Source organism: Bufo gargarizans, chromosome 2, assembly GCF_014858855.1.
Source record: "Bufo gargarizans isolate SCDJY-AF-19 chromosome 2, ASM1485885v1, whole genome shotgun sequence".
NCBI lineage: Eukaryota > Metazoa > Chordata > Amphibia > Anura > Bufonidae > Bufo > Bufo gargarizans.
The window spans coordinates 88,855,110-89,390,140 of NC_058081.1; the positions used below are offsets into that span (position 1 = coordinate 88,855,110).

Genomic DNA, 535,031 nt, shown 5'->3' on the forward strand with positions numbered 1-535,031 from the left:
CCTTTTGCTTTGATTATTGCTTTGCACACTCTTGGCATTCTCTTGATGAGCTTCAAGAGGTAGTCACCTGAAATGGTTTTCACTTCTCAGGTGTGCTCTGTCAGGTTTAATTTGTGGGATTTCTTGTCTTATAAATGGGGTTGGGACCATCAGTTGCATTGTGGAGAAGTCAGGTGGATACACAGCTGATAGTCCTACTGAATAGACTGTTAGAATTTGTATTATGGCAAGAAAAAAGTAGCTAAGTAAAGAAAAACCAGTGGCCATCATTACTTTAAGAAATGAAGGTCAGTCAGTCTGAAAAATTGGGAAAATTTTGAAAGTGTCCCCAAGTGCAGTCCCAAAAACCATCAAGCGCTACAAAGAAACTGGCTCACATGCGGACCGCCCCTGGAAAGGAAGACCAAGAGTCACCTCTGCTGCAGAGGATAAGGTTATCCGAGTCACCAGCCTCAGAAATCGCAGGTTAACAGCAGCTCAGATTAGAGACCAGGTCAATGCCACACAGAGTTCTAGCAGCAGACACATCTCTAGAACAACTGTTAAGAGGAGACTGTGTGAATCTGGCCTTCATGGTAGAATATCTGCTAGGAAACCACTGCTAAGGACAGGCAACAAGCAGAAGAGACTTGTTTGGGCTAAAGAACACAAGGAATGGACATTAGACCAGTGGAAATCTGTGCTTTGGTCTGATGAGTCCAAATTTGAGATCTTTGTTTCCAACCACAGTGTCTTTGTGCGACGCAGAAAAGGTGAACGGATGGACTCTACATGCCTGGTTCCCACTGTGAAGCATGGAGGAGGAGGTGTGATGGTGTGGGGGTGCTTTGCTGGTGACACTGTTGGGGATTTATTCAGAATTGAAGGCAGCGGCATGCTATTCCATCCGGTTTGCGTTTAGTTGGACCATCATTTATTTTTCAACAGGACAATGACCCCAAACACACCTCCAGGCTGTGTAAGGGCTATTTGACCATGAAGGAGAGTGATGGGGTGCTGCGCCAGATGACCTGGCCTCCACAGTCACCGGACCTGAACCCAATCGAGATGGTTTGGGGTGAGCTGGACCGCAGAGTGAAGGCAAAAGGGCCAACAAGTGCTAAGCATCTCTGGGAACTCCTTCAAGACTGTTGGAAGACCATTTCAGGTGACTACCTCTTGAAGCTCATCAAGAGAATGCCAAGAGTAATCAAAGCAAAAGGTGGCTACTTTTGCCAAGAGTGATCAAAGCAAAAGGTGGCTACTTTAAAGAACCTAGAATATGGCATATTTTCAGATCTTTCACACTTTTTTGTTATGTATATAATTCCACATGTGTTAATTCATAGTTTTGATGCCTTAAGTGTGAATCTACAATTTTCATAGTCATGAAAATAAAGAAAACTCTTTGAATGAGAAGGTGTGTCCAAATGGTCTGTACTGTAGATTAATTATACCCGTGCAAAGCCAGGTTCTCTAGCTAATATATATATCTCACCTAAAGAATTATTAGGAACACCTGTTCTATTTCTCATTAATGCGATTTATCTAGTCAACCAATCACATGGCAGTTGCTTCAATGCATGTAGGGTTGTGGTCCTGGTCAAGACAATCTCCTCAACTCCAAACTGAAGAAAGGTGATTTAAGCAATTTTGAGCGTGACATGGTTGTTGGTGCCAGACGGGCCGCTCTGAGTATTTCACAATCTGCTCAGTTACTGGGATTTTCACGTACAACCATTTCTAGGGTTTACAAAGAATGGTGTGAAAAGGGAAAAACATCCAGTATGCGGCAGTCCTGTGGGCGAAAATGCCTTGTTGATGCTAGAGGTCAGAGGAGAATGGGCCGACTGATTCAAGCTGATAGAAGAGCAACGTTGACTGAAATAACCACTCGTTACAACCGAGGTATGCAGCAAAGCATTTGTGAAGTCACAACACGCACAACCTTAAGGCGGATGGGCTACAACAGCAGAAGACCCCACTGGGTACCACTCATCTCCACTATAAATAGGAAAAAGAGGCCACAATTTGCACGAGCTCACCAAAATTGGACTGTTAAAGACTGGAAAAATGGTTTCTTGAACATGACAATGAGTTCACTGTACTAAAATGGCCCCCACAGTCACAGATCTCAACCCAATAGAGCATCTTTGGGATGTGGTGGAACGGGAGCTTCGTGCCCTGGATGTGCATCCCTCAAATCTCCATCAACTGCAAGATGCTATCCTATCAATATGGGCCAACATTTCTAAAGAATGCTATCAGCACCTTGTTGAATCAATGCCACGTAGAATTAAGGCAGTTCTGAAGGCAAAAGGGGGTCCAACACCGAATTAGTATGGTGTTCCTAATAATTCTTTAGGTGAGTGCATATACATATGTATGCATGGCATTTAGTACCTAAAAACGACATGATGATAAAAGGTGGTCAGAAAAAAACAAAACAAATAGTATCAGCCCCCAAATGGCTCAGAGAGAACATTCCCCAGCTAAAACATGCAAGCTAACTTTTCTCATCATCGTTATTCTTTGTTTACTTATATACAATTTTTGCATCGAGAAAATTCCTTACATTACATTTCTTCTTTCTTTCCTGTTTACATAGCTGCTGTTCCTGGGCTTTTTGGCCTTCTTCATAAACCCACTACAGGGAGATGAGGTAAGAGAATAGTAATCCTTAAATTATGAACCTTTTGTGGCAAATCACGTACAGTATTGGATAACAACATGGTGAATGCATGGACATCAACAGACTACCATCTAAACAAATTGTCCATACATTCCATTATAGAGGTCCATTCTCTATAGCATTTAACCTAACCCTTCTTAGTTTTGAGGGCCCTCCAATTTCTGTCACAGCCAGATAATATAGGTATGGTATGGCCAGCCATATGTATTGGGACAGGTTCACAGTTGTCCTTGTCGGCATGACATATGACATAACATGCATGTTTATCCTAGATCCTCACGGTCCCTTAAAGCCCAGTGGGTGCTAGCATCTGCCCAGGTTTGCTGTCGACATCTCTGAAAGAAGGCCTTAGTAGTCAATGTTGGAGTAAGGAGATCTACTGATAGGGAAGAGAGAGGAACAAAAGGGAGGGACAAGGGAGAATAATATATAATTGGAGACCTCAGAAAGTCCTTAGAGTCCTAGGAGACCTCATACATAAATTGGCCTTCTATTCAGATAGAATCTATTCGGACCCTATCAAATCGATTGACAGATTCAGCTGAATCAAACCCAAGTCAAATTATGAGTGAATTGCTCATCTACCCATAATTAACACTTATCATTAGGGATGAGCGAATCGACTTCGGATGCTTCATACGACGTCGATTCGTATAAAAATTTGTTAGAATACTGTATGGAGCAAGCTCTCCGAACAGTATTTGAATGTATTGGCTACGATGAGCCGAAGTTATTACTTTGCAAAGTCTTTAGAAACTTTGGGTAATAACTTCGTAAATTAATTTCTACTGTACAAAACTTTTGTACCAAACTCAGGTTCGGTTCCAGGTGGTTGAATTTGGTTACATTTTAGAATCATAATTGTGAAGGAGCAGGTCTTTTTTGGGCTTTCCTAATGTCTTCCTCAGTTATATTATTCCCTGTTTCACTTGCACAGCTAGATGCATTTCTCTCCCAAACAGGGGACATCTCCCTTCTGTTGAATCTACCAGTACTGTGTGTAGTGACCTCACTTCTCTTACTTTCCACTATATTTTGTTCTAGGAAGCTCAGAAAGCTGAAAAGGGGTGGGTGGGGGGTAGCAGATCTACAGACACATAGGAGCTTCTCTGCTCTTTATAAAAAGGCTAGAGACAGTTTGGGTCATTTATTAAGACCCCTTGTCCTGGAGCATGATGCCCCCAAGTTATGTAGAGGTGCCTATATATGGTCGAGTAGCCTCAGTTATTGTTTTTGACTTGGACTACAAAGTGACAGAACAATTATGTGAATTGTGTGTAAAAAAATTAAGGCCACAACAGTTCTTAACCAAGCAGGATAATATTGTGTCCTCTAATATCTGTCACCCCGCCATACATACATATGCCATACATAACTTCATGTTATAAATATGTCCTTCAGTCATTCCAATTCGAAAGCACAGGATACAATGGAGAAAACGAATACCACACTGTGAATGTCAATGAGCAAGTCAAGATTGCTGTGTTTAATGTCTACTCTGGAAGACAGTCAGCCAATGCCGTCTTTGATTACAGACAGGTAAGTGGTTGGGGTGCCTTTAGGGTTCATTTCTTAATAGTATTAAAAGTGTCTCTCATGGCTTTAAGGGGAAGGTGAATGAGCCAGTGGTCAATTCCTTAAAGGGGTTTACAGAAACAATGTAATGCAGAACTCACATGAGTGATGCAGCCATTTCAAACAGCTGAAGGAGTGGTGAGAGTATTTCTCCACCACTCTGATATTTATGGCGTATCCTAAAGATACTTTGTCTTCTTTGCTTCCAGAACATTGTTGCCTACCAAATGCCCTACAAAGGAATCTGTGTCTTGGCTCACATGGATATTGCGACCTTCCCAGGCCTTGGGCGAATAAATGAGTGGATTCACACCAAAAGGGTAAATATTCCTCCTTAAAAAAAAAAGGGATACTTTGAAGGACATTGGGACCTACTTGACCTCATTCCTAAATTTGCATGGCCTGTGAAAGTTGGACTTAAATCCCCTAAATACTTCTAGAATAAATGTTGAGGACGACTGCAGGTGATTTTTGCCGTGAGACCTTTAATCACTTGAAATGATCCTATGGTCCCATGGTTAACAGTAGAATAGCAATAACATTGACACTGAAAGGACTTTTGTCAGTTATATTAAAGGGGTGGTCTAGTTCATAAACATGAATGCCTAAAGGCTAGAAACTCTTTAAGCCACCACCGGTCCAGCAGTGCTGCTACTCCATTCCTTTCTGCTCTCTGTTTATGTCTGGGTTCTGCCTAAGCATATGACTGCTGCAGCCAGTGAATGGTCTCAGTGGTGTCATTGTAATTGGCTGCAGTGGTCAGATGCTTTGATGGTACATCACTACTACCCAGAAGTAAATGGAGAGTGGTGGGGAAAAGAACAGCATCACCGCTGGACCAGCTGTGGTCTGGTGAGTATATGTTATTTTATTATTTGTAAAGTGCTCCTAGTTTTGAAAAAACTTTTCTAAGTTTTTGATGCACCAGATCAACCCTTTAAGGAGGTAGAATTATAACTCAATAATACCTGCATGTAATAATAGACAACAAGGTTCCCAACATTAGAACAGCTCATGCAATGCTATTTTTTTTTTGCTGCTTCAGGAGCAGAGGAAAGACCTGGAAGAGCTGCGCAAACATTACTTTGTGACCAACCAGCAAGTGAACAATCTTGCCCAGTTTGGTAATGCCGTGGAAAGCCTTTGCTGGGGAATTCCAACCTACTGGGCTCGGGAATATTCCAGTAAGTATATACAGGGTTGTCTTGTGACCAAGTATAGTATGTCTTACTTCCATGTACCATAGTCAATTAAACAGTGCTGTTTCAGTATCCATTGTCATTATACACAAATGTTCACATAAAGGGTTGTCTATTTGGAAGAAACTCTTTTTGGTAAAAGGTTCCCTAGTAATAAGCTGATAACATGATGTCTATCTGCTTAGATACCAAGCCATCAGTTGTAGTCTCTGGTGGAACCCAGCAGGAAGAGTCTATTTGTCCTGCAGTGCCTGAAGGTGACAATAGGCATTGCATGGCGCCTATTTAAATCATCAAATGTCTGATATGCCGTCTCCTCTGAATTATTATTTTTGTGCAGTAGTTCTTTTCCAACATAGCTTATAGATGGAGGTCCAAAATGGAGTATCCACCTTTATTTGCTTGGATACACTATTTTCAGACCAGACAAAGCCAAGATGGTTTATATCTTTATCTTCAAAAAACATTGATGTGAAAGTATTGCTTCCGCTCATAATCTAAACTGTACTTTGAAATGAACCATGTGAACCAACTACATGACACAATGTTCTTTTCGACAGGTCCAAGACAAGGTTTGGGTGCTGATGGATGTGCCGGAATTCATTTATTCTGCCTCCGTATTGGTCTCTGTGGAGGAATTAATCTGTAATCTCATTGTGACCAATGTCTACAAACATGTTGGTGGTGTCCACATTAAAACCTCATCACCAACTGCAATTACATCGATAAACCAGTAGACTATGTGTAACTTGCTATGGTTGTAGACCACTAATAAAAATAAGAAAAATATCAGTGTTTTATTTTGTGTCATAAATAGCTATTAAGCAACTGCATAAAAAAGAAGTCCATTTTATTTGTCTTTGAATGTGGCATAATACCATCACTAAAGGTGTGACCCAACAATATACACTCACCTAAATAATTATTAGGAACACCATACTAATACGGTGTTGGACCCCCTTTTGCCTTCAGAACTGCCTTAATTCTACGTGGCATTGATTCAACAAGGTGCTGATAGCATTCCTTAGAAATGTTGGCCCATATTGATAGGATAGCATCTTGCAGTTGATGGAGATTTGAGGGATGTACATCCAGGGCACGAAGCTCCCGTTCCACCACATCCCAAAGATGCTCTATTAGGTTGAGATCTGGTGGCTGTGGGGGTCATTTTAGTACAGTTAACTCCTTGTCATGTTCAAGAAACCAATTTGAAATGATTCGAGCTTTGTGACATGGTGCATTATCCTGCTGGAAGTAGCCATCAGAGGATGGGTACATGGTGGTCATGAAGGGATGGACATGGTCAGAAACAATGCTCAGGTAGCCCGTGGCATTTAAGCGATGGCAAATTGGCACTAAGGGGCCAAAAGTGTGCCCAGAAAACATCCCCCACACCATTACACTACCACCACCAGCCTGCACAGTGGTAACAAGGCATGATGGATACATGTTCTCATTCTGTTTACGTCAAATTCGGACTATACCATTTGAATGTCTCAACAGAAATCGAGACTCATCAGACCAGGCAACATTTTTCCAGTTTTCAACAGTCCAATTTTGGTGAGCTTGTGCAAATTGTAGCCTCTTTTTCCTATTTGTAGTGGAGATGAGTGGTACCCGGTGGGGTCTTCTGCTGTTGTAGCCCATCCGCCTTTAAGGTTGTGCGTGTTGTGACTTCACAAATGCTTCGCTGCATACCTTGGTTGTAACGAGTGGTTATTTCAGACAACGTTGCTCTTCTATCAGCTTGAATCAGTCGGCCCATTCTCCTCTGACCTCTAGCATCAACCAGGCATTTTCGCCCACAGGACTGCCGCATACTGGATGTTTTTCCCTTTTCACACCATTCTTTGTAAACCCTAGAAATGGTTGTGCGTGAAGATCCCAGTAACTGAGCAGATTGTAAAATACTCAGACCGGCCCGTCTGTCACCAACAACCATGCCACGCCCAAAATTGCTTAAATCGCCTTTCTTTCCCATTCTGACATTCAGTTTGAAGTTCAGGAGATTGTCTTGACCAGGACCACAACCCTACATGCATTGAAGCAACTGCCATGTGACTGGTTGACTAGATAATCGCATTAATGATAAATAGAACAGGTGTTCCTAATAATTCTTTAGGTGAGCGTAAGTGTATTAGTCATCAGGACTCATTTGATGTTGGATGTGTCATTAAATCTAGAAAACAGCAGTGGACAGAAACAAAAAAATACTGTACTATCATATCTAATCCCCCCAAAAAATCAGTTTGTAATTCATAGAGTGTCCACCAGATGGTGCAATATCCCTCCTAGAAGAGTGTGGGGACTGGTGAATATTTAAAAATGTTAAGATGGATATTAGCCTCTAAATCTCAAATACATTCTACAACTGTGTATTTAGCCCTGAAATATCCACTTCTAATTACTTTCATCAACCTTCAGCTATTAACCCATTTTAGATTTTTCTAAATCAACTATTTGTCATCTGATGCTATTTCTATGATTCTGTTCAAAGTTACATAGCTGGACTGGAAACAGGCTTTTGACAACTGATACATTATTTGCACCAGACCTCAATGAGACATTTTCTTGCATGCATACTAACATTTCGGATGGCCATATATCTGGCTTTATTATGTGATATAGATCCAACTTCCCTCAAAAAAACAAATAGACTCAGTATTGCAATTACTTGTCAGTAATAGGGTTAAGCTAACCCGAACTGTAAAGTTCGGGTTCATACCGAACTTTAGGGTTTTTGGACCCGAACCCAAGCATTTCAGTAAAAGTTTGGGTTCGGGTTTGGTGTTCGGCGATGCATTAGCACAGGAGTAGGAGGAGGAAGAGGGATCATTTTGTAGGATTTCCGGCCAGTCATTCAGAAGTGGCTCCGAGGGTGGGTTCCTGCACCCACAAACGCCAGGTACACAATTGTCCAGCCAGGGCACAGTTCTGGAGGATGAGGAGGAGGAGGAGGAACCATGTTCACAGCAGGATGGCACCTAGACTAGCTCATGGCCATCACTGGTGCGTGGCTGGGGGGATACAGAGGACACAGACGATACACCTCCCACAGAGGACAGCTTTTCGTTGCCTCTGGCAAGCACAAGGCACAGTGGAAGCACAAGGCAAAGGCAGAGGAGGAGGAAGAGGTCGCCAACGCAGCTGGGGCACTGCCAGCACCTCTGAAGGCAGGGTTAGCATGGCCGAAATGTGAAAAAGCTTTGTCAGCACGCCACAACAACAAGCACCACCAGCTGATATGGAAAGTCTTAGCAGGAGGCAGCATTTCACAAACATGGTGGAGCAGTATGTGTGCACACGCCTACACGTACTTAATGACGGGTCTGCCCCCTTCAAATTCTGGGTTTCCAAATTGGGCATATGGCTTAAGCTTGGCCTTTACGCCTTGGAGGTGTTGGCCTGCCCTGCAGCCAGTGTATTATTTGAACGTGTGTTTAGCACGGCAGGGGGCGTTATCACAGACAAGCGGAGCCGCCTGTCCACAGCCAATGTGGACAAGCGCACTTTCATTAAAATGAACCAGGCATGGATTCCACAGGACTTTTCCGTACCTTGTGTAGAATCGACATGTATACCAGCCTTAACCAGCCATTGTTATGCTACAGCGCAATTGCTCATTCTTGTATTTTGTATATTTCACACTCTTTTGGAGTGCACCTTAATAAAAAAAAAATCTAATTAAAACCAAAATCCAGTGTTGGCTACCACGTCCTCCTCCACCGCTGCTTCCACCTACACCGCTTTGTCCATCGCCTCCTCAAACGCCTACTCCATATGGACCTCCACCTCATAAATCAATATATTTTTTTTTTATTTGTACTTCTTATTTTTTATTTTATATAATTTTACTAATTTGTCTGTTACATTTTCGGGTGAAATTCACCAATTTTTGGGTGTGATATACCACTGCTATACCTAGTAGACAGGTAAAAAAAAATCACCAATTTGTCTGTTAAATTTTCGTCTGACATTCAACAATTTTTGGCTGTGATAGACCTCTACTCTACCTATCAGACAGGTTAATAAATTTCACAAATTTTTCTGCTACATTCTTGCGTGACATTTTACAATTTTTGCATTTTTGCTGTGAATAAACCCCTGCTCTGCATAGGTGACAGGGACCGACATTTTTTTAAATAATCTGTTCCATTTGTGGGTGACCGTAACCCATTTCTGGAGATGAAAAACCCCTGCTCTGCATAGGTGACAGGGACTTAAATTTCTAAAATTCGTTTTAATTGGCCCTTTCATTTGATCCTTCTGCTTTAATAACTTGTCCCACATTTCTGCTTTATCCCATTGCAGCCATTGACCTCCCTTGGATGAGGTCTCCCTTTCTCACGCTCCCTCTCCGGTGTGGAACCCTGATTCTCCGATAACTGTGATCATCATGGTAGGCTCAGAAAAGAACATCGAAAGTTGATAGAGAAGATATCTAAATGGATGGTGGACGTCACAGGGACGTGCAATCAGGCTGAAGTTATCTAGAGTCAACAAAGCGGCAGCAGGGCCTCTCCTGGCTAACGTTTCCAAATCCTAAATATCCCAGTGATATTCCCTATAATTTTTTATTAATCATTCCAATAACAGGGCATCTTAAGAGTCCTGTATTGTTATTTATCGTCACTACCTCCCCGAGTCGGGAGTGGGTAATTGCCACGCGCACCCTCCTTTCCTTCGATTCTTCAGTTTTAATAACTTTTCCCATATTTCCACTCGATCACAATTAAATTTCATCCATTGATCTACCTTGGATGTGGTCTCTCTTTCTCAGGCTCCCTCTCCGGCATGGAACCCTGATTCGCCGATAACCGTGATCAACATGGTAGGCGCAGAAAAGAACATCGAACGTTGATAGAGAAGATATCCAAATGGATCGTGGACGTCACAGTGACGAGCGACATGGTGGGGCACTATGTGTGCACACGTCTACACAAAGTGACTGATGGGTCTTCAAATTGGGCACATGGCCTGATCTTGCCCTTTACGCCTTGGAGGTGCTGGCCTGCCCTGCAGCCAGTGTATTGCCTGAACATGTGTTTAGCACGACTGGAGGGGGTTATCACAGGTTATATTTCCCAATGTTTTGGGGTGTACCCTAATTTAAAAAAATATAAATAAATTTAAAACCAAAAAGCAGTGTAGGCTACCTCCTCCTCCTCCACCGCCGCTTCCACCTACACCAGCACATCCACTGCCTCCTTAACCTCCTACTCCATATGGACCTCGTCGTCCTAGATCAAGATAATTATTTTTTATTTTTAGGTATTTTATGTTATTTAAAGTCATTTCCCTATTAACATTTGTTTGCAGAGCACTTGCCATACTCTTAACCACATTTTGCTGCCATTTTTAGCCCTCTAGCCCTTTCCATTACATTTTTAGAGACATTTTAGTGTTTAAAAGTTTGGGTCCCATTGACTTCTATGGGGTTCGGGGTCAAGTTCGGGTTCCGAACTCAAACTTTTTTGTGAAGTTCGGCCGAACCCATCGAACCCGAACATCCAGGTGTCCGCTCTACTCTAGTCAGTAGCCTATAGGCAAAAAGTGCTTAGGGCCCCATGGCACACCTCTAATTACAAACAGCAGTGCGCTTATCAGTCCCTTTTATTGCAGTAGTTACTTCCCAGTAGTTACTTTAGTATACAAACTAACAGCTGCCAGTTTCCTTAGTAGTCACAAAAGATGCCCCCCCCCCATTCCCAGTGTTCACAGCAGTGCCTCCCCTTCACATAGCAGTCATTGTAATTTCCTTTTGCAGTGTCCCACTAGCTTATGTGGGAACTGCAAAAGCTTTTTGTCATCTTCTGTAATATCATGTTGCATTGTACTACTGTGTGAAATCCCTTTGTACCAGGCTGTCAGGTGCACTACATACATTCACCACTAGATGGGGGTAGCACCACAGTATATATAAAGTGGTTCAGGCCTAGTTAGGGAGTTCTCTCATTTCTGAGTTGGAAGTGTGAAGGAGAAGAAGATGGAGTGAGGAGCTAAGGGGGAAGGAGAGGTCCCCTCTCCTCTCAGTTCTGGAGCTGGAGCTACATGGCCCAGAGGAGCAAGCTTAGGAGATATTAAACATAAAAGGGACACACCGGTGGCCAACCATGTTCAGGAATTCAATCTATTGAGGTTATCCCCCCTCACCACGAAAGGGTGACTGGGATAGGAGGATATTACAGAATGCCAATGTATTTACAGACTAAGGACATCTAATCCTGAGGGTTTGAATGAACAACTATCATTTGGATGTTTTCTCTAGTCAGTGTCACATGATCAGTGTCTATGATACTCTGTCTTCCCTACTCTATTGTACATAACTGCTCCTTTTTACCTTAATTTTACCTCCATGCACCTGTCAATATAGTTCTAGGTATTTGAAATAGGTGTCATATTTGTGTTTATCAGATCAGAATAGATCCAGTGTTATTTATTACCAGGCTGTCAGGTGCACTACATACATCCACCACTAGATGGGGGTAGCACCACAGTATATATAGGGCAGTTCAGGCCTAGTTAGGGAGTTCTCTCAGTTCAGAGTTGGAAGTGTGAAGGAGAAGAAGATGGAGTGAGGAGCTAAGGGGAATGGAGAGGTCCCCTCTCCTCTCAGCTCTCTCTCTCTCTGAAGCTGCATGGCCCAGAGGAGCAAGCTTACATTTCAGTAACAAAGCCAGGAAGACAGGCAAGGGAAAGTCTACATTCTACTATTCACTCTTCAGGGGTAACAAGTGAATTTCTGATCAAGTTTATTATTGGATTAAGACAAAGTAAGGACAAGGCCATTATTATAGACTCTAGGCACCTTTTTATCTAGGACTTATTAGCTTCTGACAGCCTCACCGTTATTCTAAGGACAGATAAGGGTTCTGTTGTATCACTTGTGTAGAATATCAAGACTGGTGCTACCTCAACTAAGACTGAAGCAAGGCAAGGAGCTGAATATCAGTTAGTACCTAACTACCCTAGCCTGAAACATTACTACCAGCACAGCCTGCTAATGGGATTCCTCACATTCAACTTGCACGTATACCAAAGACTGTATTACTACTGGATATAAACTGTTATCAAGAACCTGGTTATAGTAAACTTTACAGTTGGATTTAAACCTGCCTCATTACTCTAACTCCATACTACTACAACTCTTAACATTTTGCACCTTCAAGGTGCTGGCGTCACAACAATACCTAAACCAGGGGCCCAGCCGCACAAGCACTCAGCACCCATTCATCATCAAGGGGCACCTCAATCACCATCTGGCCGGTGTCCTCTGTAACCGAGTGTGCCCCGGACAATCCAGTGCTGTTCTCCCCTTCACTGCACTGCTGGCCCAGGGAGGCGTCTGCTAAACCACGAGTAACCGATGAACTGTTTGTACATTCCGGCCCATCGTGAACCTCACGTGTTCTACCCCTGCGGACTGGCACGCTGCAACTTAAAATTGGCATCACAAACAGGATTAATATACTCTGTGCCTTATGTGAATGAGCCCCATTTGTTTGACTGTTTATATTGGGCTAAAGAACTGTTTAATCTTCTTAAAACGGCAAGGATAAGGATATACTGTGCAAATTGATTGCCTTGAAATCACACTGCTAAAAGTGAGAAAATCGCAGATTTTTGTGTCACTAGAACTGCATGCTGCGATTGAATTGACTTTGACTTTGAACTTAAAATGGCCGCTGGAGGCCTTCTTGTCTGATTTTTGGCGCCATCAGTCTGCAAAACACCCTGTACAGTGGGAATAGAGAACTGCCCCTTGAAAAGTGCGGGAAAGCAATTTCTACTGTGCCACTACTGCTTCACTACCATGGATTATAATGTGAGCTCCGCCTCCCCTATGCTGCAGAACCTAGGGGGCGTGCCAAAAGAGAGGTGGAGTCTAGGCGATCAGTGGATGATTCTGCTAGATGTGCTTTTGCCTGCAGACACGCAGAGAGACAGACTCGCGAGCATGGTAGCAAATATGCCCGCCTGGTCCGACAAAGAGCTGGAATCGCTTACCACGTCTGAAGAGGTGAAGTCGGGACCACCTAACACTGCCCTGAAGATGGAAGACCCTCTGCAGGCTCATCGGGAGGTCTTTACTTTTAACTCTGCCGAAGGAGGAAACCGGACGTCAGCGGTATTCACTCTTCAGGGGTAACAAGTGAATTTCTGATCAAGTTTATTATCGGATTAAGACAAAGGAAGGACAAAGCCATTATTATAGGCTCTAGGCACCTTTGTAATTAGGTGAAGGAATTATTAGCTTCTGGCAGTCTCACCGTTATTCTTAAGACAGATAAGGATTCTGTCACCTCACTTGTGTAGAAGATCAAGACTGGCGCTACCTCAACTAAGACTTAAGCAAGGCAAAGAGCTGAATATCAGTGAGTACCTAACTAACTAACCTAGCCTGACACAATTCGATCAACACAGCGTGTTAATGGGATTCCTCACATCCAACTTGCCCATGTACCAGAGACTGTATTACTACTGGATATAAACTGTTATCAAGAACCCGGTCATAGTAAAGTTTCAGTTGGATTTAAACCTGCCTCATTCTTCTAACTCCATACTACTACAACTCTTAACATTTTGCACCGTCAAGGTGCTGAGTTCACGACAATACCTAAGTCAGGGGCCCAGCTGCACAAGCACTCAGCACCCATTCACCATCAAGGGCACCTCAATCACCACCTGGCACCGGAGAATCCAGTGCTGTTCTTCCCTTCACTGCACTGCTGGCCCAGGGAGGCGTCTGCTAAACAGTGAGTAACTGATGAACTGTATGTACATTCCGTACCACCGTGAACCTCACGTGTTCTATCCCTGCCGACTGGTTCGCTGCACTTCTTCCCCAGAAGTACTACCAACAGCCCCTGCCTCTTCCCTCCAGAATGTCCTACTGACCCCCAGTAACCACAGCAGGACTCCCCATTCCCCCAGTAGTCACAGAAGTGCACTACCCTTCCTACAACACTGCTTCTGCTTTTCCAGTGGTTACAAGTCTTCCTCTCTTTCCACAAATGGTCACAATAGGCCCGTCATTACCCCAGTGGTCAAAGCTGACACTTATATCTGGCATAGCACTGTTACAGAATTTAATCATGGACTATCAGAGTTCCCAACCGTCCAGAAATGTCTGGACAGTTTTTAAAAATAGGTGACTTTTTTCCTGTGTCCGTGAAGAAAAGTAGACCTGTCCATGATTTTTTTTAAGGGTGGTGGTACTTGACTACATTATTTTGGTGGTAGTTATCGTAATTTTACAGCTCGCAGTAAATGTTGGTAATAAGTTCTTATCGGTATATTGAGTTATAGACATGTATAACATCCATTATGGTTTCCCAATTTGTCTGTAAAAAAAATGCTGATATGTTGTCCAGAAAATAGAAAATTCTGGTTGGCAACACAGTGGACTATGATCCTGGAGATTCTCTACTCTTACAAGTACAGTCGTTTCTATCAGGGCTGGACTGGCCCACCAGAATACTAAAGGTTCCTCCGGTGAGCTCCAAAAGTTTAGAACAAAAAAATCCATGAACACTTTGGACATGGTCATTTTCCACTATGGACTATTTACCGGTATTTGATTCAAACCCTATTATAATGAATTGATTATATAGGGGTTGGGCCTCAAGAGTAATTTATTTTGGTGGACCCAAGGGAACCCTGTCTGACACTGGTTTCTATGATGTCTACTCTATGATACTCCAGGACATTTGATAATCCATCTGGATTAAAGGAGTTTTACTAGACATGATATGACCTCATATAAACTCATCCTTCTGAATGAGCTACAAAGGCAGAACGTCGAGCCGCACATTTGTATACCATTCAAACAGTAAAACAGTCACAGATGCAAGAGAATTAAACACTGCACATTTATATAAGTAGCGCAGGGATTAACACCATGTACAGGATGTCAAGCAACCATTTGTTCTGGATTTTCCTTAAAGATGTAACTGTCGTATGGATCACACTCATCGCAGCCAAGTACAGTCACATTTGGCATGGCTTAAGTGAGAAGTCTGTTCATTCATTGCCAGACGCTATAGAGTTATTTGGTCTTCTCACGTCCTACAGTATGTTGATGGAGTCGGTCCCACTGAGTCTTTGTTGCATTACGCAGGATATAAATCTATTGTCACTGCAATGATCCTCACAATCTGTTCACAAAAATTCAGTAACAAAAGCTATACATTTTTAATTAAGTAAAAGAAATGTAAATAAAACAAAAAAAAAAAAAATTTTCCAGACATAGCCGTGTTCGTTTAAAGGGGGCCCAAATGCGTGTCCAATAAAGAGAATTCTGGTCTGCTACATCCTACCATGACATTCCACATCATTTTACTGCATTGGGCAGCATCACCTTTCTACTATGAGAGCATCTCTACATCAAGGCCTGCCTTGGGACTGGAGCAATTGTGAGCTGCAGCTCTTTAGGGGCATCTGTCTATCTATATATGCCTATAAGAATGTTGTGCCTCCAGCAAGCCTCCATTTTGCATGTACAATACTCTAATTATCGCAGCCCTACCCATTGAACTCTTCTTGTCCTCCTTACATCTCAAAATATGTTCATCGTTTCCAATACTGTAGTCCTGAGGTCCGAATGTAGGATCTTGGCCTTAGGGTGGCATATTTCATTAATACAAACCGGATTCCAAAAAAGTTGGGACACCATACAAATCGTGAATAAAAACTGAATGCAATGATGTGGAGGTACCAACTTCTAATATTTTATTCAGAATAGAACATAAATCACGAAACAAAAGTTTAAACTGAGAAAATGTACCATTTTAAGGGAAAAATATGTTGAATCAGAATTTCATGGTGTCAACAAATCCCCAAAAAGTTGGGACAAGGTCATTTTCACCACTGTGTGGCATCTCCCCTTCTTTTTACAACACTCAACAGACGTCTGGGGACCGAGGAGACCAGTTTCTTAAGTTTAGAAATAGGAATGCTCTCCCATTCTTGTCTAATACAGGCCTCTAACTGTTCAATCGTCTTGGGCCTTCTTTGTTGCACCTTCCTCTTTATGATGCTCCAAATGTTCTCTATAGGTGAAAGATCTGGACTGCAGACTGGCCATTTCAGTACCCGGATCCTTCTCCTACGCAGCCATGATGTTGTGATTGATGCAGAATGTGGTCTGGCATTATCTTGTTGAAAAATGCAGGGTCTTCCCTGAAAGAGATGACGTCTGGATGGGAGCATATGTTGTTCTAGAACCTGAATATATTTTTCTGCATTGATGGTGCCTTTCCAGACATGCAAGCTGCCCATGCCACACGCACTCATGCAACCCCATACCATCAGAGATGCAGGCTTCTGAACTGAGCGTTGATAACAACTTGGGTTGTCCTTGTCCTCTTTGGTCCGGATGACATGGCGTCCCAGATTTCCAAAAAGAACTTCGAATCGTGACTCGTCTGACCACAGAACAGTCTTCCATTTTGCCACACTCCATTTAAATGATCCCTGGCCCAGTGAAAACGCCTGAGCTTGCTTAGAAATGGCTTCTTCTTTGCACTGTAGAGTTTCAGCTGGCAACGGCGGATGGCACGGTGGATTGTGTTCACTGACAATGGTTTCTGGAAGTATTCCTGAGCCCATTCTGTGATTTCCTTTACAGTAGCATTCCTGTTTGTGGTGCAGTGTCGTTTAAGGGCCCGGAGATCACGGGCATCCAGTATGGTTTCACGGCCTTGACCCTTACGCACAGAGATTGTTCCAGATTCTCTGAATCTTCGGATGATGTTATGCACAGTTGATGGTGATAGATGCAAAGTCTTTGCAATTTTTCGCTGGGTAACACCTTTCTGATATTGCTCCACTATCTTTCTGCGCAACATTGTGGGAATTGGTGATCCTCTACCCATCTTGGCTTCTGAGAGACACTGCCACTCTGAGAAGCTCTTTTTATACCCAATCATGTTGCCAATTGACCTAATTAGTGTTAATTGTTCTTCCAGCTCTTCGTTATGCTCAAATTTACTTTTTCCAGACTCTTATTGCTACTTGTCCCAACTTTTTGGGGATTTGTTGACACCGTGAAAATTTTAATCAACATATTTTTTCTTTAAAATGATACATTTACTCGGATTAAACGTTTGATCTGTCATCTACGTTCTATTACAAATAAAATATTGACATTTGCCATCTCCACATCATTGCATTCAGTTTTTATTCACAATTTGTTTAGTGTCCCAACTTTTTGGGAATCCGGTTTGTTAATCAAGTCTCAAGTTCTTTCTAAATTATCATGTTTGGTGCTTAAATGGGGAAGGGGCAGCTGTGTATTTGTTGGAGGGGCGGCAGCAACCTTCATTAACCACACAGGTGTTCCCCTCCGGGCTCAGCGTCAGTGCTGTATAGTAGTGTGCTGCCAGAGCCTCGGTGCAGCACGTGTGCAGGACCAGCTACATCAGTATCTACTCAGCATCAAGGAATCAGACGATTTCCTCCCGGTTGGGTGAGTCCGCTGCGACTTCGCGCAGCACTGTCTTCTTGCAGTCCAGTCGGCGGTGTGTCGGCTACTTAGGTGAGGAGGAGCAGCATTGCAACAGAACGGTCTGCTTGGCAGCCCGCTATTGGCTCCCACACGGCATGACCATTTAATGTCTTGCACGGGCCGCCGTGCTATGAGAGAGGCAGGGTAGGGAGGGGGGAAGAGGGTGAGACAGGGAAGGTTTTCAGCCCATGTTGCAGTGGTTCCTTTTTTGTGTCACATAGTGGCACCAGCTGTTTTAGGTTATGGCGGTATGGTCCATGCTTATGCACGGGCACGCCGCTGTGGCCCATGCCGCCCTACCCCCCCCCCCCATTTGCTGGGGGATATGAACTGATAACTTACCCAACTACAGCAGCATTGGTCCATGTTATATGTAAGCTTTGTGGTCACATACGGTTTCTGTCGAGGTCTGCATGCTCCAGAGCTAAGGTGATAATAGTACATCGTCTTTATTTTTAGGTCAGCTATGCCTTTGGATCAGGTAGAAGAGGAAATAAACAAAAGTGGGGGGAGGTGGGGGATATTTCATGTTTTTAGGTTACACGTTTTCTTCTTATGGGTGGGTTGTCTCATTAGGTTACTGGCGTACTTACTGTTTTCTTCAGGTTGATTTAAGCTATGTTCCTGGTAAGTCTCATTTAGTTTCACTTACGGTGTCACGAGTTCGACCTGTCACCGCGGATTCGCCATTTGCATGTTTCTCTGCAGCTCCACTGCGCTCTCCAATGGCCGTTGCTAATTCACTTATGGTGGGTCACAGGTTAGACAAAAAAAAATATAATATATATATAAAAGCATATGCTCAGTGGTAGACAAGGGGTCAGTCTGGTTCGTCACTACCCCCCACCATATTCAGTGCCTATGCATGTCTCACTTCCGCGGTTTAACCCGAGCCAGTAAGTAACGGTCATGAGGGCCCGCTGTAGTCGGGGTTGTGTTATTTCAGGGATTTCCTCCGCTTCCGTCGGTCAGCTTTCTTGGTGGCAAGTGGCACTTGTCGGTTTTCGTGAGTCACGCATACTCGAGTTGTCCAAAAGTCTGTTTATTATCAGCAGTTTCAACATGTCGCATGCGTCTGACATAGTGGAAGCTTCCGTGGATGAGAACGTCGCCAGGATGTCAGAGGGTGGGAGTGTTCCGTCGCTCTGAAGCTGGACCATTCCCAAGCTCACGTCGGAGTTGTTGAAAAGGGTTATCCCTTTCTCGGCCACTGCTAGGAAGGCGGAGCTGTACTGCTTACTTGTGGTGGGCACAGCTGGCCCTAGCCAAGAGGAGGTGTCTATGGCCACAGTACAGACTTCTCTTTTACAGTTGCATGTCATGATCAATAACTTTACGTCCTCAATCACCAATATTCAGGCGAGGTTGGAGACAGTGGAGTCTCGGGGTGCAGTTGTCGCTCATCCTCCACCAGAAGTACCTGTTGCCTCCACATCCGCCACAGGTTGCTCAGGTACAATGTCCCCTGTGCCCAACGTCACACCTGCTCATTTCATTCCTGCAAGTATCAAGAAGGACATACTTCACAGTTTTTTTTTTTGCCTTCCTCTGGAACTTGCAGTCTAACAGGCCAAACTGGATGGACTGATGTCTTTTTTTGGCCTTATAAACTACTGTATGTTATTATGTTCAGGTTCATCACAGATTTCAAGCCAAGGATATTGTAGTCAGATCCACCCAAAGAATTTCCCCTTCTGTAGTTAGGAGCAAATGTCTAAATTTCACCTATGGGCACATATGCAGAGAGGAGAACACATATCACTAGTGTTGAGTGAGCATACTTGGCGAACATCAGTTCGGCTCAAGCATTGCTATACTCAGCACATCGCAGAGTTCGGCCGAATAATGTGCATGCTCGAGCACAATTGATCACAATAGGAAACCCAAGCATTAAACCAGGCCCCCTTGCTCTGAAGAAGAGAGGGTGTCTGGTTACAGAAAAAGGTTAGAAATTGATGGAAACACCACCAAAATGGTTTGAAAACAGCATGGGAAGGATGTCTGGATGCATCTTGAATACCCATTACCTATGACATACCATAGACAACCACACAAAGGATATATGCCAAAAGCCGGGTAAGTGCAAGCCAACAATCTATCCATGAGACAAATACAGTCAGCATACCTTACAATGGCAGCCTTGTGTACCATGAGACATTCAAAACTAGCTCTTATCTGACTGACAGCCAGTAAGCCTCAAAGTTGCTTCATAACTGTTGGATGGCTTGGGTGGACCTGTGCACCTAGATTATTATCATTAGGGTGACAAAAAGTTTTCTGATTGTCCTAACATGATATTCACCCATGATATGTTTGTATCTGGATGCTCTTAATATTTGATACTCAATAAAGTGCTTTGGATTACCACGAAGACAGGCTGGACAAACCTTCCTTTTTCAACATAATATTCAATAACCTTTCTATAAGTTTTGTCATGTAAACTAATTTGCATAATCGTGGGCATATGCAAGTTAGCTGAATCTGCTTGTTTTTCAGCTGAAACACCATTTGCAGGGAAAATTTGCATTAAAAATTCACAATTAGAATATTCGCGATCAACACTACTCATGAACAGCACCATTTATTGGATTCTTAGTCTTATGAAAAGATTATGAATCCAATAGATGACGCTGTTCATGACTCATGAAAGGTCCCATCTATTGGTTTCATAGTATTATGACAAGACTATGAATCCAATAGATGTCGCTGTTCATGATTCATTTTTTGATACATATTGGATCAAATTACAGGTCATATTCCTTTTTTACAGATATGTGCACTGAAAACATAGATAAAACACATATAAACAGTGCAATAATCCTTTCCCTAACCATTTCCCTCCCCCCCATAACCCTCTCCCCTTCTATACAGGTGATGTGGCTTAAAGTTTTATTTTTATTATAGGTATTCCTGGAGGTGTACAGTGTCTCATTTCAGAGTTCATGTGGATTTATTGTCGTGTAGTCTCATGGAAGTGTGTCTTTATGTAAGGATTGATGATGCTTTATATGTTATTGGTTTTTATAGTCTTATGACAAGACTATGAATCCAATAGATGGCGCTTTTTATATGGCGTGACTATTTATATGGATTTCTATGTTATGACTCTATCTATGGATCTCCATATTATGCTAATTAAAGAGGACCTGTCACCTCTCCTGACATGCCTGTTTTAATAGCTTTATGCATTCCCCGTGTAATAACAATTCCAGATCATCTATTCTTATGGCTCTATGTTGTGCCATTCCTTTATTATTTCTACTAGAAGTTGTGAATGAATTACCAGCAGTCTGCAGTAAGGGTACAGAGGGGAGGTAACCAGTTGGGGGTGTGAACCTGCACAGTCTGAAAATGGCAGTACTGATTGGATAGAGTGATTCTGTGCAGGTACACACCGCCAACTTGTTACCTCCCCTCTGTACCCTTACTGCAAACTGCTATCAATTCATTCATAACTTCTAATAGACAAACAAAGGGGGATAGTGAGGGCAGAGTGAGGGCATTGAGAGGGTAGGGTCTTTGGCCCTGGATAATTCATCATTATTTACTCCAGAAGCTGGTGTAAAATAATGACTGAAATCTATAGCAGCTCCGACATGCCGTAGCTTTCATCCCAGAGCACAGCCAGCTGGTGGAGTTAAGTCATTTTTTTCACAAGAACTGTGCCTTGTCATGAATGTGCAGTGTACCACTTATGTGTGTACAAGTGGCCCCTATAATTATTCATATTTAATGTATTGTATTTCCCTAATATCAGGCTGGCATTGTCACTACATTTATTAGCCCCTAGGTCGTGCTGGCGGCCGGCCAAATGTGACTTCCATGGAATTCGGGAACCCCTGCTCGGATCTGGGTGATTTTTGGATATCGCCTACCAGGGGGATATAGAGCATAGGGGAGACTCCACCATTGTGTGTTCTGTCAAGTAATCATGGCAGGGGAATAACAGAGAATTAACTAACTGTGGTCCACTCTATCTACTGAATCGATGTGGATAACATTATCTGTACTGGATGGAGTCCGAAGCAGGCATAAGTATCATTGATATAAACATATCCCCCTGTTTCAATTTTTAACCATATGTAGAGCGTTTATCTCACTTGTGCGATCTGGCTTTTCAGCCGGCACATATCTTTGAGCACCTTTCCTATGTGACCCGGTCTTGAACCGGCACCTATTTAGTCACATATAAAGTATTGTATAGATTAACTGTATAACTACACCTCCTGATGATCCCACAGTATTTACATGGGTGAAACGCGTCGAGGTAACTGAGGCGTATGACTATAATGTCAACCCTGACTAAGTGTATTTTTGTGTTTGTCTGTACTATGTTCTGTGTTTCTTTTCCTTTTCTTTTCCCATCCAGTTTACTCATATAGTTGGTAATTTATTATCCATATCTCACACCTGGGATAACTGTCTACCAATTCTGCTACACCCCCATAGGGAACAGGAAGGGCTAGCAGTATAGGTACGCGGACAGGGGGCCTCCACCATCAGGAGCCCTCCCTGGGCTGAGGTTTTAGGATAGGGGTAGATTTAGGGACAAACTCTCCCATACCCCAGGTTAATTTTTATTCTGGATGTGGTTATCGGTCACTTAATTAATTTTTGTTTGTACACCAAATAGTTTGGATCTAGCGGACCCTTTTGGGATCCTTTTAACGCATACCAATAAAGTAATTTTTAGGGGTTTAATTGTTCAATGCTGGAAATTATGTAATATATTTACCCCCACTATATCAATGTTTATTGATTCTGCTGGAAAAAGATGATTTTTGGATATGTTGTTCACCCAGATCAGAGCTATCCATGAATGCATACATTATGGGGATGTTTGGTGTTTTGAGGTGTTTTCTGTGTGTTGGGAAAAATGTGTGTTCTGTCTGTGAGTGATTAAGTTAGCCCATTATGCTTGGTAATTCTATTTTGTTGATTGCGTCCCAGACAATGCCAGTGTGTTAGTTAATTGCGTCTCAGACAATGCCAGTGTGTTAGTTAATTGCGTCAAAGACAATGCTCATTGTATTTTGTTGATTGCGTTACAGACAGGGCGAAAGGGGTTTTGTGTACAATTGCTGGGAAGGTTTCAATACTGTAAATGCATGTGATTGGCTAAAATATAAACTGTCACAGTCTTCTACAAGGGCCCCAGGGGGAGTGTCCCTTGCTAGGAGACCTGCATAAAAGGCTGAAAAATAACCCATTAAAGAGTTCCTGTTTTTACCCTTCATCATGTTGAGGCTGGTGTTTGGGTAACTGATCAACACTGGGGGATTGCTATACACTGAAGATTTGCTATACTCCCCTGGCTATAACTACTAGCTCTTGTAAGAGCTGTTCCTGCTCTTTGTATTTAGGCGAGGTTCACCCACTGGAGCCTAGAGCCTTGTCGTAGGTCCAGGGTGGGTAGGAGACGGTGAGACCTCAACCAAGCTTCGGCGGTTCGTGGGGTCTGCAGCGCTTACGGTGTCAAGTGGAGTTCTTGGAGTCCTCGGGAAGCGCTGGGAGCATCTATCGACGGAGGTACCCGGTCGGGGTGCCCTATTATGTAAGCCTCACAAAGTGACTTCAGACCTTAACTAGTGGGTTTTAGACATTTTCTGAAAAATTTCAAGATTTGCTTCTAAACATCTAAGCCTTCTAATGTCCCCAAAAAATAAAAAGTTATTTTCAAAATAATCCAAACATGAAGTAGACATATTGGGAATGTAAAGTAATTTATATTTTTGGAGGTATTACTATCTTACTATCTATTATAAAAGTAGAGAAATTGAAATTTGGAAATTTGCTAATTTTTCCAAATTTTTGGTAAATTTTGTATTTTTTTATGAATAAAAATTATTATTCTTTTACTCATTTTTACCACTGTCATGAAGTATGATATGTGACGAGAAAATAATCTCAGTATAAGTAAAAGCGTTTTAAAGTTATTACCACATAAAGTGACACATGTCAGATTTGCAAAAAATGACCTGGGCAGGAAGGTGAAAACAGGCCCGGGGTTGAAGGGGTTAAGCAGCGGGATATGCAGCATCCAACTTACAAGTGGTCCCCTTAAATTTCTGTATAATTATTCATATTTAATGTATTGTATTTCCCCAATATCAGGCTGGCATTGTCACTACATTTATTCACCCCTAGGTCGTGCTGGCGCCACATACTATATATTGCTTGGGGTTTGGTGACTTAGGAGGGAGAGTAGAAGGAAGTAGTTGAGAAGAAAGTAGAGTGTTGAGAAAGGAGAAGGAAGTTAATGGAGGAAGAAAGCAGGCTCAGTCAAAAATGTAGCTGCCTTTCTTTCACTGGGCCCTGATCAAGCCTGGAGAGGACCAACCAAAAGTTAACTGCAGCCCAGCACAAGACAGTAAGTCTAAGTATGAATATAAAGCAAGTCTAGTGAAGATTAGAGCTGAGTCTAGCCAAGGGACTTCACCAGCACCAGTGACCGGGAGGAACTTAAAGGTACCTGGACACAACTGGATAATTAGTGCGCAGAATTACCCTTTTACGCTAAACGCCTTCTGGGACATGTATCAAATAATGTAGCAGAGAGTATGCCTGCCACAAGGGAAAACACCCTTATTGGATTGCTCAATATAAAAGTAAGGAACCATTATATTCAGTACCTGGGTGCTAAAAAGTGGACTTAGAGCAAATTTACCCATTCTTTGCCTGTAAAGTAACAGCATTAAGAGAACTCCTCAACTGACAATTGCCAGACCTGTTATAAGGAATTCCAGTTATACCAACATCTAGATTATTGCTTTTGCTGTATTGATGAACTGTACCAACTGCCCTGAGATGATTGATTCAGTAAATGTTCAACTGTTTCTACTAAAACTGACTCCTCATCCTTTCTACTTCTCTCAACATTTGCACCTTACAGTGCTGGTGTCACGATTCCGAACACAGGGGCCCAGCCACCAAAGCACCCTAAACATACCCACTACCATCAAGGGCACCTCAACTTCCATCTGGTTGGTGTTCCCTGCAATAGAGAGTGCCCCGGAGGATTTAGTGCTATCTTCCCCTCCACTGCGCACCGGCCCAGGGAGCTACAGAAAAGTGAGTACAACTACTGCCCGAGACATAGAGGAGAATTTATCATTCCCCTTATGCCTCTTTTTGGTGCAGAAAATTCGCAAATCAACTGGATTTGCAGCTTTTCAATGCTTTTGAGACTTTTCTAGTCACAGTATGCATTTTACGCTGCCTTCCCCAAGTCTACAAAAAGGGGAAGTCTACAGAAACTGGCGTAAACAATGACTGAAATCTGCAGCATCTCCGAAGTGCAATAGATTTCATTCCTACTCATGGAGAGCCAGAGGAAGCCTGCACCTCGTCAAATTACATGGCTTCTCGGCAGTGCAGGTTCCATCAAGACCGATGATAAATCAGGGCCATAATGACCGTTGTCAGGTGCCTTTTTGCTCACCCTTGCTGGCAGCTGTACAGGGCAGGACAGGATAACAGGACATCTAAAATCACTTGAACCACTGTCTCTACATCGCTGCTGAAAGTGGAATGCTATGTACAGATCAGATGGAATTGTATAGCTGCTAACATCTGCTGAAATCACGACTGGAAAAGACAAAATCATAATAATTCCTCAGCTGAAAAATACAACTGTATTTAACCCACCAGCGCTTGTTTAGTAGAAGATTTATTTAGCTAAAGCAAACATTTATATTCATGTATTGTCAGTGCCAGAAGAGGCTAATCCTGCTGAACTGCAACAGACGGTAGATGACCCTAGCCACTGTATGTCTCATGTGATATATGTTCTAATCTAAGAAAGGAATGACACAGTGTATACAATATACACAGTACAATTTCATTTCATAGCAGTCTGTGAAAAATTCCCCAAAGCACATTTTCCTGGAGGAACTTTAATCTGTAAAAATCATGTTTTTACTTGAAATGCAGTCTGATATGTCACCAATTACAGTTTTTAATATTCTTTTAAATTAAATGGAATGCCTTAGATCAGATACAGTAACATGGTGCAAAATAGTGAGATCAGAAGTTTGGGAAAAAATAGGCTTAAAACAACTTCGGTGCATAAAGAGTTTACTAAACTATAATTAAAAAAAAAAAATATATATATATATATATACTGTATATATGTACATACACTGAGATATACAAAGATAAAGATAAATAAAGTAACAGACCTAAGTGTTGTCAACAAATCAGTGAGCTCTCATTGACCAACACCCAACATGGCACTCAGCTGACGCCCATATGATACAAAGAGAGGCGATGGCAGCAGGACATATTACCCTGATGATATCTTCAATGGAGCTGAACTCTCTGTTTCAAAACTAAGTGTTTTCTACTCTCCTGGCCACTCGTAACCCCACCTAAAGGTAAGTATGCATGTACAGTTACCTCATACTGCAGAAATGTGGCCAGGTATAGACATCACTAAGTAGTTACATGAAGTTAAAGGAGAAGAACCAATTAAAAACCTTGCTTTACATTCCACCCCTGGTTCTTCCACTTTAATTAATTTCAATCCATCTCGAATTTAAAAACAAATCAAAATTTGTATAAATGCATGCAATGGCTATTAAACCTTAGTACACCTTAGTTTCGAAGCAAATAAGGCTATCTATAGAATAAGTTACCTATTCTATATGATCTATCAACTCTATTCATTAAAGAATACTGGCCCTAATTGTTTAATAGGAATTCCCATGGCACCACTAGGCTTCTCAAAATAAAAATGTCTATGTTTGTTGGACTAACAAGAGTTTCTTTAGTTTGGATCTTCTTTACTTCTGATCTTCTTAAATGCTCAGTCTCTGGTGCCACTTCTTGATCTTGACTTTAGAAGACGTTGTCTTTTTAATAAAGGCAGTGGCATCAGCCTATCACAATTAAAGGGTTTTACCAACACTCACAAGTATCAAAGTCAATTCTCCTTTTTTTGGTGCTCTGTACACCGGACTGTGTGACGTTTCACCAGGATATAGAAGTGAACTTTCCTGGCTTTCAGGCGCTCTTACTAAAAGTCCAGTCTTTGTGACTTTGCTTAGCGCCGTCTCTTCACCGCCTCCATGTTGATGTATGAGGGGATTGCAGAATCCTAAATGCAGGTTTCAGTGCCTCATTTCAGTGGTTGTAGGACAGTCCATAACCTTGTCTGTGGCAGGAGCTTTGACTCTGGGAGCTCCTCCCTTCACTGATCTGCAGGTTGTTGTAAGATCATCATCCCTGTTGGTTGGTTAGTGTACTGCCAGAAGTCTTGGTCAGACAATTACCTTTGTGCTCACCCCCTGAAAACAGTAATTTGATCAGCAAGGCCTTCAACAGGCCATGAAAAGCTGTGTTTTACCAAACCTGGTGGTGTTAACGTTAGGCAGCACCTGGGCAACGATGAAGTTGTCAGTCCTGGCTCTTCAAAACAGCTGATACCTGCACTTAGGGAAGAATTTAAGACAAACTTCAAACAGTTCCACATATTCTAACTGGAATAACGTTTAATAATAAATTAAGCTCAGGATTAACTCAGTCTATAGGTTTCAACTCAGTCCAAAATAACTCAGTCTATGGCAATTTCAGCCATCAATGGGGTGACGTATGTTTAAACACTTCCTTATATAATTTACTCCCACCACCCCCGCATCAGATGGATTAAATCAAGGATTCTCAACCTGCAGCTCCTCCAGCTGTTGCAAAACTACAACTCCCAGCATGCCTGGACAGCCTACTGCTATTAGGGCATGCTGGGAATTGTAGTTTTGCAATAGCTGGAGGGCCGCAGGTTGAGCATCTCTGGATTAAACAAAACAAACAAATGTCCCTTTTTGTCGGTCCAACACTGCTTTTAAATAACATTGTCTAATAGAACTAAGAGGTCCTCTGCCAATGCAAAAACTGTGCCAAACCCTATACCTAAGTCTCACTGTACACTTAGCCATACATGTGCTATTCTCCATTATTTGTTCAGTATTTGACCCAATGTGTGATAAGTAGAGATGAGCTAATTGAAGTTGACAAAGTGGAATTTGATCTGAATATTAAGAAAAATTTGATTCGTCCAAAACCGAATATCCTTGCGCTTCGTGGTAACAAATTTTATTTTTTCTAAAATGGCTGCTGCACAGGAGGAAATAAGAAGTCCGGGAACGAGGGATCACCCATACTGCCATGCAGCCAGCCAATAAGCAGCTGGCCAGCCCCTACGATATCACAGCCCTATAAAAAGCCTAATCCTGCTCGGTTTCTCCATTTTACTGTGAACTTAGTGCAGGCAGAGACGTTGCAGGCACTAGGGACAGTGACTAGGAAAGACTTTATTTACAAAAAATAACTATTGAGCAGTTCAGGGAAATATTATTGATAATGTAGGGATAGAATAGGAAGGCATTATCCACACTGTAGGCGAGAGAGCAGGGACCACTAGGAGAGTGTAAAGCCTGGGTAATAGGAGCGCTTCTATTACACATTGCTACACTAATTGGGGATCCAAATTGCTCTAATACTACTGGTTTTCGGTTGTTTGTATTCTATAATACATCAGTAATTCCAGTAATCTTGGATTCTGTTATTGGGGTGAAACTGTGGTCTGATCCTACAGATGTTAGGGTCTTTGCGTTCTTTTATATATATAATTCAATCCGTTAATCCTTGATTGTCTAATAAGGGTGAAATTGCAGCCTGATACTACACATTTTAGGGTGCTCAAGTTTTATATAATCCCTAATTGTGGAATTGGTGTGAAATTGCGGTCTGATGCTGAAAGTATGTTTTTTTTATTTTTATCTATAAGTACATCCATTCATCCTTGATTGTGAGGTGAAATTGTGGTCTGATACTACTGATTTTTTACACTTACAGTTTTAGTCTGACAGACAGAGGAGAGGCCCTAAGGGAAGGGGCAGTGGCCAAAATGTTTCTGGAACTGACAGAAGTAGCAGCGGAAGAATGAGGGGTTGTAGCAACAGTTGCGGCAACAGGCCAGAGCTGGCAGTGTCATCCAGTGGTCGTGTTTTGACCAGCAACCCAGCTATTCTTGAATGGTTGACTAGGTCTTCAACTGGACAGCCCCAGCCAGTAAACGGTGGTTTCTTCTGACACCACGCTTAGTTGGCATGGCTCAGATACAAGCTCTGTGCCCCCACCTGTCCTTAACCTGCCTTTTTCATTTTCTGTTCCTTCTGCTCAATAAGTATTGTATGCTGTTGGCTCAGTTCCACTTTTTAGTGAGGACGAGCTTCTAGAGCAGGGGTCGGCAACCTGCGACACTCCAGCTGAAACTATAACTCCCAGCATGCATACTTTCTCTGCTCTTCTCAGAACTTATCAGAAATAAATGGAGCATGCTAGGAATTATAGTTTTGCAACAGCTGGAGTGTCGCATGTTGCCCACCCCTGTTCTAGAGGACAGTCAGCAGCTACTGCAAGTATCGATGATGAGAGTCACGTAGGAGCTGGTGTTGCAAGTGGTCAGGCACGTGGTCCTGAGACTGGTGAGGGTGACATCAGTGACGTGCAGACAGTAGTGGATGATGAAGTAGCCGATCGCACGTGGGAGCTAAATGAAGAGGGGTCTTCATCATCATCAGGAGAAGAGGGTTGCAGTTTGCGCGTGAGGTAGCGGCTGAGGCAGCGGGGTGGTAGCATGGCCGTGAATCAGCAGGGTGTCAGCAGTGTAAGGTCTGGAGCTAAATGTGCTTGAGGTAGACCATCTGCTACGCAGGAGCATACCTGACCGGAAAGAAGTAGTGGTGCACGGGTTCACCGAGGCGGCGGTAGCAGGCAATGAGCACAGAGTGGTGGGGGGAAAATGCCATACTCAGCAGTGTGGGAATTTTTCGTCAAGCCGCCAGAGGACGTTAGCATGGCCATTTGTAGAATCTGTGGGCAGAAGGTGAAGCATGGCCAGGGTGCCAATGTTGGCACCACAGTGCTGTGTCAACACATGCAGCATCACCATAAAGTGGCCTGGGAAAACCGTAGAGCTAATGTAGTGGTACAGCCTGACGCAGCAACCGCTTCATCACCCAGTGGCCCGTACCCATTCTCCAGAAGTCAAGGCTCCACCACCTCAGCAGAAGGGAGCTGTGTTTTTCTTCCCATCATCTACTGGTCCTTATACTCCTGCTCCTTCTCCTACTCCTTGTCACTCGTTTCATCAGCAATTGATCACCGAGGTGATTGCAAAAAGACAACAGTATGCATGCACCAGTGGCGTGCCTGGTGTACAGATGTGTGCCGACTCACAGTAGTTATGCCCATATTGTTCCCTCTCAGAGTAGTTATGCCCTCTCTGTGCCCCTTTTACAGTTGTAATGCCTTTGTTGTGCCCCCTTCACAGTAATAATCCCCACTGAGCCCCTTCACAGTAATAATGCCCATTGTGTCCCCTTCATAGTAATAATCCCCAGTGTGCACCCTTTATAGTAATAATGCCAACTGTGCCACTTCACAGTAATAATGCCCACTGTTCCCCTTCACAGTAATAATGCCCATTGTTCCCCATTTAGAGTAATAATGCCCATTGTGCCTCCTTCACAGTAATAATGCCCACTGTGCTAGTAATGCCTTCTGTGCCCCCTTCATAGTAGAAATCCCCATTGTGCCCCCTTCACAGTAATAATGCCCATTGTTCCCCCTTCACAGTAATAATGCCTATTATGCCCCCTTCACAGTAATAATGCCCATTGTGCCCTTTCACAGTAATAATGACCATTGTGCCCCTTCACAGTAATAATGCCCATTGTGCCCCCTTCACACTAATAATTCCCACTGTGCTAGTAATGCCCTCTGTGCCCCCTTCATAGTAGAAATCCCCATTGTGCCCCCTTCACAGTAATAATGCCCACTGTGCCCCCTTCACAGTAATAATGACCACTGTGCCCCCTTCATCACTACCCCTCTTCCTGCAGAATAGTAAGTGCTTCCATTACGGAAGCCCTCACTAGTATTCCCTTTATAATATGCACTGCATCTTATAAAGGGAAAAGCAATGAGTGCTTCGATCTGTATTGATGGAAGCGCTCATTACTTCTGTTCTGGCAGCACCCGGGGAGTACCCCTCCCCCCAAACATGCCACTGGTGTGCACTCATCCAACGGCGCAGAAGCTGAACGTGCTCCTGTCCAAGTTGCTGGTACTACAGTCCCTCCCTTTCCATTCGGCGGGCTCTACACTTTTCAGAGAACTGATGTCTTGTGCAGAGCCAAGGTGGAGAGTCCCAAGCCGTCATTACTTCCCCAAAAAGGCTGTACCAGCCATGCACACGTATGTTGAACAGAAGGTGGGCCAGTCCTTGAGCCTGTCTACTAAAGTTCATGGCAGCACCGACGTGTGGAGCTGTAACTACAGTCAAGAACAATATATGTCCTTTACGGACCATTCAGTGGGTAAATCTGTTTCCTGCCCAGCCACACCAGTAACTTGACCAGGTGACAGCACTGCCGCCTCCACATTCTCAAGCTGTGAGTCCTGCACCAATGTCCTCAGCTGCCTTCTCATCCTCAACCTTGCACTCAGCCTCCACTGCAGGCACAATTCAGATTGCTCCTCCAGCATACCACCTGTGCAGAGCATGGCAGTGTCACCCTGTCCTGCACCTGAGGAGGCCACTTTATTTGTCAGTCGCCAGGACTACGGGATGATCAACGTCCACCCCTCCATGTCCTGGAGCAGATGCTGATAAATCTAGCTGGCCAGGGGGCAGGAGACATGATGTCTACATCTCATGGCCACCTGAGCCCTGAGGGGGCTGAAGTGGAGGAGAAGGAGGACATACATGCACAAGCAATGTATACAGAAATGGGTGGTTTTTCTGCACAAGTGACAGGAGAGGAGGAGGAGCTAAAGGAGCTAAAGGGCTATGAGGAAGACAAGGCAGATGACCCCGAGACACTGTGGCAGTATGCAGTGGAGATGAAGGCAGGGAGTCCCTCTGAGTCCCTTGCACAAATGGCCAGATGCATGCTGAGTTGCTTGTGTAGTGACAGCCATATTATCACTATTCAGCAGAGGGATTACTACTGGCTTTCCACTATGTTAGACCCTCGCTACCACTCCAGAATGGGGGCCTTTTTTCCAACCGCTGAGAGGGAGGATAAACTCAAGTACTATCGAGACATCCTATGCAGTCAGTTGGCTGCTGCCTGTGTGCGCAATCGTCCATGCTCACAAAGGTCTGACTGGGGGGGCCCTCTGCACTCACGTTCCATTTCCATGGCTGCTGGAGGGTGGTGGGGGAGGGGCAGGAGCAGCACCAGCTCCATCAGCAGCAACTTAAGTCTGGAGTCTCTGATGAGCACTTTTCTTCACCTGCCTAGTGAAGAAACTACCCACCAGCAGCAGCAGCAGAGCCTGAACCAGCGGTCCTCTGCCTCAGGGGTTGCCCGTTTAACTGCCAGCACATTGATTCAGTATGTCCATATTTCTTACAATAGTGGCAGACAGGCTGCTTTCTACTTCTAGACCGGTAACTCGGTCGCCCATCAGGTTCTTTTGGATACACATCTCTATATGCAGGTGGGAGTCTTGGAGGAAAAGGGCCTTCATCTTCCAGTAAATATGGTCTCTCCCACTCCTCTATTTTCTTGCATACTTTCTCTAAGCTTAGAGTTAGATGGTTCACTTGCTCCATTAGTGCTGCCACTACATCTGTGACTGGAGCCTGGGTGGCCTGACTGACTGGCCCCACATTGACAGTCTTTGGCTGACAAGCCTGAGGTCCAGGAGAGGCTGCTGGCCCTGCAGCAGGGTTCTGGCCTAGTATACTGATGGCCAATTCTTTAAAGTCCAAAAATGTACAGTGGGGGTGTTGAGCTGACAACATCCGTAGCTGGCCCTTTAAATGCTCAGTACTTATACCCGCAATGAACTGTTCTCTAAGAGTCCTGTCCTGGTCCTCAGCCTCTTTGGGATCCACCTGGACCACAGCCCTCAGGGTCTCTTGCAAGGACAGAGCAAAATCACGGAGCGACTCCCCAGGCTGCTGCTTTCTGCTGAAGAATCACATTTTAACTTCGGACACCGTTCTGGCCTCAAATGTGGTGCAGAGGCGATCAAAAATCTGCCCCAGGCTACTCTTTTCAGAACGGGGCCATGACATGACTTCCCTGCGGGCGGCCCCGTCTAACTGAGCTAGGAGGATCTCCATTTGTTGTTCAGCAGATATAGGGTAAAGCCGGAACAAGGCCAGTATCTGGTCCCTAAAGTCCTTTAATTTATGGGCTTCCCCTGAATATCGTGGGAACCAGGGGGCCCCAAAATAATACGGCATGGTTAGCGGCATCAGGCTTGACGGTGCCGTGACGGCAGGTGCCCTATGGTCGGTTGTGGGCACTTTAGAAGGCACGGCTGGGGTCACCTGCCCTGTTTCTTCAGGTGCGGAAATGGTGTCACTAGGTGGGTATGGCCCTTTAACCTGCTCAGGACCGCCGTACGCAGGATTGCGTCTTTGCGGCGGTCCTGTTACTCTGGGTGGACGCGCTGGTGCGTCCTCTCGCGAGACGCGAGATTTCGGGCAAAGCCGGCCCGCGCATGCCCATCGCGGGACGGCAAAATTTAAAAGACAAGTTCGTCATCAACCTGCCAGCCAAGGATCGTGGCTCGCAGGTTGATGATTTTCAAAAAAACAAATCAGAAGCCAGCTAACACATCATATTTAGTAAATATGATGTGTTATATGGCTGCTGTGCTCCTCTGCTCGTTCTTTTGGTCGGTTGGTTCCAGCAGAGGAGCAGAGGAGCACACATCACTGTGAGTACCCACCAACACCACACTTAGCCCCCAGATCACCCTCCATCACCCCAATTAACCCCTTGATCACCCCTTCTTGCCCCTGTCAATCATTAGTGAAAGGGAAAAAAGTCATCAGTGCAAACTGTCACATTTTTTTTTTTTCACTGGTATTGACTGTTAGGTTTTAGGATAGTTTAGGTCCCTTGGTTAGGTAGTTTAACGATCGGTTAGCGCCCAGCCCACCGCACCGCAGTCACTTATTCGCTGATTAGCGTATCGCTAATCAGCATTTGTACTTTTATAGTATCTGTAAGTGATCAAAACTGATCACGGTCAGATCTATAATAGTATTAGTGTCACCTTAGCTCGCCCTCCACCCAAAACGCAGTGTTGGCCCGATCAGGCCTGATCGGTCGCCCACACGTGCGTTCACCCACGCCCGCCCCACCGCAGTGACAAAAATTATTTTTATTTTTTGATCACTGCACATACACTTTACAAGCGCTGCGGCGATAAAAAAAATCAGTTTTCATATTTTTTATCAACCGCAGCGGCCTCCGGTACTTCGCTAGCCTCCCCTTTGTAAGACAGGCTTGCTTTTTTTCTTGGGTAGTCTCAGGGAATACCCCTAAATTTAGTTGCCCAAATGTCAAACAGGGGGTATTCTTCTGAAGAGGCCTACAGGCTTCTGACCCAGTCGGATGAGGAATGGGAACCCTCATCTGATGAATCTAGCGGGTCAGAATATGAACCTGTAGAAAGCAGTGGCAGTCTGACCCAAAGTTCGGACGAGGAGGTTGAGGTCCCTGATAGCACCAGGCGTACCCGGCCACATGTTGCTAGACCACATGTTGCACAGGATCCGTTTCAAGGGCAGCAGAGTGGTGCTGGCGCCGTCGGATTACGTGGTGAGGCATACACCAGCAGCGCAGCCCATCCTGGACCTAGTACCAGCACTGCCGTACAACATGGTGAAGTGGCGAGCACCAGAAGGGCAGTTGAAGCTGGTACGGTGGCACGTGCAAGAGTTACCCCGTCGCAGCCACTGCAAAGACGGGCCTGTAGACCCCATAGAATCCCTGAGGTACTGGCAAACCCTGATTGGCAGTCCCCAACTTCAGCCGCACCTGTAGTTCCCCCTTTCACCGCCCAGTCTGGAGTTCGGGTTGAGACAGCTGAGATCGGTTCGGCCCTGGGATTTTTTGAGCTGTTCTTGACTGCGGAGCTCTTGGACTTAGTCGTGGCAGAAACAAATCGGTATGCCACTCAATTTATATCCGCCAACCCGGGAAGCTCTTATGCCCAGTCTTTCCGGTGGAAACCAGTCCAAGTTTCCGAATTTAACATTTTTCTGGGCCTTCTCCTGAACATGGGTCTAACCAAAAAGCATGAATTGCGGTCATATTGGTCCACGAACCCAATTCATCACATGCCCATGTTCTCTGCTGCTATGTCCAGGACACGATTTGAGACCATCCTGCGTTTCCTGCACTTTAGTGATAACACCACCTCCCGTCCCAGAGGCCACCCAGCTTTTGACCGGCTCCACAAAATTCGGCCCCTCATAGACCACTTCAACCAGAAATTTGCAGATTTGTATACCCCTGAGCAAAACATCTGCGTAGACGAGTCCCTTATACATTTTACCGGGCGCCTTGGCTTCAAACAATACATCCCAAGCAAGCGCGCCCGGTATGGGGTCAAATTGTATAAGCTCTGTGAAAGGGCCACAGGATCTATGAGGGAAAAGATCAGACCCTGGAGCCGGTCGGTTGCCCTGACTACCTGGGGAGCAGTGGGAAGACAGTCTGGGACTTGGTGTCACCCTTATTTGGCAAGGGGTACCATCTTTATGTGGACAATTTCTACACAAGTGTGGCCCTCTTCAGGCATTTGTTTCTAAAACAGATTGGCTGCTGTGGCACCGCGCGAACTAGTCGCGCGGGCTTCCCCCAGCGGCTCGTTACCACCCGTCTTGCAAGGGGGGAGAGGGCTGCCTTGTGTAACGAAGAACTGCTCGCGGTGAAATGGAGAGACAAGCGTGACGTTTACATGCTCTCCTCCATTCACGCAGACACGACAATCCAAATTGAACAGGCAACCCTGTCATTGAAAAGCCCTTCTCAGTCCACGACTATAACCTTCACATGGGAGGGGTGGACTTCAATGACCAGATGTTGGCTCCGTATTTAGTGTCCCGCCGCACCAGACGCCGGTATAAGAAGGTGTCTGTATACCTAATTCAATTGGCTCTGTATAATAGTTTTGTTCTCTACAGTAAGGCTGGGAGAACTGGATCCTTCCTCAAATGTCAGGAAGAGATTATCGCGAACCTCCTGTATCCAGGAGGTTCCGTGGCCCCATCCACCAGTGTAGTTAGCCATCTACACGAGCGACATTTCCCCAGTGTCGTTGCTGGTACCTCAAACCGACCGCCACCCCGAATTTTTTTTTGTGTCTGTAGCAGGAGTGGAATAAGGCGTGACACCCGCTATTTCTGTCCTGACTGCCCTGACAACCCTGCCCTATGCTTTGGAGAGTGTTTCCGGAAGTACCACACACAGGTACACTTAGCATAGGGATTGCATCTCACAGGACAGGCACACAGGGCTATTAGGGCCCTTTCACTCACAGCTGCTGCAAACCTCTCCTTTCACCTGGGACAAAGTGCATAATGTACTTCGCCACATCTTTGGGCGATTTGCGCTTTGCACATTGTCCCATGGGGAAGGAGAGGTTTGTCCTATAAAGGTAAAGTTTATATGTTCTGTTCTAAAGTTATTATAAAGTTAATAAAATTAATTGCGTTGCGGCCTGGTTTTTTCTTTTTTTTTTTTTTTCTTTACCTTCCAGGTGGACCAACCGATCGACTAGCTGCAGCACTGATGTGCATTCTGACAGAAGCATTGCGCTGCTGTCAGATTATGCAGTGTATGCAGCGCTGCAAGACGAAATTTCTCCTCTGCAGTAAAAGATACGTTTGCCGAGGCATATGAGCTGAGGAGGTGGCGGTGTTTATATGCTTTGGCAAACACTTTGTATATAAAAAAAAATAATAATCCCGGCAATGATTTATTCATCCACATCGATTGATGTGAATAGAGAAATCGGGTTTGCCAGGAAATACGAGCTAAGTGGGTATGGATGTTGGGCGGAGCTCCTATGTCCTGGCAGATGCCTTTCCCCTCCTTTTTTTTTTTTGGCATGAGATTTTTTTCATCCACATTGATCGATGCGAATGAAGAAATCTGTGCCGTTCATTTTTTCTTTCAGCCCAGAGGCTGAACGGAAAAAAAAAATCTCATTACCTGTATGCTCAATATAAGGAGAATAGCAGAAACTCCTAATGCTGGCCATACATGTAATGATTGCGGAGACCCTCAGTTGCCAGGGTAGTACAAACACCCCACAAATAACACCATTTTGGAAAGAAGACACCCCAAGGTATTCGCCGAGGGGCATATTGAGTCCATGAAAGATTGACATTTTGGTCTCAAGTTAGCGGAAAGGGAGAATTTGGGAGAAAAAATAAATAAATTCCGCTAACTTGTGCCAATTTTTTTTTTTTCTATGAACTCGGCATGCCCCTCATTGAATACCTTGGGGTGTCTTCTTTCCAAAATGGGGTCACATGTGGGGTATTTATACTGCCCTGGCTTTTTAGGGGCCCTAAAGCGTGAGAAGAAGTCTGGGATCCAAATGTCTAAAAATGCCCTCCTAAAAGGAATTTGGGCCCCTTTGCGCCCCTAGGCTACAAAAAAGTGTCACACATGTGGTATCGCCGTACTCAGGAGAAGTTGGGGAATGTGTTTAGGGGTGTCATTTTACATATACCCATGCTGGGTGAGATAAATATCTTGGTCAAATGCCAACTTTGTATAAAAAAAAGGGAAAAGTTGACTTTTGCCGAGATATTTATCTCACCCAGCATGGGTATATGTAAAATGACACCCCAAAACACATTCCCCAACTTCTCCTGATTACGGCGATACCACATGTGTGACACTTTCCGAAGAGCACCTTTCGGATTTCACTGGTAATTTTTTACAGATTTTGATTGCAAACTACTTCTCACACATATGGGGCCCTAAAATGCCAGGGCAGTATAACTACCCCACAAGTGACCCCATTTTGGAAAGAAGACACCCCAAGGTATTCCGTGAGGGGCATGGCGAGTTCCTCGAATTTTTTTTTTTTTTGTCACAAGTTAGCGGAAAATGATGATTTTCTTTTTTTTTTTTTTTTTCCTTACGAAGTCTCATATTCCACTAACTAAAAAAAAATCATCATTTTCCGCTAACTTGTGACAAAAAATAAAAAGTTCTATGAACTCACTATTCCTATCAGCGAATATCTTAGGGTGTCTACTTTCTGAAATGGTGTCATTTGTGGGGGTTTTCTACTGTCTGGGCATTGTAGAACCTCAGGAAACATTACAGGTGCTCAGAAAGTCAGAGGTGCTTCGAAAAGCGGAAATTCACATTTTTGTACCATAGTTTGTAAACGCTATAACTTTTACCCAAACCATTTATTTTTTGCCCAAACATTTTTTATTTATCAAAGACACGTAGAACAATAAATTTAGCGAAAAATTTATATATGGATGTCGTTTTTTTTGCAAAATTTTACAACTGAAAGGGAAAAATTTTTGTTTTTTGCAAAAAAACTTAAAATTTTGATTAATAACAAAAAAAGTAAAAATTTCAGCAGCAATGAAATACCACCAAATGAAAGCTCTATTAGTGAGAAGAAAAGGAGGTAAAATTCATTTGGGTGGTAAGTTGCATGACCGAGCAATAAATGGTGAAAGTAGTGTAGTGCAGAAGTGTAAAAAGTGGCCTGGTCATTAAGGGTGTTTCAGCTAGGGGGTTTGAAGTGGTTAAATGTCTGCAGAGCGGACCGGAGCGACAATGTCAGTTTTTTTCAGGTCAAGTCTTTTGTCGCTAGTAGGGGACCCTCTCCGGTACCCTGGCAGGGGTCGGGAACGTTCCGGTATAGTAATCGGAAGGGGGCCAGTAAAGGGTAAAGTTAGTACTTACTCCGGTGGTGCTCGCTCCAAGTCTCGCGAGATGCGTGGCTACGTCTGCTGGGAGTCCTACGCACAGCGTCAGCAGATAGGAGCGGTCTCTCGCAGCTCCAGGATTCAGGTAGGCGGTACCTTTTTCCAGACAGGGTGGCGTTTTTCCTCCTTGTTGGCTGGGCGGTAACTTCACCTTGTCCTTTTTCGCGCCAAACGGTTCCATGAGGCGCACTTGTAATCCAGTCAGGTTAAGCGGCCATCTTTGAGCAAAATCGCTGTCTATTCACTGACAGCAAGCGGTGGCTTACGCAAACGGCAAACAGTCCATACCATATAATCTTCACACCGCAAATTATTACAGTTCTCTTTGGCCCAGCAATTTTCAATAAAACAATTAGGGATTAGTCACTTTAATGGCAAATAACGGCACACAGTTTTTGTATCCGCCATGGCGCAGGAATGATCGTATCCTGTTCATGACGCCAATTTATGCAGCACGGCAGACCTGCAGGGTATAGCGATAGTGAGGTTACGGTATGGGCAATCGAGGGTTACTCACTTTTCTGAGGAGAACCCTGGGCAGGCATGCGACAGTGAAGGAGAGGTAGACACTAGTTCCTCTGGGGCACACTCTGTAGATAGGGACCAGGCCTGATGGTGTGTGAGGTGCCCTGGATGTTGCAGGTATTTTGAGTGCCTGAGGTAAGGTCCCTTTAAGGATCGTGACGCCAGTGCCTGTAACGGTGGCACACCGATTTGCAGGAGGATTAATAGAGTACACAGATGGTAAACCAAACGTTGCTTTACTTTGGAAAACAGTCCAACTTTGTACAGGCAGTTACAGTAGATGATGATGCAGTCCTTTACAGCACAAACGCACAGCAGGTTCACTTTACAGCACGGCAGGCATACATCTTGCAAGATACTTGGAGGGTAAACAGTTAATGCTTTGCAGTACAATGCTGCTCTATCCCCACAGCTATTCTAGCTGGCTGGATCCCAAGGCCCGGATGCCTAATTGCTGGCTTGAATCCTTGGTATATAAAATCTTCCTCCGGTATTGACACTTGCTCTATATATCACAGTACCTCTGCCTCTCAGCTTACTTCTCTGCTGGGTTGGAAGGTAGCTGCAGGTTTCTCCCAGGAGGTCCGTTCCTACTACTGGGGTGTCTCTACTGAGCTAAGCTTAGCCTCAGGAGCTTCAGGCTGACTAGGTCGCACTTCTAGTCCCCTGGCATGCACACTGACTCTTCGCTGTCTGGGCCTACAGATATATATATATATATATCTAGGGCTCTCTAGCTCCCTCTAACGTCTGGGAGGCTAAACTACACCCTGACAGGCCTGACACCCAGATATTACAGGGAAATACACATTAAACATCACATTAATGTAATAGACATATTAACCCTTGTGTAGTGCCCACCTTTACCTAGTGGGACACTACACATTGATCGTGCGCACAGGAGCACACAGCATCATAGATTACAATATGATCATATGAGTGTGGGACAATAGCCCCGCGGGCGGCCCAATGTCCACAGCATTATTGTAATCTATGATGCTGTGCACTCCCGTGTGCACAATCAATGCCGCTCCGGGACATATGCCCCGCTCATGGACCGTATATCTCAGAGGGCATACGGTCGTGGGAAAGATGCCTTAGGTTGGGTTCACACCTGAGCGTTTTACAGCGCATACGAACGCGCTGTAAATCGCCCTACGCCCCAAGAAGTACAGGAGGTTTTTTGGGGCGTATTGTCGCGTGTCACACCTCTGTTTTTCATTGTACTCCTCTGTGTTCAATAGCAAGAACGCACGTACGACGCGCGTTTCCAAAATACAAAAACGCCCCAAAATACGCCCGATAAAAAAGCCTGTACACAGCGCTTATCGAATACGCTCAGGTGTGAACCCAGCCTTACAGAGAGAGAGCTGCAGCAGAAAGAACACATCCGTACAAGCTTGAAATAAATTGCAATTAGAGCAATTGGGTGGGATCCATGTGAGGTACAGGGCTGGTTCTAGCCTTGTTAGAAGGAGATTATCATGTACTATATGATGCAGAATATTGATTCTTTTATATTAATCATGGGAAAACATCTCTAATAATGGGTCAGGCATTGACTTACAGGATAGTTAGGGTACATGTACACAAATCTGCATTCTGCAGAGGAAAATCATGTGGAGCTTGCTACAATTTATCTTTTGCAGTAAAAAGAAAGCAGTATATGCACCTACAACCCTGCCTGGTGCTCTCATGTGATGGTCCCCTGTCTGCTTCCCGGGCTTCAGCAATGGTGTGTCCACCCACGTGACCACTACTTAACATGTTATCGCTGGAGGCCGGAAGACAAAAAACAATATGAGCCATGGAAACATCATCATGTAAGCACCAGGGAGGTTCTAGGTGAGTATACTGCTATTTTTATTTTAAAAGATTTTAAAAGTATATTGTCATCATGTCACGTATGTATTCACTGTGTTTTCCTATAAGCACATGATAATTATAGGCCATATCTCACAGTCACCACTAGATGGGGCTGATGTCACCCTCTAAATAAGGAGAGGAGTGAGTCAGAATAGTGTAGTCTAGAGGTGGGACGTATCCAATCACGAATCCGAAAAGGTCGCGTGCATGAGGCCTAAGTCAAGTGTTGGAGTAATGTTTATTATAAGAGATGAGCAAATCGAAGTTGACGAAGTGGAATTCGATCCGAATTTCAATTTTTACTTGATTTGCACTGAATATGAATTTCCTCACGCTTTGTGGTAACGAATCAAATTTTTTCCTAAAATGGCTGCTGCACGTGTGAGGACATGGAGCAAGGAACTTTGAGAAGGCGGGATCACCCATAATGCCATTCATGCAGCCAATCAGCAGCCAGCCAGCACTGTGATGTCACAGCCCTATAAATAGCCTCAGCCATCTTGGATTCTGCCATATTCCAGTGTGCTTAGTGCAGAGAGAGACGTTAGGGCGCTAGGGACAAGGCTAGAAAAAAATTAATTGTGCTAAAAAAAACGATTTACAAGTTCAGGGAAAGATTATTCAAGGTGTAGGGAAAGCATAGGGAGGAATCATTCCACAGCATTTATGTTGAACGGGGTTCAGTAGCGGAGGTTACAGCCTGGGTAATGGGAACAATCCTATTACACCTCGCTGCACTGACTGGAGACCCGAATTGCCATTATACAGCTCTGTAATTCTAGCAAACTGTTCTTGTTATTGGGGTGCAAGTGCTGTTTGATACAGGCATTAGCAGGGTTTATTACAAGGAAATATTTCAATGTCTTATTTGCCCTTGTGCGGTGCAGTTATATGTTCTAAGTAGTGTTGAGCGGCATGTACCATATTCGAATTAGCGAAATTTCGCGAATATTCGAAAGAATATTCGTAAAATATTCGCGAATATTCGAATTCGTTATTATTTCGCATATGCGATAATTCGAATTTTCGCATCGCATAATACATATTATGAGATGCAAAATTCGCATGTGCGCTAATGAAATCGCCTTACGAAGATTCGCAACTCAATTCAATCACTAATGTAAGAATGCAAAGCCCTTTGCCTCTGTTCTGGGACAAGTGTAGATATTCGCATGTGCGCTAATAAAATCGCCTTACGAATATTCGCGCCTCAATCACTTTCTAGGCAATGTGAGTAAGATCTGAGCTTTTGGACTTTTGGGAATCAATCGAGAAACAGTGGGGGGTGATGACAGTAGTTGACAGAGTACAGATCAATGTCATCTGTAAGGTGGAAAGTAAAATAAAAAATACGAATATTCGTAAATCGAATTTTACGAAGTTCTACGTATTCGCGAATATGGTGCTATACTATATGAATGCACAGGCCTTTGCCTCTCTGTTCTGGGGACAAGTGTAGATTTTCGCATTTGCATTAATAAAATCGCCTCACGAAGATTCGCAGCTCAATTCAATTACTAATGTAATGCAAAGCCCTGTGCCTCTGTTCTGGGACAAGTGTAGATATTCGCCTGTGCGCTAATAAAATCGCCTTACGAAGATTCGCAACTCAATTCACTAATGTATGAATGCAAAGCCCTTTGCCTCTGTTCTGGGACGTGCCGATATTCGCATGTGCGCTAATAAAATCGCCTTACGAAGATTCGCGCCTCAATCACTTTTTAGGCAATGTGAGTAAGATCTGAGCTGTTGGACCTTTGGGAAACAATCAATTATATGTGTACTGTAATTTTGTGGAAAAAAAAAACAAAAAAAAAACGAATATTCGTTTTTACGAATATATAGCACTATATTCGAAATATTCGCGAAATCGCGAAGTTGCGATATTCGCGAAAAAAAATTCGCTTTTCGAATATTCGCGCTCAACACTAGTTCTAAGTATTTGTTGGCTTGTATTAGTGGATAAAAAGGGCTTATTAGCCGTTGTGTGGTGAAGTGAGAAAATGACTGCCGTTTTTGTATTAGTTGGAAAAGTAAAATATATTTGCCGTTCAGTGGAGCAGTTATATGTTCTAAAGCCCTTTTTGTCAGTGTATTAGTGGCAAAAGTAAAATATATTTGCAGTTCAACAGTGCAGTTATATGTTCTGAAGCCCTTTTTGTCATGTATTTGGGGCAAAAGTAAAATATATTTGCCATTCAGCGGTGCAGTTATACAGGTCCTTTCCAAAAAATTAGCATATTGTGATAAAGTTCATTATTTTCTGTAATGTACTGATAAACATTAGACTTTCATATATTTTAGATTCATTACACACAACTGAATTAGTTCAAGCCTTTTATTGTTTTAATATTGATGATTTTGCCATACAGCTCATGAAAACCCCAAATTCCTATCTCAAAAAATTAGCATATTTCATCCGACCAATAAAAGAAAAGTGTTTTTAATACAAAAATAGTCAACCTTCAAATAATTATGTTCAGTTATGCACTCAATACTTGGTCGGGAATCCTTTTGCAGAAATGACTGCTTCAATGCGGCGTGGCATGGAGGCAATCAGCCTGTGGCACTGCTGAGGCGTTATGGAGGCCCAGGATGCTTCGATAGCGGCCTTAAGCTCATCCAGAGTGTTGGGTCTTGCGTCTCTCAACTTTCTCTTCCCAATATCCCACAGATTCTCTATGGGGTTCAGGTCAGGAGAGTTGGCAGGCCAATTGAGCACAGTAATACCATGGTCAGTAAACCATTTACCAGTGGTTTTGGCACTGTGAGCAGGTGCCAGGTCGTGCTGAAAAATGAAATCTTCATCTCCATAAAGCTTTTCAGCAGATGGAAGCATGAAGTGCTCCAAAATCTCCTGATAGCTAGCTGCATTGACCCTGCCCTTGATAAAACACAGTGGACCAACACCAGCAGCTGACATGGCACCCCAGACCATCACTGACTGTGGGTACTTGACACTGGACTTCAGGCATTTTGGCATTTCCCTCTCCCCAGTCTTCCTCCAGACTCTGGCACCTTGATTTCCGAATGACATGCAACAGTCCAGTGCTGCTTCTCTGTAGCCCAGGTCAGGCGCTTCTGCCGCTGTTTCTGGTTCAAAAGTGGCTTGACCTGGGGAATGCGGCACCTGTAGCCCATTTCCTGCACACGCCTGTACACGGTGGCTCTGGATGTTTCTACTCCAGACTCAGTCCACTGCTTCCGCAGGTCCCCCAAGGTCTGGAATCGGTCCTTCTCCACAATCTTCCTCAGGGTCCGGTCACCTCTTCTCGTCCTGCAGCGTTTTCTGCCACACTTTTTCCTTCCCACAGACTTCCCACTGAGGTGCCTTGATACAGCACTCTGGGAACAGCCTATTCGTTCAGAAATTTCTTTCTGTGTCTTACCCTCTTGCTTGAGGGTGTCAATGATGGCCTTCTGGACAGCAGTCAGGTCGGCAGTCTTACCCATGATTGCGGTTTTGAGTAATGAACCAGGCTGGGAGTTTTTAAAAGCCTCAGGAATCTTTTGCAGGTGTTTAGAGTTAATTAGTTGATTCAGATGATTAGGTTAATAGCTAGTTTAGAGAACCTTTTCATGATATGCTAATTTTTTGAGATAGGAATTTGGGGTTTTCATGAGCTGTATGCCAAAATCATCAATATTAAAACAATAAAAGGCTTGAACTACTTTAGTTGGTGTGTAATGAATCTAAAATATATGAAAGTCTAATGTTTATCAGTACATTACAGAAAATAATGAACTTTATCACAATATGCTAATTTTTTGAGAAGGACCTGTATGTTCTAAATCCCTTTTTGGCATGTAATAGTGGCAAAATAAAAATATATTTGATGTTCAGCGGTGCAGTTAATCAGTAACGTAAACACAAACTTACTGCTGACACCCTCTCCACTCTGTTGGGGGGCTCTACTTGTATAAGCATTTAATAGAACGCCTGATTATTCCACTGCCAACACCAAGTCAGTCAGAGGGAGACAGCGTAGTGTTAGAACAAGCACAAAGATGATCTGACACCTTAGCCACCCCTGGACCCAGGTACAAGCCAGGGGGAGGCCTTATGGAGAAAGGAACAACTACCAAAAGCAGGCCAGATGTAACAGAGAGGTGTAGTACAAGACTGGTAGAGGTAATATGTCTGAAAGCACTTATGGACTCTATAGCACCCATGTTCATTAGTTGCTTCCTGTGCCTGAGCATACCAAATTACAGTTTGTATCACTGTGAGAATCTCCACATCTCAAGGTGGATCCTGTGGAAGTGTACTGTAAGTATAGCAACCTTTTCAAAGAATTGAGCAGAGGAGTTTGCCTGCCATTAGGGAGAACGCCTTGTGGTCACCAGAAGTAAAGTATACACCCTGGATGCTTGTGTGTACAAGTCAGTTACTAAAGTGCAGTATAAGGAAGATTGCTTAAAACATCTAAAGAGACACTAATTTGGCCTATGGTTATCTGTGCATCTGTGAGACATGTACCATCTGAGGAGACTGCATTTCTGTGTAGCATCATCCGGTCCATAACAAGTAAGACTCTCCTGAATTATCTGCATCTGAAGCTTCAGTAAAGAATTGTTTGCTGCTAACCTGGGCTCATTATTTCCATCCTACATTTGCACCTCAAGGTGCTGGCGTCACAACAATACTGTACCCAAAAAAGAGGCCCATACCTACTGCCTACAGGTCTCTGAATGGGACCTTAAAAGGTTCACCAATATACAATGGATGGGCCACTATAAGTAGGAAGTAACATGACTAGTGATGAGCAGCATAGGCAATCTTCATTTTCGCTATATTTCACAAATTTTTTACCTAATATTCGCCATAAATTAGCAAATTCTAGAATTCGTGATCCCCAGTCATTATTTTCTTAATGCGCGTATTGAGTGAGTAATACAGGCATGGATCACTTTTGCTACATATTTCAAGCTGCTAGAAGTTTCCTGAGACTGGAGAAAATGGTTGGCAGCAACTTTTGTGACTGTGAGAAAGAACTCCTGATAACTGTAAGTAATTTTACATTACAGTTTTTTATAACATTTTGCATGAATGACAAAAACACGAATCCCTATCACAGCACAGTAATTCCTATCACACTACCTAACACCCTAGCTACACTATATCAGGATATAACCTACACTGACTATTTCCCACTAACTATCTGTATTATATATATGAGCTAACTGACTATCTAATGTAATTGAATAAGGATCCATATGACTCAGCAAAGCACAGAGCACAGAACACATCAATGTCACTGCTCTCTCTCTCAGAACTGCAAAAAACAGCAAACATGGCTGCTGGGGAGGTTCTTATATAGTAAGGGGTCGGCAACTTTCCTATTGGTTGCTAGGGATGTTGCTAAGCTCATACAAAGATATTGCAGCCTTCTCATTGTCCGACAAGCAAGAAGCAGTGAGGATACTGATGAAAAAAATCTAGACTATTTGCGATTACGAAGATATAGCACTATATTCTAGATCTTCGCAAATTATCGAAGTGCCGATATTTGCAATAAAAATTTGTGATTAGAATATTCATGAAAACATGGTAAGAAATGAATCTGAGGGCCTACCCTTAATGTACAGTGAAACCTTTTATATGCATTGTGATATTTGTTGACATTGGTGACATATGATCCATAAGGAGTAATCAATAATTTGAAATAGACCCTAGTGAGAAGTGGTTTGCTTCAAGTCAGCTCAAAATAAGTTTGTCTTCTGCCATTTCATAAGATGGCCGCTGATGGAGGATCATGTGACCAGCCTCCTTAATTCTAACACACTGCACTAAACGCAACAGTGCAACTGCAGATAGCAGATATACTGTATTTGAATGGAGAAGGCTGAATAATGTATATGGTCACATGACCCTCCATTGGCAGCCATTTTATGGACCGGACCTCCGTGTAGACAGCACAAAAGTCTTGGCCAACAAGGGGGCACACCTTATGAAATATAGTAAATGGTACACAATATCTACAAACCCCAACATAAGAAAAAGTAGAGCTCCCAATTTGATAACACAATTGTGTGTACTTTAGAAATCTATCACTCCAATATAGAATCACACACAGTACATCCTTAGAAAATATAATCAAGACTTTATTAGTACATAATATACAATAAAAAGATCAAATATTAAAAGAAATAGCGACGGCATACAAAAACAAACCAGAAGCACACTGGGGCTGTATTAGCACCATATGATACCATAAGTGGGCACTATTTTGGGTCACATTATAAAGAGTATCAGGAATTGTAGTGGTTCCTGGTGGGGGGCTGGCTTTCCGCGATGGAGCGCACGTCTGTATAGTTTGTGCAGTGTGCGTTCCACCACGGGACGCAGTCACCATCTTTTTTCGGCACATTTGGACTCATGCATGTGCGTTCCACGGTGGTGTTCACACCGGACTTCCGGTTTATGATCTGCATCCCACTGTGGAGCGCTTAGAATGTGGGCTCTTCTATGGTTACATTTATAATGTTATTTGTCCATATGTGTTACGATCCATCAATTAGCTAAGTTATCTAAGGGGCAATTATTTATTATTATTTATTTATTAGTTTTTTACGCTATGCACTTGGGACAAGATATGACGTCATGCGCTCCAGTATGGAACGCACGCCACCTTGCACATGATGGACCTTTGAGTATGTACAGCAATTAAGTGGGGCCCTATATGTTTCACCTGGTCATTAGTTTTAATTACTGATAGGGTATAAATAGGCATCTAGCACAGTACCATATTATCCCCCGAGGAAGCAAGAGCGAAATGCGCGTCGGGGCTGAAGTTACACTGGTCGGTATATGATTGATTTACTACCTTTTGTAGATCCATGGTATTCTCTATTTCCTTATTAGTTTTCTAACAGTTCAGGTATCTTTTTATGTTGAGGCCGTAGCTCCAAACCTTATTGGTTAGCACTTGCACTTTATATTAGTTGGGATGGTCAGACATACACCATTTGGCGTATTGATTTATATAACTGGGGATATTGAGTCCACTTATGGTATCATATGGTGCTAATACAGCCCCAGTGTGCTTCTGGTTTGTTTTTGTATGCCGCCGCTATTGATTTTAATATTTGATCTTTTGTATTGTATATTACAGTGAGGAACATAAGTATTTGAACACCCTGCGATTTTGCAAGTTCTCCCACTTAGAAATCATGGAGGGGTCTGAAATTCACATTGTAGATGCAGTCCCACTCTAAGAGACATAATTTAAAAAACAAAATTCAGGAAATCACATTGTATAATTTTTAAAGAATGTATTTGTCTTGCACTGCTGAACATAAGTATTTGAACACCTAAGAAAATCAGTGTTAAAAAGCCTTTGTTTGCAATTACAGAGGTCAAACGTTTCCTGTAGTTCTTGACCAGGTTTGCACACACTGCAACAGGGATTTTGGCCCACTCCTCCACACAGATCTCCTCTAGTCAGTCAGGTTTCAAGGCTGTCGCTGAGCAACACAGAGTTTCAGTTCCCTCCAAAGATGTTCTATTGGATTTAGGTCTGGAGACTGGCTAGGCCACTGCAGAACCTTGATATGCCTCTTATGGAGCCACTCCTTGGTTATCCTGGCTGTGTGCTTCGGGTCGTTGTCATGTTGGAAGACCCAGCCACGACCCATCTTTAATGCTCTGATTGAGGGAAGGAGGGTGTTGCTCAAAATCTCACAATAAATGGCCCCATTCATCCTCTCCTTAATACAGTGCAGTCGTCCTGTCCCCTTTGCAGAATAGCACCCCCAAAGCATGATGTTACCACCCCCATGCTTCACAGTAGGGATGGTGTTCTTGGGATGCAACTCATCCATCTTTTTCCTTCAAACACGACGAGTGAAGTTTAGACCAAAAAGTTCTACTTTAGTCTCATCTGACCACATGACTTTCTCCAATGCCGCATCTGGATCATCCAGATGGTCATTGGCAAACTTCAGACGGGCCTGGACATGTGATGACTTGATCAGGGGCACCTTCCGTGACCTTTGAAACTGTGGTCCCACCTCTCTTCATGTCATTGACCAGCTCGTCCCTTGTAGTTCTGGGCTGATTCCTCACCTTTCTTATTATCAGTGATACTCCACGAGATGAGATCTTGCATGGAGCCCCAGTCAGAGGGAGACTCCAACAGTTGATCTATTTTCACCAAACTGCTTGGCAATTGCCCCGTAGCCCTTTCCAGCCTTGTGGAGGTCTACAATATTGTTTCTGGTGTCTATTGACAGCTCTTTGGTCTTGCCCATGGTAGTAGTCTTTAAAGAGCTCAGACAGGTGCTACTAAGTTAGATTATTAAGTGTAGTAGAGGTGGACTTTTTAAAGGCACTGTCATGGTCACTTACTCACACACACAGGGGGAAGGATAGTCACCACGGCACTCCACTCTCACCCCTGGCCCTGCCTACTACTGCCTCCTGATGACAGGGGACAACTGGACGGCAGTCCCTAGCTTAGAATATGTGCTGGGAGGACAGACAAGACAAACAACGGATAGTGAACGGACCAAGTCAAAACCGGCCAAGAGGTCACGTCAGGAACAAAGGAGCAAGCAGTAACGGGTCAAAAACAGGCACGGGTCAAAATCCAAATAGCACAGGGTTCACAGTAACAAATAGCCATGGACAATTAAACACAGGCAACCTGTAGCTAGCAGGTTGCCTGTTTATATAGTGAAGAGCAGAGGTCATGTGACGTGGCCAGCGCCACATGACCTCCCTCCTGTCTGTAGCCGGGCGCCGAGTGCCCAGCTCGGCACTCAGCCTCCTTGAGGGTAACTATTGGAATGGGGGACGCCGGCCGAACAGAGAGGAAGCGTGCGGCCGGGCATGCTCCACCCCCCTTTACTCCGGTAACCAAGAAGCTGAGCGGCTCCCTGCTCAGTGCTACAGAAAGACACGGCGAGCGTGTCTGCCGCCTTGTCATCCCAGGGCCCCGGCGGTGCAGGAGAGGAGAAGCACGCCACCGGTGCCCTGTGACATGCACAGTAACAGGTCTTTGAGAGCCAGAATTCTTGCTGTTTCTCAGGTGTTCAAATACTTATGTTCAGCAGTGCAAGACAAATAAATTATTAAAAAATCATAAAATGTGATTTTTTAATTTTTTTTAAATTCTGTCTCTCAGCGTGGGAATCCACCTATAATGTGAATTTCAGACCCCTCCATGATTTCTAAGTGGGAGAAATCGCAGGGTTTTCAAATACTTCTGTTCCTCACTGTATGTACTAATAAGGTCTTGATTATATTTACTAAGGATGTACTGTGTGTTTGATTCTATATTGGAGTGGTACAATATCTATAAAGACTATATTAGTAAATGCCAAATCATCATCTTACAAACACATTGGTTAACAATAGTCAAAAAGTGGACGGACAACCCCTTTAACCATTTTTGGCATTGTTAAAATGCAGCATGCTCTGTGTATGGGTACTGCCACACATTTGGGTTTTTTAATACAGTTTTTGAAGCCAAAAACTAGAGTGGATTGACAAAAGTAGATACGTTGTATCTGCCATTTGTACTTTCTGTCCTGTTATGATCCACTCCTGATTTTGGCTTCAAAAACTGCATCAAAAAGCCTGAACGTGTGGCAGTAGACTATGGCTTTTTTTTTTCTTTGGGAAGAAAAACATGCAAAAATATGTGAAGAAAGTCTTATGAATAACTTTATGCTGGGTGCACAATCAGTACTGTCAGTGTCAGGCTGTCTAGGGACACACATCTTTGACAACCTCAATGGTAACACCCAGTTGTCAATGTATTCATACATTTTCTAGATGTAGATATAAAGGAGGAACAGATTAATGCAGATTTGTAAGAAAGGTGCTCCAGAATTGTCATTCATAGGGAATTTACTAAAAAAACACATGTGAGGATTAGTGACAGGTCCTCTTTAAACCAGTTTATAAAAGAGTCAATAAGGAATACAAAAGAAGCCATAAAGCACATGTAAGTTTCCTAACCCATCTCAGATGTTGCATTCTCCTTCATCATCACAAGATGTCAGGATTTGTACTATTCCTGCTCTGTGAACCCAAGCAGAAAAAAAGTCTGCAGGTTTAGACAAAGCAAGTTTGTTAAGAAAAAGTTTTCATCCCATTAAACAGTGCAGTGCCTCCTCTGAGCTGCATACAAATATCATGCAAATTCCTCACAGCAACAAAGATATGAAGACCCTGCTGGACTAGCCCTGAAACCCAAGACAGAAGGTATAAAGAAAGGAAGAAGTTAAAGAATCAAAGGCAGATCCTCAAGTGGAGAGCATTTGGGATTCTTTTGTGCGGATTGAGCATCCATAAGAAGAACATTTTCTTCAGGTTTCTGGAAGTTCAGAATAACTATGGCTGCATTGTGCACCTTCCATTTGGGTTTAAAGCCTCTTCTCCTTGTTACATTTCTTTTGGTTTGTGATGGACAAAGTAGTACTAAAGAAGGTGGTGAACCTTCCTGCTATGGAGGTTTTGACCTGTACTTCGTGTTGGACAAGTAAGTGATGGTGAAGCATTATGGCACTGACTAATTCCTTTTTAAGCAATGTATAGAATGCCTTGGTCTACCTCTTGCATCAAAAGACAGGTTGTGTGTCAAGTCAACAAGTTATTTGAGGTGTCTCGCCAGATTATTAGTGGAAATGCTGTGAATTGACCCTCGGCTGCATGCATAGATCTTTTTTAGATTGCTTATGCAGTTGGGTTATTGACCTGAAGTAAAAAAGTAGACTTAAGTGTACTGCTGTGGTTATGGGTCAGCTCATGACCTACTCCAAGATGATGACCCATATTAGATTTCAGGTAACTAACTTCTAAGTTCTTCAGGATAGTTTTAAGTTTCAGTGAGGGTCAACTCATAATATCAGAGGATAGCTACTGGACAGACTGATGACACTGTATGACATTAATCAACCAACAACACAGGGATGTTCAGTAAATCGTCTGTCTCTTCTGTTCTATGCAACTGGACACAACAAACATGGCATCTACACGAAGGTGGCAGAGTGGCAAAAAAAAAGCCAGCTGATTGCGATGCTTTATTGCATGCAGATTTAGGAGTGCTGAGATTGTCATGTGGCACAACTTATTGTTATGTGGTGGCCTAAAAGAATAAAGGCAAATGTGTTGCAGTCTTAAAGATTTGTAATTATGCATAAATTATGCAAATGTACAATTGGCTAGTTAAATATGCAAAGTAGAGTGGCTGATCTTGAAGATATGGTATAGGAAGGCACAGTTTTGACTGAACTCGTAGATTTTTTTATTTATTTTTTTAATAGTAAGAAACTAGAAAGCTGTTTGCAGACCCACATATGCGGGGCAAATGGTGTGCAGATGTGAACCTGGAAAAACAATGTGTATAATACTTCGGCAGGATCTATCACATTCACCTCCTCCATATTTTCTCACGTTATGTAATATGAAAGCAGCTCCAACATACTTACGATATAATGCCGTGGGTAGATGGAAGGATACAATAGAGGGTAGATATATGGTTATTGAAGTGTGTAGCCAGCACAGCATGACCTCACAAGTTCTAAGTTGGGGTTTCAGCTCTGCTTCATCTTCACGTTCATGGACAACTTGCCCAACCATGGACTTTTTAGCGCAATTATACTAGTCTCTTGCTGAATAGTGGTGCCATGGGAATAAATACCAGGGTAGTATGTATGCCAGCCTCTATATGGGTCAGCCCCATAGGTTGTGCTAACTTTAGGGTGATGGAAGGTAAAGGTGTATTTAAATGAATGTAGGTTCCTAGGAGACCAACGAAAGGAAGACACATGGGACAGAATGAAGAAAATATGACGGAGTGGTGCTCCATTCCAAGTTGTGCTATAGGGCCCCATAGATTCTTACTACACCCCTTAGTGGTACGGTACTTTTAGTCAGGTATTATATGGGTATTTAAGTAGACATTAAAAAAATTCCATAACAGTTTCTAACTTTCTTCTTCTAAGACTCCCCTTGAAATGAAGAGATTACTATGGATCAGTGCTGAATGAGTGCACATATCTGGAGGCTTGAAAAATAGCTGAGCCAGCTGTTTCCTGTCTTCAGCTGAGTCTTTGCCTGCGTCCCTGCTGCAGATCTGCCAGCTGTGCTCATGGAAGCAGGCTTAGAGTTTCAAGCTCAAGGCAGAGATGCCTTGAGAGGCTATATATCTGCATGGGCTTCATACTATTTAATGTGTCTCTGTATTTTAGGTCAAAAGGAATATATACATCTGACGAATCGGTCTGCCGTTGATCAGACCTCTAATACATTCAATATTGATTGTACTGGCTGATTTCCTCATGATCTAGACAACAAAAGACATTAATGACATCATTACATGCACTGAGCTTCCCAAATTATTCTTCCCAGGGCAGGACACCAGTCAAAATGTCACAAGTTCTGCAGATAAATGTGTCTCATGAACATTGCAGAAGCCAGTTATTCCTAGAATACAGGAATTCCGGAGTTGCCATACAGATGGCCAATCCCATACAGATGGCCAATCCGTTATAGAAGTGCTGTGCGCACTGAAGCAATATACCCTCTCCACAAGCAGCAAAGTCCATAACCCTAAGCGAGCATTATATTTGCTAACATGCACAGTTCCTGTGATCCTAGACAGTCTATAGCTTTTCTTTTTCTTCTCCCAGAATAATGGCACTTGTCCTGAATATGTAGGGATGGAAAACCTTTTGTAGAAGGCCTCACACTAACATATGCAGCTCCTCACACTTCAGCTGCTTAGGCAAGGCTCTCTAGCTGATGCAATCAGACAATTCTAGAAAGCACCTGACTCAGAGAGGGAGTCTGAGCATGGCATAATAACTAAGCTGCACCACCTATATACAGCTCTTGGGATCACAGTCTAAGCAGGAAAAGTACATTAACCCTTAATGGTAGATATTAACCCATTTAGCATTGAATTAACCCTTTGCAGTAGCCCTCTGGGACACTGCATTTGTACTAACCATTCTGTGTCTATATTTGTTTTATACCGAAGATAAATTTGTAAGTAATATTTAAGGAGAACCTGTCAGCAGGATTAATCCTATTAAACCAGGCTTCCTGTATTGTGAAAATCAGTTCCTGAGAAAAATAATTTCATACTTTATGGAAATCAAGGCTTTAAAGCACTGAGAGGCGGTGCCTGCACTGGAGAGCTCGAGGAGCTGAGCTGCACTGAGCAACTAGGCCTTCCCCTCATTTGCAGTACCACAACCGAATTTCAAAGGAAATATATCATTTTAATCACGAGGATCAACCCTACTAGGCAGTATGATCCAGCTGACAAGTGCTCTTTAAAGTCTAACATTCAGATTTAGCTATAACTGCAGGCAAAGGGGTTGCATGAAGAAAATCCCCTTCCATATACCATGCCTGTTATGAGCCACTCTGTAAATCAGCTCCTTCTCTAGGAAACCAAAACCATCTGTGCATGACATGTTTAGCCATTCATCTGCATGGCCAGCACGTGATGCTACAATACAACTAGTGCTGATAGCCAGAGATTAGAGAAGTCATCTTCTAGAAAAAAGGGTAATGTTAAATAAAAAAAAGTTTAATTTAAAATCACCCCTTCTTCCGATGTTCCACTCCACGCAATTTTAACCATGCAAAGACACTAGAAAATCAGCTCTCTAGTTTGATGACCCTCTGACACAAATGCCCATAAGCCACCTTCTTGGACCCTTGTTAATTGGATCATGGGGATAAGTGGCTGTTGAGATTATTTACTGGGACAGCATAAGGGCTTGTTCATACAAACATGCCGTATTTTGCGGTCTGCAAATTGTGGGTCCGCAAAACACGGATGCCGCCTGTGTGCCTTCCGCAATTTGCAGAACGAAACGGACGCCCCTTTATAGAAATGCCTATTCTTGTCTGCAAAATGGACAAGAATAGGACATGACTCAGAATTTTTGCGGGGCTACGGAACAGAGCAGCGGATGCTGACAGCACGCGGAGTGCTGTCTGCATCTTTTACGGCCCCATTGAAGTGAATGCGGCTCGGATGTGGAACCAAACCACGGTCGTGTGAGTGAGCCCTAAGTTTTAGGTCTTGAGTGAAGTACACCATTGAACTTAGACAACCCCTGAAACCTGGGGTGGACCTTGACTTTTTTTGTAAAGAAGAAAACGTTTGATTATTATATGGCGAGTGAAGTTACTAATATTCAGGTTCGAATGAGTTCATGGTTGGTGATTTTTTTATATTTAATTGGCTATAATGCACAAGAGAGAAATAATAATTGACCCAACCCAACCATGGAAGGAACAACTGGCTGAGCATTGTGGAAGACTAAGTTCAGCAATAACGTAGCTGCCAAGAGTTTCCCATTCCTGACCTAAAATGTGGTTGTAATGAATATTCCACCGACTTGGCTTCCAAAAAGTTGTTCAGCGCTGTCGGCTTTAACTGGCAATGCCACCTAGTGGAATAAAATACGCTATAAGCATTGACCACTTCAAGTCACTTTAAAGAAATAGCATTACATTTCATTACAGTCCAGGGTTCGGTTGTATATATTTTCCTGGGAAGGTATGATGTTAATCCAAAGAACCTTCCCAGAATATGAGAGGCTGTGGATATCCCTTGGATTAAAAGCTAATACTTCTCAGTTGTTCACAAATTAGATGCAGAGGTTGTGAAAAAAAAGTAAACCCTATCTTGACGTTTAAACTATTCTGATGATTTAAAGAGAATGGGTCCAAGATGTGAAATGTAATCTTCCCCCAGTCCCACACTTACGTAGGTCCCTATGCATTCAATTACTGAGCTCAAGACCCACTTAAAGACATACAGTCATTTTACAGTGTTTGGAATGCTGTGAGAGGACCTCAGAGGAAACTGCAAAAATATATAGGGAAACACTCAAGTGACAATTTTTTTACTGCAATACTTTAGAATATGAAATTCTCTATGACCATTTATGTTAATATTGAAGCATTCCCACAGCAAGAGAGAGCAATACTAACAATAAATAAAAGGGGTATTCCAGTTACAGAAAGTTATCCACAGGATAAGGGATAACGATTAGATCAGTGGGGGCCCTACCGCTGAGACACCCAAAAGAATAGGGGACTCAAACCCCATGAAGCCCCCCAGAAATGTATGGAGTGGCTGGTTCAAAATGCCCACCGCCACTCCATTCATTTCTATGGGAATTCTGGAGATGGCCAATCTAAAAGTTATACCCTCTCCTGTGGATAGGGGATAACTTTCTGTAACCAGAATACCTCTTTAAGAATTTGGTATATAAAGGGGCAATACAGGCCTGCAAAATTGGTGATTTATCCAGTGTTGGACTGGGGATCCTTGGGCCCACCAGAGGAAATGATTCATCAATTGAATCAAAGAAATAGACCCTAGTGGCAACTGACTGGTTCCAAAGGCAGTCAAATTTTTTTTTTTCTACTGGATCTTTGTGGCCCATTTTGGAATCAGAGCCTGGGCACAGCGGAGGATCCTCTGGTATTCTAGTGGGCCAGCCAACCCTGGTCACATCCCCTCCTACTTTGTTTACCAGTCACAGCTCCATATTTTGGTATTATAGCTCACTGCAACTACCCATTCAAGTAAATGGGAGTGGACTGTAAAACCAGGCACAGCGAACACAAAAGTATAGCACTGTGTCTGGTTAATAAGGATGGGGACACAGCATTGCAATGCAATCAGCTGATTAAAAGAGGTGCTGTAATATTCATGGCCTACCCTTTGGCCATAAATGTTGTAGTTTCAGAGAGGCCGTATATGAACAAATAATTGAAATAATAGTTGAGTGGATACATTTAACAACTTATTTGTGCTGATTCTGACTTACAGTACGTATTGAAGTCCAGAGCTGAAATCACAAGTCTCTATAGGGCTGAGGTAGACAGTGCTATGTCTATGTGAAGTGAATGCAGCAGTGGATTTACCCCTTTAATGCAAATCCCAAAAGCAAGTTCTGCATAGGATCTGGGCCAGTAACAGAATGCTTCAAGGTTCTGGTTTGAAATTGTAAATCCAACTCTGGCTCCAGGATCGCAGCTCACACAACCTTTTTGATTAGATTGAGTACACAGAAAAACTGTGGAGTAGTGTGTAAGCCATCTCGGTGTGTACTTTTGTAAGATGTTATGGTACCCCATTGGAGACACAAATTGTATAGTATAGTTGCAGTACCTCACCTAAATTGTTATTGTTGCTTAAATGCTATTAGATGTATTGTATAACCCATATAACTTTGTATTGATCAGTCAGGGTTAAGCTTTGTAATAAACTTAGGTCTGCCTCTAGTTCTGAGTGTGACTCTAGTGTTAACTGAGGAACTGAGAGGAGCTTCATATGGTCACTTCTTGGAGCTTTGCATCAAAAAGGCCATCTCTGCTTCACAGTACCGCAGAAAGAGAGAAAGAACTAGAAGGCTCAGAATCTGCATGGCTAAGCATTGGAGCTAGTCAGTAAGGTATTACTGCCATGACAGGGACAATGCTAATACAGCCTTCCATACTTGGACACAGTGCTGAGCACCCATATTTTAATCCTTTAGTACCCCTCAGTCTGGGAATTACAGACATGTTTGTGAGAGCCTTATTGCCAGCCTTATATTATGCAGAGAAAGAGAGACTTTGGAGAGATAGAGTGAAGGAGTACTACAAACCCCATCCTGGCCTACACCCATACATCACTATCTGGGAAGATTTGCACTGAGAATAAGTGACATGTTGGCTGGATCTAGTGACTGACTGGGGGTGAGAGAAGCCTCAGTCAGTCAGTCTGTAGCTGTAGCTCACGCTCAGACAGTACAATACTGCAGTCTGAGCAAGGAGCCACAGAAAAGGAGGACACCCAAGCATTCATCCTGGCCTTGCACCGGACAGAGGACAGGGAGCCGGGAAACCAGATTGTCTGGTCTAAACCCAAGCATCTGGCCACCCTACCCCAGCGTCATTTGCCAACGTCATTGTGACGAATACCAGGCCTCGTGCCCTCTTGACGTCACCTACGTCGAGCTAACGAGACGCAGTATGGTCACTTGTTACCAAAGCGTGACATTACGCCCTCCAGAGGAGCAGGTAAAGTCAGCTTGGTACATTACACAGACACAAGCTGAGAGAGACTTTTCACGGCCGCAGTAAAAACAGCGCTGTCTCAACCCGAGAAATCTGCCACCAGTTTCTTGTATATATAAGCCCGGTCTGCTAACGGGATTATATAGGGTGTGAAACCAACCCGGGGTAGCTTATAACTAGGCCGAAACACAGACGTGGGGATTCGTGATTGAGATACAAGATAGAACAAGATTAAATTATATATGTAATCACCTTAAGGGCACACTAGATATAACACTATACACACAGAGAATATATACAGTGGTCTGAGGTTACAGATACAAGTGATATAGGTACAACAGGGTTAAGCAGAACAATAAGTCAGTTTACCGGATATATGAGTCTTTTGGGTAGTGATGAGGTCTTAGCTGTATTCACGTCGGAGGCAGTGATGTCAGCTGGTTACAGGTCCCTCCAAACACATTGCACGATGTGACCCCCTTTCAGTGAAAGACCCGCCTGCTGGCTGGCACAAGCCTTTTAGCCTGTAGCTGGCCCCTCCCCTCACGGCCTTTGGAAGGGGTCCACCCCCCCTCTGCTGGACTGGCTGCAAATGACCCACAAAACCTTAAGGGTTTATAGCTCCAGTTCAGAAGGTTACAGGGAGATGGTTCTGGGACCAACGGATACACCTGGGTTCCAGCTATAACTAAAGTCCAAACATGGTGCTGCTATTGGGTTTCTGTGGGGAGATGGATATCTCCCTTCCCTGGCATCCCACCCTCAAACAAAGACCATGGGCATGTTCATCGTTGCCACCAGGACACAAACATGTATCCAGTTTGTGCCAGCGATGGCCGGGCAATTCATAATTCCTTATGAAATGTAGGTGCCAACATGTCTGGGAGGTATCATTGATCCTGGCAAGGGCTGATACCTCCTGCTGGGTGTTTTCCTGCAGGATCTGTGCTGTCTGACTGGAGGTGTGAAATGTAACCAAATGTGGCCTGCTAGGAGTTTTCTGCTATCTGGCTGCGGCTTTGAAGCAGGGCCCCCCTGTGAAGCTTGATTTCCTCTGCCATCTTTCAGCAAATGGTGGGTGTGAAGACATGGCTGACAGTAAATATTAATCCATATTCCTCACAGTCATTATCTACATACATCTCCTGCCTTGTACTCATACAAAACTCATAATACAGAGGACACCCCAACTACCATCAGGCAGGAGCCCCAACATCAGGCCCAACATCAGGGTGTGCCCCAAGGCAAGAAAATGTGCAGCCTACTGTCACTGCTCGGCCCTAGGATGCCTCAGTGTAAGGATTGCCACTGTGAATAACTGTTGCAGCCAGAGCCACTACCACTCCCATCCTCGACTCTGCTTCTCTGGGGCTTGAGGCATAGTGTCTACATGGTATTGACTTTGGATGGTTTGAAACTTTCATGACTCTTGAGAGGAGCAGCTGGATGAAAGCGGATGGATCAGGACATTCCTATCTAAAATAAACCATGGTGTTTTGCATTGCACTCACAAAAGGGTTTATTTTCTGAGACAACATATTTAAATAAGCTTTAAACAGTGGAAGTGGAGCACCCATTATTTTTAGTAGAAGCTATATTCTCTTGTGAGATTAGAAAAACATGGCTGCTCTCTTTCAGAAATATCACCACTCAGCTGGTTGTGCCTAGTGTTACAAATCAGCCCTGTTCAAGTGAATGGATCTTAGCTGCAATACCAGACATAACCCAAAAACAAGAGTGGTATTGTTTCCGGCAGAAAGCAGCCATGTTTTTCTAATCTTAAAGAACCCGGTTAAAGAAAATTTTCAGGACTGAGACATTGATGACCTGGGGCCTGATATTTTTCACATTTTGTTTTGTTGAGGCTTTGTGCTAAAATAAAAAAAATAACGTTTTTTTTCCCCTATCATTTTGCAGTCAATTCCCCCCAACATCATTCTGTGAAAATATAATGATAGAAATCTTTGCTAATTAATTGAAAAGGAAAAACTAGAATCTTGAATTGACATAAGTATTCAGACCCTTTACTCAGGACTTAATTGAAGCACCTTTCGCAGTGATTCCAGCCTCCAGTCTTCTTGAGTATAATGTCACAAGGTTTGCACACCTGAATTGGTGGATTTTCTGCTATTCTTCTCTGCAGATTCTATCAAGCTCTGTCAGGTTGAATGAAGACTGTCGTGGACAGCCATTTTCAGGTCTCTCCAGACATGTTTGATTGGGTTCAAGTCAGGGCTCTGGTTGGGTCACTCAAGGACATTCACAGAGTTGTCCCTAAGCTACTTCCGTGTTGTCATGGCTGTATGCTGGTCACTGTCATGTTGGAAGCCCAGTCTGAGGTACAGAGCACTCTGGATCAGGTTTTCATTAAGAATATCTCTGTACTTTGTTCCATTCAGCTTTACCTTAACTCTGACCAATCTCCCTGTCCCAGATGCTAAAAAACAACCGCAGAACATGATGCTGCCACCACCATGCTTCACTGTATGGGTGGTATTAGGCAAGTGATAAGCAGTGCCTTGTTTCTCCAAAAATGTGCAGTATTCGAGAACCAGGTACTTGCAAATTGTTTTGTTCTGTAATGCTATTTAATGTTATTTTATGTGTTCATATATTGTAATGTACCCAGCATAGCTTTGGTATGGATGAGACAGAGTTAGCCACCCTACCTCAGCCCCTAGCTCAGTCTAGCTAGTGTAGTAGTGGGTTAGCAGAGGAAGAGAGAGGAAGCTGCTACATGTTCTTCACTCCTCACAAGACTGGACCAAAGATCCTGAGAATCACCGTCTTTGAGCGAAGTTATGGAAAACTTAATTTGGATGCTTTAACGAATTTCACAAAGAATTACTTGATCACAAATCGCATTCCATTGTATGTAGTGGGCATTCATTACAGATTGCGGCATCTGACTTTACAATTGAGGCCTTTCAGGGGTTAATGAGGGTTAGAAAAATACATTACTCATTTTATCCATTTGCTCGCAGAGAGCCATTGTGGCCATCTTGATTGAAGAAACCACACGAAATCTCAACCATAGATTCTGCAGAAAGAGAATTTGGGAAGATAGAGAGAAAAGAGTACTATGTTTGCCATCCTTGCTCAAATCCATACTAAAAATCCATACCAAAATCTATACTAAAAATCCATGGCTATCTGCTTGGTTTTTGCTTTAATATGCATTGTCAGCTGCGAGACCTTATATAGACAGGGGTGTACCTTTCCAAATCATGTCCAATCAACTAACTTTACCACAGGTAGACTCTAATCAATGTGTAGAAACATCTCAAAGATGACAGAAATGGGAGGCCCCCAGAGCTTAATTTCAAATGTCATAGCAAAGGGTCTAAATACTTATGTCCATGCAAAATGTTAGTTTTTCTTTTTAAATAAATTTGCAAGGGGGATTGAGTGCAGAATGATCGGGGACAACTTGAATTTTTTTTATTTTAACACATGGCTGAAACAGAACAAAATGTAAAAAGTGAAAGGGTTTGAAGACTTTCCAAATACACTGTATATTAAATGTTTGCCCATAAAGCTACATACCAATCTTCTCAGTTGCTCCTGTTGTATAAAATGGTGCCTGCAGATCGCACTATATGTTCGATGCAACAGGGTCCCTTTAAAGGTGTTTTCTCATAACATTTATCGCATGTCGCTGGGATATGCCACAAATGTCACGTAGGTGTGGGTCCCACTCCTGGGACCTGCTCATATCTTGAAAATGGTGCCCCTTATTTGAAGGAGAGCACAACGTGCAAATGCAGGCACAATTCACCACTATGGGGCTGCTCCCAATTTAACGTCAGAGGTCCCATTCCCGAGATATGATCCGTTCCTAGAGGTGGAACCTACACCCATCTGAAAGTTGTGGTATATGCTATCGTAGCAATATGCCACAAATGTTTAGATTGTAATACCCCTTTAAGGAGTAGTGTTCCCCCTCAAAATTTCTTGAATTGTAAAAGTATGTTCACTCGGAAGCTTTATTATACTATTATATGGTCAAATAAGTCCTTGATGATTCTTATAACTCACAGCAGAAAAAAAAAAGAGAGGAAGACCCTAGGGTCCATGCACACGTCCGTAGTGTATTGCGGATCTGCAATACACCTGGCCGGCAGCCACCATAGAACTGCCTATTCTTGTCCGCAATTGCGGACAAGAATAGGACATGTTCTATTTTTTTGCTGAGCCGTGGCCTGGAAGTTCGGGGCCAAAGCCCGGAAGTTCGGGGCCGCGCTCTGGAAATGCGGATGCGGAGAGCACATAATGTGCTCTCCACATCTCTTCCGGACCCATAAAGAATGAATGGGTCCGCACCCATTCCCGATATTGTGGAACGGATGCGGACCCATTTGCGGACGTGTGAATGGACCCTTAAGGTGAGCTGTGCATGGGCCCTTACTGCTTTTCTCAACCTCAGACATGTCGGCCGGCTCTAGTGACTGAAGTGTTGTGTCACGGAGAACTCCCTCAGGCTGCTGCTCCCTGGGAATCAGTGCAGTGGAATTATAGTACTGAAGAATGAGGCCAGAGATAAACAAATCAACATCTTTTTTGCTAATTACAACAAAGAACTTTAAATACATACAGTAGCAGCAGGTTTTAGTGCAATTCTTCTCTGGCACCGGCAAGGATATTGAGGCAGGTTGATTGATGGTAATTCAGCACTTAGGTGATACTGACCTAGCGATCGTTTGGTGATGGGTGGCTTAGCTCTATTCCCTCACTTCACAGAAGTGTCTGTAGAAGCTGAATATAGCAGTTCACTTTGCTGAGTGATGGTCCTCTCCACTCTAGACAGGAACCCTTCCCTATCTTGGCAGGAAGCAGGACCAGCCCACTTCTACCACGAGGGGGGAAACAGGGTGTTTAACCCTGTTCCTGCCCACCTTTGCCATTCCTTCCTTGCTGGTAGTAACAGCCAGGAAACAAACAGTGAAATACATAAGATAACAACATACAATTTGTAGGACCCCCAGGTCTCGGTTACTACACTTTCGCTGTATGGAGGACAGGGTGCCAGAAAACCGGACTTTCTGAACTAAAGTCGAAGGTCTGGCCACCCTAGTAGGAGGTTTCTCAAAGACAGTATTATACAATGCAGTCCACCTCTCTGTGTTGGTCATAGACAGATGTATGCGGCAGAAGACCTTTGTACACAACTGTATGTGGCCCCTTGGTGTCCAGCAACAGATTGGTAAAGAGTTAGGTGCTTGCTGTTAATCATCACCCTGTTTCAAAACCCTTCTCTATTACAATACCTTCACCAATGTTGATGGTGGACTGCAAACCATAAGTAATTAATAGAGCTTTACATGCAAACCAGTAGAAAGTATATATATATATATATATATATATATATATATATATTTAGTAAGAGAGAGGACCTCTTGGATTACAGGGCCCATGTGCCGCTGCACACATGATATGTCCACCACTGCTATGGGTCATATAGGCACTGCATCCAGTGGTTACGTAACTTTATTTTCTTCATTTGTAATATATTTCTATATTGATTTAACATGACTTTAGAATAAGCCAACCTGAGGTCAAGATCATTCTTCCGTTTGAGAATATTATTTTTGCAGAGGAGTTCTGCTACAGTCGCACTAGTTTGTATGCTATTTGTCAGATGTATTAGTGCGGATGTACTGCAAAAATGTGCCCAGAAACGTTTCTGTACAATTGAGCGGTGAGGTCATTACTTGAGAAGATGCCAAAAAAAATATATAATTATGCCCAAGCTAATCATTGACATAAACCATCCAAAGCAGACTCCGTCCCATTGACGTTCAGCGCATATGGTCTGCTTCCCACTGGGCTTTATAAAAGTCTGGCCCACTCAACATCTCTTAACTCTTCTTCTGCTGGTCTAGACAGCAACTGGTATGTTAGGTGTAAAAGAAAAAAACACCACGACTATAAGAACTTGTCTGATTGTGGTTGAAATATCATGGTGTATGTGATTGCTTACTATATGGCATTTTAGGAACTGGCATAAATCCCGCCTATAATGTTGGGCCTCAATTTTGGTTAAAATCTTGAGAATCGATGATGGAAAGAATTAAAGTACTGTATATCAGAACAGAACACAGAGGGTGGAGTGACGGCTAGTGCTATCTAGAGACTAGTGTACGATATTTCCTGTGTGTGTGCGCTGTCTGTGGGGGTCATTATTAGAATTCATGGAATTTGTCAGCTACAGTATATAAATTATGGAGAAGTAGACTGGATGTATTGGATTGAAACCAGTGGCTCACAGCACAGACTATACTGCCACCAGCAGCATCTGCAGTCAGATGAAGAAAAAGTTTTTCTGTGTAGATGTGAAGTTGATTGTCACTGCTGAAGAAGGCATTCAGGCATGTTCACAAACAGCAGATTTGTTCCAGAAATTCCTGCAACTGTCCCATTTACCTGAATGGGATTTGCAAGAATCCACGTGTATGCAAGAGATGAATTACCATTAAGGGCGGGTTCGCATGGGCGTTATTGAATTCCGTTTTAGGTTCTGGCGACAGGACTATTTTTCCGTCATGTATAAAGGAACCAGACGGAACCGTTATTTGTCCCCTTTGTCATGTATAAGGACGGAGCAAAACATACTGGGCCAGATTTATCATTAGTCTGACAGCTCACTCCACTTTCACATATGGCTAAAGTCAGTTTTAGCCAAGTCAGATTTATGATTGGCCCTTTAAGACTGTAATAAATGTGGTTTGACGGTAGCAGTTTATCTGTCAGTAAGCAGCTTTACAAAAGTCACACGTCCTTACGAAAAAGTCGCATGTTCTATTAAAAAGTCTCATAAGATAAGCATGGTCCTTACTGGAGTGAAATTGCGCATTTTTTTAGCGACTTTTTAAATAGTCCCAATAGTAAATCTGTCTAGAGATTAATATAAGAAAACAGGCCACTTTCAGAAAACTGGCGAGCATAGTGCAGAGCAGATTTGTGCGCAGTTTTAGCGATTGCGCATTTTTTTGCGACTTTTTCACTCCATTATTCTATCTTGAGCTAATGATAAATCTGGCCAAATGCCTCTTAAAGGTTTCTATTTTGCATTCCGTCCTAGAATTCCGTTATGTTCCGTTATAAGTCTGTTATAACAGAACCTATAATGGAATTCCCTAATGGCAATGCAACATGTCAGGAACAGATTTTCGATCACAGAAATATTTTCCATAAATGTAGAAACACTCTTAAAGGGGTTTTATTTTTCAAATACACATCGTGGACGCAGACAGGACACAGGTGAATGAACAGGCCTGTTCATTCACCTGTGTCCTGTCTGCGTCCACAATGTGTATTTGAAAAATAAAACTGCAAACAGCAACTTTGTGACCAGTGGTGAGTGCCGCAGTGCTTTTTTCTTCTGCTATCATCATAATTACTATATCACCGACAGAGCACCACCGTGAAGGTTCGGGATCCAAGTGTTTTATATGCTCCAGTGACTGCATGGGTGCATGTAGCAGTGCCGGTTGCGTTCTTTTCTCTCATTCCCTGTGACTCTTAAAGGGGTATTCCCATCTGGGACATTTTTGGCATATCGCTAGGATATGCCATAAATATCTGACAGGTGTGGGTCCCACTTCTGGGACCCAGTGTTTTCTCTAAAACAGGGTCCTGAAGAGCACACAGCCCACGGCACGTATGTGGCCACCCTCCATTCACCACTATGGGACACAGGAAAATAGTCTCAGCTATTATTGTAAGTCTCATAGTGGTAAATGAAGAGCTGGCTGCACTTGCGGGACTTACTCTCCGTTCACTGATATGGGACTTCCAAAAATATCTGAGCACACTTGCATATAGCAGTGTATTAAGAGGACATGGCACATGCACATGCACAGATCTCCACTCATTGCTGGGTTCCATTCTTGAAATAGGAGCGATTCCCATGTCTTAGATGTACCAGACGTGGAAATACCTTTAACAAATTTAATTTAAAAGGCAAACTGACTCTGAAATATTGAAGTGGGAAGATGTTCCATACTTTGCATCTCAATGTAGCATCTATTCTTACCAGTGATCCACAGGCTATTAGTATTGGGTGGGTCTAGACCCAGGATCATAAGCATCTGGTGAATGCTGAGGGTTTAATGGTAACAGACTTTAATCCCAGCAGATGACAGGGAATAGATGGGCCTCGGTGAGTTTTGGTGAGGGGACGCAACTATTTCTTGATCCAAATGAAGCCTCCTGTTTTGGAAACCTGTCTAAGGCTACTTTCACACTTGCGGCAGGACCGATCCGACAGGCTGGTAACCCTGTCGGATCCGTCCTGCGGCTATTTCACCGTGCTGCCGCTTCGTCCCCATTGACTATAATGGGGATGGGGCGGAGCTCCAGTGCAGACGGGGCAGAGCTCCATTTAAAGTGCCCTGTCTGACCTAGGAAGATTAAAATATTAAAGTAGACAAACCACCAGGTCCAGATGGCATACACCCCCGTATCCTAAGAGAATTATGTAATGTAATAGACAGACCCATATTTCTGATATTTAAGGACTCTTTATTGACAGAGAGTGTTCCACAGGATTGGTGCTTAGCAAATGTGGTGCCAGTGTTAAAAAAAGGGTCAAAAACAGAGACTGGAAACTATAGGCCTGTAAGTCAAACATCTGTCGTTGGTAAACTGCTTGAAGGTTTTCCAAGAGATTCTATTCTGGAGTCTCTCGGTGATGATAAGCGTAAAACATCAGCATAGTTTCATGAGGTATTGGTTCTATCAAACTAATTTAATCAGTTTCTATGACGAGGTAAGTTCTAGACTTCACCGCAGCCATTCAATGGATGTCATTTATCTTGACTTCTCACAACGATTTGACACTGTACCACATAAAAGGTTAGTATATAAAATGAGAATACTTGGACTGAGAGAAAATGTCTGTATGTGGGTAAGTAACTGGCTCAGTGATAGAAAAAAGAGGGTGGTTATTAATGGTACACACTCAGATTGGGTCACTGTCACTAGTGGAGTACCTCAGGGGTCAGTATTGGTGCGGTCACCGTCACTAGTGGAGTACCTCAGGGGTCAGTATTGGGCCCTATTTTCTTTAATATATCTATTAATGATCTTGTAAAAGGCTTGCACAGTAAAATATCAATTTTTGCAGATGACACTAAACTGTGTAAAGTAATTAACAAGGAAGAGGACAGTATACTGCTACAGATGGATCTGGATAGATTGGACGCTTGGGCAGAGAAGTGACAGATGAGGTTTAACACTGACAAATGTAAGGTTATGCACATGGGAAGCAACAATGCAAGTCACCAGTACATACTAAATGCATCTTATTTATGAGGTTATGTTTCAAACCCTCTGAGCATTAGGTAGTTTTTTGCTTTAAAGGGCCTTTCCAGGCTCCAGATATTTGCAATATATCATTAGGAGGGGTCATTAATATCCAATGAATGAGGGTTTGACACCCTGCAACCCCACCGATCAGCTGTCCCCTGCAGCCTTGAATGCCTGAAATTCCACTGGTAATGGAGCCGGAAGCAGAGCTCTTTTCATGGTGCAGTGACTGTGCTGGGTTACTGCAGCTCAGCCTCCATTCACTTGAATGGTGCAGTAACCCAGTGCGGCCAATGCACTTTAAATGTATCTGTTTTTCTGGCTCCATTCAAAGTGGTAGATCTGCAGAGAACAGTTGATCAGTGGGGGTGCCAGCTGTGGACCCCCATAAATTGGTCATATCAATACATCATCAACATGTGGAGCCTGGAAAACCCCTTTAATACCATACAGCTTTTTCTTTTTGATAAGCTTTTGGTTGTTTAAAAAAACAGTGAGTTTTGCTTTTCAGGGAAAAATATTGTGAAATGATGCAATAATCATGAGACATGGAATAAAGTTCTTATGTCTAGAACCAAGGCAAGCCATGAATAATTATTAACAAAACATGTTGGAAAAACATTCCATATCATGTTTGCACTTTGACGAGGTCTCGTTTAGAAAACCAATTTGTTAATTACTCTGGTAGGAATTCTGAGTTGTAGAGGAATAAGGGTGGGGCGTGGATATGCCTGTGCAGTCCATGGTCAGTCTATTGATGTTATCGGGCTCGATGTAATGCTTTATGTCGCCTGTGACGTCACTTTGCACTTGTGGCCATGTTCCCAGATTACAGCGATCGATTTATGCACTACTTCACTCTGTTCTGAGTATCTGCAGTGGCATCTACAGACTGTACATGTAATTTATATAAGCTACATATAGTAACAGTTTATACGGTTGAAAAAAGAAAAACGTCCATCAAGTTCAACCAAGGCAAAACAGAGGGTGATTATTAACGGTACACACTCAGATTGGGTCACTGTCACTAGTGGAGTACCTCAGGGGTCAGTACTGGGCCCTATCCTCTTCAATATATTTATTAATAATCTTGTAGAAGGCTTGCACAGTAAAATATAAATTTTTGCAAATTACACTAAATTGTGTAAAGTAATTAACATGGAGGAGGACAGTATACTGCTACAGAGGGATCTGGATATATTGGAGGCTTGGGCAGAGAAGTGGCAGATGAGGTTTAACACTGACAAATGTAAGGTCATGCACATGGGAAGGAATAATGCAAGTCACCCGTACATACTAAATGGTAAAACACTGGGTAACACTGACATGGAAAAGGACTTAGGAATTTTAGTGGATAGAAAACTAAACTGTAGAAACCAGTGTCAGGCAGCTGCTGCTAAGGCCAATAAGATAATGGGTTGCATCAGAAGGGCATGGCTGCCTGTGATGAGAACATAGTCCTACCACTTTACAAATCGCTAGTCAGACCACACATGGAGTACTGTGTACAGTTCTGGGCTCCTGTGAACAAGGCAAGCATAGGAATGGTGACTGAGGGGAGATCTAATAACTATGTATAAATATATCAGGGGTCAGTACAGAGATCTCTCCCATCAGCTATTTATCCCCAGGACTGTGACTGTGACGAGGGGACATCCTCTGCGTCTGGAGGAAAGAAAGTTTGTACACAAACATAGAAAAGGATTATTTACAGTAAGAGCAGTGAGACTATGGAACTCTCTGCCTGAGGAGGTGGTGATGGTGAGTACAATAAAAGAGTCCAAGATGGGCCTGGATGTATTTCTGGAGTGTAATAATTAGTGTTGAGCAAATAGAAGTTAATGAAGTAGAATTCGATCCAAATTTCAGGAAAAATTAAATTTGCCAGATATTTGAATTTCTTGACCCTTCGTGGTAATGAATCAATTCTTCCCGAAATGGTGGTAAAGAAAAAACCTACTCATCTGATCCATTTGATCGCGGAGAGGCCGCCGCACCCATCTTGATTGAAGAAAACACTCCAATTCTCACGCGCGCTGATCAGATCATCACACTTTTTACAAAACTGAAGCGACTGGTGTAAAAATGCAAAAAGTCGCAAAATTTTGCACAAGTAAGTATAAAAAGTCGCAAAAACGTTATTTCAAGATTTTTTGATGCCAGAATTCAGAAGAGAAGGTGTGATAAATCAGGGCTTGTGTTCTATGTAACATTTTGTGTAATTGTTTGTGTAATTCTCAATATGCCAATTGGCATATTAATAAATACAGTATATGAATAATTTGGTCTATACGAGAATGTGGACTGAGTAAATATCCGGTCTAGCACAACATTCAAACCTCAACAACCTAAAAGAGAGTTTACCAGTAATATGTTCCTGACAGAGTACTACAAGACCTTTCAGATGTAAGGTTCCATATGGTTGTAGGAGCAGACATATGGACCGTAATACAAAAAATGTCCTCTTGAACAGAAACAAGATGTTGCATCCCTTGTTTCTTGACTTTGATCAACAAATTCTCTCTCTATTACACATTGCTTATTATGACCATAGCATCTTGGTGACAACCGGTCTACAAGTTGATTATTTTTTACAGTCGTCTGATAATGGATGCTCGTAGAGCTATAGTTCATAAACCAAAATAACCATGTACTTCCGTTGGAGTTTGAAGTAACTTTTGGGCCTGAAAGAATTAACTCTTTCTGAAAGCCTTTTGACGCTTGAACCTGAACATGCTTGAAGAAAACCATCCTAAATTCTCTGAGCATTAGGTCGGTTATTGCTTTAAAGGGCCTTTCCAGGCTCCAGAAATGTGCAATATATGATTAGGAGGGGTCATTATTATATCCAATCAGTGAGGGTCTGACACCCTGCAACCCCACCGATCAGCTGTCCCCTGCAGCCTTGAATGCCTGAAATTCCACTGGGAAGTGAGCCAGAAGCAGAGCTCCTTTCATAGTGCAGTGACTGTGCTGGGTTACTGCAGCTCAGCCCCCATTCACTTGAATGGTGCAGGAACCGAGTGCAGCCTATGCACTTTACATGTATCTGTTTTTCTGGCTCCATTCAAAGTGGTAGATCTGCAGAGAACAGTTGATCAGTGGGGGTGCCAGGTGTGGACCCCCACAAATTGGCCACATCAATAGGTCATCAACATGTGGAGCCTGGAAAACCCATTTAATACCATACAGTTTTTTCTTTTTGATAAGCTTTTGGTTGTTTAAAAAAACAGTGAGTTTTGCTTTTCAGGGAAAAATATTGTGAAATGATGCAATAATCACGAGACATGGAATAGAGTACTTATGTCTAGAAACCAAGGCAAGCCATGAATAATTATTAGCAAAACCTGTTAGAAAAACATTCCATATCATGTTTGCACTTTGAAGGCGAGGTCTCGTTTAGAAAACCCATTTTTTAAATACTCTGGTAGGAATTCTGAGTTGTAGAGGAATAAGGGTGGGAGTGGATATGCCTGTGCAGTCCATGGTCAGTCTATTGATGGTATTGGGCTCGATGTAATGCTTTATGTCGCCTGTGACGTCACTGCGAGCAAAGAGAGCACTTGAGGCCATGTTCCCAGATTACAGCGATCGATTTATGCACTACTTTATCTCAAATATCTTCTGTTCTAAGTATCTGCAGTGGCATCTACAGACTGTACATGTAATTTATATTAGCTATAAATAGTTACATAGTTTATACGATAAAAAAAAAAGAAAAACGGTCATCAAGTTCAACCAAGGGATAGCTGGGGACTTGAATCCCAGAAGGAATTGAGACTCAGATTTCTACACATTTTCATAAGCAGTAATGTAATTTATAGTGTAGGGCGAGCATGGTCGGTCAAACACCATTTTGCTCTGAAGTACTGGCACTCACTGTAATGCTGTAGCCATGTTGGTTCCTGGCATTACAGTGACTGGCTGGCCGGAATGCGGAATCGGGTGCTATATAGCACCTGATGACACGTGGTTAGGCTCAGTCTTAGTCAGGGCGAGCTGCAGCAGAAGGGACAGATAGTGTAGGGACAGGAATAGTTTGTTTTTTGTTTTTTAGGCAGGGTTTAGTGTTGAAAGGTGTTAGAGACCCAAAAGTCCTTTTAAGGACTATTGTTTTTTCTGGCTGCAATATATATTATTAGAGCGACCTGCACTAAATTGCGTGCAATTATTTGGCCGCTGCTGACAGTGACACAACCTCTGCTACATCTGTTGTGTTACATTTGCGCATTCTAAATATCTGCAACATTCAGCGCAATTGTTTGGCCGCTGCTGACAGCGACATTACCTGCGCTACATCTCCTGTATAACATTTGCGCATCCTAAATATCTGTGATATTCAGTGTAATTTTTTTTGCCGCTGGTGACAGCGACATTACCTGCGCTACATCTCCTGTATAATGTTTGTGCATCCTAAATATCTGTGACATTCAGTGTAATTTTTTCGCAACTGGTGACAGCGACATTACCTGCACAACATCTCCTGCATAGCGTTTGCGCATCCTAAATATCTGTGACATTCAATGTAATTGTTGGACGCTGGTGACAGCAACATTACCTACGCTACAACTCCTGTATAACGTTTGCACATCCTAAATATCTGTGACATTCAGTGTAATTTATTTGCGCATACACTTACACAACCTGCTCTACTGTAGGTTTGACATACTTGCAAGCATATATACCATTTAATATGCAGTAAGGGACGGGGAAGTGGCCGTGCTGCTGATGGTTCACGCAGAGGGCATGGCCCTGGGCGCGGTGAAACTGTGCCTGCTGCCAGAGCACAAGAAACACACTCATCCACAATACCTAGCTTCATGTCCCAGTTTGCAGGGCGGCGCATGACACTACTCTCGAAGTCACACTAGTGCGACCAGGTGGTCGGTTGGAGTGCAGCAGATAATGCTTCCAGTCGGTTAAGCACCACCCTGTCTTCCACAAAGTCCAGTCTCAGTAGTCAAGAGTCTGGTCAACAGAATCCTCACCCCGATCCTCCTTCCTCCCACCATGGAGAGTCTTGCCAAACAAGTGATCCCACACTCAGATCTTCCGAGGAGCTCTTTTCCTCACCATTCCTTGATTTGGGCCTCTCGCCAAACCCGCTTGAAGATGGACATGAGGAGATCTTGTGCACTGATTCCCAAACTCTTGATCATTCACAGTCAGAAGAAGATGACGTGGGGAACGGCAATTTGTGTTTCACGAGGTGGATGATGATGATAAGACACAGTTGCCAATAAGTCAATGGCAATTAGTGTCTCAAGAGGTTGATGATGAGGATGAGACACAGTTGTCAATAAGTGAGGTTCTTGTTAGGTCAACAAGTCAGGAGGATGACCAGAGTGAGGAAGTGGAAGAGGAGGTGGTGGACGATGAAATCACTGACCCAACCTGGGAAGGTGGCAAGTCGAGCGAGAACAGCAGTACAGAGAGGGAGGGATCCGCAGCACCACAATAGGCTGGAAAAGGCAGTGGGGTGGCAAAAGGGAGAAGGTGGGCCTCACCAAACAGGCCCGCAACTGTTCCCCGGAGCACCCCCTTGCAGCAATCTCCCTTGCTAAGGGGTAGGTGTTCCGCAGTCTGGCGCTTTTTTTATGAAAGTGCAGACGATAAAAGAATTGTCATTTTCAACCTGTGCCGTACCAAAATGAGCAGGTGCATGAACACTAGCAACCTCACCACCACCAGCATGATCCACCACATGGCATCAAAGCAACCTAATAGGTGGGCCGAACGCCTGGGTCCACAATCAGTGTCTGCGGGTCACACCACTGCCTCCTCTTACTCTGTGTTACGTGCTGGCCAATCCCCTGTCCAAGACGCAGGCACCGATGCCTCCCGCCCTGCACCAGGACCTTCGCAAGCACCATCAGCTAGCACATCCACTTCTGTGTCCCAGCGCAGCGTACAGATGTCCATACCCCAGGCCTTTGAACGAAAGGGAAAATACCTAGCCACCCACCCACAGGCCATAGCACTAAATGCGCACCTTTCCAAATTGCTAGCCCTGGAAATGTTGCCATTTAGGCTTGTGGACACTGAGGCCTTCCGCAACCTGATGGCGGTGGCCGTCCCTGGTTACTCAGTCCCAAGCAGCCACTATTTTTCATGGTGTGCCGTCCCTGCCTCACACCAGCATGTGTCCCGTAACATCACCCGTGCCTTGACCAATGCAGTTATTGGGAAGGTCCACTTAACAACTGACACATGGACAAATGCTTTTGGCCAGGGGCGCTACATTTCCCTGACGGCACACTGGGTGAACGTTGTGGAGGCCGGGAGCGAGTCGTACCCTGGGATGGCACAGGTGCTACCGACACCAAGGATTGCGGGCCCTACTCCGATCAGGATTTCCGCCACCACCTACATTAGTGGCTGCAACCCCCCTTCTTCTCCTTCAACATAGGATAACTTTAACTTTAATTACCGTTCCTTTCTACTTAAGTCTGATGATCCTATATTTTCTCATTTAGGGGTTGTGTGGTCACATTTGCAGCTCTCTCCATTCACTTTTGCAACTATCCAACTTGACTATTTTAATAACTCCCATAGGAATGAATGAAGAGAGCTGTGCCCTACATTCACAGCAGGTACAGGATTGGGGGTACTGGGTCTGGTGAAAGGTACGTTAGCACACGTATAGAGACATTCCTGTGGATATGACACAAATGGGCAGTGGTTTTTGCATATAATTTGGATTAACCTGGTATGATGTTCTTACTGACTTCCCCAGAGGCTTCTTGATATTTGAGATGGTAAGGGGCCATTTACACGTCCGCAATTTCGTTTCGCATATTGCGGACCCATTCATTTCTATGGGGCAGCATGATGTGGTCCGCAATTCCGTTCCCGAAAAGAATAGAACATGTCCTATTCTTGTCCGCAATTGTGGACAAGAATAGGCATATTCTATTAGTGCCGGCAATGTGCGGTCCGCAAATGCGGAACACACATTGCCGCTGTCCGTGTTTTGCGGATCCGTGGATACAGAAAACACGTTGCGGACGTGTGAATGAACCCTAACCGAGCTTATCCTTAAATGTGGTTCCCTGATTTCCACAGCACATGAAAACGGCAAAATGAAAAAATAGGTTGTTACATAATATATTGACGGTTTTGATGTGCTCCCCAAACACTGATATGAGGGACAAAATTGCACCTTTGGTGCCCATAAATACAGTAGGTCAAGATGAGTTTATGAAGTGCAGGCTCGGACTAGCCCACAGGGCAACAGGTGAATCCCCAAGTGGGCCCCTAAGTACGGGTGGGCTCCCAGTCCTCCACCCATTGCACTAGTTGCACATGGCCAGTAGTTTGACCCCACTACATATGAATAGGCAGCTTACAGAATCTCAAGCAGCAGTTTATTATTATAGGTGCATTGGGTGGCAGAGAAGACTTCTAGGCAAAAAGGCACTCCAGCCGGTATCCTTTTCCCCCCCAGATACCCACCTTCTGAAAGTTGCTGTAAGGACCCCATAATCAATCATCTGGAGCATCTTGCTATCATGTGAGAATGTAGTATTTGCATGTAGCGGTACATTGGGCCCCCAAAATGAATTTTATTGCTGGGCCCCAGGCACCCCAGGTTTCCAACACAACTACACAGTCAGGTTTCTACATGCAGCTCTGGAAGCCAAAATCAGAAGTGGATCATAAAAGGATCGAAAGTATAAGGCCTCTTTTACATGGGCATCACGTGTGAGGGCCGGATAGGATGCGGGTGCATCGCGGGAAAACCGTGCGATTTTGCCTGCGAGTGGGGTGAGTTTTGTATGCGATTGCGTTTGTTGCGTTCTTCAGTTTTTCCCGCACGAGTGCAATGCGTTTTCCACGCGCGTGAGAAAAAACTGAATGTGGTACCCAAACCCGGACTTCTTCACTGAAGTTCGGGTTTGGGTTAGGTGTTCTGTAGATTTTAATATTTTCGCTTATAAGATGGTTATAAGGGAAAATAAAGGCATTCTTAATGCAAGAGGGATGGAGGGGAGTTTTATTAAACTCACCTATTTCACTTGTTCTAGCTGCCCAGCTCATCTTCTTTCTTCTTCTTTGAGGACCTGGGAGGAAAAGGACCTTTGGTGACGTCACTGCGCTCATCACCTGGTCCATCACCATGGTGATGGTCCCCATCCCTATCGTCTTCTAGCAACCATGCGTGAAAATCGCACCGCATCCGCACTTGCTTGCGGATGCTTGCGATTTTCACTCAGCCCCATTCACTTCTAGGGGCCTGCGTTGCATGAAAAACGCACAATATAGAGCTTGCTGTGATTTTCACAAGTGATGCGTGAAAATTACAGCTCATGTACACAGCCCCATTGAAGAGAATGGGTCCGGATTCAGTGCGGGTGCAATGGCTTCCAAAACTGCATCAGGAAACCTGACCGTGTGACCATATCCTCTGGTGTTTTCAACTTTCACTAGACTTTTGTCTAGAATTTCCCTTTAAATAACTATTCCCACAAAAATGTTATTCTGTTGCCCATTAGAAAGGCACATGATTTAAACTGTAGTGAAGCTATAGCTGTGAGTTATCTGATCCTCTCTGATCCTCAGTTGTGGCATGTGACCAACACTCTGACTCTCCAACTAACACAGTGTCTAATGTGTGGACAGGAAGTCAGTTCATCTATTCATTCCTGTGAGAGTGACAATGAGGCTTCCATACGAATGCATGGAGAAACTGACTTCCTGTCCACACATAAGACGCTGTGTCAGTTGGAGAGTGTTGGTCACATGACACAGCTAAGGAGCAGAAGGGAGGATATAACTCACAAATACATTCATTGGTAAGAAGATTGTATCTTCAGGACAATTAACATCACGTATCATGTTAATGAGAAAGAGAATAAACATTTTTGTGGGAGTGCTCCTTCAACTACGAGATCAGCTTCTTTCATTAATGTTTTCATATTATCTTCACATTCCCCTCCCCCATGCTTATTTCACCTATCCGGAATTATACAGTATGCGGAAATGAAAATACAGTAATACAGTACACATCACCAAGTAGATGGAAATATTTATGGACACTTTTTCACACCATATTGAAGTAATTACAATACCATGGTAACTTACCAGTAAGTCTTACCAGTAAGAGAAATCTCTAAAGGTTTCTTTTTTTTTTTTTTTTTTCAATTCCTGCTGAGTTTTTTTTATGCCTCTGGGAATCTGAGGGACTGAAACCTTGTAGGTGTGTGTTAAGAATAATTCTAGGATCCAAGCCAGCTGGTCTGGATGGGATCCAAAGCATTACAACACATTGTTCCTGAGGGCACTGCGAGGTCTGTTAAGCTCCATACATGCTCTATTAAAACAGATGCTTAGGAGAATTTCATTGGGGGCGAACGTCTGCTTGACTTCCTGATATCAAAAATGGAGCACAGATAGCTCCAAACTACTACTGTATACTATGCTATACAATACTGTAACAGCAGCTAGATCAAATTATGAGCAATACACCTTAAAATCACATGAAAATATACAACAAAAAATAAAGTTATTTTCCGCATCAAGAAATCATTTAATTTCCAGATTCTCCAGACCACAAGAATTATTTCTTCTGAAGATACAAAAAAAGTCAACCTCTGATCCTCTTCCGGTTCATCTCTGGGTTCACACCACTTTTAAGGTGTCCATACAATAGCTGGTTCAGATAATGTAGGCCACTTTTAGTTGGTAAAGTTGGGATTAGAGAAGAGCGAATTATTGAAAAGTTTCGATTCGGCTGATTCGCTGAATAAAAAAATAATAAGAATTGCTTCATGACGAATTACTTCATCACGAAGCACATTTTTTGGTAAGTAGGGGGTGCAATGACAGGGAGCTGCGATAATGCCGACCCCCGTCATTGTACCCCTCAGATGCCGCATTCATACATGAGTGTAAAAACTGTGTAAAATTAACATTAAAAAAATGTAAATCAAACTTACCGCCTCCATTTGCTCGCGATGGGCCGGCCGCCGCCGCCATCTTGCTTGAAGATCTGGCACGAAATCTCGCGAGGTGACATCATTACGCCGGCCAGCGTGGTGACATCATAGGCATGGGATTTTCGATCTTGCCAGCCCATCGTGAGCGAATGGAGGAAGTAAGTATGATTTTTTTGTTTTTTTACACTATTTCAGATTAAATCGATTCGCTAACATGAAGCATGAGGGAATTCAGCTTCGAGGCGAATTAAATTTATTCTGAAATTCGGATCGAATTCCACTTTGTGGGATTCGATTCACTCATCTCTAGTTGGGATATTTAAGCCCCACCATGGGAACTCCCACCCCCCACCCCTTTCAGCCCAAGGACAGCCCAGATTTGACAGTTTAGTGTCCTGGGTACTTTGTAGTCTGGACGTTCGTGGACATTTGCACCCGTTAACCCGATGCCTGCGATTATGTCCCCACACACAGGCACGGTCCTGGGCTTCTTCATTCCCCCTGCCAAAAACTTTGCAGCAGTTTTTGCCACAGTTCCACAGCAAAAACTACAGGCATTACGCATGGATTTGTCCTATGGAAAAGTCTGCAGACTTCACTCTCTCCATTGAAATTCGCAGGCAGGGGGAGAGCAATGGCATAAATTGACATGCAGCAGATTTCAAATCTACACCACAGGTTAATTTATTTTACGTTTTTTGTACACAGCGTGTGGATGAGGTTTCCTAAAATTGCACCCACTTTTCAGGTACTGTACAATGCTGCAGATCTACTGCATGGAAATCTATGACAGCAAATCCACAGCCATTCAGTCACGTGCGGGCATACCATCAGGGTATGACTTTTTTTTCTGGTAGTTTTCCCACAGGCTTCTCTATAGGACTTCAAAGACTGTAGAAAAATTGCTGCTACAAGTGTGACAAAAAAAAAAATGCCAGCAAAAATATCTTCCAGAAAACCTATATAAAACTACTTAAAACATCCAATTGTTTAAAAAGCTTAAAAACATGGGGGGGGGGGGGTTATCAAACTGGTGTAAAGTAGAACTGGATTGGTTGCCCATAGCAACCAATCAGTTTCCGCCTTTCATTTTTCACACCCCATTGCAAAATTAAAGGTGGAATCTGATTGGTTGCTATGGGCAACTAAGCCTTTTCTACTTTACACCAGTTTGATAAATCTCCCCCAGTGTGTGTGAAGGAGACCTGAAACCTTCTGCACATGGTCATGATCTATGGATCTATATTACAGCATCCATAGAAATCAATGGGCCATAGTGTTCATTTTCATTAAGAATCAGCAAAATAAATAAACAAACAAACAAATAAATAAATAAATTATCCATCATATGTTGCCGTACAGAGGAGATATCTTCTAGATGGCTGCTTCAAAGGAGAGGACAATACTGTTCATAAGCACCATACTATTACTATGGTTCATGTAGTTCATCATGGAAGGTAGAAGAGAAGGTAGGGTGGAAAGTAGGAGAGAAGGATGAAAAGAAGAAAGGAAGGATGGATAGATGGATGGATGGAGGAAGGAAGGAAGGTTGGAAAGAAAGAAGGAAGTGAGGAAAAAAGGATGGAAGGAAGGGAGGGATGAGTTAGAGAGAGAAATAAAAAGAAGGAAGACAGTGATGAAGACAGTGATGAATTACAGGTACAGCATTCACTGAAGTCAGTTCTGCTATTTCTGCTCCTGATTAGGTTTCTGGTGGTGAATCAGGACCCAGTCTCTATCTTTCGGATTATTGATCCTGTGCCTACATGTTACGAAGATGAACATCTGCAAAGATTTTTATATTCTTGCTTCCATGTGTTTCCTCCAGGTTTTTGACAGTTTCCTCCCACAGTCCAATTTGGTTTCATTTCAACTTTAGGCTGTCATAATGCTTTGCATCCCATTTATTATGTGCCTGGTGATAAGCTGTCTAAACTCAAGAAAGAACTGTTTATTCCTGATAATTGCCTACTGCTAAGCTGAAGGCAAATCCGAATATACAGATGTAGCAGGGTTAACACACAAACGCTTATCTCAAATTTCCTAACTCATCGCGTTATCTTGAAACAAAAGCCATTGAAAAGCAATTGAAGGTGTTTGCTTAACGCATTTACTTTAGATAACACCGGTACATGGAGCAATCATCTCCTCTGTATGGGCATGAGCGGTTACCTACTGTAGTTGCTCATCTCCATTGAGAATCATTGCTTGCTGGCAGGAAATGGGGATTTAATGTGCCATTTGTAAATTCATCGAGTGATCGATGGTACATTTACCCCGGGCAATTAACAGGAATGAGCACTTTTAAAAACACCGGTTTCCAATAATTGTTCTATTTCTCAGTCAATGTATCAGGGCCTTATGTTAATCTGGCTCACCTAATTGGTGTCTATGAAATTGGCCCTTCTTTGTGTGTTTGAGCTTAACATAGAGAGATTAGATTGTGAGCCCCACTGGGCACAGGCATTGATGTAAGTAATGGCTATGGGCATAACTATAGCTATAGCAGCCATAGCACTTGATATGGGTCACAGAGGTTGGGGGAGCCCAATCCAGTGCCACATTGTACCTTTTTGTGGGGAATAACAATATAGTGGCTTTTTGCTATGAAGTGTTTTTTTTTATATATATAGTGCTATTATACATGCCTTTAATTATTGCTACTTATGCTGCTGCTTTAATTTTATTACATCACAACATGGCGGGGGTCCATCTTATTTTGCTATGAGGCCCTATGATTATCTCTAAACTGTTGGATATATTTTTGCTATATAAGCAGTAAGCTGATAAATCCTCATTTATTATAGAGATTTCCGGCTGTTGGGACTTTTTGGGGTAACTTGTGAATTTAAAAAATAAAATAAAAATAAATCTGACACTGAAAGTAAAGCCCTGGCCACAAAACATCTGGCCACTGCTTAGTAGATGCTATTTACCGGGAATTGCACAAACTCCCTTAAAATAGCTAAAAAATGCATAAAAATGTTGGCCCATTTTTGGGGGCACCTTGACACATCATAAGGCACACCCTTTCCCAGTATATCTGTAAAGAATAAATCAAGGCAACTGGACCCACTGTACACTTCTTGAAAACGTTTCACTCGTTCTTCCAACAAGCTTTCTCAATTCTGAATTGAGAAAGCTTGTTGGAAGAACGAGTGAAACGTTTTCAAGAAGTCTAGAGTGAGTCCAGTTGCCTTGATTTATTCTTTACAGATATATATAAATAGAACCTTCACAGACCTTTTCCAGTAGTTCATCTCTTTCAACAAGTCACTTAAAGGGGTTATCCGGTTTTCTCATATGGATGACAATAGCCTAAGGATGGGTCATCAAGATCAGATCGGCGGGGGTCCGTCTCCTGGCAGATCAGCTGTTTGAAGACCCTGCAGGGCTCACCCGACTACTGAGTTCTCTTCACTATTTACCTGCTCGGCATCGACATTACTGCAGCAGAGTAGTGTAATTACGGCTGCTCCGTACCATTCACTTGAATGGGACAGAGCGTACCTACAACTACTCCATCCCATTCAAGTGTAGGGTGACCTGAGGATAAGTCGGACAACGCCTTTAATAAATGTGGTTCAAAAAATGTACGCTATTTCTTTGGGTTCAAATCACACCAGAATTCTGGTGTATTCTCTTTAAGGCTACTTTCAAATCTGCGTTTTCCTTTTCGGTTTTGAGATCCGGCAGAGGATCTTAAAACTGGAGGAATTGCTTCAGTTTCGTCCCCATTTATTGTCAATGGGGATGAAACTGAACAAACCGGCACGGAGTACACCAGAATACATTCTGTTCTGTTTTGTTGCGTTCCCATCCTGGACACAAAACCGCTGCAAGCAGCGTTTTTCTGTGCGTCATGGGACACTGATCAAGACGAATCCGATGAGAAACACAATGTAAGTCAATGGTGCCGAATCCATTTTTTCGGACACGAAAAAAAAAAGGATCTGGCGCCTATTGACAGTGGTTTTAGTGACCGATCCGTCTTGTTCGTTTTCATTTCGGCGATAATACACCCTAGATCCGTTCTGAATGGATGCAGACAGTTGTATTATTGACCGGATGATCCCCTGATGGATCCAGCAAAAATGCAGATGTGAAAGTAGCCTAAATCATAATTGTGTTCCACAATCATTATAGCTAAGCATGGCAGGACACTACTCACTGTTATGGCTTCCTTTAGAAGATTTGCGTCATTGATGAAGCGGTTACCATTGTAATTATCAGGGCTGACGTCATGGTTATGTCTGTCTCCAGTCCAGAGTGTATGATACTGCATGTGTGTTTCACTGGAATTGTCTATAGATTCTGTAGAAGAGCCTGTCTATCATTATGGAGTTTAGGAAGTTACCCAATGTAGGACGTGATGTCATTGAAACAATTATCACCGAACCCTGGTGCTAACAAACTGCAGATGCGCCTCTTCTGCCCACGTCCAAATACTGAATTGGTATACCGAGGGCTTAACGTTAAAGGGGATGTCCCATTAGAAAATACATTTACATTTTTCAAACCAGCTCCTGGATCTGAATACTTTTGCAACTGCATGGAATTAAAAGTTTATTACAGCCACTGAGCCATTCCCTGAAATCTATCTGTATAGCGTCACCAAGCTGCCAGCTTGAAATAAATCTAAGGCTGAGCTCACATCATGTTTTATGCCTCCGTTTGACGTATACGTTGCAAAAAAAGGATACAAAAACTCAGCACACCACGTTCCTGCATCCTGCACAGTCCAGTAAAAAAAAATATATATTTTTTTTACAATGTTAAAAAAAAGTATACTTATTTTTTTACAATGGAACTCCATGGTGAACGGATGCCTCTGTATGGCATCAGTTTGAGGCGTCCGTTTTGGTGTATACGTTTTTTGTATACATTGAAAGGATGGAAAAAACATGATGTGAACCCAGCCTAATAAATCTAGCAGAGGAATTGCAGCAAAGAAGGGAGATCTCTTGTGAGGCACAGGGATGGTTCTATCTTTGTTAGAAAGAGCTTATCGTGTACTATATGATGTCTGATTTTTATTTTATTACATTACCCATCGGTTAACCCCTTCAACTGTTCAATTACTGGCAGTGCTATGAGCGGTAGAACTACACACGACGCCATAGACGCTAGCACTTGTAGTTTCATGACAGCTATGGATACATTCACGCGGTGTACGGGGTTATTCTTTATTCTGGCAGCAGGTTATATCCTCCACTTGGTTACACCCGAAGCATTGGATAAATATAAAAATATTGCATTTGACTTTCATTACCTTAGAATTAAGTTAACGTGTCACCGCCCATATGATTTTAATAAGATCTTTCTTGGTGAGATCATATCATCAGACCAATGAATTAAGATAAATATAGGCCATCTATTATGAAGGGAACATATGGAATAACTGGAGATCGCACCAGCAATCCATGTAATTGGGTGACTCAAATTGCTCAGCCACAGTTAATACTTTAATGGTCCTGTTCTGTAGCACATTGCGTCTTATATGAATCCCGTCCAACGCAGTCTCCAGGGGTTATATTATATGTACCGCCTCACATAAGTGAGAACTCAAGCAAATTATTTCCAAGATACATCAAGCAATTTTCACACTTTTACAAAAGACACCCTGTCACCCCATATTTTAGGCTAAAGTGTAATTCTCGGACACACCTACATTTTGTTAGCATCTACCTCAAAAACTAGCGATGAGCGAATCGAAGTCAAATGAATTGACTCCGATCCGAATTTCAGGAAAAATTTGATTCGCCCCAAAGCCGAATTTCCTCTCACTTAGGGGTAACAGATCAATTTTCCCTGAAATGGCAGGGAAAAAAAACTCTTAATCGAAGATACCGGGCGGAATCTCGTGCGCGTTGACGTCTGACATCACCAAAGCGGGGGGTGTGATGACATCTTCACCTCACAGTGCAAGATTTTGTGCGTTGTCTACGCAATCAAATGGATAAGGTTAGTATTTTTTTATTTTCTACCCGGTTAACCCCTGAAAGCCCTGAATGTTAATCTCACATGCCACGATCAGAAATAAACGCATCTGATGGGTTCAATGATGGGGGTGGTGCGATCTCCATTCCCCGTCATTGGGTGCACTACATAGAAAGAAATGTGCTCAATGACAAAATAATTCATCATGAAGCAAATTTTTTTGTGATGACCACACAATTGTATTACCTGCAAGACCACCAAGAAGACATTAAGAACTATCTTCTAGGGACATAGTAGTCTCAAAGAAATATATGCACACATGATGGAACTAAAAATATGTCACAGGAAATATGGTCTGAAAAAGGGGTGGTCTTCTAAAAGAGGTAAGTGGAGAGCTTCCACTGTATATTGATATTTAACATACTATATGTTATGCAAGCGGGTGTGGACCCACAGCACCACTGACCAGCTATACCCTGGAGAGGCGTGAGTAAGTAACCACCTGGTCTTAACTAGAGCCCCTGATGGTCAGGATTGGCTTGGGCTGTTAGGGTAGTCACCAGGTGCCACTCCAGAGCAGTCCCATGGTCAGTGGCAGCTGACCTGGGGGTCAGAGATACTGGTGCAAAGCACAGAAGGGAGAGACGTAGTCAGAAAGTCAAGAGTCAGAGCAGGCAGTAATCAAGCAAAGCCCATAATCGAAGTCTAAGGTCAGAGGCACAGTCCATTTATTTGAGAAGCGGGGTCCAGTTAACAGTAAAACAGAAACTTCTAGTGACCAAGATTGCTCAGGCGACTTCCTGAGACAGGAAGCGCCTTTAAATACATTCTGCAATCCAATCATTGGCTGGGGAGATAGAGGGCGTGTACGTGCTGCCTCACAAAGTAGGAGAGACATGCCTGTGCATGCCCTAACGAGCAGTACAGGACTCTAAGCAGGAAGAAAGCTCCGGCACGGAGCGCAGATACAACAGTTTAGGCTACCTGCTGCCCGTGCTTGTCAGCATGGTGCACGGAAGCAGGAGGGAATGAGGCAGCCTGGCACCCGTGTCCGCATTTAGGGGCAGCAGCGCAGGCACAGACCACTGGGCTAACACTATAGTATTGGTGCGGTGTCATAGTCCCATGTCAAAGTGTCGGACTATGCGTCAGCCATTAAGGAGATGGCTGTTAGTGACAATGATCAGTTTCTCAAAGCAAATCCACATGTAGATGCCTAAACCAGGGTTACACAATAAAATTGTTGGACATCGGTCTTACACTGGATGTAGGTCTTGTCATTAGCTAGTTGAGAAAATACAGATGAAAATCTTTTAGGCAAATATGTCCCAAGAGGGCAATAAAGAAGTAAAAAACATCCTTTATAGAAGCTACCAATAGCCGCAGAGAGGTTTAAGGTGGGAATGACCCTGTTTTATAACATTCATGCGGTCACCATTACACCCAAAATAATTTGACTCATGCTTTTTAATTCAACACAAATCTTCAGTACATCAAATGTTACAAATCTAAGAAATTGTAAAGAAACTAAAATGGAAGCTATTAGGAAAAAATGCCAGCAAACTCAAAAACTGCTACCAGTTATCCTTCACCATTATAGGTATTAGCAGGATGTCCGTGACTGGTAGGGACCCAGGTTACGTCTGCAGAGTAAGAATGCAGAAAATGGATGCTCACTAGTAGCAGACCTATAAGAATGACCAAGTGATACAGAAGAGTAATCAGCAAGCAGAGTCAGAACCAGCAAAGTTGGTGCAAACCAAATCAGTAGACAAGGGGTTAATCCAGAGACAAGCAAATCAGTTCACCCGGAGGGTCAATAATAACCAAATCAGCTTAGAGTAGTACAATGTACAAATGAAGTAGCAGGAGCAAGGATACATATGAAATCACAGGCTCTGACTTAGAGTCATTTCCCAATTTAAATCCCTGGATGATTGGCTGCTGTGTCAGAACCCTGATTGACTCAGTGCACCCTCTCTCTTATAGGGCAACCATTCAGGGCTTGGCCACTCAGCAGGGCAACCCTCCAAAAACAGCCATATGACTGGCACATACACTACTCCTGTTCTCCCCCAGCACCGCTGTGGACTGGTGGCTGCTGGGCTGAGATGATGAAGACAGAAATAATGTCAATAGTAAAAAATGCACCATGTACACACATCTATTTTGCAATTATTCAACCCTGAACCAAAGCGACTATAAAGAATTGTATGGTTTGAAATACCCATTTCGAACATCATACTTGCAAATTCCAAATCAATCAAGGGAGGCCCCATTCATGACCCCCATCTACAGTATTAGCGATAGAAGAAAGTTGCAGAGCAGCACAAATGGACCTCTTGAGTCTTGACCAATCCGGAATGCACCATCCGCGATAGGACCACAGATCCACAGCAGTCCCAGTAACAGTAGTAGATAGCAAAAAGGTTCACAGCAGCATGTCCGGTGTGACTATTTATTAGGAACCCAGAGTGCACACACAAAGAGATACGATGCAGTAGCCTTTATCAAGTATACAGATACAAAAAAGTGGGCAATCATATATACACTCCTGTGACATAGTAAAGCCAATCAGCTGAGGGCTCAATCAAATCAACACATAGTCAAAAAAAATGGAGGGTCACTCAAATATCTGAGTAAGATGGACAACAATAGGGTTTATTATATAATAAAATGTCAAATAATAAAATGTCATAAAATGAGCATATAAATAAACATCATACAATACAATGTGTAAACGAAAACATAAACATAAAATGACCGTCTCAATGGATGGACTGGCAGATAACCACTGTAAGGTGACCTGATGAAATTGCGTTGGTACCATGCCAACAAAGTCAATGTACAGATAGCAAAATCAATGATGAAATATTCAAGTGGTTCATTCCATATAAATTGAATAGGTGGTAGTTAGTACGTTAACGCTCCCTGGACGGTGTTCAGCTTCTTAATCTGCCGCCCGGACCTAACACGGCGTCCCGTGCGGTCTTGTGGTCAAACAGCGGCGTCCTACGTGACTCAGCGGCGTCTCACGTGATCAAGTAGTAACCATGTGACCGGTGTATAGGATAATGCGTTCCACAATGCGCTTTAATGGAAAACTTCCGTAGTAGTGGTTAAGTGGTGAATGATGCGTTCCACTATGCGCTTCAATGAGGAACTTCCGCGGTATGTTTCACTTGAAGTTAGAAGGGAAGACACTTCCGCCATGAAAAGAAAATTTGAAAATGAGTCGAAGAGACTCACTACCATCGAATTGCACGCTGAGAGAATACTATAAAGCACAATACTATAATACTATAATGCTATAAAGAATACTATAAAGCACAACAAGTGCCCAGGGGTTTAAGATCACATCTCCGCCCTAACCTCTTTCCCAACAATGAGGAATTTTGTAAAAAGTTTGAGTCTGTTAACAATAAACATTCCTTTGAATTGATATTCGGTCATCGAATATTTGCAGAAAGAGGCTAAGAGCATCAAGAAAATCCTTGCCACTCTGGAGGTGCAGATCCAGAGTCTGTTGTCTGCAGACAATTTTGTGGCTCACAAAGAGAAGACCACTCAACATGTCCAACGACACAAAATTGAGATTGAAAAAACCAAAAGAGATAAGTGGCACTGTGATCTGGAGGACTACCAGTCTGGACGGATATATAATTGGCAAAACCAACAATCTCGCAATAGACCCCCAAGAAGGCGGGGTAGAAAGAAGATATTTGATCAAGGTCACTTTGGCTTTACAACAGGTGATTCAGAGTCAACTGATGAATCCACCAAGTCTGTTTTTTTAGGAAGATCTCACGCAGCAGGAGGAAACTACGACGTGGCAGCAGAAAACATCACAGAGTCCAGAAAAGACCAGCCTCCACTCATATACTCGGGTTACAATCAGGGAGCACGGGAGAGAGTGACGAGACGTATGCACAAGAAGTAAATATTCTGGTGGTGAATATATAATCTATTGAATTGAACAGCGACGAGATCAATGTCTTGGGACATGGACTGTCTTTTTGCCTCATGGCAAATACTGATTTGTTCGAGATGGAACTTGATTTACAATGTTTTTTCAGGCGGCTTAGATTAAAAGCATTTTTTGATAATAATGTCAGCAACAGGGGTACACCCAGCAAAGAAGTTAAGTAACAAGAGCAACTTCATGCCTCCACATAAAAATCATATTGTGGAATCTTATATCCAAATAGTCACCAAAGAGATCAGAAGTTTGCAAAAACATAGCAGGCAGCTACATTAAAATTCCTAACATGTCATATAAAGAAAGGGAAGCCCTCAAGGCACAGACACAAAACAGAGACATCACTATCAAACCAGCCGACAAGGGGGGAGCTGTGGTTGTTATGGACACGGACAGATACATAAGGGAGATACATAGGCAGTTGGGTGATGTTGAGGTTTATGAAATACTGAAACAGAACCCTAAATGGGAGATTGCCAGGGTGGTGACGAATATTGTTGACACAGCACGTGCACAAGGCATTATTGATTCAGACTTATGTCAGTTTCTTAAAGTACCGTTTCCCATCACCCCGCTGATTTATGTCCTCCCTAAGATACACAAGCGATTGGTTGACCCTCGGGCAGACCCATTGTGTCTGGCAGGGGATCTATCTTCAGCAATATTGCCATATTTTTGGATAGACTGCTCCGTGTCCACGCAACCTCAGCTCCCTCCTATGTCGGAGACACGGGACATTTTCTAACGAAATTAAGTGAGATCACTTTACCAGCCCACTTTTATCTGGTAAGCTTTGATGTGGTGTCTCTGTATACGTCCATTATGCATGATTATGGATTAAATGTCGTCGATGTGGCTCTGGCCGGCACGGGACTCACTCTTGATGCGTGCCATTTTGCCCTCGACCTCCTAGAGTTGGTCCTCAAGAGGAATTATTTTCTCTTTGGCAACACCTTTTACCAACAGATACGCGGTGTGGCCATGAGGTCCAACGTGGCACCAACTTATGCCAATATTTTCAATTTCATCAGTGGATCCTGTGCTTGTGGCGCTATATCGACGACATTTTTATGATTTGGAGTGGCTCGATAGACTCCTTGAATGAGTTCCACCAACATCTCAACAATGGGGTACCCGGACTTTAATTCACTGTGACGGCCTCTTCGGAGGAGTTGCAGTTTCTTGATGTCTGGGTATACCTGGAGGGAGGTGAGTTAAAAACTGATCTGTACAAGAAGCCCACATATAGGAACAATCTTTTAAGATATGACAGTAGTCATCCACACCGCATGCTTGACTCCTTACCTTGGAGCCAGATGCTGCGTGCAGGACGAGTGGTATCTGATGACGATATGTTCATGAACCGCATTGATGAGATGTGTAATAAATTCTCCAACAGAAGATATCCAGGCAGGTTGCTACACAGGTCGAGGATCAGGGTCTCCTTGGTTGACGGAGTGTCCACCTTTCAAGCTTCTCCTAGGAGAATGAATGTACAAACCGTTGGGACACTATACAAATCGTGAATAAATACTGAATGCAATGATGTGGAGGTGCCAACTTCTAATATTTTATTCAGAATAGAACATAAATCACGGTAAAAAAGTTTAAACTGAGAAAATGTACCATTTTAAGGGAAAAATATGTTGAATCAGAATTTCATGGTGTCAATAAATCCCCAAAAAGTTGGGACAAGGCCATTTTCACCACTGTGTGGCATCTCCCCTTCTTCTTACAACACTCAACAGACGTCTGGGGACCGAGGAGACCAGTTTCTCAAGTTTAGAAATAGGAATGCTCTCCCATTCTTGTTTAATACAGGCCTCTAACTGTTCAATCGTCTTGGGCCTTCTTTGTTGCACCTTCCTCTTTATGATGCGCCAAATGTTCTCTATAGGTGAAAGATCTGGACTGCAGACTGGCCATTTCAGTACCCGGTTCCTTCTCCTACGCAGCCATGATGTTGTGATTGATGCAGAATGCGGTCTGGCATTATCTTGTTGAAAAATGCAGGGTCTTCCCTGAAAGAGATGACATCTGGATGGGAGCATATGTTGTTCTAGAACCTGAATATATTTTTCTGCATTGATGGTGCCTTTCCAGACATGCAAGCTGCCCATGCCACATGCACTCATGCAACCCCATACCATCAGAGATGCAGGCTTCTGAACTGAGCGTTGATAACAACTTGGGTTGTCCTTGTCCTCTTTAGTCCTGATGACATGGCGTCCCAGATTTCCGAAAAGAACTTCGAATCGTGACTCATCTGACCACAGAACAGTCTTCCATTCTGCCACACTCCATTTTATATGATCCCTGGCCCAGTGAAAACGCCTGAGCTTGTGGATCTTGCTTAGAAATGGCTTCTTCTTTGCACTGTAGAGTTTCAGCTGGCAACGGCGGATGGCACGGTGGATTGTGTTCACTGACAATGGTTTCTGGAAGTATTTCTGAGCCCATTCTGTGATTTCCTTTACAGTAGCATTCCTGTTTGTGGTGCAGTGTCGTTTAAGGGCCCGGAGATCACGGGCATCCAGTATGGTTTTATGGCCTTGACCCTTACGCACAGAGATTGTTCCAGATTCTCTGAATCTTCGGATGATGCTGTGCACAGTTGATGATGAATGATGCAAAGTCTTTGCAATTTTTCGCTGGGTAACACCTTTCTGATATTGCTCCACTATCTTTCTGCGCAACATTGTGGGAATTGGTGATCCTCTACCCATCTTGGCTTCTGAGAGACACTGCCACTCTGAGAAGCTCTTTTTATACCCAATCATGTTGCCAATTGACCTAATTAGTGCTAATTGGTCTTCCAGCTCTTCGTTATGCTCAAATTTACTTTTTCCAGCCTCTTATTGCTACTTGTCCCAACTTTTTGGGGATTTGTTGACACCGTGAAATTTTGAATCAACGTATTTTTCCTTTAAAATGATACATTTACTCGGATTAAACGTTTGATCTGTCATCTACGTTCTATTACAAATAAAATATTGACATTTGCCATCTCCACATCATTGCATTCAGTTTTTATTCACGATTTGTATAGTGTCCCAACTTTTTTGGAATCCGGTTTGTAGGACGTATCCCGTTTGTATCCACCTATGGCACTCACAGAGCTGACATAGCACAGATTTTGAGAAGGGAGTGGCACATTTTACATTGGGGCCTACCTACAGTAAGCGAATTTGACAATCCGCCATTGATGGCATACAAACGGGGCACTAATTTGCATGACAAGCTTATTAAGACCGACATAGGTGATGTTAGGAGAGGGGGCCGGACCTATCTGAAGCCCAGATAGACAGGAAATTTCCCATGTTTGGGTTGCTGTAATTGTGGGAACATGCTAAAAGGGAACACTTTTGTTCACCCATACAGTGACAAGAAATGTAACATTCCATGTGGAATTGTGTTAATAACAAAAAAGTGTGAAACAACTGAAAATATGTCATATTCTAGGTTCTTCAAAGTAGCCACCTTTTGCTTTGATTACTGCTTTGCACACTCTTGGCATTCTCTTGATGAGCTTCAAGAGGTAGTCAACTGAAATGGTTTTCACTTCACACGTGTGCTCTGTCAGGTTTAATAAGTGGGATTTCTTGCCGTATAAATAGGGGTTGGGACCATCAGTTGCGTTGTGGAGAAGTCAGGTGGATACACAGCTGATAGTCCTACTGAACAGACTGTTAAAACTTGTATTATGGCAAGAAAAAAGCAGCTAAGTAAAGAAAAACGAGTGGCCATCATTACTTTAAGAAATGAAGGTCAGTCAGTCTGAAAAATTGGGAAAACTTTGAAACTGTCCCCAAGTGCAGTCACAAAAACCATCAAGCGCTACAAAGAAACTGGCTCACATGCGGACCGCCCCAGGAAAGGAAGACCAAGAGTCACCTCTGCTGCGGCGGATAAGTTCATCCGAGTCACCAGCCTCAGAAATCGCAGGTTAACAGCAGCTCAGATTAGAGACCAGGTCAATGCCACACAGAGTTCTAGCAGCAGACACATCTCTAGAACAACTGTTAAGAGGAGACTGTGTGAATCAGGCCTTCATGGTAGAATATCTGCTAGGAAACCACTGCTAAGGACAGGCAACAAGCAGAAGAGACTTGTTTGGGCTAAAGAACACAAGGAATGGACATTAGACCAGTGGAGATCTGTGCTTTGGTCTGATGAGTCAAAATTTGAGATCTTTGGTTCCAACCACCGTGTCTTTGTGCGATGCAGAAAAGGTGAACGGATGGACTCTACATGCCTGCTTCCCACAGTGAAGCATGGAGGTGGTGTGATGGTGTGGGGGTGCTTTGTTGGTGACACTGTTGGGGATTTATTCAAAATTGAAGGCATACTGAACCAGCATGGCTACCACAGCATCTTGCAGCGGCATGCTATGCCATCCGGTTTGCGTTTAGTTGGACCATCATTTATTTTTCAACAGGACAATGACCCCAAACACACCTCCAGGCTGTGTAAGGGCTATTTGACCATGAAGGAGAGTGATGGGGTGCTGCGCCAGATGACATGGCCTCCACAGTCACCGGACCTGAACCCAATCGAGATGGTTTGGGGGTGAGCTGGACCGCAGAGTGAAGGCAAAAGGGCCAACAAGTGCTAAGCATCTCTAGGAACTCCTTCAAGACTGTTGGAAGACCATTTCAGGTGAAGCTCATCAAGAGTATGCCAAGAGTGTGCAAAGGAGTAATCAAAGCAAAAGGTGGCTACTTTGAAGAAATATGACATATTTTCAGTTGTTTCACACTTTTTTGTTATGTATAGAATTCCACATGTGTTAATTCATAGTTTTGATGCCTCCAGTGTGAATCTACAATTTTCATAGTCATGAAAATAAAGAAAACTCTTTGAATGAGAAGGTGTGTCCAAACTTTTGGTCTGTACTGTATATAAGGTTTATATGCTTTCTTTATGTTAAGGTGGATCTAGGATCTTTCAATGGTCATGTGACGGTCACGTGTGCCGATGACGCGCTACGCATGTGACTTGATATGCGAGCGTTAATTGGCTGTATGTGATGTAGCTACGGAATTAGGTGCGGCTGCATCTTTGATTTCTTTGACGGCGGCACGCCCACATCAAAACGTGATGTCGTCACTGACATGCGCAATAGGTTTGTTGAGACGCCGACTTGGGATATTAACATAGCTGAGGCAATTGGATGGTATTCAATGAGATATCTGTTACATATTGCTTTTATCATTAACTATAGACAGCCTGATTGGAGCTCAGGCCATTTTAATTGTTACACATGTGTTGATTTGATTGAGCCCTCAGCTGATTGGCTTTACTATGTCACAGGAGTGGCCACTCTGGTGTATATATGATTGCCCACTTTTTTGTATCTGTATACTTGATAAAGGCTACTGCGTAGCCGAAATGTCGTATCTCTTTGTGTGTGCACTCTGGGTTCCTAATAAATAGTCACACCGGACATGCTGCTGTGAACCTTTTTGCTATCATCTACAGTATTAGTCAGAGTGGACAGCACAACAGCTACAGAGGACATCTCAGGCTCTGGAGGAACAGACATGTCCATGTGTGAGCTGCGCAGGAGCAAATACATTTCAAAGGATAATATTTAATGTTTGACTGCTCCCATAATGGCTCTGTAGGTTCCACGTCAGATTAGCGATAGTCTCTGGTGTCCTGGCAGCAGAACACTCTGTGATGTCTGAAGGCGTTTGGCGAATGTGCAGATACTGGCAGCGGTTATTGTTGAGTGCAGAAGAGGAAGCAGCCCTCAAGAACATTGAGCCCTCCTTGGATTCACTGCATGCCCATTAATACTATATTGTGCTCTGCAAAATAATATGTTCATGTTGCCTTAAATTCATTGATTGCACCATTCCATAATAAGTAACACAGATAGTCATAAACATGGGAAAAGTTGTCCTGCAGTTCACATTTACAACTGGGCAAAGTTATTTTTAAACAATGTCTATGGTCATCTCTACACTGACCAAATATTACATGAGTAACCCATCCCTCCCTCCTTTCCAGAATCTGAAGGTTGAGTCAACGCCATAATACAGACCCAAACAATCTTAACACTGAAATCTGCAGCCAAAATGATTGTTCAATAGCATTTAGCATATTATACACCAAGCGATGATCTAATGTTATGATCATCTTTTGTTCTATGAAGGACATTACTTCATCGTATTCTGTCCAGGAAATTGGTTAATGATTGCTGGGATGTGAAGGATCAACAAAGCCAGTAGTATTTGTAAGTGCAGAGACCTCTTAGCTCTACCTGTAGGTCAGTGTAGTATTCATGTACCTAAGGGCTCTAGATTTTAGAACAACACCATTATTAGTCATCTTCCTGGCTGATTAAATTTAGGATATGCCAAAAATGTCTGGTAGATGTTGATCGGTGGGCATGCTTGGTTGTTTCTGTAACCCCCATAGATCTCTTTTACTTCTCTATTATTAGAATGTTACACTTTGCATGCAGCATGGTCTAGGTACACTGAGACTATATAGTAGAATAGTTTTCCCAGGTTTGAGATTTGCAGTGAATTCACATTTTAGGCCTTATTCACATCAACGATCACACAATTTGGTCTAGCAAATCTCTGACTGAGGTCCCTAAGGGAGCCTGTGACACAGATGTGAACCATGCCTTAGAAAAGATCATTTTTGTCACAGGGAATGACTCATCATGAACAGCTTTTGGTCAAATTTTCAGCTTTTTTTACAGTTTGTAAAGACATTGGGAAGGGGGGAAGATTTACTAAGAAAATGCGGCACAAAAGTGGAGTTCATGCCGTGCGCCAAATACAAGTGATTCAAGATATCTCAAGAGGAATGGAAAATAAAAAAATGTCATTACTGTGTAAGGCCTCATGCACACGACCGTTGTTTGGGTCCGCATCTGAGCCGCCGTTTTGGCTTCAATGGGGCCACAAAGGATGCGGACAGCACTCCGTGTGCTGTCCGCATCCGTTGCTACGTTCTGTGGTTCGCAAAAAAAATATAACATGTCCTATTCTTGTCCGCAAAACGGACAAAAATATGCAGTTATATCAATGGCTGTCCGTGCCGTTCCACAAATTGCGGAACGCACATGGATGCCATCCGTGTTTTTTGGATCCTCAGTGTGCATGTAGCTTAATGCATTTTTATTTTTTTATTATTGGTCATCTCATCCCTGGATATCTTGAGCAAAGAAGAAAGATGAGGAAGAACACTTGTGTACACTTTGTTTTAAGTTTTCATTTTCCGCCTAGTTTTGAAAAGTGTGAAGGAAAAAGGAACCTGGGTAAGATAAGTCATAAACCATGCCACATTTACATTTGCTGTGATCCAAAGGTTTCCACAAAACAATAGGGTGTATTTTGCCAGCTATGAGATGGTATAACAAAAGGTGTCTAACATGTTTAGCTAGTTAATATTTGCTGTCATATTTTGATGAATTAAGTGCAGTATGTGCCACATTCTTACCGGCTCCTAAATGTATGCATCCTGCAATACTGCTGAAAAACGGGAAGTCTTTATCATTCTGTGCGCCCTTTACAGAATACAGTGTCATGGGAATAGAGAGGAACAAATTTATTCTAAACTCAAATTCAAGAAAGAAAAATTAAAATTGGAACCCAAATTTTGGGTGATTTGATTTGGGCAAATATCTCAAAATGGCCATTTTTCAGATTAGAAAAATGCCAAAAAGTGAAGCTTCTTTTGAACCATTTAAGAAAAAAAACATAAAAAACACCACAGTGCAGCATGCTTTTAAAGAGGCAGTTTGTTACCACCAGCAGCCATCTGCTTACCCATAGCCCTATATATCGCTGTCAGTTTAAGTTAACTAATACTGGCTTGGCGTTAAAGAGCTTTAAATGAGTTGCATACAGTCCTCGGAGACCCTAGAATGTCATCCACAACTTTTCAGGGTAATTGGAACACTTTCAATTTGGGTTGAATTTATTTGTGCCCGAATTGAATTGCCTGACCAATTCAGCCAAATCGAATTTCTAAAAGTTCACCCAATACTAGATGGGACTGTTAACTAGTCTGATACAAATGCACTGGTCTAGTGTTTACTATATTGGGATTCCTAGCATAAATTGTGTACTAGGCCCCATTTCAGATTGATGCATCCTATAATTGTACCATTCTGGTCAAATATAGGAATGAGTTTAGGATTGTTTCTTCTGGTGTCCAAAAACTTTTCTTCTTTGCTAGCCTCAGCAGGAAGGATGAGCTGTATACAATCAGTGTGTGAAGTGGTTTAGCTGAAAACATTACTAGGCCAAGGCAGAAGGTCTTTGGACCATCTCAGGCACAGGACCAAGGCGTGACTGCTATCTCTCCATATTTTATGTCTATATTCCTGGCTCATCTTAATCCTCTCATCTAGAAAATGTTCTCCTGTGTGTAAAATTACATCTTATCGATTCCAAATTGAATTCTATGACATGTTCTCTTACATCTTGATCACTTCCATTTGCAAGTTCTACAATCAGACAGGCAGAATAGGGAGACAGGGCGAATTACAAAAATTTGCACCCTGTTGCTATTTATGAAAATGGTTGTCTGGTTGACTCCTTAAAGTTAAAACTGAAAATAACTGTACTTGCTATGCAGCCTAATTACGCCTCCATATAATTATTTTACTTTGGCAGCCTTAGGCTCTCCAGCTGTTTGGGGGCAAGTCTCAGAGGTTATTGTAACTTCAGTTTTAAACATGCAGTTGTACAATTTCTAGGTGTTTAATAGATATTAATATAGGCTGGTATAACTATATTGGCTGTCCCTACATCAGACTGGCACTGTGGCAATAAGTTTAATATCTGCCTATGTTTAAGCCTTCCATTTTTTTGCCACCTGGAGCGCTTGGCTTCTTAAAGTGTCCTTAGAAAGTAACGCAAGGACCCCAAGGGGAACACAGTGTGTCCGCACAGTATCACTGCTGCTATCACTTTACTTATGGAGTGGAATTTACCGTCTCCTATTCTTACTCTGCATGCTTTGGCAGCAATGTTTGAAGGATCTGCTCAGTCAGCAGCTCAGAGCTCGCAATATTTATGGTAACTCATTAAATCCACATGATGTATTTCAGCTATAAAGTTGGCCAGCATGACTGGAATAAACAGTGTACTGTAGGGGATATGGAGGCCTGGGATTCATTGTCCTTCTGACACTCTGTGTCCTTAAAGGTCCAAACATCTGAGGTCATGATAAGTAGAACTTTCCAGGGGAGATAACACTTCAGAATGTTTTTAATTCTGCTGATTGAAACTGTGATAATCTTCCTACATCGTGATCAAATAACATATTTTTAGTATTACTTGACTTTTCTTGGTTGCTGTATAAGGACATGCTAACAATATGGTACTAACAGCAAAATACAGTCTTAAAATACAGATTCCGGGGATTCCAGCAGTTAGCATTGTACTGTTGCCAAGAATGCATCTTTCCTGTCCCTCAATGGAATGGTCGTCCATGACTTGTCACCAGGGACATAACAGATTCTTAGCTTGTTCTTAGATTGTCAGAGTGGTGGCCATTCCTTCCTCAGTGTGTCAGCAGATTTATAGCTACCTAATGACTCCCAGCACCTGAGAGAAATCATAGTAACATAGATTGCATGGCAGAAAAAAGGCATGTGTCCATCCAGTTCAGCCTATTATCCTGCAAAATTGAAAGAGGAAGGCAAAAAAAACTGTTGTGAGGTAGAAGCCAATTTCCCCCATTTTAGCAGGATAAAATATTTCCAGACTCCAAATCTTAGAATAACTCCCTGATCAACGACCCCTCTCTAGTGGCTATAACCTGTAATATTATTACGCTCCAGAAATACATCCAGGCCCCTCTTGAATTCCGTTATTGTACTCACCATCACCACCTCCTCAGGCAGAGAGTTCCATAGTCTCACTGCTCTTACCGTAAAGAATCCTCTTCTATGTTTGTGTACAAACCTTCTTTCCTCCAGACGCAGAGGATGTCCCCTCGTCACAGTCACCGTCCTGGGGATAAATAGCTGATGGGATAGATCTCTGTACTGACCCCTGATATATTTATACATAGTAATTAGATCTCCCCTCAGTCTTCTTTTTTCTAAAGTGAATAATCCTAATGCTGATAATCTTTCAGGGTACTGTAGTTGCCCCATTCCAGTTATTACTTTAGTTGCCCTCCTCTGAACCCTCTCCAGCTCTGCTATGTCTGCTTTGTTCACAGGAGCCCAGAACTGTACACAGTACTCCATGTGTGGTCTGACTAGTGTAAAGTGGTAGGACTATGTTCTCATCATGGGCAGCTATGCCCCTCTTGACACACACGATTATCTTCTCAGCCATATATCACCTAATTTGCATATTAAAAAAAAATATAGCATTTCCTAGAGATGAAAAAAAGGCCACAAAGGGACAAAAGGGTATAAGTGCCTTACCGAGTGTTGGCAGTCAATTAGTAGCCATAAACCTGCTGACAAACTCCCTTCAATAGAGATGAAAGGGAGTTACAAAGAACTTCAATGGCGGGAAATAAATCACTGGTTTGCATAGCATGACATGAGCAAACCATGACTGAGGTAGACTAAGGCTGACTTGTTCTAGATATTTGGGGGTCTTTCCAATATGGCATTTATGATGGCAGTGTATCTTATGTGTAAAACTGTGAAAAGCAACATAGAATGCCTTTTTTCCATTACTAATACAGTATTCCACTATAACAGTAGTGAAAAGGTCTGACCTAGGTGCGGTCACAAATGGACTTGGTCGGACTTCTTGCTGTTGTACTGACTACACTGATATTCATTTAGTACATTAAATATGCATTATTAATAAGGGCTGACAGCTAAGTTTGCCAAAGTATCATCTAAGGTTAGGTTGTAAAAACATAAGACTTTGAAATATTCACCAAAAATGTAGACTATTCTGTGTATAACATAACAGACATACTTGATATGGTTAGTATATGGCATACTTTATGATGACTACTTTCATACTGCATTTTGCACTGTCCATCAAAGGTATACAGCAGAAGGATTTTCCAATGTTTATATATAATGGTTACTGTCTTATGTAACCTGATGAAGGGGTATTTTAGGCCCCAAAATATGTTTTATCAAGACCAAAATAAACGATTTGGAACAGAATATCCATCTTTACGTTGGTCTGCTTTTGTACCCTAGAGTTGTCCTTTGGTGTGATTAGGTGTTAAGCCAGTCACCTGAATCTTCTGTGTGAAGCATTGCATTTCTTCCCCATGAGGCGGGCAGCTGGTGGCATTTGAACCACTGATTTTGATCTGACGCTGTACAATAGAATTGTGCCTATACTTGCACAACTCTCTAAGGTGAGCTTTGGGACACTTCCTTGAATATACTGAACATACTCACCCTATAGTATACTTCACCCTATAGTATACTGTTATCATCTCCTAATAGCCAGATTTGCACTCTGCATGGAATAGTGTAGTCTTCTGTGCTATACCTTGCAGCAAAACAATGTATACTGATGTACCACACTGACAGAGGGTGAAAATACACTCTTTTGGCCTTCATCAGGTAAATAGCGGTGTGTAGATTGTGGCCAAAAGCTTTGAAACTGACACATTTTGGTTTTCATAAAATTTGCTGCTCCAGTGTTTTTAGATCTTTTTGTCGGATGTTTCTATTTACAATTATAAGCATTTCATATGTTTTTTTAACTTTTATTGACAAATACATCAAGTTTAAGCAAAGACAATATTTCCAGTGTTTCCAGACCCAAAATTTCAAAGTTTTGTTCACAGAGATACTTAGTTATCAGTTTTGCCTTGTGACTTTATGGTTCATTATGCAGGAAAAAGCATTGTTCATCACAAAATTGTTCCTGGATCATTAGGAGAAGTTGCTGTTAGAGGATGTCTTGATACAGTTCTTTATTCATGGCAGCATTCTTGGCAAAATTGTGAGTGAGCCTACTCCCTTGGATGAAAGGCAACCCCAGACATGATTGGTCTTAGGATGCTTTCCTGTTGGCATGACACAGGACTCCTAGCAGAGTTCACCTTTTCTCCTCTAGACAATCATTTTTCCAGATGCCCCAAACAGTCTGAAGGGGGCTTCCTCAGGGAAAATAACTTTACCCCAGTCCTTTGCAGTCCAATCCCTGTACTTCCTGCAGAATGTCAATCTGACTTTTTTAAATTTAGACAAAAAAGGCTTCTTTGATGCCCTTCTTGACACCAGGGCATCCTCCAAACACCTTCGCCTCACCTTGCATGCTGATGCATTCACACCTGCCCCCTGCCATTCCTGAGCAAACTCTGCACTGGTGAAGATCTTATTCCAAAGGTGAATCATCAATAGGAGATGGTCCTGGCATATGCTGATCTTTCTTGGGTACCCTGTAGCCTTCTTCACAGCAATTGAACCTCTGACCTTGAATTTTTTGGTGTTCCGATAAATGGTTGCTTTAGGTGCAATCTCACAAGCAGCAATGTCCTTGCCTGTGAAGCCCTTTTAATGCAAAGCAATGATTACTGCATGTGTTCTCTTGGAGGTAACTATGGTTAACAGAAGAAGACAGTGATTTCAAGTACCCCTCCCCTTTAAAGCAACCAATCTGCTCTTCTAATTCAATCATCATGACAGAGTAATATCAGCTGCCTTGTCCTCGTTAACACTTTCTCCTGAGCTAACGAGAAGATCACTGACATGGTGTTAACATTTTGTGGAAGGGCTGAAATGCAGTGGCATGTTTTTTTTTGTGAGTAAGTTAATTTTCATGGAAAATCTTATCACTCTTTGTAACAATCGAGAGTTAATGCAAATTGCCACCAAAAAAACGGAAGCATTAAACTTTGTGAAAACCAAAATTTGTGTCAGTCTCAAAACGTCTGACGTGACTGTAGATACATGTGATATACATCATACATGCACAGTAAGATTTCTTAGTGTGTATGGCAAATGTACACTGCAGTGTGAAAGTAGTCTTACTGTGGTATCCTATCAGATTTCATTTTATTTTCCATAACTTAAGATCATAAAAACTAACTAGATATCAGCAAATATGTGTAGAGACCTATAGCTCAGTTTCCTAGTGGATCCTGTATTCTGTACATGACTGAAGTTTGGATTGGTAGCAAAACTTTTGAAGTATCTCCAATGATAATGCTCTTCATAAATCTTGTGTTTTCCCATAGGTCTGGAAGTGTCCTAGACCACTGGAGTGAAATATACAACTTTGTGGAACATTTGGCTGAGAGATTTATCAGGTCAGTACACAAGCAATACTCCTTTGTAGTTTGCAAGCTGCAAAATTAGAAAAAACAAGTGTCAAAAGGGTAATTAAAAAGGATCCAGCAATGCCTACTCTAAGCAAGTGGCACATTTAGGTCTTATGCATATGGTGGCATTACAGCTCCATGCAACCTCTGAGTTGTATAGGGATATGGTACAACACTAATAGACTTTTATGGGGCCACCCTATAGCCCTGCATACCTCCAGAGAGGCCAGATTCGGTATGACATTCTCAATCAGGTATTGTATAGAAGTATTGCAGCATGCGGTGGTACACAGGATGGAGCCACAGGGACTCTCTGTGCCTCCTAAAACCCTCCGTGTACACAGTTCTGTCCAAAATCCCTGGACAGCTGTAGGTCGGTATTAGTGGCCTTGTGCTTGATAGACTCTGTGAAAAAATACAGTATGTGAATTTCATCTGATGCAATAGTAACTCCTCAGCTTCATATTTAGTTCTATATGTTGTCCCAATGCTGATTGCTTGCCAAGAGGACCAAAAGAAGGTAAGGAGACTGATTAAGGGTCTTACATGTGCTCTTCATTACATCAACTATGCTACTGCTTGAAGGTTTGGGGGGATTAGACTAAGGCTTGTACATTTAGCCATAAAAGAAATGTCATGAAGCAATTTCCTTTGTCCTTCTCCATAGCCCACAGCTCCGAATGTCTTTCATTGTGTTCTCCACAAGAGGAACAACATTAATGAGACTGACAGATGACAGGTGAGCATTGAAACACCAGGCTTGATATTTGACGAGAAGTTGTAAAATCTTTATTCATCTAAAAATTTGTTAAATAAAACGATTTGTGCCACAATGTTTTGGACCCTCTCCTAGTTTTGCCTACAAATACTGATGCAAAATGCTCACCAACAAACTATCATGTGAAATTAGCCTTAAAGGGCTTGTCCGGCCTTTCCCCCCACCAAAACCGTCATCAAGCGTGAAGAGATGTTGCAGCATACCGGACAAGACATTTGCTAAGGAATGTCCATGCATGCTAGAAGTCAAATCAGACAACCACTTTTAGTTGTGTGATTAGGACATGGTCGCATGATGACAGTATGCAGGGATGTTGAAACTGTTGAGAAAATGAAACACAAAGTATAGTTGAAACGAGCAGCGCAATTTATTATACAACGATTAAAGGGGTTTTCTGGGTAATAAAACTTATTTAGAAAAGTCTCTGCCCTTATGATGCTTCTTGGTTCCCTGCCAGTCTCGCAATGACCACTTAGCCAATCATTCGGTTGATGTACCTCAGCCATCGTAGATCTTCCTGGGACCAGGAAGCATCGCAAAAGGAGGGGCAGGGAATTGGTAAACTATGATTTTTTTTTTTCCCCCTGCATTCTAAGGCTTTTCTAAAGAATTTTTGTTGCTCTGACAACCCCATTAAGCTTAATTTACATAAATGATGCAATACTATTGTAGACACTATTTCAGAACCATACATGGTGACATCATTGTAGACATTGGGGGCTTCATTTGCACCATAATATTCTAGAGTGATCTAAGTTTGGTTCAATAGAGCGGAGAAGGTCCAGGTTTTGCAAATGTCACACAGACTCCACATTATGGCCATCTGTACACATTACATGCATGATAAATATCAACTCAGTATGTTTTTCCTTTGCAATTTTTAACACAGAGATCAGATCAACCTGGGGCTGGAGGAGCTACAGAAAGTTATCCCTGGTGGAGACACTTATATGCATGAAGGACTTCAAAGGGTAAGAAAAATAAATTTAACTATTTCCTTGGAACATTTTCATATCCTACTTTATAAAGGTGGCGTAGTATGAGCCATGTTAGGACTTTATGGCTTTATAGTTGTATATTTCCATGTAGATTATCACTGTAGCACTTGTAGGATATGCTCAAGGCCCACTCTCCTGCCGGCTCAGATGCACCCTAGGTCAGGCCCAATCATTAATGATTTCCCAAATCCCCATCTAGCTCTATCTCAGGCTAAAGAGCAGCTACAGATTTGAACTGGTATAAATTATAGCTCAAATTTAGCTGAGATCTATACCCTATGTCTGTGGTGTAGATTTCAGTTTCAGGCACATGGCAGGCAAAAATATTCTCCAAATGTATCAAGAAGCCTGTCTCTCTTTATACATTTGGCATAGCTTACTCAAATTCACTTTTTATGATGCCAAGCATATGAAAGACCAGTTTCTTGTCTTGGACTGACTCATTAAGGTCATTGGGAATAACAAAAAACAGATACAGAATGATGACTGATCATAATTCTGTCTGGGATCCTGTAAAAACAAAAGTCAAGACACCAGTGTGAACAGAATCTTATGTATTCTATGCACAAAACAAATATTTGGTTTCTCAATGATTTTCATCCCTGACACACACCCAAGCTACTTTTTAAAGGTCTAAAAACTTAATTGCTCCATTATCTAAAAACAAAACAAACAGTCCTCCCACAAAGCATACAACACACACACACACACACACACACACACACATAGAACTGCACATGTAATAACAGGTAATAAAACATTGTGTATGTTAGTAGAAATACCTTAGAAAAACTATATGAAGATGACGAAAGTTCTGACCTTAGCATTAGCATAGAAACCAAGATCACTTTGATGGAAAATGTACATGTAACAATAGTCACAGCACAATACAAAAACACAGCAATGGGCAAAGCTTAGGGGCCGGCAATGGAAGTACAAGGAGGCAGGGACGTAAGGCTGGGCCCCTCTCCACCAAGCAACATCCCCATCACCCTGTCCCATCTCATCGCAGCTAGTCAAGACTGCCCATGCTTACCATAGAACCCCCACACCCACACCTACTCCTTAGTTTCCCCGCACAGTAGTTATGCCCTCTTAGTGCCCCCACACAGTAAAACACAAATACTCTGAGGGCTTGTTCACATCTGTGTTGGAAGCTCTGTATGGAGCCTCTGGTGCAGATTCCTTCAAAAAGGCTGGACAAAAAAGTCCTGCATGCAGAGCTTTACTGTCCAGTAAAAAAACAGGGCCCAAACAAAAACTAAATTAACTCTATTGTAGTTAGTGGAGTCTTTTTAGCTCCATTTATTTCAATTATGTGCCAAATCCGTCACTTCTGTGATTTTCATTGTTCCGTTCCTCTAATGGAGCTGAATAAAGTAGTGATGTGAACTCCCCCTACTGGGGTCTCATTGAGGCTAACAACCTACTAATAACTCTTCCGCTAACTCTATCCTGCTGTATTCCTACTGTATTTCATGTCTGTAGCAGCACACAGTGGCCTGTGCTACCAAATGGCTGCCTGTCATAGGCTACAGACGCTTTCCAGCGGTAGTTCCAACTACCATCAGATAGAGTATGATTTGTCATGAAAAAGTGGTAATATCATGCCATTTTTGCCATGCTTTTTGCAAATTTTTGAGTTTTGTTGTTCATCTGATGGGTGTGGGAGATACTACTGGGAAGCTGTTATAGCCCACAAAAGGGTGACTGCTTGTTAGTGAAATAGATTTTCTGCTTCTTGAACTAATAATAAATACTTTACAGCAGCCTATCAGCAGTGCCCTTATCTCACTGTCTGTGTCCCGTAGCCTGGTGAGAGGAACTTCCTTTTCTGGCACCGGACATTGGTTCCAGTGGCCTTCTGCCTCTGTGGACCACCAATGGTCATGCAGTCTCTCCTACCGAGACCAGGATAGCCAGCCAGGGTCACTCATATCTCCAATATTGTTACTGTGTATGTTTACTGGCAGGAGAGGCCAGGGTCTTACAGTGTATCTGAGTTTCAGTGTAGAATCATAACTGTGAAAGAACAGGTTTTTTTTTGGGGGGGGGGGCTTTCCTAAAGTCTTCGTCAGCTATATTATTCCCTGTTTCAGCTGCACAGCTAGATGCATTTCACCCAGAAGCAGAGGGCGTACTGTACTGCTGTGATGACCTTTCCCTTACTTCGCACTATGTTTGTTTTCAGCTCTGGAGCTCACAGAACAGATAAGAAGGGGTAAATCCCACAGCAGTTTAGAAGCTGTTGTTTTATCAGGCTCAGGATCTCAGCTAGCTTCCTCTCTGCCGTCTTCTGTGTCTCTGTTACCAGGGATAGATCTTGCCTGAGAACAGACAGTGGACTTTAAATTAGGTGGCAGCATTTTTCAGGTAGATGCAGGCATATTTCTTAAATGAAGTGATTTTGAAATTTTCTAGTTACACCATTCTCTATTAGGGTACTTTCACACTAGCGTTTTTCTTTTCCAGCCCTGAGTTCCGTCCTAAGGGCTCAATTCCAGGAAAAAAAAAGATCAGTTTCATCCCCATGCATTCTGAATAGAGAGAAATCAGTTCAGGATGCATCAGGATGTCTTCAGTTCAGTCTTTTTGACTTTTCAGGACGGAGATAATACCGCAGCATGCTGCGGTTTTATCTCCGTCCAAAATTCCGGAACACTTGCCAGAATGCCAAATTAATTTACATTGAAATGTATTAGTGCCGGATCCTGCATTAAAAATGCCGCAATGCCGGATCTGTCCTTCCGGTCTGCGGATCCGTTCTTGCAATGCATTTGTGAGACGGATCCTAAAAATTCTGTCCAGCGACAGAACTGCTTGCCGGATCCATCTGCCGCAAGTGTGAAAGTAGCCTTAAATAAAATATATGTAAAATATATACAATTATGTGAAAGTACAGTAAGGGTGCATTCACATCACCGTTTAGCTTTCCGTTTTTCTGTTCCATCAGAAGAAGAGAGAGATAAAAAAAAACAGGATCCTGTAAAAAAAAAATGATCATGTTGCATCAGTTATGCATATAATTGCATAGGGTCAATTTTTTTTACAGGATCCAGTAAAAAAACTGATCCAGTTGCATCAGTTGTCATCAGTTTGAGCCATTTCCGTCTGAGATACGTTTTTTTTTAAATGGAAACAAAAGTACTGCATGCAGGACTTTTTTTCCTGTCTAAAAAACGGATCTCAGGGTACTTTCACACTAGCGTTATTCTTTTCCAGCATTGAGTTCCGTACTAGGGGCTCTATACCGGAAAAGAACTGATCAGTTTTATCCCAATGCATTCTGAATGAAGAGTAATCCGTTCAGGATGCATCAGGATGTCAGTTCAGTCTTTTTGACTTTTTAGGACGGAGATAATGCCTAAGCATGCTGCAGTTTTATCTCTGTCCAAAATTCCGGAACACTTTTTTTCCCCATTGACATGCATTAATGCCGGATCCGGCCCCGAGTTTTCCGGTAAAAAGGAATCCGGCATTGCGGTTTGCGGATCCGTTTTTCCAGATGACACCGGAGAGACGGATCCGGCATTTCAAAGCATTTGTCATACGGATCGGGATCCTGGTCAGTCTGACAAATGCCATCAGTTTCCATGCTTTTTGATGGATCCGGCAGGCAGTTCCGGCGACGGAACTGCCTGCCAGAATCCTCTGCTGCAAGTGTGAAAGTACCCTCAGACGGAAATGGTTCAAACGGATGACAACTGATGCAACAGGATCCGTTTTTTTTTTTACAGAATCCTTTTTTTTTTCCTCTCTCTCTTCTTCTGACGGAAAGAAGAACGGAAAGCTAAACGGTGATGTGAATGCACCCTAACTCTTTCAGACCGCCACAGTGGCTATTCTGCCCCTGCAAGGAGGCTATGCAACAAGCCATTAGCCAGGGTATTAAGATACAGGGCAAGGACCTCAAGCTGATGATTTTTCCCAGGTAAAGGAAAGCATGACTACAATGAAAATCCCCCAAAATTTTACAGACAAATTGAATACAGCTCCATCTGTATCTACCCATTACAGTGATGATCCTCTATAATTGCTCCCAGTTAATTATACATCGTAAAATCTTCACCCCTCCCTCTAATTTTGTAATAGAAAGGCAATGATGCTGCGGTTACATGAGTCTTAAAATAAAGCATCATTTTAGGGCCAAAATCTGACAATCCTCTCATTCCCTGCAGTAATCTAGTCCATTCACAAGTGACACGTGAATAGAATTAGAGAAAATTGCCTGACTGAGACAATTCTTTGGAAATGTGATGATCTACAAAACGTGAAGAAAATGTTACTGACCCATCATCATGACTCAGTGAGCAACTAGATCATCTCAGGTCACAGTCTGAGACATGAAGACAACATACATATCAACATATAATATGCACTAACCATCAATATAAACGCAACACTTTCGGTTTTGCTCCCATTTTGCATGAGCTGAACTCAAAGATCTGAAACATTTTCTACATACACAAAAGACCCATTACTCTCAAATATTGTTTACAAATATGTGTTAGATTTTGCCGAGATAATCCATCCCACCTCACAGGTGTGGCATATCAAGGTGCTGATTAGACAGCATGAATATTGCACAGGTGTGCCTTTTGACTGTCCACAATACAAGACCACTCTGAAATGTGCAGTTTGATCACTCAGCACAATGCCACAGATGTCGCAACGTTTGAGGGAGTGTGCAATTGGCAGGCTGACTGCAGGAATGTCTACCAGAGCTGTTGCCCGTGCAATGAATGTTCATTTCTCTACCATAAGCCGTCTCCAAAGGCGTTTCAGAGAATTTGGCAGTACATCCAACCGGCCTCACAACCGCAGACCACGTGTAACCACACCAGCCCAGGACCTCCACATCCAGCATGTTCATGATCGTCTGAGACCAGCCATCCGGACAGCTGCAGCAACAATCGGTTTGCATAACCAAAGAATTTCTGCACAAACTGTCAGAAACCGTCTCAGGGAAGCTCATCTGCATGCTCGTCATCCTCATCGGGTTCTGGACCTGACTTCAGTTTGTCATTGTAACCGACTTGAGTGGGCAAATGTTCACATTCGATGGTGTCTGGCACGTTGGAGAGGCGTTATGTTCACGGATGAGTCCCGGTTTTCACTGTTCAGGGCAGATGGCAGACAGCGTGTGTGGCGTTATGTGGGCAAGCGGTTTGCTGACATCAACATTGTGGATCGAGTGGCCCATGGTGGCGGTGGGGTTATGGTATGGGCAGGCGTATGTTATGGACAACGAACACAGGTGCATTTTATTGATGGCATTGTGAATGCACAGAGATACCGTGATGAGACCCTGAGGCCCATTGTTGTGCCATTTATCCACGACCATCACCTCATGTTGCAGCATGGTAATGCATGGCCCCATATTGCAAGGATCTGTACACAATTCCTGGAAGCTGAAAACATCCCAGTTCTTGCATGGCCGCATACTCACCGGACATGTCACCCATTGAGCATGTTTGGGATCCTCTGGATCGGCGTATACGACAGAGTTCCTGCTAATATTCTGCAACTTCGCACAGCTACTGAAGAGGAGCGGACCAACATTCCACAGGCCACAATCAACAACCTGATCAACTCTATGTAATGGAGATATGTTGCACTGCATGAGGCAAATGGTGGCCACACCAGATACTGACTGGTTTTCTGACCTTCCCCCAGTAAGGCAAAACTGTGCACATTTCAGAGTGGTCTTGTATTGTGGGCAGTCTAAGGCACACCTGTGCAATATTCATGCTGTCTAATCAGCACCTTGATATGCCACACCTGTGAGGTGGGATGGATTATCTCGGTAAAGGAGAAGTGCTCACTAACGCAGATTTAGACAGATTTGTGAACAATATTTGAGAGTAATGGGTCTTTTGTGTATGTAGAAAATGTTTCAGATCTTTGAGTTCAGCTCATGCAAAATGGGAGCAAAACCGAAAGTGTTGTGTTTTTTATTTTTGGTCAGTGTAGATATATATATATATATATATATATATATATATCAACCTAAAATATTAAAACAGTAATCTTTTCCATATGCTTACCTTTAGGATTCCTTACTGTCCGTTAGATTTTACTGTTTGGGTCCCCGACCACATCTGCATACATGCCTGCGCATTGACTTGTCCTCAGGGATGATGCATCACATCAGTGGGCTGGCTAGTCACGGGCAGCTGTAGTGACGTCACTATGGTCAACATGTCTCTGCAGTGACCAGTGATCAGTCAGCACTCTTACATGGGGATAAACATGCAAGCATGTAAACACATGAGATAACCAGTTTATTTTTGCTCCTTTGTTTTGCCAGTTAAAGGGCATGTGTCAGCAGATTTGTCCCTATGACGCTGGCTGACCTGTTACATGTGCGCTTGGCAGCTGAAGACATCTGTGTTGGTCCCATGTTCATATGTGCCCACAGTGCTGAGGAAAATGATGTTTTAATATATGCAAATGAGCCTCTAGGAGCAACAGGGCTCTGCTCTCTCTGCAACTGCCGTGCCCTCTGCAGGGCTAGGTGTGATGATGTTTTCACTGGCTGGTCCTGTCAATGAAAGCGGAGGGGTGCAGCAGTTTCAGAGAGAGCAGAGCCTCTAGGTGTAATGGTAACGCCCCCGTTGCTCCTAGAGGCTCATTTGCATATATTAAAACATAATGTTCCTCAGCAATGTGAGCACATATGAACACGGGACCAACACAGATGCCTTCAGCTACCAAGCGCACTTGTAACAGGTCAGCCGGTGTCATGGGGACAAAACTGCTGACAGATGCCTTTTAAGATGCTGAAACAGAAAATATTTTTCTGTTTTATACAGGCTAGTGAACAGATTTATCACGAGAGCGACAAAGGTAGGTGATTATTTTCTTATGTATGTAATATCTCCTATATTTTTGGGGAATGATTTATGCTTCAGACTTACGTCCATATTGTCTACCTTTGGTTTACCTTTAGCAGATGTTATGCAATCCTATATATATTTGTGTACATTGAAACCAGTAACTAAAAATGGTTAGGCAGGCAGGCAGTTGCCTAGAGCACAACACAAATGAGTGGGAAGTGGGGGTGCAATTTTGAAATAACTTCTGTTGTTAGACACTCGAGCTCCTACTATAGAAAAATGTGTTTAGAATCCACTTCTCACTAGTGTTACTTCCTGCGGATCTGAAACTGCGCTCCAGTGCCGATACGCTCTGCTAAAGCCCATGGGGAGGCAGCACATTTAGCAATTTCCGCCTTTGGTGCCCAAAAGCCTTATACTACTGCTGTTCTGTGCATCACTTTTGGCATCCACTATTCCTGTGCTATGACATCACTGTGTTTGCATTGGGAGGAGAACACCCCTTTACCACAATTTCAGATATTCAATTATTGGACATTTTGATTAAATCTTTGTCTAATTGGTCCCAAAAAATTGACTTAGATTTTAAATCTGATCTTTAAAGGGAACCTGTCACCGGGATTCTGGGTATAGAGCTGAGGACATAGGTTGCTAGATGGCCGCTAGCACATCCACAATACCCAGTCCCCATAGCTCTGTGTGCTTTTATTGTGTAAAAAAAACGATTTGATACATATGCAAATTAACCTGAGATGAGTCCTGTATGTGAGATGAGTCAGGGACCGGACTCATCTCAGGTTAATTTGCATATGTATCAAATCGTTTTTTTTACACAATAAAAGCACACAGAGCTATGGGGACTGGGTATTGCGGATGTGCTAGCGGCCATCTAGCAACCCATGTCCTCAGTTCTATACCCAAAATCCAGATGACAGGTTCCCTTTAAATCATATACTTACCTTATAACACACTGTACTGTAGGACTTTTTACGTTTAAAAAAATGTTTAATTTTTTTTTTTGCTTGCCAGTCTGTATACACGTACACCGCCTGGGGGTCATGTGATCCTCCTTCTTCATCTTTCCTGTTTTTTTATCTGAAAAATGGCTGCCGTTTTGAGAAATTCGCCCACCGTAAATTGCCAAACACGTGGCTTCGGATAAATTCTAAATGAATTAGATTTGTATAGAATCTGTTCGCTCAAGCTTTAGATAACAAAGGACGTTGCCTGAAATTGTGAAAACTAGGAAATACATTGTTACCGCCTTTATGTTATTTACCCTTCAAGGAGGTTGATTCTGCTACAGTAGACGTATACTGAATTTGGTCATTTAGGTCTTTTAGGTCTCAAGTCTATTTACAAGATTTTGTCCAAAATCACATTTCATGTTTTTATCTGTGCAGGTGACAGGACAGCAAGTGTTATCATCGCGCTGACAGATGGCGAGCTGCACGAGGACCTCTTTTATCGTGCAGAACAAGAGGTACAAATCAGTCTGCAAAACTTCTTCTTATTTATTAAAAATACAATGCCAAAGATGTGAGATGCAAGGGTTTGTTCCAACTTTACATGTTATCCCCTATGCACAGGGTAGGGAATAAACTGATCAGGGGTCAGAGGTAGAGATGAGCAAATCGAAGCTGACGAAGTGGAATTCGATCCGAATTTCAGGAAAAATTCGATTTGCAACTAATGCGAATTTTCTCGCGCTTCGTGGTAACAAATCGCAATTTTCCTAAAATGGCGGCTACACGTGTGAGGACTGAGGACATGGGGCAAGAAACTCTGGGAAGGCGGGATCACCCAGATTGACATGCCAATCAGCAGCCAGCCAGCTCTGTGATGTCACAGTCCTATAAATACGGCAGCCATTTTAGATTCCGACATTTTCCAGTGTTCAGAGTGCAGGGACAGACATGTGAAGGCGCTAGGGACAGCAATTGGAAAAATCTCATTGTGGAAAAAAAAAGACAGAAAAAAGGATTTATAAGTGCAGGGAAAGGATAAGGAAGAAATCATTTCATAGTGCAGGGAGAGACGTCAGAAGACGCTAGGGACATTGATAGGAAAGTGATTTACAAGTGCAGGGAATGATTATTTGGGGATCCAAATAGCTATTAGACAGCTCTGTCATTCCAGCCTTTTGTTATTAGGCTGCAAGTGTTATGTTGAAAAGGCTTTAGTAGCTTATATCTTAGTATCTTTAGTATCTTATATCAGTACTACAAGAAAAATATATACACATTTCACTTCTGAAGTTATTTTTGGTGAAAGCGTATTTCAGTAAAAAAAATAGATACACACTGTTGCAGTTATTACTGGTCAAAGCATATAGGGTCGCATTCAAGTACAACAAGAAAAATATATTCTCAGTGCATTTCTGCAGTTAAGGCCTCTTTCACACGACCGTTTTTTTTTTCCGTTTTGCGGGCCGTTTTTTGCGATCCGTATACGGTCCGTATACGGAACCATTCATTTCAATGGTTCCGCAAAAAAAACGGAATGTACTCCGTGTGCATTCCGTTTCCGTTTTTCCGTTTTTCCGTTCCGTTTAAAGATAGAACATGTCCTATATTTGGCCGCAAATCACGTTCCGTGGCTCCATTAAAGTCTATGGGTCCGCAAAAAAACGGAATGCATACGGAAATGCATCCGTATGTCTTCCGTATCCGTTCCGTTTTTTGCGGAACCATCTATTGAAAATGTTATGCCCAGCCCAATTTTTAATATGAAATTACTGTATACTGTATTTGCCATACGGAAAAACGGAACGGAACAATGGAACGGAAACGGAACCACAACGGAAGCAAAAAACGGAACAACGGATCCGTGAAAAACGGACCGCAAAACACTGAAATGGACATACTGTCGTGTGAAAGAGGCCTAATTCTGGTGAAAGCGTATAGTGGCCTATTTCAGTGCACTTTACTGGTGCACTTATTTGTGGCAAAAGCGTTCAGTGGCCTTTTTCAGTACAGAAAGAAAACTATATACGCACTTTACTGGTGCATTTATTTCTGCTGAAAGCGTTTAGTGGCATATTTCAGTACAAAAACAAAAATATATTCTCAGTTCACGTCTGCGGTAATATGTGTTGAAAGCATGGCTGGGAGTCAGCAGGTTGGCAGCAGTGGGAGGTCGGGAGCCATACGTGCCCAGGGTAGAGCACCTGCTTCGCAGCAGCCTTTGGCTGTCCGGGCATGCTGGAAGTTGTAGTTTTGCAACAGCTAGAGGCACACTGGTTGGGAAACACTGGCATATAAGGAGGGTAATGGGCATATGAAGGGAGAGAATGGGCATATAACTGTGTTTCCCAACCAGCGTGCCTCCAGCTGTTGCAAAACTACAACTCCCAGCATGCCAGGACAGCTGGAGGCACACTGGTTGGGAGTCACTATTATATGCCCATTCCCCCCCCCCCCCCCCCCACACCTTATTTTATATTCACTGTTTGAACATAAAATGGAGAGAAATTAATTGAATTTCTCCTCCATATTATGCACCATACCCACCTGGCCTGCTGTAATCCTTCCCATGCGGATGCACCAGAGTACTGAGAGGAAGTGGCTTTAAAGGGAACCTGTCACCTGGAAAACACATATTAAACCAACCACAGTACCTTAAAGTATCCCCCAGTGTGTTGCTAATCATGATTTTCTTTCCTCATTCTGTCTCCTCATATTTGTTAAAATCGCAGTTTTAATGTCTGTTGGCACCTTCTCCAAGTCAGGCTTGAAGTCAAGGGGGCAGCGGCCTCCTTACTTCAAGGCACGATAAGCCCGCCCCTTACTCCTCCTCTCTACATTGTGATGGACATCTTGCCGTGATGCCGGGACCGCTCTCTTATCGAACATGCGCCGTGCGCTGCCTGTTACAGCGCAATCAAGGCTCCCTTTACTTACCACCTTCATTTTGCAGACTGCGCATGCGCCGTTCAGTTCCATCGCGCTCGTGCCCGGCTGTCCCTTGTCATCTTTATCGTGAGTGTGATCACTCGCTTGCGTTCTCCAGCGCCTGAAGCCAGTGATCACGCTAAAGACGAGAAGCGACGGCTACGCACAAGTACTCGTGCAAATGTCCAGTATCGGTCCCGATACCGATACTGGTATCAGTATCGGGACATCCCAAGTTATGTGTCTTGAAAGTGTTTAGTGGCCGATTTTCACTACAAAAAGAAAAATACATTCTCAGTTCACATCGGCAGCAGTTATATGTGTTGAAAGCGTTTAGTGGCCTAATAAGTGTGGAGTGATTCTAAGAGCGACGCCTGTCATCTGCATGTCATACGTACTCACAGCCGAAAAATTCGGCAAACTAGCCTTATCAAATTTTTGAAAAATTCGCTCATCTCTAGTCAGAAGTCCACCAATCCCAAGAACGGGGTTCCAGTTCCCCCAATCTGATGGAGTTGGGTCGGGCATGCTCCCTGCCACTCCATTTATTCTTCATGGGACTGCTGTAAATAGCCAAACACAGTACTTGGCTTTCTCCAGCAGCCCCATAGCGAATGAATTAGCATCAGGCAGGGGTGCACCTAGCCTTTCTGCTGCCCGAGGCTAAAACTGAAACGGCGCAGACTCCCCAATGCCAATTTCTTAACCTAACCCCTTACCTCCAGACCGACTGTTAAAGAAATACTTGGAAAACATTACATACAGAGCTACAAAACATACAGGGTAATACGGCGCCACATACTGTGCCCACTGTGCTTCCCAATACTATACTGCAGAAACAGATAATCCCCCTTCTGCTTCCCCCCTCTTGCCCCTACCTCATGCTGCCCGAGGCAATCGCCTCACCCCGCCTCATTGGTGGCGCCCCCTGGCAGCAGGCTGCATGTCTGACCCAACTCCATCAGATCAGCCTCCATTCTCAGGATTGATGGGGGTCCCAGGAGTTGGATTCCCAGTGATCAGTAACTTGCAAACTTGGTACAACCCCTTTAGGCAAGATTTACCAAGCAAAGTATGAACTATCACCATGAAATCCTTTACCTTACCTGCCTGCTGATGGGTTCCTTGTAGTAAAAGACTGAAAAAGACTGAAAAAGAAAAAAGCAAAACCATTATTAGGCATACAGTAGCTGAAGCTTCACTTTTATCCTTTGTTTATTACCACTTTATGATGTTTTTTTGTTTGTTTTTTATCTTTCAGGCAAACAGATCCCGTGATTTGGGAGCCCAGGTGTATTGTGTGGGGGTGAAAGACTTCAATGAGACGCAGGTATTCTGTCTGTACGGTATAATCTGCTCTGAATCCTCTGTGATTTTAATTGAGTTCATGCCTTGCAGATATTTCTGTCCTGACGCCACCTATGCCTGGCTGCAGCCCAGCAGTATGACACACTGATATAAGCACACAAAATACTACACCTGTATATTGAGATACATTATATTATATTGAAGCTCTGCTGACAGGTACTCAGTGGCCACTTAACTTCTATGGCTTTTTAATAAAGTAAACCCCAAGTGGTGGGGCTGGATTCAGGACTCTGATGTGGCAAGAATCCGAAGATCTTAGTTTTATGCAATTCAAAATAAAGTCAAGCTATTGTGACCGTAATACCAACTTATTGTGACTGCGATAAACTGGTAAATATGTCTGTGCTGCTACCCTGGTAGTGACACCCATGCTGCAGGACCACTATGGTGTCAGAGGAATAAGACCACAGATAACCAAAAGTCCTCCAGTTTGAGGACAGCGCCATGTGTCCCAGCTTTTCGGACTCACATCAAGAATTTGGTTTGTACGGTACTTGGATGGTGAATATTATAGTTAATTTCTACAATTTTATGGTAAAGATTAAGACTTAGGCCTCATGCACACGTCCTTTGTGTGTTTTGCGATCCGCAAATTGCGGATCTGCAAAACATGGGTGGCGTCTATGTGCGTTCCGCAATTTGCAGAGCGGCGCGTAAGGCCATTAATATAACTGCCTATTCTTGTCCAGCAAAACGGACAAGAATATAACAGGTTATATTTTTTTTGCGGACCACAGAACGGAGCAACGGATGCGGACAGCACACGGCGGGCCAAAACAGCGCTTGCGTGCATGAGGCCTAACTATGCAGAATATTCTCTTGATCTATACAGCCATAATCCTAGTCCACAATGTGACTAGAAGCTCTGCATCATTCCTTTCTTTTCTCCTTCTGTGTACGTAGCTGGCTCGGATAGCTGACAGCAAGGACCATGTCTTCCCTGTAAACGGAGGCTTCGAGGCTCTTCATAATATCATAGGCTCGGTGAGTAACACCAACTTATAAGTTCCACGTTAGAAAACTGTTGGAATAACTTTCCCCTCACGTGAGGACAGACTGATCTCAGGTCTTATTTCATTGCATATTTTGCAGAATTACAAACATTACAAAGTTTCAGAGAAATGTGAAAACAGTCAGTGCTGTTATGTATAATGGAGGAGTAGAAATTACTTTTCTTTAAATATTACGTCCACTTTTGCAGCCTTTTTTAAGTCTTCTAGTGCATCTAAAACTAAACGGGAAAAAACGTTTGCATATAGCCTTCATTAAAAATATCCTACCATTTTGTGTTTCCAGCCCCAATGCAGACCTATGTGTCTCCAAGGTTGCAGACTACAAAAAACGTGTAGTTTTATCCTGCAGCTCTACTCCCTTCTAACTGCCCCCTATTTGCTCCTAATATAAAGTAGATTATAAAACGGGACAGATGGGAAGAAGTAGGACTGCGCAATCTGACCACACTGGGCTTGTTGGCAGTCAGTTGAATGAATGAATGAATAAGGCTACTTTCACACTAGCGCTTGATCGGATCCGTTCTGAACGGATCCGATCATATTAATGCAGACGGAGGCTCCGTTCAGTACGGATCCGTCTGCATTAATAACTTAGAAAATTTTCTAAGTGCGCAAGATGCCTGAGCGGATCCGTTCAGACTTTCAATGTAAAGTCAATGGGGGACGGATCCGCTTGAAGATTGAGCCATATGGTGTCATCTTCAAGCGGATCCGTTCCCATTGACTTACATTGTAAGTCTGAACGGATCCGCTCGCCTCCGCACGGCCAGGCGGACAGCTGAACGCTGCAAGCAGCGTTCAGCTGTCCGCCTGTCCGTGCGGGGGCGAGCGGAGCGGAGGCTGAACGCCGCCAGACTGATGCAGTCTGAGCGGATCCGCTCCATTCAGACTGCATCAGGGCTGGACGGAGGCGTTCGGGTCCGCTCGTGAGCTCCTTCAAACGCAGCTCACGAGCGGACCGACGAACGCTAGTGTGAAACTAGCCTAACTTGTATAGCGCTACAATTGTGAACTAAATCGCCTCAAGTTACCATGAGACGCATAAATCTGCATAGGGAATGCATACACAAAACTGTAGGATTTTTTTCCAGAAAATTATTCCCAAAGTCGCTTTAATTAAATTTTTTGAGAAGAACAAAAATTATTGCAAAGGTGGATACAGACTTTAAATTTAGCACAGAAGTTTAGAACAGAAATTTGACGTAAAGGGTGCTATAACCTGACAACTATAGGACTGTGACGAGATGATGCTTCAATATAACTTTTGTCATTATTCGTCACTGCCATGTAAATTAAAGTGATTTTCCTGAAATTTTAGCCTCAGGATAGATCGTTAATATCTGATCAGTGAGAGTCTGACTCCCCCCTTCCCCCCGATCAGCTGTGTGAAAGGGATGAGCCTCTTTTCAGACACAGTGCCATGCATTGTATAGTGGCTGAGCTTGATTTCACTGACCTCTTCAAACAGTAGTATGCCAACTGATCAGATAGAGGACTAATGAGTATGGAAAGGGTTAACATCGATAATGGTGAGAACGATGATGGAGTGTTAAAAAAAAAAAAGGATATATTAACTAGCAATGATGAGGTCATGTAATCAGATGTATAGGGGTCCATGGGATATCAGACATATCTGTGCCCTGGTACCTGTGGGAGCTCTAAAGGTACCCTGTGCCACATAAGAGGACACTGGTATTATGAAAGGCACATGGTAGGCGGAGGGAGCTGGTGCAAAGTTTTGAATGGAGTCAAGGAGCTTTAAATTACGTCTCTTGTACAAATTTTGAGGGTAGTAGTGTATTTTTTTTAAATGGAAATGACAAATTATTTGGCGGTGGAATGATAATGATAGTGGTGAGTGATGATAATAATGTGGATACTGGTGGTGATGTTTGTGGTGGCCATGGTTTGTTTGCAGTCATAACTGTGGCATGAAAATAAGTATCATTCTGTTTAAAAGGACTTGTTAATTGTCAGGAAAAAGCATTCAGCCAATGAAAATTTTGTGAGGGCCAAGATTATTTAGGGATGGAGTTGAGCTTTTAGTGTTAAACTGGAATACCCCTTTAAGGAGTAGAAAAGTCACACTAAAAATGAAAGAACATGACTACTGCATAAAGTATACAGATAAAAAACAGCCTATAAAGTATATGTAGTGACATATAAATAGATATGAGATAGATAGATAAATAGATAGATCAGACCATTTGACTTTTTTTCTGGGAGGCCTCTCATTTCTCTTGATCTTTGAGATGTTTCTACACCTTAATTGGAGTTGATTGGACATGGTTTGGAAAGACACAGACCTATCACAGCTTCCATAATTCTTAAATTGAGGAAGTTTGGAACAACCAAGACTCTTCCTAGAGCTAGCCACTACTGTAAACTAAGTAAGCGGGGGAAAAGGGCCTTGGTAAGAGAGCTGACCAACAACCCAATGGTCACTCTAGCTGAGCTCCAAAGATCCTGTATGCAGATGGGAGATGCTTCCAGAAAGTCAACCATCACTGCTGCAATCCACCAATCTGGGTTTATGGCAGAGCATCCAGAAATAAGGTTATGTGAAAGATATGTGAAAGCCCACCTGGAATTTACAAAAAAAAGCACCTAAAAAACTTTTAGACTGTGAGTAACAGGATTCTCTGGTCTGATGAAACCAAGATTGAACTTTTTGGCCTTAATTCTAAGCATCATATTCGGAGGGGACCAGGCACTGCCCAATACCATCCCTACAGTAAAGCATGGTGGTGGCAGCATCATGCTGTGGTGGTGTTTTTCAGCGGATGGGACAGGGAGACTGGTCAGAATCAAAAGAAAGCTAAATAGAGCAACATACAGAGATATTCTTAATGAAAACCTGATCCAGAGTGCTCTGGACCTCAGACTGGCCGAAAAGTTTACCTTCCAACAAGACAATGACCCTAAGCACACAGACCAGACAACACAGGTGTGGATTTAGGTACAACAACTCTGTGAATGTCCTAGAGTGGCCTAACCAAAGCCTTAACTCAAGCCCAAGCGAACATCTCTGGACAGAAAATGGCTGTCGGGGTCTCCATCCAACCTGACGGGTTGAGAGGATCTGCAGAAAGGAATGGCAGACAATCCCTAAATCTAGGTGTGCAAACCTAATGGCATCATATAAATTTTACTTGTCAATGGGTAACATACAGTATATCAAAAAATTACTCAAATAAAGCAGCCTTTTTGGCCACCAAAGGTATGATTTTCTAAACTGCACTGAAAAAAACATGGCCTCTGATTGGCTACCATGCCCAACAAGGCCACTTTTTCTGCTAGAGAGTTTTTATAAATGAGGTCTATTGTGTGGATCTGTTCTATTCACTCTATTCAAAGAGGTGGTAGTCAATAAATACATCATGTATTTCTACTTCACATTCTAAAATCCAGGTAAAAGATATTTTAACATTTTAATGTTCATCTTGTGCACTACCTTGCTTTTAAACTTATTTTAAAGGGAAAATTCATATGTAAATTAATTTCTGGATATATCATAGATAAAGGTCAGAGAGTAACAGCTGAGGACGTTGTGAGCTGAGACCAACAGTTTTTTTTTCAAGAATAAAGATTCTACATAGTGCATAAACCATTTGGTCCTGCTCTGAGATCTCAAAGCCAATTTCTAAGCAAAGGTCCACTGAGTTAAAGGGATTTTCCAGGTGTTTAATATTGATGACCTATCTTCAATGTCAGAATGGCTTATTCTAGGATCCAACACCTGACACCCCTCGGCTGCTTGAGGAGGCCGCAGGCTCCTCGCAGAATACCACACACAGCTTCGTCAATTGAACCTGGGATTGCAGCTCGGCCACATTCATTCGTATAAGACTGAGTAGCGTCTAGGGTATGTGATCGATGACCGTGATGTCACTGGCCTAGAAAGAAGATGCAGCACTCACTGGAGTCTCTTCAAATGGGTGCCGCCAATCTGATATTAAAATCTCAGACAACCCCTTTACCTAGTCATGCTTTAGAATATTTATAAGCTTGTACTGAATGGTGTTAGTGCACTATAAGTTTGGAACTGGTGGAAACCCAAGTTCACAGGCTCCATGGATGTAACCTCTTGACAAATACACTCATTAGGCTGCAAAACTCGACATGCAGTTATGTCTCAGACAGATATGTAAATTATTACAGGTGTGGTCTGATGAGACACTGGGTCTTGCCAAAAGAGGGCAAAAAAGTTTTTCCCTCTGTACTCTATAAAAAAGGCTCTCAGAGGCTACTTTTGGGTAATGTATGTCTGGGTGAGATGTTGTCTGCTAGACATGTCTCTATAATGCATTTTGCCCAGTTGGCAGACTTTGAGAGGGTACAGCAGTGGACTGAGGGAAGCACGAATGAAACGGCTCAGTCAGATCAGCATAGAGGCAGCAGCAGCCAGTGAAATAGGAGCCGGCAGTGGACGCTAGCCCCGCCCCTCCCCGCCCTCCAACCAATCAGAGGCAGCCAGCACTGCCTACCAGCACAGGGGGAGTCGCAGGGACTCAGAGAATCGGCTGAGTCTATTAGTTAAAAGAATCGAATGAGTCAGAGACTCATTTGATTCTTTTGAGTTAAAAGAACCGTGAGTCACCAAGTCCCTGCCAGGCTCCCTGCTCTGCGGCTCTCTGTAAGTCCGTCGGGGGGGGGAAGGGGGGGCATTAATCTAGCATGTAGCAGAGCTGTGTGTGTACAGGGTGCATGCAGCAGTGTAGCATCATGCTACACTGCTACATGCACCCTGTACACACACAGCTCTGCTACATGCTGTAGCAGAGCAGGAAGTCTGGTAGGGACTCGGTGATATGATTCCTTTAACTAAAACTCTCAGACAATTATCACAGTCTGCTCCACTGCAGCAGAGCTGTGTTTGCCAGGAGCCAGTCCCTCCTGACCTTCGGTTCACTTGAGAGCCGACTCAGCAAGTGAACCGAAGATTCGATGAGCTGAGCATGCGCATTGATCTTCAGTTCACTTGCTTCTGCCGGCTCATGAAGTGAACCGAAGATCTGATTCATGAATCGGTTCATTTGAATGAGCTGATTCAAATGAACCGATTCATTTGAAAGATCCGAACTTCCCATCACTAATATAAATAGTTCAAAAACGTGAACCCGTTATGACTAATTGAGTATCAAACAATACTGTATTATTATAAGGCACATAAAATACACTTGCCTTTCAAGCTGTAGGGCGAGTTTTTTTTTCTTCTTTGATCTCCTCCAAAGAGATATATAGGAACTGATTCCAAAGTTTCGGCTTCTTCTAACCTCAACGTGCGGCTCCGGCCGGTAGCACGCACGTGCAGGGAGAAGAAGACGGGTATTCAGTGTGACGTCACACACTCTACGGGTGCTTCCTGAGTTCACACTTCCTCCAACATGTTTTCGAATACTAGGATTCCTTCATCAGGGATATGTGCAGTTGACGGTGTTTAGGATTTTGTAGACGTCTGTTTCCCTAGCAATCAGCTTAATTGAGGAGATAAATAAAATTTTTGCTTCACATGGACCTTTTATCCCTATCTCTCTATATAGCGATATATCTAGTCCCTCCCTCTATAAAGCATGCATTTTCTTTCTAAAAAACAGTAACAATCCTGAATAAACAAATTTCTAGCGAAAAAGAAAAAGACGTTCTTCCTCATTTACATATATCACCATAGTTCCACCCATGCACGTATTTACTGGAAAGCAAACAGCTCTATTTCCTGGTTAAGTCCCGAAGGTGCGAGGCTATCCAGGTTGTAGGTCCACCTGCTTTCATTTCTGGACCTAAGTTTAATATAATCTCCCCCCCTCCAATCTGGTTTTATTTGTTTGATTGCTCAAAACTAGATCCCTTAAAGGTCCCTCCATGTTTTCCACTATAATTGCTTGAGAGTGGGTGGCCAACAAACTTTTTATTCATATTTCTTATATGTTCAATAATTCTTGTTTTCAATGGTCATTTTGTCCTCCCCTTATATACCTTTTTACAGGGGCATCTGATATAATAGATGACTCCACTTGTGTGACAGTTGAGGTAATTCTTAATTTTGTAGCTTTTTGGTTCATTTTTTATTTCAAAGTTGGGATTTTTGTGTTCCAAAAGATGGCATGCTTTGCAAGTTTTGACGATTTTTTTATATTTTTTTGTTATTCTGGTGATAGTGATTACTCGTCATTATGTTTCGAAGAATTGCCCACTACCTAGGCTGTTCTAACCTAGCTGTTAGGAGGTGTTGGAAGCAGTCGTGGACACGTGCATACGGAGAACAGACTGACCCAGACACATCACCAGTAGGGAGGATGATTTGATCTGCTAACAAGCAGGAGCCGCTCCCACAGTTTTGCTGTCCACTATCCAGACACAGGTGGCACCTTCATTACACACCCATTTTTCTGCCTGGTGGTTAGCAGAAGGAAATGTGGTATCATTGCTTACATTACATGTGCTGCCATTGACAAACAGCCACCATTGCCTTGGTTTGCAGTGGTGTCTTGAATGAGAAAACTACAGACTAGAACCATATAGTCTTTAGCAACAAATCAAGTTCCCATTTGTGATCCAACTACAGTCGAGTTCAAGTATGGAAGCCTCGTGCTGAGTGCTTCAATCCTGCCTTTGCTATCAAGCAAAACACTGCCCCAACTGCTGATGTACTGTTCTGGGGAGCCACCGCATGAAAGTTGTTCACCCATAGCAGTGGGAAGAGTACGTGGGGACACTAACAGCTCAGCTATATGTGCAGGACAGTGACTGAGTGCCGCACTTTTCTGTTTATTCTGTTTGGATATGTGCATGACATCCTGCCCCCACTTGTTTTACCTCTGGCATTTTTCATGTCCTTGGCGGCCCGGTTACCAGATTTATCACCAATTTATGGGACCAGATGGGACGCCAGCTTCTACAACCTATGAGTGTGCAGGATCTACAGGCCCAGCTGTAACATCTGTGGGCAAATGTGCCACAGGATACCATACACAAACTGCATGCCTCCATGCCCAACCGTATCTCATCTTGTATCCAGTATAGAGGCCGTATCTCATCTTGTATCCTGACTAGAGGCCGTATCTCATCTTGTATCCTGACTAGAGGCCGTATCTCATCTTATATCCAGGATGGCGGCTGTATCTCATCTTGTATCCAGGCTGGAGGCCATATCTCATTTTGTGTCCAGGCTACAGGCCGTATCTCATATTGTATGCAGGCTACAGGCCGTATCTCATATTGTATCCAGGCTAGAGGCCATATCTCATCTTGTATCCAGGCTGAACACTGTATCTCATATTGTATCCAAGCTATAGGCCGTATCTCATCTTGTATCCCGGCTAAAGGCCGTATCTCATCCTGTATCCAGGCTAGAGGCCGTATCCCATCTTGTATCCAGGCTAGAAGCCGTATCCCATCTTGTATCCAGGCTAGAGGCTGTATCCCATCTTGTATCCAGGCTAGAGGCCGTATCTCATCTTGTATCCAGGCTAGAGGCCGTATCTCATCTTGTATCCAGGCTAGAGGAGGCCCAACAGGGTCCTAAAGCCTCCTTTCTATAGTACAGTTTCCCCCAATACACGCATCCTTTCCCTCTAATATTGTGATCACTTACATTTATCATCATTACAGTCATTCAGATAAAGTTTAATTCAATTCCAACAACTCTTTCTTGGTGCGTTTTTTTTTGGTCAGATTGTAATATTCAGTCCTCTGTTTCTGTACTTGGAATGAATGTGAAGAGTTATTTCAAGCCATAACTGAACCTACAACACATATTCAAGGGGATGACCTTTGAAGAACTACCTAGATTAGACATTGTCGATATTCTTGGCTTAATGCTCAGGTTTGCCATAAATAGCAAATAGTAAAAGATACATAATTGACTGTAAAATAATATCATACAAGCAAGTTCCAGCAGAACACAAGCTCATCATAGCCTAGGACTGTGATCTCTATCTGTAGAGCCTTGAAGGCAAGTTTGGTAGCTCCATGCAGATCCAGACATGCAGGCTAAATTCATAAGAAAAACAAATCTCAACACATAGCATCTTCAGTGTCAAAAGTTGGTTTGTGTGCTAAATGCTGTTAACTATAGAGAAGGACAATAATTGGAGCTTCTCTTGCAGAAGTATAAAGTCAGGGGCTCATTGAGAAAGCAGGAAAAAAATGGCTATGGACCAAGATTCTGCCAAAAATGTCTCAGTGAAAAACGGCAACTCTGGATAATTATTTTTCCAGAAGCTACAAGTAGTCTCATATGACTGTTTCATTACTGCAAGCGGCACGCAATAAACTAAAAGGGGTGTTTCCTTTTTTGCAAACAGCAGACTTCATGTCCCGCTGTAGTCAAAGTCACCAATATTATGGGTCTACAATTCTTGACCCAACGATCTTTGAGCTTCAATTTAACCAGTTATTTATTCCGTTTTTGCCTCTGCATATTTAAGTAACCATTATGTTTTTATTGACATGGCTGTATAAGGTCTAGTTTTATGCAGGAGAAATAGCATTTTCTGGTGCTGTTTGAGAGATTATATAAATGTCTTTGTAATCCTCATACGTGTTTTGCTTTGCAAATAAAAAAAAAATTTTTTGACATTGTTTTGTTTTACTTTTTGTTTACACTGTACCCAGTTCACACTGAATGACCTCTTAAATGTGTTGTTGAGGATATTTCAGTTGTGTGGATACCCAATTAGTGTGGTTTTGTTTTTGTTTTTTTACTTTTATGCAAAGTATGCGCAAAAAATGCATTTTATGAAAAAAATCACTTTTTGTGACCTTTTTTAATTAAAAATGTTTAAATCGCATTTTGTATTACACTTTTTTTATAATCCTATTAAAGGGAGTCTGTCACCTAAACTGAGCCTTTTAGGCCGCATGCACAGGGCCGTGTTCCGCTGCCGAGAGCGGTCCGTGGTAAGCCGGGCTGGATTCCTGTTCAGAGCAGGAGTGCGCGGTGTCATTGGTTGCTATGACGCCATGCGCTTCATGCCGCCGCTGCACTACAGTAATAGTGTATTACTGTAGTGCAGCGGCGGCATGAAGTGCACGGCGTCATAGCAACCAATGACACCGTGCGCTCCTGCTCTGAACAGGAATCCAGCCCGGCTTACCACGAACCGCTCTCAGCCGCGGAACACGGCCGTGTGCATTCGGCCTTAGACTGAGATCATAAAAAAAATACTTTTTAAACTTATGCTAATTAGGTTCGGCAAGTCCCCAGGGGCGGTGTTACTGCAGCAAGTGCCCTGACCCCTCAGCGAAGTGCCCAGAAAACCACACCTCTTTCACCCCTCTTGCCCGCCCTTGTTTCCTATTATTACCTCCTCCTCTCCCTCCTAGATCTCGCGCCTGTGCTGCTCCACACTTGTCCCGCACCTGCACACTGCTGTGCCCATTATGGGCAGAGGAACAGGTAGCTGGACTGCGCATGCGCCGTCGGCGCAGGCGTGAGATATGGGAGGGAGAGGATCCACAAAAAATACGTATGACGTCTGTGTGACAATCGTATTGCATCCATTTTATTTTGTTTTGTTTTTTGCGGATCCATTGTAACAATGCCTGTCCTTATCTGCAACATGGACAAGAATAGCTACGCTAAAGCTGCGTTACTGGCCAAAGGTTGCTGAGCGCTATTGTAGGCTATCAATACTGATCATGGGGGTCTGAACTCTCCAAGGTTATGCCAAGGATGATCCGTGTTTCTGCAAGTCATGCACCCTGATTTTTGGTCACACAGACACAATGGAGGACATTTACTAATCGTTTTATGCCACTATACTGATGTAAAAAAGTCACAGATTATGGCGCATGACATATGTGTACTTTTCTGGAGCAACGTCCACCATGTCCTCACTCAAGTATGGCGGAGTGGATTAACCCCATAGATGCGGCCGATTAGGCACCATGGCATCTAAGGGGTTACAAGGGCAGCAGAGTTGTTGATATATTTCACTGTCACAGCGCCATCTATTGGAATGATAAACTTGATCCTGTCTTAGCTGTTAGAAATGTGGAGAAGCACAGGGCCCTCTAGTGGACATAGAGAGTCACTGTCTGTTCAGTCAGGAATGAAATTTTGCATGCTGCACCACGCACCCTGCTGCTCATTTAAATGAATCTGAATGTACAACGTTCAAATGAAAATTCAAATGGAATTTCTTTTTCATTTGACTTTTTGGCAGGGAAAATTCCTGCAAGAGATGAAATTGAAATCTACCATTTTCAGCTTCTACTTGGTGTTTTCATTTGATTTATGATTGTGACATGAAAAATCCACATTAGGAAGAGGAGAATTAATTGACAAAGTGGAAATTTAAAATGAAAAAGGCTATTTATTTTTACGTGTATTTTTGGCACATATGACCCACACTGGAGTTGGAAAAGAAAATTTAAATGGAGAAATTGAATTTTCTTTTTAATTTTGGCATGCATTTTGCAGACACTAGATGAAATTAAAATGTTAAACTGTTATTTTAATTATAATTTTAGGTTTTTCAATTTCATTTTAATTTTGGCAGGTTTTACCTCCCATATGGCATTTGGCTCTGAAGATTTTCTTTCTGAATGTTCTGAGATATAATCAAAAATATGTACTTCTGTTCAGGGCAATACTGAGAAGTGACTATTGTTATTTATACTACATAAAGTCTTTAATAGTGTGAATATGTTCTTGTTAAATGGGTTTTCAAGTTTGCATTAACATCCTCTAAAATAATAATTTATGGAGATAGCTGTAATTTTGTAATGTATTTCCTTTACCTTTATTGCTCCTATCTCCTGTTCTGGGCAGTGGTCACATGACCATGACACGTTATGTCCGTGGGCGTGTCAGTGATAGGGGAGTGTCTATGTAACTAGCTGGTGGGAGGAGCTATAATTTAGCTGGGTGTTGTTAGGGGCAGTGATAGAGGAGTGTCTATGTAACTAGCTGAGTGGGAGGAGCTATAAAGTAGCTGGGTGTTAGGGGCAGTGATAAGGGAGTGTCTATATGACTAACTGGTGGGAGGAGCTATAAACTAGCTGGGTGTTAGGGGCAGTGATAAGGGAGTGTCTATATGACTAACTGGTGGGAGGAGCTATAAACTGGCTGGGTGTCGTTAGTTGCTGGAGCTTTGACAGAGAAGGGAAAAGTGCATAATGGGTTTGGTTGCATACAGCAACAGAAAGCGCTATATAATGGATGGAAACAAACCAGAGGAATTTGTTTACAGGGTAAAATGGGTCAGGGGAGTCCCAATTGGAAAAAACATGGAGAAATGTACATGTGTTAAGAAACTACAGGAGCATACCTGTTTAAAAAAACATAGTAATTGTGGAAAAACCCTTTAAAAGGGGCTAATAATTTGCATTGTAGATTATATGCTTGGAAAAGTCCCTTTGATGCAAAACATGTGCAAGTATTTGCAGTGTAAGTGAAAGCATTCAGAATCTAAACCCATGACTAATCTTCCAATAGTCTTTGTATATTCATACATATTTTCACAGGGACATCTTTTGCATGGTATAATTACAGAATTAGCAGCACATGTGAGACTTTACGACAGTATAGAACCAGCGTGTGCTGTCTACAGCATAGCTGTTGGTACCTAGGGGCTTATTGCACATTTTGATCTGGGGCGCATTGGTTCATATCTAATATTCTTCTTCCTACCGACTAATAGACATTGCCTTAGATAGATGCAGGTCCCACCTCTGGCACCCGCTCCTATCTCCAGAATAAGGCCCTTGAAGTGAATGCAGAACAGCTGCACATGCGTACTGTGCTCTCTAGTCATCACTATGTGAATTCCGAAAGTAGCAAAGCAAGCTCGCTCGACTGTTTTCAGAAGTCCCATGGCTGTGAACAGAGACTCGCTGTGCATGCCTGCGCATTTTGGGGACCCCGTTATAGCAATATGCCTTCAATGTCCAAGCTGGGCCAACCTCTTTAAATTTGAGATAGAGGTGTATGGTTCAAATTGTATTCTGACTGTATTATTGGAACTAATAGTCTACCTAGTAGGCCGTGCCACTGAGTCCTTTCAACCATTTTTTATTTTTTTTTGCAATAAACGGAGGACCAGCATATTCTGTAGTGTTTTGCTGTAGTGGAATTTTCACACAGGCAAAATAAAGGATCAGACAGTATTTTATTTATGGCACTGCATATACTTTCATAAAAGGAGCGGATTATTCCAATATACTTGGTTCTAGAATTTCTATGGCCAATTCAGGAAACAGACGTCCAATCCACCAACTGGCAGCAAGTCAAAAACTCTTGCCAATTTTTTTACACTGTTGCTAAACTTCCTGTATAGAGAAACGTCATCTTACTCCAACTACAAAAACTCTCAGACGCAGAGATCCGGAAGCAAGCCTGACTTAACAGCACTTGCAGATCTGTGCAGTCGAGATGCCATGTTCTCATTTCACGAAATTAAATCCAAATATAAGATAACGCGCACCTGATTCCAGGTAAAGGGGTTGTGCCACTAATATAAATGTATCCCACCCAACAGATATCGATGTTCCCCAAATACCACCATTTATTAAAACGGCCATATTCTACAGTTTTTAGCCTACCATTGCACCCTGTGGCAAATCTGTTTTGATATTCAGTTGCTGTAGGTTATGTCCTGCATTGGAGCCTTGTAATGTAGGATGCACAATGGTCATTGGTAAGATCAAGGGGTGTGGTTAGGGACATATGACCTGCTGATGTCAGGACACATGGGACAGCAGATACATGACAAACCAGGAAGCGGGATTCAAGCATGGGGGATAAGAGAAAATGGTAAATGATGTAAATAAATAATAATAATAAAAAACAACAATCCAATACAGAATAGGAGGTAGTGTAGTGGATAAAAATAAACTTCAGAATGAAAAGTAGTTTATGGCACAACCCCTTTAAGGCACCATGTAAACCCATCTCAAGCAGTCCATTAACAGTTCTAAGATCACAGTGACCTCATGGCCTTATTTCAGCCTTTGTACCCATTTACTAGATACTAAATTACCGGGTGCCTTAGCTATTGTGGAGAGGATTTGGAGGTCGCTTGACTTAGAGGAGTAACAGGAGGTTACTGAATCTCACCTTCATGTCTCCTTTTCTAAAATGCAGATTCTCAAGATGTCGTGTATAGAAATTCTAGCGGCAGAGCCTTCCAGTATATGCGCTGGAGGTAAGTCTCCTATTTATATACACTCTGTAATTGTGATCGGTAATGAATATAGCAATAAGCATCCATTGAGATGGCAGCAGTATGCGTTCTCTGGGATTCAGATACTTTATTGTAAGGATACTACAGATTTTGCTGTTGCAATAAGGTAAGGATAGAGAAAGTTTAATATTCATATTCTTAATTAGCATTTTACTGCTGTCCTACATGTAACACAACGGGGGAGATTTATCAAAACTGGTGTAAAGTAGAACTGGCTTAGTTGCTTATAGCAACCAATCAGATTCCACCTTTCATTTATCAGAGCTTCTTTAGAAAATGTAAAGTGGAATCTGATTGGTTTCTATGGGCACATTAGTTTTGGTAAATCTCCCCCAATGTCTTTGCAGACTTTGGCCCAGACTTACTAACGTGTCTGCACCAAAAATCTGCCTAAAAGGTGGAGAAAATTGGCACATATAGGACTTCTCCACTTTTCCCAACATGCTTGACAAGGGGTGTGGCTTAGGGGAAAGAGGGATGGAGCTTCGTGGGAAAAGGGCAGGGCCTAAGATGCAATATTTTATATAAATTCGGGGGGAAAATCTGTCTCATAATAAGCCAACCAATAGCTGGTATAGAGTCAGAAAAAAGTGTCTATCCCTACACCAGCCTTATCATCCAGCCTGGGCCCTGTAGTAAATCTAGTGGAGGTCTGGAACGCCTGTGTGAGCTTACTTCATCTTTGCGATTAGTAAGTCTGGGCCTTCGTCTTTTCTAAAGATCAAGTACCTTTAAAAAGACAGGGGGGACACTGATCATATGTTCCCTGCACATAACTCACCGAGAAATTCAAGAACAGAGCAGGGGGCGTGTCTCAGACTACCTCAGACTGCCCGTAGGCACTGTAGCTAAGCTGTAGTCACAGGTCACAGCTGTGCTCTAATGGAGCTGAGCTAAGAAGCAGCCAGGGAGCAAGATGTGAAGAAAATAAATAGCAGGTAATCATCCCTGTTAGACACTGACTTACAGTTAACTTTTGAGCTCCTGAATGGAGGGTGACCCTAAATAATGCACTGAATTTAGAAGGGCATTATATTTATGGACTATGGGGGAGGTCTATGGGATAAATAAATAATAAATTACTGTACGTAGCAACAGAAAAAAGAATGGGACAGAGGCTTGTCTTAAAAATGTATGTTTGGGATGTGTGATTTGTAGCAGAGGGCTCAAAGTGAGAAAAGCAAATGACAGTCCTAAAATATTCCATGTATATGTGTGTGATTGGCATCTGCTTTCAGAGTCCTTTCAAGTGGTTGTCAGAGGGAATGGCTTCCGATACGCCCGGAATGTGGATCGAGTTCTCTGCAGTTTTAGAATGAATGATACAACTTCTCTAAGTAAGTATATTTTCCTTTGTAAGTATATCACCTTCTTCACATGAAGACATGTCTTTTCAAATCTTTTCAAAATTCTTTAAAATACCATAAAGGGGTTATCGGAAGCTTAAAAGATCCTCCCACAATGCCTGGCCCCTTGTATACATTATACTTACCTGTTCCCCGGGACCAGCGTTGCTCCTGAACCCTGTGCAGCCGCTGCTACATCTCCCCGTCATGCAGGTCAAAACATCAGCAGACGGAGGGGAGCAGCCAATAGCAGACCACGACGGGAAGGGGCCTCCCTAGCTGCTATTGGCTGCTCCCCCCTTTCATGGGATGTGTTGATCCGCACGACGGGGAGATGCAGCGGCGGCCGTGCAGGGATCCGGAGCGACGCGAGTGTCGGGGAGCAGGTAAGTATAAGATCCCCCAGGCATTGGGGGGGATCTTTTAGACTTCGGATAACCCCTTTAAGGTGCATTTACATGTGCGTTTCGCTGGTTCATCAGGTGATCAGCTGCACCTTTACACAGGCAGATTGTTGGGAAATAGCGTTCACAGGGACATTCTGCCCGAATCTGCCGTTTAAATCCACCTTTAGAGTTAGAGGAATTTGTGTGAAATTAGAAAACCTTTTAAAAAAAAATAATTGTTTGTTTTTACTGCTATTGCACTTAAAAGGCATTCACTTCAATAGGTGTTGAACTGTAATACGAGGCACAGCCTATTCACATGAGAGGTACTGTAATGTTGACTCTCCTTTCTAATCTTCCACCACTCCTTCTCCTTCCAGAGGTCATTGATAAGGAGAATAGAGGCTCATTGTGACCTATTAAAAGCAAATGGTCGCACATGCCAACTTCTGCTTCATTCCATCTCTTGGGGACTGATGGAGATAGCTAAGTGCAGCCCTCAGAAATCTTCTTTAGTCTCATGGACTTTGAATAAAGCAGCAATGGCCATGTGCAATTGTTACTCCTTTCTCCATTCTCATATAGAGTGGAGGTCCCAGCGGTGAGACCCACCAGCAATCAGAAACCAATTTAGATAATAATTGGTTATTCTGGGACAACCCTTTAAGAATGTAATTAGCACTCGCTGATCCAAGTTAGTAAGGCCAGGTTACATGTTTCTGCAGCATGTGGCCAAAACCCAACCCACAACTACCAATGGTCACACAATTTTGAAGGTAAGATTTATCAAAACTGGTGTAATGGCAAATAGTTTAGTTGACCATAGCAACCAATCAATTTCTGCATTGGGTTTTGATAAATCTTCCCCTTTGTACCTATAAAATCATGCCACCATTGGCCACCACAAGTGGGCAAGACGTCTGCCACATGTAGAAGCTGGAAATGATAAACTCAGCCTACATTTATTTGACTGTAAAGACTTACACTACCCTATGCTGTACAATGGCTGATATACTGTATAGGCTGACTTTGCTCCTCTTATAACCTTGATCTAACACATACATATCTGGTTGCATTTTAGATGAAAAGCCCCTTGTCGTGGAGGACACATACTTGCTGTGCCCCGCACCTGTTCTAGAAGAAGTTGGCATGTAAGACACAAGTACCAGACTGATCCTTATAAAGATATATTTTGTTATGTTAATACCACCCTATAGTATTGGCAGTGCATGCAATTTTGACCACCACTTCTATTGTATTGTCCATACATGTGCATATGGGGAATACAGATAAGCAAGTGAATAGAAACATAGCTATGGGGGAAATTTATCAAAACTGGTGTAAAGGAAAACTAGCTTAGTTGCCCAAATCAACCAATCAGATTCCGCCTTTCATTTTTCAGAGGTCCTTTGGAAAATTAAAGGTGAAATCTGATTGGTTTCTATGGGCGATTAAGTCAGTTTTCCTTTTGACCAGTTTTGATAAATCTCCTCCATCGTTCAGAGACATTGGACAGTAAAACAAAAAGGATTTGATTGTCACTACGTTATGCTGTGTGTCTGCTGCAGGACGGCTACCCTCTACGTCAGCATGAACGATGGCGTCAGCTTCATCTCTAGTTCTGTCATCATTACCAGCTCACATTGTGTAAGTAACAGAACCTCTTTAATTGTTTAGATGAGATCTTGTGGCTAATATGATCAATTGTACCATTTATATAATATATTTATGCTTTATTTATGCTTTGACTTGTTGAATTAGATTTTAAAAAAGCTATCAGACTTACATAAAGGCGGCTTTTCCCACAAATTATAAGTGTCTGATTGGTGGGGTCCCCACCAATCACAAGAATGGCAATCCCATATTCCCCACTTTAAATCAAGTGCCCGCTGCACATTTCCACCACTGCTCTATTCTATCTTCGGCACTCCTATAGAGTTGTTTGGAGCAGTAGAAGACATATGTGACCTCTGCTTCATTTAAACAGGATGATCGGTGGACTCCCAATGGTCTGACTCCAAACTTTCCAACCAGACATATATTCCATATCCTTTGGATAAAGCCTCATGCACACGAATGTTGTTTGTTTCCATGTCTGTTCCATTTTTTTTTGCGGATATGATGCAGACCCATTCATTTCAATGGGTATGCAAAAGATGCGGACAGCACACCGTGTGCTGTCCGTCTCAGTATATCTGTTCCTTAGCCCTGCAAAAAAAAAACAAGAACATGTCCTATTCTTGTCTGTTTTAGGCATTGTTTTGCGAATCCGCAATTTATGTTTATGTTTTGCGAATCCTCAATTTGCGGACCACAAAACACATATGGTCGTATTTTTTGTGGTAAACTACCCATAACCTCCTGAGCCCAAGGGTGTAATTTGGCCTTGGGGCAACTGCAACTTATACGTCCCTTGCTTCATTACTGAAGAGAAAACATAGATCTGTGGGTGTCTACATCGTTTTGAGCATTTGGTGTAGATCATGGATGATTAAAGAAGTAATCATTCTTTGTAGCAATGCTCTTCTCCAGCTACTTGATCCCAACAAAAAACATGAACACCAATTTAGAATTCCCTGCTACGGTAATTGACAATAAGGTGTCCAAACCAACCTGCAGCCCGCCTATATACATAAAGTAACTAGCTATCTTCCATGACTGTCCTTATTATGTTTGTCTTGGCTAATGTTGATGCTATTTCAATGAGGTGGGGGGTGACTGGTAGATATCTCTGATGCAACTTATCTCTGAGGGAATCAAAGGATTGGAGCAACTCTATTCCATGGTCACTGACCTTGTTTCCTTCAACAGGGGACATCTGGACATCTAGAGAAGTTGGGCTGTCCCATGCACAATACATAGTTGTCGGACACGATATAAATCTGCAGGTCCTGATGACATCTATCTACGATCAATATCTGCTATTTTTACATTTTCTAGTATCTAATGGAGGGCTCTGAGCTACTTTTCCCTGTGACAAGGAACTATTTTGCCACTATACCTCCCACCGAGAGCGGCCTTCATGCTGTCTTTTTATTTTGAGACAACATCTGGAACAAAGAAACTGAACTTCAGCTGCAGCAACTTAGCTGTGACTGAAAACTTTATGTAGGAAGCCACTGCCAGTAAATACTTAGAGAACTATCTGCGGTTAACTCTTCCTTGGAGAAAATAACTCTGTAATGCTTTGCCAAAGGGAGTCCCCAATGGTGGCATAGAGTGTCTCCATACAGGTTTCAATCCATACTCTCATGTGTAAAGTTCATCTTTATGTAAAAACCCAAATTGACCCATTCCTCTCCCCAAGGACTGCAATCTTGCTCTGGTCGAGCTTCACATATGCATCCAGTCTCCTCCCTATGCCCATTTATAATGCAATGTTACATTCTCGGTATGGACCTCAAAGTTCAACATTTGACGATCTCTAGATTTTCCGACTGTGAATAAGAAAGTTGGTGAGGAAATTCACCGCTATCAGGCTACATAGTGACATGAAGTCATCAGCACATTGCTGTAAAATCCATGTAGCAATTTTTGGTAAGTTCACTTAACACTTAGCTGCCCACAGTGAACCATTGAATTCCCAATTTTAAAGGGCATCTGTCTGTTGATTTGTGCCTATGAAACTAGCTGACCTGTTGCATGTGTGCTTGGCAGCTGAAGACATCTGTGTTGGTCCCATGATCAATAAAAGTGAAGAGGGCATGGCAGTTGCAGAGAGAGCAGAGCCTCTAGGTGCTCCTAGAGGCTCATTTCCATATATTAAAACATAATTTTTCTCAGCAATGCGGGCACATATGAACATGGTACGAGCACAGATGCCTTCAGCTGCCAAGCGCACATCAAACAGATCAGTTAACTTGAATTAGGCGCAGATTCTAACGATAATTTTTTATTTCTGGTGAAATGTTTTCACTTCTGAACAGATGACATCATCAGATTATAGCAGTCACATCTAATATTATTTCTTCTTTGGTCCTCCGGGGTTTGTCCTGGTAACCTTCTACTGAGCTGCCGCTCCGTCTACCACTGTGGGGATTAAAATCAAATGAACATTAGCTTAGACAGGCACAAGTCACATTAAGTTCTCATTTGTGTACATTTCCCTAATCTTTTTTTATGTGTTTTTTTTTATCCTTGTTTTCATACAAGAACATACTCTGCCATCGTTGGACATTAACATGTAGGAATTCTTTTGTGGGCTTTATTGTAGATGTGTTATAATGAAGTAGTGGCAGTGATCCAAGGCAGTGGCTAGAAGACTTCCAACACATCTTGGAGTAATAAATGGAGAGATGGATGTCTCGATTGTGGAGTCTTGTGCTTTTGACTCTGAAGTATATGCTATCCAAATGGATCTAGGTGTTTCTGTGTTCTGGAGACAATAAATGATTCTATCAATCTCCATTGGATCAGCATAGACCATAGACAGGTTTACCATTTTTACCTAATTCCACTTGTCCTTCCTCCCAATGTTCACACCGGCAATAAACATTAGTTGTCTTGACACCATATAGGCTTTTTTGCAAGATCTATGTATGTATACCAGCAAGCTTTGCCATAGTCAACATATGTGGTCATTCATCATAGAGATATAGCAGTCCTAAATGTCATGCAACTTTTTTAATGCTATCTAATAACTTAAAATGAGGTTCTATAATGAAGAAAATCCCTGTTCATGTGCCCATCATAGCAAGGGTTTCCCATATAAGAGTGGCTCCAATATGGTGGATTCAAGCCAACCTTGTATTACATCGACTGCCATTAATTTGGGAAATGCCCAACCGGTTGCAGGATTCCCTGTTTTTTGCTGCCTATCAGAGACACTGATTATAGGGGTGTGTCACGTACTTGGCAACATACAGTAGTTTTCATAAAATCACAGTTTATCAGGTGCAGAATGAGCTGTGCGCTGTTTGAACCAGGAGTCCTCTCAACCATGCACACTCACTTTGGAGTCATTCATGTTCATGAGATTCTGGAGTAAGCTGTCAATCAGCGGCAGGAAGGGAGAGGGAGCCTGCTGCTTGTGAATACCAGGACTCCTGAACTCATGCATATTATTAAGAGAATCAGGATAGGCGTCCTGCGGCGATCTGTTGTAGATTAAAAGGGTTTTCAGAGATTTAAATACTGATGATCTATACTCAGGATATCTGATTGGTCCGACAAGCGGGACCACCCCCAATCAGCTGTTTGAAAAGCCACTGGTGCTCCTGTGAGTCTTCTACTGCGAGCGCCCCTGCCTTCTCGAACAGCTAGTCTGTGGGAGTCCAGGATGTCGGACCCCCACGATCATATACTGATAACCTATCCAGAGGACAGGTCATCAGTATTAAAGTCTCGGAAAACCCCTTTAACTTGTTGGGTCACTAATCAAGGGACTATGGGAATCATTTATCAAGACAGGCATTTTAGACACCAGTCTTAATAACCCATATATCTGGTGGGGGATCTGCCAAAGTTATGAAGAGGTGCAGAACTTCGGCATATACTGCGGCAGTCTAAATTTAAGCCAGCTTCCTAGCTGTCTTACATTTAGACAATTTTCTACTCCTAAAACAGGCGTAAAAAAAGATGAATGAGGTGGGCCTACCTCCCCGTCCCCTTCCCCACCCACACTTTTAGACTTGGCGTGAACGGGAAAAATTCGCAATCTGCACCAGAAAAACATATAATATGTGTATATTTATGGATAGTAAATGACCCATATATCTTTCTTGCGGTCTCAAACTCTACCTTTTTGGAAAATGCCCAGTTTTAACCTCTCTGACCATATTTGTAGAGCAGAATTGTGCTAAAAGAGGTTGGACCACATTTTTTTTTTTATCTGTCCACAGGATAGGTGATAAATGTATGATCCCTGGCTATCCAACTGCTGGGACCACCACAATCAGTAGAACAAGGGTTCCATGTCTCCCTTCCGAATGGAGCAGTGGTCACTCATTTGCACTGACAATGATAGCCAACTGCTGTACTTGGCTATCTCCATAGTATTGCACAGGAGTGGCCAGTTCTCCTTTCAGATAGAGGACTGGTTCCTCGTTCTTGTGATAACTGGTCTCAGCAGTTGGATGGTGCAATGCGGTACGAAACTATGTTATAACTTATTAAATTATAAATGATGACATCACTAATAAACTAAACATATATTCAGAATTCTCGACAATTCTATGATGGTAATAAAAACATGCTATTATGTCCCACAGGCGGACGGGACCATCTTGGCTATTGCCCTGCTCATCTTATTTCTCCTTTTGGTTCTGGCGCTGCTGTGGTGGTTCTGGCCTCTGTGCTGCACTGTGGTAAGTGTCAGATCTCAACGTCACATTGTATTGCAGGGGCCTGACGTGACCTTACGTGGGTGGAATGTGCTTAACCTCAGTTGTTTCCCTTTGTTTTACTAATGTCGGTCATCTTTGTATAAACTGAAGTGGAGAATCATTGGTTTAACGTCAGGAAAGCCTACTACATATAAAACATGCCCCATAAATCTACTTGTATTAAACAAGATGACTACTTAGATATCGTAGTGCTAAGATTTACTGATGCAGTGCTTGTATGTTTCGTACAGCAAATACAAAGCATGCCAGCATTGTTATTCTTCAGCAGTATGTACATCAATAAATAACACTACACCATAGAGAGTATGCTTTTGGGTCGGCTTAGGTGGATTTCAAACTCTATTTTGCAGTGTCTGCTTGCCCTACAATGTAGTGCATATGTGAAACGCATCTATAGGCCTTCAACCACCAAAAAGGGATGGACATTGTACATGTCAATCTCCAAAACAGGAATTATTTAGTAATGTAAAATTAAATCCTGTTTGCTGTTTGATCCGTGGGGGATAAATAATTTAACCTTGAACATCCAAAAAGCCTGAGGATTAAAAAGTTTCCTCTGTAGATCTCCACCCCTCTCAGGTAATCTTACTTTTTCAATGCCCTGTACCATAATGTGATTCACATCCCCTCCATGATGGTGTAAAACATGATGAGAAACTGCCAAAATATGGCATAATGTGTTTTTGTTTCCGTTATCTTCTTTAATTGCATCTGACACCATTTATCGGAGATATATGTTTGGAACAGAGATGAGCGATTGCAAGTGAATCGAGTGCAACCAGAGTTTTGAAAAATTTTGAGTTGCATCCAAAACTTTTGGTGATCTGATTGAAGGCAAATTTAAGAGAGAGATAGGCAGAGGGGAAAAAACGATTAAAAAAATTGTTAGAGACTAGACAGAAAGTCCTTGGAGACCTCAGGGTGTCATTCACACATTTTCAGCCTGTTGGAGTACTCTAGATGAAATTGGTCGACTGGTTTGGCTAAATTAAAACCGAATGATATTTTAAGCAATTGGCTCATCTGTAGTTGTAAATCATCCAGGTGTATACCTCTGATGGATATGGCAAAACGCCATGTGAGAAGACTCTTCTGAGAAGGGGTCGTCTGGTTCAGACAATCCCTTTACGTTTTTTTATTTTCTATTAAGGGGATTGTCTTAGTTTGTCTATGCAGTAAAAATGATTGGGGAAGGCTTCAGAGTGGCAAAAAGAAGTCGTACTGTAACCCTACCCTAACAGATCCCTCGCCTGACACTTACCTGATATAGCATCTAGTAAAAGCAGTTATTTCAGCTGGGGCATCTCCACAAAGGTATTCACAAGCGCTGTGGCATCATGGCAGCAGTTTAATAATAAAAACCTGGCTGACAGGTTCCCTTTAAGGCTAGACTGATGTAATATAAATTCCTGGAAATCAGCCATACATAGAAAACTTGGACTGACATTCAGAAACCAGTCCAGATGCTGCAGTCCAGAGCACAGCTCAGGGAAGAGTGATGAAACCCAGGTCTGTCCCTGGGGGCAGTTCTGATTGCCTGAGCTTTGTTGGAGGCAACTAGAAGCTGTGCTACATTTCTGTTCTTCTTTATGGATAGTTTTGTATGCACACATGTCAATGTGCATTCTTCTTTGTCAAACCCCCTTTGATTACCCATCCTTATTACAGCAAAAAACTGCATGAAAATGTATACAGTCAGTGTGCAGAGCTCCTCCTGTAAGATTAGTCATCTGCACTGTAGACTGTCAAACACTAAAGGCTCATACACACATATGCAATGCACTGGCCTGCATTGGGGAGGCATGGTAGTCGGAGTTGGAGAGGATGGGGTAGTGACTAGAGATGAGCGAATTTTTCAAAAATTCGATTTGCCGCTTCGCCAAATATATTTTTTTAATTTGGTTAGATCTGAATAAATTTGAGGCAAATTACGTAAAAAAAAGGCTATTTCTTGGCTGCAGAGAGCCTTTATAATGGTGTAGAACACTGTGCCTTGCAGTAACACGCATAGGGAGTCTGCTTTGGTAGTGAAATAATACTGTGAAGGCTCGTTCACACGAACATGTGCTGAACGTTGCCGTATTGTGGACCAATCTTCTGGTTATTCGACGACGTGGTTGCGATGGAGAAAACATTCCAATAAACAATATCTCTCCACCTGGAGACGAATCCTGTCAAGATTGATGCAAGTGCGGTATCGAATGCTCATCAGGCCAGATACTTCTGGAATAACCTGCCTGGCATGAACAGGCCTCTAGTACCTATAGACAATGAGAAGACAAAGCTTCAAGATTGTTTGGATCCCGGAAGAGTAAAGAAGTTCATCAAGATTCAAACCATAACTACCTGGTCTCTTTGTCAGGGAAAACATCACGAGTTTCCAGTCATCGTGGATGGGAAAGAGGACATCCTGTGGTGCACGGATTCCCCCCACACTATACGAACATCTCAGAAATGAACCGCTGCTCCAGACAGAAGCTCCTGGGAAGGTCATGGAGTGTCCCGGTCATCCAGCATCTATTCACCCCACTGAAGGATTATTTTCAAAGTGTATAGAAGCCACACAGGGCCCCCACACTGCAGATTTATCATGGAGACATAATGCAGATTTTATAATATTATTATATAAAGAAAATAAAATAAAATAATGAAGCCCCTTTGTCACCTGGCTCCCAAGTGTGATCAGCTACATCATTGAGTACTGTCTGCACGTCACTGATGTCCTCCTCAACCATCTCTGGGTCAGGAGCCTGACTGCTTGCAACACCAGCCTCCACGCCACTCTCCTCATCACTACTCATCAGGTTGAGGACAGGTGAGGGCACAGGGCATACTCCCGGGCAATGCCAACTAAGGGTTGTGTCTGACAAACCCCCCGACTCTTGGCTGGGGGTGTCTGATGTCACTTGGGATGAAGTGGATGACCGAGTTAACCAATCAAGAACCGCTGGGTTGCTGGTCAACACACAACTGCTAGATGACACCGGGAGCTCAGTCCTGCTGCCATGCCCCCTTACTCTGCTGCGACCTCTGCCTGCACCAGAAATATTTATGCCTCTGCCACTCCTGTGCATGGCCTGGCACTTCTCTGTCTGACATACTTGTAGATGAACTAAATAATTTAAAAGCAACAAATATATTTTTCTTTCTGTACTAAAATAGGCCACTAAACACTTTCAACACAAATAACAGCAACAGTGAAGTGCGTATATATTTTTCTTTTTGTACTAAAATAGGCCACTAATGGCTTTTTAACATAGCACTTGCACCCCAATAACAAGAACAAATAGCTGGAATGACAGAGCTGTCTAATGGCTATTTGGATCGCCAAATAATCTTTCCCTGCACTTGTAAATCGCTTTTCTAGCACTGTCCCTAGTGCCTTCTGACATCTCTCCCTGCTGTGAAATGATTCCTCCCTATCCTTTCCCTGTAGTTATAAATCCTTTTTTTTTCTTGTTGTTTTTTTCGCAATGAGGTTTTTCCAATTGCTGTCCCTAGCGCCTTCTCACGTCTGTCCTCATGTCTGAATCTAAGATGGCCGCGGTATTTATAGGGCTGTGACATCACAGGGCTGGCTGGATGCTGATTGGCTGCATGCATGGCATTATGGGTCATCTCTCCTTCCCACAGTTCCTTGACCCATATCCTCACACTTGTGGCCGCCATTTTAGGAAAAATTGCGGTTCGCTACCATAAAGCGCGAGGAAATTCGCTTTCGTTGAGAATCAAATTTTTCCTTAAATTCAGATCGAATTCCACTTCGTCAGCTTCGATTCGCTCATCTCTAGTGGTGACCATGGCAATAGAAGGTGATAGTAGTCCTCCCATTGGTTAATCACTCTCTCTCTCTAGTGCTCCCAGGAGCACCTTTTCTTCCCTTCGGGCATACTCTGGGCTTTTGGGGGTCTACTGCCTGGCTGGGGTGCCCTTGATGTTAGGTGGATGGCTCGCAGGTTGCAAAGCAGGAGGGCAAGTCGAGGCCCGGCAGATGATGGAGGCAATGACTAGTCCTGTTTGGTTATAATAAACAGAGTCTCTCTTTACTGAATAAATTATGAGAGTTGCAGTACTTTTAGCAGCAACAGACACAGTCCACATTACCACAATAGGCACTAGCAATGATGGTAGTAGTCCTTCCCAAATAGCCACAGGCATGTAGTTCCATTCTCATTAACTCTTTCTGCAATTCTCGGGCTGCGGAGTGCAGATCTTAGATCCGGGTGGCCAGTCCATCTCAGAAGCAGTACACCCTTTCCACTAGCAGTAAAGTCTTTTGCCATAAATATGCGTTTATCTTACTGTCTTTCCAGTATGGCCTTGAAATGGTTCCCAACTTTCTATGAATGTCTGTTCTTTTTCTCTCTGGGACTGCTACTACAGTTGTTTTTCTGGCAAGATTAAACCTCAGGGATAGAGGCTACCTGGACCAGACCTAGCTCTCAGCAGCTCACACAAAAAAGTCCTTCCTCTAGGCCTGCTCAGCAAAGACTCACTAACCAGGGAGCAGGGTGTTATCTGTTATTCACAAATTTGGGGATTTAGAGAACACTTTTACCATTTAAGTTCTTTGGCAGTAAACCACAACATTAACTCTTTAGCAGTTATCCTTCACAAAATTAATCCTTTACCAGTGATCCACTGGGTCACTGCACATATAGATCTGTAAGGAGTTGCCATAATCTGCTATGGGCCTATATTGTACAGTACATCTGTGTGACTCAGTGTATTATGGAGGAACACAATGCCTCAGGGTAGCACCATACGTGGTACAAAAAGCCAGAGATGTAAGTTGAACCTGGGCCCCAGTGCAAAATTTGTGCCAAGATCCCCATATACCATGTGTGATTTATAATACTGGTGTCTATTAGAAAGGCTACCAGATCCTGCATGCAGCTGTTACCTCTGCAACCCCTATAGCTATGCCCCTTCATGGAATATTGACCTATAGGGACTTTGTAGGCTGCCGAACAGTGGTTGTCTAAATGGCTTTGCCATTTGCTCGATCCCCATACATGGCTCTCAGTGGGTGTACAGGTATATCATTTCATGATATTCTCTAACTGCACCACTACTTATTTTAAGTATATAGCTAAAAATGCAAAAAATAATGGTTACAATGCAGTAAAGAAAGTACAGTTTGCAAATTGATTATTAAATTCACTTATTATATTTTTCCGATATTTAGATGATCAAAGCACCTCCCCCACCACCAGAAGAAGACAGTGAGGTAAGAAAAAGTCAATGTACTACACCTCAATGATCTATGTTCTTTGGCTTCTGCATTTTACATCTATTATGGGTCATAACTGGTTAAATATTTGCTTTCCCAGAACAGTCCTACCTCCTATATTTCATACTCTCTAGTGTTGGGTTTGTTATCTGCCTCTATAGATTGTATGAGGGTATAGATGTGGTCTGTGTTCACCTCTCCTGCATCCAGTATCTGACTACAACCAGGCACCTATGACACCACAAGATCTTACATTAATATGCATAGACTATTGTGTTCATACCCGTTGTAACAAAGTATTAGCATGGCAAACCTATGGCCACCATTCATCATACCCATAAATTACAGTTCTCCCACTTAGGGTTAGAGGGGGAATGTCCTTGTCAAGAGTTACAACCTCCTAACCCTTTGCTGAATGGCAACATAAAAATTGTATTTAAAGTCTTTTGAACTTTCTCTTCACGCAGTATTCGCATAGTGATGACAATTACATCCATACATTTATATGGAAATTTCCTTTAAAGAGGTTCTCAAGAACTTACAATTATAGGGGGACATTTATCATTTGAGAGTGTTTTCATGTCACTTTTAAGTCTGATTTTTCATTGTGTGGTTGCACCAACTTTATGAAATGCCGAACAGTATTAGTTGCAACTGCATTGCGTTGTATGACTAGTCTTATAAAATACACCAACATGCCTGGCCCTGGCAGCATTTCTGCAAAATTCCCATGTGTTGTATATAATAAATATGCCATGATCCATGCAACTTTGAGGACGTAGGTATATCGGAAAATTTCTTTTGCAGGTAAGTTAGAATTAATTAAGGTAGGATGGTTCCTGCTGGGTCCCGGAAAGTCTGTTTAAGTAGAAATCAGATGAATATACATATGACAAATAAATATAAATATTCTTATAGACATTCAGACAAAGAATTGTATTATAAAGTAACGTGATCTTGACGTAAAATGGGCTGTCTAGCATCCATATGGGGGAAGCAGCGTAAATTTGCACCGTACAATATCTTAACCCCTTAAGGACGTAGGGTGTACCGGTACGCCCTATTTCCCGAGTCCTTGAGGACTCGGGCGTACCAGTACGTCCTAACTTTAAATAGATATTCCGGCGCCGCAGGGGTTAATCGCAACGGGATGCCGGCTGAAATCATTCAGCCGGCATCCTGTCACAACGCCAGGGGGGGTCATGTGACCCCCCCGTATCGGCGATCGCCGCAAACCGCAGGTCAATTCAGACCTGCGGTTTGCTGCGATTTCTGCAGTTTCTGATCCCCGTGCGGGCATTGCGGGAGGTGGGCGGTGCGGCAGGCGGGATTGCGTTCCCCCGCCCGCCTTCCCTTGAAAATTCGTTGGCGTCTAGTGGTTATACCAGGGTGTCAGCACATTGCTGACACCCTGGTATAAACGGCTGACATCTGTGCAGATGTCAGCCGTTTAACCCTTTCCATACCGCGGTCCGTATGGACCGCTGTATGGAAAAGGTTAACTGTCATCGGTCAGGGAGCTCCCTCCCTCTCCCATCGGGGGGCTGCTGTGCCTTTGCAGCCCCCCAATGGAGAGGGAGAGAGCCCCCCGACAGCCCCCCAACAGCCCCGTGCTCACCCTTCCCCTTCTCAGGCGTCCTGCTGTCCATGGTGCTGAACAGATCTATGCTAAAGGCATAGATCTGTTCAGTGTAAGTAAAATACAGTACAGAACCCTATATGGTGTACTGTACTGTATTATACAGACATCAGACCCACTGGATCTTCAAGAACCAAGTGGGTCTGGGTCAAAAAAATGTAAAAAAAGTGAAAAAAGTTAAGAAAAAAAACCACATTTAGCACAGAATTAAAAAAAATAAACTACACATATTAGGTATTGCCGCGTCCGTAACGACCTGATCTATAAAATGGTCATGTTACCATAAAAATAAAAAAATAAAAACTATGAGAAAATTGAAATTTTGCCCACCTTACTTCCCAAAAAAGGTAATAAAAGTGATCAAAAAAGTCGCATGTACGGCAAAATAGTACCAATAAAACCGTCATCTCATTCCGCAAAAATCAGACCCTACCCAAGATAATCGCCGAAAAACCGAAAAAACTATGGCTCTTAGACTATGGAAACACTAAAACATGATCTTTTTTTGTTTCAAAAATGAAATCATTGTGTAAAACTTACATAAATAAAAATAAAGTATGCATATTAGGTATCGCCGCGTCCGTATCGACCGGCTCTATAAAAATATCACATGACCTAACCCCTCAGGGGACCACCGTAAAAAATAAAAATAAAAACGGTGTAAAAAAAGCCATTTTTTGTCATCTTACGTCACAAAAAGTGTAATAGCAAGTGATCAAAAAATCATATGCACCCTAAAATAGTGCCAATCAAACCGTCATCTCATCCCGCAAAAAATGAGACCCTACTTAAGATAATCGCCCAAAAGCTGAAAAAACGATGGCTCTTAGACTATGGAGACACTAAAACATTTTTTTGGTTTTAAAAATGGAGTCATTGTATAAAACATGCATAAATAAAAAAAATTGTATACATATTAGGTATCACTGCGTCCGTGACAACCTGCTCTATAAAATTACCACATGATCTAACCTGTCAGATGAATGTTGTAAATAAAAAATAAATAAAAAAGCCAAAAAAGCTATTTCTTGTTACCTTGCCGCACTAAAAGTGTAATATAGAGCAACCGAAAATCATATGTACCCTGAACTAGTACCAACAAAACTACCACCCTATCCCGTAGTTTCTAAAATGGGGTCACTTTTTTGGAGTTTCTACTCTAGGGGTGCATCAGGGGGGCTTCAAATGGGACATGGTGTAAAAAAAAAAACAGGCCAGCAAAATCTGCCTTCCAAAAACCGTATGGCATTCCTTTCCTTCTGTGCCCTGCCGTGTGCCCGTACAGCGGTTTACGACCACATATGGGGTGTTTCTGTAAACTACAGAATCAGGGCCATAAATAATGAGTTTTGTTTGGCTGTTAACCCTTGCTTTGTAACTGGAAAAAAAATATTAAAATGGAAAATCTGCCAAAAAAGTGAAATTATAAAATTGTATCTCTATTTTCCATTACATCTTGTGCAACACCTAAAGGGTTAACAAAGTTTGTAAAATCAGTTTTGAATACCTTGAGGGGTGCAGTTTCTTAGATGGGGTCACTTTTATGAAGTTTCTACTCTAGGGGTGCATCAGGGGGGCTTCAAATGGGACATAGTGTCTAAAAACCAGTCCAGCAAAATCTGGCTTCCAAAAACCATACGGCGCACCTTTCACTCTACGCCCCGCTGTGTGGCCGTACAGTAGTTTACGGCCACATATGGGGTGTTTCTGTAAACGGCAGGGCAATAAAGATACAGTCTTGTTTGGCTGTTAACCCTTGGTTTGTTAGTGGAAAAAATGGGTTAAAATGGAAAATTAGGCAAAAAAATGAAATTCTCAATTTTCATCCCCATTTGCCAATAACTCTTATGCAACACCTAAAGGGTTAACAAAGTTTGTAAAATCAGTTTTGAATACCTTGAGGGTGTAGTTTATAGAATGGGGTCATTTTTGGGCGATTTCTATTATGTAAGCCTCGCAAAGTGACTTCAGACCTGTAGTGGTCCCTAAAAATTGGGTTTTTGTAAATTTCTGAAAAATTTCAAGATTTGCTTCTAAACTTCTAAGCCTTTTAACATCCCCAAAAAAAAAAATATCATTCCCAAAATAATTCAAACATGAAGTAGACATATGGGGAATGTAAAGTCATCACAATTTTGGGGGGTATTACTATGTATTACAGAAGTAGAGAAACTGAAACTTTGAAATTTGCAAATTTTTCCAAATTTTGGGTAAATTAGGTAATTTTTTATGCAATGTCATGAAGTACAATATGTGATGAAAAAATAATCTCAGAATGGCCTGGATAAGTCAAAGTGTTTTAAAGTTATGAGCACTTAAAGTGACACTGGTCAGATTTGCAAAAAATGGCCAAGTCCTTAAGGTGAAATAGGGCCGAGTCCTTAAGGGGTTAAAACTCACTGATCTCTTTGAACATTTAATTCTCATTTTGCCTGGCTGCCTTAGCATTTCTCATATAGGGATTCTGGCTGGAAATATTTTAATTGGATTATTTTATAGGACATGGAGCATAAAGAAACCAGATGATATTTTGTAACCTTGTGGAGGGAGTTAAATTCAAAGGGGCATGACGGGGGTATTGGGTATGGACATGACCTGAGATGACAGCATCCTCAGCATCTGGAGGACATGCTTGTTTGTGGTAGGATTTTTATTTTTATCAACCCTGTCCTCACAGCACCTCACACATTCCTGGGATAAAAGGTATCTATTCTAACCATTAGGGGGCATTAGTCATTAATCCTCCCATTATGTTGTGCTTAGATGGGTGTGCCTGCAAAAGGCAAACACAGGGAATGCAGCTCCATATGAAGGAAATAGATGACATATGTATAAAATAGAATATTGGAAGCTTTACTCAAAAATCCCACCTGATGCACATTTTTCAGATGTTTTATACGATGAATTTAAATTTTGACCTTTAGGAAAGTAATATGATTCACCTTATAGTCCCACTAGCTATAGTAATGGGCATAAAAATGCTAAAGCAATACCGAAATTAGCGTCCATTCAAATGCACGAGGTGTGAGTTGCAAAGCATTAATATGCAGTGTATATTTGGTCTAGTTTGTAGACCACAGCCTGATGAAATCAACGTTATTGGTGAAGAACCAGCCCTATGTGTCCACTGTAGACATCCGCAGAAGTGTGTATCAGGTCCTGTACTTGACCTATGTCTGGTGTCGGGGTCTGATCTCCAAAAACATGTGCTGTAGCTGGATTTCTGTTGTTTTCTTGTTTAGCCTTTAGATTCTTTGAAGTTATTTTGGTCTTCCTGTGGAATAAGCACAACTTATCAGCTGTGGTCTTGTAAATGCCCTTACTTAAAGAAAATTGTCTTATTTCATCCCCTAATACAAAGTCTAGTAGTTAGTATTTTATCTGAAAGCAAAGGGAATGGAATGTCTTGATGTTTCTTCTACTGTATCCAATAAGGCCATGTTCACACTACATCACAGAGGATCTGTAAAGGAAGGTTTACACTGCACAATGTTACAGCCGATTGTGGGGAAGGAAGCGTTCCTTCCTGGCAGTCAGCTCCACAGGAAGGAGACTTCTGTATTTACATGCAGCAGTCTCCTCCACAGTATGAGGATGGGGGATCTCTATAGCGATCCCTCGTCCCCCTACAGAATCATTGTTTCTGGGCAGTAGATCACTGTTTAGACCACACGATCTGCTGCCCAGAAAAAATGATTGATGTGCCTGCACTAACGACAGTTTCACCCGATGAACGAGTGTTTTGCCTCGTTCAGCGGGTGATCAGCGGCACATTTACACAGGCAGATTTTGGAGAACAAGTGTTCGCAGGAACAGTCGTTCCCGATAATCTGGCAGATTTTTGGTATGTGTAAATTCACCTTTAGACTCTGTTCGGAGCTGACATATTCTGCAGCGCTTTAGAGACATTAATATCCAGCTTTCCCCAATGGGGCTCACAGCCTAGAGTCCCTATCAGTATGTTATTGGAATGTGTGAGGAAACTAGAGTATTCGGAGGAAGCCTACGCAAACTGAGAACATACAAACTCCATTCAGATGTTGTCCATGGTTGGATTCGAACCTAGGACCTCAATTACAGCTGCAAGTCTTTTGGGGTATGTCTCTACCAGCTTTGCACATCTAGATTCTGAAATGTTTGCCTATTCTTCTTTGCAAAATAGTTCAAGTTCAGTCAGATTGGATAGAGAGCATCTGTGAACAGCAATTTTCAAGTCTTGCCACAGATTCTAAATGGGATTTAGGTCTGGACTTTGACTGGGCCATTCGAACAAATGAATATGCTTTGATCTAAACCATTCCATTGTAGATCTGGCTGGATGTTTAGGGTCGTGGTCCTGCTGCAAGGTAAACCTCTGCCCTAGTCTCAAGTCTTTTGCATCCTCTACCAGATTTTCCTCCAGGTTTGCCCTGTATTTAGCTCCCTCTTCCCATCAACTCTGACCAGCTTCCCCGTCCCTGCTAAAGAAAAGCATCCCCACAGCATGATGCTGCCACCACCAATTTTCGCGGTGGGAATGGTGCCCAGGGTGAAGTGTAATGTTAGTTTTCTGCCACACATAGTGTTTTGCATTTAGGCCAAAAAGTTCAACTTTGGTCTTATCTGACCAGAGCAAATTCTTTCAGAAGTTTGCTGTGTCCTCTACATGGCTTTTGGCAAACTGCAAATGGGACTTTTTATGGCTTTCCTCTTGCCACTCTTCCATAAAGGCCAGATTTGTTGAGTACATGACTAATAGCTGTTCTGTGGACAGATTCTCCCACCTGAGCTGTGGATCTCTGAAGCTCCTTTAGAGTGACCATAGGCCTCTTGGCAGTGTTCTTTTTGCCCAGGCTGTTGGTTTAGGTGGACAGCCATGTCTTGATAGGTTTGCAATTGTGCCATACTCCTTCCATTATCAGATGATGGATTGAACAGTGCTCTGTGAGATGTTCAGAGTTTAGGATATTTTTTTTATAACCTAACCCTGCTTTACACTTCTCCACAACTTTATCCCTCTAATGTTCTCTAACAAACCTCTGAGGCCTTCACAGAACAGCTGTAGGTAGTGGTAGATGAATTCTATTTACAAATTTGTTGACTTATGAAGGCATTTTATTTCGGGGTATTAGAGTACAGGAGCTGAATACAAATTCACACCACACTTTTCAGATTTTTATTTATTAAACATTTTGAAAGCTTCCACCTTTCCACGTCACACATAGTTGCTACTTCGTGTTTGTCTATCACATAAAATCCTAATAAAACACATTTAAGTTTGTGAGTGTAAATTTTGGAAAAGTTCAAGGTGTGAATACTTTTTCAAAACACTTTATGAGGATCGTGTATGAGGTCACCCTTTTTGGGTCAGGTCTGTTAGGGCATCTAGGGTCATATCTACGGATGGCAATCCACTTTCCATAGTTCCCTTACGCCGGTTACATTATATCTATTGATTTTTTTTTACCCCTATGTATTACTGTATGCATTTTGTACATTGCATATGATGTGCTTGGGCCCCTGCTGTTTGATATTTTAGGTTTTGGAATATCCAGACATATTGTTAGACTTGCTAGAACTTTTTTTTTACAGATGTTACTTCAGCTAATGAACATCTTCTAAAAAGCCATTAATACTTGGAGAGCTTCACTATTTTTGACCCCTAAGCCTTATCATTCCAGAAAACAAACATACAAATATTTATGTGCACATGACGTGCAGCCTTTCTTAACTAAAAATATATTTTGTTTCTGTGTAAGCTTGTGGCTGCTTGAACTTATTATACCCTATGGCTGCCGGCAGTTCTTCTCCACTTTATCATTAGCACAGATGTTTTAATTAGAAGCCAGTGCTGAATAAGCAGCGTTTATTCCAGATTCCCTCATGGATTTTCCCCTTCAGCTCAAGTAAGAAGCAAGATCGGACAGGCAGAACTAGGTCAAACAGCATCTGATAGACAACATAAACCATCTATAAAAGATCATTTCTGGAAAGTACTCTTTATGCTTTTACACAGAATGAATAGCGGTAGATGATTATATTCATACACAATCTGCAATGATTAAACATCCAGAAAATCTTGTATATGCATATTCACTGTCTATCCCACATTTTAAACAGGCCTTTTAAACAGGCCCTGAAGCATAATTCGAATAATAGCTAAGCCAGCATCTTATCTTCAGACAGCTATTTTGGGATGATTGCCCCTCATCAGTAAAGAGCATAGAGTGCTAGCTTAGCTAGGTGAGATGCCTTGGTCAGGATGCAGAGGGTAATATTTCTCTCCAGAGGCACGTTGCCTGGCCTATAAGACCCCTCAAGCTGAATAGGCGCTGTCCATAAGGAGAAATAGTACCCTGTGCTCCCTGCTATGCTCTGATGAGGTGCAATAACCCCAAAACAGCTGTCTGCAGATGAGATGCTGGCTTAGCTATTATTCCAGTTATGATTTAAGGTCTGTTTAAATGGTCAATCATTGACTTATGGGAAAACTACCTTATATCTGGTGGCATCAGAGGTTCAGATTATTTATCCATTTGGAAGGAGAGCTCTTTTGCAGAGGAGCGTTGCCTGGCCTATAAGACACCTCAAACCAACAAGATACTAAGACATAGAAATTTTCCAAAAGCCTTTTAAGTTATAGACTGAATACCTGAGTAAGGCTAGTTCCACACTAGCGTTCAAATCATCTGGTAGGCTGTTCTGGCAGAGCATAAGAGCACAAGTTTTTATGATCTAGCACATCTACCCCAAAATGAAATACAGAAAATGTCAAAAGATTGACAATGTTGGTCTTTATATACACACAACTTTCGATTGTCATGTCTCCTTGAATGCTTAGATCTCTTTTCTTTTGGATGGAGTATACACATTAATCTAAATTTGACCAAAACGGACAAATCAACCAAAACCATAATTTATTAGCTTTAATTTTAGCTTACTGATGACAGCCTGTCCGTTAGTCACTAGTACTTGACTGCATATATTGCAGTATGTTTATGACTGTATATAGTATGATCAGTTTGAATGACTGTAATGGTCAGCTATGAACTAAACTATGTACCGCTGTGACGACGTAACCATCCTTCACCAGACAATCAATTGTTCAGCCATAAATCTTTTTCTATCTAATGTGTATAGTCACCCTTATCAGCAAACATTGACCCAGATTTACTAATGTGTAAATCTGTCTAAAAAGAGGCACCAAGCGGCAAAAGGGGTGGAGCTTCTCTGGAAAGGTGGCGGGCTTATGAAGTGTCATTTTGTGACAAAACTGGCCCACAATTCTGGCTTGAAAACCTGCCTCAAAGTAAGCCAACCAATAGTTGGGTCTCTGAATCAGATTTTCATCCTGCCCGAGCCACTGTGATTAATGTGGTGCAGGTCTAGACAGCCTAACACCATCTATAGGATTAGTTAATCTGGGCCCCTTGGGGGGGGGGGGGGGGATTTATATCACTCCCCCAGCCAGTTTTAAGGTTTAAAAAAGTTTCAAAATTCGTGCCATTTCTATATTGCCCTCACCACTTTCCAGAGAAGTGGGTGGGGTGAGGGTGGGGAAGGGGCAGGGCCAATGAGCCTGGTACATTTATCTTCTTTTATACCAGTTTACTGGCTTAAAAGAAGACTGAAATTTATACAAACTCCTGGCTGCTGTAGATTTCAGCTTAGGAACTGGCACTGCCAGAGGATGTGTCTAATTTATGACGAGGCCTGCACCTTGTCATAAATTATCTGCATCCTCCAGGTACTGTAGGAGATATCGTAGACTGGTGAAAGTTAAAATGACATAAAAAAATAAAATTAAAGGAGAGTGTAATGACAACAGATGAAAAAGTTATCCTTAGAGTTAAAAAAAGCAAATTCCCCTAATGCCTTTTGCTTTTTTAACTCTAAGGCTGAGTTCACACGGGCGAGATTTCCGCGCGGGTGCAATGCGGGAGGTGAACGCATTGCACCCGCACTGAATCCGGCACCATTCATTTCAATGGGGCTGTGTACATGAGCGGTTTTTTTCACGCATCACTTCTGCAATGCTTGAAAATCGCAGAATGCTCTATATTCTGCATTTTTAACGCAGGACAGTCCCCATAGAAGTGAATAGGACTGAGTGAAAATCGCAAGCAAGTGCGGATGCGGTGCGATTTTCACGCATGGTTGCTAGGTGACAGTCTATTCACTGTATTATTTTCCCTTATAACATGGTTATAAGGGAAAATAATAGCATTCTGAATACAGAATGCTTAGTAGGTGATCAATTGAGGGTTAAAAAAAAATAAAAATTAACTCACCTTCTCCTCTTGATCGCGTAGTTCCCGGTCTCTTCTTTACTTCTTTAATGATGAACTACCAGCTAGGACCTGTGGTGACGTCAGATCACATGCTCCAATCACATGGTTCATCACCACAGTGATGGACCATGTGATTGGAGCATGTGATCTGACATCACCACAGGTCCTAGCCGGTAATTCATCATTAAGAAGTAAAGAGACCGGGAACTATGCGATCAAGAGGAGAAGGTGAGTTAATTTTTATTTTTATTTTTTAACCCTCAATTGATCACCTACTAAGCATTCTGTATTCAGAATGCTATTATTTCCCCTTATAACCATGTTATAAGGGAAAATAATAACATCTACACAACACCGATCCCAAGGCCGAACTTCTGTGAAGAAGTTCGGGTCTGGGTACCATAGTCGGTTTTTTATCATGTGCGTGCAAAACACATTGCACCCGCGCGATAAAAATTGAACATCGGAATGCAATCGCAGTCAAAACTGACTGCAATTGCATACCTAATCACGCGGGTTTGCCGCAATACATCGGGACGCATCCGGACCTAATCCGGACAAGCCCGTGTGAACTCAGCCTAAGGATAACTTTTTTATCTGTTGTCATTACACTCTCCTTTCATTTTTTTTATGTCACTTTAATTTTAATTTTTTTTTTAAAGAATATTCCCACCATCCGGTCTTCCCCATTGGTGTTAAACAAATCAAAGTTAAACAAAGTTAACTTCAATCTGAATTTCAGGAAAAATGTGATTTGCCACAAATTTGAATTTCCAGGTGCTTCGTGGTAATGAATTTTTTTTTGCTGAAATGGTGGTAAAACAAAAATACATACTCACCTCTTTAATTTTCTCGCAGAGAGGCTGTCAATTGAGGAAAACGAGCCAAATCTCACGTGCACTGCCATGTGACGTCACCACTTCCACCCAGCGTAATGACGTCATCAAGAGAGATTTGGCGCGTTTTCTTCAATCATGATGGCTGAGGTGGCCTCTCCGCGAGTAAATGGATGAGTTGAGCATGTTTTTTTTAACCCCTGATTTACCCCTGAACAGCCTCAATGTGACTGTCAGAAACCGCGATCAGCGTTGAACGTGGCATCTGAGGGGTTCAATGACAGAGGAAGGGGGGGTTCTGCGCGATCGCCTTTCTTTGTTGTCACTACATCCGCTACATACAATGGAATGAGATTTGTGACCAATTAATTTGTAACAAATTGAATTTCTTTGTGGACTGCGGCAAAGCAGCCAATTCAAATTTTTGATAACTTTACTCATCTCTATTACTTATTATACACTGAATGGCCACATTACTAGAGACACTTGCCCTTTCACAATTAGGGCTTTCCTGTAGGGAAATTAGGCAAGTGACCCTGGAGTGCAGCATAAAATCGAGTGAATAAAGTATTTTATGGATTAGATTCAGTATGAATCAACATTAGAATAGAATCAAGCATTTTGGGCAATTTTTTAATGAGGCATGGTCACTGGTCCTAGCCTAGCCAGGGCCAGTTTTTTAAAAACTTTTTTTTTTTTCATGAAGCTGTGTTGAGAGTGTTACGAGAATGGTGTGGTCAAGGAAAAACATTTAGCAAAAGGGGATCCTGTGGATGTAAACAACTCACTGACAAAAGTGCTCACAGAAGGATGCCAAGAATCATTCTAAATAACAGGCAGCTCACAGTCAAGCAAACGGCATCCAGATACAATGTTGGTGCTCTAACTATCACACCCGAATACACAACCTTTTGTTCCCTAACACGGGAGGGCTATAACAGCAGATGACCCGTTCAAGTGCCATTGCTGTCCAAGAGAAACAGAATGGCAAAACTCCAGTGGACAAAAGACTGCAAATATTGGAACGTAGAGCAGTGGAAAAACATTGCCTGGTCAGATGAATCCAGATTTTTGTTACACCATGCTCATAGAGGGGTCAGAATTTGGCACAAGCAGCGTGAATCAATGAATAGAGATGGCCTTGCGGGTCGCCCTGCGGTCTTTTCACGGTGAACTTTGCGCGTTCGCAATTCGCCGAACATGCGAACATATGCTGATGTCCACCAATGTGCATTGCTCCGAACTTTGACCCATGACACATCCATCAGGTGGGACAAGACAGCCAATTGAGAGGTTTCAGCACATGGACACACCCCACCCTATCACAGAACCCGATCTGGCAGCCATTTTACATTTTGTGTTTTGCCAGTGTAGGGAGAGGTTGCTTTGTAAAGCAGGGACAGTCTGTTAGGGACACCAAACGCTAGCTAATAGGGCCACAAAAGTCTTTTTAAGGACTGGTATAGGTGTGTTATCGATAGGTGAGACTTACTGAGGGGTGTGATATACTTATAATATACTTTCTAACATAGAAATTATATTATAGTGCATTTGTATTGTGCAGCAGTTGTGCGCGGTTCTGCTGCGATACCGCAGCTATATAGAGGGACAAATGCTATTGGAACAACTAATTGCAATAGGTGTGATATACCTGTTGCCCCCCAAAAAACTTATTGAGGGATGTGATATACCTATAATATACTTTCTAACATAGAATGCATATAGTGCATTTGTATTGTGCAGCAGTTGTGTGCGGTTCTGCTGCAATACATAATCTATATAGAGGGACAAGCGCTATTGGAACAACTATTTGCAACGGGTGTGATACACCTGTTGCCCCCCAAAAAAACTGATTAAGGGGTGTGATATACCTTCTTCCACAAAATACTGATTGAGGACTGCGATATACATTTTGCCCCAAAATAAACAGGGTGGTATGATATAACTGTTGTGGCAAAAAAATATTTAGGGGTGTGATATACCTACTTCCACAAAATACTGATTAAGGGGGTTTGATATTCCCTGTATCTTCCTCGGTTGACTCCTCCTTTTCCACTGCTACCGCCTCTTCCGCTGCACCCCCCAAGCTACCCAGAACCTATTCGACGTGCCAGGTGAGACATTGCCATGCTGTGCTGCAGATGTTGTGGCTGGAAGCCAAGAGCCACACCGGTCCTGCACTGCTTTTAGCTCTGCGGTAACAGGCCGATGAGTGGCTAACCCCGCTCAATTTGACAGTTGGTAAAGTGGGGTGCGACAACGGTGCCAATCTGCTGAGCGCGCTGAAACAGGGCAAAATGACACACATGCCGTGCAAGGCAGACATTCTGAACTTAGTCGTTAGAAGATCTTACACGGCCATGGCTCGCCTTGCTGAAGTTCAGTGGCGACACCACCTGCCCGTCAGACGTCTGATTTGTGACAGCCTGACACGCTGGAACTCCACCTTGAATATGCTTGATAGGCGGCTCCAGCAGCAACGCGCCGTTAACGACTACCTGTCCGAACTCTGCAGCAGGACAGGTTCTGGGGAGCTTGGTTTCTTTTCACCCCGTCAGTGGCTGCTCTTGCGCGACGCATGCAGACCATTTGATGGTCAGTCGCAGCCAGGGCGCGATCAGTGACATCGTACATTACGCCTTCTTTCTGGAACGTGCATTGTGTCGTGTCATTGATCAAGCCGTCGAGGAGCAGGAGCTAGAAAATGAGGATGTCGCAATGCTGAATGAATTCCCAGGGAGGCTACTCCATCTGAGAAAGTGAACAGGAGTCTGAAGAGGAGTCAGAGGAGGATGGTGGCTGGGGGAGGAGGAGAAGGAGCAAGTAGAGCAGGCTTTGAGGGGGACTTTAAACTTTTCGGTTATGTCTGGTGTTGTCCATGGATGGGGGTTGGAGCCCGAGGACGACATTCTCCTGGGCGATGAGCAGGAGCCAGGGTGCTCCACTGCTCCCAATTTTGTGCAAATGGGGGCCTTCATGCTCCAGTGTTTGAAGAGGGACCTCCGTATAAAAAGCATAAAGGACAAGGACCAGTACTGGGTGGCAACGTACTTAGACCCCCGGTACAAACAAATGGCTGACATGTTACCAGCATGACAAAGAGCTGTCAGAATGCAGCATTTCCAGGCCTTGCTGCGAGAGATGCTGCATTCTGCTGTTGCGGGCACCGGCAGAGGAATTTTTACCCACAGCAAAACAGGTGCGGGTACCAATCCTACCGCGCCTGCAAGAAGAGGGTGGTTTGAAGATGTGTTGGTCACTTCGGATATGAGATCATTCTTGCATCCAACCCATCGACAGCCTCCCTCCGGATCCAGCCTCAGGGAACGCCTAGACCAACTACATCGGGTTAACGGCAGATGTGGATGCTCTGAGAAGTGAGGAACCCCCTAGACTACTGGGTGTGCAAGCTTGACCTGTGGCCAGAGCTGGCACAATTTGCCATGGAACTCTTGGATTTCCCCTCTTCGGGTGTCCTGTCCGAAAGGACGTTTAGCGCAGCAAGGGGGGATCATGACCGATAAGCGCACTTGCCTAGCTCACGACAGTGTGGATTACCTCACATTTCTAAAAATGAATAAGGCATGGATCTCTGAGGAATTCAACACCTGTAACGACCACGTGTAATTGAATTTCCTCATGCCAGCCCACAAATATCCACCACCACCCAGAACAAAGAATGGTCCTTGTCCTATGTATATACAGCAGCATAAAAGGCCTTTTCTGTCAGGTGAATGCTTAATTTTTGGGGCCTCTACTGGCCGACAGTAAAATTTGTATCCAGTGACCGACTAATGTACCTCCAGCCACATCAACACAAGTTATTTTCTGTCAGGTGAATGTCTAATTTTTGGGGCCTGTACTCCTGTGGCCTAAAATAAACATTTTCTAGGCTCCAGCAGGGCACATTTTTGAGAGTTTCCCTTTAAGACGCATAAAAATGGCCCCTGATTAAAATACAGATTTTTTGTGGGAAATTTTGCCAATGATCCCCCTTTGGTATGACACTGTCTATGTTGTAGGACTATCTGTGCACTTCTTGTAAGTATTTGGTGGCTGCAAATATGACCTGAAGGTTTTTCAGGTTCGCCTGCCATTAAAGTCTTGGGGCCCGCCACGAACGCGCGGTTCGCAAATATTTGATTGCGCTGTCCATGTAAGTGAAATGTCCCGGCCGATGTTCGTCCATCACTATCAATGAACCCTTCCTGTCAGGCATCAACAATCAGGCTGGTGGAGGTGGAGTAATAGATTGGTTCCAGGAACATGACAGACATTTTTCTTTGATTCGCTGGTCTTCACAGTCTGAGATCTTAATCCTATGGAGCATCTCTGGAATGAGTTACAATAGGCTGTTCAGATTGGGCCAGCACCTCAACCCATCTAATTTTCAACAACTATGAGAAGCTATCCTGTCTGCTTGGGCCAATATCCCTGTAGAATGATTTCAACACCTAATGGAATCTATGTGAATAATTGCTGCAGTAATGAAGGCCAAAGTACTCCTAATGTGCTACTAAATAGATGTATCTCTTAAAGTGGTCATTCCGTGTCTGTTTCTAATAAAGGTTACAATAGTAATGCAAACAATGTAAGCATTCCTTAAAACATTTCTTAACTTTTTCCCTACTTGTTACAAGGGTTCACTTGACAATAAACTGATCCTAGCAATCAGATCAAATCTGTAGGAAATTGTAGATATAAGTATTCCATTTCCCCGTAGCACCACCACAGGGAAAACTAAGCATTGCACAGCTCACATTTTAACCAGAGGGTTGTTTGTGTAATGCAGTATGGAACAGGTCCACCAGAGTGGGCAATTCTCTTTGTAAATGCTCTTCACTCTTGGCCAGGAGGGCTGAGCGTGGATGTGTCCTAAATATAGAGAGAGGAAAAAGCCACCTCCAGACACTTCTCTGGTAGTGGCTTATCCTCCTGAGAACAAAAATATTGGCCATGTGTCGTAGACCTGCACATCACCATACAGAGGAAGAAGGATGCTGGAGAAAGAAATCTGCATCTGGGAATATTGGTAACTTTTCTAATATTTCAGACAACCAATAATCTGAATAACATAGATGTGGAAAGTCCTACAGAATATTTACTGCTGAAGGAAGGCAAGAAAAAAATATCATAATAATAGTCTTTACAGTGACAGATGTAGAGTCACATTTTACTGTAAAAGAGTTATATTTCCAGTGAACAGTTGTCATCAAGCCAGATCCCACTATCTGAAGTATAATTTTCATAGTGTTGGTTGGCTTGCCGGAGGAGCCGCATAGACACCCAGATCCCACATGTGGACACATTAATTTCTCTACTACATTCCTGTCCAAACCAAGATCTCCACATCTGATGTTTCCATACAGACTATATTGTGTCCAAAGTGTAGTATTTAATGTTTTTCATGAAACTGAATTACGTAACAAGACTTCAGAGCGGGAACTTCTATATAATGCTTTAGATTATTCTTCCATGGTCCAGATGAAGATAAAACACATCTGAACCATAGAAGAAGGGCACAATTTAAAAATAATTTTGTGTATTTTATATTTGTAGACTAATAACTTCCAAAAATATTCCATACTTTAGACATTCCCTTTTTGTTAGAAGAGCCCCCCATATAAGTTGATCATAAGGTGTTGTGGCTGGGACTAACCACAAGTGTTTAATCCCCCTGGAATGCTACCATGGAGTAAAATAAAGCACAAATTAGTGGTCTTCATCTTCATTAGTGTTGAGTGAAGTGAAGTGATCAGTTTTATTTATTTATTCCTACATTTACTTACTCCTACATCAGCCGTTAACTAAGATATGTAATTCAATACCAATTTGATTGAAGCCTTTATTATTCCACTGCCTTCGTGCCAACCAATACCATACAGTCTGCACCTGGGGGGGCCAGGTCTTAAGGATGACAATCCTCATCTTTTGCTGGCTTTACTTCTTCCAAATCATCCTTCAAAGTCTCCATGACCTAGAAAAGTCAGCAAGATGAAGATAGAGGAGGAGCTGGATATTCCTGATTACAAATTCTTATCGATATTAGATGATGTGGAAAAGGAGTAAAGCAGATGGTAGAAGAAGGGCTCCCACCTGTAGGACAGGAGAGCGCTGGGGTTGAGAAGTGGGTATGCCAAAGCTGATTAATATACTGTGTTTACTTTCAAATAACCTGCAGGAGATTGCAGGTCAGAACATCAATAATATGCGTATTGTCCCCTCACCTAACAAGCCAAACCTCATACCAGAAACAGCCCCTGTTTAATGCAGAGCGGCCATTAACAATGAAGATTGACTGGTGCGGTCTTCATTATTAAATGAAAAGCAGCTGTGTGCTAATTGGCTGCGTGGTTCTTCACCACAGCATGGCCGCAACCCGCCCGCAGCACAACTACTCCATGTGCCAAATCAAATTTTTCTAAACTTTCTTCATGTTTAGTCTTCATAGAAATGCCAGATCATCCAGATTGACAAACAGTATTTGCAACTGCTCTCCACTCTGATAGAAAGTAAAATATCTGAACTGAGCAGGTATTAATTCAAAATCCACAAATTGGATATTTAAAAAACAGTTTTCTAAACCAGATAATTGCTCCAAAAAAGTATTAAAGGGGTTTTCTGAGACTTTACAACTGATGACCTATCATCAGGATAGGTCATCAGTATCTGATAGGTGGGGGTCCGACACCTGGGATCCCCACCGATCAACTGTTTGAGAAGGCACCAGTGATCACAGTAGCTCCGCAGCCTTCTTTCAACTTTTCCAAGGCCAGTGACATCACGTTCAAACATGGCCTAGAAACAGCTCAACCCAATAGAAGTGAATGGGGCTGAGCAAGATACCAAGCACAGCCACAATACAATGTACGGCGCAGTAACTGGTAAGCTGAGTGAAGGCCGCGGCGCTCACAGGAATGCTGGTGCCTTTTCAAGCAGCTGATCGGTGGTGGTCCCAGGTGTCGGACCCCCACCAATCAGATATTGATGACCTATCCTGAAGATAGGTCTTCAGTTGTAAAGAGTTGGGAAACCTTTTTAACTTCACCTTTTCTCTAACCAACCAATTTCATATATAAATAGAGCAGTGGTCAGCAACCTCCAGACTTCTAGCTGTTGTGAAACTACAACTCCCAATATGCACACATACTCAGCTGTTTTCAGAACTCCCATAAAAGCTTCCCCTTGAAGGGGCTGTCAGGTTTATACATGTATTCAAACTACAAAGAGTTAGATGATCCCGGCGCTGCCGTCCTTGGAAGCCACAAGATTCAATTTTGTCGCTGCTGGGTACACAAATAACTGGGTAGACTGCCAGTACCCCCTATAATATATATACACTGTAAATAGTTCAAAAACGTGAACCCGCGCTGACTAATTGAGTATCAAACAATACTCTATTATTATAAGGCACACTAAAATACACTTGCCTTTCAAGCTGTAGGGTGAGTCTTTTTTTCTTTGATCTCCTCCAAAGAGATATATAGGAACTGATCCAAAAGTTTCAGCTTCTTCTAACCTCAACGTGCGGCTCCGGCTGGTAGAACGCAGGTGCAGGGAGAAGCTACTCTGTAACCAAGAAGACGGGTATTCAGTGTGACGTTACACACTCTACGGGTGCCTCCTGAGTCCACACTTCCCCTAACGCGTTTCGGAATACTCGGATTCCTTCATCAGGGATACATGCAGTGCACCCGTAGAGCGTGTGACGTCACACTGAATACCCGTCTTCATGGTTACAGAGTAGCTTCTCCCTGCACCTGCGTGCTACCGGCCGGAGCCACACGTTGAGGTTAGAAGAAGCTGAAACTTTTGGATCAGTTCCTATATATCTCTTTGGAGGAGATCAAAGAAAAAATGACTCACCCTACAGCTTGAAAGGCAAGTGTATTTTAGTGTGCCTTATAATAATACAGTATTGTCTGATACTCAATTAGTCAGCGCGGGTTCACGTTTTTTAACTATTTATATAGGTTTAGAAAGGTGTTTTCAATTACATCATTCTTGAGATCTCTTTAAATAAACTGGAGTAGAGAGTGGCTGCAAAGAAGAGTGTCTCTCAGTCCGGAGGATCAAGTCTGTGTATGTATGTAAGGGAAGTTGTCACTATGAAATTCAGCGATAAACCAGGCACAATGCCTTGTAGGACCATCTCAGCTTAATGTAATGATACCTTTCACTTTGCAATTTGTTGCTTCATCCTGGGAAAAAAATACTTTTAATCACTATGCAAATGAGCAGTTAAGTGCACCAAGTGCGGGCCCAAGCCTCTCTGTGCACTCTTGCCCTTCCTGTTTTCTCTGTCAGTCCCTCCTTCTCCTTCTTGATTGTCAGTTCCAGGTACATTCTATGTTTCTATGTTTCTATGTTTCTACCTGTATAGTCAGCTCAGCTTTTTTTAAGCAAAATTGTAAAATCTCGTTTAACCCTGATGCCCATAGAGTAGACACACTAGGTACAGATGTGTCCACTGTTACTATTCGGGAAATTTGGCCAAGGACTCCAAATTAAACAGGACCTGTCACCTCTCCTGACATGTCGTCTTTAGTACCTACCTGCCTTCCCTGTGCATTAACATTTCTGGAGCATCTATTTTTATGACTGTATTATTCCTGCTAGAAGTTTACAAACAATTGCCAGCAGTCTGCAGTAAAGGCACTGCAGGGTGTTTCCTGTACATCAGGGATCAGCAACCTCCGGCACTCCAGGTGTTGTGAAACTACAACTCCTAGCATGCTCTATTCAATTTTGTGGAAGTTCCAAGAACAGACTTGCAAATTTGCATGCTGGGAGTTGTAGTCTCACAACACCTGGAGTGCCGAAAGTTGCTGACCCCTTCAGTAGATGGTGTGTCTGACTATGATTATATGTGTAATGCAAGTAGTTACTACAACTGACATGTCTGGAGAGGTGACAGGTCCTCTTTTAATACAATATTGTGACATGCTAGCAAAACCCTTGAGAGGCTGCATATCACATCACAACCACTGATTGGCCACATATAGACACATATAGCATAAAGAACTCCCAACAGAGTATTGCAAAATCGTATATTTTTTTAGGCTGGTTATCTTGCATCATCTTTGAATATTTCGAGTCCAGGAGGAAAGGTAAGTATGCACACATCCGTAGCAAGGATCCACTGTTTCATACATGTATCCAGTTATTCATCACATTTCAAGGTTTCCTATGAGATGCATCCATTTATTTTACTTTGCATTCTGTCATTACCCAAAACCTTTTACATCTGTATTTGTATATTTCGAATTTGATATTTTAGGTACTTCTTGTGTGCTGTAATACAAAGAAATCTGAAAAGTTTACAATGCATAAAATGAAAAATGAGTTTCTTGGAGTAAACGCTGTGCCAGATATCAACGAGAAAGGAAAAAAAATTAAGAAAGTCAACAGTTTCCACTTCTTGTTACAGAAGGGAAAATAGAGTTAGGTTTACAGATTAGAAACAGATGAGGAGAAGGTTTAATAGAATGGAGAGGGTGTGGAGAAAAACCTCATAACTCATTAGCGTCCTGCTCTGAAGTGTCTGAAAACACCATCAGGAGATCTGCATGTGGCAATTGCTTACACACTGTGCGTCCAGATTTGGTGACAAAGGGTTAAATTAAAAGGTATCTGTCCCCAGATAGTTGTTTTTTTTTTATGTGAAGAATGTGCACAATGGACCTAAAACCCAGCAGGGAAGCAGATCAAACCCTTCCTGTTTTTCTTCTAGATGTCCACATATATGAATTGAGATGCAGAACACACAACAGGTCTTCAAACGTTCTTTTTGGTCCTGGTATATTTTTCTGCATACTTGTATTTTAAATAACTAGGGATTGGCTTTTTGTTCACATCTTGCCAAGACCAAAAAAAATATTAAACTGTAAGTAGAGAACCATTTTTAGGATTTTTGGGTGATTGAACAAGAAAAACAAGTTCTAGTTCAGTTCTGCTGTGACTACAGGATTCCCACAGTATCTGCTTTGTCAGCCAGAAATCAGTCTTTCTATGCCAGCATTATATGTGAGACTTACATTCGGCATCACATTAGCTTGAATGGAGAGAGTGACTTCTGGTCCATACAGCAGACACTGTAGGACAGGGATGGCCAACCTGGGGCTCTCCAGCTGTTGCAAAACTACAACTCCCAGCATGCCCAGACAACCTATAGCTATTAGCCTACAGCAAGGCATGGTGGGAATAGTAGTTTTACAACAGCTGGAGAGCCGCAGGTTGGCCAGCCCTGCTGTAGGACTTCAGTGGTCAGACTGCAAGTCATGTCCTGTAACAGTGGACCTGAAGCTAAGCTCATTATTCTACAATAAAGTGATCGGTAAGGCTTGTTTCTGCCCGGGAACAGCCTGACGGATCCGTCCTTGCGGGGTGCATCTGTGCGCTGCTGGCATTCTGTCTGGCCCTATTCACTATAATGGGGGCCGGCCGAGATCCACCAGCAACCTGGCAAATATGTCAGAAAAGCCTGCCAGATCTGTTTCACGCAAGTGTGAAACAATCCTAAGTTTATTATCTGCAGTAACCTCTGCCTCATATAGTTGAGTAGACCATAAAAATCCCAATGCATCTTTAAAGGGCTATTCCCATTTGGGGCATTTATGGCATATCCACAGGCCATGCCATAAATGTCCGATAGGTGTAGATCCCACCTCGGGAACCCATTCCTATCTCACAAACATATTGGACATCACCGATATCTTCTCAACAAAGGTGAAAATTTTTGGTTCTGGCAAACATACAATCTGGCAGGTTTTGCTTGTGCCAAGCTCTGGTCTACTCGCTTTCTATTTTTATCTCTTGGAGGCATCCATTTTACCTCCCCAACCTTCTCCCCTTTTGAGGTTAGAGTATATGAATATCAGTGTCAATATATTTGAGAACAGGGGTGATACGTGGGCTGCCTGAATTATTTTTGGTAGAAACCCTATCTCAACACCCCATTAGGAAAGCCCTATCCCAAAACACTGAAAAAACCAAGGGGAAGAAAAAACTCCTACTTCTCTTTACAAAGTCTTCATTGCTGTATGTATAAGAAGCCTGTAGAAGATTTTCTTATGGGTTTTAATTAGTGTTGGGCGAGCATTGCGGTGTGCGGGGAAGTACTGGCACTCACTGTAATGCTGTAGCCATGTTGGTTACTGGCATTACAGTGATTTATTGTCCGGAACGCGTCATCGGGTGCTATATAGCACCCGATGACAAGTGGTTCGGCTCAGTCTTAGTCAGGGAGAGCTCCAGCAGAAGGGACAGATATGTGTAGGGACAGGATTTTTATTTTTTTTTTTTCAGGCAGGGTTTTCTGTTGAAAGGTGTTAAAGACCTAAAAGACTATTGTTTTATCTGGCTGCATTATATATTTTTAGCGCAACCTGCGCTAAATTGCGTGCAATTGTTCGGCCGCCGCTGACAGTGACACAACCTCTACTACATCTGTTGTGTTACATTTGCGCATCCTAAATATCTGTGACATTCAGCGCAATTGTTTGGCCGCTGGTGACAGCGACATTACCTGCTCTACATCTCCTGTATAACGTTTGCCCATCCTAAATATCTGTGACATTCAGTGTAATTTTTTCTTAGCCGCTGGTGACAGCGACATTACCTGCGCTACATCTCCTGTATAACGTTTGCCCATCCTAAATATCTGTGACATTCAGTGTAATTTATTTGCGCATACACTTACAAAACCTGCGCTACTGTACGTGAGACATACTTGCAAGCATATATACCATTTAATATGCTCAAGGCGAGCAGTAAGGGATATGGAAGTGGCCGTGATGCTGATGGTGCATGCAAAGGCCGTGGCCCTCGGCGCAGTGAAACTGTGCCTGCTGCCAGAGCACAAGAAACACACTCATCCACAATACCTAGCTTCATGTCCCAGTTTGCAGGGCAGCGCAGGACACCACTCTCGAAGTCACACCAGTGCAACCAGGTGGTCGGTTGGATTGCAGCAGATAATGCTTCCAGTCGGTTAAGCACCACCCTGTCTTCCACAAAGTCCAGTCTCAGTAGCCAAGAGTCTGGTCAACATGCTTATTAGGCTGTCCTCGCTCCTAATGTTTTAGAATGTTAGCTCAGCAGCAGGCCCTCAACCATAATGTTTTAGAGGGTCACCAGCAGACCCTCACCCCTAATGTTTTAGATGGTCAGATCAGCAGCAGACCCTCACCCTTAATGTTTTAGATGGTCAGATCAGCAGCAGGCCATCGCCCCTAATGTTTTAGAGGGTCACCAGCAGACCCTTGCTCCTAATGTGTTTGAGGGTCACCAGCAGGCCATCAATCATAATTTTTCAAGAGTGTGTATGATGCCCTCCTTTATGTGTAACAAAGGGTGTATTGGAGTGCCAGTTCCTTGTAATTTTTGGCAGCCCTTTCACTTAGTGCATAGGCTTTATGAGTGTAGGAGTCCCACTACCTTAAAAATTGTACCACAATGTGAATGAGGCCCTCCTTTATGTGATATACAGGTTGTATCGGAGTGCCTCCTTCTTGTAATGTTTGGCAGCACTTGCACTTTATATACAAGTAAATATACAGGAAAGAATGTTTCCTAACAATTTTTCCTCTAAAATCGATTTTATCTTCGGTTTTGTGCGTATTATTGTCAGTCTGTAAAAGTGACGTACTACTCGGACAACATCGTTCCCAGCAGCGACCTGAGAGTCCAAGATGCATCCAGACATCCTCCCCATGCTGTTCCCGAACCATTTTAGTGGTGTTTCCATCAATTTCTGACCTTTTCCTGTGAACCAGACACCCTCCCCTCTTCCTCTCTTCAGAGCAGGGGGTGCCTGGTTTAATGCTCGGGTTCTCCCATTGACTTCCATTGTGCTCTGGAGCTCTGTAGAGCACCCGAGCATCCCAAAGTGTTCTATTCGAGCACCAGAGCACCCAAGCACTTTAGTGCTCGATGAACACTAGTTTTAATGTTTTTCAATGATTTCAATGTTTTGGGTTCCCTTATTTAAATCATGAGTTCCATCCTTCTTTAGATAACAGAGACACTGGAAAAGAGACATGTAATGTATTGTTTTGTAATACCAAAAGTAATTGTCACCTCCCGTTCCCACACCCCCATAGATATGAGGGTAAAGTCAGGAGAAGGTTTAGTATCACATTATGCAGAAACAGGAATTAGACAAGATGGGTCCCAACAGGGCTGGACTGGGACAAAAAATAGGCCAGGGCATTTTTGACTGAGCAGCCCAATCACATGACCCCCAACAGGCCCCACCCCGTTGCAGTCTAGGGGCGGAGCCAAACCCGGAAGCACAATTAAGGGGCAGAGCCAGCCACCAGTAAGATAGGAAGGCTTCAGCCAACACACAAGCTTTGCAACCACCAACATATAGATCTTGCAACAATATAGGAATCTACAGAAAAGTCTTCTAATATCCTCAGTGGATCTCAACCTCCCCATCCTCCACACCCTGTACAGGTCAGTGCCCCCGAAATTGCACTCACAGTTCTCCAGCATCTCTGGCAAATACCACCTATTCCGTACAGGGTGGGTTTCATCTGTGTTATGCCATTCCGTTATAGGTTCCGTTTCAAACGGAATATAACGGAATGGCCAGATGGAATGCAAAACGGAAACCTTTAAGGGTCCATTCACACGTCCGTTGTTTCTTTCCTGATCTGTTCAGTTTTTTGCAGAACAGATCTGGACCAGTTCTGTGCCCATTCATTTTGAATGGGTCCTGAAAAAAAAAAAATCTGACATTGAGCTGTCCGATTTTTTTCAGGACCCATTGAAAATGAATGGGTCCAGATCTGTTCCGCAAAAAACGGAACAGATCAGGAAAGAAACAACGGACGTGTGAATGGACCCTAAGAGACATTCCGTTTTGCTCTGTCCTAATAGAAGTTTATGAGAAAGCATAACGGATCAGTCTGGGTCCCCTTATGCAAGACGGAAAACAAAGTCCTGTTATGGGGGACCTGTGGATGACACACTGTTATGGGGCATCTGTGGATGACACACTGTTATGGGGCATCTGTGGATGACACACTGTTATGGGGCATCTGTGGATGACACACTGTTATGGGGCATCTGTGAATGACACTATTAATGGGGCATCTGTGAATGACACTATTAATGGGGCATCTGTGAATGACACTATTAATGGGGCATCTGTGAATGACACTATTAATGGGGCATCTGTGAATGACACTATTAATGGGGCATCTGTGAATGACACTATTAATGGGGCATCTGTGAATGACACTATTAATGGGGCATCTGTGAATGACACTATTAATGGGGCATCTGTGAATGACGCACTGTTAAAGGGGCATCTGTGAATGACGCACTGTTATGGGGCATCTGTGGATGACGCACTGTTATGGGCATCAGTGGATGACGCACTGTTATGGGCATCAGTGGATGACGCACTGTTATGGGCATCAGTGGATGACGCACTGTTATGGGCATCAGTGGATGACGCACTGTTATGGGCATCAGTGGATGACGCACTGTTATGGGCATCAGTGGATGACGCACTGTTATGGGCATCAGTGGATGACGCACTGTTATGGGGGCATCTGTGGATGACACACAGTTATGGGGGCATCTGTGGATGATGCACTGTCATAACAGTGTCATCCCCAGATATCCCCTTAATAGACTGTTAAGGGGATATCTGTGGATTGCATGGCACCGTTATGGCGGCATCTGTGGATGACACTGTTATGGGTGGCCGGGGGGGATCTGTGGATGACACACATATATGGCAGCGCAAGCATCTTGTGCTATATATGTGTCATCATCCACATGATCCACAGATATCTCCCCCCCATAACAGTGTCCCTCCCTATTGTAAGACAGACCCCGCCGTTCCTTATGTAAGTGAGCTATTGAGCTTGTAAATAAACTTGTGCAAAGTATATGAGTAGTTAGTAACTACTCATATACTTTGCACAAGTTTATTTACAAGCTCAATAGCTCACTTACATAAGTTACTATCTAATAATCTATCACTAACTTACTGCCTTGGACAGTCAGTGGGCATGGGCATGCGGCAGCCACAGCCAGTTGGGCACTACTGGTGCGGGCAGGCAGAAGCTGGTGGCTCCAGTCCCGCTCTTCAGGTTCAACATTCAAACTAGGCGGCCGGCGGCAGCGTAACGTGACGTGGCGTCACTCACTACGTAACGCCGCACGCACATGCTCCTACCACTTTATTAATGAAGGCGGAGCAGGCGCGTGACGCCGGAGTGAGCGACGTTACGCTGCCGGCCGCCGGAAGATGGGAGGCATAGCACAGAGGCGGAGCACAGGAGGCGGAGCTGTGGGGGTGGACTCACACAGTCAGTATCTATGTGTCTTCTTTGTGTCACTCAAACAGTCATCATATTGATTAAGCTGTGCGGCCGGGGCTGGCAGGATGCGAAGCACAGTGACAGGGGTGTGATTAGGATATACCCGGCACACCCACTCGAGCCCTGAGGCGGCCCGGCCCACCGGGCAAATGCCGGTCTGCCCTATGGCCAGTCCGGCCCTGGGTCCCAAGTGACTTCTCTTATAGATTAACATAATTCTGCAGCACTATACAGAAATTATCATCATTCGCTGTCCCCACTGAGGCTCACAATCTAAATTCTCTATCGGTATATTTTTGGTATGGGAGAAAACAGGAGTACCCGGAGCAAACCCACACAAAGAAAAACTCCATGCAGATATTGTCCTTAGTCTGCTCTGAACCTTGGACCCCTAACGTTTAAGGGCATTTGTGAATATATTAGTTTATTACCCTGATTCCACTAATATGGGAATTTTGTTTGTAAACAAAGTGATTTTTGACACCTTCTCTGGTGTTACTATTTCTTTTCACCTCTGACTAATGTACATAAATCCACCAGTGGACTGTTTAACTCTTGGATGGTCCATTCCTTATAATGCTTCGACAATCCTCAGATAGTAGAGGCTTCCATATTCCTGTGCAGAAACCACTTCAGTTTAGCAACTGAAAGGGAATGAATATCACTGAGGGGAAAGACCGCAGACCCTTCCTTAATGTGTCATTATTTCCGAGCATTTTCTTAAAATTGTTTCCATTACAAAATGACTGTCTTGGCAACATGCTCTGTAAGCATTTCTTCCCCAAGAACTACTGAACATACTATTTCACCATATTTTTCAGGATTCAGCAATAGGTATTGGTAGATAAAGTTAACATGTCACTAAATACAACCAAAGTAACATCAGAATACTGTCTAAATGCCAAGAGTAGTCTCCTGGACCCCATATATCAGCTAGTAAGTGCATTTTAAAGCAGTGGAGAATAAACTGTCTTCTAGGGTCTTCTATGGTCACAAAATCAGCAACGCATCATTTGATTTATCTACCAGGTCTCTTAAGGGAATATCTTTGGTTCCTCACCAGTTCATGACCTTTGATTGAATAATGAGGCATGATAGCTGGGAGCAGTAACGTGTGTATTCTACTGGTAATAGTTGTGATTATGTTTTCTGGCCAGGGACTGTGGTAAAAAAAAATGGAGGATTTTTGACTCAGTTGTGATTGCTTTCGTGGTCTGGCTGGCAGGTAGAGTGCTGCTACATCATGAGATTATGAAGGACATCTCCTTGACCTTGGTATTTCCTGTTATGTGAGATTCTGTCTAGAGAGGTGGGGGAAGAAGAACCCAAGAACAAAAGCACACAAAATAGGATAAAAGATACCACAAAAACAATCATTTTGCACATCATTGCATTTTAATTTCTGTGTCTATATGATGTGTATCTGGTGGCAGTAGATAAGCTGTTTTGGAACTTATCAGAACTACAGCAGGTATGGATGAGCAAATCTTGAGCAATTCACTTCTTCACTCATTTTTCAAGAAGTAAATAAACTTCATTCATTTTAGAATGTCCACTCAGTTAGGTCCCTAAAGTTGCGATAGCTGTGAAATGGATAATTGCTCAGTTGACAGCTATTAGCTTTTTCAGGGCAGTATGGTCATCTATTGACTATATTGTGGCCTCTGATGAAAATCTGGCAGAGCTGAAAACAGTCTACCAACACCACTTCATGCTAGCAACCGTCAGGGATTACAGTGGTTAGAACTCATATCAATCAGACATTGGTGGCAAAGTTATCATTACAAACACCACAGCTATGAATCTTCAAGCGCTATTGATGTTGAGCTCAAAACAGTGATTTTTACCTTTATTCTGACTCCTTTTTCCTCTGCTCTGCGCCCACTAACCAGCTGTGCAATGCATAGAGAGGACTAGTCCTCTCCAATATGTACGCACACTCAGGAGACCTCTGTATGCATTGCATAGCCAATTTGCTGTTAGGAATAATTTGCTCATTACTCATGTAGTTTATGGTGGCGGTCCACTGTGACAGCATCTATTTAAGTTACCCATAAGCTTAATGGTTACAGTCACTTGAAGACGTATAAATAACTTAATGGTTTTTCTTACACTTGGTTGGCAAATACTCCTGAATATGAGAACAATGGAAGTGTTCCCTTGCTGGGGTCTGGAGGACTGTGTTCCCCATCATAAATCCTAGTGGAGTCTGGTCTTACCACTGTGAATCTTATGGAGGCAAACTCACGAGGTTGCACAAGCCACTAGTATATTGATGTCCTGGCTACTCAAATGGGTCTCTACAACCACTAGGTCACTTCCCATTTGTGGAATTACTCCGGACAACACACAGCTGCATGCAATGTGTGTAGACCATTACACTTCAACTATAGAGAGCCCTCTGGCAACACCATTCAAGTCCATGAATAGGGTTACTGTCTGATTAAGAGTACCACTTAGTCTTACTCATAATAACAGCACAGTGCAGACTTTAATATGAACACTTGAAATATGTTTAGCCACTAGGAACTTTGGTTGGCAACCTCCCCTCTTCCATTGACAGCAGCAGGATGTCTACAGACACTGGTTATATTTACAGCATCTCACTAGCAGGCAAAGTATCTCAGACTGCTGTGGGGTAATCAGTGCTCAATACCATACTTAAATTGCTTAGGGCTATAACAATGTTTAAGGAACAATATACAGCCACTGACTCCCATGCAAAAGTCTCTCAAACTCACCAGCCTGTGCAGCTCTGTCACACTCTTGAGATACCCTTTTGAGGGTTTCCAATTGAGCGCCCATCTCACATTCTCTTCTACCATCCTCACACAATGACACTGCCTCTATCTCAGACCTCCATCATGCTTTTTGAAGAGCTGACTAGGCCCAGACCTTCACTTAGTCTCACAGTAGGCCTCACTTTCTCATATGTGCTTACTACGCACATATTCATCAGGCTCTTGAGCCTGGCTCCTAGGGGCTACATTTTCCTGACTGAGCTACACAGACTCCCTAGGCGGTCTTTGTGGTCTCAGCCACACACTGACTCACTTCCTGCATTCTGTTAATAACCTTTCTCCATCTGTTTGGCAGCAATGAACACATTTAGTGCATTGGATTACCGGTACATACAGATAGTGTAGGGCACAATACAATACAGTTTAATTCAGCTCACTCAACATATATACACCTTTTATGTATGGGAGGTATGGATTACCTTGGGTTCCTTCCCTTACAAGCAATCTGCCTCACACATTTACTAAATGTGTTCAGCAATTTCACTCTTCCCAGCAGTTTAAATGCTAAGTCCCTGTTTCCCCAAAAATTATACTTTTAATTGATTGGTATTTTTGACAGTGGGTGCTTTACATGAACTATCACATATAATACATCTGTTCTAATTAACTTTGCTGTAGTCCCTTTAAATGTCAAGCAGATTGTGCAAGACCTGTTAGAATGCATTTTACAAGTGTCCCTTCTTTGCTGAGCTTTAAAGATTATTTATTACAAGAATGGAATGTACCCAGGAGGATATTGAAGAATCTCAGTTGTCTTTTGTCTCCACTCATTTATTTGCCATGCTTCTTAGGAAATCATCCAAATCTACACAATATTGTGAAATTTTCTCTCCAATAGCTATGTCATGTATATATTACTTCAGCATCATACCTGAAAGAGAATGTCCACGTTTTAACACCTAAATTCTCTGCTAATTATTTTTATTTTTTTTCATTTATTTTTATTGCACCGTGAGCTTTAGCTTTCTGATAAGGAGCTCCAAATCCTCAGCACAGATGTAGATTTAAAACATAGTTATCTAGCTACTAGCAGTCGCCACTAGGGGGAGCAAGTTGTAAAGTTGTGTATTGTTTTAATTATTAAAAAGGAATCTGTCACCAGTGACTTCACTATCACACTGTTTGCATACACCCATAGCTGTGGTTCATATGATTAAAATGCTATAAAACTTTTCATAATATGCGAATTGGGCTTTTGGTGCAATGAGGGTGTCACCATTACTCTTGCTGCACCTAAGCTCCACTTCTTTCTGTGGCCAGCCCCTCCCTCACTGTTTCCCACTGCCTGGTCCTGTCATTTAAAGCAGCCATGGAGGGGCTGGACATAGAATTGAGTGGAGCCTGGGTGCCACAAGAGCAATGGTGACGCCCTTGCACTAAAGGCCTAATTTGCATATTAAGTTTGATGATTACCAGTGTGCAGTAGCTCCCTCTAATAATTGCAGGTAGTCAGAATTGTTTTCTTTAAAATATATTAAGAAATGAATGAGCACAGAATTTTGACCACCAAAATGGTGCTCGAGGGTGGACATTGCCTTTAAATAGATGCAAAGACTTTGATCCTGATTAGAGTGGATCCTTAGCATCCCCAGAAGTTGGTGCAATAGTACAAATTGCGATAGTTGATAAAAAATATCGCAAATATATTTCCCTAGATGAAAGAAATGTACAGCGGTGTGAGGGGGGCTGTAGATCGATCACAACAATCATTAAATGATTATTTTTTAGTTTAGACCACAGTCATCCCTGACCTGAATTTGACTCTTCATTGCAGGAGGAAGAGGAGGATGGATTGCCTAAAAAAAAGTGGCCTACGGTGGATGCGTCTTATTATGGAGGACGAGGAGTGGGAGGAATCAAAAGGATGGAGGTATCACAACTTCTGTTCTCTCCTTATATATTTTCCATGGTTATTCCAACACTGTGTATTTGTATATGACTAAAATATTATAATCTAAAGTTATGGCCTGCATTGTGTCACATGGTAATGCATCGGCACTGGACCCATAGTAAAGTGTTTCCTGAACTCTTTGTATTTTATCATTTTACTAGCCTGTAAAAAGGTAATCTCATATATTTAAATGCATAAAAATTGTACTAACATTTTAGCAAAGTCAGTATCACTGAAATATTCCCATGAAGTGAACTCCATAGAATATTCTTCTGGAACCAAAATAAGGGAGGATCCTCCAAATGGGGATTAGGAAGCCCAGGCCATGGTGTCTTAATCCACTTTGATATGTCTTGACTCTTGGCCCATGGGGGAACTGAAAGATGATTTCTAAGAATGCTTCTGTCTTTGAAAAACTTGGGTTCTTTAGTATTCTCTACTTCAAATTATGGAGTACATCCATGCCAATGTAGTGGTCAGAGGAGGGAGAGACCGCAAAGCAGGATTCAAGTACAGTACAGCGGACAAGGAGACTGAAGCAAAAACCGGCTTTATTAAAGAACCAGATGTAACTGCCGGAAAATCGGATTAACAGTATAAAGAGGTTTACACAGATTACATGAACACGAGTTAGAATAAATGTGTTCCACAGTATACACATGAGAGTCCAGGCTACACTCAGCTAATATACTCCTATCTAGCCCTGCTACCCAGGGGATGCGTCTACAGCGCATTGACTAAGTCCCTGACTCTATAACCTATCACAGATAAGCACCGGTGCCACTCACAGTTCTGCAGATTCTCCTTGATCCCATAAGATGCAGTCTGGATCCAGGTCCGGTCGCTTGCTTGTCTGTCTTTCTCTCTCTGGTTACAGCAGATGCAGATCTTCTTCAGCTCTGGCAGGAAGGATCCGGCTTGTACTGGTCTCTGACACACGGTCCCACTCCTCTGTAACACACTGTGCAGTCTCTTTCTCTGGGTCACAGCTGCAGCAGTTCAGTTCAGAATCTATCTTGGCCTGTCTCCAGCACAGCCAGCTTCTTAGGACTCCATCAGTCAGGCTCCATGTCCCATCACTAGCCTTTACTTGGCTCCTAACATGGCAGCCATCCTCTCACAGCTCTCAGGGCACTCCCACCTCTAGCCAGGACTCAAACCCCGGGAACTTCTGGCTCCTCCTACCTCTTGTGCATCTCAGAAACAGTTCAGCTTCCTCTTACTCAGAGCGACAGTGACCTCTAGTAGCTGAAATAAGTCATCACAGTCTATGTGCACCATATTGTAGATATCTGTGCAAAGAACAGCATTCTAGGGGTTGACCCTTACACCAACAAGTGCTTTTTAAAAATCCTGGCTTTTTTTTATTAAATATGCATTTCTTACACCGTTTTCCCTCATCTACTTACAAAGTTACGTTTTGCATTTAGTAGTGGGGATTTTATATGTGTGTTTTCTACCGTATGTTACAGACCTCTACTTACAGAGCTAATGTTTGCCAAAGGCTCGTCTAAATAATAATGTATAAAATGGGCTACTTATACTTTGGGTGATGATCTCATCTTCTTCAATAAACTAGTTATGAGCTGTAAGCATTAATTGAACCTCCACTCCAGCTGTAAAAGGGTTGTCCCAAAGTACAAACTTATACCCCATCCACAAGATAGGTATATTTATCTGACTGGTAGGGTCCAACTGCTAGACCAATCACAAGAACAGGAAGGGTAGGGTCTGACTGCTGCATTGATCACGAGAATAGGAGTCCTGAGTTCCCAAGTCATGGCGGTAGGAATGGCACCAATCAGATACAGTACTTATCCCCCAACCTGTGGAGAATGAATATATTTGTATGCCATAACAACCTCTTTAAATACTTCTCCATTACTCCTGCACTATCTTCTTTCTCTGTTGTTAGGTGTAGACCCTATGTTAGACTCATTATTTATCTCCCATTGCTTAATTATATCAGCCCCTTTCCCCAATGGGGCTTACAATCTAATTTCCCTATCTCAGACACTCTATGGTCAAAGTCATAGCATGGGACTAAACCCATATAAACATGAGGAGAGCCTACAAACTGCATGTAGATGTTGTCCTTGTTTGCCTTCGTACCCAGGACCACAGTTATGCAAGGCAACAGCGCTAACCGGTGAGGCACCATGGTGTCCCCTCTCTAATCTGATATGGCTACATAATAACTATCAAATATTATTCCCAGTTTGTGGATCTAAAGTGTAGTACCTACATTGATTGCTAAAAAGTTTTATTTCAATGTATAGGTGCGTTGGGGGGAAAAAGGTTCCACAGAAGAAGGAGCTAAGTTAGAGAAAGCCAAGAATGCCAAGGTGAAGATGCCAGAACAAGAGTTTGAGTTTCCCTCTCCAAAGATTCTCAACAGCAATTATGGGAAGTCGAATTATTCTAGAAAGTGGTACTCCCCAATTAAGGTAGGATCAGTGTATACTGTTTTCAAATAAACTGTGACTGTAAGGGCTTATGCACTTGACCATATGAAGAATTGGTAGCAATTGGTACACTATGTAGATGTGTGAAGGTTTGTATGGTACTGTATATTTTACTTTATATTTCTGTATGGTGTTTATTACAAAGGTATTTTCAGTTTTATAGTCGGCTCTCCTTCAGAGTATTTTTGGCAGAAAAAATAGTTCTAATATAGTAATCATATGGAGGTTTTCCCATGTCCGGGTACAAGAATAAGATTTTTCAATCTCAATTGAATTCTATTAAATACTCCCCCATGATGCAAGGCACAACCATGCAACTACAATAGCTCCATATAATATCACCTTAGGCCCAGAAGCATTTATAGGGTAACATCATCGGCTCATTGTGGCTCTGTGCCACTTGGGATCGATATGTAATGTGATTGTGGGTATGAGCCATAATGGTAAAGATTCTTTATAGCAGCTAATTATCTAGCCTTGGGCTTAAATACAAATTATATAATATGGTTGTGCCTGCGCTGTCGATGGATAGTTAACTCTATAAACAATTGGTAAACAGAGCCGTTGCTAGGTACCTGAATGGATATCGGCTGCCCCGATCCCAAAAAACATGCAAAAAGTATAAAATAAGTGGCGGTACCAGCGCTGGAATAAAGAGGGGGGCTTTTATATAGCTAAGCTATTAAAAAGTACCTGTTCTGGTGAGGTGATAGCTCGATGTTGGTGATTTGTATGGCGAATATTCAATCCATCGATGTTGCGTGGTAAATCGCAGTGCTTCTTGCTCAACCTCAAAGCGCGTGTGCCACCCTGGCCGGTAGCTGGCGTGCGCACGAAGGAGCCAGTTGGTATGGGATTCCAGAGCGTGGAGTGTGACGTCACGACGGTCCTACGGTAAGTTCCAGAGACCAAAAAACAATCCTACAAGTTTCGAAAACAAGCCTACGCGTTTCGGAACTTACCGTATGACCGTTGTGACGTCACACTCCACGCTCCGGAATCCCATACCAACTGGCTCCTTCGTGCGCATGCCAGCTACCGTCCGGGGCGGCGCACGCGCTTTGAGGTTGAGCAAGAAGCACTGCGATTTACCCCACAACATCGATGGATTGAATATTCGCCATACAAATCACCAACATCGAGCTATCACCTCACCGGAACAGGTACTTTTTAATAGCTTAGCTATATAAAACCACCCCCCCCCCCCCCCCCGCTCTTTATTCCAGCGCTGGTACCGCCACTTATTTTATACTTTTTAAATACAAATTAAAATAATAGAAATGTTAAAATAATGGATCTTTTTACTCCATTAGGTTACATAAAAATACAGAGTAGGATAGCAACTACAAACTCTTTGTAAACCATAGCTGGTCATAGTTCTTCAAAAACACTGGGGCAGGTTTCTGATCCAAATGCGCCAGAACTCTGGTGTAGATGCCATACCCCACAATTGTGTGTTCTAGACACATTTTGTGCCTCGTCCAACAAAGAGATTCGTTTAGCAGGAAATTGTGTGTAAATTTGGGTTGGCACAAAATGCTAAAAGTTGCATCTACTTTTTCCTTAGACTCACTTGACATGGGAGGTGGCTTGGTAAGAAGTGATATGGCTTAGCGGAGAAGTGGTGTGGCCAGATGTCACTTTTTGTACCGAAATGTGCCAAAATGTTTGGTGTAAAAATGTGAAAGTAAGACAACTTAACATTGTCTTAAACTTTTAGACAGTCTATAGATGTGCCACATGTATCATACAACCTGATGCACTGTGATAATTCTGGCACATTTAAAGACTCCATGTCTACAGGTCTAGTCTGTTTAACTTACAGTAAATCCAGGCCAATGTGCTCCAAAATTGCACCAAGTTAAATGAACCAGTAGGTTGTGTACAGTTAGTCTAAGATGTCTAGCACTGTGATATATTAGGCACATCTTTAGACTGACTGCACCGTTATGCCAGTCTTAATAAGAAGCATGCTGGCAGGAGATGCCCCAAGGCCCCTTAGTAAATTCAACACATCTTTAGGCATTTTATGCAGGAGGGATTGTACTTTTTAGGCACCATTTTGGGATATATCTACAATAATGCGTAACTGGTCACTTCTGTTGGATAGGCAGTTCAATCATTGTATGTTTTGCATAACATTCATACTAATCCTGTTGAATAGATTATGATCTGTGTCATTATGACAAGGGCAACAATCTATGTCTAACGGCTTCCCCCTTCACTGCTCTGCTACATTTATATCAAGCTGACAGCTCAAGGGGAGTGTCTTTTCTGCTGCAGCTCAGGGGGCGTGTCTCAGTTCTCCCTATCACAGCTCAGGAGGCAGATGAAGGATGAAGCTGAGCATGTGAGCTGGTCAAAGAAATAAGAAAAAGAACAAACAGCAGGTGGCGCTATACAGATAGATTTCAATGAATAGCTCAGCGGCTATGCAAAATTTTTAATGACATGCAATTACAAAAGTATTCAGATCCCGGTGCTGGTTTGAAAACTGTAGAATATTTTTTATGGGAAAACCCCTTTAACCACTTCAACCCCGCTAGCTAAAACCCCCTTAATGACCAGGCCACTTTTTACACTTCTGCACTACACTACTTTCACCGTTTATCGCTCGGTCATGCAACTTACCACCCAAATAAATTTTACCTCCTTTTCTTCTCACTAATAGAGCTTTCATTTGGTGATATTTCATTTCTGCTGACATTTTTACCTTTTTTGTTATTAATCAAAATGTAACGATTTTTTCGCAAAAAAATGACATTTTTCACTTTCAGCTGTAAAATTTTGCCAAAAATAACGACATCCATATATAAATTTTTCGCTAAAGAAGACACCCCAAGGTATTCCGTGAGGGGCACGGTGAGTTCCTAGAATTTTTTATTTTTTGTCACAAGTTAGTGGAAAATGATGATTTTTTATTTTTTTATTTTTTCCTTACAAAGTCTCATATTCCACTAACTTGCGACAAAAAATAAAAAATTCTAGGAACTCGCCATGCCCCTCACGGAATACCTTGGGGTGTCTTCTTTCCAAAATGGGGTCACTTGTGGCGTAGTTATACTGCCCTGGCAATTTAGGGGCCCATGTGTGTGAGAAGTAGTTTGCAATCAAAATCTGTAAAAAATGACCAGTGAAATCCGAAAGGTGCACTTTGGAATATGTGCCCCTTTGCCCACCTAGGCTGCAAAAAAGTGTCACACATCTGGTATCGCCGTACTCAGGAGAAGTTGGGGAATGTGTTTTGGGGTGTCATTTTACATATACCCATGCTGGGTGAGAGAAATATCTTGGCAAAAGACAACTTTTCCCATTTTTTTATACAAAGTTGGCATTTGACCAAGATATTTTTTTTACCTTTATAGAACAAACCTCTCCTTCCCCATGGGTCAATGTGCAAAGCGCAAATCGCCCAAAGATGTGGCGAAGTGCATTATGCACTTTGTCCCAGGTGAAAGGAGAGGTTTGCAGCAGCTGTGAGTGAATGGGCCCTAATAGCCCTGTGTGCCTGTCCTGGTGAGATGATCCCTATGCTAGGTGTACCTGTGTGTGGTACTTCCGGAAACACTCTCCAAAGCATAGGGCAAGGTGGTCAGGACAGTCAGGACAGAAATAGCGGGTGTCACGCCTTATTCCACTCCTGCTACAGACACAACATCTTTTTCGGGGTGACGGTTGGGTTGAGGTACCAGGAACGACATTGGGGAAATGTCGCTCGTGTAGACGGGTAACTACACTGGTGGATGGGGCCACGGAACCTCCTGGGTACAGGAGGTTCTCGATGATCTCTTCCTGAAATTTGAGGAAGGATCCAGTTCTCCCAGCCTTACTGTAGAGAACAAAACTATTATACAGAGCCAATTGAATTAAATATACAGACACCTTCTTATACCAGCGTCTGGTTCTGCGGGAAACTAAATACGGAGACAACATCTGGTCATTGAAGTCCACCCCTCCCATGTGAAGGTTATAGTCGTGGACTGAGAGGGGCTTTTCAATGACACGGGTTGCTCGCTCAATTTGTATTGTCGTGTCTGCGTGAATGGAGGAGAGCATGTAAACGTCATGCTTGTCTCTCCATTTCACCGCGAGCAGTTCTTCGTTACACAATGCGGCCCTCTGCCCCCTTGCAAGACGGGTGGTAACGAGCCGTTGGGGGAAGCCCGCGCAACTAGTTCGCGCAGTGCCACAGGCGCCAATCCGTTCTAGAAACAAATGCCTAAAGAGGGCCACACTTGTGTAGAAATTGTCCACATAAAGATGGTACCCCTTGCCGAATAAGGGTGACACCAAGTCCCAGACTGTCTTCCCACTGCTCCCCAGGTAGTCAGGGCGACCGACTGGCTCCAGGGTCTGATCTTTTCCCTCATAGATCCGAAATTTGTGGGTATAGCCTGTGGCCCTTTCACAGAGCTTATACAATTTGACCCCATACCGGGCGCGCTTGCTTGGGATGTATTGTTTGAAGCCAAGGCGCCCGGTAAAATGTATCAGGGACTCGTCTACGCAGATGTTTTGCTCTGGGGTATACAAATCTGTAAATTTCAGGTTGAAATGGTCTATGAGGGGCCGAATTTTGTGGAGCCGGTCAAAAGCAGGGTGGCCTCTGGGACGGGAGGCGGTGTTGTCGCTAAAGTGCAGGAAACGCAGGATGGCCTCAAAACGTGCCCTGGACATAGCAGCAGAGAACATGGGCATGTGATGAATTGGGTTCGTGGACCAATATGACCGCAATTCATGCTTTCTAGTTAGACCCATGTTGAGGAGAAGGCCCAGAAAAGTTTTAATTTCGGAAACTTGGACTGGTTTCCACCGGAAAGGCTGGGCATAATAGCTTCCCGGGTTGGCGGTTATAAATTGTGTGGCATACCTGTTTGTTTCGGCCACAACTATGTCTAATAGCTCCGCAGTCAAGAACAGCTCAAAAAATCCCAGGGCCGAACCGATCTGAGCTGTCTCAACCCGAACTCCAGACTGGGCAGTGAAAGGGAAAACTACAGGTGCGGCTGAAGTTGGGGACTGCCAATCAGGGTTTGCCAGCACCTCAGGGATTCTAGGGGCTCTACGGGCACGTCTTTGCGGTGGCTGCGACGGCGTCACTACTGCTCGTGCCACCGTACCAGCTTCAACTGCCCTTCTGGTGCTCGCCACTTCACCAGGTTGTACGGCAGTGCTGGTACTAGGTCCAGGGAGGGCTGCGCTGCTGGTGTATGCCTCACCACGTAATCCGACAGCACCAGCCCCACTCTGCTGCTCTTGAAGCGGATCCTGCGCAACCTGTGGTCTAGCGACACGGGGCCGGGTACGCCTGGTGCTATCAGGGACCTCAGCCTCCTCGTCCGAACTTTGGGTCAGAGAGCCACTGCTTTCTACAGGTTCGTATTCTGACCCGCTGGATTCATCAGATGAGGGTTCCCATTCCTTATCCGACTGGGTCAGAGGCCTGTAGGCCTCTTCAGAAGAATGCCCCCTGTTTGACATTTGGGCAACTAAATTTAGGGGTATTCCCTGAGACTACCCAAGAAAAAAAGCAAGCCTGTCTTACAAAGGGGAGGCTAGCGAAGTACCGGAGGCCGCTGCGGTTCATAAAAAATATCAAAACAGATTTTTTTATCGCCGCAGCGCTTGTAAAGTGAATGTGCAGTGATAAAAAAAAAATTAAATGTTGTCACTGCGGTGGGGCGGGTGTGGGCGAACGCACGTGTGGGCGACCGATCAGGCCTGATCGGGCAAACACTGCGTTTTGGGTGGAGGGCGAACTAAAGTGACACTAATACTATTATAGATCTGACCGTGATCAGTTTTGATCACTTCCAGATACTATAAAAGTACAAATGCTGATTAGCGATACGCTAATCAGCGAATCAGTGACTGCGGTGCGGTGGGCTGGGCGCTAACCGATCCCTACCTACCGATAACTACCTAACCAAGGGACCTAAACTATACTAAAACCTAACGGTCAATACCAGTGAAAGAAAAAAGTGACAGTTTGCACTGATCACGTTTTTCCTTTCACTAGTGATTGACAGGGGCGATCAAAGGGGTGATCAAAGGGTTAATTGGGGTTCAGGGGGGTGATCTGGGGCTAGTATGTGGTGTTGGTGCTACTCACTGTGAAGCCTGCTCCTCTGCTGGATCCAACCGACGAAAAGGACCAGCAGAGGAGCAGGGCAGCCATAAAACAGATAATATTTAATAATATGATCTGTTATCTGGCTTCTCATTGGATTTTTTAAAAATCATCAGCTTGCCAGCCGCGATCATTGGCTGGCAAGCTGATGACGCGACCCCCCTTGACGAAATGCCGGCCCGAACTGCGCATGCGCGGGCCGGCAAAGCGCGTCATCTCGCGTCTCGCGAGATGACGCGTATATGCGTGACTCTGCGCAGCGCTGCCGCCTCCGGAACGCACATCTGCGTTAGGCGGTCCGGAGCCAGTTAAGACCGACCCTGGAGGAGAGACCCAGCACTGAACTGCTTTTCTTGTTTCCAACATAGATTCACTGTACTTTAGGGCAGCCACCAATAGGAGAGCTCAATAAAAATAAATAAGCAAGAAAAGCATGAGATTTCTCGGTATGTGAGTTGCCTGGTATAAATACATTATTCCTGTTAGAAGTTAAGACTGAATTACTAAAAATTTGCAATGAAGTTCCAGCTGGATACTACCACTTGGAGGGGTGTTCCTCAAAGTCTTACACTATCCAGTCAGTGCTGCCAGTGTCAGACTGTGCTGGGACACAGGTAACACCCATTTGGACCTTCATTGCAGACTGCTAGGAACTAATTCATAAACTTCTAGTAGTGGAATTGAACAACATAGAGTCATAATAACAGATAATCCAAAGGGAGTGCAAGTGGTTGCTGAAATAGACTTATCAGGAGAGGTTACGGGTCCTCTTGAAGGGTAATGCTTCCTGGGAAAACATATAGCTCTCCTCCTGATGCACTTATAGGCATCTATCCTGTAAGTCAATGCATGATCCTTCTCAGAACCTTGAAATATGACTGTGGATATCAGGCAAACCAGAGAAATCCATCAGCAAACCAGAATCCTACTCTGATAAGGAGCAACAACCCAGAGAGCTTGCTGGGATTAAAGTTATGGGGACAACAGGGCAAAATAAGTGAATAATTTTTAATTTTACAATTATTATACTGTACTTCAGGAACCAAGGGTGGTGGACAGTGGTATACCTACCTTAGAGGCAGCGCATGCTATGGGGCCTGGTGGGAGGTGAACACGGCTGGCTTTAGAGGTGTGTGACCTGTAGAGCCACACAGGGTCCACTACCCTTCACTCCTGAAGGGGGCACCATACAACCCCCTCTCCCAGGCACCTGGTCACCAGGTGTTCAGGCACCATTGCACTTAATTATGTCTGTCTTCACAGGGCGCAGATATAATTGAGCATTTGCCTCAGCACTGGCAGGACAAGGGAACCATTGGTTCCCTGCCTGGCCATTCTGCACCTTGTGATGTGGGCCTCATCGAACTACCTGCAAAGTTCTATAGAGACCAAGACTAAATTGTGGGAGGAGGTCGTAGGACTGGGAAAAGGTAAGAATTATGCAGTGTGCTCTGCATATATGGGGGCACAGGAGAGACACAGAATGGAAGCACAGAAGAGGTATAGTATGGGGGCACAGAGAGGCTCTTAATGGGGGGGGGGGGCAGAGAGCATGAGGCACTGTAGGGAGGGCACAAAGCATGAGGAGCTATAGAGGTATAGAGCAAGAGGCACAGTATGGGGGCACTGAGTATGAGGCACAGTATGGGGACACAGATCATGAGGAACTATGGGGGCACAGAGCATAAAATAGTAACGGGGCACAGAGCATGAGACGCTATATAAAGGGGCACAGAGCATGAGGCTCTATATAAGGGACACAGAACATGTGGCAATATATACAGGGGACACAGAGCATGAAGTATCTATAAGGGTACTACCATTGGGGTACTGTGTGTGGCATTTTATTTTCAGAGGGTATAGTATGTGGCATGACTGTATTCTGGGGCACAGTGTATATTGCTGCTATATGCATGGCACAGCAGGTGGCACTAAGAGGTGTTTGTGTTAGTATGTAGAAAGCAAATGTGTTTGATAATGCGAGAAGCTGAAGACATATGGCTGGCAGTCTCTGCAGCAAGAAGTCATGGCCTGGAGAAGTCATCATGGGGGTGTGAACCAGTTGGAGGATAACTCTGGAGGAGACATTACCTGACAGTGTCTGATGATGAGTGGTAGCATTCTGCTGATGTCACATAGTTGAAGCGCCGTAATCTCGTGCATGCCAGCTAGCACATGCGCAGTTTATTCCCTGAGGCTGATACCGGCACAGGGAAAGAGCACCATGCCAGCACTCACATGCGGCATACTCACGCTTGCGCGAGATTACAGTGCTTAAACTCTGTGACGTTGGGGGAGCAAGGAGGAGATTCGGAGGATGTGGGTGGTACTGGGCACCTTCACAGTGGGCGTGGATGGGCTCATGAAATGCTGGTAACAGCCCCTTGGGCTCCTTACTAGCCTCATTTGCATATATATAAAATCTTTTTTTATTGAATAAAAGCCATTCATTCCATAGCGCTGTACATATTAGAAGAGGTATACATACATAATGCAGACAATTGTACTAATCATAAACAAGACGAGTTACAAACTGGTACATAAGGAGAGAGGGCCCTGCCCATGAGGGCTTACAATCTACATTGTATGAGAGAAGGACACAGTAGGTGTGGGTGAAATTGGTCATGGCGGTATAGAGCCAGCAGGGTCACTAGTTGTAGGCTTGTCTAAATTTCAGGTTTCTTTTGAAGGATTCCACTGTAGGTGAGAGTCTGATATGTTGGGGTAGCGAGTTCCAGAGTATGGGGGATGCACAGGAGAAATCTTGGAGGCGATTGTGGGAAGAGGTGTTAAGAGGACAGAAGGAGGTCTTGTGAGGATTGGAGAGTGCGTGTGGGGATGTATCAGGAAAGTAGCTCAGAGATGTAGGGAGGGGACAGGTTATGGACGACCTTGTATGTATTTGTGAGTACTTTGAAGTTATTTTGCTGGGCAATGGGGAGCCAGTGAAGGGATTGTCAGAGGGCAGAGGCAGAGGAGTAATAGGGTGAGAGGTGAATTAGTCAGGCAGTAGAGTTGAGGATAGATTGGAGGGGTGCGAGAGTGCTAGATGGAAGGCCACAGAGGAGAGTGTTGCAGTAGTCTAGGCGGGAGATGATGAGGGCGTGTACAAGCATTTTCGCAGATTCAAAGTTAAAGAAAGCGCGAATGCGGGAGATGTTTTTGAGTTGGAGGAGGCAGGTGGTGGAAAGGGCTTAGATGTGCGGTCGGAAGGGAAGACCAGAATCCAAGGTCACTCCAAGGCAGCGGACTTAGTTGACCAGGGAGAGTGTGCAGCCATTGATCGTGATAGATAGGTCTGTTGGGGGCGTTGAGCAAGATGGGGGAATTCTGTTTTATCTATGTTAAGTTTTAGAAAGCGAAAGGTGAAGAAGGATGATATAGAATATAGACATTGTGGGATTCTTGATAGTAAGGTGGTGATGTCTGGACCAAAAAGGTAGATTTGTGTGTCATCAGCATAAGAGTGATACTGAAAGCCTTGGGACTTCATGAGCTGTCCCAGGCCAAAAGTGTAGCTAGAGAAGAACAGGGGTCCTAGGACAAAGCCCTGCAGGACACCAGCAGAGAGGGAATGAGACGAGGAGGTGGTGCGGGAGTGGGAGACGCAAAATGTCCGTTCTGTGAGGTATGATGTGATCCAGGAGAGGACCAGGTCAGTGATGCCAAGAAATGAGGGAGTGGTCAACAGTGTCGAAGGCAGAGGACAGGTCAAAGAGAAGGAGGACAAAGTATTGTTTCTCTCATTTTGGCTGTTAGTAGGTCATTGGTGACTTTGGTAAGGGCAGTCTCAGTCGAGTCGTGGGGTCGGAAGCCAGATTGTAGGCGGTCAAAGAGGGAGCAGGAGGAGAGGTGAGAGGACAGTTCAGAATGGACATGTTATTCAAGTAGCTTTGAGGCATACAGAAGAAGTGATATGGGGCGATAACTGGACAAAGAAGATGGGTCAAGTGAAGGCTTTTTGAGGATGGGTGTAATGGTAGCATGTTTAAAAGCAGAGGTGAAGACACCAGAGGTTAGTGATAGGTTGAAGAGGTGAGTTTGTTTATTTACAGTTTTCATTGATATCAATGGTAGCTGTATACATTCATGTTCAGTTTGAACACCTGGCACATTGCAGGCAGCCAGTTTTATAATATACTGTGTAAAGAGTGTATTTATGTGAGTTGCCTGGTATAAATACATGTTTTCAGAATGAGCAAGATATTAATGAAGCCAGATTTAGTGGATGAGATGGAGGTGACTTTTTAATTATAATATATTTTTTCCAGAGTTTGCATTTCATGTTGCCTGGGAGTGTTTGAGGCAAGGATACTGGGAAACTAGGTGGGCCATGGGGGCCCATACTAAAGGGATCAGACATCATATACATGACAATACCTTTCTAACAAAGCTAGAGCCAGCCCTAAAGCACACATAGGTCCAGAGATTTCCACATTCACTACTCCAATTGCTCTGCTAAATTATCTTTAGCCTGGCCGCTCAGGGGGCATGTCCTTTCTGCTGCAGTCTCTCCCTGTAAATGCCTCAGCTTTTAACAGAACATATGGTTGGTGGCAGTTGAAGATTTTAACTGAGCACGTTCGACTAGCTCAGTTAGACGGACAAAAAGTAAGGAAAAGAACCAACAGAAGGTGGCGCCATACAGATACATTTTATTGAATAGCTCACTGACTATTCTACATTTTAAGATACCTGCAATTACAGAAGTTTACAGATCCAGGTACTGGTTTGAAAAATATAAAATATGTTTTGTGACACAAGCCCCCTACGTACGTGTCTGATAGTGAATATATATTTTGGGCAGCACGAGAACTTTTCCGGGCTCCGGTCGGTACCATAAGTAGATAGATGTGCTGACATAACATTCTAATTGAACATGCAGTCGATATAGGCCTCTATATCACATATATAGAGTGTCGGTAGAGGACCTAGTTATGGTTTTCTATGCTCTAAGCCAGGGATGCTCAACCTGTGGCCCTCCAGCTGTTGTAAAACTACAACTCCCACCATGCCCTGCTGTAGGCTGAGAGCTGTAAGCTGTCCAGGCATGCTGGGAGTTGTACTTTTGCAACAGCTGGAGGGCCGCAGGTTCAGCATCCCTGCACTAAGCTTTAACTGTGGAAAAAAAAAACGTCCATGTAAAGCAAAGATGCCAAATTTTATAAACCTTTCTCCAAATGCTAAGAATGAAATTGGCATCCCTGCACGGGAGAGCGCATCTGTTAAAAATGACAAGCTTTTCCAGGCTTCTATATCCCCTACAAACCATCCCATTATTGCTTAAACACTTAGATGTTGGTAAGCTACAATCAGCCTTCACAACCTTCTTATGGAAAAAGAAAAAACCCTGGATAGCCTTTAAAAAATTAACCATGCTAAAATGGGAGGGAGGCCTACAATTGCCCAACATAAGACACTACAATTTGGCAGTCCTAATCAGACATGCTAAGGACTGGATTTGAGGAACCACATATTTCACAGCTGGTCGTGTAGAACAGGTACTGGCTAGCCCATGGGATCTTTCAGCAATACTACACACAAGGCTCAAGGACATTCTACCCCGAATCAAACAATCAGTAATACTTAAAGACACCATCATGGCATGGAAAGCGGTACGTAAGATCTACAGATTACCGATTTACCTTACGCCTCACATGCCATTATGGACACTACCAACATTTCCCCAAGGGAGAGAAAATAAAATGTATAAAGAATAGAAACAGAAAGGCGTAACAGCATGACGTGACATCTTAGACAAAACAAACCAGAGGTTGCTCACCTGGGAGGAATGTAGGGCCAAATACAGTCTACCCACCCCTCATTTTCTTCCGTTCCAACAGATACGTTCTTACTGTAAAGCCCAGTCCGAGAAGTTGGGAGAGTCGGACAGATTGACTTGGTTTGACGCACTAAAAGGGAAGAATGACGCCATGCTTCCCTTGTCAGAAATGTACCGCAGACTACATAGTACACAAACCACAGGTCTAGTTAAAAGGGCCTTCTCTGCATGGGAAAAGGAGCTAGGTGTCCCGAACCTGTCTAAACAGATCAGGGATGGTTTTGAACTAATAAGAAAGGCAATATACAATGAGCAATGGCGAGAGACCCAACTGAGAATAATGCGCAAAGCTACTTATGCTTTTGACCTATCTTATAGGAAAGCTCCGACCCATTATTTGAGACAGTGTCCCAAATGCTCATTACCAAAAGCAAACCTACTACATGGTCTTTGGAGCTGCCCTAACTTAACCTCCTTATGGACCCAAGCAAGGGACTACATCAAAGCAGTTTGGGGGGTAGATGTCGCTCTCAACCCGCAACAATGTATTTTCCAATTTATCCCGATAGATCAGGCGGGAGGGGAGGGAAATGGGGTATCCGAAAAAGGAGTCCATATATTACTCATGTCAGTCAAGAAAGCAATTTTAAGACACGGGCTCCAAAATGAGACTCCGGTATGGGAGGAGGTGCTGGGTATCCTGAAACATATGCTTCTCATGGAAAGATTGCAGATAGAGAGGTACAAAGAAAAGTCCATAGGCAAATTTGTCAATAAATGGAGAAAGTTTATTGAAGCATCACTAATAGACACAGAAATTCGGGAGCTGATGTCTCCCTTCACACAAACAAAATGGTATCTGGAGGCCCCATTGGGAGGGAAATTGTGTAAACTGGAAATCTGGGATATCAGGGAGATATGGGGAATACAAAGATGCAGGAAGCGAGTCTAGGTCCTTCTGAATTGGAATAAAGTAGGCATATCAGATCAGCAGTCTCAGTTTGGTTGGGATAGGGTAGGTGTTTTGTTAACATGAACAATCGGAAACAAACTGTTTGTACACTGTGTGGATTTAATTTAGCAAAGATTGTAATCAAAAACTATGTATAAACATATTATTAAAATATTTATAGATCTTTCAATAAAAATACATTTGGAAAAAAAAAAAATGAAATTGGCAAAATGGGCTGGCTGCACGTCTCTTGTCTTCTGTTTTGGAGACAATCAGATATCACTATGTGCTTTCATACACAAATCATTCTCCAAGAAGCTGCCTTTCCAACCTATTATCTTCCACCTCATTGCTTCGTAAGAAATTGCTAAAGGAGGAGACAAGACCTTTTTTTTTCTTTTATTGAGTAATTTCTGCTGCCTTTCCTTGAGTACGTCTTGAAGCCAGACGGAAAGGATTTTGATTAGCACAAGAATTTCGTAACATTTTCATGAATTTGTTGCACAATGAATAATGATGTTTAAAAACTAGGAGAGGATGTTCTGTGAAAAATCCATGTGTTTATTATATCTGATGGACAACGAACCCAAATAACACGCACAATGTTAGCTACTAATTGGTAGGTAAAAACTAATATAGCAATCGATTCCAAAGCGAAAAAAAGAGCCCTGAATAGCGTAATGGTGCCAAATCTGCAATATTGGAGCCATCGGTTAAATTCGCAAGCAGCATCTGCGGAGAAGTTACCTGTTCTTGTCATGATTACTAAGATTTCAGACTTCAAAAACATACCGGTCGTAATTTACCTGGCTAATGACTCTGTAAGCCTCACTTAAAGGGCATCTGTCAGCAGATTTGTACCTATGACACCGGCTGACCTGTTACATGTGCGCTTGGCAGCTGAAGGCATCTGTGTTGGTCTCATGTCCATATGTGTCCGCATTACTGACAAAAATGATGTTTTAATATATGCAAATGAGCCTCTAGGTGCAACGGGGGCGTTGTCATTACACCTAGAGGCTCTGCTCTCTCTGCAACTGCTGCGCCTTCTACACATTGACAGGGCAAGATGTGATCACATTTTCACTGCCTGGATCTGTCAATCGAAGTGCAGAGGGCACAGCAGTAGCAGAGAGAGCTGAGCCTCCAGGTGTAACTGTAATGCCCCCGTTGCTCCTAGAGGCTCATTTGCATATAATAAAACATAATTTTTCTCAGCAATGCGGACACATATGAACATGGGACCAACACAGATGCCTTCAGCTGCCAAGTGCACATGTACCAGGTCCGCTAGTTTCGTAGGTACAAATCAGGTGATAAATGCTCTTTAAAGGGTACCACTACCTATAATTATAAAAAACGTTCAATATGCCGTAGTGCCATGATCATGGTGTAAAAACCCACACCCATTGTTAAAACAAAGTGGCAGTAGCATGCCGCTGAGCGCTGTGCCCCTTGGTTTCTGACCTGCTCTGCTCAGCTCTCTCTGATGAGCAGATTGTGTGGTCTACAGGCTCATTGAACTTCTACAAGTCCATACATCACCAGCTTGCCCCGTCCCCAAGGAGAGCCAATCAGAAATGAATGGGTACAGACGTCTGCGCCTTTGATTTAAAAATAGTTGGGGGTTTCAGCTCCTGAAACCCTACCAGTCAAAACTTACATGTCACTATGACATATCAAAAGGTTTTCAAAAGGTGTTTTTTAAATGGAATCTGTCACCACATACTTGTAGATAAAACCATCAGCCTCTGTAGATCTGCGCGTGTCAGCATATTCTAATGATATAGGCCCCATCTGCAATTTGGAAAAAAAAAAAAACTTGTTATGTCATCCAAATTGGCCCCTAGGTGCAACACTTGGAGTGACAGGTCCAGGAAGTCTAGACATACTCATGCCTGGCCCTGAAGATTCATAGAAGATTGTACGGTGCCTGAGTAATACAGGGATGGACGATGTCCATCTGCCTGGCAATCTGCCCAATATTGCAAGGGGCTATAATACGAAAACCCTTAAGGGGAAAATGTCTGATTGATGGGGATCCGAAACCTGAGAACATGATTCTGCTAGAAGTCCAATGAAGCAGCACCAGATATGCAAGACTACTACTCCATTCAAACTGGGAACACGGGACCTCGATGCTCATGATCATCAGGGACACCTGCAGGGGGATAGAAGATAAGTGTCCTTCATGGGACAACTGCTTTCATAACTGGATTTGTTGAGATGAGAAGACACCTTTAATTAAATAGTTCTGTAAGTTTCTATCTAAATCTCAGTATAGGTGTAAACAGCCCAGGTCAGATGAATGGTCTAACACCTATTGAATATTACACAGCTAATAACCCCATATATTAGAGCCGATGTTCCAGCAGGGTATCATGGAGCACACCAAAAGGTTCTTTACAAAAGTAGGCCTAGATAGGAAGATCTCCTCCAGACATCAGACACAAAGATATTGTGCTCCAATCAAATTAATTATTGGAATGGTGAAACCTGCCATTACAATTTTACATAGGTCCACTGGACATTAAGACAGAAGAATACAGCCCCCTAGTCATAAGCGCTTGCAGCTTATAGGAGGCAAGAGGATTGGTACTTTCTAATTACTCTGTCCTTTGGTGCTCTCCATGTATTGACTTTCATGGTGAGCTTCTGCTTACAAACAGCAGCAGAGTATGAACAAGCAGAGCTTCAGTATGGAGCATGTTGTGGGGCTGTGAGAAGACCGACGACATCACCTCTGCCTATAGGTATTATTGCTAAATTACCATCACAGATTAATGTTGTGCCCTAATGTAGCAGGGCTAATAGCGTGCTTGTAACTATCAAGAAGTAAATAAAATAGAAGTAACTTTATTTATGACCTTTTTTTTTAGGTAAAGACTTAAAATGATTCAGTTTGACAAATGGAATGTATATGAACTAGCAGCCAGAACTATCATCAGACGATTTCCCCTATATAACCCTGTACTGAAAAGTCTTTCAGACCGCAAGGTTTCATATGTATGATTCTTCCCATCTGGGGACATTAGACGGCATCTTAAGTAGCTGTAGATATCTTAAATGGAAAGGTCATATTTTCATCGCTTTATCTAGTGTTACAGTACCCTTGTGAGATTATCGCATTTTTATTTTATGCTCTATATTTACGAGAGGAATGAAATGTTAAACAGCTCTGTAGCGTAAAGATTGCGAGTGTTTCATCCCATTCAGGTAAAATCTGTTTACGAATAAGGAAAAGAAGACATTATCCATTTCTAAGGCCTTAAAGGGCGCCTGTCAATGCTGACAATGAGTCTTTGCTCATCTTTCTTTTGGAAATCCTTGACTCAATTATGCAGAAGATCCACTTTTTAGCAGCTCCAGGCACTGAGGGCCTTCCCACTGTCCTTAGTGCAAGCATGTTCCACTCCTCCACCTTCCCAGCCGCTTCCTTATGACCTTTGATTGACCGGCATATCTTGCCTGGCCCTGTACTCTCGCTCAAGTGCTGTTCAATTTATTATGGAGGCATGTGCAGTGCAGCTCCAAGTCTCTGTCAGGACAAAAACAAGTCTACTGTGCATGTGCCAATGATAAATGGCGGTGGGTGCATGAACGGTTCCCCCATGAAGAGATTGCGAGAGTTCTTGAGAAGCTATGGCAGCCAGGAGCCGCCTGAAGGCTCCCAGATCTGCTATAGGTAAACCACTGCAGTCTATGTTAGAAGTGATCTGATCAGGGGCGGATTAAGTGCATGATAGGCCCGGGGCTGTCTACCCAACTTGGCCCCCCCCCCCCCCCCCCCTCCATTTGATTTTAATTTTTTTTTTTTTTATTTGTATGAAGAGGCTGCGGTGCTTTATGAGCGCCACAGTCTCTTCTTAGGCCATATGACATCTTCAGACAAAAAAAAAATACCCCAAATTGGGTCCTAAACTGAAAAATTTGGTCGTCAAATTTAAAATACATATAATTGTAATAAAAAAGACATGGAGGAGAATACAGCACCACATACCTGTTATATCCAGTGACATCTCCTGCCATGTAGACCTTCTATTTCCTCTTCTCCTCCATTTGACCCAGACCACCATGGCAAATTCTTTTAGCCGCATCTCGTTTCTACAGTTTGTTACACAGACACGTTAGATTTCTCAATTTTTCCATCAACCTCTTCATCCTGGTGTCCCCACAGTGTCATCCTGCCACCCCCAATACTGTGCCCGTTGTGCTCCCCAATGCCCCAGGAACTATACTGCTGGAAAAATAGTGACCCTGATAGATATATTTGGGGTAATTTATCAAACTGGTGTAAAGTAGAACTGGATTTCCAAAAGAGCTGTCGAATATGAAAGGTGGAATCTGATTGGCTGCTATGGGCAACTAAGCCAGTTCTGCATTACACCAGTTTGATAAATTACCCCAAATGTCCCTATAGTGTCCACAGCAGCTATCATGTCCCCTAGAGACCCCCAGTAATAATACCACCCTCTATTGTGCTCCAGGCAATAATCCCTGTATAGTGTCCCCAGAAATAATAGAATTGCCCCTATAGTGCCTCCCCAATAGCAACACCCCATATAGTAATTTCCACCACACTGCCCCCACATAGTAATCCCCCATAGTAATTTGCCCCCACACAGTAATTTCCCCCAAACTGCCCCATATAGTAGTTTGTCCCCACACAGTAATTTGCCCCACACTGCCCCCATATAGTAGTTTGCCCCCACACAGTAATTTGCCCCACACAGTAATTTGCCCCCACACAGTAATTTGCCCCACACTGCCCCCACATAGTAATTTGCCCCACACTGCCCCCACATAGTAATTTCCCCCACACTGCCCCATATAGTAATTTCCCCCACACTGCCCCACATAGTAATTTCCTCCACACTGCCCCCACATAGTAATTTCCTCCACACTGCCCCCACATAGTAATTTCCACCACACTGCCCCGACATAGTAATTTCCACCACACTGCCCCACATAGTATTTTGCCCCCACATAGCAATTTTCCCACATAGAAATTACCCCACACTGTCCCCATATAGAAATTACCCCACACAGAAATTACCCCACACTGTCCCCACATTGCAATTTCCCCCACACAATAGTTTCCCCCACATAGTAATTTGCCCCCACACTGCCCCATATAGTAATTTGTCCCCACATAGCAATTTGCCCCCACACTGCCCCATCTAGTAATTTGCCCCCACACTGCCCCATATAGTAATTTGCCCCCACACTGCCCCATCTAGTAATTTGCCCCCACACTGCCCCATCTAGTAATTTGCCCTCACATAGTAGTCCCTCTCATAATAATTTGCCCCCACACAATAGTTTTCCCCACACTGCCCCCACATAGTAATTTGCCCCCACATAGTAATTTGCCCCCACATAGCAATTACCCCACACTGTCCCCACATAGAAATTACCCCACACTGTCACCACATAGAAATTACCCCACACTGTCCCCACATAGCAATTACCCCACACTGTCCCCACATGGCAATTTCCCCCACACTGCCCCCACACAATAGTTTTCCCCACATAGTAATTTGCCCCCACATAGTCCACACATAGCAATTACCCCCACACAATAGTTTTCCCCACACTACCCCAGATAGAAATTTGCCCCCACATAGTAGTCCCTCCCATAATAATTTGCCCCCACACAGCAATTTGCCCCCACACAATAGTTTCCCCCACACTGGCCCATCTAGTAATTTGCCCCCACATAGTAGTCCCTCTCATAATAATTTTCCCCCACATAGTAATTTGCCCCCACATAGTATTCCCTCAGAATAATTTGCCCCCACACTGCCCCATCTAGTAATTTGCCCCCACATAGTATTCCCTCCCATAATAATTTGGCCCCATACAGCCCCCACATTCCCCCCCCATGTAATCGATTTATCTTCCCTAATAGGTCCTCCTGTGTCCCCCCCAAGTAGGCAAATGAAATAAAAAAATGAACAAAAAATGAAAAAATAAATACTCACCTATGTCCAGGGCCAGGCGCTTTCTCGCAGAGGAAGGCGGGCGGGATGAGTCAGGCGCGTCACAGTGCTGCGTCCCGGCACAGGCGCGCGATGACGTCATCACGCACGCCTGCGCCGGGATTTCACTACCGCATAGGCCTCAGGCCTACAAGGCCTGAGGCCTATGCGGTGAATGCCGGTGATCGGCGACGGGACAGGGAGCTATGCGCTCCCGTGCCCCGCCGCAGTATGTGGGCGTTCGGGTCAGCGTTGGGCCCCCCAGCGGTGCTGGGCCCGGGGCTGCCGACCCGAACGTCCCTATTGTAATCCGCCACTGGATCTGATGACTGCATGTTCAAACCCCTAGGGGAACTAAAAATATAGATAAAAAGGAAAAAATAAAAAAGATAAATTTTTTTTAAATAATTCTCTTATCCTATTTCACAAGTTGAAATATGTAAATAATTTGTATTGCCTCTTCCAAAACCATCTGAATTATTAAAAAATAAAAATATTTATCCCTTATGATGAACAATGTAACAAAAAAAAATTATGATCAAATCACCATTTTTTGGTTTGCATTGCCTCTCAAAACCTTGAATAATATGTGATAAAAAAGTCAGAGATATTCTAACATGATATCAATAAGAACTACAGATCAGCCCAAAAATGGAGTTCTCACACAGCTCCGTGAATGGGACTATAAATTTTTTTTTTCAAAGTTATTTACTATTTTTTTAAACTGATATAGATTTGGTATTACTGTAATCACACTGACCCACAGAATATAGTTACCATGTCATATTTACTGCACAGTGAGCGCAGTAAAAAAAACATAATTGCATTTTTTCCAGTTTCACCCTCTAAATTTTTGTTTCTAGCTTCCCACCACATCTTGTGGAATATCAAATGGTGCCAATAGAAAGCACAACTTGTCTGGATGAACAATCCCAATTGGAGAGGGACCTACAGGCCAAGTTTTCATCTTCATACCTTACTATGCTCCCCCATGCTTATGTCTCTCTTTAGCCAGATCTCTCAAGTATGGTTGTGATTAGAGATGAGCGAAATTCTTAAGTGTTCGATTCAGCTGATTCGCCGAATTTCACAAAAATATTAGGTTTTTTTTGTAAGTTGCGGATGCAATGACAGGGAGCTGCGATAGCGCCTCTCCCATCATTGTACCCCTCAGATGCCACGTTAATACATGATTGCGGCATCTGAGTGTAAAATTAACAATAAAAAAAAATGAAATCAAACTACTGCCTCCATTTGCTTGCGCCAGGTCGGCTGCCGCCATCTTGCTTGAAGATCTCGTCCGAAATCCTGTGCGGCGCGAGATTACGTGATCACGCTGGCAGTTTTTTATACATTTTCAGGTTAAATCGATTCTAGGCGAATCGAATTTATCCAGAAATTCGGATCGAATTCCACTTTGTGGGATTCGATTCGCTCATCTGTAGTTGTGATGGTCAATCTGCAGTGGTCACAGAGCGCAGTACTTCCTCTCTACCTTCCCTGGTTCTTAAGTTTGGTAAGAAGGGTTATCTACCCTTTCAGAGGTGATCCACCATTTTGATCATTGTGATATAGAGCGTGTCTGGTTTTTTAAATTTCTGCTCTTCTCCTGCTGGTGGGCACAGCTGCGACCTTGCTCATCTGCTCCATAGTAGCAGTGCTCCAGCAGTTTATTCCAACTACATGTTTTCCCTTTTCTGCCCTGTGGTCTCGACTCCCTAAGTAGCAATGCTCCTTTCACACAGGCTGAGGCCTGCTTACTGCCGGCAATGCCTCTGTTTGCCTATAGGGTGCACACACTTGCTCCAGCACTTAAAGGGCCAGCATGCACACCCTAATCTTACCCAGCCAATGGCTGATTATGCTGGGGTACGTTAGGCACCTTTCCCTGTAGAAAGGTGCCTGAGAAATAGGTTCTAATCCTGGTCTCCTACTAAGGTGTGCCGTGTTCATTTGCCTGATATGTGTACCTGACCTCCGTCTGTTTTCTATTCTGACCCTGAGCTGCCCACCCTGACCGTGGCCTGTTTATCGGTTTTGCAATTATTCTGCCTGTCCCTGACTACGGTTGTTACCTGATCCCTTGGTACTCTGCACCCCATTGGTCAACAGTCACTTGAACAGAGACTACCCCCAGACATAAGGCTTTTTGGTTTCCTGCAGTGAACTCCAGATCCCTGTATAGGGGGTTGAAGGGTGAACACCTGGGGAGTCACTTAGATAACCCCCCTTAGGAGTAGCCATAAGCCAAATCTGTTTGTGTGACGCATTATTATTTGTATGGCTCCTAGAATGCAGGGAGAGAAAAAAAAACTACAGAAAGTGGTAGTGTAAGGAAGGGGTTAATCATCCTTGTATATTTGCTTTGTTTTGCTTTTCGGTAAAATTAGACTACAAATTAAGCTTGGCTGCACAACATACACTGGGAGACAAGCGTAAACAGTTTATAATATACAGAAAACATTACAGGTCTTCTAACTCTTACAACATTGTTATTGTAAATGAGAATTAAACCTAAAACCACAATGCTATTACTAATGGAGCTATTGGGAACACACACAACTTGCAAACATTTCAGTTTTTAAAAGTGTTCAAGAAATAGGGTCTGATGGAGCCAAGCCTTGGAGCATCTTTCCCAGTTACACAATTGTTTTGTTGATACAATGTGACCAATGGACATTTAGATGACATTTGTGTTGTTACCTTTTGTGGAATTACTCTGATTTGTACACATTATCTTACATTTTACGATGATGTACAGAGATGATGTCAAGAGTTACTTGACACAAGGAATGCAACAGTTGTCGCCCATCTTCTGGATACATCTGTGGGTGGTGGATCTTGAAGCACTGACTCCAGCCGCAGTTCACTCCTTGTGAATCTCCCCCAAGTTCTTGAATGGCCTTTTCTTCACAATCCTTTCAAGACTATAGCTATCCCTATTGCTTGTGCACCTTTTTTCTACCACACTTTATCCTTACACTCAACGTTCCATTAATATGTTTGGATACAGCACTCTGTGAAGACCCAGCTTCTTGAGAAATTACCTTCTGTGGCTTGCCCTCCTTGTACAGGGCGTCAATGACTGGCTTCTAGAGTTGAGCGGACACCTGGATGTTCGGGTTCAGCCGAACTTCGCTAAAAGGTTCGAGTTCGGGACCCGAACTTGACCCAAACCCGTACCCCATTGAATTCAATGGGGATTCGAACTTTGGAACACTAAAATGGCTCTAAAAAAGTCATGGAAATGGCTAAAGGGCTGCAAAAGGCAGCAACATGTGGTTAAGAGCATGGCAAGTGCTCTGCAAACAAATGTGGATAGGGAAATGACTTAAAATAACATAAAATACGTAAAAATAAAAAATAATAATCTTGATCTAGGAGGAAGAGGCCAATATGGAGTAGGAGGTTGTGGAGGCGGTGGATGTGGCGGTGTAGGTGGAAGCGGCAGTGAAGGAGGAGGAGGTAGCCAACAGTGTTTTTTTATTTTGTTATTTTATTTTTTTGTTTAAATTTGGGTAGACAAAACACTGGGAAATATAAAAAATAAAGCAAAGCATAAGTGCACTGGAGTACAACAATGGCTTGGTAAGGCCGGTATAAATGTTTTTTTCTGCACAAGGTACGAACAAGTCCTGTGGGATCCCTGCCTGGTTCATTTTAATGAACGTGAGCTTGTCCACATTGGCTGTGGACAGGCGGCTGCACTTCTCTGTGATAACCCCCTCTTGCCGGGCTAAACAAACGTTCAGACAATACACTGGCTGCATCTGCCCAATTTGGAGACCCAAAAGTTGAAGAGGGCAGACCCATCAGTCAGTAATACTGCTCCACCATGTTGCTGAAATGCTGCCTCCTGCTAAGACGTTCCATATCAGCTGGTGGTGCTGGTTGTTTCGACCATGCTAACCCTGCCTTCTGGGGTGCTGGTGGTGCCCCAGCTGCATTGGCGACCTCTTCCTCCTCCTCTGCCTTCGCCTTGTGCTTCCACTGTGCCCCCGCTGTCAGGTGGGAATGCCATCAGCAGCGCATCTACAAGCGTGCATCTTATGATCACGCTCCAATGACGGAATTAATGACGGTACTTTGTCCTTGTAACGGGGATCCAGCAGCGTGGCCACCCAGTAATCAGCACAATTTAGAATGTGGGCAACTCGGCGGTCGTTGCAGAGACACTGCAGCATGTAATCGCTCATATGTGCCAGGCTGCCCAGAGGCAACGAAAAGCTGTCTGTGGGAGGTGTATCGTCTGTGTCCTCTGTATCTCCTCAGCCACACAGTGATGCCCATGAGCTGGTTTGGATGCCACCCTACTGTGAACATGGTTCCTCCTCCTCCATCTCCTCCTCCTCATCCTCCACCTCGTCATCTTCCAGAACTGTGCCCTGGCTGGACAATTGTGTCCTCTTCCATCATTGCCCAAAGCTTTTTTCAAGGAGGTTTAGAAATGGGATAGTAACGCTGAGAACGGCGTCATCGGCACAGGCCATGTTGGTGGAGTACTCAAAACAGCACAAGGCACACAGATCTCGCATGGAGGCCCACTCATTGGTGGTGAAGTGGTGCTGTTCCGCAGAGCGACTCACCCGTGCGTGCTGCAGCTGAAACTCCACTATCGCCTGCTGCGGGTCGCACAGTCTGGCCAGCATGTGCAAGGTGGAGTTCCACCTTGTGGTCACGTCGTATATGAGGCGGTGAGTGGGAAGGCTGAAGTTATGCTGAAGCACTGACAGGCGAGCAGCAGCAGTGTGAGAAAGCCGAAAGCGCGCATAGACGGCCCGCACTTTCTGCAGCGGCTCTGACATATTGGGGTAATTTTTCAGGAACCTCTGCACCACCAAATTCAGCACATGCACAAGGCAAGGGATGTGTGTCAAACCGGCTAGTCCCAGAGCTGCTACGAGATTTCACCCATTATCACACACAACCAGGCCGGGCTTGAGGCTCACAGGCACCAACCACTCATCTGTCTGTTGTTCCATGCCCGTCCACAGCTCCTGTGCGGTGTGGGGTTTGTCCCCAAACATATAGGTTTTAAAACTGCCTGCTGTCGTTTTCCCCTGGCTGTGCTGAAGTTGGTGGTGAAGGTGTTACGCTGACCGGATTAGGAGGCGGTAGAGGATGAAGAAGTGGAGTAGGAGGAGGAAGCAACAGGAGGCAAAGAGAAATGCTCTGCAATCCTCGGTGGGGAAAGGACATGCGCCAAACTGCTATCTGCCTCAGGCCTAGCCGCCACTGCATTTACCCAGTGTGCTGTTAGGGAGATACAATGTCCCTGACCGTGGTTACTGGTCCACGTATCCGTAGTTAGTTGTACCTTGCCACAGATGGTGTTGCGCAGTGCACACCTGATTTTGTCCCCCACTTGGTTGTACAGGGAAGGGATGGCTCGCCTGGAGGGCCAGGGATCGCGGGTGGGTAGGTGGGTACTTCCTCTTTTGCTCCAGTGTTCGGGAAATAGACAGCTGAACGCTTCCATGGGACATTGTGGAGATGCTTGGTGACCAAGGCGTTGGCGTTGCTTGAACATCCTCTGTTTGACTGGTGGCAGGTGCCACTGTCACTCCGGAGGGGGGTGAAGAGGCCGAGACTGCAGCAGAAGAGGAAGCATGAGGAGCCAGAGACCTTTCTTGGCTTTTGAGGTGTCTACTCCACTGCAGCTCGTGCTTTGCACTTAGATGCCTGGTCATGCAGGTTGTGCTCAGGTTGAGAACGTTTATGCATCGCTTCAGGCTCTGATTGCACAACATGCAAACCACTTGTGTCTTGTCGTCAGCACATTGTCTGAAAAACTGCCACACTAGGGAACGCCTTGGAGCTGGCTTTGGTGTGCTCGGTCCCTTGGTGCAGTGGGCAGTAGCAGGCTTACTATCTAGGGGACGGCCGCTCCGCTTTTACACCCTGCTCCCTCTTCTGCTGTGCTGGTGGCTCTGTGCGACCACCGCCTCTTCCTCCGAACTACACAGGTCACTCGCATGACCTTGATTCCATGTGGGGTCGAGGACATTATCGTCCTCCACATCATCTTCTACCCAGTCTTTACACTTACGGCATTTGGGCCTACCAAATAACGCTGAAGGTTCTGTCGCCTACTCGCACCTAAGGAAGGTGTTGCCCGTCCTCTCCCTGCAACAGGAGCTCCACCAACCCCAGCAGCACAACGACCAGGGCCACGTCCCTTATTTGACGCTCTCCTAATTTTTTGCGGTCACCCCCCGAAGTAACAGACGTTTTTACTAAATTTAGTTCCCTGTCAGCAATGCAAAGCAGGGTTTTTTCAACGGCTAAAATGGGTTAATGTCACACACCAATGGAACCGACGAATTTTAGGAATTTAAATCCCTGTTACCTATGCAGAGCAGGGGTTTTTAAATGGCAAAAATTGGTTAATGTCACCCACCAATGGAACAGACGAATTTTAGAAATTTAAGTTCCTGTCACCTATGCAGAGCAGGGGTTGTTAAACAGCAAAAATGGGTTAATGTCACCCACCAATGAAGCAGACAAATTTTTTAAAACTATTCCCTGTCTGCTATGTAGAGCAGGGGTATAAAACAGCAAAAAAAAAAAAAAAGGGTTAATGTCACCCACCAATGTAACAGACAATTTTTTTTAAACTATTTCCCTGTCTGCTATGTAGCGCAGGCAGTAAAACAGCCAACAATGCAAATATGTCAACACCTGAACTCACAGACGGATTAACTATATTATTGTCCCTGGCACATACAGTTTGCAGGTGCAGGTGTACTTCACACAAAAATTGGTTTGTCGCCCACCTAACTAACAGACGGATTAAGTATTAAATTATTAATATTTATATTAGATGTTGCATTGCGCCCACCAAGAAAATTGCTGTAGGAAGGTCAACCACAGAATGAACAGACAGATAAATTATCTTTCTGTGTCCGGGGGGTAAAAATGATCTATTGCACATTTGCACTGGCTGGACAATTGTGTACCTGGCCTACGTTGGTGCAGGAACCCACCCTCCGAGCCACTTGTGAATGACTGGCTTGATAGCCGTGAAAATGTCACCCCACAATACTACAGATGCATTTACTGTATTTATTTGCCTGGCTGTCAGATATGCAGTACAGGCCGCAAAGGTACTTTATGGCCCAAAAAAAGGGTTTTTTTTCACCCACAATGTCCAAGTTGTATTCACTGATTATATTTCACTATCAGATTTGCAGTGCAGGAGGCAAAGGTACTTTATGGCCAAAAAGTGAGTTTTTTTTTCAACCGACAATGTAACAGCAGTATTTAACGGTTGTATTGGACCGTCAGAAATTCAGCGCAGGCAGCAAAGGTACTTTATGGAAAAAAATATATACATTTTTCACCCACAATTAAACAGATGGATTTAACAGATTTTCTTTCACTAACACAAATGCAGTGCAGGGCACAAATGTACTTTTTAGCAAACAAAATTGTCCCCAGTGGCGTTCCTAGGGTGTTTGGCACCCGGGGCAGGTCCTTCTCTGGCTCCCCCCTCCCCCCCCCAATACTTGACAACTTGACCTCTTACATCCAGGGACGTCTCCTGTCATGCAGACCTTCTCTTTCCTCTTCTCCTCCGTTAGACTGCCATGACTAGTTATTTTAGCTGCATCTCGGCTCTACAGAGTTTGAAATACAGACACGTTAGATTTCTCAGTTTTTCCATCAACCTCCCCATCCTGCTGCCACCCTCAAGACTGTGCCCGTTGTCCCCTCCAATGCCCCAGGTACTATACTGCTGAAAAAATAGTGACCCTAATAGACATAATTGGTGTCATTTATCAAACTGGTGTAAAGTAGAACTGGATTTCCAATAGAGCTGTCAAAAATGAAAGGTGGAATCTGATTGGCTGCTATGGGCAACTAAGCCAGTTCTACTTTACACCAGTTTGATAAATTACCCCAAATGTCCCTAAAGTGTCTACAGCAGCTATAATGTCCCCTAGAGTGCCCTCAGTAATAATAACACCCCATAGTGTGCTCCAGGTAATGATCCCTGTATAGTGTCCCCAGAAATAATAGAATTGCCCCTACAGTGCCACCCCAATAACAACGCCCCCACATTGCCCCATATAATGATTTCCACCACACTGCCCCCATATAGTAATTTCCCCCACACTGCCCCATATAGTAATTTCCCCCACACTGTCCCATATAGTAATTTCCCTAACACTGACCCATATAGTAATTTCCCTAACACTGCCCCATATAGTAATTTCCCCCACACTGCCCCCCCACAGTAGTTTCCCCCACACTACCCCATATAGTAATTTGCCCCACACTGCCCCATACAGTAGTTTCCTCCACACTGCCCCCACACAGTAATTTCCCCCCACTGCCCCCCCACATTAGTTTCATCAACACAGTAATTTCCCCCCACACTACCCCCATACAGTAATTTATCCCACACTGCCCCATACAGTAGTGTCCCCTACACAGTAGTTTTCCCCACACTGCACCCCCTGGCAGTAGTTTCCCCCACATTGCCCATATAGTAATTCCCCCCCCCCACATAGTAATCCCTCCCATGATAATTTGCCCCCACACAGTATCCCACTATATTTCCCCCCCCCCACATGTCCTCCTGTGTGCACCCCCTCATGCCCCCCAAAGTTGGCACATAAAAAAAACAACTAAAGGCTAAACACTTTCCTGCGCTTGCTCACAGAGTCCCGGCACTGTGCTGCTGAGTCCCGACACAGGCGCGCGCCTGTGGCGGGATTTCACTACCACATAGGCATCAGGCCTAATAGGCCTGAAGCCTATGGCGGTGATCGGCGGCGGGGCAGCAGGGAACTATGCGCTCCATGCCCCACCGCATTATGTGGATGTCAGCTCTTCAGCAATGAGCGCTTCTGTCATGGTGGGGAGTGGGAGAAACTTCCCACCCTATAGTGGGAACTGACCCTGATCTCCTGACTGCATGAGCGAACCCTGAAGGTGGGAGGGCTCATGCACTGGAATCTGGATCCTGCTGACCCTGATAGTCCCTGGCATAGGGGTGAGGAATAGGAGACAACCGGTTCCTCAGGGAATCAGACAAACCGGAGTCTCCAGCTGCCTAGTAAAAGGTGGAGGGAAAAGACCATATGCAGCAACTGAACGGCAGGTAAGTAAACAGTTTAACAACAGAACACTAGCAACAACCTGCCACAGCAGAGATGGAAAGACGGCACCAAACATCTAACCAGACCTCCATGCGAACACCAGATGCACAGAAGCTTCAGGCAGCCTTGCATACAGGCTTATGGTTCCCCCTCCGGGAAACCAGCCCCCTCTCGGGGGTACAACACACACAGGGAAAACGTCTTGCACACATGCAGGGACAAACACCAACAACAGCTCAGGCATGTAACAACAAACAAGACGTACAACAAGCCCTGAACATAAACCCACACCAAACATACAAGTGAAGTTGGGTACATAGAGGATACAAGGGAGAAACTGGTAAGACCTTGATGACCACAAGGGTGGCCCTGACTGGACAGATTGTAAAGCCAGGAGCAGTGAACCACCAACACACACCAAGCCAGGAGGAACACTGAGCTACAAGCTTCCAGCAGAAGCTAAATAGCCCAAAGCTACCACACCCAATCAGAGGGTTAACCCTTACAGCACCAGACAGAGGAAGGCTACAACTTAAAGTAAAGTGCACACACCAGCAGCAACGTTGCCACCGGCAACAGCATGCGTGGCAACCATGTCAAGGCGCACACAGCCAAAGCCAAGACACTGCCACCACATGCCATAACAGCAACACATTGCCACCAGCAACTGCAAGCATGGCACAAGTGTCACGGCGCACACAGCAAAGGTCATGACAGCTTCCATCTGTATTGATGGAAGCACTCATTGCTTCTGGGCCTGGCAGTGGCACCCACGTTAGAGCCGGCACAGGGGTACTTTACAGAAAAAAAATCGAATATGTCACCCCCAGGGTCCCTGAACTCACAGACGGATTACCTATATTATTTTCCCTTCCCATGGCACATATGCAGTGCAGGTGCACTTAAAAAATGGGTATAGGTGGCCCACTGAACTAAAAGAACAGGATAAAATTATTGTCCCTGGCACATATGCAATGCTGATGCACTGAACTTGCACAAAATGGCCGCCGACACCCACTTAACTAACAAATGGTTAAAACTTATTTTTCTGTGTCAGGGCAGGGTACAAAAATGTTGCATTGCACCCACAAAAAAAAAAAATCGCTGTAGATCGATGAGTTAACAACAATTTCTGATATCAGATTCTTTCCTATTCTCTCCCTCACAGCAGCAGCATCCTCTCCCTACACTAGTAAGAGCAGAGTGACGTGCAGCTCTACGTGCCTCCAGCTTATATAGATGCTGGGTCACATGCTGCACTGGCCAATCACAGCCATCCCATTAGTAGGCATGGCTGTGATGGCTTCTAAGGGTACACGAGTTAAACGCTTGTTGATTGGCTGCCCTGCAGCCTTTCAAAAAGCGCCATTAAATCGCTGAACACCGAACTCGAACCCAAACTTTTACTGAAATGTTCGGGTTCGGGTCTGAGGTAAAAAAAATCGTAAAGTTTAGTACGAACCCCAACTTTACAGTTCGGGTTGGCACAAGCCTACTGTCTTCTGGACAACTGTCAAGTCAGCAGTTTTCCCCATGATTGTGTAGCCTACTGAACCAGCCTAAGGGACCATTTAAAGACTTAAAGGGAATCTGTCAAAAGTTTTCTGATTCTCTCACCTGCTTCCCTAAATCCTAACAGCTCCAGCGCATGCCAATGAGTCCCTATATTCATGAGCTTACCACTCTCTCACCACCCACCTGCTTCTGATTGAGGGCTCATGCCTATGAATGTAAGGGCTCCATGCCCATGCTGCAGACTACAAATTGCGGTCTGAAATGCACAGGCACTGACTGTGGGGAAGCTGCATGCGGATCGCAGACCCATTCACTTGAATGGGGTCCATGATCCCCATCCGATGGTCTGCATGCACTACTTTTTTATGGTGCGGAGGCACAGCCAGAAACACCACGGAAGCACACCGTAGTGCTTCAGTGGGGTTCCGATCTGTGCTTCCGCACCGCATCTCCAGATTTGCGGACCCATTCAAGTGAATGGGTCTGCATCGGTGATGCAAAATGTACACGGCTGGTGACCCATGTATTGTGGAACCGCAGTATGCGGTCCGCAGCACGGGCACGGAGCCCTTACGTTCGTGGGCATGGATATAGGGGCTCGTTCGGCAAGCGCTGGAATTGTTCAATACAAGATTTTGGCCAACGCCTGGCCTTAGATAGGACACCATAAAACTAGCGACAGATTCCCCTTAAAGAATTTTTGCAGGTGTTTTGTGTTGATTATCTGATTAGAGTGTGACACCATGAGTCTACAATATTTAACTTTTTCCCAATTTCCTAGTTTTCTGAGATATTGACTTTTCTTTAGCTGTAAGCCTTAATCATCAACATTAAAATACATAAAAGTTTGAAATAGATCACTCTGTGTGTATGAATCTATAGAATATATGAGTTTCAATTTTTGAATTGAATAATTAAAAAATTTATTAACTTGATGATATTCTAATTTATTGAGATGCACCTGTATATAAATGGAGTGTGGACATTTGATGCATTAGGTTCAGAAGAATGATGATGAAGGGTGTGGGGTGGTGAATGGAGAAGAGTTAGATTAGGGGATTTGAAAGGCCACCCAAAATAAATGTGTTTTTAGGAAGCTCCTAAAACTGTGGATGTTGGGAATTAACCTATTTGTTCAGGGTAGGGCATTCCAGAGAACTGGTGCAGCTCAGGAGAAGTCTTGAAGATGAGATTAAGAGGTTTGGATTATGGTGGCTGTTAGTTGTAAGAAATTTGCAGAGGGTAGACGACAGGTAAGATGGTAGACAGAAATAAGAGGGGAGATGTAGGGGGGTGCAGCACTGTGGTGAGCTTTGTGGGTGTGAATGAGCTGTTTAAATTGAACACTGTACTGTATGTGCAACCAGTGCAATGACTGGAACAGGGCGGAGGCATCGGAGTAGCCGTTAGCTACACGTTAATGATGGAAACTCGTAATTTCTGGTATAGAAATGACCTTGGAAAATAAATTAGAAAGCTGTAAGCTAAAACAATGACTCGACTGCAATATAACAAATATGGAACAGTTCGAAGAAATATCTAAGTAAAAGCTTCATGGAACACTGTGGTTTCATAAAATGAAGACATTATGAGCCTGCAAACTCCCAGAGACATAGCAGACACACAGATCTGTCTAATACCTGCCACAAACAAGTACAGCAAGAACAATAACCCAGAGGAAAAAACCATCTAATTCAAGTCATATAAGGTAAATGAGGGAAAGTATATGTGGCAGCTCTCAAGACCCATCTCAGTTTTGCTTGGTAGTATATCGTTAAAGGGATTATCCCAGGATAGTACTGAAAAACAAAACAAAAGGGTGGTCCCTAGAGGGAGATAGTGTACGAGCACTCTCCCAAGGTATACTGCTCTGTAACAAAGAATGTATAGAACGAGTGAGGGGCAGTAACGTTTTAAAACTTAAGAGTTTATTTGAACTGTTTTAAGAATAAGCCCCTACCAAACAAACAAGACAAACGACAATTAACAGTGTGGGATCCACATTAGTGAATCACCGTTGTACGAATCCGCTGGTAATATTGCAGTACTGCGGGACCGAACAAAAAAGCAGCACCATATGCAGTCTTTTGGTGGGGTACCGCAGACTAATAAAGATGCCAGAGGCAAATAAAAGGGTGGATCTTACCGGTGGTGCCAGTTGGGACCTTATAGTCCAAAATCCTGGAGGATGAGGGGCTTCTCGGGTCCGAAAAACACGTCCTCTTTTTGATTTCACCTGGTGCCAGGGGCTGCAGGGAGAAACTATCCCTGTTTTTGCCCTACTTGGCCTGTAAATCCCTAGGTGCCTCCTAACACGGGGTCCTTTCCCCGCAAGGGGTGGCCTCGTCCGGAACCTAACCCTAATAAGTGAACCCTAATTGGCCCTATAGGGACAGCGTAAATTGGCCCCAAGGGTGATGATGGCTAGTAGGGTAGAAAGATATCTAAATTCTGATAGATTTATTCTGCGTCCCTACGCGTTTCATCTAATAGAGAATAAATCAGAACTACAAAAAAATGTGCCTCCACTTCATAGAGATAGAATGAAGACCCCCCGACTCATCAGGGGACAGGGGTCATGGGTGGAGGATTAGGTCTATACCCTTGTCCTATTGTGATAAATAATGGGAAAGGGTCAGCCAAAAAGAATTGCGCAGACCTGACTAGACCAGTGTGGTCCCAAATCAGTCCGGATACCTGTGGTGTAATAGCAAAACAAAATCCATTCAGATATTGAACCCACCAGAAACAGATGTATTTATAGCATAAAAACAGGGAGGTGTACTTACTATTAAGGTCATGGAAACCGTGTGGCTGGTGCCATGAGAAGCGGGAGTGTGGTCTGACGCCCGCATGTGATGTCAGAGTCTGTCTGCGCTGATAAATGCGCCAGTACGTTTAAATGGAAAAGAGGTATGTGGTGCGCCTGCGCGAGGAGTGCGGCCGTCGTCATGTGACTAAGGCATATGTCAGCTGACGTCGCGGTCCGCCTCCTAGCCAGCGCATGCGCACATATGCGATGTGCTTGGTGTGCAGCTCAGATGCCGCGACTGCTGTGACGTAATGGTTGGCGTCACCATCAGGGAGGTCCTACCAGTTCGGACGCGGCGTCGGCTGTATAATGAGGTGGGAGGAGTGTCCATATGGTACGATCAGCTCCTACTACTGCACCTATAAATATTGGTAGTGATAATACAGGTCACTAGCAACATGGGACCTAATAAAGGGGGAACATTAAATAACAGGCGTACCCACTGGGACCCAGACAAGGTCCAGTGGCCACTTGGAGCCTAAAGACAGTTGGGACAAAATGACCGGCACCTTGACAGGTGTCGTCATCAGAAGGATATAATCAACCGAGATATAATGATCATATTTAAGACGAATGAGCATACACACACTCTATGTAGAGTGATATGCTAATACTGGTAGCACTGTTGAGTGCTTGATGCGTGGTCAGTGCATTTGAAGAGCCGTTAGACATATGTGATTCCAATGATGCAATGAGGGAACCCCTGCTATTTAGCAGATAATGGCGTACACATATTTGTATGTGTAGGAGACTGGGGATGGTTACAAGAAGCACCCAAATTTTAGCTGGTCATTCAATCCATTGGGGTTGGTGGTATTCAACTTGAATATCCACCAACACTCCCTTTGGAGAATCTTCTTGTCCCAGTCTCCTCCACGTGGTGGCTTTCTAATTGCTTCCAACCCTACAAACGTGACACCTGACGACCTTCCATCGTGCACGGATTGAATGTGTCTAGCTATTGGGGTGTCCCTATTGTTGCGTATGTCACCCAGGTGCTCACCTATGCGTACCCGCAGTTCCCTACGGGTTTTGCCGACATATCTAATGCCGCATTCGCAGGTAAGTAGGTAAACAACTCCTGCGGTGCGGCAGTTGATAAAATCTCGTATATGGTGAGCGGGATCCGTAGGACCAACCGCAACCGTTTTTGCCTGGGTGACATACTTGCAAAAGCTGCACCGCCCACATTTGAAACAGCCATTCAAAGGTTTGTCCAGCCACGTCTTCTTTTTAGGGGGGTTATAGTGGCTGTGCACAAATTGATCCCTTAAATTGGTTCCTCTCCTGAAGGTTACTGATGGATAAGGACTCACAACATCCTTCAGGTCCGGATCCATCAGGAGGGTGTCCCAATTGCGTGCCAAGATCTCTTTAACCTGTCTAGCCGCAGAGTCAAATGTTCCAATGATCCGTAACTTTTTTTGTTGTTGTGGATCCATTTTGGGGCCCCCAGTGGGATGTAGAAGTGTGGTCCGTGGCTCCTGTCGTGCCCTTTGATAGGCCTTTCTAAGTGTGTTGTCCGGGTACCCCCGTGCTCGGAAGCGCTCTCTTAGCTCGTGTGCCTGTTTGGTAAATTCGCGTGGTTCCGAGCAATTGCGTCTCAATCTGAGGTATTGGCCCACTGGAATACCACGTTTTAGTGGGACGGGATGGCAGCTGTCCCACCTAAGGAGTGAAATAGTGGATGTCTCCTTACGGAAGATGGTGGTCTGTAGGTTCCCTTGAGTATCTCTTGAGATGCAAATGTCTAAGAACGGTAAATGATTGTGTACAATCTCTGATGTAAATCTAAGATTTATGGTGTTGATATTGAGTTCATTCACCAGTCTCTTAAATTCGTCCTCTGGCCCGCTCCACAAGATGAATATATCATCTATGTAGCGGGCCCAGAGGACGATGTGCTCGGTATACCAGTTGGGTATATCACCAAATACCATGGTCTCCTCCCACCAGCCCAGGAGCAAATTTGCGTAGGACGGTGCGCAGGAACTGCCCATCGCGGTGCCCCTGAGCTGGTGATATATCCGGCCATCAAAAACAAAACAGTTGGTTGTCAGGACAAAATCTAAAAGCTGCAGGACCAGCTCGTTGTGTGTAGCGAACTGGAGACCTCTTGCCTTTAGAAAATGTGCTGCGGCTGCGAGCCCTTTCTCATGCGGAATAGAAGAATAGAGTGCCTCGACATCGATTGACGCCAGAAGCCAAGTCGATTCTAAGTTAGAAAGACAACACACTTAGAAAGGCCTATCAAAGGGCACGACAGGAGCCACGGACCACACTTCTACATCCCACTGGGGGCCCCAAAATGGATCCACAACAACAAAAAGAGTTATGGATCATTGGAACATTTGACTCTGCGGCTAGACAGGTTAAAGAGATCTTGGCACGCAATTGGGACACCCTCCTGATGGATCCGGACCTGAAGGATGTTGTGAGTCCTTATCCATCAGTAACCTTCAGGAGAGGAACCAATTTAAGGGATCAATTTGTGCACAGCCACTATAACCCCCCTAAAAAGAAGACGTGGCTGGACAAACCTTTGAATGGCTGTTTCAAATGTGGGCGGTGCAGCTTTTGCAAGTATGTCACCCAGGCAAAAACGGTTGCGGTTGGTCCTACGGATCCCGCTCACCATATACGAGATTTTATCAACTGCCGCACCGCAGGAGTTGTTTACCTACTTACCTGCGAATGCGGCATTAGATATGTCGGCAAAACCCGTAGGGAACTGCGGGTACGCATAGGTGAGCACCTGGGTGACATACGCAACAATAGGGACACCCCAATAGCTAGACACATTCAATCCGTGCACGATGGAAGGTCGTCAGGTGTCACGTTTGTAGGGTTGGAAGCAATTAGAAAGCCACCACGTGGAGGAGACTGGGACAAGAAGATTCTCCAAAGGGAGTGTTGGTGGATATTCAAGTTGAATACCACCAACCCCAATGGATTGAATGACCAGCTACAATTTGGGTGCTTCTTGTAACCATCCCCAGTCTCCTACACATACAAATATGTGTACGCCATTATCTGCTAAATAGCAGGGGTTCCCTCATTGCATCATTGGAATCACATATGTCTAACGGCTCTTCAAATGCACTGACCACGCATCAAGCACTCAACAGTGCTACCAGTATTAGCATATCACTCTACATAGAGTGTGTGTATGCTCATTCGTCTTAAATATGATCATTATATCTCGGTTGATTATATCCTTCTGATGACGACACCTGTCAAGGTGCCGGTCATTTTGTCCCAACTGTCTTTAGGCTCCAAGTGGCCACTGGACCTTGTCTGGGTCCCAGTGGGTACGCCTGTTATTTAATGTTCCCCCTTTATTAGGTCCCATGTTGCTAGTGACCTGTATTATCACTACCAATATTTATAGGTGCAGTAGTAGGAGCTGATCGTACCATATGGACACTCCTCCCACCTCATTATACAGCCGACGCCGCGTCCGAACTGGTAGGACCTCCCTGATGGTGACGCCAACCATTACGTCACAGCAGTCGCGGCATCTGAGCTGCACACCAAGCACATCGCATATGTGCGCATGCGCTGGCTAGGAGGCGGACCGCGACGTCAGCTGACATATGCCTTAGTCACATGACGACGGCCGCACTCCTCGCGCAGGCGCACCACATACCTCTTTTCCATTTAAACGTACTGGCGCATTTATCAGCGCAGACAGACGCTGACATCACATGCGGGCGTCAGACCACACTCCCGCTTCTCATGGCACCAGCCACACGGTTTCCATGACCTTAATAGTAAGTACACCTCCCTGTTTTTATGCTATAAATACATCTGTTTCTGGTGGGTTCAATATCTGAATGGATTTTGTTTTGCTATTACACCACAGGTATCCGGACTGATTTGGGACCACACTGGTCTAGTCAGGTCTGCGCAATTCTTTTTGGCTGACCCTTTCCCATTATTTATCACAATAGGACAAGGGTATAGACCTAATCCTCCACCCATGACCCCTGTCCCCTGATGAGTCGGGGGGTCTTCATTCTATCTCTATGAAGTGGAGGCACATTTTTTTGTAGTTCTGATTTATTCTCTATTAGATGAAACGCGTAGGGACGCAGAATAAATCTATCAGAATTTAGATATCTTTCTACCCTACTAGCCATCATCACCCTTGGGGCCAATTTACGCTGTCCCTATAGGGCCAATTAGGGTTCACTTATTAGGGTTAGGTTCCGGACGAGGCCACCCCTTGCGGGGAAAGGACCCCGTGTTAGGAGGCACCTAGGGATTTACAGGCCAAGTAGGGCAAAAACAGGGATAGTTTCTCCCTGCAGCCCCTGGCACCAGGTGAAATCAAAAAGAGGACGTGTTTTTCGGACCCGAGAAGCCCCTCATCCTCCAGGATTTTGGACTATAAGGTCCCAACTGGCACCACCGGTAAGATCCACCCTTTTATTTGCCTCTGGCATCTTTATTAGTCTGCGGTACCCCACCAAAAGACTGCATATGGTGCTGCTTTTTTGTTCGGTCCCGCAGTACTGCAATATTACCAGCGGATTCGTACAACGGTGATTCACTAATGTGGATCCCACACTGTTAATTGTCGTTTGTCTTGTTTGTTTGGTAGGGGCTTATTCTTAAAACAGTTCAAATAAACTCTTAAGTTTTAAAACGTTACTGCCCCTCACTCGTTCTATACATTATCCCAGGATAGGTAATACATGTTGGATTGCTGGGGATCATAAGGAATTCCAAGAATGGAGGGTTCCAGTTTGACTATAGCAGTAGTGCACAGCAGTACACCACTCCATTCACTTCTATGAGAATGATGTAGACAGCAATCCATCAGTCCCACAGAATTGGAGTAGGGGATTGATGTGTACAACCATTCTGAGAGAGGTTTCTGTTCTAGAGACCGCAGGGTCCCTCATCAGTCAGACTCTCAGCGATCCAACATTTATTATATATCCTGTAGATACAGTAGGTAATAAATTATTTTTGTGAGATAACCTTCTTTGTGGGAAAACCTGTCACCATGAAATGCATGCAGACTGCAGGCGGCATGTTATAGAGAAGGAGGAGCTGGGCAGATTGAAAGTTTTCGTTTTATAGTTTATAGTTTTACATTTCTGCTCTTTCTGACTTCAGTTGTACATGGGGAAGGTGTTATCAGTGTTTGTTAGCATTCTCTGTGTAAGTAGGTACAGTATGCACGGATACCTATCAGTCACTGATAAAATGGCCCCATCTACAAATGAACTCAGAAAAAGCAGAGATTTAAATGTATAAATTATAAGTTATACTGAATCTTTTTCCATAAAACTATAGGTCAATCTGCTCAGCTCCTCCAGCTCTATAACATGCTGCTTGTAGATTGCACTGCATTTAAAGGTGACAGGTCCTCTTTAATTTATTAGAAGGTGTTGAACTCTATTATGGAGGGTATCTTTGCACTACTTGGAATGAGCTAATGACAAATATGCCACAGACCTCCAACATTTTGCCATTTGATATGAACCATATGTTTCCCATTGTTGACATCAAGCACGGCTCCTTCAGACTGCAGCTTGGCGGCTGACTTTGGATCATGTGAGCTTGAAATGTTCTTTCTCTTCCTTGGAAACGTGAGCAAAACATGTTATGGACACTACAGGATCCAGAGCCCAGAGGAAGTTATGGAACGTACCATAGCTTTCCAGAAACAGGAAATTCTGCAGTTGACAACACAGATTTTCAGAAATGAAAAATGTTTATAGGCTGTTAGGCTGTTTTTCAAATGTATGCGGCATCTTTGTTCTTCAGGAGAAGACATCAACAGGGTAATTTATTAAACTGGTGTAAAGTAAAACTGGCTTAGTTGCCCATAGTAACCAATCAGATTCCTCTGTTCATTTTGGAAAGCTCCTTTGGAAAATAAAAGGAGGATTCTGATTGGTTGCTATAGGGAACTAAGCCAGTTCTAGATTACGCCAGTTTGATAAATGACCCCCAAAATAAAGCAGCACTAAACTAGATTGGGATCTTACTAGTCTGCCCACTCTCCAACTTATGCACAAGGTCTGGTGGTATATTCGAGACGTACTAGACATAATGCCTATTTGTGGGAGTTGTATAAATTAGAGGGATTTGGGGGATGGGAGCAAGGAATCAGATGTGTCTATCAGGTGTTTGATAATACTGTTTTTAAAACCTTTCAGCAACTTCATACGGAGTAGACAACAGAGGTCTGTTTTTATGCTTACCTGCATCTAAGGCATGCTATGCAATGTCAGGGGAGGGTGGTGTCTACTGCTATTGCTCCTACTGCACTGTTTGACCATGTAGTACAAGCGTCTGCCTCGTATAAACTTACCTACTTTACATATGGGTTCCTTCTGGAGAGATGTTTCGGGGACCCTATGGCTGGATTGAAGGAGAAGTGGGAAGCTGATGTGGGCCCTTTGACCTCTACCCAGTGGCAGTCAATCCTAGAGAATACTCCTACTTTATCTTAGTGTGGCTCAACATCGCTCGCAATTGTTTCTGTTGCATAGGGTTTACAAACCTCCCCAATTGCCGTATAGGATGGGGATTTGGTTAGTGTACGGAACCTGAGGGGATTAAGTGCTTTATGGAACTCAGTGTTTGACCTGTTAGATAAATTGCATAACGCTGTGGTTCCCAGAACTCATTTGTTTGGCCTTTCAGGCTGTGTTTAAGATCTACCAGTTGCGTAGGGTCAGAAGCTATCAATAGCTAAAATTCTGTATGCAACCCTCAAACTGATTGCAAAATATTGGATACAGCCAGGCATGGGATTCAGCCAGTTCCCTCCAGTTCTCCAGATCCAGTCCCAATCCGGTGCTCTGGCGGCGGCAGGGCAGCTGGAGGTGTTCAGTGCCATTGCTTTGCGCGCAGCTGATAGTTTAGCTCCTTAGTTGGGTGGTATGTGTGTGTAGTGTATATATGGTGTATTTATGTATGTGTACCATGTATATGGCGTATTTATGTGTGTTGCATAATATGGTGTATGTATATGTAAACATGTGCCGTGACGCCATGTGTCCGCCATTGAGTAGGGAACCTGTTAAAATTTTTAATCCCAACCCTGGATACAGCCCAGCTATGCAGGACCTGATAGGGGTTATAAATCAGATGGTATGGTTGAAAAGAGGGATATGCTTTTAAAGGGGGAGGCCCACAACATTTTCACAGCAATAGGAAACCTGGATTATAAATTCAGGGTTAGAATCCTCAGAACTGATGAGGGCATGGTTGCTGGACGCCTTGCGAGTACCAAACGCCTTACGGAGTGGAAGGAATACTAGCTTCTGGTGCAGGAGGGTGTAGTCTGGGGTCCAATAGAGGATATCTACACTACACGGAGGGAGGGGGGCCTTCAGGGGTGTAATTGTGTTGTATTTGTTGTACTGTTGCTTGTACTGAAAACAATTAAGAAAATTGGCCTGATAAAAAAAAAAAAAATAGATTAGAATTAGTTCCAGCAGTCAAACCTTGATCGATAAGAAAGTGATGGTATATCCTAGCATTATGCTGTAACTTTATGCAGTGAGAAACTTTAATAGGGCATATGATAATAAGGTTCTGTTGTGCAGATGACATTTTTTATCAATAAATATTACTTTTACATCTCAGAATGATTACAAATGTCTCTTAAGTGGCTTTTACTATATTAAAATTTTGCCTTAAGAAGTAGCTTTTTTCCCCTGCTTTGTGACTTTGAGTTCAGAATTGTCATAGGATACTAACTTGGGTTGAGCGAATCGAGCTTCGGATCATAGATCCGAGGTTGATTCGTTAAAAACCTTTGTGTGTAATGCTGTTTCCATACAGCATTAGGCCTCTTGCACATGAACGTGTGCGCCCCGGGCCGCAATGTACAAACACTAACCGTGGGGCAGCCGCAGCGGATCGCGGACCCATTCACTTTAATAAGTCCACAATCCGCCCATTCCGCAAAAAGATATGACATGTTCTATCTTTTTTCAAAATGGAAGTACGGGACGAAACCGCACGGAAGCACTCCGTACTGCTTCCATAGGGTTCCGTTCCGTGCTTCCGTTCCACACCATTCCGCATCTCCGAATTTGTGGACCCATTCAAGTGAATGGGTCCGCATCCATGATGTGGAATGCCCACAGAACGGCGCCCGTATATTGCGGATTCGCAAATGCGGTCTGATAGTAACGGTCTGATAGTAAGACTGTTGTCTACAATAACCCGAGCTCAATCTACTCTGGAAAAATGAAAGTTGATCTCTGATTGGTTGTTATGGCCAACAAACAACCATTAAAGCAGGCCCTGTTTGGTGCGCGCAACTGGCTAACTGTTCAAAGCTAACCGATCTGAATACACAGTTCCCAAGGCTTTCACATGATACTGATGCTGAAATCTAAAGGAACCATGCATTACTATCTTTATGTTAGCTCACAAGACTGGATTCTAAAAGTTGCTGAGAAATCTCAGACAGACGTCCAAGCTTGTTATATCCAGACTGCAACTACAGATAGGAGTTTTCATATATTTAGTGCTTGGATTCTTTACAGCTATAAATCTATAGATTTATTTTTGAAGAAAAGAATACATTTTTTGGCCCTGAAAATAGAACAAATGTTATCCTAAATACAGAGGAAGGAACGCTCATAAAATATTTCCCTGTACATCCATCTGCCAAAGAGAACCTTCTCCGCAGTAGGGAGACGAAATATTAGGCCCTTGTCCAATAAATTTCCATTCCGCTTTGTGAATTTCCAGTGTCTTCTCCTCCGAGCATTTGTAAACCAAATGTACAGGCAGCATGGACTTACACAGGACAACCTGAGTGACATATAATGAGGAAGAACATAGCAATTTATGTTTCGAGGGGCTTAGTGGTTAGGACTGAAGCACTAGGGTCTTCATCAGCATGAAGTCTGCATGATTTTCTCCCAGACTCCATAAATTCCGATAATGAGCCCCATTGGGGACAAGGATTAATGTTGGCGATATATAAGCAACAATGGGGCTCACAATCTAAGTTCCCTATCAGTATGTCTTTGGAGTGTGGGGAGGAAACTGGAGTACCCAGAGGAAATCCACGCAAACACATGGAAACATAAAAACTTCATGCAGATGTTGTCCTTGGTCAGATTTGAACCTAGGACCCCAGTGCTGCAAGGCAGTGTTAAGCACTGAGCCACCATGCTGCTGGTTGCAGGGTCTCCTTTCTGATGGTGGTTGGGGTTGCCTTGGTGTTGGTGGTGCATGGTGGGGTGCAAGGCAGGGATCCTTGACAAATGTAATAGAGAGCTGGTTTCAATGATGAGGCAAAGTGCAAATACAAGTAATTTTAGAAGTAGGCACAATACTTTAACTTTTCTCTCACAGTTCCTGAAGTTGCATATATATATATATATATATATATATATATATATACACAGGCGCTCCCTGAGTCACTTTTCCTAAATATCTGTGCTTTCTCTCTAATCTAGCCAAGCGGTACAATTCTCTCCCTTTCTCTCAAAATATGTGGCACTACAATTCCCAGCTGGAGTGTGTAGTCTTTAAACAGTCTGCCTCCTGGGTATGGCTGGGAGCCAGGAGCTTCTAACCCAACCAACTGCTGTGAAGCCTTAGATGTGCATGTTCTTCTCAGTCTTGTATCCAGCAAACTCCTTGTAATGGCTGCTCTATCATTCAGAAGAAATACTCTGGGGAAGATTTATTAAAACTGATGTGAACTAAAGGAGCTTTGAAAAATGAAAAGTGGAATCTAATTGGTTTCCCTGTTTTCCTTTAAACCAGTTTTGATAAATTCTAACCCCCCGTCTGTTCTTCCTCAGAGGCTGGTGTTTGGCACTGTCTCTACCTACTGCTGGTTTCTCTTTCATGCATCTACTCTCTCCATCTACAAAGTAACTACTACAACAACATCCTCTCCATAGGGCAGAGTGGAGCAGCCCTGCCTGGCAACTCTTACTGTGGGCCACTAGTTAACATCATATTTAGCTTTCTGGAAGAAAAACATGTAAAAACTGAAAACAAATGAATTATAACCCCATTGGAGTGCCTACTGGGTCACTGCATCAGAACTTAAATATTGATGACCTGTCCTCAGTATAGGTAATCAGTATCTGATTGGTGGGGGTCCAACTCCTAGCTCTTCCAGACACAGCGCTATCCATTGTATAGAGGCTGTGACTGGTATTGCAGCTCAGTTCCATTCACTTGAGCTGCATAAAGGCATTGTGACCAATGGAGAAGAACAGGCAAGAGAGTTGCACTTCCACCACTCAGATATTGATGACCTATCCTCAGACTAGGTATATTTAAGTCTTTGACAACCCCTTTAAGCCTCCATTATCTTATATGAATTAAATATGGCCCTGTAATTGGAAAAACACCCAGTGTCCTCACTGTCCTCAGTAACGATTTGCTCATCTCTCATGGAAAATTAAAGCTGTGGTTTATTGTGTAAAAATACGATTTTCTGTTATTTGTACATCTGAACGTATTTTGCCTGCTTGGCACGCGTTTAGGACCTTGAAGCTACTCCAGGAAAATCAACCAGATCCTAGGCTCAATGTCCATGTATTTTGACAGGAAAACTTTATACACAAGGGGGGTCATTTATCAAACTGGTGTAAAGTAGAACTGGCTTAGTTGCTGATAGCAACCAATCAGATTCCTCCTTTCATTTTGGACAGCTACTTTGGAAAATGAAAGGAGGAATCTGATTAGTTGCTATCATCATCTAAGCCAGTTCTACTTTACACAAGTTTACACCAAGATGTTTTTATTTTTTAATTTTGTGCCTAAGTGGTCTGATAGAGTTTGACGTATTTTGGAAATGCTCTACACCACAAAGTTGAGGGCACAGTTTGGTGTGTCTGCTTAGGAGCACCAAGCATAGTTTGAAAAGTTTCATGTGACTCCAACATTTTAACTCAATGTTTAATTGTAAAATTTAAAGTGTAACTGTCATTCTTATTTTTTTTTTAATGTATAGGAGTAGTCATACTGACCATTTTTGTAGTATACTTTATTCACTGAAATTGTACATTTCTATTAGAAAATAGCACTAAAGTGGCCCATTTTGAGCCTTAGCAACGCTCCTCTGCCTTTTGTTTATGTGACACGGTCAGTGTTGAGCAAGTCTCCACAGTTATGTAAACAGAAGACTAAAATGTGCCACTTTAGAGCTATTTTTCTAATAGAAATGTACGATTTCAGTAATTAAAGTATATTACAAAAATGGTCAGTATCACTGCCCCTATACATTACAAAAAATAAATGACAGTTACACTTTAAAGGATTTTCACATTTTCTATTTTTTGTCACAAATTTATGTTTTTGTATAGTTATCATCACTGGTTTAATCTATAGGTACATGCTAACTACATTATATTAAAAGTATAGGGATTATCGATTAAATAATCAGAAAAAATAGCTCACCACATAGTGTATCGTAGCGGTTTCTGGCAGAGCACATTCCAGGATTCCTGGCCCTGACCTAGACGCTCCACAGTATATGAGAAAAAGACTAGCAGAATGGATTCCAACAGAATAAAGATTCCAGATATTATTTGTCCATATAAAAGGCAATAAAAGGTCTCTGCACAGACGTATGTGTTTTGCACTTGTGTTCAGCACTTATACATGGCCACAATGTATGTGGGTAAACAATGAAGGGAATGTGAAGCATTTTATTTTGTGTATTCAATAAAGATGAGCGAATTTTTCAAAAGTTCGATTTGGCCGATTCACTGAATTTTGCAAAAAATGTTGCTTTGTGACTAGGGATGAGCGAACTCGAACTGTATAGTTCGGGTTCGTACCGAATTTTGGGGTGTCCGTGACACGGACCCGAACCCGGACATTTTCGTAAAAGTCCGGGTTCGGGTTCGGTGTTCGTCGCTTTCTTCGCGCTTTTGTGACGCTTTCTTGGCGCTTTTTGAAAGGCTGCAAAGCAGCCAATCAACAAGCGTCATACTACTTGCCCCAAGAGGCCATCACAGCCATGCCTACTATTGGCATGGCTGTGATTGGCCAGAGCACCATGTGACCCAGCCTCTATTTAAGCTGGAGTCACATAGCGCCGCCCGTCACTCTGCTCTGATTAGCGTAGGGAGAGGTTGCGGCTGCGACAGTAGGGCGAGATTAGGCAGATTAACTCCTCCAAAGGACTTGATTAACTGATCGATCTGCAACTGTGGATCATTGAGCTGCTGATCCTCAATTGCTCACTGTTTTTAGGCTGCACAGACCGTTTGTCAGTCTCATTTTTCTGGGGTGATCGGCGGCCATTTTGTGTCTTGTGGTGCGCCAGCACAAGCTGCGACCAAGTGCATTTAACCCTCAATGGTGTGGTTGTTTTTTGGCTAAAGCCTACATCAGGGTGAAGCTGTCACACCAAGTGCATTTAACCAGCAATAGTCTGTTCATTTTTTGGCCATATACAAAATCAGGGGCAAGCTGCGCCTGTCACCAAGTGCATTTAACCCTCAATGGTGTGGTTGTTTTTTGGCTAAAGCCTACATCAGGGTGAAGCTGTCACACCAAGTGCATTTAACCAGCAATAGTCTGTTCATTTTTTGGCCATATACAAAATCAGGGGCAAGCTGCGCCTGTCACCAAGTGCATTTAACCCTCAATGGTGTGGTTGTTTTTTGGCTAAAGCCTACATCAGGGTGAAGCTGTCACACCAAGTGCATTTAACCAGCAATAGTCTGTTCATTTTTTGGCCATATACAAAATCAGGGGCAAGCTGCGCCTGTCACCAAGTGCATTTAACCCTCAATGGTGTGGTTGTTTTTTGGCTAAAGCCTACATCAGGGTGAAGCTGTCACACCAAGTGCATTTAACCAGCAATAGTCTGTTCATTTTTTGGCCATATCCCAGTCTAATTCTGTCACTAAATCCATACCGGTCACCCAGCGCCTAAATACTAGGCCTCAAATTTATATCCAGCTAAATCTGTCCCTAGTGCTGTAGCTGGGCGAGTTATTTAGTGTCCGTTCAAGCACATTTCTTGTTCTGGGTTGAAATACAATTCCCAATTTAGCAATTTCATAATTTAGTGGTTCCTGCTATATCAGAGCTCTTTGAAATCTATCCCAAAAAGGGTATATAATATTGAAGGTGCACATAGGGTCATTCAGAGTAACTTCACACACACCCGCTACTGTGTATTTCCAAGTCTAATTCTGTCACTAAATCCATACCGGTGACCCAGCGCCTAAATACTAGGCCTCAAATTTAATTCCCTCTAAATCTCTCGTTACCCACCGCTGTACTGTTGTTGCTGGGCAAGATATTTAGTGTCCGTCAAAGCACATTTTTTGTTCTGGGTTGAAGTACAATTCCCAATTTAGCAATTTCATAATTTAGTGGTTTCTGCTATATCAGAGCTATTTGAAATCTATCCCAAAAAGGGTATATAATATTGAAGGTGCACATAGGGTCATTCAGAATAACTTCACACACACCCGCTACTGTGTATTTCCAAGTCTAATTCTGTCACTAAACCCATACCTGTCACCCAGCGCCTAAATACTAGGCCTCAAATTTAAATCCCTCTAAATCTCTCGTTACCGTTGTCCTGTTGTAGCTGGGAAAGTTATTTAGTGCCCGTCAAAGCACATTTTTTGTTCTGGGTTGAAGTACAATTCCCAATTTAGCAATTTCATAATTTAGTGGTTCCTGCTATATCAGAGCTATTTGAAATCTATCCCAAAAAGGGTATATAATATTGAAGGTGCACATAGGGTCATTCAGAATAACTTCACACACACCCGCTACTGTGTATTTCCAAGTCTAATTCTGTCACTAAATCCATACCGGTGACCCAGCGCCTAAATACTAGGCCTCAAATTTAATTCCCTCTAAATCTCTCGTTACCCACCGCTGTACTGTTGTTGCTGGGCAAGATATTTAGTGTCCGTCAAAGCACATTTTTTGTTCTGGGTTGAAGTACAATTCCCAATTTAGCAATTTCATAATTTAGTGGTTTCTGCTATATCAGAGCTATTTGAAATCTATCCCTAAAAGGGTATATAATATTGAAGGTGCACATAGGGTCATTCAGAATAACTTCACACACACCCGCTACTGTGTATTTCCAAGTCTAATTCTGTCACTAAACCCATACCTGTCACCCAGCGCCTAAATACTAGGCCTCAAATTTATATCCAGCTAAATCTGTCCCTAGTGCTGTAGCTGGGCGAGTTATTTAGTGTCCGTTCAAGCACATTTCTTGTTCTGGGTTGAAATACAATTCTCAATTTAGCAATTTCATAATTTAGTGGTTCCTGCTATATCAGAGCTCTTTGAAATCTATCCCAAAAAGGGTATATAATATTGAAGGTGCACATAGGGTCATTCAGAGTAACTTCACACACACCCGCTACTGTGTATTTCCAAGTCTAATTCTGTCACTAAATCCATACCGGTGACCCAGCGCCTAAATACTAGGCCTCAAATTTAATTCCCTCTAAATCTCTCGTTACCCACCGCTGTACTGTTGTTGCTGGGCAAGATATTTAGTGTCCGTCAAAGCACATTTTTTGTTCTGGGTTGAAGTACAATTCCCAATTTAGCAATTTCATAATTTAGTGGTTTCTGCTATATCAGAGCTATTTGAAATCTATCCCAAAAAGGGTATATAATATTGAAGGTGCACATAGGGTCATTCAGAATAACTTCACACACACCCGCTACTGTGTATTTCCAAGTCTAATTCTGTCACTAAACCCATACCTGTCACCCAGCGCCTAAATACTAGGCCTCAAATTTAAATCCCTCTAAATCTCTCGTTACCGTTGTCCTGTTGTAGCTGGGAAAGTTATTTAGTGCCCGTCAAAGCACATTTTTTGTTCTGGGTTGAAGTACAATTCCCAATTTAGCAATTTCATAATTTAGTGGTTCCTGCTATATCAGAGCTATTTGAAATCTATCCCAAAAAGGGTATATAATATTGAAGGTGCACATAGGGTCATTCAGAATAACTTCACACACACCCGCTACTGTGTATTTCCAAGTCTAATTCTGTCACTAAATCCATACCGGTGACCCAGCGCCTAAATACTAGGCCTCAAATTTAATTCCCTCTAAATCTCTCGTTACCCACCGCTGTACTGTTGTTGCTGGGCAAGATATTTAGTGTCCGTCAAAGCACATTTTTTGTTCTGGGTTGAAGTACAATTCCCAATTTAGCAATTTCATAATTTAGTGGTTTCTGCTATATCAGAGCTATTTGAAATCTATCCCTAAAAGGGTATATAATATTGAAGGTGCACATAGGGTCATTCAGAATAACTTCACACACACCCGCTACTGTGTATTTCCAAGTCTAATTCTGTCACTAAACCCATACCTGTCACCCAGCGCCTAAATACTAGGCCTCAAATTTAAATCCCTCTAAATCTCTCGTTACCGTTGTCCTGTTGTAGCTGGGAAAGTTATTTAGTGCCCGTCAAAGCACATTTTTTGTTCTGGGTTGAAGTACAATTCCCAATTTAGCAATTTCATAATTTAGTGGTTCCTGCTATATCAGAGCTATTTGAAATCTATCCCAAAAAGGGTATATAATATTGAAGGTGCACATAGGGTCATTCAGAATAACTTCACACACACGCTTCTGTGCATTTCCAAGTCTAATTCTGTCACTAAATCCATACCGGTGACCCAGCGCCTAAATACTAGGCCTCAAATTTAATTCCCTCTAAATCTCTCGTTACCCACCGCTGTACTGTTGTTGCTGGGCAAGATATTTAGTGTCCGTCAAAGCACATTTTTTGTTCTGGGTTGAAGTACAATTCCCAATTTAGCAATTTCATAATTTAGTGGTTTCTGCTATATCAGAGCTATTTGAAATCTATCCCTAAAAGGGTATATAATATTGAAGGTGCACATAGGGTCATTCAGAATAACTTCACACACACCCGCTACTGTGTATTTCCAAGTCTAATTCTGTCACTAAATCCATACCGGTGACCCAGCGCCTAAATACTAGGCCTCAAATTTAATTCCCTCTAAATCTCTCGTTACCCACCGGTGTACTGTTGTTGCTGGGCAAGATATTTAGTGTCCGTCAAAGCACATTTTTTGTTCTGGGTTGAAGTACAATTCCCAATTTAGCAATTTCATAATTTAGTGGTTTCTGCTATATCAGAGCTATTTGAAATCTATCCCTAAAAGGGTATATAATATTGAAGGTGCACATAGGGTCATTCAGAATAACTTCACACACACACGCTTCTGTGCATTTCCAAGTCTAATTCTGTCACTAAATCCATACCGGTCACCCAGCGCCTAAATACTAGGCCTCAAATTTATATCCCGCTGAATTTGAATACAATACATTGGGCCAAATAATATATTTGTTGTTGTGGTGAACCATAACAATGAGAAAAACATCTAGTAAGGGACGCGGACGTGGACATGGTCGTGGTGGTGTTAGTGGACCCTCTGGTGCTGGGAGAGGACGTGGCCGTTCTGCCACATCCACACGTCCTAGTGTACCAACTACCTCAGGTCCCAGTAGCCGCCAGAATTTACAGCGATATATGGTGGGGCCCAATGCCGTTCTAAGGATGGTAAGGCCTGAGCAGGTACAGGCATTAGTCAATTGGGTGGCCGACAGTGGATCCAGCACGTTCACATTATCTCCCACCCAGTCTTCTGCAGAAAGCGCACAGATGGCGCCTGAAAACCAACCCCATCAGTCTGTCACATCACCCCCATGCATACCAGGGAAACTGTCTCAGCCTCAAGTTATGCAGCAGTCTCTTATGCTGTTTGAAGACTCCGCTGGCAGGGTTTCCCAAGGGCATCCACCTAGCCCTTCCCCAGCGGTGAAAGACATAGAATGCACTGACGCACAACCACTTATGTTTCCTGATGATGAGGACATGGGAATACCACCTCAGCATGTCTCTGATGATGACGAAACACAGGTGCCAACTGCTGCGTCTTTCTGCAGTGTGCAGACTGAACAGGAGGTCAGGGATCAAGACTGGGTGGAAGACGATGCAGGGGACGATGAGGTCCTAGACCCCACATGGAATGAAGGTCGTGCCACTGACTTTCACAGTTCGGAGGAAGAGGCAGTGGTGAGACCGAGCCAACAGCGTAGCAAAAGAGGGAGCAGTGGGCAAAAGCAGAACACCCGCCGCCAAGAGACTCCGCCTGCTACTGACCGCCGCCATCTGGGACCGAGCACCCCAAAGGCAGCTTCAAGGAGTTCCCTGGCATGGCACTTCTTCAAACAATGTGCTGACGACAAGACCCGAGTGGTTTGCACGCTGTGCCATCAGAGCCTGAAGCGAGGCATTAACGTTCTGAACCTGAGCACAACCTGCATGACCAGGCACCTGCATGCAAAGCATGAACTGCAGTGGAGTAAACACCTTAAAACCAAGGAAGTCACTCAGGCTCCCCCTGCTACCTCTTCTGCTGCTGCCGCCTCGGCCTATTCTGCTGCTGCCGCCTCGGCCTCTTCCTCCGCCTCTGGAGGAACGTTGGCACCTGCCGCCCAGCAAACAGGGGATGTACCACCAACACCACCACCACCACCTCCGTCACCAAGCGTCTCAACCATGTCACACGCCAGCGTTCAGCTCTCCATCTCACAAACATTTGATAGAAAGCGTAAATTCCCACCTAGCCACCCTCGATCCCTGGCCCTGAATGCCAGCATTTCTAAACTACTGGCCTATGAAATGCTGTCATTTAGGCTGGTGGACACAGACAGCTTCAAACAGCTCATGTCGCTTGCTGTCCCACAGTATGTTGTTCCCAGCCGGCACTACTTCTCCAAGAGAGCCGTGCCTTCCCTGCACAACCAAGTATCCGATAAAATCAAGTGTGCACTGCGCAACGCCATCTGTAGCAAGGTCCACCTAACCACAGATACGTGGACCAGTAAGCACGGCCAGGGACGCTATATCTCCCTAACTGCACACTGGGTAAATGTAGTGGCAGCTGGGCCCCAGGCGGAGAGCTGTTTGGCGCACGTCCTTCCGCCGCCAAGGATCGCAGGGCAACATTCTTTGCCTCCTGTTGCCACCTCCTCCTTCTCGGCTTCCTCCTCCTCTTCTTCCACCTGCTCATCCAGTCAGCCACACACCTTCACCACCAACTTCAGCACAGCCCGGGGTAAACGTCAGCAGGCCATTCTGAAACTCATATGTTTGGGGGACAGGCCCCACACCGCACAGGAGTTGTGGCGGGGTATAGAACAACAGACCGACGAGTGGTTGCTGCCGGTGAGCCTCAAGCCCGGCCTGGTGGTGTGTGATAATGGGCGAAATCTCGTTGCAGCTCTGGGACTAGCCAATTTGACGCACATCCCTTGCTTGGCGCATGTGCTGAATTTGGTGGTGCAGAAGTTCATTCACAACTACCCCGACATGTCAGAGCTGCTGCATAAAGTGCGGGCCGTCTGTTCGCGCTTCCGGCGTTCACATCCTGCTGCTGCTCGCCTGTCTGCGCTACAGCGTAACTTCGGCCTTCCCGCTCACCGCCTCATATGCGACGTGCCCACCAGGTGGAACTCCACCTTGCACATGCTGGACAGACTGTGCGAGCAGCAGCAGGCCATAGTGGAGTTTCAGCTGCAGCACGCACGGGTCAGTCGCACTACAGAACAGCACCACTTCACCACCAATGACTGGGCCTCCATGCGAGACCTGTGTGCCCTGTTGCGCTGTTTCGAGTACTCCACCAACATGGCCAGTGGCGATGACACCGTTATCAGCGTTACAATACCACTTCTATGTCTCCTTGAGAAAACACTTAGGGCGATGATGGAAGAGGAGGTGGCCCAGGAGGAGGAGGAGGAGGAGGAGGAAGAGGGGTCATTTTTAGCACTTTCAGGCCAGTCTCTTCGAAGTGACTCAGAGGGAGGTTTTTGGCAACAGCAGAGGCCAGGTACAAATGTGGCCAGCCAGGGCCCACTACTGGAGGACGAGGAGGACGAGGATGAGGAGGAGGTGGAGGAGGATGAGGATGAAGCATGGTCACAGCGGGGTGGCACCCAACGCAGCTCGGGTCCATCACTGGTGCGTGGCTGGGGGGAAAGGCAGGACGATGACGATACGCCTCCCACAGAGGACAGCTTGTCCTTATCCCTGGGCAGCCTGGCACACATGAGCGACTACATGCTGCAGTGCCTGCGCAACGACAGCAGAGTTGCCCACATTTTAACCTGTGCGGACTACTGGGTTGCCACCCTGCTGGATCCACGCTACAAAGACAATGTGCCCACCTTACTTCCTGCACTGGAGCGTGATAGGAAGATGCGCGAGTACAAGCGCACGTTGGTAGACACGCTACTGAGAGCATTCCCAAATGTCACAGGGGAACAAGTGGAAGCCCAAGGCCAAGGCAGAGGAGGAGCAAGAGGTCGCCAAGGCAGCTGTGTCACGGCCAGCTCCTCTGAGGGCAGGGTTAGCATGGCAGAGATGTGGAAAACTTTTGTCAACACGCCACAGCTAACTGCACCACCACCTGATACGCAACGTGTTAGCAGGAGGCAACATTTCACTAACATGGTGGAACAGTACGTGTGCACACCCCTCCACGTACTGACTGATGGTTCGGCCCCATTCAACTTCTGGGTCTCTAAATTGTCCACGTGGCCAGAGCTAGCCTTTTATGCCTTGGAGGTGCTGGCCTGCCCGGCAGCCAGCGTTTTGTCTGAACGTGTATTCAGCACGGCAGGGGGCGTCATTACAGACAAACGCAGCCGCCTGTCTACAGCCAATGTGGACAAGCTGACGTTCATAAAAATGAACCAGGCATGGATCCCACAGGACCTGTCCGTCCCTTGTCCAGATTAGACATTAACTACCTCCCCATAACCATATATTATTGGACTCCAGGGCACTTCCTCATTCAATCCTATTTTTATTTTCATTTTACCATTATATTGCGAGGCTACCCAAAGTTGAATGAACCTCTCCTCTGCCTGTGTGCTAGGCCTAAATATATGCCAATGGACTGTTGCAGTGGTGGGTGACGTGAAGCCTCATTCTCTGCTATGACATGCAGACTGATTCTCTGCTGACATGAAGCCAGATCCTCTGTTACGGGAGCTCTCTCCTCTGCCTGGGTGCTGGGCCTAAATTTATGACAATTGACTGTTGCAGTGGTGGGTGACGTGAAGCCTGATTCTCTGCTATGATATGAAGACTGATTCTCTGCTGACATGAAGCCAGATTGTCTGTTACGGGACCTTTCTCCTCTGCCTGGGTTCTGGGCCTAAATTTATGAAAATTGACTGTTGCAGTGGTGGGTGACGTGAAGCCTGATTCTCTGCTATGATATGAAGACTGATTCTCTGCTGACATGAAGCCAGATTGTCTGTTACGGGACCTTTCTCCTCTGCCTGGGTTCTGGGCCTAAATTTATGAAAATTGACTCTTACAGTGGTGGGTGACGTGAAGCCTGATTCTCTGCTATGATATGAAGACTGATTCTCTGCTGACATGAAGCCAGATTCTCTGTTACGGGACCTCTCTCCTCTGCCTGGGTGCTGGGCCTAAATTTATGACAATGGACTGTTGCAGTGGTGGCTGACGTGAAGCCTGATTCTCTGCTATGACATGCAGACTGATTCTCTGCTGTCATGAAGCCAGATTGTCTGTTACGGGACCTCTCTGCTCTGCCTGTGTGCTAGGCCTAAATATATGCCAATGGACTGTTGCAGTGGTGGCTGACGTGAAGCCTCATTCTCTGCTATGACATGCAGACTAATTCTCTGCTGACATGAAGCCAGATTGTCTGTTACGGGACCTCTCTCCTCTGCCTGGGTGCTGGGCCTAAATTTATGACAATGGACTGTTGCAGTGGTGGCTGACGTGAAGCCTGATTCTCTGCTATGACATGCAGACTAATTCTCTGCTGACATGAAGCCAGATTGTCTGTTACGGGACCTCTCTCCTCTGCCTGGGTGCTGGGCCTAAATATATGCCAATGGACTGTTGCAGTGGTGGCTGACGTGAAGCCTCATTCTCTGCTATGACATGCAGACTAATTCTCTGCTGTCATGAAGCCAGATTGTCTGTTACGGGACCTCTCTGCTCTGCCTGTGTGCTAGGCCTAAATATATGCCAATGGACTGTTGCAGTGGTGGGTGACGTGAAGCCTCATTCTCTGCTATGACATGCAGACTGATTCTCTGCTGACATGAAGCCAGATTGTCTGTTACGGGACCTCTCTGCTCTGCCTGTGTGCTAGGCCTAAATATATGCCAATGGACTGTTGCAGTGGTGGGTGACGTGAAGCCTCATTCTCTGCTATGACATGCAGACTGATTCTCTGCTGACATGAAGCCAGATTGTCTGTTACGGGACCTCTCTGCTCTGCCTGTGTGCTAGGCCTAAATATATGCCAATGGACTGTTGCAGTGGTGGGTGACGTGAAGCCTCATTCTCTGCTATGACATGCAGACTGATTCTCTGCTGACATGAAGCCAGATCCTCTGTTACGGGAGCTCTCTCCTCTGCCTGGGTGCTGGGCCTAAATTTATGACAATTGACTGTTGCAGTGGTGGGTGACGTGAAGCCTGATTCTCTGCTATGATATGAAGACTGATTCTCTGCTGACATGAAGCCAGATTGTCTGTTACGGGACCTTTCTCCTCTGCCTGGGTTCTGGGCCTAAATTTATGAAAATTGACTCTTACAGTGGTGGGTGACGTGAAGCCTGATTCTCTGCTATGATATGAAGACTGATTCTCTGCTGACATGAAGCCAGATTCTCTGTTACGGGACCTCTCTCCTCTGCCTGGGTGCTGGGTAGTGTTGAGCGCGAATATTCGAAAAGCAAATTTTTTTCGCGAATATCGCAACTTCGCGATTTCGCGAATATTTCGAATATAGTGCTATATATTCGTAAAAACGAATATTCGTTTTTTGTTTCCCCCCCCCCCCCCACAAAATTACAGTACACATATAATTGATTGTTTCCCAAAGGTCCAACAGCTCAGATCTTACTCACATTGCCTAGAAAGTGATTGAGGCGCGAATCTTCGTAAGGCGATTTTATTAGCGCACATGCGAATATCGGCACGTCCCAGAACAGAGGCAAAGGGCTTTGCATTCATACATTAGTGAATTGAGTTGCGAATCTTCGTAAGGCGATTTTATTAGCGCACATGCGAATATCTACACTTGTCCCAGAACAGAGGCAAAGGGCTTTGCATTCATACATTAGTGATTGAATTGAGCTGCGAATCTTCGTAAGGCGATTTTATTAACGCAAATGCAAATATCTACACTTGTCCCCAGAACAGAGAGGCAAAGGCCTGTGCATTCATATAGTATAGCACCATATTCGCGAATACGTAGAACTTCGTAAAATTCGATTTACGAATATTCGTATTTTTTATTTTACTTTCCACCTTACAGATTACATTGATCTGTACTCTGTCAACTACTGTCATCACCCCCCACTGTATCTCGATTGATTCCCAAAAGTCTCACATTCCCTAGAAAGTGATTGAGGTGCGAATCTTCGTAAGGCGATTTTATTAGCGCACATGCGAATATCTACACTTGTCCCAGAACAGAGGCAAAGGGCATTGCATTCATACATTAGTGATTGAATTGAGTTGCGAATCTTCGTAAGGCGATTTCATTAGCGCACATGTGAATTTTGCATAGCATATGTATTATGCGATAATTCGAATTATCGCATATGCGAAATAATAACGAATTTGAATAATCGCGAATATTTTACGAATATTCTTTCGAATATTCACAAAATTTCGCGAATTCGAATATGGGACATGCCGCTCAACACTAGTGCTGGGCCTAAATTTATGACAATGGACTGTTGCAGTGGTGGGTGACGTGAAGCCTGATTCTCTGCTATGACATGCAGACTGATTCTCTGCTGACATGAAGCCAGATTGTCTGTTACGGGACCTCTCTCCTCTGCCTGGGTGCTGGGCCTAAATATATGCCAATGGACTGTTGCAGTGGTGGCTGACGTGAAGCCTCATTCTCTGCTATGACATGCAGACTAATTCTCTGCTGACATGAAGACAGATTCTCTGTTACGGGACCTCTCTCCTCTGCCTGGGTGCCGGGGCCTAAATATCTGAGAATGGACTGTTCCAGTGGTGGCTGACGTGAAGCCTCATTCTCTGCTATGACATGCAGACTAATTCTCTGCTGACATGAAGACAGATTCTCTGTTACGGGACCTCCCTCCTCTGCCTGGGTGCTGGGCCTAAATATATGCCAATGGACTGTTGCAGTGGTGGCTGACGTGAAGCCTCATTCTCTGCTATGACATGCAGACTAATTCTCTGCTGACATGAAGACAGATTCTCTGTTACGGGACCTCCCTCCTCTGCCTGGGTGCTGGGCCTAAATATATGCCAATGGACTGTTGCAGTGGTGGCTGACGTGAAGCCTCATTCTCTGCTATGACATGCAGACTGATTCTCTGCTGACATGAAGCCAGATTCTCTGTTACGGGACCTCTCTCCTCTGCCTGTGTGTGTGCTGGGCCTAAATATATGCCAATGGACTGTTGCAGTGGTGGCTGACGTGAAGCCTCATTCTCTGCTATGACATGCAGACTAATTCTCTGCTGACATGAAGACAGATTCTCTGTTACGGGACCTCCCTCCTCTGCCTGGGTGCTGGGCCTAAATATATGCCAATGGACTGTTGCAGTGGTGGCTGACGTGAAGCCTCATTCTCTGCTATGACATGCAGACTGATTCTCTGCTGACATGAAGCCAGATTCTCTGTTACGGGACCTCTCTCCTCTGCCTGTGTGTGTGCTGGGCCTAAATATATGCCAATGGACTGTTGCAGTGGTGGCTGACGTGAAGCCTCATTCTCTGCTATGACATGCAGACTGATTCTCTGCTGACATGAAGCCAGATTCTCTGTTACGGGACCTCTCTCCTCTGCCTGTGTGTGTGCTGGGCCTAAATATATGCCAATGGACTGTTGCAGTGGTGGCTGACGTGAAGCCTCATTCTCTGCTATGACATGCAGACTAATTCTCTGCTGACATGAAGACAGATTCTCTGTTACGGGACCTCCCTCCTCTGCCTGGGTGCTGGGCCTAAATATATGCCAATGGACTGTTGCAGTGGTGGCTGACGTGAAGCCTCATTCTCTGCTATGACATGCAGACTAATTCTCTGCTGACATGAAGACAGATTCTCTGTTACGGGACCTCTCTCCTCTGCCTGGGTGCCGGGGCCTAAATATCTGAGAATGGACTGTTCCAGTGGTGGGTGACGGGAAGCCAGATTCTCTGCTATGGAACCTCTCTCCAATTGATTTTGGTTAATTTTTATTTATTTAATTTTTATTTTAATTCATTTCCCTATCCACATTTGTTTGCAGGGGATTTACCTACATGTTGCTGCCTTTTGCAGCCCTCTAGCTCTTTCCTGGGCTGTTTTACAGCCTTTTTAGTGCCGAAAAGTTCGGGTCCCCATTGACTTCAATGGGGTTCGGGTTCGGGACGAAGTTCGGATCGGGTTCGGATCCCGAACCCGAACATTTCCGGGATGTTCGGCCGAACTTCTCGAACCCGAACATCCAGGTGTTCGCTCAACTCTATTTGTGACAAGTTACTCACGAAGCGCATTTTTTTGTAAGTAGTAGGTACAATGACAGAGAGCTGCGATAGCGCCACCCCCCGTCATTGTACCCCTCAGATGCCGCGTTCATACATGATCGCGGCATCTAAGTTTAAAAACAGTGTAAAATTAACATAAAAAAAAATTAAATCAAACTTACCTCATACGTTTGATCGTGACGTAGATCTGGCATGAAGATCTGGCGTGAAATCTCGCGCGGCACGAGATTACGTCATCACGCTGGCCTCCGTAGTGGCGTCATACATCACCACGCACAGGATTTTGGCCGAGATCTTTAATCAGGGTGGCGGCTGGTTGCCCATCACGAGCAAATAGAGGCGATAAGAATGAATTTTTTAGTTTTTTATACTATTTCAGGTTAAATCGATTCACTTACATGAAGTACTAGGAAAATCTAATCTAATTTATCCTTAAATTCAGATCAAATTCCACTTCGTGGGATTCGATTCGCTCTTCTCTAGTATTCCATCTGTACAGAAACATATTTTTATATATTTATGTATTTCAGGGCAAACTTGATGCTTTGTGGCTTCTTCTGAGAAAAGGATACAGTCGGGTGTCAGTGATGAGACCACAGCCTGGAGATAAGGTAAAGATGTTGCTGTTATATGTATATTACATTCAGGAATTTTATAAGATACAGTAGGTGTACCAGTAACCAATGAAAAGTGTACTAAAAAGTTACGTACACCTTCGGGGGCAGTTTTTTTTAATAATTGCATTTTACTCATTTTGGGCTAAAAATATATTTTTTCATTTGGTCTTTATTAAAAATGTTGACCCGTTCGGTCACAAATGGTTAAATGTTTGTCTAGCTGTGTGAATGGTACTTTCACTTTGTAACTGTCAGCTAATAAACCTTATCTTTAAATTACTAAAAGCTCATAAACACTTATTAAAGCCACATCCTTTTCAGTAAAATTGAGCTTTATTGAGTGTTTATAAGATAAGAGAGAAGGAGCCATCAGCTGAACTGCTTGATAGAACAGAGTTAAAATTCAGAGCCTGCTACTAGAGAAAATCAAGGATGCACAGAGACAAGGGTTCAACATTTTTAATAAAGATCAATTAAAAAATTAATGAATTTTAGCTCAAAATGAGTACATTGCACAATAAATAAAATTGCATCCAAAGGTGTAGATAGCCTTTAAGTGTTTTTCCGGTTTGCATCAACATCCTTTAATATAATCATTTATTAAGGTAGAAGTCATTTTATAGTGAATTTATTTTACCTTCTCCTATCTTCAGGCCAGCTTTAGACTTATATGTATAATCACTGGATGACATTGTGAGCAAGACTGTGTAAAAATATTGCTGATTCCCATTGTCTTTTGCCAACAACTTCACATAACACTGCACATGAAGGAATGCTGTAAATATTCACTAAATAAATTTTAAAACATAAATGTATCCTCCTTGGATGATTATATTATTGTGCTTCTAAGAGTCAATGCATCACCTGCTTACCTGTGTGACTGAATACACTATGGGATCCAAAGGTGCTAGAGCCCCATTGGTGGTACGTCTGTTATTGTGTAGTGCCTTGGAGCAAGAGTACTTTAGAGTAAGGATGCTTGTGGACATTTTCCTCTATTGCTGCTATGTAAAGCCTTCAACTCCCTCCTCTATTTCACTTTGAAAGGTTAACTTGCACTATGATTAATGCTATTGTGTGCACTTGTACTGTTTTATATTATTAAACTGCATTTTATGTTTCTTATAATATAACCTGTTCATGTGCACTGTCAGTGCCTTATATCTGCATTGCACTGTGGAAAGAGTTAACGCACAGCCAGCTGACACTGAGAGACTTTGGGACTTTCTATCTATGCACTGAGGAGTTAGAAATCTTCCACAGCTACTACCGCATATGTATAGGTTTTCCATGTCTAAATAGTGTAAAAATAAATTTAAACTTTTATCAAAAATTTACATCACCATATTCTGACCCCCATAACTTTTTTATACTTATGTCTACTGAGCTGTTTAGGGGCTCATTTTTTGCGGGACAATCTCTATTCTTTATTGATGCCATTTTGAAGAAGCAATGAAAAAAGGCCAAATCGGCTATTTTGACCCTTTTTTTCCATTACGCCATTCGCCGTATTGGATTTTTTTTCTATTTTAACAGTATGGGCATTTTCAGTCGAGGTAATACCCATGATGTTTATATTTATTGTTATTTAGGTATTTATATTTTAATTGTACGGCAGAAAGGGGGGTGATTTAAACTTTTATATTTTTTTAATCTGCCGGCCATGGCGCCCGCTGCACATGCAGGTTGGCGCCATATTTACACATCGCTCCAGCACCGTACATGTACGGCGCTGGTAGCGAAAGGGTTAATCATTCCCATAGACTTGTATTGATATTCTATAGAAGTCTTTGAGAGGCTGAAATTGTAACATTTTTTTCTATTTAGTCTGTGCTTCTCCACACAAACCCTCTCAGTACAAGGTTCCCCTTCAGGCCCCATTAACAAGAATGGGGACCTTTGGAGATCTAGCTGCAACCCAGCAAATATGCAGAGAATTGTCCATAAGAAAACCATTGCACAGAGTGCAACTAGCCTAAGTGGAACAGTCAGAACCCCTAGTTGTCTGCAGATGGGTCCAATATTTAGTAGGAGAGATGCTGCTAATCTGCAGATAGTGTTCTGTAGGAGAGACTCTTCCAGACTGCATGAGTGACCAGAAGAAGACACTGAGATAGAGATGCTGAGCCACAGACCCTGAGTCACCAGCACTGTGACCAGGGAGCCAGCCAGACAACTGAACCACAGACAATTGGCCAGCAGCTCTTTGGCCATGATACCAGTCATTTGAGATAGAGAGGGACAGCTAGCTCAGGCCTTTCCTCAGCATGAAACATTCTTCTGCCATGGCGGAGATTTGAGAAGCCATTTTAGTGGCGACACCTAGACTGTGTGCTGGGACACTGCAATGCTACACTGCATCCTTACTTTTCTTTGTAACTGTATATATTATAGGATATTGTTTCTACATGGAAAAATGACAACAAATTAACAGATCTAAATTAATCCAAGTAAAACTAAAGTTCATCTAAGTAAGTGTTGTTATCTGCAATGAAGTAATGAAATGGGGTTACGAAACTCTTGGCAATGATCAAGGGTCTAAATTGTTTCTCTTTTGTTTGTGGCTTATAAAGGAATCTAAACATTAGGTCATGGTTACATTTTTGTGGTAGAAAGACTACATTTAACTCTGAACTATTTCAGCACCAGAGTCCTGGAACAGATCAAGTAGCTGGAAGAATTGGAATGCTTTCTTTGGATAGATAAGCTATAAATTGAGAATTTAAAACTATATAAGATATATAGTACACACATATATCCTAAAGAAAAACATTTTGTGGTGATGTTTATTGTGTTTTTTGTGCTTTTTTACATTCATGGGCTTGACTTTTCCCGACTTTCTCCCAGTGTCAATGTAATGCTGGTAACTTACACTAATATTATTCCATTCCCAAAAATTTTTAAAAAATTGGGTGCACAACTTGTAGATGTGTTGTCTGAATCTTGGGGATTGTGAATGTAGGCCACAAGCATTTCAACCCATTTGCCCACAGAGGGTTTTTCTTTCTATGTTTTTAATTTTTAATCCCTGCCTTTCTGGGGCTATAACATTTTTATTTTTCTGTTCACATAGCTGTATTAAGGCTTGTTTTTTGTGGGACAAGTTGCACTTTCTAATGGCAGTATTTAATATTGCTTACAATGTAATGGAGAGAAAGTCCAAATGGGGTGGAATTGGAAAACAATATACAGTTTTGTTTTTACAGCGTTCCCTATGCAATAATATTGACCTGTCACCTTCATTCTCCGGGTCAGTACAATTACAGCATTACCAAATTTATATTGTTTTTCTTGAGCTTTAGTGCGGAAAAAAAAACTTTAAAAAAGTATATTTCTTTTTCATCTCCATATTCTGACCCCTATAACTTTTTTGTAATTAAGTGTACGGAGCTGAGTGACAGCTCAATTTTTGCAGGTCAATCTGTACTTCATTTTGATACAATTTTGGGGTGTGTATGACTTTTTAGTCACTTTTTATAAAAAAAAAATTGGGGGGGAGGTGAAGCGACCAGAAAACGGCAAAATTACCATTTTGATTTATTTTCTGTTTACCATATAAAATTTAATTTTTTTTTTTAATGTGGCTTGAGCTCACGCTTGGTGCACTTTGCATATGGATTGAAAGTACTGTTTCTCCAGAATAAAGCAAAGGATCAATACATTAACTAAACTAGCCTTACAAGGCATTATGCCTGGGTTAGCAGTGAATATCATAGTGAAAGATTCCCTTAACTGCATGCTGGACGTCTGTAATCATCATGCAGTTGGAACCAGAGCATTTTGAACAAAACTGTAAGTAGGAGGATCATAGCTTAGATAAGTAAACACATGGCAAACACAAGGTTGTTAACAAGCAACCTGTGTAAAAACACACTGCTCCATCAGATTTGTTATGCCTTTTAAAATAAAATAAAAATGTTCCAAAAATTGACCCATATTGTGGATAGGTGCCTGTCAATGTTTATACACACATTCTGAACAAGCATCCAAAAATTATCCCGTTTTGTGGGAGCAGCAGCAGTACACCTCACAGACAAGGCAGGAGATGAGTAAGGGTAATAGTAGTGGCAGAAATGCAGTATGCATGATGAACAATACAGGAAATGTGCAGCAGTGTAGAGGTAATAGTAGTGGCAGCAGTGCAGTATAGAATATGATTGGCAATGCAGGAGATATGTGGCTTTGTAGGGGTAGTAGCAATGGCAGTAATAGCCATGGCAGGAGCAGAAGTACAGTTTGAAACCTCATGGACAATGCAGGAGACATGTGGATGTGTGGGGGTAGTAGCAGTGACAGTAACAGCCATTACAGGAGATGTGCAGTTGTGTAGGGGTAGTAGTAAAGGTAGTAGGCAGAGTAACAGTTAGCCATGGCGGCAGCAGCATGGAACCTAACAGGAGATGTGCAGTTGTGTAGGGGTAGTAGCAAAGGTAGTAGGCAGAGTAACAGTTAGCCATGGCGGCAGCAGCATGGAACCTAACAGGAGATGTGCAGTTGTGTAGGGGTAGTAGTAAAGGTAGTAGGCAGAGTAACAGTTGTGGTGGCAGCAGTACAGTATGGAACATGATGGACAGGCAGACAGCGGTTGCCACTGTCAGCGGAAGCCACTAAATAGCCACTGTCAGCAATGACACAATTTTGTCTACTTGAGTATGACAACACCACCTGCCACGCTGAATACCCTCTCTAACAGTACACTGGAGGCTGAAAAAGTTTATCAATAGCAAACTACTCTATGTAGTTCATCAAACTGAATTGGCTGCTGCTGTAGTTCTACTTGTCATAGCAAAGATGCCGGAAGGTCGGTAATGCAACAAGGGACAGAGAGGGACCTCCTGGTCAACCATGTGGGTGGCAGGCTTGTTCTGGACGAAAGCTGCGGCAAGCTGTGTACAGAGAATATTCTGGTAATACAACAATTTTGACCCCCCCTTACAGCATCAAGACAACAATCTAGTAGTGGTAACCTTTTGTGATACTAATGGTACACTTGTCAGCATGTAAGCAACCACTGTTGCATCAGCATGAGCATTTGCTCTAAATATCAGGGGTATGATATTGTTGATGCTGTTGTCCCTACCAGAAAATTGGTGGCCTCTAGGGTCTAAGTACTTGAAATGTCTTCCTGATGAGCAGCCACACTGTCTGAGGTGAAGAAAACACATGCTCCCTGCTGTGGTGGTGTCGTGCATCCGCATGTCTTATTTCCTCCAAATGCAGCGCAACTATGATGTTCCTGCTATTGTCGCTGACTACCATTCCCACTTGAAGTTGTCAGGGAGACATCCAGCTGTAAATTTTTGTTGCTCATTGCAAATTAGCAACTGACCGCCTCTTTCGCCCAGGCTCATCAATTCTAAGATGACATGTCAACACCTCAGTTGCACATATGAAAGAACGGAGAGAGGGAGTGAAAGCCAGTCTATGCCATGTTTCTGTTGGGGATGGAAGAAAGCCCATTAAAACGGACATGGAGGAAGGATGTGGATAAGAGCCTAGTGTGGAAACCAGAGCTCCACAAACATGGAGATGTCAATGGGACCGTTACTATGCAAAACAGTGATCTAGTGGGCCATGAAAGATAAATACTGTCCCTGGGCATAACAGCAGCTTTATATATCTATGGTTTTTGGGCAGATACAATATTTTTTTTACATTTTGGCAAAGATCTGTAACTGCAAGATAATTTTTATCAATTTTGTTGGGAACAAGACAATTTAAACAATTCTTTAGAAAAACAATTTGCAGCTTGCCAGAGGTACTAATACCATACATCAGAATTTAATATTTTTGTGAGGGCATGGAACCGAAAGACAATGTTAATGCCTTTTTAGAACAAGACCACTTAAAAAAAAAAATTTAAATAAAAAATTGCCAACTAGCCAGAGGTAGTATTACCATAAAGCAGAATCAAATTTTGGTGAAGGCATGGAACTGCAAGTCAGTTTTCATAACTTTTCTTTTTTAGAACAGATGATTTTCTAGACTGTGTGCCTAGACCAGTGCCAAATCTATTGCAGTGGCTCAGGCAGGTGCAGGGATAGACACTTCTCTTGACTGTATACCAATTCCTGGTAGGCTTACCTTGAGATGGAGTGCCAGAATTGGGGTGCTATTTTGGAACTAAATGGGTCATCTTAGCATGTTGAAAAAAGTGTAGAAACTAGAAACCCTAAAGCCCCTTGCAGACAAGCGTGTCCAGATTAGGTGCGAGTAGGTATGCAATTGCAGTCAGTTTTGACTGCGATTGCGTTCCAATGTTCAGTTTTTATCGCGCGAGTCAAAAAAAAGACATTTGTCCATCCAGTTCGGCCTGTCATCCTGCAAGTTGATCCAGAGGAAGGCAAAAAAAAACTCACTTTAGGGGAAGCAAATTTTCCTCACTTTAGGGGAAACAAAATTCCTTCCCGACTCCATTCAGGCAATCAGAATAACTCCCTGGATCAACGACCCCTCTCTAGTAGCTATAGCCTGTAATATTATTACACTCCAGAAATACGTCCAGGCCCCTCTTGAATTCCTTTATTGCACTCGCCATCACCACCTCCTCAGGCAGAGAGCTCCATAGTCTCACTGCTCTTACCGTAAGGAATCCTCTTCTATGTTTGTGTACAAACCTTCTTTCCCCCAGACGCAGAGGATGTCCCCTCGTCACAGTCCTGGGGATAAATAGATGATAGGAGTGATCTCTGTTCTGACCCCTGATATATTTATACATATTAATTAGATCTCCTCTCAGTCGTCTTTTTTCTAAAGTGAATAACCCTAATTTTGATCATCTTTCAGGGTACTGTAGTTGCCCCATTCCAGTTATTACTTTAGTTGCCCTCCTCTGGACCCTCTCCAGCTCTGCTATGTCTGCCTTGTTTACAGGAGCCCAGAACTGTACACAGTACTCCATGTGTGGTCTGACTAATGATTTGTAAAGTGGTCGGACTATGTTCTTATCACGGGCATCTATGCCCCTTTTTAATGCAACCCATTATCTTATTGGCCTTGGCAGCAGCTGCCTGACACTGTTTTTTGCAGCTTAGTTTGCTGTTTATTAAAATTCCTAGATCTTTTTCCATGTCAGTGTTACCGAGTGTTTTACCATTTAATAAGTACGGGTGACTTGCATTATTCCTTCCCATGTGCATAACTTTACATTTGTCAGTGTTAAACCTCATCTGCCACTTATCTGCCCAAGCCTCCAATCTATCCAGATCGCTCTGTAGTAGTATACTGTCCTCTTCAGTGTTAATTACTTTACACAGTTTAGTGTCATCTGCGAAAATTGATATTTTACTATGCAAGCCTTCTACAAGATCATTAATAAATATATTGAAGAGAATAGTGCCCAATACTGACCCCTGAGGTACTCCACTAGTGACAGTGACCCAATCTGAGTATTTACCATTAATAACCACCCTCTGTTTTCTATCATTGAGCCAGTTACTTACCCACTTACAGACGTTTTCTCCCAGTCCGAGCATTCTCATTTTATATACTAACCTGTATTGTGGTACAGTGTCAAATGCTTTGGAGAAGTCCAGATATACGACATCCATTGATTTGCCGCTGTCAAGTCTAGAACTTACCTCCTCATAGAAACTGATTAAATTTGTTTGGCATGACCGATCCCTCACGAAGCCATGCTGATATGGCGTTATTTGCTTATTTCCGTTAAGATGCTCTAACATAGCATCTCTCAGAAAACCTTCAAACAGTTTACCCACAACAGATGTTAAACTTACCGGCCTATAGTTTCCAGGCTCTGGAAATAAAAAAAAGAATTAACTCACCTCATCTACTTGTTCACGCAGCCAGCATCTTCTCCTTTCTTCTTATTTCAGGACCTGCCAAAGGACCTTTGATGACATAATCGCGCTCACCACGTGTATTCAGAATGCTATTATTTTCCCTTATAACCATGTTATAAGGGAAAAAAATACAGTAAATGGACTTTTATCAATTTACTTACATCATCTCCTAGCAACCATGCGTGAAAATTGCACCGCATCCGCACTTGCTTGCAGATGCTTGCGATTATCACGCTGACCCATTCATTTCTTTGGGGCCTGCGTTGCGTGAAAAACATAGAATATAAAACATGCTGCGATTTTCACGCAACGCACAAGTGATGCGTGAAAATCACCGCTCATCTGAACAGCCCCATTGAAGTGAATGGGTCCGGATTCAGTGCATGAGGTGAACGCATTGCAACCGCACGGAATTCTCGCCCGTGTGTAAGGGGCCTAACTGTGCCAAATTGCAGCTAATAGTGCCAAATTGCGCCACTTTTTATGCAGATTTTTGGTGCACCACAGAAAACTCTGATACACATAGTGTTTGGGAAACTGTTTTTATAACTTTTTTTAATTGCCAATTGGACGGAGTCTAGTACAATCTATGTTAGGTCAGCTACACAATTTAGATACATGGAGTTTTTTCTAGATAGTTTTGTTAATTGTTTAGAAAAAAAAAGTGCACTTAGACAGAGTCCAACAAATTAATGGACGGCATTCTGGAGACAAATGAACACATGGGACCACATTCCCGCTTCCAACACATGAGCTTGACCTAGGTCTGACTTTTTAGCCTGCACCAACAGACCCAAATGTCAGGTTAGGTACACTAGGCTATGCTAAATAATATTTTTGTAGTAAAATTACGGTTGTTTTGAAAGAAAGCATAATTGGATACAGTCTGTGGCCGAACTATATGTTGTCAGTAATACTGGAAAATATGCTTCTTCGTACACTTATAAACAGAGGAAAAATTGCTAAAGGTTTTTTGGTAATACATACAGGCCCAATTAAACCTCCCCTGCTCTAAACACACTGTACACTGGATACTAGATTATGCACTTATAAATGGTTGAAAAATTACAGTTTTCTTTTTAGTCCCCTGGAACCCACTATATACTGATGCTGAGGCACTAAAATGTGTTAAATTGCACACTTATGAATAGTTACAAAAATTTACATTTTTTTTTTTTTGTAAGAAATAAACATTCCATGCTATGAACAGTAAGATAAGATTACTTGTGCACTATAAACATTAGTTTTTAGAAAGGTGCAGTTGTGTAGCTAATGCAGAGAAATATATGCTGTTGATGATGCTGGGGATATATGCCGATGAAACACTCATGGACTGTAGAAGCTTTGCAACATGTTTTGGCTATCTCATGCACAGAAAAAAAGAGTACTGTCTCTTAATATGATCTTCGTGGAGTCAGTGCAAGATATCAAGTTATGAACAGCTTAAGGAGCTGCCCTAATTGTAAGACATACAGTAGACTACCCCTATTGATAAAACCTGACTTTCTACCTAGAAATTTAATCTAACTAAATATATCTTCTTTACAATCACTACACTATTCCTGCAAGACCCTAAGATGGTTGGATTGTGTCCCTAATTGGTGTCTGTCAGAGACATGGTAGACGTATCTTCTCACATCAGCGGCTGAGCTCAAATGGCGCCTATGCATTACAGCTAGAACAGAACCTGATAGACTAGCCAATATCCTTCCTCCTGATTAGCTGTCAGGCTGTCTGCAAAGCATTGTGGGCAAGTCTGTTGGCGAGGCCATGTTTCCCTCCCCTAGTGTACTGAATTTTAAAAGTAAAATGGCGGGCACCGTTTTGTGCCATTAGTCCGAAGCAAATCGCCAAAACTTCTGATTCATTTGGAAGAAGAATTTTTGTGAAATTCATTTAGAATTGATTTGCTCGCCTCTAATTCTATGGTGTTACATATCAGAACATAATAAAAAGCATCTGGTCTTTTTACATATCAGAACATAATTAAAAAAACATCTGGTCTTGAAAGAGTCTTAAAATTAGGTAATTACATACTCAGATAACTAACATACAACAGATTCCATCATTTCATTATTTATTCTACAAGAAAGCCAACATGGAAAAGCCATATGTGGACAGCTACGTACACCCCATGAATTAATAGCTTGTGGAACCTTTTGCAGGAATAACTTGAAGTAATTGTCTTCTGTATTATTTTATCAGTCTCTTATAGAATTCTTGAGGAATTTTGGCCCACCTTCTTTACAACATTGCTTCACTTCATTGAGGCTAGTGGGTATTTATTTTTTGCACAGCTTTCTTAAGATCCTTCCACAGCAATTCAATTGGGTTGAAGTCTGGACTTTGACCAGGCCACAGGAACACCTTGATCCTTTTCTTTTTCAGCTATTCTGGCTGAATGTGCTGGTGTGGTTGGCATTGTTGTCCTGTCACATGACCTACTTTTAGCCAAGCTTTAGCTGTTGGATAGATTACCTCACATTTAACTCTAAAATACTTTGGTATAAAAAGGAATTCATGGTCAACTCAATGACTACAAGGTACCCAGGTCCTGTGTCTGCAAAACAAGCCCAAATCATCAACCCTCCACCACCCTGCTTAACAGTTGGTATGTGGCACTGTGCATTATGATCAAACATCTCTACTTTGGTCTCATCTGTCCTAATTACATCATTCTGGAAGTTTTCTGGTTTGTTCAGATGCAACTTTGCAAACGTTAGCCATGCTGCCATTTTCTTTTTATAAAAAAGAAGCTTCTCCAGGCAATCCTTCCAAAAAAGCCATACTTGCTCATTTTTTTCTAATTGTACTGCCTGAGGCCCATAGTCTTCTTCCACTACTCAGAAGATTGTCTGTTGTCCACTTGTGAATAATTTTCTTACTATAGAATGATGGGCAGCCAATTGTTTGGAAATGGCCATATATCCCTTCCCAGATTGATGGGCAGCAAACATTGCTTGTCTAAGATCATTGCTGATGTCTTTCCTCCTTGGTGGTGTTGACACACACTTCTGCTTTTTAGAGGTGCTGATGATCAATTAATCAATGGCATTGGATTAGCAGCACTTGGTTGCTACTTACCCTCTTAATTCCTATGTAAGCAGTTAGGGTGTACTTCATTTTGCACATACAGCTTCTGTATTTTGGCCTAGTTTTTTAGAAAATAATGACACAGTGTAACATTGTCTAAAGAGGGCCTGTCACCACAAAATGCAATGCAATCTGATAGCACTATGTTAGAGAGCATGAGACGCTGGTCAGATTACATAGTTACATATTGTTACATAGTTAATATGGTTGAAAAAAGAAATAAGCCAACAAGTTCAACCAAGATTAGTTTTGTGGGAAAACATTAAGTAAAACCTGTAATTTATAGTGATGAGCAGCAGGAGCAATATTCGAATTCGCGATATTTCGCAACTATTTGGGTGAATATTCACCATATATTTGAGAATTCGTGATCTCCAGTCATTATTTTCTTGATTGCGAAAATTCCCATTACGAAAATTTGCAATCAACACTACTCCTAAAATCAAAGATATTTCAGCCTTCTTATTGGCTCAAAAGCTAGAAGCAGGGAGGGATCATGTGTACTGTTTAAAGAAAAAATCTCGAATATTCGAAATTCCGAATATATAGCACTATAGTCTAAATATTCGCGAATTCTCGAAGGGCAAATATTCGCAATAAAATTTGCAATTCGAATATGTGATCAACCCTAGTAATTTATACATTTATTGCTCTGCTTTTTCCACCTCCTGTGAACAGCATTGTTACACGGGGGAGGTGTTATCAGTGACTGATAGCATTGTGTGCATAAGTGTGCATACAGAGATAGCCGTCAGTCACTGATAGCACATCCTCCCTTTACCGATAGCTGTTCACAGGAAGTGGAAAAAGCAAAGATATATATGTATAAATTACACGTTTTACTGAATCTTTCTCACAGAACTATACATCAATTTTCTCAGCTTCTCCTGCTCTATAACATGGTGCTTTCAGATTGCATTGCATTTTGTGGTGACAGGTCCTCTTAAGACCTTCAAAGGAATAGAGTTGTTTTTTTTATTTCAGTTTTTTCTTGTTATGTTTCTTATTATGTCTATCTTGACATGTAATAAGAGTGCCATAGAGATAATCCCCCCCCCCATAGTAATAGTGCTCCCCAGGTCCCACCACCACCATCTTAATTATCAGAGTGCCCTCATTATTAATAGTGCCCTCTACAGTGGACCAAATAGTGCTAATTCTACCCAAGAGTTCCCTCATTAGTATCATTAGCAATGATCAGCATCCCAGCACCACATACAGTTAGTACCCATGGATGGAGAAAGCAGCCCTCCAGAGAATCCACCCAAGGATATTTGCAAGCTTTTCCAGGGAGTCTAGGGAGTCACCTTTTTTTCCGGGAGCCTCTCAGACATTTTTGGAGAGTTGGCAAGTATGGACAATGTGCTATAGTATGCTGCTTCAGTTTGTTTTTTGCTTATCAAAAGAATTACAATAGTAAGCCATGCTGCTCACGTTTCATTCATAAATGCTTTGGAGACTCAATTAGAGGACGAAATAGCCCAGCATGCTATAATGGAGCAAAACAAAAGAAAAAAAATATGAACCCAGCCTACACGATAAACTATTAGTCCTTACAAATGCAGCAAAATATTTTCTTTTTAGATATTTTTTTATGTGTCTTACTGTCTGGAGCCATCTATAACTCAAAACATAAGGTATTGCAAAATGTTTTTGTTCCGTAAAGTGGAATGACAAAACAACATGTGGCCTTTGTACCAGACATAGCACGCTATACTACATGATTGTAGGAATTTTTGTGAATGATGTCCACTTCTGCTCCAGATGACCTCCTTCTTTCTACATCTGTCAATCAAGTGACATCAGCTCCTGACTCTGTGACTAAGAAGTCGATTCTCCTAATAGACTGCAGCGCTTATAGACCTAGGAGACAACAGGGCAAGGGAGCGGACCTCACCCTGGAAACCAGAAGCAGTAATAGGAGATATCCCAATCCTAGTAATGTTCTTTCAACCGCGTGTTTTACAGACAATGTACACTTTAGTGAGTTTGTCTGTGCAGGATGAAATGTGGGAAACTACAGTGTGCCTCTATGACTGGTGGGTGGAAGGGGCAGAGACAGCCCAGTGGGGGTTCAGTGTTTTTGGGAAACAAGCCACTATGGTCCTAAGTTCTAGAGGCAGTATGGAGTCTACTAATCTGCATTCTAGCTGCACCCCTACCTATGGCAGGGTGTTGCCTACTGTGAAGCAGTGGAAATATCACACCATGCTAGGGATTGGCCCATGACCAACATTTATAAGCTATTCAAAGGATAAGTGACAATTGTATGATCTCTGGGATATCAAACACTGGGATCCCTAGCATCCATGAGAATAGGGGTCCCTTTGTGAATGGAGTGGTGGTGTACACACATAGCCACCCCTCTGTTCATTTCTAAGGGACTAACAGAGATAGCCAAACACTACTCAGCAGTCCTACAGACAATGAATAGTGTAGTTGTCACTCATGCACATTAGCTCTCCATTCTCACAGAGGACTCAGGGACCCCTGTCCTTATGATCAGTGGGGATTCTAACAGTTCAGTCCCCCAGGGAACATAAATGTAGCAGCGATCCTGGGTATAGGTGATAAATGTTGTTTGCAGGCCAACCCCTTTAAGGCCTGACAATGGTTTTTGCATCATTTTGGATAATACAAGACCAAATGGTACAAAAGGAGCCAAGACTATGGTGACTCAGTTCTATGTTATTTTTTTAGCTCCCCAAGACCCATTCAAGTTCTAGAGATCCACTTGGACAGTGCCATCATAGGTAAATAAAATGCCCAAGATATGGCTACCAGATGTTGACGCTGGACAGCTGTTTTTGGGTCTAACACATTGCAAAACTGAGCCTTCTCCAGTCGGTACTATATAGTAGAACTAGTAGAAATACGGCAGTATGTATGTTAGTGCATGCAGCATATTTGTTTTGTTTGCTTCTACTAAAGACAGAATCCGATCTTCAGATTATTTCCAAATAACTGCCTAACATTAATGGAAAGTATAGTGACCTTCGGACAAAAAATGCTTTTTAAGACTCATGTTGCCCTCTGTTGGCAAGATATATTAAATACAATTAAAACAAAAGTTCGTCCTGTTATTTTGCTGCTTGCAGCAAGGAGGAGAAGTAGGTTGTTATAGGTCATTATCGGTCCCAGCTGCTTCCAATAACATCTGAGCGCAGGTCACATGGGGATTCCTGCGGTTTTCTCACATGTTCGGAAGCTCAACATTCTCCATATTTATACAACGATTTAACTACAGAAGGTAGGAAACTGGGATGAGCGCTATCTTCAAAGGCTACTTATCAAACAGATAGGAAATCAGCTACAATTCAGTTGCATGAAATAAAAGTTAACCCCATTCTTCCTGATTAGTACAACAAGCCATGTTTAGGCTACTTTCACACTAGCGTTCGATCGGATCCGTTCTGAACGGATCCGATCATATTAATGCAGACGGAGGCTCCGTTCAGTACGGATCCGTCTGCATTAATAACTTAGAAAAAATTCTAAGTGTGAAAGTAGCCTGAGAGGATCCGTTCAGACTTTCAATGTAAAGTCAATGGGGGACGGATCCGCTTGAAGATTGAGCCATATGGTGACATCTTCAAGCGGATCCGTTCCCATTGACTTACATTGTAAGTCTGAACGGATCCGCTCGCCTCCGCACGGCCAGGCGGACAGCTGAACGCTGCAAGCAGCGTTCAGCTGTCCGCCTGTCCGTACGGAGGCGAGCGGAGCGGAGGCTGAACGCCGCCAGACTGATGCAGTCTGAGCGGATCCGCTCCATTCAGACTGCATCAGGGCTGGACGGAGGCGTTCGGGTCCACTCGTGAGCTCCTTCAAACGGAGCTCACGAACGGACCTATGAACGCTAGTGTGAAAGTAGCCTTAGAAAGCATGGCCCATATTTGTTGCTGGTCTACAGTACAGTAATATATTCCCTCAAAAAATTCTATGAGCATCAAAATCTTGGTGCTAAAGGTGGTCCTCCAAAGCTATTCCACTTTGCTGATGCTTCCATAGTATTTTAAACAGTTTGTATCCATTATAACGGAATTGGCGCTGCACTTGGCTTGCCAGTTCCAGCTTAGGTTGGATTCAGTTCCAGGTTGGCCCAGAAACTCTTACATATACCTCTAGACTGTTCCAGATTTGGAGCTGATCCACTCCAGCTCCACTTTAAGGCTACCGCTGCTCTGCTATAGTTTCAACTCCAGAGTTAGCAGTGAAGGAATTTATTTTAAAGAAAACATATTATCTCTGATGAATTAAAGTTAATTCACTATATATATTAATATTAGATTTTACTCTTCATTTCAAGATTTCAAGCTATCTCAAACCATAAAAGCTACAGAAGCCAAGATCTGGATCCAAATACTACACTACTACTGATCCTTTTTTATTCCAGCTTTTCTGCCATTTTATCATGCAACCTCTGGAATACCATAGTGAAAGATTATGTATTCTGTACTTTTGAAACATACAAAAGAAAAAAGTGTGGCACCGTGTTAGCCAGTAGAAACTGGGTTATTGGTCTCATTAAGAGAAACAAAATAAGAGTCTTGCAGGTCTGATACCATCTAATGGCCAACAAAAATAGAAGCAATGATGTTACAAAGTGAGCTATCGAGACAACTTAAGTCTCTACATCAGGCGTAATACCAGGTGTGGACTGACCATAGACCCTACAGGGAAATTTCTTGGTAGACTGATGCACAGGGGCCTGCCCGAGCCCTCCTTACAGGTGGGTAAATAACGATCTGATGCTCTCAGTATCTGGTAAAAATGCACCTGACCTGGTCAGTGGCTGCAGGTGTCCTCCGTCCACAGTAAGGTGAAATAGTTGAATACTCTAGTGAGGGTTGGCAGTATTTTGTGCTGCACTGTGGTATTTGCTTCTGCTGAGGCAGTATTTTCTGCTGCACTGAGGTATTCAAAGTGCAGAGAGAGCGGCAGTTGTAGAGAGAGCTGAGCCTCTATAAGTTATGGCAGCAGCCTGGTTGCTCCTATAGGCTCATTTGAATGTATTAAAGGGAACCTGTCAGCGGCAAATACCACCCCAAACTGCCAACAGTACCTTCAAGTATCCGGCAGTGTGTTTTCTTCCTGCAGTCAGATGTGGTAAAAGCAGGAAAAAACAATCTTTTATCCTCCGTCCGCGCTATTTTCAAGTCACTCTTGAAGTCAAGCGGGCAGCGGCCTCCTTGCATCAAGTCAAGGTAACCGCGCCCCCTTCCCTGCCCCTTCTCCTGTGACTGACAGCCGGCTGTCGGGCATAAGCGCTGTCAGTCACAGGAGAAGGGGCAAAGAAGGGGGCATGGTTACCTTGACTTGATGCAAGGAGGCCGCTGCCCGCTTGACTTCAAGAGTGACTCGAAAATAGCGCGGACGGAGGATAAAAGATCGTTTTTTCCTGCTTTTACCACATCTGACTGCAGGAAGAAAATCATCATTAGAAACATACTGCCAGCAACTTGAAGGTACTGCTGCTGGTTTGGGGTGGTATTTGCCGCTGACAGGTTCCCTTTAATGTATTAATTCACTTTTCTCAGCAGTGCGGGCACATATGAACATGGGACCAACACAGATGCCTTCAGCTGCCAAGTGTACATGTAACAGGTCAGCCAGCGTCATAGGGACAAACCTGCTGACAGATGCCCTTTAAATGTCCATTTATTACAACATGTCTCTGCTCTTTTTGCATATATATCTTGCTATTTCTTCAGACAATTTGTTGAATAATGCTTGATGTCTCGAAAGCTCGCTATGTAATATCATTACTTCTATTTTTGTTGGCCATTAGATGGTATCAGACCTGCAAGACTATTTAGTTTCTCTTAATGAGACCAATAAACCAGTCAACATACAAAATGAATTTGCAAATAGCTTTGATTCAAAGTAAATTACTGTTTTGCATCTACAGCTCCTATGCGGACCTATCTGTTTCTATGGTTGCGAATAGTGTTGAGCGAATCAAAGCATCCGAAGTAAAATTCGATCCAAAGTTTAGGAAAAATTTGATTCGCAACTATTCTGAATTTCCTCACGCTTCGTGGCATGAAATAGTTTTTTTTCCTAAAATGGCGGCTACACATGTTACAAAGTGAAAGTAAGAAGCCCGGGAATGCGAGATTATTTATAATGCTGTGCAGACAGCCAATCATCAGCTAGCCAGCCCCTGTGAGTACACAGCTCTTTAAAAGCCTCACCCCGTGCGGTGTCGGCCAGTTCACTGTGAGCTGAGCATAGGGAGAGATGTGACAAGCGCTAGGGACAGTGTTTAAAAAGCCTTTAATTATGGAATACTGGATAGGGAGAGTGCAGGGAGAGTTTTTACACACTGTAGGGACAGCATAGGGAGACTGTAGGGACAGTGCAGGGACTTTAATCTGAAGCTGACGGGATCCATGGGAGACAGCGCAGTTTGCATTAATCCCTGTGTAGGGCACAGAGCTGTCTAATTCAACAGTGTCCTCCTTGTTTGATAGATAAGCAATTCTATTAGGTCTTGATTTTAAAATTGGGGTGAATAAGCTGTCTAGTTCTACTGCTATTGGGGTGTTCGCTTTGTTTATTAGATAAGCAATTCTATTACTGATGATTCTCAAATTGTGGTAAAAAACCTGTTCTAATTCTACTATTATTGGGGTGTTCACCTGCCTGTCACAGTAACTGTTTCACTACCAAAAAAGAACTAGCTATGTACAGTATGTTACTGCAATGCACAGTGATGTACATCGAGAGACACTCTCCCTGCAGGCCGGGATATAGCTGATTTAACATGCTTTGTGACAAATTAATTTGTAAAAAGTGAATTTTTTTAAACAATGGGGCAAAGTGTCCAAATCGAATTTGTGAAAACTTTGCTCATCTGTAGTTACAGATTACACACAAACTTTGTGCGTAATCTGATCCTGCAGGTGTTACAGCCTTCTTTCTGCAATCTTTTTATTGTCTGTACTGTATGTTAGAAAGAAGAGAGTAGAAGAGAGGGGCGAGTAATACATAACTGCCAGATGAGACCACATGCAGGGTTTGTGTGTAGTCTGTAACCATGGAGACACAAAGGTCTGCAAAGAAGCTGTAAACACAAAATGGAAGGATATTTTAATTAAAGGGGTTGTCCAATTAAATTTTTATGGAAAAACTGCCATGGGCCTGGTAAATTAATAAAAAAAAACTTTCACCAGCCACCTCCTATCCATTGTCGATCCTTCCTCTACTCCAGGTTTCACCCATGACATATTGGTGTGGCTGTAGCTGTGACATCCTGTATACTGCTGCAGCCAATCACTGGCTTCAGCAGTGTACATCATGCTTTAAAAATATATAGATTAGAATAGTTGACTCTTCAACCGGTTTTCATCAGTCCCTGAAGCCCCCCACTCCATAGATCTTAAAAAACTGAGAATCAACAGAGCTATGTAAGCTACTGTCCTACCATTCCAGAGAATTTAGCACAGAGAACCAGATGGGTATAATGCAGTGTGTATAGTTTTAGGGGAAAATAGTTCACTTTATGAGCAGCTGCAGGAAGACCCAGTGCACACGACTGATGCATGCACTGCCAAACTCTGCTCTATTGACAATGAAATAACATTTTCTTGGGTGGAAAAGTAGGATTTATTGTGGCCAGGAACAGAACAAGTGTCTGCCATTACTGACAGAGAAATTGAGAAGAGACATATTTTTCCAGGTCATTAAAACCTTTGACACATCTTTTGTGTCTACAAGCAAATATTTATCCTCACACACAAGGGGTATCGTGAGGACACTATTGGAATATGTAAAGTTTAGCACAGTACTCCATGGTTACTGCATAGTTTAATTACAGTCCTATGTGTTGATGCAAAATTTCAATAATCTGGCATATGCAGAATGATTTAGCATTTAATCCAAAGGCGGGGATTATAATTCCTATGGAGGTGGCTTTTCTGTAGTTCCATCAAAGACATCTTACCTCCCTCCAAAAGAGTCAAAACGAATGTCCACTTTTTAATGTAGTATTTCAGGTTTAAAATACTGTGAAGATTCAATTTCTATTATAACGATTGTGGTCTGAGCTCAGCTTTTCTGATACAGACCTCCAAATACCCTGCAAAGACCTAGTCTCCCGAGTTACCACCCCCACAGCCACTCATACTATAGAGGTGGCTGCACAAGAGGGGTACTCTCCATTTACTTCTACCAAAGTTCTGAAAATAGCTGATTCACGTGACCGCGATCGGCCCGGAAAACTAAGTCCATGTTTTGGTCACATTTGCTAGGCCCGTTTTCCCCTAACCTGGACTGAATGCATCATAGTGTCATCATCATGTGAGTACACTACAATAGTTCCTCGATCACATCTGAACTCACTGGATCATATAACACTATGATGCAATCAGTTCAGGTCAGGGGGGCCACAGGCAGTCCAGGAGATGCAGCTGACATACAGACCATGTTTCCTGGGCCAATCACGGTCGTGTGAATCAGCCCTCACACTACTAATTTGAGAATTCCCATAGAATGAATGGATAGAGCCACACGTGCAGCCACCTTTCCATTTACAGCAGCTAAGTTCTCGAGATAGGTGCAGGACCCTTTGGACAGTTGTGGCATATCATGTAGAGATAGGACTATCCCTTTAAAGGGGTTGTCCCACAAAAAATATTCTACATTTTTCAAATTAGTATAGCTAGAGTTATTCAGTAAAATGTATCTGCATAACACCACCTACAGTTTTTTTCTTGTTTCATCTGATCAAGAAGGCCTCACATGCTTTGTTTCATCCTTTACCTGCCTCCTGAGCGGTGATATGGAGAGAGCTGCAGCAGAACGGCTATGACCCCTGATCTGCAGCGGAAAGGACGCTCCCCTTGAGCAGTCAGCTTGATGTAAATTTAGCAGAGAGAGATCTCTGGAACCATGTGAGGTACAGGGCTGGTTCCAGCTTTGTTAGAAAGAGATTGTCAGGTACTATATGATTTTCATTATTTACATTACTCATGAGATAACCCCTTTAAGTCATTGTGCAGCCCTAAAAGAAATGTTGAGAATTTCAAAGTGAATATTTCATGAGCCCTAAACATGTGTATTGGAGATGCTGGTTGGGTTTGCAGAAATTCAGATCAGTTCAGCACTAATTCAGGGCTGAGTAAGCACTAAGAAGATTAAGGGTTCTTTCCCACACCTCACTTAAGGCCCAGAACAGTATGTAAGAGAACAAGGAATCTACATGTTCTTATGTCTTTGTGAATGTTGTATGTACTGTATATACTGTACTGAAATACTTGACGGAGCTCTGTGCAGACAACTGTGTTTATTAGGCCGCACATTAATCCATTCCTACAAGCATCACTTACATAATATTGTCCAGACCTGCTCTTCATAACCTAAAGGGAACTGTTTAGGCACCTTCACTAGGAGGAACACAATTGTAGCCCATGCCCATGAGATGGGAAATAAATGAATTGGCTCCAAAGGGCTCAAAGTTCTATTCCATTACAAATCCATTCTAGATCAGAAGTTAGAACAGGCCAGCCCAAGCATTCCAGAACTTGCTACAGTGAGTTAATATCCTTACATGACCCTCAGCTGACAGATTTCCACCCTGAGTGCAGCCAAAGAATCTGCCATATAACTTACATATTTTCAAATCTCAGTGCAATTTATTTGGGTCCTATTTAGCTTCTCGGTTCCAGCAGCTGGTTTAAGTGTTTGAGGCAGTTGTGTCATTTTTTGGAGAGTCGTTAAAAAGGCAAGTCCAGCTCGCTGAAATGTCTAACCCTTTCCATGCTATGCATTGTATTAATAGTTTTAGGACTTGATTCATTGCATTACCTGATGTTAGAATGTTACATATTGTATGTCATAGTTCAGGTCTAACATGCTTTACTGGCCAGTTGGAATACAAGTTACTTTGCCATGACATGACAAAATATGTTGATTTCTCTCTACTTTTTTATTATTTCAGGGAAGATGCATCAATTTCCAAAGAGAAAAGAAATCAATGCCACCTAGATACCCACTAAACAATGCCTCTCTTTATACACCTCCGTCCAGTCCAATCTACACACCACCCCATAGCCCAAATTATACCCCTTCTCCTCCAATAACTCCACCACCTCAACCAATGCAATCTCCTCCACCTGTTCCGTCTCCAACCATCTGTCTTCCACCGCCACCCTTGGCTTCACCTTCATTCAGAGCTCCACCACCCAGCAGGCCCCCTCCTCGACCTTCACTATAGATTGCTATGTGCAGCCTTTTATCTCCAGTACTACTGGGGATGCATTTTGAGAAGTTCTTCATCTTGAATGGAAGTGGTACTCATTGGAACACCATTGACCCAAAACCATTATCTAACCACTCATAAACTTTAACTGAATTGCGTTGTGGATTCATCCTCACTTATGAAATCCTGGACGAACTGCCATCTCTACATATATGTGGTCAACTATGGAAACCATTGATGTATTGGGTTGACAAAAGAAGATTGAACTGAATTTCCCCCACTCCATCACCAAATATAAAAAAAAAAAAAAGTTCTTTATCTTACCTCATTGGTAACAAAGAAATAACTTGGCTATGGTCCAAAAGAGACATCTAGATGAGGATCCATTGGAGAACAAGCCTAATTTGACAAGTTTAAGAAAGATTCATTATCCTTATGAAAAGTTACCTCTGAAGGAGCATATTGAGAGGCTCACAGTAATGGGAGTTTCTTTACGTTCATGTCGTCTTATAAACTGCGTCTCATTACCAAAATATGTGGGGTGGTCTTTATAGAAAACAAGATATGAAATAATTTAATTGTGAAAGAAAACTGTATCAACTATTGACCACTATGGAACAGTTTTGAAGATAAATTAAACTAATTTCATAATTTGATACATTGGGCACATTATTTTAATGTATTCAAGATGTTCCTTGTACAAAAATCAAGAAACGACAGCACCTACTGCTAATTTCAAAATATAAACTAGACTGTGGATGGCTTCATTGGTTTCCTGGTGGATCACAATGAGCTATGAAGAAACCAGAGTTTTTTATTCTTCTTTCAGAGTATTGAAATGGCTTTGCCATCTGTAGGTGTGCACACATTTAACCAACAAGGAAGATTTACAGATTGTCATCTTCTTATTGAGGTTTCAATGGAAATATAAAGTGAAAAGTATTAAATCCCATCAGAGAAAGGGATTCTACTCCATAAGAAAATTTATGAGATTGAACAGAAGGCTGGACCTTTGCAATGAAAAGAAAAAACTGCTATAGCAGATTATATGAAAGATTACTTTGGAACTTCGCAATGCGTTGCTGGGTCCTCTGCCATAGAGGAATAATGGGTTAACCAATAACATGTATACACTTGCATTGTCTTTTGAAATAGCTGTAATGTAGAATATTGCTTTTGTAGTATAGGGGGGCACTGGGCATTGCTTATAGGGGTAATTTCTTGTTTATCATCTGCTTTCTTTTTGGAACACAAAATTCACATTACATGTTCACTTTTATTTTACAGTGATGACTGCAAGTTGCAAAAATGTTTATTTATTTTAGCAAAATATGGTGAAATATGAGGAATGTGCATGAAATGGAAGGAATCTGTGAAAGGGGGAGCGTTAAAAAAAGAAAGAAGTAAAATTGATAACGTTATTAAAGGGAATGTGTCATCAGAAAATTACCTATTGTGTAAATCGAGTTTTTTTAATTATTAACTATATTTTTTTTTTATTTAAAGAAAAAATATTTTTTTTCCTATGGCACTACCTATATTATGGAAAAATCCTAAAATCCTGCAGCTTCCACACTGGACACTAAGGAGCACATTTATTAAGACTGGCATTTTAGATGCCAGACTTAATAAGCTCCTGCACTGGCGGTAGATCTGCTGAAGTTATGTAGAGGCGCAGGACTTCATAACTTCAGCGGATCCACCTCCACTTCTAAATGTCTTACATTTGGACCTTTTTCTACGCCTATCCTGTTCCCTGCCCACACCACGCCCACTTTTTTAGACCTGGCGTTAGCGGGGAATTCTTTGTCCTGCAATCTGCGCCAGAAATACGCCTAATTTAGTCGTATTTGGTTGAATAAATGACCCCCTAAGAATCATTATATATATAGATTTTATAACAATACAATAGGTGATATATAATTATATATTTACCCCTCTCTACACAATGACCTCTGTACAGGTCACAGAACTTGTCTAGTAGCTCTCCCATAATATTCAATGAGTTCCTTCCAGCCTATGTGGCTGCTATAAAGCATATCTCAAAATGCTGTTATTTTTTTTTAAATACGAGCAGAAAACTAAACACATTTGTAAAAAAATGATATGTGTCAATATCTGGTTTTAATTGGCCAAAATTTTTTAGGTGATAAATTCCCTTTAATATTTGCTGTTTGGTATGCAAAGTGGAGACTAGTGACAGTGGAAGTTTAAATGGAAAGAAAAGCATAGCATAAAACAGACGGAAACATGGTGACAAGGTGTACTGTAGGAACCTTTGCAAACAGCTTGGTAAACTTATTTATCACAGATAGTAGGACTGTGTAACTGTTGTCTTTTTAAGATATCTATGTTTGTGCCAGTGCATTTAGTATGGACTACTTAACTTTAAAGAAGACTAAACCAATAGTCTGACTATCATTCCCTGTTATTCGCAATTTCAGGCTAAGGAGAGGATGAAAAATGTCCAGTTCTGAGAAAATCCAGAGACATTTACAGATTTTACAGATGTGTCACTGATATCAGAAGCTGCTTCACAAGCTTTACTGTCATAAGATGCCAACATTGGCTTACTGCTCTTTTAAACACAGGATAATCTATGATGTTTGTGTGTAGTGTTAGATACCTTCATTTCAAGTTCTTTGTTGTCTGCGGGTAAGATAGATAGTGCACCTTTTCATATATGAAAACTTATCACATAGCAATCTTTTCCAGACAGTTTTAAATTATATTAGACTCCACCAATCCCATAACAGTAGTCTTGCTGTGTAGTCTGGACATCCCCCTGTAACAGCAGTCCTGCTGTGTAGTCTAGAGAACCCCCTATAACAGTAGTCTTGCTTTGTAGTCTGGACCGCCCCCTATAACAGTAATCTGGCTGTGTATTCTAGAGAACCTCCTAAAACAGTACTCTTGCTTTGTAGTCCGAACCGCCCCCTATAACAGTAGTCCTGCTGTGTAGTCAATACTGCCCCCTATAACAATAATCTGGCTGTGTGGTCTAGAGATCCCCCTATAACAGTAGTGCTGCCGTGTAGTCCAGACTGCCCCCTATAACAGTAATCTGGCTGCGTAGTCTAGAGAACCCCCTATAACAGTAGTCCTGCTGTGTAGTTAAGACTGCCCCCTATAAAAATAATCTGGCTGTGTGGTCTAGAGATCCCCCTATAACAGTAGTCTTGCTTTGTAGTCTGGACCACCCCCTATAACAGTAATCTGGCTGTGTGGTCTAGAGAACCCCCTATAACAGTAGTCTTGCTTTATAGTTCGGACTGCCCCTTATAACAGTAATCTGGCTGTGTAGTCTAGAGAACCTCCTAGAACAGCAGTCCTGCTGTGCAGGGGCGTAACTACCATAGTGGCAGACCATGCAACTGCTATGGGGTCCAGGGCAAGAGGGGGTCCAGTTGGGATCATCTCCTCTTCTACTGGAGGTTAAAACTTGGTCAGGACTCTACCCTCTAAAGCAGGGTTTCTCAACTCCGGTCCTCGGGAACCAGCTACCAGTCAGGATTTGAGAATATCCCACAGAATAAATACCTGTGGTAAGTCCTGATGCATGGACACTAATTATATCGCCTGCTCAATACTGAGGAAATCCTGAAATCATGACTGGTAGGTGGGTCCTGAGGACTGGAGTTGAGAAACCCTGCTCTAAAGGAACATCTTTTAGCAAATGAGGCAGTGAAATAAAAATGGTGCAAGGGTCATTGAAAAAGGTTTAGGCAGAAACTCTTCTGTCCTGTGTGGGGGGCTTGGTTTGATCCTTGCTATGGGGCCCTTACTTCTCTATGTACGCCACTGCTGCTGTGTATTCCAGACTGCCCCCTATAACAATAATCTGTCTGTGTAGTCTAGAAACCCCCTAGAACAGCAGTATTCATTTCCGTGTACCTCAATATAATGTCAGTTTGTGTAGTCTTCTCCACCTTCTTTAAAGGGGTTTTCAGGATTTTCTGTGGATTAATCCTCTTTATTGACTATATGAAGAGGCTCCAGTGCTCCGTGAGCACTTAGGCCTCTGCCTGGGCCATGTGGCATCACATTCATTGGTCACATGGCCTAGGCGCAGCACAGTCCCATTTAATGTAATATAATGTTCCCATCAGCCCTGGCACATTCATCGTTATTTACAACAGAACCTGGAGTAAATCATGACTAAAATATACTCCAAGCTCCCTTAGATTTTATTGTGGCGCACAATCTGCCGGAGAAGTCAGGTCATTTATGATGAGTCTTGCACCTTGTCATAAATTACATGCCTCCTCCAGCAGCACAGGCCCCATCAAGACCGGCATAGCACATTCCAGTCTTATTAAATCAGGGCCTATGTCTTCATTATAATAACTATTTAAAGAGCATCTTTCAGCAGATTTGACCATGTGAAACTGCTGATAGCACTAGGAGGGGGTTGGGGAGAACAGGTCAACATACCTTTTTTGGGGAGCTTTTCTCATCAGGATTATTGTGAAAATGAAATTTTATTCTCCCAGATTCTGTTCTTTGAAGTGCCAAGAAAACTTGAAGAGCCTCCTGCATTGAGCTGGTTATAGCCCCTCCCCCTGCTCTGAGTGACAGATGTAGCAGTCTCCAGGTTTGGATACTACAGACATTACTCAGAGTAGTGGGAAGGGGCTGTGAACACCTGAATGCAGAGAACACTTCACAGTGATGCTCCGCCTCCTGGCGACTTTCAAGAACAGAATCTGGCAAAATAAAACTTCATATTCATACTACTCCTGATGAGAAAAGCTTCACAAAAGGTATGTTCGCTACGCGCTACCCCGGTCCTACTTAGTGCTATCAGCAAGTTAGCATGGTCAAACTGTTGACAGACTCTCTTTAACTGTTTTCCTTTTGGATTACTCACTGCTGAATGAACATTAAATCTTGTGGCCAAATACCAATTTCCCATGTAATAGATATCATGAAGATGAATGATGACAAACTGTTGTCAGTGATCAGTCTCATATGTCAGTGTTTGCAGTTTTCATGTAATTTCATTTTGAAACCTTCTATATTGTGGACTTCTGCAGTTGTCCTGCCTCTGTTGTAGAAAGCATACAGTGCTCCTATAACTGATTTTACTTCATGCCTGTCTAGATAGCAGATGTAAGATATTTTTTCGCCCAAGCAGGACTTGTCGTATGGAATATTGTCATACAAGTTTTCCTCTTACTGGAATATGTTAGAATATTCACTATCCTTGTACTGACAAACAATAAACTGTTATATTACCACGGCTTTCCTGGCCTGAGATCTTTAATGAAATAGTTTATGATGCCAAAGAAATCTTTATAAATATGTTTTTAATTTCATATTTATTGGAGTCTATTTCACAGCTCTACATTTTGTGTCTAATACCCCAACCAGGAGCCTATCTATGATATAATGTGGGTATTCCAGCTTTGTTTTTTGTTTTTTTGCAATACTTACAGAGACGGTAGACGGAGATTGATTCATATAGCTTCCTATATAAAGGCGCATATATCAACAACAAAAAAATTCACTTAGAACATTGTTTAAGTATATTACAAATTAGAGAAAAAATCCCGCCTAGAGTGGAGGCACCAAACCCCCCAACAAAACTTCAAGTACATAATTCCCATTAATCGGAAAATCAACAGGTGTCTTCTCATAAGCTGCTAATGTGCACAATAAGTTATTCCCTACGCAGTTTCCTGGGCGGGTCATGATGACCACTACTTGAGCATACAGGTGGGCTGCAATAGCCAAAAGAATCTGTAAATTCCCAATTGGCGGGCACAACATAGGTGAGACATAGGTAAAGTAGTAAACTATTCACATCACTTGGGCTTTGACAGATTCTATGGAATAATAATGTTTCTAGGTGGAAATTTGGTAGTTTAGGTACAATTTACAGCTATCTGTCATGACCAATTATTTCTAAGGGGATGCCAAGAATACAAGTTCTTATGATTCAGCTTGATCTTGTGCCATATGGAGGCCTAGTTAGTCATATTCACTACAGGGTGAACTATATCCAGCCAATATCTACAGTAGTACTTGGCAAATGACCAATATGTGACAAACTAATTATTCCAATATTATTATTATTAATAACTTTTCTTGAACCTCCAAAGCTGTCCTCGGGGATGTAACTTTTTAGGATGCAGATGTTGCAGTTGCCCAGGCCTTAAAACCTGAGGAAATTCCAAAGATCCCTCTGACCCATATATGAAGACCAGTACTATAAATTATGGATGATGGTTGAGGGAGCCCATCATGGGTTGTACACTGGGGTCCAAAAGCTTCAAGTCATCATCACTAGTGCAAGATGCTCTCATGACGATGAAATATATCTGTACAGATTCTGCTGGCTTTAATGTGCCTGGAAATCAAAATGTGATATTTTGGCTAGATATTTAGCCAAGGAAACTTCATGTATTTTTTGTCTTCTTTTACATCTCAAATTCCCAGCAAAGGTCAGGGCATGGATCAGGAATGAGCGCTATTGTTTCTTTGAATTGTACATATTATGCAGTTAAAATGAGGGGAAAACACACCAAATGAAATTAGATTAATATGATAAAAGAATCAAGAAAAAGAAAACTTCAATGGAACTGATGAAGATAGGTGAGTGTAGTGCTCTGCTAACCTTGTCAGTCCCATAGACTGTGAATGGAGCACATACTTGGTCATTGCTCTAGACAAAAAGGGAGCAAGAGACCCCCATTCTCATGATCCTGAGGGTCCCAATGTTTGCACACCTATCAACTGAACACTTAACACCTATCCTGTGGATTATGGTTAAAACCCCTTTAAAGTTTAGTAAAAGTTTTTACGAAAGTTATTTTCTGTGAAATTTGATATGGAGAGTGGCATGGTCTGCATCAGTCCACCTTCATGCTTAACATCTGGCCCATCTTCTCAAGACAGAACGGCAGCAAGCGATACAATGCTTAACAGGTTCATACTTTTTACATGATTGTCAGGCAGCGTATCCCTAGCAAACATTCCGCCTCCAATTATTCAGGTCTTCAGTTTAAGACTAAATTAGAAATGAGCCTTTAGAGGAGCTTGGCAAGATTCAAGGTTTAGTTTCCTTGATATTTTTATTGTTATAGTAATCCGATTTTTATGAAATAATCTAGGTGGAGAACACCGCTACTTATTTTTTCAATTTATTTATTTTTTGCTCAGTATAGCAATGACCCAATTACTTTTCATTAGACTATGTATGAGCCTCCAGGATCTCAGTAACCCCCATGGGACAGAGTAAAAGGCATCTGACAAGTCTTCGACCAAGGCCTATTGCACACGACCATATGGCTTTTTCAGTGTTTTGCGGTCCGCAAAAAACGGATCCGCAAAAAAAAATAGGGATGACATCTGTGTGCATTCAGTTTTTTGTGGAACGGAACATCTGGCCCCTAATAGAACAGTACTATCCTTGTCCGTTATGCGGACAATAATAGGACATGTTCTATCTTTGAATGGAACGGAAAAACGGAATGCATACGGAGTACATTCCTTTTTTTTTTTTTGAGGACTCGGAACGGAAACAAAAAACTTTGTGTGCTGTATTTACATGCATGCAGCGATCTCCTTCATTGTATGAGGATGAGAGATCGCTATTGCCATCGCTCCTCCTCATACCGGTGCATTGTTTTTGGGCAGCAGATCGCGGTTTAGACTGTATGATCTGCTGCCCAGAAACAATCATTTAGGTGCCTGCACTAACGACAGGCTCACCCGATGAACGAGCGTTTTGCTCATTCATCGGGTGATCGGTGGCACATTTACACGGGCAGATTGTCAGGAACAAGCATTCATTTCTGATAATCTCCACGATATTCGGGCCTAGTTACCCATAGCAACCAATCAGATTCCATCTTTCACTTTTCAGAGCTCCTTTAGAAAATGAAAGGAGGAATCCCATTGGTTGCTAAGGGCAACTAAGCCAGTTTTCCTTTACACCAGTTTTATAATAATAATAGTCTCTGTTCATTCCTACTCACATAGTGCACTCTCTCCTCGTTGTTGAAGACAGGTTCATAAGAAAGTCTGTGGAGGACTTTTTATCAAGACCGTTTTTTTTTTTCACAGTTCTTGATTATCTCTGCGCTACTGGAGGATGCGCAGAATTTATGTAGATACGCGTTTGGTGCAACTTCCCGCTGGCTGTTTGGCAGTCTAAAATCTACGGCAGCCTCCTAGCTGCCATATATTTATGTCTAATTTACTCCAGAAAACGGAATAAAGACTGAATAAAAATAAATGTGGCGGGTCTGCCCGCGTGCTCGGCACGCCCCCTTTTCTTAACCCTTCTAAAAAGTGGGCTGAAGGGGGAAAAGTCGAAAATTCTGTCCCAAAAAAGCATGTGGCGAGTATATAGAATAGTAAATGTCCTCCTATGAGACCATCCCGAGTCTGTCTCTTGCAAAGGAGGGACTGCTTCCATTTCCTTGTTTTGAAAATCGGTGGAGGTCTTAGCACTCGGACCCCACTAATCAATACCTTTGATATGTCGCTCTGACATATCAAAGGGTTTCTTTAAGTACAGGTATACTTTAAACTACTCGGAAAAAAATGAACGCTGATCTTTGATTGGTTGATAGGGGCAACAAAACAGTCTGACTATAAACTTTGATCAATTAGGCCCATAGTGTTCTATCTAAACTTAGAATAAAATGTCATACAATTCAAAAGCAAAATAAAAGAGCATTTACAAAAATTTCAGCATTTCATGAAGATTTATATGGTGGATTTTTAACAATATTTTGGAAAAGTGGAGTTTTCCTTTAATTTAGAAGACTAGTAAATGGCACTTACTCATTATCTCAAGCAAAATCCCTATTCCGCTCTGCCAGTCAAGCCTGCACGTAAGAAATAACTCAATATTGTATTTAAATGCATTTGTGCGCCAAAGAGACCAGCATAATGAGAATCACATTTCTGTAATAGTCGTCTGGCTGCAGGTTACAATGAACCGAGGGCACTGATATATTTAGGCTGAGTTCACATCACCATTTAGCTTTCTGTTCTTCTGATCCATCAGAAGAAGAAGAAAAAAAAACTGGATCCTGTAAAAAATGGATCATGTTGCATCCTTTGGCATCCGTTTCAGCCATTTCCGCCTGAGATCAGTTTTTTTAGACAGAAAAAAAAGTCCTGAATGCAGTACTTTTTTTCCATCTAAAAAAACGGATCTCAAACAGAAATGGCTCAAACGGATGCCAATGGATGCAATAGTATCCATTTCCTGTTTTTTTTTTTCTCTTCTTCTGACAGATCAGAATAACAGAAAACTAAACGATGATGTGAACTGAGCCTTAGTACACTGTAATTCAATCACTTTTTAGTTTTTCTTGCTTCCGTCACTCCTTTAAAGAGGACCTCTCACCAGTGATGGTCAGTTCGCAGTGTTCGCCAGCGAACACAGGCAGGCTGCCATCTTTAGTAAGGTAGACTCACCTGGCCGGCAATGCACAGGTAAGCCCATTACCTGTGCCGGGAGCCGGTCTGAAATCAAATGCAGTCACCGGGAGCAGGCAGTTCCGAGAACAGCCCGATGAAGGCCCCAGCGGTTGTTCTCGGAACTGCCTGCTCCCGGTGACTGCATTTGATTTCAGACCGGCTCCCGGCACAGGCACAGGTAAGGGCTTACCTGTGCATCGCCGGACGGGTGAGTCTACCTTACTAAAGATAGCAGCCCGCATGTGTTCGCTGGCGAACACTGCGAACTGACCATCACTACCTCTCACCTCTCCTGACATTCTCTGTGTAATAACAATTCTGGAACATCTTTTCTTATGACTCAGTCTTGTGCCATTCCTTTATTATTCCTGCTAGAAGTTATGAATAAACTGCCATCTGGGTGTTACCAGTTGGAGGTGTGTCGCTGGCTCTGGCAGCAGTGTTTGGATAGTTTCCAACTGTGCAGGGTCACAACCCCAACTAGCAAGTCATTCATGAACTTCTGGTAAGAATAATAGTCATAAGAATAGATGTTCCAGCATTGATATTCCATGGGGAATGCACGTAGTTACTAAAACAGATGTGTTACGAGAGGTAATATGTTATCTATAACTTTATGCTTTTTTCTAGATTTATTAACCACCCTGGACATAGCTGGAACTTTCTAGATGTTCTGTGCTGCATTTTGTTACTTTTTAAATCTGATCTATTGTGTTTTTGTTTTGATTTTTATATTAAAAAGTATTAACAAATCCTGTCTATTGAGTTTTGTACATGTTCAAAATATAATAATAATATCGATAATAATAAAAAAAACATCAATGGAAATTTACCACTGACATGTCTGTAAATAATACATGTATATGCGCCACTTTCCAACGTCACAAGCTGAGGATTACACAGGGATAGGTGGTGCTGCATAGGCACTGCTTATCTCTTCCTGCAAGGGTTGTCTGTTACAGATCACTCACAGGAAGTTGCTTCTTCTGTGCCAACCATTGGTTTACTGACATGTTGTGCTTCCTGTCTCTTTAAAAAAGAGGTTCCTCAGCAGCTGCAGTGTGTATTCCAGAGTTCTGTGCCCAAGCTGCTACAAATCTACTAAATAAAGATCACAAATAGTGCAGACCTTCTTTTTGAAAATGATGAGGGACTTACTATCTATTAATCAATAGTGGCCATGGGTTCTCCCTCTTGCACTTCAAAAAGAAGTTCTGCAGCAACTGAGTTATTTATTTTAAAAAAACAATGATAAATTCACAATTCGGCACCATCTCTGATTTGTAAGAAGATGCCCATACACATAACCCAAAAGTAATTTAAACCCCTGGGTATCGGCAGAACTGGACAGCTATCTATTGCGTATGGCGGTGTCCTTTTCTCCCTCATCTGCAGATGTTGGTAAAGAAGTGGACATCTTGGATTTCAACATGTATGATTCTTTGTTCCTGTCAGAGAAATTAAGAGCACCCAAATGAAAATAGATGCACACCTGGGCAAGACAAGCATGCATGTGTATGAGGGGGTCAGTAGGATTAGCTGTCGACCAAACAAGTATTCAGTTTACACCTGAACATTTATCAGCAGCTTAAGACCTTTTGCACTCTGCTGTATCATGTCTCCATGAGTGTAGAGTGTATTAATAGGGCTAATGCAAGGGACAGTGAGGAAGAATACAGAAGTCACTGTCTGGGACCACCGCCAGCAAACTCCTAATCATCTATCTTCCTGCACCACTCTGGTTAGTAGATCTAAGGCTATCCCTAGGAGTTCACCAGAGCCTGCTGAAAGGCAGGTTGGATTTGGCTACTTAGGACCCAGGTTAATCTGCAGAGTGAGGTACAGAAAATAGGTGCAAGCTCACAGGCAGCTGGCCTATTAGATGTGGTAGAGTAGCAGGAGGCAAGTACAGGCCAGAGTCTATGCCAAGGGAGTCATGAGGAGCCAAATCAGTAGGCGACAGGTTAATCAAGAGACAAGCCAAAGTCAGATGATCAGGAGAGACCATAGAAGCCAAATCAGTAGACAAGGGGTTAATCCAGATACGATCCAAAGTTAGTTTACCAGGCGTTCTAAGTAGGGGTTGAAAGTAGTACAATGCACAAATGAAGAGCCAGGACACATACAAATCACAGCCACTTACAAGCAGTAAATGCCAGTCTTAAATCTCCTGACTAGCTAGGGGTTTGGACGCCAAGCCCAGAACTTTATTGGATTGGCATCCAGGCTCACTGATAGGTTGACCAACTGGGGCTTGGCTGGTCAGCATGGCAACTTTCCTAGAACAGCTTTCTGAATCGTTGCTGAAAGCTATCAATGTGTCTTCAATTTTTATAAGGGGGCATAAGCTTTTTTTATTTAGATTTTGTAAGCTTTTGAGAAAAACATTTGTGACATGCTCCATATGATGTCGTATGTATAGAGGTATTCTCCCCTTGCTCTGCACATGCACCCAAGGGAGCCATACGGTACATTCACGTAGTACTCTACCACAGTATAAACCACATCTGCAACTGACCTTATGGTAATTTGCAGTGGAGTGTATCCAGCATCCATTCTCCAATGTCCCATATCAGAAAGTTGTTTAATCAACCATACATGTGTGCAGGGTGCAGGGGTGGATTGGCCATAGACCTTACAGGGAAATTTCCCGTTGGGCCGATGCCCAAGGGGCTGCCTGGGTTCTCCTCACTGCCAGCCAGTGGAAGTCTTTTGGTGATGTATTTTGTGCTGCTGGCAATATTTTGTCATGGGCTGTGGTATTTGGCTCCCTTGGGGTGGTATATTCTGCCACAATATGGTATTTCTGGACCCAACTACAAAACTTCTAGTATTTTTCCAGGGCCACTTTAAGTTCCCAGTCCACCCTTGGCAGGGTAAGAGCTTGGTAGCAAAATACATGTCCCATTAAGTCACTTGGGACTTGGATAATGCCTGGCACAGCCTTCAAGCAAGCATCACTGCATCATAAGACCTACTATGGTTATGGAAAGATAGCAGAAATCAAGATTGAAAGGTTTATACTGGACTCGCGCCGATGAGAGTCAATGTATGTACATCATTTACTGACATACAAAGTGTCCATACCCTAGTAGTCATCAGTGTATACAGTGCACACATAAGCCAAGCCTCAGTGGTTAGTATAGACCCACCTGTGGTCAGTCGTATTTATAGTCTTGTTCCATAGTGGTCTATTTCTTGGGTTACTACTACCATAGTCACTGGTTTCTTGGTGGAGAACGATAGCACAACCATAAAGTGACTCTAATAGGCCTCCTGTTTTGACATTTCTGCTGCAAGTTAAAACTAGGGAGCATGTCCTGGATACAAATGAAGCTGTAACTGCATCCTTAGCACTGCTTTTATTGTATGGCGAGTGCCACCATCTACTTGGAGAAGGTAGGAATAATTTTTGATCAATCTGAGCACGTGCATAACGATGCAAAATCAAAAATAGGACCCCTGGTTCCTTCCTATGTGGAAGAGGGACCTTTGATTGGATAAAGGGGCTTGGATGACTTGACATCTTAATGTCATGAAGATCCAAAGAAAAGCTTTATATGTTTAAAAAAAGGTCTAGAATCGTTTGCCATTCATTCTATAACAGAAGAAAACTCCATGGCTCTATGAACATTTTCATTGGCATCTAATCTATATACTAATATGGCCACAATTACAGCTACACATCCGGCCTTGTTCTGCAGCCATATGGCAGCTAGGAGAGGTCTTGCATAATTACTGTTTGCGCTATACTCACCATTTCAAAGCTGAAGGACTTCTCTTGCAGGAGTTGTAATGGTGGTCGTACTGGTTGACACTCTACTTTTCCCACAGCAGAACCATCTAGAAAATAGCTAAATCCAATTTTCAATAACTAGATAGGAAAAATAAGGACTTTTCTGGAATGTTTTTAGGAGGGGAAATGTTCTTTACCAGTCAGAATCCTGCCTTATAATCTAATTACAAAATATTACTTCTCCTCTGGCTCCCTCGACTGCTTTTTGTCATTGACTGAGGTTCCATATAAATTTGGACAGCGGTAACTAAGCATTTAACAGAAGACATTCTCAATTCATTCAGCAGAGATCTGGAGAGAAGCCAAAGTCTTCTGTGCCTCATTACAGCATAGTAGAAATGAGCAGCCATGGAAATGTGGATAAAAGTCTATATATTCCCTGGAAAACAAATATTTTTGTCTTCAATTTCCTTCTTGCAATAATATAAGAACGAGTGAAGCATGCCGCCATCTCTAGAGTGGAAAAAATAAAGCATGTGCTCCTAAATGTGGTGTGATAAACTAATAGGGTGCAAAATGTAAGGAGATGAAAAGCTTGGTATGAGCCAGATGTTACAATTTACAGGACCTGCTGGCAATTAGTGATGAGCGGCAGGGGCAATATTCCAATTTGCGATATTTCGCGAATATTTTGTAGAATATTCGTCATATATTTGCAAATTATATTCTTGATTGCTAAAAATCAGCAATGTATTATTCGCGTAATGCGCACAAAATACCGGCGTGGGTTGTTTATGCTACATTTTTCAAGCTGGTATAAGTTTCCTGAGACTGGAGAAAATGGTTGGCATGGCAGAACATTACAATAGCTTTATATGCAGATAGAGTGCTCCAATATATTTGCGCTTGTGAATTTTTGCCAATTATAATGATGCGCATATTCTTTTGCAATACGTGCAACTTGTGACATCACAGCACTATGTCTGTAGCATGTATGTATGGACAGCAGACCCTATTACACTGCCTAACACCCTGCACTGGAACCTATCAGCTACACTATAGATTAGGGATGCCCAACCTGTGGCCCTCCAGCTGTTGTAAAACTACAACTCCAGCCATGCCTTGCTGTAGGCTGATAGCTGTAGGCTGTTCAGGCATGTAGGGCCGCAGGTTGAGCATGCCTGCTATAGATCAATCTAACCTACACTGACTATCTGAATTATATATATAAATTAACTGTCTAATGTAATAACACAGAGCACAGCAATCACACTGCTGTCTCTTTCATAACTGCAATAAACTTTAGAAAATGGCTGCTGGGGATGTTCTTATATAGTAAGGGGTAGGTAACTTTTCTATTGTTGCTAAGCTGTGACAAAGCCTTCTCATTGGCCCACAAGCTAGAAGAAGGGAGGGATGATCACCTGATGTGTACTGTGTTAAAAAAAAAAAAATGAATATTTGTCATTATGAATATATAGCACTATATTCTAAATAATCGCAAATTCTCGAAGTGCCTATATTTGCAAAAATAAAAATTTGCTATTCGAATATTCGCGCTCAACACTACTGGCAATGGCATTGGCTGGGGAAATGTGGTAAACTAATGATGAGTGAATCGATTCTAAATTAATCGGATTAGTAACAAAGTTACAAAGTTTTGTAAATTTGTTTTGGACAATGGCAGCCAGCACCATTTTACTGTGAAAATTGGCAGAGAAAATGACAGGAAGAATGATATGGGATAGCAATCAGTTAACGGGTCTCAAAATTATGAAGCATTACAGCTATGATTGTATGTAAAGAATAAAGAGATGGAAAAGTGCAAGTCACGCTTCTAAAGAGTATCATTTATTTCTCACGTATAAGTTTTAATAAGACTGATACGACCAAACAAAGTACATATGGATAGGGACAGTACATGTCCTTCATGGCTCACTGGGTCAATGTTTTTCGCGGTAGTGCTTATGCAGCACCACAGAAACCACCTCCACGTCTTGTCGGTCTGGTTCCCATACCATGCACTTATCTGCCTCCTCCACGTCCTCCTCCATGGACATCTTCCTGTCCACAACAGAAGAAGAACAAAGCATAGCTCCCACTCCTCCATCCTATTATACTGTATGTGTAAAGTGAAGTGATGCCATGCTGTTACCACGAAGCTCCAGGAAATTCGGCTTCATGGCGAATCAAATTTTTCCTGAAATTCAGATCGAAGTCAGTTTGTTTCACTTTGATTTGCCCCAACACTAGTCTTGTGTGTAGGTTCTCTTGTAAGGATGTAGAGACAGTCCTGGTTGATTTTTCTTCTGAAAGATGGTATTGAACTGGATCAACTAGGATTCCCCTTACCACAATGCAAGTACCAGTGGCCATTTCCCAAGCTATAAATAGGAGCTTGAAGTGTTCATTTTAAGAGAATCAATAGGTGCCACCATCACTTCCGCTCTGTACTGAGTGACACTGACAGAGCTGCACAGAAGCATGGAAATCCATTAGTGTCAGTGATGGTGGCACTCATTGCTTGGCAGACAAGCAATTCTTTCAATAAACTGCCTGGCAAACTCAATACTTGAAGAAATATTTATCAGGTCTGCCTAGAGAATAATTATGATATCCAGCATCTTGTCTACACTATTATAATTTGGGAAAAATTTTATATATAGAATTGCATGAACATAAGTATTTGTCATAGTGTAGGGGGAGGGGAGGAACACCAGAATGACAACAGAAGGAAAATGACCAGGAACTAGGCCTCAAGGCTAGGGAAATGGAAATGGTGAACACCTAAGGAAACTCTAAACCTAGCTCTGACTCCTGTCAGTATGAATAGACCCTGAAGGTGGGAATATTCATACACCGTAAACCTAGGCCCTAGTAACCCTAAAAAGCCCTAGGATTAGTGACAGGGTCTAAGACTACTGGTTCCTTCCCAGATGAACGAACCAGTATTTCCCAGAGATCTAGTAAACAACAAGCAAATGGAAGCAACAAAATACCAAGAGAAGTACACTTATCTTCAATAGAAAATGGATGAGCAGGAACTCAGATGAGGACCATACACCAACTCTACCAACTCCAGGCAGAGAATATCAACTGCATGGTAAGAAGTGTGAGTCCAAACTAAATAGAGGAGCAGTAATGACCACAAGCTACACCTGAGACAAGAGGTGTGGTCATTGCCAACAACACTGCAACAAGTGAAAACAGATAGGCTGTCAGATGACCTAACGTGCAGCCAGTATCTCAGATCTTCTAACCTCTGTCATTGGAGGGACCATGACAGTATTTGCTTACTTACTATAACTTTGCTCCTGAAAGTCTATTGGACATGCTGAGAAACTGAACATTTTTATAGACTCTGAGATAAGCTGGCAATTGTAAAGAGAATGTTCCCTTGGTTTATGTGACATCATGAACCTCATGAACCTCATGTGAAGGAGCAAACAGGACTTATTACTGTGTATTTACACTGGGCATCGCCTCATTAGTTCATGCATGAAATGTCTTCTGGACGCTACACTTCACATAGGGCTAATACTTGACTCTGTGTTCATGTGTGAAACTGAGCCAAGCATTATACAGACAGAACAGCTTGTAACTGAGCTATGATAGGTCCTGGGGACACCGGAAAAAGAAGGATAGGTGGCACTCGAGAGACATTCGTGGAATGTTTGGACTGTGAAGTGTACACTTAATGCTATGAATTTTACAATTATTGGTATAAAACTTCCTGCAGAGACTTTGGGGGAGATTTATCAAACTGGTGTAAAGTTGAGCTGGCTTAGTTGTCCATAGCAACCAATCAGATTCTACCTTTCATTTTCTAAAAAAGCTGTGAAAAATGAAAGGTGGAATCTGATTGGTTGTTAGGGGCAACTAAGACAGTTCTACGTTACACTAGTTTGATAAATATGCCCCTTTGTGTCTCTCAGGTTACAGCATTTCTAGCAATTTACTCCCCTTCTGTCATGGACCAAGCATTGCATTTACACACCAGAGGGTACTAGTTAGTGAACAGAGACTAGTAATCTATATTAAAAGGGTATCTGTCAGTAGATTTGCACCTATGAAACTGGCTGACGTGTTACATGTGCACTTGGCAGCTGAAGGCATCTGTGTTGGTCCCATGTTCATACAGTTGTGTTCAAAATAATAGCAGGGTGTTTAAAAAAGTGAATAAAGCTCAAAATCCTTCTAAGGCCTCATGCACACGGCCATTGTTATGGTCCGCATCCGAGCCACAGCTTTTGCGGCTCAGATGTGGACCCATTCACTTCAATGGAGCCGCAAAAGATGCGGACAGCACTCCGGGTGCTGCCCGCATCCGTTGCTCCGTTCCGTGGCCCCGCAAAAAAAATAGAACATGTCCTATTCTTGTCCGTTTTGCGGACAAGAATAGGCATTTCTACAATGGGCCACCCGTTCCGTTCCACAAATTGCGGAAGGCACACGGGCGGCTTACGTTTTTAGCGGATCCGCGGTTTGCGAACCACAAAAATGGAACGGTCGTGTGCATGAGTCCTAATAGCTTTTATTTCCATACACACAAATGCATTGGGAACACTACACATTCTATTCCAAATCAAAAATATATCAAATTTGTGTTTGTATTCTTCTTTACAAACTCAAACGTTCACTATATAAACTGAAAAATGTTTGAAGATTTTGCATTCGTTTGAATCACTTAGCTAATATTTAGTTGTATAACCGCTGTTTCTGAGAACTGCTGGACATCTGTGTTGCATGGAGTCAACCAACTTCTGGCACCTGTGAACAGGTATTCCAGCCCAGGATGATGGACTACATTCCACAGTTCTTCTCTTGGTTTTGCCTCAGAAACTGCATTTTTTATGTCACCCCACAAGTTTTCTATTGGATTAAGATCCGGGGATTGGGCTGACCACTCCATAACGTCAATCTTGTTGGTCTGGAACCAAGATGTTGCACATTGACTGGTGTGTTTGGGGTCGTTGTCTTGTTGGAACACCCATTTCAAGGGCATTTCCTCTTTAGCATAAGGCAGCATGACCTCTTCAAGTATTCTGATGTATTCAGACTGATCCATGATCCCTGGTATGCGATAAATAGGCCCAACACCGTAGTATGAGAAACATCCCCATATCATGATGCTTCGCCACCATGCTTCACTGTCTTCACAGTGTACTGTGGCTTGAATTCAGTGTTTGGGGGTCATCTGACAAACTGTCTCCGGCCACTAGACCTAAAAAGAACAATCTTACTTTCATCAGTCCACAAAATGTTGCGCCATTTCTCTTTAGGCCGGTCAATGTGCTCGTTGGCAAATTGTAACCTCTTCAGCACATGTCTTTTTTTCAACAGTGGGACTTTGCGGTGGCTTCTTGCAGATAGCTCGGCTTCACATAGGAGTCTTCTAAGGCCTCATGCACACGACCGTGCAGTTTTTTTCGGTCCGCAAACTGCGAATCCGCTAAAAACGGAAGCCACCCGTGTGCCTTCCGCAATTTACGGAACGAGCGGCCCATTGTAGACATGCCTATTCTTGTCCGCAAAAGGGACAAGAATAGGACATGCTATATTTTTTTTGCAGGGCCTCGGAACGGAGAAACAGATACGGACAGCACACAGAGTGCTGTCCTCATCTTTTGCAGCCCCATTGAAGTGAATGGGTCCGCAAAAGCTGTGGCTCGGATGCGGACCATAACTACAGTCGTGTGCATGAGGCCTAATTCTAACAGTACTCACAGGTAACTTTAGACCTTCTTTGATCTTCCTGGAGCTGATTGTTGGCCGAGTCCTTGCCATTTTGGCTATTCTTCTATTCATTCGAATGGTACTTTTTCGCTTTCTTCCACGTCTTTCAGGTTTTGGTTGCCATTTTAAAGCATTTACGATCATTTTAGCTGAGCAGCCTATCATTTTTTGCACTTCTTTATATGTTTTCCCCTCTCCAATCAACTTTTTTGAACAATGTCTGTAATGATCCATTTTCCTCAGAATTTCAGAGAGAAATGCACTAATTTTTTTGTTCTTTCTATGTTCCTAACTAAGCAAATGTAACAGCTTTCCAATTCACTCACTTTATCTCCAGTGGCTGGTTTCTCAGATTTCACTGAGGGTCACATGACCTGTGATGTCAGCTTCTCTCCCTGCTCTGATAAAGGTCCTTTACAAGCCTGTCACTGTGCTAGCCACGCCCCCCCCCCCCCCCTTCACTGCTGTCTACTCTCTGCTAGGATCCTTAACCCCTTCAGCTGCACAGCTCTGCAGCCAGTGAGGAGACAATGCTGGGCACTGGAGCTGACATACTAGAGAGAGCATTGCACAAGAAGGTAGGGGGAAGATCCTGTGTGTATTAGCAGTGTCATTATACATCTGGGACTTATAGTCCTACACATGCAACATGCTGCCGAGTCTCCCAGCACTCAGGGCAGCTCTTGTATCCACTCCCTTAGCAGTGTCATTATACAGCTGGGACTTGTAGTCCTACACAGTAAATTATTTCCCATGTAGAAATATCATTTCTGCCAAAAACAGTGATTGATCAGGCTAGTGATGTCTGACTGCTATTATTTTGAACACAACTGTATGTGCCTGCATTGTTAAGACAAATGAAGTGTTAATATATGCTAATGAGCCCTCAGGAGCAACAGGTGCTTTTCTGTTACACTTAGAGGATCAGCTCTCTCTGCAACTGCAACCCCCCCCCCCCCTCCACTTTGATTGACAGGGCCAGGCAGTGTAAATGTGATCATGCCAGGCCCTGACTCCTCCTAAAGTCTGGCTCTGCACCGTGCGCTTCAGTATCCGGTATAGGCGCATTACAGGATTGCCGGCAGTTCTCTTCTGTACTCTTTTTCCTACAATATCATGTAGAGAGTAGAATAGTGAACATTTATTTTGCTAGAAAAAAGAAGTTGAGAAAATCCAGCTCCACTTAGATAAAGGAATATGCGTTTATTCAGCTTGCGGTTAAAAACTCATCCACGGATTACAAAATAGCAGTCTTGTCTAAGCTTTTCGGGCTACCAGAGACAATTCCAGCCCTTCTTCATGACACATCATTCATTTTGCTAGTATGGTAAAAAAAAAGTTCCTATTCTCCTGCCAGCAAAATATTTCATGTAATTGTAGCTCCGACGGGCATCCTCTATAGTAAAATCCCTCTGTGCCTGCGATGTGTCCGTGTGTGTGTGCCGATGTTAAATGCACATTCGCGGCCCGCTGGCCAATAGAATCGCAGCGCACCACATGAGGCCACACCGCACACATCAGCGCGCTGGAGAACAGAATCGGGAGAGAAATAAGCACTCTCCGCTAATTGGTGAAAGAGGCGGTAAGGGGGCATGGTTTCGAATCCCCATCATCACAAGGGGGTTACCTGGAGCAGAGACTGCCTCAGCAGAGGCATGACAGGAAGTGGAGGTGACATGAGCACAGGCACCAGAGGCAGGAAGGGCATCTGGAGCAGGGCCACTACAGAGGGGAGGCAACTGAAGGAGGGGCACTGAGGGGGCATCACTAAAGCGGAGCCACTTGGAGCAGGGATACTCAGGGAGGGGGGTCCTGGATGCAGGGATAGTAGGGGCTCTGGGGAACACCTGCAGCAGAAAGGGGGAAGATGGAACAGACAGCAGAGCACCTGGAGCAGGGGGCAACTGATGGGGGTTACCTTGAGCAGGGGCAGGATCATAAATGGATGGACACGAGAGCAGGAGTATTATTACTAGAGGCAAATACCAAACCTGCGGCGGCCCCCTACACTCAGCACCTGATGCCGCCGCCTCTATGCAAAGAACATCCCCTCAGAGCTGAGCCCCAGGGAGAGAGTGCCTCGGCACACACGCACGGACATGGAGCACGCACACAGGGCGATGCACACGCCGTCCACACCGCCCACACCTGCATGCCACCCGATCACAGCCGTCGATTGTAGTTTGTGTGCTCTCCACCTCAGGGCGTCGCCATTACTGTCCGTGCATCACAGAGCCGCACAGTCCCAGCACTGTCAGCCACAGACAGCAGCCGCTGCCAGCAGTCTCAGCCACCAGTCAGTGCCAGCTGTCTCAGCCATCAGTCAGTGCCACCAGTCACAGTGCCAGCAATCTCAGCCACCAGTCACAGTGCCAGCAGTCTCAGCCACCAGTCAGTGCCAGCTGTCTCAGCCATCAGTCAGTGCCACCAGTCACAGTGCCAGCAGTCTCAGCGACCAGTCAGTGCCAGCTGTCTCAGCCATCAGTCAGTGCCACCAGTCACAGTGCCAGCATTCTCAGCCACCAGTCAGTGCCAGCCATCTCAGCCATCAATCAGTGCCAGCAGACTCAGCCACCAGTCGCTGCCAGCATCAGTCTCAGAACCACCAGTCAGTGCCAGCCATTCCCTTTCCATTTAATATACACTGTTCCTACTAATGTTTATGCACTACTGTTCTAGCACCCGTGATTGTAACAGGCTTAATGTCTAGCTCATTATAAAGCCATTACCCTGATTGATGATGGGGATCAGCCTAACAGTCTGGGGGGGCTAAAAGTATCATGAAATGACTAAATAACTGCACCACAAATTTCTGCATGGATATTTATTACCTCTAAAGTCCTTACTTTCATGAGTTCTCTTACGCTGGGTTCACACCTGAGCGTTCGCGATGGAGCACTCTGTATGCGCGATTGTACCGACGTTTGCAATCGCGCATACAGAGACAAGCGAACGCCCATTGTCGCGCGTTCCCGAAAGTCTATGTATGTTCCTCCCCCAGTCTCACTACCTTGCCCCCGGTCTCTATCTGCACTATCTTCCCATTCTATAACATAATTACCCTCCCCCCAGTTCCTAGTTTAAACACTCCTCCAACCTTCTAGCCATCCTCTCCCCCAACACAGCTGCCCCTTCCCCATTGAGGTTCAGCCCGTCCCTACGATAGAGCCTGTAGCCGATAGAGAAGTCGGCCCAGTTCTCCAGGAACCCAAACCCCTCCTTCCTACGCCAGTTCTTGAGCCACTTGTTAATTTCCCTAATCTCCCGCTGCCTCTCTTGTGTGGCCCGTGGTACAGGTAGTATTTCGGAAAATACTACCTTTGAGGTCCTTGCCCTCAGCTTGACCTAAATCCCTGAAATCATTTTTAAGGACTCTCCACCTACCCCTAACTTTGTCATTGATTCCGATATGGACCATGACCGCTGGATCTTCTCCAGCCCCTCCCAGTAATCTGTCAACCCGATCCGCGATGTGTCGAACTCTAGCGCCAGGAAGACAGCACACTGTTCGGCGATCACGGTCTTTGTGACAGATTTCCCTATCTGTTCCCCTAATAATTGAGTCTCCCACTACCAGCACCTGTCTGGCCTGCCCTGCTCTCCTGGTTCCCTGCTTACTGGAGCTGGCATTCCCCTGACTGGCAGAGGAAGTGTCTGGCTGCGGCAGTGCTGTCCATGGACTGACATCCCCCTCATCTGCCAAACGTGCAAACTTGTTGGGGTGTGTCAAATCAGGGCTAGCCTCCCTGGCACTCTTCCCTCTACCCCGCTTTCTAACTGTTACCCAGATAGCTACCTCACTTTCCTCAGCCTCCTCTCTGTCACCCTCCCCCTCATCTACCCCAAAGAGTGCTTGCTCGGTGAGAAGCAAACTCTTTTGCAAATTGTTAATGCCTCTCAGTGTTGCAACTTGCCCATTTAGAGACTCGATTAGCGATCTAGTTTAGAAACCATAGCTGAGATAGCATATACTGCAATAGGGAATACTGCAAGTGTTTCCCCATTAACATGGTCAGAGTAACCTTAACCCCTTATGGACAGGGCTCATTTTCACCTTAACCCCTTAGGGACATGGCTCATTTTCACCTTAAGGACCAAGCCATTTTTTGCAAATCTGACCAGTGTCACTTTATGTGGACTTATCCAGGCCATTCTGAGATAGTTTTCGTCACTTATTGTACTTCATGACACTGGTAAAATGGAGTAAAAAAAATATTTTTTATTTATAAAAAAAAATACAAAATTTACCAAGAATTTGGAAAAATTAGCAAATTTCCAAGTTTTAATTTCTCTACTTCTATAATACATAGTAATACCTTCAAAAAGTGTTATTAATTTACATTCCCCATATGTCTACTTCATGTTTGGATAATTTTGGGAATGCCATTTTATTTTTGGGGGACATTACAAGGCTTAGAAGTTTAGAAGCAAATCTTGAAATTTTTCAGAAATTTTCAAAAACCCACTTTTTAAGGACTAGTCCAGGTCTGAAGTCACTTTGTGAGGCTTACATAATAGAAAATGTGACAAACTAAACCGTCACTGGGGATGCTTTAGAAGCCTGAGGGCCAGCCTCTTCCCTACAGACTATGTACCAAGAAATATGGAGACCCCCTCAGACCATTAGGGGTTACAAGTAACTAAAAACCCTGATTTATGTGTGTAATTTATATGCCACATATTTCCTATTGCCCATTAAAAAGGCATGGTGTTGATTCAGCAACACAAAAAGGGTTAACTCTGCACTGAGACTCCCACTGATTGTGTTAGTGATGGGCTTAAGATAGTTAATTATAATAGCAGCCGACTCCTATGATACACTCAGGAGATAATCCAATCACATGTGTGTCCTCTTCCCATTCATTCATTATGGAGTGGGTGAAGATATCTGTTTGCATGTTCGTTGTTGATTGCGTCAAAGAGAATGCCAGTGTTTGTTAATTGCGTCACAGACAATGCCATTGTGTTTGTTGAATAGGGTTTGTTTTGTGTTTAAACTGTACAGGATTGGCTGTTATGTCATGTCCTTAGTATGTCATGTGTATATAAGTCAATTCTGTGTGTTCAATAAAGAGTTCCTGTTTTACCCTTCATCATGTTGAGGCTGGTGTTTGGGTAACTGATCGACACTGGGAATTGCTGTACGCTGAAGATTTGCTATACTCCCCTGGCTATACTATTAGCTCTTGTAAGAGATGTTCCTGGTTCCTGTGGTGGTTTTGGTGTAGAGCGGAGTGCTTGGAGTCCTCGGGAATCACTAGGAGCATCCATCAACGGAGGTACCCGGTCGGGGTGCTAGGAGATCCGTTACAGAAACCACCCAAAAATGACCCCATTCTAGAAACTACACCCCTCAAGGGATTTAAAACAGATTTTACAAACTTTGTTAACCCTTTAGGTGTTCCACTAGAATTAATGGAGAATAGAGATACAATTTCAAAATTTCACTTTTTAGGCAGATTTTCCATTTTAATATATTTTTTTCCAGTTACAAAGCAAGGGTTAACAGCCAAACAAAACTCAATATTTATGGTCCTGATTCTGTAGTTTACAGAAACACCCCATATGTGGTTGTAAACTGCTGTATGGGCACACGGCAGGGCACAGAAGGAAAGGAATGCCATACGGTTTCTGGAAGGCATATTTTGCTGGACTGTTTTTTTGACACCATGTCCCATTTGAAGCCCCCCTGATACACCCCTAGAGAAGAAACTCAAAAAAAGCGACCCCATTTTAGAAACTACACCCCTCAAGGTATTAAAAACTGATTTTATAAACTTTGTTAACCCTTTAGGTGTTCCACAAGAATTAATGGAAAATAGAGATACAATTTCAAAATTTCACTTTTTTGGCACATTTTCCATTTTAATATTTTTTCCCAGTTACAAAGCAAGGGTTAACAGCCAAACAACACTCTATATTTATGACTCTGATTCTGTAGTTTACAGAAACACCCCATATGTGGTCGTAAACCGCTGTACGGGCACACAGCAGGGCGCAGAAGGAAAGGAATGCCATACGGTTTTTGGAAGGCAGATTTTGCTGAACTGGTTTCTTGACACCATGTCCCATTTGAAGCCCCCCTGAAGCACCCCTAGACTAGAAACTCCAAATAAGTGACCCCATTTTAGAAACTACACCCCTCAAGGTATTCAAAACTGATTTTACAAACGTTGTTAACCCTTTAGGTGTTCCACAAGAATTAATGGAAAATAGAGATGCAATTTCAAAATTGTACTTTTTTGGCAGATTTTCCATTTTAATAAATTTTTTCCAGTTACAAAGCAAGGGTTAACAGCCAAACAAAAAAGGATTAATTATGGTATTTTTATAGAGCAGATTCTTACGGATGTGGCGATACCTAATATGTCAATTTGTTTAGGTTTTACACTATATTATCCTTTTTTAAACAAAAAAAAACATTTTAGTATCTTCATAGTCTAAGAGTTAGTATTTTTTTTATTTTTTAGCCTTTTTTACATAGGGGCTAATTTTTTGTGGGATGAGAGGACGGTTTTATTGCCACTATTTTGGGGGGCATATGACTTTTTGATCGCTTGCTATTACACTTTTTGTGATGTAAGGTGACAAAAAAATACCTCTTTTTGCATCGTTTTTATCTTATTTTTTTGACCGTGTTCATCTAAGAGGTTAGGTCATGGGGTATTTTAATAGAGCAAATAAAATATATATAAAATATATAAAGCAGCCTTTAGTACGTTGCCTTTCTTTTGGTGCGTCGAGAATTCCAATAGTGAAGTGGGCAATGTTCACATCTATAGACGCGTTTTCTTTAAGTGGACCACGCTATTTTAATAGAGCAGATTCTTATGGACGCCGGGATACCTAATATGTCTACTTTTTTATTTATTTTAGTTTTAAAAAATATCATTTTTAAAAAATAAATAAAAAACTGACAATCAAAAATAAACCATAGTTTTTTTTTGATTGTCAGTGGCTAAATGGAAATAAAATTGGGGAAGGGGGTTATAATTTTAGTACTCCATGGAAATGTGGTACTCCCTGAAGCAACTGTCAATGCAGAGGCCCGGATGATCGGGGCACGTGTCACACTGAGTGGTGGTGTCCTTCAGTATCCCCCTCCTGTGACACACTCTGCACTTTTTTTGGGACCGTCCCTTCTTTCCATTATGGGGGACGGGCGCCTCCAGTTCTCGAGGTACTCCAGCCTGCTCTTTCCCGGTCAGAAAGATCAGGGCCTTGAGGACTGCCTCATAGAACTGGAGGAATTTCCCTGTGTTACCAGCGCTCCGGGACAGCACAAAAGAGTTGCACAAGGCAACCTGTACCAAGTAGACCGCAACTTTTTTGTACCATGCCCGGGTTTTGCGCATGGCGTTATATGGCTTGAGGACTTGATCAGAGAGATCAACTCCTCCCATATATCGATTGTAGTCGACGATACAATCGGGCTTGAGTACCGTTGCCACAGTACCTTGCACAGGGACAGGGGTGATGCCGTTACCGTGAATTGTGGACAGTACAAGGATATCCCTCTTGTCCTTATATCTGACCAGCAACAGGTTTCCACTGGTAAGGGCACGGCTCTCACCCCTGGGGATAGGTACCTGAAGGGGGTGGGTAGGGAGGCCACGTTGATTTTTCTGCATGGTCCCACAAGCGGACGTGGATCTGGCGGCGAGGGACTGGAACAAGGGGATACTAGTATAAAAGTACAGGTGGTAACCCTTATCTAGCAGTGGGTGCATAAGGTCCCACACAAGTTTCCCGCTAACACCCAGAGTGGGGGGACATTCTGGGGGTTCAATACGGGAATCTCGCCCCTTGTACACACAAAACTTTTAAGTGTACCCTGAGGTACTCTCACAAAGTTTGTACAGCTTTACGCCATACCTCACCTGCTTAGAGGGGACATACTGGTGGAAAATGAGTCTCCCCTTGAAAGCAATGAGAGACTCATCAACGCGACCTCAGCAGCCCCAGAGCTGCTCGTACTAGTGTGGTCCACAGGGTCCCAGGCATAACCCGGAAACGCAGAAAACCGCAGATCTGAATTGACATGCGGTTTGCTGCGATCACCAACATGGGGGGGTCACAGGACCCCCCTGGGCATTGTACCAAGTTGCCTGCTCACACACAGGAACTGCCTGACGGAATCCTCTACCGTAAGGGTGACAGTTCCCTTAGCCTTGTGTATTACGCCAATACTGTGACATTAATGTGTACACTATCCCTGTACTGTGACATCACTGTCCACATTATTCCGCTGTTATTACATCACTGATTACATTATTCCTGTACTGTGACATCGCTATGTGCCCTATCCCTGAGCTATAACATCAATATGTGCCTTAGCCCTGTGTATTAGGGACACCAATCGTAAGCTTTTCTGAAAATATTGCCAAGAGTTCATGGTGGAATGGAGCCCCATTATGAGTTTTGCTCTGAGGCCCCATGGTTACTTGTTACGCCTCTGATTAGTGTTTCCTACCATACAGCTGACACATACATCTATAAAAAATGCTAATTATTATATTGTATTCTGTGTTCTTTTATGCAGCATCATTTGACATAGTTATCCCATGATGGTGAACTTACAAATGATTTCATAGAAACTTATATACTTTGATTTCTGTAAGTAGTGCTTTGAATAAATCCCTCAAGCAAGGACTCCAAGAAAAATGTGTCCACTACCCCATCCAACCACCAACCGTATATATTTTTGTCATTTATTCTCACTATTTATGTTATGCCACATGGTGGCGCTGCAGCTTCCTAATACAGGTAATGTGTGGTATCTGTGACATCAACATATTGTATACAGCCTAACCCTAGGATACAAGCAGCTTATGAGTGAGTTACAGAGCAATTACTAATGGCACATTTAAAATGAAGTCAACGTCTATAGGGGCAAACCAATACTGGGATTCAATGTCTGCAGTCTTGTATTATATCTATGTACATGTATCATCAAGGAGGAGGCAGGTTATATCATATTTGGCCAACAAGGCTAGTGTCCAACAACATTTGCAGTGCCGCCATATTGATGTAGAGCAGTGGTCTCCAGATGTTGCAAAGCTACAACTTTCCTGCATTCCTTAAAATCCCATGACTAATGAAAAAATAAATATATGGTACATGGCAATCCGTTTCTAACAAACCTAGAACCAGCCTTGTACCTGACATGGATCCGGAGATCTCCACATTCATTGCTCCAATTGTTCTGCTATATTTATTTTAGGCTGCCAGCTCAGGGACATGTATTTTTTCAAGGGGTGTGTCCTTTCTGCTGCAGCTCTCTCCCTATCACACTTCACAGGGCGAACCCTTTCTCAGGGACATGTTCTTTCTGCAGCAGCTCTCTTCCTGCGTCATAGATTCTAACAGAAGATACGACTGGATATAGTTAAAGGACAGAACTGAGCTTGTTTGACCACTCAGCCATGTTAGAAATATCGACGTTCTACAGATCAATACACAGGCAACACGCAAGCATTATTTTCATTGAGTGTAATGTAGTGCTTCATCTGCTAAAGAAAACTGGTTTCCTGGGACTAAATATTGATGGCTTACACTTTGGATAGGCCATTAGCAGCCACAGCCAAATGAATGGTGCAGTCGGCTGCCTGCAACTAGAGGGAGTGTCTATTCTGCTTGTCGCTAGAGGGAGCATGAATTCTACCTACCACTAGAGGGAGCATGAATTCTACCTACCACTAGAGGGAGCATGAATTCTACCTACCACTAGAGGGAGCATGAATTCTACCTACCACTAGAGGGAGCATGAATTCTACCTACCACTAGAGGGAGCATGAATTCTACCTACCACTAGAGGGAGCATGAATTCTACCTACCACTAGAGCAGTGGTTCTCAACCTTTCTAAAGCCGTGACCCCTTAATACAGTTCCTCATGTTGTGGTGACCCCCAACCATTTCATTTTGCTACGTCATAACTAATTTTGCTACTGTTATGAATTGTAATGTAAATATCTGATATGCAGGATGTATGCCAGTCTATTACAAGGTGTTAGGTAGTTCTGTAATTGGCGCTGTGTTGTGGGGGATCTGTGGAGGGCGCTGTGTTGTGGGGGATCTGTGGAGGGCGCTGTTATATGGGGGATCTGTGGAGGACTCTGTTATATGGGGGATCTGTGGAGGACGCTGTTATGGGGATCTGTGGAGGACGCTGTTATGGGGGATCTGTGGAGGACGCTGTTATGGGGGATCTGTGGAGGACGCTGTTATATGGGGAATCTGTGGAGGATGCTGTTATATGGGGGATCTGTGGAGGACGCTGTTATGGGGGATCTGTGGAGGACAGTGTTATGGGGGATCTGTGGAGGACAGTGTTATAGGGGATCTGTGGATTGCACTGTTATGGGGTGGATCTGTGGAGGACGCTGTTATAGGTTTGTGCTATGACACATAGGGCCATGAGGGGGGCCAGCATAAGAAATATAGCATCTTATGCTGGTCCCCCTCATGGCCCTATGTGTCCCCTCATGTGTCCTAAACTGCGCACATAACTGTCTTTGCGTGTAAAGTATGTTACTCCTGTGTGAAACAATCTCTCTCCTATTTGTAGCATTATACTACCCTACCTCGTGAGATTTCCCTACCTCCTGACTTCCTGTCGCACTGCTAATGACGTAAGGAGGCGCTCCTGAGTTTTGACGATCTGCGCAGGAGAGCCTTAGTAGGGAAATATTACGACGCAGTGCGCAAGCGCGGCTAACTCCATCCGGCGCATGCGCAGTGTCCCGGTGTGAAGCTGAACTCCGCTGAGATTTTCCATAAACTGTCAGTTTGCGCATGCGCAGATCGTCAAAACTCAGGAACGCCTCCTCACGTCATTAGCAGTGCGACGGGAAGTCAGGAGGTAGGGAAATCTCACGAAGTAGGGTAATGTAACGCTACAATTGTGCAGCCCTAATAGGAAGCCTCAGGCGACCCCCCAGAAAGGGCCGATCGACCCCCAAAGGGGTCGCGACCCCTAGGTTGAGAACCGCTGCACTAGAGGGAGCTCAAACTAAGCTCCTTGAAGTCATGGAAGCAGGCAACCAGCTTGCTATGGTTTGCTACATCTATGCAGGGGATTTGGATCTCTGTATGAGAAAAATGAAATACAGACCACTATAAAGATACAGTTGCAAGAAAAAGTATGTGAACCCTTTGGAATGATATGGATTTCTGCACAAATTGGTAATAAAATGTGATCTGATCTTCATCTAAGTCACAATCACAGTCTGCTTAAACTAATAACACACAAAGAATTAAATGTTACCATGTTTTTATTAAACACACCATGTAAAGATTCACAGTGCAGGTGGAAAAAGTATGTGAACCCCTAGACTAATGACATCTTCAAGAGCTAATTGGAGTGATGTGTCAGCCAACTGGCGTCCAATCAATGAGATGAGATTGAAGGTGTTAGTTACAGCTTTCCCGCCCTATAAAAAACACACACCAGTTCTGAGTTTGCTTTTCACAAGAAGCATTGCCTGATGTGAATGATGCCTCGCACAAAAGAGCTCTCAGAAAACCTACGATTAAGAATTGTTGACTTGCATGAAGCTGGAAAGGGTTATAAAAGTATCTTCAAAAGCCTTGCTGCTCATCAGTCCACGGTAAGACAAATTTTCTATAAATGGAGAAAGTTCAGCACTGCTGCTACTCTCCCTAGGAGTGGCCGTCCTGTAAAGATGACTGCAAGAGCACAGCGCAGACTGCTCAATGAGGTGAAGAAGAATCCTAGAGTGTCAGCTAAAGACTTACAAAAGTCTCTGGCATATGCTAACATCCCTGTTAGCAAATCTACGATACGTAAAACACTAAACAAGAATGGATTTCATGGGAGGATACCACAGAGGAAGCCACTGCTGTCCAAAAAAAACATTGCTGCACATTTACAGTTTGCACAAGAGCACCTGGATGTTCCACAGCAGTACTGGCAAAATATTCTCTGGACAGATAAAACCAAAGTTGAGTTGTTTTGAAGAAACGCACAACACTATGTGTGGAGAAAAAGAGGCACAGCACACGAACATCAAAACCTCATCCCAACTGTGAAGTATGGTGGTGGGGGCATCATGGTTTGGGGCTGCTTTACTGCGTCAGGGCCTGGACGGATTGCTATCATCAAAGGAAAAATGAATTCCCAAGTTTATCAAGACATTTTGCAGGAGAACTTAAGGCCATCTGTCCACCAGCTGAAGCTCAACAGAAGATGGGTGTTGCAACAGGACAACGTCCCAAAGCATAGAAGTAAATCAACAACAGAATGGCTTAAACAGAAGAAAATACGCCTTCTTGAGTGGCCCAGTCAGAGTCCTGACCTCAACCCGATTGAGATGCTGTGGCATGACCTCAAGAAAGCGATTCACACCAGACATGCCAAGAATATTGCTGAACTGAAACAGTTCTGTAAAGAGGAATGGTCAATAATTACTCCTGACCGTTGTGCACGTCTGATCTGCAACTACAGGAAACGTTTGGTGGAAGTTATTGCTGCCAAAAGAGGTTCAACCAGCCATTAAATCCAAGGGTTCACATACTTTTTCCACCTGCACTGTGAATGTTTACATGGTGTGTTCAATAAAAACATGGTAACGTTTAATTCTTTGTGTGTTATTAGTTTAAGCAGACTGTGATTGTCTATTGTTGTCACTTAGATCAAGATCAGATCACATTTTATGACCAATTTGTGCAGAAATCCATATCATTCCAAAGGGTTCACATACTTTTTCTTGCAACTGTTTATTAAAAGGATTGTCCAAGTTATTAGAAAAAAGATCACCCCAGGCAGGAACGGTCACTAATAAATAAAACAACATATAACTATCTATTGTATATCAGCAACATTTTAGGTGCTTCTATTCGCTGCTGCAGCCATGATGTCATCTTCCCAGCTGCAGCAATGACTTGCCTGTATGGCCTGAACACAAGGGCGTAGCTATAGGGGGTGCAGAGGTAGCAGTCCCAGCAGACCCAGGAGCCTGAGGGGGCCCAAAAACCCTTGTACCACATAAGAAGACACTGGTATTATAGAAAGTGCATGCTTGTAGGGCTCTGTTATAGATTTTGCACTGGGGCCCAGAGTCTTCAAGTTTAACCTCTGGCTGCAGGGAAGGGGTTAGGTCAAGAATTTGGCATGGAGGGGGGACATGGGTTCCGTTTCAATTTTTGCCTCAGGCTGCAAGGGGCCAATGTGCTTCCCCTGTTCCTGGCCACAAAGCACTGAGGAAAGAGGGCCCAAGATAAACTCATGCTCGAGGGCCCATGAGACTTTAGCTACGCCCCTGCCTAAACACCTCAGGGGCCCAGTTTGGAGGATCAAAACAGCAGCACTGGAGGGTGAGTGGGTGAGATCAGGGTGAGATATGTTAAATTATCTTTTTCATAACTCAGACAACCCCTATAACAAATTAATTGATGAGCTTAAAAGCAAGGCAATTTAAGGCAGGGCCTCTTGGGTCTCATAGTACAGGACTCTTTGATCTTTATATTTAGTATTAAATGACTTCATACCTGTTATTTTAAAAGAAAAAAAAAGGATTGAGCTCTGAGTAGATGACACTACATGGTGGCCATAGAAGGACACGTCTTCAGAACTTCATGCATCAAAATGTCTACAAGGGAGATAGGGAAGGGAAAAGTTAAAGAATGGCATCAACTCCTCCTGAGTGACCAAACATTAGTCAGAATCTTTAAATATTCCCAGTAATATCAGATGAAAAACACCAGCCAAAGAAAACCATTTAGAGGCCAAGGGAGGACTAGGCCAGCAAAGCCCAGTACCGTAGAATGAGGCCAGCTAAATTCTAAGGAAGTAATGCCAGAGCTATTTAACATTTATTAGGGTAAGGCAGCTGTTTAGTTCATGTTTTGAGGGGGAGGGGGGTATTTATTAGTGATTTTACAGTTTAATAACCTTTATTGTTTTCACACAGAAATGCTGACAGGATTGATAAGGCCATTGATTGAAACAACCACAATCCTGGAATTGCAATGTAAACATAGACCGGAGAAGAACTAGTGGCCTGGCCAGTTTTAAAGGGATACAATGGGCTTTTTTGTCCATTATGTAAGGTTGTGGTTAGGGTTCTGATTGGTGAATATGTCAAGGTTTCTGTCAATTTTGACAGTATGGCGCTATAAGCTACGACATCAAGCCTCCCAACTGGCTCCTTCTTGATGGAACCCTGATGGATCCCATTATAGGTCAAGACATCAAGTTCCTCACAGGATCTCCACTGGCTCTCACATTTTAGTATAAAGCAAGGCTAAGTAATTATTCATGAGGGAATTCCTCAAAATGATTCCTTTTACGTGTTTAGATATTATTTATTTTATTTATTCATATATAGCACTTATGCAACAGGCTGCCCTCCAGTGCCCTATCGCGTCCCAGGTCTAGTGGGAATGCCGAGTGGTGTGGTGCGGCCTATATGTGTAACAGTGCTCCTACCTGGCTTAGGCTCCAAAGCATTAAAAAGGGGAATAGTTGAGGGATGAAGAAGAAATAACTTGAGTCCAGAATTTGATATGAAGTTCAACAGCAGCTTTACTTGAAAAAACTCGCATCCAAGCAATTTGCAGGCTTTGCCTTGGTTCCAGCAGGTTTTGGCATAAATTGGCAGGCAAACATGATAACTCTGCTTTCTCTGCTGGGCTAACAGGCTTGCTTAATTGCTTTTCTTTCTTTCTTTATGCTGCAACAAACTCTGGTTAGGTCTGGTTTCTGCACTTTAGGTCTGTTCTGGTATCCTTGGATGGGGTGCCTTGGGCTGTTATTCCCCTCCTGACACTCAGTAAATAACTAATCTTCATCCGAAGAACAATTCTTCTTGCTGATATCTCTTATGGCAACCAAAGAACAATTTCCTCTGGTCCCTATGACTTCAGGACATCTGCTTCCATGGTCAGCAGAGCTTAGGCTGCTCTGGCTGACATAGGCTCGTCCGGCTGTGAGGGTGCCACACTTTACTCCTCTCCTGTTCAGACTAGAACTTGAACTAACTAGAACTGCTGCCCCTCCCTACTGGTAGGACGCAGGACTGGCCCACTTCAGCCCAGAGGGGGGAGAGTGGAATGGTGGGTTCCATTCTCTCTGAGTATAGCTCTGCAATTTACACTGCCACCTGCTGAACCAGGCATATTACATGTAATAACAGTTGCATCCATCTAGATGACACAAGAGAAAAGGGTAAAAAGATTGCAAAGTAAATGTACTACAGATCACCAATTTTTGGAAAGAGTACACTAGATAAGTGATCCAGAATTCACTAGATATATGTAAAACATAACTTTTAATAATGTCAAGATAAATGATAATACAAATAACCATGAAAACAAAAACAAAAAGCTTCTGTCAAAATAAATCATCACAATACCAATCCACAGATAGAGACAAAAAGCTTTTCAAGTAGTAGGGATAATAGTGCACGGCGGCACTTCAACATGAACACCATTTGTTGAGTTCCAGAACATCTATGGGAAAAAGGGAAATAGTTGCATAGAGAACGGGGACTGGGACTAAAAATAGGTACTGATGAGCAGCGGTGCAAAGCAAAAGTTTCTATTAGTTCACCTGTATGCTGTAATAATCGAAGAACTAAACCTATGGTGCGGCTTAACCACCTCAGCCCCCCTAGCTTAAACCCCCTTAATGACCAGACCACTTTTTACAATTCTGCACTACACTACTTTCACGGTTTATTGCTCGGTCATACAACTTACCACCCAAATGAATTTTACCTCCTTTTCTTCTCACTAATAGAGCTTTCATTTGGTGGTATTTCATTGCTGCTGACATTTTAACTTTTTTTGTTATTAATCAAAATGTACCTAAATTTTTGCAAAAATATTACATTTTTCAGGTAGGAACTAGTGTTAGGGACCACTCATAAAGGCGACCTTGACGTGGTGAGTGGCTTATTGCGCTTTGGCCAAAATGTACACCAATGCCTTATTCAACATCCAGCATAAAGGCAGGGCATAGTGCTGGTTTGCAGAGTGCGATTGCATTTGTGTTTTTGCGTTTGTATCTGTATTTCGCCATAGCAATGAGCACCTGCATACAAGGTTGTGCGGGCTGAACCCCCCACATATTGCTCACTTTCAGTTAAATAAAACTACATTTCTATATACATTTTTCTCTAAATTTATTGTTCCACATGTCTTTGATAAAAAAAAAGGCAATAAGTGTATATTTATTGGTTTGCGCAAAAGTTATAGCGTTTACAAACTATGGTACAAAAATGTGAATTTCCGCATTTTTAAGCAACTCTGACTTTCTGAGCACCTGTCATGTTTCCTGAGGTTCTACAATGCCCAGACAGTAGAAACACCCCACAAATGACCCCATTTCGGAAAGTAGACACCCTAAGGTATTCGCTGATGGGCATAGTGAGTTCATAGAAGTTTTTACTTTTTTGTCACAAGTTAGCGGAAAATGATGATATTTTTTATTTTATTTTTTCTTACAAAGTCTCATATTCCACTAACTTGTGACAAAAAATAAAAACTTCCATGAACTCACTATGCCCATCACGAAATACCCTGGGATGTCTTCTTTCCAAAATGGGGTCACTTGTAGGGTATTTATACTGCCCTGGCATTTTAGGGTACCTAAGGCGTGAGAAGAAGGTGCTCTTTAGAATTTGGGCCCCTTTGGGCACCTAGGCTGCAAAAAAGTGTCACACATGTGGTATGACCGTACTCAGAAGAAGTAGGGCAATGTGTTTTGGGGTGTATTTTTACATATACCCATGCTGGGTGAGAGAAATATCTCTCTAAAAGTCAACTTTTCAAATTTTTTATACAAAGTTGTCATTTTAGAGAGACACCCCAAAACACATTGCCCAACTTCTCCTGAGTAAGGCGATACCACATGTGTGACACTTTTTTGCAGCCTAGGTGCGCAAAGGGGCCCAAATTCCTTTTAGGAGGGCATTTTTAGACATTTGGATTCCAGACTTCTTCTCACGCTTTAGGGCCCCTAAAATGCCAGGGCAGTATAAATACCCCACAAGTGACCCCATTTTGGAAAGAAGACACCCCAAGGTATTTCGTGAGGGGCATGGCGAGTTTGTATAAGTTTTATTTATTTTTTGGCACAAGTTAGCAGAAATAGATTTTTTGTGTTTTTCCTCACAAAGTCTCCCTTTCTGCAAACTTGTGACAAAAAGTTCAATCTTTCATGGACTCAATATGCACCTCAGCGAATACCTTGGGGTGTCTTCTTTCCGAAATGGGGTCATTTGTGGGGTGTTTATACTGCCCTCGCATTTTAGGGGCCCTAAAGCGTGAGAAGAAGTCTGGAATATAAATGTCAAAAAATTTTGCGCATTTAGATTCCGTGAGGGGTATGGTGAGTTTATGTGAGATTTCATTTTTAGTCACAAGTTAGTGGAATATGAGACTTTGTAAGAAAAAACTAAAAAACGAAGTCAATTTCCGCTAACTTGTGCCAAAAAAAAAATCTTCTATGAACTCGCCATGCCCCTCAAAAGTGATCTTTTTATAGCGCTGCAGCGATTTTACTGTGTTTTTGAAGTGATCAGAACAAAAAAAATTCTGTCACTGCGGTGGGGCAGACTGAACGCAAGTGTGCGCACAAGATCGGGCGAACACTGCGTTTTTTGTAGAGCCTATAGAACATGTCCTATTCTTGTCCGCAATTGCGGACAAGAAAATGCATTTTCTATATAGTTCTGGCAATGTGCGGATCCGCAAAATGCGGAAAGCACATTGCCGGTGTCCGTGTTTTGCGGATCCGCAGTGTCCGTGTTTTGCGGATCCGCAGTGTCCGTGTTTTGCGGATCCGCGGTGTCCGTGTTTTGCGGATCCGCGGATCTGCGAATCCGCAAAACACATACGGACGTCTGAATGGAGCCTTATGCGGTGATCAATGAGAGGGGGGTGATCAGGGAGTCTATATGGGGTGATCACCCCCCTGTCATTGATCACCCCCCTGTAAGGCTCCATTCAGACGTCTGTATGTGTTTTGCGGATCGCGAGATGACGCGCCGGCGCGTCAAGGAAGAACAGATCGACCGCCGCCAGGACGCAATCCTGTGTTAGGCGGTCCGGAGGCGGTTAAGTTAAAAAATAACTAGGGAGGGGAGGCGGTGGCAATGGATAAACAACCCATTCCTCCGTGAACAAGGGCCTAATGTTACCCATAGGCTGTGTGTGGCCTAACAAGAATGCTCAGCCCGCCGGTATTTAAAATCAAGACAGCCTCAGAACGAGGCTTGGCTCACGGCGTATTGACGCCCGTGACGCATCGTGTTGCGTTCGCGCATGCGCGATGCAATTTGCTTGAATTGCCGGGCAATGCGGACGCTCCTGGTGTAGTGACACAGGTGGCCTAAGATGACGTCACTGCGTCGGGTCGCGCTAAGATATCTTGTCCTCGAGCTGACTAGGTTGACCGGCAACCGAGACGCGTTCCCGGCTCCTGTCAGAAGCGAGGTCCCAGATGTGGGGCCACGCAATATAGAAATTGATATTTGTTGCGTAACAGTCGTTTAGGAAACCTGGACATAATGGCACAGAATTACTGAACATGAAACAGTGAATTGATGGATGTGGTATATTTAAATATAAAGGCAAGAAATCCCACTTATTAAACCTGACAGGGCACACTTGTGAAGTGAAAACCATTTCAGGTGACTACCTCTTGAAGCTCATCAAGAGAATGCCAAGAGTGTGCAAAGCAGTAATCAAAGCAAAAGGTAGCTACTTTGAAGAACCTAGAATATGACATATTTTCAGTTGTTTCACACTTTTTTGTTATGTATATAATTCCACATGTGTTAATTCATAGTTTTGATGCCTTCAGTGTGAATCTACAATTTTCATAGTCATGAAAATAAAGAAAACTCTTTGAATGAGAAGGTGTGTCCAAACTTTTGGTCTGTACTGTATGTTCCCTGTATAGTTTATTCAGTTCCTTAGATGCCATTTAGAAAGATGCTGTGAACTTCTTTTGAATGTATGTTTTGTCAGAAAAGACTTCCTTGGCTTCATCAAGCCATAAATCAGTATTAAGGCCACCAGCCAGGAAACCCACCATGCCAAGAAATATCAAACACAAGAGAAAAGGGGGGAAAGATTACAAAATAAATGTACTACAGATCACCAATTTTTGGAAAGAGTATACTAGAAAAGTGATCCAGAATTCACTAGATATATGTAAAACATAACTTTTAATAATATTGTCTTATAAAATAGATGGCCCTCAATATAAATAATAATACAAATAACCAGATCAAAACAAAAACCAAAAGCTTTTTTCAAAATAAATCTTCACAATACCAATCCACAGATAAAGACAAAAAGCTTTTCGAGTAGTAGGGATAATAGTTACAAATGAGCGTTGATGAAGTGTAATTCTATCAGAATTTCTGGAAAAATTTGATTTGCACCGAATCCGAATTTCCTCACGCTTCGTGGTAACGAATCGTATTTTTTTCCTAAAATGGCTACCTTACGTGTGCGGACATGGAGCAAGGAACTCTGGGAAGGCGGCATCACACTTAAAGGGTTTCTACCACTTAGGTGTCACATATTTAGCTGTCAGACACTAGCGATCCGCTAGTGTCTGCTCTGGCCAACCATCCTAATATAATTGCTTTTGGGGCGGTGGTTTGGCTAAAAAAACTACTTTTATTAATATGCTAATGAGCCTCTAGGTGCTATGGGGGCGTCATTAGCACCTAGAGGCTCCGTCTACCTTCAGAAACTGCCGCCGCCCAGCGCGTCCCTCCAGCCCGCCCATCTCCTGCTGAATGCGATCCTCCTTGTGAGCGCCTGTATTCGGCGCATGCGCAGTGAATGTCTGACCGCTTCCCTGCTCAGACATCTCCACTGCGCCTGTTCCTCGGAGCACTATGGCGTCATCGCGCAGGCGCAGTGGAGATGTCTGAGCAAGGAAGCGGTCAGACATTCACTGCGCATGCGCAGAATACATACGGTCACAAGGAGGATCGCATTCAGCAGGAGATGGGCGGGCTGGAGGGACGCGCTGGGCGGCGGCAGTTTCTGAAGGTAGACGGAGCCTCTAGGTGCTAATGACGCCCCCATAGCACCTAGAGGCTCATTAGCATATTAATAAAAGTAGTTTTTTTAGCCAAACCACCGCCCCAAAAGCAATTATATTAGGATGGTTGGCCAGAGCAGACACTAGCGGATCGCTAGTGTCTGACAGCTAAATATGTGACACCTAAGTGGTAGAAACCCTTTAATGCCATGCAGCCCATCAGCAGCCAGCCAGCCCTATGATGTCACAGCCCTATAACCTCAGCCATCCTGGATTCTGCCATTTTCCAGTGTACTTAGTGCAGGGAGAGACGTCAGCAGGCGCTAGGGACAGTGCTAGAAAAAACTTCATTGTGCTAAAAAAAAACATTTATAAATGCAGGGAAGGTTTATTCAAGGTGTAGGGAAAGGATAGGGAGGAATCAGTCCACATCATTTATGCTGAACAGGGTTCAGTAGGGGAGGTGACAGCCTGGGTAATAGGAACATTCCTATTACACCTTGCTGCACTGACCGCGCATCACCATAAAGTGGCCTGGAAGAACTGTGGCTCCGATGTGGTGGTCCAGCCTGCCGCAGCATCCGCTGCATCACCCAGTTGTATGCACCCAGTTTCAGGCTGACAAGGCTCCACCACCTCAGCTGAAGGGAGCTGTCTGTCCTTCCCATCATCTACTGGTCCTGATGCTCCTGCACCTACTCGTCGTCAGTCATTCCATCAGCAATCGATCACCAAAACAATTGGCAAGAGACAACAGTATGTGTGCACTCATCCAACAGCGCAGAAGCTAAACATGCTCCTATCCAAGTTGCTGGTGCTGCAGTCCTTCCCTTTCCAAGTGGTAGACTCTTCACCTTTCAGAGAACTGATGGCTTGTGCCAAGCTGAGGTGGAGAATCCCACGCTGTCATTTCTTTGCCAAAAAGGCAGCACCAGCCCTGCACACACATGTAAAACAGAAGGTGGGCCAGTCCTTTAGCCTGTTGGTGTCTGCCAAAGTGCACAGCAGCTCCGACGTGTGGAGCTGTAACTACGGTCAGGGACAATACATGTCCTTTACAGCCCACTGGGTAAATGTGGTTCCTGCACAGCCACACCAGCAACTTGACCAGGTGACACCGCTTCTGCCTCCACATTCTCACGCCGTTGGTCCTGCGACAATGTCCGCCTCTGCCTCCTCATCCTCCACCATGTCCTCAGCCTCCACTGCAGGGACAATTCACAGTGCCCCTCCAGCATACCACATATGCAGTGCACGGTGATGTCACGCTGTTCTGCACCTCGTTTGCTTGGGCAAACTGAGTCACACAGGGGAGGAACTGCTCCGTATCCTTTATCAAGAAATCAAATCCTGGCCTTCTCCACAACAACTGAAAATTGGAACCATGGTGACCGACAACAGGAAGAACATGGTGCGTCAAGGAGGGCTGAGCATTGTGCCCTGAATGACACACGTGTTCAATCTGGTTGTCAAGCGGTTCCTGAAGTCTTCCACCCATCTGCAAGACAGGAAACTTTGCATGCACTTCAGCCACTCATACAACACAAAGCACACCCTCCTTGAGCTGCAGCGGCAGAACGGAATCCCCCAACATAGGCTCGTATGCAACGTTTCCACCCATTGGAATTCCACTCTCCATAAGTTGGACTGACTATATGAACAGAGAAAGGCCATAAACAGATTTCTCGATGATTCAAACGGACGGGAGTACTCCCCTGTGTAACTTTGATGTCATAAAGTGGCAGCTCATGCGTGACACGTGCCGTTTGCTCAGACCGTTTGAGGAGGCCATGTTAATTGGCAGTCGCCAGGACTATGGGAGGAACAACATCATACCACTGCTTCATGTCCTGGAACAGATGCTGGTAAATCTGGCTGGTCAGGGGACTGGAGACGTGGCGCCTAGATCTCATGGCCACATGAGCTCAGTGGGGGCTGAACTGGAGGAGGAGGACATTGGAGCACAAGCAATGTGTAGCAAAATGGGTGGTTTTTATACACAGTGACAGGAGAGAAGGAGCAGGAGCAGCCAGAGGAGCTACAGGGCGATGAGGAAGAGGAGGCAGAGGACCCAGACACACCGTGGCAGTATACTTTGGAGATGGAGGCAGGGAGTCCCTCCGAGTCACTTGCACAAATGGCCCGATGCATGCTCACTTGCGTAGTGACAGCCAAATTGTAACCATTTGGCAGAGGGATGACTTCATGCTCTCCACCTTGTTGGACCCTCGCTACCGGTCCAATATGAGGGCCTTTTTTACACCCGCTGAGAGGGAGGACAAACTGAACTACTATAGAGACATCCTATGTAGTCAGTTGGCCGCTGCCTATCTGCACCATCGTCCATCCTCTTGCAGGTCTGACCGGGGAAGCCCTTTGTGCTCACGTTCCACTGCCATGGCTGATGGAGAGGGATGGGGTGGCAGGATCAGTACCAGTTCCATCAGCAGCAGCCTGAGTCTAGAGTCGCTGATGAGCAGCTTTCTTCACCCGCATAGTGAAGAAACTACTCACTAACAGCAGCTAGACCTGGAGCAGAACCTGAACCAGAGGATGGTGGCATACTTGGACAGTACCCTGCCACCCCACATTGAAGATCCGCTGGACTACTGGGCAGCCAAACTGGATTTGTTGCTGCAACTGGCAGAGTTTGCCCTGGAAAAGCTGTCCTGCCCGGCCAGTAGTGTGGCATCAGAGCGGGTGTTTAGTGCGGCAAGGGCCATAGTTACCCCAAGAAGAACTTTCCTGTCCACCCAAAATGTAGAGAGACTGACCTTTGTCAAGATGAATCAGGCGTGGATCAGCCAGGATTTCCACCCACCAATGCATGATGCATTAGACTAGATCATCCATGGTGCCACACCAACACTTTGACAAAAGAGACCAGTTTCTTCTGGCTACCTGCCTCAGCTACTATTCTGATGCTGCCACCCGCCTGATGCCACACATCTACACATCTAATGCCAAGTGCTCCTTCTTAAACCCACCATCGTCATCAGGTACTGTTATTGCCAAACACCTCCCCACTCTGTCACCGGGTCACTCTGTGGTCTCCTGATGCTGCTGCCACCTCCACACTCTGTCACCTTGCCACTCTGTGGTCTCCTCATACTGCTGCTGCCACCTCCACACTATGTCACCTTGCCACTCTATGGTCTCCTCATGCTGCTTTCACCTCCACACTGTCACCTTGCCACTCTGTGGCCTCCTGATGCTGCTGCAACCTCACCACTATGTTCTTAGGGCCACTCTGTGGACTTCTCATGTTGTTCCCACCCTCCCCACTTCATGACTGGGCCACTACTTTGCCTTTCGGCCTGGCTGACAGCATCATTCATTTAACCCTTCTTCTGATCTGTCAGAAGGAAGGAAAAAAGACGCACAACGGATTCTTCTGTTTAGCAGCTGTAAGGCCTGTATGGTCCAATCAGAATTGGCTTGTGATTTAATAGCCAAAAGCAGGAGTGGGTACAAAACACAGAAGACATGCAAATATGTCATCTCTGTTTTGGATCCACTCCTGTTTTTTTGGGGTATTAGCAATACTGATGGATTACTGACCAAATGCTGACCGAGTGAAGGCAGATGCTCCACAGACAGGATCTGTTTCTTTGGTTTATTGTTCTGACGGATCAGAGGTAGGGCAAAATAATCAATGACATCAACACAGACTTACTGCTGTCAAGGGGCTCAACTTCTATAAGCATTTACTAGAACAGGTTCTGTAGACATCTATGTGGCATCAGCTGATGACAATGTAAAAGGAGTGCGCTTCTTCTTGACGCTAACATTGACCTGTAAGGCTGAGTTCAAGTAAAGAAAACCAAACCAAAACAGATAAGGAGTAAAGGAAAGGAAGGGGGGGGGGGTGCTAGAAAGAGCACATTAGTACTAATTATCAGTCAAAGACCATATATATGCAAGGTTTGTAGATCATATAAAACAGCTAAAGTTAAGATGTTCACTCAAACCCAGGGGAGAGACTGTACAGCTTAATTAGTACAGTCTCTTAATTAGTACTAATGTGCTCTTTCTAGCTCCCCCCCCCCCCCCTTTTCTTTACTTCTTATCTGTTTTGGTTTGGTTTTCTTTAATTGACATATCATTTTATATTTAAATATACCATGTCCATCAATTCACTGTTCCATGTTCAGTAATTCTGTGCCAACTGTGTCACTTCGCTGGGAGCGTCCACATTGCCCGGCAATTCAAGCAATCCGGACCGCGCATGCACGAGCGCAGCCCAATGCGGCATCATTACGGCATCATTATGCCATGAGCCAAGCCTCGTTTAGAGGTTATCTCGATTTTAAATACCAGCAGGCTGGGAATTCTTATTAGGCCACACACAGCCTGCGGATAACATTAGGCCCCTGTTCACAGAGGAGTGGGGCATTTATCCATTGCCACCACCTCCCCTCCCTCTACTCTTTTTTTTTTTTAACTTAAGCCGCACCATAGGTTTAGTTCTTTGATTATTGCAGCATAAAGGGGTACTAATAGAACCTTTTGCTTTGCACCGCTGCTCATCAATACCTATTTTTGTAGTTTTCAAGATATGCCCTCTTTGAAAGCAAAACATGCATGTAGGGATTAACTAGGATAGGGCGAACTAGGGCCAGTTTAATTATAGAAATTATAGAACTAGGGCCAGTTTTCATCTGGTTATTTGTATTATCATTTATCTTGAGGGCCATCTATTTTATAAGACACCATTATTAAAAGTTATGTTTTACATATATCTAGTGAATTCTGGATCACTTTTCTAGTGTATTCTTGGCATTTATTTTAGCCTATTAGAGACAGTAGCAGGGTGTAGGAATGGTAACACCACTCCGGGATGTTACACTTACATATCCTTCAGCGCTGTACAGAGCCAACCCAGAGGAGAATCTACTGCCAGTCATGCATTTTCCCTGCAGTGGCCACTGCAGGCAAAGTGTAGTATTACATGCAGTCCTTTTAAATGAATGGCCAACCACATAACACATGGATGGTCCAGGTCCCTTAAAGTGAGCGCTGCTCTTTTTTAATTGCTCTCCTCTATGGATAATAGATGGAGGTGGGCTCCCAAATGAGGTCCATATGAGACCAGCAATTTAACATTAGACATTAAGAGTGTAATATTCGAATTGGTCAACTTTAAAAGGTTACAAATAAATACTAAATTGTCTATGAAGGCTAATATATCATCTTCGCCGGGGTTGACATTGCAGACACTGACAGGTGTGACATTTAGCCATTTTTTGCCTCTGGGTGTCCTGTGTTAGAGGTCATGGGTGTAATGTTACTCAGGATTGTTTAAACAAGCCATTAACTTCAGTATAATACTTTACATGGGGACAGAGAACGCTTTACGTAATTCTTCTTTTTTTTTTCTAAAAATGACAAAACAACAATGGAGTAGAAATTGTATGGCACCACGCCTCCACGTGTCCTGTCATGTACTATTGTCATACAGGACGTCAGATACACAGGTGTGTGCCTGATGATCTTTAAATGCCACACATGGTGATGTAAGGAGGTGTCTCTAGTCTCTTCAATTCTACAGTAACGCCCCTACCATAAAGCCATGTATTCAGTGTCACAGTTTCTGAAATTGTTCATGGTTGTTTACTTTTAATATTTTCTGATGTCCTGTCCCAAAATAAGGACCTGTTAGAGGACCCTTTTTCCCATGTACCCAGGGCAGGCGTTGGGGGAGGGGGGGAAAACTGGGCAATTGTCCAAATCCTCTAAGCCCAGTTCTGCAGAAGGTTGAACAGTTGGGACTCCAGAGTGAGGAATTTTCCAGCTTAGGAGTCCCTGCTCTGACTCCATATATGGATGCTCCTGTACAGTATTAGAACGAAGTTTTATGCAAATCGACTTCAGATGCTTCATTCGAAGTCGATTCACTCAACCCTAGTGGTATTATTTTCCAGTTTTATTTGAGAATGGCAGTATTGCGTGGGAAATAAATGGCAGTGTTATGTGGGCACTGTGTGGTAGTATTGTTTGGATACTGTATAGTGGTGTTATTTAGACAATGCTTGCTAGTATTATTTGGTTATAAATCACTGAAACAGATTTTTTTTTTAAACTGCACGATATGATAAACAAATATGCGGATGTACATGGCAACATTTATGGAAAAAAATCACAGAAAATAACATAACAGATGTAAGCATTATATATGGACTAAGCCCTCATTCTGATGTAAAAAAAAATCTGAGACACTTAGCCAATATATTTTGATCAAAACACATCTGTGCCCGCCTACCTGCTCCAAGGTGATCTCAGTCAGGCAGGACCTACTCTAAATCTACATTCAGGAGAACAGACGCTGGTTATAAATGGCTGTATGTGGAAATTGAATGGAGTTATTATCTGGTATTGTATGGCAGCACTTGGTTATAAACTGTCAAGTAAAAAATACCATAGTTGGGAAAAGGTATGTTGGTGCCCTAGACAGATTAAGCAAATTGGTTTGGCTTGGAGGGCTTAGTCCATATATAATGCTTACATGCCCAAAGACTGATTAGGCAGAGGGAATTTTGAAAAGACAGAGCAAATTTGGGTTTGTTATGTGTTGTGTCTTGGAAGAACCATGATCTGATGCTGCAGCCAGCTCTTGGTGCCGCAGCAAGAAAGGGCAAAGACTGGAGATCATCTGGTACCCATAATAATAAAAGGGCAGCCGTCCTCCGAGTGTAGCAGTGTGGAGAACTATTGTGTGCTATTATCTCTGGTGTCAGGCTAGCAAGTAGCACCACCCCTTTTTTCAGAGCTTTTAGGGTAGCATAACCTTGGAAGTTGGCTACACTTCTGCTCGGTATTCCCAATGGCCTGTATCCAATGGCACTCCTTCCCGGAGGGCACAGCCGTCGGCATGGTGCTGCTCCGTCCATTCCACACAGCTTGAGGCTTTCTTCTTATCTGCAGCAGCACGTGCATGTGCACATCCTAATCTTCCCCATCTATCCAACCCAGGGTATTTAAAGCAACTTCCCTTGTAGGAAGCTGCCTGGGCAGTAGAGTACCTAGCTTGCTAGACCCTACAAAGGTGCTCTGTTATACTTTCTGACTACTTGTGTTCAACTGTTGCCTGATTTGACCATCTGCTTCATGAGTCTGACCTGACTTGACTTCTGCCCTTTTCCTGGATTTGAACTTGTACTGCTTGCCATGACCTTTAGCCTATTACCAGATTGACTTAGTCTTGCCCCTGATTACTGTTTTGCTCGATCCCGTTCCCTTACAATCCTTTTACTAAAATTAAGTTTTACACAGTTCCCAATAAAATCCTGAGCAATATTTAATGCAGCTCTTGTGTCTGGCTAATAAAAGGCTTCCTAACTAAGGATCCATTACCACTATGTCAGGCAGAACATGGATCACATACCTAACTTGATGCTCCTAGACCTATGCAAAGCCTGAAACAAGGATCCCTCAATTATCACATACCATTATTACTGGTTTCCTCTTCTGAGGCTTTTTGGCCCAATCAGATAATATTTCCAGGGGTGACTGCCTCGTCAGCCCCTCTTACTATTTGTGGGGTTGAATTTCAGAATCTCTAACTATCCATCTTAATAGACATCCAGGGCTCATAGACAATAAGTGTTGCTTGTGGTAAATGGCAGAATTCAGTCTTCAAATTTAACAAATTTAACTTAGTTTGTCTGGTTTCAATAAAAGAACGGGTCATGGTAGGACACGCCTTGAAATATTAAAATAGCATTACTTATCTATTAGATTCACTGTCGCTGCTTGGCACTCCAAGCCAGGCTTTGTTTACCTGGCAGCAGCAATGATGTCATGTCAACAACATGTGATCCCTGCAGCCAATCACAGGTCTCAGCAGTCTGACTGTAACTTTGAACAGGAAGCTGGAGCCTTAGGCAGCGATATTGAAGTTACACAGATGAGTCTTCTAGTCACCCAGTCACCCAACCTACACACATGTGAGCAATTAACACATTCCTGTGCTAACCTTCCTCCTTCAAAACCCCTCTGTCTATATTTTGCCGGTCTTGATTATCTTAGGAATAGTAGTATTCCTGTGCATGTAACAGAAGAGAACAAAAAAAGAATAAGTATCCTACCCTGAGGCCATCACAACATACATGATTTCCCTAGAACCTAAGAATGAAGGCAATCTCTTAGAGGCAGTTCACATGGCAATTTTTCACGCAGAATTTTGGAGCGGCAGCCAAACTGAGAGTTCGTCAAAATCCCGTCAGTAGCCGCATCATTTTTGCCTTCCATTAATTTCAAAGCAGCGCAGAAGATCGCAGAGTGGCAGTTTAAAGGCACATCAAGAACGGACATGTCTCTTCTTAATGGGAGGCAGAAACCAGCAACAAACCATGTGGCCACCAGCAAATTTTCAGCGCGAGTATCCGCGCCACAATTCCATATCAACTGGTGCTGTGTGAACATATATTTCCATTTAATCAATGGGGGATGCAGCTGGGCACAACCAAATATGTAAGTGTACTAAAACATGCATTTTTACATAGCACTGAACTTATTGAGGACATATCATGTGTTGTCGTGTAGCCACAATCTTCTTTTTCTCTGCATCCTAGAAGAACAGCTGAATGTGAATCTTTACTGGAAATCAGCTATTTTCATATAAACCAAGAGTGAATTGTTTTATGGGGCAGTTCAGCCGTGAAACACCTGCTTTATGGCTCTCATCACCATTACTTTAAAAAAAAAATGAGTGGAAGACAAATTTCCATTTTATAATTTTCTATTATCCAAAACAAAGTACCACAGCAACTACGCCATAGATTATTTTCCTACAGCCAACACCCAGTTTATATAGTTTATTTCCTTGAATTTTTTCTTATTTATTATCTGCCAAGAAATATGGAATTTGGAAATTAAAAATGCAGACATAAAACTGGGCTGTTCAAACTGGGCTTTTATGGGGAAATAATTTATTTTGTGACACGGTTTTAGCATGTAAGGATTAATAGGTGCTAAACTAGGAGGCCCCCCACGATCTGATAGTTATCTGAATTCAAATGTATCACCGTCTTCAGGACAGTGATACCGTTGAATACTGTGGTGAAGGCAACAGTATTTTGTGCTGCACTGAGGTATTTGCTTCCACTAAGGTGGTATTTTGTACTAGACTACAGTATTGTAGGCCCGTTTAATTTTGTTGACCACGCCTACTTGTGTTGCCACGCCTTCTGTCAATTTGGACCTGTAGCTGGCCAGCTAAGACCTGTCTAGGTTAGGCTAGGTTGCTAACATAGCTTATATGTTTATACAGCTAGACCTGCCAAAAACCCTAATACAGTTCCTATGTTTGTGTGTTAAAGACAAAAGCAGAGTTATTTACAGAGACTTCATGTTTGGATGTCCTGTAACTGTTATATATTGTGTTCACAGAAGCAGAAAAGATAATATGCCTTTAAGATTCATTATATAATGTAAGGTAAGCTCAATGAAACAGCAGAAACAACAGAAAGTATAGAGTTAAACTTTTGTTGCTAAGCAGGAGTCTTGAACATTCCTAGCTGCTAGCCTCACACAGAACAGGAGTTTTGACCTATTACAGCCAGCCTCACACACAGCTTGTGTGGGAAATTCCCCTAGCAGGAGCTGCTAGAATCATTATTCACCAGAGAGAGGAGCTGAACAGACACAAACTTCACTAAGAGCTGTGTTTTATGGAAGCAAGAGGCCAAAATAGGTATTTAAAACAGTTATATAATGTTCCTACTGTTAATAGTGATTAGAACTGTATACTGAACTGGTTATATGTATGTTTACTTGCAGTTTTACCATACAAACAAACTACTGAGCCATACAATCCGAAAAATTGCATACAGATGCTAACTGCTCATACCAGATCATAAGCAATTGTACAGAGCAAACTGCGAACAAAGTAGAGCAAGTGAACTATTGGTTAACCTCATATATACTTCTCAGAGAGATCATAAAGTGCTTAAATAACTTAAAGTAAGAGTACAGATACTCAAGAGAGAAATATATTCACCATTTTATGTTGAATGACAAGATTGAACAGTTAAACCACCATCTTATACATACCGCCATTTTGTGATATCTTTTCAACACATGTTATGTACATGGACTATCTGCTGCTGAGACAGCAGTGTTATATGAAGAAAAGTTTAAGTTAATAAAATAAGTTATTTCAAGCATTTTGTCTGCTCTTTAAGCCTACTGTTTTCATAGAACGGTGCTAGAGGAATTACAGAGTAACAGACAGTCTGGTTAGACTAAAAGTCAGGGATATCAGAATTCTTCTAATGCCACAGCACAAAAGGCACTTCATATTGCTGCGCCTGCAACAGGACCCTACAAAATAGGGCCACTTTTAGTTTTTTTCCAAGGCCCATACCCATACACTGTGCTCTCTTGATAGATTAGTGGCAATGATGAGGACCAATTCCATATATCCAGTACACAATATGGTGACAGATGAACAATTAAGCCACAAAATGACGTTGTTGCCTGGGGTCCTCCCTTACTCAATTTCAACATCTGAAATTTATCCTTATTGCAGAAGAAATAAACATGTTTTAAATACTGTACAATATTTAGAGCTTAAGCAGAACCAGATGTGGCCGAGAAGTGAAATCCAATATCAAGAGAGTAGAGGTGCAGGACCTATGCCACAATTATAGGTGATCTCATGCTGTCGATGACATACATTTCATTAAAGTATTAAAACAAATATTGAAATAACTTAAGCTAAATAACGTCAGTATGAAAGATTGTATTACTGTAATAGATTTGAAAGAAACTCATGATGCCTCTGCGTCTTCTATACTCACAAGGTACAGAAGGACAATTTCAATTATGTTCGCACTTCTTGTTTCCTCTATAGATTTTTACATGTTAATTTCTTTACACCCACATGGGATAATCCGGAAGTCTAATAACTTTTTTTCCAGCACAGATATGCAATAATATAGAAGGGCAGATCAGAAAACTGAGTGTAGAGAACCAGATAAGAAATTTATTATGAGGTAATGATTTAAGTCAGATTTACGTTGCCGTAATTTGTGACAAATTTATCAGACATTGGACTTTGATAAATTTTCTATATTCTAGAGATGTTACTGCCCCCTTACTAAAGCCAGATTATGGTAATTATGTGACCTTAAAGGCGTTCACGACATGCGCCGTACATGTAAGGCTTATGTTAAGACTTTAAATGAGTTGAGCAGTGGTATAACATTAATCACCTATCCTCAGGATAGATCATCAATATCAAATTGGCGGGGTCTAGCTCCCAGCACCCCCCACTGATCAGCTGTTTTAAAACTGTTGTGGTGCCCATGCAAGTGCTGCATCCTCTTCAAAGTTTACCGGCACCTCTTCTCATTTTCAGCAGGTAATTGTCACGGGGTAGAGTCGCGGGCATAAAGATAGAGCGGAGGTGCACCCCCTGAGCTGCCACACGGTCCCCTGTCCCTGCCTACTTGCACCACCCGCCCTAGGTGACGGGGCGCAACTGGGCAACAGTCCCTGACCTGAGTAAGTGCAAGAAGAGAGACAGCAGGGAAGCGGACAGCCAATGAGAAGTAGCACTAGAGCGGACAGAGAGGTGGAACAAGCAAGGTACCACCAAAAACGGAAGGGCGAGGTGGGTCAACTAGCCGTGGTCAGTCCAGGAGGTCACGTCAGTACAAGGGAAGAGGCAAAGACAAAATCCAAAAGCAAGCCGAGGTCAAAATCCAAGTGGCAGCGTCAAGGTTCAGGGAGCAGGCAGAAGAGGTGTCAGGAAGCAGATGAAGGGTCAAATCCAAAGGTAAGCTAAAAAGTTAATTATAACTTATTTTCCCATTCAAGAGAAGGATAGGTAATAAATAATATACGATTGCACAGAAATGAGTGGGCACCATAAACTTCGGGGGCCTGCTGTTTTTCTCAGCAGACACCCAGTGGCGGAGTCCATGAATAGAGACAATTCTGATCAGGTACTTTTAACCCCTCAGAAGTTATAGTCAATTGCAACCATGGCATCTGAGTGGTCATTTACAGGTAGCACTGTGCTCCAGGTGAGCAAACAGCTCCGCCGCAAGTTAATCACAGGAGTAATTTGGTTACTATGGCAACCTTGGGCTTTCTGAAGGCTCCAAGGCCTGGCATAGCAAAGTTCCTATTAAGCCCTGCCTGTGGCTAAAAATAAATATAAAAACAAGTTTTAAAACGTTTATAAAATATAAAAAAAAACTAAAAGATATAAAAATTCCAATCACAAAATCACAGCATTTCCCTAAATTACAAATAAAAATAAATACAAAAATAAAGATCATTGGCATTGTTGCCTCTGAAAATGCCCAAATTCGTAATGGGAAAAAAAACATCAAAATAGCTGATTCGTTACATAGTTAATACGGTTGAAAAAAGACATAAGTCCATCAAGTTCAACCAAGGGATAGGAGGGGACCAAGGGATAGGAAATGAGACTCAGATTTCTACACGTTTTCATAAGCATTAAATGTTGTTTACTTTTATGAATTCATCTAAACCCTTTTTAAAACTGTCCACTGTTCCTGCTGTGACCACGTCCTGAGGAAGCCTATTCTACAGATTCACAGTTCTTACAGTAAAGAAGATTTGACGCTTCTGGAGATTGAACTTTTTCTTCTCCAGTCGGAGGCAGTGCCCCCTTATCTTTTGAGGGCAATTTACATGGAACAGTTTTTCACTGTATTTGTTGTATGGCCCATTTATATATTTGTATAGGTTAATCATGTCCCCCCTTAGACGTCTCTTCTCAAGACTAAATGAATTCAATTATTTTAATCTTTCTTCATAACTTAGACCCTCCATGTCCCTTTTCAGTTTAGTCCCTCTCCTCTGTACTTTTTCCAGCTGCAAAGCATCCTTTCTATGGACCGGTGCCCAGAACTGAACTGCATATTCCAGATGAGGCCGCACCAATGCTTTGTAAAGTGATAATATTACATCCTGCCCGCGAGTCCTGGTGGCCTTAGAAGCAGCTGATTGACATTATATGCTGTTATTCAATCTACAATCTACAAGGACATCCAAATCCTTCTCTAGAAGTGAGTCCCCCAGTGTTACATCACCTAGGACATATGAAGCACAGAGATTATTACTACCAAGATGCATAACGTTACATTTATCCACATTGAACCTCATTTGCCAAGTTGATGCCCAATCACTCAGAGTATTCAAGTCAGCTTACAGTTTATGGACATCTTCCATAGACGGCACAGTACTACATAGCTTAGTGTCATCTGCAAAAATAGAAATTGTGCTATTAATCCTGTCCTCGGTATCATTAATAAATGAATTAAATAATAGAGGGCCCAGCACTGAACCGTGGGGTATATACACCAGTTATAAACCGGGACCATTCTGAATAGGAATCATTGACCACAACTCTCTGGACACGGTCCTTCATCCAGTTTTCAATCCAATTACAAACTATACTTTCCAAGCCTATAGACCTTACTTTACCTATTAAATGTCTATGAGGGACAGTATCAAAGGCCTTTGCAAAAACAGAAACACTACATCCACAGCCGCCCCTTCTGTCCAGGCTACTACTCACCTCCTCTTAAAAACAAATCAGGTTAGTCTGACAACTTCTGTCCTTGGTAAAGCCATGTTGGTTATCACTTATAATATTATTTACAGTCACATACTGTACTCCTCTATATAGTCCCTTAAGAGTCCTTCAAACATTTTTTCCACAACAGAAGTTAAACTAATTGGTCTACAGGGTGGGCCATTTATATGGATACACCTTAATAAAATGGGAATGGTTGGTGATATTAACTTCCTGTTTGTGGCACATTAGTATATGTGAGGGGGGAAACTTTTCAAGATGGGTGGTGACCATGGCGGCCATTTTGAATCCAACTTTTGTTTTTTCAATAGGAAGAGGGTCATGTGATACATCAAACTTGTTGGGAATTTCACAAGAAAAACATGGCAGCCATTTTGAAGTCGGCCATTTTGAATCCAACTTTTGTTTTTTCAATAGGAAGAGGGTCCTGTGGCACGTCAAACTTATTGGGAATTTCACAAGAAAAACAATGGTGTGCTTGGTTTTAACGTAACTTTATTCTTTCATTAGTTATTTACAAGTTTCTGACCACTTATAAAATGTGTTCAATGTGCTGCCCATTGTGTTGGATTGTCAATGCAACCCTCTTCTCCCACTCTTCACACACTGATAGCAACACCGCAGGAGAAATGCTAGAACAGGCTTCCAGTATCCGTAGTTTCAGGTACTGCACATCTCGTATCTTCACAGCATATGCAATCTGCATTGACAATCCAACACAATGGGCAGCACATTGAACACATTTTATAAGTGGTCAGAAACTTGTAAATAACTCATGAAAGAATAAAGTTACGTTAAAACCAAGCACACCATTGTTTTTCTTGTGAAATTCCCAATAAGTTTGACGTGTCACAGGACCCTCTTCCTATTGAAAAAACAAAAGTTGGATTCAAAATGGCCGACTTCAAAATGGCTGCCATGGTCACCACCCATCTTGAAAAGTTTCCCCCCTCACATATACTAATGTGCCACAAACAGGAAGTTAATATCACCAACCATTCCCATTTTATTAAGGTATATCCATATAAATGGCCCACCATGTATAATTACCTGTGAAGGACCTAGTTCCTTTTTTAAATATGGGCACCACAGTTGCCTTGCGCCAATCACTTGACACTGTACCAGTACCTTGAGAATCTTTAAAAATTATAAACATGGGCAAAGCAATGATTGAACTGAGCTCTTTAAGAACTCTTGGGTATAATCCATAATTCAACTATACAGGGATTCCCAACTAGTCTCCCAAGCTGGTACTTGCCCAGCCTTAAGCTGTTTATCTTCTGCGATCTGACGAGTGCAGGTACATTCAGCTTAGAATAACAGTTGATTTCCCCCCAAAAAAAAACAGAATAAAAAGTGATAAAAAAATTCCAATAAACAAAAATAGTATCAATAAAAAATACACATCAGCCCTCAAAACATTGTGCCCTCATACACCTCTGTAGATGGAACTATTGGAACTATTAAAAATTATGGGGGGCAAAATATGGTAATGCAAAGTAAAACATTTTTATTTTTAGTTCAAGTTTCTATTTTTTCTAAAATATGAATGGTCTCTCTTACAGGCAATGGTTGTTGAACCACTGTGCCAACTAACTGGTTTGACTTTGGGCAATTCCTGAGGCCATTGTCCTGGTGGTCCCCTGATTTTTACCCTTAACCACTATACAGGGATCTGGTCTTTGATGCAGGGGAGCCGCTTACCTCTTGGACTAGTCCCAGTGTAGAGGGCAGCTCACCCACAGGGATCAGAGACACCAGTGCAAAGTACCAAAGGATCAGGCAATACACATAGTCAGAATCAGGCTGGGGTCAGGTAGAGTACATGCAAATCCGAGAAACAGTCCCAGGCAGGTGTCAAGATCAAGGCAACAGGAAGAAGAAAAACAAATGCAGACAAACAGACCAGCATAACAGGCATAGGTCAAGTCAGATAGCAGACAGATAGACTCGGAAATCATACACAGTTCACAGACAGACAAACAGATTATAGCTCCTGCACATAATCTAACAGCCTAGAAAGACCAGGTAGAACCTGTTGTTCAGTCCAGGGTTGGTGCACAACAGTGATGGCCAGTTCGCCGTGTTCGCCCGCGAACACATGCGGGATGCCATCTTAACTCACAAGTCCGGAGATACACAGGTAAGCCCTTACCTGTGCCTGCGCCGCGAGCCGGTCTGAAACAAATGCAGTTACCGGGAGCAGGCAGTTCCGACAACAGCGCGATGAAGGCCCCCGGCAGCTGTTCTCGGAACTGCCTGCTCCTGGTGACCGCATTTGTTTCAGACCGGCTCGCGGCGCAGGCACAGGTAAGGGCTTACCTGTACATCGCCGGACTTGTGACTTAAGATGGCAGCTTGCATGTGTTCGCGGGCGAACACGGCGAACTGGCCATCACTGTACACAACACAGAATATACTGTATAGCAAGGCTGATGAACTCAATAGTAAACAGCTGAACACACAGCCACAGAAGGTTAACCCTTGCAGTACTACAACTGAGGTGTGATACAAGGACCCACAGAATGAAAGTAACAGGTCAGTTTTACCACATAGGGAAAACTATAAAAACAAAACCAATAAAGCAATGGTAGAATATTTTTTTTCCAATTCTACCTCATTTGGAATTTTTCGCAGCTTTCCACCATATCATATGGAATATTAAATGGTGCTATAACAACTTGTCCCACAAAAAACAAGCCCTGATATGGCTGTGTGAGTGAAAAAATAAAAAAAGCTATGGCTCAAGGAATGCAAGAAGTAAAAAATGGAAAATGGCTACACCAACTTCCCATCCACTTTTCAAAAGTGTAGAGAATGGTGTAAAATCACACAAGCCACACATTTTTAGTGAAAAAGAGGTGTGCGCCAAAATTTGCAACTCTTAACACAAGAAAACTGGTGTACAGGGCTCCATAAATTCCCCAAACCAGCATAGTGTTGTATTGGTTTTATTTTTACACTTTTTTGCTAAAGGTTCTCTCCCCTTAGGCCTCTTTCACACAAGCGTTTTTTCTGCTCGGGTGCAATGCGTGAAGTGAACGCATAGCACCCGCACTGAATCCTGACCCATTCATTTCAAAGGGTCTGTGTATATGAGTGTTTTTTCTTCATGCATCACTTGTGCGTTGCGTGAAAAAAGCAACATGTTCTATATTCTGTGTTTTTCACGCAGTCCTGTCCCCATAGAAGTAAATGGGGATTTAGTGAAAAACGCATTGCATCCGGAAGCAAGTGCAGATGCAGTGCGTTTTTCACTGATGGTTGCTAGGAGATGTTGTTTGTAAGGCCTCATGCACACGACCGTTTTTCGGGTCCGCGTGCGAGCCGCAGTTTTTGCTGCTCGGGTCCGGACCCATTCACTTCAATGGGGCCGCAGACGATGCGGACAGCACTCCGTGGTCAAAGTAATGCCAGATTCAAAGAATATTTACTGGATGGATCTACAGAACAGAGATGAGATTAAATAGAGCGATACAGATGAAGCATTGGTTAACCTGACACACAGCACATTCAATAAACAGGTGCAGCAGATGTTATCTTGACATTTGTGTCAATTTAAAGTTGTAATTGTGTATTTAATGTATAAGGGTACGTTCACACGTTGGATTTAGAAAATCCGCCTCAAAAAATCAGCGCAGAATTTGCGCTTATTTTAAAAGCTAGGAGATGTCCTCATTGTCTGATAGGTGCGGCTCCCACCACTGGGTCCCATACCTATATCGAGAACAGAGCAGGGAAGGTGGTGGCCAGAGGACCCCGGCCACCACCAAGCACTCTCCCCATAGAAGTGAATGGGAGCACACCGCTCTTGCGCGGCCCCCGCTCTTATTAATTTCTATGGGGCCGACGAAAAAAGCCCAGCCAGTGGTCGGCTATTTTCCGCAGTCCCATAAAAAAAGAATGAAGGGCGGCTGCGCTTGCATGGTGCGTCCTCCACCACTTTCACGGCACCATTCTCATAGATAGATAGACAGACAGATAGATATAGGCCTCTTTCACAAGAGCATGAGGGATTGGCTCCGGATGCGTTCAGTGAAACTCGCACCATTTTACAAGCAAGTTCAGTCAGTTTTGTCTGCGATTACAGGTGCAATGCGTTTTGATGCGTTTTTCATGCGAGTTATAAAAAACTGAAGGTTTACAAACAACATCTCTTAGCAACCATCAGGGAAAAACTTATTTTACTCGCACTTGCTTCCGGATGTAATGCATTTTTCACTGAAGCCCCATTCACTTCTATGGGGCCAGGGCTGCGTGAAAAACGCAAATATAGAACATGCTGTGTTTTCCACGCAACGCAGAAGTGATGCTTGAAAAACAACGCTTATGTACACAGACACATTGAAATGAATGGGTCAGGATTCAGTGCGGGTGCTATGCGTTCACGTCACGCATTGCATCCGCGTGGAAAACTCGCTCGTGTGAAAGGGGCCTAAGAGCTTATGTATATGACCTGCATCTACTGAAATCGCTAATTACGTCATACAAGCATCAAATAATCTACTAATCGTTCTATGGCCCCTTTCACACGAGCGAGTTTTCCGCGCGGGTTCAATGCGTGACGTGAACGCATAGCACCCGCACTGAATCCTGACCCATTCATTTCAATGTGTCTGTGCACATGAGCGTTTTTTTTCACTTCTGCGTTGCGTGAAAAATGCAGCATGTTCTATATTCTGTGTTTTTCACGCAGCCCTGGCCCCATAGAAGTGAATGGGGTTTCAGTGAAAAACGCATTGCATCCGGAAGTAAGTGCGGATGCAATGCGTTTTTCACGGATGGTTGCTAAGAGATGTTCTTTGTAAACCTTCAGTTTTCTATCAAGCGTGTGAAAAACGCATCAAAGCACATTGCACCCGCGCGGACAAAACTGAGCAACTGAACGGAATCGCAGAAAAAACGGACTGAACTTGCTTGCAAAATGGTGCGAATTTCCCTGAACACACCCTGAACGCATCCGGGCCTAATCCGTATCTTTCGTATGAAAGAGGCCTTATACACACCCAATTTTTTTTTTTTTAAATCTCCATATTTTATTTATAATACAAAAATACATATCCACATGACATTTATAATATCATAAATGCTGAAATCATCCCCAACCCACCCCACCTATCCCCCCCTTCCCATCCTTGCAGGGGAAAAAAAAAAAAATTCCAAATTTATTAAACCATGTCCCACTCTTCCCACAGTCTACTCCATTTTAAATAAGCTCCTCTTTGTTTGTGCAGAATCTTCTCATAGTTTTTCACTTTCTCAACCAGAGCCAGCCAGTTGCTGCAATCTGGAGTGGAGGAGCTAAACCATAGTCTAGCGACAATAAGCCTAGCCAAGAACATAACCTTAATCAGTAATTGACGTTTTATGGGCTGATAGTTAACCTCCGATAGGTCTCCCAAGACCCATATCCTGGGAGACAGAGGAACAACCATGTTCAGTTTACAAGCCAAGGTGGTCTGGACTGATCTCCAATAACTACCCATCATTGGGCAATCCCAGAACAGATGTAGGTGGTCTGCCTCGGAGTCGCCGCAACGTGGGCAATCAGAGGAGGCCCTAAGTCCTCTTCTATATAACCACATAGGTGTCACATATATTTTGTGCAAAATGTTAAATTGTACAACAGTGTGATTGAAATTGTGTGAAACATATTTTAAACTTTCCCCTATAGTCTCCCAATCTGGGGGACCCACCTCTGAAAGTAACAAAGACCAGGACTTCTGTCCTGGAGAAAGAAGACCCATAAAAAAGTATTTCATTAAGTGTCTATAACAATATGATATTTTAATTTTCGTGGCAGTTTTCTTAATAATAAGATCGTGTAGGAATTCAGGAGTATCTATAAGAAGAAGGTGACTATTCAAAGTGCTAGAGAGTGCAGACCTCAATTGGAAATATGCATACCAAGCCACCTCGCCCAAATCTGCCCTCTGCCCTATTTCCATTGAGGACAGAATTTGTCCGCCACTAACCACCTGATGTAAATACTGAACTTTCTTCGTCCTCCAATACTGGCAGCACTTCAAGTCCCTTAAATTCACAAGCTTTAGATTATGCCACAATGGGGTGCAAATAAGTGATGCCTTAACTCCACACCAGCTCCTGATGACCCGCCAGGTCTTTGTAGCCATTCTGCAAAAAAGTGTATACCCGGTCTGTATATTTAGTAGGTAATCGGACTCCAATACAGTAAAAAAAATCCGTAAAGCCTGAGTCTTTCACCACTTTGTTGCAGAAATGGCTATTTTCCCAGTCGCTAAAAAGGCAAAGCTGAGAGGCCATGAAGTAACCCCTGAAGTAAGGGAGGTTAAGGCCTCCCTGACTATAGGGCATAGAGAAGTAGAGCGCCTTCAGTCTGACACGCTTCCTCCCCCATAGTAGATCGTTAAGCATCCGCTCAATTAGTCTAAAGTACTTATCTGCGATCCATACAGGCGAGTTGCGCAGGACATAAAGAACCTGGGGCAGCACTACCATTTTTATTAAAGAAATTCTATCAGCTCTTGTGTGCAGAATTTTTTGCCATATCTTGGATTTAACCCTCAGCTTTATCAGCAGGGGAATCAAGTTAAGTTGTAGATATTCCAAAGGTTTGGCAGAAACTGAGATCCCCAGGTACTTTATTGATTCAGAGACAGTTAACTGATTATCCCAATTACCTCGCAGCTCGTCTATAGGAAGGAGAGCAGTCTTCTCCCAATTGATCTCCAGGCCAGACGGAGCAGAAAAAGAACCAACCAAATCCATTATGCGAGGGAGAGTAGTTTCTGTTTGCTGAAGAAAAACCAAGATATCATCTGCGTAGAGGGATACACGGTCATGTTTCCCCATTAAACCAAAGCCAGCCACCTGCAGATCCTGCCTTATGCTGGCTGCTAAAGGTTCAATATAAATATTAAAAAGAAGGGGTGAAAGAGGACAGCCTTGACGGGTGCCTCTTCCTAGGGAAAAGCTCTCTGTGATCGTATCATTAATCCTGATCCTAGCAGCTGGGGAACTATATAATAGCTGAACCATCGCCATAAATCTAGGGCCAAAGCCCATTTTTTTCATTACCGCCCAGAGAAAAGTCCACTCCACCCTGTCGAAGGCTTTGGTGGCATCCAGCGACAGGATGGAGCGGGCCCCACACCCCGGAGACTGAATGTTCATAAATAGCCTATGCAAATTATGGTGAGTGCCCCTTTTTGGCATAAAGCCATTTTGATCTGAGTGAATAATAGTTGATATAACCTGTGAAAGCCTCCTAGCCAAAACTTTAGATAGTAGCTTAGCATCTGTGTTTAGTAACGAGATTGGTCTATAGGAGCTCATTTCTATCGGATCCTTATCCTTTTTGGGAATTAAAACAATAAGAGCCTCCATCATAGTGCATGGTAAGTTTCCTCCCTGTATTGCCTGAGAAAAGACCTCTAATAGTTGAGGGAGAATCACATCGCTATACTTGCGGTAAACCTCATATGGAAGGCCATCCATCCCCGGCGACGAGCTCCCCGTGACAGATCCCAAAGCCTCCTGAAGTTCCGAAAGGGATAACTCCTCTTCCAGATGTTCTATTTGGGCTTCGTTTAAAGCAGGAAGTGAGATCCTCTCGAGGAACCGCGTCGCTAGGTCGGGCGGCAGGCCAGAAGAGGGACTATATATCTGGGTAAAATATTGTAGGAAGGTGTCCCTAATTCCTTCTGAATCTGTTATAATTTCCCCCGCTGTATTGCGGATCGAAACAATAGACTGATTTTTCTTGCCTTGTTGTGAAATTATCCTAGCCAGCAGCCTGCCAGGACGTCCAGACTCCGAAAAATATTTTAAACCCTTGAAAAATACTCTATGATTTGCTTTCTCTGTTATGTATTTATCCAAGGAGCAGCTGGCCTTCTGCATCTCCTCCCTATTATACTCAGTAGGTTGGCCGATAAATCGCTCACTTGTACATGCAACAGCCCTGGTCAATTCCTCCTCTTTTTTTTTAAATGTTCTCTTTGCTGCAGCAATCTCACTTATGAAGACCCCCCTCAGATATGCTTTCAGGGCATCCCATACTATATTGATGTTAGCAGAGGGGCGATTCACTTCCCAAAAGGAGGATATCAATGATTTAGTGGGCTGAAAATTATCCATAATAGAAAACCAATATGGGTTCAACTTAAATCCTAGCCCCCTATTATCCTTGTTCTTCCCAGTACAAACCTCAATCAGTACCGGTGAATGATCCGAGATTGTTCTTACCCCATATCGTATCTTACGGATGTTGCAGAGATTATACTCATTAGTAAATGCTAAATCAATTCTAGACATAGCTCTGCCACCCCTGCTAACGCAAGAGTATACTCGCTTACCTCCGCCAAGATGTTCCCATATATCCACCAGTCCAACTTCCCGGCAGAATTGTGGCAACGGGGAGGCAGATAAATTCCTCCCACGTTCTGCATCTAATGTGAATCTGTCTTTCTTGGGGTCCATTACTGCATTAAAGTCCCCCATCAGAACTAGCCGGCATTCTGGTCTCCCTTCAAAAAAGAGTATTAACTGGACCAATGGGTACATTGAGAATGGCGGAGGTATATAAAAAAAAGCGAGGATGTAGCTATGGCCATACAGCTTACCATGCAAAAAAATAAATCTGCCCTGGTCATCTATATAGGATTTGATAAGGGTGAAGTCCACAGAGTTATGGATCAAAACTGAAACACCCCTAGAGGAGCTGCTAAAAGTAGAGTGATAGGATTGCAAATACCATCCCGTTGTCAAGCGGGACACGGTTTCTTTAGTAAGATGGGTTTCTACCATGCAAATAATTGCTGGAAGGTATCGTTTAAGTGCATCCATAATAGCTTGCCTTTTGACCCTTTCACCAAGCCCTCTGATATTCCAAGTTACAATCCTAGTGGACATCCTTCACTATACAAAAAAAAAAAAAAAAAAACCTCCCCAAACCTGCAAGGTGGGTTCCCCCCCTCCCCACTCCCCTCTCCATTGATCCGCCCGATCTGGTCAGCGAACCTCTAAGCCCCCGGCCGTTCTCCCTTACCCTAGCCCCTCCCTTCCATAATAATATTATACACTTCCATATATCCGTTTTCTCCATCTACTCTAACGCTTGTTGTTCTTTTTTTTTTTTTTTCTTTAGACAGGATTGGGCAGTTCCCTTATGGATCACTCTTGGTTCGCTGGGTGCTATAGCGAATATTTAATATCCTTGGACGCCCCTCCCTCCCTTCCTTCCCTTCATTCCTGCTGATGCAAGATTTCAGATGCCCATTTGCTCCAGCCAGTTTAACGCTTGCTGTGGTGTCTCAAAATAAAGTGAAGTCCCATTATGGATTACTCTCAATTTCGCTGGATACTGTAGAGAGTATTTGATCTCCTTAGCCGCCAAGCGTTTCTTTATCTCTATAAAATTTCTTCTTTTCTCCTGGGTCTGCCGCGCAAAATCAGGAAAGAAGAGCAGTTTAGTGCCCTGATATTCAACGGGTGTGCATTCTCTTGCTCTTTTCAAAATCATGTCTCTATCAGCAGACAGTAGCAATTTGATTAAGATTGCACGCGGCGGTCTCCCTGGTGTGGGCTTCCCTCCTGGTATTCGATGGGCTCTTTCTATTTGGAACATAGGGGAAAAGTTCTCGCTCCCAAAACTATGCATGACCACATCTTTAATTTGTTCCTCTAGTTGTCGGCCCTGGACTCCTTCAGGAAAACCGATTATACGAACATTGTTACGCCTTGACCTGTTTTCTAGGTCCTCTAGCTTATTTTGAAGTGCTTGATTTTCTGAGGCCAAAATTATCATTTTAGATTTTAGCGTGCCCATGCCTGTTTGCAAAGAGTCAACGGTTTTTTCCACGCTAAGGACTCGCTCCCTTATCTTTCCTAGATCTTCTCTTATTAAGGAGATATCACTCTGCACTGACCCCAATTGCGTGGACATTCCTTGCACCAAAGTGCCATTATTTTCCACAGCGCAGAGGATTTTGTCCAAAACAAATGGATCGCATTCCGTTCTTATTTGTGCGGAGGAGCCTTCCTCGCCTCCCTCCTGGTCAGCGTCCTCTGATCCATCCTCAGAGAGATCAACATTTTGACGAGTATTCGCCAGTTTTTTCATCTTGGCTGGGGGTTTGATTTTGGCTGGGTTTTTTTCAGCTAAGAAGGGCGATTTTAAAAATTTATCAATTTTGTTCTCTGGAGTCTTAGCCCCCAGCTTAATAGCGGAAGAATCAATTGAGCGTCGTTTTGGGGCCATTTCCCACACTTTGTATTATATATATTTTTTTCTCTTTTTTTTTTTTTTCTTTCTTTTTCTCTTTCTCCACTTTCTCCCCTTCCCTTCCTTTTATTTTTTCCTTGTTTTTTCCTTTCCCCTCCCCTTTATTTATTTTTTTTTTTTTAATTTTGTTTTTTTCTTTTCTTTTTCTCTCTTTTTCCTTTAAATTCTATTTCCCCTTTTTTTTTTTTTTTTTGACCACAAGCAAAAGCAATTTTCGGCAGAAGCTATCTCCACAGCACAGTAACAGTACGGCGAGTACAACAACTAAATCAAAGCTCAGTTCTCACGTGGCCGACGTTGTAGTCCCAGTATCCGCCGTGGCTGTAGCAGCAAGTCCAAGCCGCAGTATAGATGTAAAATATCCGTCCGGGTGGCAGAGAGTCCAGTAGCAGGCAAATAGCAGGGAGTCCAGGAGTCCAGCAGCAGGCACACCAGCAGACAGGAGGCAACAGAAAACCGGCAAACCGAAAATCCGGAAAAGCAGGCAGTCCAGCGATCCGGCGTCAAACAGAGCAGCGAGGCAGCAGGCAGCAAACAGGCCAATAACCAGCCGGTCGGGAGCCGCGAAGAGGAGCCAGACAGCCGCTCACAAGATCAAACAGGTGGAGCAGCACAGGGGCCAGAAGCCCAGAACGCCCCAGAGGACGAGACAGCCGCAGCCAGCAGCAGCATCCAGGCGTCCGCCGGCAGCGTCCTCTATTTAGCATGCGGAAACAGGAGCTGTACAAAAGTCAGACCAGGCGCGCAGCTCTGCTTTCATCATCAGCTGCCCGGCTCAGCGCATCGGAGCTTGGAGGAGGACGCCAGCATCAGCTGTTCGGCACAGAGCGTCGGAACTTGGGGGGAGGACGCCAACATCAGCTGTTCAGCGTCAGAGCATCGGAGCTTGGAGGGAGGAGACCAGCACAGAGGGGAGAGCGAGACGCGACGTACTCACGTCATCCCACCGCGACACACACACCCAATTTTAAATGTCACCTACAAAATGCTGTCTTACAATAAACCCTGCTTCAAACATCATCACACACCCCTCTCTATAGGCACCTGCTAGACCTGACATGATATGCTGGGAAATAAGGCCCCTTTCACACAAGCGAGTTTTCCACGACGGTGCAATGCGTGACGTGAACGAAAAAAAGTCCGGGGAAGCAAGTGCGGATGTGTTTTTCACTGATGGCTGCTAAGAGATGTTGATTGCTCCGTTTATTTTATCACACGCGTGAAAAACGCATCAAAACGCATTGAACCCGCGCGGAAAAAAATTAACAACTGAACGCAATTGCAAAACAAAACTGACTGAACTTGCTTTCAAAATTGTGTAAGATTCACTGAACGCACTCTTAACGCATCCTGAGCCAATCCGTATTGTTCGCGTGGAAGAGGCCTAAGGCCTCTTTCACACGGGTGAGATTTCCGCGCGGGTACAAGGCGTGAGGTGAACGCATTGCACCCGCACTGAATCCGGACCCATTCATTTCTATGGGGCTGTGCACATGAGCGGTGATTTTCACGCATCACTTTTGCGATACGTGAAAATCGCAGCATGTTCTATATTGTGCAACGCAGACCCCATAGAAGTGAATAGGGCTGCATGAAATTGCAAGCAAGTGCGGCTGCGGTGCGATTTTCATGCACGGTTGCTAGGAGACGATCGGGATGGAGACCCGATCTTTATTATTTTCCCTTATAACATGGTTATAAGGGAAAATACAAACCGGATTCCAAAAAAGTTGGGACACTATACAAATTGTGAATAAAAACTGAATGCAATGATGTGGAGGTGCCAACTTCTAATATTTTATTCAGAATAGAACATACCGTATTTATCGGCGTATAACACGCACTTTTTCCCCCTGAAAATAGGGGGAAAATGATGTATGCGTGTTATACGCCGATATAATGTTAAGAAGCCATGTTTTTACATACCGGAGGTATAACATTAAGACGGCGCAGCGCCTGCCGCAGCTCCCTCCTCATGCGCCGCCTGTCCCAGCTCCCTCTGTCATGCGGCGCCTGCCCCAGCTCACTCTGTCATGCGCCGCCTGCCTGTTCATTCATAAAGTGAGATAAGCAGGCAGGCGGCGCATGAGGAGGGAGCTGGGGCAGGCGGCGCATGAGGAGGGAGCTGGGGCAGGCGGCGCATGAGGAGGGAGCTGGGGCAGGCAGCGCATCAGGAGGGAGCTGAGACAGGCGGCGCATGACCGAGGGAGATGCCGGTCTGCGCCGTCTTAATGTTATAACTCCGGTACTACAGTAAGTACCGTACAGCGCGTCTACAAGAGATCAGATTAAATGTTTAACAGTTGCGGGGCCCGGTGTATTAGAGTAGAGTCACTGCACCGGGCCCCGCCATGAGTGTCCCCGCCTCCTCTCTCCACACTGATCCATCTGATGGGGGATCTGTAGATGACACTTATGGGGATCTGTGGATGACATAAGTGTCATCCACAGAGCCCCATAAGTGTCATCCTTTTACATTATTTACCTTATAAGTGGTAATAATATTAATTAAAAAAAAGTTCTGAGCTACCCTTTTTTTTCTTTTTTTCCTGAAATTTCCCTCTTAAAATGAAGGTGCGTGTTATACGCCTGTGCGTGTTATACGCCGATAAATACGGTAAATCACGGAACAAAAGTTTAAACTGAGAAAATGTACCATTTTAAGGGAAAAATATGTTGAATCAGAATTTCATGGTGTCAACAAATCCCCAAAAAGTTGGGACAAGGCCATTTTCACCACTGTGTGGCATCTCCCCTTCTTCTTACAACACTCAACAGACGTCTGGGGACCGAGGAGACCAGTTTCTCAAATTTAGAAATAGGAATGCTCTCCCATTCTTGTCTAATACAGGCCTCTAACTGTTCAATCGTCTTGGGCCTTCTTTGTTGCACCTTCCTCTTTATGATGCGCCAAATGTTCTCTATAGGTGAAAGATCTGGACTGCAGACTGGCCATTTCAGTACCCGGATCCTTCTCCTACGCAGCCATGATGTTATGATTGATGCAGAATGTGGTCTGGCATTATCTTGTTGAAAAATGCAGGGTCTTCCCTGAAAGAGATGACGTCTGGATGGGAGCAGATGTTGTTCTAGAACCTGAATATATTTTTCTGCATTGATGGTGCCTTTCCAGACATGCAAGCTGCCCATGCCACACGCACTCATGCAACCCCATACCATCAGAGATGCAGGCTTCTGAACTGAGTGTTGATAACAACTTGGGTTGTCCTTGTCCTCTTTGGTCCGGATGACATGGCGTCCCAGATTTCCAAAAAGAACTTTGATTCGTGACTCGTCTGACCACAGAACAGTCTTCCATTTTGCCACACTCCATTTTAAATGATCCCTGGCCCAGTGAAAACGCCTGAGCTTGTGGATCTTGCTTAGAAATGGCTTCTTCTTTGCACTGTAGAGTTTCAGCTGGCAACGGCGGATGGCACGGTGGATTGTGTTCACTGACAATGGTTTCTGGAAGTATTCCTGAGCCCACTCTGTGATTTCCTTTACAGTAGCATTCCTGTTTGTGGTGCAGTGTCGTTTAAGGGCCCGGAGATCACGGGCATCCAGTATGGTTTTACGGCCTTGACCCTTACGCACAGAGATTGTTCCAGATTCTCTGAATCTTCGGATGATGTTATGCACAGTTGATGATGATAGATGCAAAGTCTTTGCAATTTTTCGCTGGGTAACACCTTTCTGATATTGCTCCACTATCTTTCTGCGCAACATTGTGGGAATTGGTGATCCTCTACCCATCTTGGCTTCTGAGAGACACTGCCACTCTGAGAAGCTCTTTTTATACCCAATCATGTTGGCAATTGACCTAATTAGTGTTATTTGGTCTTCCAGCTCTTCGTTATGCTCAAATTTACTTTTTCCAGCCTCTTATTGCTACTTGTCCCAACTTTTTGGGGATTTGTTGACACCGTGAAAATTTGAATCAACGTATTTTTCCTTTAAAATGATAAATTTACTCGGATTAAACGTTTGATCTGTCATCTACGTTCTATTACAAATAAAATATTGACATTTGCCATCTCCACAGCATTGCATTCAGTTTTTATTTACAATTTGTTTAGTGTCCCAACTTTTTTGGAATCCGGTTTGTAATAGTATTCTGAATACAGAATGAACATGCTGCGATTTTTCATGCAATTCAGAACGGATACGTGAAAAACAACGCTCATGTACACAGACCCATTGAAATGAATGGGTCCGGATTCAGTGCGGGTGCTATGCGTTTACGCCACGCATTGCACCAGCGTGGAAAACTCGCTAGTGTAAAAGGGGCCTAAGAGTGCACTTACACCATGTGGATTTTTCAGAAATTACCATAACTGAAAACCAGTTCCATTCACCTGTACAGTGTTTATTTTCCTGACCCTGACTTTGATATTTGACTCTGACATCTGAGTCTGACTTATCGTCTTCATAGGTCAGGGTCAAAGTGAGAATGAGTTATAGCTATACTGTGTATTTCTATGCTAAATCACACAACCAAAGAAAGTCTACAGCTGAGCTTATAGCTCTGTGTCTGAACTGCTATAAGCTGACTCATCACATTTCACTGAAGCTATAGCTCAGTGGTTTAGACGCTTGCCTCACATCCAGTGATCTTGGGTTCAAAAGCCCTATCAGTCTTTAAAAAAAAAAAGATATTTTATTGAGCCCTAAAAAAAGAGACAAATTCAAGTGATGTGTGACCCTGATGTCTGACTTTTCTCTTATCACTAGTCAGCTGGGAGAGCTGGACCATGCCTAACCACAGTGGACTAGTGAGACCCCTAGTGGTCATATCTTTGCAGCCTATGTTTGGGTGCATGCTGACAAATAATTTGATTTACAGATCTGATAATTAGACTCCTTCCTAAGAAATAAGAATACATTATTGTATTGTACAGTGACTCTTTCAAGACAACAGAAAACAAAATAACCTTCAGTCACCTGTAATTAGATGAATATACAGTAAATAAGTGCCGCCCTTACTATAGTGCTGCCCATGTACTCTTTAATAAAATAAAAAAGGACTACTTACAGTACTCTTTGTCATATGTTTTATGTAAAAAAAATATTTAAAAAATCCAAGCTCTTTTTTTTCTTGTCCATTAGTAGGTGCATGAGAGTCAGACAACCCACCAGTAAGCTACAGGTCTACCTATTGCTAGGTAGTGATTTCCTCTAGCTATGCGATTCAGAAGACAAATTCACAGTAAACCTAAAAGTTTCTATTTTTCTAGGGCTCAAAAAAATAGGGGTTTTGAACCCAAGATCACTGCATGTGAGGCAAGCATCTAAACCACTGAGCTATAGCTTCAGGCAGCAGCTGGAAGGATTTTCTTCATCTATGTGATTGAGCATATTAAAAGTACAATGAAACTAAAAGTCATTGCGACGCTGACTAGTGAGAAAAGAAAAGTCAGACATCAGGGTCACACATCACTTGAATTTGTCTCTTTTCTTGCTCAATAAAATGTCAATTTTAAAAAAAATAATAATAGGAGTTTTGAACCCAAGAACACTGCATGTGAGGCAAGCATCTAAACCACTGAGCTATAGCTTCAGTGATTCATGATATGTCCACTTATAGCAGTTCAGACACAGAGCTATAAGCTCAGCTGTAGACTTTCTTTGGTTGTGTGATTTAGCATACAAATACACAGTATAGCTATAACTCATTCTCACTTTGACCCTGACCTATGAAGACGATAAGTCAAACTCAGATATCAGAGTCAAATATCAAAGTCAGGGTCAGGTGTCAGAGTCAGGTCAGGTCAGGTGTCACACTGGCAATATTCTGATACTTGACAATGATATGTGACCATGTCCTAAAATGAACACTGTACACCTGAATGGGACTTGCAGATATCAATGTGCTTGCCAACCCATTAAAATGGATGGAGCTGATTTTCAGTCGCAACAATTTCTAGAACAAAACCCACAGGGTGTGAGTTCAACCTTATAGCAAAGCTCCCTAGGAAAAAAGTATGCAAAATATCTATTTTCCAGTTCTCTGACAGAAAACATGAGATTCTGAGTCAATAGAGTGAGGGTCCTTCATTCATGACCCTTCTCTGTGGAGAGCAACTGCATGTTGGAGGATCCAGTATGTCTGTACATTACATGAACAGGTCATTGATTTTGATGGGCACTCGTCAGTTCTCAGAAGAGGAACACACTATGATCTTAGAAAAAGAATGAACGATACCCTAAAGGATTGTCCCATGTCAACATTTATGGCATATCACTAAGTTATGCCACAAATGTCATATAGGTGCGGATCCCACCTCTAGCACCCACACTTGTCTCCAGAACAGGGCCCCCACAGTGAAGGAGAGCACACTATGAATGCGCAGTGTCCTCTCGATTTACTGCTATGGAACTTCAGAAAATAGCCAAGTGAATCCCATATGGAAGTGCACCTTTCTATTCACTGCTATGGGAGCGACGTAAATAGCTGAGCCAGTGCTCGACTATTTTCAAAATTCCCATAGCAGGGAAAGGAAGGGCAGTCATGCACGTGTGACTGTTCCCCTTTTACTTCGGAGGCCCCATTCTGGAGATAGATGCAGGTCCCACCTCTGAGACCTGCTCCTTTCTGTTATTTGTGGCATAAATGTTGAGATGGGACAACCAATGTAACCCTTTTCCAGACCTTAACCTCCAAGATGCAATGGTCAAATGCAACCACAGCATCTGGGAGCATTAAAATCGGGAGCCGCGTGCTTCCCAGCCTTGGCCACCTTCCCTTGGCTAAGATTGGGAAAGACAGTCCATACTAGCAATAGGCCTGAGCCTGTACAAGGCTTCCATGCCTATTAATAGTATACTCCAATGCAGGCCTGCACTGGAATAAACTGAATTTAGTATTCTGTAATGCATAGGTATCCATTACCAAAGAGGCCATCTAATTATCCATTACCAAAGATTGCATGTTATAGTCACCTAGGGTGACTTTAAAAAAGGTTTCAAAAATATTTTAAAAAATTAAATATAAATGTTCAAATCACTCCCCTTTGCCTAGAGAGGACGCAGCAGTTGCAGAGAAGGCAGAGCCTCTAGGAGTAACAGCAACGCCCCCATTTCTACTAGAGACTCATTTGCATATATTTAAATAATCCTTTTTCTCAGCACTGCGGGCACATATGAACATGGGACCAACACAGATGTCTTCAGCTGCCAAGTGCACATGTAACAGGTCAGCCAGTGTCATAGGGACAAATCTGCTGACAGATGTCCTTTAAACAGTACAGGACCACCACACGCAGGATTGCGTCTTTGTGGCGGCCTTGTTATGCACACAGGCGCGCGCGTTCACAGGAAGTGCAGGTAAACTAGCTGATCTACAGCCTGCCAGCGGCGATCGCTCGCTGGCAGGCTGTAGATGCGATTTAAACCCCTAAAAGGTATATTAGACGCCGTTTTGATAACAGCATCTAATATACCTGCTACCTGTTCCTCTGGTGGTCCCTTTTGCTTGGATTGACCACCAGAGGACACAGGCAGCTCTGTAAAGTAGCACCATGCACCACACTACACTACACCCCCCCCCCTGTCACTTATTAACCCCTTAATAACCCCCTGATCACCCCATATAGACTCCCTGATCACACCCGTCATTGATCACCCCCCTGTAAGGCTCCATTCAGACGTCCGTATGTGTTTTGCGGATCCGATCCATCGATCCGCGGATCCTCAAAACACATACGGACGTCTGAATGGAGCCTTAGAGGGGGGTGATCACCCCATATAGACTCCCTGACCACCCCGCTGTCATTGATCACCCCCCTGTAAGGTTCCATTCAGAGGTCCATATGTGTTTTGCGGATCCGCAAAACACATACGGACGTCTGAATGGAGCCTTATAGGGGGGTGATCAATGACAGGGGGGTGGTCACCCCATATAGACTCCCTGATCACCCCCCCTGTCATTGATCACCCCCCTGTAAGGCTCCATTCAGACATTTTTTTGGCACAAGTTAGCGGAAATTGATTATTATTTTTTTTCTTACAAAGTCTCATATTCCACTAACTTGTGACAAAAAATAAAATCTCACATGAACTCACCATACCCCTCACTGAATCCAAATGCGTAATTTTTTTTAGACATTAATATTCCAGACTTCTTCTCACGCTTTAGGGCCCCTAACATGCCAGGGCAGTATAAATAACCCACATGTGACCCCATTTTGGAAAGAAGACACCCCAAGGTATTCGCTGAGGGGCATATTGAGTCCATGAAAGATTTAACTTTTTGTCCCAATCAATTTCCGCTAACTTGTGCCCAAAAAAAAAATTACTTCTATGAACTCGCCATGCCCCTCATTGAATACCTTGGGGTGTCTTCTTTCTAAAATGGGGTCCCATGTGGGGTATTTATACTGCCCTGGCATTTTAGGGGCCCTAAAGCGTGAGAAGAAGTCTGGGATCCAAATGTCTAAAAATGCCCTCCTAAAAGGAATTTGGGCCGCTTTGCGCATCTAGGCTGCAAAAAAGTGTCACACATGTGGTATCGCCGTACTCAGGAGAAGATGGGCAATGTGTTTTGGGGTGTCTTTTTACATATACCCATGCTGGGTGACAGAAATATCTCTCTAAAAGTCAGCTTTTCCCATTTTTTTTATACAAAGTTGTCATTTGACAGAGATATTAATCTCACCCAGCATGGGCATGTGTAAAAAGACACCCCAAAACACACTGCCCTACTTCTCCTGAGTACGGTGATACCACATGTGTGACACTTTTTTGCAGCCTAGGTGGGCAAAGGGGCCCACATTCCAAAGAGCACCTTTAGGATTTCACAGGGCATTTTTTTTTACACATTTTGATTTCAAACTACTTCTCACACATTAGGGCCCCTAAAATGCCAGGGCAGTATAACTACCCCACAAGTGACCCCATTTTGGAAAGAAGACACCCCAAGGTATTTCGTGATGGGCATAGTGAGTTCATGGAAGTTTTTATTTTTTGTCACAAGTTAGTGGAATATGAGACTTTGTAAGAAAAAAAAAATCATCATTTTCCGCTAACTTGTGACAAAAAAAAAGTTCTACAAACTCACTATGCCCATCAGCGAATACCTTAGGGTGTCTACTTTCCAAAATGGGGTCATTTGTGGGGGTTTTCTACTGTCTGGGCATTGTAGAACCTCAGGAAACATGACAGGTGCTCAGAAAGTCAGAGCTGCTTCAAAAAGCTGAAAATCTAATTTTTGTACCATAGTTTGTAAACGCTATAATTTTTACCCAAACCATTTTTTTTTACCCAAACTTTTTTTTTATCAAAGACATGTAGAACAATATATTGAGAAAAATTTATATAGAAATGGTTTTTTTTGAAAAAATTTACAACTGAAAGTGAAAAATTTCATTTTTATGCAAATATTTCGGTAAATTTCGATTAATATCAAAAAAAGTAGCAGCAATGAAATACTACCAAATGAAAGCTCTATTAGTGAGAAGAAAAGGAGGTAAAATTCATTTGGGTGGTAAGTTGCATGACCGAGCAATAAACGGTGAAAGTAGTGTAGTGCAGAAGTGTAAAAAGTGGTCTGGTCATTAAGGGTGTTTAAGCTAGGGGAGCTGAGGTGGTTAAGATGCAACACCAGACACAACCCATGGAAGGTGTTGCACTGTTTCTGGAAGGAAGCAGACATGTTTTTCTAATTCTACTCACCCCTTTTAAGATGGATACACAACAACCTGACTGAATCCACTGATTACACCGGTCTTTGTTTCCTCCATGCACCTCGTTTATGTCAGGGAGCGTGCCTCATCATCAATGAGTTGCACCGTAGGCAGTCTGTGCGCCTGGAGTAAAAAACCACTCCCAGCCGCTGACTGGAGCCGTTTTTATCCTCTATTATTCCTGTTTTCCGGTGTGAACGAAATTTGCTGAATCTGAAGTCCCGGCGCCTGCCCCTCCCAAGTGGTAAGGACAGCTTAAAAACGGCGGTGCGACAAGATATCATATAAGCATTTATTATAAGGGACTTTTCTTTTAATGCCAAAACTGGTGTAAAACTCTTTGTACTGTAAATGACCCCCATTGTGTCCTACAAATATAACCTGCAATCCAATGCATAGGTCATCCCTCCTGACTCAACGGCGCGGGTTGTGTTACCCATATTGGCTACTGCTTCATCCCTCTTGTGCTAGAACAAAGCGCTGCTTTTACAAGGAAGTCCCCAGTGGCCACCTGGTCCTAGACTTTGTAACCAGGAACATGAACGCATCCTATAATGAGAACTCTAGAGAGCGACCGCGCACTTTTCATTCAAACCGTGGACTTACACATTTAGGATTCTCACGCTCCATAAATCCTACTGATGTATAGAATTTATAGGCAGCATACAGATCTGCAGACCGGGCTCCGCTCCGGAAGTCCTCTCTCTGTAGAGCCTGCCAAGTTCCACAGCTTGAAAGGTAATATCAGGACATTAAGGTAAAATGTACTTTATGCTAGCAGGAAAAGGTATTTATTACAGACTGTCTGCTCCGAGATTCAGGTCACATCTAAGGGGGGGGGGGGGGATCCACTTTTACGGACACTTGTCATCACCAAATAAAACCCACCTGGGCTTTAAAGGGAATCAGTCACCAAGTAGCTCAATATTAAACCAAGTGTACTGTTAGATTGCTTATGGTCTCCTGATTAAAACGTTTCTGTCCCTATCCATATCGGTGCCTCTGTACCTGAGAAATCCATGTTTTTTTGTAATGCAACGAGAATGCCGCCGTTACACTTCATTGCTCCGCTCCTTGTGTATTCGCCAACTGCCAAAGAAAACACAGGGCCAGGTGACAATACATCGCCACTGCCTGGCCCCGTCAAAGAGTGTGTGTGGGGGGGAGGGGAAGATTTTGGTGCAACAGTGATGCCCTCATTGCACATTAAAAAATAAATGGAATTTCTCAGGAACAGAAGCACAGATCTGGATGGGATCCAGAGATGTTTTAATCAGGAGGTGATAAATCTAAGAGTACACTTGGTTTATTGTTGAAGTACAGTTGTGTTCAAAATAGCAGCAGTGTGTTTAAAAAAGTGAATAAAGCTCAAAATCCTTCTAAATCGCTTTTATTTCCATACTCACACATGCACTGGCAACACTACACATTCTATTCAAAATCAAAACCTGAAGAAAAATATATAAAATGTGTGTTGTTCCTCTAAATAAACTCAAGAAAAGTGAATATTTGACTGTTCAAACAAATTGTAGTGTTTGTATTCTTCTTTACAAACTCAAACATTCACTTTATAAACTGAAAAATGTTTGAAGATTTTGCTTTCCTTTGAATCACTTCACTAATATTTAGTTGTATAAGCGCTGTTTCTGAGAACTGCTGGACATCTGTGTTGCACGGAGTCAACCAACTTCTGGCCCCTGTGAACAGGTATTCCAGTCCAGGATGATTGGACTACATTCCACAGTTCTTCTCTATTTCTTGGTTTTGCCTCAGAAACTGCATTTTTGATGTCACCCCACAAGTTTTCTATTGGATTAAGATCCGGGGATTGGGCTGGCCACTCCATAACGTCAATCTTGTTGGTCTGGAACCAAGATGTTGCACGTTTACTGGTGTGTTTGGGGTTGTTGTCTTGTTGGAACACCTATTTCATGGGAATTTCCTCTTCAGCATATGTCAGCATGACCTCTTTATGTATTCTGATGTATTCAAACTGATCCATGATCCCTGGTATGCGATAAATAGGCCCAACACCGTAGTATGAGAAACATCGCTATATCCTGATGCTTGTGCCACCATGCCTTACTGTCTTCACAGTGTACTGTGGCTTGTATTCAGTGTTTGGGGGTCGTCTGACAAACTGTCTCCAACCTCTAGACCCAAAAAGAACAATCTTACTTTCATCAGTCCACAAAATGTCTCTTTAGGCCAGTCAATGTGCTCTTTGGCAAATTGTAACCTCTTCAGCACATGTCTTTTTTTCAACAGTGGAACTTTGCGGGGGCTTCTTACAGATAGCTTGGCTTTACATAGGCGTCTTCTAATTGTAACAGTAGTCACAGGTAACTTTAGACCTTCTTTGATCTTCCTGGAGCTGGTGGTTGGCCGAGTCCTTGCCATTTTGGCTATTCTTCTATCCATTCGAATGGTAGTTTTCCACTTTCCTCCACGTCTTTCAGGTTTTGGTTGCCATTTTAAAGCATTTGCGATTATAACTGAGCAGCCTATCATTTTCTGCACTTCTTTATATGTTTTCCCCTCTCCAATCAACTTTTTAATCAAGGTACGCTGTTCTTCTGAACAATGTCTGGAACAACCCATTTTCCTCGGAATTTCAGAGAGAATTGCACTGTAACCAGCATGTACAACATTTGCTGCCTTCCTTCCTTAAATAAGGACAATAATTGCCACCTGTTTTTCAAAGAATGAATGACCTCACTCATTGAACTGCACACTGCTATTATTTTGAACATGCCCCTTTCAATTAGTGATTCAATTACACAGAATCAGCAGCATGCATGTCATGACTGTTGGATTTCTATTACTCTACTACAACCGCTAGTAAATGATTTGCCTTGTAGAAATATCATTTCTACCAAAAACAGTAATTGATCAGGTTAGTGATGTCTGACTGCTATTATTTTGAACACAACTGTACTTGGTGATAGATTCCCTTTATCATTCATTTCACAGCTCCTACCCCGTCCACAGATTGGTAACATGCAAAAGAGAAAAAACGAAAAAGATACAGTAAAATACAATAATCTGGAATCAAAATGGGAGCAGACATTTTTTGCTAAGGATAGGACAGCTGTGCGCTTCATAAATTGTATGAAGGCCTTATTCAGACAGCTGTAATGTGGGCAGGTCCCTCACCTATGACATCATTTATAGTAAAGGGATCCTCAGGAGGACCATTGGACTCCATCCGGCCCCAGATGCAATCGCAAGCCCTGCACCCTAACCTCTGTTATTCAATACTTCCCGAAATGGCCAATAGCAGGGGTTAAAAGTGTTGTCTCATTTCAGCAAATGGCTTTTATCAGGTAGATAAAGTCCATATTGCCTCCTTTGCTGGCTGGATTTATTTTTCCATCACATTATACACTGCTTGTTTCCATGGTTACAGACCACCCTGCAATCTAGCAGCAGCGAGCGGTGGCCATCATTACACAGTATAGGAAAAAGCACTAGTCTATACAGGTCCTTCTAAAAAAAATTAGCATATTGTGATAAAGTTCATTATTTTCTGTAATGTACTGATAAACATTAGACTTTCATATATTTTAGATTCATTACACACAACTGAAGTAGTTCAAGCCTTTTATTGTTTTAATATTGATGATTTTGGCATACAGCTCATGAAAACCCCAAATTCCTATCTAAAAAAATTAGCATATCATGAAAAGGTTCTCTAAACGAGCTATTAACCTAATCATCTGAATCAACTAATTAACTCTAAACACCTGCAAAAGATTCCTGAGGCTTTTAAAAACTCCCAGCCTGGTTCATTACTCAAAACCGCAATCATGGGTAAGACTGCCGACCTGACTACTGTCCAGAAGGCCATCATTGACACCCTCAAGCAAGAGGGTAAGACACAGAAATAAATTTCTGAACGAATAGGCTGTTCCCAGAGTGCTGTATCAAGGCACCTCAGTGGGAAGTCTGTGGGAAGGAAAAAGTGTGGCAGAAAACGCTGCACAACGAGAAGAGGTGACTGGACCCTGAGGAAGATTGTGGAGAAGGACCGATTCCAGACCTTGGGGGACCTGCGGAAGCAGTGGACTGAGTCTGGAGTGGAAACATCCAGAGCCACCGTGTACAGGCGTGTGCAGGAAATGGGCTACAGGTGCCGCATTCCCCAGGTCAAGCCACTTTTGAACCAGAAACAGCGGCAGAAGCGCCTGACCTGGGCTACAGAGAAGCAGCACTGGACTGTTGCTCAGTGGTCCAAAGTACTTTTTTCGGATGAAAGCAAATTTTGCATGTCATTCAGAAATCAAGGTGCCAGAGTCTGGAGGAAGACTGGGGAGAGGGAAATGCCAAAATGCCTGAAGTCCAGTGTCAAGTCCCCACAGTCAGTGATGGTCTGGGGTGCCATGTCAGCTGCTGGTGTTGTTCCACTGTGTTTTATCAAGGGCAGGGTCAATGCAGCTAGCTATCAGGAGATTTTGGAGCACTTCATGCTTCCATCTGCTGAAAAGCTTTATGGAGATGAAGATTTCATTTTTCAGCACGACCTGGCACCTGCTCACAGTGCCAAAACCACTGGTAAATGGTTTACTGACCATGGCATTACTGTGCTCAATTGGCCTGCCAACTCTCCTGACCTGAACCCCATAGAGAATCTGTGGGATATTGGGAAGAGAAAGTTGAGAGACACAAGACCCAACACTCTGGATGAGCTTAAGGCCGCTATCGAAGCATCCTGGGCCTCCATAACACCTCAGCAGTGCCACAGGCTGATTGCCTCCATGCCACGCCGCATTGAAGCAGTCATTTCTGCAAAAGGATTCCCGACCAAGTATTGAGTGCATAACTGAACATAATTATTTGAAGGTTGACTTTTTTTGTATTAAAAACACTTTTCTTTTATTGGTTGGATGAAATATGCTAATTTTTTTTAGATAGGAAATTTGGGTTTTCATGAGCTGTATGCCAAAATCATCAATATTAAAACAATAAAAGGCTTGAACTACTTCAGTTGTGTGTAATGAATCTAAAATATATGAAAGTCTAATGTTTAAAATAATGAACTTTATCACAATATGCTAATTTTATTAGAAGAACCTGTATGTGCTCCCATGGCTTAGCCACCAGAGAGGCCGGGACTTCTTCCTATAGTATACAAGCACGGCCACTGCTGATGGATTGCAGGGTGGTCGTAATCATGGAATTGTGATGTAAAAATGAATCCAGCCAGCAAAGGAGGCAATATGGACAATCACAATACATTAGTAAGTGTCTTGTATTAACTCTCTCTACATGATAAATGCCACTTGCGTGACACAACCCCTTTAAGAGATTACATTAGACTGCAGAGTAAATAGAGTGAAGCATGACGCCTCAATTAAAAAGGCATACAGTATGATGCAATGGTTATTTGTAATCTGCTGCCAATAATAATAATCTACAGAATCTTCAATAGCAACAGTGCCACCTACAGGCTACAAGAGGGGATTGCAATGTTACATACTATTATAAGATTGGCTATTGCACGAATGCCATGGGTAATCAGTTAACTATGCAGTAACCAGAATAGTAAGGTGCATGTCACATTCTTAACGTCTCATTTCTTGGACCCCGGCCCTTCTGATAATTAAATGCACACAGACTCAATGCTAGGTAAATGCATGGACATGTCCAAACTTTATTGTTTCACAGAATCCAACAGTTTTTTTGTTTGTTTTTTTAAGCACTGTACGCATCTTTGGTCCGATGTAAACTTCTTTTTCATTAATAGGAGAACAGCATCTTTCCATCTAATGGAAACTTTTATACATTTCTTTCCAGTTAAAACAGAAAATAAAATAGACAAAAATCATATTTAAACACTAAAGTACCAACAAATTCTACCGAATACAAAATAAAGAGAAAATAAGGGACGTGAGAGAGCATAAAAAATGTCACATTGTCTTTCCTAGAAATCCTCATCTCTAGTAGTGCACATGTAGGTCTCGTAAAGCCTTCATTTCATATCTAGGAGTCTAATTTTGGTGAGTGGGAGGGGGCATAGAAAAGTGTTAAAAGAGGTTATCCCAGGCAGGAAAAACATCCCCCTTCCCCAGAGACTGCCCCACTACTGGCCATGGACTGCGTCTAGCATTGCCATATTCACCTGAATGGGGATGAACTGCAATACCAGACGCAGCCTATCAATAGGGGTGGTGCTGTTTTGGGTTGGGGGAAAAATAAACCTTATTCTATTTCCATAAAACCCTTTTGATGCGGCTTGGTAAAAGAAAAGCATGACCCACCTGTGAGAAAATTGTGTGTTTTTTTTAGAATTAGCCTTTGTGAGATGTTGCCTAGTATTGACACCCATTGGGTGCCCCCTTCAGATGGCTCTGGAATGAGAGACCCTAACAGGCTGGCGGAGAGGACAATTTCACAGTTACCCGATTCCAGATTTCTGTGGCAGGTCAAACACAAGCCCTTCGTGCAATGTAAAGGTAAGGTGTAAAAAGGTAGTTTTTTATAATATATAAAGATATATAAATAGGACCCATAACGGTCTAGATAAAATGTCAATAATGGTGGGGGAATATTTTTAGCAGAAGACCAGACCCTGCAATGTGTGGAGAAGGTGGACGCTGCTTCATCGCATTATGTGCTGCCATTGCTAAAACATAACAGAAATCTAGTACCTGAAAAAGTATAGAAAAAACTGCATCAACCGACACAAACTACATTCTATGTCATCAGGCAGTAAAGTAGCAAATATGGGTGCAGACATTTCAGCAAGACTGAGTGTGTCTAGGAAGAGGCCACACAACCGCAGGCCAAGGATGACCTTAAAACGAGAAAACTTTTTTTTATCAGTTTGGCAGAAACCAGACAGATTTTCTGAACCAATATGGAATGTGTGGTCCTGGCCTCCCAGAAAATCAGGATTCAATGTGTCCATGAGGGTGAGCTTTCTTCTAAATTTCATTCTAAATGTATTGGAAGTAGAAGGAGAAGAAGCTCCTGGAGCAGCGGTTGTCCCAAAAATTCTTCCATACATGACCTTACGCCAGGGGTCTGCCATAACCGTATGTGTCAGGTTATTTTACAGACACCGAGTCTTCAACTCGTTGCCCGTTATGTACAAAGGAATTAGCAGACGAGTAGGACGTGGCGTGGCTGCTTGCAAGGACAGGAGACAACCTCTTGGCACAGGCCATGAGGTGGCCAGGGAGTAAACAGACAGAGTTATAAAGTGCTGGACTTGGCAGGACAGGAGTCAACCCAAATCACTAGACCTCTGTCAAGGTTACTGCAACTGAAGGAAATGGCTACTCGTGTGATCTCCATGGAATCTACCATTGTACAATATTCTGCCCTTTATCATTTACATGGTGCAGCCAAAAAGAACTGCAAATGGATCAAAACAACAAAAGAAAAACACAGAAACATATATACAAAAGTAAAAAAAAAAAAAACATTGTAGAAATAGTGTCTTCTGGTGGGACGGCTTGGGTTTATTCCACGGTCACTGACTTGGCCAAGTTTCTAGGACAATCCACCTAAGGGAAAACGGAGAACGGGGGTTATAGTAGATTAAAGGCTACGTACATCTTTGGGGCAATTTTTTAGGATTGCATTTTAGGCTACTTTCACACTCGCGTTATCTGTTCAGATAATACAACCGTCTGCATCTGTTCAGAACGGATCCGTTTGTATTATCTTTAACATAGCCAACACCGATCTGTCTTGAGCACCATTGAAAGTCAATGGAGTACAGATCCGTTTTCTATTGTGCCAGTGAAAACTATTGGGCTCAGTTTCATCAGACGGACACCGTCTCCAAAGCGAAATGGATACTGAACTGATGCACAGTGATGGTCAGTTCGCAGTGTTCACCAGCAAACACATGCGGGCTGCCATCTTTAGTAAGGTAGACTAACCCGTCCTGCGATGCACAGGTAAGCCCTTACCTGTGCCGCGAGCCAGTCTGAAATCAAATGCAGTCACCGGGAGCAGGCAGTTCCGAGAAGAGCCGCCGGGGGCCTTCATCGGGCTATTCTCCGAACTGCCTGCTCCCGGTGACTGCATTTGATTTCAGACCAGCTCCCGGCACAGGTAAGGGCTTACCTGTGCATTGCCGGACGGGTGAGTCTTCCTTACTAAAAATGGCAGCCCGCATGCGTTCACTGGCGAACACTGCGAAACTGACCATCACTGCTGATGCATTCTGAGCAGATCCTTTTCCATTCAGAATGCAAACTGATCAGTTTTGGACCACTTGTGAGAGACCTGAACGGATCTCACAAACGGAAAGCCAAAACGCTTTCCGTGAGAGTAGACTTACTCATTTTGGGCTAAAAATCTTTTTTTCAAATGGTCTTTATTAAAATTGTTCGGATGTCTGAGATACAAGGGTTAAAAACAGTCTGTTAGCAGAATGTTACAGTCTGTTTTCTTTTAATCTCATCATCTGACGACTCATGTGTAGCTCTCATCTCTGATCTTCTCCCCTAGATGTACTATGGTAGAGACAGCCCATGTGGCTAATATGGGACCATGTGTCCATGTATTTTTAATGCGTAGAGGACAAAAATCGGACATGCCCAATCTTTTCTTCCACTTCAATAAATGAATGGCAAATGGGTACTTATACATTCGCTGGCCGGCCAGTCCTACCATATCATCAGGTTTGGCCAATGTTAGTCTAACGTGTATAGTCACCTTTAGTCTCCTCCCTTCTTACTGCAGTGACATCAAACAAGAGAAGGACAGAAGCCTCCCTCAAGGGATTAAAACGTGAGATTAAAGGGGTATTACCATTCTGACAAGTTATCCCCCATCTACTAGATAGGGGATAACTATCGGATGGCAGGGGGTCCTACCGCTGGGTCCCCTACCGATCAAGAGAATGGGTCTCCTGTACCTGGTGGACCCCATGAAATGGACAGAGCGGCTGGTCAGAAAACGGCATTGCTGCTCCATTAATTTCTATGGGGGCACCGGAGATAGCCAGAGCCGAGACTCCTGGAATCTACTGAATTACACTGACATGATGCTGTCAGTGTATAATAATAGGATTTCCGGACTCTCGGGGTCACACAGCCTTAAAAAAGGGTTGTGGGTCATAACGGGACCTCACACTGACACACTCACTCGTGCGTGTCTGGCCTAAAACAGTTCACACAATGGAGCTACGAGCCAGCAGCACTTGGATTTTTCTCCCCTCTTATGTCTACTTCTCATCATAACCAAGACCAATACAAGATAAAGCAATGTAACTCACATCGTATCCTCTGAGCACAGCAAGATGAAGGCAAGGAGCTGCAAGGGGATCACGCAGAGGATTCCTTGAAGACAATCCACTGTGTGAGGCACCTTTATTGTACGTTTGATTGAGTTAATAGTTTCTGTATCCTCCTTGTCACAGATTACCACTGGCCGACCCTGGAAAGAAAATGGAAAAACGTGATGCGTAAAAAACCAAACCACCATACAAGTGATCTGCAGGTCACTCCCACCACACCAGTTTATGGTTCTGGACCTACATGTCTTGCCACCACTTGCTGCAGAGCATTTTGGCACTTGGTGTAGGCGTGATCTCTCATAATGATCATTATAACTGGCATTAGTTTGTCCACCAGGGCCAGTGGACCGTGCTTCAGTTCTCCAGCCAAGATCCCTTCTGAATGCATGTATGTGATTTCCTTAATTTTCTGCAGAAGAGAAAAAAATTGCATAGATTTAAAATCAATGTATACAACATATAACCATAAGAAGGCTGAGGGAGCAAGTGTTCAACGACACAATAAATCCACCGGAGACCATTCTGGAAACCATTTAATATCTGACCAGCCGCCGTTATTAAATGAAGTCCTAAAGGATTGTTGAATGCACACGACCATATGTATTTTGCGGACCACAAATTGCAGAGCCACAGAATATGAATGTGGTCTGTGGTTTTTTTTGCGGACCCATTTACTGGAATTGGACCGTGATCTTCATTTTGTGGACCTATTCTATTTCTTTGCAAAACAGACATACAGATGCGGAAAGCACACAGAAGATCTTGTGCTTTCCGCATCTATACGTTAGTTTCGCAAAAAGATACAAAATGTCCTATACTTGGCTGCAAAATGCAGACCGAGGACCCATTGACGCAAAAAATGCATATGTAACACGCAAGGGATCTGTATTTTGCAGACCATAAAATACATATGATCGTGCTTTTGAGGCCTAAGGGTTAAGCGAACCATATGCATTCGATGAATGGCAGACAAACCTGCTGATTTCAGCAGGAATAAGTGACTATCGGCAGACATTAGAGAGAAGGACCAGGCAGTTGGATTTCAGCATGTCCGATCTTTTTTGTTTTCAGGGGGGAAAGGGGGGGGGGAGGAAATTCCCCCAGAGAAGTCTGGCAGCGGTTTATTCCTCTTTTCCTATTGAGAACACTTGCACACTTGGGTAGAGGAGTATATGTATGGAGGTAAGGAGGGTGCCAGGATGAAAGGCTGTCTGTATGGCAGCCTTAGCGTAATGGGCGTCATAGCCATCTGAAGAGTTTGGCTTGCAAAACCTATCTTCTGTACGCAAAAATTGTAATTCTTTAAAATGATGCAGCTGTATGTGGGCATCTCCCCAAATTGTAAATTTAATGTGCACTGCCGATGTATTCGCTGCCAAAAGTAACGCCACTACTCCACCTACCAGGGCTCCTTCCAAGCAGGTTGCATAGTGAAATCCACGACCCATAATGAGGACAGATTTCTGCTGGTAGAGCTCGGCCGCCAGATTCTGAATCTCGTCGTCAAGGCTCAGGACCTCTTTAATGTTATCTGTCAAAAAGGAGTAAAAAGTGGCGTTCATTCCAGGAAAAAAATAAAAACGAGCTAAACAAAACTATTACAACATTGCCACCCTGCAGGATACCCACTGCTCATTCAGATCACTGTTTGACTGTGTTTTTAGAGACCTTAAAGGGAACCTGTCACCGGGATTTTGTGTATAGAGCTGAGGACATGGGTTGCTAGATGGCCGCTAGCACATCCGCAATACCCAGTCCCCATAGCTCTGTGTGCTTTTATTGTGTCAAAAAAACAATTCGATACATATGCAAATTACCCTGAGATGAGTCCTGTACGTGAGATGAGTCAGGGACAGGATTCATCTGAGGTTAATTTGCATATGTATCAAATCGGTTTTTTTGACACAATAAAAGCACACAGAGCTATGGGGACTGGGTATTGCGGATGTGCTAGCGGCCATCTAGCAACCCATGTCCTCAGCTTTATATACAAAATCCTGGTGACAGGTTCCCTTTAACCACTTCAACCCCGCTAGCTGAAACCCCCTTAATGACCAGGCCACTTTTTACACTTCGGCACTACACTACTTTCACCGTTTATTGCTCGGTCATGCAACTTACCACCCAAATGAATTTTACCTCCTTTTCTTCTCACTAATAGAGCTTTTATTTGGTGGTATTTCATTGCTGCTGACATTTTTACTTTTTTTGTTATTAATCAAAATGTTATGATTTTTTTGCAAAAAAATGAAATTTTTCACTTTCAGCTGTAAAATTTTGCAAAAAAAAAACGACATCCATATATAAATTTTTTGCTAAATTTATTGTTCTACATGTCTTTGATAAAAAAAAAAATGTTTGGGCAAAAAAAAATAATGGTTTGGGTAAAAGTTATAGCGTTTACAAACTATGGTACAAAAATGTGAATTTCCGCTTTTTGAAGCAGCTCTGACTTTCTGAGCACCTGTCATGTTTCCTGAGGTTCTACAATGCCCAGACAGTAGAAAAACCCCACAAATGACCCCATTTCGGAAAGTAGACACCCTAAGGTATTCGCTGATGGGCATAGTGAGTTCATAGAACTTTTTATTTTTTGTCACAAGTTAGCGGAAAATGATGATTTTTTTATTTATTTATTTTTTCTTACAAAAGTCTCATATTCCACTAACTTGTGACAAAAAATAAAAAAACTTCCATGAACTCACTATGCCCATCACAAAATACCTTGGGGTGTCTTCTTTCCAAAATTGGGTCACTTGTGGCGTAGTTATACTGCCCTGGCAATTTAGGGGCCCATATGTGTGAGAAGAAGTTTGCAATCAAAATCTGTAAAAAATGACCGGTGAAATCCAAAAGGTGCTCTTTGGAATGTGTGCCCCTTTGCCCACCTAGGCTGCAAAAAAAAAAAAGTGTCACACATGTGGTATCGCCATACTCAGAAGAAAGTTGGGGAATGTGTTTTGGGGTGTCATTTTACATATACCCATGCTGGGTGAGAAAAATATCTTGGCAAAAGACAACTTTTCCCATTTTTTTATACAAAGTTGGCATTTGACCAAGATATTATCTCACCCAGCATGGGTATATGTAAAATGACACCCCAAAACACATTGCCCAACTTCTCCTGAGTACGGTGATACCAGATGTGTGACACTTTTTTGCAGCCTAGATGCGCAAAGCGGCCCAAATTCCTTTTAGGAGGGCATTTTTTAGACATTTGGATCCCAGACTTCTTCTCACGCTTTCAGGCCCCTAAAAAGCCAGGGCAGTATAAATACCCCACATGTGACCCCATTTTGGAAAGAAGACACCCCAAGGTATTCAATGAGGGGCATGGCGAGTTCATAGAATTTTTTTTTTTTGGCACAAGTTAGCAGAAATTGATTTTTTTTTTGTATTTTCTCACAAAGTCTCCCTTTCCGCTAACTTGGGACAAAAATTTCAATCTTTCATGGACTCAATATGCCCCTCACGGAATACCTTGGGGTGTCTTCTTTCCGAAATGGGGTCACATGTGGGGTATTTATACTGCCCTGGCATTTTAGGGGCCCTAAAGCGTGAGAAGAAGTCTAGAATATAAATGTCTAAAAAATTTTACGCATTTGGATTCCGTGAGGGGTATGGTGAGTTCATGTAAGATTTTATTTTTTGACACAAGTTAGTGGAATACGAGACTTAGTAAGAAAAAACAAAAAAAAACAATTTCCGCTAACTTGGGCCCAAAAAAAAAAAATGTCTGAATGGAGCCTTACAGGGGGTGATCAATGACAGGGGGGTGATCAGGGAGTCTATATGGGGTGATCACCCCCCTGTCATTGATCACCCCCCTGTAAGGCTCCATTCAGACGTCCGTATGATTTTTACGGATCCACGGATCGGATCCGCAAAACGCATACAGACGTCTGAATGGAGCCTTACAGGGGGGTGATCAATGACAGGGGGATGATCAATTACAGGGGGTGATCAGGGAATCTATATGGGTGATCATCCGCCTGTCATTGATCACCCCCCTGTAAGGCTCCATTCAGACGTCCGTATGTGTTTTGCGGATCCGATCCATGTATCCGTGGATCCATAAAAATCATACAGACGTCTGAACGGAGCCTGACAGGGGGGTGATCAATGACGGGGGGTGATCAGGGAGTCTATATGGGGTGATCATGGGTGATCAGAGGTTCATAAGGGGTTAATAAGTGACGGGGGGGGGGGGGTGTAGTGTAGTGTTTTGTGGTACTTTACAGAGCTGCCTTTGTCCTCTGGTGGTCGATCCAAGCAAAAGGGACCACCAGAGGACCAGGTAGCAGGTATATTAGACGCTGTTATCAAAACAGCGTCTAATATACCTGTTCGGGTTTAAAAAAAAAATAAATCACATCTCCAGTCTTCCAGCGAGCGATCGCCGCTGGCAGGCTGGAGATCCACTCGCTTACCTTCAGTTCCTGTGAACGCGCACGCCTGTGTGCGCGCGTTCACAGGAAATCTCGGCCCTCGCGAGATGACGCGTATATGCGGCACTCTGCGCAGAGCTGCTGCCTCCGGACCGCAGACCTGCGTTAGGCGGTCCGGAGGCGGTTAAAAAAGGTTTTCGGATTTAGAAAATCAATTTTTTAATGCCCTATTAGGAAAGGGTTTATATGGGACCCTTATCTACTAGCTACATTTCTTGGTCTGGAGGAAACCATTGATTTAAGGAAATTGTAATGCTTGATTTCACCTATGATGGTGCTGCAGGGGCATGTACTGCCAGGTTCCTCTACAAATTACAGCTGATCGATGGGAAAACCATAGACAGATTACCCAGATTATTACGAATTAGTCAGTCATTCTATGACAAAGACCTGAACAGGTTGAAACGCGTCAGATATGTCTCAAAAGGAGAGATATTGTATTTATATTATGGACATGAAGAAATAAAGATATTGCTGATTTTACTCGCTGGATGGAACTTATTTTTCCAAGGTATTTGAAGGGTGTGAACACATCCCAGATCCGTGCTGAAGTTGGTCATTTGAGAGCTAGACGCCATTGCTACATAATGGAACAGCGAATATATGAGGGATTATCTTACCTGGTAACCTCTTCAGACCGTTCAGAATTTCCTTACGTCTGTCCTGCACAGATATGCGGTCATCACAAAGCATGAGTGCAAACATGATAAGTGCCACAAACTGGCTAGTGTACGCCTGGAAAGAGACAGCACTGGCTTTACAATACATGCATACGATTATGTAAAATGTGCACATCGTCCTGATCACTTCAATATATGGCGGACGATACATATAGATCCTGTGTATAACAGCTCCTAAATCAGTAGTCACCGACCACACTACAGACTACCTTCCCCAGGATGGGTCACAGACCTTCCACTTTAAATATGAAAAAATGTAATATGTCATCTGGAAGATACAAGCAGTTGCTCTCCAGCTCAGGTAACTCCACCATCTCCAGGTCAGTGCTCACCTTTGTGCTGGCCACGCCAATCTCAGGTCCGGCATTAATGTGAACCCCGCAATCTGTCTCTCGGGAGATGGAACTGCCAACAGTGTTGGTAATGCCTACAGTCAGGGCACCGCGATCCTTGCAATACCGCAGGGCGAGTAAGGTGTCCGCTGTCTCTCCTGTGGAAACCATAGGTTGCAAATCAGAGGTCAGCTTTACAAAAAAACAGGTCTTTTAAAGGGGGGGGGGGGCACAAACAATTTCATCTACATCTGGACACGTGCAAAGTAAGGTGCTAGTCACATCTTGTTATGTAAGCACATTCAGTGTATCTCCCAGTGCGTACGTCAAATGCAGCCATAGACATGACGAGGAACTGGAAAGGCGATATGGACCAGCATAACTTTTCTACAGTACAGGAAAGTGCCTTCCCAAAGAGTGAACCACCGCAAAAATGTATGCCGTGGCCACTGTACAGTTATAAAGAAGAATATGTATATGTCAGGGAATTCTTCTGATGTGTAGATGTGAAAAAAAAAGATTATTCAAACATTAATGATCCACTTACCTGACTGGCTAATGAAAAAGCAGACATCATCTCTGAAGACGGGGGTGCTCCTGTCCAAAAAGTCACTAGCAAGCTCCACCATGACCGGCAGCTCGGTCAGCTCTTCTAAAACCTGGCGAGTCTGTGGGAAGAGGAGGCACACTATCAGCAAAGACTATTCCCGCATCATCCACCATCACCAAGTGTCAGCAGAACCCATCCGCCTCCGTCAGCATGACTACTTCTTCAGCATTCTTGTGTTCAAAGTGACAGAAGCCTCAACCGTGTCACCTTAAAAGGTCAAAGGGGCCAGTTGGTAACTGTTCAAAGCATTTATTCCATGCAGTAAGGTCAGTAGGAACAGAGCCTGAGGGGCTTATCACGAGAATGATTGCATTTGCACATAGAAAAAAAATAATCATAAAAAATAAAATAAATAAAAAAATAGATGGAAAGCGTTCAAGAAAAGGAAACTTCACACGCAGAATACAGACCCTGAAGGCTATAAATCAAATATGAAAAGCACTCTCTCTACAGTACGTGGCATTGGAAGAATTAGTGCAGGGTGGAAAATGACCGCAAAATTCGTCCGGCTGCCAATGGGGAATATTTTCAACAAACCAAACTAACATTAACCCTATTTTAGTCTATATATTTGTAGGCATGAAAACCCATTCCTACCAGGGACGTCACCCGATCAGAGCTCAGCGTTTAACTCAAAATGCTCAGGAAATATGAAAGCTACTTGGAGAATGGCCGCTATGGGAGACAAGGGCAGGTTTTCTGTTTAGTTCTTCAAGTCCATTTCTGCGCATATGAAGTTTATCAGTGACCTATGAGACAACCTATAGGATCTTACATCAATTATTACTTGTCATTTACAGTCAGATTGTCGTTATTTATCATTAGGTCTATGGGGAGATTCAGAAGTATGCTACAAAAGGAGGCCGGACTGCCAGGTACATCAAACTACGTGTGCCCTTTTGTTAAAAGTGCAGGGGTACCCATGTAGGCACTGGGCCCTTGTACTACAGTCATATTGAGGGGTTAATATGCCCTGTGAAAAATAATATCATCATCATCATAAATCTACTATCTGTGCTCTTGCAAATCCAACTTGGATTACTGTGCTAGAGGGAGCCTGATCACACCCCCATTTGCGTTTATGGGGTGAAGGGGGACGGTAAGTGAATAGAGACTACACAAAACTCATGTACAAATGATCATTCAGTGAGTATTCTGCCATGCGAATCCCAGCTAGGCATTCCTTCCCCTGACTCAAAATACCCGGGCCGAGGCAGACGGTCTTATTGGGGCTCTCCCTGGCACCTAGGGAACCTGCCCTGCCAGTCATCCTCTCCTGCCTACAGTTTTCTATTCTATGCAGTAAAAATAATTTACAGTTAGAAAGTTTAGTCCTAGGAATGCATACTCACAGCCACTCCAGCATGGTAACTAGTCCCACAGGCAATGAGGATTAGTCGTCGGCATCTCTGGATTTCTTTAAGGTGATCCTTCAAACCTCCCAAATTCACTGGAAAACAGAAGATTGAAGAGGATGTCCTGTAGATCTATGTACTCCTGATAGCAAATCCTTCACGTAATCAAGGAAGCCACCAAGATTAGGATAAGGAGCTGGAAACCAGTTTTTCTAACCATGCTGAGCTTAGATGATCAGGTACAGGCAAGTCTACAAGAGGCCTCGGAAAAGCAATAGTCGGCTGGTTTTACCTGTCAGGTCGTCAAAGTTCACGCGTCCTCTCATGGTATTGACGACAGACTCCGGCTGCTCAAAGATTTCTTTCTGCATGAATGAGCTGAAGTTTCCTGCCAATCAAAACAAGAGAATGTAAAGCAGTAGTCATGATTCTGCAAGAGACGCATGAAGGGCTGCGCGCACGGCTCATCCTGACGTATAAATGGATACCTGCTTGTCCTCCACACTAGTAGTCTCTCCTATCCTCCTCTTGTCTTCTAGGCTGAGGACATCACGCCCAGTGATGCTGCACCTCATTCTATCTCGCCCCCTTCTGATCCTCTTGAATGAGAAATAATTGTTCCCTTTAAGACACACCTCTTGAGGGGACCTGACTCCATACGTAAATCCCCATTCATCCTATACTTGCTCTATAGGACAATTCTAGGAAGTCACCAGTAACCATTCATGTATTCTTAACCTTTAGGTTAGGTTGTAAGTTATCAATAGCAGGTGTGTGTCCCTAGGCGTCTTACATTTGTAATTCTGAATTACAAGCCTAAAGTTACCCGTACAGTCAATATTTTATGCGTATAGCGGGGTTCCCAACTATAACCCAACAGATGATGTCAGGGGAAAGCAGGATAGAATACTGTGGATTTATGTTCTTATGGGGTACATGCTACGACCAGAGGTGTCTGACAATGTACCCCAGGCATCCTCAAACTGCGGCCCTCCAGCTGTTGTAAAACTACTCCCACAATGCCCTGCTGTAGGCTGTTCTGGCATGCTGGGAGTTGTAGTTTTGCAACAGCTGGAGGGCCGCAGTTTGAGGATGCCTGATCTACCCCATTGAGATGACATGCACACTCTGCTGAGCCAGTGTAGGAGAACCTTGACGCTTCACCCAAACAGCGCAGAGCCTGACACTTACCCTTCATGATCTGCTGCAGCTCCATCTGCAGAGTCTGAATGGCACGTGCTGCATGATCTCCCGCACGTCTCTTGACGCGGTGGATAGAGAGGCGTCCATCCACGACCGCAGCCACGTCGTCATCTTCAAGATAGATCACTCGGTTGGTGTGTTCAATGACAGCGCTGCAAAACAAGCATTGTGTGGGTAAGCAAGTGTCGCCTAAACAATGCCGCCACCCAACACCACTAGGGCGTTTTTTAACATAAAACCTTATTATTCAGGGACCCCCAAAAAGGGTGTCACATTAAAATCTAAATCTGAAATGATTACAAGGCAGCTGAACCTCCCATATGAGAGATCCAATTTAACCATGGTGGCCCCATGGACCACAGAGTTGGCGCTTATGAACAATTGCAGCCTTGGAGAAGTTGCACAGGCTGCACCATGTAGTAGCAGTTACCATTGGTAAAGAGATGGCATCACTGGCACAGAAGGAGCCCCCAGTGATAACACTGTACTGTACACTTCTCTAACCTGGCGTCGGAGGCAAAGTAATACTCCACAGCTTTCTCATCCACAGCGAACAGGCAGGTTGTGTTGTCCACTCTGGGCAGGGTGCAGCTCCCTTTCTTTTCCATGCCTGCAACAGTGAAATAAAGACCGTTTTTCTCTCGGTTAGTGTTTGCGGAGGAAGAAAACGTAAGAGAAGGCCAAGAAGAGTCCTTAGTTTCAGCCCAACTGGAAGAAATGTAGCAGGAAAAAAAAAGCAGAGTCTGTTATAGTAAGCATTCAAGTTATGTCGTGGTAAAGGTTTCCACCCGAGACTGGTACACGGGGTATAGAGCTGGCAGCCTGGTACTAGCAGAGATCGGCTGCCAGTGGCATTAAGGGTTGCAATCAACCTACAGCTGGATTATAGTTTTATAGGGCTAGACGTCAGAACGGCTCCCAGGTAAGGTATCCATTAGACCATTTTGCCAATAAATAAAAAATTGTACAATTTGAAGGGGCGGCGTTCTATAGATGGATAAGGGGCATATAGTGGGAAATTCATTACTATACCCACAATGTACCAGCTGGATGCCAAGCGATCAAAGACCGACCGCATAGCCAATTCCACGACAGGGTTATAAAGGCTTGTAGTCCGTAGCATTATAGGATTAGTCCCCCCACAAACAGCTGTTCCATCAAGGCAGCAATACCCTAAACTGTAAGCAATGAAGAACAAGAATCATCATCAGATTGGACATGCCCCCAGAGGGATAGAAAAGAGAAGGAACATTTGTTTTTTTTGTTCTGGTACGGTTTCCACTATCTAGATTATGTAATATGTCCTCTGCCTAGTCAGCAATTCCCTAAAACACTTCAACCTGTTGCTTTCTGATGTAGATGCAGATTTTAGGGACCCGTTTCTGTCACCAGATGAGAGTAGCTGGGATCTATACTGAGAATTCCTGGTAATTATTTCCAGTTCATTTCTAACGTTTTGGACTAAATCTCAATTTCTCAGTAAACAGCACCATCTAGTGTTCAAAAGGTAAATTTCCCAAAGCATCCATTGGATTCTCCTTTGCTCAAGGCACTAGAAATCATTTGGCCTTTATGTGATAACGGTTTTATATCTATCTGGTTATTGTTAATTAAAAAAAAAAAATAACCACATTTTTTTTGTTGTCGTGAAGCCAGCAGGTCTATATTGGATATAGTGCTGTATTATGTATTTCTGGGATGGCACCTAGATGGACCTGTATGGAGAACAGTACCAGAAACCGACTATATGAATATAGTCTCTGTCTAAGAGAAGGTATATAATGTAATACGAGGCGGCTGGACGGGCACCTTCATCCAGTACAAGGGACCTTCCCTCTAGAGGATAATCGCCGCTTTGTGACACTGAAAATGACAATGAGAAAGGCGACAGCACGAAATCAGACAACACGTCAAAGACACAGGCAAACTATGCATTGCAGCACCCTGAAATGCATACATCATGTACGCCGACCAGGATCGCAGCCATGAAACACAGACTGACAGAGGACGGTAATATCACACGTTACAATGACACAATGGCGATTGTAACTGGACAGCAATTTGCAGAAAATCTATTGTGAACAATAAGTAATAATTATTACGGACAATACACAATTAAACAATCCCCACACCCCCAATATGCCCGACACCATTCTTAAAGGGAATGTCCAGTTTAGAAAACTCATTTTCATAGACCCTAAGTGAATAGAGGGGAGGGGAAATGTTACAAAAAGTGTCTTGCAGACAATGCATCGATTTTAAAGGGGTTTTCAGAGATTTTTTTTTTCTCTGAGCGTTTGATGGGTGGGGGTCTGACACCCAGTACAGATGTTAATGAGTTACTTGAAAAGGAACCGGCGCTCGCAGTAACGCTGCGCCCTTCTCAGCTCACCAAGCACAGCCCATTCACTTCAATGGGGCGGAGCTGTGCCAAGGCCATGTGACCAATGAACGCAGCGTCACTGGCCTAGGCGAAGTTGCAAGAAGGCCGTGGACCTACTGCGAGCGCAAGTGCCTTCTCAAACAGCTGATCAGCAGAGGTCCCAGGTGTCGGACTCCCACTGATCAGATACTGGTGACCTATCCACAGGAAAAGCCCTTTTAATGTGTATTGTGCAATACTTAGTTTTCCCTGTGGAGGCGCTGCAGGGAAACACTGCCATCTTTCCCCACAGATTACAGCTGCTTTATAGGGGTCCCAGCAATGAAACACTTTGAGATAAGCTTCCAGTCAAGGGACCCCCTCTAACAAGAAATGATTGTCCAAACTGGAGAACCCCTTTAAGTTTCAATGATGTTAAAGAAATATCATCAGGTCAACAGGAAGCAACGTCTAGACACGCTTGGCAGAAGGCAGGCCTCTGTGTTAATTCAAAGAAACAAAGAAAAAAAAAAAAAATAGATTCTTTCCAATATTGCTTCTGGAACACTCAGAGGCAGCCGGGTTGACAATGGTGCCTACCAAGGAAGTTCATGTGACATCACTATTGCCGATGCGGCACAGGTCTTGGGGGACTATAGTCAAGGCTGTAGATACCTGTATAGTGTGGTCAGCCTGGCACTGGTTCAGCAATGTATAATTACCTGAGCGGTACAGGATTGGGATGTGATCGGTGGAAAGCTTGTGTTCGCTGCGTATACCCATCAAAAGTGGGCTACCCCTCCTATAAAGCAATTACACGATTAGCATTAGAATGACAAAGGCATGACAAGTAGACCAACTATGCAATAAAGCGACAGGCTTACCTGGTCCCAACAGCCTGGCCGGAATAGTGCACACTCTTAAATACCAGAGCAAAGGCACCTTCCTGTTGGATAAGGCAAGAGGACAGAGTTAAAATAAAGGTGCAGGAGATCAGTAGACAACTGAAGTCAAGGTATGGAGTTTCACCCTCTATCAAACCATTCATGATCTTCATTACAGCTTCTCCGTAGGTGTCCTCCAGCTTTCCCTGAATGGCAAGTCTCACTTTACACTAATATGAATTGATCAGTGGCTGCCATAATTAGGCAGAGAATGGGAAAGCTGGGTGACAACCCCTGTGATAGTTGTAATTGTGGAGATGATGATGGTCACCCAGCCCGGAAACCATCGTCTACGGTTTGAAGATACTGAAACCCACCACGCCTGGTCCTGCTTTCTGCCGTCTCTGTACACAACTGATGAAAATAGGTGAGCCCGGACAACATTTGTCACAAGGGCATGCCCAGTGTTATCGGCTTGGAATAACGCTTGGAAACTGCCCCATGTAAATGTCCTGCCTTCTGTCACCAGCAGGTCTCCCCAGGAGGACGGACCATCAAAGTAATGATCATCCATCCCTATTCAGTATGCATCAGGCCATGTTTAAAAAAAATATATAAAATTTTTTAAAGCGCCAATCGACTTTTAGATCGTTGATGCTTGCTCAGCCCTCGTGTAAAAGAAACTGGTGAAAATAATTATTAACTCATTCAACACTGACCAGCCAGGCTCCAGAATTTGGTGGCTGTACTCACCAGCTGCTGGATGACTCGCTCCACAAGGGTGGCAAAGCTGATGCCATCACTCTCCCGATTGTCATACATGTACTTGGCAAGTTTGGCGATGGTTTCTGTGTCAGTCTCAGACTCGAACTCGTAGCCCTTGCTCTCCTGCAAAACAGTAAGAACACTATGAAGAGGCCATGCCAATGCAATACATCACTGCACAGATTAGTGTCACTATTCATGGGCTGCATAGACCGTAAATTACACATTTTCCCAGGTGGGAGTATTCAGAGGCAGGGGCGTACTCAAATATCAAAGTCCCATAGCTAAACTTACTATGGGCCCCCTTCTCACCCAGTGAGATTTCTGACCGTTTAAAAATAGGATGTTTTTTTTTGGTACATGATAAAACTGTCTGCCTGCAAGTACCACTAGGGGGAGCTCTGTGCACAGGAATGTATACAGTTACCATCAGAAGCTGCATGGTCTGCCTCCATGGCGAGTAGGTCACTGTTAAGTCCTTGCTTCTCAGTTGCACTGAACTCAGCTTTCCACCTCTTCCCAGTCTGCAGATCCTGCCTGTTTTATGGCAGCCTGAACAGAATACAGGCTGCCATAAACCTTACTCTGACCAGAGATCCACAGGTTCTGCAATCAGTCTACTTTCACACTGGCGTTTTGGCTTTCGTTTGCGAGATCCGTTCAGGGCTCTCACAAGGGGTCCAAAACGGATCAGTTTGCATTCTGAATGGAAAAAGGATCCGCTCAGAATGCATCAGTTCCGTCTCCATTCTGCTTGAAGCGTTTTGGTGTCCGTCTGACGAAACAGAGCCAAACGGATCCGTCCTGGCACACAATGTAAGTCAATGGAGACGGATCCGTTTTCTATGACACAATAGAAAATGGATCCGTCCTCCATTGACTTTAAATGGTGTTCAAGACGGATCCGTCTTGGCTAGGTTACAGATTATACAAAGGGATCCGTTCTGAACAGATGCAGATGGTGGTGTTATCTATATATACATGACGGATCCGCACAAAACGCGAGTGTGAAATTAGCCTTACCCTGCATGCTTATTTCCGGTTTGCTTCTGCTTGAAAATGGTCAATCTTGATAACACCATACTAGCGGAATTACAAACTCACTGCAAATGTGAGCCTTCAAATAGCATAGGAGCCTTCCCCTCAAACCTACTCTATGGTAGGGGGTAGGAGAAGTGGTGCATAGGACTAGGAAAGTTGTTTGGGGCAATCCATTTCTGAAAAATTGAAGGGAATGTGGCACCTATAATTTTTTTTCTGCCATTTGAAACCAGATAGTGACCTATATCCTTTTTTTTAACCCGTTTTTATTATTTTTTCATTTAATTATTATTAACAGCATTTAGAGAGATGCTTTACAGCAGTCACAGACGCAATAGACTGGAGGCAATTCATTTACTTCTACGGTGGGTTTTCTCGATATGCTCTGTGACCTGTGCATAGGTCAGGAGGGAAAAGACAAGCTGTGATATCACCTATTGTGAATGGTGGAGTCTGGGTTATCTATATAGAGAGGTGATATCTGTCACTGTAAAGCCTCATGCACACGTCCGTGGAACACGGACTGTGAGATACCGGCCTGGATTCCTGCTGAGTGCAGGAGCGCACGGCGTAATTGGTTGCTACGACGCCATGCGCTTCGTGCCGCCGCTGCTGAACAGTAATACACTTGTTTAGATCATACCAGTGTATTACTGTACAGCAGCGGCGGCGGCACGAAGCGCACAGCATCATAGCAACCAATGACCGGTATCCAGGCCGGTATCTCAGGGTCCGTGTTCCACGGATGCGTGCATTAGGCTTAATCCTGCTTGTGATGAAAAGTGATCTGAACAGACAAACAAGTGGCCCCTATGAGGCGGTGTGCCCAGTGCGAAAACGGCAGGGTTTTAGATTCTTGTTTTTAATAGTGACAAAAAATAATAATAAATAAAATAAACACAAAATTTTTAAAATATATTGAACATAAAAATTTTTAAGGATGATTTGTCAAGGGCAGCTACTACATTTTGCCTTGCATTCATTTTAGATATAGGGGGGGGGGGGGTCAATTAGATATGTCTGTTTTAGTAACTACTTGTATTCCCCAAGAAATATTATCTCTGGAGCATCTATTCTTATAAGCCATTTCTCCTACTATTCCTACTAGAAGTTTATTAATAAATTGCCAGCAGTGTGTAAAAGTCCAAATGGGGGGGGGGGGGGGGGGAGGAGTAGTGTCCCTGCACAATCGGACACTATCCAATCAGTGTTGCCAGTGTCAGACCACCTGGGATCAGCCATTTCAACCTTTAGCTGCCCACAGCTGGCAATTCATTTATAAGTTTCTAGTAGGAATAACAAAGGAACAGCACCACAGAGAATCATATTAAAAGATGTTACCGAGTTGTTATGCAATGGTGAATGCAAGTAGCACAGAAATGTCAGGAGGGGTGACGGGTCCTCCTCAAATTCTCACGAGACATGGCACCAGAGATGCTTGGACCCAGCAGGGCTTAGCACTCACCAAGAACTTCTTCAGATCCTTGTAGTTGGTGATGATTCCATTGTGGATTACGATGAACTCTAGAAGGAAGGGGGGAGAAATAAGACGTCATTTCCAGAAAAACACGGCGCGATGAATGATGTGAAGCGGCAGAAATCTGGAGGCCACATGTCAGTACATTTAGGATAGCCCAAACAGTTAGCCTCATGTACGACAGCCACAAATCCCCAGGAAAGCCCTGATGCTACAAACTGCACACTCCTGCACATCTGCTAACTCCTACAGGGAGGCATGTCATGTAATTGATACCAGGAAACACGGGAGAGGGAAAGTAGCATGACTGGAAGCAATAAATCCCTAAACATTATTAGCCCAGATGTGAAATAAACGACATGGACGTCTATACCCTACACATCAATCACCACCACACAGAGAACTAATCAGCATCGAAACATGGCATTACTTCATACTCATCCTGAATTACAGCATGTCACACTGCAGAGCTGCATTCACTATTCTGCTGGCCACCACACTCCGTTCTGGGACTTTTATGGTAACACAGATAGGCAGTAAGGGGTGTCTGACAACAGGCTTGCTGACGGTTTTCAATAGCAACCAGCAAAACTATGAAGGACGTTAAACATTATACTTTCACAGCCTTGCATAAACTGTTGGTTTAGAGTTAAAGGGGTTGTCCAGAAGTTAATATTAAACGAGCTATTGCCAGGATAGGTCATCAATATCAGATTGCCATGGGTCTGCCTCCCGGCACCCCCGGCTATCAGCTGTTTGAAGAGGAGGCGGTGCGCCATGCTCGTCATTACACTACGTTTCGTCTCTTGTGGAGCGGTGGGCTTAGCGCAAGTACTCGCTCCCTTCGCTTGTATTACACATTACACTGCACTTCCGAGAAGGGCAGTGTAATGAAGAGGAAGTAGTGCAGCCTTCTCTTCAAACAGCTGATCAGCTGGGATGTCGGGAGTCGGACCCCCAGTGATTAAATATTGATGACCTATCCTGACAACAGGTCATCAATATTCACAGCTGGACAACGCCTTTAAGGGTCCATTCACACGTCCGCAAGCGTTTTTGTGATCCGCTAATTACGGATCCGCAAAACACAGACACCGACCATGTGCGTTCCGCATTTTGTGGACCGCACATGGCCGGCACTTTAATAGAAATGCCTTTTCTTGTCCGTGTCTGCAGACAAGAATAGGACATGTTCTATTTTTTGCAGAACGGAAGTGCCGATGCGGACAGCACACTGTGTGCTGTCCACATATTTTCCGGCCCCATTAAAAATTAATGGGTCCGGATCCGTTCCACAACGGATCCATTTTGCAGACGTGTGAATGGACCCTTAGCCCGATTCACACAACCATGCTGAGTCCATGAAATACAGCACATGTGTCAATCACATCTCCTGGACTGAACTGACTGCATCACAGCGAGTTCCTATCCGATTGTGGGTCTATCGTACTGTACTCACATGATGCAAGTACAGTACAACAGATCTGCAATCAGATAGGAATTGACTATATCGAATCACTAGGATGCAGAGAGATCGAGGTTAGGGGAGATGCAGACGACGCACGGGCTGTATTTCCTGGACCCAGTATTGTCTCATAAATCAGGCCTTAGGGGCAAAAACTAGTAGAGTGAAGACTCTCCAAAACACCATCTCCAGCTCCTTGAGACGACTACCTCTTACCTGACAAGATTGACAACAGCAGATTTTCATTTCTACCAGGTATATAACCACCGCCTAGGCCTAGAAGATCAATTTCCAAAGCCATGTTGGGTGGTCCTCTCAAAACAAGTTTCACTGCATTTGCAGTGCTAGGCGCTGACTATTCTCCACATGCACCATTCAAAAATTGTAGCAGATAGGCTTTCCAATACTCCCGATAATTAAAATGTCAGACCCTGTGTTGGCTCTGGATGGAGTCTCTCCGTCTGTACGCCGTCTAACTCATGATGTACAACTTTCTATTTCTAATTCACAGCACAATCTAGAACGCTGAGGTTACATACCGTTGTTTTTGTCAGATCGTTGTGGGTGACTGTTCGTAGGGCTGGGTTCTCCATGAGTGGCCCAACGGGTGTGTGCAATTCCCAAGTGAACCTCAAACTGAATATCTAGATCCAGGTCATCTTGCTCTGGAAAAAGGAAAAAAAGAAGAAAGAAAATATTCAGAGCTGAATCAGTGAAAATTCTGAATCGTGACTACACAATACCTTGTGTAGCACGGCTTATAGAAGGATAACAATGATGACTACTATATTAAAAGGAGTATTCCGATCTGGGACGTTTATGATATAATGATAGGCTATGCCAGGGGTCAGCATCTTCCGGCCCTCCAGCTGTTGTCAAACTACAATTCCCAGCATGCTCCATTTACATCTATGGCACTTCAAAGAACAGCCAAGCAAGTGTGCATACTGGGAGTCGTAGTTTCACCACAGCTGGAGTGCAGAACATTGCTGATCCCTGGAATATGCCTTAACTGTCTCATAGAAGCCGGTCCCTGAAGTGGGATGTGCACCTGTGTCCAGAACCGGGCCATGGGGTGAAATGATGACCACCCTCCAGTCACTACTATGGGAGTGTGCTCACTTGGCTAGTTTCAGAGATCTCGTGGCAGTGAATGGAGAGGATGCCACACATGTGCGATGTGATCTCCATTCATTTCAGGCTCTGTTCTGGAGATAGGAGCGGGTCCCAGAGGTGGAGACTTATGGGATATCCTATAGATATGACACAAACATGTCAGATGGGACAACCCGTTTAGACCTCATGTACATGACCATATCAGTTTTGCGGCCTGCAAACCGTGGATCCAAAATAAAAAAAACAGAGCCTGGTCATGAGCATGCCACCATTTTTTTTAAACCCTGTAGAAAAATGTCCTATGCTTGCATGACACTGGACAAGAATAGAACATGTTCCTATGTGCGGGGCCAGTGGAAAGGACAAACTGATGCGAGCAGCAAAGAAAAAAAAGAAATAAATTACTTTCCAATAACTATTGGAAAACGGTAATATAGCTGAGATGTTATACTGGTAGTGCGATTGCAGCTAGAGCTTCCAATTACTATTATAGCAATGGTCTATCCCTTCCAGGGGGTCCACAGATAAAGCTTCTCGCTGATTTTTCTTTCCCGGTGAGGCCATTGTGTTTGTGAACTGCAAATGTTTTTAATTTAACCAAAATGATCTGTTACCATCTCCCTGGAGTCAGCGGGGGGATGGAATGGAGAACAGAAGGCAGGAAAGGGGGGTTAAGTATAGGTTACTATTACAGTGCAGGGGATCCAGCCATGTGTTAGCATTTTCTAATGCGCAGGAATTCCTCTGCCAGCACAGGGGGTACGGTTTCTTTTCTTTCCTTTAGTGATAATGTGAGGGAGGAAAAGTTCTCCTTGTAAAATAGCCACATCTAAGGCTTGGGATTGCTTCCAATCAGGAGCTTTAATTTGCAGTTATAGGAAATGACCCACAGTGTGGTTATTGAGGTGGGGGCTTTATACCAAGTCCCGGTGGTTCTCTATTCAGTCAACCTATTAAAATAATATTCGACACGGCTCTTTCCTAGGGTCTGTTTACAGAGTCGGTCTGGATTCCAGCATAATTTGACACCTTAAACAGTTTTTCGGGGGTAGGAATTTAAACTGGACACAATACGGGGCATCATTAAGTGGGGAAGAGGGCCCTCATACTGTGAGGAGGGCATTTAAGGGATCATCCTCGTGTGAAGGGGGTCATATTGTCTGAGGGGCATCATTAATGTATAGGGTGGCGCTAAGGGGCATCACTTTAGTGAGGTGGCAGTAAAAGGGACATTCTTACTTTGTTGGGGGCACAAAAAGGGGATTAGGAGGGTGGCTTATTATACATATATATAAAAAAAAAAAAAAAAAAAAAAAAAGATTGCCACAGCACACTACATGCCACCGGTGTTGTCCCTCCTCACATTGCTTTGCCGCTTGGACCTTCACCCTAATGAAAATGCAGTTTGGAAAGAATTAAGCTAGGACAGAGCTGGATTATTATGCAGAAAGCAGTAAATGATAAGAATCCAGGTCTGTGGAGGTAAAACGTGTTATATTTTACTACGTACAGTTTTGATTTCCTGAAATTGTCCATTGATTTGGATTTACTTAAACTCTTGATTCCATTATGAAATCCTCTGGCAGGCCCTAAGCCTTAGTGGGGGGGAGGGGGGGACATTTTCCTGAAACTGTTTTTGTTGGAAAACACATATGTAGCGCGGGCCTCGGGCCCAGCAAAAAGCATACGTGTTAGGTTTCACATCATTAAGAGACTCGGCAGAAGCCTTGCTATCGCACGTCCATCCACGTTTGCAGCCTACAGTGGGGTCTGTAACCCTTTAACAACTGCAGTATAAGTGGCTTTTGTTTCCAAGGGTTAACACTAACCATTAACCCACCTGGTCTCATCGTACAGGATTACTGCTAATCAATTCATTTTTTTCTGGGGGGGGGGGGGGAATGGCCTAAAAAAAAAATAATCATATTCTCAGAATTTAGTCTGAAATTATATAAGGCCCTAGGGAGCGGCCATCTTACACACACCCCGATACTCATGTTTCTTTAAAAAAAAAATATATATTATTATTATTATTATAATAAAGCATAGGGGTCTACAAGGAGGAAAGGCTCTTATTAAAGTCATGTGTGACCACTACTTTGTGAACCACCAGGAGACCAACTTACACAATTCACAACTACATAGATTCGGAGAAGAAATCAATATGAAGCGACAGGAACATTACCTCCCCGTGTGGATATACAATTGACTAGTTTTAAAGGGATTGTCCAGATTTGTACATTGGGGGGGGGGGGATGTTTGCTCCCGGCAACTTCTCGCCCACAGTCTGTAGGTGGCCACACAACAGCCACCAGCATGGATTATGTAAGGATGCCATGTCACCATCTCCTAGGCACATCACAGGAGACAATGTGCAGGTGCAGAACATTAAAGAGGGACATACATGTTTAGATGCTCGTTCTGCCAGTATCCTCCCCCCCCCCCCCCCCCCACCACAAGATACACAGTCACACTCGGCTTGGCTGGGAATGCTTGTATTCTGGATGAGGAGAGGTGAATAAGCTGCTGCTAACATCCACTATCCTTTAACTCCTGCCTCTACAATCTGCTGATGGGGGAGCGAGAGGGACACCACCATACAGATTATCTGGTCAGTTGACCAAGGTGGGAGTCCACAAGACATTCCAGGTTCCTGGGTGGCAGATGCACATCACATGCATAGATACACCATATATGGTCGGTGCTACTGGAATACACATTCTGGAGCTCAAAACCAAGACCAAGGCTTCACCGTGACTTTTAGGACCGCAGCCCTCCACCATGCATGATGAAGGATCTACATACTGTTAATCTCGTCATCCAAGGCCTTGACTTTCCCCTTCTTCTTGATGAGCGCGATCTTGCCAGCATTGTTCTCCCAGTTCTTTTCATTGCCGCCATCAATTCCGACACCTACAAGAACAATGTGAACGGCCGTTAGTCTCAGAGCCCTTCTGTATGCAGTGCTGTCAGTCCTGACAAATGCAAACGTGGACTCCAACGTTGCGAGACAACTCGTAACCACGAGGGGCCAATTTACAAAAGTAGATTAGATTATCCGCATTAATGTGAATGCTCATCACCCGGAAGACAAGATTATGTTAGGTCTTGGAAATCCCTTTAAAAAGGATACTTTAATATCAGATCAGCAGGGCTCCGACACCGCACCCTCTGATCAGCTGTTCTGCAGTAGCCCCAGAACTTCACATTTCCGCCCACTTCTGTAGTCAATGAAGCTGCTCCCGCTGAAGTGAATGAGAGCAAGGCTGCAGTAACCATTCCTGTCCACTACACAACAGACGGAGCTGTTTAGCTCTGGCGCTACTGCAAAACAGCTGGTCGGAGGGGTGCTGGGGGTCAGACCCCCGCTGATCTGATATTGATAGCCTATCCTGAGGACAATATTAAAGTAGGGACAGACTATTTCTGATCCTGTTACATGTACTCCCAGTGATGTGCAGGTTCACTTTGAAAGCACCAGTGTTTTCTAACTCATAACATGCAAAAAAAAATTAACAAAATTAAAATCTAATTCAGGCTGGGGGTTTTTTGTATGCAGTTTTTGAAGCCAAGGACGAGGAGCGACTCCATAATGGAGGACATGTACAAAAAAAATGCAGAGGGGGATTTATTTATCCAGACTGGTGCAAAGGAAAACTGGCTTAGTTGCCCATAGCAACAGATCAAATTGATCATTTAATTTTCCAAAAGGAGCTTTGAAAAAAGTGAAAGGTGGAATCTGATTGGTTGCTATGGACAACTAAGCCAGTTCACCTTTACACCAGTTTTAATGGTGGTAAAATATCGGCCTTCACTGGATGGCATACATCATCACGGCAATGGTCTCTTTAAGGGACTGTCCATCCTGTGAACTATTTACATATATTTTATAATATAACGCTAGTTATGCCAAGTGAGATATATTATAATGGCCACTGAGATGAAAGCGGTAATATAAAAAAGGGTGTACAAATTAACCAAGGCACGTACCTGCAGAGTCATAGCCTCTGTACTCCAATCTCTGGAGACCTTTGATTAGTCTCTCCAGGATTTCCCGCCTGGTGCGAGGCACATGGTAGTTGAGGTATGCAAATATTCCTAGAAAATAAAATACACCATTACCATCTCTGGGAAGGTTACAGGTCCTCTAAAGGATACAGAAAACAAGCATGGGCATTTATTGGAAACTTTCATACTTGAACATGCGCAAGATGACTTAAAATAGTAAAATTAGAAAATAAAAAAATAAATATATTTTTTTTAAGTATCTATCTATCCGTTCCATTACCACTTCACCAATGCGGGCAAAAAATAAAAAATAAGATTTTTTTTAAAATGACATTTTAGTTGAAAGTGGCAGAATGGCTTTGTTTAAAATAAACTTCCCGGCCAAAAACCCCTTTAATTAAGGTCCTTGCCTAGCGCAAATGCTTTCACAAACGCCATCTAATTACCAGCTTGCATTACGCCACCGGCCTGCAGCTGCATCGCCTAGCAATTCCAGCGTGTAACTAGGTCACAGCTTAGCTGGCCCAGCAGAAACACCTGCACACCTTCCTAGATCTGGCCAAAACTAAAGCGAAGGCGCGAGGGATGAAGAGGAATGATCCACCGCATCCACGTAGAATATTAGTCATGTGCATGAATCCCTATAATACAGATTCCAAATATACCCAGTCACCACTAGGGGTCACCATTTAGCACTTTACCTAATATCTGATGGGATTAAAAGCCTATTCCAGTTTGAACAAACAAAAGGTTATTATTCGTATAATGAAAACTTTTTCGTAACTACTTTCTGTACCAGTTTTTTTCTATGGTTTTCAAGATCTCTGCTTACTGTCAATCAACAGGAGCCTTTGGACCAGATCTTGCCTTAAACACAGGCAGATCCAGTAACTGCAAAGTCCGGTACATGTGTGTCCACCACATAACAGGGCAGATTATTATCCTATGGAAGTAAACAATGACCGTTCCTATGAGAGGACTGCAAGCAGAGATCCTGAAAACAGTTATTCCTGTATATTTCATACAGACAGTATATTGGAGAAATGTATGGCTTGCCCGATACAGTGAATAAAGCTTTAATTACTGAAGCAGTAATACCCCTTTAATCCTCGCATGCCCATGTGTGATAGTGGCAGCACTAGCTGTCTGCGTCCGTCTGATGCAGGTGTGTTTCTACTGATGCCTGTCAGACAATAGCCCCGTTGTCGAAGGAGGTTGGCTGACGGCGAGTAGACGAGGTAGCTGCCGCGATCACAAGCCGCCTTTTCTTTACCCAAATCAGTGTCACAAGACTAGGTGCAGAGCTACAGGGATTGTAAAGGTAGCAGTTGCTCTCGGGCCCCGGTGCCTGAGGGGACCCAAAAGCCTCTTTGACCAAGACATGAGGGCTACTCGGTGAAATGCTAGACAAAATCCACAATGCCATGCGGGCTACACGCTGTCCGACATCCAATATTAAAAGGGGTTGTCCTCTTTTATTTTCAGGATAGGTCATCAATATCAGATCAGCGGGGGTCCGACAACCGACAATCATCCATTTGACACGAGCATTGCCTTCTCTGCTATGGTTATCTGTTTGTCGCAGCAGTTGCAGTGGTGAGGAGGTGTAATTACAAGTATGGCGTCCCCATTCACTTCTATGGGACGACTCTGGGCACAGGAAGGGGCAGTCCCTTAAGAGTCAATAGGGACGCCATATTTGTAATTACATTGCTCACCACTGAAAGTATGGCTTCCCCATTCACTTCTATGGGACAGCTCTGTCTGTTCAAGTGCGTAGGAATTGTAAATAGTAAAGAGTGGACAACCCCTTTAAGGGCAGCATGGTGGCTTTAGCACTGGTCTTAGGTTCTAACCCAACCAAGGAAATCATCTGCATTGAATTTGTATGTTCTCCCCGTGTGGTTTTCTCCGGTTTAGGTCTCATGCACACAAACTTTTTTTTTTCTGTGCTGGTTCAGTTTTGTTTTGCGGCCCGTATGCGGAACCATTCACTTCAATGGGTCCGCAAAAAAAAAAAAAAAGTTAATTATTCAGTGTGCATTCCGTTTACGTATGTCTGCATGGCCATTCCACAAAAAAGATGGAACCTGTTACAACGGAGCCACAAAACAAAACTGATGCAATACGGATGTCACGCAGACATCATCCCTAATTTTTAGCGGACCAAAAAATACATACATTCCTGTGCACAAGCCCTTACTCTCACACTCCAAAGACATGCTAATAGGGAACTTAGATATGTTAGCGCTATGTAAGTGCAAACGGGCAGACGTTGTAGGGTCACACCCATGTGGTGGCCAAAGGCCGCACCATCTTGGGTAACGCCCCACTACCTACTCGCAAGATTCCGGACGCCACAATGTCTGGCCATAGCCTGAAATACCCGAATAAGGGTACTTTCACAATAGCATTTTTCTTTTCCGGCATAGAGTTCCATCCTAGGGGATCAATACCGGAAAAGAACTGATCAGTTTTATCCTAATCCATTCTGAATTGAGAGTAATCCGTTCAGTATGTCTTCAGTTCAGTCACTTTACGGTGTTAGGAAATAGCGCAGCATGCTGCGGTATTATCTCCGTCCAAAATCCCGGATCCGTCCTTCGGGTCTACGCATACGCAGATGAGTAAAAAAATAAAAAAATAAAATATTAGATAGATAGAGAGATATATATATATATATATATATATATATATATATATATAATATATTATATATATATTATATATATATATATATATATATATATATCACACACAAATATACACACACACACACACACAAATGCTGCGCGTTTGCCGGATCACTCTGCCGCAAGTGTGAAAGTAAGCCACAGGAGGGATTTTAATATCCTGACCACACATAATTGTTATTGTCTTATATGTTCTCCAGACGCCATGAAGGTGTATACTGAGCGTATACTGCCACATCTTCCATATAAAGAAAATTCAGAACCTGCTACGTGCAAGAACAAGACTATAAAAGCCAGATCTTACTCAGCCCGTAGGCTTCACGACATAACCCAGGTACTCATGCTGCCTGCAGACGGGAGGGACACTATGGGCCGTTGTCTGTCTGGGAGTTGTGGTTTCAGAGACTGAAAAGTCATCTTTATAGGGAGCGTGGCCTGCCGCCAGGCCGAGGGCATTCACTTCACATCCCGGACTAACACGCTATTCACAAGCGCAGCACAGAACACAGGGCGCCTTTTACAGGGGACGCATTAAGGCTTCTCTCAACGCCTTCCAAATGCTTCTTGTACTACGTGCAATCCTACATTCTGCACTCCAGCTCCATACGACAAGATTGCGGGGATCTGACGGATCCTAAGGATGGGGGCGCTAAGAATAAAGGCTTCTGCCATACAGAGTCACAAAGGTATATCAAAAAGATAACATGCAATGAGTTACAGGGAGTCAGTCTCCTTTCCCAGGTGGGTGACACAGGACCGACACCCGGCGGCCATAACTACAAGAGCACCCGTCACCTCTCCTGACTGGTCTGTTTTAGTAGCCAAAATTTTCTCCCAAACAGATATGAGTAACAAACATAATACAAGAGAACTACTCGAAGACTTTTTCATTTTAGGGGTAAGCCCCTGTCTCGGTGTCTATTGAATTTCTATGGCTGGAAGGTAAAGTAGTGCCCCACTCGGTAAGGGCTGTTGCCAGTCAGGGTAAAGGAGGCTGGCTAGCCATTAAACGGGTTAGGCTACTTTCACACTGGCGTTTTGGCTTTCAGTTTGTGAGATCCGTTCAGGTCTCTCACCAGAGGTCCAAAACGGATCAGTTTTGCCCTAATGCATTCTGAATGGAAAAGGATCCGCTCAGAATGCATCAGTTCCGTCCCCATTCCGCTCTGGAGGCAGCTTGCAGCGTTTTGGCGTCAGTCTGACGAAACTGAGCCGAACGGATCCGTTCTGACACACAATGTAAGTCAATGGGGACGGATCTGTTTTAACTGACACAACAGAAAACGGATCCGTCTTGGCTATGTTAAAGATCATACAGATCAAACAGATCCGTTCTGAATGGATGCAGACGGCTGTATTATCTGAACGGATCCGTCTGTGCGGATCCGCACCAAACGTGAGTGTGAAAATAGCCTTATGCCAATATGGAAATCAGCAATTATATAGTACATGACAACCCACCTATCCCTTGGTTGAACTTGATGGACTTGTCTGTCCATGCTTGTTCTATTTTTTTTGCGGAGCGAACGGATCACGGACCCTTTCAAGTTGAATGGGTCTCGATTAGTGTTGAGCGAACTTGTGTTTTAAGTTTGGCGTCTAAAGTTTGAGTTCAGGTTATCAAAGTTTCCCATTATGGATTCTAAATTCCGTTATGGTCCGTGGTAGTGGAATCCATAACGGGATACTTCGATAACCCGAACTCGAACTTTAGACGCCGAACTTAAAACACAAGTTCGCTCAACACGATCAGTCTCGATCAGACCTGGCCGCCGCCGCACGGAACGGATGCACAACGTTCGTATGCAAGCGACCTTAGGTTGATGCCGTTTTCCGAGTCAGTCAGAAATGGATCCAGCAGGAAGGAAGCATTATATTTCCCAATCTTTATGAATTCACTTCAGGCTTTGCCTCTGCGTGAGCGATTCCTTAATCCGTTCACTTCCTGATCTTCGCCCTCCTGATTCCTGTCCAGAAGAGTCAGCCACAAGATATGGGAAGGTGTCCAGAGTGACAGGCACATAAGATCCCTGGGCTCCCCCTGGGCACACCCCGGCTCACAAATCACTCACACTGTGGCCGTTATCAATGGCTGCACTTTAAGAGAACCGCCCGTCTAATCTGTCCATTAGAGCGGGTTCAGTAGATAGCTGGGCGCTAATGACATGTCTGTGAGCTGTCCGGTGTGGGCTCATGGAGACGAGGCGACTGGTGACACGAGTGACCTACAGACGCAACGCCCAGACTTACATGCAGGGAGGAACGTGTGCAAATTCATATAATCACTTACACGGTGATCTCGGACCGCGTTCAGACACGTCTAGTCATCGGACCTATCGGCAAAAAAAAAAAAAAAAAAAAAAAAATCGCACGATGCACAATTCATTAACGACAAACAATTTCACGTGCATTTTTAGTAAAATTGTTCAGTCGGTGCACACAGTCACATTACGCGATTATTGTGCACCAACGTTCTAATTGTCGCTATTATCTACTCGTCTAATTGCCGAAAAATCTCCCTGGATAACTTTGAGGACCTTCCCCAAGTGCTGACAAACAAGGTGACCGTAAGATATCGGCCATGTATAACAACGGGGGTTATTTGTCAAGGGACTCACGACAATTTTAGACGTAAAAATACAAGTCCCCTCTAACCGGCCGTGCAACGATCTTAAGATACGCGGCCAGTGTTCTTAAGATGGGGGCGTGTCCTCGGTAAACTTACTAACGTGATGGATAAAAACTAGGTCAGCCCTACGCCTCGTCATAGAGTATTCTAATCCTCCGGCAGCACAAGGGTTTTCTCGCCGCTCTTTGTAAATTCTGCCCCAATGAACGCTTGTGGCAATAAAAATCATTTCCTTATGCAAAAAAAGAGCTGCTCCCAGACGCACCGGCCTCTGCTATATAGGACATTACACACCCTGGAGGGGAAATCCCTCCATAAATGACATGCACACTGGTCACACTCCCAAGGTGAACGAAGAAAAAATAAATACATTCAGGTGTAAAAAAATGCCAAAGGACAGAATTGGGTGTGCCCCTGCATAGAGTGTGAGCGCGAGGATCCGACCTGCCTTTCCTACTACATGCGGCATTACCACATACTATGAGATCCTCGTTAATGACTACAAGTCTATAAATGTTTTACAGGACAATTAAGGGTCATTAACCTTTATGGCAGGAGCAATCACGACTATCTTAGGTGCAACAGCTGTCGTGGGACTAAGGCCCCTTTCACACGGGCAAGTTTTCCACGCGGGTGCAATGCGTGAGGTGAACGCATTGCACCCGCACTGAATCCGGACCCATTCATTTCTATGGGGCAGTGCACACGAGCGGTGATTTTCACGCATCACTTGTGCGTTGCGTGAAAAATCACAGCATGTTCTATATTCTGCATTTTTCACACAAGGCAGGCCCCATAGAAGTGAATAGGGGTGCGTGAAAATCGCAAGCAAGTGCGGATGCGGTGTGATTTTCACGCACGGTTGCACAGCAGAGATGAAGACAAAAGAGAAGCTGGGCTGTGCGATCAAGTGGATTAAGACGAGTTATATTTTTTAACCCCTCCAGCGCTATTGTACTAGGTTATAAAGGGAAAAATAATACAATCTACACAACACCTAAACCAAACACAAACTTCTGTGAAGAAGTCCGGGTTTGGGTCTGGGTACCAAACATGCCGATTTTTCTCACGCCCGTGCAAAATGCATTAAAATGTTTTGCACCCGCGAGGAAAAAAAAAATGCAAACACGGAACGCAATCGCAGTGGAAACTGACTTGTTTTAGTGTCAAAATCGCACCATTTTCCCTGAACGCATCTGGCCCCAATAGGTCCCTTTACACGGGACGACAGCACAACAGATTATCGGGAAGGAAGTCTTCCTTCCCGACAATCTGCTGCTTGCTGGTGGAGGAGCGATCACTAACGTCATCACTCGTCCCCATACAGGCTCGGTGTTTCCCGGCAGCAGAGCGCGATTACACAGCAAATAAAAAAAATATATATAAAAAAGTACAACAATCAGATTACCCGATGAACGAGTGTTTCGTACATTCACACCGGCAGATAATCGCTCGTATCCATTTTGCAAAACACAAATACCGGTCATGTGCGTCCAGGATAGTCCACCCTATTTAAGAAATGCATATTCTGGTCCACAAAAGGGACATGGTCTATCTAATGGGTGCGCATCTGATCCGCAAAAAAATTGGATGCAGATCGAAAATACGGTGGTGTGAATAGGGCCTGATAGTTATCCTGTGGATAGGGGATAATGTTACATAACCAGAACACCCCTTTAAGTCATAAAAGAAGCTACAGGGACATCAGTTCAAAGGTTGTAATGGCCTCTTTTAGACAAACCCCATGCCTGTCGATAGGACAACAGTTTGGGCATCTTCAAATTAGTATTTTTCTCTATTGAACCGCATTAGTCATGTTTTTCACCACGCCCGTCATAAATTCTACGTTTTCTTGTAACTTCGATACACAGATGTTAAAAGAACGGGGACGTACAGCTGTGGATCTGAAGAGCCAACAGCTGGAAACTTCTGGACCGATGTCTACAGTCAGCTCATTACGGGCCTGGACGGAGAACATACAGTATACTAACAAACTGAGGAAACCCACCATCTTTGGACCACAGAACCATCCTTCATGCCACAAGGACACTGCGCCACATCCCTACCCATTCCCCCCAGGGACATTAGACTGGTCTTTGGGAATCCCACCACTAACCTTAGACTGAGGGGCTATACACATGCATGTACTGTACATTCGGGTCAGTTAAACCCACTATTGTGCTGTGAAGTATAACACATCTCCAATATCTTCGTGTGAATAGCCCCTAAAGGTGGCCATATACATTAGATGAACACCAGTCCATTTAGGCAGGCCCGGCCTAGTATCTAATATGTATGTGGGTGTCTCATATACCCCTGGTGGCATATGTTGGGGGACAGAGACCCACTAGATGTTCAGGGTAGGAGTAGACCACCACCATGTGCAGGACAAAGGATGCTCAATGGAAAACAGACACAGCATCTTCACGATAGCCAGTGGGAGGCTATACAAGACGGCGCCAGCTAAGCCCACCAAAGTGCAACCAGCAGGCTCCAGGCATGTGCCTTCAATAAAGGTTATATTCTGCAGGATACCGGCATACACCAAAAATCTGATGAAGCAGAGGGGACAACCTAAACTGCACTCAGCAAGTACCTTCATGGAGTAATACGCACCATCAGCCACTCCAGCCATGGTGGAGCTATCCCCAAACCAAACCCTCTCCAGATAAGCATTATCATAACACTCACATGTTAGACTTGTCGTTGGCAACGTGAACTTTTTCGCCAAGTTTGTTGCAGATTGCGGTCCCCAATACACGGGCACTGTCGTGTGGCCTGCGCTGGCGGATGCAGACCCATCCAACTTGAATCGGTCTGCGACCCGTCCGCACCACACAGAAAAAAAAAAAAAAAGCATGTTCTGCTTTTTCACCGTGCAGAGGAACGGACCAAAATGCGCTTACGTGGCCTTCCGCTTCTTATCACCCGGATTGAAAATCCATTCAAGTGAATGGGTCCGCAGCAATGATATGGTGTGCACACGCCTGATGCCGGTATATTGCGGACCCACTGTTTGTGGGACGCAATACAGTCACACACACATTTTTACGTGCAGGTGGGGCCAAAATCCCCGGACCCCGATCTCTGTTTGATGCAGAACATGTGACCCGTCAGTGATTAGCCGCCGGGTCATTTCCTGCATGTTTTGAGGGATCAGGAAGAAGAGGTGGTTGACCCAGGTAGTATCAAAACGGGAACAGCGAGCCAAGTATGACTTTTTTTTTTTTTTTTTTTTTTTTACTTATTTTAGGCCATTTTGGCTCTTTTTAAAATTTACCAGCCAGGCCTTTAATCTTCTCCGATATGGGATGATCTGCTGACATGGGGCCTTGTTATCGGTCATAAAATACCCTGAGTGTTAAGAAGTACTCTGTTCTTAGTAGGATACAATGAGGTCCCTGTGTCAGCGCACAACCTAAGGGTCTGCAGAAGAAGAATGTACAGTATGTGCCTGTATAATGAAAGGCAGAAAAGAGCAGTGTCAGATTACATATAGGGAACAAGACCAGGGTGCCAGGTAGCCATAGCATCCTCTCCACAGTATGCAGGGAAATAGGGGTCAGAAATTCTCCATACTTGTTGCAAACATCTGAAACCAGGAAGAACAAGAGGCTATTCACACACATCTACTGCAATGTGCAGTCCTACTGAGGACCAAAGGTCATCACAAACCCTGAAGGATGAAAGGTGGTCACAAATGTGCAAACAATTAGGTCCAGCCAACCCCAAGCATTCACTACTAGGTCTATATCCAGTGGTTGGTTACTGGCTATTATTGGGAATTATCAGAGGTTTAAAGGTGTTTTCCAGCCATCAATATGTGATCAGTGGAGGTCCAACTCACGGTAAGCCCACCGATCAGCTGTTTGAGGCATGGGCCGTGGCCTCCATGCAGCTTACCAAGCACTGCGCCGTCCACTCAATAGCGGCTGTGCTTGGTATTGCAGCTCAGCCCCATTCAGATGAATGAGACTAAGCTGTGCCTAGCTCACCAAGCGATGCGGTCTCTTCAAACAGCTGATCGGCCGGGCGTCCGACACCCACCGATCAGTTACTGACGGCCTAACAAACTCGGACAATCCCTTTAACAGGTCAATAAGTTTATCCAGTGGCATTCATTACCCAAGAGTTGTATAGATTTAGCAACTGTCTAGTTCCAGGGAAATCTGCCCAGAAGAACACAAAACCTATGCTCTTAAGGCTACATGCACAGAACAGTTGTGCAATCCGCAAAACGGACAAGAATAGGACTGGTTATATATATATATTTTTTTTACAGACCACGGAACGGAGAAACGGATGCAGACAGCACACGGAGTGCTTTCCGCATCTTTTGCGGCTCCATTGAAGTGAAAAGGTCCACATCCAAGCCGCTAAATCTGCGGCTCGCATGCGGACCAAAACAACGGTCGTGTGCGTGTAGCCTAATTCTGACTTAAGTCCCCCACCAGCATCCAAGTATCTTTCAATTGGACTCTTAGGCTTCTTTCACATGACTGTATGGCTTTTTCAGTGTTTTGCAGTCCGTTTTTCCACGGAACGGTTGTTCCGTTTTTTGTTTCCATTGTGTTTCCGTTTTTCTGTATGGCATATACAGTAATTATATAGAAAAAAAATTGGGATTGGTATAACATTTTCAATAGATGGTTTTCGCAAAAACGGAACAGATACGGAAGACATACGGATGCATTTCCGTATGTGTTCCTTTTTTTGCGGACCCATTGACTTAAATGGCGCCACAAACCTTTCAACGGAACGGAAAAATGGAAACGGAATGCATACGGAGTACATTCCGTTTTTTTTGCGGAACCATTGAAATTAATGGTTCCGTATACGGAACGCAAAAAACGGTCGTGTGAAAGAGGCCTTAGGCAGGTTTCACTTCTAAGCTTTGAATTCCGGAAGACGGACAGACTGACGGACAGGTTTTCCGGGGCCAACGGGTTCCATAAACCCATCTTCATTATTCATAAATCACCTATAGGAGAAAAAGTCTAGAATATATTTACTATTCTGAAGTTGCACAGATCAGTCTCTAAGGCCCCTTTCACACGGGCGAGATTTCCGTGCGGGTGCGATGCGTGAGTTGAACGCACTGCACCCGCACTGAATCCTGACCCATTCATTTCTATGGGGCTGTTCACATGAGCGGTGATTTTCACGCATCACTTATGCGTTGCGTGAAAATCGCAGCATGTTCTATATTCTGCGTTTTTCACGTAACGCAGGCCCCATAGAAATGAATGGGGTTGCGTGAAAATCGCAAGCATCCGCAAGCAAGTGCGGATGCGGTGCGATTTTCACGCATGGGTTCTAGGTGACAGTCTATTCACTGTATTATTTTCCCTTATAACATGGTTATAAGGGAAAATAATAGCATTCCGACTACAGAATGCTTAGTATAATGGTGCTGGGAGGGTTAAAAAAAATAAAAAAGTTAACTCACCTTATCCCCATGATCGCCTAGTTCCCGGTCGGTCTCTTCTTTAGCTGTGGCTAAAGGACCTTTGGTGATGTCAGATCACATGCTCCATCACCATGGTGATGGACCATGTGATTGGAGCATGTGATCTGACATCACCAAAGGTCATTCAGCCCAAGCCCACAGCTAGAGAAGAGACCGACCGGGAACTACACGATCTTGGGGATAAGGTGAGTTAACGTTTTTATTTTTTTTTAACCCTTCCAGCACTATTATACTAAGCATTCTGTATTCAGAATGCTATTATTTTCCCTTATAACCATGTTATAAGGGAAAATAATAGAATCTTCAGAACATCAATCCCAAGCCCGAACTGCTGTGAAGAAGTTCGGGTTTGGGTACCAAACATGCGCGATTTTTCTCACGCGAGTGCAAAACGCATGACAATGTTTTGCACTCGCGCGGAAAAATCGCGGGTGTTTCCGCAACGCACCCGCACATTTTTCCGCAACGCCCGTGTGAAACCAGCCTAAGGCTCCATTCACACGTCCGCAATGTGTTTTGCGGATACACGGAGCCACGGATCCGCTAAACACGGAAAGCGGCAATGTGCAGTCCGCATTTTGCGGTCCGCACATTGCCGGCACTAATAGAATATGCCTGTTCTTGTCCGCAATTGCGGACAAGAATAGGACATGTTCTATTTTTTTGCGGAAACGGAAACACGGATGCGGAAGTGCGGATCTGCAAATGTGGATGCGGACAGCACATTCCAGCCCCATTGAAAATGAATAGGTCTGCACCAGTTCCGCAAAATTGCGGAACGGATGCGGATCCATTTTGCGGACGTGTGAATGGACCCTTAGGAACCGGTTATATGACTTTCCTCTCCTGAAACTCCTGCTTCTGCCAACATCAAATCCTTTCCATCCTGGACTATGGACAGGACATCACTTCCACTGTGGACAGGACCAAAATTCCTCCTCTACCTGGCGCATGCGCAGATGTGGTGGATTCAGAGGTTTGCGCATGCACCAGCAAGAGGAATAGTTCTGTCACTGTTCACAGCGAAAGAGACATTCTGTCCATAGACCAGGCCAGAAACCAGGTAAAGGACGCAACGGTGGCCAAAGCAGGATTTTCAGGAGAGGAGCGTAACGTGACCAGGTTCCAGGGAAGCGGATCCATTTAACAGCAAGATCATTACAAACGTTCTCCTACTGGTGCGTTAAATGTAATAGAGGTCTGCTTGCTGTCCCGAAGACACCTTTTAAAAAGGCTTTTCCCAAGACAAATATAGAAGACCAGTCCTTTGATCTTCATTACGTCCTGATGACTGGTATCCTGGCACCTCCATCAATCAGTGGATAGTAAGAGCCAAGGTGCTGCAGAACTAGCACATCCCTGTACACTCCGTAGTGACCTGAAAATGCACTGCAAGCTCAGTCCCAAGACAATCTGCTAAACAGACAATCTGCTATATAAATTGGCACACCGGTATAGATTTTGGCCAAGAATCTGCCCATGGTGCTATGAAGGTCATTTTCAAAAACTGCAATGTTTTTTAAAACTCAGATCACATTACTGGTAAGAACTTTAGAAGTTGTCTGTTGCTAATCATTCGCATTCAGAAAATGCTCTGTAGATAAGGCCTCCAAAAAAAAACATTATGACCACGGGATACATATCACCAAACAAAAGCTGTTTCCAAGACCTAAAGAGTTCCCTATAGGTGGATTTACACCACATTTGCCAGGCCGATGATCAGGAATGAACCTTACAAAAAATGCTCGTTCCCGATAATAACCCCTGTAAACACGCTTCAGGTCACCCGCTGAACGAGTACTTGGATGAAGTCATCGTTGACATGGACACCTCATTCATCGTCTCTGGGCAGCAGGTCGTCCGGTGTGTGCAGAGATCTGCTGCCCAGAAACAAGACAGCTGTATGAGGACGAGCAATGGCACTAGCGATCACTCACGCCTTCATTAGGGCTCTTTCACACTTGCGTTCTTCTGTTCCGGCATAGAGTTCCGTCGTCGGGGCTCTATGCCGGAAGAATCCTGATCAGGATTATCCCCATGCATTCTGAATGGAGAGAAATCCGTTCACGATGCATCAGGATGTCTTCAGTTCAGGACCGGAACGTTTTTTGGCCGGAGAAAATACTGCAGCATGCTGCGCTTTTTGCTCCAGCCAAAAATCCGGAACACTTGCCGCAAGGCTGGATCTGGAATTAATGCCCATTGAAAGGCATTGATCCGGACTTAAGCTAAACGTCGTTTCGGCGCATTACCGGATCCGACGTTTAGCTTTTTCTGAATGGTTACCATGGCTGCCGGGACGCTAAAGTCCTGTTTGCCATGGTAAAGTGTAGTGGGGAGCAGGGGAGCAGTATACTTACCGTCCGTGCGGCTCCCGGGGCGCTCCAGAGTGACGTCAGGGTGCCCCACACGCATGAATGACGTGATCGCATGGACACGTCATCCATGCGCATGGGGCGCTCTGACGTCATTCTGGAGCGCCCCGGGAGCCGCACGGACGGTAAGTATACCGCTCCTACTATGGCAACCAGGACTTTAATAGCGTCCTGGCTGCCATAGTAACACTGAACGCATTTTGAAGACTGATCCGTCTTCAAATGCTTTCAGTTCACTTGCGTTTTTCCAGATCCGGCGCGTAATTCCGGCAAATGGAGCACACGATGGATCCGGACAACGCAAGTGTGAAAGAGGCCCTTAAACAGCAGGCAGTTATCGAGAAGCAACAATCCCTACCAGATAACTGCTTGCTTTATCGGCGCAATGTAAACGCACCTTAAAATATCTAATAAAATGTATTGCCATTATTCAGAATGAAACCAAACTATTGCAAGGACAATGACGAGTCAAAACAAACAGTAAATTGACCAAAAACATGGACACCACCTACAGGGACACCAGAGTCAGATCCAAGACACAAAGAAGCTGGCAAATACACATCCTGAAAACCTTTAGGCCCCTTGCAGACGAGCATGTCCGGATTAGGTCCAGATGCGTTGCGAATGCATTCAGTGAAAAATGCGCGATTTCACAGGCAAAGTCAATCAGTTTTGCCTGCGATCGTGTTTAGTTCAGTTTTTATCGCACGGGTGCAATGCGTTTTGCATGTGCATGATAAAATAATAATAATAATAATATGAATGTATACAAACATCTCTTAGCAACGATCCGTGAAAAACGCACTTGCTTGCGGATGCGATGTGATTTTTTACGCAGCTCCATTCACTTCTATGGGGCCAGCGTTGCATGAAAAATTGCAGAATATAGAACATGCTGTGATTTTCACACAACGCACAAGTGATGCATGAAAAAAAAAAACAAAAAAAAAAAAAAACGCTCATGTACACAGACCCATTGAAATGACTGGGTCAGGATTCAGTGCGGGTGCAATGGGTTCACATCACGCATTGCACCCGTGCAGAAAACTCGCTCGTGTGAAGGGGGCCCTAAGACTCCCTCCCCAGTACACATAAAATTCTAACTCAATCAAGTCCATGAGAGACTTTCCTCACAACAGAGAAACGTCTATAACTGGTTAAACACGACTGACCAAACATCCTGAGGAACAGGATCTAGATAAGAGGCAACCACGTCTCTGCCTCTCCAACAATGTCTACACCCAAAGACTTTGATTTTGGTTATGCAGTGATCAAGTGTCCACCAGAAGCCAAGCCGACCATGACTGGAGGCACGTTCTCTATAGAAACACAACTGACCAAATATCCGGGGATACAGGATCTACATGAGAAGCAACCATGTCTCTGACTCTACATCCAAAAACTTGGCTACGCAGTGACCAAGGGGGAGATTTATCAAATCTGGTGTAAAGAAAAAAAAGAGTAATCAATCAGATTCCGCTTTAATTTCGAAAGAAAATCCGAGAATTTAAAAAGGCGGGATCTGTTCAGTTTCTATGGGCAACTAAGCCAGTTTTCCTTTACACCAGTTTTGATAAATCTGCCCCCAAGTGTCGACCCCAGCCACAATAACCATGACTGGAGGCCAGTTCACGATAGAAAAGATTTTCTTTTATCCATTCCAGAACCACATGGTTAGTGTTGAGTAGTGATGAGCGAACTTCTGTTTTAAGTTCGGCGTCTAAAGTTCGGCCTCCGGTTAGCGGAGAATCCCGATATGGTTCCCGATATGGATTCCGACTTCCGTTGTGGTCCGTGGTAGCGGAATCAATAATCGGCCATTATTGATTCCGCTACCACGGACCACAACGGAAGTCGGAATCCATATCGGGAACCTCCGCTAACCGGAAGCCGAACTTTAGACGCCGAACTTAAAACAGAAGTTCGCTCATCACTAGTGTTGAGCGAACTTGTGTTTTAAGTTCAGCGTTTAAAGTTCGGGTTATCGAAGAATTGCGTTATGGATTCTAAATTCCGTTATGGTCCGTGGTAGCGGAATCCATAACACGATTCTTCGATAACACGAACTTTAGACGCCGAACTTAAAACACAAGTTCACTCAACGCTAATCATGGGCACAGCCCACAGAAGCCCAAGGTGGTACGCTCTAAAACTTTATAGATGGCCATGGATGTGCGGGTGTCATGGCATTCCCATCCTTTCCATTTTAGCTCCACTGCCGGGGCATACATGTAAATTCACCGGCAGAAGTTCACCAATCCAGGTCTGATTAGAAGACCTTCCTTTTTATGTTTACAGATAGCTGAATCCACTTATGTATAATTGTACAGTACTATTATGGTAATTGGTTCCTGAGGGAAACACGTCCCACACATCAATACGATGGTCCTAGTCCTGTGAAGGCTAACCTCCGGCACTCCAGCTGTGGTAAAACTATCACTCCCAAGATGTACACTAGCTTGGCTGTTCTTAGAAACCCATAGAAATAAATGGTACAGGATGGGAGTGGTAGTTTCAGCACAGCTGGAGTGCCCGCGGCTAGCCATCACTACAACCTAGTCTATAAGGACACCTACTGTACATACGAACGGCTACTAATCTAGACTACTCCAACCGCAAGGAAATCTTAATTGATGAATCTAAGAAAAATATGTTATGAGGTTTTTAGGCTTGCTTCACACATTGTGGTTATATTTTTTCTTCAAAATTTCATGCATTTTATCATTCCTACATTTTTACGTGTTTCTTTTTCAGTCTTACAGAGAAGCCTATGAAAAAAAAATGCATCAAAAGAAAAAAACATCACAAAAATGAACTTTTTGTTGAGCGCTTTAGATTTTCCTATGAACTTACAGCTAAACCCTGTAGCATAGGCGAAAACCAGGAGTGGGTCCAACATACAGAAGAGGCAGAAATCTTTCCACCTTACGGATCCTCTGTAGGTTCTAAGTAACGGGTTTGGCTTACAAATAGTGATGAGCGAAACTTGTGTTTTCAGGTTTGGCAGATCGCTGAATTCCGTTATGGATTCTGTTACCACGGACCATAAAAAATAAAAATAAATCCATAATGGAAATCTTAGAAAACCTGAATCTTGTACGCCGAACTTGAAACACACAAGTTTGCTCATCCCTACTTACAAACACTGACCAGGGGGAACTGGTCCAAAGTGGTACCATGCCTGCTCCACAGACTGGTCTGGGAAGTGTAAATGATCCCATGTTGTAGGTATACATATAAAGCGCTATCACGTGTACAGGAGGCAGAGCTTGGGGGTAACCTCAAGTAACAGGGTCTTACAAGTTCGAACAGGGTGTACTTGGAAAGGGTTAACAATGCCAATCTGAAGAACATCATGGTGGTGCCAATATCCCCATTGTGAAAGGTGTAGTCTACAAATAAGAAGACGTCATATAAAGGCCAACCATGGCTTTGCCCTGGGGTTCTTCTAGCATCATTAGTTGGGTGACCAAATAGTAAGAAATGTAAAATTACAATGAGAAACATCAAATCTGCCTTTAAAAAATAAATAAAAAATTATAAAGACATTTCTGGCTGGTGGTAAAGGATGGCACAGACACAATGACTCCACCACCATGGCAGAAGACCCTTACAGGTGAATTAGCAGACATGTCAGAGGCTAAAGATGCTGAGCACAATTAAGAGGGGAAGTCCAGGGTGCCAAGGTGCCATGCAGGGCACAAGGGAGTCCTGTCTGTGCTGCCAGGGCCCTTCCACTCACCACACATGCTGGCTCTTCCTCTGTCTGTCGCTCTCCGTAGATGTCACTATCTCGCACTCAGTCTGCTGCTAGCAAAGCTTCACCGACCCTACATAAGCGCCACAAACCGTGCTTCTGACGTCATCGGAACAACCTGGTTCATCCTATTGGTCGCCTCTTTGCCTGTCATTCTTGCTGAGCGTGCCTATTGGGCACTCCCCTCACGCTCGTCCCGCCTCCATCGTGTATTCTACCGCGGATTGGAGAAAGCGTGGGGAAGGCGTGGTCTGCTGTTGGCAGGAGTGACGTGGCCGGATCCAACTCTGAGAAGCCACCGATAGAGTGGTGACTTCGCAGAGTGGGCGGGGCCGAGGGAACAGGGCGGGCGGGAATGTGACGTCAGGGACGGGGTGTGCCGCTTCTTAACCCTTTCAGGCGCCTCTCCACAGGGAGTCGGAATGGTTAGAGCTGACAGGCTCCACGAATCTGTAATGGTGGCTCGGCTTGCTGTGTTCTTTCCCTGTTTATAGGGGGCGCCTGATGACAAAATCCTGGAAACCAGTGATTGGACGGTATATTGGTCATGGAAGAAGCTGGTAGTCACTGGTATTGTGTAGGAGTTCTCCTTTATGGATTGGCATTAGAAGAGGGTCACCCCCCCAACTAGATGTCAGCTGGCACCTGGCTCTATGGCACAGATCAGCAACCTCTGAAACTACGACTCCCCAAATCCTCCTCTCACTTCTATGGGAGTAACAAGCCCCTCAGAGCAGGTGTGCCTGCTGGGAGTTGTAGTTTCACAGCAGCTGGCGCTCCAAAGGCTGCCGACCCCCGGTCTATGAGAAGCAGATCATGTGAATCAACACGCGTGTGTATGGGTATTAGAGATGGGAGGGGTTTATAGTGATCCGGCAATCTGCATGCAACCGGACAGCATTTGGAGACGGATCGGGATGAGGATCAGTATTACAAATGCATTGCAAGAACAGATCCTTATATATATTTTTCACATTTTTACCCGGAAGGACGGATCCAGCATTGCAGTATTTTTAATGCCAGATCCGGTGTTCTGCCATTTTTCTATACCCGGACAAAAGTCTATACCCGGAAGTGATGTAGCTGCACCGGAAGTCACGTGGACGCGGTGGAATCAGCTGGAGGAGGGGGTGTGCGCGCTGCGCAAGTGCATTCGGCTAAAGTATAGTAATTTGGCAGAACGCCGCAAGCCCGTAATCTACATTAATTTGTACCCTCGCCGGCGCGCTTTGCTCGCTACGCATCGGGCTCCGGTATTTCCTCCGTCCAAAACGCCGTTCAGTGACTGAACTGAAGACATCCTGATGCATCCTGAACGGATTTCTCTCCATTCGGAATGCATGGGGATAATCCTGATCAGTTCTTTTCCGGTGTTCTGCCAGCTGGAGGAGGGTGTGTGCGGCTCTGCGCAAGCGCACATCCACTGGTAAAAGGCGAGGTTAACACAAGTAGACCTCAGTAGAACCAAATACTACAGAGCAGCACAAAGTACTGCACCCCCCCATATCATAGTCCTGAGGATGGCGATACAGCTGAATTCATGAGGGCACCTGCGGCCGCTGGTCAAGTCCATAAGTACCTGATGCTCCTACCATTTATTACTACTGAGAGCATGAGATCACTGTGTATCCAGACGGCAGCCGTGAGGAAGGCTCAGGTAGCCCCCTGGGTATCTGCCACTAGGAAATTTCCCTGTAGGGTGTATGGCTAGTCCACCTCTGATAAAAAACCAACTTTCTGATATTGTGTAGATCCTCCTACATCCTCCATCAAAATAGCTTTGAGCCGTTGAGGGATGGATACCACAAGACCTTTGAAAGTGTCCTCTGGCATCAAGATCTTCGCAGCAGATCCTTTAAGGCCTCTTGCACACTAATGTGCATCCGTTCCTTGCATTGGGGACCGAACTTTGCGATCCCCCGGCAACGTCCGTGTGGTGGCCGGGACCTATCGAGACCTATTCTACTTTAATGGGTCCGTGATCCGTCCGTACCTTAAAAAAAAATAGAACAATCGAGTGGTGCAGAGGCACGGACAGAAATACCCCGGAAGCACTCCGTAGTGCTTTCGTGGGGTTCCGATCTGTGCTTCCGTTCCGCATCTCTGTGATTGCAGACCCATTCAAGTGAAAGGGTCCACCTCCATGATGCGGAGTGCACACTGGCCGGTGCCCGTGTATTGCAGACCCGCCGTATGCGCGCCACAATACGGCCACGGGCACACAACGTTTGTGTGCAAGAGGCCTAAGTCTTGTGAATTGTGAGGTGGGGCCTCCATGGATTAGACTAGTTTTTCCAGAAGATCCTACAGATGCTTGATCGGATTAAGATCCAGGGAATTTGTGAGCCAGGTCAGCACCGCAAACTCCTTTACTGTGGCAGGAAAAACATTATGCTCAAGCACGGGCCTTTCTGAAGCCTCATGCATGAGCTGGAACGTCGCTAGGGGTACTTTCCGGCCACCATAAAGGTGCTTTGAAGGCGTACGATGGTCATGGACTGATCCACCAGGGATGGACTGTTGCATTATGAATGAGAGCGATATATTTTTTGTTCATATGGGTTTTATTAGGTTTTCAAGAACATATCGTTAGCTCATGACCCTTTTCTAACATAGAGTAGATCTTGCATGTACAAAGATGAACAGAAACATCAAGATAAAACAAGCGCATACATTTTTTATTAGAAAAGTGAAATTAGGATGGATGAGCGGCGTACGGGGAGGTGGGGTGGAAAGTAAAAAGAGAGTCACATGACCACAATGACATTTGTTTCATTGGTAATGTACAGATAGTTGATTACAATGAGGTTCTGGAGTCATATATATTTTCATAGGAAAAGAAGAAAGCATTTATTGAGAAAGCCAAATCCGAGCAATCTATGTTTAAAGAGTTGCTTGAAGCCAGGACAACCATGTCTTAAAGGGGTTGTCTCACTTCAGCAAATGGCATTTATCATGTAGACAAAGTTAAAAGGGTTGTCTCATCTGAGACATTGGTGGCAAATCCGGAAGCTATTGGGACTCGCACCTTTCTCCAGCATGGGACCCCACAAAGTGAGTGAAGAGCAGCCGCACCTCCATTAATTTGTGTGGGACTGCCAAAAATACCAGAGTGCTGTCCTGGCTATCTCCAGCAGTGCCATAGTGAATAGAGCAATGGCCGCACCTACACCGCGCACATTCCATTCATTTAAATGGCTGCAGGGGTCACATGGCATACATGTTAGCATTCCCGCTGAGGCCAGTGATTGGCTGCACCGGTGAAGTTCTTGCTGCAGAGACCAACGGGGACCACCAGATTGGTGTTACTGAAGCTACAGGGGATTGAGCAGGTGAATAAGAGTCCATTTACACGTCCGTAGGAATGGGTCAGCATCTTGCGGACCTATTCATTTCAATGGGGCCGCAAAAGATGCGGACAGCATAGCGTGTGCTGTCCACATCTGTAGTTCCATTCCGCGGACCCGCAAAAAAGATAGAGCATGTCCTATTCTTGTCCGCAGCCACAGACAAGAATAGGCATTTCTATCACAGGGCCGGCCATGTTCGGTCTGCAAAATGCGGAACGCACATGGCCGGTGTCCATGTTTTGTGGACCGCAAAAACACTTGCAGACATGTGAATGGACCCTAATACAAAGTGAAACACCTTGAGAGTATCTGAACAATAACCGAGTATGCGTTTCAGAAAGAGATTTCCCCCTGTTGGCGCACATTATAGACTCGTGGTAAGAGAGGCTTAGTGGGGTGTTTGGTGGCTTTGAGTTGTTGAAATGACTTCTACTTGAGCTCTATAAGGAGATATGTGATTTACGACGATGATGGATATTGAGAGAGAAAAAAAAAGTCTGTGTGATCCAATGGGTCTTCACGAGTTCGGCCTCTTGCACACCAACGTTTTCTTTTTCTGTTTACGTTCCATTTTTTGAATTCCATATACGAACCATTCATTTCAATGGATCCGCAAAAAGAAAATGGAAGGTACTCCGTATGCCTTCTGTTTCCGTTTTTATGTTCAGTTCAAAGATAGAGCATGTCCTATTATTGTCCACATAACGGACAAGGATAGTACTGTTCTATCAGGGGCCAGCTGTTCCGTTCTGCAAAAAAACGGAATGCACACGGAAGTCATCCGTATTTTTTGCGAATCCGTTTTCTGCAGACCGCAAAATACTGAAAAAGCCATACGGCCGTGTGCAAGAGGCCTGAGAGAGCTAAATAGCGATGGAGTTTGAAAAGGAGAAAACTTCAGCCCAGTCCTGGCAAAGCAGGGTGGATAAAAATCAATGATTAAAAAAAATAATTATTAAACAAATCAGATTTTTTATTTTTATTTAAATCAGATTTTTTAAATAAAATGCTTTTTGAGGAAAATATATTACCATCCAAAGGTTATTCCATCATGAAAAAAAGATTAGTTTTTTAATTATGTAGAATAAGGCTGTATATAATCTTTTGGGTAAATAAATTCCATTAATCCATTCACAATGTCATGCTCTTCCAGAGGTTTTTGTAAGATTATTGGGCAGTTTCTCTGCCTACAAGATATTATCACAGATGCTTGGTTTACTTTTGCAGTTCTCAAAGCTGAATTTGACTCAGCAGAGATCACATGCCTCTTCTTCACAGCAAAAATCTTATAACATGAACAAAGTTGAGAAAAATACCTTAATCCTAACTTCTACAAACCTATGAAAAGTAACCTAATCAAACTAATATTAAAAGTTGTTATTCTAAAAATCTTCATCTACTTGCATATTATAAGTTATACCAGCAAGAATTAGTCTTTATGTAGAAAACTATGATATAAATCAAGCCTGACTGACTAGTGATTTAAATCATGATTTAAATCAAATCCACCCTGTGGCAAAGCATGGTTAATTTAGTTCAGGGATAACGGCTATGTTCATTAGAGGAGGAATAAGGGGGCTGAGCTGGGCCCTAACATTTTCCCATATAGTTAGTGTGAGGTCTTGGTTATTTCATTTGAAATATTAGGAAGGGTTGATGAGTCTATATTATAAGACTGGAGATTGATGTTCTTCCATGGAGACCCATAAATTGGTACTCGATTGGCCCAATTTACTATTCTGGTTAGGTGGGTCGCTTTATAATAGAGAAGTCAATCCAGCTGGGCCATGCCTCCTCTCAGTTTGTGTTGGGTAAGAAGCTTGAAGGGGTTATCCGATCCCTATAATGACCCCCCTAATGCCCAGGCCCTCCTAATCCCCACTCCCCGGCAGCGCGTCGCTCATGATCCCCCATGGTCAACGCTGCATTTCCCTATTGCGTGGATCAAAACATCCGGCAATGGGGAAGGGGGGAACAGCCAATAGAAGACCGCGACGGGGACGAGCTTCCCAGCGTCACCCGCGCCGCGATACTAAGGAGGTGCAGGAGTGGCCATGCGGGAAACAGATGCGACGAGTGTGCCTGGGAGCGCTGGTGTAAAGTAATAATGGCTTAGTTGCCCATAGCAGCCAATCAGATGCCACCTTTCATTTTTTCAGAGCTCCTTTGGAAAATGAAAGCTAGAAACATAGAATGTGTCGGCAGATAAGAACCATTTGGCCCATCTAGTCTGCCCAATATACTGATTACTATGAATAGCCCCGGCCCTATCTTATATGAAGGATGGCCTTATGCCTATCCCATGCATGCTTAAACTCCTTCACTGTTTTTGCAGCTACCACTTCTGCAGGAAGGCTATTCCATGCATCCACTACTCTCTCAGTAAAGTAATACTTCCTTATATTACTTTTAAACCTTTGCCCCTCTAATTTAAAACTGTGTCCTCTTGTGGTAGTTTTTCTTCTTTTAAATATGCTCTCCTCCTTTACCGAGTTGATTCCCTTTATGTATTTAAAAGTTTCTATCATATCCCCTCGGTCTCTTCTTTCTTCCAAGCTATACATATTAAGGTCTTTTAACCTTTCCTGGTAAGTTTTATCCTGCAATCCATGTACTAGTTTAGTAGCTCTTCTCTGAACTCTCTCTAGAGTATCTATATCCTTCTGGAGATATGGCCTCCAGTACTGCGCACAATACTCCAAGTGAGGTCTCACCAGTGTTCTGTACAGCGGCATAAGCACTTCACTCTTTCTACTGCTTATACCTCTCCCTATACACCCAAGCATTCTGCTGGCATTTCGTGCTGCTCTATTACATTGTCTTCCCACCTTTAAGTCTTCTGAAATAATTACTCCTTAATCCCTTTCCTCAGATACTGAGGTCAGGACTGTGTCAAATATTCTATATTCTGCCCTTGGGTTTTTACGCCCCAGGTGCATTATCTTGCACTTATCCACATTAAATTTCAGTTGCCAGAGTTCTGACCATTCTTCTAGTTTTCCTAAGTCCTTTTCCATTTGGCGTTTCCCTCCAGGAACATCAACCCTGTTACATATCTTTAGAATCTGATTGGTTGCTATTGGCCACTAAACCAGTTTAGATAAATCTCCCCCATAGTTCTTTCCATTGGGGACTTCAATCCTAAGTAAGGGACAGCATAAGATCTGAGCAGATTTCCCCCCAATTGTTATTATTTTATTATCAAAGCGCCATTCATTCCATGTCACTGTACATATGATAACGGGTGCACATACATAATACAGACAATTGCACTAAACATGAACAAGACAATTTACAAACTGGTACAGAAGGAGAGAGGACCCTGCCCGTAAGGGCTTACAATCTACAAGAGATCTGTGGTAGGTCCTATTCTTGTAGCAATTTTTTAATGTCTGACAGAAGTGGTCTGAAATTAAAGGGGTTGTGTCTCTTCGGCAAATGGCGTTTATCATGTAGAGATAATACAAGACACTTACTAATGTATTGTGATTGTCCATATTGACTCCATTGCTGCCGACCACTCTGCAATCCAGTATCGGTGGTCATGCTCGCACACTATAGGAAAAAGTGCTGAACTCTGCTGGCGGGACCGCAGCAGCTCATATCCCAGCCACTTCATATCTGCGCAGAAGGCAATATGGACAATCACAATCGATTAGTAAGTGGCTTGTAATAACTTTCTCTACAGGATAAATGCCATATACTGAAGTGAGACAACCCCTTTCAGATTAGGCTACTTTCACACTTGCGTTCGGGGCTCCGCTTGTGAGTTCCGTTTGAAGGCTCTCACAAGCGGCCCCGAACGCATCCGTCCAGCCCTAATGCATTCTGAGTGGATGCGGATCCGCTCAGAATGCATCAGTCTGGTGGCGTTTGGCCTCTGCTCCGCTCAGCAGGCGGACACCCGAACGCTGCTTACAGCGTTCGGGTGTCCGCCTGGCCGTGCGGAGGCAAACGGATCCGTCCAGACTTACAATGTAAGTCAATGGGGACGGATCCGTTTGAAGTTGACACAATATGGCTCAATTTTCAAACGGATCCGTTTGCACTATCATGAACAAAATGTTTTTTTTTTTTTTTTTTTTTTTTTTGTTCATGGTTATGCAGAGGAGCGGTCCCTAACGCCATAGCTCGCCCCCACACTGACTCGTTGTTTCCCGGCAGCACAGAGTGATTACACAGCAGGATCTGCTGCAGGTAGATGATCATTTTGCCGTGCACTAAGAACACTCGTTAGCAATAATCTGTATAATTATCAGCCAGTGTAAACGGCCCTTAAGTCATCTGCAGAGGTGACCACCTGCAGTTCATTATGGTCTAATGTGAAACCCTTAATGCCTTTATCTTGTCTTACACACACAAAAACATACAAGGTAGGCGAGAGGGGGCATCCTTGATGGGTGCCGTTTGTGATCTAAAATGATTTTGACAACATCCCATTTACTTTCAGTTTGGCATTTGGACAACAGTCCAAAATTCGAGGGTTGTCGAATTTAGACAGTGCTTCATAAAGGACCTTTCTACTCTGCCAAAGGCATTCTCGGCATCTCGGTTGAGATGGATAATGCTGCATTTACATGCAGATATCGAGCACACACTTGTCGGGAAGGAAGCTATCCCTCCTGACAATTGCCTGCTCGTTAGTGCAGGTGAAGCTCTGCATTTAAATACAGTAATCACCTCCATAGTATCCTGTCTCTTGTCCTCATACAGCTGCATTGTCTCTGGGCAGCAGAATTTACAGGGAGTGCAGAATTATTAGGCAAATGAGTATTTTGACCACATCATCCTCTTTCTGCATGTTGTCTTACTCCAAGCTGTATAGGCTCAAAAGCCTACTACCAATTAAGCATATTAGGTGATGTGCATCTCTGTAATGAGAAGGGGTGTGGTCTAATGACATCAACACCCTATATCAGGTGGGCATAATTATCAGGCAACTTCCTTTCCTTTGGCAAAATGGGTCAAAAGAAGGACTTGACAGGCTCAGAAAAGTCAAAAATAGTGAGATATCTTGCAGAGGGATGCAGCACTCTTAAAATTGCAAAGCTTCTGAAGCGTGATCATCGAACAATCAAGCGTTTCATTCAAAATAGTCAACAGGGTCGCAAGAAGCGTGTGGAAAAACCAAGGCGCAAAATAACTGCCCATGAACTGAGAAAAGTCAAGCGTGCAGCTGCCAAGATGCCACTTGCCACCAATTTGGCCATATTTCAGAGCTGCAACATCACTGGAGTGCCCAAAAGCACAAGGTGTGCAATACTCAGAGACATGGCCAAGGTAAGAAAGGCTGAAAGACGACCACCACTGAACAAGACACACAAGCTGAAACGTCAAGACTGGGCCAAGAAATATCTCAAGACTGATTTTTCTAACGTTTTATGGACTGATGAAATGAGAGTGAGTCTTGATGGGCCAGATGGATGGGCCCGTGGCTGGATTGGTAAAGGGCAGAGAGCTCCAGTCCGACTCAGACGCCAGCAAGGTGGAGGTGGAGTATTGGTTTGGGCTGGTATCAAAGATGAGCTTGTGGGGCCTTTTCGGGTTGAGGATGGAGTCAAGCTCAACTCCCAGTCCTACTGCCAGTTTCTGGAAGACACCTTCTTCAAGCAGTGGTACAGGAAGAAGTCTGCATCCTTCAAGAAAAACATGATTTTCATGCAGGACAATGCTCCATCACACGCGTCCAAGTACTCCACAGCGTGGCTGGCAAGAAAGGGTATAAAAGAAGAAAATCTAATGACATTGCCTCCTTGTTCACCTGATCTGAACCCCATTGAGAACCTGTGGTCCATCATCAAATGTGAGATTTACAAGGAGGGAAAACAGTACACCTCTCTGAACAGTGTCTGTGAGGCTGTGGTTGCTGCTGCACGCAATGTTGATGGTGAACAGATCAAAACACTGACAGAATCCATGGATGGCAGGCTTTTGAGTGTCCTTGCAAAGAAAGGTGGCTATATTGGTCACTGATTTGTTTTTGTTTTGTTTTTGAATGTCAGAAATGTATATTTGTGAATGTTGAGATGTTATATTGGTTTCACTGGTAAAAATAAATAATTGAAATAGGTATATATTTGTTTTTTGTTAAGTTGCCTAATAATTATGCACAGTAATAGTCACCTGCACACACAGATATCCCCCTAAAATAGCTAAAACTAAAAACTACTTCCAAAAATATTCAGCTTTGATATTAATGAGTTTTTTGGGTTCATTGAGAACATGGTTGTTGTTCAATAATAAAATTAATCCTCAAAAATACAACTTGCCTAATAATTCTGCACTCCCTGTATTTATACACTAGTATCTGCTGCCCAGAAACGATATCTTCTCTACCAGGGACAAAACCAGCGTGCTACAAGTTGATTAAAGGGGTTATCCAAGATCTATAATGTGCCTCCAGTAGCAGGGAGATGCACTGTGCCGGTAAGAGAAGCGAAACAGGTGCCAGGGAGCAAGGTAAGTACAACCTCTGTGAGGGGCCTGGGCATATGGGGAGCATTATAGATCTTGGATAACCCCTTTAAGATGGGGATATTGGCTTTAAGGCTACTTTCACACTAGCGTTCGGGCGGATCCGTTCTGAACGGATCCGCTCATAATAATGCAGACGGAGGCTCCGTTCAGAACGGATCCGTCTGCATTAAAATGGCAAAAAAAAAGCTAAGTGTGAAAATAGCCTCGGACGGATCCGTCCAGACTTTCAATGTAAAGTCAATGGGGGACGGATCCGCTTGAAGATTGAGCCACATTGTGGCATCTTCAAACGGATCCGTCCCCATTGACTTACATTGTAAGTCTGGACGGATCCGCACGGCCAGGCGGACACCCGAACGCTGCAAGCAGCGTTCAGCTGTCCGCCTGTCCGTGCGGAGGCGAGCGGAGCGGAGGCTGAACGCCGCCAGACTGATGCAGTCTGAGCGGATCCGCTCCATTCAGACTGCATCAGGGCTGGACGGCTGCGTTCGGGTCCGCTCGTGAGCCCCTTCAAACAGAGCTCACGAGCGGACCGACGAACGCTAGTGTGAAAGTAGCCTAAGCCTGTTTGCCAAAAAATTTGCCCACATTTTTATGTCTATATTTAATAGGGAAATAGGGCAGGAGCTGCTACACTGAAGGTTTTTGTCCTCTTTTGGTATAAGGGAGACATAGGCATCTTGAACTTTGGCTAGGTAAGTGTGGACACTTTGAGGTGAATTACATAATGTGGTCAGATGGGGGATTAGTGGTCTTTTAAAGAATCTTTTTTATAATAGATGAGGGTGAACCTATCTGGGCAATTAAACTTACCGGTAATAGGGTATCCTGGAAGTCTCCACACTATCACCCATAAATCCCACCCTGTGTTTCTTGTTTTTTTGGGGGGGGATTTAAATATTATAGTTTCTTCTTTTCCCTGTGAGGGGTTGGGGAGGGGATTTTTAAACCTTTTCTGCTTGTGTGTTTTTCCTGTCCAAACAGGGTGGAAACAGTCGAGGGTATGCTTTTGTGGAGACTTCCAGGAAACCTAATTACTGGGAAGTGTAATTGCCCATTTTCTGGCTGTCAGCTTGCAGTAGGAGGTACCTTTGTCAGCATGGGCCCAGGAAGAGTCTGACCTTGATGTAGTTGGTGTGTGTGGTAGCACAGTGCTTCAACCATGGTAAGAAGGGGCACAAGGGAGTCCTTTTTAGGTCAGTGTTTGGCACCAAACATGGAGTGCTTGAGCAACCTGTTGCTTGAGGAACCAATTGTAGTAGGGCTGAGCCTGTTCACCAATGGGTGGTCTGGGAGCAGAGGTTAGCGAAAACAAGTCACAGTGAGCCTAAGTGGAAGTTGTCAATGGTGTCCCTGAACTAGCCATAGAGACCTGGAGGTCAAGGAGTGCCAGAGTGGTGTAATGATGGGGGATCTGGCGAGCTGATGGATAGAGAGGATCTTATATTCTAGCCCTGAAATAGATACAGTGGAGATCATCTGTCCTGTAGCATATTCCAGTTCTTTGGCGTAAGTGGAATGGAACATTCTGGAGGGAGACTGTGACCCAACCAGGAGGATAAGTCAAGTGTCTGAGAGTAAAGGCCTTATTACACGGAGCGAATATTGTACAGATTCTCGTGCATGCAAGAAAAAATAAACGAGAATTGTGTAATGTAATACGTATGCACGATTCAAAGATTAGCAACAAAATCACTTGTTTCTCATCCATTGTGATCTTTCAGCATGCTAAAATATTATCACTCCTCATTAATAGATCCATTCGTATAATATGGAGTTATCTACTCATCAACGATCTTATACAATTCTTTTGACCAAGCATCTGTCCCCCATCTTTACATGTATTAACAAGGAACGATTTAAATTCGAACACGTAAAGACCGCAAGTATGAAAGATTGTGTGTGTGTAATAAGTGAAATTTTCGTAGTTAACTGGTCGCTATATCTTCAATCGTTTATCATGATCTACTGTATATAATATCTGCTGGTGTAATAGTACCTTATCCCTCCTCCTGTGTAAGGTGAAAGGTTCAAGTGTGACAGTACAAGTTGAAATGGCAAGTTTGATCTATAAACAAAAGATAATATAGACCTGTGCGGAGTACTGTAAAATCGTATTACTCTATTGCAGCCATGATGAACCATGGAGGTGCAGGGCAAATCCATATGGAGTGATTGGTGCAACCACACAAAATACTAAGCAGTGCAAGCAGTAACAGGGAATTGTCTCTCAGCGACCCACAGTGACTTAGTTGGGTGGAAAGAAACTTTTGGTGCAGCAACCCAACTGTGGTGGAACAATTTGAGTATCTCTTCAGTCAAGCCCAGTGTATTGTGCCTCTGTGGCGTAAACTTTCACATACTGTCTAGACCTGCACCATATTTATCACAGAGGCTCAGGTTAGATGATAAATATGGTGCAGGGATAGAAATGTTTATCTCACTCTATACCAACTATTGGTTGGCTTACTTGGAGACAGGTTTTTATGCCAGTATTTCAAGTTTGGTGCATCTTAGGCAATGTCCCCTTTCCAGTGAGGCTCTGCTTACTTTCTGCTAAGCCTGTCCCATTTTTTGAGCATGTCAGGGAAAAAAGTGTAGAAGCTCCAGCTTGGCGCTCGTGCCCGCAGGTAGGGGCAGCAGCACCGGAACGACCGCTGGGCTAACAGTATCCCCCCCCCCCTTCCTTACACCCCCTCTCCTCAGGCCTGGCCCTGGACAAAACAAATTCAGAAGAAGAGGGGCATTGATGTTCTCTCTAGATTCCCAAGATCTTTCCTCAGGACCAAAACCCTTCCAGTCCTCAAGAAACAGGGTTTTACCTCTACTCTTCTTCATCCCCAGAATAGCTTTTACCTCATAGACATTTTCATCACTGACCGCAACAGGAGCGGAGACAGATTTTTTGAAAAAACTTTTCAGGATGATAGGTTTCAGCAGGGAGACGTGGAAGGAATTCAGTACCCAGAAAGAGGCCAGCAGTTTAAGATTGTAAGAAACATCATTAATTTGCTCAAGAATCTCAAATGGAACGATAAAGCATGGACCCAATTTGTAAGAGGGTATTTTGAGCCTGATGTATTTGGAGGCAAGCCACACTTTATCACCAGGACGGAACTTAGGAGAATCTCTACGTCTTTTATCAGCAGCCTCCTTCATGCGCACAGAAGCCTCTTTCAAAGCTCCCCTGGTCTCCTCCCAGATTTTAGAGAACTCTCTTGAAGTTGCATCTGCAGCAGGGATACCAGAAGTAGAAGACACCGGGAGTGGGATATTAGGTTGTTGACCATAAAAACCAAAAATGGGGATTTCTTGGAAGACTAGCTGAAATCTTTGTTGTACGAAAACTCAGCCCAGGACAATAGTTCATCCCAGTTGTTGTGATGAACATTAGTGAAGCGGCACAAAAAGTTTGTAAGAATTTGGTTGACACGCTCCACTTGACCGTCGGACTGTGGATGATACGCTGAAGAGAAGTCCAGGGATACATTCAGTAGCTTGCAGAGAGCTCTCCAGAATTTTTACATGAACTGTACGCCTCTATCGGACACAATACGGAGTGGGAATAAATTTCTTGGCCAGTTGGGGAGCAGAGGAACGAAATGCGCCATTTCATAGAAGCGGTCTACCACTACCCAAATCGCAGAACAAACAGAGAAAGTTGGTAGATCCGTAATAAAGTCCATGGCTATTTGTTGCCAGGGAACCTCAGGAAGAGGAAGCAGAAGGCCAGCTGGACGTTGTTTGAAAGTCTTATTTTGCGCTCAGAACGGACAAGCAGCGACAAATTCTTGGATGTCTTGTTGCATTGATGCCCACCAGTACCGCTGCGCAATGAATCTGAAGGTCTTTCGCTGACCGGCATGACCCGTCACTTTAGCTGAATGGCCCCATAGTAAGACCTGCTTTCTGAGAGACTCTGCATCAAAGGTCTTTCCAGAAGGAATCTCAGATAGCTTGACAAAACAGGCCAAGATTTTAGCGGGATCGATGATATATTGGGGTTCCTCCTCCTGGTCGGTAGAATCAAAGGATCTTGAGAGAGCATCTGCTTTGATGTTTTTATCTGCAGCATGAAAGTAAAGAACAAAATCAAAATGGGCAAAGAACAGGGACCATCTTGCTTGTTAAGGATTAAGTCTCTGCGCAGACTGCAGATAGGTGAGGTTGTGGTCGGTATAGATCACCACAGGATGACTGGCTACCTCCAAAAGATATTGACATTCCTCCAATGCCATCTTGATGGCCAAGAACTCTCTGTCCCCAATCGAGTAGATGCGCTCATTAGCGGAGATGGCCTTGCAGAAGAAGCCACAGGTTGTCATCTTACCTTTGGGAGACTTTTGTGAAAGCACCGCCCCAGCTCCAATAGAAGATGTATCCACCTCCAGAAAAAATTGCTTACCGGCATTAGGACGATGGAGTATTGGAGCTGTAGAGGCCTGCTTCAAGGCTTGAAAGGCTGATTCAGCCTCAGCAGTCCGACTTTTGGGATTTGCGCGTCAAGGCTTGAGATGGGAGCGGTCAAAGAAGAGAAGTCTGGCACAAACTGGCGGTAGTAGTTGGCGAACCCCAGGAAACGTTGAATTGTCTTTAAACCAGAAGGAGGAGGCCACTTCCAAATCGCATACAGCTTCTCAGGATCCATTTGCAGGCCAGTATCAGATATAATGTACCCCAGAAATAGAAGCGAGGATTGTTCATATTTGGCGTACAGATTATTCTCTCTTAGCCTTTGAAGAACCAGACAAACCTGCCTCCGAAGAGTAGCCAAATCGGGAGAGAAGATTAGAATATCATCAAGAGAGACCACAACACTGGAATAGAGTAAGTCTCTGAAGATATCATTGACGAATTCTTGAAATACCGCCGGGGCATTGCTTAGCCCGAAGGGCATCACCAGATATTCATAGTGACCGTCACGGGTGTGAAAGGCGGTCTTTCACTCGTCCCCTTGACGAATTTGGATCAAGTTGTAGGCCCCACGCAGATCTAATTTGGAGAAGCTCCTCTAAGGCAGTTAAACAACTCTGGAATAAGGGGAAGAGGGTATTTGTTCTTGATTGTGATCTTATTTAGACCCCTATAATCGATGCATGGTCGGAGAGAACCGTCTTTTTTTTCTTCACAAAGAAGAAGCCAGCGCCAGCCAGAGAAGATGATTTCCGGATAAATCCTCTATCAAGATTTTCTTTAATATATGGCTTGATATGGCTTGTGTCTCGCGACAGGGGATAAAAACGACCATTGGAAGGTGAAGAACCAGGAACCAGGTCAATAGGATAATCACAGGGCCTGTGTGGAGGTAACGTTTTATTGAAGACATCTGCATAGGCATGATATGCTGCAGACATATCTTCAAGATTTGGTGGTACCCGGGGTAACTGAGTAGGCTGAACAGGAGGAAGACATTTTCCAATGCAGGACTGTCCCCAATGAAGCACCTATCCGGACTTCCAATCAAAAACAGGTTCATGAATACGGAGCCATGGTATCCCCAAAAGGAGAGGAGGAGACAGGCTTGGAAGAATTAAGAATTACATTTCTTCTGTATGGAGAGCTCCCATCTGTAGTTTCACAGGTTCAGTAGAAAATTGTACGGACTCAGATAGAGCTCTTCCATCGACAGATGACACCATCAATAGTCTCTGCAGGCGTCGGACTGGAATACGATATCGATCCACTATGGCTTGCTGCAGGAAGTTTCCTGCCGATCCGGAATCCAGAAGAGCAGTCTCCGTGAACCGATTATCTCCAAACTGCAAAGTTGCCACTAGAATCAGGGGTAGAGAGGAATTCTCTTCACCTAGGGCCGCCTCTCCAACAGACCCTAGGCTCGGGAGTTCCCGGCTTCAGGGGACAAGCACGGAGAAAATGATCAGAACCGCCACAATAGAAACAAAGTCCTTTAGCACGGCGGTAACTACGTTCCTGTTCAGTCAGCCTGACTCAGTCGACCTGCCTGGGCTCTGGAGCTGCAGACAACATGGAAGTATTCATCAAAACTAATAAGCGATTTTACACGGTAATATATATGAGAATTGTTTATACAAAACTAAATCAAATCCCCCAAAAAGACCCTTAAAAACGTAGTTTTATGTAATCATTTAACCTCTTAAGGACACAGGGCGTACAGGTACGCCCTGATGTCTGAGTCCTTAAGGACACAGGGCATACAGGTATGCCCTGTGTATTTCCGATCACTGGCGGGCGGTGATCGGAACAGAGTGCCTAATGAAATCATTCAGCAGGCACTCTGTGACAATGCTGAGGGGGGTCCTGTGACCCTCCTGTTTCGGCGATTGTAGCAAACCGCAGGTCAACTCAGACCTGCAGTTTGCTGCGTTTCCGGGTCATTCAGGTCTCCGGTGACCTGATAACCCGGAATAGGATGGTGATCGATGGTGTGATAATACACCACCAATCACCATCCTTAGATCCTGAGAGGTGTCAGGATCGCATCCTATTGGCTGAACGGGCAGGCGGGGGTTAACTTCCCCCAGCTGTGCTCTCCTCCTCCACACTGCTCCTGGAGCCAGGAGAGAGGAGTTTGTCTGTCCACCTCTGAGCCCAGCATCCCCACGTGAGCCACCATGGCACTCAAAAGTTATTAGGGACAGGTTTAGGGAAAGGTTAGATTAGGCAGGGAGACTGAGGGATAGTTTTAGGGGAAAAAAATGTTTTTTTTGTGCTTCACCCCGATCGGGTGTCTGGGGTCTACAGCACACTCAGCTGTGCGACCCTAGACCCCCCACCAGGGGTGCTGCAGCTTGCCCCCACACACACACATTTAATCTCCATTTGCCAATAACTCTTGTGGAACACCTAAAGGGTTAACAAAGTTTGTAAAATCAGTGAATACCTTGAGTGGTCTAGTTTCCAAAATGGGGTCTGTTTTGGAGTTTCTACTCTAGGGGTGCATCAGGGGGGCTTCAAATGGGACATGGTGTAAATAAACCAGTCCAGCAAAATCTGCCTTCCAGAAACCATATGGTGTTCCTTTCCTTCTGCGACCCGGCCGTGTGCCTGTACAGTAGTTTACGACCACATATGGGGTGTTTCTATAAACTACAGAATCAGGGCAATAAATATTGAGTTTTGTTTGGCTGTTAACCCTTGCTTTGTTACTGAAAAAATGGATTAAAAAGGAAAATTTGCCCAAAAATTTTAATTTCATCTCCATTTGTCAATAACTCTTGTGGAACACCTAAAGGGTTAACAAATTTTGTTAAATCAGTTTTGAATACCTCGAGGGGGGTAGTTTCTGAAATGGGGTCATTTTTGGATGATTTCTATTATGTAAGCCTCACAAAGTGACTTCAGACCTGAACTGGTCCCTAAAAAGTGAGTTTTCGAAAATTTCAAGATTTGCTTCTAAACTTCTAAGCTTTGTAACGTCCCCAAAAAATAAAATGGCATCTCCCAAAATGATCCAAACATGAAGTAGACATATGGGGAATGTAAATTAATAACTATTTTTGGAGGCATTACTATGTATTAAAGAAGTAGAGAAATGGAAACTTGGAAATTTGCTAATTTTTCCAAATTTTGGGTAAATTTGGTATTTCTTTTTATAAATAAACATTAATATTTTTGACTCCATTTTACCATTGTCATGAAGTACAATATGTGACGAAAAAACAATCTCAGAATCTAGAGCAATTTCTCTAGATTCAGCAATTTCTCCAAACTCATAAATATTGACCCCTTGGTATGACCTTTTTCAGTGCCGGGATGGTAACTATTCCAGTGTAAGATGGAATTAGTGGCTGTGGATTTCCTAAATATGGTAGTTGTCAACCTTTCATCCTGTTTATGTACTCTCACATCAAGAAAAGTAATATTCTCCTCCTCAATCTCATGGGTAAACGATTAGATTGGTGAATTCATCCCTACTTCCATTCCATATCACAAAAATATTGCCGATGTAACGTGTCCAGAATGAGATCTTATCATTCCACCGAGTGTGGTGGTCTGGGAACACGATATTGTCCACCCACCAGCCAAGGAATAGGTCAGCATATGTTGGGGCACAGGGGCTCCCCATTGCCGTCCCCCTGAGCTGGTGGTAGAACCGTGAATTAAATAAGAAAAAATTATGTGTAAGGACGAATTCCAAAAGAGTGAGAATGAAATGGTTATGAGCCCAACAGTATGTACCCCTTGTACTTAAATAATATGCCACTCTGCCAATCCCTTCTCATGTGGGATAGTGCTATAAAGCGATTCAACGTCAATGCTCGCAAGTAGGCAACAGGGGTTCACATTAAGGGTCTTGATTTTATTTAAAGAATCAATGGTGTCCCTTGTAAAAAAGGTAAAGAGAGAACAAATTGTCTTAGTACTTGATCAATATATAGCCCACAATTCTGAATCAAAGAGTCAACACCTGATACAATAGGGTGACCTTTATGGGGGTTAGTTCCTTTGTGAATTTTTGGGAGCCCATAAAATGTTGCAATATGTGGTGTGACAGGGAGAATAAAGTTATATTCTGTCTCATTAATAACCCTCTTACCCAGTCCAGATTTCAAGATGGTTTTTGATTCAGATAGGTGGTCGTGGGGTCAGCCGGAAGGATTCGATAACCTCCCCAGTCCTTAAAAATGTCAAGACACATCTTTGATACCTCTCATGGTTCAGGACAACCAAATTGCACGCCTTGCTTAATACCAATCAACTCATCCCTCTCCAGGGCTTTTAAGGCCTCTGCCTCTTTCCTGGATAAATTATGCTTAAGAGGGCATCTGATTTTAAGATTCTCCAAGTCAGATGTAACCAATAGGAGAAATATGTTGATATATTTGTAATTGAACGGGGGGGGGGGGGGGCATTTTGGTACTTCTTTGGCACAAATCAGTGAAGGGACCTTCCCCGGGGTTACGTGAACCCTCTTCCCAGAGTTCCATGAATACTTGTAAATCTGGGATGTCACTTTTATTAATCCCTAACTTTTCACATGATTGTCTGTTAGAGTTTTTTAAAAATCTATGCCACTTCAATTTTCTACAAAAAAGATTTGAATCTTTCACCCATGTGAACAATCTAAATTCCGTAGTAGGTACAAATGAGAGACCTTTTCGCAATAGATTCATTTCTGTTTTATCTAACACCCGTGAGGAGAGATTTATGACTTGTAAGGCGTCACTGGGGCACGATTCTCGATGCCTCTGTTCCGGTCCCCCAGTTGATAAGGAGTCTGATTCTGTACTAAAAAAGATGCATTGGTGTTGCCCAAGGGAGTAGATGAGGAAGAGGAGATACCTTGATAGCTCTCCCCCCCCTGTGGATTTCCTGTTTCTCTGCCCCATCTTCGCCATTTTCTACCTTGTCTTTTAGGGAAGTGTGCCCCCTTACTATGGCTCCACTTATTTGACACCTGGTGGATACCTGTATCTGAGAAATCCACATCCGATGACGAAACCGCCGATAGCAATGAGATGCTTTATTCTCCCAAAGTCACTCAGGTCTCTCACAAACTGCCTATGTTTACGTTCATTTAAGAGATTTTGAAATGTTTCAGACGCCGTCTGTAGCGATGATTCACGCTTATTAAATTCTAAGTCGGTTTTGAATTTCAAAACAGTGTCTATAAGTTTATGCAACTTTTTAGATATCTTCTCAAAGAAGTTTTTTCTTCCCCAAGAGAATTTTCATTAAATTTAGTGAGCTGCGTGTTACTTTCTCTTACCACTGTTTCAGTAAAGGTGGGAAACAAATCCGTGCAGCAGGAACTATGGGAATACGCAAGCCTTTAGGTACTAGCTTATGTTCCAGATAGCTTTCCAAAAACTTAATCTCCAACCAGGACTTGATATTTTCCTTATAACCAGTATACAAATCCTTAAAGGCAAGTTTGCAAGTTACAGAAGTGGTGAGACCAGGAATTTCCTTCTCAGAAAAGATGTCCTTCGCTTCATTGATTAGGGCTTCTGTAAATACAGTGCCAGTCCAAAAATTTGCCATATTTACATTTAATTATTCATCAAAACCAATAAGCGATTTTACACAGTAATATATATAAGTCTCATTGTTTATGCAAAACGAAATCAAATCCCCCAAAAAGACCCTTTAAACGTACTGTAGATTTTTAATGTAATTACTTAAAAGACCTATAAACACAGGTCATAAAGTATTCTTATATACACCCCAGTCCAGGGGCGGACTGGGCCGGGGGGCAGGGGGGAAATTGCCCCCCGGGCCTCTCTGTCAGCTCATTGTCCCGGCCGGCTGGGCCAGAATGATATGTGACTGCAGCCTGCGGAGGGAGACGGGGAGCGGGGGAGGCGTGCGGCCGGCAGCCTATCAGAGAGGCCGCCGGACCGGCGCAGGCGACGCAAAATCGTGCCGCCTGACTGAGCCGCTGCGCGGCCGTAAAGTAAGGACATCGACAGCAGCGCTGGAGGCGGGACGGGAGTATTTCAGTGAAGGTGCTGGAGGTAGGAGGTAAGTATAAGTCTGACTGGCTTTTTTTCCTTCTTATTTCTGTCACAGATAGGGGGGCCTATCTGGCTACTGGCACATTATAGGGGGGGGGCCTATCTGGCTACTTGCACATTATAGGGAGGCCCTATCTGGCTACTGGCACATTATAGTGGGGGGCCTATGGGCTACTGGCACATTATAGGGGGGCCCTATATGGCTACTGGCACATTATAGGGGGCCCTATATGGCTACTGGCACATTATAGGGGGGTCTCTATATGGCTACTGGCACATTATAGGGGGGCCCTATATGGCTACTGGCACATTATAGGGGGGCCCTATATGGCTACTGGCACATTATAGGGGGGCCCTATCTGGCTACTGGCACATTATAGGGGGGCCCTATCTGGCTACTGGCACATTATCGGGGGGCCCTATCTGGCTATTGGCACATTATAGGGGGGCCCTATCTGGCTACTGGCACATTATAGGGGGGCTATGGCTACTGGCACATTATGGGGGGGGTATGGCTACTGGCACATTATATAGGGGGGCTATGGGTACTGGCACATTATAGGGGGGCCTATGGCTACTGGAACATTATTAGGGGGGCCTATGGCTACTGGCACATTATATGGGGGGCTATAGGTACTGGCACATTATATGGGGGGGCTATGGCTACTGGCACATTATAGGGGGGGGCTATGGCTACTGGCACATTATAGGGGGGCCTATGGCTACCTGCAGATTAGAGGGCGGCCTATTGGCTACTGGCAGATTATAGGAGGGCCTATTGGCTACTGGCACATTATAGGGGGCACTATGGGGACATTAGCTCAACTGGGGACATTACAAGGGTGTATTTTTGGCACTGTCTATTATAAGGAGAATTATTACAACTGGGAAGGGGGCATTATTGTGGGCTTTATTACTCCCCCATGGTATGAGCCCCTAGTAGCAGCACCAGCCTCTCCCTGCTCGGCTATCCCTCTGCCCCTTCTCCAAATCCTTATTATGATATTTTTCTCATTAGGATAAAACACATCAGCTCCGCCGAGCCCCCGGCCAAAGTGTGGAGGTGTCCGAGATCCCCAAGGGCCAAGCCAAGTAATTGTAAGTTTTCATATGAAATATGTTTATGTTATACACACATAGCATATACCGTGCCCCACAATATACAGTTTCTTCTGCAAAAGTCATCAGGTGTCATTGGGGAAGGGGGGGAGACACAGAGCAGTGCCCAGCGGGGAGGAGAGAATACACGGATGCAACACTGTATCAGCCAGAAAATGACACTTTCGGCATTATACCAAAAATGCCATTTTCGGCTGATATGTTTTGGCGGCTGATATATCGGAGCATCCTTAGTTTATTTTGTTTTCCTGTGTTGTAATTTACATGGCTGACGAAAGTGTCAAGGGGGGGGGGGGGGGTCAGGAGGAGGCAGGGGAAATGGGTAAGCAGGAGGGGGGCTCAGTGGGCCTCTGCGTGTTACTTGCCCCCTGGGCCAAAAGTTGCCAGTCAGCCCCTGCCCCAGTCAGTGGTACAGTTATAAACAAACAATAAAGCCCATAGGGGAGGTAGACTTAAAAAAAAAGTGGGGGGGGGGGACAATAAAGACCCTGTTTCTCTCTCCTAAAGCCTGGAGGCATCTCCTGATGGTGGAGACCCTCCGTCTTCGTACCTGCCCTAGAATACTTTGGTAAACCCTAATGAGTGAATTTCCCTTATATCCCAACGCATTTAGGGGAGAGAAGCAGGGTCTCCCTAGGGAAAGATACCCCTCTTGATTGTTTCTCCACCCTTTTTTTTTAAGTCTACCTCTCTATTGGCTTTATTGTTTGTTTATAACTGTACCACTGACTGGGGTGTGTATAAGAATACTATATGACCTGTGTTTATAGGTCTTTTAAGTGATTACATTCAAAATCTATGTTTTAAGGGTCTTTTTTGGGGATTTGATTTAGTTTTGCATAGACAACATGGAAGGCTGAGGGGTAGGAGCTCGCTGAAGGGAAGATCCCAGGCGAAAAGGTCTCCCAGTAGCCAGGGAGATGAGGTCATCCAAGGTAGAAAGAACATCCTGTCTGGCCAGCTCGTCCTTCATTTTCCCACAGAGACCTTCCCAAAAGACTGCCACGAGTGCCGCATTATTCCAGCTTAGTTCTGAGGCCAGCGAGCGAAATTGGACTGCATACTGGCCCATGGATTATCTCCCTTGATTCTAACGCAGAATAGAGGATGCGGCTGAGGTGGTGTGTCTGTCACGGGGTAGCGTCACGGGTAACAAGATAGAGCGGAGGTGCACCCCTTGAGCTGCCACCCGGTCCCCTGTCCCTGCCTACTTGCACCACCCGCCCTAGGTGACGGGTAAGCCGAGATCAAAATCCGAGAGGCAGCGTCAAGGTTCAGGGAGCAGGCAGAAGAGGTGTCAAGAAGAAAATCAAGGGTCAATTCCAGAGGTCTGGTAAATAATAATAATACACAGCCTAAGGGATGAAAATCCCTCCTCCCTGACAGTAGCCGAGTGCGCCTAGCTCGGCGCTCAGCCACAGCTGGTCACCATGGCGACGGGGAGCGTCGGCAGCTCCTGCAGGAGGAGTGCGGCCAAACGTCCCGCCTCCCCCATCTCCATGGCAACCGGGACACTGCAGACAGGAGAGCGCAGCCAGGAGACGTGAGTGTCCTGGCTGCCGCGAGATCAGAGGCCGACGGCGGTGCAGGGAACAAAAAGCCCTCTTGTCACAGCGTCCTGGCTCGTTGAACACCCGGCAGAAGGCTTCTAGGAAGGCCTGTAGATCCATTATGACTGGGTCATTCTTTTCCCAGAGAGCGTTGATCCAGGCCAGTGCCTCTCCAGTAAGGTGTGACATAAGAAAAGCCACTTTGCCTTGGACCAAGGAAAATTGGTGAGGCAAGAGTTCAAAATGAAGGGTGCATTGATTTATGAACCCTCGGCACTGCTTAGGGTCACAATTGAAGCATGGAGGAGCTGAAAGGCGAGGTCCAGATCCTGGTACGTAGGAGGATGACAGAGCAGGAGCCGGGTTAATTGTGGCAGAGGGACCCGATGATGCTGAATTAGCAGACATCAGGTCATTTAGACGCATATTACCATTACGTAAATATGTCAGGATTTGATCCTTGCACTCACGCGGTTGGGCCAACTCTTAGTGTAACTCGCTGAGACTGGGACGGTTCAGATCAGCTGGGTCCATGGCTTGAGCAAACTGTTATGCAAGCGGGTGTGGACCCACTGTGCCACTGACTGGCTATACTATGCAGTGGCGTGAATAAGCAACTACCTGGTCTTCACTAGAGCCTCTGATAGTGAGGATAGGCTTGGGCCGTTAGGATAGTTGCCAGGTGCCACTCCAGAGCAGTCTCCGAGTCAGTGGCAGCTGACCAGGGGGTGGGTCAGAGATACCAGTGCAAGCACTGTGGGGAAGTACGTGGTCAGGAAGTCCGGGGTCAGGGCAGGCAGCGATCAAGCAAGGTCCATAAACAAAGTCAGAGGCAGGAGCAAACAGGCAAAATCCGATAATTCCAAAAGCAGTGTCCGGTACACAGCAAAGCAGAACTTGAAAAACACCTTCACACTTGGAACTAGACAATCTAGTAACCATTAGTGTTGATCACGAATATTCGAATTGTGAATTTTTATCTCGAATATAGGCACTTTGAGAATTCGCAAATATTTTCCATATGGAAAAAAAGACGAATATTCTAAAAAACGAATATATTCTATATAGTACTATATATTCGTTTTTCAAATATTCATAATATTCTAAAACAAGAATATATAGCAATATAGTAAATATTCGGAAAAAAACCTGAATGTAGAACAATTTAGCTAATATAGTGCTATAATGCTTTTTTTTATAGTTGTAATTTTTTTCCAATCTGAACTTCAGATGAGAAAAAAAATTACAACTATTAGACAAAGAAAATTATAGCACTATATTAGCGAAATTGCTCTATATTAGTTATTTTTTTCCGAATATTCGCTATATTGATATATATTCTTGTTTTTGAATATTACGAATATTCTAAAAAACTAATATATTCGTTTTCTAGAATATTCGTCTTTTTTTAAAATCTTTACAGTTGTTCCATTTTGGCATAATCCTCCCCGACAAGCATCCCTCTCACCATGGGAACGCCTGGGGGTTAGAATATACCATCGGATCTGAGTTTTCACAATATCATTGTGTCACGGAAGGTGTACAGAAAACTAGAAGACACAAAATGAGGATCCGACTGACTGGATCCAAAACTAAGGAACCAAAGGGAAAGCCCTGCAACAGACCTGGCTCTCTCCCTAACTGCTCAGCCTATGCAAAAATCTCAATGGTAGATGATCGCATATCCTCGTTCCTCGACTGTATAACACCTGAACACCCTATAATAGTGAGGGGACACGACCACCGGCTCCCTACACTTGATACAGAGCGAGTCAGGGTCACCTGGGATCCAGCAAACAGGAAAACACAAATTAATGAACAAAACTTATCTGTAGAAGACTCAGTTGTAGCATCCAGCATGCACACACTCCAGGAAGTTGTATAAACCGCAAAGTGATGCAGTATGGGAAGGGATTTAAAGGGATGCAATCAGTGCAACTACATGACAGCTGAGAGAGGCTAACGAGATGAGAAAACGAAAGCAAAACAAAAGGAACCTCAAGCAGATGTCTGGTGGTGACAGTACCCCTCCTTCTACGAGTGGACTCTGGACACTCAGAGCCCACCTTCTCAGGATGGGACCTATGGAAAGCCCTGATGAGACGAGTGGCCTTAATGTCCTTCACTGGGACCCACATCCTCTCCTCAAGACCATAACCCTCCCAAAGAACGAGGTACTGGAGGTACACGAGAATCCACAATCCTAGAGACCTGAAATTCAAGATTACCATCAACCACAATTGGAGGAGGAGGCAAATATGAGGGTACAATGGGTTGGACATAAGGTTTTAATAAGGACTTATGAAAAACACTATGGATCTTCTGAGTCTGAGAAAGATCAAGACGGTAGGCAACAAGATTGATGACGGACAAGATTTTGTAAGGCCAGATAAACTTAGGACCCAACTTCCAGGAGGGAACCCTAAATTTGATATTCTTAGTAGACAACCACACCAGATCACCAACATTCAGGTCCGGACCAGGCACACGTCTCTTATCCGCCACACGCTTATATCTCTCACTAATGCTCTTTAGATTATCCTGAATCTTTTGCCAAATAGATGACAAAAACGAGGAGAATCTGTCCTCATCAGGTAAACCAGAAGACCCCTCTCCAGAGAATGTCCCAAACTGCGGATGAAACCCATATGCACCAAAAAATGGTGACTTATCAGAGGACTCCTGACAACGGTTATTTAAAGCAAACTCAGCAAGGGACAAAAAAGAACACCAATCCTCCTGATTCTCTGCCACAAAACAGCGCAGATATGTCTCCATATTCTGATTGACGCGCTCTGTCTGGCCATTCGACTGCGGGTGGAAAGCAGAAGAGAATGACAACCGAACCCCCAAGCGAGAACAGAAAGACTTCCAGAATCTGGAAACAAACTGCGTGCCCCTATCAGAGACTATGTCTGAAGGAATACCATGCAATTTGACAATGTGATCAATAAATGCCTACGCCAGCATCTTAGCATTGGGCAAGCCAGGAAAAGGAATGAAATGCACCATTTTGCTAAAACGGTCCACCACCAGCAGAATTACAGTCTTCCCCGAGGAACGGGGCAGGTCCATAATGAAGTCCATGGACAGATGTGTCCAAGGACGGGAAGGAATGGGTAACAGAAGGAGAGGACCTGATGGCTGTGAATGAGGGACCTTGGCACGAGCGCAGGTCTCGTAGGGCTGCCACAAAACCCTCAACTGACTTACGAAGCGCCGTCCACCAGAATCTCCGAGCGATGAGATCCACTGTGGCTCTTTCCCCCGGGTGCCCAGCAGGGACAGTATCGTAGTGCTCCTTAAAAATCTTGTGTCTTAAAGCGAGATGCACAAACAACCTCCCAGGAGGACAAAGATCAGGAGCCTCTGACTGGGCTCCCTGAACCTCTGCCTCCAATTCAGGATAAAGAGCAGAGACCACCACCCCTTCAGCCAAAATGGTCTTCAAAATTCCCACCTCCCGGAAAACAACGTGACAGGGCATCCGCCTTCACATTCTTAACCCCAGGGCGGAACGTAACAACAAAATTAAACCTTGAAAAGAACAAAGACCATCTGGCCTGTCTCGGGTTCAGACGCTTGGCTGACTCCAAGTAGGCCAGATTCTTATGGTCAGTAAACACGGTAATAGGGTGTCTGGCTACCTCTAGCCAATGGCGCCATTCCTCAAAAGCTAACTTGATGGCCAACAACTCCCTATCTCCCACATCATAATTTCTCTCTGCGGAGGAGAGTTTCTTTGAGAAAAAGGCACACGGTCTCCATTTGGCAGGAGAGGGACCCTGAGACAAGACCGCACCCACACACACCTCAGAAGCGTCCACCTCAACTATGAAGGACAGAGAAATATCAGGTTGTACCAAGATGGGAGCGGAAGCAAAACTCTCCTTGATACTAGAAAAGGCCTTGCGCGCCTCTACCGACCAGGAGGAAAAATCTACCCCCTTTCTAGTCATATCAGTGAGTGGTTTAACAACAGGAATAATTCAAAATAAACTTCCTGTAATAATTGGCAAAACCCAAAAAACGCATCAGTGCCTTCTGATTCTCAGGAAGCTCCCACTCAAGCACAGTGCGGACCTTCTCGGCGTCCATGCGAAAACCAGAAGCGGAGAGAAGAAACCCCAGAAATTAAATTTCTGGAACCGCAAACACACATTTTTCCAGTTTAGCGTACAATTTATTCTCCCGCAGGATGAGCAAGACCTGACGTAGGTGGTCCTTATGAGTTTTGAAATCAGGAGAAAAAATCAAAATGTCATCTAGATACACTAATACAAATTTCCCCATTAAATGATAAAAAATGCTGTTCACAAAATGCTGAAAGACGGCTGGAGCATTCATCAAACCAAAAGGCATAACCAAATTCTCAAAATGGCCTTCAGGGGTATTGAAGGCCGTCTTCCATTCGTCTCCTTCTCTGACCCTGTCCAGGTTGTATGCCCCTCTTAGATCTAACTTGGAAAAAACATTAGCCCCAACAATCTGGTTAAACAGGTCCGGGATCAGAGGAAGCGGATAAGGGTCACGAATTGTGATACTGTTTAGCTCTCTGAAATCCAGACATGGTCTTAAAGAACCATCTTTTTTCTTAACAAAGAAAAAACCAGCGGCAACAGGTGACTTCGAGGGTCGTATGTGTCCCTTTCTCAGACTCTCAGAGATATAAGCATGCATAGCGACCCTTTCAAGTTGGGAGAGATTGCATAAACGAGATTTAGGCAGCTTGGCGCCTGCGGTGAGATTAATAGGGCAATCGTGCTCCCTGTGAGGGGGCAATTCCTGAACACCACTCTCAGAAAACACATCCGAAAATTCAGAGAGAAAAGATGGTACAGTCTTAGTAGAAACCTCAGAAACAGATGTCGTGAGGCAATTCTCTCGGCAAAAGTCACTCCAACCATTTATTTGCCTCGCTTGCCAATCAATGGTGGGATTATGTTTAGTGAGCCAGGGTAGCCCCAACACTAGAGGAGTAGGCAACCCGCTTAGGACGAAACATGACACATCCTCAACATGAGTATCACTCACAATCAAACGGATATTGTGAACTATGCCCTTTAACGATTTCTGAGAAAGTGGAACAGAATCAATAGCAAAAACAGGTATATCCTTTCCCAAAATGCATAGCTGGAAACCATGAGTTATAGCAAATTGACTATCAATGAGATTGACAGCTGCTCCACTATCTACAAAAATCTCACAAAAAATTTTCTTGCTCTCTAGCGCCACCCTGGCAGGTCGGACAAAACGGGAACTACAAGCAAACGGAAAACCTTCAATTTCCGCATCAACCTTGCCAATAGTAACAGATGGAACGTTTATAGAGGATTTTTTTCTTTTTGTTTCTTTATTACTTTAAAAAAACTGCCTGCATCTCCTAGAGGGACAAACATTTGCCACCACAACAGAAACAAACCTTCCTATGAGAGCTGAATCTTCTATTGTCAGAGGCAAGCAAACCCAGCTGCATTGGCTCCTGCTCAGAAGGGATTGAGAGCGACTGAGACCCCTGTGCACTGAATGAGACCGCCGCACTGTCCTTGGACTGAGTATGACAGGAAGGAGTGATCTCTCCTCTCTCTCTAAGACGCCTGCCAATACGAACGGCCCAAGACATGGCAGTGTCCAAGGAGGTAGGTCTCTCATGAAAGGCAAATGCATCTTTCAATCCCTCTGAAAGACCATGGCAAAATTTACTTTGGAGTGCAGCATCATTCCAACCAGTATCAGCTGCCTAGCTCCGAAATTCTGAACAGTATATCTCGGCGGACTGTTTACCCTGGCATAAAAGACGTAGTCGAGACTCAGCCAGAGCAATATGATCCGGATCATCATATATCTGACACAGGGCTAAAAAAAATTCATCCACTGAACAGAGAGGCCGTGCCCCCACCGGCAGCGAAAAGGCCCAGGACTGAGCGTTATCCCTCAGCAGCGAGATGATGATCACCACCCTCCGCTCCTCATCACCAGAGGAATGGGGAAGTAGGCGAAAATGGAGTTTGCAAGCCTCTCTAAAACGAACAAAATTCTCACTACCCCCGGAGAACGTATCCGGAAGCGAGATTTTAGGCTCAGAACAAATTCCATGAACGCAAGCAGAAACGGTCACCTGAAATTGAGACAGTTTTCCGGAGCTCTGCTACCTCCAGTGAAAGACCCTGCATGCGGTCAATCAAGGTTGAAACCGGATTCATGCTTAAGGCGGTTTTGGCGGTTTATAATGTCACGGAAGGTGTACAGAAAACTAGAAGACACAAAATGAAGATCCGACTGACTAGATCCAAAACTAAGGAACCAAAGGGAAAGCCCTGCAACAGACCTGGCTCTCTCCCTAACTGCTCAGCCTATGCAAAAATCTCAATGGTAGATGATCGCATATCCTCGTTCCTCGACTGTATAACACCTGAACACCCTATAATAGTGACACGACCACCGGCTCCCTACACTTGATACGGAGGGAGTCAGGGTCACCTGGGATCCAGCAAACAGGAAAACACAAATGAATGAACAAAACTTATCTGTAGAAAACTCAGTAGTAGCATCCAGCATGCACACACTCCAGGAAGTTGTATAAACCGCAAAGTGATGCAGTATGGGAAGGGATTTAAAGGGATGCAATCAGTGCAACTACATGACAGCTGAGAGAGGCTAACGAGATGAGAAAACGAAAGCAAAACAAAAGGAACCTCAAGCAGGAGGTTCTGAAGAACGTCTGACAGAGCTTCTCAGATGTCTGGTGGTGACACATTGAGTCTCATTATGAAAATTCGCATCACGAAAATTCGCAATCAACACTACGCCTAACGAATATTCGAATTCGCAAATATTCAACGAATATTCTACAAAATATTCGCGAAAATCACGAATTCGAATATGACCCCTGCAGCTCATCACTAGTGACCATGAGTTGCTACGAAAGGCAGATGCCTGAGCAACTAATGGTCACTAGCTTGTCTAGTTCCAAGTGTGAAGGTGTTTTTGAAGTTCTGCTTTGCTGTGTACTGGACACTGGAATTATTGGATTTTGCCTGTTTGCCGCCTGCCTCTGACTTTGTTTACGGACCTTGCTTGATCGCTGCCTGCCCTGACCCTGGACTTCCTGACCACATACTTCCCCACGGTGCTTGCACTGGTATCAGCCTCCACTGACTTGGGGACTGCTCTGGAGTGGCACCTGGCAACTATCCTAATGGCTCAAGCCTATCCTTACCATCAGAGGCTCTAGTGAAGACCAGGTAGTTGCTTAGTCACGCCCCTGCATAGTATAGCCAGTCAGTGGCACAGTGGGTCCACACCCGCTTGCATAACAGTTTGCTCAAGCCATGGACCCCGCTGATCTGAACCATCCCAGTCTCACTGAGTTACACCAGGAGTTGGTCCAATAGCGTAAGCGCAAGGATCAAATCCTGACCTATTTACGTAATGTATCCTGCCATCCAGCCATAGGCTGGTAAGACAGAGGGCATGTACGTGCTGCCTCACAAGTGTGAAGAGACACACCCATGCAAGCATAATAACAGTACAGGTCAACAGCAGTAAGTAAACTCTGGCATGGAGTACAGATGCAACAGTTAAGCAACCTGCAGCCCGCACTTGTCAGCACGGCGCATGGCAGCAGGAGGGAAAGAGGGAACCCGTGCCCGCGGGTATGGGCAGCAGTGCCGGCACGGATAGCTAGGCTAACATATTGCTATGCAAGTAAGTACAAACAAATGTTTGCTTTATTCCATTTGTTTGCGTACTCCCACATTAGATGTTCACATATCGTACAGATATCAACTAGAAACTTAGCAAAAGTGTGTTCAAAAACTGGTTAACACACAAGATATCTATTAGTTCAAAAGTAGGGAATGACACGTTGTGAGGAATGTAGGATTAGTGTTTAATGTCCGCCATGTTCCCACACCAGCCATCTGCTGTCAGATAGCAGAGGTAGTGAACTCCACATGGGGGCCCTGCTTTAAAGCCCAGCCAAATGGCAGTGAACTTCTAGCAGGCCACCTTTGTTTACAATTTCTCACCCATTCAGATAGCACAGATCCTGCAGGATAGCTTCCCTGCAGGGGGTCTAGGCCATTACCCAGTTCAATGAGCAGTATCAGACATCATGGAATCGGTGATTCATAAGGAATTATGAATCGTCTGTCCATCACAGACAAAAAAACAGATACATATTTGTGTCCCTGTGGCTACGATGAACAGGCCCATGGACATAGTTTGGTGGTGGGATGCCAGGAAGGGGAGATATACATATCTCCCCACAGAAACCAAATAACGGTACCATGCTTGGACTCTACTGGTAGCCAGAACCCGGGAGGATCCATTGGTTCCAGAACCACCTCCCTGCAACATTCTGTTCTGGAGCTACAAGCGCTAATCAGTTTTGTGACTCATTTGCTGCCAGCCCCAGAAGAGGGGGAGTGGACTCTTCCCAGAGGCCAGAAAGGGAGGGGCCAGCTACAGGTCAAAAGGCTTGTGCGAGCAAGAGGGCGTGTCTTTTCTTTGAAGTGACCTGCAAACTGCTGATATCACTGCCTTCAATGTGACTACAGCTAAGAACTTATCACAACCAAAGGACTCATCCATCTGGTAAACTGACTTTTTTCTCTGTTCAATCTTGTTTGTACCATACTACCTATATTTGTAACACACCAAAAACAGCCAATCCGGTTAAGAAATAATAAATATCTTTATTCATACATATAGCATAAAAAACAACACGTTGGTGGTGCAACTGCACATGGGGCAAAAAAATGCCACACAGGAGATAACAAGCAATATCAATACCAAAATATGACACAACATAAGTAGAGATGTGGGGTCACCATATCAGTTATCATAAGATCATTACAAAAAGGGCCTAGTACTGTGCTGTAAGTAAATAATATTCCAAGCCTCTAACCTCTACATATGACATATTGTACCTGTAGCAGAGTCTGTATCTCCCTCGCCCCGACACGCCTTTCACCTAATGCTTCATCAGGGGGCAGGGCTCATTTGCTGCCAGCCCCAGAAGATGGGAAGTGAACTCCTCCCAGAGGCCAGAAGGGGAGTGGCCTGATACAGGTCAAAAGGCTTGTGCCAGCAAGCGGGCATGTATTTTCTATGAAGTCATGTCATGTGTTTAGAGGGACCTGCAAACTGCTGACATCACTGCCTCCCATGTGACTACAGCTAAGAACTCTTTACAACCCAAAGGACTCATCCATCTGGTAAACTAACTATTTGCTCTTTAATCCTGTTTGTACCATACTACCTATATTTGAAACTGCAGACCACTGTATATATTCTTTGTGTGTATAGTGTTATTTCTAGTGAGCCCTTAAGGCGATTAAATATATAATTTATTCTTGTGCTGTCTTGTATCTCAATCACGAATCCCCACGTCCGTGTTTCGGCCCAGTTATACGCTCCTGCGGGTTGGTTTCTCACACTATATAATCCCGTTGGCGGGATTTGCTTATATCAAACGAGAAGCTGGTGGCAGTCTTCCTGGGCTGAGGAAGAGCTGTTTCAATGGAGCAGTGACCAGGCTCCCTCAGCTTGTTGCCTCTTTGTGCCCGTGTGGAAAGGAGGAATCTGTGAACACTGTACCAAGCTGACCTTACTTGCTCCTCAGGGACGGCGTAACGTCACGCCTTGGTAACCAGTGACTATAACGTATCTCGCTGGCTCTACGTATTTGACGTCCGGCAGCAGCGAGGTGCGGTATTCGTCACACACGTTTAGCGGTGTCCTCAGCTAAATATTCTTGCATCAGTCTTTGTAAACTGAAGGAGAAAGGATAAGCAATTATGACTGAATTTCAACTGGTTTTGTGCAAGTGAAAGTGACAACAGCAAGAAAACCCAAGAAAGGGAATGGTGGCCACAGTCAGTTATACTCTACTTATCCTTCCTTACAGAAGGCAGTACCTACAGCTCAATTGGGCTGCACAGGTAGTGTGCTGTAGCAAGAAGATTTCTCAAGAAGAAGTCTCAAGAGCATGGAGGTGATACCAGGACAAGGACCGTTACACAAGAAGAGCTAAACAGCACTGTAGAAAGACATCAATCCAACATCGGAACCTGTATCTGTTTCTTTATGTGATGAGGAACAGCAGGTGCACAGCCAGAGCCCAATAAGTTACCTGCAGTATGCTACATGTCTGCATGTTTCTGACCAAACTGTCAGAAACACATTCCATAATGACCCGATGTCCTATACTGGGACCTCTGCTCACAACCCAGCATCGTGCAGCTCAACTGGAATGTGCCAGAGAACTCCAGATTTGGCAGGTTTGCCATTGGCACCCTACTGTTCTGTAAACTGTTTATAGTATGCTCACACTGAGCACATGTGATACAGTTGTGAAAGAGTGTGGAGTTGGGTGAATGCTATGTTGCCTGAAACATCATCCAGCATGGCCAGTTTGACAATAGGTCAGTGATGGACTGGGAAGGCATAGTCTTGGACGGTCGCACAAACCTCCACCTGATATCCAACAATACCCTGACTGCTGTTAAATACTGGGATGGAATCCTCAGAGTCATTGTCAGACTTTATGCTGGAGCAGTGGGTCCTGGGTCCTCCTGGCACCGGACAATGCCTGGCCTTATGTGGCTAGAGTGTGTAGGAAGTTCCTGGATGACAGAGGTATTGATGACTTTGACTGATCGTTACGTTCCCTAGACCTAACTCCAACTAAACTACTGGGACATTCTGTATCAGTGCATACGATGCTGCCAAAAGCCCCACAGACTGTCAAGTTGCTGTGATGAAATTCACACAAACTGGATTCGTCTTTTATTAGAATTTTTTCAAAGTGATTTAGAATACAACCCTCAATTGGTTGACAAGTTTGGTTTCCATTGACACGTCATTTTGTTCTCTACGAAATACACAATTTATATCAATAAAACAAAATAAACATCAGCTTAGTTCTCATTCATCGAAATTCAATGTGTACGTATCAATGATATAGGCCAATCAATGTGATTACAAGTTAGGGCCTCCTGACTCTCCCCTGTCGCAGGAAATAATCATTGGGTAGTTGGATTTCAACTGTCCACATTCAGAACACATGCATGTTCGGCCATATGTGTATGGAGGGGTTAGAAGGTATAATGGTTATGGCCGTACATGAGATGTTTTTCTCTTCAAATTCACCAAGTGACACAGATTAAACCAAGCGTTCTCTCAATCAGGAAGTGCATGCTGGATTAGTAATCCTGGATATTCATTATGCCTCCTAAGAAACAGTTTCCAATACAAAGATGGTGATAAATCTGAACATTGTCTGTTGTGCGATCATCAGGTAATGGAATATTTGTACACTAAACAAAGAAAAACACCAATTTCTTCAGCAATAAAAAAAAGTCTTTACTAACTGTGAGTACAATGCCAGTTCAGTTCATTTTGGGCAGCAAGCCAGACACCTACTGAGCTGTTAAAATAGCTGTTACCAAGATTTTTCTCTACTGTATCAGGAGCCAAAGGTCATCTGGCAAAAGTTACCAATCAGTGACGTAGTTAGTGTGGATGTAGAAGGGTGAGTGGGCCCGGTGCCATGTTCAACAGTTAAAATCTTGTAGAGAAGATGCACCCTGCTCTAATATTTGCCGTTTTGTAGGCCTGCAGGCTTTAAGGAAAGAGATGTCCAGCATCTAATATATAAAGCTGAGTGTGTGTGTGTGTGTGTGTATGTCCGCACCAGCACCCATCATCTGTGCCCAGCACCCTCCATCTGAGCCACCACAGTGCCATCTGGCACTAAAAAGGTACTTAGGGACAGCTTAGATTAGGAAGGGAAAGTTTAGGGGGGAAAAAAAGTAGTTGTTTTTTCAGCATCACCCTGATCGGGTGTCTGGGGTCCATAGCACACTTAGCTGTGTGACCCTAAACCCCCCAGGGGTACTGCAGCTTGCCCCCACACACATTTTTTGGGGCGCAAGCTTATTTTTGTTTTGTTTTGTTGTGCGTACGCTGACTGTGGCCGTCACTCTTAGCGTCCGGCCACTGTTAGCCCATCGCCCACCCCACCGCTGATTAGCTTTGACCGCTGATCAGCGAATTTGAATCATTTTTTATTTTTACATTTTTGGGGGCTTTTTTAAATTTTTTTATATTTTTTTTCTGTTAGGTTTAGGGTAAGTACGCGAACACCCATACACTAAATAAAGTTTTCCACATGCGCACACACTCCTCTATGGCCCGCCAGACGTTCCCGGCCGAGGAGGCATACACCCAACTTGCCTCCAACTCCGAGAGCCCCAGTGAGGACGAGGATGACCCCACTTTCCTCTTGTCATCCGCATCCTCCTCATCATCTAGTGATGATGATGAGCCCCTAAGGCGGCGGAGACGCTGCCTGGTGGAGCAAGGGGACCCCCATGCCAGGGACAATGTGGCCCACACTAGTACGAGCAGCTCTGGGGCTCGTACTAGTTTTCCGGACCATCAGATACAGTGCTGCTCATAATTATTCATACCCCTGGCAAATTTTAACTTAAAGTTACTTTTATTCAACCAGCAAGTCATTTTTTGATGGAAAATGACATAGGTGTCTCCCAGAAGATAATAAGACGATGTACAAGAGGCATTATTGTGGAAAAAAAAACATTTCTCAGCTTTTATTTACATTGAGCTAAAAGTGTCCTGTCCAAAATTATTCATACCCTTCTCAATAATCAATAGAAAAGCCTTTATTGGCTATTACAGCAATCAAACGCTTCCTATAATTGCAGACCAGCTTTTTGCATGTCTCCACAGGTATTTTTGCCTATTCATCTTTAGAAATGAGCTCCAAATCTTTCAGGTTGGAGGGTCTTCTTGCCATCACCCTGATCTTTAGCTCCCTCCACAGATTCTCAATTGGATTCAAGTCTGGACTCTGGCTGGGCCACTCCAAAACGTTAATGTTGTTGTCTGCCAACCATTTCTTCCCCACTTTTGCTGTGTGTTTTGGGTCATTGTCATGCTGAAATGTCCACTGGTGCCCAAGACCAAGTTTCTCTGCAGACTGCATGGTGTTGTCGTTGAGAATCCTCATATATTGCTCTTTTTTCATGGTGCCATTTACTGTGATTAGGTTCCCTGGTCCATTGGCTGAAAAACACCCCCAAAGCATTAGGTTCCCACTCTCATTTTTGAGAAAGTTTTGCTCTTTGTGAACGGAAATCTGTGTACTCCAATCTGCTGGTATCAAAAGAAAAAATCTATTTAAACAACCTATGTGGTTGTTGTCTGCTGCATCAAGGGGTGTGGGGATAAGGTAAGTGTTTTTCCATTGTGTTGATTGTGCAGAGATTGTATGATGAGCAGGACAATGTGTTTTTTTGTAACTTCTTAACTTTTATGTTACTGTGATTTTGTAAGAGGCGATTTTATAGAGGTTTATAGAGGCAGCAATTGGTTTTAGTGTGTGTATGACCATGTGCTTGTCGGCCATCTTGACCATGCTTGTCGGCCATCTTTAAGTTTGTCGTCCATCTTAGTTGGTTTGCTATGGAAAGCGATTTGATTATTTTATGCCTCAAATGTTAGTTTTGTCAAATAGTTATCTTGTCTTTTTGTAACCTTTCTATGTACAGTTTGATTTTGTTTTGATAACTTTTGTGCTGGATATCAGTTGAGTGTTTGGTTATGGTATAGCGCAGTGACCAGTCTGATACAGGAAACATTGTGTGAGCATTAGTGGCAGTTTAGTGGTGAAATCGTCCTATAGTTGATGATTCTGCTTAATGTTTGTATATCTGTGGCTGTTACACTGAATTGTAGACTTGTTTGGCATAATTAATACGAGTACTACAGTGTAGAATGGTTCTGTGCCAAAAGTATTGGGACAACTCCTAGAAATTGGTACTAATGTGTTGTATTTTTTTTTGTAGCAACCATTGTGGTGTTTGTTTTTGTGCAATGGAAAGTATTTTTAAAGAAGTAGCAAAGTTGAAGGACACAGCACCCATTCTTCAGGCTATTCACATCTATAGCAGTGATGGCGAACCTATGGCACGGGTGCCAGAGGCGGCACTTAGAGCCCTCTCTGTGGGCACACGCGCCTTGGAAAAAGTCTATGGCGTACCAATATGCTTTAGACTTTTCGTGCCATTCATCAGCACAGGGCGCACTATGAATAGCACAGGCAGCACATTGAATGTAGGCTATTAAGCTATTATAGCTAAATGATAAAGTACATGGAAGATATACTATATTGGTATTCAGGGTAAATTGCCGTGTTGGCACTTTGCGATAAATAAGTGGGTATTTGGTTGCAGTTTGGGCACTCGGTCTCTAAAAGGTTCACCATCACTGATCTATAGGTTTAATTATAGCTCAGGCTCCTGCTCCTCGCTTGTTAATCCTGTATGGGTGTCTGGGCAGCTAGGCGGCCTGTAGATGTGGTAAAGGGCATAAGTTTGTGGGATCCTCCAGTTGTGAGGAAGGTATAACGGACAACCTTACTAATGAAACCCCTGATCTCTTTAATAACACCCATAGACCAGATTATATCTGCTGGAAAGAAGGGTGTGACGTTCAGACTCAGGGAGTAATCCCTCAGTATATTCAGTTATTACTGGAAGCCTGTGACCGTCAGAAGTTCTTGTGTGGAGTTGACGGGTCCGTACTATTTCCTATGCGGTTTAGCCGCTATAAGGTAATTCCCCCTAATACCAGAGGTTCATGTGTCCTGGTGAAGCTTGTCCCTGCATCTTACTTTGCAGCCGATTGGGAGAAACTGATGGTTTGGAAGGAGGTAAGAAGGGCAGGGAGAGCTGGAAGGGAGTTGTTTTCTGGCTGGACGGGATGGGGAGTTGGACTTATGAAGTGATTGAACAATTACTCATCCATAGTGGATGAGATGTTCAATGAAACCGTTGAGGCAGTGAGAGAGATCCCCGAGAAACATCAGTAGAGCGTCCAGAGGAGGGTTTCTGTGAATTAGATGACGGTTATACCTAGCTAGCAGACACCATTGATAAGGGTCAGGCCCATACTGACAGGAGCAGGGCAGAGGAGCTATGACTAGTGAGGGTTGGAATGAGTTTTAAAGCTTTGGGAGGTCTTGGGGCTCACTGGTTTTCCATTGGATCCGGGCGAAAGGAAATAGGATATGTACTTATTTTTTTGTTTCCATTCTTTCTATATGCCGGAGTGAGATGTTCCTGATGTCTAGTCGAATGAGTTACCGAAGCCCGAACAGAGAAGATGCCCTGAAGACCATGGAACAGATGCAGAGAATTCCAAACCAGCCGGCGACCAGCGCGAAACACCACCTCTTGAGTCAGCTCTCGAAGAAAAGAATCTCCGAGTCAAGATTTGTTTTAAGCTACGTGTCAAGATTGACTTTCTGTTTTCCATCATCTGTTTTGTTTTATGGATTCAGGACTTTTCATAGACAAGACTGTTTTGTTTTTTTTCCAAAGAAGATCGAGATTCGTCAAGGGACACTGGGGAGCATATGACAAAGAGGAGGGACTGTTGTGGAAATTTTATTAGGATGTGTATTTGATATATTGTGTATTGTCATCATGTCTCTCAGTGTCAGGGTAAACCATCGGAGTGGATATCTTCCCGTGTATGTCCTGTCACAGCTGCTGGGCGCAGGGGTCTCCATCGGCGAATGGTCCATGTGCTAAGCACTGGGCTGTGGTCCGGGGGGAGACTGATGTGTTCAGCAGAGCAGTGTTTTGTTGGCTCATGTATTGCTGCCGGCTAGGGCCCCCGCGTAAGACGCAGATTTATTGGCTTGGTGTGGATGCATTTGTTAAGAGAACAATATAAACGAAAGGAACGTGCGTTTGTTGTCTCTAGTGCGCCTGATCAGCCGCTGGAGATAATGACGCTGTACTGTAAATAAACCTGCATGTGGATCATAGTAACTTTATCTGGCATTGATCACTGAGCAAGGCTGGATAAAGTTCACTCCAGTGGTAATGTTAGATTATTGTATACATGTGTTTGTTAGCTGGCTATGTTATTCTAAATGCTTGTCTTCCTATGTCATCACTTCCTGTACTATGATCCACATGCAGGTTTATTTACAGGACAGCGTCATTATCTCCAGCGGCTGATCAGGCGCACTAGAGACAACAAACGCACGTTCCTTTCGTTTATATTGTTCTCTTAACAAATGCATCCACACCAAGCCAATAAATCTGCGTCTTGCGCGGGGGCCCTAGCCGGCATCCATACATCAGCCAACAAAACACTGCTCTGCTGAACACATCAGTCTCCCCCGGCCCACAGCCCAGTGCTTAGCACATGGACCATTCGCCGATGGAGACCCCTGCGCCCATCAGCTGTGACAGGACATACACGGGAAGATATCCACTCCAATGGTTTACCCTGACACTGAGAGACATGATGACAATACACAATATATCAAATACACATCCTAATAAAATTTCCACAACACCACCACCATGTTTGACAGTGGGGATGGTGTTCTTTGCTTTGAAGACTTCTCCTTTTTTACGCCAAATGAAGGATACATCATTGTGACCAAACAATAAAATTTTTGTTTTATCTGACCATAACACAGAAGACCAGAAGTCTTCTTCTTTGTCCAGATGAGCTTTTGCAAAGGCCAAGCAAGCTTTTGTGTGCCTTATCTGGAGAAGTGGCATCCTCCTTGGTCTGCATCCATGGAACCCAGCAGTGTGCAGTGTCCGTTGGATTGTCTGCCTTGAGACATTGCCACCAGCAGATCCCAGATTCACCAGGATGGCCTTGGTGGTGATACTTGAATTATTTTTCACATTATGTTTCACCTCTCTAACTGTCCTCCTGGCCAGCACAGGTGTCACTTTTGGCTTCCGACCACGTCCTCTGAGATTTTCCACGTTGCGGAAAATCTTGTATTCTTGTACATCGTATTATCTTTTGGGAGACACTTATGTCATTTCCCGTTAAAAAATTAATTGCTAGGTATGAATAATTATGGGCAGCACTATAAGTCCACCTGAGCCCCCTACCGGTGAACTTGTCTGGTGTAACCCAGAGGATTTTGAGCCCGTAATTCCTGATTTTGTTGGCCAATCAGGAATCCAGATTCCCACAGTGGGCTTCACTGAATATGACAATTTAAGTTTTTTTTTCAGTGACCACTTTGTGAATCTGATGGTGTTGCAAACGAACTTGTTCGCTTAACAGTTCATTGCTCAACACCCGGGCTCATTTTTGACTAGGTCCGGTGGCTGGACTCTGGTAAGTGCAGCCAAGGTGAGGACGTTTTGGGACCTCGCGCTGCACATGGGACTAGTCAAAAAAAACTGTGTCAGGCAGTACTGGAGTGGGGACGTCCTCTACCAGACCCCACTCTACTGTATGGCCATGATACGTTTCCGTTTTGAGGCCATCTGGAAATGCCTGCATAATGCAGATAATGCAGCACTATGTCCTTCCGAACACTTCGGTGCCACATTTTTGGAGGCCTATGTACCTGGAATGGAGGTCGCGGTTGATGAGTCTCTCATTGCTTTCAAGGGGAGACTCATTTTCTGCCAGTATGTTCCCTCTAAGCGGGCGAGGTATGGCGTGAAGCTGTACAAACTTTGTGAGAGTACCTCAGGGTACACTTACAAGTTTTGTGTGTACGAGGGGTGAAATTCCCGTATTGAACCCCCAGAATGTCCCCCCACTCTGGGTGTTAGCGGGACCTTATACACCCACTGCTAGATAATGGTTACCATAATGTTCCAGTCCCTTGCTGGCTTTTTTTGTCACCTTACATCACAAAAAGTGTAATAGCAAGCAATCAAAAAGTCATATGCACCCCAACATAGTGCCAATAAGAATGTCCTCTCATCCCACAAAAAATGAGCCCCTACTTAAGACAATAGGCTAAAAACAAAACAAAAAAATGACTCTCAGACTATGAAGATACTAAAATGTTTAGTTTTTTTGTTTAAAGAAGGATATTATAGTGTAAAACCTAAATACATTTTAAAAAGTAGACATATTAGGTATTGGCGCGTCTGTACGAATCTGCTCTATAAAAATAACACATGACCTAACCCTTCAAATGAACACAGTCAAAAAAATAATAAACGGCGCCAAAACAGCTATTTTTTGCCAAATTTAAAATTTTAATACATTTTTTCCATTAACAAATCAAGGGTTAACAGTCAAACAAAACTCTATATTTATTGCCCTTATTTTGTCATTTTTTGAGAAACACCCAATATATGGTCGTAAAATGCTGTATGGCCAAACAGCAGGGCGCAGAAGGAAAGGAGCGCCATATGGTTTTTGGAACGCAGATTTTGCTGGACTGGTTTTTTTGACACCATGTCCCATTTGAAGCCCCCCTGATGCACCCCTAGAGTAGAAACTCCATAAAAGTGATGTAAGTTTCCTGGTACAGCGGATTGACATCACCTTATCTACCACTACTCTGAGATGCTAGCTGTGCAAAGGACTTGGACATTGCACTCATTGAGAGATCATGGTGAGGTGAGTACTTGGGAGCTGCATAAGTTTCATCACTTAGGGGACACATAAAAGGGACATTATAACGTTTTAAAGGGCATTATGACTCTTTAAGGCCGAATGCACACGGCCGTGTACCGCGACCATGAGCGGTCCGTGGTAACACGGCCTAGATTCCTGCCGAGAGCAGGAGCGCACGGCGTCATTGGTTGCTATGACGCCGTGCGCTTCATGCCGCCGCTGCCCTACAGTAATACACTTGTATAGATCATACGAGTGTATTACTGTAGCGCAGTGGGGGCACGAAGCGCACGGCGTCATAGTAACCAATGACGCTGTGCGCTCCTGCTCTCAGCAGGAATCCAGGCCGTGCTACTACGGACCGCTCACGGTCGCGGAACATGGCCGCGTGCATTTGGCTTAAGAGTGCACTCAGCATTATTACTTTTTAGTTGGCTCTCAGGGCAATATTACTCTCTTGGTAAAGAGAGGGCAGTATTACTTTCTAAGAGTCACTAATACCTTCTATGGGGCACACAAGGCATTATTTTGTAGAGGACATGAATACTTTGTAAGAGACACAACATTGGGCATTTTAACCTTGTGGGTTTAACATTGAAAATCATTTTCACTTTGTGGTTATAAAAGATGGCACTTTTACTGTGCAATGTAATCATCTGGGGCTCTGTGTATCTCACCGTATTTTCATTTATTTTTTTCAGGTGGGCACCATCTACCACCCTTTATGATGTACAGTATTTGAGGGCATTGTGCACCAGGTTCAATAATAGGGGCAATAACAGACACAGTGTCATTGTAGGGAGCAGTGATCCCTAACTCCATCTGCATCATTGTCCCTACCTACTTGCACAATCCTTCCTAGGCAACAGCCCACAACTGGACATCTGTCCCTCCCTGATTAAGTGCTGCGACCTACTAGGAAAAAAAGAAAGACAGAAAAAAGTAGAAGAAATGGAAAAATGACACTAACAATTAGTAGAACAAAGTAAGATGGACCAGATAAAAACCAGGAGTGTACAGAGTAAATTCAGAAACCAAGGGAGGTACGATACCAATCCAGGGTCCAAAATCCAGAAGAAACAACACAAGCAAGGTCGATAGTAACGGGCAAGTCCAAGGTCCAGAATCCAGAAAGCGCAGTGTGAGGGCTCATGCACACAACCGCATGTATTTTGTGGTCCACAAAAAACACAGATCCGCAAAAAATGCAGATGATCTCCGTGTCCATTCCGTGCCCCCGATTATGTGACCTGTGTGGCGCTTTACGTGTCGGCGTTACCTCCAATTGGCGGTGGTCTTGGAGCCTGCAGCCTGGCCTTGTTACCAAGGTACTAGGACACCAGAGGCAGTGCTTGCTGATGATCGCACCCACATACATCCTAGGCATGACACAGAATTGGGGCTATTAGCAGGGTGGGAAGTTTGTGTAGATTAGTGAAAGGTAGGTGTGACGCTGAAAGAGTAAGGATTTAAAGATTTCTCTGTTACAACTTTATAGACACAAGTTGTGGCTGGAAGAAGTCATGGTGGTGGTCTGGACCAGTGGTGTATCTTGGTTTTGTGCTGCCCTAGGCGAGACTAAACTCGTGCACCCCCCTAATATAAATTTGACCCACCCCTTCCTTGTTAAAAAAACAATGTGCAGCTAGAGTTAGTACAGTATTAATCCCTCCCTAATTCTCCCCCCTCTAACCACCCAACGGGTCCCAACCCCCTTACCCCATAAAACAACTAAGTAATTGATTTTTGGTGAATTACTGTAATTTAAGTACTTACAGTTTTTGAAGACAGCAGGCTCAGGGATCAGTGCATTGGTGGCCGGGGCCTGGCCTCAGTGTTCACGGTGACCGTGTGCAGGATCCGCTCTGCACTTGGAGGAGATAAGGCTCACCCTTGCGTGAGGACGCAAAAGGCAGGGGAGGTCGGGAGAAAGTCAGGAGGGGGAGGAAGTAAGTTTTTCAACTCCTTCACTATGCGGCGCCGGCGATGCCGCTCGCATAATGAAGGATCGGACAAGGGGCAAAAAATATATTTAGCATATTGTGTAACTATCACTAAGCAAACAAGGCATTTTGCCGCCCCCTTTTCAAGTGCCGCCCTAGGAAAATGCCTTGTTTGCCTTGTGATAGATACACCCCTGGTCTGGACACAATGGAAAAGATGGGAAAAGTGAACAAATTCAGTTGGAGAAAACATGCGTCAACTGTAAGTCACTGGATTTTACTACAGGTATGGCAGCAGGTAGGAAGCAGCTGCTTTGGGGCCCGAAGTCAAAAGGGGCCCACCAAAGAGGAGGACTAAAAGATTTTATTGCCAGGGCCCCCTCAACAGTATTATAAAATGACAGTATATAGAGAGGCACTGTAGGAAACGGATTCAGAGGCTGCCTGGGCTGGTCTGAGAGAGCGATCTTGACTAGCCACAGGAGTGGGGGTTGCACAAGAGGAGGGGGTTGTGAAGAATACAGTGCTCCCTGTGCTGGCTGTACTCACCGCTCCCCAGTCTTATTTTGCTGACACTGCATGTTGGGCTGTGACCTGCACACACCGTGACCTCACACTTTGCAATGTTGAGTCATAGCACAGTGCGGCAAGAAGAGAGCTGGATCTCAGGAGCTGCAGCGACCTCCAGAACAGGAGTGGTGGATTGAGAGGTGTTATTTTTTGTCTGATCTGAGGTCTGATCAACATTAGGGGTCTGGTCTGAGGTCTGTTTCTGGGTCTGATTAAAATTGGGGGTCTGGTCTGTGGTCTGATTAAAAATATTTATTTTCTCCTCTCAAACCTACAATAGGTGCATCTTATAAGTGTCTTATATAGTAACTTTGTAGGACATCTATAAACTAAGCTATCAGCGACGAACATGAGGGACATTAAATACATTGTCTAATAGTCAATCATTCCACAGCAAGGGTAACTGGAGTATTTTGGGTCAGTGATTTTAGAATGAGCAGGTATATATGCTGTAGGTAGAATGTCTCAGAAACATCTATGGTCAGTAAGATTTCTGCAAAATGGTAAACTTTCATAGTCAGAAGTAGATTTCCTGGAGCAGTACTACTGGTCTATACAGTCTAGTCACCAGTCAGATCAGTCTGTGTACCAGAAATTCAAAACTACGCCAGCTGTATAATTTATGCCAGTTTCTGGTGCAAATGATAGTAAATCTGATGGGCCATGCCCCTCGCACTACACCTCGCCTGTTTCTGACACTTAAAAAGTGTCAAGATTGTGCGCCATAATTTGCGACTCTTGTACACCACCTTTATTTGCTGTAAAACAGTTGATAAATCTGCCATCTTTGAAACATTATCATTTTTGGCTATATAGTGTGATGCTGAGTGGGGCTTCTAAAAAACCTGGTGACAGCAGGGGTTTTTACTAGCACATCTGTTTTATTTATCTCCTATAAGGACCACCCATTAATTAGTACTTAAAGGGAACCTGTCAACAGGATTTTGTGTATAGAGCTGAGAACATGGGTTGCTAGATGGCCACTAGCACATCCGTAATACCCAGTCCCCATAGCTCTGTGTGCTTTTATTGTTGAAAAAAAATGATTTGATAGATATGCAAATTAACCTCAGATGAGTCCTGTATGTGAGATAAGTCAGGGACAGGACTCATCTCGGGTTAATTTGCATATGTATCAAATCAGTTTTTTTACACAATAAAAGCACACAGAGCTATGGGGACTGGGTAGTGCGGATGTGCTAGCGGCCATCTAGCAACCAATGTCCTCAGCTCTATACACAAAATCCCGGTGACTGGTTCCCTTTAAATACAATTCCTCTCACATAAAACTGGGCTTTATACAGCCATGTCAATGAAAGAAAAAGTTATGGCTGTATAAACATGTGCCACAAGCCCAGGAGGAACAGAGGATGGGAGTGGTAGTGGTTCTGGCAATGACTGTTGTTTATAGAAATCACAGTGGCACTCATCACACCGTTACTCCTTAGGGCCCGGCAATGACAGGAAGGTGCACGGTTTCTTCCCTTTGGGTACACCCTGATGTTGGGGCTTCTGCCTGATGGTAGTTAAGGTGCTCTTGGTGTTAAGCATTTTGTAAGGCTGCAAGGCAGGAGATTTTAGCGCTGTGGCCGGCGAATGGTGCTAGAACCAGGCCAGAGGTAGAATATAAATAAGTCTCTTTACTAAAGTGCAAAATGGGAGCTGCAGTACATCCAATGGTATTACAGCATGTCACAGTGCGCTTCTCTGTACCTGTGTTGCTGCGTAAGCTGGCTGCTTGTCCTCTTGTGTACTGGCTGCAGGCTGCCCTCCTGTGTAGGCTGGTTACTTGGGGCTGCGTGCTGGCTGTGGTATCCGTATTGAACCGCCAGTGTATGTTTTCCCTCCATGATTATGTTCTGTGGCTCTGTTCCGGTTCCTGGATTGTTGTATGCCCTCTCGTTCTGGCAGAGGTGTTCCATGTATGCCGGTTGCCAGAGGGCAACATCCGGTGCTTCTGCTTGTGTTCTGGTCCTGGCCTGATAGGGTTAATCCTCCTGAATTGTGGGTGGGCCTGTTCCTGCAGGTGCACTCGTTTAGCACCTATTTCTCCCAGTGTGTCCTGTTCCTGTGGTCAGTTCTGGTTTAGTTAGTCTGTTTACTCTGTTCCATTCTGGCTGTGAGTATGTTTGTCGTAGTCCGGCTTGCTGGGTGTAGTCCCTTGTCGCTCACCCAAGGGGCTTTCTAGCTACACTTTGGTGTGGTATCGCCTAGTTCTGCATTTATGTCCAAGTCTGATCCGTACCTGTTCTGTGATTATGTTATGCCTTGATGTTGCTATGCCCTGTGTCCGTTAACTTAGCAGAGCTTATCTGCGTCCGTTTCTGTCCATGTCAGTTTCTGTCCATGTCTGCCTTCGGAAGAGGGTCCTGAGATCCCTGGAGGGGGATTCGCCATCCGTGTGCAGCTCTGCCTGGCCTAGCTTCTACTGTGCTTGGGGTGCAGGCATCTGCTTCTGGTTGTTCTGTCCTAGGTTCCAGCGTCTGTTGTTCCTGGTTACCCGTGTATTCCTGATAGTTACCTTCGTAGGTATCTCCGTGCCCGCCTGTTCTTGCTGCCACTGACTCGGTTTACGCTCTGGAGAAGCCCCTGGCAACTACCGTGGCTCAAGTCTATCTTCACCACCATAGGCGCTAGTGAAGACCTGGTGTTGCTTAATTACGCCCCTCCAGAGTATTGCCAGTCAGTGGCACAGTGGGTTCACACCTGCTGATCCTTGCAGTACATTTTGGTTTTCTGGTCCTGTTTTTTGCTTTTATTACTTCCTGTTGTACCTTGGTCTGTTTCACCTGTTTCTCTTTTCCAGACATCCCGGAGCCTTACCCAGGGTCCCCGGCACGTGACACAGCATAGTTCCAAACCAATCACAGTGCAATTCCTCCCTGATTGCAACAGTATGATGGGGGTTGTGGTAATCTTTCCTTTTATTTTTCCAAAAACTCACTGTCCCTTTCTGCAGAATTTAAGGCTGGCAGTAAGGTTCTTATAAACTTGCTTGTAATTCCCAGGCTATGGGGTACGGCATAAGATACATTGGGTCAAAACTGTGTAGAAATGTGAAAGAGTGTATTGGCATATCTCCCAACTGTCCCGGATCTGCCTTGTACTGGAACAGAGCTGCTGTATAATGGTTAGTCGGTTTTTCTTTTCTACAGTTACCTGTTACTCACCACTTTAGTTTTTTTTTTTTTTTTTTTGGGAGGGGGGGATTAGACAACTCCTTTTCAAACTCGGTTTACCTGCTCCATTAACCATGTCATTTGTAATTGTAGATACTGACCAATGTGGCATAGCCAAAGTATAATGTTTGACACTGGATTTGAGGGTTCTGATTGTGGCTTTTTTACGGCTGACCTTGGTGATACCAGCAGCAGGATCCCAGTGATAAACGTTTGACCCTCTTGTCTTTAAATGGGTAGTACAAACTGATTTAATATGTTTTTTTCTTTTTTGGGAACTTTGAGAGATTCCCTTGTGTTGGTGTGGGTCTTTTACTTCAATATGTCAGAGAACTAAAAACAAGCTCATTTATTGACCAGTAAATTTAGTAGAAAGACGAGGCCTTTCCGTGGGATCAAGCAAAAGAGAAAAGGGTCACCTATCACAGTTTACTGCAAAATCTAAACACTCTGCATATTTTTGTATGCTCTCTGGGAAACATATGCAAGCACTCAAAGGTTTACGGAGAAAAGAGAAATATATATCAATACGGTCAGTTCAGAAAAAAACTAAGTATGCTAGACATAGAATTTTCCCAACATATTCCTTTTATATATGATTTGTGCATGAAGAACTAGTATTTTTAAGTGGTATTTTTAAATTGTTACATGAAAAATATTCTACAGTTTTCAAACCAGCACTCGGATATGAATACTTTAGTAATTGCATGTAAATAAAACTTTTGTATAGCCACTGAGTTATTCAATAAAATGTATCTGTATAGTTCCCCTATTCTTTGTTCGTTTTCTTATTTCTTTGTCGTGCTCACTGAGAAGGCCGCACATGCTCAGTTTATATGATGTCTGATTTTCATTTTTTACATAAATCATTGGATAATCACTTTAAGGCAGGGGATTATCCAACTACTCCTGACAGTGATAGTCACACAGCATATACACTACTCACAAAAAGTTAAGAATATTTGGCTTGTGGGTGAAATTTCAGAATAAACCTAAAATGCGCTATAACATTTACAGGTGAACTTAATTTGACCTTCTCTAAACTTTTGAATGCAGATGTCCAACTGTTCTGTGTTTCAGTACTTTTTCCACAACTTACTGTTCTATAACAAGTAGCTTAACTACAAAATTCACATCAGGTGTTCGATCCATGAATAGCTCAATGCATTTCCTTGTTTAATTAGAATTGTTATTTAAACAGTCCGCCTCATCATGCTGTTCACATTTTGACATCTTGAGACCAAGACAACACCTAACAATTGATCAACAGTACCTCACCATTGCGAGGCTTCAAGCAGGATGTTCTCAGATGGAAGTGATCACTGAGCTTAGAGCGTCACATAGTGTCATCAGCAGGTTGCAACAGAGATACAGAGAGACTGGAAGAGTCACAAAAAAAGGCATAGAAGTGGAATTTCTTTGGCCACATCCAACAATTATGACCACTTTATTGTGAACAATGTCCTGTGTAACCGGATGATGAATGCCACAAAACTCCAGGTACATTTAAGAGAGGTGAGAGGCACCCAAGTGTCGCGTCAAACTATTAAAAAATGTTTACATCAGCGTGGTCTGCGTGATAGATGATCTGCAAGGGTACCAGACCACACTATCTGGCACAGGTGTCATTGTCTTGCTTGGGCCAGGGAGCATCTACACTGGACGAGGGACCAGTGGGCCTCAGTGCTGTTCAGTGATGGCATCTCCAATGAGGTTGGAGACGTCAAGGAGATCGCTATGCATCAGCCACTGTTGTCACCAGACGAGCCTTTAGTGGTGGTGGTGGTGGGCTGTTGTGTCCAGTCAATACAGAACTTCCCCATACTTTGTGAGTGCTACAGTGACAAGCCTATACTACATATATGCCTATACTACATGAATAACATCATTAATCTAGTCATTGTGCCTCTGCATGAACAACACAGGCCTAATTTCATCTTCATGGACGACAATGCGCCATTTCATTGAGGTCGCATCATTAGGGAACAGCAGCTGGATACTGGGGTACTTGAAATGGAGTGGCCTGCATTTTCTCCAGACCTATGGAATCAGCTGAGTCACCGTGTAGAGGCTCGTAACTCTGTACTACAGAACCTCAATGACCTGAGGGCCGCCCTTCAAAAAGAGTGGGATCTCATGCCTCAACAGACAATAATTCAACTTGTGAACAGCACGAGACGTTGTCAAGCTGTAATTGATGCTGAAAGACACATGACAAGTTATTGAGGCTTTGACATTTTTGTGGGGGTATAACCACCACTGTTGTTGGCTTTTTTTTCAACAAACTGTTTGATATGATGAAATCACCATTGCTGCTTCTACTTAAATGCCCTATTTTAATGCAATAATATCAATGTAGCGTGAACTTTTTACACTTTCCATAAAATTTCCATAAAGCCAAATATCCCTAACTTTTTGTGAGTAGTGTAGGTTGTGCATATGTGTGCAAATAAAAATGGTCATATTAAAAAATTATTCATATGGAAATAGGATGCGCAAATAGACCATATAATTACAAAGCAGTCAACATGATGTGCACAAAACCTGACTGATGCAAGGAAGTGTATAGTTGACAGACATTAGCCAATTATAGTATACAGCAAAGTACGGTATAAACTAAACCCAAGGTGAAGGTATATGCAGAAATATCTAAACTGTATGGTATTTGTGTGAGGTATCTGGACACATAAGAGTCCTAACCTTCAAAGCATGAATGAACCCACATATACAAAAATATAATAATCAGATTGTGTTGTTAATGAAAAGAGGAAGGAGATGAGAAAAATGCCCAAATATAAAGTGTAATGTACAACCCTTTATAAATGTATGGGTTGCTTGGCCTGGTTTCCACTCAATTATGAACAAAACATGAGAACTGGGATGCAGAAAAATAGCAGCAGATGCACAGGACTATTTGGTGGTAACAGAAGGCTGTAGAGCAGTACAATATTGAGTGTCTACGGGCAACAGTAAAGAATGGTGGAGGTTCCTTGCAAGTTTGGGGATGTATTTCAGCACATGGAGTTGGAGATTTTGTCAGAATTAATGGTGTCCTCAATACTGAGAAATACAGGCATATACTCTTCTGTTGTGCAATACCATCAGTAAGGCATCTGATTGGCTCCAAATTTATTTTGCAGCAGGACAACAACAACCCCATACCTACAGTCAATGTCATTAAAGGGGTTGTCTAATCTCAGACAATGGGGGCATATCGCTTTTGAATGGACCCCCGAAAGTGGTAGAGGGCGCATGTGCAGCCGCCCTCCATTCATTTTCTATGAGGCCGCCGCAACTAGCCGAGTGCTGGCTCGGCTGTTTCCTTCAGACCCATAGAAGTGAATGGGAGCGATGGCCGGTCATGCTGCAGTAGGACCCACACCTATAAGACAATGGGGGCATATACTAGCGATATTTTCCCATTGTCTGAGATGAGACAACACCTTTAAGAACTACCGTCAGCGTAAAGGAAAAAAAAGGAGTTCTGGAAGTGATAATATGGCCCCACAGAGCCCTGATCTCAACATCATCGAGGCTCTCTGGGATTACATGAAGAGACAGAAAGATTTGGCAAGCCTACATCCACAGAAAATCTGTGGTTAGTTCTCCAAGATGTTTGGAATAATCCTCCTGCCAAGTTCCTTCAAACACTGTGTAAGTATACTAGAATTGATGGTGTTGTGAAGGCAAAGGGTGGTCACACCAAATATTGATTTGATATAGATTACTCTTTTCTTAATTTACTTTGTATCTGGTTAATAGATTACTTAATTACTTTTATTTTTAAAAGCCTTCTTACTTTGCAGCATTTTTCTACACCTGCCTTGCACATTATACTAGCTCCCTTGCTGGTGTAGATTTCTGTTTTAGTGCTCCATAATTATTAATTCTGTGCCAGCAGAGGAGAGATTAAAACCAAAGTTTGATTGGAAGAGTGTTTAGGACATATGCCAGAATCTGTGAACTTGTCCAAAGTTTAATTAGGGTAAGAGTGTGATCTCCCCCTATGTCTAAGGTTCATAACTGACACTTTGGACAACTCTAGGTAGAAGTAAAGCATATGGAGTAATGATGGAAAAAGGGGTAAGACCCTTAAACTGTCCACTGTTACCAGTAAAAAGTTGTCGAGATTGTATTTCACTCCAGTTCATCTGTACAAGAGCAGAGCATCGTCTACTGCATGTCCCAGATGTCAAGAGCTCAATGCAGACTTGTACTACTAGACATCCCAGTTTTGGACAATGGTTACTGATTTCCAGACCATAATATTGCTTTTTCCAGTCCCCTGTACTCCCGATGTTTGTTTATTAGGTCTCCTGGATGATGAGGTATGGAATCACCATATGTCGATTTTCCTTAGAGAGTCTTTATTCATGGCTCTGAGATGGTTCTAGTACTCCTACTTTGAGCATGTGGACATTACAAATTAATAATTTTTTACATTTTACTGCCCTGGTATTTAAACACCACAAAACACTCAGCAAATTAAATAAGATCTTGAGGGCTTTGGTGTAATTCGACACAGTATTCTCCACCAACAATTCGACAGGCACAGGATAAGTCGATCTAATACCTTGTCTGTTACCCGTGTACAATCTTAGTAGCACTTCACATCACTTGGAATCCATACTTCCTACGCATACATAGAGGACAGTTCATAACTGTCACGAGGGTGTCAAGAACCACGCCTGACTCCGTTATACCCGGGGTCAGGAAGTCGCAGCGGTTGGCTGCGCACTCTAGGTAAAAAGATAGGGCTGTTTCTTTATGGTAGCTTTCTGGGTTTGCTTTGCAACCCTTTTTGGCTCACTCAGGGATCCGTAGCTCCTTCTCCTCAGCTGTTCCTTGTCCAGCACTCCCAACCTCCTTATATTCCCCTCTCCCACTTCTCTGGTTGCCAGATATAGAGCTTCCTGCCTGGACTTTTATACTGACCCACTGGAGCTGTGTTGCTGCGTTCCCTGGTTGTTGTTCCAGAACGTTACCCTCCGGATCCCTGTTGGGCCTTTGTGGTCTGCTGTGGTCGCCCACCTGGGTTTATGTGTTTGTCTGTATTGTCTGTCCTCTCCTTGGTGTTTTCCTCTTAGTGTCAGTGGTGCGGACTAGTGATCCCACTGCCCCGTTCACTACCTAGGGCTCATCTTAGGGAAAGCCAGGGTTTAGGCACGTGATCGGCGTACGGGTGAGGAACCCATCTAGGGCAGTCAGGTGCCAGCCGCAAGGTGAGTCAGGGGTCACCACCTTTCCCTCTCCCTTGGGCAGGACCTTCCCTTTTCCCTCCCTTTGCGTTACGCCAGTCATTACAATAACTATCTTCAATGTATACCTAATAACTGTAACTTTGGATTGTAAAACTCTGTCTTGAATTCCTTTTTGACAACCTACAGTATTTGCAGTGTTTTGTTTGGTTGTACTGAAATTTCTCAATAAAATCGAGTTTAAAAATAAAATTTGTTGAGACAAATGCGCATAATCAGTGATCATCAGTGGGTGATTCTGTGGAGAGAATACTAAATTCAACAACATAAAATAGTCAAGAAAATAGGAATATTGAGGGTAGGAGAAAGGGAAAAAAACCTGTAGAGAGCAATGGCTACAAGGAATGCCAATACGTTAACATACAAAGAAGAGTATAAAAACAAATCCTATATAAAACCCATAAAGGGGCAGTGGGATAACAAGAGTAGGGGTAGTCTTTAAATGGTCAAAATAATCAATATTGTATGTCAATTGAACCACACTCTAGGTCAGTAGTAGAGCTTGGTTCATAAGCAATAAGTAAAGTCAGAGTAGTGGAAAATATAGTAACAGAGGATGAGTCTACCTAATACTCCACTAAGGCTACATGGTAACCTTGGTTTCAGGAAGACCTCAGACTGGTCTCTGAATTTCACTTCTCTTCAAATCGTCACAGAAAATGTCTTTAAATAGCATAGAAAAACTACGGTAAATATGCATCCCCGAGCAGGTTAAGTGAGATACAAGCCAGGCACAATACAATAAATTTCTAACATGGAGATGTCACATAAGTTGAAATACAAGAAAGAAAATTAACATTCCAATCCAGAAAGCCCATCTAGAGTGGTCTAGGGTAAGACTTTGTGCAGAACCAGAAAGAACCTTTTAGCTGACCTTTGGAATAACGTAGTTATATGCCCCATAAGGTCATTATGAGACTGTCTATAAGGATCAAACAAACTGTTAGTGGAATAATTTAACTAACGTGGATATGTTAGGATGACTATCGGTGTTTCCAAAAATGTGTGGAAATTCCAACTGATAACAAATGTTATCTGGTAGCAGTGGTTGGAGAGCGGATCATACATATCTGGTTTGTTCCTGGCGAGTTACACGGCTCCTTCTTTCATTTTCAATATTTGGGTTTCACAATTGTATGAAGTAGAGGGAGACTCGGGATATGTTTTTTTTTTTTTTTTTCATGCAGATTTTGAAATATATTCCATGCTGAAATCTGTATCAAAGTGGATTTACTTCACGTTTCATGTGCAGATCACCGGAGTTCAGGGACTATTTACACAGGATGTAAAAATTTAAAATCCACTGCAAATTCCACAATGAATCTGCAGCAAAATCAACACACTTTCTAGTCCTTGTAACCTTTTTTTGCTTTGTTGAGCTGCCTTTTACAATTCCAACAAGTAATAGAAGGAAAGATAGTCCAAAGAGTAAGAGAAGGGTCCAGGATATGAAAGCTAAAGCCTGCTAAAGCATTGGAGCTCACAATGACACATCTATCTTAGAAGGCCTTGTGCAGGTTCCTGTTATGCTTAGTTACCCTGTGTACAAAATGATTAACCCCTTCCAGACTGCCCACTGGGTATATATGTCCTATCTGCACATGCCCCATGCAGATAGCACATATATAAACGTTCAGGCAGTGCTGATCAGCGCTGGGATTAAAGCTTCTGCTCCTGCAATCTAGCAGAAGCAGATCAGATGCCGGTTGTGAGACACACCAGGGACCCTGAGGAGAAGACAGGAGCGGTTTATTACTACTTCTGCCTTCTCCTGTCCTGGGAGGACAGCGCTGCATGAGCGCATGGGGGAGAGCAGAAAGCCGCAGAGCATCTGTTAGTGTCTCGGGGCAGGAGCAGAGCTGCAGGGTCTAAGGAGACCCTGATCAGCTCTGCCTGTGTGTCCTGCCCCCACAGGGGGCTGTTTTCCCCTATAACTGGGGCTCCTGTGGATGCCCCAGTTACAGTGGAAACAGTAAAAAAAAAAAAAGTCAGTGTCCTCGAGAGGTCTTTTAATGACCTCCTGGGTGACATTATGTGCCAAAAATAAAATATAAGTAAAAAAAATAAAAAAATACTAATAAAAAAATGTAGTCACAAAACAAACATCACAAAATAGGAAACCCATTTCAATAATAAATTTTTGTGTCAGTTTTAATATTTAAGAAATAAAAAGCTATATTTTAAAAAAATTACCTGTATTTTTCGCTTTATAAGACGCACCTGATGATAAGATGCACCTAGGTTTTTGTGGAGGAAATTAGGAAAATTAAATATTTTGAACCAAATGGTTTGCTTCTGGTGGGTTGTGAACTAATGGGAGGTCTGTGGATGGTGCACTGTTATGGGGGATCTGTGGATGACACTGTTATGGGGGATCTGTGGATGACACTGTTATGGGGATCTGTGGATGACACTTATAGGGGGTTCTATAGAGGACACTAAGAGATCTGTGGAGGACACTGTTATGGGTATCTGTGGAGGACAGTGTTATTGGGGATCTGTGGAGGACAGTGTTATTGGGGATCTGTGGAGGACAGTGTTATTGGGGATCTGTGGAGGACACTTATTGGGGGATCTGTGGAGGACACTGTTATGGGGAGCTGTGGAGGACAGTGTTATTGGGGATCTGTGGAGGACAGTGTTATTGGGGATCTGTGGAGGACACTTATTGGGGGATCTGTGGAGGACACTGTTATGGGGAGCTGTGGAGGACAGTGTTATTGGGGGAAAGAAAAACAAACAAACCAGCACCTCCATAATAAGTAAATTTGAGAACGCAGGTGCATGCTACCTTGGCTGAAACACAATGTGATTATTGGGGGATCTGTGGAGGACACTTATTGGGGAATCTGAGGAGGACACTGTTATGGGGATCTGTGGAGGACAGTGTTATTGGGAGATCTGTGGTGGACACTTATTGGGGGATCTGTGGGTGACTCTGTTACAGGGGGATCTAACCCCATTACATTGGGCTTCAGTTATAGCAGCCTTGAAGTGGGCGAGGCCAGAGCATGACTGAGTGAGTGGCGTGCGCTGCTGGCCTGCCCGCTGCGTGCATAATGAGCATTGCAGAGAAGCGATTACAGCTAGTTTAGCAAAGCAGCTCTGCCAGGGGCTGCTGCATACACTTTATATGTGGTGGCTGCTCTGACCGGGGCCCGGCTAAATAAAGTTCAGTGACTGCGCCAGGCCCCGCTACTACCCTGATAGCGCCCCTGTTTACATGTGCTAGCCATGTAATACTTCTCTTTTTGCTTTATAAGCACTCCCACTTTCCCCCCACTTTTGGGGGGTGCATCTTATAAAGAGAAAAATACGGTACTTTTTAATAATAATTAGCAGTTTTCCTCCAAATTAAACCTAAAAAAAGGGGGGGGGGGAATCTAAAAAAAAAACATTCTAATAAAAAGCCTTAAGTGTCAAATAAAAAACTAAACCACCACTTGCACAAAATCACAAAAAGTTGACTGGACATTCGTGCCTTTTTTGGGCCTGGTCATGAAAGGGTTAAATAAGCACAATGCCTGGCAGGCCTGTCTCACCTGAGTAAAATGATATCCTCCTCATCCTGATGATGTCACTGGCCTAGAAAGAAGCCATAGTGCTCATTGAAACGTCGTGGCCTCTTCAAACCGCTGATTGGCCAGGATACCTGGAGTTAGACCCCCACTGATGAGATATTGATGAACTAGGATAGGTCATCGATATTCTACTTCCAAAAAAAACCTTTTATATTATTACTCCTACTGACAAATGCTCTTTAACCACTTAGCGCTACGCTAACGCCGAAAGGCGTCATCGCGGCGGCTCTCCCAGGCTACGCTAACGCCAATAGGCGTCATCTCGCGTGAGCCGAGATTTCCTGTGAACGCGCGCACGCAGACGCGCGCGTTCACAGGAACGGGAGGTAAGCGAGTGGATCTCCAGCCTGCCAGCGGCGATCGCTCGCTGGCAGGCTGGAGATGTGATTTTTTTAACCCCTAACAGGCATATTAGACGCTGTTTTGATAACAGCGTCTAATATACCTGCTACCTGGTCCTCTGGTGGTCCCTTTTGTTAGGATCGACCACCAGAGGACTCAGGCAGCTCACTAAAGTAGCACCAAACACCACTACACTACACTACACCCCCCCCTGTCACTTATTAACCCTTTATAAACCACTGATCAGCCCATATAGACTCCCTGATCACCCCCCTGTCATTGATCACCCCCCTGTCATTGATCACCCCCCTGTAAGGCTCCATTCAGAGGTCCGTATGATTTTTACGGATCCACGGATACATGGATCGGATCCGCAAAACGCATACGGACGTCTGAATGGAGCCTTACAGGGGGGTGATCAATTACAGAGGAGTGATCACCCATATAGACTCCCTGATCACCTCAGTCATTGATCACCCCCCTGTAAGGCTCCATTCAGACGTCTGTATGATTTTTACGGATCCACGGATACATGGATCGGATCCGCAAAACACATACAGACGTCTGAATGGAGCCTTACAGGGGGGTGATCAATGACAGAGGGGTGATCACCCATATAGACTCCCTGATAACCTTCGTCATTGATCACCCCCCTGTAAGGCTCCATTCAGACGTCCGTATGATTTTTTACGGATCCACGGATACATGGATCGGATCCGCAAAACACATGCGGACGTCTGAATGGAGCCTTACAGGGGGGTGATCAATGACGAAGGTTATCAGGGAGTCTATATGGGTGATCACCCCTCTGTCATTGATCACCCCCCTGTAAGGCTCCATTCAGACGTCCGCATGTGTTTTGCGGATCCGATCCATGTATCCGTGGATCCGTAAAAAATCATACGGACGTCTGAATGGAGCCTTACAGGGGGGTGATCAATGACGAAGGTGATCAGGGAGTCTATATGGGTGATCACCCCCCTGTAAGGCTCCATTCAGATGTCCGCATGTGTTTTGCGGATCCGATCCATGTATCCGTGGATCCGTAAAAAATCATACGGATGTCTGAATGGAGCCTTACAGGGGGGTGATCAATGACAGGGGTGTGATCAATGACAGGGGGGTGATCACCCCATATAGATTCCCTGATCACCCCCCTGTCATTGATCACCCCCTGTAAGGCTCCATGTAGACTTTTTTTGGGCACAAGTTAGCGGAAATTTTTTGTTAGTTTTTTCTTACAAAGTCTCATATTCCACTAACTTGTGTCAAAAAATAAAATCTCACATGAACTCATTATACCCCTCACGGAATCCAAATGCGTAATTTTTTTTAGACATTTATATTCCAGACTTCTTCTGACGCTGTAGGGCCCCTAAAATGCCAGGGCAGTATAAGTACCCCACATGTGACCCCATTTTGGAAAGAAGACACCCCAAGGTATTCCGTGAGGGGCATATTGAGTCCATGAAAGATTGAAATTTTTGTCCCAAGTTAGCAGAAAGGGAGACTTTGTGAGAAAATACAAAAAAAATCAATTTCCGCTAACTTGTGCCAAAAAAAAAAATTCTAGGAACTCGCCATGCCCCTCACGGAATACCTTAGGGTGTCTTCTTTCCAAAATGGGGTCACATGTGGGGTATTTATACTGCCCTGGCATGTTAGGGGCCCGAAAGCGTGAGAAGAAGTCTGGGATCCAAATGTCTAAAAATGCCCTCCTAAAAGGAATTTGGGCCGCTTTGCGCATCTAGGCTGCAAAAAAGTGTCACACATGTGGTATCGCCGTACTCAGGAGAAGTTGGGGAATGTGTTTTGGGGTGTCATTTTACATATACCCATGCTGGGTGAGATAAATATCTTGGTCAAATGCCAACTTTGTATAAAAAAATGGGAAAAGTTGTCTTTTGCCGAGATATTTCTCTCACCCAGCATGGGTATATGTAAAATGACACCCCAAAACACATTCCCCAACTTCTCCTGAGTACGGCGATACCAGATGTGTGACACTTTTTTGCCGCCTAGGTGGGCAAAGGGGCACACATTCCAAAGAGCACCATTTTGGATTTCACCGGTCATTTTTTTACACATTTCGATTGCAAAGTTCTTCTCACACATTTGGGCCCCTAAATTGCCAGGGCAGTATAACTACCCCACAAGTGACCCCATTTTGGAAAGAAGACACCCCAAGGTATTTCGTGATGGGCATAGTGAGTTCATGGAAGTTTTTATTTTTTGTCACAAGTTAGTGGAATATGAGACTTTGTAAGAAAAAAAAAATAATTATAATAAATCATCATTTTCCGCTAACTTGTGACAAAAAACAAAAAGTTCTATGAACTCACTATGCCCATCAGCGAATACCTCAGGGTGTCTACTTTACGAAATGGGGTCATTTGTGGGGGTTTTCTACTGTTTGGGCATTGTAGAACCTCAGGAAACATGACCGGTGCTCAGAAAGTCAGAGCTGCTTCAAAAAGCGGAAATTCACATTTTTGAACCATAGTTTGTAAACGCTATAACTTTTACCCAAACCATTTTTTTTTTTACCCAAACATATTTTTTTAATCAAAGACATGTAGAACAATAAATTTAGCGAAAAATTTATATATGGATGTCGTTTTTTTTGCAAAATTTTACAACTGAAAGTGAAAAATGACATTTTTTTGCAAAAAAATCGTTAAATTTTGATTAATAACAAAAAAAGTAAAAATGTCAGCAGCAATGAAATACCACCAAATGAAAGCTCTATTAGTGAGAAGAAAAGGAGGTAAAATTCATTTGGGTGGTAAGTTGCATGACCGAGCGATAAACCGCTAAAGTTGTGGAGTGCCGATTTGTAAAAAAGGGCCTGGTCACTAGGGGGGTATAAACCTGTGGTCCTTAAGTGGTTAAGTTCATGTGGGACTGTGACCTATTATTTATCTTCAACCATTTTCATAGTTCTATGATACAGTCACTCTTGAACCTAACTAACTCAAACATCACTATTTCTGGGAGTGGAGAAAACCAATGGCCACAGTAGTAAGAATAATGAATGTACCTGGCCTAAAATTAGTGTTATATGCGGCCCTGCCTATGCACAAGAAAAGCTGTCTACCTGAATACAGAAGAGGCTTTTCTCAGAAGTGAAAGAATCTATATCCTAAACTTGGGATGGTGGATCCTCCGACAAGAAAGTCTTGTTGAGTTAATCTATATAAATAATATTAATATTCAGATACATTTTTGGTGTACCAGGTATCATTCAAAGAGATGCCAGATATATTGAAAATATCCACAACTTTCTTGTATACACATAGTCCAACCATGAAAGGCAAGAAAAGTTCTGGCATATGCTTTTTAGGGGAAGGATGTCATCTGAAGCAGTTGAAAGGGGGTGGATGTCTGGATCTGAGGGACATACAGACGTGGACAAAATTGTTGGTACCCTTTGGTCAATGAAAGAAAAAGTCACAATGGTCACAGAAATAACTTTAATCTGACAAAAGTAATAATAAATTAAAATTCTATAAATGTTAACCAATGAAAGTCAGACATTGTTTTTCAACCATGCTTCAACAGAATTATGTAAAAAAATAAACTCATGAAACAGGCATGGACAAAAATGATGGTACCCCTAACTTAATATTTTGTTGCGCAACCTTTTGAGGCAATCACTGCAATCAAACGCTTCCTGTAACTGTCAATGAGACATCTGCACCTCTCAGCAGGTATTTTGGCCCACTCCTCATGAGCAAACTGCTCCAGTTGTGTCCGGTTTGAAGGGTGCCTTTTCCAGACTGCATGTTTCAGCTCCTTCCAAAGATGCTCAATAGGATTGAGGTCAGGGCTCATAGAAGGCCACTTTAGAATAGTCCAATTTTTTCCTCTTAGCCATTCTTGGGTGTTTTTAGCGGTGTGTTTTGGGTCATTGTCCTGTTGCAAGACCCATGACCTGCGACTGAGACCAAGCTTTCTGACACTGGCTAGTACATTTCTCTCTAGAATTCCTTGATAGTCTTGAGATTTCATTGTACCCTGCACAGATTCAAGACACCCTGTGCCAGACGCAGCAAAGCAGCCCCAGAACATAACAGAGCCTCCTCCATGTTTCACAGTAGGGACAGTGTTCTTTTCTTGATATGCTTAATTTTTTCGTCTGTGAACATACAGCTGATGTGCCTTGGCAAAAACTTCGATTTTTGTCTCATCTGTCCACAGGACATTCTCCCAGAAGCTTTGTGGCTTGTCAACATGTAGTTTGGCATATTCCAGTCTTGCTTTTTTATGATTCGTTTTCAACAATGGTGTCCTCCTTGGTCGTCTCCCATGTAGTCCACTTTGGCTCAAACAACGACGGATGGTGCGATCTGACACTGATGTTCCTTGAGCATGAAGTTCACCTTGAATCTCTTTAGAAGTCTTTCTAGGCTCTTTTGTTACCATTCGGATTATCCGTCTCTTAGATTTGTCATCAATTTTCCTCCTGCGGCCACGTCCAGGGAGGTTGGCTACAGTCCCATGGATCTTAAACTTATGAATAATATGTGCAACTGTACTCACAGGAACATCTAGTTGCTTGGAGATGGTCTTATAGCCTTTACCTTTAACATGCTTGTCTATAATTTTCTTTCTGATCTCTTGAGACAGCTCTTTCCTTTGCTTCCTCTGGTCCATGTCGAGTGTGGTACACACCATATCACCAAACAACACAGTGATTACCTGGAGCCATATATATAGGCCCAATGGCTGATTACAAGGTTGTAGACACCTGTGATGCTAATTAGTGGACACACCTTGAATTAACATGTCCCTTTGGTCACATTATGTTCTGTGTTTTCTAGGGGTACCATCATTTTTGTCCATGCCTGTTTCATGAGTTTATTTTTTTACATAATTCTGTTGAAGCATGGTTGAAAAACAATGTCTGACTTTCATTGGTTAACATTTATAGAATTTTAATTTATTATTACTTTTGTCAGATTAAAGTTATTTCTGTGACCATTGTGACTTTTTCTTTCATTGACCAAAGGGTACCAACAATTTTGTCCACGTCTGTATATGACCTAATTTCTAATGTGGAGAAATAATCTAGGCTTCCTGCCAAAGGTCAGGGTTCTAAGCTAATTAGTTTAAACGATGGTCCACCCAGGCTACACCTTTTTATGAAGAGTTTAAGAATTTTGTAGCCAATAGGCTATTCCTTAGTGGAATTGTAGACAGGTGACCTGGCGCATAGTGAGATAATGTGTATGTAGAAGATGAGGGCATCAGTTGTCACATCCTGTCTGATGGGTGTACTCCCAAGTGTAATTAGATGGCCCATTTGGAAATCATTGAGGCACATTGAAATGGTCTTTGTAGATAATGAAAGCCTTGCTCTTGCCTCTTTTTAGCTTCAGGGAAAACAATGATATAACAAAATAATATGAACTGTGTGACATAAATTATGTCAATAGCTTCAGTTATATAATTACAAAAACTAAAATTGCTGAACAGGATCTGATCTAATCTTGTAGAAATAACATTTAGAAGAGGAAAAAAATATATTTAACTAACTCCTTAAGGACACAGGCATTTTTTGCCTTACAAAGACAACAGATTTTTTCATTTTCGCTTTGACACGTTCTGACAACTATAATTATTTTTTTATGACTATGTTGCTATTCGAGGTATGATGACTAATGAATATTTTAGGCATAATTTTCAGGTAAAGGAAGGACTACTTTCACATGTAAAGTCCATCTCTCCAGCAGGCTGTCCCGACAGAGAATGCCAGGAATTGATCGGACAAAAACCGTTCTGTGCAGTGGTTTTGTCCAGTCGATCCCGGCATATTTGCAGGGGAACATCTGGATCCCATTATAGTCAATGGGGTCCGGTGGGCAGGGAGCAGTATCCATAATGATGGCGATGATGTATCTTTTTATTGATAACATTCTCCTAACTATAAAATGCACCCAGTATTACACAGCAGAAAATAGAAAAAAATATTTCATACTAATTGTTTCCCTGGTACCTCAAGGAAGTGGAAGGGTTAATGTTACTAATGTTGGTTTAGGGCCTCTGTTCTAGGGTAGAAAATGGGGATTGCCGGAAATATTTTATTCACTAAGGACACTAGCATTATGTAGCACAGTCGCCACCCCTAGTGCCCTCAAACAATGCTGCTTGGAACAAATCACAGGAGTTGGTATTCTGTCTGGCACCTACGTCTGCCAGCAGCGGGCATTAAATTAAACTTTGATGTAGTGATAGCATTTTTGAACTTTTTTCATACTATAGAAATAATTATGTCCCTACAGTATTTTTATGTGATAGCCTATTCATTTTGACAAATGTTTAAGGAGCCCAAAAATTGTGTTTTTTTTTAACCGGCTCACGACCGCCGTACGCAGGATTGCGTCTTCTCGGCGGTCGTGCTGCTCTGGGTGGACGCGCCAGTGCGTCCTCTCGCGAGACGCGAGATTTCCGGGGAAGCCGGCCCGCGCATGCGCATCGCGGGCCGGCAAAATTCAAAGAAGAAGTTCGTCATCAACCTGCCGGCCACGATCATTGGCTGGCAGGTTGATGATTTTCAAAAAAAACAATCAGAAGCCACATAACCCATCATATTAGTAAATATGATGGGGTTATATGGCTGCTGTGCTCCTCTGCTCCTTCTTTTGGTCGGTTGGTTCCAGGAGAGGAGCAGAGGAGCACACATCACTGTGAGTACCCACTACACCACACTTAGCCCCCAGATCACCTCCCAGCACCCAATTAACCCTTTGATCACCCCTTCTTGCCCCTGTCAATCACTAGTGAAAAGGAAAAAAGTGATCAGTGCAAACTGTCACTTTTTTTTTCCACTGGTATTGACCATTAGGTTTTAGGTATAGTTTAGGCCCCTTGGTTAGGTAGTTTAGCGATCAGTTAGCGCCCAGCCCACCGCACCGCAGTCCGTTTTTCGCTGATTAGCGTATCGCTAATCAGGATTTGTACTTTTATAGTATCTGAAAGTGATCAAACCAAAACTGATCACAGTCAGATCTATAATTGTATTAGTGTCACTTTAGTTCGCCCTCCACCCAAAACGCAGTGTTTGCCCGATCAGGCCTGATCGGTCGCCCACATGTGCGTTCGCCCACGCCCGCCCCACCGCAGTGACAAAAAAATTTTTTTTTTTTGATCACTGCACATTCACTTTACACGCACTGCGGCGATAAAAAAATCAGTTTTGATATTTTTTATCAACCGCAGCGGCCTCCGGTACTTCGCTAGCCTCCCATTTGTAAGACAGGGTTGCTTTTTTTTTCTTGGGTAGTCTCAGGGAATACCCCTAAATTTAGTTGCCCAAATGTCTAACAAGGGGTATTCTTCTGAAGAGGCCTACAGGCTTCTGACCCAGTCGGATGAGGAATGGGAACCCTCATCTGACGAATCTAGCGGGTCAGAATACGAACCTGTAGAAAGCAGTGGCTCTCTGACCCAAGGTTCGGACAAGGAGGCTGAGGTCCCTGATAGCACCAGGCGTACCCGGCCCCGTGTCCGCTTCAAGAGCAGCAGAGTGGGGCTGGTGCTGTCGGATTACGTGGTGAGGCATACACCAGCAGCCCAGCCCTTCCTGGACCTAGTACCAGCACTGCCGTACAACCTGGTGAAGTGGCGAGCACCAGAAGGGCAGTTGAAGCTGGTACGGTGGCACGAGCAGTAGTGACCCCGTCGCAGCCACCGCAAAGACGTGCCCGTAGAGCCCCTAGAATCCCTGAGGTGCTGGCAAACCCTGATTGGCAGTCCCCAACTTCAGCCGCACCTGTAGTTTTCCCTTTTACTGCCCAGTCTGGAGTTCGGGTTGAGACAGCTCAGATCGGTTCGGCCCTGGGATTTTTTGAGCTGTTCTTGACTGCGGAGCTCTTGGACTTAGTCGTGGCCGAAACAAATCGGTATGCCACACAATTTATATCCGCCAACCCGGGAAGCTCTTATGCCCAGTCTTTCCGGTGGAAACCAGTCCAAGTTTCCAAAATTAAAACTTTTCTGGGCCTCCTCCTCAACATGGGTCTAACTAAAAAGCATGAATTGCGGTCATATTGGTCCACGAACCCAATTCATCACATGTCCATGTTCTCTGCTGCTATGTCCAGGACACGATTTGAGACCATCCTGCGTTTCCTGCACTTTAGTGATAACAGCACCTCCCGTCCCAGAGGCCACCCTGCTTTTGACCGGCTCCACAAAATTCGGCCCCTCATAGACCATTTCAACCTGAAATTTGCAGATTTGTATACCCCTGAGCAAAACATCTGCGTAGACGAGTCCCTGATACATTTTACCGGGCGCCTTGGCTTCAAACAATACATCCCAAGCAAGCGTGCCCGGTATGGGGTCAAATTGTATAAGCTCTGTGAAAGGGCCACAGGCTATACCCACAAATTTCGGATCTATGAGGGAAAAGATCAGACCCTGGAGCCGGTCGGTTGCCCTGACTACCTGGGGAGCAGTGGGAAGACAGTTTGGGACTTGGTGTCACCCTTATTCGGCAAGGGGTACCATCTTTATGTGGACAATTTTTACACAAGTGTGGCCCTCTTTAGGCATTTGTTTCTAGAACGGATTGGCGCCTGTGGTACCGCGCGAACTAGTCGCGCGGGCTTCCCCCAACGGCTCGTTACCACCCGTCTTGCAAGGGGGCAGAGGGCCGCACTGTGTAACGTGTGACAAAAAATTAAAAATTCTAGGAACTCGCCATGCCCCTCACGGAATACCTTGGGGTATCTTCTTTCCAAAATGGGGTCACTTGTGGGGTAGTTATACTGCCCTGGCAATTTAGGGGCCCAAATGTGTGAGAAGAACTTTGCAATCAAAATGTGTAAAAAATGGCCTGCAAAATCCGAAAGGTGCTCTTTAGAATATGTGCCCCTTTGCCCACCTTGGCTGCAAAAAAGTGTCACACATCTGGTATCGCCGTACTCAGGAGAAGTTGGGCAATGTGTTTTGGGGTGTCATTTTACATATACCCATGCTGGGTGAGATAAATATCTTGGTCAAATGCCAACTTTGTATTAAAAAAATGGAAAAGTTGTCTTTTGCCAAGATATTTCTCTCACCCAGCATGGTTATATGTGAAATGACACCCCAAAACACATTCCCCAACTTCTCCTGAGTACGGCGATACCAGATGTGTGACACTTTTTTGCAGCCAAGGTGGGCAAAGGGGCACATATTCCAAAGTGCACCTTTCGGATTTCACTGGTCATTTTTTACAGATTTTGATTGCAAAGTACTTCTCACACATTTGGGCCCCTAAATTGCCAGGGCAGTATAACTACGCCACAAGTGACCCCATTTTGGAAAGAAGACACCCCAAGGTATTCCGTGAGGGGCATGGCGAGTTCCTAGAATTTTTTATTTTTTGTCGCAAGTTAGTGGAATATGAGACTTTGTAAGAAAAAAAAAAATTATCATCATTTTTCGCTAACTTGTGACAAAAAATAAAAAATTCTAGGAACTCGCCATGCCCCTCACGGAATACCTTGGGGTATCTTCTTTCCAAAATGGGGTCACTTGTGGGGTAGTTATACTGCCCTGGCAATTTAGGGGCCCAAATGTGTGAGAAGAACTTTGCAATCAAAATGTGTAAAAAATGGCCTGCAAAATCCGAAAGGTGCTCTTTGGAATATGTGCCCCTTTGCCCACCTTGGCTGCAAAAAAGTGTCACACATGTGGTATCGCCGTACTCAGGAGAAGTTGGGCAATGTGTTTTGGGATGTAATTTGTGGGGGTTTTCTACTGTCTGGGCATTGTAGAACCTCAGGAATCATGACAGGTGCTCAGAAAGTCAGAGCTGTTTCAAAAAGCGGAAATTCACATTTTTGTACCATAGTGTGTAAACGCTATGGGCAAGATTTATCATGACTCTGACAGCTCACTCCACTTTCACATATGGCTAAAGTCAGTTTTAGCCAAGCCAGATTTATGATCGCCCCTTTAAGACTGTAATAAATGTGGTTTGACGGTAGCAGTTTATCCGTCAGTAAGCAGCTTTACAAAAGTCGCACGTTTTTATGAAAAAGTCGCATGTTCTATTAAAAAGTCTCATAAGATAAGCATGGTCCTCACTGGAGTGAAGTTGCGACTTTTTTGCGACTTTTTTAAAAAGTCCCAATAGTAAATCTGTCTAGAGATTCATTTACATACGAAAACACACCCACTTTCAGAAAACTGGCGAGCATAGTGCAGAGCAGAAAAAAGTCGCAAATTTGTGCGCAGTTTTAGCCTTTTGGGACTTTTTTGCGACTTTTCCACTCCACAAAAGTGACTTTGCCTAATGATATATCTGGCCCTATAACTTTTACCCAAAACATTTTTTTTTGCCCAAACATTTTTTTTTTATCAAAGACATGTAGAACAATAAATTTGGCGAAAAATTTATATATGGATGTCGTTTTTTTTTGCAAAATTTTACAGCTGAAAGTGAAAAATGTCATTTTTTTGCAAAAAAATCGTTAAATTTTGATTAATAACAAAAAAAGTTAAAATGTCAGCAGCAATAAAATACCACCAAATGAAAGCTCTATTAGTGAGAAGAAAAGGAGGTAAAATTCATTTGGGTGGTAAGTTGCATGACCGAGCGATAAACGGTGAAAGGAGTGTAGTGCAGAAGTGTAAAAAGTGCTCTGGTCATGAAGGGGGTTTCAGCTAGCGGGGTTGAAGTGGTTAATAACAGGATAGCACAGCAGTATCTAAAGCATGTATCTCACACTAACAGATGCAGACAAGGCCGCAAATTAAGTATTTTGCCCAAAAAGGGTGTTTTTTTAATAACTGTCTCATTTACCATTTTCTATGCCTGTTTCAGGCATACAAAAAAGGTCTACATGTAAGACAGCTCGGAAGCTGTCTTACATTTAGAATTGGCAAAGGATCCAGCGAAGTTATGAAGAGGCCTGTGCCGTTGTTTCAATAACCTTCTCGCTTGTCCAGGTAATCTTTGGCAAACTACAGATGAGCAGTAACATTTGTTTTGGAGAGCAGTTGCTTTCCTGTCTTCTTGCAATCCTGCCATGCACACCATTGTTGTTGTTTACTCCTGATGGTAGACTCATGAACATTAACATTAGGTAATGTGAGAAAGGCCTTAGTGGCTTAGAGGTTACCTTGAGTTCCTTTGTGACCTTGCGAACCATTAAATGCCTTGCTTTTAGCCTGATCCTTGGTGCTCGAGCTTGGGAGGGTGTGAGGGATAGCCCAGCCAACTGGCAGAGAAATTCTTGCAGGCCACCTTTGTTTACAATTTCACACATCCATTCAGCCATCTAGGAACCCAGATAATGGAACAGGAACCTCTCTGCAGGGGGTCTAGGCCAGTCCCTAGTTCAGTCACCATTATCAGAGATATTGGAGTCGGCGGTTCATAAGGAATTATGAATTGCCGGCCATCACATCCCTGTGGCCACAATGAACAGGCCCGTGGTCATAGTCTGGCGGTGGGATGCCAGGGAGTGGAGATACACATATCTCCCCACAGAAACCAAATAACGGTACCATGCTTGGACTCTACTTGTAGCCGTAAACTAGGAGGGTCTGTTGGTCCCAGAACCATCTCCCTGTGACCTTCTGGTCTGGAGCTATGAGCCCTAAAGGGTTTTGTGGGTCATTGGGCTGCCAGGATCAGCAGGGAGGGGGGGACCCTTCCCAGAGGTGGGAAGAGGAGGGGCTAGCTACAGCTTAAAAGGCTTGTGCCAGCAAGTGGTCGTGTCTTTTCTCTAAAGGAAAGTCACATCGTGTTTAGAGGGACCTGCAACCTGCTGACATCACTGCCCTGCATGTGACTACAGCAAAGGACACATCACAAACCAAAAGGACTCATCGACCTGGTAAACTGACTTTTGCTCTGTTTAATCCGGTTTGTACCATACCACCTGTATTTGTAACCTGAGACCACTGTATATATCCTTGTGTGTATAGTGTATTGTCTAGTGAGCCCTTAAGGTGATTAAATATATAATTTAATTTTGTGCTGTCTGGTATCTCAATCACAAATCCCCACGTCCGTGTTTCGGCCTAGTAATACACTACCGCAGGTTGGTTTCTTACCCTAAATAATTCCGTTAGCGGACCGGGCTTATATCGAACTGGTGGCAGTCTTTCCGGGCTGTGAACGCGCTGTTTCACTGGGGCACTGAAAAGGCTCTCTCAGCTTGTTGCCCCTCTGTGCTCTTGTGGACAGGAGGTGTGTGTGTAAACTGTACCAAGACTGACCTTACCCGCTCCTCCAGGAGGGCGTAACATCACGCCTTGGTCACCAGTGACCATACCGTATCTCGCTGGCTCTAGGTAGTTGACATCTGACGTCAGTCGGGTTACAGTATTCATCACTGAGGGTAATAATGGTCTTGAATTTCCTCCATTTCTACACAATCTGTCTGACTGTGGATTGATGGATTCCAAACTCTTCAGAGATGGGTTTTGTAACCTTTTTCAGCCTGATGAGAGTCAACAGCTTTTCTTCTGATGTCCTCAGAAATTTCCTTTGTTTGTGCCATGACACAGTTCTACAAGCATGCTTTGTAAAGATCAGACCTTGATAGATCCCTGTTTTTTAAAGGGTCACTGTGCTTTCAGAAAACTTTAAATATATTATGGGACATTTCAAACGTTTCGATCGGTGGAGGTCTGAGTGCTGAGACTGCTACCAATCTCTAGAACAAACTCGCTAGCACTTATAAAAGGTATTCTGAATGCGCAGTGAACCTTTAAATAAAACCGGTCACTCACTTATGTCAGATGGTTATCCCATTGACTGAAAACAGCTGACTCTAATTTTGCCATTAAATTATCTGCTAATCCTAAAGGTTCACACTCTTTTATCACTCACATGTGATAATGGATCATTTTCCTCAAAAAATAAATGACCAAATCTAATATTTGGACTCATATTTGACTGGGTTATGTTTATCTACTTTAGTACTTGTGGTATAATCTGATATACAGTAGGTCAAATTTATGCAGAGTGTGAGGCAGTGACAGGCCTCACGGCTGCTAGGGGAGAGATATGGCAGGAGTTTCCATTTCTTCGCTGTCAATCAGCAGGTCAGAGGCCGCACCAGGTGGAACAATCAGTCTGGGATAAGAGCCCAGTCCAGACTGTTAGGAGGAGGAAGAGTCTGTGTGCAGCAGAGGCCTGGGAAGGCTCTGTACAAGTGGGCTTAGCCGAGCTGGCTGAGGGGCCATGGGGCTGGGTGTTAGTCTGAACTTTGGGGGACTCCGCAATGTCTTGGAATCAACGGTCGCTAGGCCAGAGTCAGGAGGACTTCTGGGCCACAATCCCCCAAAAGGTACTGGACTTTGTTACAGCCTGGAAGTGCTGGATTGTTAGGCTGGGAAAAGCCACATGTTCTTCTCGTGTGTGAACTGGGCTTTCAGTGAGGTAGGGAGTTTAGTTAGAGCCCAGCCGGGCAGGTGTTTTATTTGTATTGTTTGTTTTGGTTTTGCTGAGGTGCCAAATAAAAGCAATGTTTGGCACCTAACCCTGTGGTCGATGAAGATCATTGTGAGAATGACCCCCGAATAAGAGACAATCCCTTACATATGGTGGAGGATGCGGGCACCAATAGCAACAGCAGATTTAAAGGGCCGGAAGCCTGCTTGTTCACTGGAGCAGGTGCTGCTGGAAAACTGCTGGTTAATCTGGACTTTTTTTTCTGAGGTGCAAGCTGTGCAGGGATTTAAAGGGCACAGTAAAAGAAACTGACCTGTCAAAATGGCTGCCAAATGGTGGAGCGCGTGGGAAAAGTCCTGTGAAATGGTGATCGGGGGGATCCCGCTGGGGGTTATACTAGACTCCCGCCAACAAGTGTCTCAGGTCCTGCCCGAAATTCTGGACTTTGTGACAAGAGGGCCAGAGACAACAACTAAGGTGTCACTTACCTTTATAACAGACTATGGCCCTGTGCAATGGGAGCTCTTAAAATGTGAGACCCTGGAAGTGGAGGTTGTGCTTGGCAAAGACTTCCCAATATTTTGGCAGCTGTGGAGCGGAGAAAATGCTACAAATTGTGTACCTGGAGAATCCGATAAACAGCAGATATGTGCCGTTGCCGAGGGCAACCGTCGGGAAGACAAGGAGGTGGAGAGCGGTGCGGTTCTCAGGAGTGCATATCTTCCCTGCGACTGTGTCCGGAGTCCTAGAGAGGAAGTGCGGAGCTGCAGTAAAGCTGTTGCTAGGAGCAACCACAACCTTGATGAGTCCGCGGGAGAGAATGTCACTGCTTTACCAGAATTGTTGATTACAAGGGGTAAGATCGTTCTAGAAATTACTTGTATAGCTGACAAACTGACAGTGAGCTCAGCTCTGGGGGGTGGGCATGTTAATGACCCATGCCCTGGTACCTCAGAAGCCGTGAACTGGGGTGTGAGCCGGCGGCAGTTGCTACCTGCCGAGCCGGGAGGTGTTGAGACACCGGGAATAGAGACTGCTAAACAAATGTGTGACATTATGGTACAGGGCAGTCCAGTCCAAATGTTGGTGGACACCGAAAGCCAGATGAGCCTGGTACATGCCAGCTTGGTAGCTGGGGACTATGCGAGGAAGCTGCACAATGGTTTAAGTGATATGACTATTGAAAACAATGGTGCCAAGTTTGCGGATAGGCATAATGGCAATGTGGATACTAGTGAAAAATATCATGATAGTGGTGATGATGATGATGATGATGATCCTTTTCCTTTGCAGGCTGTGATTGGGGAAGGAGCGCCCCATCTTGGTAGAAATGTATGCAGTATAAAAATGCTGATTAATGTTGAGAGCTCACAGCTGAGTAAACCCACTGTAGTAAATGTGCAGGAAACTGTGGCAATGCTGAGGGGTGTACCACACGTACCAGAGGTGGATGTGCAGTCTCCACAGGTTTCTATGATTAATAAAATGTCCCAGGTAGGGATTGACTCATGAGTGCCCCTAGAGGTCAGGGTTAGTAATGACACGAGCAGTATAAGTGGTGTATGTGCCATGACAGTTAGCAACTCCGAGAGTGAGGCTACCATGTCAAACCCCAGCAAAACTAAAGTGGTTACTAGTAGCGACCAGATGACAGTTATAGCTGACGAGACGAGAGTTCAGTCAGGTGAAAGCCTAGTGTCTGAAGCTCATATCTAGACAGTTGTAGATGACCTGACAGGACAGTACAGCTACAAACTTGAAGATGTTTTTGCTCGTTCTGCACAGTCCCTAGATACAGTAGAGATGGGGCAAGTGGTTCTCGCAGAGCAACTGCAGGAATCTCCAGAGGAGTCACAGAAAGAGATGAATGAACTGAAGGAACTAGAGTTACTAATAGAAGCGGAAATTCTCCAACTTCAAGAGCAACTTGCAGCTTCTGAGCGATCCAGACTTTATGCAGAGCAGGAAAGAGATGTGCTGGCTGATGAGGTTCTAAACAGCGCCTCAGAAAAATCTGCTCTCTTGGAGGAGAAAAGACATTTGGAAGCCAGAATGGCTCAACTTGATCAAGAGTTGCGTGATCTAATGGTAGACCTGGACCACCAGAGACAAATTGTGTCTAAATTGGAGAAGAAACAGAAGATGTTGGACAAGCTCCTGGCTGAAGAGAAAACCACCTCGGCCAGATGTGCCGAAGAACGTGACCAAGCGGAGAATGATGCTCGAGAGAAGGCGAACAAGGCCCTCGCCTTGGCCAGAGCTCTTGAAGAAGTACTTGAGGAGCAAGATGAATTTGAGAGGCTGAACAGGCAACTCAGAGCAGAGATGGAAGATCTCATGAGCTCAAAAGATTATGTCGGGAAGAACATCTATGAGTTGGAGAAGTCTAAGCGTGCTCTCGAGCAGCAGGTGGAAAATGAGAAACCTGAAGAGGAGAGTCCTCTGAAGGATGTCAAGAGGTCTAAGCCAGAGCCTGTTAGGAGGTGGTCTGGAGATGGTGGCGCTGTAGTACCGCCCGAGGCAGTGAAGATGGAAGGTCTTTCTGCTGAACCCGTTGATGGGGCTGATGTGGATGCAGAGGCCAAGAGTCTCATGAGTCTCATGACAGTGTGTAACCAGGACCAGGTCGCAAAAGTCCCCTCTGCCTACAAGGCCTTCCAAGTAGCCAGCAGACTGCTGGGGAAGAAATATGAGAAGATGGACGACCAGTATGCAGATCCTGTCTACTACTGTGGGCTGGCTCTCCCGAATTCCTCCTAAAAGGAGAATAGTGTCCTGGGTGAGCCTCTGGAGAAAGAGGAGAAGGACTTAAAAGGGATAGTATATGATGCCGGGTCCAAGGAAACAAAGGCTGAAGAAGTTAAGGCCAAGGTGTTGGGGGACGTGAGGTCTCTGAAACTGCTGCCAAAGTGGGGGAAACCACAGCTGGGAAGATCATATAAAAACATCTTCTGAGAGAAGTTCCAGAGGCGAAGGCCAAATGTGGAGAGAAAAAGAAAGAAAAGAGAGAGGCCACGGGTGCGAAGGCGTAACATCCTCGCTCGTGAAAGAGAGTACCTGCTCATGAGATGGGGAAGAAAGTCCCATAGATATGATCTACTCCATAATAAACTTGTGTTCGTGACAAACCAAGCGCTGTTGTCCTGGGTCTGGCAGAATAAAGGGAAGACTGTAGGCCAGGTAGATGCCCTCTCACAAGCATATGGGTTTGGTGCTAGTGTTCACCCCTACGGGCTTGAACAAAGGGGGGGATATGTGAGGCAGTGACAGTCCTCACGGCTGCTAGGGGAGAGATATGGCAGGAGTTTCATTTTCTTTGCTGTCAATCAGCAGGTCAGAGGCCGCACCAGGTGGAACAATCAGTCTGGTATAAGAGCCCAGTCCAGACTGTTAGGAGGAGGAAGAGTCTGTGTGCAGCAGAGGCCTGGGAAGGTTCTGTACAAGTGGGCTCAGCCGAGCTGGCTGAGGGGCCACAGGGCTGGGTGTTAGCCTGAACTTTGGGGGACTCCGCGAGGTCTTGGAATCAACGGTCACTAGGCCAGAGTCAGGAAGACTTCTGGGCCACAATTCCCCAAAAGGTACTGGACTTTGTTACAGCCTGGAAGTGCTGGATTGTTAGGCTGGGAAAAGCCGCATGTTCTTCCCGTGTGTGAACGGGGCTTTCAGTGAGGTAGGGAGTCCTCATGTTTAGTTAGAGCCCAGCCAGGCAGGTGTTTTATTTGTATTGTTTGTTTTGGTTTTGCTGAGGTGCCAAATAAAAGCAATGTTTGGCACCTAACCCTGTGGTCGATGAAGATCATTGTGAGAATGACCCCCGAATAAGAGACAATCCCTTACAAGAGATATAGAAAATTCTGAAAGGTTCGCAAATTCCCAAGCACCGCTCTATGCGGTTGTCCATTCCTCAAAGCTGGCAGTTGCTAAACAACTGACAGCGGCCCTCCTGTCCATATTCTGGCTTTTAAACCTAGCCAGAATATATGACTCTCTTCAGCCTTAGTTACTTCTAATTTAGGTAGACACTGACTTCATTTCTACTGCTGACACAGATTTGCATCTGATGTTTTTCCTGTTGCCATCCTCTGCACCATCCTGGTTTAGCCTGCGTTAGTGGTATTATGGCTTAGAGAATTCACCACCATAACCAGCACTGTAACACTGTATAGCTGGTTTACCTAAACCCTCAGGTTTCCTTAAAGCCATATGCACATCGTGGTCAGCTTTCCTTCCTGCCCTGCATTGATCATACAGATCATTGCCAGGCAGAGAGAGAACTGTGCAGCTATTAACAGCAGCAAAGTTCTCTCTTTGATCAGGCATTGCGCTTTATGAATACTCTGCCAAATCTTCAAGGAAGCGGTCAGAGTGTTTTGGTGCTGCAATTCTCCCATATCTACAGACTATGGGCCAGATTTATCATTAGCTCAAGTCAGAGTAATGGAGTGAAAAAGTCGCAAATTTTTGCGCAATCACTAAAACTGCGCAAAAATGTGTGACTTTTTTCTGCTCTGCACTATGCTCGCCAGGTTTCTGAAAGTGGGCGTGTTTTCTTATGTAAATTAATCTCTACACAGATTTACTATTGAGACTATTTAACCACTTCAGCCCCGCTAGGTGAAACCCCCTTCATGACCAGGCCACTTTTTACACTTCGGCACTACACTCCTTTCACCGTTTATCGCTCGGTCATGCAACTTACCACCCAAATGAATTTTACCTCCTTTTCTTCTCACTAATAGAGCTTTCATTTGGTGGTATTTCATTGCTGCTGACATTTTAACTTTTTTTGTTATTAATCAAAATGTAACGATTTTTTTGCAAAAAAATGACATTTTTCACTTTCAGCTGTAAAATTTTGCAAAAAAAACGACATCCATATATAAATTTTTCGCCAAATTTATTGTTCTACATGTCTTTGATAAAAAAAAAATGTTTGGGCAAAAAAAAAATGGTTTGGGTAAAAGTTATAGCATTTACAAACTATGGTACAAAAATGTGAATTTCCGCTTTTTGAAACAGCTCTGACTTTCTGAGCACCTGTCATGTTTCCTGAGGTTCTACAATGCCCAAACAGTAGAAAAACCCCACAAATGACCCCATTTCGGAAAGTAGACACCATAAGGTATTCGCTGATGGGCATAGTGAGTTCATAGAACTTTTTATTTTTTGTCACAAGTTAGCGGAAAATGATGATGATTTTTTATTTTATTTTTTTTCTTACAAAGTCTCATATTCCACTAACTTGCGACAAAAAATAAAAAATTCTAGGAACTCACCATGCCCCTCACAGAATACCTTGGGGTGTCTTCTTTCCAAAATGGGGTCACTTGTGGCGTAGTTATACTGCCCTGGCAATTTAGGGGCCCAAATGTGTGAGAAGAACTTTGCAATCAAAATGTGTAAAAAATGGCCTGTGAAGTCCGAAAGGTGCACTTTGGAATATGCGCCCCTTTGCCCACCTTGGCAGCAAAAAAGTGTCACACATCTGGTATCACCGTACTCAGGAGAAGTTGGGGAATGTGTTTTGGGGTGTCATTTTACATATACCCATGCTGGGTGAGAAAAATATCTTGGTCAAATGCCAACTTTGTATAAAAAAATGGGAAAAGTTGTCTTTTGCCAAGATATTTCTCTCACCCAGCATGGTTATATGTAAAATGACACCCCAAAACACATTCCCCAACTTCTCCTGAGTACGGCGATACCAGATGTGTGACACTTTTTTGCTGCCAAGGTGGGCAAAGGGGCACATATTCCAAAGTGCACCTTTCAGATTTTGCAGGCCATTTTTTACACATTTTGATTGCAAGGTACTTCTCACACATTTGGGCCCCTAAATTGCCAGGGCAGTATAACTACGCCACAAGTGACCCCATTTTGGAAAGAAGACACCCCAAGGTATTCCGTGAGGGGCACGGCGAGTTCCTAGAATTTTTTATTTTTTGTCACAAGTTAGCGGAAAATGATGATTTTTTTTTCTTTCTCTTTTTTCCTTACAAAGTCTCATATTCCACTAACTTGCGACAAAAAATAAAAAATTCTAGGAACTCGCCATGCCCCTCACGGAATACCTTGGGGTGTCTTCTTTCCAAAATGGGGTCACTTGTGGGGTAGTTATACTGCCCTGGCAATTTAGGGGCCCATATGTGTGAGAAGAACTTTGCAATCAAAATGTGTAAAAAATGACCGGTGAAATCCGAAAGGTGCACTTTGGAATATGTGCCCCTTTGCCCACCTTGGCATCAAAAAAGTGTCACACATCTGGTATCGCCGTACTCAGGAGAAGTTGGGGAATGTGATTTGGGGTGTCATTTTACATATACCCATGCTGGGTAAGAGAAATATCTTGGCAAAAGACAACTTTTCCCATTTTTTTATACAAAGTTGGCATTTGACCAAGATATTTTTCTCACCCAGCATGGGTATATGTAAAATGACACCCCAAAACACATTGCCCAACTTCTCCTGAGTACGGCGATACCAGATGTGTCACACTTTTTTGCTGCCAAGGTGGGCAAAGGGGCACATATTCCAAAGTGCACCTTTCGGATTTTGCAGGGCATTTTTTACACATTTTGATTGCAAAGTACTTCTCACACATATGGGCCCCTAAATTGCCAGGGCAGTATAACTACCCCACAAGTGACCCCATTTTGGAAAGAAGACACCCCAAGGTATTCCGTGAGGGGCATGGCGAGTTCCTAGAATTTTTTATTTTTTGTCGCAAGTTAGTGGAATATGAGACTTTGTAAGGAAAAAAGAGAAAAAAAATAAAAATCATAATTTTCCGCTAAATTGTGACAAAAAAAAAAAATTTCTAGGAACTCGCCATGCCCCCCACGGAATACCTTGGGGGTGTCTTCTTTCCAAAATGGGGTCACTTGTGGCGTAGTTATACTGCCCTGGCAATTTAGGGGCCCAAATGTGTAAGAAGTACCTTGCAATCAAAATGTGTAAAAAATGGCCTGCGAAATCCGAAAGGTGCCCCTTTGCCCACCTTGGCTGCAAAAAAGTGTCACACATCTGGTATCGCCGTACTCAGGAGAAGTTGGGCAATGTGTTTTGGGGGGTCATTTTACATATACCCATGCTGGGTGAGAGAAATATCTTGGCAAAAGACAACTTTTCCCATTTTTTTATACAAAGTTGGCATTTGACCAAGATATTTTTCTCACCCAGCATGGGTATATGTAAAATGACACCCCAAAACACATTCCCCAACTTCTCCTGAGTACGGCGATACCACATGTGTGACACTTTTTTGCAGCCTAGATGCGCAAAGGTGCCCAAATTCCTTTTAGGAGGGCATTTTTAGACATTTGGATCCCAGACTTCTTCTCACACTTTCGGGCCCCTAAAAAGCCAGGGCAGTATAAATACCCCACATGTGACCCCACTTTGGAAAGAAGACACCCCAAGGTATTCAATGAGGGGCATGGCGAGTTCCTAGAATTTTATTTTTTTTGCATAAGTTAGCGGATATTGATTTTTTTTTGTTTTTTTCTCACAAAGTCTCACTTTCCGCTAACTTAGGACAAAAATTTCAATCTTTCATGGACTCAATATGCCCCTCACGGAATACCTTGGGGTGTCTTCTTTCCGAAATGGGGTCACATGTGGGGTATTTATACTGCCCTGGCTTTTTAGGGGCCCTAAAGCGTGAGAAGAAGTCTGGAATATAAATGTCTAAAAATGTTTACGCATTTGGATTCCGTGAGGGGTATGGTGAGTTCATGTGAGATTTTATTTTTTGACACAAGTTAGTGGAATATGAGACTTTGTAAGAAAAAACAAAAACAAAAACAAACAAAAAATTTCCGCTAACTTGTGCCAAAAAAAATGTCTGAATGGAGCCTTACAGGGGGGGGGGGGGGGGGGTGATCAATGACAGGGGGGTGATCACCCATATAGACTCCCGGATCACCCCCCTGTCATTGATCACCCCCCTGTCATTGATCACCCCCCTGGTAAGGCTCCATTCAGACATCCGCATGATTTTTTACGGATCCATGGATCGGATCCACAGAACGCATGCGGACGTCTGAATGGAGCCTTACAGGGGGGTTATCAATGACAGGGGGTGATCAGGGTAATCAGGGTGATCACCCCCCTGTCACTGATCACCCCCCCTGTAAGGCTCCATTCAGACATCCGCATGATTTTTTACGGATCCATGGATACATGGATCGGATCCACAGAACGCATGCGGACGTCTGAATGGAGCCTTACAGGGGGGTTATCAATGACAGGGGGTGATCAGGGTAATCAGGGTGATCACCCCCCTGTCACTGATCACCCCCCCTGTAAGGCTCCATTCAGACATCCGCATGATTTTTTACGGATCCATGGATACATGGATCGGATCCACAGAACGCATGCGGACGTCTGAATGGAGCCTTACAGGGGGGTTATCAATGACAGGGGGTGATCAGGGTAATCAGGGTGATCACCCCCCTGTCACTGATCACCCCCCCTGTAAGGCTCCATTCAGACATCCGCATGATTTTTTACGGATCCATGGATACATGGATCGGATCCACAGAACGCATGCGGACGTCTGAATGGAGCCTTACAGGGGGGTTATCAATGACAGGGGGTGATCAGGGTAATCAGGGTGATCACCCCCCTGTCACTGATCACCCCCCCTGTAAGGCTCCATTCAGACATCCGCATGATTTTTTACGGATCCATGGATACATGGATCGGATCCACAGAACGCATGCGGACGTCTGAATGGAGCCTTACAGGGGGGTTATCAATGACAGGGGGTGATCAGGGTAATCAGGGTGATCACCCCCCTGTCACTGATCACCCCCCCTGTAAGGCTCCATTCAGACATCCGCATGATTTTTTACGGATCCATGGATACATGGATCGGATCCACAGAACGCATGCGGACGTCTGCATGGAGCCTTACAGGGGGGTTATCAATGACAGGGGGTGATCAGGGTAATCAGGGTGATCACCCCCCTGTCACTGATCACCCCCCCTGTAAGGCTCCATTCAGACATCCGCATGATTTTTTACGGATCCATGGATACATGGATCGGATCCACAGAACGCATGCGGACGTCTGAATGGAGCCTTACAGGGGGGTTATCAATGACAGGGGGTGATCAGGGTAATCAGGGTGATCACCCCCCTGTCACTGATCACCCCCCCTGTAAGGCTCCATTCAGACATCCGCATGATTTTTTACGGATCCATGGATACATGGATCGGATCCACAGAACGCATGCGGACGTCTGAATGGAGCCTTACAGGGGGGTTATCAATGACAGGGGGTGATCAGGGTAATCAGGGTGATCACCCCCCTGTCACTGATCACCCCCCCTGTAAGGCTCCATTCAGACATCCGCATGATTTTTTACGGATCCATGAATACATGGATCGGATCCACAGAACGCATGCGGAAGTCTGAATGGAGCCTTACAGGGGGGTTATCAATGACAGGGGGTGATCAGGGTAATCAGGGTGATCACCCCCCTGTCACTGATCACCCCCCCTGTAAGGCTCCATTCAGACATCCGCATGATTTTTTACGGATCCATGGATACATGGATCGGATCCACAGAACGCATGCGGACGTCTGAATGGAGCCTTACAGGGGGGTTATCAATGACAGGGGGTGATCAGGGTAATCAGGGTGATCACCCCCCTGTCACTGATCACCCCCCCTGTAAGGCTCCATTCAGACATCCGCATGATTTTTTACGGATCCATGGATACATGGATCGGATCCACAGAACGCATGCGGACGTCTGAATGGAGCCTTACAGGGGGGTTATCAATGACAGGGGGTGATCAGGGTAATCAGGGTGATCACCCCCCTGTCACTGATCACCCCCCCTGTAAGGCTCCATTCAGACATCCGCATGATTTTTTACGGATCCATGGATACATGGATCGGATCCACAGAACGCATGCGGACGTCTGAATGGAGCCTTACAGGGGGGTTATCAATGACAGGGGGTGATCAGGGTAATCAGGGTGATCACCCCCCTGTCACTGATCACCCCCCCTGTAAGGCTCCATTCAGACATCCGCATGATTTTTTACGGATCCATGGATACATGGATCGGATCCACAGAACGCATGCGGACGTCTGAATGGAGCCTTACAGGGGGGTTATCAATGACAGGGGGTGATCAGGGTAATCAGGGTGATCACCCCCATGTCACTGATCACCCCCCCTGTAAGGCTCCATTCAGACATCCGCATGATTTTTTACGGATCCATGGATACATGGATCGGATCCACAGAACGCATGCGGACGTCTGAATGGAGCCTTACAGGGGGGTTTTCAATGACAGGGGGTGATCAGGGTAATCAGGGTGATCACCCCCATGTCACTGATCACCCCCCCTGTAAGGCTCCATTCAGACATCCGCATGATTTTTTACGGATCCATGGATACATGGATCGGATCCACAGAACGCATGCGGACGTCTGAATGGAGCCTTACAGGGGGGTTATCAATGACAGGGGTGATCAGGGTGATCACCCCCCTGTCACTGATCACCCCCCCTGTAAGGCTCCATTCAGACGTCCGCATGATTTTTACGGATCCATGGATACATGGATCGGATCCGTAAAAATCATGCGGACGTCTGAATGGAGCCTTACAGGGGGGGTGATCAATGACAGGGGGGTGATCAATGACAGGGGGTGATCAGGGAGTGTATATGGGTGATCACCCGCCTGTCATTGATCACCCCCCTGTAAGGCTCCATTCAGACGTCCGTATGCTTTTTGCGGATCCGATCCATGTATCCGTGGATCCGTAAAAATCATACGGACGTCTGAACGGAGCCTGACAGGGGGGTGATCAATGACAGGGCGGTGATCAATGACAGGGGGGTGATCAGGGAGTTTATATGGGGTGATCAGGGGTTTATAAGGGGTTAATAAGTGACCGGGGGGGGGGGGGTGTAGTGTAGTGTGGTGTTTGGTGGGACTGTACTGACCTACCTGAGTCCTCTGGTGGTCGATCCTAACAAAAGGGACCACCAGAGGACCAGGTAGGAGGTATATTAGACGCTGTTATGAAAACAGCGTCTAATATACCTGTTAGGGGTTAACAAATTCGGATCTCCAGCCTGCCAGCGAACGATCGCCGCTGGCAGGCTGGAGATCCACTCGCTTACCTTCCGTTCCTGTGAGCGCGCGCACCTGTGCGCGCGCGTTCACAGGAAATCTCGCGTCTCGCGAGATGACGCGTATATGCGTCCAGGAGGAGTAAAGCAACCACCTCCCGGACGCATATGTGCGTACAGCGGTCGGGAGGTGGTTAAAAAGTCGCAAAAAATTGCGCAATTTCACTCCAGTGAGGACCATGCTTATCTTATGAGACTTTTTAATAGAACATGCGACTTTTTCGTAAAGACGTGCGACTTTTTCGTAAAGACGTGCGACTTTTGTAAAGCTGCTTACTGAAGGATAAACTGCTACCGTCAAACCACATTTATTACAGTCTTAAAGGGCCGTTCATAAATCTGACTTGGCTAAAACTGACTTTAGCCATATGTGAAAGTGGAGTGAGCTGTCAGAGTCGTGATAAATCTGGCCCTATAACTTTTTAGCAAGATTTTTTTCTACCACTGTGACTACAATTCATAGTGGTGTCAACTACCTTTCCTAACAAATCAAGAGCTTGTTTCTAATTAAAGAGTTGATTAAATGTATAACTAAGCAGATTTGTGAATGAGAAGTTCGGGACAATTAGGTTGAGCTGAAAAGCTGGCCATTTTGGTTGACACCCAGGTTTCCAATAACCTTTATAAGGGCTTCTATTCTCAGGACATACATCAAGTATATTTCCTCTATGAATTCATGCCAAAAATCCAGAAAGTCCAACATGAAACGTAACATACATCCTGCATGTTTTAATTGAAGTACCTTGAACATCTTGTGACTAGCAGCGGTGTTTTCAGGACATACTTTAGATCAGGGGTGCACAACCTGCGGCCCGGGGGCCACATGCAGCCCTTGATACCATTCTGTGCGGCCCCCAACCATCTGGTAACAGACATGTATGCCTATGTCTTGTGGCTGCTCACATGCATTTTTCATGTATTTCTCCCATTAGATGGGAGTCCTAGAAGTGTAACTAGGCATTAATGTTATTTAGTGTGTTCAATATGCCATAAGTACAATATTTCAGTTGTTAATACACCTTTAAATTTTAATTGCGGCCCTCGTCATTGGTTCAGTCTGGCAATGTGGCCCCCAACCAGGAAACGTTGTGCACCCCTGCTTTAGATGTATTTTGTCTATGGATTCATGCTAAAAATCCAGAAAGTCAGGCAAGAAACTTCATAACATACAGCATAATAACATACAGCATGTATGCTGTCAGTAAAGTATCTTGAACATTTTGTGACTTGAATAGCTGTATCCTTAGCACAGTCAGGTCTTAATCATTCTTAGAATTGAACCCCAAGAGAGTGGGTGAAAACTGCAGTACTGGTGATGATGGTTGCACAATGCAGTACTGGTGACCAAGCAACCAGAAATATCATCACTATTACATAAGAGGGCCAGACATTTGTAGAAGTTTTCCCTTTTTTTCTTACATGTTAACCATCACAGTTAAAATCTTTCCATTAATCCTTGTAGAAAAAACTGAGAACGTCTATAAATAATACAGCTGATACTGTATGACAGCCACCCCATGAACCACATACTCCCCATCTCTCCCACTGCCCTGGGGCTGCGGATAATGTATGCACATATGTTTTCACTTATTAGAGTACCGCTCAATACACAAAGCAGTTTGCAGAAGATCCCAAAGAAATACACAGGGGGTTAAATGCATATAGAGTTACAGGAAACATGAAGTCATTTAAGAAATACAAGGAATGAGGTCCAGCGCCGTGCAGTCAGCAAAGTAATGATTCTAATTACTTAGGGGGTGACTGGAACTCACAGAGATACGCACATAATGTTCGTACCACCTTCACTGACATCATGGACAGCTCATACATTCTGAATTGTGAAATATACCAAAAAAACATAATTAATGCCAGATATAAAAAGAGGCACCATCTGCAGGAACGTTATAAGTCAACATTTAGTCATATTTTATCATATAGCGTATTTTTCACTTCATAAGACACACCTTTTTCCCCAAAAGTGGTTGAAAATGGCAGTGCATCCTCTAAAGTGAATACTATTGAGCACTTACTTTATGGAAGTGCTCATTAGTATGCCCGCTGACTGTATTCACCGCTCCCTGGTCATCTTCCAGGTGCTGTGCCCTGACTGCGTATAGCAGCAGGACGTAGTGCGCGTAGGCATACACTATGAGCTAACGCTGTGGAAGGTCACAGCGTGGCGCCAGCAACAACCAGGGAGCAGTGAGTGCAGGAAGAGTAAACCGTCTGGAGCAGGAGAGGTAAGTTGATTTATTTTACGGACAGTATGAATCTTAAAAAGATTAAAATAGACAAATCGCCAGGACCAGATGGCATACACCCCCGTATCCTAAGAGAATTAAGTAATGTCATAGCCAGACCCTTATTTCTGATATTTAAGGACTCTATAATGACAGGGACTGTTCCACAGGATTGGCGCAAAGCAAATGTAGTGCTAATATTAAAAAAGGGTCTAAAAACAGAGCCCGGAAGCTATAGGCAGGTAAGTTTAACATCTGTCGTGAGTAAACTGTTTGAAGGTTTTCTAAGAGATGCTATCTTGGAGTACAACAATGAAAATAAGCAAATAACGCCATATCAGCATGGCTTCATGAGGGATCGGTCATGTCAAACTAATTTAATTAGTTTCAATGAGGAGACAAGTTCTAGACTAGACAGCGGCAAATCAATGGATGTCGTATATCTGGACTTCTCCAAAGCATTTGACACTGTACTGCATAAAAGGTTAGTATATAAAATGAGACTGCTCGGACTGGGAGAAAACGTCTGTATGTGGGTAAGTAACTGGCTCAGTGATCGAAAACAGAGGGTGGTTATTAACGGTACACACTCAGATTGGGTCACTGTCACTAGTGGGGTACCTCAGGGGTCAGTATTGGGCCATATTCTCTTCAATATATTTATTAATGATCTTGTAGAAGGCTTGCAAAGTAAAATATACATTTTTGCAGATGACACTAAGCTGTGTAAAGTAATTGACATGGAAGAGGACAGTATACTGCTACAGAGGGATCTGGATAGATTGGAGGCTGGGGTAGATAAGTGGCAGATGAGGTTTAACACTGACAAATGTCACCCGTACATACTAAATGGTAAAACACTGGGTAACACTAACATGGAAAAGGTCCTAGGAATTTTAGTGAACAGCAAACTAAGCTGTAGAAACCAGTGTCAGGCAGCTGCTGCCAAGGCCAATAAGATAATGGGTTGCATCAAAAGGGCATAGATGCCCGTGATAAGAACATAGTCCTACCACTTTACAAATCACTAGTCAGACCACACATGGAGTACTGTGTTCAGTTCTGGGCTCCTGTGAACAAAGCAGACATAGCAGAGCTGGAGAGGGTACAGAGGATGGCAACCAGGGGCGGACTGACCATTCGGGCATGGACCGAGGGCCCGCAGCCACTAGGGGGCCTGCTCACTCCTGCAGCCAGAGGTCTCAATAACTTTTACTAAATAATACATTTTACTCCCTGGAAAAAGTCCCCCACATTAATCAGCGCAGTGAGCGATGTGAACAGCACGGGCAGCGCAGCGATGCTGCCTGTGCCTGATAACCAATAACAAAGCTCCTTACAGCAAGGAGCTTTGTTATTGGTTGGGTATTGGCGATACAGATCGGGTCAGGCAGGGAAGCCGGCGAGAGCTGGAAGGAGGAGGGGCTGGCTCCCAGAAGTGGCTGTATTAAGGAGAGCAGGCGCGCTGGCCAAGGACTCTGGGGAGCCGTGGACTCATGTGACTAGACTGGTCTGAGAGAAAAGCTGACCCTGGGCCTGTGACCCCCCCGGCCGTGTTGTTGTGGCAGTGAAAAACCCGGCGATTCAGTCTCTAAGTAAGTGATTCCCCCCTCCGCCAATCAAGGTTCTGTCCAGTCTCGGAATTCTCTGCTACTCCTCCTCCTGTCGCCCGACTAGTAACCCTGCTCCCCCTCCTCCTGTCACCCCACTAGTGACCCTGCTCCCCCCTCCTCCTGTCACCCCACTAGTGACCCTGCTCCCCCTCCTCCTGTCACCCCACTAGTGACCCTGCTACCTCCTCCTGTCACCCCACTAGTGACCCTGCTCCCCCTTCCTCCTGTCACCCCACTAGTAACCCTGCTCCCCCTCCTCCTGTCACCCCACTAGTGACCCTGCTACCTCCTCCTGTCACCCCATTAGTGACCCTGCTCCCCCTTCCTCCTGTCACCCCACTAGTGACCCTGCTCCCCCCTCCTCCTGTCACCCCACTAGTGACCCTGCTCCCCCTCCTCCTGTCACCCCATTAGTAACCCTGCTCCCCCCTCCTCCTGTCACCCCACTTGTGACCCTGCTCCCCCCTCCTTCTGTCACCCCACTAGTGACCCTGCTCCCCCCTCCTTCTGTCACCCCACTAGTGACCCTGCTCCCCCCTCCTCCTGTCACCCCACTAGTGACCCTGCTCCCCCTCCTCCTGTCACCCCACTAGTGACCCTGCTCCCCCCTCCTCCTGTCACCCCACTAGTGACCCTGCTCCCCCTCCTCCTGTCACCCCACTAGAAACCCTGCTCCCCCCTCCTCCTGTCACTCCACTAGAAACCCTGCTCCCCCCTCCTCCTGTCACCCTAGTGACCCTGCTCCCCCCTCCTCCTGTCACCCTAGTAGTAACCCTGCGCCCCCTCCTCCTGTCATCCCACTAGTGACCCTGCTCCCCCCTCCTCCTGTCACCCTAGTGACCCTGCTCCCCCCTCCTCCTGTCACCCCACTAGTAACCCTGCTCCTCCCACTAGTAACCCTGCTCCCCCCTCCTCTTGTCCCCCCACTAGTGACCCTGCACCCCCTTCTCCTGTCCCCCAACTAGTGACCCTGCTCCCACCTCTTCCTGTCACCCCACTAGTGACCCTGCTCCCCCCTTCCTGTCCCCCCTAGTGACCATGCGCCCCCTCCTTCTGTCACCCCACTAGTGACCCTGCTCCCCCCTCCTCCTGTCACCCCACTAGTGACCCTGCTCCCCCTCCTCCTGTCACCCCACTAGTGACCCTGCTCCCCCCTCCTCCTGTCACCCCACTAGTGACCCTGCTCCCCCTCCTCCTGTCACCCCACTAGAAACCCTGCTCCCCCCTCCTCCTGTCACTCCACTAGAAACCCTGCTCCCCCCTCCTCCTGTCACCCTAGTGACCCTGCTCCCCCCTCCTCCTGTCACCCTAGTAGTAACCCTGCGCCCCCTCCTCCTGTCATCCCACTAGTGACCCTGCTCCCTCCTCCTGTCACCCCACTAGTGACCCTGCTCCCCCTCCTCCTGTCACCCCACTAGTAACCCTGTTCCCTCCTTCTCCTGTCACCTCACTAGTAACCCTTCTCCCCCCTCCTCCTGTCACCCCACTAGTAACCCTGCTCCCCTCTACTAGTGACCCTGTGTGTTCCTGTACGGAGAGGAGCCTGGCTGGAGTGTGGTGAAGCCTAGCTGTGTGTCTGTCCCTGTGCGTGTGTGTCTGTCCCTTTCTGTCTCACCATCACCATGCCCACAGTGTTTCTATGTCTTGACACAGCTGCATCAGGACATTCTGTGCGGGGAAAGAAGAAGAAGATGGAAGAGGAGGCAGCACCGCCAGCATGGAGTCTGTGGGAGAGACACAGGGAGGCACACTAAGGACACTAGGTAACACTACCACATGATCTACACTAGTGTTATCTGTGTTGTTACATAGGACTGCAGGGGACATCTATTATATTATCTATACCCAGAGAGTTATCACTGTATAACTGAGACTTTATCGCCCAGGGGCCCACCTGAGCCTGGAGCCAGCGCGGCGCGATATGTGGGGTGGGGCGGTGTGTGGGTGTGGTTTTAGGGTGGGTGGGGATACAGGGGCCCCATAATCTTCTATTGCCCGGGGGCCCCACGAGTTGTCAGTCTGCCCCTGATGGCAACTAAAGTAATAACTGGAATGGGGGGACCACAGTACCCTGAACGATTATCAACATTAGGGTTATTCACTTTAGCAAAAAGACAAATGAGGCGAGATCTAATTAATATGTATAAATATATCGGGGATGATTATAAAAAAGAAAATGGCTGCACACCGTTATATATACAAACAATAGAGCTAAGAAATGGGGGTCATTCTAAATAAAAGTGGTACAATACCTACTATAAATGAGTCAATGGAAGCTCTTAGCGCACATATTTGATCAAACGTGTGTCGGGCCCATCTACCAGGCGTGAAGGTGGCTTCCGCAGATGGGTCCCTAACACTAGTATACTGCCTCTCTTTGGACTTTCCTAAGCCTAAAATATTCAGGGCAGTGTAGGAACCAGCTACATAAATACTCTGCTCAGAAGCCCCAGGTAGATGGGCGTGTTCAGTCTAAAAGAGGCGCTACCCTCAATTAATACTACAAGAAAATTTAGACTAGAACCTTCAGAATCACAGGTGCATATCCATGAAGCAACCAATGCTGCACACCATTATACATAGATGGGCCCTACACACGTTTGATCAAATATGTGCGCTAAGAGCTTCCATTGACTCATATATAGTAGGTACTGTACCACTTTTATTTAGAATGACCCCCATTTCTTAGCTCTATTGTTTGTATGTATAATGGTGTGCAGCCATTTTCTTTTTTATAATCATGTTTGCTTCATGGATATGCAGCTGTGGTTGTAGTCTAAATTTTCTTGTAGTAAATATATCAGGGGTCAGTACAGAGATCTCTCCCATCATCTATTTATTCCCAGGACGGTGACTGTGACGAGGGGACATCCTCTGCGTCTGGAGGAAAGAAGGTTTGTACACAAACATAGAAGAGGATTCTTTACGGTAAGAGCAGTGAGACTATGGAGCTCTCTGCCTGAGGAGGTGGTGATGGTGAGTACAATAAAGGAAATTAAGAGGGCCTGGACGTATTTCTGGAGCGTAATAATATTACAGGCTATAGCTACTAGAGAGGGGTCGTTGATCCAGGGAGTTATTCTGATTGCTTTAGTGGAGTCGGGAAGGAATTTTTTTTCCCCCCTTAAAGGGAACCTGTCACCAGGATTTTGTGTATAGAGCTGAGGACATGGGTTGCTAGATGGCCGCTAGCACAGCCACAATATCCAGTCCCCATAGCTCTGTGTGCTTTTATTGTGTAGAGAAAACGATTTGATACATATGCAAATGAACCTGAGATGAGTCCTGTATGTGAGATGAGTCAGGGACAGGACTCATCTCAGGTTAATTTGCATATGTATAAAATCAGTTTTTTTACACAATAAAAGCACACAGAGCTATGGGGACTGGGTATTGCGGATGTGCTAGCGGCCATCTAGCAACCCAAGTCCTCAGCTCTATACCCAAAATCCCGGTGACAGGTTCCCTTTAAGTGGGGAAAATCAGCTTCTACCTCACAGGGTTTTTTTTTGCCTTCCTCTGGATCAACTTGCAGGATGACAGGCCGAACTGGATGGACAAATGTCTTTTTTCAGGCCTTATGTACTATGTTACTGTCTGATCTGTGGTCTGATGAAGATTGGAACATACGGTAAGAACTACTCACTGGAATCCTCCAGAAGAACCTTGTAGTGGCGGTGCCAGCAGTGTTGAGTTCTGGCCTGCTGGGCTCCCCAATGGCATAAGATAGAAGATACTGCAGCACTCTTTGTCTTTAAAAATATTACCGTATTTATTTCACCAAACAAGCAACGTTTCAACTCTATGAGTCTTTTTCAAGCTCAGTGTGATACAACATAGTGAAACTTATATATATAAATAAACACCCATTTAGATTCAATTAAGTGAAGGGGTCAGGAACCACCTCAAAAGGGTCAGCTCCTCCTGCTGTGACGCCCTACATATACAATAGCTGATATTTACAATCTCCTTATATAATCTAATATATAAAGCTGAGTGTATGTATGTATGTCCACTAAAGGGATCCGCACCGTTGCATATACAATCACGAAATTTGGCACACAGGTACATTAGGTGTCCGGGAAGGTTTTAGACCAGCTCAGCTCTCTAGGACGGTATGTTCCTGAGATATTACCAAAAAATGCATTAGCCAATAGGGTCACATGACCCTTATCAGCCAATAGAAGCTCGCAGGCTGTTAGCCTCCACATACACAGTTTGACACCAGGTTTCCATAACAACCCAGCCATTTTTCTTCACTGCTGTAGGTCAGTTTTAAAGGGGCAGGGTGCTGTGGATGACACTGTTAACCTCTTCAGGACACATGACGTACCGGTACGGCATGTTGTCTTGGTACTTAAGGAAACATGACGTACCGATACGTCATGTATAGTTCCGATCACCGCCGGAACCCAGTGCCTGCTCAAATCATTGAGCAGGAACCTTGGCTAAATGCGCCGGGGGGTCCTGTGACTCCCCCATGACGGCGATCGCAGCAAACCGCAGGTCAATTCAGACCTGCAGTTTGCTGCGTTTCCGGGTTATTCGTGTCTCTGGGGACCCGATAACCCGGAACAGGATGGTGATCGGTGGTGTGATAATACACCACCAATCACCAACCTGCGATCCTGAGAGGTGATGTGACATCACCTCTCAGGATCGGCTCTGATTGGTAGGTGGGCGGGCAGTGGGAGGTTCAAATCATAGCTCGCTGCTGCACGTGGATCCAGAGCTGCACCGATCTCCAACCAGCACCCCAGCACCTCCATCTGTGCCCCAGCACCCCCGAGGTATTTAGGGAAAGGTTGGGTTAGGCAGGGATATTCAGGGAAAGTTAGTGTGAAAAAACAAACAAAAAAAAAATTTTTTTTGTTGCATCACCCTAAGGCCGAATGCACAAGGCCATTGTTCGCGGCCGTGAGCGGTCCGTGGAACCGCGGCCTGGATTCCTGCTGAGTGCAGGAGCGCACGGCGTCATGGGTTGCTATGACGCCGTGCACTCCCTGCTGCCGCCGCAGTACAGTAATACACTGGTATAGATCATGCCAGTGTATTACTGTACTGTGGCGGCAGCAGGGAGCGCACGGCGTCATAGCAACCAATGACGCCGCGCGCTCCTGCTCTCAGCAGGAATCCAGGCCGCGGTTCCACGGACCGCTCACTGCCGTGAACAACGGCCGTGTGCATTCGGCCTAAATCGGGTGTCTGGGGTCGACAGGGGTGTTGCCGCTTGCCCCCCAACTTTTTTGGGGTGCAGGATTTTTATTTTTTTTGTGTACGCTGACTGTGTCCGGCACTCTTAGCGTCCGGCCACTGTTAGCGCATCGCACACCCCACCGCTGATCAACTTCGGACGGTTGATCAGGGATTTTGAATTTTATTTTTATTGTTTTTAAAAAAAAATCCCTTTTTTTTTTTTCTGTTAGTTTTAGGGATAAGTACGCAAACACCCGTGCCCCCACACACATGCACACCAAATAAAGATTTACACGCACGCACATACACACACTCCCCTATGGCCCGCCGCACGTTCTCGGCCGAGGAGGCATGCGCCCAACTTGCCTCAGAGTCCGAGAGTCCCAGTAAAGACGAGGATGACCCCACTTTCCTGTTGTCATCCGCGTCCTCCTCATTATCTAGCGATGATGATGAGCCCCCAAGGCGGCGGAGACGCTGCCAGTTCGGAGCAAGGGGACCGCCATGATAGGGACCCTGTGGCCCACCCTAGTACGAGCAGCTCTGGGGCTCGTACTAGTTTTCCAGCCCACCAGTTAAATCCACCGGAGCCCCCTGCCGGTGAACTTGTCTGGTGTACCCCAGAGCGATTTGAGCCCGTGATTCCTGATTTTGTAGGCCAACCAGGAATCCAGATTTCCACAGTGGGCTTCACTGAATATGACTATTTTAGTCTTTTTTTCAGTGACCACTTTGTAAATCTGATGGTGGAACAGACGAACCTGTACGCCCAACAGTTCGTTGCTCAACACCCGGGCTCCTTTTTGGCTAGGCCCGGTGGTTGGACGCCGGTCAGTGCAGCCGAGATGAGGACATTTTGGGGCCTCATGCTGCATATGGGCCTAGTCAAGAAACCTAGTGTCAGGCATTACTGGAGTGGGGATGCCCTCTACCAGACCCCACTTTACAGTATGGCCATGATACACTCCCAGTTTGAGGCCATCTGGAAATGCCTGCATTATTCAGATAATGCAACCTGCGCCCCAACCCCCAACCCCCCCCCCCCCCCCCGAAGTGATCCTGCCTATGACCGCCTGTACAAAATCAGGCAGGTCATCGATCACTTTGGGGCCAAATTTGTACAGGCTTATGTACCTGGAAGGGAGGTCGCAGTTGATGAGTCTCTCATTGCGTTCAAGGGGAGACTCATTTTCCGCCAGTATGTTCCCTCTAAGCGGGCGAGGTATGGCGTGAAGCTGTACAAACTTTGTGAGAGTACCTCAGGGTACACTTACAAATTTCGTGTGTACGAGGGGCGAGATTCCCGTATTCAACCCCCAGAATGTCCACCCACTCTGGGTGTTAGCGGGAAACTTGTGTGGGACCTTATGCACCCACTGCTAGATAAGGGTTACCACCTGTACGTGGATAACTTTTATATTAGTATCCCCTTGTTCCAGTCCCTCGCCTCCAGATCCACGTCCGCTTGTGGGACCGTGCGGAAAAATCAACGCGGCCTCCCTGCCCACCCCCTCCAGGTACCTATCCCCAGGGGTGAGACCCGTGCCCTTACCACTGGAAATCTGTTGCTGGTCAGATATAAGGACAAGAGGGATGTCCTTGTACTGTCCACAATTCAGTCAACTACAATCGGTATATGGGAGGAGTTGATCTCTCTGATCAAGTCCTCAAGCCATATAACGCCATGCGCAAAACCCGGGCATGGTACAAAAAAATTGCGGTCTACTTGGTGCAGGTTGCCTTGTACAACTCTTTTGTGCTGTCCCGGAGCGCTGGCAACACAGGGACATTCCTTCAGTTCTATGAGGCAGTCCTCAAGGCCCTGATCTTTTCTGACCGGGAAAGAGCAGGCCGGAGTACCTCGGGAACTGGAGGCGCCCGGATCGTCCCCTGGCCAACACTTTCCAGGTGTGGTTCCTCATACTGGAAAGAAGGGACGGACCCAAAAAAGGTGCAGAGTGTGTCACAGTAGGGGGATATGGAAGGACACCACTACTCAATGTGACACGTGCCCCGATCAACCGGGCCTCGGTTGCTTCAGGGAGTACCACACTTCCATGGAGTACTAAATTTATATCCTAATTTAGCCACTGACAATCAGATAAAAAACTGGTTCTCAGACTTGAGACACTAAAACGATTTTTTTTTTATATTATTTCGTAAAACTGAAATAAATAAAAAAGTAGACATATTAGGTATCCCCACGTCCGTAAGAATCTGCTCTATAAAAATACCCCCCCTAACTCCTCACATGAACACGGTAAAAAAAAAAAGGGCCAAAAATTTTTTTTGTCACCTTACATCACAAAAATTGTAATAGCAAGCGATAAAAAAGTCATATGCTCCCCAAAATAGTGCCAATAAAACCATCCTCTCATCCCGCAAAAAATGAGCCCCTACATAAGATAATCGGCTAAAAACAAAAAAAAATAATGACTCTTAGACTAAGGAGATACTAAAATGTTTGTTTTTTTATTTATAAAAAGATAATATAGTGTAAAACATAAATAAATAAATAAAAAGTAGACATATTAGGTATCGCCGCATCCGTAAGAATCTGCTCTATAAAAATATCCCCCCAACCCCTCAGATGAACACGGTAAAAAATAAAAAAAAGTAAAAACGGTGCCAAAAAAGCAATTTTTGGGCACATTTTCCATGTTAATCCGTTTTTTTCCAATAACAAAGCAAGGGTTAACAGCCAAACAAAACTTTATATTTATTACCCTCATACTGCAGTTTACAGAAACACCCCATATGTGGTCGTAAACTACTGTACACCCAAATGTCAGGGCGCAGAAGGAAAGGAATGACGTTTGGTTTCTGGAAGGCTGATTTTGATGTCCTTTTTTTGGCACCATGTCCCATTTGAAGCCCCCCTGATGCACCCCTAGAGTAAAAACTCCATAAAAGCGACCCCATCTAAGAAACTACACCCCTCAAGGTATTCAAAACTGATTTTACAAACGTCGTTAACCCTTTAGGTGTTCCACAAGAGTTATTGGCAAATGGAGATGAAATTTCAGAATTTCTATTTCTGGTAACCTTTCCTCACAAAAATGTAATATAGATAAACCAAAAATCATATGTACCCTAAACATAGTCCCAACAAAACTGCCACCTTATCCCGTAGTTTCCAAAATGGGGTCACTTTTATGGAGTTTCTACTCTAGGGGTGCATCAGGGGGCTTCAAATGGGACATGGTGTAAATAAACCAGTCCAGCAAAATCTGCCTTCCAAAAACCATACGACGCACCTTTCCCTCTACGCCCTACTGTGTGCCCGTACAGTAGTTTAAGGCCACATATGGGGTGTTTCTGCAAACTACAGATTCCGGGCAATAAATACAGCATTTTGTTTGGCTGTTAACCCTTGCTTTGTTAGTGGAAAAAATGGATTAAAATGAAATTTAAGAATTTACATTTTTGGGCAAATTTACCATCTCCATTTGCCAATAACTCTTGTGGAACACCTAAAGGGTTAACAAAGTTTGTAAAATCAGTTTTGAATACCTTGAGGGGTGTTTCTTAGATGGGGTCACTTTTATGGAGTTTCTACTCTAGGGGTAAATCACGGGAGCTTCAAATGGGACGTGGTGTAAATAAACCAGTCCAGCCAAATCTGCCTTCCAAAAATACACGGCGCTCCTTTCCCTCTACGCCCTGCCGTGTGCCCGTACAGTAGTTTACGGCCACATATGGGGTGTTTCTGCAAACTACAGAATTGGGGCAATATATATAACATTTTGTTTGGCTGTTAAACCTTGCTTTGTTACTGGAAAAAAAAAATGGATTAAAATGGAAAATTTATCTTCCATTTTCCATCAACTCTTGTGGAACACCTAAAGGGTTAACGACGTTTGCAAAATCAGTTTTGAATATCTTGAGTGGCGTGGTTTCTAGAATAGGGTCATTTCTGGGTGGTTTCTATTATGTAAGCCTCACAAAGTGACTTCAGATCTGAACTGGTCCCTAAAAATTGGGTTTTTGAAAATGTCTGAAAAATTTCAAGATTTGCTTCTAAACTTCTAATCCTTGTAACATCCCCAAAATATAAAATATCATTCCCAAAATGATCCAAACGTGAAGTAGACATATGGGGAATGTAAAGTAATAACTATTTTTGGAGGTATTACTATGTATTATAGAAGTAGAGAAATTGAAACTTGGAAATTTGCTATTTTTTACACATTTTTTGTAAATTTGGTATTTTTTTTATAAAGTAGTCACGAAGTACAATATGTGACGAAAAAACTATCTCAGAATGGCCTGGATAAGTCATAGCGTTTTAAAGTTATCATTACTTAAAGTGACACTGGTCAGATTTGCAAAAAATGGCCTGGTCCTTAAGGTGAAATAAGGCTGTGTCATAAAGGGGTTAAGGGAGCGGAGTGCTGTGGGGGTCACAGTTCAGGGGGCAGGTAGGGTGGCCATTCAGGCCATCCTAAAAAAGATGGACTTAAAACCCCGCCCCCAGGTCCCACTAAGCTGTCCCAGCCGACAGGGATTGAAAAAATGAAGTTAAAAATCAACTTCTGTTAGCTGCAGAGGTGGGAGGTATGGTGATTTTCTCCCTGCAGATCACACTCAGACAGCATAGTGCTGCTGTCTTAGAGTAGGCTGTTCAATAAGACACGCCCCTGATCTGGATAGGCCACGCCCCCTTGCACTCCTCAGCCGGCAGGGATCGCATAATGAAGCTAAAAATCAACTCCTAGGTCCCGCTAAGCCGAGCCCCCGGTCTGGTTAGGCCACGCCCCTCCCACTCCTCAGCCGAGAGGGATTGAAAAAAAGTTAAAAATCAACTTGGTGGGAGTGAGGGAGACTTTCTCCTTGCAGCTCACGCTCAGACAGCACATTGCTGCTGTCTGAGAGTGAGCTGTTCAAAAGGACATCCCTGTGTCTGCCTGGGCCCTGGCAGAGGACAAAGAGTCTAAAAGCCGGACTGTCCGGCCTAAAACTGGACCTCTGGCCACCCTAGGGGCAGGCTGCTGTGGAAGTCACAGTTAAGGGGATGGTCCGCTATGGAGGTCAGTGTTAAGGGGCAGATTGCTCTAAAGGCCACTTCTAAGGGGACGGGCCCCTTTGGAGGTCATTGTCAAGGGGGTGGTGTGCTGTGAAACTCCGTGTTAAAGGGGCAGGCTGCTGTGAAGGTCAAAGTGAAGGGGGTGGGCTGCTGTGGAGGTTCCATTTTAAGGAGATGGGGCACTGCTGGGGGGGTCAGTGTTAAGGCGGCGGGGTGCTGTAGATGTCACTGTTATGGGGGATATTGTCGATATCTTTTAACGACACACACAAACATTAAATGAAATAGATGAAATATATCCGAGTGAAGCCGGGTCCTACCGCTAGTTCATAATATGTGTCATATAACATTATAATTCACATTGTGACATCAAAGAAACAAAGGAGAAAGCGGAAGGCGCATACCTATAGTTTATGCTGATGGAGGTGCTTAGAAGGAGTTGTGGAGAAAGCGCGCAGCGTCTATGTGTTGCGACTGGGCATGCGCGTAACTCAAAAAAACTATTTGCTCGTACATACGTCACCTCAGAACCGACAGTACATTTTAGTCCCTCACACATTGGGCAGCACGCGCGCTACCAGCTCCTTCACTATGCTTGTCACAATGAGCCCCTCAGCATCCAGGAATGATGCCATAACAAAGGGCCCCAGCTGTCTACCTCCCTGGTGGCAGTCATAATGGCTTCATCCATTGCTCAGGTGTGCAACCATGCACAAAAACAGGTGCTTGTGTGTCAGCCAAGGGTGCATGTCCATAGGGGAGTGATCCACGAAGGTGCTTTTGTGCAGACTGGAATACTACTGCAGCGCATTTTGGCAAGAACGGAACATGCAAACCACCTCATCTGTTTCTGATGGCCCTGTGAACTTGGAGAGTGCATTGGGGGCACCCCTCGTTGCTTCAAGGGAAGAGGTAAAGAGGCCACCACCAGTAGATAACCATTCCCGTTTGTTGCTTCTTGGCCCCAGTGTTGCAGGTTCACATCAGTTTAGTGTTTGTGCTGCACTTCCTCCTATGGGATATTATTCGTTCTGTGAATTTTTGGGCCAAGGAGATGGGGAATGAGCCTGTCTGCATGATCTACCTGCTGTGCTGGTAACACACTTCCCTGGGACCGCTGCAACCGCCCTACCTGGTCCAGGTTTCCAAAAACAGGATCAAGTCCAGCACTCTGGTGCAGCTTCAAGCAATTGTGAAGGGACACTAGAATGCTTCCTTGCTGGCTTCCACTGTTGCAATCCATCCCATTCACATTAGTGCTAATTCTTTGGATTCACAGGTCTGTCCAACGGCAAATCAAAGTTGCAGCCTCTAGAACAGGCATCCTCAAACTGCGGCCCTCCAGCTGTTGTAAAACTACAACTCCCACAATGCCCTGCTGTAGGCTGATACCTGTAGGCTGTTCGGGCATGCTGGGAGTTGTAGTTTTGCAACAGCTGGAGGGCCGCAGTTTGAGGATGCCTGCTCTAGAAAATCAGTCTGGTATCCCCCATAAAAATTTGCATAGATGGAACACTGCATGTGTCACAATAGGGCAAAGGATCCAGGGACGATGACATCCTCAAAGGGTCCTAGCTGTTTACCTCTTCATTCATTGGTCAGGTATGCAACCATACCTATCAGCACATGAGGGCGCGTGTATTTGAGCCAAGGGTGCACAACCAAAGGCGTGACCTGAAAAGGTGCTTTTGTAGATTGGAATACTGTTGCAGCATATTTTGGCAAGAGGCTAGAGCAGAACAGACACAAGCCACCTCACCCGTTTCTGAACAGGAGAAACAAACATTCGGTTTCTTTTGAAGCCAATCACTTGCAACTAGTGTCTATTTATTCGATTCAAAACTTGTTTAACTTTATTGATGCTATAGGGGTTGGTCCTCAAGAATACTTTCCTCTGGGCGACCCCAGGAATCTCAGTTCTTCTGAATGAGAATGATCATGATGTGATTGTGGCTACAGCACATCCACAGCAACCAGTCTGGCTCAGTTTACTGATAAACTTAGAAAAAGTTGGTTCTTCTTTGAAATGAGGGCAGAGGGGTACGGCACTTACATATCATTACATTAGTCACACGGGTGTTCAAAAGAGCTTTTGGTGGAGAACGTCTGTAAATTCAGACTTTATTTGTGTAGTGGTTACAAGCTTCATCAGTGTTATCACTGCAGCAGATGACTAAGCCAACAACACCCAGAGACTATAGGAAGTATCTAAACCTTCCCTCTAAGTCATGTACAAGGGAAGGAAAGCAGCTGGCAGATCATTTTCTATGACGTCTATTCCAAAACTCTTCAGCAGAACATTGCAATGTAGCATGTTCTTAAGGGCTTGTTCACACGACCATGTGCAGCCCGTGCCCGTGCTGTGTGGACAGCAAATTGCGGTCTACAATGCACGTCCACCGACCGTGGGCTAACCGCATGTGGATCTCGGACCCATTCACTTGAATGGGTCTGCAATTCATCCGTTCCGCAAAAAAGATAAAGCAAGTTCATTTTGCGGAGCGGAGGCACGGAACGGAACCCCAGAAACCACTTCGTAGTGCTTCCGTAGTGTTCTGTGCTTCCGTTCCGCATCTCCGGGTTTGTGGACCAATTAAAGTCAGTGGGTCCGCATCTGTGATGTGGAATGCACACGGAACGGTGCCCGTGTATTGCGGATCCACAAATGCAGTCCGCAATATGGCAAAGTCAACACACGTTCGTGTGAATGAGCGCTAAGGGTTCATGCACACGAACGTATTTGCTTTACGCTTCCGTTCCATTTTTTTTGTGGACCGTATGAGGAACCATTTACTTCAATGGGTCCGCAAAAACAACGGAAGGTACTCTGTGTGCATTTATTTTCCGTATTTCCGTTCCGCAAAAAAAAGTGCATGTCCTATTATTGTCCGCAAATCACGGTCCGAGGCCCCATTCAAGTCAGCAAGTCCGCAAAAAATACGGAACGCACGGACATGATTATAGAGGCGGCCATCTTGCCTGAGTTGTTCTTAGCAGCATTAGCTGCCACATGGGCCATAGACACAATGAACAGGAGGGGACCTCATAGACTTCTATGGGAGAGTCTTCTAGGCTTGCTCTGTGACCTGTACAGAGGTCATTGTACAAGGAATGAATAAATAAGATTTGACAACCACCTATTGTGAATGGAGGAGCTTGTCTTATCTATACACAGAGGAGATATCATTACAGGCAGGATTAGAAAGACAGATAAGCAGGTAATTGCCGTAAAGTGATCTGTAAAGACCATGAAGTGGCGCCTATTATCAGGCTTAGTGGCCAGTGTGAAAACTGCAGGACTTTATGGTTTTTGTAAAATTAAAAATAGCATCATCAATTTTTTTTTTAAACAAATATGTTAATTATAAAGATGTGATGTAAACAATAGCTCATTTTCCGATGACACATTGCCTTTAAAGAGTTTATATGCTTTGGGCCATCCCTCTTTTTTAGAAGGATGCCTTGATAAGATGATCACATAGTGTCCTGCCACTGGGACCTCCAGGCATAAGCTGTATTCTCTTGAGGAAGTGGGCACTAGGTGTTCAATCCCTGGCAGCGCCACCACTGGAGAAGCGAACATTTTCCACCTATCATACGCAGTAGTTACTGGCTTTTAGGAATCTGTTACTCTACTGTTAACATGATATGGTGGACATTCCATGGTACTGTACATCAAGAAGGGGTTACAAATACATAATATAAAACTAGAAATATGATAAACAAGAAACTCTTAACAGACTTCTACAGAGGGGGTGAGGACACTGCCCACAAGAGCTTACAATCTACAAGGGAAGGGGGAAGAACCCAGTAGGTGAAGGTAAATGCTGCCCATTGGGCTGTGTGGTGGCAGCATGCTTATTGCTGGTGGTAGGATTTCCTAAAGAGGTGGGTTTTCAGGTTACTTTTGAAGGTGTGGATGTTGGGGGAGAGTCTGATGTGCTGAAGTAACGAGTTCCAGAGTATGGGGATGCACGGGAGAAATATTGGAGGTGATTGTGGGAAGAGGTGATAAGAGGAGAGAAGGAGGTCCTGTGAGCATTGGAGATTATGTGTGGGGATGTATCAAGAAAGCATCAGAGATCAATCAATCAAGTCAGAGATCTATGTAGGGGACAGGTTGTGAATGGCCTTATATGTAGTTGTTACTTTTTTAAACTGAATTTGCTGAGCAATGGGGAGCCAGTGAAGAGATTGGCAGAGGGGGAGGCGGAGGAGAAACAAGGAGACAGGTGGATTAACCAGACAGCAGAGTTGAGAATAGGTTGGAGGGGATCAAGAGTGCTAGATGGGAGGCCACAGAGGAGAATGTTGCAGTAGTTCAGGTAGGAGATGATGAGGGCATCCACTAGCGCTTTAGTTGACTCAGGGGTGAGGAAGGAGCGAATACGAGAGATGTTCTTAACAAGTCAAAGGCTGCTTTGTTTGTCAGATGACAGTACCAAGATCTTGTAAGCTAAAAGCCAGGCAGTGGCAACATACAGCTAGACATATACATGAGAGAAAAGTTGGCTGAACCTGTTAATATTGGTGGGATTGGCTGAACTCTCATATGCCTGGAAGCTTCATTACTGCCCAGACGATTAGTCATGTTAGATTTAAAACATGCCCAATCTTTTATCCCCTTTAGAAAAAAGCCTCTCCCTGAGGTATCTAGTAGCCACAAGTCCCTTCTCCCCATCAGAAGAGCAGAGCCTGCATGTTTATGGTGAGAAATAGCTACCTCAAGATCATAGCCAGCTATTTCCAGCTAATGTGTAACTGCATGTCCCATAATATGCTGCAGAACAGAAATTTTCTGGAATTACATTAATATATAACTGGGGGGAAATGCCCTGAGCATGGATAAGTCTCTAAAGCTATCCTAGACAATACCCTGTTAAAGAGCTTTTCAAGGACTTTGATATCGATGATCTAAGCTAGTCATATCAGATCGGGGGGAAGGCGGTGTTTTGGGGGTCTAGTGAATGGGAGCTGAGCTGCAGTAGACAAATATGACCACTACAGTGTAGGGCGCTGTCTGCTTCTGACTCCGTCCACTGTGCTACCTCAATGTCACAATGTGGCCTTCAGACCCAAAAAAAAAGTTTGGGTACCCCTGTAATAGTCAGACAAAGGATTATTCTTTAGTTGACAGAACATTCCGCGATTAATGTTTGGCCAATATGGTCTAAAATGTGTATGAATGCATCTGCGAAATGATCATTCAACCTACTTCTATCTAATGTGTATGGCCGCCTTTAGGGTACATTCACACGACCGTGGTGTGTTGCAGACCCGCAAATTGCAGAACCCCAACACACCCGCCCGGCACCCCTATAGAAATGCCTATTCTAGGACATGTTCTATCTTTTGCAGAGCTGCAAACCCGAGGATCGGGACCGCGCCTAGAAAATTAATGGGTCCGCACCGATGTGGACCCATTTGCGGTCGTGTGAATGTACCCTTAGCTAATCCCTTCCTCCAGGGCAAAGAATTTAGTTTACTGCCCTAGCCTTATATCTAAATCTGGATTGATGCCTCCTCCAGCACGTGTCACGCCAGTCCCCCAACTTACACCCTTGACCCCTCGTTATGTAGACCAGGAGGAATTCAATAAACTTTTGCTTGTCCCAGTGACGTTCCTGTTCCTTGTTTTTCTCACTCTGCATCCTCCGCCCTGCCCATTCATTGCACATGAGATGGTGCTTCTAATAATAGTGGATCTCCATGCGATTATAAATTACATGTATAAACGACTAACATGTTCCTCCACAGGATATTATTGTAAATTAAATTATAATCGGTTGCAATGCAAAGTGAATATACAGTTTGTGTTTACAGCACTGTATAATTTCAGCTAGTTTATGGATATGTAGGTAAGAAAGATAATTATAGAAGTTACAAATTATCATGGTTGTCCCCATGTTCACAGACATGTAACATGTCTGAGCAGTACCCCAGAGCAGGGGGTATCTGCAAATGGATTGTTATTTAATTTTATGTCATGTATTGTAATGTTATATATTACACCCAGCATAGCTGTGTATGGATGGCACATCCAGAGTTAATACAGCGGGTTCAGCCGTTTGCAGTCGGTTAGGTAAGGATCCAAATCCTCCACCAGCTCAGTTAGTTAGTCTTAGGAGAGAGTTCAGTGAGAGAGGAAACTGTGCCTTGTGCTCCCTCTTCTCAGGTCCAGAGATTAACAGATCACTGCGTGAATTACTGCAAAATCTACAGAAAGAGAAAGCCAAAGGAGAAGAGCTAGAGAACTTGGAATCTGCATGTCCAAACCTAGGAGTCAGGAAGGTGATCTGCCGCTACAGCCATTCAGACCTTACTGCTGTGAGGGACACTGTTAAGACACCCTTCACACTTGGACTTGTGCTGGCCAGACGTGCCTTCAAAACCCTGCATCCCGCAGTGGACAATACAGCTATTATTGCCAAAGTACTGTTGCCAGCCTTAGATTCTACAGAGAGAGACTTTAGCAAGATAGTGCACAAAAGGGGGGCAAAACTCCCATCCTTGCCTAAATCCATACATCGCTATCAGGGAGAGAATTGCACTGTGTACAGTTGGAACGGTGACAGCCATAGTTGGATGTACTACAATTCCCATTTTGCACTAGAGTAAAAAGAGATGTTTATCCTTCTACCTCTGGCCTGGTTTTCTCAGTTGTACACCATTCTCTGACAATTGCACTCTGCAGGCTCAGCCTTGCACCCATACAGACATCACAGGCACTCTAACTACCATCATACAGGAGCCCCAGAGTCAGGTTGTGCCCAAGGAGAAAAAAAAAGGGTGCCCTCCTTTTACTGCACGGTTCTATGGAGCAACGGTGTGAGGAAAGCCACTGTAGTTGACTGTGACAGCCAGAGCCACTACCACTCCCATCTTCTGTCCCAGATCCTCTTCGGCTCGTTGCATCTGTTTTAGTACATACTTGTAATATCCATGTAATAACAATTCAGCAGTTTACTCTTTGATGTGCCATTCCTCAGTTATTGCTGTTATTTTTCATCACACCCCAGATCAGACTCCCAATGTTAATCAGTCCTCAGAACATACCAACAATGTTAATCAGACCTCAGCTCCGATCCCAAATCAGACTCCCAATGTTAATTACACCTCAGCTCAGACCTCTAATGTTAATCAGAACCCAAACAGACCTCAGATCAGACCCCCAGTGTTAGACTGCAGCTCATACCCCCAAAATACCTCAGATTAGACCCCCCAAAATACCTCAGCTCAGACCCCCAATGTTAAATCAGACCCCAAAACAGACTTCAGATCAGACCCCCAATGTTAGACTGCAGCTCATACCCCCAAAATACCTCAGATCAGACCCCCAATGTTAATCAGATCCCAGACAGACCCCCAATGTTAAATAGACCCCAGATCAAACTCCCAATATTAATCAGACCTCAGATTAGGCAAAAACCAAAACAAAAAAACTTCTCTCTCCTATTCTTGCTGCTACAGCCGGTCCTGATATCCAGTGCTCTTCCTGCTCCGCTGTGGTGTGACCTGACATCACGCAGCGTGAGGTCATAGACGCACAGTCTGCGGCGCCTGCAGAAGTACAACCAGCACAAGGAGTGCTGCATCCACCTCTCCCTGTACTAATGAGCATTTCCATAATGGAAGCACTCATTAGTATTCTCCCCACAAGACGCACTGACATTTTTTTTGGGGGGGAAAGTGCATCTTAAAGGGCGAAAAATCCGATATATACAAAACTTAGGTAAGACATGATCCTCCGAGTGCGAGGATATCCAATGTATGATATAGACAAGATACAGATTATACACAGAGCAAATATATACCAGCAGATACATTGCTTTGCAGGTAAATAGTGAGGCAAGTTTTTTATATATAAACTAAGGAGTCTAGCAATCTTTTCTGCTTATATCAGGTATATTTTCAACATTATATGTCTCGGTCAACATTGGTAGACTGAGGTAGTAGAGGACCATATAGGAGAAGTATGTTTGTGATCGGGGAAATAAGGTAGGAGGGGGGGAGGCAGGGAGAGGAATGTTGGGCGCTGTAGGTTCCAACAGAGTAAATACTTATGTGTAATGTTTCAGGTGTTGGCATTGTTTTGTAGGGTGGAACCTATGTGACGTCCTCATCTGGGATCTTGATAGGATTTCCACAATAAGGAATATATATCTATAGGGTCAACTTCTCCTATCCAAACCGGAGGGAATCCAGCACCCTCAGGTAAAAAGAGAGGGGGGGGGGGGGGGGGGTCAGGAAAAGCGATCTTCTGGGATATATATCATGGGAACCCCGCTCCATATTTACCTCAGGGACAAAATCCTCAATATGTTTTCCATGGACCCCATGTTTTCAGAAAACAAGGCCTGGAACGGGATTCCCAATGAGCCAGCTCCTCAAATCGGAACAACTGGTCTACTTTCTCTATCCAAGATGACAGAGAGGGGGCTGCGCTGTTTTTCCCCATAAAAAGGCATAAGGAGCTTTGCCACTGTCAATAGCATAGTAGGTAGGTTGTGCCGGTGCTGTGTGAAGTCTGTCGACGGACACCAGAGAAGGACCAGCTTAGGGGTTAACGAAAGTCAAGGGGCAAATTTGGTTTATAACCTTCTCTATCTCGGACCAGAATGGTTGGATAACGGGACAGTCCCACCAAATGTGAGAAAGGGTCCCAACTCCTTGGCTACATCTCCAACATGCCTCCGAAATCTCTGGGTTCAACCTATGGAGGAACACAGGAGTCTTGTACCACCTCGTAAGGAGTTTATACGAATTCTCTTGTATCTTAATACATCTACTGAAGCCATGAGAGTGGGCAAGTATAAAGGCTTTTTTGGGCTCTGACATGCTAATTCCCAGTTCCTGTTCCCATGCATCAGGAAGTAAAGGTTGGGGGGCATCATGGACAGAATAGTTTTGTATGTAAGAGACAGTAATTGTTTGGGCATTTTGTCTATCACAGTTAATTTCTCGAGCCATGTAGGATTACCCCGTAACGGATCAGGTAGCACCAAGCGCCTTATGTCTCTGCGGAAATTCAACAGATGTAAAAAGGGTGCTTCGAGAACATTTGTAAGATTCAAAAACCTATCTCAGTCTAGGCTCCCGTCCGGTTTAAGAATTTCTCTTAATCGGTACCTTGGTAAGCATAGACCACACTAGGGCTCAAGGACCTGAGGGCGAAGATACGTTTGGAGGCAAGCTAGGCGGGGTGTTGGAAAGAGGGAAGTTAATTTATTTGGTTTTATAAAAAGGGGGCCACTATTTTAAGAGACCTTTAATCAGGAGAGAAGTGGGAGGGATGTTGGCGATTTCTGAGTTTATCCCCCAAAGGATTAACTTTTCTCCTACTGTCAGGAGATGTTTTTCTAAATCGGTGAAAAGATTAAGGTGGTGAGGTGCGATTAGGGCGAGGCCTCTGGACACCTGTGTTGCTTTGTAGTATGTAAGCATATCGGGGAGCCCAAATCCTCTAAATCTCTTTTCTCTCGTAAGGATGGAATAGGCGATTCTAGGTGATTTTCCCTCCCAAAGGAATGAGTTTACGGACATCTGAGAAGTATGCCATATAGGTAGGGTTTGTAGGAGGTAGAGGAATTTGGGGACTATATATGTCTTCAGAAAGTTTTTCCTTCCAATCCATTAAATAAATTGGATTTTAATGGTTCTAACCTGAGCCTTAACTGCTTGTAAAAGGGGAATATAGTTTAAAGCCATCAGCTCTTTCGGGTTCGCCGAAATATGTAATCCCAAATATTGGATGCTTTTTGTCGCCCAGGTAAAGGGGGTTGTGCGCTTAAGTGTTTGAATAGTGGAAGGATGACAGGAAATATTTAGTGCTTCTGACTTGTTATAATTTATTTTGAAATTAGATATGAAGCCGAAATCCTTGAAGATGTCTACAAGTATTGAGAATGATATTAATGGATTGGTGGACAGAATAAGCAGATCATCTGCAAATGCTGCTGTCAAGTTGTTATGTGTATCTACAGTGATCCCCTTGATGCGTGGGTCTTGTCTGATCTTCCGCAAGAGTGTCTCCATGATGATGATAAATAGAGCCGGGGATAGGGGTCAACCTTGTCGGGTGCCATTCCGTATCTGGAACAGAGGGGTTGGTATATAGGGAAAAGATGCAGTAACGAATATCTGCGGTATGCCAAATCTTAGCAAAGCAGACTTCATAAAATGCCAGTTTACTCTATCAAACGCTTTCTCAGCGTCAGTGCTGAGTAGCGCTTGAGCTGTATTGGTGTGTTTCACAGTAACTGTCCCGTTCTGAAGGTGAGTCTGACCTTATATGAAACCTAGTAGAAGCTTATGAAAACTAGTCAAAAACTTGTACAAACGGGCCCCTAAATAGGTGCTGCCACAGCTTCAGGGAGGACAGCGTCCCACATATGAACATAGGGTATCATGGCAACTTTAGATTTTGGCTTTGTGTGTGCCCCTGCAGCTGACTCTCTCCGCTTTACTTGGGGAGACCAGGTGCCATGTTTCACGCTGTGGAGGTGAAGGGAGCGGATCTCCCTGATCCGCGGGCATCCAGGATGGGAGGTCTATGGGAGAGATACCTAGAGGAGGTTCCCAGGCTGCGTGCAGGTCATAGGGGGATCTGATGATGATCTGTTTTCCATTCTTTGAAATGGCTAGGCCGAATGGGTACAGCCAGCGGAAAGGGGTGGTAAAGGCTCTCAGAGCTTCTAAGAGGGGCCGGAACAATCTGCGTTTCGCCAACGTAGAAGCCGCTAGGTCTTGGAATATCCGCAAATAGGACTCTTCATACCTGAGCTGGGGAGCTTCTCTGCTGCTTTTCAACTGGGCCGCAGTGTCCACAAAGCTAAGAAGGCCACATATGACGTCTCTTGGTGGCTCATTCAGCTTTGGTTTCGGGCGGAGGGCTCTGTGGATTCTCTCGATCACGATTGAGGCAGCTCTGTCTGGTCCCAGCAGCAAGCTAAAGATTTCTCTTGCGGCGCCTGGTAGTGCTTCCAGGGCCACTGATTCAGGTAAGAACATCAGCCGAAGGTTCCGCCTGCGGCTGCAGTTTTCTTGGTCTTCTAGCCGTGAGAGTGCTTCATTAAGAAGATCTTTATGAGACTGTAATGCTGCTTTGGTCTCTTCCCCAAATTGTAGGATTTGTTCCTGCGTGCTTCTAAGTGCCACAACTCTATGCCCCAGGTGCTTTAAGTCTTCTTTGATCTCTGACAAATCCCGTTTCAGAGGAGAGAGTGCAGATTCTAGGATAAGAAGGTCTTTACGAGTGCGATTCAGCGTCGGTGTAGCGGGCTCTTTCCGGCGCCATCTTGGCAGCAGCTTCCTGCATTAGAGCTGTCCCTCTTTTAAGGAATTTCTCCAAGTCAGGTTGCTTAGTCCGGGCTGGGGTGATATCTCCAGTGTCCCTCGACTTTTCTCTATTAGATTTCCCCATATTGAGCCGGAGGGAGAGCAATAATTAGGGTTAGGTAGCCAGATCTTTCAGGAGCTCAGACACATGCGGCCATTCAGCGGCTCGGTCAAGCTCCGTCCCCCCACCCGGCATTAATTTCCAGTGAAATGTATTAGTGCCTTAATGCATTAAAATTACCGCATTGACGGATCTGTTCTTCCGGTCCGTGCATGCGCAGACCTTTAAATCAGAGAGAAAAATAAATACCGGATCAGTTTTTCCAGATAACACCAGAGAGACGGATCCGGTATTTCAATGCATTTGTCAGACGGATCCGCATCCGTTTGTGTCGGGATTGCCTGCTGGAATCCTGTGATGCAAGTGTGAAAGTAGCCCAACTATGACTGGTATCGACAACATCGGAAATGATTCTGATCAATCGAGATCTCTTGGCTCAGATGTGAAATCATGTACAGACAGATGTAGTGAAGACAATTAGAATAATGGAAAAGTTGCCAGGCAGCATAGTTTAGATGTCAGAGGTGAGCGCTCATAGCCAGCTCAGTGGGGAGGTTTACATCTTCATATCTGTGCAAGCGTTTGCATCATCGACTGTTGACCTGGCCACATTGTGACTGTGCACAACTTCCCTCCCTTTACTTAGAAGAAAAATGTCGAATTTTTGGAGCGATGACTACAAGCTAAACTGGCAGATTTTAGTAGACCCCACCCTCACTGAGAACATGGTTCAAAAACAAGATTTACAAGCACACTACGCTCAGACTGACTCATAAGTAGGACTAGACGGAGCTCTGTGATCAGATTAGGAAATGTCTTCATCCTCAAAATTATAGCGATGCTTAATGTAAAAAAATATTACAACATTTTCTCCTAAAAAAGTAAAACAAAGTCTGCATTCTGTTCTGTTATGTGAATGGCAGTTAGATGAAATAATCACTTATATGTTTCCTATAGTATTTTAATGTGCTATCTGTGTCAGTCTTCACTGCACTACTGGCATTTTATTCATGAAGCTGTACCCTCAAGATGAAGACTACGGTAGGTTTCACCCAGAAGGAGAAATGTCAAACTGGCTGTGGTATGTAAAGGACAAATAAAAATGTTATGAAGTAGATATAACAATAGTCACTATATATTTTCATATACCCTATTGGTTGTTCTGAGTCAATTAGGCTACTTTCACACTTTTTTTTTTTTTTGGTATAGAAATCCGGCAGAAGATCTCAATACCAGAATAAAACTGATCCGTTTTCATGTTGCATATCAGGATGCAGTTGTGTGAAATCGAAACGAAAAAAATTAATAAATACGGATCCATCACTAAATACATTGAAAGTCCATGGGTGACGGATCCAGTTTGTTAGGCTTTTAAAAAAACAGATCCATCACCATTGACTTACATTGTTTTCGTCTTTTTCCGTTTTTATGACAGGACACAAAACGGAATGCTGCTGGAACGGAAGACATCCTGAACGGATCTCTTTCCATTCAGAATGCATGAGGACCAAACGGAAACGTTTTTTGCCGGATCTCAATACCGAAAAACAACAACGCAAGTGTGAAAGTAGCCTTAGAGGGGTCCACCGCTTGGGACCTTCATCTTCTACGCAGAGCAGCTACAAATTGCATATCTCGCTATGCAGGATGCATACGGATTTAGGCCTCATGCACACGACCGCAGGATACGGGCCATGTGCGCCCTGCACCTTTGGTGGGGCTGTAGCAGCGCTGAACAGTTGCTGGTGAGTTCTTCCACAAGAGCTGATCACTGGGGCTGCAGCAGGAGAAGACCTCGTCATTAGCTTATCATTGTAAGGCCTCATGCACACGAACGTATTTTCTTTCCGCGTCCGTTCTTTTTGCGGACTGTATACGGGACCATTCATCTCAATGGGTCCGCAAAAAGAATGGAAGTTACTCCGTGTGCATTCAGTTTACATATGTCTGTATTTCCGTTCCGCAAAAAAATAAAAAATGTCTCATTATTGTCCGCATTACGTACAAGGACAGTACTGTTCTATTAGGGGTCAGCTGTTCCGTTCCACAAAATACGGAATGCACACGGACGCCATCAGTATTTTTTGCGGACCGCAAAATACATACAACTGTGTGCATGAGGTAAGTAAAAAGGCCTTATTCAAAAGGGACACCTTTAAAGAGGACACACCCCCACTTTTTTTTTTACTTGTTTTCCTCATGCAATAACTCCTCTGGCGCTATTTTCCATAACTCTGCATTCTGCTTTTGCTCTGTTATTTTTCTTAGAAATGTATGAATAAATTGACAACTTGGTGTTACCAATCCTCTTGTCAAAGCAACGTGTTCCCACATAGACTGAAACTGCCGGCACTGATTAGACAGCATGTATCAATGCGCCCCCAATTGGGAACATCCAGTTGTCAGTTTATTAATACATTTCTAGGAGGAATAAGAGAGTAATGGTATTTACTAAAAATAGACCCGTCAGTAGTACAGCGAGTCGATTCTACACAAATTGAATTTGTTACAACTTTCCCAAAAGCACATATGACATTTTTGGGATTTATCCCGCAGGAATGACCATTAGATGTGTATAGCCAGCTACAGACTTTTTCCCCCAATTAATCCATTTTTGTGACTACCACATAGGGTTGTAGTGTTAGAAGTGATGATAGGAGTTGTGATATACTGCAGAAGATGGAGGAGGGCGTCTAGACAGGATATGATAAGGTTCTGAACATGCACACGGCACCCAGTTCCTTCTGTCGTAAAAAACTGTACTGTAAATGCTAGGAAAAAAAAAGTTCAAATATAACAGTGGGAATCAATGATATTGTGCGTATAATCTATATATTTTATGTACGCACAAAAAAATAGATAATGGTAAAACCTACCTTTTAGGCTACTTTCACACTTGCGTTTTTCTTTTCTGGTATAGAGTTCCATCCTAAGGGCTCTATACCGGAAAAGAACTGATCAGTTTTAGGCCTCATGCACATGGCCGTTGTTTTGATCCGCATCCAAGACGCAGTTTGGCGGCTCAGATGCAGACCCATTAACTTCAATGGGGCCGCTTAAAATATGCGGACAGCACTCAGTGTGCTGTCTGCATAAGTTGCTCCGTTCTGTGGTCCGCAAAAAAATATAACCTGTCCTATTCTTGTCCGCGTTTTGCGGACAAGAATAGGCAGTTATATTAATGGCTGTCCGTGCCATTCCGCAAATTATGGAACGCACACGGACGCCATCCGTGTTTTGCGGACCGCAAAACAAACAACGGTCGTGTGCACGAGGCCTTATCCTAATGCATTCTGAATGGAGAGCAATCCGTTCAGGATGTATCAGGATGTCTTCAGTTCAGTCTTTTTGACTTTTCAGGACAGAGATAATACCGCAGCATGCTACGGTTTTATCTCCGGCCAGAAAAACTGAACACTTGCCTGAATGCATTTTTTTCCATAGGAATGTATTAGTGCCAGATCCGGCATTCAAATTGCCGCATTGACGGATGTGGTATTCCGCTCTGCTCATGCGCAGACCTTTAAAAATGTGAAAAAAAATAAATACCAGATCAGGCAGGCAGTTCAGGCATTGGAACTGCCTGCCGGAATCAAACATTGCAAGTGTGAAAGTACCCTTAGGGTACATGCACACGTTCAGGATTCATGTGCGAAGAATCCGCACTGAAATCCACAGATGTTTGCAGGCAAATCTGTGCGGTCAATCCGCATTAATTGGTGCGGATTTGCATGCGGATTCGGTGCGGATTTTCCGCATGCGGATTTCACTAAGTGAATGAAGAAAATCCGGTCAGGAAAAAAAAAAAATTTGACATGTCGCGGATTTTAAAATCTGCACCGCAGGTCAAAATCCGCGCTGAAAAAATCTGCATCGTGTGCATTGAGAATTTCAAATTCTCATAGAATACAATGTACATGACATACGGTACGGATTTTCCGCACGCAAATCAGCACACAATCCTGATTGTGTGCAGGGGGCCTTATACAGATTGCAGTACACAAACAAAGAGCGTTGCCCCTTTTTTTGGAGCACGTGCAGGAAAAACAAGACAATACAGAATTAAATACTCAGACACCTGTAGAATTGCCACCAACCACCAGACAATATCCATTTATCCATTTCCTTGGAATATCGGAAATTACCTAAATGCAAATCTCAAACATCACAAATCCATTTGCCCAGTGGCTGGAGAATCATAGGCCAGTTCATGAATTGTAGTTTTTTTTTAAATCAGATATCTTTTTAATAATTTTCTTTCAGGCAAGCAAATAAAATATACATTATGTTCACAGTTACAAGCATAATTTAAACATAATCAAGTATCACTTTGTCATTTATTTATTTTTGTTTTAACGTAACAAACTGGAGTGATCATCAAACAATAGTCGACTATAACACCCCAACTACTGATTCCCTTCCCCCCCTACGAGACCATCACAATGACAGTTAAATTGTGAAAAAAAATCCTTGCAAAAAGGATAGAAATAAAATCCCACACGTGACTCCTTGAGCAAGAAGAACTACAATCGGACAGCTGCTATTCCCCCGGGACAGTGGCACACTCCAGCCCCCAAGCCACATTCTGAGTTACATCTTTCCTCGATCCATTACAATCTGGCTTCCGCCCCCCCCATTCGACAAAAACTGCCCTTACCAAAGTGACATATGACCTCCTGACAGCAAAATGCAACGGTAACTACTCTCTGATCATTCTCCTTGACCTCTCTGCAGCTTTTGACACTGTAGACCACCATCTCCTACTCGCCATGTTCCAATCCATCAGCCTAAAGGACACCGCCCTCTCCTGGTGTTTTTCCTATCTCTGGTCGGTCGTTCAGTGTATAATTCGCTGGCTCCACTTCCTTCCCTCTCCCCCTCACTGTTGGAGTTCCTCAGGGTTCAGTCCTAGGCCCTCTCCTCTTCTCCCTGTACACAGCACCAATTGGACAGACCATCAGCAGATTTGGTTTCCAGTACCATTTCTATGCTAATGACACACAACTATACACTTCATCCCCTGACATCACACCTGCTGTATTACAGAACACCAGTGACTGTCTCTCTGCCGTCTCTAACATTATGTCCTCTCTATCTGAAATTAAATCTTTCAAAAACTGAACTTCTTGTGTTCTCTCCATCTACTAACCTACCTAAACCTGATGTCTGCCTCTCGGTGTGCAACACCATCATCACTCCTAGGCAGCACGCCCGCTGTCTTGGGGTGACTTTTGACACTTATCTTTCTTTCACCCCCTATATTCAATCTCTCTCCCGCTCAGGTCGCCTGCACCCCAAAAAAACATCTTTAGTATCTGCCCCTTTCTCACTATGGAAACAACAAAAACTCTCATTGTTGCCCTGATCCACTCCCGCCTTGATTACTACAACTCACTATTAATTAGCCTCCCCCTCACCAGACTCTCCCCTCTCCAATCTATTCTTAATGCAGCAGCCCTACTAGAGATGCATAACTCCCCTAGCAAGCGCCAGCCATGGACTACTGTCAATCCAGGGTCCCCAGATAGCCTCAAATTTTGAGAGGTTATTACGCTTAAGGTAGACTCCTCTTTCCAATCTAACAATTGTATTCAGTCTAGCTACATACTCAGTAATAATAGGAGGTGAAGGTTGAATATGCTCAGAGTCATAGATACCTAGTAGGCACATCTTCGGGTTAGGAGAGAAATTTGCACAATACACCTTATTAATGAGTTGCATTATTTCCTTCCAGTATGTCGCCAATGACTTACAGTTCCACAGCATATGGAACAGTCCAGCTTCTGGCTCATTACATTTCGGACAGTTGGAATTTTCCCTATAACCAATTTTAAATAGGAATATCAGAGTTTTGTACACCCTGTGGAGTAAAAACAATTGGGATAGCTTGGCAGCTTCACTACGGGAAAGATTTGGGGTAAGCACAAACGTTTCCTCCCAATGTGTATCAGTAATGGTCCCAATGTCCCGCCACAGCAGTTACAAGCGTCCGATTGGAAATATATTGCAACAGTGATATTTTAGACTGGGCCTCCAAGGCATGTCTTATTTCCAAGTACTTATAAAAGTAAGTAGAGGGTAGGCTAAACTCATAACACAATTGTTGAAATTGTTTGAGGAGACCCCGAGAATAAAATTATCCAATGCTTCAGATTCCTTTATTTTCCCATAGCGAAAATTGTGTCAGTCTGGAAAGTTCTGGTAAAGCAGGCTTGCGCAATATGGGAGATATATCTAAAAGTCCTGAGACAGTTTTGGCTTTATTCCATACTTTCCTCATTAGTTCCAAAGTTAGGGCTCCATTGCTGCCAAAGGCCACCAGACTTTGCTGCCACTCCACCAGACTGCCACTTCTTCCTGTCCCTCCCCTCCAGCCACACTCCATCCCTTAAAATGTTGGCGCTGAGCCGATATAAAATATATTAGAGGGGTTAGGCAGTGCTAGGCCTCCTGAGTCCTTGTCCCTTTGCAGCGTCTCATACCTAATTCTACTCCTGTTATTCTTCCATAATAAAAAATGGAAAACAATAATTGCTCTTACCGGTAATTGTTTTTCTTAAAACCCATGACGACACCCATGCGACTAGGACCTCCCTTCCGGGTCAGGAAACCTAAAGAGATAAAATGGTTTACATCCCCACCACACCTAAGTGATAATAAATCAAACTCCGGAGGCGTGCCAACCACCAAGCAAGAAGGATTAAAGGACAGAACACAACATGAATAGTGGAAAGAGGAGAATCCATACGGTAGTTCCTCCAAATTTCCAAGGAAAAGAGGCTCTATCTAAATATACGTATTCACTTTTTTGTTTTTATCATTAGGGAGGGAAATTTTTGGGGTGCCGTCATGGGTTTTAAGAAAAACAATTACCGGTAAGAGCAATTATTGTTTTCCCCTCACCCATGGCGGCACCCATGCGAGACTAAACTCTGCCCAAGAGGTTGCAATGGCCATGGTAGAATGAGCCCCAAACCCCCTTGGAGGGGGCAGACCAAGAGAAGAATAGTAAAGAGGTATATTGGGTTGTGACGGCTCACCTGTTTATTGTATATGGAACGGGTGATAGACACACCCAGTCTATAAAATGCAAGGTAATTATAAAATGTAGGTTAGTTGTGCACACCTCATATGGGAGTATATTTATATACGTAGACTTTTCTGGTATATAACATTCAATATTTATTATACATATATATAGAAAGTATCTTGGATGTCTGTATATCGCTGCCAGTACCCAAAGTAGTCACAAAGTATATGTTGTTATACTCCTTCCATTAATTATATGTGAATATCCACGTGATTTAAATAGATAAAAAGAAAATGTTAATTTAAAAAAAATTAAAAATTAAAAACCCTTTGAAAAAAATTTGTGCAAAAATATACCTTGTTAGTGAAAAAATATATGTGAAATATATATAAGTGCTCCGATGTGGTAAAAAATAGGAGTATTCCTTTCTGATGGTATTCCTTTCTGACAATATTTTTAGAATGCAGCAATATATAGAGACATGCAAGAAGACCGCAAATAAGACATTTAATATAGTATTAGCGATTCAATATAAAATGCAATAAAAAAAATAAAATTCAGGATGTTATAATATAAACCACAGTGTTAGAGGTAAAAAATGCAATATTGTTATAATATAGATGGGATTTAAAGTTCAACACTGTTACAATGTAAAACCACAATCTGCTATACTTTATCCACATTAACGGTTCTCACTATGTGGCGTTAGCTTAGATATTTGTATCTTATCCAGCAATTTAGTCACAGTTTATGTGCTGTCTAGTACCGTCAGGGTTATAATTTCTCCTGTAAGGTGAGGGTGTAGAAGGCACTTTATAATGTGCAAATGGTATTTCTTTCTTCAAATAATGATGTTCTCCAAATAATGTTCTAGTATAAATATGGAATCAATCTTATAGTTATATGGTTATAGTTTTTTTCAATTTTTTTTTCCCCATCTATTTAAAATCACGTGGATATTCACATATAATTAATGGAAGGAGTATAACAACATATACTTTGTGACTACTTTGGGTACTGGCAGCGATATACAGACATCCAAGATACTTTCTATATAAATGTATAATAAATATTGAATGTTATATACCAGAAAAGTCTACGTATATAAATATACTTCCATATGAGGTGTGCACAACTAACCTACATTTTATAATTAGTATGAGAAGAATAGGCAAGAGAAATAGCATTCTTTACCCATCTACTGTAGCAATAACGCTAGTGGAAACCTTGCGGCCCCTACACTTTCCCTGAAACTGGATTAGGAGATTTTCATCTGTCCTCCGAGTAGAAGTGGAATCTAGGTAAAAAAGCAGACACCTCCTAACATCTAGGCAATGACATTTTTCTTCTGACAGATTAGCTGGATTTGGGATAGGGCCGAAAGAACCATATTCAAATCTCAGGGAGGAGACAATGGTCTTAAGGAAGGGTGCAACCTAGAGGCTGCTGGCAAGAATCTTTTAATCCACGGATGATCAGCTAACCGATAATCAAAAAAGGGCAGCTACCTGAACTTTTAGTGTGGAAGCTTTAAGATTCCTATCTAGCCCTGTTTGCAAACAAATCTAGGATTCTTAGTATTTGTGGGGATGGGATCTGGGCTGTGACCTAGGAATGTAGAAAAAATATTCCAAATTTTGATATATTTTTTATAGGTAACTGTCTTTCTACTTCCACCTTGTCCAACAATCCCCTTCCTGACCAGACCTCCCTTTCAAAATCCATGCCGAAAGCTGAAGAACTTCTAGGCTGGGATGAACTAGTGGACCCTGGTAAAGAAAGTTCTCTCTCAATTAACAGAGGACTTCACTTCGGATCGTACTAGGGCCTTAATGGTTTTAGATAAGCTATGGGATTCTTCCATGACTAACTTATCTATACAAGCTTGACATAGTGGTTTAGCATAAACAGCTGACAACGCTACTCTACATCCTCCACACGCCTTATGTTTAGTTTTGCCAGAAGATTTCTTAGGTGTTTTTGCTTAAAAATAAATAAAATAAAAGCAAACACCACCCAAAATTATTAATAGAGGATCAATCTCACCCAAAGTGAAGAGTCAAGCTTCCCCACTACTTGTGAGCCTCAAAGGTTCCGAGGGATTGCCGCGCCTCGGCTCCTTTTAACAGTAAGCCCAACAGAAATGCTTATCCATGAGGCCGGCAAGCCCCTCCTCTTCCTGTTATCGCCGCCGGTAGAGTTTTAATGCCCCGGAAGAAGCACTCTCCACCATCTTAGAAATGGGCCGCCGCACTGACATGGACTGGGAACCGCCTGAACACGGTGATAATGAGGCTTTGGGACGCGGCAGTAGCAGGACAGACTTAGGCGACAGCTCCCACCGGAGACTTACGCCGCCAGGGGTAGAGTTACTGTGTTGTAGACCCGGACCTCCCCCAGCCCTCTGAGGTGAGAACCTAAAAAGAGAAAGGGAACTCCTCGGGTACCTCCTATCCAGAGGACAGGAAAACTGAACTGAGGGGTGGTGGGGGTGTGAACCATTTTATGTCTTCAGGTTTCCTGTCCCGGATGGGAGGTCCTAGTCGCATGGGTGCAGTCATGGGTGAGTGGAAAATTTGTTGTGTCTTATAAAAGTAGTGCATAGGAATCCATATTGGTGAGTTATGCAGTATATACAAGAGCTGTGGCATTAGCACCATTTTGAGAAGATTGCCCCTGCCTACCAGAGACAGTGGAAATTTATGCCAGGAGTTAGCTTTAAAGGGTACCTGTCACCTGGATTTTGGGTATAGAGCTGAGGACATGGGTTGCTAGATGGCCACTAGCACATCCGCAATACCCAGTCCCCATAGCTCTGTGTGCTTTTATTGTGTAAAAAAAAAAAAAAAAGATTTTATACATATGCAAATTAGCCTGAGATGAGTCAGAGCTGGAAAATATGACTCTTCTCTGGTCACACAAGTAAGATATGACACTTATGTTAATTTGCAAAAAAGGCGGGAAGTACAAAAATGCATAATACTTATTGAATTTGTCTGCAAATGAAATTAAAAGTGTAATTTATATGTTTAGGGTAACACAATGAACATTTAGAAACGCTCAGTGAGGGTAGCATAGTAGAAGTTCCCTTTAAGCTTAAACCTAGCTAACAATGGTACTAGATTATCTTGTATGTACTTGTATAAGTCAGTGGACACCACAACACCCAAGTACTTAAAGGAAGATACAACCTTTAGATTAGTATGCCTTAGACAGAGACTCTGGGGAAACAGGGACAGCGAAAGTAACACCAATTTGTTCCAGTTGATAAGCAACCCAGATTGCCTACCAAATTCAGAGATTGTGAATATAATAGGGTCAATTGATGAGGCTAGATCACCCACATACAACATATCTGCGAACAATGAGATTCATTCCTCCACCTCACCTCTTTTGAACCCTTGCATAAGCGGGGTGGTTCTTAACAAGCAGGCCAGGGGCTCTATAGCCAGGGCAAACAGGAGAGGAGACAGAGGGCACCCTTGCCTCGTCCTTCTCTCCAAGGCTATTGCCAAGGACAGTCCTCCATAATCCGAATTTTAGCCCTAGGCCCATTATACAGCAATTTCACCCCTCCCAAGAATCCCGGGCCAAACCCCATCTTAGACATGAGTATTCCCACTCAACACTGTCAAAAGCTTTGGCAGCGTTGAGCGAGAGCACACCCCCTCCCAACTGAAGGTTAAGAAATAGGTGCCTGAGATTTAGAGACATGGATTTGACAGGCATAAAGCCAGACTGATCTTCATGAATAACAGTATAAATTACCTTTGGCCAGGATTTTTATATCCACTGTCAACAAAGAGATGGGCCGATAGGAATCTACTTGTGTGGGGGTCCTTGCCCGGTTTTGGGATTACTACCACTATCGCCTCCATCATTGAGCTGGGAAGAGTACCAGCCTGCAGAGCATCGTTAAAGACATTAAGGGAGGCGTGGGAGTAAAATTTCCTGATGTTTCTTAAAATTCCCCTGGCAGGGAATTGTAGTTTTTCAACAGCTGGAGGGCCGCAGGTTGGGCATCCCTGCTATAGATGGAGCAAGGTTAGACAGGGTGGTGTAGACCTGCACCAGATTTATCACAGGGGCACTGGGGGACACTTTTTTCTGTCTCCATACCAACTATTGGTAGGCTTACTTTGAGACAGATTGTTGTGCCAGAATTGTGCTGAAATATTGTCACAAAATAGTGAACCTTAGGGCCACCCCCTTTCCCATGAAGAACCGCCCTTGGCAGGCATGTCAGAAATAACTGTAGAAACCCAAAATTCGGCAAAGTGCACCACTTTATTAGACAGGTTTCTGGTGCAGACACAGTAAATCTGGACCAATCTGTTAGAAGTCCCTTAACATATAGAAAATAGAGTAGCATGCGGGGTAATCTGCCCCCATCAAAAAGATGGACGCCATGATAGAACTCCAACCGACCCATTGAGTCAGTGGGGTCTGTCATAGGACAGATCCAGCACACCATTGTTTTTGTTTTTCAGCTTTTGTGACAGCAGAAAAAAAATGAAATTAACACTTGGCATATGGCAGCCTTTTTATGTTGCCATTTTTTAACAATTTATATTTTTTGGGTAAAACACAGATGACCCTAAAGTCTATAGCACTGCAAAGTGTGAAATCTACAGCATAAATTGCCATACCACAGATTTTAATGATATTCCAAATTAAATGGCCATTCTGGAGCCTCGATTCGAGGGATCAGCAACCTCCGGCCCTCCCGCTGTTGTGAAACTACAACTCCCAAAATGCTCCATTTTCTTCTATGGGACTTCTGAGAAAAGCCAAGCACTTATGCATGCTGGGAGTCGTAGTTTCACCACAGCTGGAGTGCCGAACTTTGCTGATCCCTGCTCTATTCCATCTGGAAGTTTATGAATTAATTCTCAACTGGCTTTTACCAGCTGGGGGAGTGTCTCTGCACCGGCTTGCATTGTCCAGTCAGGGCAGCCAGTCCAAATTGTGCAGGGACACGCCTATTAGACAATGGAAATGGTAACACCCAGTTGTCATTTTATTCATAAATATTCTAGAGGAATAGCAGAGCAACAGTGTAATAAAGAGCTCTAGAAAAATATGATCCAGAATGGTTATTTCATGGGAATACATGAACTAACATGTCAGGAGAGGGGGCAAGTCCTCTTTATAATCCACACAAGGGGCAGTGTGTAAAAAAAGTGTTTAAATGGGTTGTTCCAACATATTTTAATACATGTTAGGCTACATTCACACATCAGTATTTTTCTATAATCCGAATTTCGGTCAGTTTTTTGCGGATCCGTTGTTTCTGAAAATGTTTCCGTATGTCATCCGTTTTTTGCGGATCCGCAAAAAACGGAAACATGTATACATTTCAATAATCAAATAAAGTTGTTTGGATTTCTTTTAAAAAAAAAAAAAAAAAAAAAAAAAAAAGAATTTGTTATGTGTTTCCAGGAACGGATTCCGCAAAAAACGGATGACATACGGAATGACATCCGAATGTCTTCCGTTTTTTGCGGATCCATCGACTTTGTATTGTACCAGGATCCGAATTTTGCGGAAAAGAATAGGACATGTTTTATATTTAAACGGACATGCGGAACGGAACAACGGAAACGGACAGCACACAGCGCAAAAAACGGAACAGATCAGGAAAGAAAAAACGGACGTGTGAATGGACCCTTAGCATGTAAAACGAATTACTTTTTTAACGGTGAGATATTATCTTACTTCATTATAATGGTGCCCCAGTGTTCATCTGTATAGTAATGTGCATGTCCACATGAGATACAGTCTCCAGCCTGGATGCAAGATGAGATACGGCCTCCAGCCTGGATGCAAGATGAGATACGGCCTCTAGCCTGGATAGAAGAATGAGATACGGCCTCCAGCTTTGATGCAAGAATGAGATGAGGCCTCTAGCCTGGATACAAGATGAGATACGCCTCTAGCCTGGATACAAGATGAGGTACGGCTTCTAGCCTGGATGCAAGAATGAGATACGGCCTCTAGCTTGGTTACAAGATGAGATACGGCCTCCAGCCTAGATGCAAGATGAGATATGGCCTCTAGCCTAGATGCAAGAATGAGATACGGCCTCTAGCCTGGATGCAAGATGAGATATGGCCTCCAGCCTAGATGCAAGATGAGATACAGCCTCTAGCCTGGATGCAAGAATGAGATACGGCCTCTAGCCTGGATGCAAGATGAGATATGGCCTCTAGCCTGGATGCAAGATGAGATATGGCCTCTAGCCTAGATGCAAGAATGAGATACGGCCTCTAGCCTGGATGCAAGATGAGATATGGCCTCCAGCCTAGATGCAAGATGAGATACAGCCTCTAGCCTGGATGCAAGAATGAGATACAGCCTCTAGCCTGGATGCAAGATGAGATATGGCCTCCAGCCTAGATGCAAGATGAGATATGGCCTCTAGCCTGGATGCAAGATGAGATACGGCCTCTAGCCTGGATGCAAGATGAGATACGGTTGGGCATGGAGGCATACAAGTTCTGTATGGTATCCTGCAGCACATTTGCCCACAGATGTTACAGCTGGGCCTGTAGATCCTGCTCACTCGTGGGTTGCCAAAGCTGGTGTCCCAGTTGGTCCTATGTTCGACTGGTGATAAATCTGGTGACTGGACAGGCCAAGTAAGTGTTACAATCTGGTGGAGATATTCCTGGGAAACCCTTGCTGCGTGTGGGCGAGCATTATCCTGCTGAAAAATGCCAGTTGGAAGCTCTGCCATGAGAGGCAACGTATGTGGGCTCAGGATGCCTGCACATATTACTACTAGGGGTGACTGGCTGTCGTTTGTGCCCCAGATCATCACACCAGCAGTTGGAGCAGTGTCGCTCAACAGAAAAGCTAGGATTCGAGTGTTCACCACAAGGCTTTCATACATACCCGATTCTCATCGGATCTCAAACAGGATCTGGATTCATCACTAAAGATGATACGGTTCCAGTCCATAGTAGTGCAGGTTTACAACACCACTGCAAAGGAGACAGTGGCTGTTTGTCAATGGCAGGGAAGATAATGGTCACAGCGACACCAAATTTCCTTCTGCAAAGAGCCTGGAAGGTGGACAACAAAACTGTGGGAGCTGGTTTTGCTCATCAGCAGATAAAATGATCTTCTCTACTGATGGTCTGTTTGGCCCTGAGGCTGGTCGTCTTGTGTGTGTGCTCTCATGTAACCACTTCCCCCAACTCCTCCTAACAGCAGAAAAGCAGTTCGTTGACCATACTGCGTCTTTCAGTCCAAAGATGGGTCCCTTCTCAAAGTCTGTGAACTGGGTAAAGTGTCTTTGACTGGGTTGTAGAGACATGGCTAGCAGTCAGTCTGTCACCATGATATACATTACTATATAATATAGTGTCCCATTTAATTATATATTTTTTTACATTAAAGCGTCACTAACTATAAAAAAAAACATTTAATTGATGTGGATCTGAGCACCAATACCCCCACTGATGCCTAGAACAAGAGGAGAGAAGCACGCATTGCAAGAGACAAGGCGCCATACAAGTCTATGGGCCCATCTTGATTATGACAAAGAGCACAATATACCTGTGCTTCTTTCCCCTTGTTCTAGGGATCAGTGTGGGTCTCAGGGCTTACACCCCCACCAATCTAAACTTCTGATATGTCTCTATTTTGAGAAGTTAGTGACCCTTTAATCATAGAATACCCCCCTCGGCCGAGACAGCGTTTTCCTACATGGGGCACATACATTTTAATGCTGTACACAGAAACCGCATTACAAACAAGTTTTTTTTAACAAATCCACTTTGGACCTATGATCGGAGGCTCAATTCGCTTAACCCCATTCTCAGATGTCACGGTCACTTGATGTAAAATGACCTGGTGGGGGTCTACAGCCAGCACTTACCATGTATGGAGTGGTCTACGCTCGCAAGCCCGCTCCATACACACCTCAGACATACAGTTACATCCAGGTGCGTGACAGGGTTAAAATTTGGATTTCTTAAGTCCTTTTCAGACGAGCCAATTCCACACATCGAGCTCGCAGTGCGAATATGCAGCAGCTCCCGTCCTGACCTCCCAGGACTGCTTAGGTCACATAGCATTGTATTGATTTATAAAGCTAAGTAACCCTTAGAGTTCTGGAATGTATTGGATAACACTCACAGCATTAGGTCAGTGTTATCCAATACATTCCACAACTGTAAGGGTTACATAGCATCATAAATCATTATAATGCTGTGCAACCCTGGAAATGCTGGGAGGTCAGGACGGGAGCTGCCACATACTCACACTGCGAGTCAGATAGGTAGAACTCGCTTGTCTGAAAGGGGCTTTAGTCTTGCAACCTGCATGACCAGCACCCCAGGTATGCTTACACTGCTCCCCTCGGTCACCTATATAGGGGTTTGAAGTGTCAAAACTGCTGACAGACTCCCTTTAAAGCATAATCACATATCCACAAAATATGCTATAAACGCCCTGTTAGCAGATTGCAGTACACCCTATTTTCCATACTTCTCCACTGACGTCTACAGAAGTGAGGAGAATGTGTTGGCCAGGAACAGGTGAGGTCCCCAGAAGCATATCTAATGTATATCAGACACTAATTTTCTTAATCTCAAATCAACTATACTAACATCACACACCTCTCTCTTTGGTGCCATTTGTAATCGGTGTTCACACTAAACACCCACAAAACCACTTGTTCGGCTTCAGAAGGGAAGCTGCGTTATCAATGGTAACCGGAATAGCCACGGAGAAGCCGCATAGTTTCATTCTACTTCTGACCCTGCAGTGCGCATTAATGACTGATGTGTCCTACACTAATCCAACGATCATGACACAGACGTGAAGACACACTACAGTCTGGAAGGAAACACAGATAACGTTCCCGTGTGGATGACGGTATACTTTATTTTACTCTTACACTGATAAATAATTCAGCATATACTACAGTGGAAACAGTACAACATGAACGTGCGCTTCGCTCCAGCAGCTATTCAGCTGTTTTCACATTAAAACGAAGAAAATATATATATTTTTTATTTTATTAAAATCACACAGGCAACTCATGGATCCAACACCTCACGGGGTCCTGGTTTCCCATATCAACCAGAGGCCAGCTTACTTTTCCTAAACTGCACAGCGCAAATAAAACATGGACTCTGACTGGCCAGAGTTGCTTTGTATACCAGAGGCCCATAATGGAAATAAGGACAACATGTATCAGCGGTGTCACATGTCATGGCCCATGTTATTAGGAAGATCAAGAAGATGCAGGTTCTTGTCCAGCAGCTTCATCGTCGTCATCAGTCACCTAAAGAAATAAATGGAAAATGAAGAACTTCAAATTATTACATATAGGAAAAGGTACTAATGGTTCGCAGATACTGTAATCTTGATGGGGAGACAAGGCCACCTGTCCACAACTTGAAATGGCCGATACCAGGGAACAACAGCGTGCAACCACACAGGAATGAGAGGCTTTAGATTTAGGCTAAATGCATACAATCAGGATTGCGTGTGGATTTGCATGCGGAAAATCCGCACCGTAGGTCATGTACATTGTATTCTATGAGAATTTGAAATTCTCAATGCACATGATGCTAATGTTTTCTGCATGGATTTTGACCTGCGCTGCGGATTTTAAAATTTGCAGCATGTCCATTTATTTTGTTTTTCCTGACCGGATTTTCATCACTTAGTAAAATCCGCATGCGGAAAATCCGCACCAATTAATGCGGATTGACCGCACAGATTTGACTGCGAACACCTGCGGATTTCAGTGTGGATTCTCCGCACATGAATCCTGAACGTGTGCACGTACCCCAAGCGTGCCTTTAAAGGGGTTGTCTCACTTCAGCCAATGGCATTTATCATGCGGAAGGAAGTTAACATAAGGCACTTACTAATGTATTGTAATCACACTATACACTGCTCGTTTCCATAGTTACAACCACTCTGCGATCTAGCAGTGGAGGTCGTGCTTGCACATTATAGGAAAAAGCAACGGCCTCTCTGGTGGCTGGGACCAGAGAAGTGCTTATACTCCAGCATTTTTTCCTATGGTGTGCAAGCACGGCCACTGCTGCTGGATTGCAGCGTGGTCGTAACCATGGAAACGATCAGTGTATAATCTGATTGAAAAATGAATCCAGCCAGCAAAGGAAGCAATATGGACGATCACAATACACTAGTAAGTGCCTTGTTTTACCTTTCTCTACATGATAAATGCAATTTTCTGAAGTGAGAAAACCCCTTTAAGTGTGACTCTATACAAGAAACATGACCTTGGCACAGGTCTACATAGATTGCCTCCTGGTAGAGCAGAAAAGAAAATCTTATAAAAAAATGAGATAAAACTAATAATAATCTCTAAAAAGGAGAGGGCAAAAAAAAAAAAAAAAAAAAAAAAAAAAAAGACGAAATATGTTGGGAGGATTTATTTCAGCTGTGAACATTTGATGCAAAACTGAATTTTTATTCTTTTTTCAAAGCAAATTTGTTCCAGGCTGGGTCCATATACTTGTTCAGATATTCTATTTTGTATGTGGACTGGTCAAACTGGGATTTGTCAGGTCTTCAATGTTCCTCTATACCGAGGGCAGCATAGGATCTTTAAAGGGGGATACTAAAGTTTGGAATATTATATCGTTTTTAGGATTTAAAAGGCTATTTGTATAAATGCTGATGGAACTCATAGAAAGCCTGTGAGTCCTGCTAATCCCGGCCACACACACTGATTGCAAAAATCACAAATTTGGTTTGTTTCCATTCAGGACAACGTATGGATTGCTCATCCATGAATAGACAGTGTAGTCTACATAGCCGCAGTCCTATTGAAGAAGCCGTCGAGGGGGCTGCCGCTACTATTTACACCGGGTAAGAATCATGAGTGCACAGTAATGTGGGTTTCATCCAGTATAAGGGCGCATTCACACAACCATAGTGTTTTGCGGAACTATACTGGATTCTGGACGCAACTATAATAGAAAATACCTATTCTTGTCTGTGGCTGCGGACAAGAATAGGACGTGCGCCATCTTTTTTTGCGGGGTCGCGGAACGGAACCACAGATGTGGACAGCAGACTGTGTGTTGTCCGCATCTTTTGCGGCCCCATTGAAATGAATGGGTCCGCAACCGTTCCGCCGCGGACCCAGTCATACGGCCATCTGAATGAGCCATAAGAGAGTTGCAGGCAAATTTATGTGTTCTTGTACGGGTTGTAGTTTACAGCTGCACATAGAGATATAGCAGTTACATGGCCCATTCTACTACATTGCATGCAGAGATTTACAGAAAGTGAGGGGTATTGATACGGCATACCGCAGCCGAATAGTCTCATTAACAGTGATCAGCTCCCATCTATTTAACTAGGGATATTGTGCAATATACATATGTATTTATTGATGGTTCACCCTAATAGTGCTTTTGGCTGGCATTTTGCTGGATCCCGTATAGAACTGGATTGCTATTTTTAAATGGATTTAATAAAATCATGTATTTAATGGGGAACTATAAGGACTCCAAGTCTCTTTTTTTTGCATAGGAATAATTAAAGGAGTGGTTGCGTTACTAAATATGAGGATATTGCAGTGTGGATTTGCGGTCAATCACTGTATGTGGGTGCGGTTAGCAGGACTCGCAGGCTTTCTCTACGAGTCCCAACAGCATTTATACTGCTTTTTACAAGTCAACACTAAAGCTACGTTCACACTTGCGGTAGCCTTTTCCGGCAGGCTGTTCCGGTGGGGGAAACAGCCTGCTGTAACCGTGCTACCGCAAGTCCACTGTGCCTCCAGAAGTCCGTTCCGGCCTTATATCCTATAATGGGGGAGGGCCGGAGGTCCGGCTGCAGCACAGCAAGCATGCCGAGATGGCCAGAATGGACTTCCGGAGGCACGGTGGACTTGCGTTAGCACGGATTCGGCAGGCTGTTCCCGGAACAGCCTGCTGGAAAAGGCTACCGCAAGTGTGAAAGTAGCCTAAATCAGATCATAAAAACTCATTGGAATGCTGTTATAAGTTGGCAGCACAGTGGCTCAGTGGTTAGCACTGGCGCCTTGCAGCACTGGGGCCCTAGGTTTGAATCCCACCAAGGACAACATCTGCATGGCGTTTGTATGTTCCCCCTGTGTTTGTGTGGGTTTCCTCCCACATTCTAAAGCCATATTGATAGAGTACTTAGTTAGATTGTGAGCCCCATTGGGGACATCATGATGGTAATGTCTGTAAAGCGCTGCGGAATATGTCACTGCTATATAAGTGCATAAAATAATAAAATAAAATATATGGCCCAACAACATATAGAACTGGTTATTTATGGCTACATAATGATCACTTGTGACTCGATTAATTCAGAAGTGACAGAAATAATTGCAGAGAAATGTTCTTTGGTAACATGAGTAATCCGTTTCACCAGAACTAATGGGATTAAGAAACAGAATTGCAATATTCTCTATTGTACACCAAGACCGCAACTAAAGCAAGTTGTAGCTGTAACGCTGACATCTAGAGGCCACTATGTGACCTGCGCGGTCAAGAACCTGTCATCTGTACAGAACATGAAAATCACGTGAAACAAGAACAAATAGAAATAAAAATCAGCAACCTTTTCAGCATTCTGAACTATTGCCCTGAACTGTAGACCAATGCAATAAATAATTGGTGATATAACGGTGTCTACCCATGTAGATATACAGATGTCTATGTGGTGATGATTTATTTTTCATAATCTATCTATTTTTAAGATTTTAATAGACTAACCCCAACCTCACCTAAACACACAAGTGTAGCAGTGCTGGTAAACACTTCTGCTGCGAGCGTTGTCCGTATTGATGTCGCCTGGGCGAAGTACCCAGTGGCTCTAGCGGTTTACAGTCGTCACGTGAATGTGGGATGCAGCATCACTAAGGACATGTTAGGCCCGTCCACATGTGGTGGAGCCTTCCAGCTGCAGATCTCACCACAAGTCCGCAGTAAGATAAGTATGTGTTACATGTGGATTTTGTGTGGATGGTACCAGTACACATCTTCCCTAATTCATGACATAACTGACAGATTTGGGGATCTGCAGCATGCTCTTTCTCCATGACATGTAGATGGTGTTTTCAAAACTCCATCCGATCCACATGTACTGAACTGGAACCTGAGGTGTGGCGCCTTAGTCTCTGTACACACTGGCATCATGGTCCATCATGTAGCAAGAATAGCAGTAGGCTACGGTTATATGAAAAGAAGCTCCAGAACTGTTATTACTTGGGGAATGGAAACAATTACTAGAAAAGACATGTCAGGAGAAGACAGGTCCTCTTTAGAGGGGTTCTCAAAGATTCTTTAAAATTTGGCAAGGAGGACTTGAAAATGTCCCATCACTCCCGCTCCAATCCCCACATAGCCTGCAGCAGTCACATGCCATTCATAGTTTCTGTGACCGCTGCACTAGACGTTGCGTCACTACAGGCCTAAAAGGCATTAAAGTGATGGCACAAGTTAACAGGGCCACCTTCAAATAAAGAAAAAAAATCTGGGAGAACCCCTTTAACATTCTATTCCTACTATGTCATACTTACAGGAGACTGGAAGGAGAGCTCTGTGGTGCTCTTCTGTAGTAACGTCAGACTGGAGACCTCCTGGGACTAATGTCTGCTGTTTAAACGTCGCAGACATTTTACCACTCAGATGCCGTGGTCAAATGTGACCATGGCATCTGAAAGCCGACAACCAGGAATGGCTACCCCTAGTGGCCATCGGGGGAGCTGATCATTCCCTGCAGCGGTCTCGATCACTCTGAAGCAGGCATCCTCAAACTGTGGCCCTCCAGCTGTTGCAAAACTACAACTCCCAGCATGCCCGAACAGCCTACAGGTATCAGCCTACAGCAGGGCATTGTGGGAGTTGTAGTTTTACAACACCTGGAGGGCCGCAGTTTGAGGGTGCCTGCCCTGAAGGATCTGAGGCTGCACCATCATTGAGTACTGACCAAAAGTTTGGACACACCTTCTCATTCAAAGAGTTTTCTTTATTTTCACGACTATGAAAATTGTAGATTCACACTGAAGGCATGAAAAATATGAATTAACACATGTGGAATTATATACATAACAAAAAAGTGTGAAACAACTGAAAATATGTCATATTCTAGGTTCTTCAAAGTAGCTACCTTTTGCTTTGATTACTGCTTTGCACACTCTTGGCATTCTCTTGATGAGCTTCAAGAGGTAGTCACCTGAAATGGTTTTCACTTCACAGGTGTGCCCTGTCAGGTTTAATAAGTGGGATTTCTTGCCTTATAAATGGGGTTGGGACCATCAGCTGCGTTGTGGAGAAGTCAGGTGGATACACAGCTGATAGTCCTACTGAATAGACTGTAAGAATTTGTATTATTGCAAGAAAAAAAAAATCAGACAAGGAAAGAAAAACGAGTGGCCATCATTACTTTAAGAAATGAAGGTCAGTCAGTCCGAAAAATTGGGAAAACTTTGAAAAAGTGTCCCCAAGTGCAGTCACAAAAACCATCAAGCGCTGCAAAGAAACTGGCTCACATGCGGACCACCCCAGGAAAGGAAGACCAAGAGTGACCTCTGCTGCGGAGGATAAGTTCATCCGAGTCACCAGCCTCAGAAATCGCAGGTTAACAGCAGCTCAGATTAGAGACCAGGTCAATGCCACACAGAGTTCTAGCAGCAGACACATCTCTAGAACAACTGTTAAGAGGAGACTGTGTGAATCAGGCCTTCATGGTAGAATATCTGCTAGGAAACCACTGCTAAGGACAGGCAACAAGCAGAAGAGACTTGTTTGGGCTAAAGAACTGGACCATTAGACCAGTGGAAATCTGTGCTTTGGTCTGATGAGTCCAAATTTGAGATCTTTGGTTTCAACCACCGTGTCTTTGTGCGACGCAGAAAAGGTGAACGGATGGACTCTACATGCCTGGTTCCCACCGTGAAGCATGGAGGTGTGATGGTGCTTTGCTGGTGACACTGTTGGGGATTTATTCAAAATTGAAGGCATACTGAACCAGCATGGCTACCACAGCATATTGCAGCGGCATGCTATTCCATCCGGTTTGCGTTTAGTTGGACCATCATTTATTTTTCAACAGGACAATGACCCCAAACACACCTCCAGGCTGTGTAAGGGCTATTTGACCATGAAGGAGAGTGATGGGGTGCTGCGCCAGATGACCTGGCCTCCACAGTCACCGGGCCTGAACCCAAATCGAGATGGTTTGGGGTGAGCTGGACCGCAGAGTGAAGGCAAAAGGGCCAACAAGTGCTAAGCATCTCTGGGAACTCCTTCAAGACTGTTGGAAGACCATTTCAGGTGACTACCTCTTGAAGCTCATCAAGAGAATGCCAAGAGTGTGCAAAGCAGTAATCAAAGCAAAAGGTAGCTACTTTGAAGAACCTAGAATATGACATATTTTCAGTTGTTTCACACTTTTTTGTTATGTATATAATTCCACATGTGTTAATTCATAGTTTTGATGCCTTGAGTGTGAATCTACAATTTTCATAGTCATGAAAATAAAGAAAACTCTTTGAATGAGAAGGTGTGTCCAAACTTTTGGTCTGTACTCTTTATATTCCAATTACCCCCTTTCCCCAAAATTTTAATAAACTATAAAAATAAATAGTAACAAGGAAGAGCAGGCACACCACTTTCTGGAAAATGAGTGGACTACTGGAAATACTCTAATGAGATTATTATAAAAGTTTTATTCTGAGATATCATACATAAAAATGGCCAGTAAATTACTCTAAAATACATTAAAAATAAAATTGATAAAAATTATCACATAAAAGTCAAGGTTGGTATGTAGTATCCTGAAATAATGTCTTCTGAGTTGAAGAGAAAGTTACTTGTCAGTATTAGTCTGTCTCCATGAGACTCTTACCACTCAGCAGTGCCGATATTCTTGGCATGTGGTATACATGCACGGAGCAGTGTAGTCTCCAAGACGCGGGACTCCGTGCGCTGAGCGCCAAATACTGGATCAATTATAACAGGCACACAGCCCGAAAGACGCACTCAAAGTGACTGATGCACAGCAATGAAAAACTGCAATTACATGAGCGCAGGACGCAGGACGCTGGGTTCGCAGGGCGTGCTCTCAATCAGGTGATGATATGCAAATGAGTCAGATGTTCTGATCAGCTGGTACAAGTCGCCCAATCCCGTGGTTCACAGGTCCTTGTACCAAAGGTGATCTGTTCCGATCAGCTGGTATGAATCGTCCAGTCCTGTAGTTCACAGGTCCTTGTATCAAGGATAAGTCCAGGTCCTATATTGCGTAAATGGCTGTGTTCAAATAAGAGTTGTTTACAGGATAATACTTTTGATCCACAAAGTCTTCTGTACTTGGGGTCCGGACCAGTACTGGATGTAGGAATTGCGTAGTCGGCTAGACGCGTTTCGAGGCTACCTGCCTCTTCCTCAGTGCTACTGAGGAAGAGGCAGGTAGCCTCGAAACGCGTCTAGCCGACTACGCCATTACTACAACCCGTACTGGTCCGGACCCCAAGTACAGAATACTTTGTGGTTCAAAAGTATTATCCTGTAAACAACTCTTATTTGAACACAGCCATTTACGCAATATAGGACCTGGACTTATCCTTGATACAAGGACCTGTGAACTACAGGACTGGACGATTCATACCAGCTGATCGGAACAGATCACCTTTGGTACAAGGACCTGTGAACCACGGGATTGGGCGACTTGTACCAGCTGATCAGAACATCTGACTCATTTGCATATCATCACCTGATTGAGAGCACGCCCTGCGAACCCAGCGTCCTGCGTCCTGCGCTCATGTAATTGCAGTTTTTCATTGCTGTGCATCAGTCACTTTGAGTGCGTCTTTCGGGCTGTGTGCCTGTTATAATTGATCCAGTATTTGGCGCTCAGCGCACGGAGTCCCGCGTCTTGGAGACTACACTGCTCCGTGCATGTATACCACATGCCAAGAATATCGGCACTGCTGAGTGGTAAGAGTCTCATGGAGACAGACTAATACTGACAAGTAACTTTCTCTTCAACTCAGAAGACATTATTTCAGGATACTACATACCAACCTTGACTTTTATGTGATAATTTTTATCAATTTTATTTTTAATGTATTTTAGAGTAATTTACTGGCCATTTTTATGTACGATATCTCAGAATAAAACTTTTATAATAATCTCATTAGAGTATTTCCAGTAGTCCACTCATTTTCCAGAAAGTGGTGTGCCTGCTCTTCCTTGTTACAATTTTGCACTTTACAATTGGGTGAGTGACCCAATCAGCAGCGAACCCACTGTTATCTGTTCATCTAGAGTGTTGAGCCTCCCTAATTTCACTGTATTTTATAAAAATAAATAAACATCATGGGCATTATCGTGAGCAAAAATGGGTACTATTAAAATAGTTATCCCATATGGTGAAGGGCGTAATGGGAAAAAACATCAAAACCATTCACCATTTTTTGTCACTTCACCTCCCTCCAAAAATTGAACAAAAAGTCATACAAACTCCAAAATTGTATCAATAGAGATACAGATCATCAAAAAATAAATAAAATAAAAATAAATGAAAATGGCCCAGTTCTGAAGGAGTTAAATTCTATTTTCACAAGGCAAAAAGATAACAGAAGGATCAGCTCATGGAAGAAATTTGTATAAATACCAAACCCCTCCATGATATCAGCCCCAGCGATTGTACGTATGATTACACAGAAAGACCAATAGCTAATGTACCTGCTCCACGCCTTCCACCTCTGGGATATAGAACTGCAGCATATTCTGAATGCCACTCTTTAGTGTGATAATGGAGCTTGGACAACTGGTGCAAGATCCCTGGAGCTTCAGCTGAACAATACCATCCTGAAAGCCTCGGTAGAGTACGTCACCACCGTCTTCTTGTACCGTTGGCCTATAGGAGAAGGCGAGAATAGGATAATTTCACCTTTAAAATCTAAAACCTAATCCATGCACAGCCATCTGACAGGCCCTTCACACGAAAGCCTCTTCCACATGTCAGTGGTCTCCATGGACCGAACACGTACCCATTGGCTTTAATGTGTGTACTCGCACATCAGTAGCTTTTCCATTGTCTGCGATTATGGATTCGTCACGCACATTATAGTCTATGGGTTTGAGAAAGCCACGGACACGAGATAGATGGCATCCATGTTTGGTCCATGGTTTTCACGGATCGTTGTTAGAATTGCTCTGGGAATTAATTTTCAGCCTAGCAGACTCTGTGGGATTTGGATGACACATGAAGACCAAACATGGATTCTTCACAGACATCGTCACAGATGAACCACTGAACCATCTTGTCACGGATGTTGTCACAGGCACAGACAAGTGAAAGAGGCCTACAGCTTGTGGGTGAATCTGCCAACCATCTGCATCTACTGAAAAGCCACTCAACCTTGGAATGGGATGCACAGCCACCCATACCACCCAGAAAAAGCTGAGAGAAGCCACCAGGGGGGGACACAGTGCTTAACTAGCATCGCTACCACTTTGTTCAAGTGACTGGAGGTTACAGAGGTCGGACCAGCCTCCATCGGACATTGGTGGCACATCCTTGCAATATGCTGCCAATGGCAACCCCTTTGAAGAGGATCTGTTGGGTCTCTTTATTGCAAATACTTGCATTACCCATGAATTACCATCACAGCAGCTTATAACTCTGTATGGTGGTGTTCCTCTGTTGTTCCCCTTAAATATTTTTACATAAGTTGACAATTTGGCGTTACAGTTCCTCTTGTAAAAGGTGTACAGTCGTGGCCAAAAGTTTTGAGAATTACATAAATATTGGAAAAGTTGCTGCTTAAGTTTTTATAATAGCAATTTGCATATACTCCAGAATGTTATGAAGAGTGATCAGATGAATTGCATAGTCCTTCTTTGCCTTGAAAATTAACTTAATCCCCAAAAAACCTTTCCACTGCATTTCATTGCTGTCATTAAAGGACCTGCTGAGATCATTTTAGTAATCGTCTTGTTAACTCAGGTGAGAATGTTGACGAGCACAAGGCTGGAGATCATTATGTCAGGCTGATTGGGTTAAAATGGCAGACTTGGCCTGTTATAAGAAGGGTGATGCTTGAAATCATTGTTCTTCCATTGTTAACCATGGTGACCTGCAAAGAAACGCGTGCAGCCATCATTGCATTGCATAAAAATGGCTTCACAGGCAAGGATATTGTGGCTACTAAGATTGCACCTCAATCAACAATTTATAGGATCATCAAGAACTTCAAGGAAAGAGGTTAAATTCTTGTTAAGAAGGCTTCAGGGCGTCCAAGAAAAAATCCAGCAAGCGCCAGGATCGTCTCCTAAAGAGGATTCAGCTGCGGGATCGGAGTGCCACCAGTGCAGAGCTTGCTCAGGAATGGCAGCAGGCAGGTGTGAGCACATCTGCACGCACAGTGAGGCAAAGACTTTTGGAAGATGGCCTGGTGTCAAGAAGGGCAGCAAGAAGCCACAGCCATGAATAGAGAATGGTACCAAAACACCCTCCAACAGCTACTTCTTCCAACAATCCAAAAACAGTTTGGTGAAGAACAATGCATTTTCCAGCACGATGGAGCACCGTGCCATAAGGGTGGCTCGGGGACCAAAACGTTGACATTTTGGGTCCATGGCCTGGAAAATCCCCAGATCTTAGTCCCATTGAGAACTTGTGGTCAATCCTCAGGAGGCGGGTGAACAAAGAAAAACCCACTAATTCTTACAAACTCAGAGAAGTGATTATGAAAGAATGGGTTGCTATCAGTCAGGAATTGGTCCAGAAGTTGATTGAGAGCATGCCCAGTCGAATTGCAGAGGTCCTGAAAAAGAAGGGCCAACACTGCAAATACTGACTCTTTGCAAAAAAGTCATGTAATTGTCGATTAAAGCCTTTGAAACGTATGAAGTGCGTGTAATTATATTTCACTACATCACAGAAACAACTGAAACAAAGATCTGAAAGCCGTTTAGCAGCAAACTTTGTGAAAACTAATATTTGTGTCATTCTCAAAACTTTTGGCCACGACTGTATATTCCTACAAGGTGTGTCACAGATTGGACAATGTCAGACACCCTCAACTGGTAACAACAGGTCACAGATTCATACATTTCCAGGTGGAGTACACAGAGGAACAGCACAACACAGAGTCTGAAAAGAAAAGATGCTCTAAAAAAGGTTAAATTATGGGGAATACATTTATTTAGTTAACCAGACATGTCAGTCCCTCTTTAATGATCTCTGACCTCACAATCCACAATATTTTTCAGCATTTTCTAGGTTTTTGGCGGCGTTTTTTATTTTGAGACATTTTAAATATTTTGCCCTATTCAAGGTCTATGGAAAAAACCTGTAAACCTGTAAAAAATTTCATGCATACTCTCTCCCTTAGGGCTCATGCACACAACCGTATGTATTTTGCTGTCCACAAAAAAACAAACCAAAAAAAAACCTGCATTTGAATCTACCCATCAATAGCCAATCAGCCGTTTCATAATAGCTCAAATGCCAAAACTACACTGCTCCGTCCATTGTGTAGAGATGATGACTGCAGAGCTGTTCCCACTGAGGTAAATGGGAGCAGCGCTGCAGTTACAACCTCCGCCCACTGGACAACTGATGGAGCTGTGGAGTTCCAGCTCTCCATTTTCAATGGGGCAGCACACCGTGTGCGGTCCGCATCCTCACTTCCGTTCCGCGGCCCCGCAAAAAGAAAAAAAAAATAGAACATGCCTTATTCTTGTCTGCATCCACGGACAAGAAAAGGCATTTCTATTATAGTGCCGGCCATGTGCGGTCTGCAAAATGCGGAACGCACATGGCCGGTGTCCGTGTTTTGCGGACTGTGTGAATGGACCCTTAATGTGTTGTCCAGGATTATGTAAGGGAGTCTGCTTTTTTTTCTTCTATAAACATCACTGTTCAAGTGAACAATGTTGGGTAATACCAGACAAACCCTGCTGTCCATTTAAAGGGGAATTCTGGTTATATCCTATCTCAGGAACTTGGATAGAAGTTGGGCATGTGTGCGGCCACGGTGTTCATTTCAGGGGGCTCCACAGGGTACAGGGTTCCCATTCCTGTGATTGGTGGGGGTCCCAGCATTATAATATAGTTATCCTCTATCCTGTGAATAGGGAATAATAATATAACCGGAACGCCCCTTTAAGCTCATTAAACTCACTGTGCAGAGCTCTGCAGAGACACATCACCAGGACTGCTGTCCCGGGGAACACTTGCAGGGAGTTTGCAGCTTTCCTTTCCCACTCCAAGCTCCGTGAGATTAAACAGAATGGCATGCCGCCCGACCAGTCCGGGGTTTTACACAATTAGTGATAAAAAAGGTGCAGCAGAGATGTCATTCATTCTTACTCCAGATGCATTTCCCACTGATGAACTGCCGCGCCTATTACTGGGAGAGCTCCCTGCTTAGTGTGTCATGAACCCGACCTAACACCGCGTCCTCTGCTATTATACCCGATCCGTGCCTCTGGGTGCAGCGTTATGAATTCCAATGCTCAAGTGAACCAAATGCGTGGCATCACAGGTGACTGAAACAACCATGCGACAGGGTGGGGGGAATGACATCTAAACTAACACGCGGGACATGCCTGACTCAATAGGATGTGCCACTTTTGCTTGAAAAGGGAGAGGTGCAGAAGGGGTCGGCTAGGTTCACAACTCCACTGCAGCTTGCAGGGGTATTGGTCTCCGGCAGACCACCTGAATTTATGAAGGAAACCCAGTCGACGACGTTACAGTCAATGGGATCAGTAGGGGGCCACTGGGGTCCTGCACATGCAGCTACGGGGCTTCTGTTTTGCTGTTCCTATACTGGGTTAGAAAAACTGAATTTTGCCACAGATGTGAACCTAGCCTTCCCTGCCTCTAGGGATGAGCGAACTTGTGTTTTCAAGTTCGGCGTACAAGGTTCGGGTTATCGTGGTAGCGGAATCCATAACGAAATTCTTAGATAACGTGAACATTGTACGCCGAACTTGAAAACACAAGTTCGCTCATCCCTACCTGCCTGTTATATATGATGCCACCAATACTGAAACTAACACGAGCGTTCCCATCTTGAGAGCGGGGCCCAGTCTCACACTATTAGGAAAGCAGAGATGGCGATGCATGCAAGACACCCTCCATTCTATGGGATTCCCAAAAACAGAAAACAAAGTGCGATCAGCCATTTCCAGAAGTCCAATAGAAATGAACGCCACCAATAAATTCCCAGTAGCAGGAGACTGGTCCCAGTTCTCAAGATAGGAGCGAGTCCCAGAGGTGGTGGCTGCACCTAATCACACATTTACAGTATATCCCAAGGATATGCCATAAATGTCAAGATGGGAATATCAGTTTAATGGTGGGAGTCTGATAACTAGGACCCCCACAGATGCTGAGAATCTAAGAATAGGGGTGTCCTGCTCTACACGAAATTCTATGGGAAATACAGAAACAGCCAAGAGCTGCATACACAGTGTCCATTATAGGATACCAAGCGAAGGATTCATTGGATGGCTGACATTTCCAACAGACATTTGGTGCAGGGACGCAGACAGATCTGTGGAATGGCCAGGACGCTTGGAGAGGACTCTCCTGCCCAGACTGAATTTCTCCATAGAAGTCCCAACTAGGTTCTATGGACCCCAAAATAGAACCTCTAGTTTAAATGACCAACATATCAATCTTCTACAGAGAAATGTTTCGTATCAGTTCTGAGTGACCCACAGATTATTCATCAGAGTGAGCCTACGGCCAGGTTCTCTCCATGCCTACGGCCAGGTTCTCTCCATGCCTACGGCCAGGTTCTCTCCATGCCTACGGCTAGCATTACTATTTACAGCAGAGCAGACTGCAGAAATATCATGGCTGCTGTCCTACTTACCGGATTCTGGTATCCAGAAGTTCTTTGATCATGGCCACAACTTCGTCATCATCTTCAGAAGCAGCTTTTACAGGAAACACAGGTGAGAGTTAGCCAAACATACTTGAGATACCTCGCGCTTATACAAGGACATGACGCATGGAGCTGAGGATGTACGGTATGTAATTCAGGAAGTATTAAATAATCTAGAGAAATGATCTTCAGGAAGAGCTGGGACCTTGCTTCCTGGAGACTGATCTCTTTAACCACTTTGCGACGTTCCCTATACTTGGTGGCGGTTCGGTGCACCTCAGGCCCTCTGTTTTCCATGCATCCTTCCCAAGGGCTGACACTGCCAGGCGACTGCATCCTCTCACCGGGCCATGTAGAAACAAATAGGTGCAAGCGCGGTAAGCAACTGTTCAGCAGCAGTTGATGCAAGGCACATGTGCCGAAACCGAGGCGCATGGCTCCAACGCATTACTTCATGGCTAGGTGAGAGGACACTGATACTAGGACTCGTAAGTGAAGGGGTGTGGAAAATGGAGGAGCTGAGGTGCTAGGACCCACCCTTAGGTGCACTGAAGCCCTAATTTACATACAACAGAAAACAGTTTTTACTGGAACGGCGAAACAGATTATTGCCATCCATGTATCATTTGAATGACAGCATGACTGGTTTAATAAGCTTGATCCTTTAGACAGGTTCTCTTTAAGGGGTTCACCAGGATTAAACAAGTGATGACCTATGTACAGGATGCCAGACCCCACTGATCTGATTTTAGTAACAGTTCATCAATTGTTAAATCCTGGAGACCCCATTTAACCACTTAACACTTTTGTCCCAGCTCTGCTTTGAGAAAAGGACTTAACAGTTCAGCCCGAGCAGAGATCAGACAGCTGGGTGAGGGCTGACAATCTAAGCGTGAAAAGAAGACCAGAATCACAGCATTATCTACTCTACTTCGGGAGATATAGCTGTTAAAAATCGGGTTGGTAGTGATAGCAGCTGAAAGTGAAAGCAGGTTTCAGCTGCTTTCACCCCCGACCCGATTTCTAACAGATATATCTTCCTATGTCGTAGGGATAATGCTATGATTCTGGTGTTGTTTTAAAGCATATATTTTTTCAAACAAGACCATGCTCATATCTCTAACCCAGCCTGAGATATGAAGAGTTAAAGCAGACCTCCCACTTCAGCTGGCTGTAATCTCAGCCAGCCTGGAGGAAGGGAGGGGGGGCAGTGGGGGAACTGGTAGCCTGCAAGAAGAAAAAGGAGGAAAGACGAAAAAATAAATCGCAGTGACACACAGAAGAAAAATATCATGTTGTTATTTATACCACACAGGTTTAAAATTGCAGTTTTTTTTTTTTTTATCTTTCCCCCTTAAAATAAGTTATTTAAAGTGTACCTAATCCTTTATATATACACTTTATTAAAAACTGCTGTAAATGCGATTAAAAACATTTTTCTAATATTCTTTATGATTTTTTAAGGTTTTATCAGTGAAATAGGCACCTGAAGTTGCAGGAGCCTATAGTGCTTTAGGCTCCATACTCCAATATAGTGTAAAGTATTGAAATACAGACTATGTACAGGAGAGAGCATGGCTGCTTCTGCCTGTAACAGCATTGATTTGCTAAAGCCTGCCATAGATTGGCTATGTCAGTCTTTAGCAGGGCAGGCACAGGCAGAGGAGCAATGTCTTATGCGAGCTCGCTCACTCTGCTAATAGCTCACATAAGACATCTCTCCTCTGCCTGTGCCCGCCCTGCTAAAGCCTGACATAGCCAATCTATGCCAGGCTTTAGTGAGGCAACACTGGTGTAGGCAGGAGCAGCAATGCTTTGGCCAGTACAGCGCTCAGCGAGTCCATATACCCAAACACAGCGCTATATGGCAGTATGGACCCTAAAGCACTATAGGTGTCTGAAGTGCAGGTTCCTATTTCACTGGTAAAACGTTAAAAAATAAATTAAAGCATATTAGAAAAATGTATTTTATGCCATTTACAAGTTTCTAATAAAGTATAAAGGTTTAGGTACACTTTAATGCACTATATGTATACTCCAAAATGGTTCCTAAAAAATAAATAAATAAAAAAAAACACAACAACTACAACTTGTCCTGCAAAATTCAATGCCTCATACGGCTAAATTTTTAAAAAAATAAATAAAAGTTATGACCGCTAGAACAGAGGGGTAAAAATGTTACTTAAAAAGGTATTCCAGGGGGCGTGGCCTAGCTGGGAATGTGAGAAGACGCTGAATCTCACCTTCCTGTTCATCCTGCACTGCGCGGCTAACTTTTGTCCCCTGGAGGGAGATTACTGCGGTCAGGGCCCAAGGCACAATGGAAAAAGCCGCTATGACGCGCCAGAATAAGGAGAGAGAAGGGAAGGAGGTCGGGATTGCGTTGCAGTTAAAACAACATGGTGCCGGATCTCTGATGCGTGTGGCCCCTCTGGCTGCTTCACCTTCAGTGGGGACACTGAACAATGTATGGATCTCCCAAATCAGAGAAGGGCAAGGTGCTGCAGGAGAAGCTGATCTTATCAGGGAGCTCCGATCAGATACAGCCACAGGGTGAGCCGACTATTAATGAGGTTTATGCAGCGGTTACAATCTGCAGCAGTGCGTTGCTGTCCCTCAATACTAAAATGGGGAAGAGAATATGCCTTTCATTAGACAAGACCCAAGGAAGGTCTCTTAGAGAATTAAAGAGGAGGAGGACTGGGTTAGCTGCTTGGAAGATGAAGTACCTCCTTTAAGGAAAGAGCTCGGCAAGGTGGCTCATTATGTATCCTATTTACTTAGCAAAGCTGATGATTTGGAGAACACGCTGGACAGAAACCATCTACGTCTGGTGGGCATACCAGAGAAAGGCGAAGGGTGTAACGCAGTGGAGTTTTTTGAGCAATGGCTGAGTTTGGAAAGGTCTGTTAGGGTGCCCTTCCATTCTCCACCACCGGGGGCCTCTCCAAGGCCAGTTTCTACGAAACGCAAGGGATCATGCTGATTTGCTTTTTTGCGGCAGGAAAGTGCTCATTTTCTCTGATTTTTCCACAGAGGAAAAAGTATGTGGAAGTAAAATGTAATTTGAGGAAGTATCAGCTGCCGTATTCTGTGCTATACCCATCTAGGCTGAGGGTGGTGGCGGACAGCGAGGTCCATACGTTTGATACACCTGCTGCGGCTGTGCACTGGTTGGAGACAGCAGATTCGACGTCCGATACTGCGACCTCTTCTGTAGGAAACCCATTAAAAGCGCGGAGATACCTGGGACTATTCAAGTTGCCTTATGTGTTGTTACCCCTAGTGATAAGTATACTAGAGGGACTGGGCCTGCAGTTTAGAGTTGTACTAGTTAGGCTAAGTTCACACTTCAGTTATTTCCACCAGTTATTGTCAGCCATAAATCGTTCCATTGTACCTGATCTCTGAGTAGGCTTCACTACTGGTTTTGGCTCACAATAACTGATGGAAATAACTGAACAAATAAGTGACATGCAAACTTAGCCTTAGGCCTCATGCACACGACCGTTGTGTGCACCCGTGGCCGTTGTGCCGTTTTCAGTTTTTTTTTCGCGGACCCTTTGACTTTCAATGGGTCCGTGGAAAAATCAGAAAATGCACCGTTTTGCAGCCGAGACCGTGATCCGTGTTTCCTGTCTGTCAAAAAAATATGACCTGTCCTAGTTTTTTGACGGACAACGGTTCACGGACCCATTCAAGTCAATGGGTCCGTGAAAGAACACGGATGCACACAAGATTGGCATCCGTGTCCGTGATCGTAGGTTACTTTCATACAGACGCATCCGAAGATCCGTCTGCATAAAAGCTTTTTCAGAGGTGAGTTTTCACTTCGTGAAAACTCAGATCTGACAGTATATTCTAACACAGAGGCGTTCCCATGGTGATGGGGACGCTTCAGGTTAGAATATACTGAAAAACTGTGTACATGACTGCCCCCTGCTGCCAGGCAGCAGGGGGCAGACCCCCCCTGTTTTTAACTCATTGGTGGCCAGTGCGGCTGCCCCCCCCTCCCTCCCCTGTAGTTAACTCATTGGTGGCCAGTGGGCCCCCCCTCCCTCCGCTGTAGATAACTCGTTGGTGGCCAGTGGGCCCCCTCCCCTCCCCCTCCTAATTAAAATCTCCCCCCCTATCATTGGTGGCAGTGGAGAGTACCGATCGGAGTCCCAGTGAAATCGCTGGGGCTCCGATCGGTAACCATGGCAACCGGGACGCTACTGCAGTCCCGGTTGCCATGGTTACTTAGCAATTTGTAGAAGCTTCATACTTACCTGCGAGCAGCGATGTCTGTGTCTGGCCGGGGATCTGTCACTGGTAAGTGACAGATCATTAGGCAATGCACCGCACAGACCTGTCACTTACCAGTAGGAGGAGCTCCCGGCCGGTCACAGACATCGCTGCTCGCAGGTAAGTATGAAGTTTCTACAAATTGCTAAGTAACCATGGCAACCGGGACTGCAGTAGCGCCCGGTTGCCATGGTTACCGATCGGAGTCTCAGCGATTACACTGGGACTCCGATCGGTACTCTCCACTGCCACCAATGATAGGGGGGGAGATTTTAATTAGGAGGGGGAGGGAGGGGAGAGGGCCCACTGGCCACCAACGAGTTATCTACAGCGGAGGGAGGGGGGGCCCACTGGACACCAATGAGTTAACTACAGGGGAGGGAGGGGGGGCTGGATACCAACAAGTTAACTACAGGGGAGGGAGGCCACTGGCTACCAACGAGTTAACTACAGGGGAGGGGGGGGGGGCTGGCTACCAACAAGTTAACTACAGGGGAGGGAGGGGGGGCCCACTGGCCACCAATGAGTTAACTACAGGGGAGGGAGGGGGGGCCGGCCGCACTGGCCACCAATGAGTTAACCAAAGGGGAGGGAGGGGGGGGGGCGGCCACACTGGCCAATGAGTTAAAAACAAGGGGGAAGGGGGGGGGGTCTGCCCCCTGCTGCCTGGCAGCACCTGCCAGGCAGCAGGGGGCAGTCATGTACACAGTTTTTCAGTATATTCTAACCTGAAGCGTCCCCATCACCATGGGAACGCCTCTGTGTTAGAATATACTGTCGGATCTGAGTTTCACTATCTAGCTCATATCCGACAGTATATTCTAACATAGAGGCGTTCCCATGGTGATGGGGACGCTTCAAGTTAAAATATACCATCGGATTGGAGAAAACTCCGATCCGATGGTATAAAAGGGACTCCTGACTTTACATTGAAAGTCAATGGGGACGGATCCGTTTGAAATTGCACCATATTGTGTCAACGTCAAACGGATCCGTCCCCATTGACTTGCATTGTAATTCAGGACGGATCCGTTTGGCTCCGCACGGCCAGGTGGACACCAAATAGACTTTTTTTTCATGTCCGTGGATACTCCAAAAATCAAGGAAGACCCACGGACGAAAAAACGGTCACGGATCACGGACCTACGGACCCCGTTTTTGCGGACCGTGAAAAAATACTGTCGTGTGCATGAGGCCTTACTCCGGGACACTGCACGAATGTTATCTAGAATTATCATGGTGGTGGTGGGGGAAGAGGTTGTTGTATTAGTATTGCAGAATGCTTTATTTTTGTCTATACAAGAAAAGTTCGGGAGGAGAGTGGGATGGATGCGGTAAAGTCTGTAAATATCTCAGGTCCAAGGGTTACTTCTTTGCCGCCTGTATTGCATTACTTGTCCGAGTCGTGTTTACTTAGGTGTCATTATGGCACTAAACGGTTTTCAGTTTCTGTTCATGTTTGCTGCATTCTTGGGCCGGGTGCCTTTTTACAGCCCCAGAAGAGTGTCCTCAATTAGTCTTGGGGAGAACTCGATGGATAGGATCTACTCTGTGTTAAGTATGGGGAAGGTTAACCGGGAGCTAATTATTTTTTCAAAACTATTATGGGGACCATAGAGTTATTTTCTTGAAATGTCCGAGGGGTGTGCAATGTCACTAAACGCTTTGCTGTTTTTGACTACTTTAGGAAGCTTCCACCGTCGCTCATTGGCCTGCAATAAACTCATATGACACCTGATACTGTGTCATAAGTCGTAGATGGGCTGGGAGTATCACTGTGTATATTCTGCGTACTCCAGGGGGGTGAGCCTGCTTATACATAAAAATGAGCCTTTTTCTCCAGTAAGGATTAAGATAGCTAAGGAGGGATGCTATGTGGCGGTATAGTGCTTATTATTCAATGTGGAGTGTATTATTATAGTGGTGTATATACCGCCACCTTTCTCTAGCTCTACACTGAACTCGGTGGTGGGCTGCCGATTCCTAACTTTATTGATTGATTTCAATAGCTACTTCGATAAAGCACTAGATAAATTCCCTATCAGATCCCCACTCCCTTTATCTACAGTCACGCCATTTGGTAGGGTGATAGGGGAATTGGGTCTTACGGATATATGGCGCTCTGGAGTACTCTTGTGCGTCCACCACATATACTTCCTTGTCCAGGATAGATCTCGCACTTGGTAAAGACAGACAGTCTAAGGCCCCAGGTCTCCGGCTCTAGCTTCGCTCCTAGGATGCTGTCGGATCACTCCCTATTGCATGTCACCTTACAAATGAGAAGTGCCAATTGTAGGAGCCCTAGGGTGTGGCGCCTGAATCCATTGTGGCTGAAGATAATAGATTTAAATGAGGTCAGGAGGCAAATAAGGGAGTTTTATCATTTCAATGAGGGTTCAGCCTCTGTAGGAATGGTTTGGGACTCAATGAAGGCATTTGCGAGAGGTATATTGAGTAAGAATATTAACACTGTTTAAACTCCTAGTCGAGCCATGGGAGAAGAACTGCGGGTTCAATTAACTACCAAGGAGGCAGCATATATTGCTGATCCATTAGGGGACACGCTGAGAGCGTGGAAAGCAGCTCAGGTGGCACTAAATTTCTATACTTTGGAACAGGCTTCTAATAAGAGATTTTTGAAACAGCAATATTTCGAAGAGGGAGAGCGAGGGCGAGGCACTTATTAGCGACTGTAGCAAAGGCCCAACAAGGACCTACATATGTGCAGTGTATTCAAACTCTAGAAGGAGTGATGATGGATAATATGCCTGGTATTCTAGGTATTTTCAGGCAGTTTTAGGATACCCCATACCTCTGATGGCTAACCTCCGGCATTCCAGCTGTGGTAAAACTACAACTCCCAAGAGTTACACTTGCTTGGCTGTTCTCAGAACTCCATAGAAATTAATGGAGCATACTGTGAGTCGTAGTTTCACCACAGCTGGAGTGCCGGGGGTTAGCCATCACTGCCCTATACTAAACTAAGGTCTCATATGTGGAACAGGAATTAGGGGAGTATTTGGATTCAGTGAGATTTCCAACCCTTTCTGAAGAGAAGAGAGATTACCTGGAGGCTCCTCTTACATTAAAAGAATTACAACAGGCGGTGAGTACAATGTCCATAGAGAAAGCTCCTGGACCTGATGGGATACCTATGCAAACGTATAAGGAGTTTGGGGAAGATCTGTTATCTAAACTATTGGAGGTTTACCATCATGCCTATGAAATGGGTAGGTTTCTTCCATCTATATATGAAGCCACGGAGGTGGTCCTACCTAAGCCGGAGAAGGATCACACTTTACCCGAGTCATATCGGCCAATCTCTCTCATCACATCAGATGTCAAGACTTTAGCAAAAGTACTGGCGTTGCGGTTGGCCACGGTTGTCACCTCAGTGGTGCATCCTGATCAACCTGGGTTTATGCCGGCAAATTCCACTATCAGTCTACGGAGACTGTTTTTAAATGTTCAGGCGGCCCCAGGAGATACTGCTCACAAAGCGATTTTCTCGTTGGATGCCGCTAAGGGTACTTTCACACTTGCATGAAAGTTTTCCGGTATTGAGTTCCGTCACAGGGGCTCAATACCGGGGGAAAAAAACGCTTGTTTTATCCTAATGCATTCTGAATGGAAAGCATTCCGTTCAGTATGCATCAGGATGTCTTCAGTTCAGTCACTCTTACGGTTTTGGCCGGAGAAAATACCACATCATGCTGCAGCATTTTCTCCGGCCAAAATTCCGGAACACTTGCCGGAATGCCAGATGCAGAATTAATTTCCATTTAAATGTATTAATGCCGGATCCGGTACCAAGTGTTCCGTAAAACCGGATCCGGTTTCTGATCTGCGAGTTGTGATAGGGAGCGCTCAGACACGCCCCCCCTGAGCTGTGATAGGGAGCGCTCAGGCACGCCCCCCCCCGAGCTGTGATAGGGAGCGCTCAGACACGCCCCTTCCTGAGCTGTGATAGGGAGCGCTCAGACACGCCCCTTCCTGAGCTGTGATAGGGAGCGCCCAGACACGCCCCCCTGAGCTGTGATAGGGAGCGCCCAGACACGCCCCCCTGAGCTGTGATAGGGAGCGCTCAGAGACACTCCATAGGGACTTCTTTTATGTTTCATCATTTATAGTAGGGGTATATTCTCCTATTACATAGTACAAGTTTCTGCTGCTCAAGAACTACTTTTTCAATAGTAAAAGAAGATTACTATGTATTAACTGATGATATCAATGATAGCCTAATCCTTTTCTTAAAGAAAGTCTGCAGAAGCTTTTTATAATGTTCTGCGGCAGCTAGGACACAATACACACTGCAGAGACCAAATCTGAGAATATACTTAAAAGGGTTGTCTCATCTCATACAATGGGGGCATATCGAGAACGGAGCCCCGAAAGTGGTGGAGGCACACTGCACATTCGCAGCCACCCCCCATTCATTTTTTATGGGGCCGTCGGACCCGTAGAAGTTAATAGGAACATTGGCCGGTCATGCGCAGTGCGCTCCCATTCACTTTACGTGGAGAGCGCTTGGTGGTGGCCGGACCGGAGTCCTCCAGCCACCACTTTACGGAGCTCCCTTCCAGATATAGGTGTGGGTCCCAGCGGTACCCGCGATATGCCCCCATTGCCTGAGAGGAGACAACCCCTTTAATAATGTTTCCAAGGGTTCATATTGTACAGAGCTACAGTGAAGCCACCTGCTCCCTCCACAGAATAGCCCAATATGAATTGGAAGCATCACCAATATGATGTGACACCCCAAATACTAGTTTGGGGAATGGCCAGAACATAGAAATTACTGGAAGATTCTCCCTGTCCTGTCTGTGGCATAGAACAATCATGACCAAGAAGGACACAAAAATAGAGGCCTCTCCAATGTATTATCCCACATTTGGTTTAAATTAACCCTAAAACAAACATGAATGAATGAATATATATGTAATACAATCATTCCTACCAGTCTCACTGCGAGGCGCATCATCTGTTATTATAGGCAAGCCTGAAGAAAAGAAGTCCATGATGGTGGCGTAGATATCGGGCTTGATCAAGTTCCAGTCTATCTCTTCGCTCTCCTAGTAATAAAACCAGTTCAATCTTAGATCTCTTCATATGCTCTCCCCCCCCCCTCACAAACTTATCACTGACATTACCTTTGTAACTGTAATGAAATCAGGCCCAAGGAAAACGCTTTTAACGCCTTCAACTCTAAAGAGATGCCTGCAATGAAAGGAAAAATACCATACTGTTAGGCTGTGATAGAACCTAAAAGTGGATATCCACCAGGATATACTTTTTTATATAAATGGGTTCAAACTTAATTTATTTTAATTAATTTCTTATTTATATTGCTCAGATCCAAATCCCCTGCATAGCCAAAAGGTAAAAGAAAACATTTTAGGAGAGTTATTGAGACTGGCGTTGTGTCTGCTCTAGTGGAAGATGCAAGAAATCTGTTGAGAAGCACGCCTCTCCCATCTTCCGCTGTCCATGTGCAAGAAATGAAATCTACTCCAGCCAGGAGCTGGATGCTGATAAAGGAGTTGGGCCACAGAACTCCTTCTCACGGCCGCCACCTCCCAGACACTTTTCAGAAACGTGTTAGGCCCCTTTCAGACGAGCGAGTTCCACGCATTGGACTCGCAGCGTGACTATACAGCAGCTCCCGTCCTGACCTCCCAACACTGACTGGGTCGCATAGCATTATATTGATTTATGATGCTATATAACCCTTAGGCCTCTTTCACACGGGCGTCATATTTTTGGCCCGGATAAGAGGCGTGTGCGTTGCGGGAAAATGCGCGATTTTTCTGCGCGAGTGCAAAACATTGTAATGCGTTTTGCACTCGCGTGAGAAAAATCACGCATGTTTGGTACCCAAACCTGAACTTCTTCACAGAAGTTCGGGCTTGGGATTGATGTTCTGAAGATTGTATTATTTTCCCTTATAACATGGTTATAAGGGAAAATAATAGCATTCTGAATACAGAATGCATAGTAAACTAGCGCTGGAAGGGTTAAAACAAAATAAAAAATGGTTTAACTCACCTTAGTCCACTTGATCGCGGCCCGGCATCTGTCTTTGTTGAATAGGACCTGTGGTGAGCATTGCAATAATTACAGGACCTTTGATGACGTCACTCCGGTCATCACATGGTACGTCACCATGGTAAAAGATCATGTGACGTATACCATGTGATGACCGGAGTGACGTCATCAAAGGTCCTGTAATTATTGCAATGCTCACCACAGGTCCTATTCAACAAAGGACAGATGCCGGGCCGCGATCAAGTGGACTAAGGTGAGTTAAACCACTTTTTATTTTGTTTTAACCCTTCCAGCGCTAGTTTACTATGCATTCTGTATTCAGAATGCTATTATTTTCCCTTATAACCATGTTATAAGGGAAAATAATACAGTGAATAGACTGTCACCTAGCAACCATGCGTGAAAATCGCACCACATCCGCACTTGTTTGCGGATGCTATGCGATTTTCACGCACCCCATTCACTTCTATGGGGCCTGCGTTACGTGAAAAATCACACAATATAGAGCATGCTGCGATTTTCACTCAACGCACAAGTGATGCGTGAAAATTACCGCTCATGTGCACAGCCCCATAGAAATGAATGGGTCAGGATTCAGTGCGGGTGCAATGCGTTCACTTCACGCTTCGCACCCGCACGGAAAACTCGACCTTAGAGGTCTGGAATGTATTGTATAATACTGACATACTGCTGTCACTCTTATCCAATACATTCCAGAAACGTAGGGGTTACATAGCATCATGAATCAATATCATTCTATGCGACACTGTCAGTGCTGGGAGGGCAGGACAGGAGCTGCCGCATACTCAAGCTGCGAGTCCAATGCGTGGAACTCGCTCGTCTGAAACCAGCCTTAAAGGGTTGTCTCACTTTAGTAAGTGGCATTTATCATGTGGAGAAAGTTAATACACGGTACTACTTACTAATGTATGGTGATTGTCCATATTGCCTCCTTTGCTGGCTGGATTCATTTTTCCCATCACATTATACACTGCTCGTTTCCATGGTTACGACCACCGTGCAATCCATCAGTGGTGCTCATGCTGACACACTATAAGAAAAAATGCCGGCCTCTCTGGTGACTGGAACTGTGGGAGCGCACATAGGCTGGTGCTTTTTCCTATAGTATGCAAACACAGCCACGCTGATGGATTGCAGGGTGGTCGTAACCATGGAAACGACCAGTGGAGAATGTGATAGAGACAGATCTCAGGAGATTTACTGCAAATTGTTATACAATGAACTAAAAAGGGATGTCCAACACCAAAATATCATGGTCTGTGATGGGCACAATCATTAGGTGTGATGTAAAATAAAGAAACATACGGTAATTAAAATAAACTCTCATTTGTAAAACTTCCCAGATCATCAGAGTTCACTCAGTGTTGTGTGGTCTCGGAAATTTGGAGCATCTGCTGTAATCTTTCATGCTTTGACACAGCGCCAAGTGGCAGGGGGCTTCCTCCCTCTCCATTAGTGACATGTATGATGGGGCTGTGTCTGGTTCACTTCTTTAGCTAAACCAGTCCCCTCCTCTGTCATGGCTGATAGAGAGCTGCCACCTAAGACTGTGTCAGATTATCACAACTTTAAGCCCCATTCACATGACTGTATTTTTCATCTGCATCCAGTCCACATTTTTTGCGGATTGCATACGGACCCATTCATTTCAATGGGACCGCAAAAAATGCGGACAACACACTGTGTGCTGTCAGCATCCATACGTCCGTTCCACAGTCCCTCAAAGAAAAAAAAAAAAAAGAGCCTATCGTTTTGCGGACAAGAATATGCATCATTACAATAGGTCTTCAAAAAAACAGATGTAGCATGGAATTCACCCATATTGTTTGTGGATCCGCATTTTGCAGACAGCAAAATATATAGGGTTGTGTGAATGCATCCTAACGGGAGAAGATCTAAATGGCAGTATCATTTTATTTACTCATTGATTTTACTTGCTTATATAGCGCCAACATATTCCGCAGCGCTTTGCAGACACTGTCATCACTCACTGTCCACAATGGGGCTCACAATCTAAATTCACTATCGGTATATCTTTGGAGTACCCGGAGTAAAGCCACACAAAAATGGGTGAAATTGGGCGATGCGTGAAGTCTTGATAATATAGATTAATCACAGCTAGACACGTGCAGCCAATCACTGGAGATGATGGCAAGTGCAGCACAAGACTATTGAGACCAATGGCTAGCTGAGGTTCTCACGTGGATACACGTACAATCACCGCTGCAGGAAAGTAAATTAAAATCAACAGGGACCATAAAGTGTTTGCGCTGGAGCAACAGGTAAGTTCCCCCCCCACACACACTTTTCTCATAGACTTCAACAAACAGAAAGAGAGACGCGATTATGTGCACCCATTGCTTTGACTTCATGAAGGATGGAAGGCGGCACTCTACCCAATCTCCATTACCTGGCCAAAGGGGAGCAGAATGCAGAAGCAGGGTTTGGGAAATCCATGGTCCTTGCATCCAAAACGGCTCTTCCTGGGATGAACTTGACGCTGTTGGGATTTGGGGTGTCCTGTGTCTGGACGAACATACATCGTGCTGCCGGAAGGAAAAGAAGAGCTGTAAACAGGACATTCAGTGGCAGTTTTCTCCCACACAGACACCTGCAGTCAGTTCTGCTGAAACAGACAATTTTGTGTAGGCTTTAAATAGTAAAATAGAAAACCGAGGGGCACTCAGTAACTAGAAATACATGGACCCGTGCAGAAACTGACAATATAAAACCCTTTATTTTAGGAATAATAGCCGAAAATAAAATAGGAGTATCAATATCAGAACATTATACCATATCGAACAATAATAAAAACCATACTAAACACGTGGGTCTGTAGACTATATTTTCTCAGACAGATGTCCCCCTATTTGCAGATATTCAATTACTACATAGAATAATTAAACCCCTATTTAATAGAATAGTTTAGTCCCGAAACGCGTCTGGTACAGAACAGCGAGAGACCCATGGGGGCCAGTATCTTGTGGATATTTTAAGTTCTTTTCTTGGCCAGGAATAACGCATAAAAGCTGCTGCATCTTCGGTCCGGACGCTAGGACCCAGAATAATTCCACTACCTGTCAAGTGGAGGCTTGCGGACCACGTGGGACGCCGCGTAGGTCCTGGAAGCGCACAGGAACAGCATACAGCGCGGACGGCTGCAACAATTGTGGAGCGGTAAAGTACCGAATCTGCAGCGTTTATATCATTTGGCTGTTATATTTTGACTTTGTGTGAAAACAGCGTACTGGCTAAACTTTATGTATGGAGTGTCCTAACTACAGCCTCTGGGACCTTCTAAAAAACAAGTATGGACTTAAAGTCTTAAAGGAACAAAAGTCTGCATATTATATGCTTACATATAGAAGGGTTATTGTGATATATTGCTACAAATCGTGACATATTGAATAACCTCATTGGAGTATTATTCCCTACAAATAATAGGGACATTGATACAATTGAGACTGTATATTCCCAGCAAAGACCGCATAGGACAATATCCTGGAAATGTATGTGAACTAAGGGAAAACTATTCCATTAAATAGGGGTTTAATTATACTATGTAGTAATAGAATATCTGCAAATAGGGGGACATCTGTCTGAGAAAATATAGTCTACAGACCCACGTCTTTAGTATGATTTTTATTATTGTTTGATATGGTATAATGTTCTGATATTGATACTCCTATTTTATTTTCGGCTATTATTCCTAAAATAAAGGGTTTTATATTGTCAATTTCTGCAAAGGTCCATGAATTTCTAGTTACAGAGTGCCCCTCGGTTTTCTATTTTACTATTTACAACTTTTATACGGTATTGGGGGTCCAATGAGGTGTGTACCAGTCCACTATCTGGGATTTAGGTAGAGCCGCCGTTCTTTTAATGTTTTATTTGTGTAGGTTTTGCTTACGTAACTGACAGGCTATCGACATCAGCACCCTGATCACATTCATAAGGGTGCTATGGGCAACAGCAGGAGCTCCCTCGTAAACCACTTAGATGCCACAGTCGCTATTTTAGCTTATCCTCTGCTCAAACAATGGATTTAAAGTGATTAAAATGTCTTATGCACCCCAAAATAGTACCAATGAAAACGACAAGTTGTCGCTCAAAAATCAAACCCTCACATAGCTCTATCAAAAGAAAAAAAGTTATGGGTCTTACATATATTTAGGAGGTACTGTCTCTCCTTGGGGAGAGAGCGCCTTAATCGGTGTCAGACTTATAGGCCATACAAGCTCCTCTGGAATTCTGGGAAGAAAGGGAGGCAAATGAGCTCTGCCTCTAATGCCACCAGATGTAAGGCAGCCGTCCTGTAAGTCAATGTTTGACCCTTTAAATAGGCCTTGAGACATGACCTGGCAAGGATCTGTTTACCCGGCTGCAGTGGTGACATCATGTGGCCAATCACTAGAGAGGGCAGTGATTGACTGCAGCGGTCACGTGATGTCACTGCTGCAGCCAAGTAAACGGAGCCTAGCCAAGAGAACTGGAGCAGCATAGGATCCTTCAGGTAAGTAACAATCAGTTCTTTATTGCAGGCGGACAAATGTTTTGTCAGGTTACTTCTGAAACTAAACAACTAATGTGAAATGAATAGATTCTTACAGGGCCCCAAGAGCAGGATCCCAGCACCGGACATGGGAACAGACACGGGGCAGACGTCATCAAGTAGTCCAGGCTTTAGACTGGAGACCCAGATTTACAGTTAGCACAAAACATACTTGACACGTAGAAAATACCTGGATTCTGAATAACTTTGAGAGACAGCTGAGGTTTCCTTGCAGCAAACTGATAAAGTGTTGGGGCTGTCGTGGAATAAAATGAAGTCTTTGTATGGCGGTAAAAGCTGAAATACAAGAAAAACAGGTTTTCAATTAAACACCTTTGTACAGATATTCAAGATATAAATCCAAACAAATGAGACACAAGATATAGATCTATGACTCAATGTCATTTCAAGGGCCAGTACACCTAAAATAGCTATAAATACCCATTACAAGGCCATGGTAAGGTGCGTAAACATTCCACTCCCATTCACACTGGAGCAACGTTCATGTCATTTCATTCTTGAGTAAAGAATGGTCCCCTGTCATGACCTATGGAATTTACTACATAAGCTATATTTGAATATTGAACGGGACGGCGCAGGCGCGAGATTTACACGGCAGACTGGGCCAGCAGGAGAACCAACGCTGGCTTGTCCCTGTCAATCAAGACAGAAGGGCGTGGAAATGAGGTGGGTGAACGGAGCCTCTAGGAGCCTCTGCTCCTAGAGGCTCATTTGCATATGATAAAAGTTAAAATTACACGAAATAGGGGGCATACTTAAATAAAAGAAATGCAGAGTTAAATTCAGAGGACATTTTCACATCTATAATGTCAGCCTATTTAATAGCGAAAATTGGGGTGACACAAACCCTTTAAAGCACCACTAAAAAAAATGAAGTGCTTGTAAGTCTAGGTTGACACTAGGGCTGCACGATATGGGAATTTTGTGCGATTGCAATTAGGGCCCTAAAAATTGCGATAACTATATGCGATGCAATATTTTAAGGGAATTGTGCTAGAGGTCTATTTGCTTGGATTTTCAAGGCAAAAGCACACAGAAATCACTGATAATGCTGAAATGTAGTTATGCTTAACTCAAGAACTGAAATGCACAGTTTTTCAAAATAAAAACATCTTTTACTAAATTAAATAACATATTTGCATTACTGCAAAAGTACAAAATACAAAACTTGTTATTTTCTTAATAGCACTGCACAGAAAAGACAAATAGAATAAATAGAAGAACATTTTTTTATTAAAATAACGACTTGCCTCCAGCCCCATCTCCCTCCCCGCACTGTAACTGGTGCATCGCCGGCCGCGCTGTGCAACATAGTGGCCGGCGATACATCCGTGCCAGCCACGTAAAAAGTCAACCATCGCTTTATAAGACGCACTGCCATTTCCCTCCCCCACTTTTGGGGGGAAAAAAGTTTGTCTTATAAAGCAAAAAATATGGTAATACAATTGCAGCATTTTTGGGTTGGCCAATTGGCGATATCGCGATTGCTTTTGCGATATATTGTGCAGGCCTAGTTCACACTAGAGTTAGGAGATCCAGCAGCCTGATCCAGTGGCCTGTTCCGACCAGACATAATTTGTCCAGCTGAAACTTGACATTTATGCCGGACAGCGGCTGGGTCACTGCTGGATTCCATTACAAGAGATGGAAGAATTCACAATAAGGCAGGCCGATAAAGGAGGAGCTATAGTCATATTAGACTCCAACATGTACAACCACGAATGTAGACGCCAAGGTTCGGACCATGAGACATACCTAAAATTAGAATCTAACCCAACAGAAGAATACCATTAAAAAAAAAAATTAAAAAAAAATAATAGACTTTTGCAATACAGGACAAGATAAAGGAATTTTATTAGAAAGGGAATATAAATTTATAACAACTCAAAAAAGGTTACCAGCTTTCTATTGCATACCAAAAATCCATAAGAACCCAACCACACCACCAGGAAGACCAATAATTTCAGGAATAGGTTCAATAACATCTAAATTTGTCTCAATATATTGATAAAATATTACAACCATTTGTCAAAACTATTCCTTACTACATAAAAGGCACCACCGACATCCTCACCATACTCGAAAGTTTCGAAACACTGGAATATCAACAAAACTGGACCTTAGGCACATTAGACGTGAATTCGCTTTACACCATTATAGACCATGAACAAGGCATCAACGCACTCAAAAAACACCTAATGAACAATAACCAACTGAAAGAGGAACAAATTGACTTTATCACTACTGGTGTTCGTTACATACTCACACACAACTATTTCGTATTTGAATCAGACTACTATTTACAAACAAGAGGAACTGCCATGGGCACCAGATTTGCCCCTAGTTATGCCAACATCTTCATGTCCCAATGGGAAGAAGAAGATGTTGTGCAACCACTTATAGGGGGCAGTCTGGTGCTCTGGAAACGCTATATAGATGACGACATATTCATTTTGCAGGACACTGAGACCGCCCTACAATCCTTTCTGGGGAACAAAAATATAAACAACCTAAACCTACAATTTTCAAACAAAATCACCAAAACACAAATAGAATTTCTCGACCTATTGATTCAAATTAACAACAACAAACTTACATGCAGTACGTACCAAAAGCCCATCATGAAAAACAGTCACATTCTTTTTTCCAGCTGCCATCTCCCAAGATAGTTAACAAATATCCCCACAAGCCAGTTCAGGCGTCTAAAACGCAACTGCACTGCCAACAAAAAATTCAAAGAAGAGGCAACATACATGAAACAAAAATTCATAGACAAAAAATATCCACAGAAACTGATTGACTCACCAGAAAAAGTAAGAAAAAATGAACAGACAAGAATTCTTCAAAAACCAAGAAAAACCAACAAAACCTACACAACCAAATGAAGAAATGAGACGTATCTTACCCTACAACACAAAACAAAATCTAAAAAATAATAAACATTGGCATCACTTATTAAAAGATACAATTATCGGCCCATTATTAAACACCACAACAACTATCGTTTATAGCAAAGCCCCCAATTTAGGAATCAAAATAGCACCAACCATCAAACACAAAGAAAAAGGGAATCCCGAACAATTGGCTTTCAATAAAAGGATTTCACAGATGTGGCCTTTGCACCATTTGCAAAATGACCAAATCCCCCCCCAAAAAACTATAGAAGTTCCTTTTACACAAAACTAATTTAGTCATTGCATCAGCGACTGTTTAACATGCAACACCGTGGATGTCATCTACATGTTGACATGTCCATGCAATAAACAATACATAGGCAGAACCAAAAGACCTATGAAAAAGAGGATAGCAGAGGATAGCAGAGCACATTGCGAACATAAAAAAGGGATACAAACTATACTCATTATCAAAGCACTACAAGATATACCACAATAGCGACCCAACAACATTAACATTAACAGCAATAGAGAAGATCCACAGACCTTGGGGGGGAGGAAACCACACATATAGAATACATTTTGAAATTTAATCTCAATTTTCCTTTAATTCTTGTGGAACACCTAAAAAAAAAGTTTGTAAAATCAGTTTTGAATAGCTTGAGGGGCGTAGTTTCTAAAATGGGGTCATTTATTTTTGGTTTCTATTATGTAAGCCCCACAAAGTGACTTCAGACCTGAACAGGTCCTTAAAAAGTGGCTTTTGGAAATTTTCGTAAAAATTTTAAGAATTGTTTCTAATCTAAGCCAGTGGTGGCGAACCTATGGCACGTGCGCCAGAGGCGGCACTCAGAGCCCTCTCTGTGGGCACACGGCTCTGTGTGGGCTATGGAGGAGGACACCAACACTGCTTGCAGCGTTTTGATGTCCACCTGATGAAGCGGAGTCAAACGGATCCGTCCTGACTTACAATGTAAGTCAATGGGGACGGATCCGTTTTCACTGACACAATATGGTGCAATTGAAAACGGATCCGCCTTCCATTGACTTTCAATGTAAGTCAAAACAGATCTGTTTGCATTAGCATGAACAAAAAAAATAAAAAAAAATTCTGAACGGATACCAGCGTTTGCATTATAGGTGCGGATCCGTCTGTGCAGATACCAGACGGATCCGCACCTAACGCAGCTGTGAAAATAGCGCATCAGATTTGCAAAAAACGGCCGGGGCAGAAGGGCAAAAACTGGCCCACGGTAGAAGGTAGGGCTGGGCGATATGGCCTAAAATCTATATCGCTATATAATTTGAAGCATGTGCGATATAACAATATATTATTTTCTTCTGTAGGTATACAAATTACAAAACTGTTCAAGAAAATTTTAAGATGTGTATGGTGTAACAGATCTTTTTCCAAACAATGTAAAGATGAAGTGTCCCCCAGCCAGCGCCATCATCCATGTCCCGGGAGATTTACCAAAACTGGTGCAAGGGGAAACAGGCTGTTGCCCATAGCAACCAATCAGATTCAACCTTTTGTTTTCCAAAGGAGCTCTATAAAATACAAGTTGGAATCTGATTGGGTGCTATGGGCAACAGCCAGTTTTTTTCCAGTTTTGATAAATCTCCCCCAATGAGTCGCCCCACTGCCGACCACAGAATGCCCAAAGCAGAGGCTGTCTCCCAGCAATGCCTGCTCCACCTAGTCACAGGGGGACGGGATTCATGGCTGCACAGCTAGGGAGAAGGACGACAACCTGTATAGTCATAGCACATCCAGAGCCGTCCTGTCTGCGGCCACTCACGGAGACAGAGCACATCTAACCCCAACATGGAGCAGATAAACCTCCTCTACAACATAGCTTTTACTGAAAAATCACCTACCGCCCTCCAAACTGTGCTGCGCAACACATCCACCTGCCTATGGGCGCCGCCATCTTTGTTGTCGCTAGGTCAGGACCCCGGCAGGTCACAGAAGGGCTGCCCGCAGTAATGCCTGTGAGATGTTAGAAAGATTGGTTTGAAACTACAGCTCGATGTGTGGTGTTGGCAGACCTGCTGGGAGTTATAGTTCAACACCCACTGTGTATATGAGGACAATGGCATGTGTTAGTAAATGAGGCTACCACAGGACGCTGCAGTATTTCCATACTAGATTCCTTTGCAGGGCAGCACTTGGTTATATGCTTTGTGTCTCCAAAAATCAGGATTTTAGATTCACACCAGTAATGCCAGTGTGGACAGACCAGTAGAAATCTATTCCATTTCTTGTGCATAGGATTATTATAATATTTATGAAGTTGTTTATCTGTTGATCGCTGTGCGGTCACTGAATGGGGTCACTATGTGACTTGCAGGTTGCCATGACCACAGAATCGCAAGCAGTCACAGTAATTTGCAAGTCATGCTTTGACGCCATTCAGTTCAGTGACTGCACCGCAATGTTTGGGCGTGCGATTAGTGTCACTGCGGATCTCGTGTAGCCCCAGCCTGAGCTCCGTCAGTTGTGAGGTGGAGGCTCCATGGATGCACATCGGTGAACCATGGACACCTATAACACTGGTGCTGGTCACTGGTTGTCCTGACCACGTTTGTTAATGGGGCTGTGCCATGATTAAAGGTCATCCCCTATAACTAGGGTTGCCACCTTTCTCAACGAAAAATACTGGCCAAGTTAAGCCACACCCCAAAGGGAGCATGGTTGTGGGGGGTCGTTGCTTAACGCGGGATGTTAAGTTGCTGTCATACTGTGGCTCCCAATAATCTTAGTGCCCCCAGTAAAAGTAATGCCCCCATTAGTGCCCTCCAATAATAGCAATGCCCCCATTAGTGCCCCCTTCTCTGCTTCTGCAACAAAACAAAAAAACTCCCCTCCTCCATTTGCTCGCGCTGCGGGGAGCACTCGCTGCTGACTGGAAGCTCACAACAGGACCTTGTCTCCAGCGTGATGACGTCTCGCAGGTCCTGTCCTGAGTTTCCAGTCAGCAGCGAGTGTTCCCAGCAGCGCAAACAAATGGAGGAGGCGAGTAAAAAAAAAAAAAAAGCTTAACACAAGTGTGTGGGGGGAGGTAAAGGCTGTACTAATGAGCGCTCTACAATGGAAGTACTCATTAGTAACAGGCCTTGTAGAAAAATACCAGCAATTAATAGGTAGAAAAAAAAAGTTACCTGCACCGGTAGGGCCACTAAAACACCGGCCTTGCTGGTGAGATACCGGCCAAGTGGCAACCCTACCTATAACATCCTACAGAATAACGAAGGCTACTTGACATTTCATGCTGTTTCAGCAAAGGAACAGCCTGCCGGGGTTCACTGTATCCAGTATAGCTGGATAGGGTTGTGCACCACCAGACCCCATTGAGTATAATGGGATCCACTCTGTTTCTGGCATGAGCACCGCACAAAAAAAATTGATGCACACAATGTTTTTTGTCTGGCCGAAACCCGGCCCACATGCTGGAAACCGGCCAGAACCCCACCGGATCCCATTATAGTTAGCAGTATCCAGCTAAGCCAGATCCGGTAAACTCCGGCAGGCTATTCCTCTGCTGAAACAGCCTGCCGGACACCTTTCCCGCAGGTATGAAACTAGCCTAGCTGATCAGTGGGGTCAGACTGCCGGATCCCCTACCAATCCTGAAAATGAGGGTCCTGTTCACCCTGTCCTGATGGAGCGGTAGCTAGAGCATGCTCCCTGCTGCTCCATTTATTCTCTACGGGAGTGCCAGAAGTAGCTAGGCGCTATACATAACTATCTCTGGCGGTCCCACAGAGAATGTTGCAGCTGCAGGGCAAGTGCTCAACCTGCCACTCCATCAAGGCAGGGGAATGAAGCCCCTGTTATCTGGATCAGCGGGAGTCCGCGTGGTCAGACCCTTACTGATCGGTGTTAATCTTGTGGATACGGGATAACTGTTGGTCATGCCACCGCTCCACTGCATACCGCTGATATTTTTGGTTTTTTTTAAGCAACTAGGCATTGGTGTAAGGCAGGGATGCTCAACCTGTGGGGCCTTCCAGCTGTTGTAAAACTACAATGCCCACCGTGCCCTTCTGTAGGTTTATAGCTGTAGGCTGTCTGGGAATGATGTTTTCCAACAGCTGGAGGGCCGCAGGTTGGGCATGCCTGTTGTAAGGTATCGCATCTTTTCTAGGCTTTTTTATGCAGTAAAAAGTTATGTAATTGTAATTGCAAACTGAGTTAAGCAGGTTATTAGCAAATAAAACTATATCATTACGAAAGGGAGTCACAGAAAGCTAGGAATAAAACTTAACTTTTAATCACATTAATATTAAATCACTTCATATTCCTCTAAAATATCTCTACTGGCTCACAGCTGAACGATAGGGCTATATAGGCCTCTTTCACACGGACGTTGCAGGAAAATGTACGGGTGCGTTGCGAGAACACGTGCGATTTTTCCACGCGAGTGCAAAACATTGTAATGCGTTTTGCACTTGCGTGAGAAAAATCGCGCATGTTTGGTACCCAGACCCAAACTTCTTCACAGAAGGGCTTGGGATCGTTGTTCTCTAGATTGTTATAAGGGAAAATAATACATGGTTATAAGGGAAAATAATAGCATTCTGAATACAGAATGCATAGTAAACCAGCGCTGGAGGGGTTAAAAAAAATAATAATAATAATTTAACTCACCTTAGTCCACTTGATCGCGAAGCCGGCATCTCCTTCTGTCTTCATCTTAGCTGTGTGGAGGAACAGGACCTGTGATGACGTCACTCCAGTCATCACATGATCCATCACATTTTCTTTACCATAGTGATGGACCATGTGATGACCGGAGTGACGTCACCACAGGTCCTGTTACTGCACACAGCACAGAAGACAGACAGAAGAGATGCCGGCTTCGCGATCAAGTGGACTAAGGTGAGTTAAATTATTTATTTTATTTTTTAACCCCTCCAGCGCTATTTTACTATGCATTCTGTATTCAGAATGCTATTATTTTGCCTTATAACCATGTTATAAGGGAAAATAATAATGATTGGGTCTCCATTCTGATCGTCTCCTAGCAACCGTGCGTGAAAATCGCACCGCATCCGCACTTGCTTGTGGATGCTTACGATTTTCACGCAATCCCATTCATTTCTATAGGGCCTGCGTTACGTGAAAAACGCACAAAATAGAGCATGCTGCGATTTTCACGCAACGCATAAGTAATGCGTGAAAATCACTGCTCATGTGAACAGCCCCATAGAAATGAATGGGTCTGGATTCAGTGCGGGTGCAATGCGTTCAACTCACGCATCGCATCCGCGCTGAATACTCTGCCGTGTGAAAGGGGCCATAGACTGAGAAACTAAAACTGAAACATGCAAACCAATTTCAGTGTATGTCACTCAGTAACATGGATCGAATATGGAGATGCAGTGTGGATGGGACCTCAACATAAGTTTTGCCTTAGGCTTTTTGCAAGACATTCCTCTTGAAAAACCCAAAAGGAAAAACATATATTGAGGTCTCATCCACAGAGTCATATGTAACATACTATGTTCATTTTCTTCCCTCTCTATGGTTTCCATGTAGTTTTAAGTCACTTGGATACATTTTTATTTTTTTCCTTCAGGAGAGCCATAGGAGTCTGCCAATAGTCTATCTAGCAAGAACAGATCAGTCTCTCTGTTTGTCATACGGACAAACGGATCAGTTTCTATATTTTCTTTCACATTTTTACGGGTCTGCGCATGCGCAGACCAGAAGGACGGATCAGGCATTGCGGTATTTTTTAATGCGAATACATTTCAATGTAAATTAATGCCGGATCGGCATTCCGGCAACTGATCCGGAATTTTGGACGGAGTTAATACCGCAGCATGCTGCGGTATTTCCTCTATCCAAAACGCCGTTCAGTGACGGAACTGAAGACATCCTGATGCATCCTGAACTGATTTCTTTCCATTCAGAATGCATCGGGATGAAACTGATCAGTTATTTTCCAGTATAGAGCCCCTAGGACGGAACTCAGTCCCGGAAGAGAAAAGAGCTAGTGTGAAAGTACCTTGAATGTGGTGGTATTGGAAAGAAAAAAAAGTCTTCAGACCCTTTCACTTTTGTCACATTTTGTTATGTTGCGGCCCTGTGCTAAAATAAAAAAATAAATAAAAAATCTGGTTTTCCCCATTCTGCCCTCCATTCCTCATGACAAAGCGAAAACAGAACTTTAGAAATTTTTTGTACTTTATTAAAAACAAAAAAATGCTAAAAAAATTACAATTCCACACATACATAAGTATTCAAACCCTTTGCTATCACATTTGAAATTTTGTTCTGGGAGCCTGCCATTTCTCTTGATCATCTTTACGTTGTTTCTACACCTCAATTGCAGTTTCAGTTGATTGGACATAATTTGGAAAGACACAGCCCTGTCTATATAAGGTATCACTGCTGACAATGCATATCAGAGCAAATACCAGCCATGAGGAGGATAGAACTGCCTGTAAAGCTCAGAGACAGGATTGTGTGGAGCCTCAGATTTGGAGAAAGGTACAAAAGATTTCTGCTATGCTGAAAGTTCTCAAAGGCACAGTGGCCTCCAGGGATGTAACTAGAAATGACTGGGGCTCATTGCAAATTTTTTAATGGGCCCCCCAGGAGGTACCTGCCACATATGGCGAGGGATCACCTTGCGTACAGGCCTGCTGTGGTGATCATTCTTACCTGATCTGCACCACTAGCTCTGTAGCTTCCAGGTCTCCCCGCATCCACATCCATTTTGATGTGGGAGACGTGACTGCTGCAGCCAATGACTGGCCACGGCAGTGACAGGTCATCTGCCACAGGGGTGACTCCCAGCATTCTAGGATGGTTATTATGGGC

General features: G+C 43.8%; 3 protein-coding genes and 2 pseudogenes across 4 annotated transcripts; 2 read left to right on the plus strand and 3 right to left on the minus strand.

Annotated features, from left to right (window-relative positions):
* The first annotated feature begins 2,446 nt into the window (after window positions 1–2,446).
* Window positions 2,447–6,094, plus strand: LOC122925665 (annotated as a pseudogene).
* A 45,124-nt stretch (window positions 6,095–51,218) lies between these two features.
* Window positions 51,219–259,023, plus strand: ANTXR1 (ANTXR cell adhesion molecule 1). Of its 2 annotated transcripts, XM_044279269.1 has the most exons (19): window positions 51,525–51,619; window positions 98,498–98,661; window positions 100,495–100,566; window positions 101,246–101,317; window positions 102,246–102,327; window positions 109,170–109,203; window positions 110,597–110,676; window positions 114,348–114,416; window positions 115,358–115,438; window positions 128,558–128,618; window positions 129,896–129,994; window positions 131,471–131,540; window positions 131,958–132,036; window positions 136,599–136,694; window positions 141,922–141,963; window positions 172,631–172,726; window positions 175,027–175,194; window positions 232,595–232,675; window positions 253,520–259,023. In XM_044279269.1, exons 4-19 carry the CDS (start codon window positions 101,259–101,261, stop codon window positions 253,793–253,795), a joined length of 1,473 nt encoding a protein of 490 aa, XP_044135204.1. In that variant the 5' UTR covers window positions 51,525–51,619; window positions 98,498–98,661; window positions 100,495–100,566; window positions 101,246–101,258; the 3' UTR covers window positions 253,796–259,023. The 2 variants fall into 2 exon arrangements, with proteins under 2 accessions (XP_044135203.1, XP_044135204.1); XM_044279268.1 differs by lacking the exon at window positions 98,498–98,661 and having other exon boundaries at window positions 51,219–51,619.
* A 48,486-nt stretch (window positions 259,024–307,509) lies between these two features.
* LOC122929763 lies at window positions 307,510–307,627 on the minus strand (annotated as a pseudogene).
* A 24,246-nt stretch (window positions 307,628–331,873) lies between these two features.
* Window positions 331,874–374,297, minus strand: LOC122927437 (glutamine--fructose-6-phosphate aminotransferase [isomerizing] 1-like). Its single transcript, XM_044279271.1, is given in 21 exon segments — window positions 331,874–333,760; window positions 335,485–335,513; window positions 335,516–335,645; window positions 335,747–335,914; window positions 336,909–337,036; window positions 340,574–340,688; window positions 340,966–341,123; window positions 341,513–341,633; window positions 342,928–343,025; window positions 343,223–343,318; window positions 344,122–344,285; window positions 344,638–344,743; window positions 345,943–345,996; window positions 347,218–347,297; window positions 347,380–347,441; window positions 348,133–348,267; window positions 350,651–350,709; window positions 352,667–352,792; window positions 356,049–356,156; window positions 357,234–357,341; window positions 374,161–374,297. Coding segments are annotated over 21 exon segments (2,097 nt in total). The 5' UTR covers window positions 374,168–374,297; the 3' UTR covers window positions 331,874–333,715.
* Window positions 374,298–496,360: 122,063 nt separating this feature from the next.
* On the minus strand, window positions 496,361–530,212 carry NFU1 (NFU1 iron-sulfur cluster scaffold). The gene is made up of 8 exons (XM_044283115.1): window positions 530,078–530,212; window positions 525,472–525,578; window positions 523,140–523,275; window positions 519,814–519,880; window positions 519,621–519,735; window positions 510,365–510,428; window positions 505,212–505,386; window positions 496,361–496,783 (listed from the first exon to the last, which is right to left on the minus strand). Exons 1-8 carry the CDS (start codon window positions 530,128–530,130, stop codon window positions 496,733–496,735), a joined length of 768 nt encoding a protein of 255 aa, XP_044139050.1. The 5' UTR covers window positions 530,131–530,212; the 3' UTR covers window positions 496,361–496,732.
* Window positions 530,213–535,031: the final 4,819 nt, after the last annotated feature.

Bases quoted from the DNA above. Each gene is read 5' to 3' on its own strand.
- NFU1 (XM_044283115.1), bottom strand. From the start codon at position 530,130: ATGGCGGCGCCCATAGGCAGGTGGATGTGTTGCGCAGCACAGTTTGGA. The intron at 505,387-510,364 runs GTAAGTAGGACA...CTTCTCCTATAG, and splicing joins CTTCTGGATACCAGAATCCG to GCCAACGGTACAAGAAGACG. The intron at 496,784-505,211 runs GTACATTAGCTA...TTATTTCTTTAG, and splicing joins AGGTGGAAGGCGTGGAGCAG to GTGACTGATGACGACGATGA.
- ANTXR1 (XM_044279268.1), top strand. From the start codon at position 51,474: ATGGCTGCATTGTGCACCTTCCATTTGGGTTTAAAGCCTCTTCTCCTT. The intron at 100,567-101,245 runs GTCAGTACACAA...CCTTCTCCATAG, and splicing joins TTGGCTGAGAGATTTATCAG to CCCACAGCTCCGAATGTCTT. The intron at 132,037-136,598 runs GTAAGTAACAGA...TATGTCCCACAG, and splicing joins TCATTACCAGCTCACATTGT to GCGGACGGGACCATCTTGGC.